The 450,533-nt window shown below is 49.1% G+C and overlaps 159 protein-coding genes across 159 annotated transcripts; 83 read left to right on the top strand and 76 right to left on the bottom strand.

Annotated features, from left to right (window-relative positions):
• Positions 1-1,266: 1,266 nt before the first annotated feature.
• On the bottom strand, positions 1,267-1,795 carry ACHE_70392S (uncharacterized protein; the record flags this gene model as incomplete). Its single annotated transcript, XM_043282720.1, has 2 exons — positions 1,267-1,678; positions 1,731-1,795. 2 exons carry the CDS (start codon positions 1,793-1,795, stop codon positions 1,267-1,269), a joined length of 477 nt encoding a protein of 158 aa, XP_043140071.1.
• A 559-nt stretch (positions 1,796-2,354) lies between these two features.
• On the top strand, positions 2,355-4,412 carry ACHE_70391A (telomere repeat binding factor family protein; the record flags this gene model as incomplete). Its single annotated transcript, XM_043282718.1, has 3 exons — positions 2,355-3,379; positions 3,455-3,484; positions 3,536-4,412. The coding sequence occupies 3 exons, from the start codon at positions 2,355-2,357 to the stop codon at positions 4,410-4,412; spliced, it is 1,932 nt and encodes a 643-aa protein (XP_043140070.1).
• A 949-nt stretch (positions 4,413-5,361) lies between these two features.
• SNX3 (sorting nexin-3) lies at positions 5,362-5,738 on the bottom strand (the record flags this gene model as incomplete). The annotated part of the gene is made up of 2 exons (XM_043282717.1): positions 5,362-5,390; positions 5,453-5,738. 2 exons carry the CDS (start codon positions 5,736-5,738, stop codon positions 5,362-5,364), a joined length of 315 nt encoding a protein of 104 aa, XP_043140069.1.
• A 1,088-nt stretch (positions 5,739-6,826) lies between these two features.
• On the top strand, positions 6,827-9,148 carry ACHE_70389A (WD40 repeat domain-containing protein; the record flags this gene model as incomplete). Its single annotated transcript, XM_043282716.1, has 6 exons — positions 6,827-7,037; positions 7,104-7,202; positions 7,255-7,580; positions 7,631-7,999; positions 8,056-8,827; positions 8,889-9,148. 6 exons carry the CDS (start codon positions 6,827-6,829, stop codon positions 9,146-9,148), a joined length of 2,037 nt encoding a protein of 678 aa, XP_043140068.1.
• Positions 9,149-9,758: 610 nt separating this feature from the next.
• Positions 9,759-10,016, bottom strand: SSS1 (translocon subunit SSS1; the record flags this gene model as incomplete). The annotated part of the gene is made up of 2 exons (XM_043282715.1): positions 9,759-9,868; positions 9,932-10,016. The coding sequence occupies 2 exons, from the start codon at positions 10,014-10,016 to the stop codon at positions 9,759-9,761; spliced, it is 195 nt and encodes a 64-aa protein (XP_043140067.1).
• Positions 10,017-11,058: 1,042 nt separating this feature from the next.
• On the top strand, positions 11,059-12,347 carry ACHE_70387A (RNA-binding protein; the record flags this gene model as incomplete). Its single annotated transcript, XM_043282714.1, has 3 exons — positions 11,059-11,504; positions 11,558-12,162; positions 12,226-12,347. 3 exons carry the CDS (start codon positions 11,059-11,061, stop codon positions 12,345-12,347), a joined length of 1,173 nt encoding a protein of 390 aa, XP_043140066.1.
• A 961-nt stretch (positions 12,348-13,308) lies between these two features.
• Positions 13,309-15,244, bottom strand: ACHE_70386S (uncharacterized protein; the record flags this gene model as incomplete). The annotated part of the gene is made up of 3 exons (XM_043282713.1): positions 13,309-13,641; positions 13,905-14,469; positions 14,526-15,244. The coding sequence occupies 3 exons, from the start codon at positions 15,242-15,244 to the stop codon at positions 13,309-13,311; spliced, it is 1,617 nt and encodes a 538-aa protein (XP_043140065.1).
• Positions 15,245-15,377: 133 nt separating this feature from the next.
• Positions 15,378-15,998, bottom strand: ACHE_70385S (uncharacterized protein; the record flags this gene model as incomplete). Its single annotated transcript, XM_043282712.1, has 2 exons — positions 15,378-15,701; positions 15,768-15,998. The coding sequence occupies 2 exons, from the start codon at positions 15,996-15,998 to the stop codon at positions 15,378-15,380; spliced, it is 555 nt and encodes a 184-aa protein (XP_043140064.1).
• A 251-nt stretch (positions 15,999-16,249) lies between these two features.
• On the bottom strand, positions 16,250-16,549 carry ACHE_70384S (uncharacterized protein; the record flags this gene model as incomplete). The annotated part of the gene is made up of 1 exon (XM_043282711.1): positions 16,250-16,549. The coding sequence occupies one exon, from the start codon at positions 16,547-16,549 to the stop codon at positions 16,250-16,252; it is 300 nt and encodes a 99-aa protein (XP_043140063.1).
• Positions 16,550-18,113: 1,564 nt separating this feature from the next.
• ACHE_70383S (putative C2H2 zinc finger domain protein) lies at positions 18,114-19,079 on the bottom strand (the record flags this gene model as incomplete). The annotated part of the gene is made up of 1 exon (XM_043282710.1): positions 18,114-19,079. One exon carries the CDS (start codon positions 19,077-19,079, stop codon positions 18,114-18,116), a length of 966 nt encoding a protein of 321 aa, XP_043140062.1.
• A 3,254-nt stretch (positions 19,080-22,333) lies between these two features.
• Positions 22,334-22,549, bottom strand: ACHE_70382S (uncharacterized protein; the record flags this gene model as incomplete). Its single annotated transcript, XM_043282709.1, has 1 exon — positions 22,334-22,549. One exon carries the CDS (start codon positions 22,547-22,549, stop codon positions 22,334-22,336), a length of 216 nt encoding a protein of 71 aa, XP_043140061.1.
• Positions 22,550-24,532: 1,983 nt separating this feature from the next.
• Positions 24,533-25,829, bottom strand: ACHE_70381S (putative mitochondrial carrier protein (Rim2); the record flags this gene model as incomplete). The annotated part of the gene is made up of 3 exons (XM_043282707.1): positions 24,533-24,572; positions 24,633-25,580; positions 25,642-25,829. The coding sequence occupies 3 exons, from the start codon at positions 25,827-25,829 to the stop codon at positions 24,533-24,535; spliced, it is 1,176 nt and encodes a 391-aa protein (XP_043140060.1).
• Positions 25,830-26,722: 893 nt separating this feature from the next.
• Positions 26,723-27,472, bottom strand: ACHE_70380S (60S ribosomal protein eL21; the record flags this gene model as incomplete). The annotated part of the gene is made up of 4 exons (XM_043282706.1): positions 26,723-27,047; positions 27,137-27,184; positions 27,264-27,331; positions 27,437-27,472. The coding sequence occupies 4 exons, from the start codon at positions 27,470-27,472 to the stop codon at positions 26,723-26,725; spliced, it is 477 nt and encodes a 158-aa protein (XP_043140059.1).
• Positions 27,473-27,738: 266 nt separating this feature from the next.
• Positions 27,739-28,611, top strand: RPS9 (40S ribosomal protein uS4; the record flags this gene model as incomplete). The annotated part of the gene is made up of 5 exons (XM_043282705.1): positions 27,739-27,752; positions 27,822-27,859; positions 27,945-27,963; positions 28,043-28,141; positions 28,200-28,611. 5 exons carry the CDS (start codon positions 27,739-27,741, stop codon positions 28,609-28,611), a joined length of 582 nt encoding a protein of 193 aa, XP_043140058.1.
• Positions 28,612-28,847: 236 nt separating this feature from the next.
• ACHE_70378S (uncharacterized protein) lies at positions 28,848-29,788 on the bottom strand (the record flags this gene model as incomplete). The annotated part of the gene is made up of 2 exons (XM_043282704.1): positions 28,848-29,492; positions 29,564-29,788. The coding sequence occupies 2 exons, from the start codon at positions 29,786-29,788 to the stop codon at positions 28,848-28,850; spliced, it is 870 nt and encodes a 289-aa protein (XP_043140057.1).
• A 261-nt stretch (positions 29,789-30,049) lies between these two features.
• ACHE_70377A (uncharacterized protein) lies at positions 30,050-31,414 on the top strand (the record flags this gene model as incomplete). Its single annotated transcript, XM_043282703.1, has 2 exons — positions 30,050-30,180; positions 30,250-31,414. 2 exons carry the CDS (start codon positions 30,050-30,052, stop codon positions 31,412-31,414), a joined length of 1,296 nt encoding a protein of 431 aa, XP_043140056.1.
• Positions 31,415-31,890: 476 nt separating this feature from the next.
• On the top strand, positions 31,891-32,659 carry ACHE_70376A (uncharacterized protein; the record flags this gene model as incomplete). Its single annotated transcript, XM_043282702.1, has 4 exons — positions 31,891-31,961; positions 32,023-32,155; positions 32,220-32,277; positions 32,340-32,659. The coding sequence occupies 4 exons, from the start codon at positions 31,891-31,893 to the stop codon at positions 32,657-32,659; spliced, it is 582 nt and encodes a 193-aa protein (XP_043140055.1).
• A 400-nt stretch (positions 32,660-33,059) lies between these two features.
• Positions 33,060-34,456, top strand: ACHE_70375A (uncharacterized protein; the record flags this gene model as incomplete). Its single annotated transcript, XM_043282701.1, has 6 exons — positions 33,060-33,102; positions 33,166-33,312; positions 33,374-33,704; positions 33,756-33,812; positions 33,861-34,022; positions 34,078-34,456. 6 exons carry the CDS (start codon positions 33,060-33,062, stop codon positions 34,454-34,456), a joined length of 1,119 nt encoding a protein of 372 aa, XP_043140054.1.
• Positions 34,457-36,129: 1,673 nt separating this feature from the next.
• aspE (septin) lies at positions 36,130-37,903 on the top strand (the record flags this gene model as incomplete). The annotated part of the gene is made up of 2 exons (XM_043282700.1): positions 36,130-36,656; positions 36,709-37,903. The coding sequence occupies 2 exons, from the start codon at positions 36,130-36,132 to the stop codon at positions 37,901-37,903; spliced, it is 1,722 nt and encodes a 573-aa protein (XP_043140053.1).
• Positions 37,904-38,365: 462 nt separating this feature from the next.
• On the top strand, positions 38,366-38,746 carry ACHE_70373A (uncharacterized protein; the record flags this gene model as incomplete). The annotated part of the gene is made up of 1 exon (XM_043282699.1): positions 38,366-38,746. The coding sequence occupies one exon, from the start codon at positions 38,366-38,368 to the stop codon at positions 38,744-38,746; it is 381 nt and encodes a 126-aa protein (XP_043140052.1).
• Positions 38,747-39,042: 296 nt separating this feature from the next.
• On the top strand, positions 39,043-41,846 carry anxc4 (annexin ANXC4; the record flags this gene model as incomplete). Its single annotated transcript, XM_043282698.1, has 2 exons — positions 39,043-41,469; positions 41,547-41,846. The coding sequence occupies 2 exons, from the start codon at positions 39,043-39,045 to the stop codon at positions 41,844-41,846; spliced, it is 2,727 nt and encodes a 908-aa protein (XP_043140051.1).
• A 1,696-nt stretch (positions 41,847-43,542) lies between these two features.
• On the top strand, positions 43,543-45,915 carry gta1 (glutaminase GtaA; the record flags this gene model as incomplete). Its single annotated transcript, XM_043282696.1, has 7 exons — positions 43,543-43,736; positions 43,788-44,080; positions 44,148-44,590; positions 44,642-45,225; positions 45,272-45,618; positions 45,665-45,800; positions 45,846-45,915. The coding sequence occupies 7 exons, from the start codon at positions 43,543-43,545 to the stop codon at positions 45,913-45,915; spliced, it is 2,067 nt and encodes a 688-aa protein (XP_043140050.1).
• A 176-nt stretch (positions 45,916-46,091) lies between these two features.
• Positions 46,092-47,869, bottom strand: cps1 (Gly-Xaa carboxypeptidase; the record flags this gene model as incomplete). Its single annotated transcript, XM_043282695.1, has 3 exons — positions 46,092-46,150; positions 46,201-47,492; positions 47,547-47,869. The coding sequence occupies 3 exons, from the start codon at positions 47,867-47,869 to the stop codon at positions 46,092-46,094; spliced, it is 1,674 nt and encodes a 557-aa protein (XP_043140049.1).
• Positions 47,870-48,380: 511 nt separating this feature from the next.
• On the top strand, positions 48,381-49,509 carry ACHE_70369A (WSC domain-containing protein; the record flags this gene model as incomplete). The annotated part of the gene is made up of 2 exons (XM_043282694.1): positions 48,381-48,657; positions 48,716-49,509. The coding sequence occupies 2 exons, from the start codon at positions 48,381-48,383 to the stop codon at positions 49,507-49,509; spliced, it is 1,071 nt and encodes a 356-aa protein (XP_043140048.1).
• A 446-nt stretch (positions 49,510-49,955) lies between these two features.
• On the bottom strand, positions 49,956-52,638 carry ACHE_70368S (uncharacterized protein; the record flags this gene model as incomplete). Its single annotated transcript, XM_043282693.1, has 3 exons — positions 49,956-50,055; positions 50,122-52,360; positions 52,563-52,638. The coding sequence occupies 3 exons, from the start codon at positions 52,636-52,638 to the stop codon at positions 49,956-49,958; spliced, it is 2,415 nt and encodes an 804-aa protein (XP_043140047.1).
• Positions 52,639-53,239: 601 nt separating this feature from the next.
• Positions 53,240-54,745, bottom strand: ACHE_70367S (TMEM165/GDT1 family protein; the record flags this gene model as incomplete). The annotated part of the gene is made up of 3 exons (XM_043282692.1): positions 53,240-53,310; positions 53,366-54,242; positions 54,296-54,745. The coding sequence occupies 3 exons, from the start codon at positions 54,743-54,745 to the stop codon at positions 53,240-53,242; spliced, it is 1,398 nt and encodes a 465-aa protein (XP_043140046.1).
• Positions 54,746-55,598: 853 nt separating this feature from the next.
• On the top strand, positions 55,599-57,659 carry ACHE_70366A (uncharacterized protein; the record flags this gene model as incomplete). The annotated part of the gene is made up of 1 exon (XM_043282691.1): positions 55,599-57,659. One exon carries the CDS (start codon positions 55,599-55,601, stop codon positions 57,657-57,659), a length of 2,061 nt encoding a protein of 686 aa, XP_043140045.1.
• Positions 57,660-59,175: 1,516 nt separating this feature from the next.
• Positions 59,176-61,459, top strand: ACHE_70365A (putative MFS transporter; the record flags this gene model as incomplete). The annotated part of the gene is made up of 3 exons (XM_043282690.1): positions 59,176-59,437; positions 59,495-61,213; positions 61,272-61,459. 3 exons carry the CDS (start codon positions 59,176-59,178, stop codon positions 61,457-61,459), a joined length of 2,169 nt encoding a protein of 722 aa, XP_043140044.1.
• Positions 61,460-62,489: 1,030 nt separating this feature from the next.
• Positions 62,490-66,455, top strand: ACHE_70364A (putative sensor histidine kinase/response regulator; the record flags this gene model as incomplete). Its single annotated transcript, XM_043282689.1, has 3 exons — positions 62,490-62,818; positions 62,874-66,151; positions 66,211-66,455. The coding sequence occupies 3 exons, from the start codon at positions 62,490-62,492 to the stop codon at positions 66,453-66,455; spliced, it is 3,852 nt and encodes a 1,283-aa protein (XP_043140043.1).
• An 832-nt stretch (positions 66,456-67,287) lies between these two features.
• Positions 67,288-68,933, top strand: ACHE_70363A (NAD-dependent succinate-semialdehyde dehydrogenase; the record flags this gene model as incomplete). The annotated part of the gene is made up of 4 exons (XM_043282688.1): positions 67,288-67,308; positions 67,359-67,446; positions 67,500-68,744; positions 68,803-68,933. 4 exons carry the CDS (start codon positions 67,288-67,290, stop codon positions 68,931-68,933), a joined length of 1,485 nt encoding a protein of 494 aa, XP_043140042.1.
• A 1,405-nt stretch (positions 68,934-70,338) lies between these two features.
• Positions 70,339-72,925, top strand: fluG (extracellular developmental signal biosynthesis protein FluG; the record flags this gene model as incomplete). Its single annotated transcript, XM_043282687.1, has 2 exons — positions 70,339-72,637; positions 72,696-72,925. 2 exons carry the CDS (start codon positions 70,339-70,341, stop codon positions 72,923-72,925), a joined length of 2,529 nt encoding a protein of 842 aa, XP_043140041.1.
• A 6,902-nt stretch (positions 72,926-79,827) lies between these two features.
• ACHE_70361A (putative tartrate dehydrogenase) lies at positions 79,828-81,049 on the top strand (the record flags this gene model as incomplete). The annotated part of the gene is made up of 3 exons (XM_043282685.1): positions 79,828-80,062; positions 80,124-80,614; positions 80,708-81,049. 3 exons carry the CDS (start codon positions 79,828-79,830, stop codon positions 81,047-81,049), a joined length of 1,068 nt encoding a protein of 355 aa, XP_043140040.1.
• A 468-nt stretch (positions 81,050-81,517) lies between these two features.
• ACHE_70360A (sugar porter family MFS transporter) lies at positions 81,518-83,056 on the top strand (the record flags this gene model as incomplete). Its single annotated transcript, XM_043282684.1, has 1 exon — positions 81,518-83,056. One exon carries the CDS (start codon positions 81,518-81,520, stop codon positions 83,054-83,056), a length of 1,539 nt encoding a protein of 512 aa, XP_043140039.1.
• A 964-nt stretch (positions 83,057-84,020) lies between these two features.
• Positions 84,021-85,440, bottom strand: ACHE_70359S (uncharacterized protein; the record flags this gene model as incomplete). Its single annotated transcript, XM_043282683.1, has 3 exons — positions 84,021-84,339; positions 84,410-85,312; positions 85,364-85,440. The coding sequence occupies 3 exons, from the start codon at positions 85,438-85,440 to the stop codon at positions 84,021-84,023; spliced, it is 1,299 nt and encodes a 432-aa protein (XP_043140038.1).
• A 1,662-nt stretch (positions 85,441-87,102) lies between these two features.
• Positions 87,103-88,658, bottom strand: pigc (phosphatidylinositol N-acetylglucosaminyltransferase; the record flags this gene model as incomplete). Its single annotated transcript, XM_043282682.1, has 2 exons — positions 87,103-88,199; positions 88,277-88,658. 2 exons carry the CDS (start codon positions 88,656-88,658, stop codon positions 87,103-87,105), a joined length of 1,479 nt encoding a protein of 492 aa, XP_043140037.1.
• A 1,280-nt stretch (positions 88,659-89,938) lies between these two features.
• Positions 89,939-90,307, top strand: ACHE_70357A (uncharacterized protein; the record flags this gene model as incomplete). The annotated part of the gene is made up of 1 exon (XM_043282681.1): positions 89,939-90,307. One exon carries the CDS (start codon positions 89,939-89,941, stop codon positions 90,305-90,307), a length of 369 nt encoding a protein of 122 aa, XP_043140036.1.
• Positions 90,308-92,580: 2,273 nt separating this feature from the next.
• ACHE_70356A (uncharacterized protein) lies at positions 92,581-93,964 on the top strand (the record flags this gene model as incomplete). Its single annotated transcript, XM_043282680.1, has 2 exons — positions 92,581-93,102; positions 93,161-93,964. 2 exons carry the CDS (start codon positions 92,581-92,583, stop codon positions 93,962-93,964), a joined length of 1,326 nt encoding a protein of 441 aa, XP_043140035.1.
• Positions 93,965-95,300: 1,336 nt separating this feature from the next.
• On the top strand, positions 95,301-96,251 carry ACHE_70355A (type 1 glutamine amidotransferase; the record flags this gene model as incomplete). Its single annotated transcript, XM_043282679.1, has 1 exon — positions 95,301-96,251. One exon carries the CDS (start codon positions 95,301-95,303, stop codon positions 96,249-96,251), a length of 951 nt encoding a protein of 316 aa, XP_043140034.1.
• Positions 96,252-97,298: 1,047 nt separating this feature from the next.
• On the bottom strand, positions 97,299-97,872 carry ACHE_70354S (uncharacterized protein; the record flags this gene model as incomplete). Its single annotated transcript, XM_043282678.1, has 2 exons — positions 97,299-97,654; positions 97,782-97,872. 2 exons carry the CDS (start codon positions 97,870-97,872, stop codon positions 97,299-97,301), a joined length of 447 nt encoding a protein of 148 aa, XP_043140033.1.
• A 413-nt stretch (positions 97,873-98,285) lies between these two features.
• Positions 98,286-99,485, top strand: ACHE_70353A (uncharacterized protein; the record flags this gene model as incomplete). The annotated part of the gene is made up of 1 exon (XM_043282677.1): positions 98,286-99,485. The coding sequence occupies one exon, from the start codon at positions 98,286-98,288 to the stop codon at positions 99,483-99,485; it is 1,200 nt and encodes a 399-aa protein (XP_043140032.1).
• A 462-nt stretch (positions 99,486-99,947) lies between these two features.
• ACHE_70352A (Zn(II)2Cys6 transcription factor domain-containing protein) lies at positions 99,948-101,177 on the top strand (the record flags this gene model as incomplete). The annotated part of the gene is made up of 7 exons (XM_043282676.1): positions 99,948-99,979; positions 100,033-100,152; positions 100,205-100,269; positions 100,326-100,475; positions 100,529-100,956; positions 101,030-101,076; positions 101,123-101,177. The coding sequence occupies 7 exons, from the start codon at positions 99,948-99,950 to the stop codon at positions 101,175-101,177; spliced, it is 897 nt and encodes a 298-aa protein (XP_043140031.1).
• Positions 101,178-102,802: 1,625 nt separating this feature from the next.
• PUT2_1 (1-pyrroline-5-carboxylate dehydrogenase) lies at positions 102,803-103,453 on the bottom strand (the record flags this gene model as incomplete). The annotated part of the gene is made up of 1 exon (XM_043282674.1): positions 102,803-103,453. The coding sequence occupies one exon, from the start codon at positions 103,451-103,453 to the stop codon at positions 102,803-102,805; it is 651 nt and encodes a 216-aa protein (XP_043140030.1).
• A 68-nt stretch (positions 103,454-103,521) lies between these two features.
• Positions 103,522-103,770, top strand: ACHE_70350A (uncharacterized protein; the record flags this gene model as incomplete). Its single annotated transcript, XM_043282673.1, has 1 exon — positions 103,522-103,770. The coding sequence occupies one exon, from the start codon at positions 103,522-103,524 to the stop codon at positions 103,768-103,770; it is 249 nt and encodes an 82-aa protein (XP_043140029.1).
• A 797-nt stretch (positions 103,771-104,567) lies between these two features.
• Positions 104,568-105,979, top strand: ACHE_70349A (uncharacterized protein; the record flags this gene model as incomplete). Its single annotated transcript, XM_043282672.1, has 6 exons — positions 104,568-104,676; positions 104,742-104,753; positions 104,813-104,910; positions 104,966-105,001; positions 105,057-105,380; positions 105,431-105,979. The coding sequence occupies 6 exons, from the start codon at positions 104,568-104,570 to the stop codon at positions 105,977-105,979; spliced, it is 1,128 nt and encodes a 375-aa protein (XP_043140028.1).
• Positions 105,980-106,856: 877 nt separating this feature from the next.
• Positions 106,857-108,380, bottom strand: ACHE_70348S (pantothenate kinase; the record flags this gene model as incomplete). Its single annotated transcript, XM_043282671.1, has 3 exons — positions 106,857-107,653; positions 107,712-107,994; positions 108,111-108,380. The coding sequence occupies 3 exons, from the start codon at positions 108,378-108,380 to the stop codon at positions 106,857-106,859; spliced, it is 1,350 nt and encodes a 449-aa protein (XP_043140027.1).
• A 1,466-nt stretch (positions 108,381-109,846) lies between these two features.
• On the top strand, positions 109,847-112,518 carry ACHE_70347A (DEAD/DEAH box helicase; the record flags this gene model as incomplete). The annotated part of the gene is made up of 10 exons (XM_043282670.1): positions 109,847-109,878; positions 110,151-110,579; positions 110,644-110,701; positions 110,759-110,894; positions 110,950-111,310; positions 111,376-111,455; positions 111,507-111,658; positions 111,713-111,906; positions 111,958-112,106; positions 112,166-112,518. The coding sequence occupies 10 exons, from the start codon at positions 109,847-109,849 to the stop codon at positions 112,516-112,518; spliced, it is 1,944 nt and encodes a 647-aa protein (XP_043140026.1).
• Positions 112,519-113,056: 538 nt separating this feature from the next.
• ACHE_70346A (polysaccharide deacetylase family protein) lies at positions 113,057-114,952 on the top strand (the record flags this gene model as incomplete). The annotated part of the gene is made up of 4 exons (XM_043282669.1): positions 113,057-114,156; positions 114,205-114,287; positions 114,333-114,651; positions 114,937-114,952. The coding sequence occupies 4 exons, from the start codon at positions 113,057-113,059 to the stop codon at positions 114,950-114,952; spliced, it is 1,518 nt and encodes a 505-aa protein (XP_043140025.1).
• Positions 114,953-115,057: 105 nt separating this feature from the next.
• ACHE_70345S (glycosyltransferase family 31 protein) lies at positions 115,058-116,507 on the bottom strand (the record flags this gene model as incomplete). The annotated part of the gene is made up of 2 exons (XM_043282668.1): positions 115,058-115,375; positions 115,437-116,507. The coding sequence occupies 2 exons, from the start codon at positions 116,505-116,507 to the stop codon at positions 115,058-115,060; spliced, it is 1,389 nt and encodes a 462-aa protein (XP_043140024.1).
• A 538-nt stretch (positions 116,508-117,045) lies between these two features.
• Positions 117,046-118,227, bottom strand: ACHE_70344S (phosphopantothenate--cysteine ligase CAB2; the record flags this gene model as incomplete). Its single annotated transcript, XM_043282667.1, has 1 exon — positions 117,046-118,227. One exon carries the CDS (start codon positions 118,225-118,227, stop codon positions 117,046-117,048), a length of 1,182 nt encoding a protein of 393 aa, XP_043140023.1.
• A 786-nt stretch (positions 118,228-119,013) lies between these two features.
• On the bottom strand, positions 119,014-120,510 carry ACHE_70343S (multidomain presynaptic cytomatrix related protein; the record flags this gene model as incomplete). The annotated part of the gene is made up of 7 exons (XM_043282666.1): positions 119,014-119,123; positions 119,175-119,825; positions 119,872-119,931; positions 119,987-120,171; positions 120,227-120,236; positions 120,292-120,367; positions 120,421-120,510. 7 exons carry the CDS (start codon positions 120,508-120,510, stop codon positions 119,014-119,016), a joined length of 1,182 nt encoding a protein of 393 aa, XP_043140022.1.
• Positions 120,511-121,673: 1,163 nt separating this feature from the next.
• ACHE_70342A (putative esterase/lipase) lies at positions 121,674-122,561 on the top strand (the record flags this gene model as incomplete). Its single annotated transcript, XM_043282665.1, has 1 exon — positions 121,674-122,561. The coding sequence occupies one exon, from the start codon at positions 121,674-121,676 to the stop codon at positions 122,559-122,561; it is 888 nt and encodes a 295-aa protein (XP_043140021.1).
• Positions 122,562-123,549: 988 nt separating this feature from the next.
• Positions 123,550-125,231, top strand: ACHE_70341A (uncharacterized protein; the record flags this gene model as incomplete). The annotated part of the gene is made up of 2 exons (XM_043282663.1): positions 123,550-124,548; positions 124,599-125,231. 2 exons carry the CDS (start codon positions 123,550-123,552, stop codon positions 125,229-125,231), a joined length of 1,632 nt encoding a protein of 543 aa, XP_043140020.1.
• Positions 125,232-125,595: 364 nt separating this feature from the next.
• ACHE_70340S (uncharacterized protein) lies at positions 125,596-126,645 on the bottom strand (the record flags this gene model as incomplete). The annotated part of the gene is made up of 2 exons (XM_043282662.1): positions 125,596-126,548; positions 126,600-126,645. The coding sequence occupies 2 exons, from the start codon at positions 126,643-126,645 to the stop codon at positions 125,596-125,598; spliced, it is 999 nt and encodes a 332-aa protein (XP_043140019.1).
• Positions 126,646-127,244: 599 nt separating this feature from the next.
• ACHE_70339A (SD08430p) lies at positions 127,245-129,041 on the top strand (the record flags this gene model as incomplete). The annotated part of the gene is made up of 2 exons (XM_043282661.1): positions 127,245-128,647; positions 128,699-129,041. The coding sequence occupies 2 exons, from the start codon at positions 127,245-127,247 to the stop codon at positions 129,039-129,041; spliced, it is 1,746 nt and encodes a 581-aa protein (XP_043140018.1).
• Positions 129,042-132,168: 3,127 nt separating this feature from the next.
• ACHE_70338S (uncharacterized protein) lies at positions 132,169-132,942 on the bottom strand (the record flags this gene model as incomplete). Its single annotated transcript, XM_043282660.1, has 1 exon — positions 132,169-132,942. The coding sequence occupies one exon, from the start codon at positions 132,940-132,942 to the stop codon at positions 132,169-132,171; it is 774 nt and encodes a 257-aa protein (XP_043140017.1).
• A 1,034-nt stretch (positions 132,943-133,976) lies between these two features.
• YAE1 (Yae1 family protein) lies at positions 133,977-134,726 on the top strand (the record flags this gene model as incomplete). The annotated part of the gene is made up of 1 exon (XM_043282659.1): positions 133,977-134,726. The coding sequence occupies one exon, from the start codon at positions 133,977-133,979 to the stop codon at positions 134,724-134,726; it is 750 nt and encodes a 249-aa protein (XP_043140016.1).
• A 1,078-nt stretch (positions 134,727-135,804) lies between these two features.
• On the bottom strand, positions 135,805-137,622 carry ACHE_70336S (uncharacterized protein; the record flags this gene model as incomplete). The annotated part of the gene is made up of 1 exon (XM_043282658.1): positions 135,805-137,622. One exon carries the CDS (start codon positions 137,620-137,622, stop codon positions 135,805-135,807), a length of 1,818 nt encoding a protein of 605 aa, XP_043140015.1.
• Positions 137,623-141,915: 4,293 nt separating this feature from the next.
• On the top strand, positions 141,916-143,007 carry ACHE_70335A (YoaK family protein; the record flags this gene model as incomplete). Its single annotated transcript, XM_043282657.1, has 2 exons — positions 141,916-142,267; positions 142,379-143,007. The coding sequence occupies 2 exons, from the start codon at positions 141,916-141,918 to the stop codon at positions 143,005-143,007; spliced, it is 981 nt and encodes a 326-aa protein (XP_043140014.1).
• Positions 143,008-149,250: 6,243 nt separating this feature from the next.
• ACHE_70334A (uncharacterized protein) lies at positions 149,251-150,873 on the top strand (the record flags this gene model as incomplete). The annotated part of the gene is made up of 1 exon (XM_043282656.1): positions 149,251-150,873. The coding sequence occupies one exon, from the start codon at positions 149,251-149,253 to the stop codon at positions 150,871-150,873; it is 1,623 nt and encodes a 540-aa protein (XP_043140013.1).
• Positions 150,874-151,386: 513 nt separating this feature from the next.
• Positions 151,387-152,427, top strand: SCO1 (SCO family protein; the record flags this gene model as incomplete). The annotated part of the gene is made up of 3 exons (XM_043282655.1): positions 151,387-151,839; positions 151,914-152,238; positions 152,300-152,427. 3 exons carry the CDS (start codon positions 151,387-151,389, stop codon positions 152,425-152,427), a joined length of 906 nt encoding a protein of 301 aa, XP_043140012.1.
• Positions 152,428-152,532: 105 nt separating this feature from the next.
• Positions 152,533-153,069, bottom strand: MOCS2 (molybdopterin synthase catalytic subunit; the record flags this gene model as incomplete). Its single annotated transcript, XM_043282654.1, has 1 exon — positions 152,533-153,069. One exon carries the CDS (start codon positions 153,067-153,069, stop codon positions 152,533-152,535), a length of 537 nt encoding a protein of 178 aa, XP_043140011.1.
• A 148-nt stretch (positions 153,070-153,217) lies between these two features.
• Positions 153,218-155,026, bottom strand: ACHE_70331S (glycoside hydrolase family 13 protein; the record flags this gene model as incomplete). The annotated part of the gene is made up of 2 exons (XM_043282652.1): positions 153,218-154,503; positions 154,555-155,026. The coding sequence occupies 2 exons, from the start codon at positions 155,024-155,026 to the stop codon at positions 153,218-153,220; spliced, it is 1,758 nt and encodes a 585-aa protein (XP_043140010.1).
• Positions 155,027-155,788: 762 nt separating this feature from the next.
• Positions 155,789-158,400, top strand: ACHE_70330A (putative G-patch domain protein; the record flags this gene model as incomplete). Its single annotated transcript, XM_043282651.1, has 7 exons — positions 155,789-155,918; positions 156,031-156,329; positions 156,452-156,527; positions 156,580-156,782; positions 156,830-156,890; positions 156,937-157,286; positions 157,342-158,400. The coding sequence occupies 7 exons, from the start codon at positions 155,789-155,791 to the stop codon at positions 158,398-158,400; spliced, it is 2,178 nt and encodes a 725-aa protein (XP_043140009.1).
• Positions 158,401-158,552: 152 nt separating this feature from the next.
• ACHE_70329S (uncharacterized protein) lies at positions 158,553-159,179 on the bottom strand (the record flags this gene model as incomplete). The annotated part of the gene is made up of 1 exon (XM_043282650.1): positions 158,553-159,179. The coding sequence occupies one exon, from the start codon at positions 159,177-159,179 to the stop codon at positions 158,553-158,555; it is 627 nt and encodes a 208-aa protein (XP_043140008.1).
• Positions 159,180-159,703: 524 nt separating this feature from the next.
• On the bottom strand, positions 159,704-161,065 carry ACHE_70328S (phosphotransferase family protein; the record flags this gene model as incomplete). Its single annotated transcript, XM_043282649.1, has 1 exon — positions 159,704-161,065. One exon carries the CDS (start codon positions 161,063-161,065, stop codon positions 159,704-159,706), a length of 1,362 nt encoding a protein of 453 aa, XP_043140007.1.
• Positions 161,066-161,457: 392 nt separating this feature from the next.
• Positions 161,458-163,291, top strand: ACHE_70327A (Zn(II)2Cys6 transcription factor; the record flags this gene model as incomplete). Its single annotated transcript, XM_043282648.1, has 4 exons — positions 161,458-161,517; positions 161,566-162,249; positions 162,296-162,436; positions 162,485-163,291. 4 exons carry the CDS (start codon positions 161,458-161,460, stop codon positions 163,289-163,291), a joined length of 1,692 nt encoding a protein of 563 aa, XP_043140006.1.
• Positions 163,292-163,495: 204 nt separating this feature from the next.
• Positions 163,496-165,907, bottom strand: ACHE_70326S (DUF3433 domain-containing protein; the record flags this gene model as incomplete). The annotated part of the gene is made up of 2 exons (XM_043282647.1): positions 163,496-165,798; positions 165,856-165,907. The coding sequence occupies 2 exons, from the start codon at positions 165,905-165,907 to the stop codon at positions 163,496-163,498; spliced, it is 2,355 nt and encodes a 784-aa protein (XP_043140005.1).
• Positions 165,908-170,251: 4,344 nt separating this feature from the next.
• ACHE_70325S (uncharacterized protein) lies at positions 170,252-170,702 on the bottom strand (the record flags this gene model as incomplete). Its single annotated transcript, XM_043282646.1, has 2 exons — positions 170,252-170,294; positions 170,395-170,702. 2 exons carry the CDS (start codon positions 170,700-170,702, stop codon positions 170,252-170,254), a joined length of 351 nt encoding a protein of 116 aa, XP_043140004.1.
• A 567-nt stretch (positions 170,703-171,269) lies between these two features.
• Positions 171,270-172,707, bottom strand: ACHE_70324S (ferritin-like domain-containing protein; the record flags this gene model as incomplete). The annotated part of the gene is made up of 2 exons (XM_043282645.1): positions 171,270-172,292; positions 172,357-172,707. 2 exons carry the CDS (start codon positions 172,705-172,707, stop codon positions 171,270-171,272), a joined length of 1,374 nt encoding a protein of 457 aa, XP_043140003.1.
• An 858-nt stretch (positions 172,708-173,565) lies between these two features.
• RIM9 (putative pH signal transduction protein PalI) lies at positions 173,566-175,520 on the bottom strand (the record flags this gene model as incomplete). Its single annotated transcript, XM_043282644.1, has 2 exons — positions 173,566-174,109; positions 174,163-175,520. The coding sequence occupies 2 exons, from the start codon at positions 175,518-175,520 to the stop codon at positions 173,566-173,568; spliced, it is 1,902 nt and encodes a 633-aa protein (XP_043140002.1).
• A 5,012-nt stretch (positions 175,521-180,532) lies between these two features.
• On the bottom strand, positions 180,533-180,925 carry ACHE_70322S (uncharacterized protein; the record flags this gene model as incomplete). Its single annotated transcript, XM_043282643.1, has 1 exon — positions 180,533-180,925. One exon carries the CDS (start codon positions 180,923-180,925, stop codon positions 180,533-180,535), a length of 393 nt encoding a protein of 130 aa, XP_043140001.1.
• A 257-nt stretch (positions 180,926-181,182) lies between these two features.
• On the bottom strand, positions 181,183-181,515 carry ACHE_70321S (uncharacterized protein; the record flags this gene model as incomplete). Its single annotated transcript, XM_043282641.1, has 1 exon — positions 181,183-181,515. The coding sequence occupies one exon, from the start codon at positions 181,513-181,515 to the stop codon at positions 181,183-181,185; it is 333 nt and encodes a 110-aa protein (XP_043140000.1).
• A 33-nt stretch (positions 181,516-181,548) lies between these two features.
• ACHE_70320S (uncharacterized protein) lies at positions 181,549-182,019 on the bottom strand (the record flags this gene model as incomplete). The annotated part of the gene is made up of 1 exon (XM_043282640.1): positions 181,549-182,019. The coding sequence occupies one exon, from the start codon at positions 182,017-182,019 to the stop codon at positions 181,549-181,551; it is 471 nt and encodes a 156-aa protein (XP_043139999.1).
• A 2,106-nt stretch (positions 182,020-184,125) lies between these two features.
• Positions 184,126-184,410, top strand: ACHE_70319A (uncharacterized protein; the record flags this gene model as incomplete). The annotated part of the gene is made up of 1 exon (XM_043282639.1): positions 184,126-184,410. One exon carries the CDS (start codon positions 184,126-184,128, stop codon positions 184,408-184,410), a length of 285 nt encoding a protein of 94 aa, XP_043139998.1.
• A 343-nt stretch (positions 184,411-184,753) lies between these two features.
• ACHE_70318A (uncharacterized protein) lies at positions 184,754-185,168 on the top strand (the record flags this gene model as incomplete). Its single annotated transcript, XM_043282638.1, has 2 exons — positions 184,754-184,762; positions 184,863-185,168. The coding sequence occupies 2 exons, from the start codon at positions 184,754-184,756 to the stop codon at positions 185,166-185,168; spliced, it is 315 nt and encodes a 104-aa protein (XP_043139997.1).
• A 1,612-nt stretch (positions 185,169-186,780) lies between these two features.
• On the top strand, positions 186,781-188,147 carry ACHE_70317A (uncharacterized protein; the record flags this gene model as incomplete). Its single annotated transcript, XM_043282637.1, has 4 exons — positions 186,781-187,268; positions 187,338-187,430; positions 187,490-187,635; positions 187,696-188,147. 4 exons carry the CDS (start codon positions 186,781-186,783, stop codon positions 188,145-188,147), a joined length of 1,179 nt encoding a protein of 392 aa, XP_043139996.1.
• A 2,870-nt stretch (positions 188,148-191,017) lies between these two features.
• ACHE_70316S (YoaK family protein) lies at positions 191,018-191,953 on the bottom strand (the record flags this gene model as incomplete). Its single annotated transcript, XM_043282636.1, has 1 exon — positions 191,018-191,953. The coding sequence occupies one exon, from the start codon at positions 191,951-191,953 to the stop codon at positions 191,018-191,020; it is 936 nt and encodes a 311-aa protein (XP_043139995.1).
• A 1,588-nt stretch (positions 191,954-193,541) lies between these two features.
• On the top strand, positions 193,542-194,806 carry ACHE_70315A (uncharacterized protein; the record flags this gene model as incomplete). Its single annotated transcript, XM_043282635.1, has 3 exons — positions 193,542-193,615; positions 193,672-194,166; positions 194,224-194,806. 3 exons carry the CDS (start codon positions 193,542-193,544, stop codon positions 194,804-194,806), a joined length of 1,152 nt encoding a protein of 383 aa, XP_043139994.1.
• A 364-nt stretch (positions 194,807-195,170) lies between these two features.
• On the bottom strand, positions 195,171-196,362 carry SED5 (t-SNARE syntaxin; the record flags this gene model as incomplete). The annotated part of the gene is made up of 4 exons (XM_043282634.1): positions 195,171-195,206; positions 195,258-195,830; positions 195,878-196,059; positions 196,116-196,362. 4 exons carry the CDS (start codon positions 196,360-196,362, stop codon positions 195,171-195,173), a joined length of 1,038 nt encoding a protein of 345 aa, XP_043139993.1.
• Positions 196,363-196,630: 268 nt separating this feature from the next.
• On the bottom strand, positions 196,631-196,795 carry ACHE_70313S (uncharacterized protein; the record flags this gene model as incomplete). Its single annotated transcript, XM_043282633.1, has 1 exon — positions 196,631-196,795. The coding sequence occupies one exon, from the start codon at positions 196,793-196,795 to the stop codon at positions 196,631-196,633; it is 165 nt and encodes a 54-aa protein (XP_043139992.1).
• A 376-nt stretch (positions 196,796-197,171) lies between these two features.
• Positions 197,172-199,597, top strand: ACHE_70312A (uncharacterized protein; the record flags this gene model as incomplete). The annotated part of the gene is made up of 2 exons (XM_043282632.1): positions 197,172-197,209; positions 197,284-199,597. The coding sequence occupies 2 exons, from the start codon at positions 197,172-197,174 to the stop codon at positions 199,595-199,597; spliced, it is 2,352 nt and encodes a 783-aa protein (XP_043139991.1).
• Positions 199,598-199,841: 244 nt separating this feature from the next.
• On the top strand, positions 199,842-202,032 carry ACHE_70311A (uncharacterized protein; the record flags this gene model as incomplete). Its single annotated transcript, XM_043282629.1, has 2 exons — positions 199,842-200,858; positions 200,950-202,032. 2 exons carry the CDS (start codon positions 199,842-199,844, stop codon positions 202,030-202,032), a joined length of 2,100 nt encoding a protein of 699 aa, XP_043139990.1.
• Positions 202,033-202,206: 174 nt separating this feature from the next.
• On the bottom strand, positions 202,207-204,199 carry ACHE_70310S (ABC1 kinase family protein; the record flags this gene model as incomplete). Its single annotated transcript, XM_043282628.1, has 2 exons — positions 202,207-203,410; positions 203,460-204,199. 2 exons carry the CDS (start codon positions 204,197-204,199, stop codon positions 202,207-202,209), a joined length of 1,944 nt encoding a protein of 647 aa, XP_043139989.1.
• A 204-nt stretch (positions 204,200-204,403) lies between these two features.
• Positions 204,404-204,988, bottom strand: ACHE_70309S (uncharacterized protein; the record flags this gene model as incomplete). The annotated part of the gene is made up of 1 exon (XM_043282627.1): positions 204,404-204,988. One exon carries the CDS (start codon positions 204,986-204,988, stop codon positions 204,404-204,406), a length of 585 nt encoding a protein of 194 aa, XP_043139988.1.
• A 3,955-nt stretch (positions 204,989-208,943) lies between these two features.
• On the top strand, positions 208,944-210,002 carry ACHE_70308A (sterol desaturase family protein; the record flags this gene model as incomplete). Its single annotated transcript, XM_043282626.1, has 1 exon — positions 208,944-210,002. The coding sequence occupies one exon, from the start codon at positions 208,944-208,946 to the stop codon at positions 210,000-210,002; it is 1,059 nt and encodes a 352-aa protein (XP_043139987.1).
• Positions 210,003-210,876: 874 nt separating this feature from the next.
• On the bottom strand, positions 210,877-212,342 carry ACHE_70307S (uncharacterized protein; the record flags this gene model as incomplete). The annotated part of the gene is made up of 2 exons (XM_043282625.1): positions 210,877-212,063; positions 212,204-212,342. The coding sequence occupies 2 exons, from the start codon at positions 212,340-212,342 to the stop codon at positions 210,877-210,879; spliced, it is 1,326 nt and encodes a 441-aa protein (XP_043139986.1).
• Positions 212,343-213,156: 814 nt separating this feature from the next.
• On the bottom strand, positions 213,157-214,819 carry ACHE_70306S (putative nucleolin protein Nsr1; the record flags this gene model as incomplete). Its single annotated transcript, XM_043282624.1, has 3 exons — positions 213,157-213,745; positions 213,808-214,115; positions 214,172-214,819. The coding sequence occupies 3 exons, from the start codon at positions 214,817-214,819 to the stop codon at positions 213,157-213,159; spliced, it is 1,545 nt and encodes a 514-aa protein (XP_043139985.1).
• Positions 214,820-215,578: 759 nt separating this feature from the next.
• On the top strand, positions 215,579-217,451 carry ALG6 (dolichyl-P-Glc:Man(9)GlcNAc(2)-PP-dolichol alpha-1,3-glucosyltransferase ALG6; the record flags this gene model as incomplete). The annotated part of the gene is made up of 3 exons (XM_043282623.1): positions 215,579-215,804; positions 215,859-216,021; positions 216,071-217,451. The coding sequence occupies 3 exons, from the start codon at positions 215,579-215,581 to the stop codon at positions 217,449-217,451; spliced, it is 1,770 nt and encodes a 589-aa protein (XP_043139984.1).
• A 327-nt stretch (positions 217,452-217,778) lies between these two features.
• ACHE_70304S (copper metallochaperone COX17) lies at positions 217,779-218,183 on the bottom strand (the record flags this gene model as incomplete). The annotated part of the gene is made up of 3 exons (XM_043282622.1): positions 217,779-217,919; positions 217,993-218,063; positions 218,159-218,183. The coding sequence occupies 3 exons, from the start codon at positions 218,181-218,183 to the stop codon at positions 217,779-217,781; spliced, it is 237 nt and encodes a 78-aa protein (XP_043139983.1).
• A 455-nt stretch (positions 218,184-218,638) lies between these two features.
• Positions 218,639-219,859, top strand: ACHE_70303A (GTPase-activating protein RNA1; the record flags this gene model as incomplete). Its single annotated transcript, XM_043282621.1, has 1 exon — positions 218,639-219,859. One exon carries the CDS (start codon positions 218,639-218,641, stop codon positions 219,857-219,859), a length of 1,221 nt encoding a protein of 406 aa, XP_043139982.1.
• Positions 219,860-220,507: 648 nt separating this feature from the next.
• Positions 220,508-221,143, bottom strand: ACHE_70302S (uncharacterized protein; the record flags this gene model as incomplete). The annotated part of the gene is made up of 2 exons (XM_043282620.1): positions 220,508-220,924; positions 221,027-221,143. The coding sequence occupies 2 exons, from the start codon at positions 221,141-221,143 to the stop codon at positions 220,508-220,510; spliced, it is 534 nt and encodes a 177-aa protein (XP_043139981.1).
• A 54-nt stretch (positions 221,144-221,197) lies between these two features.
• ACHE_70301S (uncharacterized protein) lies at positions 221,198-222,453 on the bottom strand (the record flags this gene model as incomplete). The annotated part of the gene is made up of 3 exons (XM_043282618.1): positions 221,198-221,348; positions 221,405-222,115; positions 222,377-222,453. The coding sequence occupies 3 exons, from the start codon at positions 222,451-222,453 to the stop codon at positions 221,198-221,200; spliced, it is 939 nt and encodes a 312-aa protein (XP_043139980.1).
• A 10,473-nt stretch (positions 222,454-232,926) lies between these two features.
• Positions 232,927-236,012, top strand: ACHE_70300A (uncharacterized protein; the record flags this gene model as incomplete). The annotated part of the gene is made up of 3 exons (XM_043282617.1): positions 232,927-233,323; positions 233,378-233,601; positions 233,658-236,012. The coding sequence occupies 3 exons, from the start codon at positions 232,927-232,929 to the stop codon at positions 236,010-236,012; spliced, it is 2,976 nt and encodes a 991-aa protein (XP_043139979.1).
• A 1,886-nt stretch (positions 236,013-237,898) lies between these two features.
• Positions 237,899-238,510, bottom strand: ACHE_70299S (uncharacterized protein; the record flags this gene model as incomplete). Its single annotated transcript, XM_043282616.1, has 1 exon — positions 237,899-238,510. The coding sequence occupies one exon, from the start codon at positions 238,508-238,510 to the stop codon at positions 237,899-237,901; it is 612 nt and encodes a 203-aa protein (XP_043139978.1).
• Positions 238,511-238,827: 317 nt separating this feature from the next.
• DST1 (transcription elongation factor DST1) lies at positions 238,828-239,754 on the bottom strand (the record flags this gene model as incomplete). The annotated part of the gene is made up of 1 exon (XM_043282615.1): positions 238,828-239,754. One exon carries the CDS (start codon positions 239,752-239,754, stop codon positions 238,828-238,830), a length of 927 nt encoding a protein of 308 aa, XP_043139977.1.
• Positions 239,755-240,803: 1,049 nt separating this feature from the next.
• Positions 240,804-241,994, bottom strand: ACHE_70297S (MBL fold metallo-hydrolase; the record flags this gene model as incomplete). Its single annotated transcript, XM_043282614.1, has 4 exons — positions 240,804-241,096; positions 241,151-241,516; positions 241,566-241,713; positions 241,770-241,994. 4 exons carry the CDS (start codon positions 241,992-241,994, stop codon positions 240,804-240,806), a joined length of 1,032 nt encoding a protein of 343 aa, XP_043139976.1.
• Positions 241,995-242,257: 263 nt separating this feature from the next.
• Positions 242,258-244,676, bottom strand: ACHE_70296S (dynamin family protein; the record flags this gene model as incomplete). The annotated part of the gene is made up of 6 exons (XM_043282613.1): positions 242,258-243,619; positions 243,673-243,808; positions 243,856-243,943; positions 243,999-244,146; positions 244,202-244,477; positions 244,542-244,676. The coding sequence occupies 6 exons, from the start codon at positions 244,674-244,676 to the stop codon at positions 242,258-242,260; spliced, it is 2,145 nt and encodes a 714-aa protein (XP_043139975.1).
• A 2,434-nt stretch (positions 244,677-247,110) lies between these two features.
• Positions 247,111-249,381, top strand: ACHE_70295A (uncharacterized protein; the record flags this gene model as incomplete). Its single annotated transcript, XM_043282612.1, has 1 exon — positions 247,111-249,381. One exon carries the CDS (start codon positions 247,111-247,113, stop codon positions 249,379-249,381), a length of 2,271 nt encoding a protein of 756 aa, XP_043139974.1.
• A 5,519-nt stretch (positions 249,382-254,900) lies between these two features.
• ACHE_70294S (uncharacterized protein) lies at positions 254,901-257,860 on the bottom strand (the record flags this gene model as incomplete). The annotated part of the gene is made up of 3 exons (XM_043282611.1): positions 254,901-256,059; positions 256,115-256,952; positions 257,110-257,860. The coding sequence occupies 3 exons, from the start codon at positions 257,858-257,860 to the stop codon at positions 254,901-254,903; spliced, it is 2,748 nt and encodes a 915-aa protein (XP_043139973.1).
• A 2,881-nt stretch (positions 257,861-260,741) lies between these two features.
• ACHE_70293A (uncharacterized protein) lies at positions 260,742-261,077 on the top strand (the record flags this gene model as incomplete). The annotated part of the gene is made up of 1 exon (XM_043282610.1): positions 260,742-261,077. One exon carries the CDS (start codon positions 260,742-260,744, stop codon positions 261,075-261,077), a length of 336 nt encoding a protein of 111 aa, XP_043139972.1.
• Positions 261,078-261,116: 39 nt separating this feature from the next.
• Positions 261,117-261,848, top strand: ACHE_70292A (uncharacterized protein; the record flags this gene model as incomplete). The annotated part of the gene is made up of 1 exon (XM_043282609.1): positions 261,117-261,848. One exon carries the CDS (start codon positions 261,117-261,119, stop codon positions 261,846-261,848), a length of 732 nt encoding a protein of 243 aa, XP_043139971.1.
• A 1,742-nt stretch (positions 261,849-263,590) lies between these two features.
• Positions 263,591-263,842, top strand: ACHE_70291A (uncharacterized protein; the record flags this gene model as incomplete). The annotated part of the gene is made up of 1 exon (XM_043282607.1): positions 263,591-263,842. One exon carries the CDS (start codon positions 263,591-263,593, stop codon positions 263,840-263,842), a length of 252 nt encoding a protein of 83 aa, XP_043139970.1.
• A 2,460-nt stretch (positions 263,843-266,302) lies between these two features.
• ACHE_70290S (uncharacterized protein) lies at positions 266,303-267,468 on the bottom strand (the record flags this gene model as incomplete). Its single annotated transcript, XM_043282606.1, has 3 exons — positions 266,303-266,314; positions 266,375-267,081; positions 267,132-267,468. The coding sequence occupies 3 exons, from the start codon at positions 267,466-267,468 to the stop codon at positions 266,303-266,305; spliced, it is 1,056 nt and encodes a 351-aa protein (XP_043139969.1).
• A 3,048-nt stretch (positions 267,469-270,516) lies between these two features.
• Positions 270,517-271,236, bottom strand: ACHE_70289S (uncharacterized protein; the record flags this gene model as incomplete). The annotated part of the gene is made up of 1 exon (XM_043282605.1): positions 270,517-271,236. One exon carries the CDS (start codon positions 271,234-271,236, stop codon positions 270,517-270,519), a length of 720 nt encoding a protein of 239 aa, XP_043139968.1.
• Positions 271,237-271,587: 351 nt separating this feature from the next.
• Positions 271,588-273,036, top strand: ACHE_70288A (Zn(II)2Cys6 transcription factor domain-containing protein; the record flags this gene model as incomplete). Its single annotated transcript, XM_043282604.1, has 3 exons — positions 271,588-271,767; positions 271,825-272,172; positions 272,233-273,036. The coding sequence occupies 3 exons, from the start codon at positions 271,588-271,590 to the stop codon at positions 273,034-273,036; spliced, it is 1,332 nt and encodes a 443-aa protein (XP_043139967.1).
• Positions 273,037-273,829: 793 nt separating this feature from the next.
• ACHE_70287A (uncharacterized protein) lies at positions 273,830-275,272 on the top strand (the record flags this gene model as incomplete). The annotated part of the gene is made up of 1 exon (XM_043282603.1): positions 273,830-275,272. The coding sequence occupies one exon, from the start codon at positions 273,830-273,832 to the stop codon at positions 275,270-275,272; it is 1,443 nt and encodes a 480-aa protein (XP_043139966.1).
• A 44-nt stretch (positions 275,273-275,316) lies between these two features.
• On the bottom strand, positions 275,317-276,369 carry ACHE_70286S (SDR family NAD(P)-dependent oxidoreductase; the record flags this gene model as incomplete). The annotated part of the gene is made up of 5 exons (XM_043282602.1): positions 275,317-275,506; positions 275,550-275,602; positions 275,651-275,673; positions 275,723-275,835; positions 275,909-276,369. 5 exons carry the CDS (start codon positions 276,367-276,369, stop codon positions 275,317-275,319), a joined length of 840 nt encoding a protein of 279 aa, XP_043139965.1.
• Positions 276,370-276,793: 424 nt separating this feature from the next.
• Positions 276,794-278,416, top strand: ACHE_70285A (flavin-containing monooxygenase; the record flags this gene model as incomplete). Its single annotated transcript, XM_043282601.1, has 1 exon — positions 276,794-278,416. The coding sequence occupies one exon, from the start codon at positions 276,794-276,796 to the stop codon at positions 278,414-278,416; it is 1,623 nt and encodes a 540-aa protein (XP_043139964.1).
• A 1,807-nt stretch (positions 278,417-280,223) lies between these two features.
• On the top strand, positions 280,224-281,180 carry ACHE_70284A (alpha/beta hydrolase; the record flags this gene model as incomplete). Its single annotated transcript, XM_043282600.1, has 1 exon — positions 280,224-281,180. One exon carries the CDS (start codon positions 280,224-280,226, stop codon positions 281,178-281,180), a length of 957 nt encoding a protein of 318 aa, XP_043139963.1.
• Positions 281,181-281,417: 237 nt separating this feature from the next.
• ACHE_70283A (uncharacterized protein) lies at positions 281,418-282,335 on the top strand (the record flags this gene model as incomplete). Its single annotated transcript, XM_043282599.1, has 1 exon — positions 281,418-282,335. The coding sequence occupies one exon, from the start codon at positions 281,418-281,420 to the stop codon at positions 282,333-282,335; it is 918 nt and encodes a 305-aa protein (XP_043139962.1).
• Positions 282,336-285,371: 3,036 nt separating this feature from the next.
• On the top strand, positions 285,372-285,897 carry ACHE_70282A (hemerythrin domain-containing protein; the record flags this gene model as incomplete). Its single annotated transcript, XM_043282598.1, has 2 exons — positions 285,372-285,383; positions 285,469-285,897. The coding sequence occupies 2 exons, from the start codon at positions 285,372-285,374 to the stop codon at positions 285,895-285,897; spliced, it is 441 nt and encodes a 146-aa protein (XP_043139961.1).
• Positions 285,898-286,130: 233 nt separating this feature from the next.
• On the bottom strand, positions 286,131-286,976 carry ACHE_70281S (uncharacterized protein; the record flags this gene model as incomplete). Its single annotated transcript, XM_043282596.1, has 4 exons — positions 286,131-286,154; positions 286,462-286,511; positions 286,564-286,577; positions 286,633-286,976. 4 exons carry the CDS (start codon positions 286,974-286,976, stop codon positions 286,131-286,133), a joined length of 432 nt encoding a protein of 143 aa, XP_043139960.1.
• Positions 286,977-287,770: 794 nt separating this feature from the next.
• On the bottom strand, positions 287,771-288,055 carry ACHE_70280S (uncharacterized protein; the record flags this gene model as incomplete). The annotated part of the gene is made up of 2 exons (XM_043282595.1): positions 287,771-287,994; positions 288,049-288,055. 2 exons carry the CDS (start codon positions 288,053-288,055, stop codon positions 287,771-287,773), a joined length of 231 nt encoding a protein of 76 aa, XP_043139959.1.
• Positions 288,056-288,371: 316 nt separating this feature from the next.
• Positions 288,372-288,838, bottom strand: ACHE_70279S (uncharacterized protein; the record flags this gene model as incomplete). Its single annotated transcript, XM_043282594.1, has 2 exons — positions 288,372-288,495; positions 288,555-288,838. The coding sequence occupies 2 exons, from the start codon at positions 288,836-288,838 to the stop codon at positions 288,372-288,374; spliced, it is 408 nt and encodes a 135-aa protein (XP_043139958.1).
• Positions 288,839-296,211: 7,373 nt separating this feature from the next.
• Positions 296,212-297,299, top strand: ACHE_70278A (NmrA/HSCARG family protein; the record flags this gene model as incomplete). The annotated part of the gene is made up of 3 exons (XM_043282593.1): positions 296,212-296,415; positions 296,481-296,810; positions 296,877-297,299. The coding sequence occupies 3 exons, from the start codon at positions 296,212-296,214 to the stop codon at positions 297,297-297,299; spliced, it is 957 nt and encodes a 318-aa protein (XP_043139957.1).
• Positions 297,300-298,856: 1,557 nt separating this feature from the next.
• Positions 298,857-301,616, bottom strand: ACHE_70277S (uncharacterized protein; the record flags this gene model as incomplete). Its single annotated transcript, XM_043282592.1, has 10 exons — positions 298,857-298,946; positions 299,013-299,316; positions 299,396-299,898; positions 299,961-300,167; positions 300,228-300,529; positions 300,580-300,774; positions 300,825-300,843; positions 300,912-301,379; positions 301,445-301,476; positions 301,532-301,616. The coding sequence occupies 10 exons, from the start codon at positions 301,614-301,616 to the stop codon at positions 298,857-298,859; spliced, it is 2,205 nt and encodes a 734-aa protein (XP_043139956.1).
• Positions 301,617-303,606: 1,990 nt separating this feature from the next.
• Positions 303,607-305,706, top strand: ACHE_70276A (uncharacterized protein; the record flags this gene model as incomplete). Its single annotated transcript, XM_043282591.1, has 5 exons — positions 303,607-303,895; positions 303,954-304,654; positions 304,706-305,019; positions 305,073-305,509; positions 305,594-305,706. The coding sequence occupies 5 exons, from the start codon at positions 303,607-303,609 to the stop codon at positions 305,704-305,706; spliced, it is 1,854 nt and encodes a 617-aa protein (XP_043139955.1).
• Positions 305,707-309,310: 3,604 nt separating this feature from the next.
• Positions 309,311-309,974, bottom strand: ACHE_70275S (fungal specific transcription factor domain-containing protein; the record flags this gene model as incomplete). The annotated part of the gene is made up of 2 exons (XM_043282590.1): positions 309,311-309,853; positions 309,906-309,974. The coding sequence occupies 2 exons, from the start codon at positions 309,972-309,974 to the stop codon at positions 309,311-309,313; spliced, it is 612 nt and encodes a 203-aa protein (XP_043139954.1).
• A 768-nt stretch (positions 309,975-310,742) lies between these two features.
• ACHE_70274A (uncharacterized protein) lies at positions 310,743-311,709 on the top strand (the record flags this gene model as incomplete). The annotated part of the gene is made up of 4 exons (XM_043282589.1): positions 310,743-310,755; positions 310,818-311,084; positions 311,138-311,229; positions 311,287-311,709. The coding sequence occupies 4 exons, from the start codon at positions 310,743-310,745 to the stop codon at positions 311,707-311,709; spliced, it is 795 nt and encodes a 264-aa protein (XP_043139953.1).
• Positions 311,710-312,985: 1,276 nt separating this feature from the next.
• Positions 312,986-313,949, top strand: ACHE_70273A (uncharacterized protein; the record flags this gene model as incomplete). Its single annotated transcript, XM_043282588.1, has 5 exons — positions 312,986-313,061; positions 313,131-313,351; positions 313,416-313,531; positions 313,590-313,771; positions 313,825-313,949. 5 exons carry the CDS (start codon positions 312,986-312,988, stop codon positions 313,947-313,949), a joined length of 720 nt encoding a protein of 239 aa, XP_043139952.1.
• A 1,140-nt stretch (positions 313,950-315,089) lies between these two features.
• ACHE_70272A (uncharacterized protein) lies at positions 315,090-316,391 on the top strand (the record flags this gene model as incomplete). The annotated part of the gene is made up of 1 exon (XM_043282587.1): positions 315,090-316,391. The coding sequence occupies one exon, from the start codon at positions 315,090-315,092 to the stop codon at positions 316,389-316,391; it is 1,302 nt and encodes a 433-aa protein (XP_043139951.1).
• A 2,162-nt stretch (positions 316,392-318,553) lies between these two features.
• ACHE_70271A (uncharacterized protein) lies at positions 318,554-319,396 on the top strand (the record flags this gene model as incomplete). Its single annotated transcript, XM_043282585.1, has 1 exon — positions 318,554-319,396. The coding sequence occupies one exon, from the start codon at positions 318,554-318,556 to the stop codon at positions 319,394-319,396; it is 843 nt and encodes a 280-aa protein (XP_043139950.1).
• A 2,029-nt stretch (positions 319,397-321,425) lies between these two features.
• On the bottom strand, positions 321,426-321,815 carry ACHE_70270S (uncharacterized protein; the record flags this gene model as incomplete). Its single annotated transcript, XM_043282584.1, has 1 exon — positions 321,426-321,815. The coding sequence occupies one exon, from the start codon at positions 321,813-321,815 to the stop codon at positions 321,426-321,428; it is 390 nt and encodes a 129-aa protein (XP_043139949.1).
• Positions 321,816-322,934: 1,119 nt separating this feature from the next.
• ACHE_70269S (uncharacterized protein) lies at positions 322,935-323,930 on the bottom strand (the record flags this gene model as incomplete). Its single annotated transcript, XM_043282583.1, has 1 exon — positions 322,935-323,930. The coding sequence occupies one exon, from the start codon at positions 323,928-323,930 to the stop codon at positions 322,935-322,937; it is 996 nt and encodes a 331-aa protein (XP_043139948.1).
• A 772-nt stretch (positions 323,931-324,702) lies between these two features.
• On the bottom strand, positions 324,703-326,587 carry ACHE_70268S (Pfs, NB-ARC and TPR domain protein; the record flags this gene model as incomplete). Its single annotated transcript, XM_043282582.1, has 2 exons — positions 324,703-325,508; positions 325,570-326,587. 2 exons carry the CDS (start codon positions 326,585-326,587, stop codon positions 324,703-324,705), a joined length of 1,824 nt encoding a protein of 607 aa, XP_043139947.1.
• A 1,112-nt stretch (positions 326,588-327,699) lies between these two features.
• Positions 327,700-327,971, bottom strand: ACHE_70267S (uncharacterized protein; the record flags this gene model as incomplete). The annotated part of the gene is made up of 2 exons (XM_043282581.1): positions 327,700-327,909; positions 327,957-327,971. The coding sequence occupies 2 exons, from the start codon at positions 327,969-327,971 to the stop codon at positions 327,700-327,702; spliced, it is 225 nt and encodes a 74-aa protein (XP_043139946.1).
• Positions 327,972-329,941: 1,970 nt separating this feature from the next.
• ACHE_70266A (uncharacterized protein) lies at positions 329,942-330,307 on the top strand (the record flags this gene model as incomplete). Its single annotated transcript, XM_043282580.1, has 1 exon — positions 329,942-330,307. One exon carries the CDS (start codon positions 329,942-329,944, stop codon positions 330,305-330,307), a length of 366 nt encoding a protein of 121 aa, XP_043139945.1.
• Positions 330,308-333,492: 3,185 nt separating this feature from the next.
• ACHE_70265S (DUF3632 domain-containing protein) lies at positions 333,493-334,368 on the bottom strand (the record flags this gene model as incomplete). The annotated part of the gene is made up of 2 exons (XM_043282579.1): positions 333,493-333,917; positions 333,972-334,368. The coding sequence occupies 2 exons, from the start codon at positions 334,366-334,368 to the stop codon at positions 333,493-333,495; spliced, it is 822 nt and encodes a 273-aa protein (XP_043139944.1).
• Positions 334,369-335,012: 644 nt separating this feature from the next.
• On the top strand, positions 335,013-335,622 carry ACHE_70264A (uncharacterized protein; the record flags this gene model as incomplete). Its single annotated transcript, XM_043282578.1, has 2 exons — positions 335,013-335,340; positions 335,396-335,622. 2 exons carry the CDS (start codon positions 335,013-335,015, stop codon positions 335,620-335,622), a joined length of 555 nt encoding a protein of 184 aa, XP_043139943.1.
• A 2,169-nt stretch (positions 335,623-337,791) lies between these two features.
• On the bottom strand, positions 337,792-338,356 carry ACHE_70263S (uncharacterized protein; the record flags this gene model as incomplete). Its single annotated transcript, XM_043282577.1, has 3 exons — positions 337,792-337,973; positions 338,024-338,119; positions 338,176-338,356. 3 exons carry the CDS (start codon positions 338,354-338,356, stop codon positions 337,792-337,794), a joined length of 459 nt encoding a protein of 152 aa, XP_043139942.1.
• Positions 338,357-342,844: 4,488 nt separating this feature from the next.
• ACHE_70262A (uncharacterized protein) lies at positions 342,845-344,425 on the top strand (the record flags this gene model as incomplete). The annotated part of the gene is made up of 1 exon (XM_043282576.1): positions 342,845-344,425. One exon carries the CDS (start codon positions 342,845-342,847, stop codon positions 344,423-344,425), a length of 1,581 nt encoding a protein of 526 aa, XP_043139941.1.
• Positions 344,426-345,453: 1,028 nt separating this feature from the next.
• Positions 345,454-346,370, bottom strand: ACHE_70261S (uncharacterized protein; the record flags this gene model as incomplete). Its single annotated transcript, XM_043282574.1, has 2 exons — positions 345,454-345,782; positions 345,839-346,370. The coding sequence occupies 2 exons, from the start codon at positions 346,368-346,370 to the stop codon at positions 345,454-345,456; spliced, it is 861 nt and encodes a 286-aa protein (XP_043139940.1).
• A 1,358-nt stretch (positions 346,371-347,728) lies between these two features.
• Positions 347,729-348,775, top strand: AIM6_3 (altered inheritance of mitochondria protein 6; the record flags this gene model as incomplete). Its single annotated transcript, XM_043282573.1, has 2 exons — positions 347,729-347,904; positions 348,088-348,775. 2 exons carry the CDS (start codon positions 347,729-347,731, stop codon positions 348,773-348,775), a joined length of 864 nt encoding a protein of 287 aa, XP_043139939.1.
• Positions 348,776-350,517: 1,742 nt separating this feature from the next.
• FET4 (low-affinity Fe(2+) transport protein) lies at positions 350,518-352,011 on the top strand (the record flags this gene model as incomplete). The annotated part of the gene is made up of 1 exon (XM_043282572.1): positions 350,518-352,011. One exon carries the CDS (start codon positions 350,518-350,520, stop codon positions 352,009-352,011), a length of 1,494 nt encoding a protein of 497 aa, XP_043139938.1.
• A 2,253-nt stretch (positions 352,012-354,264) lies between these two features.
• TOK1 (potassium channel) lies at positions 354,265-354,723 on the top strand (the record flags this gene model as incomplete). Its single annotated transcript, XM_043282571.1, has 2 exons — positions 354,265-354,273; positions 354,340-354,723. The coding sequence occupies 2 exons, from the start codon at positions 354,265-354,267 to the stop codon at positions 354,721-354,723; spliced, it is 393 nt and encodes a 130-aa protein (XP_043139937.1).
• Positions 354,724-366,270: 11,547 nt separating this feature from the next.
• Positions 366,271-367,398, bottom strand: ACHE_70257S (uncharacterized protein; the record flags this gene model as incomplete). The annotated part of the gene is made up of 1 exon (XM_043282570.1): positions 366,271-367,398. The coding sequence occupies one exon, from the start codon at positions 367,396-367,398 to the stop codon at positions 366,271-366,273; it is 1,128 nt and encodes a 375-aa protein (XP_043139936.1).
• A 2,129-nt stretch (positions 367,399-369,527) lies between these two features.
• On the bottom strand, positions 369,528-370,337 carry ACHE_70256S (uncharacterized protein; the record flags this gene model as incomplete). The annotated part of the gene is made up of 1 exon (XM_043282569.1): positions 369,528-370,337. One exon carries the CDS (start codon positions 370,335-370,337, stop codon positions 369,528-369,530), a length of 810 nt encoding a protein of 269 aa, XP_043139935.1.
• A 901-nt stretch (positions 370,338-371,238) lies between these two features.
• Positions 371,239-371,634, top strand: ACHE_70255A (uncharacterized protein; the record flags this gene model as incomplete). Its single annotated transcript, XM_043282568.1, has 1 exon — positions 371,239-371,634. A coding segment is annotated over one exon (396 nt), but the record flags the coding sequence as incomplete, so codon positions are not given.
• A 503-nt stretch (positions 371,635-372,137) lies between these two features.
• Positions 372,138-372,461, bottom strand: ACHE_70254S (uncharacterized protein; the record flags this gene model as incomplete). The annotated part of the gene is made up of 1 exon (XM_043282567.1): positions 372,138-372,461. One exon carries the CDS (start codon positions 372,459-372,461, stop codon positions 372,138-372,140), a length of 324 nt encoding a protein of 107 aa, XP_043139933.1.
• A 3,482-nt stretch (positions 372,462-375,943) lies between these two features.
• On the top strand, positions 375,944-377,384 carry ACHE_70253A (uncharacterized protein; the record flags this gene model as incomplete). Its single annotated transcript, XM_043282566.1, has 7 exons — positions 375,944-375,974; positions 376,034-376,218; positions 376,267-376,303; positions 376,351-376,421; positions 376,481-376,863; positions 376,922-376,989; positions 377,044-377,384. The coding sequence occupies 7 exons, from the start codon at positions 375,944-375,946 to the stop codon at positions 377,382-377,384; spliced, it is 1,116 nt and encodes a 371-aa protein (XP_043139932.1).
• Positions 377,385-380,249: 2,865 nt separating this feature from the next.
• ACHE_70252S (uncharacterized protein) lies at positions 380,250-380,480 on the bottom strand (the record flags this gene model as incomplete). The annotated part of the gene is made up of 1 exon (XM_043282565.1): positions 380,250-380,480. One exon carries the CDS (start codon positions 380,478-380,480, stop codon positions 380,250-380,252), a length of 231 nt encoding a protein of 76 aa, XP_043139931.1.
• Positions 380,481-381,516: 1,036 nt separating this feature from the next.
• Positions 381,517-382,257, top strand: ACHE_70251A (type 1 glutamine amidotransferase domain-containing protein; the record flags this gene model as incomplete). Its single annotated transcript, XM_043282563.1, has 1 exon — positions 381,517-382,257. The coding sequence occupies one exon, from the start codon at positions 381,517-381,519 to the stop codon at positions 382,255-382,257; it is 741 nt and encodes a 246-aa protein (XP_043139930.1).
• A 2,708-nt stretch (positions 382,258-384,965) lies between these two features.
• On the bottom strand, positions 384,966-385,770 carry ACHE_70250S (uncharacterized protein; the record flags this gene model as incomplete). The annotated part of the gene is made up of 2 exons (XM_043282562.1): positions 384,966-385,606; positions 385,671-385,770. 2 exons carry the CDS (start codon positions 385,768-385,770, stop codon positions 384,966-384,968), a joined length of 741 nt encoding a protein of 246 aa, XP_043139929.1.
• Positions 385,771-387,746: 1,976 nt separating this feature from the next.
• ACHE_70249A (uncharacterized protein) lies at positions 387,747-388,605 on the top strand (the record flags this gene model as incomplete). Its single annotated transcript, XM_043282561.1, has 3 exons — positions 387,747-388,184; positions 388,239-388,464; positions 388,523-388,605. 3 exons carry the CDS (start codon positions 387,747-387,749, stop codon positions 388,603-388,605), a joined length of 747 nt encoding a protein of 248 aa, XP_043139928.1.
• Positions 388,606-393,844: 5,239 nt separating this feature from the next.
• On the top strand, positions 393,845-395,056 carry ACHE_70248A (uncharacterized protein; the record flags this gene model as incomplete). Its single annotated transcript, XM_043282560.1, has 3 exons — positions 393,845-393,883; positions 394,238-394,532; positions 395,037-395,056. The coding sequence occupies 3 exons, from the start codon at positions 393,845-393,847 to the stop codon at positions 395,054-395,056; spliced, it is 354 nt and encodes a 117-aa protein (XP_043139927.1).
• Positions 395,057-395,589: 533 nt separating this feature from the next.
• ACHE_70247A (uncharacterized protein) lies at positions 395,590-397,211 on the top strand (the record flags this gene model as incomplete). The annotated part of the gene is made up of 6 exons (XM_043282559.1): positions 395,590-395,735; positions 395,799-395,812; positions 395,863-395,935; positions 395,989-396,464; positions 396,513-396,953; positions 397,006-397,211. 6 exons carry the CDS (start codon positions 395,590-395,592, stop codon positions 397,209-397,211), a joined length of 1,356 nt encoding a protein of 451 aa, XP_043139926.1.
• A 446-nt stretch (positions 397,212-397,657) lies between these two features.
• Positions 397,658-399,823, top strand: ACHE_70246A (Zn(II)2Cys6 transcription factor; the record flags this gene model as incomplete). Its single annotated transcript, XM_043282558.1, has 3 exons — positions 397,658-397,810; positions 397,867-397,973; positions 398,029-399,823. 3 exons carry the CDS (start codon positions 397,658-397,660, stop codon positions 399,821-399,823), a joined length of 2,055 nt encoding a protein of 684 aa, XP_043139925.1.
• A 1,980-nt stretch (positions 399,824-401,803) lies between these two features.
• Positions 401,804-403,283, top strand: ARG4 (argininosuccinate lyase ARG4; the record flags this gene model as incomplete). The annotated part of the gene is made up of 2 exons (XM_043282557.1): positions 401,804-401,855; positions 401,944-403,283. The coding sequence occupies 2 exons, from the start codon at positions 401,804-401,806 to the stop codon at positions 403,281-403,283; spliced, it is 1,392 nt and encodes a 463-aa protein (XP_043139924.1).
• Positions 403,284-403,519: 236 nt separating this feature from the next.
• Positions 403,520-404,872, bottom strand: ACHE_70244S (uncharacterized protein; the record flags this gene model as incomplete). Its single annotated transcript, XM_043282556.1, has 2 exons — positions 403,520-404,283; positions 404,356-404,872. 2 exons carry the CDS (start codon positions 404,870-404,872, stop codon positions 403,520-403,522), a joined length of 1,281 nt encoding a protein of 426 aa, XP_043139923.1.
• Positions 404,873-405,852: 980 nt separating this feature from the next.
• Positions 405,853-408,117, bottom strand: SDH1 (succinate dehydrogenase [ubiquinone] flavoprotein subunit; the record flags this gene model as incomplete). Its single annotated transcript, XM_043282555.1, has 6 exons — positions 405,853-406,072; positions 406,129-407,517; positions 407,587-407,750; positions 407,814-407,887; positions 407,952-408,003; positions 408,076-408,117. The coding sequence occupies 6 exons, from the start codon at positions 408,115-408,117 to the stop codon at positions 405,853-405,855; spliced, it is 1,941 nt and encodes a 646-aa protein (XP_043139922.1).
• A 503-nt stretch (positions 408,118-408,620) lies between these two features.
• Positions 408,621-410,108, bottom strand: rpt1 (proteasome regulatory particle base subunit RPT1; the record flags this gene model as incomplete). Its single annotated transcript, XM_043282554.1, has 4 exons — positions 408,621-409,500; positions 409,548-409,777; positions 409,832-409,946; positions 410,014-410,108. 4 exons carry the CDS (start codon positions 410,106-410,108, stop codon positions 408,621-408,623), a joined length of 1,320 nt encoding a protein of 439 aa, XP_043139921.1.
• A 381-nt stretch (positions 410,109-410,489) lies between these two features.
• Positions 410,490-412,437, top strand: CCT4 (chaperonin-containing T-complex subunit CCT4; the record flags this gene model as incomplete). The annotated part of the gene is made up of 7 exons (XM_043282552.1): positions 410,490-410,537; positions 410,596-410,647; positions 410,700-410,722; positions 410,780-410,809; positions 410,868-410,897; positions 410,954-411,526; positions 411,583-412,437. The coding sequence occupies 7 exons, from the start codon at positions 410,490-410,492 to the stop codon at positions 412,435-412,437; spliced, it is 1,611 nt and encodes a 536-aa protein (XP_043139920.1).
• A 600-nt stretch (positions 412,438-413,037) lies between these two features.
• On the top strand, positions 413,038-415,900 carry dapB (dipeptidyl aminopeptidase dapB; the record flags this gene model as incomplete). The annotated part of the gene is made up of 3 exons (XM_043282551.1): positions 413,038-415,390; positions 415,445-415,714; positions 415,782-415,900. 3 exons carry the CDS (start codon positions 413,038-413,040, stop codon positions 415,898-415,900), a joined length of 2,742 nt encoding a protein of 913 aa, XP_043139919.1.
• A 342-nt stretch (positions 415,901-416,242) lies between these two features.
• On the bottom strand, positions 416,243-423,415 carry gtb3 (glycosyltransferase family 4 protein; the record flags this gene model as incomplete). The annotated part of the gene is made up of 1 exon (XM_043282550.1): positions 416,243-423,415. The coding sequence occupies one exon, from the start codon at positions 423,413-423,415 to the stop codon at positions 416,243-416,245; it is 7,173 nt and encodes a 2,390-aa protein (XP_043139918.1).
• A 2,885-nt stretch (positions 423,416-426,300) lies between these two features.
• Positions 426,301-428,431, top strand: agd3 (putative extracellular serine-rich protein; the record flags this gene model as incomplete). Its single annotated transcript, XM_043282549.1, has 2 exons — positions 426,301-428,106; positions 428,165-428,431. The coding sequence occupies 2 exons, from the start codon at positions 426,301-426,303 to the stop codon at positions 428,429-428,431; spliced, it is 2,073 nt and encodes a 690-aa protein (XP_043139917.1).
• Positions 428,432-428,993: 562 nt separating this feature from the next.
• ACHE_70237A (endo alpha-1,4 polygalactosaminidase) lies at positions 428,994-429,905 on the top strand (the record flags this gene model as incomplete). Its single annotated transcript, XM_043282548.1, has 1 exon — positions 428,994-429,905. The coding sequence occupies one exon, from the start codon at positions 428,994-428,996 to the stop codon at positions 429,903-429,905; it is 912 nt and encodes a 303-aa protein (XP_043139916.1).
• A 1,667-nt stretch (positions 429,906-431,572) lies between these two features.
• Positions 431,573-432,617, bottom strand: ACHE_70236S (spherulation-specific family 4 protein; the record flags this gene model as incomplete). Its single annotated transcript, XM_043282547.1, has 3 exons — positions 431,573-431,893; positions 431,986-432,343; positions 432,406-432,617. The coding sequence occupies 3 exons, from the start codon at positions 432,615-432,617 to the stop codon at positions 431,573-431,575; spliced, it is 891 nt and encodes a 296-aa protein (XP_043139915.1).
• Positions 432,618-437,373: 4,756 nt separating this feature from the next.
• ACHE_70235A (NAD-dependent epimerase/dehydratase family protein) lies at positions 437,374-438,669 on the top strand (the record flags this gene model as incomplete). The annotated part of the gene is made up of 1 exon (XM_043282546.1): positions 437,374-438,669. The coding sequence occupies one exon, from the start codon at positions 437,374-437,376 to the stop codon at positions 438,667-438,669; it is 1,296 nt and encodes a 431-aa protein (XP_043139914.1).
• A 629-nt stretch (positions 438,670-439,298) lies between these two features.
• ACHE_70234A (uncharacterized protein) lies at positions 439,299-440,887 on the top strand (the record flags this gene model as incomplete). Its single annotated transcript, XM_043282545.1, has 7 exons — positions 439,299-439,394; positions 439,450-439,629; positions 439,689-439,930; positions 439,989-440,085; positions 440,144-440,342; positions 440,397-440,618; positions 440,676-440,887. 7 exons carry the CDS (start codon positions 439,299-439,301, stop codon positions 440,885-440,887), a joined length of 1,248 nt encoding a protein of 415 aa, XP_043139913.1.
• Between the last annotated feature and the right edge of the window lie 9,646 nt (positions 440,888-450,533).

Raw genomic sequence — 450,533 nt, 5'->3', positions numbered from 1 at the left:
AGGAGTCGAATGTGCTCATCAATGGAGCCCTGGTATGAGAGTGGCTTTTGTTTGGAGTTGCTTTGAGGATGCGCGAATAGCCTGTCCTGACCATACCAGAAATGTACTCAGACAGCGTCCTCCCTGGAAGTATCAGCACTACATCCTAGTTTAAGGGATGCCATTTCCTTGATTTGCAAAGAAATCACCTTGGTACAAAGCATATGCTGATGCGAGGACATGGAAGGACATAAAACAATGTAACTGAAACCAAGCATCATGCTCTTGAATGATATACTCTGACTGAACAGGGTTGGTGGGTCATCATTCCATGCCAGGATCTTTGGGATATGGTATGAGGTCTTGAGACGTACTGGGAAGTAGTTAGTATCAATTATTCCGGGCCAAATTGGACAAATCAAGAACTGACATACAATACTTCATAGTCGCAATTTCTGAATTAGTCTTTAGTCTTTTCGGGCCAGCAATCTTGGGTGGCAACTTCGCTGCTACACAATGCCCCGAATCCAATGTTATAGTGAAGACCCGGTTTAAGCCCCCTTCTTCCTTCTCGCAGGTGACGACCTTGGTCGCTTCTAGTTCTGTGTAATTTGATATTATAGAGCTCGTCGGAATTGAATTTGATTAAAGGGACTTCCGCTGCAGCTCATCGCGATGGAGCCATCGCCCACCGGTGTATGAATAAGGATAGGACGCTGTTGATATCAGGGAAGACTATGTATAAAGGTAATAGGTACACCATGAGAGATTGAGGACATTGCCGTTGGACTTTGCTTCAAGGTAGTGTTGGAAGAAGACAAGAGTCGTTTGCGGATGTCGCCTGATAAACCAGCGGAGAATGGTGTGATTGGAATCAAAAGACGGCGGCGCCAAATTCGATGTAGTGCAATAGGTATATTGGTTGTCTGAGGTTGAAATCTGAATTTCCTTATGAATCACAGTATGAAGCTTTTGATGGGAGCAGGGTTAGCGCCGAACACTGAAAAATGTGGACTGTGTATGCGGTCGTTGATATGTTAATTGGCGCGCTTAGCGCCTCGAGTATGTATGTCCGCATGTTTTTATTGCAGTAATAACAGTATGTGCAAGATAACTTAGGCAGGGAATATTCACGCGAACCCTTCTATCTCAGCCAAATCCAAAATTATCCATCTGTCCGGCAAATGCCAGAGAAGCAGAGTCTCAATGTTACTTGGCACCAATTGCCCATGCAAATGGACAAAGCCTCGAACCAAGAAGAAACCGTCAAAGCAAGCAGGAACTTCACTAAGTCCTTTTCTTATCTTCCAAAGGCGACTTAGCATCCCCGAAAACCCCCGCCAAGTACGCCAAACGATTTACAAACAAGAATCCCGTAATCGAGATATTCCCCCAAGTCAACAGATTCCACCCTGCGACATCGAAGGTCGCCTCAGCCCCCATGGCAAGGTACGTCACGTAGATGTGTCCAAAGTCCGCGACGGCAAGACAGAACAGGTAGTTGCGCAGAACCTTGGGCTCAGTGGTGGTGTAGCAAATTCCCACGCCGAGGAGAAAAAGGAGGCCGTAGAGATTGGCGAGTTGGTAGGCTAGCGCAATGCTGCTGGGATGGATGGCGTCGGAAATCAAGTCTGGGTTGGGGGCTTGGTCGAGAATGAACCAGTTTAGATCGATTATGGGGAGGGCCCAGCCAGCAATCCTTGATATGTTAGTTAAGTGACTTGCTTGCTTATTGAGTAAGGGGGACTCACAGAGAAATGGGTTCGATGACTCCGAAGAGCAGGTGAGGCCAGGTAGGAAAGATGGTCGAAACCATATCGTCAATGTCAGGTTGAGAAGGTTAACAAGGAGTTAAGGGAGCTGAGCAATGAACGTGGGAGAAAGAAAGAAAAAAGAGAAAGGGTGAAAGCAGTTATTTATCTTCCAGTTCAGCTGCAGTGAATCTCCTAAACAGTCAAACAGTATCAAACAGTAGTGAATGCTTGTTTGGGGAGAAAAAGGTACTTTCAAGAAAGAAGCATTGTATACTCTTGAATCTATTCAACTGCTTCATAAATATAGCATAAAAATGACATAAAATCAATAGAGTACCTAAGTATCGAATCCCACCTCAACCGATTTCCAAAACCGGCAAATGTGAAGCTAAAACCGGATTTATCCCGGAAACCGCGCAACTGGCCGTGTCGCTTCCCGTACAGCATCATGTCAGGCATAGTCGACGACGGCTTTCTACCATCAACTTCGCCACTTGGTGGCTCCAAAGCTATTTATATACGGACAATATGGACGGTGAGCGTTCTGATACTGCTCAGCGTACACTCTCTTTTAGCCATATGTGATTATCTCCCGATCCAGATGGTGAGACCCCGGTAATAATGGATTACAATGGCGTCAACAACTATCACAACCGGCCCCTCGATGAATCTCTAATCCGCGAACTTCCCCAACTCCAAAATCTCCGCATTGCTCCTTTGCGTCATCCGGTTTCCTCTCGTGCTCTGAGTGTTCCATCGCCGCTCGAGCCAAATGCCAGCGGAGTCTGTGAATCCAAAGCCAGCTCGGCTGCTGTCAGCAGCGGCAGCGCCGGCAGTTATACCAATCTACCCACCGTGACGGAGCTCTCGAACAACACACAAACAAAGAAGAACGATGATTCTATGTTGAATTTGGAACCACCTCCAAAACCAATCCTCCCCGCGTTTGTGAACCTGCGCGCTTTGGAGCGTTTCCCGTATTCCTCGTTCGACGAAGACTTTCACTTGATCCGCAAGCGCCGTCGTTTGGATGTCCACCCAGATGCTTTTGGAGAACACCTCCAGCTGCCCATTCCGCAGCAGCAAAAAGAACAGCGACCCCCACCGTTTGGGCCGTTTGCTATTCTTAACGGATTGAATGAACCACCGCCAAACGCTGCTCTCCTTCCTCCTATTGAGGCGGGTTCAATTACACACCTTCTGAGCAAGCCTACGAAAGAAGATGCTGTGGTAGAGCCTACCCTACTGACGACTAATAATGCCACAGATAGCCATACCAGTGAGAGAAGGGAAGGGAAAATCGAGGAGATCTTGGCGTCGCCTGTTGATAGCAAAGCAGGACATGTTGATCGGAACAACGTAGAGGAGTCTTTCACAGACAGAGTGAGGACTAGCAAAACTGGTAGTGAACAAACCAATGATACTAGCCCCAACAAGGGAGCCCCGCCTCCTGCGGAGAAGTCTCCGGAGCCTCCATCGCCCAAAACGCGTGGTCGCTCGCGCAAAAACCTGCGCAAATGGACGGAAGAGGAGACAACAGATCTTCTCCGTGGCGTTATCAAATGCGGAATCGGTAATTGGACAGCAATCCTGGCCCAGTCGGAGTTCAGGTTCAACAAACGGAGTGCTTCAAATCTGAAAGACAGGTACGATATGATGATTCTAGACAAATGCGTTCAACAAACGGCGTTTTGCTAAGACTTCATTTTTTTAATCTCAAGGTTTCGCGTTTGTTGTCCATGGGCATATCGGTATGTTTCATTCTAGGGCTTCTCATTGACATTCTCTTCTGACTCTGACAGGGCTGCCGATCCGAATGAAGCTACAAGGCAAGTGCGTGAAAAGCTCGCTGAAACTCTTCAGCGGACTGAAACTGAGGGTGATGGCGCAGCTGTAAAAATCCACTTGCCGCCTCCTCAACCGAGCAATTCCGGAAGTGATTCCAACTGGTCAGAAGTACGCCCAGTACTTCATACCAACGACTCTTCCTCATCAGGGTGTTCGTTAACAACAATAAAAACTGACACCAGCACATCGGAAGCCGGATATTCCTCATCCAGGACGATTTCAAACGAATCCGTATCCACGCTGGCTTCTCTTGGTGTCACAGAGCCTCATTACACTGTAAAGCCCAGGCGTCGCGCCCGCCGTCCATTTACATCTGCTGAGGATGAGGCGCTAGTGAAAGGATATGCCGTGCATGGATTTCAATGGACGCTTATCCAACAAGACAAACGGCTGAACCTAGGTCATCGTAGGGCGACAGACTTACGAGATCGATTCAGGACTAAATTTCCTCATGCCTACCGTGAAGGAGGCTCTATCAGCGGAAATTCTTTGCAATCTGAAGCCCAAAATCCGCCCCCCACAGATGAGACTAGTCAGGTGACTGGTACAAAGCGAAGCAGGAGGGCTGAGAGGCGTCCTGCATCTGCTCATCATGGCAAGGCTGATAATGCTCACCATACAGTTTCAGCCATGCCAGGGCCTTCAGGTTCTGCATTTCCTCATCACGTTCCTGCTCCGCAGGGGCTTTCAGAGAATTCGACGGTTGGTGTACCTCCAGCAGGTCCGTCATTTCCGTTCCACTTGGATAGCAATTCTACAGCTATTTCAAATGCTGAAGCTCCCTGGACGGATAGTACGCTGGCACCAATGGTTTGGGATGAGATTCCATAGCGTTTCTCTTCTACTTCTTTAATCTCATTTCTTCGTTTCATTTTCCCAAGCGCGGGTTACTGCTTGAGCTACATATGATTTGATTATTCTCTTGTAATCGTTTCTTCTCTTGGACTCTGTCACGTGTATCTCTGCGACGTTATTATGCCACGGCACAAGTTGATTCTGTTAATGCATTGCTTCTTATCTCAGTTCCTCGCAACTTCCAAGCAGCATATGATTCACGGAAATGAATGGTTTACATTAGATAGCAATGCTGGTTCTGATTAGCTTGTCAAATTGCCTAATATTGCTTCCGCTTCATCCAATGTAGTCCCGGAAGGATGGCAATATCAAACTAAACATCTTTGCTGTTTAGAAAACAAAAGTTGACCATGGGGCCCATACCTCATTCTTTCTGTGTCCCCCAGGACATCTGGATCCGACCCTGACTCTCCGTTCCATAACTCACTCGCAGTGGTATCACCGCCAACCTTATACGGTATGACGCACCGAGCACCCACTAGTCTGACGGAGCGCGAAAGATCCTTTTTAGCATTGGCCAATGATACTCTCGGGATCCCGGGAGTCAATTCCAAAGAGATCCTGTTGAAGTTGAAGATTTCAATGGTTTTCCTTGCACGCACACAAAAATAGAAGAAGTTGTACATTATGCCGCTGGAGTAACAAACACTAAAGACAAACCAATCTAACCTGAAGACATAAGACTAAGAAAACTAAGGATAACACATGCCTAAATGTAGGAGAGGAAAAAGAATGGCCGAGGTCCACCATGCGCCATGCCATGTATTTACCGTTCCCGAATGGGAAAACCACCATTGAAGAATAAATAAGGACGACGAGCTGGCTACCGTTGTCATTTTGGGAGGTAACCTATCAGGCCGGTCCGTACTAGGATAGGTAGCATCGCTGATTCGCTACCGATAGGGAAACGGAAGCGCTTTCTAATTCACCAAGCGTTTCGGTCCCAGTTTGGGTCTGTAGAATAGCAATCAGCAACTCATGACGACCCGTATCTCTTAGAAAAAAGAATGACATACCCTGGATAAAACTCGCAAGAACTTTACTCCCTGTCTGCAGCAAGGGGTGGCCCGCAACAATCTGCAAGAACCTCTGCAAACCCTCTCGCCGGTGCTCAATCACGTCGTCGCTAAAGCGGTTGGTGAACACTTTCCCCGGAAGTGGCGGTATTGTGACTCGTGTGCTCTCGCGCTCCAGGATATCTCTGAAGTACTCAAAGTCGGAGTATCGCCGGCGCACAACGGAGTGTTTCAGTTTGAAGGCGGGAATGTTCGTTCGACAGACGATCTCGTAGGAGGTGTACATGTTACGGGAGGTTCCATGGGTTTGGGGATTGCGGACCTAATCAAATGAGAAGACTTGTTAGCAAGACATGAGAGTAGAGATGGAAAGGATGATAATCCATAGCACTCCAGCGATATCGATGACAGGTATAGGAGAGCGTTGGACCAAGGAACTGAGAACGCCTTACTTCAATCTCGAGGAAATTCTCAGGAGGCCCATAGATCTCCTCGAAGCTTTGCTGCCGTGGCTCAGGGACCGCTTGCATTGTGGAATGCCTGTGGAATGTATGTACTCCGTATATCGCGTGAACGTTGAAAGAGGCGGGGACTGCGGGGAAGGTTTCAGCTACTCGACAGCGTGATGTACTCGAGAGCGGTATCGATAAGACTCGATAGTGACTACAGTAAAGCGATATATTGACCTGGCACGGGAAAGCCAGTTGAACGAATGTAGGTTACCAGGCGTGAATTTGGTCTGCCCTGAAATGGCGGGATAGAATGACGATAGCCACAGGCCCGGTTTATCATTGATCCGGATGGGATCTTATCGCAGGTGGTTGTTCCGAGGTATGTGCAGAGTTATTCCTGTTGATGAAGGATGCATGATGCTGTGTGAGGATTGGTATTAAAAGCTTGGCTAAGAGTATTCTATGATTTTCAAATAGTCCCGATTCTTGCATTTGTCCCTACCCTTTGTACCCCTGTATACGAACTGACTCAAGGACATGTACATGTACTCGGAGCAAGTAGTCCTTTTATGTCTGGAGTAGAGCATCGAATATCACACTTTTCCACTGTTGTTGATCTTCGAAAATTCTTGGTTTCTGGGACCTAACTTATCCTTGACTACTAACATACTAAACCATAGACGTAAAGTCGGGGATAAGGGAGTTAACAGGCGGAGAACCCTCGGATGACATAACCGGAAATCGTATCGATAAGGAGGGTGCCGCAATCAACAAGACGAAAGCGACAATTGACTCAAGACAATTGTCGTGCAGGGTGACGCATACAGGTACCCTTTTCATTTTGAGACTCTCTTGTTGAAGATAATCCAATTCACTAATATACTCCACCGTTAAACCAGCGCACGACCTCGACCCGCCGATCATGAGCTCTGGCTTTCCACCCGCCGGTGACCAGCGAGAGTCGTCCTCTCGGGAGTTTGGAACTGTATGGCATCCGGCAAGGGAGTGGCTTGAGCAAGGCGAAAATGATGATGAACAGGATTTGGACTACGAACCGTGGGGAGATATGGACGACGAAATGGACGAGGAGATAACGTCGGAGCATGCGGAGGCAGAATATCAAGCATACCTGGGTAGGTTGATATTGCTTTGGTACCTTATCTAGTACTCTAGCACGAATCTGACACTATTTGATTCAGATTTTACAGGCGACCCTGAACTAAGAAATATCGACATCGAATTCACTTTGGATGGTCGCGACTCCGAAGAAGAAGACGAAGAGTACCCAGTTGAACGAGGTACCCTTTTACCTAAAATATTGAATAGGTAATAGCATGCTGATGGACACAGTTTCTGCTGCTCGGATAGTCAACGTTATGAGTTACCACGGCCTACGACCTCTTATGCGTCATAGTCGTATAAGCGACGAGGACGATGATGACGGGTCTGGATACTTTGTCTATGGGAGACCGCGGCGACCAAGACAAGATCGATTCCCCAAAGTCCCAAGTGAGGCGGGGAGGGACCTCATGGGATCTGGTGATTTTGGAAGCAATTCACACTACGTTGATGAACTGAAGAAGCGGAAAAGGGCACTCACGACTAAGTTGATGTGGCGAGAGTTGGGGATTGATGTCAATGGGGCGCGAAGAAGGGCAACACAGTCAATATTTCAGGTTAGTATCCGCGTACTGGAGTACAGGAAACAAGGCTAAACGCATCATAGGATTTGATTCCTCGTTCCGTAGCAGATAAAATCATCCACTACGACTCTCGATGCTATTCAGGCCAATTCTCAGATGACGGGAACTTTTTTTACTCTTGTGCCCAAAACTTCAAGGTTCGGATGTATGACACATCCAATCCTCATGATTGGAAATACTACAAAACCGTGGAATATCCATTCGGCCAATGGACCATAACGGATGCCACTTTAAGTCCGGACAACAGGCTTTTAGCATACAGCTCGATCCGGAACCTCGTATGCCTTTCGTCTACAGATCCAGCAGATCAGTCTGATCCAACCATACTCGATTTATCCAATCTACCTGGGGCTAGAAGCGAACGAGAAATTTATGGAAGTTCGCACTTTGGTGTAAGTGCTGTTCTGATCGTGAAACTGAGCAGTGCATGACTGACACATGGATGCAGATCTGGTCGCTCCGATTTTCGGGTGATGGACGTGAAATAGTCGCTGGTACATCTCACAAAACGGTCGTCGTTTACGACATTGAGGCACGGAAGTGCGTCCTACGGTTACCCAACCATGAGGAAGACGTTAACGCTGTCTGCTTCGGGGACAAATCGTCACCTCACATTCTCTATTCGGGATCTGATGATACCACATTACGTGTATGGGATCGCCGCTCGATGGGCGACGGCCGTGAAGCAGGAGTCTTTATGGGTCATATCGAGGGCCTAACCTACGTTGACAGCAAAGGTGATGGCCGATATGTCCTGTCTAACTCCAAGGACCAAACGATGAAGCTCTGGGATCTGCGAAAGATGATGACCACCGCCAAGTTTGACACTATCGACGCCAAAAGCTACACTACCGGGTTCGATTATCGTTTCGAACCATATCCAGACGAGTACTACGAACCTCATCCTCATGATTGCTCTGTCGTGACATTCCGCGGTCACCGCGTACTAAAAACGCTTATACGATGTCATTTTTCGCCTCCTGGAAGCACAAACTCGAGATATGTATATACGGGAAGTGAAGATGGCAAGGTCTATGTGTACAATCTGGACGCAACACTCGTGGGGACGATAGACGTCGGCATGGCCACACTTAATTCACGGCCGCGCGACCCCGATCTTTTGATGAATGCTTATGACTTCGGACTTAGAAGCGGCGAGTTGCTCTGGCGGACATGCGTCCGTGACGCGAGTTGGCATCCAAGTGCCCCTGTTCTTGCAGGTAAGTCATATCATGTTGTTTGTGCCATAACCAATCTAGCAAGCTGGCTGACAAGTTCAAGCGACGTCATGGAACGGGTGGGGCTTATCGTCTGGAACTTGTACGCTGCACTCGTGGAATGACTGCCCTACTGAAGATGAAGGCAACCCTCCTGTTGGCTTGAGCTATGATGCTAGACTGGACGAGGAGCCCGATTTCAACCATTATAAGCAGACCATGCAAGCGTATCGACGTGGAGGGCCTCTTCCAAGAATGAGGCACCGGTTTATTAGCTCCGATGAAGACGAGGACGAGGACGAAAATGAAGATGAGTTCGAATGATGATTCACGAAGACGATTATGACTCGGATGTACATATTAGTTTTGATTAAGCAAGCACAGGTAGTCTCGCCCTGGAAAAATTTCATGAAATCACATTATTTGTACAAGAATACAAGTAACGAAATAAACCATGGTAGAGGGATATCTCATCACCGCGACTCTCCCTGCCCCAAGCCGCATTCCGGTGCCCAAAGAGTATAGTGTTTCGAAGGAAATATGACGTTCAATCCCAGTATCCGTTTAAACCCTGTGCCGATTGATTCCCTAGGATGAGCCCATTGATGACGAAATAATATGAATACGCCCGACACGTGGTATCATGATGACTCTGGTGACCCTCCTCAACTCCCGGTTTTGTTGTGCATTGGTATCAAGATTCAAAAGCGACTCGCTAGGCAATTATGCGCCGCCGACAAGGATGTTGTTCACAGGGATGTGTACTGTAGAGATAGTGGTTAGCCATGTCGTTCCTTCGCGATGGTCTCACGTGCTCCGGCGTGTCGAGATGTAGGGGTGTAGGGGTTATAGAGGAATCGGGAGGAGTCGATAGACGTTTCAGGATAACACGTACTCAACTTGATGAAATACCCAATGGCACCCTAGTTGTCTGTTAGCATGCCTTCTGGTCAAGGCGCAAAGCACTAGGGGCAATTTTCCATACCATGATAAGGAAACCCATTCCGACAGCCTGGCTGATCTTGATGAATTCACGCTGGTCGGCTGGACAGATATACCGGTTAGTAAAAGACGTTCGGTAGTAAGGCGAACTTATGGTTCACATACGCTTGGTGCATCTCTTGATAAACAGCGAACCGTCGCGGACAAAGTCCTTGGGGATATCGGCGAGCTCCTGGAAGTTGTCGGACATTATGACAGTATTTCACGAGATAGAGAGGGTGAGTATTATTAAAGAGAGGGGGAAGAGAAGTATTAAAAAGAATTGAGACAGTAGAAAAGTACAAGTATTCAAGGAATTGAATGTCAAAAGAAGGACGGAAGACGATGATCTGGACAGATACGGGGAAATCGCAGAGCTGGCCTGATGGAGGTCGGAGTTTCTATTCCGCCGGGCCTCCGGGAGGTCACCAGCTCCACCGGCGCCTTCGAGATCGAAGCTCGCTTTCTCTCTCCCATTCCAACTTTCTCCCATCTTTGTCCACGTCTTTTCATCACTAACCGCGCTTATTTCTTCTTCAGGCTGCCCGTCGTCTGTATTCTAGATCATTGTGGGCAGGTTTGAACTCCCTTTGAGCTGCTTTCTCGACTTGTGCGTCGCGTCACTTTGTCGCCTCCTCTTCGGGCCCTACACTGAGATCCGATTCAGGGGATACAAACTGGCGGATATCCTGTGAAGCGAATTCACTATTGGGGGAGACTTTTTTGTTGGCTCTAACCCGGGACCGTTGTCTAGCTCTCGGCCTATCAAGGCGGAAGAGCTCGCGCGGCGCCGCATCTTTTGTGGATTAACATTCTCTCTCTACCTCTCATTATCATTGATCAAGACTTGCCTTAACTATTTTGCTTGTATTTGGTGTCAAGAAGAAGAAAGGAGGGAAGTTTGCTGCGCCCAACGAGCTGTCAGATCAGATATACGGGCCGTCGGATTGTACGTATCATCGTGTCTTTTTTCTGTTTCTCTTTTTGTATTTCTTTTTTGTCCTTTTTTTGGTTGGGAAGAAATGCTTCGGAATCTTGCGCTATCTTCAGACGCTCGTTCTGTTCTGTTCTTTGTTTTGGCATGGACAATTTTCCTCCTTTGCTAATGACAACCTGTGTCTGCAGACATGTACTTCCATTGATTCATCGAAACAGAGAAGAATTCAGAGAAAACAAAACAAGAAGGATTGTTCATACTTCACTACAAAACAATTAAACATTTGCCTTGAGATTTCGATCTACACCTAAGCGCAATGGCTACTGAGGATGATAACTTCGACATTGACATCTATGGGGATGGTTCCGGCTATACTGCCAACGAGCAAGGAGATATCAAACACGATGAGGCCGATATTATTCTAGACGCACCAGATAACGCCCAGCAAGGCAATGCGCAGGCGACTCAACAGCAAGCTGGTAATGCCGGAAACGCTACTACGAATGGACAACAACAAATCCCAAGTTCGGAGACCGTGAATCAGGACCAAACACCAAAGGAAACACCAACTCCGCAACAAGGTGTTAAGCGACAAGAAGATCGCCCTTCCGATCCCGACGCGACGACTGCTCTGCTCATCTCGGATCTGTTTTGGTGGACAACAGATGACGATATTCGTGGCTGGGTCAACGAGGCCGGTGTCGAAGATGAGCTCAAAGATGTAACGTTCAGCGAACACAAGGTGAACGGTAAAAGCAAAGGGTTTGTCTACCAAAGCCTTTCCGAAAGTGCAAATCCAAGCTGACAGCCAACAGACAAGCATTCATCGAATTCACCACAATCCAAGCAGCGACAGCCGCCAAACACAAAATCGAAACCATCAACGCAACTGGGCAAACAGGACGTAAGCACTCCCTCACCTACACAAGCCCTCACATGAACCCCTTCCGCACCCTCCCCAAAGACGCCCCCATGCGTAAAGACAACCAAGCCCGCTCAGCAGCCGGCTTCAACTCCCCGAACCCGAACATGAACTTCGGCATGAACAACATGGGTGGAGGAGGAGGCTTCCGCGGCGGCCGCGGAGGCTTCAATAACCGCGGCGGCATGAACAACATGGGTTTCAACCGCAACTTCCAGAACCCCATGGGCGGTTTCCAAGCTGCTCCAATGGTCGGCGGCTTCCAGCCAAACCCGATGGGCGGGATGCAGAGCTACGGCTTCAATAACCGCGGGAACATGATGGGCGGTGGGATGCGCGGTGGTCCTGGCGGGATGCGCGGCCGTGGAGGTGGTATGGCGGGACCGAACATGATGGGTATGCCTGCTATGAACCCCATGGGTGGAATGGGAATGAACCCAATGGGCGGTGGCATGAATCCGATGATGGGTGGAATGGGTGGAAACATGGGCATGCAGGGTATGTTAAATTCTCCACAATTTGGGGGGCAAGGATGAATATCGCTAATGAGTATGCTGCCAGGACAAGGCGGTTTCCAAGGTCCCAATCCTGCTTTCAACCAGGGCTTCTCCTTCCCTAACCAGGGTGTAGGAGGAGATGGAGCATGGAACCCTCACGGCGCGAAGCGCAGTCGACAGGAGTGAATGCGAAACTTCTGGTCTCTATTCGAACGACACAGGAGAAGTCCAAATCTCATCTTGCTGTTTATTGCTCACTGCTTGCGGACACTTTTAGGACCGGGTTTCTATAGCACTCACTGTCTTTTTCTTTTTTTACTATTCCATATATTTCCGTGGTTTCGGATTGTTTAATTGTCGTTCTGTTACATTCCTAAGGGGTATACGGGGAACTTGGTCTTGTTTTTATTCGGATATTTATCTGCTTTTTTCTTTTTTCAGGATGTACTAGATGAATCAAGTCTTGTTCTCATGTTTCGCGGGTGTCTTCGTTTGGTGTTTCTATCATTCTCTTCTTTGTGTAAAACTATTACGATTATCTTTTGTGAGCTGCTTGTTAGTTTTAGTTGTTATCCTTAAAATGCCATCTGGAATGGTTAATTGCGATGTTTGTGAACTCCTATTTTGACCTATTTGTCTAGTGACACTTAGGCCACCACAATGCCCTAATCTCACACACAAACCCCAGGTAATCCAGAGGCACTCCAATACCCGTGTCATAATAACAAGAAGAATACAATACAAAACCAGAATGAGCATATAACGCAAAAATCTCGTGAAACTTCTTATCAAACTTGTCCTTCAACTGCTTGAACGCCTTCAGAACCTCCTTCGAGACCACTAGATTCTCTTCCTCCGGCTCGTCGGAATTGTTAGTTTCATCGTGTTCGCTTTTCTCACCACAACTGCCATCGCCCAGTTATCGGGCGACTCGTCATCATCTTCCTCGTCGTCATTGAACTTCCGGATAGGAGCGGGCTTGGGCTTTGCCTTGTCCGATGACTGCTTCGACGGCGACTATTTGGTATCATTGGGTTGTTTCTTGACTTGCTCATCATCAGACTTGACGTCACCTGCTTCGTCTTCTTCACTGTCATCGCCATCATGATCATCAGGCCCCATCAGCTCCTCAACATCCCCTCTTTCCTCAATACTCGGACTCCAGTGCGACAATAATCGTCGCCAGAATAAGGGAGAAATCATTCAACAGAAACCACGCATCAGACCCCAAGATGTTATTCGCAACCTCGAGCGGCTGCGGGTTTCCATGGCAGACGAAATCGTACAAGTACACGTTCAACAGTGGCATGTCGCCGTCTGGGTAGACGGTTAAGTGCGGGATGACGCTTTCTTCGAGGAAGACTTCGGAGCGGACGGTTTTGCAGAGATCCTTTATACTGGTGAAGTCATCGCTGTGGCCTGAGAGGTGGGTTTCCGGCTCCGCTGACTGAAAGGCCTGCGAGAGTGACTGTGGTTTCGGCTATTTGCAGGTGTTGATCTATGTATGTTGAGGCATAGGCGGTGTATGTCTTGAGGATTTCGTCGTTGTATCTGTGGATGATTTCTGCGGCTTCGGGTGGGATGTCAGGAAGTTTGACTGCGGACGGAGACTTGATGTCTTCCTTGTTCTTGAGAAGTTTCTCATATCTTTTTCCGAGCGATTTGCGGCTGAAGAGGTGCGGCATTACGATCATCAACGTTCTCAGCTTCTGTTCGGTGTTTCCTTCGATTGGCACAGCATACGGTCTCGAAATATCCTTCGCGAAGGAGAGCATGGAACACGAAAGCGCTGTTTTCGGTGTAGTATAAATGAGCAACGCTGCGGGCAAGATAGGTGGGCTCCCCATGTCTTCTCATTAGCTTCTGACGGCGCAAATATTCGATGAAAAACCGGAGATGATGAAACATCTTGTCCCTTGAATCCACACTACCCAGCCATAACCTTGGCTGTGCAAGCAAAGAATTGATAGCTTGAACTGCATACGGCGATAAATCCGAGTTATGTAGAAGGATGCAGAGACGCAGAACCAAACTGGTTGTGATAGGGAAATGGCCATTCAGATCTGGCAGTCGTGAGCTTATCACTTGGTACTCCTCCAAAAGAGATATGCCATGGAAGATAACATTTCCAAGAAGATCGAAGCCATGACGTCCTGTTCTTCCTGATGCTTGACGGTAGTTCAGGGCTGTCAGGAAAGGGTTGTCGCTGCAGAAGACGACGGTAGGACAGGGCATGTTGATACCCAGCGCAAGAGTTCCGGTAGCTATCACAACGCATAGAAATCCTCGACGGAATAGGCGTTCGACACTGCCATAGTAATTAGAGCGGGTAAAACATGATCTAACAAAATCCCAATGACTTACAAATGACAGTACCGCCTGTTCAATCCTGCGTGATGAACACCAATGCCCCTTGTCAAAGCTTCAAGAAGGACAGGGTTGATATTGAATCGTTTCAGCTTGTGGATATCTTTCTTGAGCTCCTCCCAGTCTTGCCCACGAATCCCAGCAAAGGAGAACTGCTCCAACGACCTCTCAGGATTGAAACCATCGAAAGCATACCGCTCATATTCAGCCGGGTCTGGATTCAAGTCGTCCTGAGATGATTTTCGTTTCCCTGCCTCACAAGCTTTCTTTGCCTTTGATGCCTGGTACTTTTGGTACTCTGCCATTTTTCTATTCCAGGCTGTGTCATCCTTGTAGAATCCCTCTGCAGTGCACAATTTATTGAGTACGGACTCTGTAATTTGCTCGCAGGCCATTCGCTCGTAGTTGAAGAGCAACGCTGGCAATGCATTTTGCTGATGCAGGTTAACAAGGGGTGGGAAGAGGGAATCGCACATGTCGTCTTTTCCCATCGTAGCTGTTTCCTTAGGAAGTCGATCGGAGGATGAGAATTTCGTGTCAAGCTCTGCCCGAACTTCGTTGAAGGACGATTGTGGATTTATCATCCAAGTAGCTAAGTGGTCTTTGAGACATCGCTCCCACTCTAACACATCACTCCTCCGGATGGACGAAGGCATGTGATTTTCTGGACGGAGCGTTTCGGGGACAGGGAATTCAGCAGACGAATGCTTGACCATGGTCTCCCAAAGAACGCAGCAATCTTGAGGCTCGAGGGAAAGATCCTCAGTCATCTGGCGTTGTTCATTACGAAGGCTAGTCACAGGGTGTATGTGATGCAGACCCTGCACAAGCTCGGATTCGAGTAATTCCTTATGTGTCGTTCGAGGAAGCCCCTGGAACTTGATCTTTCTTTGGTGGGGTGGAGAAGTACTTCCCGAGATCCGAGTATCGTTGGCCATATTGAACAAGTTTCAAGTCGATCCCTAGAGATTTCTGCGTCACAGAAATCCAGTCTGCGAGCTCTGTTGGGTTGCCGACTGTTGCCGAAAGAGCAATGATGCGGCATGGAGCGAGCAACAGTAACTGCTCCCATACAAGGTCATCGTCGGCTTGGCCAATCGAGTAGATCTCGTCGAAGACGATACACTTCACCCGAGGAGCCCCCGTTTTGGCATTGGCCGGTGACAATAACATCTGCAGAAGTTAGTCACTGTATGATAAAGTCCAAAGGAGTAGAAAAGAGCATATCGCTGCACTTACAATTTGGAGCATATGTGGAACAGTCACCAGTACTTGACACTTCATCAGATCGTTAAATCGTATATCACGAGTATGAATTACCCACACAGACTGCCCAGAATTGCTAGGATGCTTCTTTGTAAACCGTGCATGGATTTCCGCAGCAATCTGGTTGACCAACGCTTTGGTCGGCGCAACATAGATCAACACTCCAGTATCATCCTCCCTCCTGGAGAACTTTTGAGATGACATGGAAACTGATGAAAGTATTACTAGCACTTGTTGGAGCCACGACAAATAGACTGTTGTTTTGGTCCAGCTCATCAAGGACATACGCTGCCACTTATCCGGCTCAAATGGAACCCGTTCGTCTGGCTTTGCGCCAGTCTGACGATCCATCAAGGGTCCGCAATGTAGCATCTGGAATTGCTGAAAGTTGAGCGGCGCGCCTAGCTGCTCTGATTTGATTGATTCAGTCCTGGAAGGAAGTGACAGAGAACGATTTAAGAGAGTGTAGGCGAAGGGTGTGGAACGTCCAGTACTTGCACTTTATTGCACAGACTTTGAAACTCCTGGTAGCATTGTAGAGTCATTCGGACGACTTTCTCTGAGAAAATTCGAGCGTGGTTCCAGGTCTCTGTTGCCAATGTCACACGCTCTTCAGTCTCGCGTGAGCCTTGGTATTGGACAATAAGTAGCGTCAGGAGATATAGTCGTGCTTCGGGTTCCAGAGGATCCCCTTTCCGGTTGTCGAGCTTCTCGATGTAGGACTGACACTCTTCGATCTGAAGACGGGGTACCATGGCCTCTATTTCCTTGACTTGGTTTTTCCAGGAAGCAATCCATGATGTCTCTCTCTCGCCAATGTCTTCATCTCATTTTCTTCAGCAAATTTTTTTCCTTTGGAAGACTTGGTGGAAACCTTTCCCTTTGCTTGTGCCTTGCGCAGTTCTGGAGAAATAATATGTTGTGGCTCAAGGGCATTCCCCTTGGCATTGGTGAGACTCATTGCGTATTTTCCCATGTCGCGAGATCGAATTTGGTTCCAGATGTTGGGATTGCGCCACTTTTATAGGGCCGTTGCGGTGGATTAATGGGACATTTTGGGCCAAGCGGGTTTTCGTTATGCGAATATCTGTTGTCACGTATGGCGTTTTTGTAGGTCTCTATGTGCGAGTTGTCGACCGCCACGCGGACACTTGCCAGATGGGCTTCGAAGACTGTGTTAAGAGAGCAGCAAGGCCATAATGACTTTTGGATCGTTACAGATCCAGATTTTGCGATCTCTGTTTGGTCTCCAGACAGATTGCTGGCCTGATTGTGGACAAATTCAGAGACATTTGGTAGCACTTCATGATCGTGAGTTTACCGCGGGGAATTGGTGGACCTGGATGTCGAGGTAACCTCCTTTTGGAGATAAGTCTTTAGGTGCTAGTAGATGACCTATCACGCCAGCTTGTATTTCGAATGATAGACATCTTTGGATGCGGCGAGGGAAGCGAGGTCTCGATTTTCTGGGAAGATCATGGATGAGCGTGTGTTTGCTTCGCTTATTTGTAAGGAAGCAGGAGAGGAGAGCTGCGTCTTACCGTCGAAGAAGATAACGTGAAAGTTGCACTTTGTGGACACCAGCTTCGACAGGAACCTTTCCATCATGTGAACGGTATGGAGCAGCTGGAATCCATATAGATGCCTATTAGTCTATATTTGATAACAGCCCCTGCTTAGTCTGTCGACTTTACCATCAAAGTCCAACGCAGGATCGTCAAGACATTCCAGAACCAAAGAGTCGCCTTCCAAGCAGAAGAGCTCTTTTCCTGCGTAATTGCTGACTAGGTCGAGATTCCTGGAGTCGAGACTGCTATACCAGCCTTCCATGGTTTCACAGAGCTTGCTTTAGAGAAGGCTGGTGATTTTGAAAAAGTATAAGATTATATAAGGGAGAGATGATAGGGAAATGCAGGATGTAAGCAAAGTACGAGAGGAGGGGTAGAAAACAAGAACCTTTTTCTTTTTTTTTTCTTCTTCTCCCCAGGGCAAACAATACAAGTTTGCAGCCTGTAAGCAATGTTCTATAGTTATTGATACCCAAATACAAGCCGAGCAAGATAAATTCAAAAGGCTCCACCAAAGACCCAATTAATGCATCCACAGCCATGAACAGTCATTTGTATCCATAATATTTAACCCAACATAAACAGGCATTGAATGTCATGGCATGAAACCAAAAACATAAATATATAAAATCATAGCAGGTATATCCAAAAGAAAACAGCACATCGTTATTCGTTACAAGATGTTGAAACAACCCTGACGAAATTAACGTTAGCTCTACTTTTAGAGAAATAGGGACTTAGAAATCATACTTTATTCATGAATCACAATTGACTCCAAAAAGCGAGAAGCAGCAAGCCAGAATGGAGATGGCTTCTCGCTCGCGTCGCATTCCGCTAGGAAAGGCTCGATAAGCTGCTTCAAGAGCCACTGAGGCTCAAGGACGATAAGGTCAGTAGCAGGTTTGGGGAGCCAAGTAAGATTCGGTTTTGGGTCTAAAAGGGATACGTCGATTTCTTCGGTGACTTCGGTCACCCGTCGAGAGCGTGCTGCTGCAGCGGACTGAAGCACAAGCAATTGTCTGATAACATTTGCTTTCTCTCGCAGCTTAGGGCGCCGTTCGTTCTTGGCGAGATGTGTCGAGGTCGAGGCTTCAGTCGGTGAGCAAGCGTCTGCAGACTTGTGTACAAGTGCTTGTTCGGAACGAGACTGGTCTGGAGAAATGCCCTCCGGGAATTGGGTTTGCGCTCGGGACAGCCTCTTCATTTCGGAGATATGGGGGTCCCGATTGTTTGGTCGAGAACGGTGTTCGGTTGACGGTAGTTCTCCGGTATGGAGCAAGCCGGAACCTAAAAATTCCATGGGTCGTGGCTCTGATTCCTCAAAAGAGAAAAATGGACTTTCCGCATCAGAGCCTGCCGATGACGACTCATCGGAGTTTGTGCCATCCTCAAATGTCTGTCCGCTAGAGGTATAAGTCCCTGCAGCACCGTAATAATTGCAATCGGTGCCAGAAAAGCCAGTATCAGAAAAGAAATCGAACTGCGCTCCCGCCCCTGTGACATGATCCTGAAATGTTTTGCCAGGTGGATTTCCTTCTCCCCCCCCTGGGCGGCCACTGTTGTTGCCGTCATTGTTACCATGGTCACGACTGCCTCTCCTGCTCAAGGGATCACTCTCCGTGGAAGGTATGCGACAATGATTGGCTATGCACTCAAACCATTCTTTCCAGGAGCCTACTGTTTTTGAGCAACGCCAGCACGCCCTTGGAGTCGGCATTGGTACTTTTAAAGGCCCTGGCGTGCCGTAGGAAAGCGTTCCTGGGATGATGTGGCCTGGTCTCGCCTGATGCGACACTACCTTGTCTCTTCTGTACGAACTGTATGCACAACCACGGCAACGATATTGATACCTAGGCCAATGTTTGTGTTCCACATGGCGCCTGAAAGTTCCTATAGTGTTGTATTCCACCTGGTATCCGGTGGGACAAAGCAAGCAACGGTATCGGTCTTGTTGGCTGGATATAGTGGTAGAGGCTGGCCGCACGCGATCCGGGTTCTGGGGTATGGTGTACGATCCGAACGTATTGTCGATTATAGTCAAACCGCTTTGGAAAAGACCTCTTACGTCATACACCTGGTCGGCGGCGTATTGGAGCGGAAAGTCATTTAATCTTGCGAGGAAGAACTGGAGCTCGTAAATCAGGTGGCCTAATTGTGAAGACGGCGAATAGTTCGGGACTGAAGGCGAGGACGTAAGTGGTGAAATCCCCGCAAGAGGATCTACTGCACTAGAAACACAGTCGGATCCAAGGGTAAATGTATCGCTTCCCCGGCGACTTCCGTCGTAGGCGGGAACGGCAGGAATTTGGAGGGAGGAACGGCCTTTCGGGTTTGCCGCCATAGCGGGAAGGACGGTTGCTGAGAACAAGGAATGTAAGCGAAGCGGGGGGCAAGAGCAAGCGATGAATGCGAAGCAGAATAAGCAATACGGTGAAGAGACAAGGCTGTGGGAACAGTACAAAGAGAAAAAAGTAGCCAGAGCTGAATTAAGTCACTAGTACAGCTAACAAACAAAAAAGCGAGGGAGGGAGAAAGAGGAACGAATGAATTTATAGCAAGAGAGCATAAGAAAGAATAAGAGGAAAGAGTATGAGATGAGTGAGAATCTAAACAGCGCAGGGCCGATATTTATATGCTCCGCTCATCACAGCCTCCTCAGCTCAATACCGGAACACATACGTTGTATCATCCTAGCTGGTGGCAGTGAAGGGTAATCAGGAGGGAACAAAAAAAACACCTGTAATTACCAGCTGGTCAAAGGGCATCGGGCTCATTGTGAGGCACTGGCACCTTAACCCGGAGACCTTGGCTGAATCCTCTTAATGATTAGGGCGGAATAACGCCGTTTCCTCGCCGAAAAGGATCGTCCGCTAGATGAACTATACTCAAAGGGTCACTATGTAAGCTCAATTACTGGGGGAGCTGACAGCCAGACCCGCTGGAATGAGCTAATACAAGCATCTGGTTGACAAGAGAGAGACGCTACGGCGAGAGCTTAATTGCTCTTTGCTCGCTGCGCCGCAATGTTTTTCTCCATGAAGAATACAATGCTAATGTGGAGGAATCTCTGGAAGCGTGACTCATGCCCTGCACTTTTTTTACCCTCACCACGCATATCTTTTGGGCAAGTTCAGGCTCCGTCGCTAGCCGATCTCTCTAACAGCTTGTCCTCAGGTAGCGTAATTCTGGGCAATTGACGTCAATGGCGCACGTTATGGGTGCCGTCTGGGAAGCAAAACACCCCATATACCCATGGCCATTGTCCCGTGCCGTACTCTTAGTATAGAACGCTAGTATGGAGTAGTGAGGAGTAGTCATATCAATCACAACGGGTCTCTGCTGTGGATCAACGGTCTGGAGACCTGATCGACCAAACGTGGAACGGATTCTGGAAGTGGCCTATATTTTCCCGCGCATATATCTGCTCGGAGCAGTGAGAGAACAATTGCCTAAAATAGCAAATATTGTCAGTACGTCATCAAATTCTACCGAGGATATCAAGTTCACGTGCAAACCTGTGGAAAACGTTAATCTTGAGCGACATCCAGAAAAGTGAGGCAAAGAGGACGACGACGACACGGGCTGGTGGATTGGGGATTTTGGGCAAAAGCTCACAAAAGGATGCGGTGGTTGTATGGAGGGTATCTGGCGAAGAAAATGGATTTTAGAGTATCGGAGGACGCCGTTCCCCGTTCACGGTCCTTTTAGCGGGTAACGGCCCGTCTGAACCGGAGATTTGCTTGTATTGAGTATGGATTGGGGCTGACTGTGTATCTCAATGCACAGAGGTTTGTGGAAAGTTGGTACGCCATGAACGGCAATTGATAGAGGGCTTGCACAAGGAAAGAGCTACTTGTGACTCAACTGCACCACATTATTCATTTACTTGTACTTTACCGTATGACCGTATGACGCGTATTTATCATACTACCTCGTGACTCTGGTGGGATCCCTCAGACATCCTGGACGAATCACACTATCTAATTCACCCAACTATTCCTACCACCAATCAGAGCGAATGTAATAGATGCCTGATGGAACGGTTTAATACAGTACAACAGTACAGTATTTCCCCACATCACTCATCTTATCAGCGGCGGCCACTATTCCCAATCAGTCACTAACTACAGGGGTAGTGCCGAACCTAATTTCAGAGCTGTCTGGCTTCAATGAACGTATGGCTTGTTACTGTCTACTCCTTTTTCTTTCATACGTGAGATTGAGAGAGACAGAGGGCTCAACAAATGTCAGAAATCAATAAATCAATGATTCAGTGACCGCGCGTAAGGCACAATCTAGGTGCCAAGACGATCGATTATGCAGCTGAACGGTGTGGGTCGTTGCCTACATAATCGTATGCGAACCATGTACTTTAGCATCTCGGACAATAGAAGAAAAAGAAAGCATGCTTCCCCGCCGGTGTTTTCTTCCAGAGTCGGCATATTATTCAAGAAGATCTAACGATCTCCTCTGCATTTCGGACAAAGAATGGACGAGTTCGCTGGTTATTATGCTCGCTTCTGCTAAGTTTACATACAGACGCAGGTACCCCTGTACAGAGTGCAGAGAATGTTCGATTATACTGCTCAGCTCGAGGATTATCTGTCAGGTTGATATTGACTCTCAAGTCGATCAAGGAAAACCATAGGTGGAAGTTCATGTTCCAGAACCCCCAGGTCTCAAAATGCAGCAGCTGACATAGTCTATATTTGCATCGATAGCCATTACTTGTAGAAAGAGAAATCATTGATAAACCGAAACCGAAGAATCACAGTGCTCGCTCGTCCCAATTCCCAATATTATTACCCAAGACCGAAGTATCCCTGTCCAACGCCCAAACCCATCGTCGAAAACCGAAACCGAGTATATCATTATTGCGCCCATGTTGTATGCTGAAGATGTCAAATGGTAATAACTGTCAAGTACGCAAGAGGATGAAGGGTTGATGGAGCAATCGTCGCAAGATGTGTATCACGGTTTGCTGCCCATCTTGGCCGACGACCATGGCGTCTCTTTTGGACCCTCTTCTATAAAGCGATCCATCATGTGGGATCTGTTTTTCGACGACGGCGACTGCTGGGGCATTTCTGGAGCCCTGGGGTCGGCGGGGGATGTAATTTCGCGCTTGGAGTCACGCTTGGTGTTGCCGTTGACCCAACCACCGATGTGTTGGAAATCGGGATTCATCTTGGGTTGTATTGTAAAGCCTCTGGAGAAGTTCGTAGTGAAGCAAGAACACGCAGACGCACACGCACACAATCTATGACTTGTGCAGCGAGATATAGATGATTGGAGGAAGCACGATCGGCCAAGGAGCAATGGTGAGGAGGAGTATGTCTGGAGGACTGGATGAGACTGGAAGACGACCGAGTACCTTTATATATGATCCAACGGGGCAAAATGAGGATGTCATTAGAAAAGCGCATTCAAACTCTGCAGTGCCTGAAATCCTCAAGGCAAAGTGGTGAAGTAAGGTGACGGCTACTGCCAGTTTTGCCCGACTATGGTTTGAGTAGGATGCCCAGGGTTATGGTCATTTTGCCTTGGTGCCATGCTATACAGACTTTGGCAAACTTCCTGAGGCGCAATATGGTGGCTGTACTCTGGAGAATGAGTCCGTAGCAAGCAGTACTCCATAGTCCGTCATCTCGTCACGGATGTCCCACTCCACTGATCTTCGTTAGTTGCTAGAGCCAGGCACAGACTCTGGGAGCGTGACATCTGATGGAGTCAGGCACCAGAGATTACTAGAAAGTTCGATAAAAGGATCCCAGGATTAATCTCTCTCTGTCTTTCTATTTCTATTTTCCCTGTTCCAGCGGGCGTTCATCCGGTGATTTGTTTGCCCGTCCAGACCATTCCGGTAGCCTCGTCAACGAAATGGGCTCGCTCGCCTCACTTCAAACCTTGTTGATGGGCAATTACAGGGAAATTAAAGAGCAATGGCGATGTGCAGGGATTCTCTTTCTCTATCTTATTTTGTTATTTTTCTCCGTTTGGTAGTTGCAGTGTACGCTGATCCATTCGATATATAGTTTGTACCAATAGTCCTGCAATGCCTGCAACGAATGTATATACTTTATGAAACCAAGGAAAACCTACGATCATTTCGCACCGATTAACTTCCCGTAATCTACTCTTTATAATGCAATTGATGTACGAAAGATATTAAGATGAAGATCCAATATTCCTTCCGCTATCGTCCCCTCGCATCTATCTATTCACTACCTATGTATCTATCTTTATCATAAACATCAATAGTAGCAAACTTAGTGACATCCATACTATTAGAATACGTTGTGCAGTCAAAGTAGGCTCCATCAATCTTCTATACCATCCAGAATACTTGAGACGAACAGGGATATACGGACAGCCGGCATACTAGGATATGCGACTATGTCGCACAGAGAAGCATGGTGCACAGTATCAAACCAGAACAGATGGGTCTGTTTTTTTTTTTTTTTTGCTTTCTCTTTCTGGTAAATGCGAAATGTGAGAGTGAATATTCTGGACTCCTACGATAAACGTATTCTTTTCGGGAAAACCTCGATTGACTACTGACGATCAACAATAACAATGTCATTCCTTGAGAGCTGTATTTACAAGCCACAATGATATTGATATGCTCTCTAGGTACTTCTGCGCACCCCGCCAACAAGTACTAGTAGTTTACCCAGTGCCCAAGTATTGAGGGTTTGAGGCAGTGCAAGTGCACTGGTCTGAGAAGCGGTGTAGGGACTTGGGGACTGCACAGCCATGGTCATATTGGGCTTGATGTTTGTACTCTCGTGGACATGATAAGGTGGTTGATGTCATCGTCTAGACCTTCGATGTCAGACACATGAGGATTGAGGATTCAATGATGCCCAACGTATATACACGTCTGGAATGGTCTATTCGAGCAATTATCCATTGCGGTGTAATCGTAGCTGATTCTAGATTCCAGCGGTACATAAACGGTCATTCAGTTGTTTTATCGTAGAGGAAGGTTTTCAAAATAAGCAAGACCTATGGCTGACTATGCGACTTCCCAAGGTTCAATGCGCACAGCTTGTCCGGACGAAGAGGTAGGTAATATAATACAGATATGTCGCTAAATAAAACGGTGGAAATGGTTCATTTTCCTTTTTCTCTTTTCGGGCATTTAGAGGGTCGTGTCACGCAAAGTCGTTAAGACGTCGCCCCAAACGCGCGCAAAAGCAATTCATACCTGTGACCTGTCAGTAACCTTATCTTAACGGCACACACAAAAACAAACCGAGATACTCACATTCCAAACATAATGGCAGCAGATGGAACCACACGAAGCAAGTGTGGCGTCAGACCACCATACAATCCAACCATACCCTCCTCCTTCCATACCGTCTTGAAGCACTGCACGAGCCCGGTATACTTCATCTCAACCTTACCCTCCGCGGTCGAGACGGTAGGGGCCTGCCTCAACCTTGTCCGGACAACCTCATGCGGGTATGTGAGCGCCGCAGCGACCAACTTGGCCATACCAGCAGAGGCGATCCGGCCTCCCCATAACTCCACGGTATCCCAGTATCCGTACTCATGGTTCGGATTGACCAATTTCTCCTCCTCCCTGCGTCCGAGAAACATCTTCATTTGCTCGTACATAACCCATTGTAGCGTCGATTCTGTCACGCCCAGATAGGACGCTGAAAGACCCTTGTACAGACCCCGGATACCCTCGTGGCGGACCGTCTGCTTGATACAATCCCAGCTGTTCTTATATTGTCGTCCCTTTCCGGCTTCTGAATTCGACTTGTCGAGTTGTAACCGTGTTTTCACGAGCCAGATCGGATTTGTCGCTGTTCCGGTGGCAATCCCCGCCGCTGCGGCCGCTGTTAAATGTACCCCAACGGGCGTCTCCTTCGCATCCCGGTAGTCATAGTAATCGCTTATAATGCGCTTTCCGTTTCCATATACGGCGAAGTTGATAGCACGGGCTGGAACAACACCGATCAAATTCGGGCCTAAGCCCTTGAACAGAGCGCGCCACCCTTCGTGGACATGTATCGAGCGGAGGATCTGGAATGTCTCGCTGAAATGTAGAATCGCTAACCGAGGGAGTGCGGTGATCGATGAGGATGGCGGTACGGGGTGGGAAGCGCGAAGGGCTTGTAGTTGTGCTTGGTAGAAGTCGGATTGTAGACGGGTTTTCAGGACATCGAGCGGCGAGGTGAGCGTCGCGGAAGTCATACCACCGAGTCTGTGGAACGTAAGACTTAGTACTAGTCAACAATCAAGAAGGGAAAAGCTTAAGAACATACCCTCCTGCGACGAAATGTGCAAATGGCTTTGGTTTTGTCTCGGCCTCATCTGGCCGCACGCGCTGGGGCACCACATTGCCGGTTTCTCTTGATTGTACTAATTTATCATTCCCAATCTGCGGCGACTGATTCCCGGTTGCCAGATACGCCTGCGATGTGCCGGTGTTGGGGTTAGCTGGGAGAGACATTAACGAGGACTGGATGTTGATGTACCAGTCGAGGGCGGCTCCGATCGGCGCGGTCTAGGGCGAGGAAAGACAAAAGACAGGTGCGTATTCGAAGTAGGAAATGCGTAGTTACGCTTTGCAATCAAGTCCTCAATACACGTGTACAAGCAATAGAAAGAAAATAGAAACAGAGTAGTATCGAAGGAAGAAAAATTGAATCTCGGCGGCGATTATTTTGCGGAGTCCGGAACGGACCTGTCTGCCACTGTTGATTGGAAATCACTGGCAGAGCAGGGCATCAAAAGCTGCAGGATATAAGAGCCAAATAATGCATTCCTGATGTAATTGCACTGGCATTAGCATTTGATATGTATATTCCGTCTTCTAAATCGATGCTGTAAGAATCCCTGTACACCATGGACGGATTGTCTCAACGTCATGAGCCCTACGTGCGTAGTACAGTGAAGCCCCGGCATGTACGGAGAAATTGCACTCGTAGTGGTAGTGTCGAATCCCAAATAGTAGATAGCGTGCGGGTCTAGACTTCTACGACTACATGGCGGCATGGTTTGACCGGACGCCGTGTTTCACTTCCGGTCTTGATCCAGTATCCCATCATTATCATGACTTTCAAAGTGCTTTTTGGTTCCTCATCTGTATGTAGGAGCTGCACGATATCCGTAATCATCCAAGGAATTGGTCCAAATCGATGCGGCCAGGCAGTTGAAACAAGAAGAAATTGAGAATTTTTCTTTTTTTCTCATTCAAGGGAATCTATGCACAAGCCTTACATGTGCTGGAACAACGAAAAACCCTATAATATTTTTTATAATATTCCGCTTCGTTGAATGCAAATCCACCCATAGATGGAGAAAACCCAGAAACACCAAACCGCGTCGACCGAATCCATTCGTTTAAATGTGAGTGTCGTAAGCAACAGGGGCGATGGTCTCGGGGGTGGCACCCTCGACGGTGTGAGCCTCACGGGGCTGGGCGGGCTGGCGCTTCAAGTGGAGGTGGACACCCTGCTCCTTGGCCTGGCGCTTCTTCTCGGCGTTCTCCTTGACACGCTTGATGAAGTCCTCACGGGAGCGGGAGTGCTTGACGTGCTCAATGCGGACGTTGACGCGCTTCTCGATGTAGCGGTTGTCGACGATCTTGTAGAGGAGGACACCGACGGACGACTTGGTCACGTTGTAGACGACACCGGTCTTACCGTTGAAGACCTTGTGGGGCATACTGTTTGCATATTCGTCTCAGTTATTGCATTCCTTCAAAGCATCGCAGAATTCCAAAACTCGAATGCAGCGGAAGGAGATTGTACTGACCCCTGCTGGACGGCACCGTTGACGTGGATGTCGACAATGTCGCCGACCCTATACACTCATCGTTAGATTCTTTGCCCTTAAATACGTATTTCGATATCGCATTAAAGCCGGGATTTCTTCTTCGTACCGGTAGGTCTTCAGGTAGGTCGACAGGCGAATCTGGCCATGCTCCTTGAAGTTACGAGCGAAGGCATACTATTATTCCCAATCTGTCAGCATGCGCCATTCTCCCACGCCATGAACACGATCGCAAATTCGTCGTAGAAAAAAAATCGACATCGAAAAGCAAGAGCAACATACCCGGGTGCCGCGTCTCAAACCGTGCGAGTGACCCATTGTCGGCGGTTATGGTGATGCTGGAGTTAGTTGTCGACAACGAAAAAGTGCCTTCTTCCGCACCAAGCGGTGGTAGACTTCGGGATTGCTTAGTGCGCGGTCCTCCGCCATTGTAGCCCTAGCCCTTGCGCTAAGCCGCATCGGGATCCACTCTCGCTCGCTTAGTCCCACCCGGCGAAAACGACATCTTCAACTTCTCTGTCTTTGCGAATTCCGAGCAGCTTGGTAGTGTTCGACAACTTCACGACAACCCGCCTTTTGCAGCCATGGCCCCCGTCCCGTGAGTTTCCTGCCATCGTGGACTCGATTGCTCATGTCGCGTCGATTCTAACTGCTATGTGAAATACAGTCGCGTCTACTCCAAGACCTACAAGGTCCCTCGTCGTCGTAAGTACTCCTTGAAATTATACGGAAATCATCATGGAGAAGAAATTTCCAATTGTGAGAACATGTGAATACTGACTTGCTACAGCTTTCGAGTCGGCTCGTCTGTTAGTACTCTCCGGCCACTAATCAGAAGCGTGCTTCTGTTTATGTCGTGTGTTCAGTTGCCTAACTATCTTTCAATAGTGACTCGGAACTGAAGGTTGTCGGCGAGTACGGCCTGCGCAACAAGCGTGAGGTGTGGCGTGTCCAGCTCACCCTGTCCAAGATCCGTCGTGCTGCTCGGTATGCGATCCTGAGTATTCGATGGGGAAAATCGGTGGATTCTAACTAATTCACATAGTGAGCTCCTCACCCTCGACGAGAAGGACCCCAAGCGTCTGTTCGAAGGCAATGCCCTGATTCGCCGTCTGGTCCGTATCGGTGTGCTTGACGAGTCGCGCATGAAGCTCGATTACGTTCTTGCCCTCCGCATTGAAGACTTCTTGGAGCGCCGTCTCCAGACCTGTGTCTACAAGCTCGGTCTCGCCAAGTCCATCCACCATGCCCGTGTCCTGATCAAGCAGCGTCACATCCGTGTTGGCAAGCAGATCGTCAACGTTCCCTCCTACATGGTCCGCCTTGACTCCCAGAAGCACATCGACTTCGCCCTTACCTCGCCCTACGGTGGTGGCCGCCCTGGCCGTGTCCAGCGCAAGAAGGCCCGCGCTGCTGAGGGTGGTGGTGAAGACGGTGGTGAGGAGGACGAGGAGTAGATTATTAAAACTAGGAGTATGGACGGGTTTTAATTTAGATCTTCAAAAAACGGGGTTCCATTGTGACTGCAGCATAGCGTTTCATGTTGTACGATCATACGATAAACGAATAAAAAGTATCATTCGAGACCCTAATTCATGTCCATAACTTCATATACGTCTATATACACAACGCCCTAGCCAATCCCTAAAACGCCATCCCCATCGTAAATCATACAGAACAGCATAAAAGATCTCTACTCCCTGACACCCACGATCTTCTTCAATGTCTCTTCCGCCCCTCTATACCACCGTCCCATTTCCTCAAGACCGTCGCTTTCTCCCTGCTGCTTCTTCCGCTGAGCTTCTCTGGCCTGCGCAATTTCTTCTGTCTTCCGTCTCTCGAGCACACCCAATTCGCGCTCAATAGCCTCAGCCTCCCGTGTCTTCCTAGGCAAAGCATTCTGCACCGTAGCCAACTGACGATTAAGCGCCGCAAGTTCAGCCTCCCGCTCAGCTAAGAGTGACAACGTCGCAGGAAGAGGAAGTCTCTGCGACGACGATGCATCGTCCATATTGGCAACCTGTTTCGCGCGTAGCCCTGCGATAGTAGACTCGATATTCGCGATGGATTCGGGAAGTTCGGAGAGTTGGGTCCCTTGTAATTGGATGTGTTTGTAACGCGCTGCGAGATCTCTGCCCTTCTTCTCCATTTCTTCGATCATCACCCGGACATCTTCTTTGCGCGCTTTGAGCTCTGCCTTCACTTCTGCGAGTTGGGTTTCGAGTCTGAGGTTCTCATTGTTGTCGACGACGAGGGGCGGGTCGCCTACGATTGCGCGGAGGAATTTTTCTTTTGTGACTTGTTCGACGTAGGAAAAGCGTAGTTTGGAGAAGAGTTCCTGTGCAGAGATGTCTATCAGCGTCCATTACTTCAATCGTACAGGGCACGCCGACCAGTTCAATCCCGTACCTTGTAATGTGTCAAATCAGCCTCCAACGAAGACGGCGTGGGATTATCGAGAGCAGAAACATCGGAGCCACGCTTCGAGGGAGACCGTTCCTGACTCTCAGTCTCCGATTCTAACGAAATGGGTTCGCTGATGCGGAGGATGGAGAGGTGTGTTTTGATGTCGCCGTGTTCGTTTTCGAGACTTTGGAGGTGGCTTAGTGCTTCGGATGCGTTCGGCTCTGTCATATTGTTGTAATCATCCCAATGTATGTAGTATATCTGAGTATGGTTGTTGGTAACGCGTGGGATGCGGAGGTAAATAAATTGATCTCTATCGCCGCCTGCCGATCGATGAAATTGCTCCGCTTCGGCGGGCGGTGACTTCTGTCAATCTTGGGCATTGATATCTCTGATCTCTGTTCCTTGTCATACTACTTCCTCTAATCTTGAATATTGCTGGCGTCTGAACTCATTTGTTGTCGCGCTTCAGTGCGACCCCTCCTGATTATGCCTCCCAGACCAGGAGCGATTGGCGATCTCAGCGACGACGACTACGTCGCGCAAGTCCTTGCAACCGAAGCACGGGATAATTCCAAGAGGTACGCATTGGAGGGATTAGGGGCATACATGCCTAAGAAGTTCGTTGTTTTCTTCTTACATCTAGATTGGTGTTCAGAGTGCTAATGGCCGGATAACTTATGCGACAGACCGTCAGGTGCAGCCCCGAAACCAAATACACGATTTCTACGACACATCATCCGAGAAACGGATAATCATAATGCAGCGCTGAAGCGAAAAGAGGAGAGGGATGCCAGGGAGCGAATGCGCCAGTTACGGGAGCAGCAGGCTGCTTCTTCGACATCGCGCGATACTAGAAGACACCGTGACCAGGACCAGCGTGAATCTGGCGGTCGGAACGGTGAGCGAGAGAGGAGGGACGACCGTCAAAGAGGACATCGATCACATCGGAGGAGACATAGGAGTTGGTCTGCATCAGAAGATAGGGATGGAGCTCGCGCGCGAAGACACAGGCGGAGGCATGAGTCGGAGTATGAGCGGACCAAGTATCGACGGAGAGATCGTGACGATGAGCGCGATTACTCGAGACGGCGTCGATCGTATTCTCGCTCGAGAAGCCGGTCTCCGCGAGATGGACAGGAACGTGATTCCCGGGGTAGTAGGCGGCGCCATGGACGATCATACCAGTCTAGGTCGCCTTCGCGCTCTCGATCCCGATCTCCTGAACGCACTAAGAGGAGACACAAAGAGGACGGTGATAGACGAAATGAACATCGCAGCTCGCTTGAGCATCGGTCTACTCACAGGTCCAGCCAACATCCGAGAAGATCTTCGCCAACGACAACAGACCGGAACCAGGCATCAGATCACGACTCAGATCCATTGGAGGACCTAGTAGGACCGCTGCCACAAAGAGACGATGGTACAGCGCCTATGCGCTCTCGCGGGCGAGGCGCCTACAAGCCCAGTCATAGTACCATCGATGCCCATTTCGCAAAGGACTACGATCCAACACTTGACGTCCAACCGGACGACGATGACCCATCTTCCGGAAATAGATCTACGCGTCGTCCAGTAGCAGGACTCATGACCGAAGACGATGACTGGGAACTCGCCCTCGAGGCCCTCCGGGACCGAGCCCGCTGGAAACAAAAGGGAGAGGAGAGGTTACGGCAGGCTGGGTTCAGCGAGTCTACGGTGGACCGGTGGAAGAACAACGCTGCTTTTACGGGAGGGGATATGGAGGGCCATATTGAGGACGTGAAATGGTCGAAGAAGGGCGAGGGACGTGAATGGGATCGGGGAAAGGTTTTTGATGAGGATGGGCATGTTGATGTTAGGGCGTCTTGGTAGACTTCTTGTTGGTGGATCATGGAGTTCAGGTCCTTGGGATTTGCATAGCATAGAGCACTCATACACCAACATTATCATCTCAATCCTTCAGCGTCCCTCCTCCAACATTGAGTGATGACACTCGACAATGGCACCATCACCAATCACCGCCAAGCTATAGATTGCGCGCAGTTCCGCACGTTAGTCAGAGCGCGGAAATCCAGCGTTGAGATCACTAATTCAGATATTGATGTGATAATAAAAGCAGCAATTGAAGGGATTGATGGTTATCTGATTCGTGACTACCGGGGGGTAGATTATCAATAATTGCTAGCGTGGTTTGTTCTAGTTACTCCTCTGGGCATCGCCAGGCACAAATATATTTTGGCATCGAACCATTCCATCACGCGCGACTTGATAGGAATTTGAATTGTTCGTTGTCCCAGCAGATATTCACCTCTTTGAAAACACATTGCATAGATACCAGCCATCTTGCAATGACAGACCAATTCGCATACACATACCCCTCACCATTGGAGGGGTATGAGAATCTCGAACCACTCCCGGAGTAAGCGACATTGTATGAGCGCAAATAAAAGAACAAAACATGTGTTGACACTATGGTGCAGAGAGAGAAACGATGACGGAAAGTCTTTCAAGAATCCGCAACATGGGATCTTGAGTAAGGCGTATGAGGAATTCCCGGATCCTTTGTCTAAGGGACGACGGGGAGGGTTTGATATTCACATCTATCATTTTCAGGTTTGTCATAAGCGCTGGTTAATATTGACGTACCAGTTGATTGAAAGAGACTAAACAATTGAAGAACAACCCAGACCAAGTAACCTACGCAAGAGCTCTCTGGGAACGAATCCGCCGGGAATGTAAGCACTACACGTCCCCCAACATCCCAATCAAATCCGATCCACCTACTAACCATCCACAGTCCCCGAACTCCGTATCTACACCTTCTTCGACCGCCCCGTAGGCCCTCATCCCGTCGCCATGTTCGAAGTTAACCTTTTCACGCCCGCGCAATTCGGCGCTTTCATCCCATGGCTGGTGATCAATCGCGGTCCGCTGAGTGCTCTGCTACATCCGAATACGGCTGATTCGGAGGAGGAAAGGAATCATACGCAAAGAGCGACGTGGTTGGGGGAGAGGATTCCGTTGGATTTAAGAGTGTTTAAGTTGATGAAGGAGAGAGAGAAGAGGGAAGAAGAGGAGAGGGAGTGGGAAAAGAAAGCTGTTGAGGGGAGGTTATGAGTACGGTAAATATTGTGCAGGGACAGGGCTAGTAGATTGATTGATTGATAGATTGATTAGATGGGTGGCACCAAGTGTCAAATGCACGTGAATGTTGACTTGGTCATGCCCTAACCCCATACAACTAGACTGACATCACGGGACCTGCGCAAGAATCGCTCCTTCCCAATCACATTACGCCTGTACCACCACCACCGGGGAAAGAGAAACATGATTGCTGATCCCATTATCCGCATCCAATAAGCAACAAGCATGCGTCCCTAGCCCATGCAGACGAACTTTATGATCTTCCCTGCCAAAACCGCGATTCAGAGCGCTTGTTCCTTGCACGGGGTTGCAGTTGGATTGTGATTGATTTCATTCGACCAAGGACAGTCTGGTATTCGTGAATGGTCACAAGATGGATTTATTCGGTGCTACTGATGGGCTTCTGGGGGTGTTTGGTATGTATTTTCTTGTAGCATGGATTTTATATAAGGCTGACCCCGAGAATTAATTTTGGACAGGGTCGCAACAGAGCAATTTTTCAATGTATCTGACCACGATGCAGTTGGCTCTGAAATCTCTCATGTTTGTCTCTGGTGTTCTGTCAGGCAATACGCCTCCTACAGACCTATCTGTGACGCCAATCCCAAGCTATGTCCTCGAATACGGTCAGTACTTACTCAGTACCTACCCAGAACCTAAAGGCTTGTTCATTTCTGATAGATCTAGCACCTCTCATCTGGCTCCATAGTCAAGATCCCTATAGACCCTCCGATATTGCCCAGCAGCTCGTTCATACCACGCCCATGATTAACTGGACGGCCGTGCAAGACCTTCCCGCGCCGGTAACGCTTAGCAACCTGGACAGTCTCAACGAGCACGGAAACACCAGCGTCTTCTTGACGTCGAAGGAAGGCATCGATGCTGATCCGCAGCCGGCGTGGTTGTATGGCGATACTTTCGATCAGAACAATAACACTGGGGATGCTGTTTCGTCAGTGGTTATCACTCGTGATCATGGGAATGGCACACTTGATGCGTTCTACTTTTACTTTTATGCGTCAGTTACCCAGGTTTAAGAGGTGCGTTGGATTGCAACTCACCAGTCCAGGTACAATGAGGGAAACACGGTTCTGGGAATGGAGTTTGGTAACCACATAGGAGATTGGTTAGTCGAGACGAATCCTACCTGGAAATTTCCACGCTGATATTTCAGGGAACACAACATGATTCGCTTCCAAAACGCAACTCCAGAGGCAATCTGGTACAGCCAGCACGCCAGTGGACAAGCATTCACCTACGACGCCACAGAGAAACAAGGAAAGAGGCCCCTCGGCTACTCCGGAAATGGCACCCATGCCACTTATTCCACTCCCGGGTTAGTCCTCCTTCATTGAGGATCCCGACCTCAACTGACAGGATATTCTCCACAGCAACCACGACCACACAATCCCCGGACTCAACCTTCCCGCCGGCTTCCTAGTCGACAAAACCGACCGCGGCATCCTCTGGGACCCCACCAAGTCCGCATACGCATACAGCTATGAACCTGCCACAAAGACTTTCCAGGCATACGACCCAAGCTTCCCGGTGAACTGGCTGTATTATAACGGACAATGGGGGGATGATGCGCTGCCGGGGGGCCCAGAGTTGTTTGGGCAGAAGAAGTGGGCGGCAGGACCGAATGGACCGAAGTTTAAGCATTTGGAGAGGGAGGAGGTGTGTCCGTCGCATCCGTGCGTTGTTTTGCCGTTTCGGTCATGGCACGAAGGAGAGGGAGTGCCTGATGCGAAGGGGGCGTTTGATGATTGATGATTGATGTTGCGCATGGATAATGCCCCGCAATAGCTGTTCTCATGTGGGGTTCAGATTGCCTGCAGCTTGAAGACGATCCATATCGGCGGTGCGTGTCCTGGAGATTAGTATTCGTCGGAATAGAGTTTCAAATGATGTCCTTTTCAGCATTGAGCAGTGCCTGACTGACTGAATCATGAATAATCACCAGTTCTGGAGTATGGAGTATGGAGAACGGAGTAACGGCGCTCATCGAGTGAACCACCACGTGATACCAATACAGCCCAATAAGGAAAGAGTCAGGCCACACAAAGATACGGACACCGGAAACAAAGTACGTTGAGCTATCCGGATGTACTTTGGAATAAATACAGGGTTGCCACCACGGCACCGTGCTTTGTATGGAGAATGTCAGCTCCACGTGAGGTCAGATCGGCCACTTTTTAGAGTCGGACTATTGAATGTTGCGCGCTGGGGATGAATTCACTGATCGATCTGGGGGAGGAACGACGGTGTATGAGCGTTAAGAGTGGATATCGTATTGTGCAATACGGTGGGTGGTGGTCTTTCCTCTGGTAGAGCCATACTCCGAAAGGTCCAGTTCGAGCACGACTCCGGATGAGCTTCCCCTGAAAATGAGCTCCTCCGAGTCTAAATACGGTCACTAAGTCTAGCGCAACCAACCACACGCCGCGGTTCGGGGGGAAAGCAAAGGTCGAGCCCCTGAGCTGAGGACCGGAGGGAAAAAATTCGAAAGAGAAAAAAAAAAGGGAAAAAATTAACGGCAATGGATAGACAGATCGCTTTGTTGTTGTGCATCTCATCATTTCTTCAGACATGATAATAGCAGAGCAAGAGACAACAGAACTGTGGTGGTCATTGCTTTTCAATCCGTTCATATCAATCACTTCGGACAGTAGGAAGAATAAGGAAAAAGACGAGCCCATCCATCTATTCGCTCGGCCGATCTTCATCAACGCCGGAATTGCGCTTTTCTAAATCAATCTGCGCTGCTCTCGGCTGTTCTTTTCTCTTCTCTTCTCTCTTTCCATCTCCCCTCCTTTTTCATTTCTTGCATCGCATTCTCTTGTTTTATCCGTTCACTATTATTATTCTCCATGCGCCGCTTTAGCCGGATGCTGTGAGCAGGTTGTTTCGCATTCCACATCGAAAAAAAAATAACAATTAAGAAGAAAAAAAGAGCGGTTGTTCCGGATCGCGTCCTTTGCAAAAAGGAGAAGAGAGACAGAACTGGTGTCGACAAACGCTTGCTGGGCTTGTGGTTGTCGTTTTTCTTCTCTTCATCTCCTGAGATATTCTCAACCAGCGCGATTCAATCGTACGCAATTCTTTCGTTTAAATATTTTCCATTACCAAGACTCCCAATTTACAGTGGAGAAGACTAGTGTGTCACAACTACTGTAAGTGCTGTATGCAATGTCATTCACTGGGTGGCGTGGGGAGAGACTTGGTGGACATGGGATGCGCCAATTCACCATGTGCTTTTTGTACCTCGTTCTTCTTCTTTCTCTCTCTATCTTTTACTGACGATTGATTTTAAAGACTAGATAGATAGGTAGCACAAGCCTGTCTGCCTTGGGTTGGGTGAATTCAGTCCAGTTTCATTATTGACTAAATACCCCCCACTTCCGCGCGTTGGGAAAGAGCAACTGCGACAGAGACAGCTAGTCATGGCAACCGCGTCGCCCAGATCCTCGACCCCCGGGCGAGGCCAGGAGCTTCCTCCCATCACCGAAAACCACAGCAACAGCACCTCCAACTCCAAGGACCAGCGCAAATCGTCTTCTCTCGGTTTCCTTCGCCGCTCCAAGTCTACTGAACCGTTAGGTGAACGGAAACTCTCTGGAAGCAGAACCAAGAGATCCAAAACCCAAGCAATGGAGGAGGAACGCCGCCAGAGAGAGGCCATGCCCAAGCAACCTCCTCGTCTTCCTGACCTGTCCCCCACCCCCAGACTCGAGACCTTTGGAGGTGATGACCGTCCCGACAGCGTCGCCATGTTCTCTGCCAGGCCGTATGAGAATACTGCTGCTCCTGGAACTGCGCTGAGCTCGCCTGCTCCTTCTGTCTACCCTGACCCGTATGCACGCACTGAAAGCATGACCCACCGTGGACGCTTTAGCTATGCCAGCAGTGCTGTCAGTACCTCCAATAACCCTCGCAGACTGCGTCGTCGCAAGGATCCTACGCCATACAAGTGAGTAGTACGCTTTACCTGGTTGAGGCGAATTCACGCTGACCCTGTCCAGTATTCTCGTGATTGGTGCACGAAACTCGGGAAAGACCTCGTTCCTTAACTTCCTCCGCAAGTCTCTGACCATGCCACCGCACAAACATCCCTCTCGTTTGCCGGAAGAGTTCGAGGAAATCCAACGCCATTCTGGCTCGAACGACGGCTTCACTTCTCACTATCTGGAAACCGATTTCGATGGAGAGCGGGTAGGGCTGACCCTGTGGGACTCCCAAGGCCTGGAGAGGAACATTGTCGACATCCAGCTGCGTGGAGTAACCAACTTCTTGGAGGGCAAATTCGAAGAAACCCTGAACGAGGAAATGAAGGTGATTCGCTCGCCAGGCGTCCGAGACACCCATATCCACTGCACCTTCTTGATCCTTGATCCCGTGCGCTTGGATGAGAACATTGCTGCCGCTGAACGGGCGGCCAATGGAAAACCTAAGCGCTCTGACTCTCCTGTTGTTGGTATCTTGGACAAGTATCTCGACCTTCAGGTCCTGCAGACCGTACTGGGCAAGACCACCGTTGTGCCGGTCATCAGCAAAGCAGACACAATCACCACCGCTCATATGGCTTACCTGAGGAAGGCCGTCTGGAACAGCTTGAAGCAGGCCAACATCGATCCCCTTGAGGTTCTTACATTGGAAGACCAGGAATATACTTCTTCGGAGAGTGCAGACGAAGAGGAAACGACGCCTACAGAATCGCAGCACGAAGGTACGCAGCCCGAGGCGACCCCCGAGGCGACCCCCGAGGCGACCCCCGAGGCAGAAAACCCTGACCAGGACAAGGAAGCATCTGCGATGTCGAAGTCGGAGCCAGTGCCATCGGACGAAAAGGCTGAATCCCAGAACCCACCATCCGAACGAAGTCGCAAGTCCTCTGGGTCCGAAGCGGTTGCTAAGAGCCTCCCGTTCTCGATTCTCTCGCCTGACCCGTACTCGTTGGAGGCCGGCGACGAGCCTGTTGGCCGCAGGTTCGCCTGGGGATTCGCTGACCCGTACAACCCCGAGCACTGCGATTTCGTTAAGCTGAAGAATCACGTCTTCAACGACTGGCGATCGGAACTCCGGGAGGCTAGCCGTTTGATCTGGTACGAGAACTGGAGAACCAGCCGGCTGAACCGCAATGGTATCCATGCCGCCCCTCCTCAGAGGAAGGCGTATGGCGGACGAATGGGCCCATTTGACGGGCGTCGGACTCGGTAAAGACTTGCAGAATAGCAGTCAATGTTCTTCGTACGGACAAGCTTTTACCCCGGTAATGGCCTATTGTTCTGATTGAACTTTGGTTCTTCGGTTTCGACCTAAGATCCACGACATGGACAGTCTTCCTCGTTCGATTCTTACCATTTTTCGCGGTTCATGTTCTTCTCCTGAAAAAAGGATAATCCCTCCAAACTCGCTATCCACAAGACACATAGATACCCATCAGCCTTTCCTTGCGCGTCATGCTTGAGCGTCCATACTGTGGCAGCAGTTTTCCGATGCAGTTCGTTGCTTGGATTTGTTGTTTTCACCTATCAAAGCATTACTGACAGCTTTCTTTTTCTTTTTTTTTTTCCTAATTCCCCCAATACCTGTATTCCCCCTGCTTTTACGTTCTACATTCTTCACGCTCCTTATACCAATTTCCGTTCCATTTCTAGCTATGCTGGGTGGTCATTTTGTATGTTGTTCCGCAAGACCATCCTGTGGCGAATGACCTTGTACCTCCGAGTTTGGTGGAATGCTGCTTGGGCTGTATGGACTTGGTTTATTCCTCTTCTTCTCTTTTTTGTTCGAAATCTCTGTATTCTTGATTCCCATAGTGAAATAGCAGTTCCACAGGCTGGTATCTCGTGGTATCGCCCCTATGAACATATGCCCTCTGTGATTCTCCGTGATTCCCTTGTACAGGGTAGCACGAAACTATTCCGTGACTCACCTGATGGGATTCATGTGCATCTCTGCGCCATCAGGGCTAGTCTGCTGCGCCCGACCAGCTTTCCCCGACCAATAGCAGCCCTATTGAACGGTCCATCTGTATCTAGACGGCCCAAAACTGCATAATTCAGCTGGCAATTGACCGACTATGATTAATCTCTACTGTTTGTGAATGAGTTGCCGCTGCCAGAGACGGCAGCCCCGCAAGCACCAAGTTTAACGCTAGAAGCGATGATCCACGACCAGCCTCGCTGAGAGCAAACATAACTGAGTCTCATTTCTTTTTTTCCAAAATTTCTTTTTTTCTTTTCTCTCTTAAGTTAAACATATATTCATCTCTTTTACTCCGTACCTTGGTCTATTTACTGTGCCAATTCTTTGTTTGGATTCTCTTGCTCTCTAACCGTCCTCCCCACTAAACAATGTCACTGCAGGTCAACGGCCCATGGTCGCGCGGCCGGTCCAGCAGCCGAACCCGCGAACGTTCCAAGTCTCGCGGTGCCCGGAGCCGAAGTAGAGTATCCTCCGCCGTTCCACGGACCAGCAAATCTTCCCTTACTTCCTTGGACGACAACCCACCACGGTCCCGATCGCGCGGTCCCCGCAGCAGCAGAGCACCCAGCGCCGTGCGTGGCCATCGCAGCAAGTCACGGTCGCGGTACGATATCGATACTGAGGGGGGAGATGGAGGGAATGCGAGCGATTATTACCGTCGGGGCACAAGTCGACGGCCTCGTCGGGAATATTATCATTCGGGTGATGAGGGTGATGATGGGCAGGAAGCGAGCTATTACCTGAAGTCCACACCTAGTACTGGCTCCAAGTTTGATAAGAAGGCTGAGGAGTCAGATGACTCGTCTGTGGACGAGAGATTGGCGTATGGCGATATGCCGGGGGAGAGGAAAAAGTCGTCGAATCGACGATCCAAGTTCTGGTCTACGCTCCGCGACTCGGCGACCGAGCTAGCACAGCAGGCTGTTGCGGCGCAAGCTGCGCAGAATAAACCGGAATCGCCAAAGCCCAATCTCCCACCGCGTCCTGGATCACAGCCGCTGCCAGAGGCCCCGGGCCCTGGCTATGCTCGACCAGAGCCGTTCAAGTACGGGTATGCGAGCCCGCAGCAGCACAACTACCCCACGTATCCGCCGACGTCGTCTGCGATGCCGTCTAATTGGGCGCCTATTCCGGAGTGTGAGATGCCGGGTTTCGTGCCGCCATCGTCGCAGGGCGAAGAGCATTCTTCTATGCCTGGGGCTTTCCCGCCTCCTGAGACATCGCAGCCGGCTACGACAGGGCCGCCTATGCCGCAGTATGCGAATCCAGCGCCGTACACAAATGCCTATGTGCCTCATAGCGCGCATTATAGTGCGAGTCCGGTTTATTCATCTACGACGGGCGCGTATAATCCGGGTTCTTATGCGCCGGCTCCTCATACTTCGTCGGGGGAGGGACCCCCGCGGCCGGCGTATGCGAATCTTCCGCCGTTCCAATACGCGCAGATTGATCCCAATATAAGGTATGGTTCGAAGAATTCATCGAGGCCGTTTAGCTATCCTGCGGTGCCGCAACCCTCCAGGCCGCCCGCTGCTAGCTCGAGCCACCAGAAACCTGCACCTCCACCGGCTGCACCTGCACCACCAGCTTCACGACCCCCCGCAGCGCCTGCGCCGCCGGCACCGGCTGCGCCGACTCCTCCACCGAAGCGTCCTGCGAAGCCTCAGATTTCCGTGTCGACGGGACAAGCTCCTACGACAAGCAATGACCATCACTACGTGGAAATCACGCCGGGAGGCCGCACCCGCCCACCCAGCAACTCAGTGTCGTCTGCCAACCTCACCGTTGATAGACCCGACCCAAGCCAGCGACCGGCCAGTCCTCTGCAGGAACCATATCAGGGCACGTACCAGACTATTTCGCCTATGCCCTCGCCCATAGTCATTCCTGCTAGACCGGAAGATGATTTCTCGGACTCGGAGACGCTGGATCCGAAGCGAACACATAGACGGAAGAAGTCCAGAGATGACCGGGAGTCAAAGGATGAGGGGTCCAGCAGACGCGAGAGGAGCAGGGTCCGACATGAACGGCACAGTTCCACGCAGAGCCTGGAGCCTGACAACGTGCTTCTGATTTCACCGGGCGTATCGCAAAACAAACGCGTGTCGTTCTACAACCCAACACGTGATGCACTTGCGATGCAGGAAGCCCTCTCGCACACGCGCCATATCGACCACAAGACACTCATCCACATTCTGCCTCGTTTGAGTGATGAGGAGATTCTCGACATGCGCAAGGAATACAAACACCACGTCAAAGTCCACGGCAAGGGCGTCAACGTCGCCAAACACATCCACCTAAAACTCGGCAACACACCCTTCGGCAAAGTCTGCTACGCCACCGCCCTCGGACGCTGGGAATCAGAAGCCTTCTGGGCAAACTGCTACTACCAATCCGGCAGCTCGCGACGAGAACTCCTAATCGAATCGCTAATGGGCCGTCGGAACTCGGAAATCCGCGCCATCAAGGAATCTTTCCGCGACTCGCGCTACAACGACAGTCTCGAGAAGTGCATGAAGTCAGAGCTGAAAGCTGATAAATTCCGGACAGCCGTGCTACTCGCGCTGGATGAGGGACGGCAGAGCGAGCGCCAGCCGATGAATGAGGAACTGATCGACCGGGATGTGGAGGAGTTGCATCGCGCGCTGATCTCCCGCGACGGTGGCGAGACAGCTATGATCTTTATTATTGTGCGGAGGAGCGACTCGCATCTGCGCGAGGTGTTGCGTACTTATGAGAAGGTTTACCGGCATAATTTCGCCAAGGCGATGATTTCCAAGTCGCCGAATCTTGTCGTACGTCCCTCCCTTCCCCTTACATCTTTCCTTTACCTTTGACAACGTAATATGTACATGCATACTAACTGATTCAGGGTGAAACCCTAGCGCACATCCTCAACGGTGCCATCAACCGCCCCATGCGCGACGCAATGCTCCTGCACCAGGCACTCCACGAATCGCAGACTGGCAAAGAGCGCTCGGAATTGCTGATTTCACGGCTCGTGCGTTTACATTGGGAGCCTAAGCATCTGGAGCAGGTGAAGCATGAGTTTCGGAGGAGGTATCGGGAGAGACTTGAGGAGGCGATTGCGGAGGAGGTGCTGCCGATTAATGGGGGGAGTGAGTGGGGGGAGTTTTGTATTGAGTTGGCGAGGAGCTGTAATAAGGAGTGATTGCGTTTCTTTTTACCATGGACTTACGATAGATGATGGATTGATGATTGGTTCTTAGTTAAGGTGGTTTATTTGATATTAGCGAATGACTAGGATAAATTAGACTGCTCATACTTGGATTTCAAGCTCTTGGCTACTACTACTACTACTACTACTACTACTACTATTATAGACAGACATGGCCATCACTATTATGGCACCGACTAGATATTAGGGCATGTGTTTATTTTGGTGCTGACTGGGGTAGATTAATTTGCTCCATAATTGAACTAACGCAGATGGCGTGACTTGATCACATTGACTGCTCATGCTTCCTGCTGGAATACTACTTTGATTTAGACGAGCATTGGCATTACTTTTTTATTACCTGTTTGGGAAGACGAGATAGTCACACTGCCCTTACAGATACTCGATAAAGCCTATTTGATAAAGTTAACTCAATGTCAGATGTAAGGCATGATTTTCCATATGTTGGTACACCAGTAGATAATTGCCGACAAAGTTCCGAGTACTCGTATCGCTGTACTTGTACAGTAGTGGGCTATGCTGTGCATGCATCCTGACCTGGTCATCTAGTACCTGCAGCGATGTGATTTATCCATTACTGCCCAATTATGTTGCCTACATGCAGCCCCGATGTAAATCTGCCTATCCGATCTTTGTATGCTCGATCTCGAGTCCACCGAGTCCGAGTCAGCAATAATAGTAGCGCCAATGTCACACTGCAGCTACATCGCGTCAGATCGCGGTTTGGTTACTGGTTATTGAGTATTCTTAGCAAACATTCGGTTCTCTTTATGAGGTAATCTGTACTGAATAGTATTAGTATAGCTGGCGTATAGTCGGTGCTGCTTTCCTATTCGGGTAGAGGCTCTTGCCGGCTTACTTCCCGGTATCTTCGTTCTCTTTCATCTCTCCTCTTCTTTTTTTATTTTTTTCCCTTTCTCTCATCCTTTATTCTCATCAATCATACTCACTCGCTTATTTGCTTCAAGTCACTCTTTACACCGCCATTCGTTATCCCAGACAAGCAGAAACCAACAGAAACCTAACGTATGTGTGGCTCTCCTTTCTGATCTGTTCTGCAGTTATCCATGATACTGACTGACTCGTCCCAATCATTCCAGAACACCCCGTATCTTTTCTCCGGTCCAATTCCGGTCTGCAGCTGTCTGTATGTACATCCCGGCATTTCTTTGTTTATACACTGCTACCCTACTACCTTAGGCACGGGTATTCTCTGGCTGTTCTCACCCTCGCCATTATCTCTCCTATTTGCCTTCCCCTTGCCTCGGTCCATGTGGCTGAAGTGGTATCACGCCCTGCCTTTCTTTCCTCTTCTCCGTCTACCCCACAGCAATTGACATGTCAGACGACATTCGGAAGATTCCCATCTCACATCCATCATGCAGTCTAGACTTTCTGACGCTTACTTTTCTGGTCTTAGGTCGCAGCGGTCACGGTTGTCTTGTCTTGTTCTGTCTTGTCACCTGCGGAGCACCTGTGGTATGCGCTTATAAAAGGCCTATCTGCGCAGCATTCCGACAACAAGCCCTTCCCTCTCCCTTCCTTACATTTCTCCACGATTTGCTGAGCGGTGACGAATTTCATTCTCCTGGGTTCTTTCTTTTTGCGGTTCAAAAAAAATCCCTACCATGCTTCTGCGTGACTGCTGAAGCAACTACTATTCGTCAGTATGAATCTCTATCGTCTCGGTCTTTTGGTCGCTTCCCTCGTCTCTGCGGTGACAGCAGAGTCGACCTTTACTCCTGCTAGGCCTCCTTCGCTGCCGTTGGCTGTCAAGTCACCCTACCTGAGCACGTGGTTGCCGGCAGGACAGGATGGGGGTAATGGTGGCTACTTGGCTGGTGAATGGCCGAGGTTTTGGGAGTAAGAAACCCCGAATTGTTTTGTCGCAAACATGTACTGACCATCTGACAGAGGCCAAATCATTGGCTGGGCCGGTATTATCCGTGTAGACGGAAATTCCTACACATGGATGGGGCTGCCAGGAACCACTACGGTCAATCAGACGGCCTACGAGTATACTTCGACGAAGAGTATTTTCACCATGAACGTTGGCGGCGAAGTGCAGTTGAATCTTACTTTCCTCTCGCCCATCACCCCCAACGATCTCAAGCGGCAGTCTTTGGTGTTTTCCTATCTCAACGTGGAAGTTGCCTCGCTCGATGGTCAATCCCATGATGTTCAGGTGTACTCAGACATCTCAGCTGGTATGTCTCTTTGCGGGGTATTCCCCATTTAAAATGATGTTTCACCCATCTGACCGATTCTCCACAGAATGGGTTTCAGGAGACCGCAGTACTGCTGTGCAATGGGACTATGGTGTCACGGACGATGAAGTTGCCTATCACAAGATCCAACGCCAAACTCAGTTGCTTTTCTCCGAATCCAGGGATCAGTCGGAATGGGGTTCTTGGTATTGGGCCACGCATAACGGGACCGGCGTAACGTACCAGTCGGGAAATGCAGAGGACGTTCGCAGCGCGTTTCGAAAGAACGGAAAGCTGTCCAATTCAAAGGACAACAACTACCGTGCCATCTCCACAAACTGGCCAGTCTTTGGATTTTCCATTGACTTGGGATCTGTCAGCTCTCAGACGGCTGACCGGCTGTTCACTATTGGTTTGGACCAGCAAGATGCGATTCAATTCAGTGGTGCAACTGGGACTCGCGCGGTGCCTTCTCTCTGGACGAGCTATTTCAAGGACGGATTGGCTGCTGTAAGTCATTGAACGAACAGTAAAATGATGAACGTAAAGCTAACTTGCTAGCTCGACTTCTTTTATCATGACTATGAGGAAGCCAACAAGCTGTCTTCGGAATTCGATGATCGCGTTGCCCGTGATTCTATTGCTGCTGCCGGCCAGGATTATTTGACTATCACTTCCCTTAGTGGTCGTCAGGCTTTCGCGGCCACTCAACTGACCGGTACCATTGAGGAGCCCTACTTGTTTATGAAGGAGATCTCTTCCAACGGCAACATGAACACGGTCGATGTCATCTTCCCGGCACATCCCGTTTTCCTCTACACAAATCCAGAATTACTGCTGCTCCTTTTGAAGCCTCTGTATGAGATCCAGGAATCCGGAAACTATCCCAATGCCTACGCCATGCACGACATTGGCACGCATTACCCCAACGCCACTGGTCACCCTGAAGGTAACGATGAGCCCATGCCACTCGAGGAGTGTGGCAACATGGTCATCATGGCCCTGGCATATGCGCTCAAGTCGGGGAACACAACCTATCTGAGTGACCATTATACCAAGCTCACTCAGTGGACCAACTATCTCGTCCAGGATGCGATTTACCCAGCGAACCAGATTTCGACCGATGACTTTGCAGGTTCTTTGGCGTAAGTCATTTTCCGTGGTAGTCTCGAGGCACACTAACGCGTATAGCAACCAAACCAATTTGGCTCTGAAGGGCATTATCGGTATCGAAGCGATGGCGACCATTAGCTCCATCACCGACCATCCTGACGACAGTGAGAACCGCACTACGGTTGCTCAGGATTACATTGACAGATGGCAAACCTTGGGCATTGCCAACAACACCGAACCTGCGCACACCACTCTGTCGTATGGAGACAACTCATCTCACGGTCTTCTGTACAACCTTTACGCTGATCGGGAACTTGGATTGAACTTGGTTCCGCAGTCTGTGTATGACATGCAGAGTTCGTTTTACCCAACTGTCGAGGCGACATATGGAGTTCCGCTCGACACCAGGCACAGTTATACCAAGAGTAGGTGCTGCTTTATCCATCCAGAGCTCACTGGCTAACAAGTTAGGCGATTGGGAACTGTTTGCTGCGGCTGTAGCGTCGAACTCGACTCGCGACATGTTCATCAAGGACTTAGCTACCTGGATCAACAAGACTCCGACCAACCGACCTATGACTGATCTTTATGAGACCAGCACCGGAGAGTAAGCGCCCTGACATTTTTGTGTAAATTGATGCTGACGGAACAGTTACCCCGGAATCACCTTTATTGCCAGACCCGTCATGGGCGGCTCGTTTGCATTGTTAATTTTGAATTAGGCTATGGTTATGATATCCTTTGCGCGTGGAGACGTAGTACGATTCGTGTAACATTGTTCGGTGCTATCTTTACGGTCATTATTAGACCATATGGATCGTTATATATAGGATTGACGGCTGTTGCCATACATATGTCATGTTCATCACCGTGGAGTATCCGTATATCATGAAGTCAATCACAGTTCGTGGGCAAATTCATTCGTTTCTTCCCATTGGTCGAAAGCGCGAATCAGATCTGATTTGTTAGTTTTGTCGTAAACCTAGGTGTGGTGTTAGGAGACATACCGTAATACATCATCATACCCTCGAGGTGGGTATCGATGGACTGTTTCTCATCAACAGTGTGGATATTGTTGAGGAACCTCTCCCGACTAGGATTCCAGCGGTAAATATTCCGCGACAGATTCCAATAGAACCGCGTATCCGTGTTCCCAGTCATAACATCCCCACTCACAACAACCTTCTTCCCCTTAAGAGCAGGAACCGACTCAAACACTGCGCGCGCCACACCCGAGAACCGAGTCCAAATCTGATCCGCGGAGACATCCGTCGGACTAAGCGGCGCGGGGACGAGCGGGGACGAAAGCGGCCTAAGCGTGAGATGGTTGATCGTTCCTTCGCCCTCGCCAGACGAATACGGATGCGAGAACGAGAGATTGTATCCTTGCACAATGGGCGTGATCAAGTCAACCGCGCGAGAGATAACAGTGTCTGGTGTCTGATGCAGCGCGACACGGTAGTTGATCACAGCGGAGATTTTCTCCGGCAATGCGTTGGACTTCACGCCACCGCGGATGATATCTGTTGCCTGAGTTGTTTGCAGAGTGACGCGGAAATTGTCACCGCGCGACTGGCCCAGTTTCTCGGCTAGGCTGCGGTAATCGTTTGTCGACAATGCATGTCCCAGCCACGACTCGATGTGTTCGGGCGAATGCACGACTTGGCATTCCAATGTCTTGCGGGTAGGATGAATCTCGTTTAACTCAGGGACGAAAAGGTCCTTGCGTTCGAGAGTGTGGATGATATCCGCCATAATCCCGATTCCCGTGTGCGCAGGCGGAATGGAACTATGGCCGCCGGGCACGGCGAGTTCAAGGATGAGATCCAGAGCACCCTTCTCACCGACAGCGGGGAGCGCATAGACGACATCCTCGTCATCGGGGAGGACCTGCACACCGTTTCCGCCCTCATCCAGGATCAACGCGATGCTGTCTTTTCCATACCGCTTCTCGAGTTCGGGGGCTAGATGCCCGGCGCCTAGGAAACCGTGCGACTCCTCATCGAAGCCGAATGAAAAAATCACCGTGCGCGATGGTTTGAAGCCCTGATTGAGCAGGTCTTCGATGGCGGAGAGCAGGCCGATGAGCGTGTTCTTGCAGTCGCTGGCGCCGCGGCCCCAGATGTAGGTTCCGTCGTAGTGGCCGGAGAAGGGCGGGTAGGTCCAGTCGGTTGGGTCGTCGATAGGGACGACGTCTTGATGGGCGAGGAAGAGGATTGGTTGGAGGTGGGGGAGTTTGCCGGGGAGGGTGTAGAGCAGGGCGTGGGTGTTTATGTGGTCTAGTTGGGCGGTTTTGTGGCTGCGCTCAATATTAACATGGGATGCGATCCGGTCTGGGGGATTTCAGACATACACTAGAGGAAACAAGTCACGAAGAAGGTCCTGAAAGTCCACGAAGGGCGCAAACGCCTCATTGTCGCGATCCGTCACCGCATCGCCAACGCTCGTGTCGACCTGCACAGCGCGCGAGAGGCGCTCAACTTGTTGCGCGCGAATGCCCTCATCCTGAATGAAATGCAGCGAGGATAAGAAGCCGTCGCTATCCGGGGCTATTTTTGGAGCAAGAGGACATGATATCTCGGAGGTATCCTGGAGAGGCCGTTGAGCCGAGGCCGAAAAGGGAAATGAAGGCAGGGCCAGGGCGGTGGGGAGGAGGATGACTAAGAGGGACCGCATTTTGGGTGGTTTAATTAGCGGAGGGGAAGAGTGGGATTGTGGCTATTTATATGTTGGAGTGTACTCCGGAGTACAAGGTTCTTATCGGAGGGGTCGGTTATAGATCCTGCATGTCGGTAACTACGTGATTTGTGTAGTATGTTTGTCTACTACTACAATTCTACTGAGATTTTACTATGCAGTGAATAATATGCAAGAATCTGACTCGGAGTACATCCTGACGTAGTGTCATCAACCCTAAACCCGCCGAAAAGGGGCGCCGATCGTACGCAAAAGGTCAACCGTGACGAGGAAAAAGCCGAGGAGATCTCAATAGTTTGTTTCAGCCTGCTGTGTTTGTTCAGGGGTATATGTATATCAATTCTTTTCTTCTCTTTCCAGTCCTTCTGCTTGTCAATCCACTCTCGTTCGTACAGTGTACGCAGGACTTTCGTTCTTTTCCATTCCTTATTCCTTTATTCATTCGTTCTTTTGATTTTCAGTCACTCCTTTGAACTATAGACAAAACAAAATGAAGAACGTCGCCATTCTCGCTCTTACCACGGCTGCCTCCGCCGCCGCAGCCAACAACTGCTACCAGTCCCTCGGTGCCGAACCTCTCGTCCTCCCGGCCTCGACTTTCCTCTCCAACGCTTACTGCCAGGCCCTCTGTCTCTCGCGCAACTACGCTTTCTCCGGGACCAAGGATGGCAAGGAGTGCGCTTGTGTTAAGGAGTTGCCTAGCAAGGACTTGAAGGTGGATGAGAAGGAGTGCTCGGTGCCTTGCCCGGGCTACCCGGCTGACAAGTGTATGCCCTCTTGTATATAAATTTTGCGATTGCGATGTAGATACTGACAAATGCGCAGGCGGCGGCCACGACGCCTGGACCGTCACCGTCCCTCAAGCCCCTAGCTCTGGCGCCAGCTCCAGCTCTGCTGCCGCCCCTACTGCCTCTGTCGTCCGTCGCTCCGATCACCCGGCTTGGTTGGACTCGGGTTCCAGCGACTCCTCTTCGTCTGACTCTAGCTCGGACGACTCTTCCTCGTCTGACTCTGGGGACACCCCCGTCGCTGGTGTTGGCCCCGCTGTTTCCGCTACCCCCTCTTCCGACTCCTCTTCCTCCGAATCCACTAGCTCTGCCTCTTCTGAATCCACCGGCTCCGCCTCCGCCAGCGTGGAGGGCGGTATCGTCGTCGACTCGGAACCTACCTCTTCCGCTTCGTCCGACTCTGGCTCTGACGCTGCTGCTGCTACTTCTTCTTCCTCTGACTCGTCTGAAGAGAAGACCACTGCCGCCGCTGCTGCTACCACCACCGCCGCCGGTGCCGCGACCAGCACTGCTGCCGGCAGCTCTGCTTCTGCCACTGGCGGATCTGACTCCGACTCCAACACCACCCAGACCACCTCCATCCCCAACACCCTCCTGACTGCTCCCTCGAGCACGGGCTCCAGCAGCGGTGCTTCTGCGTCGCCGTCTTCTGGCTCTTCTTCGAACTCGGACTCTAGCTCTAGCTCTTCCAGCACCTCTGACTCGTCGAGCTCCAGCTCGTCGGCTTCGGCTTCGGCTACCCCCTCTGGCGAGAACGCTGCTGGCCGTGTTGGTTCTTCGTTCTCGATGGTCGGTGCTGTTATGGGTGTTATGGTTGCTTACTTGCTGTAAGCCCTTTCGCACTATTATCTTTTTGTCCTATTCTATTTGAATTAGGGGGATTTGTTTTGAGGTCGAGGATGTAGGTAGGTGCATGTGCACAGGGACAAGAAAGCGCCAAGCAGGTGCACAATGCAGGGCAGGCATTCCCTTCGTTTTGTATCATTCTTACCTTTATCTATTTTATATACCATTGATTTGACTTGACTTGATTTTATACGATTTGATTCTCTGGCATACATCGGCTCGTTAATGTGTACGTATGTACGATGTATATGTGTATTTTAGATTAGAATCCTGGGGATCGATGTCGATATCAATTATACCATTATCATTCGGCACGTTCATAATATATAGTGTAAACAAGCATAGGGTATCATCACGCGTCATAGCAAACAAACACATAATAAAAACCAATAGGCAAGTCAAAAGGCGAAAAGAAAACCAAAGTCAAAAAGCTAGTCTATCTCGATTCCCCTCTTACGTAAACTCTCCTTGTCCCGTTTACTCATAGTCACGTACTCGAACTGTTTCGGCAATTCGTCTTGTCGTCCCTCACTATAGACTTCCGTTAGAATATCCATATACCTGCAAGCATATCCCAGTCTAGGGGTGGGGACATACCGATAATAAATGATCTTCAAATTTCTCGCTCGATCCTTGTACTGCACCTGGTCGCGGTCTTCAATCCGTACCTCGCCCTCCTGCACCGGCTCGGCGTGGTTCTGTCGAACCAGATCCGACCAGCTGGTCCCGCATTCGCGGATTAGGCGCATCAATCGTTTATCTTCTTCGGATGACCAACGGACTCGTACTTTCGAGTCTGTGCTAGTGGTAGCTGTAGTAGTTGTGGTGGCGGCAGCAGCAGTGCTGGACGGCGGCGAGGTTCTCTCCCGCCGCCGTGCGTCGTCGACCCTTGGACGCTTTAGGTGACGAGATTGGTCTGGTTTCTGTGCGCGCTTGACTGAGGGGTCGATTGCTCGTTCGTAGCGGCTAAATTCGTCGTCGTCGTCGTCATCTTCCTCTGCTGTACGTTGGCGCTTTCGTGATGCTGGTGGCTGTGGTCGTTCTCTGCGTTCTGCGCTGTGGGGATCACTGAGACTAATCGGGGATACCCGTCGGGCGTGTTCCTGGCGGTCGACAAAGGCTGCAGGTGTTTTTCGTCGCGGGTTGGCTGTTAGGCGGGGAGTTGCTTTGGTCGCTGCGTTCCAGACTTCCTCGCTCGAGGGCAGTTCGTTTGGTGGTATGGATATGGTCTGGCGACGCATTGGCGGGCTGTGTGATTTTTCCGGTGCGGGTTCACCTCTGTGCGGTTGTAGATGGGAGCTGGAGTCGACGAAGAGGTCTTCTTCATTTTGCAAGAATGTCGGGGGGTTTTCTGGAGATGCTGGGATTTCGCGAGATTCTGGTGGTACAGTTGGTTCAGCTGTCACCGGCCCTGACAACGTTTGACGGCGATTAGAGGCTTCTGGCGACTTTTCCTGAGAAACAGGTCTCACGTAGTCCGTCTGTCGTCGCTGTCTCTGACTAATTCGTTCAATCATGGAAGCGTTAAGCCATTGGCTTTTGTATGACTTTCGTCGCTCAGACTTAGCTGGCCCGACAACTGGTCCCAGCTCTTGAGCTGGCTCGACCGGTTCTTGGGTCTGTTCTTGTACTGGCTCCTGGACCGGCTTCTGCTCCGGCTTCTGGACTGGCTCCTTTGGCGCTTTCACCGGTACCGTCTGTATAGTTGACACCTCTCGAACGGCCGTAGGGGAGCTACTCCACCTGCTAAACGACGAACTTTCCCGTTGGGGTTCAGAGAAGTACTCCTCACGAACAGTCTCAGCATCGGATTGCGACTTTAAGTCTCGGTTGATTTCGTTTTCCCTCTTTCTAATCCACTGTGCCACCCTTAAAACAAATTTCTGCCATCGATAGGCGCCTTGTAGCCCGCGGATACCGTCGTCATCTTCTTCTGCTAACGTGACACGAATCTCGTTGACGCGATCGTAGACAGCTTCTGTGAACCTCTCCGGAAGCCGTCCATTTTCGTTTTCAAACAGCTTGATATTAAACCCACGAGGAGGCTCCTGGCCATCCTGATACGAATCGTCTTCATCACCCATAACGTCATCGAAGAAGACACCACTCACAATCGCCTCAGGATCGAATCTGTCCTCATTCTGGTGTGTCTCCAACTTGACCAAAAGCGACTGCGTGCGGATCTCCAACGCCAGATCGAAAGTGTCTTTCTCAAGAGCACTCTGTCCATGACCACCCTGAAGCCCTTTCCCAAGTTCATTCATGAACGGCGACGGAAACCGTCCCTCCAAATCATGGATCGCCTTCCTCTGCGACTCAGTTTTTTTCCCACTCGACGCATCTGCCAAAAGTACTTCAAGCGCCAAACGCGCACAGTTCACCTTGTGCAAAATAGGATCCGGACTCCACTCCCTACTCGTCCCTGTACCTTTCTTCTCCAGCGCAGAAATAAGCAGCGGGTTAACCTGCTTCGTATCGATGTACGTCTGGTGCCCAAAATACTGCGTTTCCGCGTCCAGATTCGACATTAACCGTTTAAGCCGCTTCCTCTGCGGATTCTGCGGATCGCGCAGCTTCTTCGCCGTGTTGACGATACTAACCGGGTCCACAGACCCAGGAACCAGAATATGCAAAACATCATTGGCTTCTCGTTCCAAAGATGGTAGAGTCTCGATCATCATGTCTGGATCGAGGTCCGTTTCCGGCTCTGACGGGAGAATGGTGGTGCCGGACATGTTGACGGCATCTTCCGGGGAACCCTGTACTTGGACGGGATTTGAAATGCGCCTCTGGGGTGTTTGGGTTTTGGCGGGAGACTCTTCGATCGCATCGAGCTCTGCAACATGAGTTAGTCGGTTTTAAAATGGGTTAAGGCGTAAAAAGAGAAAGAACAATGCGTGGTGACGTCCGATGCGGTAAACACCACGCCGATACAAAACTCGAGTTGGAGTATAAACAAAACAAACAACCAGGACTAAAGACAACGAAATAACCAGAAGAGAAAGTAAACAAAATTTAAAAACAAGAACAAAATAAACTCACTCTCAATATCCCCCCTCCTCTTCCCCCATCCCTTCCCCGACTGACCACCACCACCACCACCGCTACCACCATCGCGACTCTGCTGATGCGACTCGACCTCCCGACTCTGACTCCTCGTCCATCGCCTGCGCGGAGGACTCTTCACGTCCAGAGTAGTACTATATAGCGCAGCCTTCTGCACCGGTCGCGGAACAGAAACAGTCTCGCCGCGAATCGCAGAGCGCGACCGGGACCGGGCCATGACTGAGTTGTTCTTTTCGTAGTTTATCGGCGGGGGCGTATAGAAGTAGAGGAATCCCGTATAGATCGATGGTCACTCGCAGAGAGAAGGCGCCGGTCGGAAGTGGAAGAGAAGCGATGAATGAAGAGGTTGGAAAAACAGAAGGGAAAATGCCAGCGACCGGCAGAAATTGGCCAGGCTGTGAGGCTCCGGCGCTGCGAATCGCTGGCCGCTGCCGTTTTTAGTGGTGCGCTTTGGGGAAGTCTAGGGGTTGGCTGACTCAGCGGGTTTACGGCTGCCCCAGGCAGAACACCCTAACCCTAGAGTATTTACCCTGGGATTTGGAAGAAGAGTAATTACAGAACGATTATATTAAAGCACGTATAGAAGTCCATGCTAGATGCTAGTTTTCATTACCCCAATCTACACCAACCTCCAAACCGATGAAAGAAATCATTCGTAGAACGCTTCGATCAAGTATATCACGCCAAAGACGAGGAAGGCCGTAGCACCGCCAAGAGTCACTGATCATGATTAGCAGGTATTCGCATAGACAAAATGAGGAGACAGAGAACATACCAACGCGCATGCTAACCTTTCCAGCGATAGCACTTCCTCCAATCACGGCAGCAGCCGTACAAATACCATGTCCCGTAGCCGCACCCACAGTCACCCACCAGTAGTCCTGTCCGGCAGCCATCGCGATCGTCGCAATTTGACTCCGGTCGCCCCACTCGCCAAGGAAGGTCATGGCGAAGGTTTGCACCCAGGCGGGACTCAGCAGTAGCGAGAAGAGGTTGTTCAATCCGACCAGCATATCGTCCCACCGGCGACCAGGGCTAGGAGAAGACTCGCGCGACGAGGACGACGAAAGAGACTCAGGAGGCGATGGCATACGGTTCTTGGACGAACGGCCGCGTCCTGCTTCCAAGGAGTGCGGTGTGACAGACGAACGGCGGCGGCCCAGGCGAATCTGCTCCTGTTCCTTTTCTTCGAGCTCCATCTCGACTTCCTTCATTTCTTCACCCACGCCCTCGTCAGGAGACATCTCGCGACCTTCCTTGAGCATCTTCAGTCCGAAAACGAAGAACAATAAAGCTGCCATGAACTTGGTGAAGGTCTTGGGAATCAGCGTAGGAATTCCGTGTCCGAGGATAGCGGATAGAACGGTCATGCCAATCAGGGCGGAAAAGGCAGCGGAGAAGACAAGCAGACGGGGGTGTCTCATGGCCATAAGGGCCGCGACCAAGAAGGTCTTGTCGCCAATCTCGGAAACGATGATCATGGTGAAAGAAAAGATGAGCGAGTGCAAAGGATCGGCAGCCGGTTGTTCATCCAACTCCAGCTTGCTCGTCGAGGATGTGCCTTTCGTGCCTGTATATGTATGCGTATCCTTCGAAGATGTTGCGGATTTCGGGGTCGCGATATCGTAGGTTTCCGGAGGAGTACTGGGTTTCTGTAATGTAACTGTCAACTTTGATCATCACCAAATAAGTAGGCTATTCATACCGCAGGCACGCCTTTGGTACCCTTCCCACTAACACCCTCCTCCGAGGCCTTCTTCTGCTCACTATACGGCAAAGGAGGTGCCTCCTTCGGCCCCTCCGGCACTTTCTTCTCACCTGATTGCTTCTCCGACGCCACTCCAGCGCCTTGGGCGTCCTTTTCTGTGCCCGTCACCCCACTGCCAACCTCCACCGAGGATACCGTCGCATCGAACTTCTCATGTCCCTCCGCGGTTCTGCCCTGGCCAGTCTGCTTATGCCCCGCGTGCTCATCCACAGGGGCGTCCAGCGCCCCCTTTGACCCGGCCTTAGAGGCCCCAATTGTCTCTCCGTTGGCATTTGTGACATCCCGTTGGGCGAGGGCGGGCTGCGTTGGGTTCGCAGGGTTCGGAGCGAGGTCTGCGGCGACGGTCGAGATGACGGGGAGGAGGAATAGAAGCTGAGATACCTTCATTGTGGCGTAGATTTAATCAAAGCGATATCGAAGATGTGAGTAAAACGAGAGAATACGGCCAATGCCCAACTAAGGTCGAGAGAAAAGGAGAGAAACGTGATAAAGGACGAGTCGAACGACCAGCGACGATCCTTGAATGGCCACGATACCAACAGCACGCAAACAATGGCAGCGGATTCGTGGAGGGAAGGATCGAGGCACAGCCAATGTCCTGCGATTCAATTCAATTGACCAGTCAAGTAAAAACGACAAAAGAGCGAAGGGAAGAAAAGAAAAAACCCGAAGTGGACAGGGACAGGAATAACAGCACATCATTTTGGCGAGAAGGGGCGTCTCCGCATCACGTGAGCACTCTAGATCACTTCTTTATTTAGATTCCTCAGATCCCTTTTTTTTTCTAGAATTCGGAAGGATTTTTTTTTTCAGTAATATGTCTTTTGCAGCACTTCAGATGTATTTTACATTGCTGTTAGGGTATCTGCACAGTCGTTGGCTCTCACGCGGAAGACAATCTCATTGCTATTTATATCCTGTCAGATCGCTGGAGTTATTCGACATGACAACGCCCATTATGGATGGGATTAAATGTCGAATATCGATTGGCGGAGTAGATATACCTAGTTGTACAAGGCCGACGCTGTCTAGTCAATAATGTTTGTTATGCACGATTCACTGCAATGACCCTGAAATGCTATTTTTGCAATATACTGCATCCTTGACCCTAAATGCGAACACAAAGAAAATTCTTCTCATATTCACTTCTAGTCGAAACTGACTGTTAGCTGGCTAAGAACCTCACCCTTCTTCAAACCTCACGAATCCTTCCACTAAGCCAAGGAGAAGACTAGACGAAATGGCATCCGTCCTTCTTCCCCTCATCCCCAGAGGAAGACGCTCAACTGGTACCAGCAAAACCAGTGTAGGTCTCAGCCCACCAAAATCCGCCAGCAGCACCGGAGACCAGTCCAGCAAGTCTAAGGACAGACCCAAAGGAAACGAAGACAACGACGTCGCAGTCTGGCTCAGCATCTTCTTCGGAAACACAGACGCTGAAGCGCCTGAGCTCGACCATGCCCGCTTCAACGGCCGTGTCCCCAAGGAAACTTGGGAGCCGAGAACTCAGCCATACACGAACCATATCGAGAAGCTGTTGTTCGATACTAAAGAAGCGAATCGTCTCTCTGCGCAGCAGTCAGTGCATCTGAAGAACCCCGAAGCGAAACTTCCTATTTTCTTCGCGGCGGGAAAACTGGCTGTCCGGTTTTCTGACGAGATTTTGTCGAGTCAGAAAGGAGCGTGTCGGATGTGTCGAAGAAGAGAGGTGAAATGCTTCGTGTTCCGGCCGCTGAGCGCGACAAAGAACGGGTATCTGGATCTGTCGGATTTCGAGAAGATGCATCGTATCCTGCGGACTATTGCTTCGCACACGACGCATTTCAGAAAAAGGGCTGAGGTGGATTGGGCAATTGGGAATTTTGCGAGCGATAGGCCGTACATGTGTTGTTTGGCTGTGCCGGTTTGCTCGCTTGAGGATCACTGCTTTCGAGAGGCTATGCTGAGTTCGCAGAACTATATCATGGGGGTTATGGAGGGATCGATCAAGCCCCGGCCACTGAAGGAGGATATCAAGCGTGCTAAGCGCAAGATGACCAATACATCTGTGGGACGGTCCTTCAGCAGCACCCCAGGAGCCATGAGCCCTACCGGTTGGATGAGCCCCGGCTGGATGAGTCCCACCAGCCCCGAATCATCATTTGGTGCGTACACCACACCACCATCCTCCTTCAGCCAGCTCAATGACCCAGCCCAAAAACAACCCAAACTCTGCACAATCGGCACCACAGTCTTCATCGGAAGACCCGACCTCCAAGTCCGCCTGCCCCCACAACCCGGCCAACTAACCTGCCTCGTCCTCTCCTCAACCTGGCCCCAAACCCTCCTCCCCACGCAATCCAAAAACGAAGCCGACGAAGCCTTCGACTACTGCCGCATCGCCGGCTACCACGAGCGCCACATCCTGGAAACAGCAGACTACCGCTGCGCAATCTGCTCCGACGCCGTGCCCGCACGAAGCCTAGTCCATCGGCCCATCGCGTATATTCGAACGGGCAGGAAGGAGCTACAGGATAAACAGCTGCGGTATGCGCTGATGAGGTTTGCGCCGTATGTCGAGGGAAGGTGGAATTGTCCGGACACGATTGATTTCTTTGGGGGGTATAGCGATGCGCAGGTTTTTGATCTTGTGGTGCCGGTTTGTCGGAGTAAGTCAATTTGTGAGGAGGTTGCGAGGACTGCGGCAAGGGAGTTTGTGAAGTTGTTCATACCGCGGGATATGAAGTTGGTGTTTCCTGGTTTGAGTCCTGATACGGATCTTGCCACGATAGAATTCGGTGATGATCTCGCCTATGAGGGTAACCCTGAACTCCTGGTCAAGAAGATTGGGCCTCACGCCCTCATCTCGGAAACAGGAGATCGTGGCGAAGACCCCATGGACTGCGCGTTAACCGTCACTAAACTCCGCCGCTGGTACGAACTATGCTTTAAAGAAGAAGTCGCCAAACGGGAATACCTCAAACAAATCGGATACAAGCGGACCGGCGACATTAGTGGCTCAGATAGTGACAGCGACGACGAAAGTGTAATTGATGATTCCGTGATCTGGGTTTACGAGCGTGAGAGCCGTAATGATGGTGCCGAGTCTCATAGCAGTAGCTCAAAGACCGCCAGGCCGGAGAATCAATTGAGTCGGGAGACGGCGATCCAGAGATTAGAGAATCAGATGCTCTTCGCTCCTGCGCTGAATCTTGACTTCTTGCTGTTATGCGAGGCTGTCGGCAACTCGTGGGGTTTGCGGGATGAGGATAGGGAGTCGGAGGGCAGCAGTTCTACCATACGGACTGAATGGATTGAATAATTAATCATTGCAATATTTCTCATTCTTGTCAGCTCAATAGATTCCCTCTACCAAAGCCACCGTGGGTATTGGAGTGTCAAATGACACTTTACATATCCGTCCGAGTCTAGTCTGTACAAGTATTCGAGTTTGCCTACGATTCGATGGTCGGTGATAGTTGCAGGAATATTGCATACTCTGTAGAGCTGAGCGGGATGCGGAAGGCTGAGCAGCCGAACAGATTCAGCTGAGAAGACTAACAGTTGATCTTCGCGAATGCCTGATTTATGGCATTTTGTCTCAAGAACCAAACTTCGTCCATAGAGAGATTTTCCAATATGTGGAATCGATCCAGGGGTCTCAGTTCCTGCATGTTCAGCCCTAAAAGAGACTCTATGGCGCCCCGTCGGTCGTCCGATTTGCATTGGAAGAAGTCTATGTATGTATGTCTCATCCCAACATCAATTGATCGGACGGACCTAAGGTTGTAGTGAAATGTTGCCTGAATCTCCCGGGGGATTCCAATTTCGTTGGGACTTAAGATTCTACAGTATTAGGACTCTCATATGCAGTAGAGGATTGACCAGCAGGACTGAGAACTCTTTCATGTACGTTGAGCAATGTCCATACGGCAGCTTTGGCGTATGCATTTCATTCGTCCGTTTCCTCCTCTTTCTGTTTTTTCTTTGATGCATCTCCGATTTTCCACAAAGGGTAGAGAGTAGTCATCTGCCCATGGCATTGGACCAAGTACGCCACCCCTAAAGCTAAGCACGAGCTCGAGTTTGGCGCGGATCTCTGCACGATGACGACAGGCGCTAACGGTCGATCACATGAGCTGTTCTTGCCGCTATCTATACGAGAGGACCCTGCGTAGAGGCGACATTTGACACTTTGCAATGAAAATAAAAATGCATGCATTGTATTGCATACAACATTTCATTTCACTCGAGATACCCCAAGGTACCTAGCAGAGGTGATAAGTAGTATGTACCTTGTAAGTGTCTTGCCTCCACCGCCCTCCGACCACGTGCATCTGGGCCGTTTTTGAGCATCACTTTTTTTTGCCTGTTTCAGTGTGACTTGGACTCGTCATTTTCCTTCGCAAGCACTGTCCCTTCTCTCTTTGAAGCATCGTTTCGAGTCTATCTTATCACGCGTCGCATATCAGCGAATAAGCTCTCACCGACAGACATCCTTCGCCGATTTTTGTTTTCCTTGGCTTGGATTTCTTGTCCCGTGTCTTTGATATATATATATATATTTGCACCCCCTCTTCCATCGCTTTTTGAAGATGTCGTTGTTTTGCAACGCTACTTGATCGCTTTTACTTCTACGTGCTCGCGCAGGTCGTGACCACTCGAGGGTACTTTCTGTTGGTTGGTGACAAGGTGTCAATTTCTGTTGGTTATCTCTTCCTTTGTCTTGGGCTGTGCCCGGGCATCCCACATGTACGTGATCGTGATCCGAGCGCATGATCTCGAATTCTCTGAAGCAAGTGGCGTGGCTAACTCATCGCTTCTTTGTGCAGAGATAGATGGATTCTGCTTGGAGGCGGGAAAACAACATTGAGGATAAAATGACGTCGGGGGCCATGCCTCACGGAGCTGTATCCGATGAGGGCGCCATGGAGAACAAACCAGAGACTTCTGAGGACCAAGCACGGCAAGTCACTCCTCGCTGGAAACGATGGCTTGGAGGCAACTCGAAGGATGAGGAGTCTCCGGAGGTGAAAGAGCCTTATCGCGCCAAGTCGACGTTGGGTATCTTGAGCGATAAGCAGACGGACGAAGTACCTGGTAAGTCAGCGCATTGAGGTAACACGGAAAGACAAGGTGGTAACTGATGCGGCTCAGGAACGGTTCTTCTGTTGTCCCACGACCGCAACGAACCACTAGGATTGCGACGTCAACCCGAGCGCACGGCTCCGTCATCATTCCCTCAACCGAATCCTCCGACCCGTTCTCCTTCTCGCGACCCCATTAAAAAAACTACCGATGGCGTCGTTTTGAGCCCTCAGCCTGATGATTCCGCGAACGATCCGCTCAACTGGCCGGTTTGGCGACGTGATGCGGCGTTACTGTCGCTGGGGTTTTACAGTTTGTTGGGAGGGGGAATGACCCCTGTCCTGGCAGCGGGATTCAATAATGTGGCCGCGACCTATGATGTGTCGACGCAGCAGGTGGCCTACACGACCGGTTTATACATGTTGGGACTGGGAGTGGGCTCGGTGATTATGTCTCCGACTGCTATTTTGTTCGGGAAGCGACCAGTATACTTACTGGGTGCCACCCTTTTCATCCTATCAGCTGTCTGGTGTGCGCTGTCGCCGGATTACGCTAGCTTGGTGGTTGCCCGTGTCTTCCAGGGCATTGCAGTGAGCCCGGTCGAATGCCTTCCATCAGCCAGCATCGCAGAGATTTACTTCTTGCATGAGCGTGCATATAGAATCGGCATTTACACCCTCCTGTTGCTAGGTGGCAAGAACTTGGTTCCCTTGGTGAGTGCTGCCATCATCAATAGTATGGGATGGCGTTGGGTGTTTTGGATCGTGGCTATCATTACTGGTGGCTGTTTGGTATGCCTTTTCTTCTTCGTGCCCGAGACGTTTTGGGATCGCACGCCTCGTCCCCATCGCCATCATAAACGACCAAACCTCCATCGGAGCGTCTCGAATATCATTTCCCACGGACGACGGGGTCGGCCGCCGTATGCTGAAAGCTTGGCCGACAAAGTGGAAGAAGAAATTCAGCCCCCGTCACCAGTTGCGAGGAGGCACTCGGATCGCCACGTTGAGTTTGACAGTCATGAGAAGGTAGAGGAAGGAGGGCACGGTGGCCAAGAAGGAGACCGAATCACGGCAATATCAACCACGGGGGCGGAGAACAGAGCGGCCGATCCTGAGAAGCCAGATCATCCGAATGACCCTGAAGCGGCCAAACACGCGGGCAACGACTCTCCCGCCCCAGTGACCGGAGCGGCACGATACACGAACCGGCTTCGAGAGCGGGGTCCAATCCCTTTCGCCCAATATCTTAGACCCTGGTCGGGTCGGATCGCCCATGACAAGTGGCTGCGTGTTGCAGTACGACCGTTCATCTTGTTCGCCTACCCGGCCATCCTGTGGTCGACAGCAGTGTACGCACTGTCTGTCGGATGGCTGATTGTCATGTCAGAGCTCGTCTCCCATATCTACCAGGGAGGCAGCTACAACTTCACTTCGCTGCAGGCGGGTCTGATCTACATCTCCCCGTTTGTAGGTGGGTTAATCGGCACCGCGGTGGCGGGTAAAGTGTCTGATATCATCGTCAAGTTCATGACCCGTCGTAACGGGGGTGTTTATGAGCCGGAGTTCCGACTCGTGATGGGTATTCCAATTGCCTTGTCGACGACGGCAGGATTGATGGCGTTTGGCTGGAGTGCGCAGGAGAAGGATGCATGGATCGTGCCTACGATATTCTTCGGACTGGTGTCTTTTGGGTGCTGTCTGGGTAGTACGACGGCCATTACATTTGCCGTAGACAGTTATCGACAATATGCAGGGGAAGCCCTGGTGACGCTGAACTGGAGCAAGAGTGCGCCTTTCCGTCCCTCCTTCATCTGACTTGAGACTATATGCTAACATGAATGCAGACGTCTTCCACGGCCTAATCTTCTCCCTGTTTGTTGTCGACTGGATGGAATCCGACGGGGCGCGAACGGTATTCCTGGCCCTTGGTGGAATCCAACTAGGCTGTCTGCTATTTACAATCCCAATGTACATGTACGGCAAGCGGGCGCGGATGTGGACAGTACGCAAACGGCTGATGGAGAAGTTCTAGTTTGATGGAGTTTGAATGGAATTGCTGGATCATTCATGATCTTTCGATGATACGCGTATGAGACTAGTTAATGGCTAATGAGATACGGGATATGCAGCATAAATCATAATTATGCAATACGAGTCAGCAGCACAGGGTTTATGAATCATCAGCTGGGGATGGAATATTACTGCCGGACTAGACACCGGAGGCAACAAAATAGCCAAAGGCAGATGTGTCGATGTGTCAGCTACTGATCGAATAATAGTGCGCAGTCCAAGTGTCATACATCGGCAGAACACGTGCAAGGCGGTGCGTGGCTTGCGCGGCACTACCATGATTGGCGGCTGAGGCTTCCGTACCGAGATTAGGGAAGACGCTATACCGAAAAAGGAGCGAGGATAGCGGGACGGAGTCCGGAGTAAAACCGGCATCAGATAAACACTGTTATTCTCCCGTTACCGGGATGTTTACAGGCAGAGTACGGAGTCTGGAGTATAGACAAGGTTAATAAGATGAATCATGTCACAGTAATGGAGATCATGATGTGTAGAATGTGTGGAAAACAATTGGCATTGAACATACAAACTTCGCGAAGACCTGTCAGTAGTCTCTTCATAATCAATGTTATTGGCTGGGCCCCCTTCCAGAGACAACCGGTTTGACCCAGACCGGGTTCATCGACACTTAAACGGTTCTGTTATAGTCTCCAGCCAGTCACCGGTGCACCACGTGACCTCCAGCCAAGGGAACGGAGTCTTGTCCAACAAAAAAAGACCGGCCTTTCTTCTCTTCTTTACTGGTCGCTTCTTTTCTCCTCGAGTGATTGATTGCTGCTCTTTAGTTTTATCTTGCGTTATATACCTTGCCATCGCTTGTTTATTCCCACCAAGTATTCTACCCTCCCCCGTACATTCCTACCCCTCAAAAACAATACCCCTTCAACAACCACGAGTGCACCACTTCATCTACAACCTTTTCTACGGCCCATGCCATGTCTATGACCTTTAGACCAGTCTTTTAACAACCAGACTGGTTATCCTCCCCCATTATGGATTCTTCACCACGCGCGCAGAACGATCACCACATCGGCCGTCGAGTCCGCGAACTCTACCGCTACTTCCAACCCGAACCATCCCCTCAACCGACCCTTGTCTCGTCGTATTTCGATTCATGGGCGTCCGGTGATACATTGTCCAGCGACAATGCAACTGTTCCTGCTGTTTCGACGGCTTCCCTGTCAACGCCGGATCCCACGGCGGGTCTCTGCGCGGGACCGTCGCCGGGTGAGGGATTGGTGCTAGGGAACCCTAACCAGACATTAAGTTCGTTTGCGCAATTGGCCGCTTTGCGCTTGGGTGTGCAGCGAGTTTTGATTAGGTATTGTCATTCTTTTATTTTCTCAGCTTGGGTGCGCTTATGCTAATGCGAGCAGTGTATCGGATCGCGACTCGCAACACATCCTCGCCAACTCAACGGCATTGCCCATCGACTCCGGACAAACGGATGGCTGGTCCGATTTATCGACATCTAACCACACCTGGAGCATCTGCAAGGTGAGTATGATCCCACCCGGTACGGTAAATCCCGGCTTATGTACTGAACAGCACGGCCCCGTCAAGGCGACTGTTGCGCTTCCGCCTTCGACGCGAAACCCTCCGCAGTATAGGTTTCTTGTCATTGACGATATGAGCAAAGATGATCGCTATGCATCGCTTCCGTTTGTACAAGGAGAGCCTGGTTTCCGGTTTTATGCGGGGACGCCGTTGACGACGGAGACGAATATCAATATTGGATGCTTTTTTGTGCTGGATACGCAGCCGCGGAGTGAGTTGACGGATGCGGAGAAGGAGACGTTGGGATCGCTGGGGATGATTATTATGGATTATTTGAAGATTAGTCGCCAAGCGCATGAAGGACGGCGCGCGACGAGATTGTCGCGTGGTCTGAGTTGTTTTGTTGAAGGTGGTCGCAGCCTGACAGAAGAAGTACATCCCTCGTACATGGGTAGTCCTGCTTTCCCGAACGACAACTCCAACAGTCGATTAGGTGGCTCCTTGGACAGCGGCGGTCCACCCTCCAGACGATCCCACAGCTCCGACACGCGCTCAATCAGCTCCGAATCCGAAAGCAAGGCCGACTCATTACCTTCTGAATGGGGGTCCAGCGGCCACAAAGGCGCCCCCTTCGATGAAACGCAAGATACTTCGTGGCCCTTCAAGCGCGCCGCGAACCTTCTCCGCGAATGTCTGGAACTAGGCGGAGACGGTGGTGTGATTTTCCTCGAGGCCGGCAACAACTGCACGTTAGATTCAGATTCTGGAAGCGACAGCGCAGGCGAGACGGGGAATCCAGCACCCACGCTGGCCATCTCAACTCTCGAGGACCCGTTCGGTCCGAGCACGGAGTCCAAGGTTACTTGTCCAGCCATGAACCTCGACCGCGGCTTCCTCCTCCGCCTATTCCGCCGCTACAGCAAAGGTCGCCTCTGGGGCTTTCACCGCGACGGCATGCTCTCCAGCTCCGACGACGACGACAACGACGAACCACGCGTCAGCCGCTCCCGCTCCCTGAGGTCCAAAACCGGCGACATGCCCCTCCCCCGAAGCGGCAAAGGGAAATGGAAAGCCATGGAAAACAAGCTCCTCAACCAATACTTCCCCAATGCCTGCCAAGTGCTGTTCGTACCGCTATGGAACGCGGGAAACTCGCAATGGTTCTCTGGCTGCTTCTGCTGGAATACCGTCGAGACGAGGGTGTTTAGTCCGAATGTGGAGTTGAGCAGTGTGCTTGGGTTCGGGTCGTCGATTATGGCGGATTACAGCCGCATTCAGTCGTTGATTTCGGATCGGCAGAAGGGGGATTTCATTGGGAGCATTTCGCATGAACTGCGCAGTCCGCTGCATGGGATTCTTGCGGCTGCGGAGTTTCTTCAGGGCACGCAGCTTGATGAGTTTCAGAGCTCTTTGCTGGAGACTGTTAACGCATGCGGTCGGACTCTACTCGATACTATGAACCAAGTCCTTGACTTTAGCAAAATTGTCTCGCTGGAGCGGACGTGGCGCAACATCAAAAGACACAAGGCGTCGCCGTTGGAAGTCCGGGGTATGGAGAAGGTGCATCTGGACTCCTATGTATCCACAGATCTAGCCGTGTTGGCTGAAGAAGTCGTCGAGGGCGTCTGTATGGGTCACGCATATGGACAGCGAGCTACCGCCTCGGCTGAGCAGCCAGTCATACTACCGCATACAACGGCGCGAGGCCGGTCACAGTCACAAGGTGATCCGAGTAAGCGGACGGACGTGGAGGTTATGATGGACATTGCACATAATAACTGGGTCTACCGCACACAGCCCGGTGCGTTACGGCGCATTCTCATGAATATCCTGGGCAATGCGATGAAGTACACCGACTTTGGCCGTGTCTCGATACGGTTGGAGGTTACTGAGGTGTCTGAATCTCGTCTGCGACGAGGTAGTTCAGGAGGTGCTGAGGACCTGGTAACCCTGACCGTGTCGGATACGGGACGTGGTATCTCTGAGGAGTTCATGCGCGCGCGATTATACACCCCGTTCGCGCAGGAGGATTCGCTGGCTGTTGGTACTGGACTAGGCATGTCAATCGTGCGGAGTCTCGTTCGTGCTCTTAACGGAAGCGTCAACACCTACAGCCGACCTGGTAAGGGCACGATGGTCAAGGTGACCTTACCACTCGAACGGCCACAACCCGAAATTAAGGACGCACCCGAGTCCCCGGCTCCGCAGCCCAGCGACAAAGTCACACTGACTCAAGCCCGTCTCCTCCGAGACGCCTTCGCCGGCCGCCGCGCGACAATCCTAGGCGTCGACACAGTAACCGCAGCGCAGCATCCACTGTGGTCTGTTATCGCGCACTACGTAACAGAATGGTACGGTCTCGAGCTGGTCTCGTGGCCGCCACCCACCTCCACGCCCGTGAACCTAGTCCTAGCAGATGAGCAAATGCTCGCCGTTGAGCAGGACACTGGTTTCATAACTAGTGTTCCAGCGCTGCTTGTCGTGTGCAATAAATCAGTCGACTACGGCACCGCGAAAACAAAATGGGCACACCTCGCGCACTCCGTCGAAACGATCCGCCAACCTTCCGGCCCACACAAACTCGCCCGCAGCATCCGCAAGTCTCTCGAAAGTGTCCCAGACACATCGAACACCTCGATGAGCATCGTCCTCCCGAACCGCACCACCTCGCAGGACACAGTCTTCTCGCAAGGCAGCACCGGCTCGCTAAAAGACAGACGCATTGATCTCACCGGCGTCAACCTCGACCTCACAACACCGCCGGAGCTAACAAATAGTTCCTCGGGAGGGAGTACGTCTTCCAAATCCCCCGAATCAGAGTCTGAGCCGCCGATGCCGTATACCACGACCACGGGTCCGCTTCCGCTGTCTTCGCCGTACGTCGAAAAGGATGAGCAGTACTTGCCTACTGCGCCACACTCACCGACTACGACTGTGACCGAACTGCCCCAGATCGAATTTGAGGGCGAGCCTGAGCCCGAGGTTCAGGACCATGCTAAAGCGAGGGTCCTCGTCGTGGACGATAACAGCATCAACCTGAAGTTAATGATGACATTCATGAAAAAGCGCGACTTGCTCGCCCTCGACGCAGCGGAGAACGGTAAAATCGCCGTCGACGCTGTTGAGCGGATGCAGGGCTACGATCTTATTTTCCTTGGTACGTCCTCCGCTCTATTTCCCCATATCAATCAAAAACAGATACTAATAAGTGAACAGACATGTCAATGCCCGTCATGGACGGCTTCGAAGCAGCGCGCACAATCCGCTCTCTCGAAAAAGAGAACCGCACCTGGCGTCGCGCAACCATCATCGCATTAACAGGACTCAGCAGTCCCCGCGATGAAGCTGATGCGTTGACCTCGGGTGTTGATTTATTTCTCACAAAACCCGTCAGCTTCAAGAGTGTAGCGGGGTTGGTGGATGAGTGGGAGGAGAAACGCAGGGGTACTGTGAAAACATGACTTAGTTCTATTTTTCTTCTAGTTTGGTTTGTTAAGCGGGATATCCATATAGATTTGGGGATTTTAGCGATTGGTTTTGGTTTTGGGTATGGCGTTTTTGGTCCTCCTGTATAACATTTTACGAATTACGAATGATTTTACTTGGGCTTGGGGATGGATGGATACTCTGTACACGAATGAGATGAGCTGGAATGTTCTATATCTATTGGATCGTTTACTATTTATATATGTAATTCTTATTGTTGTATCTTGCTGGGAGGTCTCCTCATCTGGGTCCTGATATTGTTTGAACCCTGATAGTCGTATAAATAAAGGGATAGTGAGCCTAAGCATAGCTCAGGAATAACGGCTAGAAAATGCGATGTCTATAAAAGGAAGGCACCCCCCTTCGGCCAAAAGTACCTCCGTTCCACCGCTCTCCTCCCAAGTCCCTTCATATGAATGTTCTATCTTCTCTCACAGAACCGTGATAGCTGGTACTTTGGAAACGGTTGAGATCAACTAGCCGAACTATATCCGACGCCTCTGGGAGATCCTCATCCGCTTGTATTTCCCGCTGTGGAAGTGCAGTCGTCTTTCCCCGCTCCCCGCCATCGTTACATCGTCCCGGATCAAGGTGGCCTCGTATTCATATTCTGCACAGAGTACAGGGCACAGGACTCTTCTCTGATATGCTCGTGCAATGTACTTTATCAGACAGTTGTACGGACAGAATGCCGAATCATTGGCTCGGCTATGTCGAGCGGGGTTTGTGATATGCGACTTGATATAAAGCCTGTTGCGGCATGGATGTATTTCCCCTCAATCAACCTCCGAGACACCGTACTGCATCATGGCCCAACTGCCCTTCCAGGTTGGTATTCCGATATTTCCCCGGTTTCCCTGTTCCAACTGACCGTCCAGCTCGATGATCCTTCGCTGTTGCACTTTGACTCGTTTGTCGGGAACGAGTGGGTTCAGTCAAAGCACGGGGAGCGCTTTGAGGTCGTGGGTATGTGCTCGGTAGATTGCCCCAGAGGATAGCCCTGCGATGCTAATAGATAGACCCCGGCACTAATATCCCCTGGGCCAGCTGTCCGACCAACACGTCCGACGACGTCGACGCGGCCGTGAAGACCGCCCATACAGCCTTTCAACAGTATCGCAACGTCACTCCCCGACAACGCGCCCAATGGCTCCTCCGCTGGGACACCCTCATCCGCGAAGCCAAACCCGATATTGCCCGCATCCTTACTCATGAAACCGGGAAACCGCTGGCGGAGGCCATGGGCGAGATTGATTATGCCACCAGCTTTACTTGGTGGTTTGCCGGAGAGGCGGAGCGTATCCATGGGACCATCAGCGCGTCGTCGATGCCGAATCGTCGAGTCTTAACGGTCAAGCAGCCGATCGGGGTTGCCGTCGCGTTGGTGCCCTGGAATTTCCCCATTGCTATGATCCTGCGCAAGGCGGGCGCCGCTTTCGCAGCGGGATGCACGATGATTGTGAAGCCGAGTCCGGAGACCCCGATCGCGACGTTGGCCGTTGCTCATCTGGCGCAAAAAGCAGGCTTTCCGCCGGGTGTGTTCAACGTGCTCACGACCGACTTGGCGAATACACCCTCGCTGAGTGAGAATCTCTGCAAACATCCGCTGGTGAAGAAGGTTTCGTTTACGGGGTCGACTCGTGTCGGGAAACTGATCGCTGGTCACTGTGCCACGGGCCTGAAGAAGGTCACCCTTGAGCTAGGCGGCAACTGCCCGTTCATTGTGTTTGACGATGCGAACCTCGATCTCGCACTCGACCAGCTCATGGCCCTGAAGTGGCGCCATGCCGGTCAAGCTTGTATCACGGCGAATCGTGTGTACGTTCAAGCGGGAATCTTCGATGCCTTTGCCCAGCGCCTCAAAGAGCGCACGAACGCTCTTGTCGTCGGCCATGGCGCCAAAGAAGGGACCACCATGGGGCCACTTACAACGCCACAAGGAGTGGACAAGGCGCGGAAGCAGGTCGAAGATGCACAGAAACGCGGAGCCACAGTTCTCTGCAGTGGGACCGTGCCGGAGAACAAAGAGGGTTACTTCTTCCCGCCGACAATCCTCACCGGTATGACGCCGGAGATGTTGATCTCGCAAGAGGAGAGCTTTGCGCCCATTGCGGCGCTTTACAAATTCGATACGGAGGAGGAAGCGGTCCGTTGCGCCAACGATACCAGCATGGGTCTGGCTAGTTATGCGTTTACTCGTGATGTTAACCGGGTTTGGAGGTTGATGGAGAATCTCGAAGCGGGTATGATTGGGCTGAATACTGGTATGTCTTGCCCCCCTTTGCCAGGTCAGTTGTCAAATGCTGATAGTACTACGTGCAGGAAATTCATCCGCGGCGGAATCGCCCTTTGGAGGTATCAAGGAATCTGGATACGGAAAGGAGAGCGGAATGGAGGTGGCTGTTAACGAATATCTGGTAACCAAGACGGGCACGTTGACGGTCGAGCAGTAGGGTTGATCCACTACGGTGCCCTACCATGGTAGGCAGAACGGATTCCACAAATCTATAACACTTTATACACAAATAATACCAAGGACATAAGCCAAGGTTGACAGCTGTATATCTTGTAAAATTCGGAGAACTCGATCCATTTTGTTACATCGTCGTCTGGCTCGTCTGGATATCCTATTTCATCGAAATCCAGCCCAGCCTTTTGTATTATAGGGCACACGTGCAGGGTACTGAGGACCCCGACTCCTTAAAGGGTATACAGAATGTAGCGATGACTTGTCATGTTGCTGGCAAGGTACTTTGGCAGACGGAGGACATACTGTATATAAACTGTGAAGTACACATACCTTCCCAGTATCACTATACATCCGAAGCACATGCATGACACTCGGCGGGCGATGCAGCTGACGAATCTGTCTGACAGTCCCGTCCGAGGGCCATTCTTGGAATCCTCCGGATACAGTAGCAATTCGTGCGATTGGAGGAGATTGATGCAATCCTTTAGAATATTCTATTTCCTATGCGAGCAGGATTGCGAGTGCGAGTGTATTCCGACTCTATTCATTATCCTAATCGGTTCATTGCATAGTGCTCGGTGATAATGGTGGTGATGGTCGTGGAAATTACCCAAAACGGAAATATAGACGAACATTCAGGGACAGATGACAAGCTTTCAAGCCTTTTTTTGGTCCTTTTCTGACTCTTACGGCAGCCGAGTAAGCCCAAAATATGCCGATGCTTGTGAATCCTTACCTGGCTCAGTATTAGAACGGCGTCGAGTCTTCCTGTTGCGTTGGTTTTCCGCGATCGACAATCTGAAACGATCGTTCTTCTTTTCTTTTCTCGTTTACTGTGTACTCCGGAGTATAGATGTTCTCTGTACTTGCGTATCCCCGGCGATTCTGTGCTTTGACACAGTACTACTGTGCATAGTAATAGGGTCCCTGAACAGTACTTCTGGACAGCAAAAGTAAACTACGGTCCGTACTCCGGCGACCCGCCACTCTATCTGTCTCTATCTCTGTATGTATCCATAGTCACAGCCATGATGTGCATCGTCGTAGTTCTGGCAGAACATCGGGTAACCACGCTGGGCTTCCTAATCCGGTAATCTCGCCTCCTCGTCTACAGCCCCGAACAGAGCAGTCTCCTCGTTTTCTTCGTGGCTTCTTTTACATTTCCTTTTACGGCGTGCATGTATACTTTTTTTTTACTCCTGATATCTTCCACGAAATCTTTCTTGTATAATTCAAATACTTCCCATTTCTCCATCTTTTATCGCTTCTCCATCTCCTCCATCCTCCACCCTCAATAATATACCATTCTTTCTCTTCTTGTTTATACTTCGTTTAATACATGTCTGCATAGTATATCCCCCCATACACATACCACACATACATACACCATGGACTCCCTCAAACACCTAATCCAATCCCACCCCCTCATCGACAACCACGCCCACAACATCCTCTCCCGCCCCTCCGCCACCAACTACACAAAATACCCCTTCGAGCAAATCACCTCCGAAGCCCACGGGCCAGCCCTGCAAAATGCCCCCTCCACCTTGCCGCTCCTCCGCGCCGCGAACCAGCTCGCCGAGCTCTATGGTTGCGCACCCGATTGGACCGCCGTCAAGGCTGCTCGTGACGAGCTTGTCCAGCGCGACTATGAGGGCTTGGTAAGGAGGTGTCTGGAGGGCACACATGCGGTGCTGCTGGATGATTTGCTGAGTGATGAGGATGTTGAGGGCTTTGAGTGGCATGATCGGTTTACGGTTTCGGAGACGAAGAGGATTGTGAGGATTGAGAGTGTTGCTGAGAAGGTGTTGGCTGGGTTGCCGAAGGACGACGGGTCGTCGCTTGAGAAGTTGCGGGGGGAGTTTGTGCGGTTGATTTCTGAGGCTATTGCGGATTCGAAGGTTGTTGGGTTCAAGACGGTTGTGTGCTATCGCACGGGTTTGAATGTGCAGCAGCCGGCTGAGGATGCTGTCGTGGGTGCCTTGAGCCGGACCCTGCAGCAGGACGGTTCGTATCGGGTTGAGGACAAGGCATTGAATGACTGGCTTGTTTTGCAGACTTTGGATCTGCTCAAGGAGGCCAAGGTTTCGTCTGGTGTTAACAAGCCTTTGCAGTTGCACACTGGTCTGGGTGATGCAGACATCAGCTTGATTTTGGCGAACCCGGCGTATCTGCAGCCTGTGATTGCGCAGTACCCTGAGGTGGACTTTGTTCTGCTGCACTCTTCTTACCCCTACACCCGCGAGGCCGGTTACTTGGCATGTGTCTACCCGAATGTGTACCTTGATCTGGGAGAGGTTTTCCCCATGGTCAGCCGGGATGCACAGGAGTCGATTGTCAGAGACAGTCTGGACATTGTTCCCTCTACCCGTCTTTTGTGGAGCACCGATGGCCACTACTTCCCCGAGACTTTCTGGCTGGGAAACAAGCAGTTCCGTCAGGCATTGGAGACCGTTCTCGTCGACTACGTGAACCGAGGCGATTACACCATCGAGCAAGCCAAGAACACCGCCGCAGAAATCCTCTTCCACAACTCGAACAAGATTTACAACCTCAACCAGCAGCCGCAATACACCTCCTCCCTCCCTGTCCGCTCTTCCCTTTCGTCGATCGACGCCCTTTATGCCTTCATGCGTGCAAACCCCGATGTGAAATACATCTGGATGCAATGGGTTGACTACACTGCCACGATCCGTGTGCGTATCTTCCCTATTCTCGAATTCGCCAAGATCGTCCGCAAGCAGCGCCGTATCGGTATCAGTTTGGCTGTCTTCTGGATGTTGCAGGATGACACTGTCACCCCCGAAGGATCGACTACCGGCCAGTTCTACATGGAGCCTGACCTGTCTAGTCTGCGCCGCAATGTGGGCATTGACTCTAAGAGCGCAACGGTCATGACCTACTGGCGCTCTGAAGAGGGCACAGAGCTCGAAGGCTGCCCCCGCACGACATTGCAGAATGTAACCAACAAGCTCAAGACAGAGCACGACATCGACGTGACATGCGGCTTCGAGATCGAAGTCGTCCTCATGAAACCCGTCACCAACGCAAACGGCGACGAAGACTTCGTCCCCTGCGTCCGCAACCACTCCTGGTCCAACATGACCTCCGACACCCGCCGCATGGTCCCTCTCCTCGAGGAGATCTCCGACTCTCTCGCGTCCATCGGTATCAACCTCGAGCAGTTCCACGCCGAGTCCTGCCCGGGACAGTTTGAATTCATCCTTCCTCCCAACTCCCCCGTCGCGGCCGTCGACACCCTCCTCAAGGCCCGCCAGGTTGTGGTCAACGTCGCCGAACAGCACGGTCTCCGCGCAACCCTCTACCCCCGTCCCATCCCCAAGGCCGCTGGTACTGCGTCGCACGCACACGTGTCTATCTCCCCGGCTACAAAGGAAGACTCTTTCCTTGCGGGTGTGCTTGAGCATTACCCTGCTCTCGTCTCCTTTACACTGTCGCAGGATGTCAGCTACGACCGCGTGAAGGCTGGTATCTGGGCTGGTAGCGAATGGGTTACCTTCGGAACTCAGAACCGCGAGACTCCGATCCGGAAAATCTCCCCTGGTCACTGGGAAATTAAGTCGTTGGATGGACTGGCAAACATGTACTTCGCCATGGCTGCGTTCATCGCTGCAGGCTACGTCGGTATCACCGAGCAGAAGGAACTCACAAACAAGGACTGTCAATGTAAGCTTCACTCCCTCCCCTTAAGCATCAAACAAATACTAACAAAGCACTCCTACAGACGACGCAGCAACCCTCAACGACACCGAACGCGCCGCCCTCGGCATCACAACAAAACTCCCTAAGACTCTCGCGCAGAGTCTGTCTGCCATCGAATCCGACCGTACACTGCAGGACTTGCTTGGACCTGAACTGGTGAAGAACTACTGTATCGTGAAGCGGGCGGAGAGCAAGAAATTGAGTGCGATGGATGAATATAGCCGGAGGATGTGGTTGATGGAGAAGTACTAGTTGCGCCTGGCGATTCCGATTGGGTCTTGAGTGTTTCTTATGCATTATGTTGTTTCTTTTCGTTTCCTTTATTTTGCATGGCACAGATACTTATACAGTTTTATACCACTAAGTAATGGATTGATGGATGGATATCGGTTAATGGCATTTATCTTCACTGTTTGATCCTCACCCCGTCCAAGTACATACTCCATACTCCGTAGAACTGGAACACTTCTAAAAACTACTGATTAGATATCATCCCTTGTCCTATAACTAGTCATCTAACTGAAACTAAACTAAGAATAGACATAAACTTCGACTACTCTCTCCTAAACCAAATAAACTAAGCTAAGCTTCCCCTGGAGCACAGACCGGTTCCTTGGTTGATGCAAGGGCCACTTGTCTGTACATTGACGGTATGGAAGTGTGCGGTAAAGGGACTGAGTCATGTTCGGGTGGTGTATTCTGGATGTTGGTGATGCTCGTGTTTGTTGTTGGGGTTTGGGAAGGGAGGGACTGGATACTTGTATTTGGCTGGATGGGCATGCTTGTAACGGGTTGGGATGAGTGGGGATTAGAGTATGCGGATGGTATGTGTGCCCTACGATGAATGACGAGTCAATCCTGGTTGTTGGTGTTCTTGAATCAGTAGATGTATCAGTTGAATTCGCCATGGCCATTCTTATAGAAGTAGCTCAGCATCTCAATTGCTATGCACAGATCGAAGGACTCGAGACACGGCCGTCTATTGGCAGCACTCTGTACCTGTACGAGTATGAAATCGGAGTCAGTCCTGTTCCCAGGTAGTTCTCTAGCATCTAATCGGCATCAATTACTTCCTAATTGCTCAGTTATCAACTTCAATCCGGTGAAAACAAGAGAAAATGAACGGAGTATGGTATACTGTCCAACATTTCATTGGTTCTAGACCTCCGAGGTTATCATGTTTTAGCTATTCACTATATCATGATTACCCTGAAGTTCACCTGCCAAACTGAATGATAGAACGTTTACATGAGGGAAATGGAGGCGAGAGGTCTAGTTATCCGGAGCCCCCTCTCTCCTTCATCTTACTGTCCAGTTTTTGTCAAACTGTATCATCCTTTGCGTTTAGTCTACTGCTATTTTTTAATCTTACTCTAGCGTACTCGCCATGAAAACTGGATCTGTCATTGGATGGATGAGCTTCTCCATGAAGATTCAATGACCCTGGTATGTATTTGAATTTAAGAACACTTTATGTACTTAGTCTATGCTAAACCTCATGCAGGCTCTTGAGTATTCTTTATACATTCTAAACCGGTCTGACGCAAGTCACAAGGATGGGCAGACAGTAAGAATTTCGCGACGGGGCGTGGAATTTTATGGGAAGCCAGATCTAGAAGGTATTTTGGAGAAAGAGCTACGGGCGGTATCCGGAAGACTGCTTGTAACTGGTGTGTAATCTGTGGCAGTTAAGGGACCACTAAGCTAATTGGAATAGTATCGGCTGATTCAAAGACCCGAGACGAACTAAGGAAGCTAGTGCTTACTTTGGGAGAGAGGGTTGACCTTCATGAACTTGATTTCCAGCCACATGAAAAATATGCTGGATTCTGGGCCCCTACGACACATACTGCCCACACAGGAGTGGCCTGACAGGTGGGTGCAAATCTTAGCTAGCTGAAGGCACATATGAATTACTGTACAAAAATATCCATGAGTGCCATTTACCCACTAGGCTTGGATTTCCTTGGCTACCTCTTGACAAATTGAGTGCTCGAAAAGCATGAACCCGCAAACCGGTCAAATGTCCAGCGCTCTAGTGTCATTTATGATAAATATAGATGAAGCTTCCAGAGGTGTTCAAGGTCTCCTTGGAATGCCTGCATCGCTTCCACACCCTCATGCTTGTCCTTTCCTAAACACCAGCAGTATACTAACCTGAAATCGGCTTCTATTAAATAGATAAGGGGTCCGAAAGTTTAGGGTCACGGGCAAATGCACTGTATGCCAGAGTGACGTTGGTAGTGACCTGAATGATATCAAGGCACGGCGAGTGGCTACCGTCTGACTGAATAGCCATAAGCTGGACCACTGGCGACAGGATAGTGGAGGGCAAGAGTGAAAATCGCCCATGTATATCCAAATGGGTTGGTCATCTTCGAAGCAACGTTATCAGTCTATGAACCTTGGGTGTCACACAAATGCCCCAGTGTACCCCAATGATAAGGTACACGAAATGAACATGACAGCTGATATCAATTTTTCCACCCAAGAAACATACCCTTGCGGGGATTGCTCAGCTCTCCGAGGACTTGAAAAGGTTCTAGCAAACAGACCATAGATTTTAATCTCTTAAGATTACAGAAAAGTAGATAAGCTTCTTAAATCCAACAAGGTATCTATGGTTTGGGGGACCATAACCCTGATCTGGGCCTGTTTTGAGAGGCAGTCCCTCATGACTGCAATTACTCATTTCAGCACAAATTTAGCAAAGCTGCTGCAATAAGGGTAGAATTACCTCCCACTCAAATAGTGAGAGTTCACAGTATTCCTTAGGCTACGCACATCCAGCACCGTATATGCTTAGAGATCGATGATCTCAATCTCCGGGACAATCTGGAAGGATAATTGGCCGAAAACGACGCACTGACTCGGCATTTAACACCAATTCAAGGAGCTTTTTTGGCTGAATTTCTGGTTGACCTCGCCTGAATATAAGGAAAAAAGATTTGATAGCTACGACCATCGTGGGTATCCCCTTAGGCTCGGGGCAACAGGGAAAACACAGTGGTCGCAGAAGAAATATACGAAGATAAAGCAATGCTAGCCCGTCGCATAAAACTCAATGATCAAGCCGGCATTAAGGATCCAACTTCTGTTAATAACCGGAAAAGAACCGCTTACATCCACGGCGGAAGCACAGATGTTCAATTTCTAAAAGAGCGCCAATTGCATCCCTCTTGCGACCTGTCGAAACCAGAATTCGATTAAAGACATGGATATCGTTCTCTGTCCAGGCCTTTGCATTAGAGGAGACGCACTCGGCATTCCTCATTTGTCCTTTTATGCCTGAGGAAGAGGCGTTTAGAAACCATTTATAAACGCTATGTTAGAGAATCAGTGCTAAGATCGGATCCGCAGCAAATGGGCTGTGCAAGACCTCGAACCGATGGTGGGGGTGACACCAGGGACGATGAGGGCGATCAGCAGTGTTCATCACCAAAGATGGAAGGCGTTGTGAATGCTGGCGATGGAGAAGCCGGCTGAGATTGCCGATTCTATTCTATTTCGATGCTCGACAGGCATCGTTTGTTCAAGGACATGCTCTTGCTCTTGTTGTGGATGGGGGGGGAGGGGGCGTGGTATGTCACCAATTAGTCTCCCTTTGATGGAATTTACCTCTAGGTCTATAGGTCTAGAACCGTATATACATTTATACTTTTCCTAGATAGTGCATTTTTCTTTTTCAGCCCTGGTCGCCAGGCATCATCTCCCTCTAGTTGAAATGAGTCTCCCGCACATGACTGACTCTTAGGACTTTCGATTCTTGCCACAACCCTCCGACAAGTGTAGGGCGGCTTTTTCAATCGCCAAGCGCTGTATTGCGCCATGAGGGTCCTCGGTCCAGTGAACTTGGGTTCCGACTTTTGCTCTCCCACCATTACTCCTTGCTGAACTCGGCTGTTTCTTATTTCAGTAAGTTTGTCGAGATGCGGGAAATAGGTTGTCACGGCGTAGGTCGGAAGATGCTTCCTTTGTATATGCGACATCTTCGAGCCCTAGGGCCTGGCACATACTGAAGAATTGCATAGTCTTCCCCTCCAAATCAATGTCTTCCTCTGGCTCATTAGCTAATTTCAGGGGAACTAAATCCTTCTGACCCTTGACTCATAATGGTAACGATTGCTATTCGGACGGAAGAGGTTGCGAACGACTTCGTATTTGGGCCAATTCCTCAGACTTGCCTGGAATTCAACACGTGGGGTGGCCTTGCAATATGCCGGATACCGATTGATGATACTACATTGACGAAGAAAGGCAGGGGACAAACAGTTGATCACATGATGGATGTGATTCTAGCATACATTGCATTGCCCTGTGGTGTGTGACTTTTGCCTTTCAGACCTCTGATATTTTCAAGACAAGCCGGTTGCAGGTTAGTATATTGCTGATGCTTAGGAGAGAAGAAACATACAGGTACAGAAGCGATGCAAGCACTCTAATAAGTCCTTGTACACCATATAGTGGCACTCACAGCACATCCACTTGGACTCTGTATAGGATTAGTCAAATTGCGAGTAAGCCCGGGTCAATACTTACAGCTGGGAGGGATTTCTTCATTTTCCACACTCCGGATGGATCGACCCGCTTTTCTTGCTTCATTACTTCTCGGTCTACGCTTATATGGAGCATGAGATATAGTGCCCATGGAGACGCGTGCATTGAAAATGGAATGGATATATCTTCGACCAACATTGCTGAAGACCGATCTCTAAAGTACTTGTACACGATATCATTAGCCTGAGCCATTATTATCGCAATGACTTTTCCCCCAAGTCATGTCACATGAAACTTGCCCCTCCCCCCCTCCGTTGGACAGATCGTTAACGTCCAACCCTGGCCCGAGACTGGTTCCGATTAGTTAGTAGTCTGAATACGCGACATCATTAGACACAGAAGCCGAATCTGATCTACCACGATTGAACAAACATGCATTTGATATCTTATCTCTTGCTCGTTGCAGACCGTTGTTCTGCAAATCAAATCGCAGTCGCTATCCTCAACAGTCTGAGTTGAGTTTTCTTATAACTAGTTAATGTTCGTCTCTTTTACTGTTGCATTTTATGGCGTGGTTTGCTTGGGAATTATACAGGTGTATACTGTTACTAAGCGATCGAGTCGCTCCTGTATATATCCGCCATTCTTTTTCCTTTGTTTTTTTGTGTCGTTTACGGTCCTGTCATAAGATTTAGATTTACAAGCAATGCGACTGGTCCAGATCATTTTTTGTTCTGATCGACTTGACTTGACAGACCTCACCTAGCCCACAGCGCTCTGCCCTCATCCTCTCACAGAAGCTCTTAGGCCCTACCTTAAGCGACTTTTTCGAGCCGCGAAAAGACCGTCGTGCGCACTCAGCGCCAATAATTGTGGCAGCACATCGTACCAAACTGATTGAATCTGTGGCGACGAAAGTTCGGACTAAGTTCGTTTATAATGGACAACAAGGAATGACTGTCATCTCTCGGAGCGACTGGACAGAGTTGAACAAGCAATATTTGAAAATAACTCGCTTGCAATCAAATCGATACTACCTTCGATAACCGCGAGTAAGATAGCGGCCAGGGCGCATGAGACGGTCTACAACAATGAAAGCATGTTAAACCGAAAAAAAAAAAAAAAAAAAAAGCCCTCGACGAATGGTGCGGTTTCAGGCTCCCACGAAACATCGCCGACAAGTTCAATGATTTATCCCGTGGTGGGAAGATCCTGACCGATACCACTTGCTGAAAACCCGGTACCTAATAGACGGATATGTAGCTCGTCTTGCTGCTTACAAGTCCGTGTATGAGGAGAATTACGGTATATTATTCGAAAAACTATGCGTCTGGGATACCGACTGTGGAGGGGAGATGATATATGTGTTTAATTGGAGGGCTTCGATCATGATGATGGAGCTGTTCAACAAGTGTAAGAAATACAGGAGGTCGCGGAAAGTTATTACTGGGTTGTGCGACGAGGTTATCGGGCTGTATAAGGCTGGCGTTACATTCGGTTCGCAGTTCGATGGGCTGTTTCGTCAAGTCGAGAAAACCTGGTTTGACGTTTTGTTTGAGATTTGATGGACGGAGTTGACCTGCCATTCTGTCTGGCTGCATATTGACTAGCTATTGGATATGGTCTCGATGTTGGTTGGTTCTCTTTACGCCTCCGTAGAATATCTGTATGAGTACACCCAGCTTGTCCGGCATTCCAGGATAGGTCAATACGGCGTGTCATCGTACTCTACCGATATCGCTCGAGTACGCATATCTATTGTATGTCTCCTGCCTTTACTGCTTTCCTCATTCACCCTCCACGTCAGGCAGTCAGTTGGACTATCATCCAGCTTACCGCTGCATGCGATGAAACGTGCCGTGTTTCTCCAGTTACTATGAGGGGTAATATTATCCGTTCGACCAATCGAAGCCATTGATAGCCTGTGCCGGGGGGGAGTGTAAATTGGAAGGAATGAAATCATTTTACATATAGAGTATCTGTGCGAGTCAAACCCCGAGTACGGATTACATACGTGCATATCCAGCTGATCCGGGATGACATACTACCACTTCTCCCCACATACTCCGTACAGTAAACCGGGCAGCCCGAATGCCCAGACATGCCCAGAACGCCCAGAGATCTCCATAAAGAACAAGCACGCAGCCAAGAAACCTGTACAAATGACAACCCCGGACAAAACCATGTGTCCCGGCAGCATCCGAAGTCTGAACCAATGCGGGGAATTTGGAACTCAGAGCCTCCGAATAAGAAACCATAATACGGACAAGCGTTCCTGTTTATCCCGATTGATGCCCCATCCGGGGAAATTGGATCTGGGGAACATTACGTATGGACGTGCATCGGGTCGAAGGACAGTTTCCGTACGGGATGAGGAGCGGCATGAGGCAAAATCTCCAGTTCCCAGACGTTTCGTTCCCCGGATTGTCTGATTGACTTCGGACATGCCCCGAGAGTGGTAGAGTTGGGAGCCTTGCGCCTTATGGCGATGCTATCAGGCTGAAAGTTCAGCCGTAATATTCACCAGGTTGGGCTGGGGGAGAACAATGGGAGTTAGCACAAATATAAAATCGAAATAATTCTGCAATTAACTGCCATTCTCTTTTCTTAACCTGTTTTCGATTCTAAACTTCATCGCGATATCCAGAATGCAGAAAATGTCTCCGTACAAAATCGCCGTGATCCCCGCCGACGGCATCGGGCCCGAAGTCGTCGATGCCGGCATCGAAGTTTTGCAGGCGCTGGCTGCCAAGCTGAACTTGTCTTTCGAATTCACAAACTACGACTGGAACTCGGAAACCTACAAGACCACCGGTGCTTATATTCCCGCGGGCGGGTTGGACGATTTGAAGCGCCATGATGCGATCTTGTTCGGCGCTGTGGGTGCACCGGGTATGTCTACGTTCTACGACTGTCGCGATCTTCGCAATTTGTTAATGCCAATGCTACGCAGATGTCCCCGACCACATCTCCCTCTGGGGCCTCCGACTAGCAATCTGCCAACCATTTCAGCAATACGCCAATGTCCGACCGACCCGTATCCTCCGCGGCACCCAATCCCCCCTCCGCAACTGCCCTCCGGGATCGCTCGACTGGGTCATTGTCCGAGAAAATAGCGAAGGTGAATATGCCGGACAAGGTGGTCGTTCGCACCGCGGATTCCCGTGGGAAGTCGCTACCGAGACAGCGATTTTTTCGCGCGCAGGCGTGGAGCGCATCATGCGGTTCGCATTCGATACGGCTGCCAAGAGACCCAAGAAACACCTTACTGTCGTAACGAAGAGTAATGCACAGCGCAATGGAATGGTCCTGTGGGACGAAGTTGCGGCTATTGTCGCAAAGGACTATCCGCAGGTCACGGTGGAAAAGATGTTAGTCGATGCGATGACCACAAAAATGGTGCTCAAGCCGGAGAGTATCGACACGCTTGTCGCGAGTAATCTGGTAAGTCACGCGAAAAAGCCAAGACCGCTAAGCTAAGCGAAGCCCTCTTGGTATTTATCTTAAGTGACAGGAAAAGCTAATGCGATAACGTAGCACGCCGATATCCTCTCCGACCTGGCGGCCGCTTTAGCCGGGTCAATTGGTATCGCACCCACTTCTAATCTAGACCCAACTCGGCAACATCCCAGCATGTTCGAGCCAATTCACGGCTCAGCCTTTGATATTACGGGCAAAGGAGTGGCTAACCCGGTGGGGACTTTCTGGACCGTAGCGGAAATGCTTGATTGGCTTGGTGAGGAAGCCGCGGCGCAGAAATTGATGGAATGTGTGGAAAAAGTGTGTGAGAAGGGAATTCTCACGGCCGATCTGGGAGGAAGCGCGAAGACAAAGGAAGTCACAGCAGCAGTTGTGGGGGAAATTGGAGGGTTATCGTAGTAGTAGTACAGAGAGTACAGTGTGTATAGAATCAGCCTCGTATAGAACGTGCATTTGGTACGAGTCACGCGGTCTTACCACGGATTTACCCCATCCGGCACCTTTTCCTTTCAAATTAGCATAAAATAAAGCCTTTTAGCCATGCTTGAATATACCTCCGGACCGAAGATAGAGAGAGTAGCTGACAGTCGTGACTCGGACTCGGTCACCCCCCGAGACCCAGTTTGTACCAAATGCTGGACAATGCAAAACGGGACAAATGGATAATCGCCTCACCGAATGATGTTATATGGATGATCGGTGTCTGGAAGGGGATGCGGGGTCCCCACGAATTTTTCTTTGTTGTCGGTTTGACTGTACTCTTTTTTTTTTTTTTTCTAATCCCTCAGTATAAGAATGTTGTCCCCTCCGTAGTTGTAATCCTCCAGTCACCTCAGCTTCCTCGCTTTTTTACCCCTCTCATACACAATGCTGCAAGGAAGAGCCCTCCAAATAGCCCAGGTGGCCCTGATCGTCGCCCCGGCCTTCATCCTCTTCGGTTATAACCAAGCTGGTGTTGGTCCCTTGGCCACCTTGCAGAGCTGGGTGCACACCTTCCCCGAAATCGACGCCACCAACACCGAAGGCGCGCTGAAATCCCACAACTCGACAAGCAAGGGAGCAGTAGTTGCATCATTCCAGATCGGTGCTCTCATCGGTGCTTTGTCATGCGCGCTGCTTAGTGAACGCATCGGGCGGCGTAAGACCATCTTCCTCGGCGGGATCTTGTACATCATCGGACAGGTGCTGCAGACTGCTGCTTATGGCGTTGAGCAATTCACTGTTGGACGTGTGATTCTTGGTATCGGTATTGGACAGTTCAGTGTTGCTGTTCCCGTGTGGCAGTCTGAATGCTCGTCGGCGAAGAATCGTGGTCAGCATGTCGTTACCGATGGTATCTTCATCTGTCTGGGTTATGCGCTGTGCAACTGGATCGACTTCGGTCTGAGCAAGGCATCTGGCACGATCCAATGGCGTGTGCCCTTGGCCATTTCGTTCGTCTGGGTGTTGATGATCATGTGTTCCGTCTTCTTCCTCCCTGAGTCACCTCGTTGGTTGGTGCGTGTCAACCGCTCCGAAGAAGCCACGGCCAGTCTGGCACAGTACAAGGGTCTTCCTGAAGACGATGAGACTATCCGACTTGAAATCGTGGGCATCGAAACCTCGCTCGAGATGGCGCAGCAATCCATCTCGTTCAAGGAGATGCTCGCCAACAAGGACGGAGAGCGTCTCCTCTGGCGCTTCTTTCTCTGCATGGCTCTTCAGTTCTTCCAACAGATGTGTGGTGGTAACCTCATCTCTGTGTATGCGTCGACCATCTTCGAGGAGAACCTCGGCCTGTCCTCCGATCTGTCCAAGATATTGGCCGCCTGCGCCCTTACCTGGAAGTTCCTCTGCAGTTTCATCGCGTATGTTACGATCGATCGACTCGGTCGCCGTGCTGTTTTCATGATCAGTGGTACCGGCATGTGCGTCTGCATGATCGTCCTCGCCATCACCAACTCCTTCGGCTCCGACAACAAAAAAGCATCCATCGTCTCCGCCCTCTTCATCTTCCTCTTCAACTCGTTCTATCCCATCGGCTTTTTGGGCGGCAACTTTCTGTACTGCACTGAGATTGCTCCGGTCAAATTGAGAGTAGCAATGTCTTCGATGTCGACTGCGAACCACTGGTTGTGGAATTTTGTCGTTGTCATGATCACCCCCGTCGCGCTGGACACCATCGGATACCAGTACTACATCATGTACGCGGTCATCTCAGCCTGTATCCCGATCATCGTGTACTTCTGGTACCCTGAGACCATGAACCGAAACCTCGAATCGATCAATCACGTCTTCCGGGACGCTTCCTCGACATGGAAGATTGTCTCCATGGCGCGGCACTTGCCCCAAGGCGAGGCGACAGAGGTCGCAATGATGGAAAACAGCAAGGAGAAGTTCGAAGTGGAACAGAAGGAAACGGTTTAATGAATTATGTATATAATAATGATGAGCTTCTTTTACGATTTTCGCTAGCATCTGACGACTTCCTGCTTTTTAACTTATATCCCCCGTGCCAAAGTCTGTAAATAACCCCTCCGATCAACAGCCAAGTCTTCTTGTCCCTTGGCGTGCATGCTTAATATTCAATAAAGTACTCAAAACCCGCGGGATGAATTCGTTCATGTAGAGCTTGGTTGTGCTGGACGAGTATATCCCGGGGCTTCAAGATGTAGGGATACTGATAACGACTTGCTCTGCAGAAATGCACAGAAAATCACCATTCACCTTTGTACGTAATGCCAACTACCACCTATGGAGCGCACCTCGTATGGATAAAATGCTTCAATCCAACATTCTCGGCGCTTCGGTCAACGCCCGATCCGGCAGGCGTCCGGACCATGTCTTATCGGCAACCCCCCTCATGTTATTAAAACAGCTAACCCGAATACCTAATGCCAAGGGACAAGTGAGACCGACCGAAGTTTTTCCAGTTTGCTCACGGCCGAATCAGCATAGGAGTATTGGGAATGTGCATATACCGGATGCGGGGTACGGAGTACGCATGGCTAGGTATTTCTATATGAAAATTCCATGGAATTTCCATGTTTTGCTTCAGATTCTGATGAATGAAGAGAGGGGGATATTCTGGAATTGCAATTGATGTCTTGGGACTCTGTTCATCAAGGGGTTTTGTTGTGGCTGCACACAAAGCTCGAGATCAACCATCCCGATTGCTTGATTCAACCGACACCGGCTGACCGATTGACCGGCTGACCGAGACATCACTCGGTACGGGTCATGCTCGGACAGAATGATTGATTCACCGGCTAATATCGCCCTCGATTCAAAAAAGGTTCTGTGAACAAAAAAACCTCAGAACCAGAATGACTGTATGATAAAGGCCATAGGTAAAGAAAACAAGCTGAAGACAATCGATCCAGCCAGCCAATCATGCACTCCGCTCCTTCACACCCTCCTGCATGGCCTTAACATGCGCAAAATCCAGCGTGTCCTCACCCAAACTCCACGCCATAACACCCCCGATCTTCTCCTCATCCACAATGTCCTTGAACTTGCGCTTGATCATCTCAGGAGTGTCCCACGTCCAGAAAAGGTCCTCCTCGCCGTCGAAATAGTACTGCCCGCCGGCCTTTTCGTCCAGCTGCCCGTCCTTGTCGGCGCGGCGCCATGAGTCGATGATAGAGAGGCCCTTGCAGGTGCCGTAGTCGGAGAGACAGCCTGCTTGGCAGTGGGCGTCGGTTGTGCCGCTGTTCTGTCAATACCGTGACTACTTGTATATCCAGGCTAATGTAGCCCGGAAGGTGGAGGTAGGCTTACCAAGTGCCGTATTGGCTGCAACATTGTCCCTCGGGACAGGTTGTCATGGTCCCGTATCCGCATGAGCCGTCCGTCGACTCCTTCAAGTCATCCTTGTTGGGCGTGGCCATCGTGCCTTTCTCAAAGGTCAACACACCCGACTTGCCTGTGTCCTTGCCATCGGGGGTTTCCAATTCCTGCATCTCACAACCAAGCGGGTGAGCCTTGCAATCCGCATCCTTAGCAGTCATGAACCATTTCGCGTAGTACGCAAATCCAAGGTTGAGCTTTCCAGCTGGCAACCCAATACCCTTGTACGCTTTGATAGTCTCACGCGAGTCCTCAACGCTGCTGTGGTGCTTCGTCACATTGTTCCGGCGGTTAGCCAGGTCGTAAGACATGACATTAACCATGTCCACAGACTCAGCGATTTTAGGCCCATTCTCATCCGTATAGGCAATCATATCACCCTTCTTCCCAGGCGTCGCAATAGAAAGAATCTTCCCCTCAGGCAACTCCTTCTTTATCGCCTCCAACAACTTCGGAAACGCATCAATCTCTCCCGTCTTCTCCTCATTCGGAATATCCTTGTAATTCTCCCCATTACCACCGGGATACTCCCAGTCGATGTCCACACCATCGAAGCCATTCTCCTCAACAACGGCAGCGACATTCTTCGCGTACTGCTGCCGACTTGTGTCGTCCTTTGCCCCGGCGGCGAAACCTTCCGTGTCGCCCCAGCCGCCGATTGCGAAGAGGACTTTGGTGTCTGGGCTGAAGCGGTCTCGCATTGTGGAGACGGGTTCGAAGGGCTCGTAGTGGGGGCTTGATTCGGAGGTGAAGAGGTCGCTTTTGGCGAAGCCCATTACGGCGTGGGTTATGCCTTCTGTGAGGTTTTTGCCGGGGAGGTCTTTTGTGTGGTATCTGCCATAGTCGTCAGTATTGTAAGATGAAGTGAAGGGGTTGGAGACGTACTGGTCGATGTACATAACGAATCTGGTGCTCAGCGCCGTCTGAGCGGCCAGCAGGCCCAGGAGGATGTGTTTCATCATGGCGTCGTTGATGTCGTCGTATACGGTAGGTTGGCGATTGTCGACTGCACAGAAGACGAGGCTGAAGACTCTGGGTATTTAATTGTATTGGCATTTCTATTCTCATTTTCTATCATCCGGTATGTCTGTTTCCATGCAGACTGCCATGCTACATTTTAGTGTTTCACTGGCATTCCGATGTTTAGTATGGGTTGGGGTACGTGTGACAGGATCCCCAGAGTTTGTAGTACTTGTGTACTCCATGTTCTCTAGAGAATACTTTTATACTCTTTTTCGAGATAAAGCGATTTTTGTAATAGCATATACTGAGTGGTATATTCAATATACCTTTTTTCTCTCGATAAACGAACCGTGTTGTACAACGCGCCGCGGTGTGCAGAGCATTCTTCATGCCTTTTGGCATTCCGGGGAGTCCAATTTGGAAAAGACAGGGTAAAAAAAAAGTAATGTGAGCTCTATAGATCTCATTCTACCTGATTTAATATTAGATAAAGTTTATCCCTTTCTGGGAAATACGGAATCCTGAAAATGTTCCACGTGTGTCCATGAATGTTGGTGGTTAGGGTTACTAGTTTGTCTCGAAGACTTTTCCATTTGTGTACTTGACGCCGTTATCTGTATGGAGTACATTTATCTCAATTTAGCGAAGTGTACGTAGACGTGTATGGTTCAATAATTGAATTTTGGACCCTGTGAATATAGACAAAGAATTGAAACCTGCATATGCAAGCATCCGCTGGATATCCATATCCGTTGACTATTTCAAGAAAACAAACGAGAAAAGAAATTCTAGTTTATCATTCAGCTCAACAGATATATCAATCAAAACAACGAATGGCAGTGAATTCGTTTCGTTTCTATCGTAGTCCGTCCTCGTAGAACCCCTCTTCCCTCAAAAAGCATAAAATGGACATGTCCAGTTCTGTTCAAGTTCCCTTTTTTTCTTAACTTGGTGCAGTTATATTACCCACCCAGTACTCCGTACTCTGTTGGGGTAAGTTTTCCATCTACTGATTATAGGTCAGGTTGAACTGGACATTTCTCTCACAGAGTTTTGCTGAAGCTCTACGTACCAACTACTTCCTCAATCTGATATGTCAGGGCTTTTGCTAACAATATGACAGATTCACAAGTTGATGTTGTCCTGATTGTATCTATCATGGTTGGAAAGAGAACACTGTTGTTGATTACTTGCCATCTAACTCAGCAAGCCGAAAGCTGTCGTAGTGTTGCAGAAGACCAGCTTCGTAGTTCTATCTGATATTGGGTCTACAGAGCCCATTCGGTCTAAATTCAGACTCAATACTTTGTCAGATATATGCCGAGTCCGTTGGAAACAGTGCATATTATATATCATAACGATAACACGTGACTACCAGATGCCGAGTGTTTTTCCCATTCCAAAAGACATGTATGAATGGCAACGCAAAGCGCGCCTGTCATATGCCCTCCATTCGGCCCTGGAGAATAAAATCGGCGATGAAACCATAACAGTTCTAAGCCGGGTGAACTTCTGTATGAAGCAACATCAAGCAAATTACTGGTTCACACTGTCAACAACAAGGTATTTAGAACAGAACCTATGTACAGTGATTAAAGTCTATTTCTAGCAAAACAAAGGGTATCTTTAGAACATCCGAGTCCCGACTCCCAATCAAGCAATCAATCCCAATGCCGTCGAATAATAGGCCTCGCCGGATCCCACGGTCCAATCACCACATTTTTATACTTCTGAAGACTAATCAGCCACCAACTGCATCCTCCCATAGCAAGTGCCGTCAAAATACTTCCCAGGATCGAGCCTACGACAGCAGCTGCCCAACCGCCTCGCAGAGTGCACCCGACAGCACCGCCGGCGGCGATCACCAGCGTTAGTGTTAGGAAGATGTGTCCGGTCCATGAGATATGGCGTAGTTGGCGGCGGAAGATGGGGAAGAGTCCGAAAACTTCGATGGAGAAGAGCATGAGGCTGAAGACGTGGGTTGTGGAGGGGAGACGAGAGGCGAGCACGGTGGATGCCATCACCGCTGCATTTGTGGATAGAGAAGCTGGGAATTTGGTGGCGCCTGCGCCCTCCCCGCTTCCGTAATCGAAGGAGAAGATATTCATGATTAGGAGCCAGCAACTCATGGCCCAGATTGAGTCGCTGGCGGTGGATTTGGTGAGAGATTTGAGGATGGGACTGAGCCCGAGTAATGCGAAGTAGATGAGGAATGCGGATTTGACTGTTGACAGTCGCTGACGGTTTCGTGATGATAAGCGTAGAGGTCTGCTGGGTTCAGGTGGTATGGGATATTGGTGAATGGCGTTTGCTGTAGGCGAGATCGATTCTGACACGCGTGAATCTCCGTATCGATTAGGACCGGGCAAGCTAGAGCCCATGCTAAGTCCAAGACCTTGAACCTGGCTATCCTTCTGTCCAGTCCCAGAGGGGTGGTCTACCACCGAACTGGAACTCGAGCCTGTATCTCCCTCCACAACACGTTCTGGACCACTAGCGCTCTCATCTGCCTTCGCCCATGCATCCCAGAGTATCCATCCCACGGCCGTTCCAACACTACCCCAACAGACCACCGAGACGGGACTCACTCGACCCTGGACGATACCGACAAAACAGCAGATGAAGATAACCACGGAACAAACATGTTGCACGATGACAGTCGAGTCAGCCACCAATGGCCAAAAATCATATGGACGAACGCGTGGGTTTCGTTGGAGATGATCGAGGAAGGTTTCGGTATCGGTGTAATTATCCGGGTCTGTGGTTCAGTTTACTGTCAGTCGGTCATCTCATAGAAGACACGTAGAACAGAACCGGCAAACACCCCGAACATACATGACTGCTTGACCCAGAGTAACTTTTTCCAAGCACCCTTCCTCCGTCTCCTCCGTCGACTTGCCCCCCTCACAGTCCGTACATCTTTCTCAGCATCCGGCTTCGGCACCGCGGACAATGGCCGCAAAGTCGCAACAGCGGCGGAGTTGCCATTGCCTTTGAGCGTTCGGAGAGAATCGTCGTGGGTTGCCTTGGCCGCTGCGGCCGCGCGCGCCTTTAACAGTGACGGCGCATAGTAGGCGTCTTCAGGGGCTAGTCGGTTGGGATCTGGGAGGGCACGTTGCTCGCCAGGAGAGTGAGACCTGGACCCGCCCACTTGATTGGGATGGGATTCGTCGGGGACTGATGGAGGGATGGGAGGCGAGCCGAGCAGTGAAGGCATCGAGCAGACGCAGGATTCATGCTCGGGGCATGGCTGTTTTTTTATTTCTTTTTAGTTCGTCAGAGCAATGAAATCTGGAGATATTCAGAGTCAGAGTCGCATTCATCTCGTTTTGGCCGAAAACGCGCACGCTTCCACGTGGTGCTTAGTCAGCGGTCATTATGACGCTGCCGATCAGGAGAATATAAATACATAGCGGCAGCACTGCAGCAGTGTTAGGATCCCGACAGGTCTATCCAGCCCTTATCCAGGTGTTTTATTGGGGAATTGGCCAATCCACTGTAGCAGAAACGTTTAGGAGTCGCAGATGGGGATTGTGGCTGGTGACTGAGGGTACCATGGCTTTCGCCCATGCGTCACCGCAATGCGCTAGGACCAGCGTTTGATGCCTTCAGTAGAACCTTTTATGTACCAAGAGCTTAGCTTAGAAGTCACAAAGGCACGAGTTTTCTCTTCAATTTCATTTGGCTCTCGGAGGCAAATCGTGCCATTGCTGATTTCGGCAACGCTGCCGAATTCTCGGCCCACCGAGCCAGTCGAGACAGACTCGTCGAGCAGGGATTGAATCAAGAGTATTTGCCGATCCTAGGGCATCAGACCTTTCGCAATGAAGCCAGTAAGCTTGTACTGGGGCCGGAGGGGTACAGAAGCTGCAATCCAAGGTTCGAAATCCCCACCCATTTTGAGCGCCTATTTTGCTTCTATTTGACATACGAGGTTGGCTGATCCGGACTCGTGACTCCGACGGTTAGCCGACGTCTAAAGTCTGTTCGAGACTGGCGCTCTGCATCTTACCGGGTTACTGATACGACAGGTTCGGTCACCGCTACCCAACATCCTATCACCAACTTGGTCCAACCACCAAGTCCTCTTCACTCGGTTTGCCTGTGAAACCTTTCGCTACTACGACGAGGATAAGAGGGACATAGATATCGATTCTTACTTCTCGATGCTAAAGAGCGCGAAGCCCGACTCGATCATCATCGTTCACGCATGTGCTCACAACCCTACGGGCTGCGGTCCGACCAAGGAGCAATGGAACGTGTGATGAAAAGCGACAACTCTTCCCTTTATTCGATGCGGCGTATCTAGGATTCGACTCTGGCAACATTGACAACGATAACTATGCGATTCGTCATTTTGTGGATGATCTAGGGACGAAGGCTGGGGTGTGCCTTTCCTTTGCCAAGGACATAGGTCTCTACGGTATTTTTTTCATCACACTAGCATGCATGCTACAGGAACCTGATACTACTGCAAGCGAACAGATTGACTGTCTCATGTTTGCAGCCGGAGCCCAGCAAGCGGCAGCAAACACTCAATCACTTCTCGAAATGCTCCAACACTCCCAGGTATCCAACCTGCCAGCCTATGGCGCCAAGGTTGCAGCCGCAATTCTTGGTAGTGAAGATTTCACGCAGGTGTGGTACACTGATCTGATCACGGAGCTATCGGGTTCGGTCTATGAGACAGGCACTGTATTCAGCATTGATCCAAAGTGGCATGTTGATAGCCCGAGAGGACCCTTAACACTGAGTCTGACAAGGACAACCAGGTGCTCCGGGGACATGGAATTATCTTACTCAACAGCGGGGGATGTTTGGCTTCTTAGGACTACCGTCGGTAATTGTGGACAAACTTCGAGGTAAGCCAATACAGAAAGCGAGGCAACTAGCGAGTCTAACAAATCGCTTCTATCGAGCGGGAAAATATCACACTTATATGGCGAGTAACTCTCGGATATCAATCGCTGGCCTCAATGAGAAAAATGTGGAATACGTGGCCCATCCTATTGCAAAATGTCTCAAAGAGGAAAGCCGCGGCAGGCTGGCAGTTGAAAGGTCTGGTAGCAACGGTCAATCAAACTGGAGGGTGAGCTTTAGGTTAAATTGCTTCTATGCAGATTCCCCAGACTATTAATTAGAATATGAACTTCGGTTTGAGGGAAATTTGTCTTTGGTAGATGTGCACCGTCTGGTCCCTTATATACGGGACTAGCAATCGTCCACTCTTGTCAATATCTACAGTTGAGGGTTCTCTGCAGTCAAACGATATTTATTTTTGGCTGCGGCGCACAGATGCAATAAATTTGGTATTCTGACTAAAGGACAAACACCCCTTTGACCATATCAACAAAAGTTGAGGGAACGCGCAAGAGATTGCCTTCTGATGTAAAACTACCCTTCACTGCGTGAAACTACTACCAAAACTTCGCTTACATCCCCTTCCCACTCGCCAATGGCCGTCTAGATGGGGGCTGCAGTGATGCCATGCTTAGACTGCGACATATCCTCATCCGCGGATACCACTTTGCTATCCACATCCAAATCCGCACGGATTTGGATATGACTCAGGTATCCAAATCCAAATCCAAATCCGCGTGGATAGGATGCGGATATCCGCATGGTATCCGCATTTGCACAATTCTCGCTAAATTAACTACATTCAGGCTGTCATGTGATGCATAACTCGCTGATTCAGATTCGTAAATATCAGTTATTTACGCCTGTTCTGATTGTAATAGGATCAGTTGGCACTTTTCCATTGTCCTCCTTATGAAATTTTTGAAAATGCTTAGGTATATTAGACCCTCTGCATTTGAAGTAATTCTAGTATCTCAAATTACAGGCGAAGTGGTGGTAGCTACTAATGATTTAGATATTAAAAGCTGACCTTGGGTGTTACAGGTGAAAATATATATTTACTGCTGGAGTGTGCAGGTGTATCCTCTACCAAGAGAACTACTCTCATGAAGATTGATTTAGGGGAACATTTGCCTGAATAAGATATCAAGCAGTAGCAGGAGCTGATTTTTATATATTTCCAATGCCTAGTCCATATAGTTCAATATGTAATTGTTGGAAAATCAAGAAAATGGGAACTTGATGATTTTATCGTGAACTTTGCGGATCTACATGGATAATTAATGGATATCATGCGGATAATCCAAGGATATCCATATCATATCCGCACTAGTGTTCATTTAAACCTATCATAATATAGAGCGGTACTCCATAATAATAGATCTATCTACTCTACATGTAACTCCCTGCAATAGTCAATGTCCCCTGAAGCCATGTTTAAATCTTTCTGTGAGTCCCTCACATTTTGCTCAGTGATAGTTTCCTATTTACACATTTTTCAATATGTCACAAAACCAACAATCTCAGTTTTCTGATTCTTTCTATGATTCTGACTTTCTTCAATCAGACATTATACAACCATTCTCTGATAGTCAGCAAACCATCCTTTCTGCACCTGATTCAGACTTCACTTTTCCACCACCACGACCTCGTGCTCCTGATACTCTTGCTCGGGTTGGTCCTAAATTCCGCCAGAATTGGATTCTTTACAGCAATATGGCAAAAACCGACTTTGTTGAATGGTGGTTAAAAACAGACTTTGGATCAAAGAGGGAGGTGAGGAATACAATACATTGGGATGGTAGAAAATCATCCAAATGCTGGGAGCAATTTGAACAAGTTGCACATGAAAAGACTGGCGAGCCAAAGGTCATGTGTAAACGCTGCCATAATATCCTTGTTCACCCACATCATCGCCGTGCAGGATCATCTCCAATGCAAGCACACCTCAAAGGATCTGGCTGTCGCAGTCTAATACCAAGAAAGCGAGGTGTTGATCAGCTTCTACAGGACTCAGTAAGGCTAAGTGCTGATATAATTCTTTTTCTTACTTTAAGAACACTAATAATGTTAATAATTTCTAGTCACATTTATCCGCCAAGAGAGTGTTTACCCCAGATCTATGGATGGAAAAGCTGCTTAATTTCATCACTATTGCACGGCTTCCCTTCCGTATTGTTGAGCATCCTGAATTTAAGGACCTTGTTGAACTTGCACAGCTTGCCCCATCAAGACCAGATATCCCTTCCACCACAACTATTCGACGCCATCTACACACAATGGTTAAAGAACGACAACAAAAGCTGCTCCAGAGGCTTCCACCAGGAGGGAAGCTTTCAATTGCACTTGACTGCTGGACATCTCCCTTTTGCCAAGCATTTATGGCAATCACTGGCTATTTTATTGATCAGGAATGGAACTACTGTGAGATCCTTCTTGGCTTTGAGCCGCTTTATGGAACCCATACTGGCAGTAATCTAAGCTCAGTCCTCTTCAATATTCTCCAGGAGCATAATGTCACTGACCGTGTGCTATCAATCACAACTGATAATGCATCGAACAATAACACCATGATGTCAAGCATTCAAGCATCTGTTCAGGCACAAAATCTTAATAGTGATACCATTATTATCCGGGTTCCATGCATTGCACATGTTATTCAGCTGAGCTTGAATCAGCTCCTTGGGAAAATGAAAGCAAACCCAGTCAACGATACAACAGAGACAGAATGGTTAGATGCATGTACACACTCCCTTCATACAAGATATCAGACAAAGGAGATTGCAGACACATTAAACAAGGTATAATATGCTCTTATCCTCTACCCTAATATCTAATAACTACTAACAGTATTGAAAGGTTCGGAGCCTTGCTATCTTTATCAATGCAAGTCCACAGCGCCGGGAAGCATTCCTAGATCTTCAGACCAAACAGCCAAAGCTTGTTCCTTACCAAGATGTTCGTACACGCTGGAATTCTACATTTTTGATGCTTCGCCGTGCCAAACAACTGCAGCCTATTTTCGATGAATACTGTATGATGCATCAATATCTCCATTTCAAGCTCAATAAGGAGGAATGGCGCCAAATTGAGTATCTTCTTTGGGTTACCCAGCCTTTCTTTCAATTCACCACTGCCCTTTCAAAGACAAAGGATGTTACTGTTCATCTGATCTTTGGCATTTACAATAAGCTGTTTGACCACCTTGAGGCATCTATACAGCAGCTTCAGCGCAAGAAAGTCCCCTGGAAGAAGACAATGCTTGATGCACTAGAAGCAGCGCGGTCTAAGCTCTCTGATTACTATGGTAATACAGATAATGAGCTCCATGGTGATATCTTCGCAATTAGCACAATTATGGCTCCATCAAACAAGCTTCAGTTCTTTTCCACTAAGGATTGGGAGGATGATACAATTGACTATTGTGCACGATACCGCAATAGCCTTGACAACTATCTTGAGCGGTATAAAAAGCAGCTTTCTGATAAGCACATACTGCCAATGCATCAACCATCTACAAGCCCTACTTCTGAGCTTGAGATGCTACTTAACTCTACAACCCCCAGATCTCAGCATTCACAAACAAGAAAGAATAATGATGAGCTTACACAATATCTAGAGAGAGGTCAGTGCTTATTTTATGTCTTGGATGATTATGACTAACACTAATAGCAGGTCTTGTTTATACTCCTCCAAGACTCTTCTGGAAAGAGCATGAGCTTGAATTTCCAGCACTATCAAGCCTTGCTCGGGATATCCTTTCTATCCCAGCTAGTGGTGCTGGTGTTGAGCGCCTCTTTAACTCTGCTCATGATATCTGTCATTATCGTCGAGGAAACCTCAAATCTGATACAATCAAGGATCTGATGATGTATATGTGCACATCAAAGTTTGAGATTAAACAAGAGGAGCTAGATTTGATAAAAGAGTATCTCTCAGCTGGTGAAATTACAGGCATTGAGGAGGAAAAAGCCCTCTCTCAGCCCCAGGAAGATTTGGAACCAATAAGCGACAATGAGGAAGATGATATACTATATAACTCACAGCCTGCAGCACCTAGTGAGCGTGCCCTAGGGAAACAACGCAGAAGCATTTCTTCTGAGCCAAGGGATGAGATAGACCATGAGCTTGATGATGATGATGGTGATCATCCTCTACCTAATATACCAGAAGAAAAGAGTAGTATGCAGGCACGTTCAAGAAGAGTTCGGAAACAGCCAAAGATGCCAGCTGGCTTTGAAATTGATAGATACTAGTTCCTATTAGAAGAATTACAATAAATTGAGTTATGACAAAAGTTCTCTTCGATCCAATATCAACAAATGTGAATTATTCAACCAGTAGACTTTCTTACAACTACAATACCATTTAATACTGCCAAGGATCGCATAAATTATGTAGACACAGATTCGTCAAATTTGCACTGTTTACATATCCACATGGATATCCAAATCCACATGCGGATAGCAAATGCTATCCAAATCCATATCCGCACGGATATGAGGATGTCAAATGCTATCCAAATCCGCAAATTTGCGGATTTGGATATGTATAATTTGGATATTTTGCGGATCGTGTCGCAGTCTAGCCATGCTGATGTGTGAAGCTGTGAAATATCCAATAAACAGCGTTAGCTCAATACATGCGCTCTATATATTCTCTCTACGCGGGTGACTTAAATATTTACCTCATCGCACTCTTCGGGGGTTTTTCCCGGGATTCGGATGGCGCCCGAGTGAGAAAATTCAAGGGAAAGGCCGAGGACCAGGCCAATGGCAGCTTATAACGCAAATTACAAATAGGATCAAGCAAACTGAACTCGCAGCATATGTTCTCTACCTGTCCTGGTGGTTTTAAACCACTTCTTCTTCCCCCGGTCTCTTCGTACCCGCCAGACCAAAGCAGAAGGAAAAAGGAAAACACAATCTCACCAGCAAAAAGTTTGGTATCGTTGTGATCGTCAACTTTCTCTTCAAACGTGAAGTCGGAATCAGGAGAAATGGTTCAAGTGCATATCGCTGTGCTTGACACCGATGTGCCTTGCTACCGCGTGTATGCCAAGCGAGGTTTATACAGCTCTCAGTTTCGTCGGCTCCTTCAGGGGGCTGCAAAACGGTTAAATCAGAGCTCGCAGCCCTTGAAACATGGGAAACTAGATGTTCATGTAACAGCTTTTGACGTGATTGGGGGGTCATTGCCCTCATTGGGGTGCCTTCGAGCCGATTCATTGTCTGGTAGGGACCCCTACATCGACGCCCAACCCAAACCGATCGATGCAATCTTGGTCACCGGTGCCGCTGCAGCGTCATATGACGACTTATTTTGGATCCCACCACTACAGTCCTTTCTTCAAACGGTGTACACCAAGTTCCCTCTCGTTAAGATCTTCGGCTCATGCTTTGGACACCAGCTCATCGCCAAGGCTTTACTCGGGAGTGATGAGCAGTCTATGGGAGAGGAATCCTCTGTGAAAGTGTGCGTGCAGCCAATGCAGCATGGCCACGAAATAGGAGTTCAGCCAATCTCATTAAACCCGGAATTTGCTTGGAAATTTCCACCCCTTCATCGCTTTTTGCCAAGTTCCCCCTTCCAAATCCAGCTCATTCATGGTGATGCGGTGGTGTCCTACTTGCAAGCCGCTACGGACAGACGAGAGCCGGATGTTTCCCTCCCGGAACGCTGGATCAATGTTGGAAGCAGTGAGCTCTGCTCCATACAGGGCCTGTACTATCCTGGCCGCGTTCTCACTCTGCAAGGCCACTTTGAATTCGATGCATTTGCCACAGCTGAGCTGTGTCATCAATTTGCTCATGCTTTTAAGTGGCCCCTGTCATTGTTGGCGTCCCATCTGGACCAAATCCACCGGTCCTCAAGACCTGACGAGGAGGACGATGATGATTCTCGAGTGGCCGCTGAGGTGGTTCTCTTGTTCCTTGCGGGCGAGGATTAGGTGTTAAGCGGGCAATTAATTCATCTTTGATGGGCCAAAAGTCAGATCGAACTTTTACTAGCTAGTCCACGTGTAGTAGCCCAGAATGAAATCACTCCATTTCTATTAGTGTATTTGTTTAGGCTTCACACCCTGCAAAACTTTGAAATCAGTTGATACAATTCCAAGAGGCTATATGCAGCAAGTTCTTAGGGATTCCCAATTTACAAGAATTTGGTTCGCTCGGGGACAGCATATCCCAACATACAATTACTGATCTGACTATCCTCCTAATTCGCAAATCGCTTCGAATCCTGAATACGACATGGGTCGTAGATTGGATCCACAGACAACCAGCTCGATATTTCGAAGACGACCCGGCCATCTTTCAAAATAGTGGCCGGATTTTCTTTCACATGGTCCAGAATGCTAATGTTCTCCAGCGGGTTGTTTTTTCAATATTAAAAGATCCACAATATTGCCTTTTCTGACACAGCCCAATTGACCCTCCATCCCCAAATACCTCACAGCGTTTATGGTGGCCGACTGGAGAATCTCCTGGATGCTCAGAGCAGCAGATGGATCGAGAACTCCCGGTTCTGGAGCGTGTGCAACCCTTCCAGAAGGTCTGACCCAAAACAAAACGTTACTCACGCCTTCTTCAGGACAGTCAGAGCCGTAAGTCCACTGGCCAAGACCTGCTGGTTTTTTGTCTGACCGAATTCATCCAGAAACTGGTCGAACGGCAGCTCCGTCATGCCCTGGTAGGTGACAAGCGAAGGTGTGAAGAACACGTTCCTTTCTTTGCAATAGGCGGCTGTTGCATCATCGATGAAATTCCCACGCTCAATGCCCTAGACGCCATTTTTGACTGCGTGGAGGATGGCTTCAATCGTATATGCGTGTGCGGTGACATACGTATTATACTGCTTGGCGGTGGTGGTAACGGCGCGGATTTCCTCGGCTGTGAATTGGAGGATATCCAGAGCGCCGGATAGAGTAGCCACTGCTCCTCTGCACATGATCTTTACGAAGTTGGCCCCCTGTAGCAGTTCATTTCGGGCTGCTTCAAGACATTTCGGGATTCCCGTTGCAGATGCGGGCTAGGGCGGGTGAGTGCCGGCCACAACACATGGGCTCATCTCCTTGGTCACTGGCCCGAAAGTCCCCATGTTTTCCGGTCTGGGACAATGCCTTGCCAGCCACAAACAGTCTGGGCCCAACAATCAAGCTTTCTGAAATGGCGTCACGTAGTGCTGCGTCAGCGCCGCCGGTATCGCGAACCGTTGTGAAGCCTCGCAGCAGCATCTCCCGCGCCACATAGGCGGTGCGATGAGCAACAGTGTTGGGATTTATTGCGTACAGGTCTTTCAAAGAGAAACTGCTGGGTGTCGTCGTCAGATGCACATGGCAGTCGATTAATCCTGGACAGACATATTGGCCTCTCAGATCCACGGCCTGCGACTCGGGCGATAGATCGGGTTCAATGTAGAGGCCACCTCAACGACCCGCCCATTCTTGATCCTTACGATCGAGTTAGTGAACATTTACCGGCTTCGACATCAGTCAAGTTGGCATTATAGAAGGCGATGCCCGGTGCTGGTGTTCGGGGCAGCCAGGGCTTGGTCCATGGATTGGTCATAACGTCTTTGGTTTGGGACGGCAGGGGGATAGTCCACCTGCCCGACTGTGAGCCTGACGCTGACCTGTACTATCTGACAGCGAAATAAGATGTACACCCTAGACAGAGGGGAAAGCCGCGGAGAACCGCCCGCCTTTGATAACGTCCTTCGACGACGCTGGTGGGACGATCTAACCCGCACAGAGGTGCTGATAATCATTTCCCCGCCCTTTAGGTGACAAGGCCGTACCCTCTCCATTACCAGTGACATCTCAACTCTCCCGGCTGTCAGCAGAAGCAGAAGTGTGTCTGGCTTGCGGTTCCAATACGCCTTTTCGGCGACAGCATCCGAGGCTTTCGGACCAAGCCGAATGGATACAGCCCCATTCAGAGATATCTATAAAGATAATTGCCATTAGGGTATACTCACTGATATGGTAGTGAAGTTTGTGACTACAAGGTCGTTGGGCCTTCCGCGAGGCCCGAAGCTCGCCATCCGCTTCCTGCAATACCGAGCCAAATCAACGCAGGCTGTTCCATCGAAAGACCATTTCCGCAGGATTGCGCCGCCGCCGCCGCCGCCTCACTTCTTGTTGCCAAATAAGATGCTGTTGCGGGCATTACTAGTGGCCACCGTTTCATCCCACTCATGGTTGCTGAAGCCCGCTCTGAGAGTGCTGTCTCTTCTTGCTCACCCGCGAGTCTCCTTGCTCGACGTGAACAAAAACCCTCTACTGCGGCAAATTCTCAAAATGACGTTCTACAATCACTTTTGCGCGGGCGAAAGTGGTGCGGGGGTTCAGTCTACGATCCGAAAAATCAAGGATATGGGCTTCAGAGGGGGTGATTTTGACCTACGCGAAAGAATTGTCATTGGCGCGTCGGCCAGTAAAACAAAAGACTTCCCTACATCTCAAAATTCCCATTCCGAATCTGCCCAACATCCCGATATCGCCGCATGGCGCGAGAGTGTCCTAGAAACCGTGGCGTTGGACCTCATGCGGGAGTATAATCAAAAGGGAGTGGCCGTGGTATACAACACGTACCAGGCCTATCTCAAGTCAACCCCCGTGAATCTTCTGTCTCACCTCGAACTAGCGGAAAAGGAAGGGTTCACGATTGGGATCAAGCTCGTCCGGGGTGCCTATATCGCATCAGAGCCACGTGCGCTTATCAACGACACCAAGCCTGAGACGGATCACTTATACAACACAATGGCGGAGGGGATCATCCGCCGTCAATATGGCTCTTTCGGGAGCGGAGACCGACCGTTCCCATCGGCCGGGCTATTCCTAGCCACGCATAACAAGAAAAGTGTGCTGAAAGCGGACCAAATGAGCCAGGAGCAGCTTTCGCTGAAACGACCGATGACCAAGACCCAGTATGGACAGCTTCTCGGAATGGCTGACGGTTTCAGCTGCCGGTTGTTGCAGTTGGGTCAGGAGATGAGCAAGACTCCCCGTCAGACATCCCCCGAGGTGTTCAAATGCCTCAGCTGGGGCACCTTGAAAGATTGTCTGTCCTACCTACTGCGCCGCGCCGTCGAGAATCGGGATGGGGTCGGTCGAACGAAGGAGGAATACCTACTGCTCAAACAGGAAACGATGCGCCGGTTGAAGAGAGGTTTTATGTAATACATTGAACGTTAGGCGTAACTAGAAGTCATTTCATCTGTCATTGATCTTTGCATAGCGCACTGTAGCTTCTCCTCTTCTCTCTCTTTCTTTCTCTCTTGCCATTGCAATCACCTAGTGGCTCCGGTAATAACAGGTAACAAGCTCAAGCCTCCATGCTTCTCCGCACACGCAATGGAGAATCCTCTCTTCCTGCTGGTAACTTAATGCGATGATCATGCAGCTCATAGTAGATTGGTATGGTTTGAAGTAATCTGCTGCATTATTGATCTATGGTCACCTAGCGCTTTCAGGGTTGTCAAACCTCACGTGAGAAAATAGAAATAACATAAAGCGGCCAGATGGTTCGACGGGCCGGAAGATTAAAACTTCCCCTCAGAACCCTCGCCCGAGGCGGACACCCCTCATATCCGTGTAGATGGCCAGTCGAAACCAGAAGTCCAAGGTTTGTCATAGCACGCCATGGTGGCTTCTAACCCCCGATCATCAAATGCGTAAGTGTGCTCTTCGGTGGTGCATGGAGCATCTGTGGTGACATTTAGTCCAGATGCGAGACATGTCGTCGACGCAAGGTGAAGTGTTCCGGCGAACAACCTTGCGATGCATGTGTCAAACATGGCTGGGAATGTGCTTTCGGTCGGACCGGCCGTCGAAGATACTCGGAAGCGTGGGTCTTTTGGTTCAGGCGAGCAGATCCGCCCATGCTGACCAACGTCTAGTCATGTGCAGCGCCTCTTGGAGAGAATCCAGTCTTATGAGGAGCGCTATGGAACAGATTGCAACGGTAAGTGAAGCCTTTGTCATCTATTGCCGGTTTGACCTGTGCCAATCTACTCCTAGGATGCTCGGCGTCTCCCCCGGTTGCCCCAGTGGATAACCCGCATCGCCCTCCCCCGCAACCTGGCCCGGTCACGCTAGGATACAATGCGGCCAGCGACCAACCGCAAGAGAGTATCCCCTATGAAGATAGTGTGACTGGGATTAGTCCAGGTAAGTCTGTCGTCCTTTCATTGCCCTAACGGACAGCTGATCCACTCATATAGCAACGGACCTAACCTCGGGACCCGCGTTCGAATCTCAAGTCCGATTCTTACTTGATCTGTCGAAACCATGTCCATCACCAGCTTCTGTGATCTATTCTAGCCAACGTATTCCATGTGGGTCTAGAGCGCAGTGGGCATCGGTCAGAACGCTACTCAACCATACCGATGAACCGCCCATCCCATCGCTGGAAGCATCGCAGCAATTGCTCGATCAATTTCTTTTTTATCTTGGTGTCAGTAAACACTTCTTCGACTCACGTTCCTTTTCCGATTCCATGGTTCTGCTCTTCCAGACCCCTGAGTCTCGGGAACAGCAGAAGCGGACTTCTTGGTTCACCGAGTATCTATTGGTCATGGCGATGGCGAAGCTTATGGACGTGGAGCCATCGAGTTGCCAGCCCCCCGGATCAGACCTATTTGCAGAAGCGGTACGACGTTTGCCCCCTTTACATCAATTGGGAGATGAGGGAGTTATTGGGGTCGAGATTCTCACCCTGATAGCGACCTATCTCCAATGGTGCGATCGCAAGCATGATGCTTATCTTCATGTATGTTCTATTTTTCCTCTGAATTGACCTTCCCGCCCTCTGATAGTAAACTCCTGGCAAATTGGGCTGGCATTGCGCCTCGCCATCGCGCTGGAATGTAACTTACCTGAAAATGAGCAAGGCTGTCTCCCGTCCCAAGCTGCTCACAGGGTACGACTGTGGTGGACCGTCTTTATGCTAGATCAGTGGGCCCTCTATTTTGAATTGCGGGTTTGTAGTCATTTACTGATGGATGCAGACGCCTGTCGTCAGGTCTCGGGTTGGCCGCCGGGGCTGATGAAAGGCAGCTCCGCGCGAGCTACCCTCGGCATGCCGTCGGGTTCCCATCTCCAGTTGCAATCACGATAAATGTGCGCATTGCACGTGTCACTGACGAGATAATGTCCTGTAAGCCACTTTACTTCATTTAATTAGCAGGGTAGCGTGCTAATTCGTATCCTGCAGCTTTGTACGGCAATGCCTCCGTCAGTCAACCGGAGCTCGTTCGAAAGATACAGACCACTCTCCAAGAGCTCCATGATATTGGACGCTCGTTTCCCCAGTCGCTAGTACTGGATTTTAGTCGACCTCTGCAGTCAGTAACACGGACTGGTTCATCATTATATCTGATGCTATTTCAGATGAGTTTCCCTTCACTGAGAACCGAATGCCTCCCGAGCCTATAGTAGCTGATAGAACAGCGTCGGCAGGCTATCATTCTATGTACGCGCCCCATACTATTGCGGAGCGTTCGCTTAGAAGTCGAGAGACAGCAAAATGCACAGTCTCCAGAGGCTGTCCCTGAGATCTTAATACGACTCTGTGATACGTGCAAAGAGGCGGCAACGCGGAGCTTGAGTATTTTGTGTGTGCTTCAAAAACAGCAAATAATCCGTGAGTTGGCAGTACCTCAGCCTTTCTTGTCCTCATAACTACACTTTTTGTCCCTTCTATCACGCTCATTTACCTTTCATATTCTGTATCGTCCCTCCGTATGCTGATCTTTATCGTTTAAAAGCTAGATACGGGGTTTTTTGACCTGGACGCAACATTCTCCGCTGCCTTTGTCCTCGTGATGGTCGGCTTCATGGACAGATCACAGGGACGCCCACCCCCAGTTTTGAACCTAGCATTCGCAGTGCTCCGATTCCTCTCTCGGGCGGGCAACTCGGCCGCGGAGCAACGCTTGCAGGACATTGTGCAGTCATGCTCCCACGTATGGGCCGACCATTGCTTTAACGCTAGGGCTATCGCATCGGGAGGCCAACTGTATTCGCCATTCAATGTAAATGCAGGACACTCGGCACTTAATCCCACACCATGCTCAACCACCCGGCCCAATTCATCGGGCTACTCACCTTTTCCGACACCCCACTCAGATACCGGGCGATATCGTGAAGATGAGTCCCGACTCCTTGAGCCGTGGGAACAGGTTGGGGGCTTAGACACAATATTTGACATGCAGGGTGATTGGGGGGGTAGACCTAACGGGGGAAGCAGAGGGGATATACTCGAGCTTTCACAATCCCACATTGCCATTAACAGGTGTCGACTATATGGATTGGCTAGAGATTGAGAAGGTATTCAATGGTTCAGAAGGAATTTGATAAAGCACCGTGGACAAGGTAGAAATAGTTGATGGGCTATCAGGATGAAATGTCAAAACTCCCAATAAGTGGCCGAGACTACTATCACAAGAAAACGGGATAACTAACAATGCATCTCTAAGTCCCTCCTCGTCAAATCACTAAACCTCGTTCGAAGGATACATGACCTCATCTGCCAGCTGGAAGCCCTCCTTGATGCTGCGGATGCTGGCGAAACGCGCGACCAAATTTGTGCTGGTAGCCTTGTCATTGGTTCCGCTGGCCCTGGAGCCTCCGAATGGCTGGTGACTGACCAACGCGCCACTGCTCTTGCAGTTGATATAGAAGTTGCCGGCTGAGTGACGCAGATGCTGCTCAGCAGCCTCGATGGCCGACTGGTCCTTGGCGAATACTGCACCGGTGAGACCGAAGTTGGTGCTCGAGTCTACCAGGGATAAAGTCTCTTCATAATTGCTGTCAGGGAACACGTAGACAGACAAAATTGGCCCAAAGAACTCGTTCTTCATGAGACTGTGAGACGGATCCTGGACCTGGAAGATGGTAGGCTTCACAAACCAGCCAACCTCGCGGCTGGTATTGGCGCCCGCCAAAAGAGTGACGGAGGGATCTTTTTTCGCGTCCTTAATGACCCTAACCAGTTTCTCCCACGATCGCTCATGGATCACCGGGCCAATAAAGTTGTCAAACTTCTCCGGCTTTCCCATCTTGAGCTCCCCCGTCTCCTGGGCCAGCTGGTCCTTGAACTCTGGCCACACGGACTCAGAGACATCAGCCGGGAGGCAGCGGAGCATTTTTGGCCTTGGTATTCAAAAGCACTGCGAACAGTATTGATGACCGCGTTGCGGATGTCCGCGGTGCAATGGACGACGCCAAAGTTCTTGCCGCCGGTCTCGCCTACAATGCGGGGGTAGCTGTCGTAGCGGCCTGCGCGCACACCATCAGAGACTTGGCCATACAAATCACGGAACACCTCAGTGGATCCGGTGTAATGCAGGGCAGCAAATTTGGGATGCTCCAAGGCGGCGTCGGTGACGGTTTCTGGGTTACCCGGAAGGAACTGAATGACGTTCGGAGGCAGACCTGCTTCCTCCAGGATCTTCTTCTGTAAGTATCCGGACAGGATGGCGTAGTCGGACGGCTTCCAGATGACTACATTGCCCATGATAGCCGGGGCAGCAATCAGGTTGGCGCCGATGGCGGTAAAATTGAATGGGCTCATCGCGTAGACAAATCCTTCCAGCGGACGATATTCAAAAAGACTGAAACATGGTCAGCATTCACGAAGGAACTGCATCATCCATGGAAGAGTGAGTTATGAGTAAAAAGCTCATACCTCTTTTGAACCAATAGACAGGGGAATTTCCTTGGGAATCTGGCTCTAGAGCCTGTCTAGGGCATTTTGAAGCCTGACCCGCTCGATCGAGCCCTTACTGTAAGACGGCTACACGACAGTTGTTAGTCGATTGGCCACCCAAAATAAACAACGAGAATCAAAAATACATTCGGCTCATTGCGAATTGGGGGCACTTGGAAACTGACCAAACCCCCCAGGTTTCTCCGCGCACCCGTGGTCAGTGTAGACGATACGCGAGGAAGACGGTTGACTCTGCGGCCAAAAATCATGGTGGCATGCAATAGCGATAAAGCAGAAAGACAAATGGGCCGATCGAGTTGGCAGGTTAATACGTTTCATTAAACATATAGGAATTTAAATGAAAGTTCCTTCCTGGCTCCTCGGACGCTCCAGCCGAGGGGCCCATTTGTGACCCGAGTCAAACGCCAGGCCTCTCGGCTTCATCCGAACACGCCGGGCCAGCTAAATAGACCAGAAAGACCTCGGCTAGACACGAAGACTAGCAGACTTCCCAAGAATACTGTTCTCACCGTAACACATCTCAGTACATAATGTCTTCAGAGGTCGACGTCAAGGTTCCCAATCTGCCCGTGGACTGGATGGAGACTGCGAAGGGCTTGACTGCTGGAGCAGCAGGAGGAATTACACAGGTCCTTATTGGTAAAAGGACAATTTATCCAAAGCGCTGGCATTTGTTGACAAGCCATAGCTGACATCTCGAAAAGGACAACCCTTTGGTTTGTGACAGATTACGTCCTTCCGGCACACACTATTTGCTGATTTTGACCTGTTGCAGATATCGTCAAGGTCCGATTGCAAACACAAACAGGAGGCACCGCTCTTTCGGCTGCACGTGGCATTTGGGCACGAGAAGGGGTGCTTGCCTTTTACAAGGTACAGGGGAGCCACTTCCCCATCCATTGGGTTCGGCTGACACGGGAGTAATCAGGGAACATTGGTACCATTGCTAGGTGTTGGTGCCTGCGTAAGTCCAAAAGAACATGGCTCGTCGTGCGCATCTCATACTCACCAGATGACAGGTCAGTATTCAATTCGGCACGTTCCAAGGATTTCGACAGCTCATCGAGCACTATAACTACCGCAAGTCTGGGTCCCATGGCGGCGACTTGCCGCTGGGACAGTTCTACCTCGCCGGTGTCGCAGCAGGAGTAACAAACAGTGTGGTATCCGGTCCAGTCGAGCATATTCGTATCCGACTTCAGACGCAACCTCACGGGAAAGATCGACTATACACAGGACCCTGGGACTGCGTTCGGAAAGTCGTCCGCATGGCCGGCGTCTCTGGTCTCTATCGCGGCCAGGCCGTGACACTATTGCGAGGAATTTCATGGATACGGAGTGTGGTTTAATGACCCCTCCACGGGTGGTTCCGACGCAAGTAGTCATAGTGCAGTGGGCATTACCGCTAGCACTGGTGAGAAGGTCAAAGACGAAACCCTGCGAACCGTTGCGTCAATTCGAGGGGTCCGAATACTCGCCGGGCTGGAAGTTCAATCATTGGGAATTGAAGGGTGTCCTGGTTCGATTGGAAATGGTCCCCAAGGTGTTGAAAGGGGGCTTCGTCAGTACCGCTCGTCGAGATACGGGAGAAAAGGGACGCATGCCGATCTATAATGCTGCCACTGAGATCCCTGTTCTTTTGGAGACCATCCAGTCAGACATGTACACCAGTGCGCTGGAGGGATTCCGCAACACTGTCAAAATTGTCAAGCACTGGGCCTTGTTCACCCCTGCTATCGACAAAAAGCACTTGTGTCTCATTCCCTTCTGTCTTCAAGAGGAATGCGAGGATCGCATCAAGAAGCTGAGCGAGCGAGCGGCGGATGGTCAACCCCAGGAGCAGGAGGATACTAGGGCACCCAGTATGGGGGCGAAGAGCCTATGCATTCCCTTCAAACAGCCGACAGAGCTGAAGGGGTCGAGCACCAATCACGACGCGTAGTTCGACACAGTACAAAGGACAGGTCCAAATCGCGACACCGTCAAGAATCAAATTAAAAAGGAAGAGAAAGAGCAAATAACAGAAACGTCGCAAAGGGAGGTCTGGACAGGAGAGTTGACTGGTCTATCCTCTCGTCTGCGAGAAGCCGCTTCATGATGTTCGTCGCCATCACCTGATCACAACAAACAACGACAGTGTACTTGTACAGGGATTGAAACAGAGTATTAAACTTATATATTGAAGTTATTAGTATACAAGAGAGTCTGTTGTATCATAAGTTAGTCTAAGCCACGTACTTGATCTCAACAGTTAAGATATTATTAACGGCAACGGTAGCTGATTCCTTCAAGTCCTCGAGCAACAGCCTGGACTCGCCTTCCTTGCCCTCGAACAGATATGGACGTTCATGTCTAGCAGGGGATGCAGCAGGACAAGACCTTCACTTCTGCATCCGGGTCAAATAGCCGGAAGAACTCTTTCGCTTGGCGCAGAGGTACTTCCCGAAACGAGTATGCATAGATTTGGGGGAATTAACTAGTGTATGATCTGACATGAATATTCAATAGGTGTTATACAATGTAACGAAAATAATGCTAAATACAACGTAGTAGAAAAAATAGTGCAGCATCCAGTCTGTAAAAGCACCCGAACAGACGTATAAGAACTCATCCAAAAGAACATAATGCTTGGACTTTTTCCTGGGTGCATGACCGGTATTAAAGACAAAATATCGAGTTCAGACAATTGCATCTGATATGCACCGAAATGTCGAGTAAAACAATGGGTATCGAAGAGTTCAAACCAACATATAAACAAATGCTTTTGGCAAAGCAGAAAATATACAAATGGGCAAGGGGCCAGAGAGCTAGCTCTGGCACTAGGATAGGAGAGCCTCTTTGAAAGTGAGAGGCGCTGTCGCGTCGTCAAGGCTGTTCCGACGGCCCCAGTTGGCCGGTTGTCTCCGGAGAAATGCGCCAACCGCACCGAGGTAGCCTTCATGGCGCAAGAAGTAGGCTTGCTTCTCGCCTTTGGACCAGAAGCGGATGGCGTACGACAGTGTGTTCATGGTTTGTCGGTGGCCGCGGATGAAGGATCCGCCAAAGTAGATGTGCTTGACCTCGTGTTTCTCCGATTGGAGATATGCGATCTGGCCGATGTTGTTGCTGATTGCGTATAACAGGCTCCGGCTCATGTCCTCGGGCCTGAACTTCACGTCATCCTCGGGATGTTCGGGATCCCTTGGGCTGAGGCCTTCACCATCCTCTGCATTCCGCTCAGCGGCGTTCTTCATGCGGAAGACCTTGCCAAAGGTACTGGCGATAGCGGTGCTCTTGAGTCCAATCTTGCTATAGTCCATGCCATAGATGTCACCGACCAGCATGTCCACACCGCTGTTGTCTCCGCTGTCCGCCATCGCCAGCATGTCATCGAAGGTCCGGGCGCCAGTCAGCAGGGACAAGATGCCCCAGAATGTACCACCACCCAGGTGTGTTCCACCCACACGTTGGAATTCTTTCGGGCCGGACACCTTGATCATGGATACACCGGATCCAATGTTGACCAGAAGGTAGGGGTATACGTCCGGTCGGGCCTCGGCAAATTTCATCGGTTCGGGATCGGTATCACTGTAGGTGAAGACTTCGTTTGGTATCTCGGTGATGAAGAAATCGAGGCCTATCCAAAAGATTCGTAAGTTTCACGTTCAAATCTATATAATCCCAATGAAGCGTACCTGTAATCAAGCACTGCATCTCCTCTTCCCGCTTCACATTTACGTTCAAAGCCTCCTTCAGCTTGTCGTAGTACAAGTATGCACCACCCCCAGTAGCCACAACACACAATTCGTCTTGCGAAGAGCCATTGAGCTTCTCATGTTCCTCGTTCAATTGTCTAATAAAGTCAATGCAAAGGTCGATGCGATGGGTTTCGAAGTTGATAAAGTTCAATCGGCCGCCATTGTCCGCGGAGTCCAGCTCTCGCGTGAAATAGACCAATTTCGCCAGCGAACCGCCAATCTGTTAGAATAAAACCATCGTCACAGTCAGCCCGATTGTCCAGAAGCCGTTGCGCATGCGATCCCTCTTTCCCCGGCAATTGCGGGGATAACTGTCAGTATGCGGGGATCACTCACGTCCACAGCGACATGGCTCACGACGCCGGTATGATGGGGAAGCCGGATATCTTGGCTCTCGTAATGCACGCCCTCGGCTTCTATGGGGCTTCGAGAGCGGGATCGTGGTTCTTCGTCGACGATGAAAGCGCCCTCGACATTGATCTTGACAGCTCCGGGGTTGGCGATCGCATTCAGGCGACCGGAGCGGAAGTCTGCGGAGGATTTGTAGGCGTGCTTGGAGCCGGGCGTGGAGTCGAAGACGGTCGAGATGCGATCGGGGGGGGACATAGTGATGATGGCTTGAGTGCCCGGGAGGAAAGGAATAGGAGCAGCAGCGGTATATAATAGTAGACAAAGGTCACGGAGCCATTGAAGACCGAGTCCATCCTCGGGGAAATGGGATAACGACCGTGATAACCCCTACTGCGTATATCTCCTTCTGCCCGCTTTTGTTGAGAAGCAAGTGGAACCGCCCGAGAAGTTCAATTCTTTGAGGTCGTATTCAATGCTTCACAATAGAGTAGCAGCAACCAGGGTATGTAGTAGTATATGTATTTCGTTGCTGTTGGTAATCTCGCTGTTCTCAGATCCTGAATGACGTCTTTGCATCCTCAGGCATCAAGGCACGTGCTGGGCTACAACGAGAAATAAGCCTTGGGTAGAATACTTCAAAGGATGTTATATATCTTTGCTTGGTAATGTTTATTTGTCTATCAATGAAGGCAGTGTGACATGTGTTCTGTAGAATCCGGAATTCAGCTACTTGTATAACCCTGCTACTCCTGCATTGCTATCCCTGATTTAGTTTCTACTTGGACCACGTTGTAGTAACTGGGATATGAACGATTTATTTCGCTTGATTCCTGGTATGCTCTTCACTACGCTCCAACGCTCCAATGCTATATCGAGTGTATATTAAAGCCGGTTGATGGAGTATAACACTTCCGGTTTCGGTTATAAATATCGAACCCCCACGCTCGACAATGCACTCAAAAGGACGCATATGCAGTACTTTTAAATTAACCTGGTCTAAGACATACAGACACTGACACTTTGATCAATATATTTGTAGAATGGCACAGTTTATGCTCCTCTACCACTACTCCGTACTGCACGCCGAACTATACCACGGTGCATAAAAGATCCTGAGCACTGCATCCGGTTCAAACGCTAAATAGCGTGTAGAATTAAAAAAAAAAAATATCCAATTGGACCATTTATGTATACAAGCCACTCGTTCTCCGTAGTATCTACATCAATCGAGCAAGGTACGGAATGGTGAGAATAGACTATGAGCATACGAAAAGCAAATCCTGCATAAACCTGCATCTCTATATTTTGATCTACAGCAAAGGAATCGAAGAACAAGCAGAGCTTGAAAGCTTTCTTTCTCTTTTCTGAGCTGTTCTGGAAGACGACCTGAGAACAGCATGGAAAGACATTCACTGACTGACGCGCCAGTCCTCAGTGCAGTACAAAGTATCAAAACAAGGAAACAAAACAAACTTACAGGTTACAATCTTTGTGCCGTTCATTGTCCAGAGTCTTATCCGTCTCTGTTTGTAGTATGCGGCAGCGGCTGCAAACAAAAGACTGTAGTCTGCAGTAGATCTCTCTTTTTTTTTTTTTTTTTGGCATTCCTACAGCGCAAACGCTCGTCGTAGAAGAACTACACTAAAACTATGTTTTATTGTACCCTAAGCTCTCTTTGTAGAGTGAATGGTCTCTGTTGCAGCGACTGTGTTGCTGTCCTGATGCGCAGTGACTGCAGCCCTAAGCTTCTTCTGTCTGCTCACATGCTCACTTTTTTTCCCCTCTCCTTCACCCATCTCCAATCTCTCTCCCCTCCATCTTCTTTTTTTTTTTTTTTTCATTCTCTCTTGTTCCTGTCATCTACTGGCAAGGTATTCTTCGTTTCACAACGACTCTCGTCTCCACGATATATCTCTACAGGTAAGTGGCCTGCTCTCATCAACACACACAAAGTCCTACCTTTTATTCCCCTCTCCCCCAAACTCTCGATTAGAACAGACACGTCTAACTTGTGCGTCTTTCCAGTTCTAGTTCAAATCGTGTCTCCTTCGACCCTGACGTTTCCAAAATGGATAGCTTCGACGTGTCGGACATGAACAACGCGGTCCAGGAGGTCGAGACCAACGGACAAACGAACGGTCACAGCAAGGTAAACGCTGAGGCTGCCTCCCTAGCTCGATCCAAAGGTTGGGCTGCCCCAGAGACGTACGACTATAGCAAGTACGTGGCTCCCGTCGGCCCTGCTGCTGGCCCTGACGGTCCTGCTGCCCCCGCTGCTGATTCCGAGTTTGCGGGTGAGCCGCCAGCCGCAGAGGGCCTTCCTGAGTGGGCGGGAAATGCTGCCAAATACGAGTGGAGGGATGAGTATGGTGACGTCGGGCCTGAGATTCCTGAGCTTGAGGAGATGCTCTTCCGTAACGAGTTCATCAACCGTACCGGTTTGAAAATCAGCAAGTGAGTCCTTCGCGCCACACCAATGTGTTTATGGATCTTGAGCTAACTCTGTCCTCGCGTAAAGCTTGCAAAACATCGAGGTTGTTGCCGAAAGTAGGGAGCGTCCCAACCCTGTGAGAAACGTAAGTTAGCCTCGCCAAAAACTGAACGTCGTTTTTTATTTTGCTGACAATACACAGTTTGACGACGCTGGACTCCACCCGATTATGCGTGAGAACATCAGGCTGTGTCGGTACGACGTTCCAACTCCAATTCAAGCCTACTCCATCCCCGCCGTGCTCACCGGGCATGACCTGATCGCCATCGCTCAGACGGGTAAGTACAACACAGCTTGATGACCTATGAGAGCTGGAGGTTGACATAAACACAGGCTCGGGAAAGACTGCGGCTTTCCTTATCCCCGTGCTCTCTCAGTTGATGGGTAAGGCAAAGAAGCTTGCTGCACCTCGCCCGAATCTGGCTGCCGGATTCAACCCTTCGACGGACGCTGTTCGTGCGGAACCGTTGGTGCTCATCGTTGCTCCTACTCGCGAGTTGTCCACACAGATCTTCGACGAAGCCCGTCGTCTGTGTTATCGCTCTATGCTGCGTCCCTGTGTCGCTTACGGTGGGGCCCCCGTTCGTGACCAGCGAGAGGAGCTTCAGAAGGGTTGTGATATCCTCATCGCTACTCCCGGAAGGTTGCTGGACTTCATGGGGCAGCCGCACGTCCTCTCACTTAGCCGCGTCAAGTAAGACCCCGCGAACGATTGCTTTGCTATTTTCGCAATCATACTATCATACTAACTCCTGACAGATACACCATCATCGACGAAGCAGACGAGCTTCTTCAGTCTGACTGGGAGGATGACTTCAACCGTATCATGTCTGGTGGAGGTAGGAACTGCTCAAGACACTTCAATTGATCTCAATGACTGACTCGAATAGACACCAACGAGGATGCGGACCATCGTTACATGATGTTTTCTGCAACCTTCAACAAGGCTTGCCGTCAGCTAGCGCGCAAGTTCCTCACTGAAGACCATGTTCGCGTCCGTATCGGACGTCCTGGCAGTGCTCACATTAACGTGGACCAGAACGTAAGTTTGCCGACTAGAAGCCTCCATCATAACGAGTACTAAGAGAATGCTTAGATCATCTACGCCGAAGACAGCTTGAAGAAGAAATGTCTCTACGATCTTCTTCTGTCTATGCCTCCCTCGCGTACGTTGATCTTCGTCAACACCAAGACCCAGGCGGACTTCTTAGATGACTATCTGTTCAATATGGGACTTCCGAGTACCTCCATACACTCCGATCGTACTCAGCGTGAGCGTGAAGATGCCCTGTAAGTGAAGTCACCCTTGTCGAGAAGAGATCTTCCTGACGAATCGAAAAGGCGTGCCTTCCGCACAGCCAGGTGCCCTATTCTCGTTGCTACTGGCGTTTCTGCTCGCGGTCTGGATATCAAGAACGTGATGCATGTGATCAACTTTGATCTTCCTCGTGCCATGAACGGGGGAGTCACCGAGTACGTTCACCGCATTGGTAAGACACCTAACCTAGCCCTAAATCAATGATAAAGCCAGATGACTGATAAGGAACAGGACGTACCGCTCGTATCGGAAACGAGGGTCTTGCAACGTCATTCTACAACGAGGATAAAGATGCGGAGCTTGCCCCGGACCTCGTCAAGATCCTTATGGAGAGCAAGCAGCGCGTTCCCGACTTCTTAGAGGCGTACAAGCCCATGGAGGAAGCCGTGACCTTCAACGACGATACAGACGACGAGGATGAGAACGGTGATGACAACGCAAACGGTGGCGCTTGGGGAGGTATCCAAATGGGCGACAGCAACGAGGTTCCTAGCTCGAACTGGGGCGCCGCTACTGACAGCGCCTGGGGAGAACCTCCGGAAGCTACTGGTGAACCCAACGTCGGTGGCGCCAGCTGGGACTAATGGTCTGGCACCTTCTCATAAAGGGGACGTTTCTCTGTTGAAATGTCTGTGGTACTAGCACCCGACAGGATGTTACTTTTCTTCTCTTTCAAAACGATTTTAGAACGCGGTCCGAGAGAAGAACACCAGTAGGCTGTCCCCTGATTAAGCCTCGGGGGCTTTGGCGACATCTGGGAATCCAGCAGTCGGTTGTGGACGAATTGTCTTGTTTTGCTGGCCTCTGTTTTCCGGGGGGAAGGGGGGGGGGAAAGACGAGTTGTCTGGACTATGCGCAGGGTACCCGAGTTCTGAGGCCCTAGGCTATATGGGGTGGACGGCTAGCTCGGGTCTTCTTGGGACTGTTACATATCCAGGGAACTAAAGATATTAATACTCTGTGTGTTTACCTTCGTGCTTTCCGCTTTGGTAGGAAATCTGTAGTTCCGGGGTGTAGCTTCCCGTAGTAAGGACGCGCCTTCCTAATTCGTACTTCAGGGAAAGGTCCTCCTCCCCAGTATCAACTTCATTCTCCTTCTACCTCACCTTCACCAGAGCGAAGATGGACACTGCTGAGTCCAGTGAGCCATCACGACTACAACGACTGAAACAGTCCGTCGACGCCGTCCTCCTATCCCTCGCAATCAAACTCGTTCGACTTGAACAGAAAACCCCTGCCGCGAGACGAATCACCCGCTTCCTCGACTCCCTTGCCCTACCCAATATGATGCTCGTATTCCTCCTCTTGGCTAGCCTCTTTACCATTGTGAGCGCAGCCGGAGGCGATCCAGTTGTCATCAATTCCAACGTCACGAACGTCGATAAACGAGCGCCCCCCCAGCTGATCGCAAGCCCAGATGCCACAACTCCCTCCGTCCAGTATGGCATGAACCTCATGGAGGCCCAGCTGAGGTACAGAGACCCCTTTGTTATCGATACATTCGAATACAGCGACCGCAACGATCTTGGCTTTTGGCACGGTTCTGGCGAGAATCTCGACGTGCACTACGGCGTCGATACAAGACGTGGTGGACACTACGCGCGTCTGTACCCGAAAGACCCGGATCAGAACTTCCACTCGCAGGTATCCGCTGTGCATTGTACGAACTTTATGCCGTTCCGCGAGCGGTATCTGCACGTCGTGTTCTCGGGATCCAACAAATTTAGTATCTCGCTGAACCAGAATAACCCTGAGTGTCGGCCGGGCAGGAATCCGTATCCAGCTACGTGGGATACAGTCGAGGCGAGACGGTACTTGAGCGGGAAGAATGATATTTATGTGCCCATGTCGCACTTCGCAATTGATTTGTCGAAGATCGTGTCGGTTTCTTTCAATGGGTTTTATTCCGGGGAGAGTGTCACGCTGCATCGCATTGAGATTGTGCGTGTCTTGCCAACTGGGGCGTCGGTACCGCTCAAGCTGCCTAATGGACAGATGATTCTCAAATGCTCGAGGCCTAATTCGTTTGCGTTTGGGATTGATGATGGGCAACCGCGATTTGCGCAGGAGGTTATGAATATCCTTGAGGAGGAGAAGGTGCTCGTGACGTTCTTCGTTGTCGGGAAAGGCTTGAGGGATAAAGAAACCAATTTCACCCAGGTGTACAGGGAGATGTTGCGGCGAGGACATCAGGTTGCGCTTCATTCCAATACACATCAAAAGTACGTTGTTCTCTTGAGTCAGGGTTTCGCTTTCTAACACATTCCCAGGATGGAAGCATTAGACGACGAGGATATCGAAGACGAGATCTTGGAGAATATTGATGCGTTCAAGGACCACCTAGGAATTCAGTGTATGAACTCGTTTCTCTCTATATAGCCAGTGTTAACATTTGCAGCTCGATACTTCCGACCCCCATACGGAACTATTGGGGCCAGAACGCGCCAGATACTCGCAACTCGACTTCTCGACCCGTACATTGTGAACTGGAGCGTTGACGTCGAGGATTGGCTCTGGGCCGACACCGATACCCCGGAACGACAGATTGAAGCCTTTACGCGCGACATCACGAAAGGCGGAAATCTGGCCGTGATGCACTACCTCAGTCCGAGCACGGTGGCATATTTCAGACAATTCATCCATACGGTCAAGAGTGCTGGTATGAACATCATGCGGATTGACCAGTGTCTTGAAGATCCGAACGCACCTCCGCTGAAGTGAGCTATCTGTTGGATGTGACGCTTCTGCTTATTCTTTATTTGTTCAGGTATTGGCGTTATTAGTGCTTGGCTGGATATTCATATGGCGTGTTGGAGGCTATTGGGGTATAATTATTGAACTGTCTTTTCCAAACCGATATGCAATTGTCAGTAACGAAGTCTGCTTTTCTTTTCTTTTCTTTGTTTTTTTTTTAGAGGAAAAAAACCAATCAATTCAATGCATGTATCATCTGCTCCCTATGCAATACAGTCAATAAACATCCTCAACTAACGCCATCCCAGCCCAAATAATTTCTAGATGGAAATATAATAGACAAAAAGAAATATAGTATAACAGCGGAGAAAACAATTTTGCAAAAAAAAAAAAGAAAAGAAAACTTGATCAAAGAAAGTATATAGTAAATCAACCAAAATCCGGCCTCCGACACTTAGGTGCCGAAGCCAACATCGCATCGACCCTCTTCATAATCCACCCCGAACTAGCATCCGCACTCGAATGTCCCATTTTCGGCGTCTTATTCGTGTAGCATCGTCCAGCGCGGAAAGTGAACTGTGCGCATTGCGGGGCCGTCGCGCAGAGCGCCTGACAGTCTTCGTAGGTGTCGATGGCGACGGAGTGTTCTTCGGTGGAGAGGTTGTCCCAGTAGGAGCGGTCGGAGGAGAGTTCGGGGTAGATACGTTCTTTGAAGACGTCACCGTGGAGGAGGAGGGTTTTGCGGGACTGTTTTCTGGTCAGATCATGTATGGTGACATGGGGGTATGGAGGGGGGATGAAGGGGTACCTCTTTGTAGCGCTTCTGCTCGAATTCCCAAAGACTCTGGATATCCAGCGCAGACAAGTGATGGAACGCCACGGCAGGGTAACACCACGGCCGACGGTAGAAGTCCGGCGAGAACTCGTCTAGCTCCGCGACAGCCGTGTTCTGCAACATAGGCCACGAGAAGTGCAGCGGAACACCGACGTCCAGCAGGATCTTGCCCAGCACACAGTCGCCCGCCCAGTGGCCGGCCGTGTAGGCATGGATCTCATTCGACTTGACCGAGTACTCGTCGACAACGCGCTTCATGGCGGGATTCGAGACGATGAACCCAGAACCCCCGTGCGCGAAGATGACATCCGCAATCTGCGTCTCGGTGCCAATATACAACGGATCCTCGGGATTGAAATGCTCCAGCCACGCCAGCAAACTGCCCCAGACGAAATACGTATCCGCCTCCATAAACACATACCACTTCGCATCGCTCTTGTGCTTGTACGTCCCCATCGCCATCGGCAGGAACTTCCACTTATCCAGCTTCCACCCGGGGTTATCCGGCTTTCCCAGCGCGGAGTTCGCGACATCCGAGAAGTCCTCCTGCGCGAGACCAGCGCGGCCCATCGCGCGGATGCGGTTGTAGATGTTGAAGTCCGGGATGGACTGCTTGAGGTTTTCGTCGGGCATGTTGCGGAGGGCATCGTGGACGCGGACACCGGCAATTTCCTCGTCGTGGTCGGAGAAGATCACGTAGTTAGGGATGCAGCGGAGGGTTGTTTGGAAGTGCACGGGGACTTTGTCGAGGGCTTCTGTGACGCCTGTTTTGAGGACGACAAGGACATCTTCCATGCCGGGAAGGGGTGGACAGATTGGACGGTCCTGTTCCTTCTCGCCATTATTTGCGTTGGGCTTTTGGTTGGTGTTGGAATTGGCGTTTGCATTCGGACTGGCGTTGGCGTTCTGGGAGGTCTTGGTCCTGGCGGCTACGGCGGGGGCGTCGAGGTCGGAGCGGAGAGAGAAGAAGTGGTAGAGGAGGAAGAGGGCGACCAGGGATGCTACCCAGGTGATTCGGCGGCGGTAGAGGCGGGGAGTGATCATTTTGGCGTGTGTCCCTGTGCGTCTCAATTGATGGAGGCGTGGTTGGTGTAGTGTGATGTGGTGGCTAGTCGTTATTCATGTGTCCACGCAGAGAGTGGTCCCCCTCCGGTGCTTCCTGGACTGTAGTTAGAATAGAGATACAGAGGAGGGAAAAGGAAAGTAATATGGAGAGGAAAAGAGAAAGAGAAAGAGAAAGAGAAAGAGACATACAGAGACAACGACAGTGGCAGAGCAAAGACAGAACAAAAGGAGAACGTGGGAATTCGCCTTCATACAGATCACCGCCGAAAAGAGGAAGCACGATGAAGATGAAGACGATCGCACCCATTATGACGCGTTGCTCGTTTCGCATTCGGCGGCACAGTCAATTCCATAGTAAAGTAAAAATGAACCCCTGGAGATCTATAGCTCTCTCATTAGAGTACTACTCCTACAGAGCACACTCCAGAGTACAATATTCAGTACTCAAATAGTGGTGTCTCCCCTGAATGTGTGGAGGTGTGGAGGTCAATTCTCCGATAACACTACAGTATGTACACTACTTGACCATCCGTGAATGCAGCTTGACCAGCTCCGGAATAATCAATCGTTCAATCTCAATCCCTCCCTCACCTTCTGTATCGCCCGGTGCAGCGCCCTCCTCATTACCGCTTCCGGACTGCCCTTCCTTAGCACCGCTCAATGCCTGATTCCTCTTCTTGGCCTCCGCCAACCCAACCTGTGCCTCCGACCCCGAGATACTCTTACTTCGTCGCGACTTGGGAACCCTGATCCAGCGCTCGTACGGTGGGTCCGGCGTCACAAATACCACCTCCCACTTGCGCGTGCTAAGCAGGTTCCCGATAACCAGATGGTGCGAATATCGTTGCAGAGCCGTCTGCGCTTTGTGAACTAGCAGGTCTGGGTCGGTTTCCAGTTTGAAGGAGACGATCATACTACCCTCCGGTGCCCAGCCGTCCACGAGGCGGTGCAGGAATTTCGGGACAGGGTCCAGGTCAATCACTAGCTTCTTACTATGCCCTTCCTGTTGCTGCTCATTATTCCCAGCGGATTTCTGCCTTTGCTCTGCGGACGATACCTCGGACGATTGAATCTTGTGCTCCGCCATCCGGTCGCGGGGAATAAAAAAGTCACTAACCGCCGCCGCCAGATAAAACAGCGCCTTGGACCCCAGCGGATGCATCAACTTCGCCAGCGACCGCAGCTCAAACAGATACTCCGCGATCGTCGTGAACGGCAGCAACAACAGCCGATTATTCTTTTTCGCATAGCGGTACTTCCGGAGCACATCCCGCATCTGGTCCTGGTACTCACTGCGCACCACGATCGGCCCGTGATCCGGGCTCGTCGAATTGCTGCAGTCCCCTGACGGAACTCCCTCGTCCATGAAATCCAAGAAACAATTCGTCGAGTGGCTGTAGTGCCGCGAATACGGCAGTAAACTGAACTGCCGGTGCAGGAAAATCACCGCATACCCTTCCTGCAGGAAATACTCCGCCGACGTAGCTCCTCTAGTTCCCGCGGAGAAATTGTCGATAAAGCGGACTGTTTGGTTCTCTAGAGGAACTGTTGTTCCTCCAGATGTCACTAGGACTACTCGTCGGTTCTCCTCGGCATGGTAGTTGATGAATGCGCGAGCTAGGGACTCGTGTTTCGGGAGGGCTTTGGGAGGTGGGTAGTTGTTGAAGTAGGTTGATTCGGCTTCTTCTGGGGTTGTCATTGCGATAGTGAGGAGGACAAGGAATTGGGATTGGTGTTGGTGTAGATGCGACTAATGATTCGGTTCCATTCGACCTGGGTCAATTGCGGTGTCTTTATAACACTGTGCGATCATAAACCCGGCGACCACTCCGTAGACGGCAATTCCTATTGACCGGTTTCATTAGCAGTAGTTCAGCAATAGTACTCGGTACTCGGTGCTTTATTGGCCTCAACAAATCGCCTCCGGTTGGGGACCATTCAACGATACGTACTCCGTAAACCGGATCCAATCCAATTGACAATCGGTCTTCAATGTACGCAGTAAGAATGAGAATAAGGATGTATGATAAGAAGCTTTAGGAGGACGACTAAGGATAAGGATAGTAATTAATGCACACTGGCCGGCCTCAGCTCCGCTTATGCCGAGGGGCTCGGTCGGTTTCTTTGTCTCACCGCTTTCGGAGTGAACTGGCTGACGTCACTGTCGCGGGGTACCACGTGATTCTCCGCATAAACAACACATTCAAGTAACATACAAATAGAGTAACAGGTTACGGCTTCTGCGGCCCAAGATAGTTAGGCAAGCTCCTGCGAGGGAGGCTTTGCCAGTGTGTATGATAGAATTAGCTTAGCTACCAGATAGGCGGTTTCGCTCCGCCCGTCGTACGGGACCCCGCGGCACGTGATCGGACTGCCGACGTAAAATAGCAATTAAACTAAACTACTAAATAGAGTAACAGGGGTACAGTTACTCAGTATAATTGACAGTCTAGGATCTTATTAAGCTTACATATCATAATTCGTCTTACAGGTAGCGACTCCGCAAAGCTTGGCTAATGGTGCTCATCCGACTCGCCATTCCGCCCTGCATGCTGAGTAGTTCCTCCTCAAGCGCTGACTGTGTAACATCCGTGGCTAAGAGATGTTAATAGGACTGTATGGAAGGTGTAACTAGGTCCATCTTACCATCAAGATCACTGAAGCTACTCCCCATACTAGGCGTGCCATCGCTGGCTTCTTTCGACCGCCGGGGGCTGGCCAGCTGACTTGCTTGTCGACTGTTGTCACCCGGCTGGTGACTCACGGGGACCCCGGAGCTCGCAGAGCTCATTGAAGATTCTGCTGCCATGAATTTTCGAGGAGTCTGTGGGTGTTCAGCTGAACGCCGTCGGTAGACATCTGGGCTTCCGGTATTGAGACGCAAGGTTGCATTAAGGTCCTGTCCACTGTGCTCCCGCGGTCTGTGTTCAACATCTCGCGAGTAAGGGAGGAAAGCTGGCGAGTCATCATCGTCATCTTCTTCATCGTCTCGTAGACCCGGTCGATGCATAGAGAACTTTCCGAAGCGCTTGAACCTGGGATTCCGCCGGCTGTCCAGCTCCTCTTCTTCATCTGACTCCGACTCGGATGAGCTTGTTGAAAGGTCCTCTTCTTCCAAAGTAGGGGATCTGCGAGTCGGCGCAGGTGGTGCTTGTTCGCGTATATTTGCAGAAAGTCGACGGCCGGAACCTTCTGGTTTGGGGTCTTTCATCTCTGCCGTAGGTGTGGCATTGCGGGATTGGTCTCGTTGTTTGATTTGGTTAATAGTAGCATTGGAACTGGTGCGCCGGGGAATGACTGCTTTTATTAGAATGCGTCCTAGAGATAGTAGTTATTCACTTACTCCGTTGCGGCTGTGCGTCTTTCTGTTGTGTTGTGAGACGACTAGGAGGGGGACGAGATCCTTTTGGCAATTAGCTGTGACAACCGTGATACAATTGATGTACAACGATTCATACCTTGGCCCTTATATTGACCACCCAACGCAGCACTCCCCGATGTCGAGCCAAGCATTGGCGACGGAGAACTTGACTGGGCCGTGCCCACCTTGCGCATTTGTGCGCGCACCTGGGTCAACTGCCGGTCATAAAGCCATGCAGCCTGCTGCAACAGAAACTGCAGAGTCACGCCGAAACTATGTGCACTAGGGTAGATCAGCTGTTAGTGCGCTGAAGTATCCATACTCATGGTATCCGTACAGTGTCTTCCCTGTAAACGAGTCAGCATAAGCTCTCGGCAGTTGGAGAAGCGTCAAAGCCAATACAGTCTATATCATCTCCTTTGGATGGCCGAGACAAGACATCCCAAAGAGCCTGGTCCTTTGTTGCGTCCCATTCGATCTAAGCCTGTCAGCATGCACTCCTCTCTAACCAGTCGGGTTAGATAAACTTGCAGGTGGAGGATCCACAAAGTTCCCTCTGGGGAACGGCAGGCGGAGGAAGACGGTGAGTTTGGAATCCCCTGGTTCAGCTGGAAGAGCCATTGCTTAGTCCCTTTCCCAACGCAGCGCAATAATAGGTAATTAAGAGCGGCCCGTGTTGCTGATAATCATTGGTAGGCAGCGATGTTGAACAGAGTTGAGTGGATGGCAAAATGGGCCGTAGTCCCCTGAAGGATCAGATCTTAATTGCTTAGTCTGTTTCAGGATATTTGAATAATCTGTGTTATGTACTCCGGAGTAGGAGATGGCGATGCTGATTGACTGGCGGTGATGTTGTTGGATGATGTGCTTAAGGCGACGATGAAGCCGTCATGTGCGTTGCATTAAGGGGTCTTCACGTGTTTACTGTCCGTGCTGCTATTGCCACGACATGCACGTGATCGCGTACCTCTCGCATCTTCCCCTTTACACACATACTCCGAGTACGTCTACTCCGTACACCGCGGTCACTCTGTCAACTCTACAGAGTACAAGTATGCTCTTTTCTCTGTACCAACAAAATGTTAGAACATGAAAAATACCGAGCCGCCTAACAAAGCCACATCAGGAAAGAGGGTCAGCGGAGATCAGTGATGTTCTTCCGAAATAAAAGCCCACATCCACATGGCCAAGGGCTCAAGGTTGACTGACAATGGCACAGTCTCGAGGATCTTCCAGGGGCAAACCCTTTTTCCAACTCTTCTGAAACAACCGGCCGGAGATCTAAGCCGCTTACTGCGGTTGTTTCGATTCTCCACGTGAGAGCCACGAGTTGACCTTAATTTTGTTCGCCTCTGGGATTGGAAGATTTCTTGTCACGAGGATTTGGTGGGCCGTTATTACCCACTTCTCCCTACGATTATTGAACATTATCGGCCTTCTCCCGGGAATTGTGCCTTTTCAAGCACCGAAAATACCTCGACAATACGAGTGCGAGTGCGCGTCCAGCTCGATTGATCGTGTCTACTGAATGCTATCGTGGGCCGTATCGACACGGTGTTTCGCTCTGTTGACGAGAGAAATCTCTGTATCGCAACTCTCCTCTGCATTGCTCCATACAGACACGGCTTGCAATCACAATACGAGTCCACCTCAGCCCCTCCGTGCTTAGGCCGCTCAAGCCTCTCCGATGTCATAGGCAATTTGCTTCGTTTCATCTTCCACCTCTACAAAGTTGACAGTCCCGCTGGGTGCTTGGCTCCTGGTGGCGATCAACGCATCAAATAATGTCGTGGTTTTCCTATCTCTATTACAAGCTCGTTGCCGTGCTCATCCGAGCACTTGTGCGGTTTCGCTCTCGCAAGCGTACCGTGGTCCCTCCCGATGAGGTGTACCGTATTCCGTCTCGAGAAACTGGAAGGACAATCAAGACCCATATCTATCGATCATCATCTGCACCCAAATTGTCACCCGTCTTGATCAATTTCCACGGCAGTGGTTTCGTTATCCCGATGCACGGGAGCGACGGTCCTTTTTGTTATCAAGTCAGCCAAGAGACCAAATACACGGTGCTGGACGTGCAGTACCGTTTAGCGCCTGAACATCCATTCCCCGCAGCGCTGAATGACGTCGAGGATGTGGTCAACTGGGTACTCAATCAGCCCACCGAGTTCGACCTATCTCGCGTAGACATTTCGGGCTTTAGTGCTGGAGCGAATTTAGCGCTGGCAGCCTCATCGACCATTTACCCTCGAGAAACCTTTCACTCTGTGCTTGCCTTTTATCCACCGCTCGATCTTTTCACCGATCCAGCCGCCAAGGTTTCGCCAGACCCCACGGGAAAGCCTATCCCTCCAGCGGCGGCCCGCATGTTCGACAAATGCTACATCCCTTCTGGCATGGATGCCAGAGATCCCCGCATCTCCCCGTATTACAGCGAGCCGGACCGCTTCCCAGACCGCGTGCTGATGGTGACGGCAGCTGGTGATAGTCTTGCGGGTGAAGCCGAAAGGTTGGCCACCCGCATCGGTGAATTGCCTGGTCGCGAGGTTGTCTGTCAACGGATGCAAGGCTGCAACCACGCTTGGGACAAGAGTGCCCGCAAAGGTACCATTCAAGGTGATGCTACGGAAAAGGCATATGCGATGGCCATTGCGATGCTATCCCGCGACTAGTTAATGTGCTCAGATCAATACTTGGCTATGTACTCCGCATTCGGTGGTTGTATAGATTAAACAGCGATGTGAAACGTCTTTATAGATACAAAACTTGGCACTCTTTGACTTTTGATGAATCACATCCACTTTTCTTTGAAAGCCGCGGTGCCTGCAGCCGGACAATTCATTCAAAGCTGAAACTCAACGGGCCCTAGCTAGCCCTACTTCGGTGCCACATGCCAGGGGAATAAGAACAATGAAAGAGTAATACAAAAAAGGCTTCTTCTTTGGATCTCCGAGATGTACCTGTAACTGACGTACGCTGTATGTAATTGCGTCGACATGGGATATAAGGCCGGTTATTCGTGGAAGGGCCGTGAGTCGGTCAACCGGCAAAAAAAAAAAAAAAAGGAAATGCTCTCGTGGGTCAGGGAGAATTTTCTTTTTTTTTCAAATGAAAAAAATAAAAATGCATTATTTCCAAGCGGGCCCGATTTGAATTGCTTACTGGATTTGAGCACTGACTGGAGAGTGTCCATAAGACTCCATAGTCAGTCCATGACCTGACCCAGTCCTTATTATTACTTGCAGCTCTCCTTTTCTTGCTCACTTGTACCCCATACCTCCATATCTTCTTCAATCTTGCTCTCTCGCCTCGCCCTCTTCTTTCCTCTTCTCATCGAATCTCCCGCCGACCTTCTCCATTGGTATCATTCTGTACCGTGGTCCAGTGTCTCTATAACCACGGCGCGCCCCTGACCTGACCCAGCTTTAGCCCCTCCTCCTTTTTCTTTTTTATTCCATTATTTTTCTAGCATTCTTTTATTCTTCCGTTTCAGTCTAGTCTGAGCCTCTCTTTTGATTCTTTGATTAATTGTTTTGTTTTCCCTCTCCATCTGCCGGGCTTTGTTGGTCGCGGGCTTCCGATGTGTTTCATACCTCTATCTATAACCACAATCATTGCTACTATCTCTACTATACTCGACTAGTCTGCGACCACACAACCATGAGCGTTTACAATCCCGTTGACGAGGACCAATACCGCAAAGAAGTCCTGTTACACCCGTCGGAAGAATCGGAACTATCCAGCAATCAAAAATTACTCGATGAGGCGCACCAGCTGGGCCTCAAGGTTCCTGAGCTCGAGGTGACTGCATCACTAACGGCGTCGATTGCCTCGGGCTTGGTCGATTTATCCTCTTCCTCTCCAGTCCTGTCGTCTGGCTCGTCGACCGGTCGCAATTCGGTTTGCGAAAGGCCAGGGACGGCACACCAGCAGCAGCAAGGCCAACAACAAGGTCAACAGCAGCAGGATCGGCCCCAGAAGCAGCATGCGCACCATGAAATCCCCCTCGATCAGATCACCTCCTCCCTCTCCGAACTCACCGTCTCCTCCCGGCCAGTCAAATCCGGTAGCGTCCGCTCGATCGCATCACTCTCCACACGCCCTACATCGTACTGCTCGAGCGATGGAAAGCTAGCCCCCGCTGGCAGCGACGGAGCCACCGCAAGAGCATCTCCTGTGGCTGTGCATAACAACCGACATTCCATGATAAGCCTGACGCCGGGGGAGAAGAAGCAGAAACGCAGGGAGAGCCTGAAGTCCGCGATTGACAAATTCCCGTTTCGCAGGAAGCGGACGTCCTCGGCCGTGTTGCTTCCGCCCGAGGCTCAGATTACAGTTACCAAGGGAGAGCAAGGGGAGGAGAAGGTGTATGTGGAGTCGAAGCCCAGTGAAGCCCAGTCGTCGCAACCTACCAGCGCTCCGAATAATGGGGAGGATTCGGTTATGAAACTTGAGATTCCGGTTTTTGATCATGAGTCGCTGCAGAGGAGTTTGGTTAATGCGGAGCTGGTGAAAATGCGCGAGGCGCATCGCTTGGAAAGGAATCGGCATGTCACGTTCCAGGCTGCCTTTATGAGTCGGTTGCGAAGTCGGCAGCAGGCTTCTGTGGCCGATCGGTTGGCGGAGAATAAGCGCACGGAGGAGGAGAAGCGCGAAAAGGTTGGTATTGATTTCCATTCCTTGAGAAATCATGTTTGTTAACAGTTTAGAACACTGCCAATGCCATCAAGATGGAAGAGCGACAACTCGCCGTTGAAATGGAACAGCAGCGTGAATTCGACCGGGCCAAGCAAAATGCGCGCACGCGCATCAAGCACATGGAAGGCTACTTCAATAACCGAAGCCCACCGTCCTCCCCCGGTTCCGGCTCCGAAAAGCCCGCTTTCCAACGGAAATACACAAGCCAACAAAAGGCCCAGCTGGCGCAGGAATACCACGACCATGAAACAATGGACCAATTGCACGAATCCAAGATCAAGGTTCTCCGCGAGCGCCAGGAACGCCGCCTACAAGAAGCCATCGAACGCTTCGAGAACGAGCTAGACGCCATGATCGACAAGCACGCGGAGGCTTTCTCGGAACTGCAGAAACAGCACCAGCAAGAGGAATTGAATGTCCTGCAGGGTTTCGACGCTAGAAAGACAAAGCTGATGCATCGCTGGAATCTGGAGGAAGCCATTCTGCGCCGGAAGCTAGAACAACAGCATGGCCAGCCGTATGGTCCTCTTCCGCCACTGACGTTCAATGATTCGCACTACGAGACGCGAGACTCGGCATGCTGCGTTGCTGGCAGCGGTGATGATGAACAGATGCACCAGAAAGGAGATGGAACGATGATCTAATACTTTCTCCTCTTTTTTTTTTTTTTTGTCTTGATGATTTTATGTCCAGTGATACCCTTTTTCCTTTCTCTCTTCCATTTCCCAGCATATGTTTTGCATATTCTTCTTGGGTTTTCCTTTTGGGTCGCATACTTGTCTCATCGTTTGCATTTGATTTCCGCAGCTGTTCGGGTTCGCGTCTAGCATGGTGTTTTGCTACATACTTCTTTTTTTAGCCACTGGTGGTTTTATTCTTTTCTAATCGCAGCAATACGTTGCTCTTTTTTCATATCTTTCTTGGTTTACACACGCATCAGCGGTCTTTGAATTATGTGCATAGCGTTTAATCCCTAGAGTAGTTCATACATCATCTCTTACTACCCAGTCAGGGCTTCGATGTAGTATACTGCCCCAACCGGTCCAGCACGCTTTCTACCCGCCCATCACCGCCTGTCATAGCTGCTTCCAGTATTTTATCCCTACCCTGGTCCCCTATCACAACCGCGCGCTCCACCATCCCGGTATTCGACAATTTGAATCTCCCCACGCGACCATCTTCCCATTCTAATCTGACGTATCGTGCTTCCAGTGCGGTTGGTGATAGCGATGCAAGACCCATTGGGTTTATTGGTAACCACCCTTCTCCATCTTTGACGTCAGAGAAAATATCCTGCTCGGAGTCAGAATCCTGATTCCGCACCCCAAGCTTCTCCCGTAATAACCCGACAGCGTCGCGTCTCTTCTGCCACGAGACTAGTTCGCGTCGGAGTGTTCGGACGAAGGCGTGGAGGTCTGGTTTTCTATTGGGTCGCTTCTTCTTCTTCCAAGGTTTCAATTCCTCCTCCTCTTCTTCTCTCTGTTCCTGCTCTTCTGTCTGCGAGGGTGTAGGCAGGTATGTCCGCTCTAGTTTCTCCATCGAGATAAACGCGGGGATCGTATGTCGATGTACGCGCAGCCGCCGTTGGCCATCTGGTCCTGGAACTCGCTTTAGGAGTACATAGTACGGTTTCGCGAAGCGGCCGTTCCGCGCGCAAATGTCGATGCGCACACCTAGTAGACTCTTCTCCTTCTCCTTATCTTTATTTTGATCTTTACCGCCTCCCGACGAGCCATGAGGCGAAGGGTCTGTAAACGGAAACGCGGTCGTCGAGAACGCGATGCGGTGGTGGTTCGATTCGGTGTGGGTGTTGGCGGATTGGACCAGGGGGGATGCTTCTGCGAGCTGCAATTGCGATTTTGCGGATGACAAGGTGTCAGGGTCGGAGAAGTGTTTTTGGAGAGCGTCGGAGGCGAGGAGGCTGGAGGAGAGGAAGCGTTTGCGGGATTGGAGGGCGCGGACTGCGCACGTTAGTATCTTCCCAAAGGGACGATTAGTGGGTTGCTGCTTACTTTCTGCGCGGATAGAGGAGATATCCGCGTCGAGGTCGGATTCCATTGTTGAGAGTTTGTTTGGGTGGCAGCGGTGGTGATGGTGTTGTCGCGTATCTAGGAGTCCGGAGTGATGAAGACGGAGTGCTCGGACCACGTGACGTGATGCATGTGCTGGAGTATTCTCTTTACTGACGTTGGTATACAGAAGTGAGTTTATTCTATTGAATTCTGAGGCCAATTCTTACTACAACGGCTATATGTGATTGTTTGTTGGTAGAATTGCATTACCGCCGCAGAGGCCAACTATCCTCAACCTCAGGCCTTCCACTTCCGAGCCTTGCTTCGCCTCCTCCAACTTTCCTTCCGGATGGACGCCGTTCAGTCTTTCTGACTTCTTTCCTTTCTTCTTTCTTTTTCTTTCTCTTTCTCTTCTTTCCTTTATTGGTTTTGGCTCTTCCTTCCTTTCAACCAGTCTTTGTTCTGGTCTAGACTCGCCTCTCCTTATCTACCGAATACCCGATTGACACCGTCCGAGACTAGCATGCAATAGTACATTCGACTTCGAACTAGATACAGTCTTTCTCTTTCCTTTCTCAAATCATCGAATACAGTCCGATCAACAGGCGGGCATAACAATTACACAAACGTACAGCAACGCTACCGATGAAGCCCAAGGGCCAGACCCTCAACAAGCGCCGCTCCAAACCGAGCCTCACCCTCGCAACCGGCCACGAAAACGGTCATGCCAATCGCGAGAAAATGAACAGCAACATCGAAATGCGCAAGCGGGACACACCGCCGGAGTCCTCCTCCGCGCGTGCAAACCGCCTCATGTCCCGCGAGTCCTTCACCCTAGACGAAGAGCCCTCGATGCCCACGACGCCGCAGACTCCGGGCCTGGCGACGACGAGCTTCCAGAACCTCCCGCATACGGATAAACGGAACTTTCTGCTGCTATGTGTGTTGTATTTTCTCCAGGGGATTCCGATGGGTCTTGCGACGGGGTCGGTGCCGTTTCTGCTGAAGCCGCATTTGTCGTATGGGCAGATTGGGGTTTTCTCGTTGGCGTCGTATCCATATTCGCTGAAGTTGCTTTGGAGTCCGATTGTGGATGCTGTTTGGAGTCCAACGTTTGGAAGGCGCAAGAGTTGGATTACCCCTGTTCAGGTTATTGCTGGGTTGGCGATGATCTATTTGGGGGGTCGCATTGAGGAGATGATGACGGCGGCGGGGGCGAATGGTGGTGCCGGGGTGTGGAATTTCACGTATTGGTGGTTTATGTTGGTGTTTTTCTGTGCGACGCAGGATATTGCCGTTGATGGATGGGCTATTACGCTCATGTCGCCGCCGAATATCTCATACGCTTCTACGGCGCAGACAGTGGGATTGACGGCTGGGCATTTCCTTTCTTACACGGTGTTCCTGGCGTTCAATTCGGCGGATTTTGCGAACCGTTGGTTCCGTTCGACTCCGTCGGAGGGGGGTTTGCTGTCGCTTGGGACGTACCTGAACTTCTGGGGATGGACGTATCTGATTGTGACGCTATGTCTCGCCTTTATGAAGAAGGAGGACAAGACCCGGGAGCGGGATAGCATCATGCACGTTTACCGGAGCATGTGGAACGTGTTGAAGCTCAAGAACGTTCAGACTATCATCCTCGTACATCTGATCGCGAAGATTGGATTCCAAGCCAACGACGGTGTCACGAGTCTCAAACTTCTGGACAAGGGTTTCGGACAAGACAACATGGCATTGGTGGTCTTGATTGATTTCCCGTTTGAAATCTTCCTCGGCTACTATGCCGGCAAGTGGTCCACGGAATACACGCCCATGCGACTGTGGTGCTGGGCATTTGTTGGACGTCTAGCAGCTGCTGTGCTGGCCCAGGTTACAGTGACGATCTTCCCGGCATCTCCGGAGGTTCCATTCTGGTACCTGCTAGCGGTTATCGGAGAGCATGTGGTATCTACATTCATGAACACAGTCATGTTTGTTGCCGTGTCAGCGTTCCACGCTCGTATCGCAGATCCGGTCATTGGAGGAACCTACATGACCTTGTTGGCTACGTAAGTCCATTCTCCCCTCAACTTAAGAAAGTGTATAACTAACAGCACCAGCGTCTGCAACCTCGGCGGTACATTCCCCCGCTACTTCATCCTCCGCCTCGTCGACCTCTTCACCGAAGCCACCTGCATTCCCCCGACCACCCCGCCCGCCGCAGAAACCCTCAAAGACGCCCTCGTAACCTCTCCCTTCTCCTGCGCTTTGGAACCAGAGAAGAACCGCTGCGTCAACGGTGGCGGCACCTGCCACGTCGTCCACGATGGATACTACACGACGAACATCCTGTGTGTGTTGGTTGGTGTGGTTACGTTCGTGCTGTTTATCAAGCCGGCTGTTCTTAAGTTGCAGGGGCTGCCGCTTAGAGCTTGGAGGGTTGCGTCGGGGAATCGGTCTTAAGTCTTAAATACGCACTTGTTTTGAGCGTTTTGGGGTGTTCTCATAGGCCTGAGCGGTTGGTGAGAGGCTGTGGGTTTGCCTGTTGGATGTATGATAGATTCAAATGGAACATCACTTGCATCTTTGTGGTGTATTTGGTGGTATTTCTTATGATATTATATAATTGGTTACTTTCACTCAACTGTCATTGCAGTAGGACTGGACGTAGTTAGTACATTAATATGAGCATGTTTCGCATATGCCATGCACAGTAAATCCCCAGAGATGAGGTCACGACAAGATAAGCAATTTTCCGCATCAATTTCGTTTTTCGTCTCCTCACTCCATACTCCGTACTATTAATCACCAATTCGTCTTTCCAATATTCTCTCTTCTTTCTGGCTTTACTTTCTATATAATTAGAGCCCTGGTAGCAATTGAAACCGATATTTTCAATATCCGCGTCGCAAACTGCGATTTCAGCAGCGCGGTCAATCATAATCGAAAAATTCAAAATTCACCCTGCAACGAAGGAAGGCATTAGGGCGAGGGAATCCTTGTCTACACCGGGTCTAGAGATGTCTGCTAAGTCTCTTGTCTGCTAAGCCCCTTCAGAGCCTAAAGGGAGGACGCTGTATGAGCGGATGAGACGAGTTTCAAATGGTTTCTGAATGATGTGGAGACTTACAGCGTGGCTGGGTGGTGAAGCATCCGAATTGGTGTTCTCCTACTCCATCTTGATTGAGGCGTGTTGCGTGTTTATATACAATGGTATAATTGGATATTCAGTATAATAATTTGCATTATATGATCTCTAGTATTTGAAGTAGCAATTATTAAGACAGTGCACCCTTTCCATATTCAACGTAGTCATTGATAGAGACATCTTTTAGCATTGTACTCTACTCTCTGAATTTTGATATCAGTATATTCGTCCTGTCGCTTAAGTTTCCACCGACACGCAATAATTATTAAAAAGAAGGCCGAGTGGGAAGGCAGAACAAACTTCGTTCCTGTTGCTGCACTAAGTATGGGGCGAGTTGTGTAACGATGAGAAGACATGACGACTAATAATCCTAGGACATCTCAAACTCGGTTCGAGCAATAGGGCAGCCACAACGTCGAAATTCGTGTGAGACATATCCATATGCTGACTGTACGGAGTTGTTTTTGTAGCATCTCTTCGGTGTTTTGGTTAGCATTTCGGATATTGCAATATCATGGGAAACTCACCTGTCTCCATGGGGTCGCTATGTTGGATGACAGCGAGTCTGGGTTATTGAAGGTTTGTTCCCTATTGGATATTTTGTAGTTCTAGACCATCTGTGCTTCTTTGATCCCATTACACTTGATTCATATATCGCTGAGGACATTTTGTTTGATTAAACTTGTTCATACCCATCTTTCCATGTGTCATTCTTCGGCTCACAGTCTCGGTCATATGAGGAATATTGTTCCCTCGCTAGCCTCTGCATGCCGGGGAATTTCGTTGATAGTATGACTGCTCGTTCACAACGGAGTTTGATTGACCCAGAAAATATCGTTGATTTCTTGTAGTGGTTATAACTTTAGGTTCGTCAATCGTGAATGTTGTGTTTGAAAACCGCGTTAAGAATATTCATCTTCTAATCCATACATAAGTCCTGTACTGTCGGACATTGTATGAATCACGAGATCAGAAGGGACATCGTGGGGACACTTACAGACAAAGCGGCTGGGCTGAATGATAAACTTCCCAAGGTTGGAACTAAAAGACTCGATAATATAGGGCATCCTATTGGTAACCGTCAAATATTATAAGTTTCACTAATTGGACTCATCAGCTTGTCACAGTAATTCAGTTCATCCCAAAAGTGAAGATGGATGGGGATATGGGGAGCGTTGTGGTGTTTTGCGTAGACAATGCCCCAGCATCTTCGCTTCTATATAGACATACACCTCGCAGTTAAGAGGGAGCCGCTCCACTTCACGATAGTGGTGCAATAAACCCTATAGCTGTGTACTAGAATTGAATGAGTCAATTGTCTTGAATTGATGGCAGTTGGACCTACCAATGATTGTTTGCCACGAAAACGTGAAATTAAAATTTGTCGACTGATTTGAAACCTTTACTCACTCGCAGAGCAGTCGATTGGTGTAAACTGTCGCATTGCGATCCTTATTTAAGCCATTGCCTGCTTTCCATCAGCTCGTTTGAACATTCGAACCGGCCTAGATATCAAAAAAAAAAAAAAAAAGTCAATTAACATAAAAAAATTATTGAAAAGCAAGATTGATAGGGCCTAAAGAGATGTGAGTGGAGATGTGAATTGTGAATCGTAATATCAAGTGTTTGTTGCGTGAATGGGATATACTATCTGAACAACCTTGGTTAGATTCCGCCAATAACCCATAAATTCTGTAGAGAAGACATACATTCTGTTGCATTTTGCGGTTGGACATCGTCCAGTGGTTTTGGCACGGTACAAAATTCGTTCTTTTCAGGAGTAAGAAGGCCTGTCACCACAAGCGCAATATGATAAAACGAATGGACTACTTACCTGGTTTTTGCAAGAGTTGAATCCGGAATATGTTCCAAGTAATTCCACAAAATAACGTCGGTTTCTTGAAACATGTGTTAAAAGCTCGTTATTAACATGCGGGCCTGTATCTTACCAATCGTTAGATAGTATTCTTAGTGTAACATGGACGTCTGAAAACAAGCTTGTCGATGGGTCTCCTTACCAGGTCTCGATAACGAACTGGCCCTGGGTGGAACCTGATAGTCATCGTACACATGCAGCACGGATTCGCATAGGCTCGCTTCTTCTTCGGTGTTTGAGTATATAATCGAAGTTTGTAGCGAGAGGGATGACAAAAAAACTAAAAAACAGTGTTGTTCTGTATTTTGTATATAACGACGTCCATGAGGACCATTTCGAGTGAGGGACGACAAAACGATGAGATTTCGATGGATTAGCAGAGCTATAACTGCTGGTATATAACATGGCGACGTAAAGACATAATTCATCTTGTCGGAGCAAGGAGCAAGAGCAACCAGAAGTATAAAGACGATCACTCAGTGAATGAAAAGTAATATCAACAAAGATTCACCAACAGCAAATCCCTGCTGCATCGGCATCAGCATCAAACGCAAACAGACAACAGATCAATCTTGCAACTCCCGAACAGCACTGTCCAATATCAGTCGCGCAAAACCGCGATGCAGTTTCCCAACCCACGCCGGGATAACCTTCTGCTTCTCCAACTCTCCCTCATCGGGAACAATCTCATAATCATGCGCCGACGCAAACCGCACCTCCACTACCTGTCTCCCCTCCTCCTTGAACGGCTTCGAAACACTAACCTCATGTCTTCCACCAGACATCAACCGCCACGGATATCCATACACAGAAATCTTCTCAAAGAACTCCCGCGCATTATCCGGAACCTTCCAAGAAACCAACAGCCCCGATGGCCCTGACATAGAAAGCCACGATCCCGACGACGGCGATCGCTCAACCGCAAGCGCTCCGTTCATTAATTTCCGCTGCTCGCCCCGCTCATCCTTCTGCGAGAATCCACCTGGTGTGTTGCCTGTATCACCGGGAGTAGGACGGCCGGCTGTGAAGAGGCCGATGAGACGGGCTTCGGTGCGAAGAACACGGCTCTGGAATAGTGTGCGGGCCCATGCTTCTTGGAGGTTTCTGGATTCTTCGGCGGCGGGGTGGGACTCGAGGGCTTTTACGGGGACCCGGGCTGAGTAGACGTCGACGTAGGCGCAGCGTTGGGTTTTGGGATTGGAGGGGGTGCGGAGGGCTGCGCTGGTGTTGGTGTCAGGGGGAAGTGCGGGATATTTGGCTTCGAGGATGTTGAGACCTTGGTGGACGCCGTATCCGATGGCGAAGGGGGAGGAGAGGAGGATGAAGCGTCGAGAGGCCATTTTGGATGTTGGTGTTTTGTACCAAGAAGAAAGGAAGATGCTGCGAGGATGTTGTTATAAGGCTGAGCGGGGCATCGTATGGTTAGGGAGTCATACTTCCGATATACTGTTTTGGGTTCCAACCACCGTTTTTCAAGTACCGTTCCTGGAATATTCCGTGCTCTCAGTAACCTGTGAGTGCCCTGGTAATCCCCGTCTAAATAATGATTCTTAACTTTAGAGCCGCCGATGTCGGTTATACGGAGTATATCACGCTATTTTCGGATTGTCGTCATTGATGTCAGACAAGCAGCGTTTAGGCATCCAGAGACCTCTCCACGAACGTATCAGGCATACCCTCACAATGCATTAGCATAGAGCTCTTTGGCGATCGTCAGGTACTTCATAGGCAGGTCGGCTTCTAAACCGTCCTGTTCCAGCAGCCGAAGCCAATAAGCTGCCGCTATGAGGGAAATGTTGGGCATCTGCCAATTGGCATCGGGTGCACAGATATGCTATGCACCGTTGGCAGCTGCGTTCATCCCAGATTGAAGAAGTGCATATGGCTAACACATCGTTGCATTGGCAGCCTGTGGCCTAATGGGCAAAGTTGGGGTCTTTCCACTCATCGCTACCGAAATCAACGAAAACAGGCCGGGAATAGGCTCAATGGCGTAATAACCAACTAATTGCTCAGCGGGGACGCAGAGGTCGAAGCTTCTATTGCTTCTCTTCAGGGCCTTTCTTCTAAGATTGAGATGTCTGTAATCAACATATCACTTGTGTATCTGGCTCATATAATATAATAAACACAAATGTCGGCTGCGTTGGTGTATAAAGATGACGCGAGAGGAATCTGACGAAATCAATATTACCCTTTTAGGACATTTATCTCGGCGCTCCACACCTCGCTCCGATCTTCCATAATTTTTCTGAACAACACATCTACGATTTTCCAACCATACCAACAAACCTTTATATACCCTCCAAACCACACCAAATCCATGGAATCAACCAGCTCAACCCCCTCCGCCCCCCTCTCCCCCACCACCACAATGACCTCAACCCATTCCGACACCATCACAGCCCAGCCACCACCACCACCACCCCCCGCCGCCGACACCCTCGACGACATCTTCGGTTCCTCGCCACCACCATCCTCATCGTTCGAGCACGACCACGTTCCAGCTCCAGAAGCCGCAGTACCAGCCGCCGCCGCAGAACCCTCCGATCTCCCCTCGCTCCGTCGCCAGCATGTGACAACGGGATACCGCGATGGTATTTCGTTGTCGAAGGGTGAGCATGTTCAGGATGGGTTTGATGCGGGGTTTCCTGTGGGCGCGCAGTTGGGTATGCGCGCGGGGACGGTACTTGGTATATTAGAGGGTGTGTTGCGCGGGTATGAGAGTAAAGTCGGTGGTGGGGCTGTGAAGAAACTCCCGTCTACTTCTCGTGGGGGCAAGTCTACGGACCGCGCGCAGGGGCAGGGACAGGGGAAAGAATCGGAGATCGAGATCCTACGCCGTGAACAAAGAGAAAAGCTATCGAAAATTTATCAGCGCGCACTGAAGGAGTTGGAAGTGCAGGCTGTTTTCAATGGGTTGGAGAATATGGGTGAAAAGGAGCAGGAGAAGCCCGAGACACAGCTGGGGAGGAAGGGCGACGGGGTTGTCTCGTCGTGGGAGGGGAGGGTTAAAGTGGCGGAGTGGGAGGTGAATATGGACGCTTTGGAGGAGAAAGAGAAGGAGAAGGAGAAGAAGGCGGAGGCGACGGCGACACCCGATGATGAGGGCGAGCAAAGTTGATTTCCTTGCTCTGGGCTTTTGTAATAATTCTCCGTTTTATGGAAGATTGGGACATCCGTCCTCCCCTGCGGTTGTCGCCTTCCCCGGATCCAGGGCCGAAACCGGGACCACAGGCAGATCCTCAGGCCCAGTCTAGGTCCAATCAACGTCCAGAGCCCCGGCGTCTATCCAAGGATATGCATACAATACAATGCATTACATCACATCATACCCTGCCAGCCATGTTCCGGAAGGGTTGTACATCCACGTACCCCTAGCACTGGGACCACTGCAAGGAAGGAAGATTACATGCAGCGGAAGAACCCCGTACCCGACTTCATCACGGTTAGACATGCAGATGGGCTATTGGTCGATCACTGCATGGCATGGCGTACGGCTGCGATTAGGTGCATGCATGTCGCAGATAGCGGTTCCGTGTCAGGTTCAGTTAGGTTGGAAATTGGACTGACTATTGAGATTGATGTTACGCCGTACAGAGTACGAAGGAAGTACTTTGTGCGATGAAGGTGCGACAGAATTAATACTTAAGTTTAGAACTCTACTGAGCTTGACTTCACTACTCTGTGGAGACGAGTTGAAATGTAGAATATATCCATTCCTATCTCAAATATTGCGATTCTCTCCCAGACTAGACATTAACTAACCCCGGTACATCCGTACCATGTACACTTGCTTTTGGATCAGAAAAGACAAAACGAGACAAAGGAAATAAAAGATAGGCAGAATATACACGTCGAGTATAATCCACATCATAAACGAGAGACATATGCATCGTATAGCATCAAGCCAAATGCAAAGGAAATAACAGGATAGACAGGCATAGCGAGTGACAAAGGCCTCATTAGGTCATTAGCGAGTGGATCTCGTCAAGCAAATCAAAACACAGCAGAGCAGAAAGAGCACGTATGAACATATGTCATCAGGCCAGCAATGCAAGTATAAAACAATCAACCGATAAAAGAGAACGAACGACTCGATATTGAACAGTTGCTTCAACGCCTCCATCCCAATGCGGTCCCAATGCAGATATTAAAACAACAAACAAAAGAAATGATAGCGATGGAAAGATATAATAAGCCTAAAACGACTTCCTTGTCGGCTTCGGCGACATATCCCCGTGACAACTTAAGATCCTCAAACTCTCCCAAAACCGCCTATACAACGGCCTTCTCCCCAACGCTAAACTACTATGCAACGTATGCTCCGTCCTCTCCTCCCGACACAAAGTGCGCAGTTTCTCCTTATCCGCGAAGCCCGTTGTGGCAGGAGACGTAGGCGACCTCGACCGCTGACGACGACGGGATTGGGCTTGGAAAGCCGCGGCTGCTGCGGAGTCCATGTCATGCTCTGATGTCTTTGTGGTTGCGGTTGTGGGGGTTGCGGGAAGGCTTTCTTTTTCCTTGTCTTTGCGGGAGTCTGGGCGGACGAGGGATGCTGTTGATGGGGCGACGAGGCGGAGAGTTTGGGCGTTTGGGCGGAAGATGTCCTTGCTGGAGCGGGTTTGGAGGGCTGGCTTTCTGGCCATTGCGGATGACCCTGGTGGGAGAGGGGGTGGTTGTTGGACGGGGTGGTCTGGCATCGATGGGAACTTCTCCAGTGGTGCGCCGTCGGTCGGGGGAGAGGGAACTGGTGGAGGTTGCGATGGTGCGCCGTTGAGCCGGGGGGCTGATCTAGCGACGCGCAGATGCACGCGACTGCGTACTTTGCGGAGGGTGTCGATTGGTTTCTTGGACAGGGACTTGGGACCTATGGATTCCGAGTCTGAGTCCGATTCCCAAACTGATTGTTCGCAGTACGCTTCGGACCTTGCTGTCCATGGTCTTTCTTTCTCGCGGCTCGGGGAAGTATTGGTAACTTCCCGTGCTAGGCGTGACGATGTAGAATTGCGTCCGGGGCTGGGAACGGGGCTGGGGCAGTCGTTGGCCGGGATGAAGAATGCTTGGTCGAAGTGTGTGGCGTGTGGTTCCATAGTAACCGGGTTGATGAGGCTGGGTGGGGAGATCATGGAGGGTTCGATTTGGGTCCGTTGGGTGTCGTTTTGGGTAGTTTTGGTCTTTTGCCCGTTGCGGGCAATGTTGGGGAGAGTGGGAAGGGGTTTCCCAAGGCGGTTGTATCGCACTTGGGGGTCTTCGTTTTGCATGGTGAAGGTTTCGGTGGGGTCGTTTGCAGGGCGTGCGGTACCTTTGCTGTTGCGGGTTGGGTTTTGATGTGGTTTGGGGGTGGATGGTAAAGAAGGTAGGGCTGTTGTTGGCGGTGGTCGAATTGGCGGAGGCGTACACGGCGTCAGATATAGATGGCTGCCAGACTCAGATGTGATACGCTGTGGTTCAAAGGAGATATGCTGGTCTCTCACCAGAGAGTAGTTGGATGAGAAGGAGCTGCTTGGAGTCAGGTCAGGAGTCGGCTCGCTGGTGCCGGAGCTGAAGGAGCCTTGTTTGCAGTGAACGTGCTGTCTTTCCAAGCCGCGTTGTGCTGCAATCTGCTGAAGGCCTACCCGATGTTCCAGCTCGACCACTGACAAAGTGTTTCGGTTTCCTTTGATGTTATCGTAGAAGTTCGACCGGGGCCCCGCGGGTTCCCGACGGACGGGATTAGGGTAATGGTATTCTTTGCGTTTGTCTACTGAAGACAAAGTGAAATACCGATGATCTGTTGTTTCACAGCAGTGGACACCTCGTTGGCCTGGTTGGCACGAGTCCCTCAGAGTCTGCTCCAGGTAGAAAGGGTCTGTGTTAGACTCTTCTAGTACCTGGGTACCTCTCCGGGGAAGGTAGCAGGATGACCCTCGTTGCTTCACAGGCGATGAGTATGGTGTGCAGGTGGTCAATTGGGATTTGTTGTCGCTTCGTAAAGCGCCGAAATCGCTGGGTAAAGTGCGTGCTTGGATGGCCGCCATGGGCTAAGATTCGATTCAGTTCACGATAATGATGGTACTTTGACTGATTCAAGGGTGTACATCAAAAGGAGAGGCAATTGAGAGTAATTGAGATTGATCAAGTTATCTGAATGAGGGACAAGAGTAATACGATTGGAATGAATGACTATGACAGAACGAGGGGAATGGACAGATCAGAGAAAGAAAAAGCAAACCAGGGTGAAGAGCGATGTTTATACAATTCCTTGCCCAAAAATAATCTTTCTGGGAAAGAGGGCTCGACCCGGACTGCTGGCACCCTTGTGGTGGCTAGTACATAGCTGGAGGCGCATGCCGATGCAGTTCCGTTGATGTAAACAAAAAACAGTTGCATCGTGCACAGACAGCAATGGTCCATCGGCCTTACATGATCTCCCTCCTTGGGCAGGGAAAGGGATGATGGAGTTGCAAGGTTAGCGGGCGATTCTCCCGGAGCAAGGGAGGCTAGAGAGGAAGCACCACGCCGTCGGAGATTCGATCCGTACGCCAGCAATTATTGTGGAGAGAAGACCGGTAGGCTTACGATTTGTAGTGCAGTGAACAAAAATCCCATTGTGGACGTACAATGCCATTCGTATTTTGGCATATAACATGACAAGTCCGAACTATACTTCGGGCCAGCACACGATTCGAACATCAGTTGCACCTAATGCATGTGCTAAGGCTGTCGGAAGACTAATTGGGATCCCAACAACCTGGTTTAGGTCTCTTCGATGCACAGAGCCCTTGTTGATGCAGATGTGAGATATCAACATGTGTTCGGGCGCTAGGACATCGCGGAGAAGATCCCGGATTACCGGCGGACGTTGGGAGTGGTTTTATGGAAAGCCGATCTGTTGATCTCGAGAAGGCATGTTTTGCATACGTGGGTATCTATGCCTCTATGCCAAAGTACGCTTTTTGGCAGTCTCAGAGTTGCATCGATAATTCCTGGTTCATGAGAAGCGTCTCGGATGCTTGTTTATGGAGTGGAAGAACGTCGTTGCTGTGCAGAGACGACCCGCATTCCAGCGATCATTCCGTACGCAATATGCAAAGCAGAGCATCTATACAAAATAAATGCTTTGTTTGAATAGAGGACTTCAGCACAGAGTAATTGTAAGTTTGTCTTTGTTCCTTGCTGGTGCTGGAACACTATCGTGGTAAGTCATTAGAACGGAGTCATTGCATTTCCATGTGACGTAGATTATCTTCGGGCGATATATCCAGACTTGTAGGGGGCATGTATCTCAGCATACCCGGTCAGCACGGTCACTATCCAATCCGTATTGCGATGAATCCACGGTCGTCCGTAATGCGATGTCTGAAGAAACCAGAAGAAGCAAAGCGAATAAGGCACATTGAAAATTGGATAGCTCATATCCTCGGAGATGCGCGGGGAAGAGCTGTTCACATCCGACGACCGGGGAAGCAGCTCTAGCTGTCCGGCTCTTATATGCAGAGGACCGTTCCAGTCCCGCAGCTGCATGTCATGGCTCTTCAGCTTGATTTTCTTTTTTTTTTTCCCTCTGCTGTTTCTGCCGTGCATCCCATCGTGCAGCGAATGTTTAGCAGCTTTCCGGTCGGAGCACTGGCCATCGGTCTTCAGACGGTACAGAGTATGTTGTATACTTGTATTCTGTACGATATTCTGTAGCTTGTAATCAAATTTGCCAGATGCAGCCGCTGCTACTCGCTATTCCGGCATGGCTGGCTGGCGGCAACGTGAACCACCGTTCATGAGTTCGGTCATCCCTAGATCCTAAACTCGCTCAAACGACTTAGCTTGTCTCCGGGAAAACGCCACCTCGATGTCATCTTGGGTATATCGGGGAGCTTCCTTACTAGCGGAAGGTTGGTGGCATATAACTAAGACAGCAGCAAGGCATTGTCGATGGCGATGAAACCGGAGCAATGGAAGCAGTGTTTGACTCCGCTCATTTTGCTCATTCCGATCTGGCTCGATCTGTCCTTGCTTGGTCACTTGCAGTCGATCGATTTGTGGTGGTTTTTATGACATGAAAAGGCGGGAAGGAGAGGAAGAGGAAGTGAAGAGGTGATCATATGAGTTGCTTGGATAGGAAGAATAGGACCATGGAACTGTTGCAATGGACAATAGACTGCCATTGATCATGGATTGCTATGGATTAGATACACAAAAAGATAAAAAGATAACTAGAGTACAGTAAGTGTGGTAATGTACTTTAGTTCTCATACTCTTACATGTACGGATATATATCCTGCACTTTGATATACCAAGTGACGTCCACACAACTATGTACGTACCAAAGAATATCCACGAGCTTCCTCTCCTCATGGCAACCGTCAATTGAACGAGATTCTCTGATTCCCACCCTCTATTCTCTGCCGTACACCGCTTCCGTCATATAGTTGCTGCCTATGATCCTCCTAACGGAACAGATAACTATAACTGGAATGCCAAGGGCTTAGAACTGCACCTGCTGGCTCAAGGTAAACATTCAATGCTGGGCGATGCAAAAAAAAAAAAAAAAAACCGATTTCACCCGATGTCGACATCTGCTATAGATTAACTGCAGCCATTCGTACGTCTAGACCCTAGACCCCTCAGCATCCGGGCAGTTCCCAGTTGTTCCGGTGAGGTATGAAATGTTTACTCGCTGGTCCTTCTGTCAAGTCCTCGGTGGTCCTCAACGTCGACTTGGCGCGATACTCGGCGGTTACTGCATATTGTCCATGACGTCCATTAATATATCTTCCGGAGCTAAATGGGGACTTGCAGGGTCAGAAGAGATATCCCACGAAGTTCGGGTCGGCGCGAGCCTGGATTTCTGGAAACTCGCTGCTTGGCCAACCAATCGACTCCGTGGCTGAGCCGACACGGAAGACCCTCATGAGCGACAATTGGACAGCCCCATCATCACCGGCCGGGGGGGGATTGCAACATGCGCCCGATAAATATGCGTGAAAAAAGACGCCGACGCCGGGGTTCCTTGCTTGTATGTACAAGTAAGTAGGTAGAATCAGCGAGATAACCGCGACCAATGTTGATGCCTGCGGTTTCAGGGGAGCGGTCAAACCAGCTTATCAAGTGTTCTCCTTTCTTATAAGCCCGAAGGACTCGCATTTCTTGCATGCTGCCAGCCAAGAAGACATAGTCCGTCTAGAAACATTGCCAAGACAGCCAATTCCCTGCTGATGGAGTCGATGGGGCGGCTTGGCGACGGACGATGGAGACTATGCTTTCGCTGAGATCGACGGTGGCTGTGTTTTGACGAAAGTTGACGAAACTCGCGACAAAAGTTGAGCTCTGTTCAGCCCGGAAACACATGGTCAATTGCGAGATTTTTACTTGCGATCATCCGTCCTGGTTCGCTCTCCCAAACCGTCTTCGCGCATCTCGGAATTTTTTTGACAGTTTATCAGCGATGGCTCTAAAGATAAACTAGAGGGGTTGTCGGTAATGATTGTCAGCACTAGTACGGGCTCGGAAGGATCCAACTGCCAAGATGATCTTCTACCCGACTTCTTGGCCGTTTTTTAATCAAATAAGGGGCATCCCGATGCCCAATCCCGAGTGTAATCGGGACCGGTCCCTGCCGAACGGCAAACCCGATAATTACCCTTCTACCGGGGACGGAGAATAACGGAGAATAACGGAGGTTACTGACGCGCGTGGAATCCAGAAAAACCATCCCCTGGTCTTTGCGCTAAAGCGATTGTCCATTAATGTATCCCAGCTGAACTATGCAAATGTCCGGCCCCTGCGACACGCCATGGCCATCTACTTTCAAAGTGTCGTCTGGATGTTACACAGGGGCATAACAAACGACTGACGCTTGGACATGGACGCGTATTGCAATGATAGATTGCAATAAACGAATATACACATCCTATCTACTTGTATATTATTCCGACTCTAGGCATGCATCTTGCCACTACCAATAGTTGAAGATCCCACCCGCCGGTCTTGGCTTGCCTAGAAACGCTTATCTATCGCCTTCACACGCTGCAATTGGGATTTGTCATTCGCTGTTGAGCTCATGACCAATTCCCTGTTTCGATCACTTTGCATGGCCAGACAGGTCCATTCCTGCTCGATAGCAAGCGGTCCTGTTTCAGACCGAGCACGGGCGTCGAAGAAGCAATAGCATTGGCATCGCTCGGCCAAGAAAGCACTGACGACAATGCATAATCGATTTTTCTTTTACTTACCCCTATAGTTTGTGTGGTGGCGTTGCCTAACCCTATATATGGTAAGACTATCCCCTTTGGTTGTTTCTCACAACCAAGCTTTACAGGAACCAAAGAATCAAGATGTTCGAGGCTCCACGGAATTTGACTTTTGTTGACGATTCCCTAAACAAAGATGCTCTGAATGAGCCCTCGGGAAGCCGAGGGATCTATTCCAGATCCGATGATGTGGAAAAGCAGGCTCGCTCTCCTTATTCCAACCCATTGGCTGGGAGCACCAATGTATCTATCGCAGAAACCCTCAATGAAGAAGAAACCCCCGCTCCGTCAAAAAGATCTAAGCTGGGGAAATATTTCCTTTCCGACATTGATCGAAACTGGACAGAAGCTATTCTTATCTCCTGCGGCTTTGTGAGCGGTCTCGTCGATGGCCTTTCATTTACCTTCTGGAGCAGTTTCTCTAGTATGCAAACAGGTATGCATCCAACCCCCCATCCTACCTCACCTTCCTTCCCTCCCTTCCTTCCCTCCCTTACTTCCATCCCTTTTCTGCTTAGCTTAAGTATACACCACTAACGCACAGCAGGAAACATAATCAACCTCGCCCTCGGCGTCTCCGGCAACCTGTACCACCAAGAGAAACTCTGGGTCAAAGCCCTAATCGCCGTCGGCGCCTTCCTCCTCGGCACCTTCTGCTTCATCGTCGGCTCCTGGATGCTCGGCCCCCTGCGCCGCATAACAATGATCTCCTCCTTTGCCCTCCAAACAATCCTCATCATGGTCGCCGCCATCCTCGTCCACACGGAAGCCATCGGCGGCACACCATCCGGAGATCCAATGCGCTGGCTACAAGACGTCGCCATCGCCCTACTCGCCTTCCAAGCTGCTGGGCAGATTCTGGCGTCCAAATTTTTGGGCTTTCCTGAGATTATTACCGTTGCGCTGTCGGCGGTTATGTGTGATATCTTTCTTGACAAGAAGTTGTTTCACGGGTGGAGGGAGAACCCGAAGAGGAACCGGAAGATTGGGTTCGTGCTTGCTTTGTTTTTGGGGGCGATGGCTGGGGGTGGGATGGCGAGGCATCATGGGTTGGCTGCGGGTTTGTGGCTTGCTATGTCGTTGAAGGGGGCTATTACGGTGGCATGGTGTATATGGCCGGAGTGTCCGCCGCCGACGGAGGAGGGGGAAGGGAAGGGGAAGGAAGTGATGAAATGAGGAAAGTAAAAGCGTGGTTGTGAAAAGTTATTCTAATTGTGTTTTGCTTCCATTTTGTTTCGCATAGCCTGCTTGATGTCTGCCTTTTTTTTGCGATGTTTTTATTATACCCCAATAGTTAGATACCTCTTCTATTTCAGCATGATTAGTACCCAGTATAATGTTTCGGTCAATCCATATTATGTACTTGTATTTTCCTTTCTATCTTTCATATCTTTCATACTACCCTGCTCGCAGAACAGCCCCGTAAGGCTCTGCCAACACACCGCGCATAGAAACTCGGGAACCTACATAAAGAATCCAGCTGGCAGAGATAATCTCATGCAAGCACATACACCGACTTAACGTGAGATACGAATTGCCACGTTGGCGCCGTTACCAACGGTACAATGCTGCTTGGCATACATCAACTGCAGTTCGTTCGATTGTAGCGGTGTGTTCGTTCAATCGAGCCCTGCGCAAACGCAAACGCAAGCAAACGAGCCATAGACGCTGGCACCAACGAGCGCCCACATTGCTAGTACGATTCGAATTCCTTCGTCATTGTGCGTATCAGATGGACTCGTGGCGCTATTCGCAATTTCCAAGAAAAGCGACATGCCATGTTTCCGGGATCGTCCATACCATAGAAACTGAACGGGAAACCGGATGGTCTTTCTAGAAGGCTCCATGGGCCATTTTATGGACAATCAAAGGTGCCAATGCGCGAGACGCAAACGCGATCCTGACTTAGTGGTTTGCATCAATCATTTGCGAAACCTGTGGAGTCCCCATGGGCGTCCTCCCAAAGACCCAAACTGTCGGTGGAGCTCTGGGGCATCTCTTATTGTATAAATGCCCATAGTTAGCATTAGAGGGGTTAAGGATACCATTTTAGTGGCAGTCGTGACGTCGCTTTTTGGAGGATTCGTCTGTTACTCCGTGTTTTGGGATAGTATTTCGTCAATTCACATATATCCGTTGCCAAGGTCTCTCCAGTCTTTGCAGCGGAGCTTGTTAGACCCGCCTTTATTTCTTTCCAGGCTTCCTTGATAAGAGCTGAGTAGGGTATCTGAAACAGACATCCGTGCAAGCGAAGCAATAAAAAGGACAAGCCACGATATCGATAAGGCTGTGTAAAAGACAAACCTGGCGTCGTCATTTGATGGGAAATATCGTGCGCCAAAAAGTATTGGACAAAATGCGAATTGACGAGGTTAATGACCCGATAGTCTGTGTTTCATGAACTTTTCAGACTATGGGGCTTTGCGCGTGAGCCTCTGTGGAATCTTTGGAATCGCCTTGGCTGTCTTGCCGGATTACTGCGTAGAGGAGTAATTTTATCAGACCAGTCCCTTGCGTTTTTACCATCCTAGCCAGGGTTAGCTTAGAATGCTACGATAGCAGCAGCTGAAGCTGAAGGAATGGTCAGACAATTCAAAATAGCATGTGGTACTGCATAGTGTATCAGTAATTCATAGAAGCTCACTTGGCTAACTCTTTTTGGCCTTTGTGGCTGCGAGATTCGATCTCCCTTTTGATGTCTAGCCTTTTGCTCGTTGAACGATAAAATCGAGATGGGTGTATCAATGCCTTTCGCTTGGTTAGATGAGTGCTCAACTGAGACACAATTTGCCCAGAACTGTCACCATCATCGTCTTCTTTAGCAATTGAAGACTTTTGCGTCGCTTTCGAGCAATTCAGCGAGTCTTCTGGTGGTTATGAACGCTCTTTTCCGCTGGAAAGCGTCTCCCTTGGCTTTTCAGTATCTAAGCCCAACGCTTCTAGTCAGGATTACCCGTGTTGGCAGGCACTGTTTTCACATACCACTCATGCTGTCGCAACTGTATTGCCCGAAATGACAAGAGAAATTCGTGCTGAATCTCCTCCTTGTTAAGCAGGCGCTGCAACCTTTGTTGCTTAGTTCCTTTTCCATGCCTGAAGGGAACAGTGGCTTCCTGTATGTCACTTTTCAGCTGCCTGATGAGCTAGCTTTTCACTCGAAAAGATGTTAGTCAGGTGTAGTCCTGGTGTGCATCCGGACATCCCTTAGCTTTCGAGGGAAAAGCGCGGTGCCGCCGTCGGTCTTCGTTATGGGCACGTCTTCCAGCATGTCCTGTGTCGAGCTACAGCCCTTTACCGAACCATGGACTACGGCGCATAAAGAATGGAAACAGTAGAATAGGTTTACCACTTGCTGGTAGGGATAGCTGTCTTGGCTCCGTTTTGAATAATTCGTCAACTGATCCAATATGGTCAGCTTTTCATGATTCCGTCGCACAAAGAGACCTTGACTGACACGATTATTCGTTTTCTTTCTTTTTAGGACTGATGTAGCGCTTCACCACCGGCGTAGGTGTAAAGGCTCTCGATAAATTCTGGGTTCGATCGGTGCATTTTATTATATGCGCAAAATTTGGGGCGATTTCATGATATGGGCCATGTGAGAAATGGAAGAGCCTGTTTTGTATTTGTACTGGGTAGGCCTTGATGGGACTTGGGGGTATCAAAAACTGCCCAGTCGCTCAGGCTTGTCTGATTCAAGTTTACTGACCAGAGACGACTCAGAGCAGTTGTTCATCAATTATGTAAGACTGTACCGGGGTCGAGTGGTAAATTGATCGAAATGTGGCCCAAGGACGAGTATCGCTGGTTGGTGCATTCTGCATATTTGTCCCGTTCAACTTTCCTATGTGCTGCACAGCGCTATCTTCCTGTCCTATCCGCAACCGTCGCTCCTCGTAGACATATTATCCCGACCCAAGGTTTTTATTAAGGGCACGTATCGTGATCCATGTCAGGCCACATAGGTCTGGTTTGTATTTGAATTGATGAGCCAATATAGCGCTCTGTCAGGGCCTTTGTGCTGTTAGGTAGGTTTCGATGATCCAATGCAGGGTACAAGGATTGAATATGCTATCTCGAGCCAGAGCTTGCTGCCGCTGAAGGGCCGCGGGTATGTCCTGAATTTGCTATTGATTGAAGTGCCATGACGCCATTTTGGAGTAAAGGTGAAAGAATTGGGATACTACCCCAAATTACCAGCTGTTGATAGATAAGTTTGTCTGTATCAATGGTGAATATCATTGCATTGAATCCAGACATAGATTCCCCATACAAGAGCATGGCTAATTCCTTGTGGTATGTTCCAGTTTCAAACAACGGTCGGACTTCACCTCGGTGCCAATTTGGGGTCATGAATGGATTCAAACTCTCCAGGCTGCCAGTTATTACCAAGCTCTCCTCCAGTCTTATCTGCAATTTTTTGGTTGTCAATGCCGCCCCAAGTTTCGACAACCTTTCACAACAGGAGAATTACATATGCTACGACCGAAGAATTTGAGAATATGTACTTCAAGTACATACCTCTCGAAGATGTAGAAGAACTTGAGCAATATTGCCCTGGAGGTTATCATCCTATATCCATTAATGATACCCTCCACAACCGCTATCGCATAATCAATAACTTGAGTTATGGTGGCTATTCAACAGTATGGCTGACAAAGGATAAGAAGACCAGCAGCTATGTTGCTGTGAAGGTTTCTACTGCTGAGAACAACAACTTGCAGGAGTATAGTATACTCCGCCAACTCGGCTTCCCAAATCTGAAGGGTGGGCATCCCGACCAAGAGACGATCCCCCGATATTAAATGAGTTTGTTACAAAAGGACCCAATAGTGAACATCAATGCATCATCACCATCCCTGCAAATATGAGTCTTCCAGCTGCCTGTTGCATGAGCAGTTGCCGCCCAACCAATCCAATCTGTGGCTTTCTTACATTCTCAAGGGATTGTTCATGCCGGTATGTCTTGCATGTTCCTGATGAAACATGATCGGTTCTAACAGATGTGCATGGAATTAGATATCCACATCGGAAATATCCTCCTCAAACCTTCCAAAAGATTCAATGACCTTTCACCTGTCCAGTTCTATGCAGCCATGAGTGTATTACATGATTTGACAACCAGACCCTTCCACCAGGTGTCCCTTCCCATGGCATTAAACCAGCGTGGCTAGGAAAATACAGCGAGTCCATCATGCTACCCGAAGCTCGAATTTTTATGAGTAACTTTGGTGAATCATTTATGCCATCCACCACGGCACGCCGTTACTCAAACACACCAGTTTTGTCAGCTCCGCCAGAAGTTCATTTTGCACCTCAGATACCCTTCTCAATTCCCGCCGACATCTGGAGCCTTACTTGCACTGTTTGGAGCATCTTTGGTGCACAAGCCGCCCTTTGAAGGGTTTGTCCCGACAGATGACTGGATGACGAAGGAGCATGTTATTGTGCTTGGTAAACTGCCTCCTAAGTGGTGGAAAAAAGGGATGCGCGTCTGCAATGGTTCAACGAAGATGGGACGGGGAACTACGATCGGCAGGGGACACCATGGGCAGGGCGGTTCGAGAGTCTTGTACAAAAGGCTAGGAGCAGAAATGGCGTAAAACTGGTCAGACAAGAGAAAAGATCCGCCTTGCTGGCCATGCTGAGGGCTATGCTAGCATTCAGGCCCAAGAAGAGGTTGACTGCCGAAAAAGCTTTGAACTCCCGATGGATGAAGGAGTGGGCTGTTCCAGAATTCTAGAGGATAAAGAAAATGGAGTCCGAGGCTTAGATTTGAATGCGCAATATGTACAGAGTACAGTTGGCGTACTCGATTGATATAAAAGCGACGCCAATTTGTCGCATATTGAGTCAAATATGCATGATGGCAGTATTCCGATATCTGTATATGCCTAGAAAGGTAAAGAGCTCGGATATTGCTACCGGCTGCGAATGAATGAGTTTGTCACTGTCAAGGGTGAATATAATACAATGCACCACGCAAGTATGAGTTTATTGGTGTCAGTCTTATACACTCACATTATCAAGGGCCATGTGGTGTTCCTTGCGTGGTGTTAATGTATAGGGTATACGCAATAGTATACAGAGCTCGGGAATGGTGGATTAATCTGGAGTTAGATCTGTAGTTCGTCCACGGTTCTCCAATAAACTACTGGGTTAGACCCGTGGTACCGTGAACCTAGCAATGAACACAAAAACCCCTGGAGAAAACAATTCAATTCAACGAAAAGAATGATTGCCCTGACAAAACGAGTAATGCTGAGTTGTCGCATCCACCGCCGCGGTCACGTTTTTCCCTGGCGCCTCACCTCTTGTTCTCCCTTGCGCTTCACCACAACATTGAATGGTTATGGTTGCAATTGATATAATAATATAATAACAGACACCGTCGCTTTGCTCCGACCAAAGTGAAGCTGGCTGGCGGAACCTGGCTCCATTGAACCGAGTTCAGCATGAGGTGACTAGTGACCAGTGCACTCCCAGCCATCGCAATATTTTTTTCCCAAGCTACAAACGCCTGCCTTTTGATTCGACCAGCCACGCCAATTCCCTTTCATTTCTGTTTTCTTTTCTTTCTTTTGTGTTTCTACGCTCTGTGAGTTGTCTACGAGGCTCAGAAATACCCACATTCCGGTCGATTGCCTCGTTTTTTCCCGCGTTCCTCTCCGGCTAGATCGCGTCTATCAGTTTCACCAGGAAAAGAGCCTGGCATCAGGAGCTCCGAGAGAGGCTGGGGATCTTTGTGGCGGTCTAGTATTCATTGCTAAACCCAATTCCACGTTGTCGTCCTTCTATTCTCCCGTTTCTACCTCACCTTTAGCGGTGTCTTCCACCGACCTGCCCGGCGCGTTTGACGAGGCCTACGACGTTTACGACCCTGCCACGACCTTTACGACTGATTCACGACAACGCCAGCAGCAGGCTGCTTTGCGTCCTGCTTCTACTGTTTTTGCTTCTCAAGACCCGCTTTCTCGTCGCTCGTCGAGTGTCTCAGAGAGCTCCCGCACGTTACGGAGGTCTCCCCGGTCGTCGGACATCTACCAGCAGCAGCTCCAGCAGCAGCTACAACAGCAGCGTCTGTCCAACCGGCGAGCGCTGTCCGTCGATGCGTCCGGTCATCACCAGTACATAGAGCAATCGATCCCCGTCTCTGTTTATCCCGCGCCTCTTGCTCCGACAAGCAGAAACGCAAACGCGCCTGCGCCTGCTCCTCCGCGTCCAGCACTCTCAGAAGCGCAGTCCGAAGACGACCACTCCGTTGTTGGCGACTCCTACGAGCGATTAAACAATTCCGACTGGCCTCGTCGATCTACGAACGTTTCGCCCACTACCGCGTCTGCCATCCTTTGGACCCTCGAGGAAGCCTTTCGCAGACCGTTTCCTTTTACGACCGATTGGGACGAAGTGAACGCACCCATGTCGGATTTGGTTGGTGTAGCCCCTGCTGCCACCACGCTAGGTGGTGCAGGTGCTGCAAGTCATGGTCGGGTACAGAATGGTGCGCCCCGTCCCGTCCCGGTCAACACGAACCCGCCCAGCGGTGTGCGAACACCTACGGATATCATGAGACAGCGTCGGGAACGAGAAGGTCGTCGCAAAGCAGAACAAGAAGCGAGAGACCGAGAACAACAGCAGCAGCAGGAGCCGCAGCCGCAACCCCCTGTTCAGCAGCAGCCGTATGCTGCTGGCGTTGATCGAATGTCGCAACGTCGACCTACCACTTCGGCCGGGGCTGGTCACCGTAGGGCTGGGAGTCAGCCAGGACCGCCTCCGTCATCTGCTCAGCCAATTCCTGGCCAGCCGAAGCCGCAGCAGCCTGGTGCCACCAAGCCAGCGGATGCTTCTCAGGAGCCACGCCGTGTGGCCTTTCCGCACGCGTTTGAACGCTGGGAAACACTGTCCTCCCACTGGGAAGGACTGACCGGTTACTGGATCCGCAAGTTGGAGCAAAACAACGAAGCCTTGGAACGCGATCCTTTGAGCCAACAGATGGCCCGCCAAGTCACAGACCTGTCAGCTGCCGGCGCCAATCTTTTCCACGCGGTGGTAGAACTGCAACGCTTACGGGCCTCCTCCGAGCGCAAATTCCAACGCTGGTTCTTCGACACTCGCGCCGAGCAAGAACGCGCCAAAGAACTCCAAGCCGAGCTAGAACGCCAAATCCAAACCGAGCGCCAGGCCCGCGCAGAAGCCGTCGCGTCCTACCAAAAAGCCGAGTCCGACAAAAGACGAGTCGATGACCTGGTCAAAGAAATGCGTCGCGAGCTCCAAATCTCCAAAGACGAAGCCCGCCGTGCCTGGGAAGAACTTGGCCGTCGCGAACAGGAAGAACGCGATCGAACCGCTTCCCTGCGCAACGGCGAACCAACCCTCGTCGGCGGTGTCCAAGTCGTCCCCATGATTTCCAGCCGTCAACACCCGATTAACTACTCGTCGACGGAAGAGAACGAGGACCGCTACGCACGCGACGCAGCTATGAAAATGTCCGACGCAGGCGACGCCCAGTACTACGACGACCAACCGGTTTCACCCACAGGAAGCGACCCTTTCTCGGAAACCGTGCGCAAAACCGATCCCGCGTCAACAATCCCAGCCTCCCAGCCCCAACCTTCCTACCCGGGCCACTTCTACCGTCCTGAAAACGCAACAGTCCCAGGCCACACCCGCGCAACCTCCGACCCGGAGTACGGCCAGAGCGTCGAGGGCAGCGAGCCCGGCGACGATGAATACACACACTACCAGCGGGACTCCCAGGGCCGCCCCCTCGTCTACCCAGGCACCATGTCCGAAGAAAGCGACGACTACGATCCAGAAGACAACGGCCCCTATGCCACGGAGGGTAGCTACGTCCCCAGCACGTCTGCCTCTCCTTCCGTGCCTACGACTTCCGCACCGGTGTACAATTACCCCCCGACGTCTGGAGGCTGGGGCTGGGACTCTGTCACGCCGCGCCATCGCCATCCCACGCGTCTTAGCGATGTGATGGAAGAAGACGAGCCGAGAACGACGCCTAGTCGGGCTAGTCGGACTAGTCACTGATCACTTTCTGATCGGTTTTCGCTTACATTTCGGGTTGTGATTTAGTTGGCTTTTGCTGGATAGATCTAATATCTGCTTTTCCTCTTTATCTTGTTTATGTTGGACAGGCGTACATATGCGAATTTCGTCGGGCATGCTCGTGCTCATGATACCGGCATTTCTTTTTTGTTTTTACCTGTTTCCTTGATTGCTTCTATTTCCGGCTGTTGATATGGTATACCTGGTTCTGGCTGTTATTAATTGTTTGTTACATGGTATGGGTCCTTGTCCTTGCATATAGACCTAATGAACTGTATCTCTGCATCGGTTCTTTTGTAAACCAATTGACTATCCAATTCCTTGTCGAGCCGCAGTATGTATGGGCTGCTATGCCACGTGACTACACGCTAAACCACTTTTGGACTGTAGATCCGTAGCAGATCGCGGGCACAATTTCACCTCCAATCCCGATCACCAACGTTCCGCCAACTGCCTTTCGAGCACCAGCGCAGACACAGATTACCCGAACAAACAATGACATCCAGCCTCAAACATCTCCCTCGGCTACTCCCCCGGGTCACCCGCACCGCCACCCCAACAATCGCATCCTCCTCCCGCACTGTCCCGCTCTCCTCTATCCTCCACTCGACACCACGCATCCCGCAAGTCCAGAACAAAAATGCCCTTAACCGCAACACAAGCCGCACCTTCACCTCGAGCACACTACGAGCGCGCGCAAAAACAATGGGCCAACTCCGCGCCCGCAACTCCACCGGCCCGTTCTCGTGGAAAGCGGCGCTGCTTTTCATCGTAACTGGGGCCGGGATGATTGTGTACTTCCAGGTTGAGAAGGAGAGGTTGGCGAGGAAGCGCGTTGCGGAGATGAGTAAGGGTGTTGGGAGGCCGAAGGTTGGGGGGCCGTTTGTGCTGAGGGATCTGGAGGGGAGGGAGTTTACGGCGGAGGATTTGAAGGGGAAGTATTCATTTGTACGTTCCACGCTTTACTTGGTTTTCGCCATATATCTGATTGGGTATATGCTAATTACATGGTGATGGGTTAGGTTTACTTCGGATTCACGCATTGCCCCGATATCTGCCCAGACGAACTTGACAAAATGGCCGAGATCATCGACAAGGTCAACGAGGCGACTGGCGATCCGAGCCTCTTCCTGCCTGTGTTTATCACGTGCGATCCTGTTCGCGACACGCCTGAAGTCCTGCGCGAATATCTGAAGGAGTTCCATCCGAAGATCGTCGGGTTGACGGGGACGTATGAGCAGGTGAAGCATGTGTGCAAGATGTACCGGGTGTACTTTAGTACGCCGCGGGATGTGAAGCCCGGAGAGGATTATTTGGTGGATCATAGCATTTATTTCTATCTTATGGGTATGTTCCCCCTATCCCTTTTCCTATGAGTCTTTCCGTGATATGGTGTTAACGGTGGCAGATCCCGAGAACGATTTCGTCGAATGTATCGGCCGGCAAGATACCCCCGAGTCGGCCTCGAAGGTGATTCTGGAGCACATCAACGATTGGAAGCGTGAGGGCCGGGCGTTGACCGGCAGACAACAATAGCCGTAGCTGTACCATACTGTACTCTAGTTCGCACTGTACAATATCTCTACTCTATTAGCAATATCCAAGAATTACCTCTTCTTCCAACGTACCCTCAAAATCCAATTATTTCAAATTCCCATCCCGATCTCTCTCCTCATTCGCCCTCCACTCACTCCCCCCATCCCCAAAAACCTCCCTCTTCCAGACCTCCACCCTCTCCTTACACCTCTCCAGCACCTCCTCCCCACCCCGAAACGCCGCCCCCCGGTGCCCCGCACTAACACCAACCACAATCGAACACTCACCAACCGGCACCTCACCCAGCCGATGCGCAATACTAACCCCCAGTAGCCCGTGCTCTGCAACCGCGTTCTCGGCAATCTGCATGAGCGTTTTGAACGCGAGGATCGGGTAGGTCGTGTAGCTGAGGGTTGTGACGGGGCGGTGGTCGAAGCTGTCGCGGGTTGTGCCGAGGAAGAGGAGGTTTGCGCCGGCGGAGGGGGACGATATGTCGGTTATGTGGGTGGTTGGGTTTAGGGGGGCGTAGGTTAGGGTGAGGTGGATGTTGAGGGAGGGGTGGGTGCGGGCTTGAGGGTAGTTTGATGGGTTGAGATGTGGGGGGAGGTCTCGTTGTTGCTCTTGTTGTTGTTCTGAGGACATCGTCGTGGACTTGTTTTGTATAAAGGATGTGTGTATGGAAGAGAGAATAGATGAGAGAGATGGTTGTCAATTGGCATCATTGGAGGGGTGCTGATATGCTTATCAGGTGGGGCTAATATGACGCTCTCTACATACAGAGTACAGACAGTTACAGAAGAGCAACAACAGCCTCATACGGCCTCAATGACCACTTCCCTCCCTCAAGTCGCTGAGCAGTCTCCTGCACTCCCTCCCAATTATCCAGAATAACCTCTTCCACGCCCTCGATCCCATTCGCCTTTGCACTCCACTCCCTCGCTGTCTCCGTCCAGTTACACACAACAATCGCCTTCTGGTTCTCGTACTGTCTAGTGAACGCAAATACCTCCTGGCTATCACGGTCAACGAGGGTATAGTTTCCGTACACGAAGATGTCGAGGTACTTCTTGCGTAGTCCCAGCACACGTCCCCAGAAGCTGTAGGTTGAGTTTGGGTCGTTGATCTGCGCTTCCGCGTTTATGCTGGTGTAGTTCGGGTTGACGGACATCCATGGCTTGGTGTTGGGGCCAGTGAAGCCGGCGTTAGGCGCGGAGGTCCATTGCACGGGCGTGCGGGCGTTGTCGCGAGATTTCTTCTGGTATTCCTGACGGGCGATCGTTTGCGCGTTTATGTCGGAGGGGCGGTCCCGGACGAGTGGGTTCCAGTGGTTAAGGCAATCGATGTCCTTGTACTCCTCCATGCCCCAGGACGGAGGGATGTTTCGCATGCCGATCTCTTGGCCCTGGTACACGAACGGGGTGCCGCCGTGGAGTGCCAGCACTGTGGCCAGCATCTTGGATGAAATCACATGGTGCTCTTCCTTGGCGTTCGTATAGCGGTCGATTGAGCGGGGTTGGTCATGGTTCTCCCAGTATAGGGCGTTCCAGCCGCCATTGTCGTACATGAAGGTTTGCCAGCGCTCGAAGAATTCCTTGAGGTCTGTGAGTTTCCAGTTTCCGGGCTCGAACTTGTCGTACGTGCCGTGGTCGATATCGACATGCTCGAAGTTGAAGATCATGTTGATTTCGTTGCGGTCGTATCGCACGGCCTTCAGCACTTCATTGGTGTCCTTGACGAACGGCATCTCGCCCACGCTGAATGCGTCGTACTCCTTGAGAATATCACCCAGTCCCTGTAGGTATTCGTGTAGACGCGGTCCGTTGGCGTAGTACCTGTCTGCCCATTGCCAAGGAGTCCGTGGATCTTTGACGGGGACGTCTGGGAAGCGTTGATCCTTGCTGACGAAGTTGATGACGTCCATTCGGAATCCATCAGCTCCCTTGTCGAGCCAGAAACGCATGATGTCGTGGACAGCATCGCGGACAGGTGGGTGCTCCCAGTTGAGGTCTGGTTGCTCGGTGGCGTATAGGTGGAGGTAGTATTCGCCGGTCAACTCATCGTATTGCCAAGCGCTGCCTGCAGTTGGTAAGCATTAAATGCCAACTCAATTGGAATAGACTGACATACCTTGGAAATGCGACATCCAGTTGTTAGGCGGGTGTCGGTTGCCCTGCTCATCAAACCTAGGAGGCTTCCAGACATACCAATTCCGATACTCATTATCCTTTGAGCTCCTAGACTTCTTGAACCACTCAATTTGATCACTAGTATGGTTCACCACAAGGTCCATGAGAAGCTTCATTCCCCTCTCATGGCACTCCTGAATCAATTTCTCAACATCGGCGACCGTGCCATACTCATCGGCAATGTTGTAGTAGTCGGCAATATCATATCCCATGTCCACCTGGGGAGATTTGTACGAGGGACATAGCCAGACGATGTCCACGCCAAGATTCTTGATGTAGTCGAGTTTGGAGATGATACCGGGGATATCTCCAATGCCGTCTTCGTTGGAGTCTTTGTAGGACGCGGGCCAGATCTGGTAAACGGAGCATTCTTTCCACCAGGCGCGATGGATTTGATTGCTGGATTTGGCCATGTTGCTAATTTAGCAAGTTATTCAAGCAAGAGAAAAACCAGGTTGGATTATTGCGTAGAGCTGTATATAAAAGGGACAGCTGTCCCTCATCCACCGCGGGGCAGCTCTGCGGAGAAATTATCGGTGGATATAACTATGCAAAGCTCCGGCATGTTGACTGCGCTGTGAATGGTGAAGAGCAGGTCCACGGGCCAGATTGACCATATGATCATGCGACGTGGAAAAACGACGACAGGAACGAACTTTCGTCGTTGGATTCACTTGCCCGGCTGTGATATGTCGTGGAATTAGGGTAGGTTTCTGTGTACGAGTACCCTTGTAGTTATCCAACTGGTTGCAATAGAGTTATCTAGGATAGTTAGCCAATCATGGAGACACCAAGATGCAGATCAAGGAAGCAGTAGTCATACGCATCGCTCCAATAGCCAAACAGAGGCTCTTCATATGTTTCTGTTGCTGTACTATTTATCACTTCGTACGGAGTAGACAGCGATACTTTGTACATCAATGTATGCCAGTATTTATTTGTACCATTGTAGCAAGTCGTATCGACGAGTTCATCGTAAATGTATGCCAGTGTCTCACGCCAGCCAGACTGTCTCACCAAAAGAGGACTGAAGCTGGTGATAATAGATAGGCTTGCGTGAATGATAGGCGGTGTGGATTCTGCCACTCTGCCGTATGCGGTAACTCCCAACTTTCACGGCCGTCGCTTTTTCAACTCTCTCAACTCTGTTCTTTCGCTGCTCTATACAGACTATCATGTCTCACACGTACGCCAACGATAATATGTACCCACCGGGTCCTGTCCAGCGACCCTTCCCTTCCCGCGATAACCGAGACGGCCGCATGTACGACGACCGTTCTCGATCCCGATCACGCTCGCCTGGCGGTATACGCTCCTCCTCCCCGCACGGTACTACTGGATAGCTGCTTCAATAACCAAGGCACCACGTTTATTGGCTTCAACAGAGCTGTTACTGATCTTTGTCATTGAATCCAAGAAGACCGCCAGCGCCCCGCAGCAGACAGACAACACGAATACTCCAGGGATCGCGACTCAAGAAACCGTCGAGACCGAGACCGAGATGACTACCGTCGCCGGCCATCATCGCGTTCGCCTCCTCCCCGGGGCGGGAGATCGACATACAGAGACCGCGATTCGCCTCGGTACTACAGTCGCAGCAGGAGCTACAGCCGCAGTCGCAGTCGCAGCCCTCGACGGAGTCGCGGACCGTATTATGGCCAGGAAAGCAGAGAAGTCATGATGGACGGGTTACCGGTGGAGATGGCAGAAGAAGACGTTGGACAACTCCTCCCCTCACTGCATCACGAGATTCAGAGCTGCGCTATACTCCTCCCGTTGTTGATGGCAAGAAGCTGAGATGTGCATGTCACCGGGCGTCCGGTCGACGCGTTGAACAGATTTCGAGTGAACTCAATGAATTTTACCATGTCGAGGGTTTGGAAGAGGTTCGGGTGATTCGTGACCGACAGACGAGTAAGTGCGAAACTTTTTGGAAAGTCGATTTTTTTTTTCTGATGTCTCCCAGAGGTTTCACGACGACTGGGATTCCTTAGGTTCTGCGATCTTGATCATTCGCGCGCATTCTTGGAGCCCAACTTCCCTTCTATCTATTTTAATGGACCGAATCACAGTGGCGACGACCGCGGAACGAGAGTTCGCATCGCATATAGCAGAGAAAGGGAAGATCGGGCTCGCGCCAGGGCGGAGGGTGATTGGACATGTAGAATGGTGCGCCAGGTTCGCTGCCAAAGAAGTTTAGAAGCTAACTCACTCAGTGCGCAATCGTGAACTACTCTACTCGTCAGAAATGCTTCCGTTGTCAAGCTCCTAGGCCCGGTATGTCGCACTGTCTTCCATCTACGACTTGACTAACAACGAGTAGAAGCTGGTCCGGCCGGCCCACCCGGTATAGCTGCTCCAAAGGTCGAGAATCACGGTGATAACGATGTTGCTCCGGATAACCAGCCCTCCCAGTTCCTAATCTTCAGAGGACTGGAGTCTTCTGTTACAGAAGAGCTTCTGGCCAAAGGAGTTGCGAAGTTGTATAAGCCAGCATCTGGCGGCTCGGATAACACGTCCAAGACTGAGAAAAAGGGAGCCAAGGTGGCTTCTACGACTGGAGATTCTAACTTGGGAGCTCGGGAGGGTTCTATCCGCCGTGTTTTGCTGGTGAGAGACCGCAAAACCAACGAAAGCTGGCGGTATGGATTTGCGGAATTTGCTACAGTTCAGGTATTTGTTCCTTTTTCATGGCGTGGCGTTTTAGACTAACATACTTTTCGTTCAGGATGCACAAGCTGCCGTGACCCGGCTTAATTCATTTGAGAAATTTACCATCTCGTCCAGACCGGTCCTGGTCAGCTACATCCACGCCGGCGTGTTTGTGCCAGTAATGAATCCTACGGCAGCCACAGAGCGATTTACTTTTAGCCCTCTGTTGAACCCATCATTAAAGCTCATGTATTGGGATGAAGAGGGTTACGTCACGGAACTCACGGTGTCGCCTGCAGAAGCAGATCACGCTCAGGGACAACCCAAGAGCGATGCAACGACTGCTCAGGACCAAGCAAAAAGCAGCAAAGATCCCGAGAAGAGCAAAAAGAGAAAGGCAGACGCCAATGCCAATGCTGGTTCCAAGAAGGTTGTAGCGTCACATTTGCAGTTCTGGAGTAATCGACACGCAGAATTGCACGGCATTAAAAGGAAGAACCCCGACGAAATAGCCCCTGGAGAATCCGGCTCGGACGGTGGTTCTCCTTCCGATGTAGCTCCGCCCTCGCAATCCTATGCAGACTTGAACCGCAACTGCTGCTATCTATGCATGCGCCAGTTCAAAACCCCAGCAGAAGTCAACTGCCACGAACGCCTCAGTCAGCTCCACCGCACAAACCTCCAAAACGAAGACCTAGTATCCAAAGCAACCAACAAACTCGTCAAACACGGCATCGTCCCACCCACACCAGAATACCGAGACCGCGCAAAAGAACGCCGCAAGGCATTCGGCAGCACCAAGCCACCCACCACAACCACAAAGGCGAGACCCACCGCTCGTGCTCCACCCGGAGAGAAAGAAGAAGAACCCCCGGCCCAACAACCGTCCAAGGGCGCCTCACTGCTCAGTAAAATGGGCTGGTCGGCTGGTTCTGGTCTTGGTGCTCAGGGGACGGGCATGACGGCGCCGATTGCGACGGAGATTTATGCGCAAGGGGTCGGGTTGGGTGCGCAGGGTAGTAAGATTGGTGATGCTGCTGAGGAGGCGGGGAGGAATACGAGAAATCGGTATGATGAGTTTTTGGAGAAGACAAGGCAAACGGCGAGGGAGAGGTATGAGCGGTTGGATAAGTAGGTTTACGTGGTTTTGGTTGATATTTTGGGGTAGCGCAATGGATAGCAGTCATTCATCACGTATCATCATTCGTTACTATTGTACATTGTATTATTTGCATATGAGTGGCATTGTTACTCGTACACTATTCTCATTCATCTCTCCATCGCAATTCACTTCTCACTCTTCTCATTCCGCGCCCTCTCCCTCTCCTCCAAAATCTCCCTCTTCTTCTCTTCATACCCCTTCAAGCCCAACGTCTCAACAACCCACTTCTCAATCGCCTTCTCCGCCTCCTCATCCTCCTCCTTCCCACTCTTCGCCCCACCAATCCCCTCAGGGCCCTCACCAACACCCTTAATGTACCTCCTGGTGATCCGTCTTGCATCCTCCAAATCATTAACACCCAGTTTCCACATAACACCACCCGTCCCCACCATCGCAAAACTAACCACATTGATCGTCGCCAGGTTAAAGGCCTCGAAGGCGTCTAGCGCGCCATTGACGGGTGGGTGGTGGTAGGTCGAGGAGGTGTAGTAGGGTGGGATGGCGGCGAGGTGGCGCGTGCGGAGGGCGCGGCGGGTTAAGTAGAGGGAAAGTGTTACGAAGGTTGTGCCGGCGAGGAGGAGTTTGAGGGGGCGTTGGGGGAAGGTGCTTTGCTGGTTTTGAGGAGGGGTGGTGGAGGGTTCGTTTGGGTTGGCGGAGTGAGAGAGTTGGGTTTCGCTTTTGGTTTCGGTTGAGCTGGAGGGAGTAGATGTGGATGGTGATGAGGGCTTGGAGCCCCAGAGGGAGGAGAGCATTGTGTTGTGTTGTGGTTTGCTTTTGGTCTCTGGTTTATGGATGTGATTGAGGTTTGGTTTGCGGTTTGCGGTTTGGTTGCTCCCCCGTTGGACAGATAGTCGTGGAACCAAGCAGTCAATGATTCAAGGATAGCTTCAACTAAGAACGTAGGACAAATTATATCCCGCGATTTTGATCCAGAAACGCAATTGACAGAAGAAAAGAGAAGGCGAGAGAAAAGGTGGATGACTGAAGGAAGTTCGTTTCGGAGGTAGAGCCTATCCCCGAAAGATCACGTGAGTGTCCTTATGCATTAGGCAGACAGTTCAATACTTACAAGGCTAGGAAAGCAGACCATTATCTACGACTCAAGGGGAGGCTTTTGTAGGTTAATAAATTCCCGAAATATTATATTAAGTATCGCTTGGTATCAATCTGGGTATATAGAGTAGAGACATGCTAAAATACAAAGTAGAGTAGTAATACACGCATACTCTCGTGCTCGAGAGCAGCAAAATGGAAGATTATGCAAGTAGACGGATACCTACAGCTGAGCAATGTCATCAATGCTCATATATGATTCCAACGTCCCCTCACTTGACTGCTGCAGTTTGCGCTGCACAAAGTCATCGAGGTTCATCCGTTCTTCATCGCTCAAAAGACGCATTCGGTCTTCGAGAGTGGTAAACGACCCAAAATATCTTTGATCGAGGAAGGCCCAGTATATCTCGTCAAACATGGCGCCGTGTCTTGCCGCGAGGCAAAACCAGAATAGCCCGTTTTCCATGGAGTCCTCCATGGCGTCTGAGAGGCATTGCTCTTCTGTCAGCGAACCATCACCGATCTTCCTCGATTCGCATTCGCGAAGTGCCTCTAAGAATATGGAGAGTCGAGGCATGTAGCGCTCTAGGAAGTGATCGAGATTCATTTCCCAGTCTTCTGGGCGCTCGAGTAGCAGCCACCAGGGCGCAGCGTGGGTGAATTCCGCAGGGGCAGCGTACGACCATTCCCAGTCAAAAGCACCGATAATCTCAAGCTTTGATTGGTCGACCAGAATATTGTCGGGTCTGAAGTCGTCACAGAATAGATGGAAAGGGCCATGGCGGTGTTCCTTGGACGCCTTCCTTGATATCTTGCGGAAAAGGCAGCGAGCAATGTACTTCTTTCGACAGTCGTCTTCATTAATGACAGCATCATTGCGCTGGTACTCGAGATGGTATAGATGCTGTTTGGCGAGTTCTTCAAAGTAATCGGTGGCATTGTTAAAGCGTTGCTTCGCGAATGCGCTAGGCGGGATATTGGAGAACTGCGCTATCCGGTTCATATTGAACGTCAACGGCCTCTTGTGTACAGACCAGTCGCCCGATTCATCCAGTTTCAGAGCTCCAATGAACGAAAATTCCGGCTTTGACAATTCCAAGACAATGTCAGCCATGTCCCGATATGCCTTCTTCAACGCACACTCGGAAATATGAAGATTCAACGTCTCGATCTTTTTCATCGGATCTCTGAGGTACCTCGATAACAAATTACCCTCTAAAAGGGTCATGACGACGTAGGGCCCAACTGCACAGCTCCCGGAGCCCAGTACCGTGGGAACGGGTATCGATGTGTTCTCAGCCAAGTATCTCATAACGGCAACCTCATCCTGAACCTTCTCGTGGCGAAACACGGCTCGGCCCAGAGCCGTGAACCGGACCAGAAGGCGACTGCCATCCTCGTAAGCGACTTGGTAGCAAAAGTTGAAGGCTCCATGGGAGAACCGTGTTGTTGACACTGGTATACCAGGCCGGTGTCGAAGGGCTAGCTTGGTGACCAGCGTCTCCGAGGAGTTCTTAACAAGGTGTTGGATCCATTTTTTGAATATTCGTTGGGATTCTTGCTCGGCGAGATGATCAAAGTCCATAACGGCATAACGGTTTTTTTGATCGTCAGATTGATAAGGAAAAGGGATGAAAAACAGTGGTCCCCTGCCTCAGGCACAAAAGTAGTTTGCTCAGTCAGCAGGCACGTGGTTGGTGGCGACGCTATGCTATTCTTTGAAATATCCGGGGTAATCCCGACTTCATCTTTTCTCGTGACAATAAGAACTAGTTACTCCATACAACATCCCTGAGCGTTCGTGGCTGTGTTCCTATATACCTTGACATGAATGGCTTGACATGCATCGTGACGGCGTGCCATGCAAATTGGCAACGGTGACGACGATCCTGATCAGGCAGCACGATATCTGATCCCGACCTTATGATTATCGGATGACCATCTTCTCTAAACTAGAAATCCGAGTCATTATTCAGAATGGCTTATGGTGGAAAGCCTAGTACCGGGTGCCAGAATTGCCGTCAGAGACGGATCAAAGTAAGCTGCCACGCTATCAGTGGATTAGAACGGGGCTAACTGCTGCAGTGCGATGAGGCGCGTCCGCATTGTAGGGCCTGTGTCCGGACTGGTCGGACTTGCCCCGGGTACCAACATCCACTCGATGTCGCGCTAAGAGGGCAGACAGCTTTCCAGCGCAAGAAAAAGGGTGCCCCAGGTAAGCAGTCTTCTGCCTCAAAGGCAGTCGTGCCGGCAACGACACCTTCGTCATCGGATGATTCGATATCTACTATTGTTGATATTCCCCATACTCCAGAGACACTAGTTTCTTCGGTTTCACCAGTTTCAACCTCTAGCGACTCTATCCCCCATACACTAGAGATTTCCCGACTGGTACCACCGGTTCCACCGGTCCCAACTTTCAATGTCTCTATTCCTCGCAGTATCTACCTACCTATGGAGGATACGGTCATTCCATTGTTTTTCAATTCGTATCTTTATCTCCCAAAGGATCCTCAGATCAGCAATGGCTTCTTAGACCTCCTGCCTCAGTTTTATTCCGAGACGCAAGTAGGATCGTCTGTGCATCTGAGCTTACTCGCAGTCTCTGCCTTTTCCGTGGCTGCCTGGACCGGTGAACGGAATTCGCTTCAGTTGGCCGAACACTCGTTCCTCAGAGCTCTTCGGAAGACGCGTGAAGTACTACAGACAGATATTGATGGGAATTTGAACGAGATTCTGTTGACTGTTCTCTTACTTTCATTATATGAGGTTGGTTCTAGTCCTGATTGTTGATTTGCTTGTCTAACAAGATCAGGATTTCGTGTCTAAACGAGATCGACAACTCCCTCCTCGGGATCATCTACGCGGAGCTATTGCATTGATCAATAGCAGGAGACCTGAACAATTGGACTCACCTTCATGCAGATTATTGGCGGATGGTGTTGAGCACGAAGTCGTAAGCATAGCATCTATATTGTTCAAGTCCATGCTAATGAAGCCATAGATCCGAACGTCAATGGGCCTGGCTCATCCAATGGTCCCAACCCCGAAGGTTTGGCCACTCACAGCACCAATAGCCCAGACAGCACCAGAACAATTACAAATGGCCTCATCTGGACTGGTAAATCTCCGATTAGCATGGGAGTCACTCGCATCAAGGCCTCCGTCACAGATTACTGAATCTGAAATACTGCACCTTATGTCACAAGCCCAAGAACTGGATTCCAAACTTGTTAACTGGGTTCACACGGTACCACCGAATTGGCTTCCTAGTCCTGCAACTATGATACCACAATCCGTCCGTGCGGCAGGCGTCTTTAACGACCGATGCGACTGTTACTCGGATTTATGGGTAGCAGCAACATGGAATTCCTACCGCGACTCGCGTATCGTGGTGCAGAAGATTATCCTCAGTTGTCTACGCATGCTTACCGACACTGACACCAACATTAACGCCTCCTCGCCTTCAAACCAGGCCACACTAGCTGTGAAATCCACCGCCGAAGCCACCATCCAATCCCTCGCCATGGACATCTGCGCCTGCGTCCCCTTCCTCCTCGGCAGCCAGATGGAGTCTGTCCAATTGAACCCATATAAAGTCGAGTACCCTGAGGCAGAAGGGAGGCCGCTTACGCAAGGGCATCAGCAAACGGCGCCGTTGCTGGGTGGGTGGTTCCTGATAACGTTCTTGGGCAATCTGTGTACGTCGGGGCTTTGCTTAAGTGAGGAACATCTAGGATGGATAAGGGGACAGATGCAGAGGATATTGCAGATTTATAATTTTGGGTTTGTCCCACCGTCACAAGTGTAGTGCCTATACCATGGAGTATGGAGTACAGAGAAGCGTTTACATATTGTCAAGATCATTGTGATTATTCTTTCATGATGTATCTCATTATTATCATCAATCATATCAACATAAGCAGGTATCACAGGTATCATATCAAATCATGTACAATCTCATCAAAACTCATCTCACAAAACATCAGAAAGCCCCACTTCAGTACTAACAAAATCACCTCAAAATAACCATATCCTCCCTCCCACCCCTCCTAACCCTCTCAACCCCCAAATGCTCTCTCCCATCTCTCCCCACAAAAACCCCAAACCCATACCTCGTCTCTCCCACCTCAAACCCCTCACCCCCAGACACAACCATCCGCACCAAATCCGTCCGACACCTCACCTCCCTAAGCCCCTTATCCGCCAACAACGGACTCTGATACAGAAAACTAACCTGCTCTCCCAACGTCGCAATACCATGCGGAAGATACCGGATCCGGTGCGGCCAAATAGCCAGCAGCGAGAGTGTGTACAGCGCACAGAAGGCGAGTAGCGCGTAGAACGCGGGCATCAGCGACGTCATCCGGATTGTGCGCGAGGAAGGATAGTAGAGGGCCGTGAAGATGCCGCCAGCGAGGATGGGGATTGCGAGGGAGGCTGTGCTGGTGAAAGTGATGAGGGCGAGTTTGGGATGTTTGTTGAGGAGGGCTTTAATGGTGACGAGGAGCGGGAGGTCGGAGGGGTAGGAGAGGAGGAGGGACTGTTTTGCGGGGACGCCGGTGGGAGACGAGGAGAGGGAGGCGTACGGCTGGATAGCGCGGAAGTAGACGTCGACGTGCTGGTACGCGAGGAAGAAGAGCATGCCGATTAGCGCTGGGACGAAGCTGTAGACGAAGTTCGATGCGGAGAAACCGTCTGTTGACGGAAGCGTTGGCAGACGGGGTGGAAAGCCGCTGGCGATAGCGTCGTGGAGGAAGCTGACTATGACGAAGGCGATGAATAGGCCTCCGACGAGGAAGCTCCATGCTATTATTGAGATGGTGCGGAGGAACCATGGTGTCCAGCGGTGGCGGGTGGTGGGCTCGTACATGTTGAGGTTATTTTGTTGGCGTTCGACGTCTGTGATCTTCGCTTGTTTGTCTGTGTGGAGAGAGGGTGTGCGGACTGGGGCGTCTTCTTCGCCGATGCCGTAGAATAGGATTTCCTTTTTGCCTGAGAGTTTCCAGTATCCTAGTCGGAGGGTGCGGGGTTCGAGTGATTTTCCCACGTCCGGAGATGTTTCAAGGCCGTCGAAGTCTTGGAGGATGTTCGAGCGTTGGATGATGGGTATCAGATCGGCGATGCTGGTAGGGTCCCAGATCAGTCCGGACCAAGCGCGCACGAAGCGGACTAGGAGCACCGTGAGCCCTATTGTCAGCAGTCCATAGAGCGAGACGATGGTCCACCCGATGGACTGGACAGACGTCCAGCGGAATCTTCCCTGTCCATTGGCGCCATCGACGTAGCTGTACCATTTCACTTGAAAGAGACAGCTAAGCAGCGGAATCGCAAACATGTTCGCCAGCCAGATAGTAAATAGTGAGAAACCCACCAACGGCTCTCCATACAGGAAATGCGACAGGTCCGGCAAAAGAAAGTTCCTTGGTAACATCGGGAGTTTCTGCAGCACACGCTCGAGTTTTCGCTCAGAAGCCATAATGGCAAACGGCATGACACGATACACAGCTGCCTGCACCACAAAAATCCAGAGAATCAAGATGGCCGCTAGGATCTGTGGGAGAAACTGGAAGACGAAGTACCGCGAGCCGCTTTGGCCATCGTAGTCCCACAGTCCTTGGTGCTTCTTGGACCACACATTGCAAAACGATACCCCAACTATCATGAGCAGACAGCAGATGATTAGTAGGGCTAGGGCCCAAGGTCGAAGAATTATCGGGACGTAGTCAAGCGGCAAATATAAGAGGCTGTTCTCGGGGGGGTCCATGGCGACAAATGTCTTCCGTCCGATGGTTGTCATAGAACTCGTAGAGCTTTGCACAGATCTCGCCGGTGATGTTTCTCGTTCCTGCTGCTGCTGCTGGTGGGACGGCGCTGGCAATGTCCCCAGACGAGTAAAACAACCCCGTTCCTCATCCCAAACAAAGCCATCCGGATGATCCTCCCTTCCTCCTACGTCCCGGACCTCCTCATCATCCTCCTCCTCTCGCGTAAGATGATTAATCGCATACCGAATATGCGGCAAATCACCCTCCATCCACACAGACCCATTCCCCCCATTATCATGTCCAGTCCTCGCCCTCACCCTCCGCGGCGTATCCTCCCCAAGCAATGGCCCATGCTCCCCAATTGCACCCATCCTGGGGACACCCACGCCCGGCGACGAGGCCCGCGATGTAGGCCCGGACACGGGGGTTGCATACCGCATAACGCCGTCCCTGCTGCTGGCGGAGTTGGAGGCTGTCGAGGGGAAAGAGTAGTAGTCGTCTGAGGCGGCTTCGGAGCGTTGCTCGAAGTATTGGTATTGGGGTCTGCTTGCTTTCGTTTTAGTTAGTATAGGTTACATATACTGGCCGTGTTATGGGAGGGCCTTACAGCTAACGGTCCTCAGACTGACGTTTCCCGGCTGCGGCGCCGAAGAATCCATGGCGGGCTGGACCGAGGAATGCACGATTAGATATTGAGGAATTAAAGTAAAAGTGAATGGCTGACAGCTCCAGCACCGACACCGACACCACCAGCAGTATGCGAGGGCGTGGGCATGGGCAATTCCCAGCAAAAGACTGGCCGGCCACAAGCTAGGCAAGGGAAACTCAGAAAAACTATAAAATTTGAATCATGAAAAATAAAAATTAGTGTCACAGTGACAGGAAAATCAGTGTTATATCGGGGGGCTGGGCTGGCTACACCGTAAGATTTGTATATCCACGACCAGCCACCCAGCCACCATATAAATGGAAACAAAGACAAAGCAACAAACGGTTTATTTTGTGGCCCAACAAGAGAGCATTATTATGGTGTAAAAAAGGCAGGCGACATGGCTGGAATTGATTGGAAGTTGGAATAGCTCCGATCGTGCATGTACAGTGCGGTGCAGTACTGGTGCCAGCGCAGTGCCGGAGGGCGGAAGTGAAGCTGCCCAAGATACGTGCTTTTATTTGGCGACTTAATTAGGTGTGTTAAGGAGAAAGGCAAGAGGAAGATATCCAGCGAATGGCATTGTTTCCGAACTGTCGTCCTGTGTACGGTAGAGTCCCGAGATGCTGGCCTAAATGGTAAACATGCAGGACTAAAAAAAGAAAGAACAAAGTTGCAGGCGCTAAGAATAGATCATTAAACCAATATTGATTAGTCTATCGCATCTACTTCGCGGCCGATATGTCTGTGTCGATGTATATACACCAATGCTCATTCTGTCCTCTCCACCCATGACCGGCTACACATTATACAAATAAGCAGCAATAACTCCACCCCAACCACCAGCATTAGTATCCTCCTTCGCAATAACCCTCCCCTCCTCAAGCACCATGTTCTCCGTACTCTTCGTATTCGTCCCATACAGATACACCTGTCTCGAATCGCTGACCTGGATCGCATTCTGCTGACACTTGCCATCGCACCCGCCGTTGTTGTTGAAGAAGACCCAGTTACACCCGCCGTACAGGAACAGGTTTTTGGAACTGGTGATCACTTCAAAAAAGCCCATTCGGCAGAGTGCGTCGCCAGCAGCACAGTGCTTGAATTGCGGGTCGAGGCTTGTAAGGCTGTTTTCCCAGGGTTGGGGTGCGAGCGCGTTTCCCGGGCCTTGCCAGTACGCCGACTCGCTTTGCTGCATCGCTGAGAAGACGTTTTCCGCGCGGTTGAAGTTGTACTGGTATAGTGCGTGGTGCTCGAAACCCGTTCCCACGAGCCAAGTACCCTTCGTTGCTTCGACGAGCAAGCCACGGCCCGTCGCGATGGTCTGCGGGTTCTGGCCATCAAGATCATGGTCCGCCGCCCAGCCCCAGACGTTCTCAAGGTATGCGGACGAGCTGCTGGTAAGATGCAAGAGACCCCAGGCCGCTTTGCAGATGTCAGGCGTGGAGGTACATTTGCTTTGCACTTGCGAGCCGACGGCGCCGCCGATGCGGAAGTGCGTGTTCCACATGCCCACGTCGCCGGGGGATTTGCCGGCCATGTTGATCTCGACCATCTTGCAGCCGGGGAGGACGTCGGCGACTGTGAACAGCATGTCGCTGATTTGAGCGAGGCCGGTGTCGCCGGGGTATCCGATGCGGATCATGGCTCGGGGAGAGTGCTCGTCCATGAACTTGTGTCCGGTGCCGCTGATCGCACTACCAAACGCATCACCGATAATCCTTGTGCCATCAGGGATGATGACAGTGTCCGTGACGATGTACGTTCCCGCAGGGAAATAGATGAGCTTACAGCCCGCGTGCATCGTCAGGATCTTGTTGATGTTATCCGTGTCATCGGTCGATCCGTCACCATACACCGGTGCCCCCTCGACAGACTTGATGTTGATGACCTGCTCCGCCGTGTACTGCTCGTAGGTCGGAGGCTTCATGGTGAAGTAGTTGGAGGAGCCAGATAAGAGGGCAGCAGTGCGAATGGTCGAGCCGGTGCGGCCTTTGGCGTGATACTTGGTAGGATCGCCGGGGTAGTACAGGTTGCCATGGACCCAGGTCTGCCAGACACTGCCAGTCAGAACGACATCGTCACCCAGTTTGACGGTCGAGCCCGAGCATTGCACATTGTCCAGGATGATCGAGTTCGCTGCGTTCCCCGAGTCTCCGGAAACAATGAAGTTCTCGAGGCCGTTGGCCGTGCTGTCAATGACGGTCAGGGATCCAGAAGTACCGCTTGCGTCGATACCAAGCGCGCCGTTCTCGAATTTACAGCCCAGGAAGACGATATCAGTTCCTCCAGTAACAACACCGGTCTTCGTGCCTTGGAACTGCAGGCCCTTGAACACCCATTGCTGACCAGCCAGGCTCATACCGATGTTACCACCTTGGAAGATGAGGTCGTTCTATTTTCTGTCAGCATCGTCCATCCAAGCCCAAGATTCAAAAGGACTCACCAAGATGATATTACTATTATAATCAAACTCCGTCGTCATCCCAACATGCCCCTCGGCACCCTGCGGCATCCGAAACACCACATTTGTCAACTGCGTCGCCTGGCTAACAGTCCAGTCAAGTAGTACCATTCGCCTATTCGGATCCACACTTGTCGAGTCAATAACCACATTCTTAATCCCGATGTAGAAGTTAATCGTGCCCCCGAAGTTCGGATCCTTGGAGTAGACGATGTGATCCGTGCCGAAGTCGTTGTTCGCTTTGAGCACAGGCGGGTTCTTGGGGTCTCCAACTATTACTGTGCCGATGTATAGCTGTAGACCGGTTTCTAGGAGATACGTCCCGCCGGGGAGATACACGATGGCTGGTTGGCCGGTGCTGCCCATGGAGTGGGAGTTGCGGTTGGGTCCGTTCTTCGGACCCGCTGTACACCGTTAGCATTTTTATGTAATTCATGACTATATCAAACCATAGTTAGATAAGTTTTCATACCATCAATAGCAGCCTGAATCGCCGCTCTCGCATCCACACTCCCCGTATTATCCGCTCCATAGTCGGTGACCACATTCCGGAACACCGTGTACTGGTCCTTGAACTCGCCCTGCAGGAACGACGACTTCCCGTTATGCTCGATCTCCTCGTACCAGTACTTGTTCGACCCCTGGCCATTCGACGAGCACTGCGCCTCGCCATCGGCGACCATCAATGTCCGGTGATTTTCCGAGTCTTGCGGGCTGGGCTTTGTCTCCCAGGGACGTTTGCCGTGGTCTTGCACGGTGTATGGGATGCCGCTGTTCCCGTCAGTATACTGTCATAAAATGAGAAAGGAAAGAAGGGGAACATACACAGGATGCGGAACATAGTCCAGCGGTGGAAAGTACTTGATACTCGTCTTGCCGTGTCCTTCGTGCGGATCTTGAGGATTGTGTATCGTCCAGTCATGGGGCCGGTCTGCCTCCGATGCAAGCACACGGCTGCTACACGAAAGCAGGCCTAGCACCAATGTGTAGAGACGGAGGGAAGTGCGGGAAAAGGCCATCTTCAACTTATGACCCCAATTAATCCAGTAATCAACAAGATCAAAGTCCTCTCATTTATCTCACTCATCGATTTCATTCATGTATATATATAAATGGGGACGGGGGGTGGTATAGATCAAAACCCAACTGGACCACGTAGACAAACCGTCAGACAGAAGTCCAGCAGAAGTCAGATCCAGAGACCAAAAGAGATAAGGATGAAGAAGAGAGAGTGAAGTTGGAAAAAGGGAGGGAAAGGGGCCGACGGTGGGCCAGCTCCACGAGCCATTCATTCTTCGTGGCATTCCTAACAGAGACACGATGGAGGCAGCCTGTCAACCGAGAGCGACGAATTCCAGCGAATGGCGGTGGCGCGGGTGATTGTCTATGGATGGCCTGCATGCTGACGGGGAGATTGTCTTGGTTGTGTATATAGAACATGGTGATCACCGATAGTAGCCGGAAGTTGTATCGCTACACAGCGGCGCAAGCCAATAAACAGGAAACATAATGAGTATATTTGTAAATTAAGTACAGTAATACCGCAATGGAATTCCATCCTAATCCAGTTCAGTCATACCCCCCCACCGCCATCCACATACCAAAGCCCTAGCAAGGAGGTTCAAACACACTGACTAACACGAGTACGTCAAAAAGGTACGTAGCAAGGGATCACAATTCCGCATTTATTTTAAGCTCTTTCCTTCTTATCCCTCGTGAGATATGCTCGTCTTGATTCATCTTAAAAGCCAAGGGCCAGCCATCGCTGCTTCCGGCGTTCTGGCCCTGCAGACCCTAACAATTAACACATCTCCTGAGACAATTCTGACAATGTCAATCACGCAGCGCAGTATGATGATCGCGAATATTACCGTGCCGATACCATGAAGTTCACGAAATAACCCGAACTAACCGTTCGTCTCGCACGAGGACCCTGATCCGTCAGTCAGCGTAATTCCAAATCTCACTACCTACACCACATGCAAATGCAAATGCAAATAAGGGCACGTGTAATAATCCAGATTAAAACTGACCTCCGCATATTCCCCGCACCACCAATCCCGAACCGTACATATCGTTCTTTCACCTCCACCTCGGCCTTGGTCGTGGTCTTTGTCTTTGCTTTCGGTGGTGTCCGGGGCCGTGGATATTCGCCCGCGAGTCGTACAGTGGGGTTGCCTTGGACACTGGTATCTTGAATATTGTATTGGTTGTCGAGGTCTTCGATGTGTGCACAGGTGACTGCATGGTCAGAATCGGAGTCGAGGTCTGATTCGGGGTCCGAGAGGAGGGCGTATTCCCTTTCGTCGGGGCTTTTTGGATGAGCCTTTCGAGTGATCATAGCTTTGAGCCTGGATGTGAGAGTGAGTCGCGAATAGAAAGGTAGACATGATCTCCACATCCTAGCCATAGTCATAGCTGCAGACGTAGATGTAGATATAAATATAGACTATTCCCCAAGTAAACGGCCGCACGGATCCCGCAAAAAGCGAAAGAAAGACATCACCAGCCAAACACGGCTCCGGAAATATATAAACCAAGCTAGGGTTGTCTGGTGTGTTGCGCATTGTACGACCGGTTGAACTTGTAGTGACGACTTGTGGTTATCTGTATGTGACTGGTTATGTTTACTGCAGTTGCACATGTTGGGACTTGGTACTATGGTGCATGGGAAGGGGAGACAGGGCAGGACGTAGCGCTGTTCATGTGTTCTGTGAATAGGGAGTGTGAACACGGTAGTTCAGTTAAGATGTTGGTTTGCGCCACGCTGTATGATCGATTGACAATAGGCTGCGGAAAGTATATCATAACATAGAAGTGTTCAATTTGGAATATAAAATTTGCGCACAACACTGTGCACCAGTATCCAGTACTCATACTAATCCACAATCAGAGATGCTCCAATGCCTCAACCAGCTTGATACAACGCCGGCCCCGCCACGACATGCTCATTAATACTACTAAAATTAAACGGCGTCACATAGACATCCTCGTCAACAACAGCCAGGAACATAGTCCCGTTAATCGCCGGATCGCCCTGGTAAGTCGACAAGTCCGGCTGCACCGTCTTTCCGGCTGTTTTGTTCAAAACCTCAAGTGGCGAGTATGTCACGTTGAGCTGCGTAGCCCAGGCGACGTATTTCGGCTCAGAGGCTTGAGATGAGGTCACGTAAGAGTTGTTCGGACCGACCGGTTTGCCCGGTTCCTCCCAGGAGAGGTAGACTTCGCGACCGGGGTAGGAAAGCGGGTTCGTGCGGTTATGCGTGATCGCCGGACTGCAGTTCTCGCCCTGCGTGTCGGAGTCGAGGCAGGACTCGGGGCCGGTGACTTGTTGGAGGGTGTTCATCCCCGGCTCCAGGGATTCATGGAATGCCTTGCCACCGTCGATTCTGCTGGGATTTGGCTGGTTGTCGATCGTCAGGGCTGGGAAGTTCTGCCACGCCAGACGGGTTTGTCCCTCGGGGCAGGAGGAGATGTATGGCGCGAGAAGCGTCCACGCCCACGACTGCGGAATGCCGACTTCGAACCAGACGGGCATCGGGAAGAGGCCTTCAAATTGTCGGAAGACCATCTGCTGCCGAGCCTCGGTGGTGATGCTCTGCGTGAGCAGCGTTGCGGCCTCCCGGGAATCCAAATGTCCCAGAAATCCATAGACACCAGACTCGCCAAACCGAGTGAGTTTCTGGGAGAAGTCGAGGAACTCCCAGACTGTTTTGTAGGGGTAGTTATAGGTGCATTGTTTCGGCGCGGAGTCGGGGCCGAGGATGTTAGTTAGCATTGTTGCGTGACCGACTTCCTGATCCGCCATGAATTCAATCAGGAAACGGTCTTCGGCGGTTAGGCCGGCTTTTTTGAAATCTTCGACGGAGAAGCGCGCCAGGCCGTCGTGGAAGAGGTCGAGTTCGATGTATTCTTGGTATGTTGCCAGGGCCTTCATATCATTATCAGTATATGGTCTTGCGTAACGCACTCAAGATAAAGAGGCAGGGGCATACAAGAGACTCAAAATCAAAATCACTCTTCGCGTTATACACCGGCTCCTCCCCACTCGTTCCCACGCCTCCCGCAGGAACATACGGCGCGGGCTCAGCGTCATGCAACTTCCCATCACTCGGGTAACCAGTAGCCCCCGGCGTGATTGAAGATCCTACGACAGACGAAGCGCTCAAGGCACCAGTTGTCGTGGGCGTGCCGCTGTAGGGTGTGTGCGGGAGGGACGTTGGGTGGGAGACGACCGGAGGTCCAGACAAGGATACACTGGAGAGGGAGGCGGAGGAGGGTTTGGGGAGGGCGAGGGCATGATGGGACAGGCCCAGGAGGGGAAGAAGGTGGTGCTTTTGGAGCATTTCGGGTTGTTGCCAGTTGGGCTGTTGGTAGCTGGGTGTACCTGGCAAGACGACAGGTTATATATGCGTCAGGGAAGGGCATAGTACGACCCGGAAACGACCCGACAGCCCACCCATCCTCTTTCGCATGGCCAGAGATCATCCCACTTGACCAGAGACAAACCTGTTACTGAGGGTATCCGAGTACAGTATTCGCAGCGTGCATCCAAACACAGTGACTGGATGATCTCTGTTTCAAATATGACGTCACTGTCTGGGTTAATAAGTCGAACAGTCGATTCACGTCAGACCAGAGCATTGGATATTACTCTGTACGGTATAGCATTATTCAAGTTGATGATTGACGGTGGGATGACTGGAGTTTCTCTTATCCGATGCCGGATGACAGACAGTCGGCCGATATATACCCAGCTGAGCATGTTTCGGAGTGGATGTTATTGATAATAAGCATATCAGACTCAGATCCCGCGGGAGTAAAAGTTTTTTTTTTTTTTCCAGGTACGAGTTCTGGATGCCATGGCTGACGCCGCGGAGACCTCAGGGTGGCTTACCCTAGTGTAGATCGTGTTCTATGGTCTTCTTATCAATCAGCCGAGTCGCCCGGATGAAATCACCATTGCATACCTAGCGTAGTCTACACAATTCTGGGAATCAAGTCAGAAAAAGACACAAATCTGTGCAAATATCCAATTCTGTACTGTAGTAACCTGTACACACCATGGTCCCTGACCCGGTTTCCATGGTTCCTGACCAACAAAGAAAATAAATAGACAGGTGAAAGAACCGTCTCCAACTCCAAACTCCCGGCCAAATCCGCCTCTGAATGTTAATAGAGGACATATCATAAAGAACGTGAAATCAAGGAACTGGGTATCTTGTAACCTCCCGAAGCGTGGACAAAGTGGGCATTCGACCTCCCGGGCCGGTACCTCCTCGCCGTCGACCAGCGCTCAGATCAAAATCCGGGTTGCCTTCCAACAGCATGTTGGTGCGCTGCTGAGCTGGCTGCATAGGAGGTTGCCACCGCGGGTTCACAGGTCGCTGTGAAATAGAAGTAAAGTGACTCATTTCGCTAGCAGTAGGTGAGCCAGGTGCCTCAGGGATATCTTCAACCGGTTTAGGCTCACCAGCAGGCCCTGGCATCAGTGCAGACGGCAGCGCTGCGACCGGTGGTGCAGACACTGCCGGTTGACTTTCTGCAAACTCTGGGTCCATATCTTCATAGTAATCTGCCGAGTTATTACGCGCATGTTGTGCGCCATTGGGCGGTCCGTATGCGTGGACAGGTGACTGGGCTGGGCGGAGTGGCTCGGGAATGGCATGTTCGTAAACCGGGGAAGGTGAGGGACCGAGACGGTTATCGGGTTGGGTCCAGCCTGCGCGTGGTGGAACGTAGGTTGATCTGTGACCTATTAGCACACGATATAAATAGGAAGGGCGGGCAACATCGCTTACGGTGTCCTGCTATAGAAACTAGAAGGACTCGTAGGCTCTGGATACCCATCAACGGACAACGCATGAACTTGATCAGGCCCTGGGGAGCGTCTCGGTTGCGGTGTCATCTCAATGGCTTGACCAACTGGACCTCCGTCCGCCGACAGAGCCATACCAATGGGACCCGGAGACGGTTGGCGATAAACAGGCGAGGTTCCACGATACTCCGCTGGGGGAGGAGTAGGATGAGTCCGTGGCACGGCTCCGTAAGCCTCGTAGCCGTAGTCAACGGGTGGCGGACCGCGATAACCACCTCGCCCTCTCATAGCTGGACCACCGCGCATAGGGCCCATGGGACCGCCTCTTCCTCGGGGTGGGCCGTAACCTCCGCGACCATAAGCGCCTCTTGGAGGATAGCCACCTCGTCCACGCGAACCAAATCCAGGCGGCGGGCCACCGTTCATTCGAGGATCAGTAGGTCGTCCTCGGCCAGCGGCAGCAGCGTATGGGCCAGAGGGAGGCAGAGGGTTACCGACTTCATCACGGGCGGCGCTGTAGGGCATTCCGCGCGGGGGCTGGTCGGGGAGCGGGTAGTCGTTGGCAGGTGCAGGGGTTCGTGAATTGAGCGGAGTCTGGTCATCGTCGCTCTCGCGGGTGTTGGTGCGGAAAGTCGCAAACGTCGGGCCATCAGCCGTAGGCGCACCGGTCACATACGCTTCCTTTGTATCGCCATTCATTTCCGGTTTGGTATCGAGTGCCGCAGCGGCCGCGTTCTGGCGGTTGTAGTAGTTTTCGCCGCTCATTTCGGCATTTTCTGCGATGCGCCTCTTCCTTGCCTTCCGACTGACCAGAGTACGACGCATAGCACAGGTGACCACACCACAAGCGACAAGAAGGACGGTTGCGACCAGCACAATCCACCCGCCCCAATGCAGATGCGGGACGAAGAGCAAGATGTCGACGAGGAAAGCGAGAAGACTGACCAGGAGCGTAGGGAGCAGAAGGATCAGTAAAGCCAATAGGTACCGGGGCGAATGCGACGGGCCATGGAAATGAGCGGCAGCTGCTAGACAGAGGCAGATGAGGGTGAGGAAGGCGGCGACGGGGTGAACGATCAGAATGGACGAGAGCGACCTTCGAGTACCGGACGGAAGATTGAAGTCATTGCTCGCGGTATTGGATATATCACTGCTGGTGTATCCAATATGAATATCCGTACATACGCCATCCTTGCAGTAGCCAAAGACTCCGTAGTCGACATTGTCAAAGGACGCCAAGGGAATCTGTTTAACAATGGGAGTCGAAATGACCGACAGCACCAGAAGGGCAAAGGCGATGAGCAGGAGAATAGTAAGTGGCGTCGCAGGTTTGAACAGCATGGCGACGCTTTAGAGAATTATAGAGAAGAGAAAGAATGACAGTTGAGTCGAGAAATAATCAACGAGAGATGAAAGTCGGATTCAAAGTGATGGCATTGACATGCCGGGGCGATACTGGGGAATAGCCGCCGTTGGGAACTCGACCGAAGCCAGCGGTTGGAGTATAAGGAATGATATAAGGAATGAATCAGTAGTTAATAGAGGTGAGAGAGTGTGTGTGAGAGAGAGAGAAAAGAGAGGGAGAAGATAGTAAGATGAGAGGGAAGTGAGGTGAGCCGAACAGTGCGACCGGAAGTGATGCCTCAGGTTGCCACTTTGCTTCCACGGTTCTTCTGTCGTTTCTTTTCACTGAACCAAAATATTGTGCTTGTCACTGAGTAGACTGAGTGGACTCTGAGTGGACTATAGTCATGCTCATTATCCTACTATGCTGCCTACTCAAAAAGTGGCTCAGCAACAGACATGAACTCGTTTGCCCCGGTCTTTGATTCGTGGGTCACACACCGGGGATACTGCGGGTGATGGAGACTAATATCGTTTCGCCCGGGACATTCTACTCTATCGTCTGTTAATCTTGCAGCCGGCAGTTGTGAGACATTCGAAAGGGCAACTGCCTTGCTGAATCGACACAATCAGAGAGAGACTGTCTCACAGTATCTGTATTCACACACTGAGAGACGCTAGACATCAGCAGTTTCACCTTTCATTGCCCGTGCCCCTGACGCTCACTACTCCACCAGTGTGGAGTGTGAAAACCTTTTCGGAGAATGCTTGCGCATGGATCTAACAGATAGATATAGACGTCTGGCATTCCTGCGCATGGTTGACAGTGACTCTATTATAGAGCAGTACTCTGATTCTAAGGATATACAATTATTCTGTACTCTGTACTTTGTCCGTACTCAGGACACTCCTACGTGATACACGGTCAATTACGGGTGCTCCTACAGAACGGCTGGTGAATTGCCGTGGAGCCGATCTGCATACAAGCGAGCCATTTCCCGCTGCTAAAAAAGGCTACGATGGCACGTGTCCTCCGTGCTCCATAGCTGATACCATAGATAGGTACTCCGTAGATTGCCTAAGTCTATTAGACTACATATCCATTGCTCGCATCGCAGCTGGCATCTGCGCATTCCCCATGATATCACACCACGTTCCTGTCAACCTGCCTCCCAGTATACTTGTCATTGTCACTTGCTAGTGGCAAATCGTTGCCGCACGAACTGCTGCTAGTCATTTGCATTCGAGTCAAGGGCAACCAGGTCAGACACGGCAAACCGGTCATGCCGACTCGTGCAATAAACCGTTCGATTCGGTTAGCATGCACAGCGGATGCTGTTTTATGATGCGGCGGCTATAATCAGTACAAACAAATCAGTGTCTAAATCCCATCCATCGATCCAAAAAGACGCGCTCGGTTGCCAGAGTATGCGGGGACCCTTGAGTATAGTCGTCTATTGGAATCCGATGGGATACACGCGCTACTAACGTTTAGAACTAGTATTAGAATTGGTGATGGCGCAACATTCATCGCCGTGGGTGATTGTAGTCATTGCTTGCTGTAAAATATACTGAAGCTCTAAGATCTGGCGTAAGCATGACCTGGTATTCCCTGATTAGCCATATCACTTCCAGAGACATTTCTCACGAAGTCCGCCGTGGTAATAAAAGTTGGCTTTCATGGATAAAAAGCTCTCGTCATTCACGTGTCGTACGAGATTAGGAGAGCTCAGGTCCGACTTCCGTGCCGGATTCCCTGGTCGCTGCCTAATAGAGGCAGCTTATAATCCTCACTGTTTAACAACCCCCGCGGTGAGATGGACACTTGAAACCTTCATTATGTGGTCGGTGATTCCATTTAAAGAGCTGGCCATAGCCTGAGTATGGCGCAAAGCCGTTCAAGAAACATGAGGGCTGTGTCTTTTTGGTATACGAGAGCCAGTATGCCCTGGCATTGCCATTCGCCAGTGCCACAACGACCAAGACACTGTGGAAGGGGTGCTACTGGCCATTCACCCTAGCCCGAGTCAACTGGGTCAGACACAGCAAACCGTGATGGCCGACTCGACTCGTGGGACGAACCATTCTCCGATTCGGTTGGCCTGCTCATCGGAGTTTTAATTTTATTCTGCTTGGGATCTGTTGTTCTTCGCCCAAAAGACGCGGAAGAATTGTCAGGAAGTTCTGTTATAATTGGGAGGTTCATCGTTCAGCAGAGAGATGAGATGTATATGCACTGTCTCAAAACTTCGATAGGCATGCGCAATGTCGTTTGCAAGCTGATTGTATTCCGCAGTTATTGTATCCAGCAATGGAGGCAGCTGAGCGCCGGCTAGTCATGTTAGTTTTTGCAAATGAACACTCTGCGGTAACAAGGGTAGGCTTCCCAGAAAGCTGACCCCAGCAAGCATGCTGCGGTGCAGACAGGGACCTCTCATCATTTACATGTCGTGTGCTAAATTGTAAACCCAGGTTGAATTTGTGTGGTGAACGCTCTCATCGGTGCCTTTATCTAATGTGCCACTTCTCAGTAATAATAGCGACATACTGCATAAAGCCACCACTTCTGATAGCGTTGTATCATGAACCTTATCCGTTGGCTCATCATCATCCTGCAGGTGAGTTCATATAGAGAGCAAGTCATTGTCTCTTGGGTTTGGCTCACAGTCATCCAAAAAGAGTGTGTATTAGGGTTAAACCCGATGGATAAGGAAACAAATTGGCGTCTCAAGTTATGACTCCCAGTTTACTTCGCAGACTTCCTGAAGACGGATCCCAAGTGACTAGTAATATGTTCTCCAGGCCGGAGTACGATTTGGAACAGGCCAAAGGGATATGTGCAGGGGAGCTGACGGCGATATCCCACAAAACATCTTGCTAGCTCTGAAAATCTTTTGAAAAGGCTTGCTGCCTTGCAGAATCCCTAGCGGTCTTGTACCACGGGTACTGACAGCCTGGTTGTTCTCGGTCTCGATTGGCCCACGAACTGGAGCCTGGTCTCACCAACAGAACCCACCATTGTACCAGGGACTCGGCTCCTATCCCCGGGTAAGGTTTCTAGTAAAATATAGGGGGTTTGCTCTTTATAATTTTGTCAAAGTAGCTGAGGTCATAGCACATCACTAAGAACCTGGCCACATAAATCCACACGGGGGCCCCTTTATAGTTGGCGTAAATGTGTTTGAGCCAAGATGTTGTTGGGCATTTGAGTGCCGATTACAAAAGACACAGCGTAAGCCACTATGCAGTCCAGTCAATTGAGACCGCCTTCCTACCGTTGCTAGGATGTTTGCAGTCCGTCGAAGTCTCCATTCTGAACGATATTTTGCATTTCACTCGTGTGCTCTGGTAAATCGCAGTTAGAGTCTTTCCTCAGTAATGGTTGTTAGTCTGCCTGGTTAACTTGACAACAGACAACGTGGTGAATGAGTTCAGCATTTAGATAGTAGTACTTCTTCACGGTGCCTCTGCTCATACATCCTCCAGCATGATTGTAGGTAGATTAGCAGCACGGCTTATTGTGTCTAGCTGTTCTACCCATAGAGGCAGGATCGATGTGGCCTTTGAAGCTTAGCATAAGAGCCTACCATATAGCTGCGCAGGTAAATGTGCAAATTCTAAGCAACGGCCATTTTGCAGCTCCCAGACTTCACCGTCCTGTATCTAAAACATATTCACTCTATTTTCCTTGATATTTGGAGCGACCGAGGTAATTTCGAAACTTTTCTCCATCCTGTCCGCATTCTTCGATCCATTTTCAGATGGCATCGCGAATATAGGGAGGTTTGCTGGAACGTCGCAGGCTCATTCATAAGCCACGAGAGATCCTGATGCAAGATATCTGACTGGAGCTGGGAAGAGGGTTAATCTTTACTTCAATTTAGAGGATTCTTGATAAGCCATTATGGACAGGTAAACGAGCAAGGTTGAGGAGGCAACTGCTATTCTGCAGCAGTGAAACTTCGGCGGCAAAACCCGGGCTGTATAGCCTTGTATCCATCTGCAAAACACATTCAACCTATTTCCCTTCGTTTTGAAACATTTTATGTGTTCTTGGAGCTTTTCTCCAACCTGATCGCATTCTATGACCCTTTTCAAGGTGGTATGGCGAAATCCACCCAACTTTTCTGGGTATCAAAAAAAAAAAAAAAAAGACATCATATATTGCTTTGAGGAGGCGTATCTTGGAGGTTGGAGAGTGAGGCGTATCACCAGGACTGTGGCGGTTGGAGAGGAGAGAAAGTTGGAGAGAGAGGGAATAGAAGAAGAGTAATTCTCTTTATCTGTTCAAGAATATCTATTGGTAAATCCAGCTGTAATAGGAGCTCTCTGAAATTCTAACCGCATCGTTCTATATCCACGAGAGCAATTTCTCCAACTCTGGACGTTTCAGACACACACGATAATCCGAGCCGAATGTAGGCCCCTAGTGTACTAGCCCGAGCTATGCTGAGAATAGGGTTCTAAGACTAGATATAGAAATAAAATATACCAGCGTGCGAATATGCAACACATTTGGACCGACATCACAATGTTCCCATCGGGCCTATACAGCAATCATCTTTACAGACAATCAGGCGGCAATTCAAGCGTGTTCAGCTCCAGGAAGGTCTTCTGGCCAATATATCCTGAGCGAGATTACATGCACTGCATCTCAACTACAGGAACGCGGCTGGGATATAAGAATCTTCACATCGAATTGAAAAGAAAATTCTTGATTATCATGTGAGTCCTATTTAAGCGGCAAAGTGATACGCCACTTCACGATAGCATGGGAAGAAAAACACCTGTAGCTTCCTTGATACAAATATCTATAGCTGTTCACTAGCACATATGAGAGGCTTGATGTACCACAAAAAGATGGCTGATACGACAAGTATGCTGTAAGAATGACATCTTTTGAGCCAGGACAAAGTATTTGATGGGTGTTTTACCAGTATAAGAATAAATTCACTTTGTTCGCCAACCACGTTGCGCGAAAGAACTTTTCAGCGATCAAAGTAAGTATATCAACTTCTTCTATCCCACGTATTGATGAACCCTTCATCCTTATCAAGAAACTCCCAGGTGGAACTCCTCATACAGGCGACTGCCTCAATTCCATTGTCCTTGGCCTTGGGCTCCACAAAATATATCATACCGTCAAATAAAGACTCCATGAAAACCGGACTGGCAAAAATGGGAGCCACATCAAGATCTGTGCCTGAGTAGAGAGGAAAGCGATGCCATCCAGTCGCGATGAATGAGGCTGGTGTGCATGGGAAGTTAAGTTGAACATGTGACTTTTTGGACTGGGCTGCAATCCACCTTCCAAGCTTGTACGTTTCTTCCGCAGAGACGTGGCGAATCCGACCGTTGATGATGTCTGCAATCTTCCAAAGTGGTACTTGCGCCAATTCCATAGAGTCCAATTCTACCACTGGTGTTATAACAGTATTCCCGAAAGACCGCGGAGGCAAGCCGAGATGGGGGACGAAATTGACACTGGTGCCAAAAGCGGAACTTGAGAAGACATGCTGTTGCTCCTCGTCGGAGCCAGACTTGAGTTGGGCAAGTCGAGCGAGATGTGTGCGCTGCCAGAAGTGCGCTGACAATGCAGTGAACGCAGATGTACGAGCGCTGCTGCTCTTCAGATCAACCGCCTGACGTTCAAGGGTGGCTAGTGCTGAAGTGAGAATCGCAGACTTCGTCCCACGAGTGGGTCTTGGCTTAAGCTCTGCTGCTGGAAGTGGGCTTCGGTTTTAGCCGGTGTTTCAGCCGCAGCCTTAGGATCCTTCAAGGAGTAAGCTGCTGGGCGCTCACTCAATGCCTTTCTCTGTTCGTCAGCATTCATGTGCAACATTTCAGTAACCATGAATGGTGGTAGGTATGGCGGCGATGTCAATTCAATTCGCCCTCCATTTGCAGGGTCAGCTGCGCGATAGATCTCTGCCAAGTCCTGATACAAGCCCAGGAAGCCACCAGCCCCACTGACGACATGCGAGAGTCTCATCCCAATGGCCACGGCGGAACAAGAGAATTCAGTTCATTGGATTGTAAAGACAGGGTCCCTCTGTGCTCCTTCGAGAGAGATGTCCCATGGCGCAAGCAGCCCGTTTCCAATTCCTGGGAAATTGAACACGCTTGATTCCCGGTCTGACGACGACGATCTGCCGGCAAAGGATCGAAGGGGAGCATCGCACGTGGCTTCAAGCAGATGTATACCAGAACCTAGTCTGGTCATGGAGCGAACATCAGTCTCGGTGTCAATATGCAGCCGGCCCGTCAACTGGGGGTAATAGTCTAGGAGCCTACTGATGGCCTTGTGTAATCTCTCAAGCGGAATCAGGCTGACGGAGGACGAGGATTCATAGATCCAGACAGCATTGACGGGTGTGGCGAAATGGCCGAGTTGATCAAAAGGCCCCAGCACGAACGGATCTTGGAGAGTAATTCGGTGTTGACTGTGGACCACATGGGTTGCAGTGATTGTAATTTTGGCCGTCGAGCCGGTCATTTTGTGCAGCTCAGTGGCGAAGGAAAGTTCCGACAAGAAAACCAAATCGTTTAGTATGCAAGAGGTGAGTATTTTGCTGAATACTTTTCCCAAGTAGGGACGATCTTGATATTTTTGCGATGTCGAATACGGCTAACATGTTATCTGTATTGAAGGCGGGCTAAGTATGACACCCCTGTAGCTGATCTGGGAGTAAGATTCTGTTAGTCAGGTTTTTCAGTTTCATGATCGAATCCGAGATGTTTTAATTATGTGATTGACTCATTGGTTCTATCCTAAATATTAGAATCCAGAGTCGGGACAATAAGGTGATGTGTTCATTACCCCAAATTCTTGATGACCACTTCTGTCGCCGAGGAAGGACTGACAGCTGAGCCAGGAGAACCCAGCTATAGGCCTGCCACTTTCAAAAGAGATCTAATTCTGTCAACACAACCTGCATGAAATCTTCGATGTCCTGGAGGAACTGAGTAGGCTGCTCCAGGGCATTGTTGTAGTGAGAAAGAATCATGAGGATGCTCTAACTAGGTCCAGAAAAGGTAGATATGTGTTCGAAGAAGCTATGACTGGGTTAAAAGCTTGACTACGGTTCCCAAACTAGTTCCAGAGCAGGATTTAGCTTAGCCTGATTGGTAAAAGGACCCAGTGGATAGATACAGTTACGTATGAGGATACCAATCATTTTCCATATTATACCCAAGCCAACGTGCCTCACTTTTGATCAAGACCTCTGGAGGCTTTACAACGGCATAACAGAAACCACTGAAGTGACCAGACCCACTCGTGTACAATTCGCATTTACCAGACCGTGGCCGTTTTTGGCAACTCCCCCGTTCGGATTTAGCGCCGGTATGTCGCGCACCCGATACGGTTCAGTGTACCCGATTAGGCTTAACCTAATACGCTATACTATGAGGGGAACTGCCGCCTGTCTCCGCCTTCACATCGCCGACTATATAAGACCGCTGGTGCGTCGCTTGACGACCACTTCTTCTCATTTCCTTTACTTCCCTCACCAACACCGCCTCCGGCTCCCCATCATGTGCACCGGATTAGACGGTTCCGGTTCCCACCATTTCCACCCATCGGAGATGACCGCACAACAACAAGGACCGCTCCGCCTCCATCTCACTATCAACATGCACCTATGAAACCGCCAGGCATCCATAAACGGCCTCCATCTTACGAACCACTGATATTACTGGATGACATGATATGATCCCGTGGCTATCGCGTTATGACCTGGAAGAACGCGACTCAAAGGAGTCCTGCTGGCCGGGCCATGATTGTGTCCAGCTAGGCGGCAGTGCTTCCTCCGAATCATCCAGCGTCGACAAGTTTTACCTCTGCAAAGCAGCCGGATCTGAACGCCAATGGCAAAAATGCCGCATTTTGGTCGCTCTTCCTGACAACGGGCCTGGGAATTCCTGTTGCATCACCCGGCCAAGGACTAGAATTGATCGGTCGTTTGGCGCGCTTTCCGATTGCCTCAAGTGGGAAACTGATACGCCTAATTGGTTACATTCAAGGTTCATCATGCTGAGATATTCTGTTGCAATCCTGCAATGTTCAGAGCTGTTCCTACTGCTAGTAGCCCGACCTGGATTGACTCTCAAGAGGCAATTATGTGTGCAGTAGATCCTGCATTGTTTAATTGTGTATCTCCACTGTTGGATTTTCCGCTTATTGATAGGGCTGTACCAAGGCGAACTTGTGATTATGGATGTAAATGACTGGGTCACTGTTTCTATTTTGCACCGATCAGCATGCGGGTGGACGGATTTTGTGGTCTGGGCTGTGTGCCATTGTGCCTGGTCTATTGCATGATGTTTGTGCTTTGGGCTATAAAATCCTATCTTCCATCTGAGATTACCAACCCTTCCCATACCATCATCGCTTCCCTTTTCATTTTCTACCTCTCTTTTTCGATTCTCTTAAAGTTCGTTTTAAACAATGAATATCAGTCTCGAGAAGATCAACTTCTGCTATCAACCTTCTCCACCTAAACCGCGCTCACATGCCTTTCCTACCTCTTGTTGGAAGCCGTACCAAGCCGCTTCAGCTCCAGCACGCCTTTCACCCGACTAATCTCATTTCATCTAAATCATGTACCCCCACGATGGCGAACATTTCCGCCCGGAATGGTACGTCAGGAACCTCCAAGCAGTCTCAAGACCTGAGGGTCTCCTCCAGTGGAGTACAACAGCAGTTCGCAATGAATTTGATATCGAGATTGATAAGACTTGTCCGGTAGAAAACAGCTCGATAGTGACTGAGAAGGGACCAGAGACGAACAACACCTCTGGCCACCAGAATGAGGACATCAAGGATGTATTTTCGAGTCAGAAAGCGCCCTCAACAGTTGGTATGCTCGATGGAAACACTTGCTGATGCGACTGCTCCTGCGTGAAGTCGTCCATTTTGATAGCCGATCCATATACACAAGTCCATGATCATCACTGTAATTTGTCTGAAGCTGTGTCGACTCTGCCACTGAATCTACGTGTCCAAAATTAGTAAGCTATGAGGCGTGACCACTGTAGGTCGATGGAGACCGCCAGTTATTCAAACTCGGAACTAGTTAGAACAGAGCAAGAGTATCCAGGTAGGCATAGTTCACCAGCAGCTTGTTACATTTTTCTAATACACGATAGGCCCTCCAGTGGCCACTAGTCTGGGCTTGCCTAAAGATCACGCTGAGGCTTTAGGAACTAGCCGCCAGAGCAGTGAAAGAATGACACCAGTATGTAGCAACTCTATACGTGCGGATCTCTCAGTCACCTTCAGTGGGCGTCGTAGATAGCACACTGAACGTTGATGAATCTCGAGCTGAAAATATTCAGTTTGAGGAAACGGCCGTCGAGGGATCTAAAGTCGAGGCCGCCCCAAACTATGGAGATGAGAATGCAATCGACAAGGTGAACATCAATGAAAGTCTCCGATACAGGAGCCTTGGGGTCGAAAATCAAAGTGCCGATACGAGTGAGAGAGATGAGAGGCCTGATGACAATAATGGGGAAGGTGCCGCTTCCGGTTTCAAGCAAACCCATCCTAATGTACCTTCGAAAATACCTGCAGGTCACTTTCTCTCTGTGTCGTCATCCACAGGCAAGACCTGGAAGGGCAAAACAATTCCCACCCGTCTCTGAGATCAGCAGGGAGAGCTTGTTTGGCCTCTTGAGATCCCTGAAAACTTACGCACAGAGGAATTCTATCTTGGAGACTTTGGTCTGGCAATGAAAGTTGATGCCCCTGTAACGCAAAAAGGCTATCCACCTATGGAATATTGCTCCCCGGATCGCCTTCATGGCAAACACCCAAGTTTTGCCTGTGACATGTGGAGTTACATGGTTATCTTTGGGGTGCTTTATCTCAACGGCTATTCACCTTTCTCTACTGTGGTCAAGGGTGGAGTGATAAGCGATATTATCGGATCTCTGGGTCCACTGCCTGAGCAGTGGAGAAGGGCCTTTACAGTCACCCCGGAGCCCTTGATTCTTGGTATGATCAGGGCAATCAGGGCAAAATGCCCGAACTAAATCGTGGCCTTGCGTCAACAATTGCATACTTTCGTCCAGACTCAGATCCAATTGAGCGAGAGCCTTGTGCGCTCCATTATGTTGAAGGTATTTACTTATTGTCCAGAGAAACGTCTGACTGCAACACAGCTTCTGCAGGATCCTTCATTTAGAGCTCCCATGGAAAGATATGGTTGTTGATGTTTATTCTCTGACTTCTGTGTTGCATTGTGGTTTCTTTTCATTTGCTCGTTTCTTTTCCCCTGGAGGGATTGCTGCTTTTGTGTCATGAATGTGGATGCAAGTTTTTATGTGATTTTTAGCTCCTTTCAGGCGCATCTAATTGCTATAGGAACTATTTGGCTTTCTGGCAGCCTTCATACACCCTTAGCGACCTTCATACACTCTTAGCGAAGCCTCTGGTGCCATGATGAGTTGAAAATGGCAGCGACTCAGAAATTCGCATTTCTATCGGTTGAAATGATTCAAAGGATTTACAGACCCAGCGATAAACAGAATTTCAAATGCACGTACAGATTAAACATAAGGCATTGGCATACGTGAGTCCCAATCAGTTGTAGTTATACGATTTAGCCGCTAGTTGTTGGAAAGGACCCAGAAGCAAAGTCAAACTAAAAAATATTGACCCTACCAACAACCAACGCAACTGACTGGATGATGTGTTTCTGAAACCAGACAAGACTTCGCCATGATATATATACCTACAAAAAGTAAACATCCCAACTAGGAGCTGAGCTGCCACAATTGTACAGAGTTGGGGCAGTGTTTGCTGTGACGTCAGTCAATCTATGCAATGGCTCCATTCAACCTGAGCGGGGTAAGAATATGAGCGTTCTGATTCGATGTCAAACTTTCAGCCTTGCATATCTTGAACAGCCTAGCTGAGAGAAAGCTGTCTTTTATCGATGCTCAGCCCATGGTTCAAAGGCCGAGTGGCTATGTTTTTCTGCAACTGGGCTTACATTGTCTGGGATGTTTTCAATGTATTTCTATATTAGTTAGCCAGTTGCTGTGCAGCACGTAGTGTTGGAGAGGTCAATTCACAGCCTTGGGCACTTAAAGTGTCAGCCTCACCTTCAGTGCTTATTCTTAAATAGACAAGCACTACCCAGATTTATGAGTGACCACGCCCTCACTCAAAAACATACAGAACCCACATCCTGCTTGAACAAATCTAGACTTCATTGTGGTATATCTTTCTACATCATATCTCCTTCGCAAAATGTCAGTTTCGTTTGGGTTCTCCGTTAGTGATTGCATAGGTATGGAGCCGAACCACTTCACATCACATTTTTCTAATCACTTTGTCAACATAGGGGGCCTGAAGTTCATAAAAGAGGTCGGAGAAGCCCTGGGGAACAGCTGTAAGGCAAAGGATGAATATAGTTCATTCATTTCAACCATTCAATGGGCGGAAGTCATGCTGCATCAGATTCAAGAGCTGCAATTGGAAAATATTAGCCAAGAATTAATCCAGAAATATAAGGCAATTGCTGTGAATATACAGCAGGCAGTGGATAATTTCAAGCAGGGAATTATGAAAAAGTTTGATGGCAGCCTTGCTGCTAATCCCGTGCAATTTGAAAAGAAACTGAAAACTGCCTTTTCCAAGATGGAATGGACATCCATCAAGAGTCTTGTGGAGGAATTCAAATCCAGTCTGATCCTTCAGTTTGTTCTTCAATTGACGCTTAGTCAACACATGACTATGTATGTCGGGATTTTATTATGTCTTATCATATAAGTTTCGAAGGCATGCTGAGTGTTGCTGTTTCACAGGAAAATTTTAGACAAGGATCGGTGTTCCCAAGCCCACAACATATGTTGCCAATTTTCCTATCAGCGAAACCAAGGTGCATTGCAGTCAGATTGGTATGTTTCACCAATATACTATCCAGGTTAGCGGTAAAAGTCTAACCTGGCTCTTGCAGTACATCTATATCTTCGCGTCCAGCCATTGAATGCGATAGCACATCACATTTTATCTCAACGGTCGAGGAAATCCCGAAGACATCAGATGTCTCTGAAGAAATCATGGCTGAGGAAAATACATTGTGCCTATCAAATAGATCTGATGGTAAGCTCAACCTGTCCACCATTTATTTTGAACAACAGGTTGAACTAGGTTTCAAACCAGGTAAAAATAATTCAACTACAGCAAACTTTACTTGCACATCACCATGTTTCAGTCATTATTTTGGGGCCGATTCAAGCTTGCCTGTTTTGCGACATCCTTCCACTAGCTCCGCTGATTTACAGGTTCAAGGAGATGCTCGCTTCACAGGCTTACCAATCAAAAGTCCAACTGATGGGTCTATCAGAATATACTCTAAGCCATCCTACCCTGATCATGGAGTGAAGCCGATTTTCGTTATACCAGGCCGAAAGGATAAAAGCCTGCCTCTAAAAGATCCCTGCGATGGCTCAATTAAATCGCTTGAAATGACAGCCAAATCCACGAAGCATTCAACATATAACAAGCCATACAGACGAAACTCTATTTTTGCTAGCCCGCAAGGAAAGAAGACTGTTATCAGAGACCCATCAAATATGGCAATTATTGACTTCGACTCGAGAAAACTATCATAAAGAAACAAAAGGGGGGGGGTGGAGGGAGACAAGGAAAAGAGTATTGGATTATCTCAAGGGCTGTCTGGTCCGGAAGCAGAGCTACATATATCTTCGCCCTCCCCCCCCTCGTCTGAATTGCATCCATCAACAACATATCAACAACATTTATACAGTCGCACCCCATGTGCAGCTACCGAAGGAAGTGACAAAGTTCTTGGAAGGGAATCATGATGAGGTTTGGGGCGAGGGGATTTTTCGGGTTCTTGGGGTACATGGATTGGGTGATTCGCATGGTGAGAATGGCTTTCCAAAGGGTGAGCCCACGGCTTGAAGTTGTTCATGTGAAAGGTAGGGGGCATACTTTGGGAAATGGGGATGTTTAGGGGTATATTATAACAGACGGGTGATTGGGAAAGTGTCACGGGCTCGGAATAGTAGATAATAACGAACTGATATTCCTATCTAAACTATTGTAGCCATCGACGAGAATATTGAATCTGAAGAGGAAAAGAAAAGAGGAAAACCTATTCACACGAAGAAGTCTTATACGGTTTTGTGTGGTCTCACTAAGCAGCTATTTGTCTTGATTGCTCTCGTGGCATCGTTTGCCTTGTCAATAGAGGCGCTGAGCTGAGCCGTCACAGAAAGAGGAAAGAGGAGGGGTGTGGAAGCTGAAGGGGAGAGTGCGGGTTGTGGGAGAACTGAGTTGAGATGTTGCAACCTCTGCGGCGTTGATTGTCCTCTTTATACTTGCTCTCAGTCCGTCAAGTTCACCATTCCACCTTTCCCATCAGCAGAAACAATGAGGCGAATTTCTCTTGTCCTGAAAATCTCATCTGCTGATGTGTCTATTTTCATCTACTGGTGACGCCTGGAGGCCGAGATCCGGTGCCCTGCGCCAATCGCATCTGGATGTTGCAGTTCCAAGCCTCGCATGTCATACACGCTGAAATGAAAAGGATGGGGTAATTTCGCTATTGGCTGGTAAACATGGCGAGGATACGTAAATGAATTGATCCTGGTGGGGTCGAAAGACGGCTGTGGAGGGGATATGCGCAACCCGGTTCACAGCCAGATCTGGTAACCAGATAACCAGAAAGTTGCCTTTCCCATGTAGAATCTTGGGAGCCTGGCTGAAGAAGCAATCATGAGATCTTGAGATAAGAGACAACAAGCAAGGCAGCTGAGCATCCAGAAGTCCTCAAGAGAAAGCCCAAATAGGATAGCATGGCTGGAAGCAACTCAAAAAGTCGCTGATCAGCTGGCAGACGCGTGAAGGGGCCCATAACTGCAATAGTAAGCAGCAGCACAGATCAAGGTGAAGTGGATAGCTCAATTTCCAATGAAGGGACAGTAACAAAGTCTCAATGTCTCAATTGTCCAGATGACCCGTCGGCCACCCCGAAGGGAGTGGACGGCGTCATACTGGAAAAGGACAAATCGTCGGGTAACGCGGCATCTTGGTAAGAGGGCAGTGCACCGGGCAAGGCAGACAGGAGAAGGGAAAAGGGAAGAGAAAGTGCGTGGTCCTTTGAAGGGGAGATGTCGGGCTTTTATAGATGCAATGGATGCGTTGAGGCGGCATGTGAGCGGCCCAAAAGCAGTGTGATGCGGCGCTATCCCTGATACAGTAGGCGCCATACCGCAAAGGGCAATGGTATTCCATCAACGGCAGGCGGTAGGGCTCGGCAGAAGCACGGTTCAATGGGAGCCGTTTCTGGCGCCCCGCTAACCGTCACAACAGATACTGAATTCTAAAGAGCACAAATTATTAAAAGATGACAATTTCATAAAAGAAAATGTACCAAAATTCTTTAATACAGGATAGCGATCTTGGGGCGGAATTCAGATGATCCACTAAACTATTCCATTCCAGTAGAATCTTCTTGTGCAACAAGAAGATTTCCCCAAAATGGAAAATTACCCAATTTCATCAAGCCTGTATATCTATTTGAGGACTACACGATAGGTGTGAATTGTGCCATCAATACAGGACGGAAGGGTGCTGCACATATTGTGGTGGAACCAATCGCCGAAGTCCAGCATCTGGCAACCTTGAATGTGAATTTTGTACGATGATGTAGACCGAATATTCTGTCCAAAGGAAATACCCTCCCTGGCCTTTCCACTCTTGTCGTATGTCGAGCAATGATGGATTGCCTCGCTAGCATAAGTCTGCTTTGATCTCTATGACTCTAGTGGCTTTCTTTCAGGTCTCATGTGAGACTAATGCAAAAGATAACTATCGACATTGTTGACACATTTGCTAAGACTCATGTCTGCTTATTGGTCAGTGTTCTGCCTAGGACTAATTGGCTTTAGGAGTGGAGCGCCATACTCACAATTGGAGGAAAAATGCGCATCAGTATTTACATGGAATAATTACTGTGAAGTTCTTCGCGTTCAATAAAATCATCGCTGCCGTCTTTTCAAAGTCTGACGTGGCACACTATTGCAGGAGGTATTGACAGCATTAACACCTGTTAGTTGGCCAAGGTTCTGCCTCAAGGCTTATACAGTTTGCAAAACCGTTAAAGTCTTCAAGCTTTTTGGTTTGGAACCCGTGGCCGTGGGAATACGCTCCCCTGATGCCAAGACGGGACTTGGTTAGCAGGACTCCTAAAACGGCCACCGAAGTAGCCCTTTTTGGCCGCCTGCTAACCATCACATCGTTAAATGGAGAAACAACTTAATTCAGCTCTAGTGAATGATAAAGACAGCATATACTACAAGCATTTGCATGCTTAAAACAAAATCAAAGCAATAACAACAGAAAGGAAATATAACAGAATCGTAAAGAACAAAAGAAAACACCATCTACCCATCCAGTATACTCCACGCTAATAAGACTTGAAGCACCCAAAAGGAACTCATACCCAAGCAATAAATCACTGACCCTCCAAGTCCTTCTTCTCAGACTCGCGATCGTCCCTCCACACAAAGAAGCAAAGCATAACCACAACCTTCAACGCCATAGCAAGCCACAAGCAAGCCACCATCTCCGTCTCCCTAGACAAGAAACCCGAAGTCATAGCTCCCACAAAAGACGCGATAAAGCCCGCAATCCTGCGGTTTCGCTTGGGGTTGTGCAACTCAAACAAGTGCGGGTCGGCAAGCATGTCAGCAAGCACAGTGGTCACAGAGAGCGTGGGGACTTCATTGTAGCCCAGAATACGAGAGGCGCTGATCTGCCCCGCTTGCGAGAAGGCGAGAAGAGCGATAGCGAGGACCTGGGTCCATTGGATTGGCGCGGTGTATTCTTCGGGTCTGGGGAGGACGACTTCCAATTCGACGAGAAGGGCGGCGACGAGCAGGGCCAGGGTTTGAAGGCCGAACATTAGGAGCATGGTAGTTCGGCGGAGGGGGTTGAGGGCGCGGGCGACGTAAGTGAAGAAGAGGTTGCTGATCATGTAGACGCTGAAGGCGATAAGGGCTTTGGCCCAGAGGTAGTCTGGGTAGGAGGGTTGGTTGGAGGCGCCTAATGCCATGAAGACGGTGTTTCCTGTCTGCATGCCAGTAAAAGTGCTCCAGGCGTTGTAGGACAGTGCATCTACCAGACCGGCGATGTAGCTGCAGATGATCAAGAGCAAGTAGGTCCGGTGAGGGTTGATCTCGGCCAGGAAGTATCGGGCTACGGGCCCGCGTTTGGGTTCAATGGTGACGGTCTCCTGGCTGGACAGTGAGCCAGTTCTGCTGTCTAGGTCTGTCCGTAGAGCTGGGTGGTCTTCGGGTCGTGGTTGATAGGTGTGGTTGCGGACGCCGTCCTCGTAAGCCAGACGGTGGACGTAGGGGGTGGTTCCGGGGTAGGAATAGTGGCCCTGCATCTTGAATGATAACTGAAGGTCACGTTCTGAGAAATGTGTGAATGTATAGGGATTTAGATTAAACTGCCTTTTGTTTGAAGTAATCTGATTTGAATCGATGTCTGATTTGGACCTCCAAGCAAACCTGTCGCGACATATATACCCTGAGACCACTCCCTGATCAACTACTTTCAATGGCAGTGACTCGATCAAGCTGATGAAACTGCCATACTCGTTGCATCGTCGTTGCCCTGTTGGCGTTGTCGTCGTCAATATTGACATAAGGTCATCCCATCTAAGATAATGCAGCCACAAAACAGCCACTTGATTAAGGTATCAGATCTCGTAGATTAAGCCTTTACCCCTGTTGGTTTGATCTATTTTCCGTTTTCTCGTCTCAGACTGCGCTGTGGCTGGTTGGCTGTCTTCGTCAGACTAGCGTTTAGAGTACGAAGTAGACATTATAGCTCTACGGTATGCACTCAGCATGATGATCGGAACCAAAACACACGTTTACCAGAATAGGGAAAGAGATCTAAGTGACAGCGGCTGTCATACACGAATGATGAAGCTATGACTCGCAGCACAGCCTGCACGTAGTCAGCGGATAATAATGCAAGCCATGCATCCGTATAGGGAGAATAGAACTGCATCTTACTGTATACAACGTCGAGTGGCTTGACTAGCAAGGGCTATGCATTAGCCCTATTCTTGACATACATTATGCATGGGTTCCCTGTATAAATAAGCGAATTCCCTGGGGAAATACGATAAGAAAAAAAGCAAAAAGAAACGACCACTTACTTCATCTTCGATTGTTGGTCAACGGTCAACCAACCTTGCCCATTCTCACCTATGTTGAGTCAGAGTGCACCCTCTCACTGGTGCTTAGCAATTATAAGATGGCCTACCAGAAAGAGACAGGCAATGTTGCATCTAAACGATGCTACTCAAGATACCCCAGCAAGTCAACCCATGCAGGATCTCGGTCAGTTATTGGTCACGTCGTATCCAGCCCAAGCCTTATTCCCCGTTGGCGTCAACCTCTCCAAATATAGCAAGACGTCAGATACCCTCATCAGAACAACCATGGTTGACATGCTTATGTTGTATCAATAGTTAGGTAAGTATCGGCCAAGTACCCCGTAAATCTTTATTTTCTTCCTGATCTGGGGTTGCGATTTGGCCGACGTCCAATCGAGCACATCATGTGACTTTGCCGGATGTTCATCACAACTTCATTTTTTTTCTTCTATTCTTTTATCGTATAAAATTGAGGATCTCTTCCTTGTTCCAGGTACACCTGGATATTTTTCGTGGTGCCGCTCACGAATACGAGCTCATGTGACTGCAATATGAAACAAGTCGATCTGTGTCAGACGTCAGATGTCAAATGCCCTCCCCTATTATCATCTTTAAAACTGGCGGTCTTATACGGTAACTCATGATTGAAGCAACCAGATTGTTCCTGTACTTTTGATTACTTGCCTTTATGCTTTTATGCAGGCTATGCCGGCCTTATCGCTTGCAGGGGTCAGCCACATTCTATAATTAGCACCGGGCTGCAGAAGACCTCTTACTCAAACAGGACATATCATCGAATAGAAGCATGATTTTGGATCGATTTAGTACTGCGGTGCAGCGAATCCGGAGGAGCTCGGTGTTGCGACGGAGGTCAACTAGGTATGGCATTATAGTTATACTACTGTTGGAGATAGATCTGACGGTTCGATACCCAGAAAATATTCTACCAGTCAGAAAGAGTCATTCTGGGAAGCCGTCCCAAGCAATATATTAATCCGGATTCTGGCGCAATGCGAATTGAGCGACATCTACGCCCTGAATCTGGTCTGTCGCGTGCTGCGCCGGCGCATCTATCAACATGAACCCGCCATTGCGCAGGAATATCTTTTCCGTCGATTACACCAGCATTATCCGGCATTTTTATCACCTGGTGAGAACCTAACATTCATATACAACCTATTTCCCCCACCGCCACCACATTATCCTGCCGCCGATGGCAGCTCAGAAGACAATCTCCCCGAGTATTCATTCTGCTACTTGACCGACTTAACTCGATGCTGGAAAACCTGCATCAGGCTATCATTCTACCTCGCCGAATCGGTAGTCCAACACCACCTCGGAACTGACGCCACACTCCGTGATGTATCGGAACAAGAAGCCATCTACAGCAAGGCCGTATGCCAGCTTCAAGACAAGCTACTGCAACCAATGTATGTGCAAATGCTTCTAACCATCCAATTCCCTATTGAATATCTAACAGGAACCAGAGCATATCTAATATTTTTCCTCGAATTTGACGCAACAACAACATCGTCTAATGAATCGCAACAATCGATCCTCCAGCAACCGCCGTTCACAGATACCCAGGTCCTCATCTCCACCCACCACTGCATGACCCTCCTCTGCAACTATCTCCGCCGCCTAATGGCGCCTGATATTCAATACCCCTCTACAGAACCCTGGCTCCGACTCCTCCTTACCACATCAACGCTGGAGCGAACACTCAATTTCTTCGCAGCCGCAGCAACATCAACAACATGCGAATACAACGAGAAAAAAGAAAAGCTCAACAGGTTATCTGACGCTACGTGGACACCCCGGATGGAATTCATCTGGCAAATGCGGAGCGACTGGGAACAAATATTATCGGCAACAAAAGAATCTATTTACGACCCCGAAACTAAGAACGAAGCCATTAGGGTTCTGAGCACAGCTGGCGTGGAGGATGTTTGGTTCGAGGCTGCGAGGAGGGAATTGGATCGCAGGGGTTTGATCCCACATGCTTGTGAGGAAGGGGTCCCGGTTCTCCACGAAGCGACTACCAGGCCAAGGTGCGAGTTCTGCGAATAGCTTATTTCCCTTTACCCGTCTGGTAGGGGTGATGTGTTTCCCCAGTTGGGCTATGGTTATGCATGTACTCGCACTCGCGACATCGCGCGCCTACTATGGGGAGGAATCAAGATACTCGTAGAGGCTGTTATATTCTATCTCCAGGATATGTACTCGAAGAAAGGAAACGTAGCAAATGGAGGAAGTCAACGAACATGAAACATAAGAAAGGACATCAGAAACCTTAAAAACATGCCAATTAAAATGCTAGATGTGGAATACGAAGCCAGCATATCCATTCGAGAAGTGAAAAGGGGCAAAGAAAAGGATACGCGAGACAGCAAGGGTGTATAACAATACATTATTATGTATGAAGTGGGCATTGTTATCCAGATATCAACACCCAGAGGAGGAAGAAAATCTGCATCAGTCAGCAACGAGTGTTATCACATTAACGGGTAGGGCTGCTTACCATCAATACACCAAACATCTGAGCAATCAGCCAGCGTTTACTAGACACCGAGTTCCAGTATTTCATTAATTCACGTTGCGCTCCTTGCACATTATCCACGACATCTTCAGTATTTGCGTCGATACGTTGAATCATTTCCGATTGTTCGCTGACCATCTGGGCTAGTTGGCCGAAGATACCGCCCAATTCGTTGATGGTTCGTTCAATCGCATCGATTGCTTCTCCTCGTGCTTGAATGTATGTGTTACTCGATTGCGCTTCCTCCATGACAAGGAGTTGCTGGTCGGACTGCATCGATGGGCGCCCGAGAGGTGATGGGTTGGAGGGCTCTAAAGTTAACAAGTCTGATTGGTTGCTCTGGAATCCCGGTGTGGGTGTGCGTCTTCCCGATGGATTATATAGAGGCGAATCGGAGCGCTGTGGGTCTAAGGCGGATTGCGATTTCGATGATACGGAGGAGACGAAGTTTTCCGTTCTGGATCGCGACGCTTGGATGTTCTTTGTCCGAACTTCGAGAACTTCCTTGAAGTTGGCTCCGACATCTGCGAGTTTCCCTTGGAGCATAACAACAACCTAGTCATGTTAGCAGGGTCTCATTCCTTCCTTGTCGGGTTACATACATTGTCGTTGTGCTCTCCCTCCTGGTCTGTTTTTGATCTGCCCGACTTGGGGTGTTGCGACAAAGTAAGCGCCTGCAATCCGGCAATGTGTTGATTCAGCGCTGCGAGGTCTTGCTTGATAACGTAGGTCAATTCGGAGATCTCAACGGGCCTATCATCGAAGAGCGTCTTCCGTTTGGCCACTGTTTCTAGTTAGAGGCGACTCTAGAGGACTTTCAAAGCAAGCTGCTCAACTCACGTTCAGCTAGTCTCTGCAACTTGGCCGTGGTTCCAGTAATACCCCGCCCAATCTCCGCGGCCCTTCTCGCAAACTCCGACCTCCTATTTCCATTGTTGGCGCCAAATCCATTCGCATGTTTTCGTTGTGCGTCCGACAGCAGTGCTTGGCGTTGGGATCCAACCTTGTTAGAGGCAAGACGTTTCTGTGCTTGCCCGAGGATGGCGTGGAATTCGCCCGTGCGGTCCTGAATTGACGGGCCGGCCATAATGCGCGGGTTCGTAATGAGATTAAGGTAAAATGTGGAAGGATCGTTAAACAAAGAGAAGCGCGCAACCGAGTAATGCGACGAAAGTGTAATTAATCGAGGTCAATTCGGTTGTCTCTGACGACTGATCGATAAGGAGAGAAGGCAACTGGAGACGTGTTCGTTTGTGAGGAATATAGAATCCGGAGAAGAAGGAACGAAACGAGTGAAGAGAAAGGTATCGTAGTAGAGAAGCACAGTCAAGAAAACATGGTATAGCCAGCTGCGTCTAGTCAACAGCGTTCACTAGGAAGAGAGTTGGAGGCAACGAAACGACGTTGTCGCGGGATTCGTAGGCTTCCTCAGCCCAGTCATGTGATTCATGCGCCACCGATGATGTCTTCAGCCACAATTTCCGGAGGCGCAGTTCAGGGGTCCGAATTCGATGTTTCATGATTGCCTGAAACAGACGTTGTCCTCCTCGCCGTTCTTTTGATATTCCCCGAGTCTCCCTTTTGTCCTTCGTTTACATATCACCACTACTCTGTATTTCACCAGCTTTATATCTGAATCGTCAATCGTTGCTGTTCTGCGCTGTTCAGTCGCCATTCGTTACTTCCCCGCGTCATCGCCCCTCAAAGTCATATCAGGCTGCCATATAACGACTCGCGCTTACATGCATACATACCACACGACATAACGACGTGTTTATATTCAAAACAGACTTCTGTGTACGAAGCGCCGCTCCGGGCGTCTATCACTTTCTACTTCTGAGCATCAACTCCATGTCATAAGCCTCGTTCACTGAGTGATCGACGGCTACTATCGTGATGGCTCCGACCACCTACGAGCCAGAGTTCCAGAAGCTGTGAGCGAGATATCTTGACTGTTGGCTTCGTGAATATTAGCGGACGAGTGCTGATTGTAGTTTTCTATCGATAGTGCCTCGCCCGCCTCCAACTCTCCAATTTCCGGAAGCGGAACGCCCGTTTCGTTTAGGGCCAACGTTAATCGGACCAAAACAAAACGATGGGTGGAAGCTAAGCAAGTTTCTTACGATGGAGATGACTGGGGAGACGATGATGAAGACGATTATGAAGAAGAGCCCCCTCCCGTGCCGCCGACGCACGTGTCGCAAAGGACTGGAAACATAGCCGGTTTGCCCAGGCCAGCTTTTCCTGCGATGGATCGCTCGAGGTCGATGGATCACGTTCTCATGGTGGATCCGGATGGAACGAGTGGAAGCCGTAGCCGTTCCGTGGAGGGCAGGCAGTTTGCTGGTCAGCCTCCAGACAGCAAACCAGCGCCTTTTGTTCGTCCGGCCGATATCTATAAACGACTGCGGGAGGATAGAGCAAGAGATGGTATGCCTGTTGCGACCCGTTCAAATACGGCGCCGATGGAATCTTTTCCGACGGTTGCTGCGCAGGGACAAGAAACAAAGGAAGCTTCAAATGTTGCTTCGAAGAAATCCCAAAATGTCCCGATCATTGGGCTCCCAGATGTCAAGCGGTTGTCTGGGCTTAATACGGACTTTTTGAGCGGGTCTGGAGACAAGAATAGTAATACACGGGATGCCCAGAGTGGAGAACCCCAACAACACCAGTTACAGCATAATCCGTCCCTTGGCTTCCGATCGGCTGTGAACCAAGCATTTGACGTTCCTGAAACGCCTAGCTCCGCCGACGACAGTGTGGCGCGGTCGAACAGTGCGAGTACATCGGCGATCAGTCCCATAATACCCAGCCGCGGTCTAAATGATGAAAAGACTCCTACGATTGTTGAAGAACCGGGTGAAATGACCCCGAAAGATACGACCGACCGAAACATTGTATTCAAACCTGGTCATCGTCGCGATTTGAGTGTTCCCAGTCCAGGTAATAGTCCTTCAAGGAAACCCAAGATCATGGACAACGACCGAATCCCACAGTCGGCGATGGCGCAGCTTTCTTATACGACGCCATCAGAATCGCTCGAAGACCAAACCTTACCATATTTGCGGCAGCCTAAAAGAACGTCTGTACAGCTACCCGCCACGTCTGGAAAAGATCTGCCGCCTCCGTTGCGCGTCAGCAGCAATCAGTCGAATGTACCTGCTGCCTCGGATAACCCCGACCCTCCTACCGTCATTGTTCCCTCTATAAGTGCCGACAACTCGCCACAAGACACAGAAAGTGATCGGTTGAGGAAAGAAATTATCCGTTCGCTAAGCCGTGAGAACACGCCGTCAGACGAACCGGAGCTAGGGTCTCGACCACAGACTCGTGGTGGGGACAGTCTCGTTCCGAGCGAGTACGAAAAATATTGGAACAACGAAGCGAATCGTAGTCCGCAAGAGAAGGCAGACCCTATGCCCGACTACAACTCTCCCAGTACAAACTCGCCAGGTGTTGCTCTCAACGACACTCCCGTTGGCCCGGCGCCTGCTCCATGGCAGGGCGAGTCCCAGCCAAAGTTGAAGAAGAAGTTCTCTTGGGAGTCTTCTGAAGAGGAGGAGGCTGAACCTGTAGCGGATACCCATGACCAGCCAATGCAGAATCCGCCAATTCCTGGACAGCTTCCACCAGAGCCCGATTCGCCCCCGATGATAACGCAGGAGCCTAACCGTCAGTCTATGACCGAAAAGCCCAAGTTGAGCATCATACCTCCATCTGCGGGGGATGAAAGCAGTATCATCTCCGGTCGATATCTCCCTGAAGTTGTTCCTCAGCCTACGGAGCCGGATGCCGCGCCGGAGAATGAGGCACCTCAGCCTCCTGTACCAGTGCCTGCAGCACCAAATGCCATGCCTCCTGTTCCTTCAACTGTTTTGGGATTCCGCGATATTCTCGGTATCAAGTCGTCTGACGAACGAGTGCGACAATTCGAACGGACTCGGGCTCAGTTCGCAGCAATCGACACTGGCTTAAACCACTGGATTCAAGTGACCATTCACGCCCACCCTGAACATTCAGATATTGTCGGACAGAACCTAAAACTGTCGGCTGGCGCACAAAAACAGCTGGGCAGAAAATTCCCCAAGCTACCATCACTGGGCAAACACCCCCATACCGAAGATGCCCCTGCAGGCGCTGGACATGCCCGACGGCCATCTGCTCCTCTTGGTGCTATGATGAACAAGCAGCAAGTGGAACAACGTGGGAAAGATCTGTTGCATACTGCTGGCGTTTTGGGTGGTCAAGCGGGTAAAGCCGCCAAGGGCTTCTTTAACCGGGGACGGAGCAAATTCAAGGGCAATGAAAAGGTAGATGCTTAATTTCTTTGGATTAATATGGATGAACCGGCCGTTGTCTCGGTTTATCGATTCTAATCATGTCTTTTTTCTTTTGTTCTACATTTTGGGCTGTGTATTTCATTTGATACCATGGACATAACGGGATGTCATTGTGAATATGACACGATTGATGCTTATGTTTCTTGTCTTTTGGTTTGCATTGCGCTCTTCTTTCTGGGTCATGTCATCTAATCAGTAATGCAATTGTATGCAGGGTTCTCAATCGATGCGTGCCACATTCTCCAGGATATCTGGCAGGATATCCGACATAAGTTTAGGCAGGTCTGGTGATAATGATAAACCCAACCGCCGACACACCCTGAACCTGGGAAACTTCACTTTCTCCCGGTCCAGGACTAGGGCGCATGAACGACAGGTGTCGGCGCCTATGCCTGGAAGTAAACTTGCGCTTACAGATCCGGTCCCGTCGATACGCCACACGGATATTGATGAAGGGTCCATTCAACGACCACGATCTCTGCCCCCGCAGATTATCTGGCCGAGTGATGGGAGTGGAACGTTGAATTTGTCGTTCCCGGATTATGCCTCGCAGATGAATACAGGGACTGGAACGCAGTACTCAACCAGCCGTCCACCAAGCAATTTCACTAACACTCGCATGCCCACCATCAGATGCGTCGACTGCGAATCCCAGTCCGGATCTCAATCCCAATCACACGGACCCCGCACTACAACACCGACACCATCCATTCGTGCCCTCGAGGATCCGAATCCAGATCGTCGAGAAACCAACGAATACCTCCAATCACCACACGAACCGCTAAAAAAACAATCAATCTCATCCATAGCAACCGAACCAGCCACTCGCCCCGCCCCCGCATCCACATCTGCATCTAAAATCTCACAGTCCTCTGAGATTGGCCAGCCGGGTTTTGGCCCCCAAGGCCAACACCAACAACAACACGAGGTTGCGGCTCCGGCTCCGGCTGCGGCTGCGGCTGCACCGACTGCAGTCCAACGTAATACGGAGTCAACTAGATCATCCACCGGCACGTTTCGGTTTTATGGACAGCTCAACCAAAACCAAAACCTGAATCAGACCCTGAATCAGGATCGCAAACAAGATCCGGGTGCAGGGGAGAATGACAGGACTGAAACCGACATGGCCGATCACAGGAATAAAGATAAGAGCTCGATGCGCAGAATGTATCAGCGCATAGTACAGAGTACTTCTGCAACTTTGACGGGCGAGAAGCAGAAGAAGGCATTGCGCAGGATTAGTGTAGGTGTCATCTTCGATCCCTCTCTCACTCTGATAGTGTGTTATGTTGTTGTGTGCTGGGTAATTGACTGATGCATATAGAGATTGGTAGGACATTTTCCAGCCGAGAAGGGATAAATTGCAACAGGCTCGTGAGAAGGAGAAGTTGCCGGCGCCTTCTCAACCTCACCATCACAACGATAACGATAGCGATAGCGATAGCGACGATACCAACAATACCTCTGACGATAACGATAACGACGACACAGACACTACGAAAGAAACCAACACCACCCAACTCCAACTTCAACCCGAAATCCAAGCCACCACCAACAAAACCCCCCAAGACACGCACCCGTACCATCCAAACGACTACTGGGACCGCATCCGCCAACACCATCAACAACACCAACTATCTCCTTCAATCTCCCACCAATCCCTCCCCCGCCATGTACCCAACATACACATACACATAACCAGAAAGCCATCACTACTGTCTTCTTCCTCGTTGACCGAGGCGGATTCGAGAGGCCGACTGGCGGATCAGTATCACGCGCAGGATCTACGGCTGAGGTCAAGGAGTCCGAGACTTGCGCCAGCTTCTAATGCCCCGTCTATTGCTAGCAGGAGCAGTAACGGAGGCAGAGATGAACATGAACATGACGAAAGCCAGCATCCGCATGAACCCGCAAACGAGAACCAAGATGTAAATGGAAGCGAGAATGACATCGACCCGCGCAGTACGACTAGCCCTGCTTCCCAACGCAGTACCTTCCACTCTATAAACCCCCGCACAAGCCACATGGGTGATCAGGAATTACCCTGGAAACTGCGCATCCCAGGCGACATCGACGAGGAACACGAACATGAGCATGAGCACGAACACACTCGTTCCCAGGGCCCCGCCCCTCCTACAACCACCGCCCTCACCACCGTCACTACTACCCCAGCCCCTCAAATTGCTACCACTCCAGCAATAACACCAAACAAAGATGAAACCAATGACAACGAAGCCGCGCACCAACAAAAAGCAATCCGCACCATAAACGAAGGCCAGTCACCCATCGAACTCCCGGCCCCGGGACAAAGCGGTGGGAAAGACGAGGAGAGTTCGGATGAGGAGGTTGTTATGTCGAGCACGGCGTATCCGGGGCAGGAGTGGAGGCCGGCTGGGTTTTCGGGGTGGGAGTATTGATTTCTTTTTACTATGCGATATATACGGTCATGAATTTTGTGGCCATGGCTATAGCTATGCTGGCTTAGTATATAGCTTTTATATGAATGATTACGATGATGATGGTGATTATGATATGAGATTATGATTGTACGTGCCATGTGTAGTAATAATACAACCCTCGATGAAAAGTAATCAACCCTCGAAAATATTCTGCCTCAACTCAACACCCATCTCCTTCGCCATCCCCTGCATCTGCGCCTCGATATCATCCTCCATGCCGCCTCCAAGTCTCAAAAACTGCCGTATCTTAGCAAACCAGAACCACACATCACTCCCGATCAAAACAACCCTAAACACCAAATGTCTCCCCCAGTTACTTATCTTCTCGCCAAAGGGTAAATCCGGAGATTCAGCGAGTGCGCGCGAAGCCCACAAACCAGTGATTTTAACGCGGTTAACAGGTGACCCCAGGAATTGGTTGTTCGCTTGTACGATGCGCAGATTGCGGCCTATGAAGATGAGTTGCTGCGGCCATTTAGTCTCGTCGCCCAGGATCTGGCGGACTGCTTTGCGGGCGGATTGTTGCATTTCGTAGTGTCTGGCCGCAAGTTCTGATTTACTTAGGCCCGTGAGATGCTGTTCTGTGGAGCGGTTTCCGCCGCGGTAGGGTGACATGAGCGTGACGGAAGCGAAAAGGTCTGCGTTCTGCACGCCCCAGCCCTTGACGATATCGCCGAGGGTTGCGTTGTCGAAGGTAAGTAAGGCTTTCCAGAACCGCGCGTATTGGTGTCGGAAGGCCGGGTCCATGTGGATGTAGAGGCCGTGGTCGATGAGGACGAGTTCAGGCTTACCGGAGGGTGTGCGGCGGATGAAGATGTTTCCTGGGTGAGGGTCGCAGTGGACCCAGCCCCAAAGGAACATTTGCGCGGAGAAGAGGTCGACCATTGTGGTCATTACTTGTTTTAGGGAGAGGCCGAGACCGCCATCGTTGTTTTGGCCGCGCCAGTGGTCGCGCGACGGTTTGATTTTGTCGGTTGCTTTTGATGTTGGATTGGCAGGGTTGTCTTTCGGCGGATCCATTGGGGTTCCTTGACAGCCTGGTGTTCCCTCGCGCCAGCCGCCGCGCCAGGGCCGGGTGATGGAGTCTTTGTCCCATAGCCGCACGCCTTCTATCCATTCTGCGGTCATGACGCGCTTTGAACTGAGATCACGGTGGACTTTGGGGATGTAGACACGGCCGCGGAGTCGGGGTTCGCTTGCGACCAGCTGTGCCATGCGTTCTGAGTTGCTAGCTTCGTTGTCAAAGTCGGTCTCTAGAGATAGGCGTTCGCTGATGTACGGCACGAGGCTGTAGAAGGGGATATCAAATGCGCGAGTGTAGACCCATGTCACGACTCTGTAAAAGTAAGCATCTCTGCCTACGCATACTGGAGGGACAAACGTACTTGAACGCCCAGAGATCCCACTCCAACTGACGAGCAATCTCCCGCTTCTGAATCTTGATAGCCACTTCCCTACCATCCGCCAATCTTGCCCAATGCACCTGAGCAACACTAGCACTGGCCCGTGCTCGACGCTCGAACACACCCTTATCCGGTTCTCCATCAAACGAAACCCCAAACACCTCCTCGGCCGACTTCCCAAAATCCTCCTTTATCACCGCCTCAACATCCTTCCACTCGTTCTGCGGGGCGTCGTCAAACATGCGCGAGAACATCTTCTGAAACTCTGCCGGCAGAATGGCTGATTGCATGGCTATCGCCTGTCCGATTTTCAGATAAAGACCCCCATTCCGCTGCAGTAAATCTGACAATCGTTCCGCGCTACGGGCATGGACGGCTGTGACGGAGCTGGCTAGCGGCGGATTCGGACGGAAATTGATCTTGTAGTCTAAAGCGACGAGTAGACCTAGTGCGAAGGTGCGGGTTGTGCGGGTGATGGACGAGGCGTAGAACTGGTTATCGATGATGTAGACCGTGCCGGTGGCTAGGGATAGATAAGCAAGGCGACGCAACCATTTTCGGGATCGTGTTGTATTTGTAGGAACTGGTTTGTCTAGTGAACTGGGCCACGGGGGTACGAAGCGCTGGAATTGGCGTGGATGGGGGTGGAAGTGTCGTCGTGGAAGCCGCAGTGAGGGGAGCACATAACGATTAGCCGGACGCAGCGGACGGAGGAGAGGCATGAGGACGGTGTAGCAGTTATTTGCAGTTTCTGAGCATAATGCACTGGTTAATAGAGTAGATTATGGAGCTGAGAAACTGTTAGATGGACGGTCATGGAATTGAAAGAAGGAATGAGTGAAGATGCAGCTCTGGCGTCATCATCCGGTATCGCAGCATGCATTATACAGAACAATATACAGGGTACACAGTACACAATGCCCAAACTAGAACCCATATGGCTCAAAATGATATTCCGCCTCTTTTTCTTCCAAATTCTGACAAGCAGCCGCATAATCGCGCATGTTTTGCGGAATGACCGTCTCCCACAGATGCCCGTCCTTGAGATACACCAACTGCTCGCGACAAACAGCCTCGTCTGCCATGGGCAGCAATTTCGGCAGATGCACAATCATCGCCCGTACGAAATTGCGCTTGAAGCAATTCCCAAAGCCCGCAAGTGTCTCCGGATCGGAGCAGATATGATTCCCCCCGAGAGCCGGGCCGCAGCGCACCTTGATGATGTTGGCCACGTCGTCGCCCAGCTGGATCATGGTTTCTTCCTGGCGAGGCACGTGTAGTCGCTTCAGGGCGTTGTGGACGGCTGGCACGAAGGTGTTGTTACGGGTCCAGAGGTCCCAATGAGGCACGGTGGGCTGGCATCCTCGGTCGCAGATCTCGCGCTGGAACTTATCGTACAGATCGCCCGGTCGGCCGGCGAGTGCGGTGATGACTTTGAAGCACGAGAGGCCAAATTTGGCGGATACAATTGGGAGGAGGAAGAGTATCGATAGAATGAGGAAAAACCGCATTTTGGCATGAATTGGTGGCTGTTGGATTGTGTGGAGGAGGAAAAGGAGAGAAAGTTGGGATAACCTCATTTCGTCCGCAAAGGGAAATCCAGATTCACCACGGTTACCTGCAGCCAAAATCCAAGACATGAAAAAGAAACTACAGTGAATGAAAGAAACTGGTATATATACTACTTCTCCCATTTTTCTCTTTCCTTCCTTTCTTTTTCTCTTTTTCCTGTTCTCAGCCATATACTACACTGTATATATTGTCAACTGATATCTTGCATGCTTTTTGCAGCAAGCCATCATTTTTGAGTACACCTGATAGTACTTTTTCTATCAGCATTTCTCTTTCTCCATGATCATCAGTACACACCTATCATTGCCTGGGTCGATGGTAGTCAATACGATGGACTCTCCGACTCTGACAACCACTATATACATCCTATAGCCAGCTTCCCCAGCGGCTTTGCTTCTATATATACATTGCGCGATTATGGCTACCAGGATTACTTGCCATGATATCGTCGTTGTGAGTCCAATCTCCCGAATTCTTGTTCAGAACTATACTGACCAGTGTGAAAGTCTAGTAGATACACCTCTCATTGTGCAATCTGTTGACAATACGGCGCTGAAAACATCTTTTCACACACATAAACCCACAAACGCGAGACACTATGTATCAATCAAACAAGGCCAGAGAGTGCTTAGATTATGAGGTACGGATTTTTTTACCATATAAACCAAACGCCTTGCCGAGGGCCTCCAGTCCCATACGAAAATTGTATGGACAAATCATGGTGGGATAGATTTATACACTCGAATTTCCATCATCAGGATGGGATCGAAATGAGGAAAACAGCGTCAACTGTGAAACATGCCCTGCCGGATTTAGAACTGCATCAGACAATGCACAGCATATATGAGTAAGTCAGGTCTCAAGGTGCCCTCAATAACGTGCCATATTCTAACAACGCCCCAAGCATTGCCGCAGCGCCCCCAATACAGCAGGAAGGGCGACCGACATGGTATACGGGATCGCAACGGATGGAGAGACGTTCGAATTCACAAGGCTCTCCACAACCCGGTCGAGCGCCAGCCTGGTAGGTTGTCTTAATCTTAGCTTTCGCATTGCGTACTGAAATTAATCGTAGTTACCGCTAAGGTTTTCTCTCGTCTTGCCCCCCATTAGCATGGGTTTCAAGACTGAATGAGCGACAGGCCTAATGCCCAATGTACTGAGGCTTTTAGCATGTTTGACATGGCCCATAATTGCTGTTGCGAAGAGTTTGAGCAGTGGGAATCGCGCCCAAAGGTTTTTATAACTTGCAGACAAAATGTGAGTATCGCTTTTACCAGACGGACTTCTCGAACCGAATTTCGTGCTTTGGTCCGTCTAGCGTTTGGTCAACACTAAAGTTTTATGGCCAATGGTTATCGCCCCCGAACATAAGATATCCTTGAGGCCCCAGGGAAGCGTTCATCCATACTTCCTAACAGCCAGTGTGGACGCCTGTGGGCTTTCTCTTAGACTTAGATGAGGCGTCGTAACTTAGAAATTTTTGCCCATTGCAATGCTTGACACCGGCTGCAACTTCAATGCACCGTCCTTCTTTATCCCTCTCGTGCAGTTTCATCTCAGAGGATTGTTACACTCTCTACTCTACTCGCGAAACTGGAGGAGGATCGTGTGTGAAAATTGCAGCCAAAAATGACGAAGACACGTACGAACATTGAACAGCAAATTTCTAGCGACCACGCTAGCTCCGTACCCTCACAACAGTCCGTCATCCCGTTCATCTAGTGTTGCTAACTTGGAGACTAGCTGGTGGATACCTGTACAAAATGATTGCACTTTCTCCGAGAACCTCTACCACACTCAGAACGCGCGTTAGAGAACAGGCGCGCCTACGGAAAGAGCTCTACGGCCGAGACATTGAAACATGTGTCTTCGGATATTTATAACCATTATTCCACTTATGTACGGCGAGAATGGCGCTGCTTATACTGGCACTTCCCTAGCCCTCACTCGCGTCTGAATTTTCGAGAACACGAAACTCGACGTCGCCATGAGGTTGATCATAGTGTTGCATTATGAATGTGGCGCCTTCAGCCTTTTTTTTGAGCCGACAGAAATGCGTTCTCTATACTACGGTAATGGTCTTGTGCTGATGGCCCGTCCAAGGGCGCACGCCTGGTGTAAACTGGCAGGCAGCTGCAAGAGAAAGCATGGCATATCAGACGGCGTGAGCTTCGAGGACCAAGAAGTACCGTACAAGTCGACGAAAGGTTCCGATTGGTCCTATAGCGATGATTGTCTCGGCTCGAAAAGAAGCACCTTGCACCAGACTGAAGCTCTTCCAGGGTTTCAGCACGGTAAAGCAATAATCAGGAAATGAGCATAAATGCATCTGGTGGAACGGGTTGTCTTGTCAACGTCTGCGGCTTTGTCTGGCAATTACAGGGTATCAGCCCTGCAGTGGCAAGGGACGCCGCACCCTGTTAAAAGCTGGCAGCTCTATGCCCGTGATAGAAACAATGCGGAACATCTGATAACAATACATGAGGTGGACGAAGCCCGTTTATATAACCAGCAGAGGAGTTAGTAATGGTCATAAAGTGAGTGCGGTCATGAAGATGCTTTATTTGAAACACGCGCTGACAATCACAAGGTTAGGAATAGAAGCGAAGGAAAGAACGAGACAGTGATAAGCATGAGATCAACCTTCATAATTTCCGTATGGTTACCAGAGTTGCGGAGTGAGATGCAGCGTTTGCTACCGCTGTCTACCAGTATGTATTCCTCATCAACCGCAGGGTCTTCGCTAACCCATTTACCAGCGTTCAGGGAGCACGTGGGACAACGACAACTCTTCCATCCAACAAGTGTACTTTGCCTGGTTTTATGTGCGCTTATACCTCACTAGCGCTACATAAGCGCATAGAATGCTCACCCTCACTGTGTCAGATCTGTGGTCTGGACCCAAAGCATGACACTCAAAGCGAATTTTCCCTGGAAGACTATATCTGACAACTCTTGCTAGTACTCCAGCGAGGCTATAGGAAAACTGCTTTCCGCTCCCAAGACCCTAGTGATTTCCTGCGCTACATTTGTTGTGGAATGCAGAGGGATCAGTACTCGATAAGAGGAGTGCCAGTGTTGACATGGAGGCAAACTCAAGAATCCGCCATGCCATATTAGATGCATTGCATAATGTCGATTCCGTGGGCCCATTGGCTGAATGGCTTGACTATGATCAGTTAGCATGGTTGGCATTAACGACCCGTTTTGTCGAGAGCACTCAACAATCAAATTTCTGTGCTGCTTTCTTTATAGCTATTTTGGCACTCTAGTTGAATCATATGTCCAAACAATAAACAATATACATCAACATCCATATCCTACAGTCATCATACGTAGCGTATATCCAACGTGTTTTTGAGTTCCTGATAGGTTCACGGACTTGATTCGCAAGACATACCCAATGCAGTAATTTTTCGCAAACCTTCCAATCACAACCGATCAAGTGGAGACTAAGCAATTGACAGGAAATCATTGCGAGACTAGCGCACGGGATCGACTGCAGTCCTGTGCAGCGGATATCTATGAAGCGAATCAACATGACCACATGAGTTTGATACTGAGTCCATCAGAACTACATGTGATGCAGTGTACTGGTTTTTAATGGCAACCTGGAGCTACGTCGTCTGCAGGGCTTTCGGCTTAAGGATCTCTGATTAGTGGAAAGCACGGAATAGCAGGATAGTCGGATATCGATCTGTGGCGCTATTCGTCTGTAAAGTCCATGTAAAGAACCGCATCTCGGTTGTAATAGATAGTCCCCACAATAAAGTCTTCACATGTTGGGCAGCCCACGATCATTCTTAAACGGCCAGGCACCCCGTGGGGTGTGATAAACCAAGTACTCCATTCTCTCAATCCTATCGTTTTCGAAATTTCTTCCTTCTCACCATGGCTCCACCCGTGCGCAACCCGAAGGACTCGATGAAGTCCACCTGGCGTTTATGGGACCGCAGTCAATGGCATGCAGGCCACTGGCTTATAGAGGTCCTAAATGTCCACCACTGGGACCTCGATAAAGAGATCCCCGTGCACCAGAAGACAGACAAGGTCCCCTACGCCCCGGAGCCTCAGTTCCACGTGTGGGTGCTCTTCTACGCCAGCATCCCACTGGTTCTCCACCAGCTCTACATCAACTACGTCGGACACGGCCCCTCACGACTACTCACCTTCTTCTTCTATATGCTGTCGCTGGAATTCATCGCCGTCCACCAAACACACATCCTCCGGCGCGTCGGCCACCAAATCGGGTTCTTCGACGGCGACAAGCACCCCCGCGATGGTGTCCCCGATGTGGGCGTTGGCAAGACCGCGCAGACCCTCCTCTCCGTGATTGTTCTGCGTCCGATGATGCTCGCATTCCTCAGCTACAGCCCCCGCGACGACCAAGGCCCCTTACTATCAATCCCCTGGGTATGGCTTTTTTTCGAAACCGGCGTTTACGCAGTCGTGCTGGATTTCTGGTACTACCTGTTCCACCGCTCGATGCACGAGAGCGACTCGCTGTGGCGCTTCCATCGAACGCACCATCTCACCAAGCACCCGAACCCTCTCCTGACTGCGTACGCAGACACGGTGCAGGAGTTCTTCGACCTTGTCGGCGTGCCGATGATGACATACGGCACCATGAAAGTCATGGGGTTTCCGATGGGGTTTTACGAGTGGTGGATCTGCCAGCAGTATATTGTGTTCACGGAGATTCTGGGCCACAGTGGTCTGCGCATGGAGGCGACTGCTGTGAACCCGTGGACCTGGCTGTTGAGACTGTGTGATATGGACCTGGTGATTGAGGATCATGATCTTCACCATCGGAAGGGTTGGAAGGCGAGTCATAACTATGGGAAGCAGACTCGTGTTTGGGATCAGCTGTTCAGGACTTGGGTTCCTCGGGTGGAGGGACACCGGGATAACATCGACTATGTGAACACTGCGAAAATCCCTTTGTTCTAGGATTTTCGCTCCCTTTTTTTTTTAATTTGTTAGTTCTGTAAATAAGCTGATTGATGATGTGATGAAATGCTCAGCTTGGTGGCCAGAGATCTCATATTTCCGAGAGAGCGGGCTTTCTGGCCACAGGGATGAGAAGATCACGACTTTAGATATGATTGATATATAGGGAGCTAGAACAATTCCCGAGCACGATTCAACGACTTGATAAGATTATATGACAACGCTCAGAAGATACCAAAATAATAGGTGATACTGTCCTTTTGCCCACAAAAGCAGAGATGGTCGCTAGGGAGCTTGGCCAACGATCCCAACAAGGTTGACCAACCTACAAGCCACAGAGAAATTGGCAGCTTAGCAGCGAGGTACGAAACGGGACTTCGTCCAAGGGCAAGGAAATGATTGTGCTCGAGTAACTCTAAAACTTCATATTGGGTGCTCGGCCTGGATTCGGGTCAACTGATTCATAGACTGAGCGCTCTACCCTATGTTGTATTACAGATTCTACCTGAATCCCGCTTGCAAAACTTCTAAGCTAGTTGCACTTGAATAATAGAACTATCAATTACGATCAGGGCTATCAGGGTATAAATGACAACAACCAGCCGAAACTCCAACCGAAGCAACCCTCCATATAAAACCGTGTAAGACCGTGTAACCAATTTTGCAGGTCGTCCATCCCAGATTAAACAAAACGTATAATACCCAATCCGATCCCGCTGCATAACACGAAAGCAATTGAACGCTGGCAAACTAATAAAAACCGAATCCATCCGTCCCCATCCCAGTAGACAAGGCATAATCCATGACGACGTTGAATGAAAGTAGTGCTCATCACCGTGCCATATCACGTCGATTTCATAACCAGTAGGCTACCTCAAGCAAGAATACCCGATCCGGCGGCAGATGAACCCCATCGAAATCGCTTCAGACCTCCTTTCACTGCATGCTGGCCACAGGTCGCAGAGGTGGTGCCGCTCCCATCCCCAGCCATACCCGGACCCAACTCCATTCGTCCTACTTCGCGACCGAGCATATATCCGGCCGAGAAACTGATGGCGGAGAAGAGAACGACAACACCCGCGCTCACAACCCATGTCATGACAGTAGGACTGTTTACAGATAAAGACTCGTTGAGTAGAGATCGACGGCTCTTCCGGGGTGCTGCCTGGTTTCTAGCGCCCCTGGGTGAGCTCGATCGACGCTTCTTGGGAGCAGGAATGGCCTCGGAGGGATACGAGGGCCCCGAACTTGGATGCTTCCTTGGGACTGGGCCAGCAGCGTTTCTCTCTACAGCAGCTGTAGGGACTTCCTCATCGCCGCTGTCCATTGCTGATTCTGGCACCAACCGGAAGGAAGACGGCTGCTGTCTAGGATCAGTTGACAACTGTTGGGGTTCAGACTTGGGTAGGCCCCTTGCTGCTGCCGCACAAGAGAGCAAGGTGGAGAGACTGGCGCGAAGAGCAGCATCGTGGTCAGCCTGATGAGATGGTGATAGCATGTTGAACGGGCTGTGCTGCTGGTTCTGCCGCGCTGAGCGGTTAGACCGCATGCTTGCTTGAGAGCTCATGCGGATCGCCGTGCGACGACTAGAATTGGACGCCTCGCTAGGCTCAGGACGGTGGGTATCCATAGCCCTAGTCCATGAAGGATTCCGAGACGCAGGGGGGTGGGAGAAAACGTTTGGCTGAGGTACAAAGCGGGACGTGCTAATCCGTGTTCCCAAGGCCGTAGAGTTGTCATCGTCATCACTCGAGGCAGCATCCAATGTCGACGGGGATGGTCCATTCTGTTGGAGCGACAGGGGCTTTCGGTTCATTTCCTCGTTGGAACTACTGAGGACACGGTCTGACTCGCTCTCACTCTCCTCGTATTCATCCTGACTGCTGCTTGCGTCTCTCGATGAGTAACCATTCTGCATGGAGACGGCAACGTGCCGCTGGCTGCGAGATCGATGCGAATTGGATCCTTGCTGTTGAACTCGCAGGCCGGTGGTGATAATGTCGTCATTAGCGGAAGAAAGGGATGAGGAGGACGGTTGGGATGCGACCTCGATCCAGGAATCTATGTAATGGCGAAGTGAGTACATGGTAATACTAAGAGCGGTTTAAACGTAGACCACAGTATGTACATGATGAGAGTCATGAAGTCGAAACGGAGAAAGCCAAAGCAAGGAGTGGGCAAAGAGGAATAAATAGGCATACCGTCTGTTCTCGAGGGCACAGCACCGGATGGGGAACGTGACTGAAGGGGATTCTCACGCAGCGGCTGATGGTCCTCTCGCGTCATCCTCCTGGGCTCATTGCGCACCTGACCCAGCAGGTCATATTGGTTTGGCTGCATAGTGCTTGTTCGGGGAACTTAGGATGGTAGTCGACTGAATAGACGGTAGATGGTTCGAGAGATGGGTTCAGGAGAGGAGAGGCTGGTCAGACCCGGTAACAGAACAGCAGAGGGAGTCGCAAAGAAAGAAGAGAGACGTTGGAAACGAGTGGGGGTGCGTGGAGAGGCTGAACCACGGACGAGGATCTTATCAACGTCCACACCTAAGGCACGCACCCGGTTATTAGGGGGAGATCGAGGAGGTATCACAGGGTAGAGATATGAGAAAGGGTTGATTAAAAGGAGGTATAAAAGTTAAGTTGAAAGTGAAAAAAAGTTGAAGAAGTTGAGGACGGAAATAAACGTTTGAGAAGAGGATTAGTTGAGTTGATGGACGACGGATCAGCCGACCCGGAACAGGTGACTTGCAGTATGCACGCGGGAGGAGTCTGGGCTGAGTAAGCTTAACAATAGTCAATGGTGCTTTTACAGTATGAATATAAGCTAGGAGTACTTTGTACTTGAAGTGTCAAGAACACTTCAAGAGGATAGCAAGAACAGAAAGATAAAGAAAGGGGCAAACAAAGACGGCGCTTATGACATCTCCGGAATGGGAGCCATCACACGCCAAGACTTCCGCTGCGGGGGATCCGCATTTAGAAGTACCATGCATTTATACAACTAATAACAAGAGTATCCATGAAATGCAAATGATATTATTGTCCAGTCATATCAACATACGGAGTAATACATACTAAAAACTTTTGAAAAAACCCGGTCCCAGAGAGCAGAAACAAGCAAAGCATACGTGGTATCAAGCAAACCGTGCACGAGCTTAGAAGGTCATCTTCTTGCCTGTGAACTCAGTAATACCGCCACGGTTCCTGCTACCAGCGTCAAATCCTCCACGACCGCCGCCACGGCCTCCACGGCCACCCCCACGGCCACCCCCACGGCCGCCGCGAGCACCGCCGCCGCCGTTGTTTGGACGGGGCGAGCTGTAGTCCAGACGGATGGGACGGCCGTCCAGGTCGGCACCGTTGAGGTCGGTGAAGGCCTGGCGAGCCTCGTCAACCGATGAGAACTGCACGTAACCGAAACCCTTGGGACGGCCTGACTCAGGGTCAGTAGGGAGACGGATGCCCATAACGTTACCGCAGGGTCCGAACAGCTCGTGGACAGAGTCCTCGTTGGCGCTGAAGGGCAGGTTGCCAACGAACAAGGTCTCACTTTCGGGGCTGGTCTGGTCACCGAAAGAGCGAGCGCGGGCCTGGGCGCGCTCGCCACCATTGCCCTGGTCCTTGTTGGCGGGACGACCAGTAGCGTAGTCGAGGTTGATCTTACGACCATCGAGCTCGGTGTCCTTCTTGGCCGCGTAGGCCTTGGCGGAGTCGACGGCGTTGGTGTACTCGACATATCCGAATCTAAAAGGTATTGATCAGTACATGCGCCCGTCGAAAATCTTCTCGCGACAATGGACACTTACCCACGAGAGCGACCAGTCTCACGCTCGGTCACGATACGCACACCGGCCAGCTCACCAAACTCTTGGAATTCGGAAGCCAACCACTCCTCGTCGACGTTCCACGACAGGTTGCCAACGAAGAGGTTGGGCGAGGCACCCTCAGCTGGCTCCTCAGTCTTCGACTTCTTCTGGGTAGGGGCGGACTCCTCGTCAGCCTTGCGCTTCTTGGAGTCCTTGGGCTTCTCCTCCTCGTCAGAGTCAGAGTCAGAGCTGTCAGAGCCGGACTCGTCGTCCGAGTCGTCCGAGTCATCAGAGTCGTCAGAAGACTCCTGAGATGAAGTTAGTTACTGGCACCTTTCAAGTCGTTGCGGAATATAGCACATACCTTCTTCTCGGCCTTAGCCTTGGTGGGAGCCTTGTCCTCAGACTCGGAGTCGGAGTCGGAGTCAGAGTCAGAGTCAGAGTCGCTGTCGCTGGACTCCTTGGTCTCCTTCTTAGGAGCCTCCTTCTCCTCAGATTCGGAGTCGGAGTCGGACTCAGAGTCGGACTCAGAAGAGTCGGACTCAGAGGAAGACTCGGCAGGCTTGGTTTCAGCCTTCTTGTTGTCCTTCTTCTCCTCCTTCTTGGCAGGCTTCTCATCCTCGCTCTCGCTGGAGCTGTCGCTGTCGCTGGAGGCGTCGCCCATTTCCTCATCGCTGTCAGAGTCAGAGTCAGACTCGGAAGAGGACTCGGCCTTCTTCTCGGCCTTGCCGCCCTTCTTCACATCCTTAGCGGGCTTCTTCTCTTCCTCGCTCTCGCTGGAGCTGGAGCTGGAAGAGTCAGACTCCTCACTGTCAGACTCGGACTCGGAGCTGCTGGGAGTAGGCGCCTTCTTCTTGCTCTTGGGCTTCTTCTCCTTTGAAGCAAGGTCCTTGGCAATCTGCTTGCTCTTGGACTTAGGAGACTGGGACGACTTGGTCACACCAGCATCCTTGACCTTGGACAAAGTCTTGTCGACGGGCTTCTCAGCCTTGATAGCCTTGGTCTTGGACATTTTGATCTGTAACAGAAACAGTATTGTGTTAGTAAGACAAGCGTTTTTTCACAATTGAGAGAAAGAGGCATCACCAACCGAATGTAATGGATAAAAATCGGTCTTAAGTGCGGCAAAGCTCACAAACCCTCAATCACCCGATTTGAAATGGAATTCAGCGCAAATACCCACAAGTAACCCACAACGGACAGTGTTCAAGCCCACAGAGACAGACAGATTCCCACAGATCCCACAGAAGTAGATTGCGATGTATCAGCCCTCAGCCCTCGATGTGAAAAGCCCACAGAATGTTCGTTGAAGTACTATGCAAAGTACGGCCCACACTACTGTGTCAGTTGGAAGATTTAGAGAATCTAAATCCGTATAACAAGAAAAGGAGTCTTTAACAGGACAACGCGATCCTAGTTAAAGAGAAAGAAACAGTAGAAAAAGGGTGAAAAATGGGAAGATGCTGGGAGGAAGAAAAACAGGAAGAAAAATTCGGGAGCTTTTGATAAGAAAAAAAAAAAGTTCGATGGCTGGCAAAAATCTGTGCTCACCGCCTGCCCAGATCAAGCTAGCTCCGGAATTAGCGTGCGGGTCATTTGGAGCTCGGTGATTGGTCCACATTTTACCGGCATCACTTTGACCCAAACGGGAACTGCCCGCAATAATACCAGTTCTCGACTCTCCCCTTTGCGACTCCGTTGGTTATACTGAGAACAAAGCATACCTTTGGTCCTCCTGATTGATGGGCGATTATTGATCTACTCGCCCATCATGTCCCCTTCGTATCGCCCGCGCAAGAAGAGAAGGGTCCCTCCGTCTTCCGGCACGAACAACAACCTCATCCTGGACGTTGGAGATGGCAAATCGCTGCCTGCGTTTCCCCTGGTCTCCTTCCTCTGGGCTGCTAGGGCAGGTGTTTCAACATGGTTGATTCTCCCTCTCATTCTAATGGCCGTTGGCCTGTTTCGCTGGGCGGTTAGTCTATGGGGTTACTCTGGTATGAGGTGCTTTCTCTCTGAGCTTGAGGGATCGATGGCTAATGAGCATTCAGGCTTTCAGATACCCCCGATGCACGGTGACTTTGAGGCGCAGCGACATTGGATGGAGCTTACGATTCACCTCCCAATGTCAAAGTGGTATACGTACGACCTGCAATACTGGGGACTGGATTACCCGCCATTGACGGCATACCATAGCTGGCTACTTGGAAAGATGTGCGCTGGGCTCTGAAACCTTGGTTTTTCCTGTTGCTAACTGCAATAGTGGTTCTCTTTTCGACCCCGCATGGTTTGCCCTGGACGTATCCCGCGGATTCGAGGATCCCCGCTTTAAGGTGTTTATGCGTGCGACTGTGGTTGTTTCCGAATATCTAGTCTACATCCCCGCGGTTATCAACTTCCTGCGTCGTTATACTCGAATGCAAGGTGTTCCCGTGTGGTCTGCCTCAATCGCCCTCGTTGCTGTCCTCCTGCAACCCGCGACTATTCTCATCGACCATGGCCATTTCCAATACAACACTGTGATGCTGGGGCTTGCGGTCGCAAGTTTAGATGCCATCCTCGCTGGACGCATGTTGTGGGCTTGCATTTTCTTCATCGGTGCTCTTGGCTTCAAGCAAATGGCGCTCTACTATGCCCCCGTCATGTTCGCGTTCCTCTTGGGTGTTTGCACCTTCCCGCGCATCCGGATTCTTCGTCTCTTGTGTATTGCTCTTACTACTATCGCTGCTTTCGCGGTGCTGTTCGCTCCGCTCATCGCCGAGGCTAGTGGGGTCGAAGCACGGGAGTACTTCAAGGATATTCCTCAGCCTCCTTTGCTACAAGCCCTTCCCTTCGAAGTGAACAAGGATTCCGTGCTCTATGCGCCTCTCTTCCAGCTTTTGCAAATTGTGCACCGCATGTTCCCATTTTCTCGAGGCTTGTTCGAAGACAAGGTAGCAAATGCCTGGTGTGCTATCCATACTTTCTACAAGCTACATCGTTTCGACGCGAGTCTTCTCCAAAGAGCATCACTTGGTGCGACACTGGGCTCAATCCTGATCCCATGCGCTATTATTTTCCGTCACCCACGAGCCTCATTGCTGCTTCCAGCCCTGGCCAGTGTGTCCTGGGGATTCTTCCTATTCTCATTCCAAGTCCATGAGAAGAGCGTACTGTTGCCGCTGCTTCCAATGACACTCCTCCTTTCCGGCGATGGTGGACTAAGCAAGGAGACTCGTGCCTGGGTTGGATGGGTCAATACGCTAGGTTCATGGACCATGTTCCCACTTCTGCAGCGCGAGAAACTCCGGATCCCGTACTTCATGATGACCTTCCTGTGGACCTACCTGCTGGGTCTGCCCCCGACATCTCTCGAGACCTATCGCAGCCGACCCTCCTCTGGAAACTCAAATCCCAGCTTCGAGCCCAATGTGTTGACCAAGATCCTCCACTTTTGCTTCTACCTTGCCATGGTCGCATGGCACGTTCTGGAGGCGTTTGTGCCGCCTCCACCCAGCAAGCCGGACCTGTGGGTGGTTCTTAACGTCCTGATCGGAGCGGGTGGATTTGGCATCGCCTACCTATGGTGTATGTGGAAGTTGATCACGCAGTGCTGGAAGATTGATCGTAAGGCAGAGGAAGATAGCCAGAAAAAGAAGCAGTGATTGCTATTTTGTGTGGAGGGTTGAAAATGTACTTGTTCTTGATACCCATTTCTTTATATAGAGGATGTTTTAAAAGCAATATCACCTGTCAGTCCCAAGAGGGGAGATGTTCTATTTCATATATCCGTACATCCGTTTTATAAACCCAAGGCGTTGATACTGTACAGTTGAGCCGAAAACCATATGCAACCAATCCTCCCAGACAATAAACGCTAGAATACAATAATATCGTAACAAATGAGCCAGTATCCTTGCAGCCAGCAGACCACCTCTGGGAAAAGCGGAGGTTCCTGCTGACTTCCCACTCTCCATTCACATCAGAATCATCTAGATCTTAAACCCGAATCCCGCCATGCAAGACTTATACTGATCAATCGTCGATTTGCACTCCTGTGCGGGATCCTCGCCCTTCGAGAAGAGCATACAGTCATCGCGGGCGGCTTTCTCGGGTTTACATACGCAGCAGGGCTGTAGGTATTGTTATGTTAGCCATATTGTTCGGGGTTCGGAAGTATTGAAAGAGGTCTTCGGGCCGGTTTACTTTGGGCTTCTCGGTCTGAGTCTGGGAGGTTTGGACGGGGGCGGGAATGGGTTCTTGGGCAGCGTTGCCTGCTGAGAGAGATTGGTGTTAATTCCACTTGCAAGAATGCATATCATGGTGATATGGTGATTTAGATCTGCATAAAATGTTGGTAGTGAGCACTTACTGCTGGAGCCGAAAAGCCACGACATGATGATGGGTACGGATTCTGTGAGGTTCTCTTTCAAAGGCAATAAATTTCAAGCAATATTCTATGAGGGTTCAATTGAAGAGAGGATTGAATGTCGTGCTACTACCATGTCGATTAATAATGCTGCGATGCGCCGGAGAAAAACGGCACAAATGGTCCGCTGTGCCCGTCGAAGCGGCGATTGGCAGAATCTCAATACCGCCTGCTGTTTGCAGGTACGCCCCTCCGGACAGAAAGAAAGAGCGACAAGAATTTCCCACATCGTCCACGCATTGTTGATTGAGCATACTTTCGTTCATCGAACGCTGCTGGGGCTTTGCTTCGGACTGCTTTCGCGATCTTGAATCCTTGATCTGATTTTGAAGAGATTCTGTTAGATTCTCTATATTCAGTCTTCTTCAGCCTCTTCGCAACTTTTTGTTTTTTGCCTCCCCTGAAAAATATACATACCCCGCCATGGCCCCTCCAAAGGTTTTCTCGCTTGAAGGCAAGGGCCTCAAGCTCGACACGGCAGAGGACATGGAAGCCCATATCCAGCCTCTCCTCGAGGGCGCCGACTTCACCGAAGTGCGTCTGGGCGGAAACACGCTCGGTGTGGCCGCAAGCGAGCGTCTCGCATCCGCCCTCTCCGCTCAGAAGAACCTCGAAGTGGCCGAGCTGGCCGATATTTTCACCTCGCGTCTGCTCTCGGAGATTCCGCAGGCCCTGACGGCCCTTCTCAACGCGCTTCTGGAGATCGAAACCTTGCACACCGTTAATCTCTCCGATAATGCCTTCGGTCTTAACACGCAGGCGCCGCTCGTCGACTTCCTCTCCCGCCACGTCCCTCTCCGCCATCTCATCCTGAACAACAACGGTCTGGGCCCCTTTGCCGGAACATACATTGCGGACGCGCTCACCAAGCTGGCGGAGCGCAAAGAAGAGGTTCGCAAGGAGGGCAAGGAGGCCCCGCTTTTGGAGAGCATTGTTTGCGGCCGCAACCGGTTGGAGAACGGTAGTATGGAGGCGTGGGCGCGTGCATACGAGGTGCACGCGAAGGGTATGCGCTCCGTCAAAATGACCCAGAACGGTATCCGTCAGGAGGGTATTTCGCATTTGTTGAAGGAGGGTTTGCGTCACGCCAGCGCGCTTGAGGTTCTGGACTTGCAGGACAACACTTTTACGATAATGGGATCTACGGCTCTTGCTGGTGTTCTTGGGGGCTGGTCTTCGCTGCGCGAGCTTGGTGTTGGTGATTGCTTGCTCTCTGCGCGGGGCGGTATTAAGGTCGCCCAGGCTCTTGCGGAGGGTAAGAACGAGAAGCTCCAGACGCTGCGTCTGCAGTACAACGAGATCAACGCGGAGGGTGTCAAGCAGCTCCTCCATGCCACTCGGACAGGATTGCAAGCGCTGCGCCGTATTGAGTTGAACGGCAACGTCTTCCTCGAGGAAGACGAGAACGTGAACGACCTGCGCGAGATCCTCGAGGCACGCAAGGACGAGCACGGCCACGACGACGACCCCGAGGACATGTGGGGCGTTGACGAGCTGGACGAGTTGGAAGAGGAGGAGGACGAGTCGGAAGAAGACGAATTGGACGAAGAAGAGGAGGAAGACGAGGCCAAACAAGCAGAGACCGAGAAGAAGAGCAAGGATGTCGACGAGCTTGCCGAGACTCTTGGGAAGACTGGCCTGTAGGCTCCTTCCTTTCGTTTCGCCAGATTTATCCCGTCTTTGTTCCTTCGTCTCCATATCAAATACCTTCCGGCTGGAGGATAGCTATCGCGTGCCGATTCTGGCTGTGTATGTCTACCGTCGCGTCCAAAGTCTAGGCCCTATGTGGTGTCTCTATGAGGACACCGAGCGGGTTAGCCGGACATCGTACGCCATCCCCACAGCAATCCTCCTGTCCAGCCCGACTCCGCATATCGGGTCATACCCTTTTTGATGCACGTCATGTCTTTCTTAATTATACCATATCTTTTTTCTTTTGTCTACGCATGTGATGTACTTGTCAACGCGAAAATGTCCTTTTGTATTCCACCTGCACATATGATAGCTTATGTATTGGAATGATTCTTTCTTGGTACTTGGTGATACAGTATAACAATAGATTGTTTTCATGTCGGGACGTGTGTGTCTACAAAAATGTTAATATAAAGAACAGTTTCCAACACGCTTTTTTGCCCTGTTATGCTTCAATGACGTCTGTTATTAAGGCTATCTAGGGCTATCATTCTACTCAAACAAAACAGCAATAGAAAACATCTTTTTCTCAATTTACATCACAGTGCCAGCAATCCAATCCTATCCTCCCCTCTTCCACCTCAACCACCCTCCCCTGCCTTATAGCATGATACGGCGTCTCCTCAAACGTCTCATCCTCCCCCACAGCCGTTTGATACGCAACGCTCGCATACTGCTCCGCCTTCTGGCAAATCTTCGGCTCGAGCACACTATACGCACAAGCAAGCACAGTCCAGCACTCGGCCGACTATGGAACATCCCCCAGCGTTTCACAACCAACTGCGTACTGGGGACGTGAGGCAATTCACCACCCTCGATTACGAAGCCCAGTGATTCAAAGGTCTTTAGTGCGGCGGCGACAGCTTTCTCGGGTTGCTGTTTGCGCATGTAGCCGTGGGCTAGGTCGAGGTAGATGTCGAAGAGGGCGACGCGGGGGACGAAGGTGGGTGGTCTGGCGTATGTCTGCTCGAGGCTGGCGGCGATGGCCTCGCGTTTTTGCCTCTGATGGCGGAGGAACTAGCGTAGCGGGAGGTAGCCTGTTTGCGGAGATGATCACTGTTATTGTGGATGCGTTTGCAAGTGCTGTGGGCATCCTTGCAGAGGGGGGCAGTCGCAGACGAAGTTCCAGCTGCGGAAGCGGGTTCTTTCCTCGTCGAACTCGGGGATGGGGTCCTTGTAGGCCAGCGTGATTTCGGTGTTGGCGGGCATGTCTTGTGTTACGCGGAGGATTAGCATGTCGCCAGTGATGGAGCTTTGGGAGTTGGCGTAGCAGGAGTGGTTGGCATGAGGTCATCGGCCAGACGCGAGGGAGTGAAAGCTGGATTTGCCTTGGTTGATTGCTATGCCTTCGCGTTTGTAGAGGGTCTCCTCGATGTGATTCTGCGCCGCTGAATTTTGGCTGCCAAAGGCATTTGCATCTATGATGCGCTCGAACTGGAACCTGCTTCTGGTCAGCTCTTGAACAGAGTCATGGATGATGGCATGGGGGCCTCTTACGTGTCGACCACTGGCGTCGACCACTGGCTTTCCATTTCCGCCACATCGGCAGATCTGTATCCATCTGCGTGCAAGTCAGTGATGACAGAGGTCAATGACGTGTTGGCGTACATTTTCTGAGCAATCACCCTGATGAGCTCTGTATTTGCGCCAAACCACAGCTGGTTGGTACCCATTTCGTATACCAAGGTCACGTCCCGTCGGTGCTCTGGATCCGCATAAACAAATCCAAACGCCTTCTCACAGAGCAGGAGACCTTCGGCCTTGACCTCTTTCGTAGTGAACAGACCACGTCCGTAAGACGCCGCCTCCTTGACAACTACAGGGCCAATGTAGGTTGCATCATCCAAGAGCGGCGGACGAAGCTTGTTTGCCGCTTCGTGGAATTTATTGAATTCGTAGCTGCCGGTTTCCTGCTCTGCGAGACGCTTAGTCGCTCGGGCGAGTTCATCCTGAGCCGCTGCGTTGCTGGGGTTTTCTTTGAGGAGACCTTTGAGGATCTCGCAGCATTCCTGAAACCGCTCGAGGCTGTACAGCTCCTGGAGCTTGCGGGTAAGAGCCTTCTCCGTGGTCCCTGTGGCTACTATCGCGGAATTGGAATCGGCAAGGGCAGCAGCGAACTGCTTGGTTTTGATAAAGGCGACCGATCGGTTGAGGCTGAGGGCGCGGGTTTCGTTAGCAGTTGGAGAGCAGTTGAGGCCTCTGGTGTAGCTGCCAAGTTGTTAGATATGAGCCCATGACGAGCCAACTTCCTGCAAAAAACATTCAACGGCGTTATCGTACATGCGGCTGTTGAAGTAGTCGTTCCCTTGGTTTTCCAACAATCAGTGGAGAGGTGGAGGTCACTGCCATCCGACCGCCAGGCAGCTGAGATCCGCTCGTCATATTCTGAAAGACGGATAAGGTCGGAGACTTGGTGGACATGAATCCATTGTCACCCTCGGCGTTGGGGCGAAAGTACGGTTCCTTCACACAATCAGCACCGATCCCTTTTTGACAATGTCCTCCACGTCACGCTGGCTGTCCTGGTAGTACAGCTCCAGCCACATGACATCCCCGTTCTCATCTTCGACAATGGAGCACCGTTATCCCTGTACGACGGGGTAACCGACCGCAGCAGGAGGTACCTGCCCCTGTGGTGAGTTTCCCGATAAGGTCATTGAGCATGGTCTTCAACTCGGAAAGTGAACGGATGCACGGGTGGTAGCCCCGGGGGAAAAAAAAAATCGAGGCTGGTCAGGGCTCAATTTGCTCGTCTCTTCACGTTGCGCCATGAATTCTTTGATCACTTTCTCGCGAGATGCTTTTCTTGGACGCTGCCCTTTTCGAGCCTCTGACCGAACCATCCCCTGGGTTTCCCAGTCCACCATCTGAGCGAATAATGCTTTGTTCATGTTCATCTTTCTGTTTCTTCTGATGTAGGTTAGCTTGTAAGTATCAATAAAGCGTCAAGGACTTACTGGTAAAGACCTTGCGAAACTGAAGATGGTGATGGGAAAGTGCGACGGGAAGGCGCTACGGGAGGGTGCGATGAGAAAGCAGAGTACAGACAGTCAGAAGCTAGGAACTGGGCAGGCTAATGACCAAATTCCTCTTCGCGTCGCTCAGTGAATTGCGTTGTTCGTGGTTGGTTTGCAGCGTACGCCTACAGACGCATTTACCGTTGCTGCTCTAATATGGCGTTTCTTATGCATTACGGGAACATCGTTTGTGTCCAAAACTAATAAGTATACTCTTCAAATTGATTTTCTTCAGTCACAGCAAATCTAAAATTAGAAGGCTCTTTGACGACTTCGACCTGTAAATTAATCGGTGGCTGCGCCGTACTCGGATCAATACTCTCATTCCGGATTACTTTGTCGTTGAATGGGGATAGCCATCGCTTGTCGTCTATAATCCGTGAATGGCATCATCTATTCTACTTTATCACCCAATTATTCCCGAGTCTCTTCAGCATTGTCTCCTTCTCATTTCCGAAACGGTCCTGACCGTGTACGAGTTTGGCATATTCCAACACTTTTGTTATTTGGTTCATGATGTCTCTTTTATTTGAGGCCAGCTTGAGCTGTTAGATATTAAGAGATCTAACTTAAACTGATGATGAATGGCAAGTGAGAGGATTTGCTATGTTAGAATATCACTGATAATAAGACTTCCCCCAAAGTCTCTGCACGTAGTCTTCATTGGATGAACACCGATGGCAATACGCGCAAGGTGGAGTGTTAATATCCTCCAGCAATGAATGAGCAGAAATGCGGGATTCTAGTGCGATGAGATTACGCCAATGCTGAAGCCGCGAGTCAGTTTAGTCCCTAAACTTCGAAAGAATCATGGGTTTCCGTCCAGATGTTTGTAGGGCTAGCCCAAACACCAGGGTATTCCAACTTCTTCTCTCCTTTTCGGTTGCCGCCAATGTATAACTAGATGCCTGCGGTAATCCTTGCAGAGTGTATGGAAGATTCCTTTCGTGGCTCCATCTTTTTTTGTACGGTCATTCAAAATGTTCCGGTGAAAGACATCGAATCACCTTAAGCGTGTCAACGGTATGTCCTTTACTGGTCGTTTGAAATGCAATAACATATCTATTCCCCAGTCAGGGCTCTCTGTTTCGCATTAAGCACGTGTTGATTTGTCTGATCTCCTCTAGGGCTCCATCTTGCATACACATTCCCGGTAAGTCAGATGACCTGCTTCTCTCAGTGCTACTGTCATCTGAGCCACAAGTTTGTTCGATCGTTCTTTTGCTGCCGCCTCATAAAGTATGGGCTCGATATGTCAGATGTTAGAAAGCGAGGTTGGACTAGATGAATGATCATTATGCCATAAGACTCCCCAGCAATTGGCCAGGGCTATCAGATGTTGCGAAAAGTGTAGGTAAGCCACACGATCAATTGTTTCTTCATTATGTGTATTATGGGCCGACATAAACCCAGATCTGAAAGATGTTTCAAATCTAGGACAAATTAACGACGGGTCAAAATAGATGATATAACTGTCTCGACTTCTATTACCGATATGAAGCCCTTGGCCAGGCCGTACGCACTTTCAACGAGGACACACTTCGTGTCTGATGAGTTGAATGAATTTTGATGGATTGAAGGTGAGACGAGGACTTGCTTTGATCTGAAAACAATAACGCTATTTTGTAGAAACTGGAGGTAGGGTATGTCGGTTTCCTGGGTCCAGATAGAATGGCAGTGATGACTAGCGTGGGAAAACTGATGAACGAAAGGATTTATGATGTTAGTCCTCGATCAGTAACTAGGCTTCTTTCCCATCCTTCTTGAGCATTCGTGTCCACTTCTTGTCTTCGCTGTCTAGCCATCTTCGTTTCTTCGCTACTCCCTCAACGAATTATGCTAGGCCACTCTCGCTTCACTCTACAATCTCGAGAACCTTTCATGGTCTGCACGAAGCCTGACGGCGGCGGTATATTCTAAGCTTTATCGAATAGCTTCACCATATATATTTTCGAGCTGAATATCAAGCCCGTTGGCACATCTCATCGACAGACTATCAACAACCCTTCTCATACAACGCCGCTATTGCAGTTCCCAATCGACAAGTAAACCCTTACAGCATCTATCCATGTTGCGTACTCAATATCAAATTCCCTTGCCAGCAGTCAGCCCGCCACATTTCTAAGGAGTCCTATGCACTCTTAACCACGTAGCGCCTCAAGTCGATATCGTCACCCTTACTTACGTTGCCTGCCATGCTTAGCCGGTTGCCTCTTTTGACGTCCATGGATACCATACACGAGGGGGAGGGAATCATTTAATATATATCATAGTGATCTGGACAGCAAACGCCACATGTTCCTAACATCTGATATCACTTCATCATATGTTGACATGTCATGCCGGAAGCGATGTCAGATATATATTCACTTGGCACTTGTTCATCAAGTACAGTACGTGTTTGTAGATATGTATCGCTAGATTTGATATCCTATCCCTTCAACTACGAGTTAAGATATATATCCACAACGCGCTCAATCTCTACAGCAGACACATCTACAGGCCATCCGAGATGCAGATATATCTCCGCACGGCAGCAACAGCCTCATCAACGCTGTTACACAACAGCCACCCTGATTCCGTTTCAACCAACGACAATGAATCCTGCCGTGCAACACAATTACATACTCTCCACCAGAGCACTTCGTAACACAACTTCAAGACGTAAAACATCCCCCCAAGCGAGCACCTCCCACAAGCAACCATCCCCAAGACAAATGCATACCGAAATAGCCCGTAGACCGACGGCCCAGCCCCTACAACTACAAGTTGCTCCGTACTCCGTACACACAACACAGTCAGAGAAATCACTATTATTGTAGCTGCACTGCACTGCGTGGCTGTCAATCATCGCATCGCATGTAACCCATCCCATCCCCCGTCCGTCCCAACGCCAAGATCCCTTTTTTCTTGTCCGGTGTACAGAGGATACTCGCATCAGACTCCAGACTACGGATACAGACTATCTCAACCTCCTCGTCGTTCTTGGCTGTCCTCCATAGACTACACAGCCTCTCGGTTCATACGTACTATGTACTCCCGTAAGGAGTACACTGGAAACTACCTGTAGATTTCTGAACTCTCTCCTCATTCATGAATCGTAAAAAGCAAAACCCCAGACTACATGTTAATCCGCCAAGACTATAGTCTTGTTTATCTGCTGGTCGATCCGGAGAACCTTACCCCCATACTTGTTTGTCCATGGTCGCGACCCGATGGGGTATGTACTGGCACGACACTGGTCATCTCGGTTGGACATGACACGAATCGAACAAGGAACAGTGACGAGACGAGACAAGAGAAGACAGGGATACCCGCCAAGACCAATAATTCTCCTGGACAAGTGGCGTTAAAAAGGAATGATGAATGAGATGCAGATTCCTCTTGGCGGGTATGAATGAATAGGAATATCCTCCCGAGGGGAATAAAGTATGAAGATATGGGATGGATGTGGGATCATTCTCGGCTGGAACAAAGAATGAAAAACGAACGAGGCAGTGCGATGCAGGCATGTACAAGATAGATGTACAAGATGTCCAGCAGTGCGTTCCTTGGCTCTTACAACATCTTCTTACTCTTGACTACTTCTTTCTGACTCCGACAGTTGCTTGTACAATAAACACAACCATAACCCCTGATTGATGATGATCTTCTGATACCGCATGGGATGCACTGAGTTCTCCCTGGCCAATCATTGGCCCATTTCTACTATTGCGCCCACGGGGCTGCCAAGACGCACTGTGCATCTCCATATCGTATCTCCTTGGCGTTGAGCACGGTCAGAGCAGGCAAAGTAAGCGTCCAGGGTAGGGAGACCAGACCACAGAGTACGGGGGATACGGGGAATGGTATTAAGACAGTGCTATATTAAACCGGACTCGAATCGTCAAACTTTATCGCGATTAGACCCTTATCAAGATTCAGGCAAAAGGCAAGCCAAGTGCGCTCTGAATTTGACTCTCTTACAGTAGCGTATGAATATCACGGGCGTACTGGACGAATACAGTCAGTACCGAGTGTGCCTAAGCTCTGTACAGTACACTGCACGGAGACTGCAGGATTGAGGGACTGCAGCGACACTCTTTGTGATGTCATTGCCGATATAGCGATCAGCAATAACGATGTTGATACGAGTCGCGTCGCGCTGATGAACAGTTGATCATGTATTTTGCATGGGATTATGATGTTAATTGTCTCTGCAATATCCGTGGAAGAACCTGCAACTGTAATAGAACTGGATCATGTCAACGTTTTGAAACAGACGAGCTTGAAACAGCAGCTGTAAGTATCACCAACAATGCCTCTACACTAAGAGTTGTAGGAGTAACTCCGAGTAAGGAGGATAGACATGGGAAGCTACTCTGTACAGAACAAAGTCACATGACCCGCCACCACCAATAATGGCATTCAGCATTGTCAGGTGGACAGCCACGCCAATTCCTCTGAGCAATTCAATTCTGTCTTGCCATGAGGAACAGCCTTATCTTCAGACCTGTCAGTGTTTCGCGTCCGCATCAAAAAGAAAATTCTCACATCGGAACCAAAAAGCCGCACTGTTTGGTTCCCGACCCTTGTGTGTGCCGGTGCCGAGTTCCCGACCGGGCAACGCCGGCGCTCCATTCACCTCACCTCCAAATACCACTCAAATATGGCAATCCAGAACAGGAAACATAAGTTATTTAACTAAAAAGCAGCCGATGCCTTTTACCCGTTGGCTATTACATTTTAGAGTACGTCAACTTTACGCCTTACTAGGCCAGAGGCGCTGGATTTGAGTGCCGGACAATGTCTGTGCAGAAGACTATCCGCGCAGTCCAGAACTGGCGCTGATGGAGATACCTACCTACTCTGATAGAGGAGTGTTGCTAAAGACTACTGAAAGTACACTCGTACGCCGAGGCCGACTCGGCCTCCGTGGCCGGTCCGAGCTCGATACGAATCTGTGCTTTGCCACTATACTTATACAGAGTAGCTATACCGTAGCATTGATGTAGCAGCATACTACTACTCCGTGCATACGACTCTACAGTGCTATAGCTACCCAAGCATACAGAGTATTCTGTACGCTCATTCCCCAACTGAAGCTGTGTGAATGTGGCATCCGCGGAAATCCCGATTCCCTCGTCCAAAGTACCCCATCCATGGCAAAAAGCTCACCTACAAAAATCCCTCACGATCGGCCGGTGGAGCCAATCAATCGGCTAGTCGGACGATTGGAGCCGCCTTCCTCTTTGGTTGGACCTGTGAAATTACGCCATGGGCAAATTAGGCCCGCGCTACTGTAGGAACACGCCTAGTTTGTCTTAGTAGTTGTTACTAGTGAGGTACAAGTACAGGTACAAGTGTTTTGTCTTGGTAACCACAAGTAACCAAGTGGTATTGATGACAATGATTTGGTGGTGTAGTGATTGGTCGGGCAAGCGAGGCGGATCTAGCCGCAATGGGAATTTTGTTCCTCAGAGTCTTGTCCCTGTCTGAGGCGGTTAACCGATTTGCCGTCGACTGTTACTGTGCCATGGTTACTGTAGAGCGTCAGTAGACAGAGTAAGACACCCGATATCCGATGTAAGTCCAGTAACCGTCCAACCGAGTCCTCCGTACAGTAACGCGAATCAGGGACCATGGTCCACCCCAGAGTAAAATATCCACGGGCACCCTTCGACCGTTCTTCCAGAAAACGTCCAGAACATGACAACTCACTACTACTTGCTGCAAGTGGCACGCATGTACCTGTACATCTCGCCTCGCCTCACCTCATTTCCCGATCACTCGATATGAGGCATTTTGAAAATCCCATCTTCCGGAGTGTGGGAGCCGTGGGAGTCGGCACGGGATATACGGGATGGATAATGTGCCGTAGGGCGTATGCCGTAGAATGGGTTTTGTGTACTGTATTCTAGTACGTACGAGGAATTGCATATTCTCGCATCGCAGCGGTGAACTGCAAGGTGGATGGATGGATGGTCCCCGGACTGGCCACGTTATGTCAGATTCTCCAGACCGGTGCACATAGTCGGAGTATGGAGTACTCCAGTTCTGGTCGTGATGCATTGACCGGGCGCCGTACTGGAGGCGAATGCGAAGGCGAATTATTTATTCTCTCACTGCCGGAAATCGCTCTCGTTCGTTGGATTTCTGGATCGACGCAGACGTCAAGGTGCAGATGACTACAGGAGGATACAGATTGGACAGAGACTGCGTGTCTTCCTGCCTGCATTGTCTTGGGACGATATCGATATAAGGATGTTGGAGTGAGCGGGATCTCAATTTCCACGCATCCCACTATTTCCACCCCGTACAATACACACCACAACTCGTATCCCAAACACGAAATACAACGATACAAACGAAACATACATAACAAAACGCCCCACTAAAGGTACTACTCTAATTATCCTCGATGGAGCAAAAAAGGCGAAAAAAAGAAACTGAGAACGACCAGGAACGAAATCTTCCTCCTTCCTTCATTCCTGCACCGCGCATATCGAAATTCGAGTATTTATAATAACGCTCAATGAAGCAGATAAGTAGTTACTGCAACCAGAACACAAACATATATACAAAAACAAAGAGGCTGGAATCGTAGCTTGAAATGAATGAAGGGAGAAAGATTATGGGGTAAAAAAAAGACGATCCCAGACTCTTGGCTGACGTCGATGGCTGATTTTCTTTTTTTGGGAGCGACTGTGCTGAGAATCCCCCGGAATCCCACAGGTTAGTACGGAGTAGTGTGGACGGAGTAGCTGGTGTACTGTAGTATCTCACACCGTAGTTGTTGAAGTCGAGTAGCGTGGGAGTTTTGGGGTGCGACTCTGTAGCTGTAGTTACCAGTAGTTTATGGAGCACTCTAGCCGTCCAGAGAGTGTGTGCCGCGAAAGGCGCTGCATCCAGAAAGAGACACCGGGATGTGACGGTCGTTAGCTGTACTCCGCACTATGCTTGATCTGGAGAAGAGAATCTGGGGTGACAAAAGTACGAGATTGTATACCAGCATCACATATTATTGAATTTGAATATTTCGTATAGCTGAGCTCATTGTATGAGTCTTCAAGGCATTATGAGTTAGATTGGTCATGGCGACCTGTGACATTAGCATTGCTTCAATTGTTATCGAAATCTCGCACGCCTAAATGCCTCATGAGGCATATATGTACAGAGAAAATCCGTATATACTGCTTTTTTAATTCACTCATTTCAAAACGCTCAACCGGGGAATTGCGATAGACCGTGAAACGAAAGCCCCATGTGGCGTCCCCGGTTCCGTAGAATGTGCTTCCGTGTCTGTATGTACAACCACGGCATGCGTTTTATTGTTATCTATCAATCTGTCATAGATGCCAAATCAGACTTCCGATTGTCATCCAGTAATTTGAAAATTTGAATCAGGTTTGAGCCGCTGTCATGGTCGTCACGATATACTTTCGATCGGCTGTACGCAAACTTTGTAGAACTGCTGATGCAATAGCATTGATGATTTCAGTCTGATGTACTAATTTTCAAAGATATAGAACGTTATTCTCATTCGTTGTTGTTGCCCGACATGTAGACAGCGTGTACGGAGATATATTTTCGAAGCTGTATGGAATGCCATCTTCCTGCAGGTAGAATCGCGGCATTCGGGCTGTGTCGTCGAAAAATATATCGAGATCATGTCAGTCATCGAGATAATATCATTGCCTGGAAGATATACCCGACAGCCGATAGGGTTCTGAGGACACTGAAGCTTTTCCAGGCAGATGGATAGATGCCTGGACAGCCATTATTGGTCACTATCTTTGGATACTCATTGATGTACGTTTATGCAGTTTACTCTTAGGATAACGTCTTTTGTCTACGACGACTACTATTGTATCCTGTACGGAGTAGGGGAGGAAACTCTGCGTCCAGGCAGCCCGATAATCCCCAGCACAGCCATCCGATTGACACTGAGCGTCATGAGAGTCAGAAGACACATTACTCTTTACGGAGCACAAAGAACAGTCTGCTTGACTCGCAGGTTGGGTATGATAGATTAAAAAAAGAACATAATGCGGGGAGACGTCTCTCTGCAGCAGAGTTGCGTACTACGAATATTATTCGATGTGAAAAGGCTGTCATATCCGACACCGACAGATATCATTCGACGTTGTGGGTGTCATATTCGGATATCCAGACGGAGTTCGTTCCTACGATTAAGTTACTACCAGCCCCCTAATTTCTTCACCGATAGCAACCGCTTCGTATACTCGTACAAGTAAATATCGCATATCGCACACCAAAAAAGACGAGAGTAAAATCAGCGCGCTAAACCGCGTCCAGGCACGTTCTCGACTGTCGCCGTAGCGGTAATATGTATCGTACGTACTCCATAGTATGGAGTTTTTCGGCGTGGGGAAAGGCAATACATAGTCTCCATGTTAAATGGCGCTCAGGTCATGTGCGCATCGCCCAAATATGGGCGTCCTCCGTCTCCGTACTGTAGTGCCAGTACTCTGTACGGGAGGCACCTGTACAGATCAACGGTGAGGCGACGTGGGGAGAGATAGAAGGACGATAAGGATAAACATAATAGGAACCGATGCTATTAATCATACGTCATTTAGCACTAGTTTGCAGTAATCGTAGTAATTACTCCTACACTACTGAGTCTGAACCCGAGTGAAAGCTGAGTAAATACTCGGCTTTTTTTTCTTACGCATATTTTCCCATGTACAAGAATACCATTTATGTAGTATGCTTGGCAAACAATAAACGTGATTCGCCCTTGCAGTTCCGCGGACTCTGCACCCGTGGTTCTGATCGCTTGAGGTATGGAGATGGAATCCTCATGGAAGAACGCAGACTCACTGCTACTAATGCGGTTCTTGCTGTATGTATCACCGCCTGTATCAGATATGACGGGTTAATAGATTATCGACCGCTGCAAGGGAATGTACATACAGAGACTCTCGGACTATTCGTGATGTACATGTTATGTCTTATAGTTCATTTACACCTTTCATTTTACGAAGTTATTGAACACGGATTGGTACAGAAGAGTAAAAAGTACAGAGAGACCTGAAGAAGCAAGTAAAGGATGTCTGGTCTGTAATACTACTATTCGCTTGGCCACTGTCGCAGAAAATCGCGCATACTTCGCAAAAGGTGTGTGTGAATAAGAGGCGCCGTGGGGACGAGTGGTAACAAGGCCGAATTGCCGTGTAAGATTACGGGTACATACCAGCGGGTGGTAAAATTTGGCCCATGACGAACGACCCCAGAGTCTGGCCTTATGGACTGGAGTCGACTATGGGGACAAGTGAGAGAAGGCGAGCATCGGCACGATTCTCCCGATGAGGGTAAACGTAGAGAGGTGTATCAAAAGGGAAATGACTCTGGTAACCAAAACCCAGAGGCGTATGGTTACAAGACAATGGGAAACAGAGTTTTCATGGTATATTACGGCTAGACCAAATGCGGGATCCGAGACCCCACTATACTAGGATGGAAGAGGAAAAGGAGAAGAAAAAACAAATAAAAAATAATAATTAAAAAATAAACAGGATCCACTGGAACCATTCCCGACAGAGTTTAGTGCCAAGGCCAAGTCTATGTAAGTGAATGCAGTAGAGCGTGACTAGGGAGCAATCCCTGCCCTGTCAGTGGCTGCTGGATCCGGCCATTCTCCATATTAATTAAATAAAAAAATAAAATAAAAATATTTTTTCGAAAAAAAAAGGAAAGTCGCCCGTTGGAGCTTAGGGCCACCCGCGAGCAGGACGTGTTTGTGTCGGCCTGTGGTCCCGTGCCCTGTTCCGTCTCTCTCTTACTTCTTCCCACTCTCTCCCTCCCTCATTCCTCGAACATATTAAAGGGTTCTCTCTTCCCACCCATCGTCTTTCGTTTTCCTCTCTTCCTTCCTTTCTTTTCTTTTTTGTCTTATAGGATTGTCCGTCTCTCAGCCATTTCCCGTCCACTTTTTTTTGCAGCGTCCGCTCTCATCGTTGGGTTCGATAAGGCTTTGTGAGCCGAAGCAGCAGCAAAATGGCGGAGCGGAGAATCTCCTATGCTCCCGACGTGGAGAATGGTGACCATTCTCGCAGTGCCGCTGGTGATGAAGGCAACCTCGACGAGTACAGTGCCCTGAACCGTTACATTTCGACTGCCCGTGATGGCCGTCGCGGCTCGACCTCCAGCGCCGGCAACCGCTCTCAGGAGGAGAAGAAGAAGCCCTGGTGGAAGTTCGGTGGAAAGAAGGATGACGCCGGTGGTGAGGGTTTTGTCATTCCTGATGAGTGGCACGACACCGACATGCACTCTGGTCTCGGTGCTAGCGAGATCGAGGCTCGCCGCAAGAAGGCTGGCTGGAACGAGTTGACCACCGAAAAGACCAACTTCTTCATCCAGTTCATTGGTTACTTCCGTGGTCCTATTCTCTATGGTAAGCTTCTTTCATTGAAAAATAATGATGGAAGAAGTCACTAATTCAGCCCAGTTATGGAACTTGCTGTCCTCCTTGCTGCCGGTCTGCGTGACTGGATCGATTTCGGTGTCATTATCGCTATTCTGCTTCTTAACGCTGTCGTTGGTTGGTATCAGGAAAAGCAGGCCGCTGATGTTGTCGCTTCCCTGAAGGGTGACATTGCTATGCGCGCTTGGGTTGTCCGTGATGGACAGGAGCAGGAGGTTCTTGCCCGTGAATTGGTTCCTGGTGACATTGTGAGTTCTTTGCCAATCCCGCCCTGGATGAGGGAGAAAAAAAGCTAATTGATTAGGTCATTATCGAGGAAGGTACCGTCATCCCCGGTGATGTCCGTCTTATCTGCGACTACAGCAAGCCTGAGATGTACGAGACCTACAAGGAGCACCTCGCCACCGTCAACGAGGACACCCTCAAGGAGAAGGAGGATGACGACGAGGGTGCCATGGAGGCTCAGCTCGGTGTTTCTCTTGTTGCCGTGGACCAGTCCGCCATCACTGGTGAATCTCTCGCTGTCGACAAGTACATGACTGACACTTGCTACTACACCACTGGTTGCAAGCGTGGCAAGGCCTACGGTGTTGTCCTCGCTACTGCTCGTCACTCTTTCGTCGGTAAGACCGCTGCTCTGGTGCAGGGTGCCCAGGACCAGGGTCACTTCAAGGCCGTCATGGACCACATTGGTACTACTCTCCTGGTTCTTGTCATGTTCTGGATTCTCGCTGCCTGGATTGGTGGTTTCTACCGTCACCTGAAGATCGCTACTCCCGAGTTCTCCGACAACAACCTGCTCCACTACACTCTGATTCTCCTGATCATTGGTGTTCCCGTTGGTCTTCCCGTTGTCACCACCACCACTCTCGCCGTCGGCGCTGCCTACCTCGCTGAGCGTAAGGCTATCGTCCAGAAGCTCACTGCCATTGAGTCTCTTGCTGGTGTCGACGTTCTCTGCTCTGACAAGACCGGTACCTTGACTGCCAACCAGCTCTCCATCCGTGAGCCTTACGTCAACGAGGGTGTCGATGTCAACTGGATGATGGCTGTTGCTGCTATTGCCTCGAACCACAACCTCAAGAACCTTGACCCTATCGACAAGGTTACCATCATGACTCTCCGTCGCTACCCCAAGGCCCGTGAGATCCTCTCGCGTAACTGGGTTACCGAGAAGTACACTCCTTTCGACCCTGTCTCCAAGCGTATTACCACCATCTGTACCTGCGACGGTGTCCGCTACGTCTGCGCCAAGGGTGCCCCCAAGGCCATTCTCAACATGTCCGAGTGCTCCGAAGAGGAGGCTGCTCTCTTCCGTGAGAAGTCTACCGAATTCGCTCGCCGTGGTTTCCGTTCTCTTGGTGTTGCTGTCCAGAAGGAGGGTGAGCCCTGGCAATTGCTGGGCATGTACCCCATGTTCGACCCCCCTCGTGAGGACACTGCCCACACTATCGCCGAAGCCCAGCACCTTGGTCTCGCTGTCAAGATGTTGACTGGTGACGCTATTGCCATTGCCAAGGAAACCTGCAAGATGCTTGCTCTCTCTACCAAGGTCTACGACTCTGAGCGTCTCATCCACGGTGGTCTTGCCGGCTCTGCCCAGCACGACCTTGTTGAGAAGGCCGATGGTTTCGCTGAAGTTTTCCCCGAGCACAAGTACCAGGTCGTCGAGATGCTCCAGCAGCGTGGTCACTTGACCGCCATGACTGGTGACGGTGTCAACGACGCTCCCTCTCTCAAGAAGGCCGACTGTGGTATCGCCGTCGAAGGTTCCACCGAGGCTGCCCAGGCTGCTGCTGACATTGTTTTCCTCGCCCCTGGTCTCTCCACCATTGTCGACGCTATCAAGCTTGCCCGTCAGATCTTCCAGCGTATGAAGGCCTACATTCAGTACCGTATTGCTCTGTGTCTGCACTTGGAAGTCTACCTCGTTACCTCGATGATCATCATCAACGAGACCATCCGTGCCGACCTGATTGTCTTCATCGCCCTGTTCGCTGACTTGGCCACAATCGCCATTGCCTACGATAACGCTCACTTCGAAGCTCGTCCTGTCGAGTGGCAGTTGCCCAAGATCTGGCTGATCTCCGTCATCCTTGGTCTCTTGCTTGCTATCGGTACTTGGATCCTGCGTGCTACCCTCTTCCTGCCCAACGGTGGTGTCATCCAGAACTTCGGTTCGCCCCAGGAAATTCTCTTCCTTGAGGTGTCTCTCACTGAGAACTGGTTGATCTTCGTTACCCGTGGTGCTAAGACCATGCCCTCGTGGCAGCTGGTCGGTGCTATCTTCGGTGTCGATGTCATCGCCACCCTCTTCTGTGTTTTCGGATGGTTGAGCGGCGGTCCCGAGGAGGCCCACTCTAGCCCTGACAGCTCTGCTGTCTTCTCCAAGAACGCCGACGTCGACATTGTCACCGTTGTTGTCATCTGGGGTTACTCTATTGGTGTTATGATCATCATCGCCGTTGTCTACTACATCCTTACCGAGATCCCCGCCCTCGACAACCTTGGCCGCAAGACCCGCTCCAAGGCTGACACCCAGATTGAGAACCTCCTCGCCCACCTCCACAAGCTCGCCATTGAGCACGAGGTCGACGAGACTGGCAAGGGCCGGTACACCCTTGGTGCTCGCGCTGACGCCGAGGCGGACGATGAGTAAACGCTGTGCTTTTACAACACTCATTTCCTTTTTAATCACTAATTCCCGACACATATCTGGATATCGCTTGAGCATACATGCGTGCGCTGGCTCCTTTCCCCAGCTTCCTTATTATTTACCCGTATTATAGACTTATTTTTTTACCCTGTTTGCTCTACGTTCATAGAGTTACCCTTCGCTTCTTACATGTATGTATGTGATTAATAGTGGTAAATTTAGCTAAATCAAGGGATTCCAAGTTAATTTTTTTCGCTGTTCCTGTAGCGCTTCTCGTAGTTAGCCCAGTAGTTCTCGTATTCACAAAACCCCCTCCCCCTGAATCTTCCGGAATTTGGATCGCCCTCCTCAATCTCCCACGGTCCACTCGGCGCCCCGTCCGTCCCAAACAAACATTCCACGGACAAGAGCCTTCTGGCGCCCACGCGTCCCATTCCGTCGACGAAGTCCTCGTCATTCCATGGGACCGCCACGCCATGCTCCTGCCATGCCCTACGATACGCTATGCCATGCGTTCTCTGTCCCGGACATGAGCCGACGAGCTCCATAGTAATCCATCCGTAATTCGTAACTAGCTACTACTCCAGACAGAGCTAGTAGTTCAGGTACAGGTAGTAAAAGGGAACCTCGGCGATTGCCGGATTGGGATTGCAAGACGAGCGAGCTTGCGAGTTGTGAGACCGGGCCGGCCGTTTTGTATGTTCCCCATTTTGCCCCAATTTTCCTGTCGACATTACTTTACTCTGTACGGTGTACTTTACTACTGTTACGGTGGTGAGTACGGGTATAAATGAGTGCGCGGGAAAAGCGGCTGCGCTAGGCTGGATGCCGTGTTATCAATTTGTGATTTTTGATTGACGAGACGGAGAGGAGACGAGACCGACAGGACAGGCCCAAGGTCATAGCGAGGAGAGCTTTTCCGCCAATCGCCTGTTGATTGTTGGTGATATGAGGGTTTTGTGTGTTATTGAGGCTTTTTGATAAGAGTGTGATTTATGTGTGTTATTGGGTAATTGATTGAGTGATGGGGGTCAATGCTTTGGTTCTCGTCAATGGACCTTGGTGCAACATGCTCTAGTGTGATAGAGCTGCTATGTTCTGTGGCCTGAGGCATTAACGGTATGTCGCGCAGCATCTCAACGTCATTCTCTGCTCTCTTCGTCTTTTCTGCTTGTCGCATGCATACACATTCTATCTACGGGTTCTCAATTCAATTGATATGACCACGATGATGATGATTGATGTTCTGACTTTACTGCATCTCGAACGTTGCTGACCTACAAACGCCATGGATATCGTTGAAGCTACGAAGACTGGCTGTTATTTGAAAGAAGTGCTATCGACTAGCCACAGAATGGACTACAGAGCACAGAAGCATCGATTTTGAGTGGATTCATGTTCAGCATATGCTACCTCCACTACACTGCATCTCTGGCATGCCACAGGCCATTACCAGGAAAGCAAAACCTGCATCGCATTCCAATGTCCAGATCCGATACAGAGATGCGTTCTGCTCTGCAATGTGCAGTATGCAGTCTGCCATGAGGAGTCTCTGACGAGAACAGGAGGGGCTGCACTGCACTGCTGTACCTACAATAACGGTTGAAATGTTTATACGTGAGGCGAGGCTCTGACACGCAGCCGTGGAATGAGTCCTGGCTTCAGCCCAGTCTCTGCCTGGAATTTACTCCCCGGAGCTCAATTACGCGCATCTATTTCTCGACGGAAGGAAGGGATAGATGCCAGTGCCAGAGCAAGCACAAGTCAAGTTATGGTATCTATTCTATCAATCTGTTTGCATACTGAACCGGACTAGATACAGACCATCCTCGCCACAGATACTCCCTACAGAGACAGACACAAACACAGACACACACAGGGAGATCCAACTACTGCCCACAGCTCCCATACGCCCCCATCCCACTCCCAACAACCTCCCCACAGCCACTCCTCTTCCGATCCTGACTCCTCCTCGTCCTCCCCGCGCCCCCAGTCCCCCCCTCCTTCTCCTCACTTAACACTTCCCCCAGCCTCCCATTCAACGCAAGATATGCCGCCCCCGTATCCGCCCAAACCTCATACTCCTGCACCTTCAACTCCCCCCTCCCCGAAACCTCCTCATTCACCTCCTCCGCAATACCCAGCCGGTACACAAACCCCTCATCCCATTTCTGGCCCGTGCGTTTCGCATAGAACTTCGCGGTCCCTCGGATAACCACCGCCATGATAGATGTGTCGACGAGCCACTCGGCCTCGGGCTCGAAGGACATGTCTTCGAAGCCGAGTTCGGAAGTCATTACTTCGAAGTATCGGGCGACGCCGTCGCTGCCGGTGAAGGTGCGGCCGAGGAAGGGGGCGAGGTGGGGGAGGCCGTGTTCGTGGGCTTGCGGGTAGGGGTCGTGGGTGAAGTGGGTGAGGAGGGTTGGGATGGGGGAGGAGGAGGATAAGGCGGCGCAGAAATTGCGGGCGGGCGTTAGGAGGTTGGCGCGAGTGTATTTCATGTTGGATTCTTTGCTGATAGCAGTTTGTTTGATGTAAGTTGGTTGGAGGATTAATTGGTAGGTTGTACTATGTAAGTTGGTTTAGGATTCGGGTATGCAGCTTGACATCACTGTGACGCCGTACCTCTGTTCTACCAGGAACAACGGAGCACATTATAGAGTAGATAGTAGTAAGATTCAGCCCTACTAGAAATAACCTTTTCCTTCCTAACTCCAGTTACCGACCTCGCATCTAGATATTTCATATTAAAACACACCGCAAAACGGAAGTACCCCATGAACGAAACACCCAATGAAGAAGAATCCCCAAGACGCGACTACTGCTTCCACGACTTCCCGCAATTCATACATGTACAAAACAGCGTCATCGGTTCATCTGCACTCCGCGTCTGTGCCTCGGTATAAGTAACCTTGCGCTGCCCACACTTTCCACACTGCAAAGAGGTACTGATACTGCGCTCCGCCTGCGCCACCATTGCCTTGTCCATGTTCTCCTTTTGAATCCTCGCGTCCTTCTCGCGCTGCTCTGCAGACCGCAGCTCTTCGTGCGACATGGTGACGAACTGGTCGGGCGTAACGTCGCCGTTGAGCACGCGGATTCGCAGAGTCGGGTTGGATTTGTTCTTGAGGTTCTGGTAAAGACTGCGGATCTTCGTACGGTATTGTTCTTTAGTCTCGGGGCCGAGGGAGTTGTAGGCGGATGCTTCGACGGCGGAGGCCTTTTGGAGGACAAGGCGCGGCGGCTCGGTGGAGTTGAGGCAAAGGCCGTCGTACATAAGTCCAATGCAGCTGTCGCGAATTCTGTTGGAGGTTTGGTTGACGTCGACACCGTCGGCCTTCCAGGTGCGCTTGTCTGGGGGCACGGACAACTTCGAGGCCTTATCTGTGGGAGTCGCACTGGCGGGTGATGCGCTGCCGTTGGAGCCTGCAGCGGCTGCAGCGGCACCGGGGCGTGGCGAGCTGCTCGAGCGTTCCTTGGCTGGTGATCCGGCGGCCTTTTGCTTGTTCACTTCAGTTCGCCATTTGGAGACGATCTCGCTCGCTAACCGGGCCACGTCGGGTGCCTTGTGTTGCTTGAATTTGTTGACCACAATTCCAACCCGGGTCGATCGTAGGAGATCCTCCGTTGCTTTCACGCCTTGCTGTAGTTCCTTGAGTATCGACGTGATGGTTGACGCGGAGTCATTCTGCGTCGCGGCCTTGGCCAACGCCTTGGTCTTGAGTTCGATCTCTTTGGCGTCCATTGCGCAAATCGTAGGTTAACGGTGTATGAGCGGATGAGGTTATCGAGATCGAGTAAGAAAGTCTGTCAAGAGACTGGTTAGCATCACCATACTTGGAGTGTTTTGCAGAGCAGCGGACATCAAGGCATCGGGCACCAGCACTCCTCCCCATTTATGAATCCCCCAAGGCCGTCGCAAGAATATCACCAGCAAGTAGCCGGCTCATCTTCCAAATTTCAGCCAGCGCAATCCTGCCAACCAGCCATTACCGCGACGACTCTGACCGCACGTGTCCATGCAAACAGCAAACTTCCTCCCTTCAAAACCCAGTAATTCCAGTATTTCAGCCAACGCCCAATGCCAGATGCCCGCGCTCGATGAGAAACCAAAGCAAAACGACGAAGTGACGTAGGTGAGGGGAGGGTGATTGCGCACTCATCCAACCTTCTCAATCCTTACACGACCGACTTTGCGACCACAGAAGGGACGATGAAAGGTAAAGCACGGGGCGAAGTTGACGGTAATAAAGGGATCCCTCGATTCTAAGTGACGGGGAGTGTGTTAGGGACAGATGCGATAGAGAGAGAGGGAGGGATAGTTGTAAAGTAAAATAGCGGAGGAAGACTTGACGAGGAAAGAGCATCTCCGCCAAGCCCGGATTTCCTATTTGGGAAAACCGCATATGAAATTTGTATAGACATTCTTATGTTTCGCACTTTTCTCTCTTTCTTCATTTCTTTCATCCATTTCTCAAAAACAACGCTTAGACACAATAAGTTCATCAGGTACAAGAAAAACAGAAAAATTTCTAGCAGCCTGGTGCATATAGAGACCCTGACATTGTGTCCTCATTCTGCCAGTAAATGCGCTATTGAGCTGTGTGGTTACTTTCGGACTATATGAATGGCGTTAGAGAGCTAGCTCTTAGTTTGGACACCGATAAGATACTGTATCATCAATATCTTCTTCCCGGGACAAACTGGACAGTGGGTAGCCCGGTTTACAGCCGACGGGGCGGTATCCGGGATCGTGGCGTGTCTCAGGTTCAACTTGATTATCCAGTACCTTGCTCAGAATGTTATCTTAATACCAACGGAGCAAGGTACAAGCGTCCCGGGTATTTGCTTCTCGATAGCAAACTTGGCCCGCCAGCCCGAACAATGGCCTGGCAGAAGAACAGCCGGATCGAGTCTCTTCAGATCTTTGACTGTACTTTCCATTTGTTCTTGCTCACTTGTAGCAAGATGAAAGCCTCCAATGACGGCATGAAGCGGGACGGCACCATTCAAGAGATCGACTGCATGCTTCGTTGTGTTGACTACTCCCGCATGGCTGCAACCAGTAAAGACGACGATTCCTTTGTCTGTTTGGGCGTTAGAACGTATTAAGCGCTGGAAAAGTGTAGAGACATACAGACCTTTGAGATTACACATGAGAAATCGCTCATCAGCAATAGCTTCATCAGAGAACCAGTCGTTCTCTTCCCGGTCAAACCGCATTGCATGCTTGAGCCCATGCTCGTATGTTGTTCGTCGAGGGATCTCCCCTGATATCAGAAAGAAGTTATCAAGCACTGTATGCGTTTCGTCATTTTTATGAATGACTGCTCCGGCCGATTCAATCTCCTCGAAAGTGGGATCAGCTTGAAGTGATATGATCTTGTGCCCAATTGCCAGTCCACGGTAGTCAGGACGATCCGGATGCAGGTCCAACACAAGCTTATTAGATATATTCTTGTGTTGCTTTGCATCGTTGATCATGCGGATAGCCCGGAGAAGACCACCTATGTTTCATCAGTCTTTGCAACAGAGAGAAATCCTCTTGAGACGAACCTGAATGATCTCGATGCCAATGCGATAACTGCACTACCCCCACGGAAGAGAGATCAGGCCGTAGACGCTTAACATTCCTCTCCCACGCATCTTCTTCAGGACCAGCGTCAAATAGAATAGAATGTTTGACATCCCCTTTAGTAGCTGTCTATGAACCTCGTCAGATCTTGCCAGTCCCACATGACTGAATAGCAGATACTATACCACGAGAATCGACAAACCATGAGCAGAACAGCAGATATCCTCCATCCGTAACTCTTTACATGCGTCTCCTCTATCCTTTATATGGTGAGGAGAGTTTGTGGCAAGATGGCCTAAGTGGCCCGATACTTGGACCGTGTCCGGGGCGATCGTTGATAGCGGGTCGAGGTCATTATCGATGATGACCAGCGCTTCAAGGGAGTCAGCCTCTACCAGGTCGTCTGACATTCTATAATGCGTTTCCTATCAATTTACTGAAAATAGAAAGAAGCGGCTCTCAAAAAGGTGGAAGGAGAGAACGAGATATTGCGGGCATATGACGTGTGTTAGTGCCTTAAATGCCAGGTATGAACGGGACTGTCAATTCCTTCCGATCTCTACAAACTTCACAGCTACCGCACCTAAAAGAAGGCATTACAATCTAAAAACCCAGTTGTTGCCATTCTACCAAATGTATTAAGTACTAATTCCAGTCGCAGGCCTTAAGCCTACTAAATGCCCGCGCGTCTGGCAATCTCCAGCGCTCTCTGCAGCCTTTCGCCTCTCGAGGTAATCTCAGACCTAGCAACAGAAGTGGAGTAGTTCTCACCTGCAATATCAGAGAGCTCCTCATTTGAAAAACCACTGATATACTCGGGGGAAAAGATCTTCAGAGGGCCCGTTTCGCCAACGACATATCTTTCTCCGGCCTGGATAATGACATTGTCCACGAACCGCTGGCGAGCTACCTTATAGTACGCCACGAGAATATCATGAATGTCATTAACCGCTTGCTGCTCGTTATACCAGTGCTCGTTTGTCATGAATTGATCAAAGTTATTGCTGTCGGCGTCCTTAATGCCCATTGAGGCGACACGAGCCTGGACGCGTTCGTTTCGAATTGTGGACAGCATATCGGAATAAGAAGGATTAGCCGTCTGCAAAGTTCCGCTCAGCTCATCAGCGAGGATGTTGCGGAGCTCAGCGAACATGTCTTCTTCCGCAGTTTGTCGTTTGGCCTTGAGCCGCGTTTGCAGCTTCTGACGAACCGAGCTGTCCGTTACGAAATCTTTGAGCGCGCTTCCGTCGTAAGCGCTCACAGCATTGACGATCTTAGACAGGTAGTCTATTGCTATATCCCCCCAGCTTGCGCATTGCTCACGGAACAGGTTCTCAAGCAAATGCGGGTTGACGGTGCCAGGAAGCTCCACTCCTCGAGATTCATTGTAAGAGGAGCGAATCCATTCTTCAATATCATTCGCATTATCGCTGTTACCATGGCTCTGTAAATCAACCTCTTTATAACTCTCTTCATCTGCCTTGTTAGCATCTTTGGCGTATTCTGGATCGGTCCGCCCGTCCACAAGCTTGAAGGCCCATCGGTGTCCTTCCTTGGCCATCCGGGAAGAAAATTCGTCCATCAAAAACCGAAGTCGAGTTCTCAGCTTCCGCGGACTTCCACTCTCGATCCTGGGCGAGTAAATGCCACTGAGGATATTGGACACGTCCCGTTGGTAGTCCACAGCGCTTCTAATCAAGTATCGACGTTGGTCCGCACTGGTCTGCCGAGAAGGGCCAAGGCTCTCCAGATCTTTCTTGGTCTCGTTCGTGAGATTCCTGACTTCGTTCACCAAGCCGGGGAATTCGTTGCGGATGTGGTCAAACAGAACCTGGCCCAAGAAGCTCTTGAGCGGACCGATGCCGACACGATCTTTGCGCAAGTTGGCCCACGGTGCGGTGTTAAAGAACTGTTTTTCGTTGATATGGCGTTGGGCCATGGTGACTCCTTCTTTGATTTCTTTCGTGGAGCGGTTTCTCACGGCGAACCAACCATGGCTGAGCCGGACCATTTCGTTGCGGAAGATCTCGAGAACCTAAGTTCTATTAACTACAGCCCAGTCCACTTATTGGCTTATGATAGACCTACACCATGCTCATCACCTGCCTGGAGTGCGTCACATTTGGTGATGATACCAACGGTACGAAGACCATCCGGATCAGCAGCGCGAGCCATATGGAAGACTTCTTGGTTGGCCAAGTTGTTTCGCGCATCCATGACAGCCCTAGATATGGTCAATACAATTCCTTCAAGATAGGGTGATGTACTCACATAATAATGGTTCGTTTATCAATGATGTATCTTTGAATCAAGCCGCGGATGACGTTCCTGTCCTCAATGGTTTGGAACTTCGTGGGATCTGTCCAAGTACTCGTTAGAAACGCGAAATTGCTCCTCAACAGCATCTGACATACTATGAAAGAGACCAGGAACATCCACAACACTCAAGTGACTGTGTTCCGGATCCGACAGCTCGATCTTCAGAATATCATCTGAGAAACGCTTGTCGAGCTCAACGAATCCTGCCGTCTGCGTCGAGGGAAGACCCATGCACTCCGCGGCCTGTGACTGGAAGTCAGAAGATGCCTCAAATGAGAAAGCTCAGCAGTCAAAGTACCTCATCCAGAATGGCACTAAACTGCGCAGCCCCGAAATCCTTCGCTTCCATTGTTCTTTCAAACTCCAGCAGCTTCTTCTTGGTCGCTTCGTCGGCATTGGCAGCAGGACCCGGGATAATCGAGACAGAAACGGCTGCTTCCGATGCAGGCGCACGGCGGAGGACAATCTGCGTTGCGAATCTGGTGCATAGTTCCGATGCGACAGGGAAGGAGAGTCCGGTCAAACCTTCCAGGAGAGATGACTTTCCGCTCGATTGGTCTCCGACAACGACGAGCTACAACGATCACGAATCAGAATACCTGATATTGCCGGGTAGAAGGTTGCCCAGGGCTACTTACCTGTGGGAGAGAAATATCCTCATTGATACCCAACTCCCGGAGCTGGTCGATGATAGCTAGGACCCTGACGCGATCATCGTTGTCTAGCTCGTTTGCCCCGGAGAGGTCCAGGGAAGGTTTGGTAACGTCGTGCATACTGGCGGTTTTCATGGCCTGCTAAGATGACGTTGATTTATTCCATGGAGAGAGACCAAGACATGTTGTGCTGAAGAGGAGATTACGCTGCTTAAGTATTTGCATCTCTATCAATGAGGACTAATGTGATAATGAATGCCTGACAAAAAAAAAAAAAAGGGTGCTTTTGGGGATAGCGATCAGCGCATTTTGCTGAAGCTAGGAAAAATGCTGGATCATGAAGAGTACTCTTTTTTCTTTTTCTTATCATAATTAAAGCTGTCAGGCAGAAATACAATGGCTCTTTGATTTCATTTTGGCTATCGTACAGATCACCATGAAGGCCCTGTCCGTTTGACATCGCGGCCAAAGATCCTTTCTGGCTTCATTTAGCTTTCCATAGTCTAGCTCCGTCTAGGATCCTTTTGATTACCCGGCATATTGACAATCACCAGTGCTTTATGGCTATAGATAATGAACTCTAGACAGAGCGCCTTCATATAGTACGCGTACACAAATTATTCGTTGTAACCCATCCGTAGCATATAGTAAGCGTGTGACAGGGGTATTTGGCTATGCACATGTACCATTCCACATCATTAGAGACACTCCGTATAGATGCTTATAGAAAGCATCCAGAGAAGACGAACACGATGACACGAAAGCTTGTAGCTGAAGAAGATATTGATACCACATGGCTGGCTTTCCACCGCATTTCATACAGTGCTATTCAAAGGACCATCCTCCCGCTAGAACCATTGCCTCCCGTATCACTCGTATGAGACGATTCATGTCTAGCGGGAATTGAACAAGTACGGTTAACTTGCATACCTGATGTTGAAGTCTTGGTCTCTATAGAAATGGGTGAAGAGCTAGGACTAGTAGGCATTGGTTTCCGCTGCTTGCTTCGGTTTGGCATGTATCTAAAGGAATTGCGGGAGGCGAACAAAAGTCTTTGTATCTTTCGTGAAGGGCTTTTGCTTATCTAAAGATAGATGGTAACTACTGGGAGAATTTATCATTTTCTTTATCATACACGTCAGCACATTGATGGCCCCAAAAAAAGCAATTGAAGCACTTACTAGTCAAAAGTTTCCTTTTCAAGGAGCCAAGGGGACTGTGTATATTGTATTCCCCAGCCCTGTGATGTAACTATAGCATGGTCTTTTGCATGCTTGCTGTATCAATGACAAGCAAAGAATAACAATCAAAGATAGCACCGTTTTCAACCTGGTAGTTCTGGGCGTAATTCTTTTCCTGCGATGATTGATTCCTGTATGTTGATCCGTACTAGGCCCGCCAATAGCTTTTCGGGTGGAGCAGTCAGGCTATGCAGAATCAGTCGACCTCGAATTCAGGCCGAGCACCCAACCAATATGAGGTGTTGGTAACTCTCACTATGTTCACCTCAAGGGAGAGCTTCTTCCTGTAGTGACGGCACTCTGTAGGGTCATGCGGAGGAGTGTAACACTTGCTCGCGCTACAAGGACAGTATATCCACTCATCTGTAGATTGTCATTGTATCACAGTATCCATGAGCTCCGTACACTTTCCATTCATATATGGAGTTCTTCGGGTGTGTAGCCCTTGTCGTCTATCTATCTTTTAGGGAAGTCCGCGAAGTGACTGTCACAGTCACTACTCCGTTGATCATTCCGTTTTCTGATGGTATGCAATGTCACTACAAAGTGACTTAGAATTAATACAAACAAACGCAAACTAGTCTTGGATTGTATAGGGAGACTTACCGAGTGATATCAACGGGGAAGGCATCTGTCGACGCCTGATCAGTCCTTCGATTTGGGATGTTCGTCTGACTTCTTGACAACAGCTTTGTCTGTGGCCAGCGATGTGTCGCCGTAACAAATGGTATAATCTGTGTTTCATTGATTATGACTTTCTCTTCCTTGAGAATAATCTGCTGGAGTTTGTTTTCAAAATACGAAACTTATCTTCTTCGTTTCGAAGGTTACCAATCCTTGGATCTAACAGCCTACCACGAGGCATGGATGGCAATGCTATGGTTATGCGTTGGACCACGGCCCTGCCACTCATAGCAATTCCATTCAGTCCACGCTCTCTCCTCGTTGAGGCAATCCTCCAGGGTTGCGTCTATTGTAACTTGAGTGGATCGTCCATTGGAAGGTGGATATGCCCCGAGGAAGTCGATTGACTCGTCGACTTGACTTTCTAGATCGTCATAGTACTCTCTATCAGCTATGCAACGGGATTGAGTGACATGCTTGGCAATTCACGTAACGTAATCGGACACCGAGCGGCGCGCCGCATTTAGCGTATGCAAAATTTTCTTCATTTCTTGGCGCGATTTCGCGCCAAACATACACATGTATACTCTCTAGTTCATTTACCCCGTTAGACACACAATTTAAAGAGCTCAAGTTGCCTAATTTGTCCAATCTGAAGCTATTCAAACACCTGATATTCTCTATCAGCCATGCCACCCAAGCGAGCCTCCCGAACACCGCAGCCAGCCCCCCAACGCGTATATGACCTTCGGAAAACGCACATTCCTCGCATATCCCCCCCTCCGGAGGAAGGCTATCAAGGGAGGAAAAATACCAATGGGGTATATGTTCCTCGTGCTGCTGCCACTAAAGCTGCAGCCATGCGTCGACGAGCAGCTGCCGCTCGAGCTGCACGTGCAAATGAAGAAGCCGATGCGTCTCCTGGGCCGCCGCAAACACGTTTAAGAACTCCGAATAGACGCTCTACAACCCCCCAGGCACGCCGTTCAGCTACTCCTGGAAAAAGAGTGCAGTTTGCACTGCAAAATGCCCAGCCGAAGCCATCATCTGCAGCCAAATCCAACGCGTCACCTCAAAAGGAAGCCTTGCACCGTAGGGCTGCCTCTACGAGTACTGAGCCTGAAACCACTGAAGCAGATGAGGCATCAGAGGCCTCATATGATGAAGAGGAAGTATATGAAGAAGGGGTGAATGAGGATCATGATGAGAATGGTCCAGAAGACGAAGAAAGTGGACAAATGGATGATGAGGGGAGTGCTGATGAGGATGACAATCTACCCTCCATAGATGACCGGGATGTTGATACTGAAGAGGAGGCCTCTGCCCGGGCGCTCTATGATGCGAAAGAGAAGTATAGAGAGCTTATTGGACGACGTGTTCTAGATGAAGCCCGGCGCCGCTATCCAGAAGGCGTACAACGGCAGCCTCGAGAAGTTGAGACTTCAGATTTGGAAGCAGCATTAGAGGATGCCATGAGAGCTGCAGACTATCCTGTAGGCATCATCCTGAATATTCGCGTCAACAAGAAGCCATATGTGAAGAAGAGCTTGCCTGATAGTCAGCGCCGTTCCTTCAATATGGAGAATGTTGAAAAGGCCTTTCTAAGTGCCATTGCTCCAACGGTTGGAGAGGAAGAGTATCAAATCATGGCTCGGAGAGTTACCGTCAAACACTCTTCTGGGCGTGGTGGCACCACCCACCATGATTTTGATGATTTTGACACTGCTAACGGCAGCCATATACTATCAATTATAGATAAACACCATAGTCGCCATCGGACAGGCATGATTGAAGCCCATTTCGATATAAATGTCCAGTGTGATGCCATCTTACCAACACCGAAGCGTTCACGGCAGCCAGAGCCCCCTTCTTCAGACATACCGAGCTCCCCCCCTTCCTTCCCTCCAAAAAAGCGCCAAAATCGATCAAGTCGCCTGCAAGAGCAGCATAGTACTCGGCTTGATACCATTCGTGTTGCTGGCAACTTTCAACGCCAGTTGATGGACCGTTGGCGTTGTCACGATCCAAATTGCACAAACAAGGATAACTACTGCTTTTCTGATCCAACCGAGCGTACAAAGCACTTTAATATCACTGCTGTACAGCATGAAGCATGGGCAAATGCTATATCAAATGGTGAAGCTACTATTCAAAATCCTCCGGTCAAAATGCTTCGCTATTGGGAGGAGCATCAGGGTGCTTTAAATAGACAGTCCCGCCAACCAGCCCGCCAAACTTTTATCCAACAAACGAAGTCATCACTTGAGCGATTAGCTGAAATGCAGCAGCAAATGCATGAGCGGATGTTGGAGGCTCGTATGTATGATCAAATGGATGCCCTGGAGGAAAAACAGGAGCGCAGGGAGGAGAGAAATGAGCGAAGGCGTATGGAGCAAGAACGACGTGAGCATGAGCTGGCACATGCACGCTTGATGTACATGCCTCCCCACTATGCAGCCATGCCATACAGCCATGGCCAGTCTCCCCGGCCAATGATGCCTATTTCAGGCCAATATCCTGCAGCGCAATATCCTCGCGCTCCAATTACTCCTCAGGCGGCCTCTCGGGCACCCCAAAAACGCCGTTCTAGCCCAATTGATGAGACAACAGATGAGTATGAGCTGCTTGAGTCTTTTTTCTATTGGAAGAATGTCAACACGCCAAATCCACGCCAAAAAGAGAAGTGGAATCAAGTGAAGGAAATTGTATTTCAAAATGATTGGACGATACAGGATTTAAAGGACATGGAGGATGACGCCAGCCCCATGTATCAGCGTGCTATAAAGGCAGGCATCTCAGATGGCTTCACTCGCCTTATTCAGCGGGAGCTGCAGGCATTCAAACGTGATGTTCGGCGTCAGAAAGAAGCTCATGAGGAAGAGCTTCAAGCTATTGCCACTTTGGGTCAGCTAGGCCATCAAACAGACATTGAAGGATCGGAATTTATGCGATATACCTGACTATTCGCTCGGCTTCATAGTCAGCTAGAAATCGACGAAATTCATCAAGCTTTTCAGTTTCAATATACACGCCTGCAGCAGCATGTTGGAACTGGCTCCTAGCATATCGACCGCAACGACTATCTCTAATAGCCATCTCCAAGAATTCACCATAGCTTTGACATGTACGGCGATAAAAGGGCCAGTTTCGCTTCATCCATGCCTTTAAGACCGAGAATGTCAACTCAATCGGGTTATAATCAGGCGAATATGGAGGCAGATAACGGATTATATGGCCAGATGATTCTATCAACTGTGTAACCTCCTCTTGTACATGAATGGCGACGTTATTCATCACTATCACCATAGGCCGCCCATGACCATGCTGGTTGACAGCAGGAATCAGATGATTCTGGAGCCAATGAATGAAGTTTTCAGCGCGATAATAACCTTCTTTTATCCCAGTACATGGAAGCCAATCATCTAATGACATGGCAGCGCATATACTCCAGGTTTTGCCTCGTTGGATGTCAGTTTCATAGCGAGCTTCATGCCCGATAGGGGCATAGGCATGATGACGCCAACCAGTCTTCTCATTGAAGATAGACTCATCTATAAAGATGAGATCTTGAGCGCCAAACTGTCAATATCATAAATATAAGCCCGCCGGAGCTCATCACTGCGGTTTAATGATATTCGCTGGAGTTCTTTTCGAGTCCATCCACGCCGTCTGAATACGCGGGAGAGGGTTGACTGATTAATATGCACCCCTCGCTCATTATATAGCCACCAAACGAGCTCATCCTGCTGGTGCCAACCCTGACTCAAGAGATATTCAAAGAGAGCCTCCTCATCCGCATTTGACAGCTTCCTTGCCCGGCCTAACTTCCGCAGCTGGGGGGGCCGTATACTGCCATATCGGAGTAGGTTGGATTGCATTTTGTACACTGTACGGACAGAAACCTGACACTCCTCGCTTATATCCTGGAACTTCCATCCAAGCAGCATAAGACGTAGTATTCGAGCACGTGTTTCAGCAGGTAGACCATGAGAGGAAAGGGCCGCATTGCTGGGGGGTTCGTCTGGAAAATGATATTTTCTGAGAAGTGAGCAAACTAACCACCGAGAAATCTATATGTATGAGTTACCTCGGCATATTAAAGGCTTTATTAATTCTAAAAAGAGTATAATATGGCAAATAGAGTGCAATCAATAAGTTGGAGTAGACATGTGTGTGTTTGATGTGAAAAAGTGCCAAGAAATGAAGAAAATTTTGCATACGCTAAATCTCCTTTTCCAGTTTCCACCTATTTTCCTCCCACATGAATATTCAACCACGAAAATCAGCAAATGTCACCAAAATCTAAAAATCTATCTATTCCTCAAGAAGACCGAATATCCTTAGCCATCCAAGCCTATGAAGATGGGCAATTTCACACAAAAGCGGCGGCGGCAGCAGCATTTGATATACCACCACGGACATTGCAGTATCGGCTATCTGGTCGGAAAGCACGCTCAGATAGAATGCCCAATTCACAAAAACTTACCAGATTAGAAGAGGTGTCCCTCAAGCAATGGATACTGGACATGGATAAACGTGGCCTACCACCAACACATGCTACTGTGTGCAGAATGGCCAATCTACTTCTGTCAGACCTGTGACGGCTCACATATGATAGCTCATGGCGGTTCAACACTACGGCAATGGATGATACATCACAAACACCATCCAGTTATGTCGCCAACAATCCTCTTGAAACCTCTTCATTACCTAGATAGATTTCCTCTTCTTCTTTCTTCTCCAGATTCGATATTCTCGTCGATGGCTACAATAGTTTAGATAGGAATTCAGTTCGTTATTATCTACTATTCTGAGCCCGTGACAAGCATTGAATATGCAACCCTAATTCTGTTTGGACCCTGAGTAGGGCATACGAGCCCAGCGCGGCTTAATCGACCCCCAAGCATAGCCATGCCAAGACTCTTCAGGGCCCAGGCAGTGCTCGTACCTGGGTTTAGTTATATTTATACCGGGATCGACGAGCCGCCCCCACACGATCACATCATCATCGTCCACAGCAGAACCCCAGGTTGTACATAACCCCAGCAAGACCACCACCGTCAGTCTACACCATGTTTGACACCGCAAGCCTTTGCAAAATGACGACTTTACTATCCCTTCTGTGTGCTGAAAACTGGTGGTGGGACTCGGACGAGGAGAGCTATATCAGGTTTCACGAGGATGGCACCGGCGAAGTGAGTCTTAGAGTGTTGTAGCCTTTCACCGGTCTGAGCTGATTGTATCCCAAGCTGGTCGCTCATTGCGAGCTCTGTATGTTCATTGCAGCCCATTTCAACTGGAAACCGTACGGGCTGGATTTTTTGAGCAATGAAATCGACACTGCAGCTCCCTGGCTGCCTAGCTCGCGCCCATGTAATGTTGGTCAAATCGACATTGAAATGACACTCACGACCCGCCGCGTTCAACTTGGCAATATAGACATGGAACGACGCGAGATCAACGAGGACCGGCTTACTGATGAAGCATTTCTCCCTAATAGACTTACTCTCCGACTGGAGAAAGGCAAATTCATGACTGCCAAAGATGATCCAGTCGTCAGTGAGCTTCCATGCTATAAAACCTTCCAGTATCGTCTTTCCTGCGTTCCTTCGCCATTTCCATCACGACACATGTGGAAAGAGCCCTCTGGTGCGCCAGATCAGATACGGTTCTGGGAATGGAATCAATTCCAGTCCCATGAACGATCGGTTCAATGGCAAACCACTCAGGGAGGAAAGATTTTCAATAGATGCAAAAGGGCAATAGGCTTGGATTGATAGGTGACCACAGAGAGCTGGTTTTGACGTTTTAAATGAGCCAAGCAAATGAATCCAATAGACTCATGCCCCTTCATCTTGGGACATCCACCCTAGTACCACTACCTGAAAATTGCTAGAATCCCTGCGCAATCTGTCACCGACCAGCAAGCAAAGCAACTTACTTTGCCATAAGCAGGGTGAGCTGCGTGAATCAGGTGATAAATCACCTTACTACTACCTTCGACGACACCACCTTCTCTCTTTCTCTTTTGGTTGAGAACAAATACCGCTTCAATAAGTCGAGCTGCCCGGTAGATACCATCACTAAACAGCACCAGTGAATGGTAGCTGGTCATGTCGGAAACAGAAAAGGGTATTCAATAATCATAACACTCCAAGGATTCTCACTCTTGAACTTTTGGTGGAAGGTGTCTAGTAATTTACAAGGACTTGGTCATGTGGTATCACAATAACAAACACGTAGACTTTCATGAACAGGGGGATATGTCGACATTAACCATTAATATACTAGCATGTCTTGACATTGTCTTTGAAATAAAAGCAAAGAGTGTCAGCATGTCAAGCTGGCTTTGCAAGCCACTGTACATGCCACAGTCTAACAACTGGAACGGCAATTAGGCCACGGCAGGCCTTGACGAGGCTCTAAGCTCATTTTCAGCAAGTGGGACACTCTACTTGTACATACACGGATAAATATGGTTATTGTAGCCTGCATATCGCTTCGGCGAGGGGTCGGGGTAAATGAAATCATCCGTCCACCCATCCATCTATCCACTGTACATGCCCGTGAGTGTCTGAGGTATGGGGAGGGGGCGTGCTAAAGACAGAATTGACCACAGACGCTCGATTATAACCATTCGTATCTATTCTGCGACGTCCGGCGGCCGGTTTGCGTTTGATCCTACCAATCGCACACTATCCATATACATTGCCGGACCGGACATTTCGACCTTTAGGAGCACATGTATCGCAGTACATAAATTCTAGGCTCCAGGATACTGATCTTGAGTTAATACTGGAAGCTGATCTTTGCTTCGCCCCATGGATCGACTACGGCCCCACTGGGGCGCCTGAAGCTGCCACAGCATGTCATTCTCAAGACACAAGGCGATTCGCCTGTACCTAGTGTGTTCCGTCTATTTTATTGCTTGCTGCTTTCTGTTCTCCTTGAAACACTGGGTTATGCGTCATGGGCTTGACGTCACCCAGCGGCAAATGCAGCGTTCTTATCTGTGTTGCTGTAGGCTGCTAGTTCCTAGTTCAGCTCATATGCGGATTTTCATTCCATTTGGGCGCATGGACGACTGTTCTCCAGCCAATCATGAAGAGGTAGAAGCAGTATTTCTGAACCATTCCTGCCTACTTAAGGTGGATCAGACGCACGTTTCTCCAGCACAATATTATGACTCTATATCATTGACTCAAGACTGCATAGTTCTCTGATGGTCGGCATGGCCCAGAATGCCAATTGCGTTGTTCAAAATATGGATCTTGGGAAGTTGGAAGGTGTGGAGGCAGAGTTCAAGTCATTCTCCAATTGAAATGAAGTCCAATGTCTCCAAGGCACTAGGACCAAGATTAGCTATTCTTTGTATATGCCTATGATCCATATGTAACTAATTATCACACGCAGCTAATTTCCACAGGCAGTTACCTTATGTTAGAGACCATTAACTGTCCACAATCATTCTACAGCTGCAGCTCTTTTGTATGTACAGGTGCAAATGTAGCCCCATGTGGCTGAAGTTGTCACGGTCCAGTTTGCCATGAGGCTCAAATTGCCATAGGACCAGGTAGCAACGCCACAATTATTCTCTTAATTTAAGCTGTCTTGAGCAATTCAGGTGAGTTACTTTCAGTCGACTTCTGGATCCTGATTTCGCCGTCCGATGCCACACCATTATCAACTTTGTAGTCTCTTTGACCGACGCAGCAAAGGCTCGACGCTGGAGGATTGAACTGGGTGGTGCATGTTCCACAATCCGATCCTTTAGCAGGAAATTAGCGTTCCGCAGACAAAGAAAGCAGAGCTTAGGTCGCTCTTCTGGAGACTTGATCCGTACTTTGCTGGGCTCGTATGCCCTACTCAGGGTCCAAACAGAATTAGGGTTGCATATTCAATGCTTGTCACGGGCTCAGATTAGTAGATACTAACGAAATGATATTCCTATCTAAACTAGTATAGCCATCGGCGAGCATATCGAATCTGAAGAAGAGAGACCCTGATCTATCAACCAGAAACAATTCCCAGGCACGCAATCGTAACCCGGTATAAGCCAGTCGCCCAGCAAGAGTGTCTGCTCTCTACAGACAAACTACAAGATTTATCGGCTGTTTAACATGTTACATTTACACATGCCTCTGGTACTGTTGTACACTGTTCCCTGTGTAAGCCGAGTGAACAGTGAACCGACCCGGTGCTAAGGACGACACTTATGACTTGTCAAAATCGTACATGGACACCATGTAATCATTGATCTGACGCAATGTCTTCTTTTTATAGGAATAGAGACGCACGATGGCAAGAAACTAGTGTAATTGTCTCGTACCCTAGGACATTACACTCCAAACTGAGCGAACTTAATATAAAGTAATCACTCCATCGCAGATAAGGTACATATGTAAAGTTGCTTTAACTAGGGCGGGAAGGACCTAAAAAAAAAAAAAATACAGTTTTGATGCTGCACCGGATATATCCATCAGAACATTTGGTCTGTTGAATCCCGGTTCCCCACCGACTGTAAGACCAGGGTGTTGCAATATTCATTCTTAGATTCAGTACTGGTGTTCTTCTCAAGTAGCAGCTTCATCACTGCCTCATGCCCATACTCAGCTGCAATTATGAGCGGATTCCAACCGTATTTGTCCTTGGATTCGACGTTGGCATTCTTCTCAAGCAGTAGCTTCACCACTGCCTCATGCCCATTTCGAATTGCAATTATGAGCGGAGTCCGGCCATCTTCATTCTTAGATTCGACATTGGCATTCTTCTCAAGCAGGAGCTTCACCACTGCCTCATGCCCATTTCGAGTTGCAAGTGAGAGCGGAGTCCGGCCGTATTTATCCTCGGATTCAATATCATGATTCTTGCCAAGCAGAATTGACGCGGGTTTCCAAAGTCCGAAATATGCTGCAAGGTGCAGACCTGTCATCTTAGTTTCAGTTACAAAGAATATTTGGGATAACATAGCCTGGCTACAGGCAAATACTTTGGCAGTGTCCTCGAGAAGGTCCAACATCAACTTTTCTCCTTGAATGGGAGATTTGCCCGCGTGGTGTCCCCAATTTTGTGATGCATAATCATAAAGAACATGTAACTGTAATCTTTCTCTCAAAGCATCCTCTGTTGGGCAGTATCCTGCCTTGAAAACTTCAAATGACAAGTAGGTGATGCATGCCTTTGTCATGTCAATGTGGGCGTTGGGAAACCAACATTCCCAAGTCCGCTCGAAGTATTCTTGTGTGGTGTAGTGGACCAAACGGATAATGTCACTTTCCTTATCAACAATCACCAGGCCAGCGCATACAGAGACCATGAGTCCGACATCCACAATATTATCACTATCAAACTCAGATGTATTCTCCTCAACACCAATAGCATGTTGAAGCTCAGCAGATGTCAGACGTCTCTTAGCACAGGAGATCCATGATAAAACCTGCTTAGCAAGCTCTTCATGTTGTTGTATCTGACCTTGGATTCGCTGCATAGCTTTCTCATAAGCATCATCTAATGCTTTGGACCTTTTATCGTCATTTTTTTCCTCAACCGTGGTCTCCAACTCTTGGAGCGCCCGCTTTACCTTCTTAGTTGTGGTCTGACAGGCTAAGGAATCAACATAGAGCCGCGCGAGCAGAAACCTGGCTAGTATTAGCTTACTCAATTAACCCACTTCCCTCCAAGGATGGTACATACATTCCGTCAACTGCCTTGGCAATCTTGTTTTTAATCTGTTCCTGGAGAGAATCATTCTGTGAAATCAAAGAAGGACAATTCTGTAGTTTGGCATGTAGATACCTCTGCACATCTGTATCATCAGCGCGAATCTCAAGTCTGATGACTTTCTGAAATTTTGCTTCAATTTCTTGAATAAATCGTGATGTTGCAAAAAGGTTTGCCTTAATATCTGCTTGGAAGTTGAAGATCTCTTGCATGAACATATCACGGCCATCATGAGTGGCTCGGCATTCATCCAGTGCATCAATGACAATAAAAGTCCTTGAATAGAAAGCTGCAACTTGGTGAAGTGTATTTCTGATTTCACTGAGCGAAGGACAAGTTTGCTTAGGTTTATGTCGGTCATAAAGGTCCTTCACAGCGTTAGGTATAGTAGGCTGTCCCATGATTAATTGCTTTAAGAGGTTTGTAAGAAGATCAACTGGCCTCTGTTCCTGCTGCTGCTGGAAGGTGCAATATAGATATGCAATACCAATAGAAGGCTCATTTCGAAATTTATCATGGAGATGGTTGACAACAATAGATGTGATGATGGTTTTACCCGCTCCTGGCATACCGGGACAGAAAAGAGTCTGATTGGTCTGCTTGAGCCAGAGCTGAAATTCACTTGATTCTAACACCCACTCGCCAGTGCCTTCTTGTCGTTGGGCAATGAAATCATTTTGCTGAGCGGCATAATTCATTGGCGTAAGCCAATCAATAATGGCTTGAGATTTTTGGTCCCGTTGGTAGTCTCGTTGATGGGAGCGAATTTCATTGATGGCATTGGACACTCCTTCAAGCTGATTTTCTAACTCTAATGAAATCTCAGTTCATTAGCACTGAAGACTGAATACATTCTTTGCAGAATACATTCTTTGTGTTGACTGGCAACTATCCAGCCAATCACATTTCAAGTCATTGATGATATAGAAAGACTAATCAAAAATTTAAAGGATTAATGGAAACCTCACGTTTGATTGTAGGCATTTGCTCCACCTCCTGCGCTGGTACCAGCAAGAGAAGCTCCTTGGCAAATGCTGCTGCAACAGCCGCTGCGTGTTCCTGCCAGTTCTTGTTCTTATGCGCGTCTGCATAATCACAAATACCTCGGATAACAAGGCATGGGAAGTCATTCATCAGACCTGCTGCCTCCATCTCAAAGCAGAGAACTTTGCCGCCAAGTGTCTTGTTGATCTCATCCCGAAACGGCGCATCTTTGACCACCAGGTTGCCAGATGCAATAAGGCCATAATGCACGCGCATGTCCCGCGGTTTTCTGCGGACAATTTTGGTCTGGTCACAGTGAATGCAATAATTCGCCTCTTTCTCCTCTTCATCTTCTTCATCTTCTTCTTCATTGTCATATTTCTCTTGGCTCTCCTTGGTGTTCTCAATATGTTTGCAATCTGCTTTAAAGAGCACATCTTTTAACGACTTAGATCTGGTGTATTTCGGCGCGAGTCTGGGCCAATTGGTCTCCAGATCCTTAAGATACTGCGGTATCTTAGAACCTTTCATTGTATGCTCCTTCTCAATTTTCGTCAGCGCAGAGAGTAGCTCCGTAGGAGGACGGTTCAATGCTCCTGTGCGTTTGAAAGTGCTCTCTTGTTGAACTTTCCCGAAATCCCACTGCACTACTCCGCCAAACTCGTCGGTGGGGGTGCTGACTACCACATCACCTAACCTGACAGACTTTGGTACTCCGCCACCGATACCGACCATCAGGCCAAATTTAATTGATGGGAAAGTAGAGGTCATCCAAGCTGCAACTGTTGCTGCATTATTGTTGCCGATTTCACCTTTTGGCAAACATGCCACTACAACATTATGCACACCCACACGCCCGAGAGTATAAGAATTATGGTCATTAGGTTGCCTGGGGAGGTCTTGGTGTGTTTCATCGAGCATTGCCGCTGCAGCAATCAACTCCTTAGGCAGCGCGCAAACCCATCCCACAGTGTAGTCAATATGAGTTCGAGACTCGGTAGCCATCTCTAGTCGACTGCGAGAAAGGATTATGTGTGTTGTATCAAAGCTTGTTCAGGGGATGGAGCGGAGAGGATGGAGCGGAGTAACAAACCGAGCAACTTTGGTGATGTTTAGTTAGCTAGGTTTTTGATAAAGTCAAAAATGGTCTCTACCTGCTCAAACGGCATGAAAAACTTAACAAGGTTCATTCAAGGTCAAGATGGGTTCTTTGGCGAAGAGGAGAATTTGCTAAATACTGGAATCAGGCGAAGACATAACAGCATTCAGCTACATTGTTGGGCTGAGCCACTTAAGTGCGGGGTAGCACTACACAAGACTGCACTCCTCTCGTCTACACAGCCTTCTCAAGGCACCCAACAACCACAAGGCTGTATTCAGCTGCAAGGTGTGGAGTCTCTATAGCCTGCATCGTGGAGCACGATCCGTACTCTCCAATCAGAATTGATATGTGAAACTGTCGGAATATAGAGGTTCCTTACCGAACAATACCAACTGATGCCTGATTGATGCCTCACTGATATCATATGGCGCAAGCAGCTTATTCATTCCTTTGCCCTTATTGCTGTTAAAACCGCACATTCGCTTAGGATACTCTGTTAGGTAGCCTACGGTCTTATATAGGATCCTAGATAGCTTCATTTGCACAAATCAGAGACCTCGACCATATATGCTTGATACGTACTTTCAACCCTAACTAAGCCGCACCTCCGACAGTTTTGCTTGTTTGCAACGCAATTTCTAGAGAGCTCCAGACCATAGATGTGGTGGGTGTTGACCTTCCCTCTTTGCATTCTACATATCATTCGACTGTGTTCAGCCTTCCAATAACAAACAGCAGCATAAGCCGGCCGCTTTCTTGATTGACTGGTCTAGAAAGATAGTCCAGCAAAAAAGCAAAAGAGCAGAACCCTGATCTATGAGATGAATATTTACACGATATTGCTGAGTTTAAGTCATACCACTTGGTCTATGTTGATGAATCCGGATGCGATAAGCGGATAAGATTTAGACACACGGGCTGGTCTCCTCACGGTATCACACCAATGCAAGTATCCCGATTTCACCGCGACCAGCGTTATCAAATCCTTCCTGCATATTCTCAAGACGGCATTATCCTCTCCCGTATCTTCAAAGGTTCAAAGGTACAACAGATGCTGCCGCTTTTGAAGATTTCATTGAACAGTTTCTTCAGCACTGTGGGAGATACCCAGCAGAAAATCTGTTCTTGTGATGGATAATGCTTCCTTTCATCACCCTGAGCGGATAGAGCAGTTTTGCTCTAGTAAAGGGATCAAATTGGTGTACTTACCGCAATACTCGCCGGACTTGAACCCAATTGAAGAGTTCTTTGTAAAAGTCGAAGTTGATTGTTGCGAGTGATAGTCTGTTCTCGTGCGTGCCAGGGAGGAGGGACTTGATTATTCTGCCTTGGGCTGACTTTCTCGTGGTTGTATTTCTTTTGTATCTCGACGAAGGGGAAGGAAATTCATAAATTTGTATCTTAATGCTTATTGTACAGCCTTTGTGACTCAGATGAGGAGGCTGCATTCATTCAGTTCATTGGCTCAGAACTCTCAGCCTCGTCCGTTCAATCAGCCCCTTTCCCCGTCTCAGCGAAGTCACCTCTCAACTACTATGGCTCAGTACATAAGTTGTTGTTATTTAGGCTGGGAGAAGCAATGCAGGGAATTGTTCTAACCAAAATCAGTACAGCCGTAGGGTGTGGGAGCAGGGTTTCCCGTCCGTTCAGCCATATCTGAGCCGCATATTAAAGCACATGAGTTCGCACTGCGCCTCACCACATCTATCTATAAACCGATTTCTCGTATCTGGCTGGCTCTGCGAAATCATACACTCACGGGTCCATGCCAAAACCTAGATAAATGCCCGACCCCGCGTCGGATATATCCTATTGCGCGAACCTCCATGCAAGTTTCTTATCTCGGCAGACGTCCTTTTTACCTCTCTTTCTTTCTTTTTTTCTATTTCTTTTATCAATTCTTTCTGGTATATAGCTAGCCAATAGCCTCCAGCCTCACCCTGGTACATACATCATTCTAATACAACTTTATAAGAACCATGCGACTAGACAACTGCATGTATCAGGACATAATGCATCGGATGCATGCAAGACCCGAACAATTGTCAACTGAGGATGTATAAACCAATATGATTGACAAAAGAATTTGGATGTACAATAATCGGCGACAAATGACCAGTGTGTTGGAAATACAGTATGTAAAACGCTTTAGATCCCTCACCCGCATGGGCTCACAGCCTCGTCTCAGTTGTAGACTCAGTAGTATAATTACTTTTTCTTGCTTACGAAGTTTGTTTTTCTCCCGTTGTTCTCTTGCCTCCCCGTCAGCCTTGCCGCAGTCACTAAATAAATACTCATATTTATTCCGTCGGGCATGTGTCTTGGCCAACACTTGAATCTCGCTTGCCTGTACGCTCGAGGCATCACTAGTTCCGAACGCGCGCATTCTGGCTCTCCCCGAATTTGCAGAGTTGGCGCAATTACGCCCAAAATATATTTGGAGCTGGAATCGTTGTTTTCGCGTGTTTTATTCGGTTCCTTCCAACGGCAATCCAGACTCGATACACAGACTAAATGCTCCCCTCGCACGGAAACTTCGCGGTTGGCTGGATTGCCGCAATACACAAAGAGTATGTGGCAGCACGACAAGTCTTGGATGAAGTATACGAAGATCTTGAATTCCCACGCCCGGCCGAAGACCTCAACTCCTATACACTGGGACGCATGGAACGACACTATGTGGTGATAGCTTGTCTTCCATCCGGCTCCTACGGCGCCCAGGCTGCCGCAGAAGCCGTTGAGAGAATGAAAAGCAGCTTCCCGATGATACGCTTTGTCCTCATGGTGGGAGTCGCTGGTGGGGCGCCGACCCAAGCAGATGTTCGCCTCGGAGACGTCGTTGGAACTTGAGTAGTTCCTTACGGATTTGGAAAACGGACCCCCGGTGGCATGGTTTTCACAGGGGACATCGGCCTGTCCGCAGGGGCCCTGTTGACCGGCACGCAGAAGCTGGCAGCGATGCTTGTCGAAGGAAATCTGGACTTGGACTTCATCGTTCGACAGACATTCAACAAAAGCCCGAAGATCACAACCGAATACCAACGACCACATGAAAGACCCGACCGCCTGTACAAGTCCGAATACAATCACGACGACTCCTGTGACTGCCAGCTGGACTGTGCGCAGAATCTCAGCAGACTTGTGAACCGACCGGAGCGAAACGACTATTGTGTCGAAGTGCACTGCGGCAATATTGGCTCGGCAGACATAGTTGTCAAGGACGCGTTGTCTCGAGACAATTATGCCCGCGAATTCAGGCTTCTATGCTTCGAGATGGAATCGGCTGGCCTGATGAGCAAGTTGCCCTGTCTCCCGATCCGAGAGATTTGCGATTACTCCGATTCGCACAAGAATAAACACTGGCAAGGATATGCTGCGGCCACCGCCGCCGTCTACGCAAAGAGCCTGCTTAAGGTCATCCCTCCCGAGAATGTGCTCCAAACAAGAATTACCATGGACAAAACAGAACTTGAAAGACACATTCGTTCGATTATCCGTGATGTACAGCGAGTGGCAACATCTCGTTCAGTCGATGAAGATTCCCAAATCCGGTTTAAGCAGTTTAGGACCATCCAACCGATCACTGTCGCCGAAACGGGCATCTCCAAGCCGGGCACCTAGCTTTGAAACAAGGAGTAATGTTTCGTCTTTATCTTCAAGAAGTTTCGAATCTGGCCCTCACTTGTCATGGGACTCTGGCCATCCTTCGAATAGCCATGTCAACCAGCTACGTGGGCCACCAAAAACCCCTGGAAATGAGGAAGAGAAAACACCGGATGAAGCTGAGACACCAAGAATGGGGGTTTCAGAAATGCGAAAGCGATTCGAGATTGGCAGTCCTAATGCTCTCCGTGCTCACTGCTAGAGCCACCAACTAAGGTGAGATCATGAAGGTGAGGGAGGAAAGGATGTCGAATTTGAAGGATGTCTGGTCTTTTTTGCTCCGCGGTTTGTTTAATTGTTATTCCGTTTGAGTTTATATGCGTAGTACATTTAACAATAGTGTTTGGTTCGAAATCCTCCTGTTCATTTTCTTATTCTATTATTGGAATCGGAGCGCTATGCATTGTGAATGGGCATCCAGAGATACAGACAGCTGTGCATTTAGGTCAGTTAGGTTTTAGGAGGATAGGAGCGAAAGGAGTAGAAAGGATTCATCATCATCACATCTATAGTGTAGACCATTGTCAGATCTAGAATGGTATCTCTCCTTTCTGGGCGTGGACAACATTGGAATAGTACCTACGCATCAAGTATTTCCCTTACACCTTGTGATAATGCACTCCGATTCTCGAAGAGTAATAATCAAAAACGCAAGAAACAAAACTCCCTTTTCCCCCGAAAGAGTAAACCTATTACGTACGACCATAGGGTGTGGGAAAACCCTGATTATTTAATCAAGTTTATTGTCCATATCGAGCCCTAAAGCTATGACAGACCATATCCCATGAACTCGAGGCTCGTAGCTGTTTTTGGCCTCTTGTCCATATGAGTTCCCGAGGTGGCACCCCCTTCTGGTGGCACCCCCTTCTATACGCTTTCTGGTCCTTTTCCTCGCCCCAAACCGCCTGTATGTACAGGGCTTTTGAGCACAGTGCTCCCCTTGTGTTTCGGAGCAAAATGGGTGTGGCCTAGGCTGACTCTCAGCTTAGGCTAACCCCCCCCCTGCTACCCTTCTCCTGTTCTAATTGCCTCTTCCAATGCTTCCAGTCCCCATTCGTCATCTATCTGGGCCCTTCCCGCCGTTCGCTGTATGTTTGCTTGGGGTAGAGCTACACTGGTGCTGGCTAGGTCTGTAGCAACGCCCTCGTAGCTTTGGGCTCTCCTAAAAGTCGTCCTTGCGGGTGCTCCTCTGCAGCAGTGGGTCTCATAACCCCGTTTGTCTCCAAATCCTTGTCCTCTCAGTTATACCTGAGATAATTATCCTTGCCTTTTTTCGTATCACCACTTCAGGGGCAATGACCAAGTAGTTGCTCATTGAAACCTAAGCATGGACGGCTCAGCCGCGCTTTATGTTATGATATTATTGGCTCTGACACTCTGACAGCCTTGTCTCAAGCAGTGATCGAGGAATAGAAGAAAAAGCAATTATAAGGCAGCAAATCCTGACATTACTCATTATAATATCGTATTATGTCCTAGGAGTACTGAATGCCCCTTCGAACGACAATAATTCTTTACTCTCTGGTGACTGGAACTGATTCAGGAAGACGAATATCTAAACCGCTTTATACATTCCATGCCGAAAGAACAAAATCGAATCAAAGGAGGGGAGAAAAAAAAATGATTCCCTTCCAGATTGATCCCGAGATTATCAGTTTGCTTGAATCCATATGTATGAAGAGCTGCTTTCCTTTGCGGAAATGTACGAAGAGGCTGGGGACGACGAAACGTTGAACTCGAAGGAACACTTCGAACGCGCCCTGGTCAGAGCCGAAGGCTGGGTGGCTATGACGCCGGACGACCATCCAGCCTGCAACCGGCGTATTGAGACTTTCAATCCAATGCCAGCCAGGAGAAACAATGCAGATCATCAATCACCCAGATCGCCGCTGACGTTTGATCCAATTCCTACCACAGAGCGCGAACCGAGTCGGAGTGAACTGCTCGAGTAGCTCGATCGCACTATTGAACGCCAAAAGGCCGAGGCTGAGGCTATGCCGCGAGGACATTCAGGGCGCATGCAATCCTTACTTCTCTCCTGACCAGCCTTCTTCAGCGGTACTGGGAAACCAAACCAATTTCCGGCCTAGATCAGATAATCGAAATTGGACTGGAAGTTCCTGATCACTCGGACGCGGCTGATTGGCAAGCTTTATGGTTAGAAAAACTTGGCGAATGGTACAAAGATCGATTTCGGCACCATAGAAGAATCGAAGATCTTGACCATGCAATCAATACTTATGACAAACTGGTGAAGTCCGGAACAACCAATTCATCGAACCAAATATCTCGATTGGCCATGCTTGGCATGGCTCTACACGAACGTTTTATGAGCACTAGATTCAAAAGCGACTTGGACAATGCAATTGAATCTGCCACTAAAACACATGCAGCAATTTTTCAGATGGCTCTGGTATATACAAGATCCTGATGCTTCTTGGAGATTTGCTTGCTACGCGCTCCGATGAGTCCGGGTCAATTGATGATGTCAACCACGCTGAGATCATGAGTCCGGCATATAATGCCATGTTGCCTGATAATCCTGATCGAGTCATTTTCCTGAGAACCTACGCAATGTGCCTCGACAGACGATTCGAACGGACTGGGAAACTCAATTTTCTGAATCTTGCTATTCAATTGACAGAGCAATCGTCTAGTCAGTCTGAACTGATGATTCCCGAAACCTGATGGGTCTCTACCTTGGCAAGCGCTTTAGGCGTACTGGAGTCTTCAAGGATCTTGAAGAAGCGATATGGAACCTTCAAATGACCTTGGATCATATGCCCAGCGACCATCCCAATCGACCTGGTCTTTTGAACAACCTTGGGAATTGGCTAGCTACTTTGTTTGAGCAGACGGGTAAAATAGATGCACTGTATCGTGCTTTAAACATAAAAATAAGTATCTTGGGATCTTCTTTAAGAAGGAAACCGAGGAAAAGGAAAAGGAGGAGGGGAGGCTGAACAAAAGGAAAATGATGAAGAGGAAGAGAGGGGAAACCGGAGGTAAGCCTAGAGGTCCACAGGTCTGGTGGATTGGCGTCCTAATGGCATTTGCAGATGGCTGTATAGAATTGTGATTTTCCCAGCCAATCCACGTATGCAGTGAATCCTGTCTTTTTGGTGAGGATGTCGGCTACTGTCTGTTGGTCCCATGGATGTGCCGCTGCTTTGCGACTCCCTCAGCAGAAATAGAAGTGAGAAGGCTCCTTTCTGCAGCCATATGAGCTGGTCAACAGGGTATCTCACGTTTAAATCGCTCATGGTATTCTGCAAAGTCCCTGTGGCCGCTACTGGCAGCTAGAAGGCAGCCCAAAGCTGCTCGTGGTAGGAGGAATTCTAAGGGTCATTTTTCTAGGCCTATCCCAAGGTCTTTGTATTGTTTGGGAGCGTTTTCTGACCAGTACTGTGTAAAGGCGCGCCAGTGCACCTTCTGGGCTGCGCATTTAACTGCTGCGACTGAGGCAGGTGGTGGAGGGAGGACTAGGGGAGCATGGAAGCCCATTTTGGCCTCTTTCTCAGCTGCTTCATTGCCTTCGATGCCTGTATGGCCAGGGCCCATTTCACCTGCACCCTGCCTGGCTGTATGCCAGAGTTCCATGGGCGGTATAGCTGACTCCCGGTGGAGTGAAGCTGCTTAGCGAGGCCACACACAACCATATAAGACTTCTTTGTGTAAATAGACTCTTCTCTTCTTTTCTTTTCTTCTTAGATTCGATATTTTCGTCGATGGCTGCAATAGTCTAGTAGGAATATCAATTTGTTAGTATCTACTAGTCTAAGCCTGTGACAATTATTAGAGAATATTACTCTAAAGCGTTTATGTCTACCGCTAAAGTTTTTTACGCGGTTTTTGCTTAAAGGCTCATTTCTCGGTGTATCAAGTAGTATCAAGCGCCTTTTGGATCAAAATCTGCTTTGTGTTGAATGAGCCGACTGATAAGTGTCCCCTGCTGTGTATGTCGCTACCTAATGTCATCCGTTCTATCCTACTTCCCTATTCGTGCATTATATCACAAACCAGTCCACTCATCAACGACCAAGATTCGAAGGCTGTAGGTAGTCACTTTCTTAAGCCTAGGCTTAGGCCATCCTCTCTCTACAGCTTAGGCCGTCGTATGCCTAAGCCATAAGGGCAGATGGCGGCTTACGCTACTAGGAAGATGATGGCCTAGGCAGTAGACACCGTAGCCCGAACTAATCGACTCCTGAATTCCCCTCTGAGTTACGATCCGAGAGAACACCGTTTTAAGAACTATGATTGACTTCATGTCGGACCATTGACGCTATCAACAATTTCAAAGCAAGCAGGATACCCGGGATCAAAATTAGCTGCCGAGGGACACCACGGCCTGAGAACAAAAGAATCAAAAATATACAAGCGATACCATGCTGGTTTTTGATAGGCGATGATTAGTTAAAGGTCTGTCGCGGTCAGCGAGCCATAGTCTGTTCTATTCATAGAAACTGACAACCTGGACTAACGTTTCTATTTGCTCCCTCATATTCCGCCTCAAACCAAGCCGAATCATAATCAAGGGCGCTTTCTCTGTCATTAAAAATTCTTCTAATTGATTCCTTAACCAGAAGGCCTGTGAGAGTTTTGTTCTCTTTGTCGTGGTTGATAATTTTGGCTCTGAGCTGCTCCTCCTTCTGGTCTAATTCATCTCGTTGGAGCTGCACGGCTCTAAGCTCATGAGCATGATCAGCTTCAAGGGCGTTCTTGTTCAGCTCCATTGCCTGGATCTTGTTTTGTATGTCGAAGTGAAGGTCTTCCAATTGTGATGTGCGTAAAGGATCTTGCAAAGCTTCTGCCAGCCTCTTAGCTGCCAGGACCAGCAAACTGACACTGGTTGCTGTGATTGGCTGCCGGTGAACTGCTGTGTGTCGAATTTGACAAATTTTAGATAGGAGTGTGTCTAACTGTGAGCCTCTCAATTGCAAGGACTCATGGGGAAGTTGTGGTGACCACTTTGCTAAGAACTTCGTCCACTCTGTGAGCTCCATAGCCGCGGCACAATCCCATTCGTGGTTTTCGACTTCAGAAGGTAACCATTTCTTTGTAAAATCAAAACAGCATTCTTCTAGGACTTGTTGAATACTCGATAAGAGAGAATGCTGGGCACTATATGGAAAGTATGATGGATAGAGAGAAGGCATAGGTAATCTCGGCTCTAATGCAGATCCAGGTGCTGTCTAAATGTGAGTAATGAAGGCTCATCTCAGAAGCTCATTTGCTTACATGAATCGCTGTCTCCCTCAGCCTGAACCTGCGCTTCATCATGGGCTTGTAACTGAACAGACAGCGACCCTGGAGGAACCTGCGTCCTCTCACTGTCTTTCGCGTGAGCAAGTGTAATTTCTTCAAGTATATGTGCTGCTGAATGGTCTGCATCAGCTTCAAAGACATTGCTTTTGACGTTATTGGCAGGAGAAGGAGTAAATATATCGGGAAATTCCATCTTAGCCTTAGTGTCTGATTGGAACACTTGCTTCTTCAAGAGGGCTTGAACAATATTTGTGACCCTGTTGATCTCAAAATTGGGAATTGACGTATTGAGTGCAGCTTGGTGCTTCATGATGCGTTTTTTTATGGTCTTTGACTTTCGAAGCAAGGCATTGGGACCTATGAAGATTGCCTTGCATGCGAGGAAGATCTGACGCTTTTCAGCTGCAGAACATGTCATGATCGAAAGGTAAACAGAAGTAAGATATTTTCAGAGAGTAAAGTAAGATGAAGGAAATTTAGTTCAGCGGATGATAACTGGGAGATTAAAATAGGACGTTGTAATTGTCACCGCTTCCTGGCGATGTTGGGCGCGTTTGATCTCTTTGTCTCTTTGTTTTGTTCTAACCCTCCCATTCTCATTCCTTCAAGCCAAGCAAGGGGAGAGGATGGATGGAGGTAATTTGCAAGGTCTCAAAGAAATATCGAGAAGTAAAATCTTTGTAAGGCTTTTTCTACTTGCACGCCCAAGTCGGTAGTTTGCTGATTACTCCTGATAGCCCGGCTACTTGAGGTTACTTGGATATTACAGGAAAAAATTCAAATCCTCCTCAGGGAAGATGCAATTTATTGAAAAGACGATTGCCCGTATTAGTAGTGCCTTTGTCTGTGAACTTATTCTCAGAAAGACGAAGTGCAACAACCGTGAGTTTTGCATCATGGGCAAAACATCCGGATGGGACTGTGGCTGCAAACAGATTGCGACTGAACGACACCGACCACTATCACAATGTAAATAGTAGCATGGAGGTTGCGGATGTGTTCCACAAATTGCAGGATTGATTTGCCACTTTTATCACTGAATCCACCAGAATTATACTGCGTCGGTCCTTCAAGAGTCCACTAGTGATGTCATCATGGTCATAAGCGTGGATGAACATGGCACGTGGAAAGGCGTTGTTAACACCAAAAGCCATAGGTTCTCTACCTCGCATCAGTGCCGCAATCAATGTCGGTAACTCGTGCAAAAGCCGATGTCCGCCCACATTGTAGCCTTAGACATGTGTTATCAAGAACTCCTCGAAGCCAATCACGTCGGTCAAAAACTCATTTGCCAGATACCATCCAGCACGGTGATGCGCCTCCCTTAGCTTGGGACCTGCAACCGCGGTATCACGCATTGGTGTGATAAGCAAGTTGGTCACACCCCGTCAGTAGCATGAACAAGATGAAGATGCGCAAGAACAGAGTTGACGAACTCATGGCCTGTAAGTTCGATCTGAGGAAGCTTTTGTAGTATCCAGTCCGTGGTGATACAGCACTGGGGAGCAGGACTTGGCGCAACCAAATGTGGTTGTTATCAATTGCACTTATCAACTTTGCATCCATTGACTTACTCCTGGAATGCGCCTCTCCAACAACAACGACAGCTCGATCCGCTTTGCATAACATTTCCAAGTCCAACGGGCTATCTCCAAATACCCAAACATATAGTTGGTGGATGTCCTGTAAATGAGCAACTAGGGCCCCTTTAACAGTAGGAGTGACCACGAAGCCGTCTGGCAGGCGTCTCCTCCCACAACTTTCACCTTTTGGGATAGCCCTTCTTCCTCCAGTATCTTTTTCCAAATGCGACGTGGTCCACAGGTGACAACCACTGCCCCTACATGTTCTTTTCCAGCAACCAGCCGCAATAACGACACAAACTCGGGATACATAGTCACTGCCAATGCCACATCGAGACAGAGGTTATCAAACTGTCGATCGCCCACCATTTCTTCGTACAGTAAGGTAGCTTGCCGAAACGCGGTGTACGAGTAGCCAATGGGCCACTAAATAGCGTTTTGAGTGGGCATTCCTCGTTATGCTGCTGAAAATCATGGAGGAGTGCCGACACCCTCTCCGTCCGATCCGAGGATATGAGCTTGAGCAAAACACCATGAATCCGGCAAAGGTCACGCAACTGAGCCATTTCAGTTTGCTGCCATCTATGCAGGTGGTTGACTGAAAAAGACGGGCGAATTCTCTTTGCGTCGAGCTGACGACGTTGCGCAATAACCTTGGCTGGAAAGTCCAGATACAGTATGTGTGAAAAGGACAGCCAATAATTAGTCGCTTTAGCATGCCATTAGATTGGAAGAATTTCAGAGGATTGAGATTGCGCGGCGCGGCACGATGTTGGGTGATGGCTCACCCTCTCTATAGTGCACTCACCCAGACTCACCCCTGGTCGCGCGACTGAAAAGCGACATCACCTCTAACTGGGAGCCATCTTAGTTAATATAATTAATTTATTAGTACATACGACCATAGGGTGTGGAAAACAGGGCTTCCCGTCCGCTCAGCCGTACTTAAGCCACACGCCGGCCGGTTAGTAGTTGGGTGGGTGACCACCAGCGAATCCCGGCTGTTGTATGTTTTTGTTTTTGCTGGGATCTCGAGCATAGCGAGCTCGTTCATTTTGCTGAGTGATTTATTAGGAGGAAAGTATCGACCGGTATATACATATTGACATTCAACAACTCTGCTACGTTGGTAAATTAAAATAGATAACTAGTACAATAATACTTATCTGGCAACCAACCCTGATTGGTTATAATGATGAATATAATGCTCCGTAGGGCGATAGGATTATAATCAATAATAGAACTTTAGGGGAGATATACAGACTGATTTATATACATCTAAAGTCGCTTTAAGTGGACCATGGCTGACGGCAGTGCAAGCTGGGTCGTGTTCGTATTTCCCAATCGGGTGAATTCTGGTGATAGGTCAATTAGACCAAAAGGTCAACGATGTACACAGGCTAGGCCTCATGGTTCGCGCAGCATGTAGACTCGGCTGAAGTAGCGCCTAATCCGTCAGCTCATATTCGGCAGTGGCAAGTCCATGGCCTTGTGTCGCCACGAGACGCTCACATTAGACTACAGACATCCTGACGCAATGCAATTTATCAACAAGTTTACACAAGAGCACGATTTTGCACTGACAGCAAAAAGCTCTAAACGCTATAGATGGCGATGGTCATTATTATTCTAAAGCACCTATCTCTAGTTACAGGGAGGAAAGAGCTTCGCGCTGACGCAGCACCGAAGACTAACTAACATTGAGGATTGAAGAAGGCGAGCTCCCTACATATGGTATTGCAAGCTGTACAGCCAAAAAGAAGCCACGCCTAATTCTATCCACCAGCCCCGCCGCCAGCAGCGGCGATCCTTCTATGACGACGACTCCCTTTCTCGTATAGCGCGAGGACAGTAATGAGAGAGATGAGATTAAACCCTCTTCCATAGTCTGCATAGACCTGAAAGTCTCCAGCCTTTTTGGTACTCAAGTAGTCATTAGTGAATACCGCCAGCACCTGGCCTGTTGATTCGTCCACGAGCTTGAAATTGCGATAACTGATAGAGGATAATGGGACATCCTCCACACCAACGGAATGCGTCCTCTTCCAGACGAATGTGTGTCGCCCACTTGGGAGGTTCATCTGCCAGCGGTAGTTATTGCGACGGAACCCTTGGCAAATGACGTCCTCCCAGTCAACCTGGTTTGGGCTCTGCGGGTCTCCAAGTCCGACGCAGAAGTCCCTTGAGAAGTGCATGAATTTGCACGTCGCTATAACAGGTGCCTTGTTGTCGATTCCCATATGAACGGTCAGGTCTGGTTTATTGACTGTAAATGAGGAGCTGTCCACGTAGTATAGTTGTTGTCCAGTTGGCGTGGTGATATTATAGTCCCGATGCCAGTGGTTGTGGTAGATATGATATGACCGAGAGCGATTTTGCGATAGATCTTCATGCTCATTGTCAGCAGAATATGCTGGTTGGTTCTCTGTATGAGCTGTGGCAGCGGCAGCCACTTCCGTAGGGGGCTCCATTGTGTAGCATGTGCCCGTAGACATGAGAGAGTTGAGAAAAAATGGAAGAAGATGGTGGATGACCAAAACGGAGAGCAATGCACATCTTTACATACTCTCCTTAGCATGCATCCGGGTCCCCTGGCTTAGCGAAAGCTCGAATTGATCTACCCAATCAACACCCACGCGAATACGACGCAGCCCAATGCAGTTAGTGTGCCAAGACCGACGGGCGACGATCGAAAATACCACTTGAGAAACGGATCTTGTCAACCCGGACTGAATGAATGAGGCCCAAATTAGCCACAAGAAGTTGCCCCAAAGCTCAAGACATCATCTGAAGCCAACTAATCACATTCAAAAATAATCTGGGACATCATTCTGATATTACAAACCATGCCTATGTCTTCCGAGGATAGTCCATCCGAAAGGATGCTCACCAACGTACGATGTCTGCAGACCATGTTCCAGATATCGATGCCGCAGCAGAAGCAGTCGTCCCCGGTATACCATGCGCGGCGATCTCACAAGAAATCTCGAAAAGGCTGCTTGACCTGCAAGGAGAGAAGAGTTAAGGTATAACAGCTGGCAAATTTCCATCTTGTCCTAGAGAAAAACTAAACCTTCGCTCAGTGCGACGAACAGAAGCCATACTGCCAACAATGTCAGCGTCGGAGTATTTCATGTCGCTTTCTCTCAAAAACAAGTCCCTCTCGTGAGATCTGTGTAGACAAAAAGCCGGGCTCCAGTGATATGAATATTACATTATTCCCTCCCCCATCTGAGAGTGTCACGAAAAGGATTGAAGAGACGTTGATCCTTGACCCCAAATGGAATCATTTTGTTTTAAGAAACCAAGACTACGCACGTTCTATCAGTACAGTGGCATTCCAGCATTTCATTAACTGTTCAACTGAGACGGTCGCTCATCCCGCCATCCGGGATGTCATGAAGACAGATATGATACGCGTGTCGTTTTCTGTGAGTAGACCAGGGGGCTCTTATCATTGCCTAGTCAGTTTTCTAACGGTAAATTTCAAGAATAGCCACTTGATGTACACTGTTCTTGGAGTTGGCATGATGCATCTTAATCGTATGTCTCCTTTAAAAGAACGAACCTTTGCCGAGTCGCTTTTCTGGCAGCACGCTATCCAAAAATACCAAGAAGCACTATTCATGCCGGTCCGCAAGGATAGTGTCGATGGCCTACTATCTACTTGCATGTTGATGGGCTCCATGACAGTCTGCCCAGAGCGTTTCGTACCTACGGATTCTTGGGTTCTCACAAAGAGGCCAAAAGACCTTAACTGGCTTTGTCTACAGAGCGGGCTTCGGCTCATCTTATCTCTTACCGCTCCATATTTACCTGGCAGCATCTGGGCTGCCGCATTCAATGAAGTCAGCAAGGAAGAATGCCAGCTCCACGACCAGAGAACTCAACAGGGACGCGTTGGTCTTGATCCGGATTTGGCGGATGTCTGCGAGATTGATAATTCCACGACGGAAAGGAACAGTCTTTATTATGCCCCTCTTCGTACTCTAACGACGCTTATGGGACTGGAGAAGAACAGCCGTAACTCGGCTCTGTGTGCTTCATTCATGGGCCGATTGGAGTGTAGCTTTCTGACTCTTCTGAAAGCCAGGGATCCACCTGCTCTCATCATCCTGGCGCATTGGATGGGACTTATGTGTCTTTTATCGCAATGGCAGCCGTGGGTGGAGGGGAGGATCAGGGCGGAATGTGTTGCGATTTGCATGTTCCTTGAGCAAAGTGCCGATTCCAGGATGCGACGCCTACTTCGCTTTCCAGCAGGTTCATGTGGGTATGGACTTGATAAGATCTAATTGCTTAAACATTTTATCATTCAATTTAGGGCCCGATTCCTTCCAGAGGTTCAAATATACAAGCATCATGCTGATATAGTTATCCATTCAGTCTAATCTATCCGATTTTTGACTTCGCAATACTATCCACGTGGTCAAAAGTTATTCATTCAGACGCCAAAGGCAAGCATGGGATGGTTTAAAAAGGAACGATATGTTGCAACTCAATAATAATAATGCCAATATTTTAGAACAAAGCAAATACAAATGAAATATGGACTCATTTTTTTAATATCTCTTTCTGCATTAATTCTTACTAAGAATGTATAATTGTCAGTTATGAATATCACTATTCCGCCTCGGTCCGAGTACTACTGTCTACAATTCCAGGCCACATACAACCGAGCCTGCATTGAGTATCCTGCATTGTAGCAATATGATGTCTACATACACATTTAAACCGCCAACTCAACACCAAAATGCGCAAATTCCAAAACCAAAACAAAAAAAGAAAAGAACCAAAACTTTCACCGGCTGCTGGACTTGCCGCACCCGCCGCGTCAAATGCGATGAACACAAACCGCATTGTCTGCGGTGTCAGCGTGGCGGGCGCGAATGCCGGGGATATAGTGTGAAGTTAACTTGGAATCATGATTATGCTTCTGGGAATGCTTTTGGGATAGGGAGGGGAAATGACAGCGCGCGTGGTAATTGTCCACTTACACTAGGGGGTGTCCCGCGACGGGAGATTATCTCAACTAGGACTGAGATTGGGATAGAGAGGGGGCGGGTAGGTGAAGTGCTGTCGGCAGAGATGTTGGAGAGTATTTTTGAGGGGTTGGATCAATGGTCTTTATCTTCTGGAGGATGGGGAGGGGAGGAGAGGAGAGGACCCTTTTCGGTTTTTGGGGTTGGATTGCAGAGGCCTGGTGAGAGTAGTCAAGGGACTGGCAGCGAAACTGGGATAGGTGGCGATGGTATGCAGGTTGACGGATTAAAGACCGGAGAAGAGGACGTTATAGCAAACGAGATCAGTCAACCGTCTGTGGCTACCACTCAATCGCCAGCAGTATCGACAACAACCACCACGCCATATCTGCTTTACCGAGATGAATCACCAAGTGACACGGGATACACCATCGAACAACCAATTACTTCAACAGCTCTCCCAGAAACCGAACTCATCCACCATTGGGTCATCTTCCTCAGCCAGAACATGCTTCTTATCGACACACCAGACAACCCCTGCCGCACCGTTTTCATGCCACTGGCCCTCCAAGGCCTTGACACCTCGTCACCTGCCCATCTTGCCGTCTTCCACGCTATATGCGCTGCATCGGCGTTTAGTCTCTCATACCTTCGCAACGATGCGAGATATCATTCCTCAGCGGTGCGACATGATCAGCACGCCTTACGTTTACTCCGACGACACCTCTTGCACGGCGGACGGCTAGACGAGCCAACCCTCGCCGCGGCACTGACGTGCATCACGGGCGAGGCCATGTCCGGCCGGAAAGGCAGATGGAGGGCTCACGTCGTCGGCGTGCTGGGTTTACTGGAGCGAGAAATCTCCCGGAGTTGGATCCGCAGCTCAACAGCCACACCGCTAATACAGAGCTGTCTTAGTTTGTCGACCCTGTGCAGGCTCAGAGTTCCCCGGGAGTTGGTCGCGTTGTTCCGGGGGGTAGATCCGCAAGAACGTGATTGTTATCTTGAGCGGGCGCATGGGGTCACTAGAAACCTTGTGGAGTTTCTGGCAGATGTCAATGATATTAAGGAGGTCAGGAGTCGTGTTTCTCCGGCGGAGTTGGATCAGTTGGAGTTGCGACTTTATCTGAATTTTCCGCGGGTATCGGCCGATACACACAAGTCGGAGGTTGTCCAGCATGCGCTTAATTCCTTTTACTATGCTACGGTCATTTATTTCCGTCGGACATTAAAGGGAGCATGCGTGGCTGATGTTCGGGACCTGGTTGAAAAGGCTGTCCAGGATCTTGAGGCTGTAGAGGCACAGGGGAGCGCGTGTGGGAGTGCGTATAACTGGGCTAGTTTCGTGGTTGCGGCAGAGTGTGATCAACCGGACCTGCAGGCTCGAATGTTGAACTGCTTTGATCGGAAGCGCAGGCATGGGATTAAAAATATCGATCGGCTTCGGGAATTTGTCAGGATTGTATGGGAACGGCGGGTGTCTACGGGGGTAGATATCCATTGGCAAGACCTTGCTGATGAATTTGAATTTGATATCATGTTTGTCTAAGCAGTATTTACCATTTAATTTCTGATAACACTAGATGTGGTGTGCTAAATTGTATACCCCCCATCCATCACCAACGCAGCACCGCACATATAACTACTCATAGGGGATGCCAGAAATGAGATTGAATCTGCAACCTCCTCCACCGAGGATGGTCTCCTCATCGGCGTCCGGTCAAATTCCGCCTGCAGAGCCCCAAGTCGGATGGCGTCGGCGATAATCGGTGTGTCGACATAGCTGCCTCTTAGCTTTGGGTCACTTTTATAGGACGATAACTTACCCAGGGCAAATAGCGTTGATTCGAATTCCGTGCGGTGCATACGTTTTTGCGTCCTATAATGATTAGTACTGGCCTTGTGGGGTGGAAGTAATGACCCGTACCAGTTTGGTTATGGCGATTACCGCTGTTGATGTTAGCAATGCTTGATTTCTTGGTTATGGCAAAGAACATACCATGCTTTGATGCAGTATACGGGGAAATCCCAAATTCGCCTCGTGGAGCATGGACACCAAACATCGACGAGAGATTAACAATGACGCCACGACCTCGACGGGGGCCAAGGTTCCTTTTATTGTCAAGTCCGTTAGTCAGTCGAACCAGACCATAAGGACAAGAACATGGCAAACGCTGATACTCACTCCTGCCCCAACATCTGCCGTATCAGCTCCCTCTGACATATCCAAACCCCCGTCTGGTTCACATCAATCACCCTCTGCCATTCGCTCAAAGACATTTCATGCGTTGGACAAGGGTTGCCACTAATGCCGGCGCTGTTGATGGCAACATCGATCCGGCCATACATCTCTACCGTCTTTTTGACGGCTGTCGCGATGGATGTTTCGCTAGCGACGTCGGTTTGTTGTATCAGTATGTTGGCGGTGGAATGCTGAGAGAGCAGGTCATTTCGAGCGCTTTCGAGTGCGGAGATGTTGATGTCGAGGAGGGATAGGTTGTTGATGCCGTTTTGGATGAGGGTATTGGCTGTGCCGCGGCCGATTCCTGGATTTGTTATTCCTTTGATCTTGAATGATTGAAAGCTCGAGGGGATACCTGATCCAGCGCCGGTGATTAGGGCAGTGCCTTCTAATTTGCTTGCCATGTTTCGTGTCGTGAATGTGTAGAGATGTAGAATCTGGGCTATTTCTGGCTGTGCTTTATTATAGGTAACGATTATCTTCTGTTTTGCACATTTCGACATAACTATTCTTATGGATTTTGAGTTATGCGGTGGAGGTGATTTTCCAATATTTTCCATAACGGGTAACTAACCCTCGTCGTCAACTTCTTGTTTCGTCAGCCAATCAAATGCCATTGTCGTCTACTTGTACAAAGCAAAACATCCTCTCACAAGGTTATTGTACACGATGCTATGGATTTGGATACTTATGTCTAAACAATATGGAATATAAAATGCGCCCGTCCTCCAGACACCATGTCGTACTCGCTCAATCATCAGTCCTCTTCCCTTAAAAATAAAACTTTTCACAATCCATCAGTCTTGAATTTCTACCCACCAATCTACCATGGACGGCAAAAAATATCTGCAAACAGACGCCCTCGTCATCGGCGGTGGCTTCAGCGGCTGCTGCGCCCTCCACAAACTCCGCCAACAAGGCCTAACAACCAAACTCCTCGAAGCCGGCGGCGACTTCGGCGGCGTTTGGTACTGGAACCGCTATCCAGGTGCGCGAGTCGATACCGAAATGCCCATGTACCAGTTCAATTTTCCAGAAGTGTATAAGGACTGGAACTGGTCGGAGCGTTTCCCCGCGCATGACGAGCTGCGGCGGTATTTTCAACACGTCGATCGGGTTTTGGATTTGAGGAGGGACGCTATTTTCAATACTGTTGTTTCGGAGGTAACATATGACGAGGGGGAGCGGATGTGGTGTGTGAAGGCAGAGGATGGGATGCAGGCGGCGTGCAGGTATTTGATTGTTGCGACGGGTTCGTCGTATAAGGCATTTTATCCCTCTTTTCCGGGACTGGAGGCGTATAACGGCCATCTTGTACACTCTGCGCGGTATCCGCAGAGCCTGGAAGTGACTGGGAAAAAGGTCGGCATTGTTGGCAACGGAGCATCTGGCCTACAAATTGTGCAGGAACTGGCCAAGCAAGACTGCGAGATGACTGTGTTTATCCGCACACCCGGTTTCTCGATCCCCATGCGCCAGCGCAAGTTTTCCCCGGCTGAGTCCGAGAGCCAGAAGGGCTTCTACGACGCCATCTTCAGCAAGTGTTATAATTCCACGACGGGGTTTGCGAACAACACGCGCAATCAGTCGGGTCACGACGCCACTCCGGAGGAGAGAGAAGCTCTCTTCGACGAGCTGTGGCAGCGCGGCGGGTTTAACTGGTTGATCTCGAACTATTCCGACTATCTCGTTGATGAACGGGTAAATTCCATGCTCTATGATTACTGGGCGCGACAGGTGCGGGCGCGCATGACGGATCCTGTCAAGATGGACTTTGTGGCGCCGTTGAAGCAGGAGCAGTTGATTGCCACTAAGCGGCCGAGCTTGGAACAGGACTATTACGAGATGATCGACAAGCCGAACGTGCATCTGCATAGTCTGAAGGAAGCGCCTATTGTTCGATTGGACGCCAACGGTATCGTAACCCGCAACGTTGCGGGCGATGATGAGCACCACCATGACCTGGACGTGATTATTTTCGCAACTGGTTATGACGCAGTCACGGGAAGCCAGCTTGACCTCTCAATCCAGGGCAGGGACCAGATTTCCTTGGGCCAGAAATGGAAAGACGGCACCCTTACGCACCTCGGAATGATGGTCCCAGGTATGCCAAATCTCTTTCTCCTTTACGGACCGCAAGCACCCACATCCCTGGCAAACGGGCCACCATTTATCGAGATGCAGGTTGACTGGATCTCCAAAATGACCTCCAAAATGAAAGAACGGGGTGTCGAGTCTATTGAACCGACTCAAGCTGCCGCGGAACAGTGGCGCGAGCATGTCCTTGTGGCTAGTACTTATACGCTATTGCCAAAGGCAGATTCGTGGTACATGGGTGCAAATATTCCAGGAAAGCGGAGGGAGCCGTTGATTTATATGGGTGGTCTTGATCGATGGTGGCAGATGTGTATGAAGACGTTGGAGACTTGGGAGGGATTGAAGACAGGTTGAAATTACTAATATCTTCTGGGTTTCTGAATAATAAGGATAATCTTCATCTAGCATAGCAATAGAAATGTTTAAAATGTACAATAAACGTTGCTTCCCCCAAGAGCAAAGGCAATATAAGATTCAACATACTTGACTGGCCTCCTCTCAACTGCTCAACTAACACTATACGCCATAAAACATACACCGCTAATCTCACATCACAGCCAGTGCATTCGGGGGACTCCCGATTAAACCAGACACATTCAAAGGAGCAGAAGTCAGGAAGAAAGTATAACGCCCGGTCTTCTTGCAATACTCCGCCAAAGCCTTAAGATCCCACAGCTCCCCTATGGGAAGACCAAACAAGCTCAAGCACCATTGATGGAGGACTAAAAATTGTCAGCTAAAAAAAAAAAAAAAGTATCTACAAGAATAAGGGCAAAAAGAAGGAGGGCTAGCTCACCAAGCTCAAACGGCTCCTGCTCCTCCCCATCGACCACCGGCGGCATAGCCTCAAACGCTAACGTATCGCTCGCAACAGCAGCAAAATGGCGATTCCACAGCCACTCGGCCATTTCAGTCGAGCCGTCTACTCCGCACGCACGGTGGTGTCGCATGGATTGCTGTTGTTCTTCGGCGTTCATCTCACCCAATGCCTCCGTGTAACCCCAGCGGATAATGAGTATGTCGCCCGGTTTGAATGTGACGCCTTGTTTTTTGGCGACGGCTTCGATGTCTTTGACGGTAATGCGGAAGCCGGAGAAGGGGGAGTAGGAGATGTTGTTGGCTTCGGCGTGGGATTTGAAGTCGATTAGGACGCCTCTTCCTGTGAGGCAGCCGCGAGTGTGCCAGTCTGTGTGTTTGTGCATTAGACGGATACTAAATTTTGCTTCTCTGGTTATTTAATTAAGAACATACGGTCAAGAGTAGGGAGCGTTGGATTCGTTTCATCAGAAAGCGCAGCAGTAGTCGGCTGGGACCCATTGTATGCTAGACCGGTAGGTAAATGTTGAAAATGGCCTCCAAGGTGATTAGAAGGAATTCGTATATATAAGAAAAGGAAGACATACATAGACTATCCCACTGGCTGCTACATTGCGTGTTGAATGCGACCTTTACCAAGGTTACTAGCTGCCAATATATATAGGTAACCATACTTACTTCATCATCGAATCCAAAATGTTTCTCAGAGGCATCCAAACTTATTATCTCATGGGAAAGCTTTTTTCTAAAGAATCCCGGCGACTTGAGCGAGCCAATGGGCCAACTGCATGCAACTGTTAGGCCATATTCATCTACCTGGGGGGTAAAATGAATGAGCTCACTTGAGTGAAATCGACACACCTTCCTTGATCTCAGCAGCGGCGGACTGAACAACATCTGGGGTCAATAGGTTCAATGTTCCCAATTTATCTTTCTGTGCCGTCATGGTCAAAGACTCCCCAGGCGCAGCCATGGGGCATGCCTTCCACCGGAGGCAGGTCATTGAAATCCGGCAATCGAGACGCGAGAGACATGACAATGATGGGTCGTAACCGGAGAGACGATGTATACGGAAGAGCAATCTGTGTTTGCCTTTGAGATGGTGGACAATCCCGTTTCGGCTATTTCGGCCTCGCCGAGCCCTTCCTATTCGGTGCATACAATATCCCCACATATTACATTATTGCCCCAATTTCGCGCGCTTTTCCGTCGGAAGCATTCTGTATAGCATAAAACATAATGCTGATGAATACGGGCAATAACAATTTTTCCAACCACGCTGAAATAAATCTGATTTTGGTTATGGTTTTCATGCCATCTTGTCACTTTTCCATCTGTCTAAACTATGCCTCTACAATATGATCCCGAGTTCGCAGAGCTTGCAGCACCAGTGCTGCAACTAGTATCCCAAGCAGAGCGACCTGCCATCCATGACATCGATACCAGAAGAGCCAATCTGGATGCCTTTAGCAGCCAGGCAACAGCAACAGCACAAATCCCCAACGATGTCGAGCAGATTGTGCACTATGCTCGAACGGCCGATAATCACGATGTTCCTATGCTTCATTTCCGGAGAAAGAACACACTACCTTCAGGACCAGGGCCAGCTATTGTCCACATGCATGGCGGAGGGTTCATTGCCCTAAGCGCAGCAATCGGCACCCCATCACTCTCCAGATTCGTATCGGAAACAGGCGTGCAAATCCTGTCAATCGATTACCGCCTCGCACCGGAAAACATCTTCCCAAAACCTCTTGATGACTGCTGGACCGCGTTGACATGGATACACGGCCACGCGCACGAACTCTCGATCGACAACTCTCGCATAGCTGTCATGGGCGAGAGCGCTGGTGGTAGTCTCGCAGCTGGTTTGACTCTACTAGCCAGAGACAGGGGCCTCTCGCCACCTTTGGCAAAGCAAATCCTGGTGTATCCCATGCTCGATGATCGGACGAGAACCAACCCGTTTGGGGACCTGGCGTTCTGGTCTGCAGAGGATAATGTCACCGGGTGGACGGCGTATCTTGGGGCGAGTGCAGCAGCAAAGTCAGTGTCGCCCTATGCTGCTCCTGCGAGAGTTAACTCCGTACAGGGACTGCCGCCGCTGTATTTGGATTGTGGGCAGATTGACGTTTTTGCCCTGGAAGATGTTAGATACGTTCTGCGGTTCATGGAGGCCAATATCCCGGCTGAATTGCATGTCTACGAGGGACTGCCGCATGGGTTTGAAGGGTTTGCTCCTACGTCTGGGGCTGTGAAACAGGCTTTTGCAAATAGGGCTAGGGCCATTATTTCATTTTGATCTTTTATACTTCTGTAATAGTTAGGCATGTAAATGGTTGGATTCACATTATTTACGCTGCATGTACTCATAGCGACATGGAGATCAGGCCCAAGCCGAGGCCGAAATGCGGTCCAAGTGGGACTCGTGTGCTACGCATGTAATGTGACGAGAAGCATCATTTAAATAGTATATATAGCTTTGCTTTCCCCCTCTTGCAAAACTGTCAACTTACTTTCTACTATTGATCTCGTCAAAATGACTTCTACCCCTCGCCCCGACCCTAGCACCCTCCGAAACACAGTCGACAAAAAGGTCACCATCGTCACCGGCGCAGCCAGGGGAATCGGCTTTGCAACCGCCTCCCTTCTCGCCAACCACGGCGCCCGAGTAATCCTCACCGACATATCAGACGATGCGTTGAAAATCGCATGCTCGACTATCGGCCTCGGATCTACATACAAGGCCTGCGACGTCAGCGACTGGGAAGCTCAAGAGGAGCTTTTCGACTGGACGGTTCGGAACTTCGGATCTGTGGATATTGTCGTCTGCAATGCTGCGGTGAACCCGGAGATTGCACTCTTGCAGACGCAGGATGCGGATAGGCAGAGGGAGATGGCTGGGATGGTTGAGTATAATTACTTAGCGGATGAGAGGAGAGAAGAGGCCGAAACCAGTGCTGGTTCGACAAGGCTCAAGAGGCCATCTACGCGGGCATTCGATATCAATATCAATTCCGTTGTCTTCGGACTAAAACTTGCAATCCACCACATGAAAAGAAACGGAGGAGGAAGGGTTATCGTGGTTGGATCAGCTGGTTCCTATTTGCCTGTTCCCACACAGTCTCTGTACACTGCGAGTAAACATGCGGTTCTGGGACTGGTTCGGAGTGCAGCAATGACCGCCGAAGTCATTCAATCCGGCATTTCGATCTCGATAGTTGCACCCTGGTTAACTTTGACTTCTATGGTTGACGGTCTCGAGGCTACTCGCAGTTCGCATACGTTGAAGAGTTCCCCCGAGGATGTGGCTTGGGCTATTGCGCATGCTGCTTCTGCGCCCGCGGGAGATGTCAATGGGAAGGGGTTCTGGATTCAGGGAAAGGCGATTAGTGAGGTTGAGGGTGCTTATGGAAGACTGGCTGGTGAACTTATTTCGCCGTTGAATCGGTTTTAGAGAGTATGCATGGATGCTACTATCAGTATAAGAGCACACACTACACAGTAATACATTACGAAGTGGTTGTTATAAAGTAATAATACCGTCTCAGATGGCAACATCCGAATCCAAGCGGGCCAGTCTCGTTGTCGACTTCCTCTTTTAGAACCGAGAAAACTTGTTTATCGGTGGTGCCAGCTCTTCAAGATCGTCCGTGGAGTATTTGCCGTCTCCGTAAAGAACCGTGGAGTCCGAGCTTGCCACGGACACCGTGGAGACCGCGGAAGCCGATCGAATTCTTTTAATTCTATAGCCGATGGCCCGGATCCGATAGATTTGCCAGCAGTCTGGCGTACTATTGCCTCCCAATCCCCAGCAGATTCACGATACTAGAGTGATGGACTCTGTACCTGCCCTAAGGACAGCTAAGTATTGCTTTAATTGAAAAGCTTGTACATATAACCATAGGGTGTGGGCAACCGGGCCACATGTTAAGCTGCGCCGGCTTACATAGCTCATAGGACGATGCATTTTACAATTACGACTAGTTCTCTGGGAATTAACATCCTCGATTCGAATACTCGCCCCAAGCCCACTGTCATACCAAGGGCAGACTGATTTCATGCATATATCGGTACGAGTATGTGGATGTGGATCTTTGCCCAAGAATCCGAATCCGCAGTGGTTCATGCGGTGCAGTGATTCTTCGCCTGACACTCAAGCTGTACAATAACATTTTATCAAATCAGATGATGAAATACCTCTATTAAGATATATGATGGATGAATCCCACATCCCGAACGAAGATAACACTCCAACACTAGAGTGACTGGTTCGTTACCTTGACCAGCGGTGCGAGGCTGGCTTATGTCCCAACAATAAACAGCCTACATCAACAAAAACTACAAAAAGCTTGGTTGGAGTCGAGGAATCGCAGGGCTATACGGAGTATAGGCATAAGATTTGGTCAAGACCTCCGTTGTCTAGCATCATATACTATCTACTTTCCTGATCTGCAGGACCATAGGTATCAATCAGGCCAAGATCATGCATGGATCTAATGGATAGGATCCGGCACTAGCGCCCGGACATGCTGTTCTCTGCCAACTCGAGGGCATCGTTGATATCATCGCTTTCGGGACTATCGACAGTGTCCTGACTTGTTCTCAGGATGACCCTCAGAACAGGGACAGCTTGGATAGTAGTCTCACTGATGCTATCAATGAGTACTCGAAATGAATGGTTTTGACTTGAGTAACGAGCCCGATATTGGTCGGGCAGAGGAATATTTTGAATTCTAGTGAAAATGCAGATGATCAAATACTATTTAATGCCTACAATAATACTACACTTTAAAATTCTCCCCAGATAGCCTTCTGTAAGCTCTGTATATGCAAGAGTTGCAAATTTTTGTTATAATACCGAGTATTTCGAAGTCATCAGTTGAATAATCCTATTATAGTTGGATAAGCCCTGCTCTGGGTCCATAAACGAAGTCAAAAAATACTAGACGCAGTAAACTGGGAATGTATTGATCGTGTATAGATTCTCTGTCATGTCTAGATTTGAGTTCTCATATTACTTCTGCACAGGTCACCCGCTGGCTGTCTTTTCAATTGCACGCCGACTTCGTAGGCTTCCCTACTTCTTACCCTACCACGTAACTATTCCTCAGATTAATAGAAACAGAATTCTCCAGGAGCTCGCCACGATTCTAGTCTATAGGATTTCTTGTGCCTACCCACCCGCCGACATTCGACCGACTTGCACTCTGAAATGTCGGGCTAGATTGTCGTGCGAGAGTAGTGTACATGTCATGACACCTGCCTCGAGAAGATCGAAGCAATATTCATAGAATGTTTATTGTATACTTTCTATTAAAAAAAAAATACATAACATGGGGTGTGGAAAACAGGGCTTCCCGTCCGCTCAGCCGTACTCAAGCCACATGTTAAGCCTGGTCAACCATAATTTTTGCCCCTTCTCATTGCTGCTCTGACTGGGTGAGCCCTAGTTGGGTGCAGGTGACTGAGGTGATTCTTTGAAATCAAGGGTGAGTGTTATGGGTCACGATTAGATTTCCTCAACCTAATGATGCCTATCGTATACGAAGGAATCGTTGAAGAAAAAAGAAAGAGAACAGAACAGAACAGGTTATATATATGATGGTGTATCCCTTGCTGGTAGGCATTCTTTGCTGGTCTTGGGTTTTGGTTATGCCATTGCTTCCCTGGGATCGTACGAGGAAGTTCTGGTTATTTGCTGGTGTCCCTTCATTCTGTGCTGGCCTTAGACAAACCACCATCCTGTGGGTTCGTACGAGAACCCCATAACAGCATATGAAAAGATCTACAACTTTGATGAGACAGGCTTTACTATGGGTCTAGTAGCCGCTGCTAAGGTAGTTATTAGGGCTGAAATGACTGGCCAGCCCTTCCTTGTACAGCCAGGAAATAGGGATGGGTTACATGTATCAAGTGTACCAACTCTACAGGATGGGCTCTACCACCATGCATCATCTTCTTTGGATTAGTTACCTGACACGACATTTGCCACCACATAATCGTAGCGGTAGTCTCTTTGATCAATCAACCATCCATGTCCACTAAAATACAATAAAGTCTCTAATAGATCGTCGACCTCAGCCCCGGGGCCCGGAAGTTCTTCACGTTTAGTCAGCGGGCTTTTTTTTGACCCGAGCCCCGAAATGAATTTGGAAAGGTCGCATAGTAGTCATGATGATTGATAAGAATCCTCGGTTGATTCAAAAAACGCTTTTCATGGCGGATCTGATTCCTCTCCAGAGCGTGTACTTTATCCACTATTTAAAGATAGCGCAATGTAAGGAATTGGCTTTTAATAGTCCCTGAAACCTCATTTTTATCATCACATACACTATATACTTGCCCAACGCCTCTTTTACTTATAGGTTCATAACCCGGATGTGACATGATGCGGGATCAACAAAATGGAGTTGAGAGAGCAGGCACTGGAAGCAAGCCCTCCAAGTTAACTTCATTCGAATTCAAAGCTTACAATAGATTGGCCGACCATATGGACTTGATCGTAAGTTTTAGCATCAATTACCTTTACTTCTCCGTCAACTCTCTTCACATAACCGAAAATAATGGTGCTGACTGGTCCTCCCTAGCATAATAATTTCCGTGGGATTTGGAACGAGCTTTATAGCACCTGTCCCAAAAACAAGCGCCCAAACGGCCAATCGATCCGCGCGTTCCTCAGCCTCGCCGAGTTCTTCTGCCATCAACTCACACTGCATCACACGATCGAAGAGCGGCACTTTTTCCCTGAACTAGCCGTGAGAATACCGGAGTTTCGCAAGGAGCTGAGCTTAGTCGGCCAGCATCGCGAGATCCATCGCGGACTGGAGGAATTGGAAGCATACGTGAACATGTGTCGCACTGGGGAGACAGAGCTACAGCTGACACATATGAAGACCTTGATGGATAACTTTGGAGGAGTTTTGTGGGCACATTTGGATGACGAGGTCAAGGCTTTGGGTGCGGAGAATATGAGGAAATTTTGGACTTTGCATGAAATGGCCTGTTTGTATCATTGAGAAAGCTGTCATGATATATGTTTTTTGCATCCAATGGGTGGGAGTTATGGCTAAAAACTGACAAACCTCAAAAAATATTCTCAAATAGAAGCATACTTCAAGTCGATCTTCAGTACTTCTATCTATCTGTAGGTACAATTATTGTTGAACAAATAGTTTGCATTTGAGCAGCATTGTTTAATAGAAACACTCATGCATATCTTCTATATTTCAAGCATGGTATCTCGTCAAGGTTAGAAATCAAGCTGTTCGTCAATCTTCAAACCCATGAGACATGTATGATCCATTAAAAGTTAATTATAAGAGCGAATGAAGAAGAAAAGAGCGATGAAAAAAAAAAAAAAAAGAAACGCTATAGCTGGGACAACGAAGCACATCTTTATTTTGCAAGAAGCATGAGATGTTCAATGGTCCGTCGCACCGCCCCACTGCCCACCTGGTCCATATTGAGCCGGAATACTGGGCCAAGTATCTATACCGTCCAAGAGCGCGAGTCTGGGGCAATTTATCAGCACATATAATCTAAAAAAAAAAAAAAAAACGATCCAAGTATGCATCACTTACCCCATTCCTCCCGTCAGATGCGGATCGAGATGACAGTGGAGCAAGAAGGCCTGTTTAGTCAGTTAAGAAACCTGATACAAGATAGAAGATTCATTCCCATACCCCTGGATTTCGTACTATGAGCGCAACTCTTGTTAGCACTGAGCCTTCCGCCAAATTGGGATGACGCACCATGATAGCGAATTGCCAACCAGCTTTGGCCTTGAAAAGCAGGGAGTGTTGTAAAAGTATCTGGAAATGTCAAGAATCAGTCTCCTAAGCAAGAGGTTGGGGATATTAGAGCTGAACAAACCTCTCATTGGAGGATTGACCAGGTTGAAGCTTTCTGGAATAGCCTTAGCAGCCTCTGCGACGGAGGTCCAATTGAAGCTACCGGTGCCGGAACCCTGAAATACAAAGTCAGCGAATTTTCCAAGATTGAACTGGAGCTTATGGGATCCGTTTGAGACTGACAAGAACATAGACTCGATTAGAATGCTTATGGAGTGGGTGACTGGGTTGGAGTGTAGAGACATTTCCCGACAATGAGAAAATGATGTCCACCCAGGTATCGTTCCTGGTACTAATGACCAAGGGGCTATTAGCTGCCGATTGAGGATCCCATAAAAAGGGCTTTTCTGTTTCCAAAACAAGACTGTATGAGTTATTTCCATTTAGGGACCATTCCCAAGCGTGGCGAATACGGCCAGTGGTAAGGATATAGGTTTCATCTGGATTCTCCTTGGGTTGACTTGGTGTAAGCATTTCAATCTTGGTTTTATCAAATGAGACAAGATCCGTGCTTGTGCTTGTACTAATCCCACCGTAGTTGATAAACGGAGCTGATGTAACAGAGGGATCTCCGTTCGAATACGAAAGACTAGCGAACCCTGCAATCTTTTGATTGAATCCTGAATTAGCCACGGTAATTGAATAATTACCTGGGTCCTTGTTCAGTTGGACCAAACAGGAATAGCGGCCGCCATTATTGATTGTCAATGCCTAGGTAGAAGGCTCATTGTCAGTAAGATGTCATGAGAATTGACTTCAAAATCAGTCAACGCATAACATACATCAACTTTAGTAGGCTTTATGTATAGTCCATCAACCTCATAGACCCAGAGGGAATGATTGTTGATAGAAACTATTCAAGTGAGTTTAGTGATCACGGAGTTAGGTAGGTAAGATAACAAACATACCTATCGGGGCCGAAACTGATGCCGACCCGAGGAAATTGAGACTCGCCCATCCATTCAGCGGATCAACCTTTACAATTTCTTCCGTCGCATTTGTTGCAATACATTCATCGAACAAGGATGGTGGAACCGAACTAAAGTTGTGCGAAAACGTTGTTTGGGCAAAGGTGTTTTGAAGTGGAGCGCATCTTCAATTTCCAGTCAGTAACCATGACCAGAGTTTTCCCGGGACCGAAATACCCTTTTACCGTATAGTTCATACCCTGAAGCACTGATTTCAACGACGTGGGGACCATGTCCGTCAAATATCCAGGATCGCGACAATTGACCCTTCCCTTTCCGTTGATCAAGATAGAATCTGCACATCTTGACTTCGTCAGTTTTACCTTGCTAACACCTCTTCATCACTTACAGGACATCAATGTCTGCAGAAATTGCAACCTCACGTAGCGCTTCTGATGTCATATGAAACCAATCGGAGAGCATCACCAAGTGAGGGGACTGAATAGCGTTGTGTATTTGAGTCTGTTCCAACGTATCATTCGTGATCATGCTAGCAAGATTCTCGGCATTTCTCCGAGGCCTGGGTAGTTCATCTTTAGTTGTTTCTGAGAATCAAGGGTCTCAGTTGCCTAGGTTGTCCGTACCTAACATAAATCGGCCCGTACATGCCATCCATAATTTGTCCCGCAGAGTGTGAGTGATACCTTCCTGCCGTTAGAGCCCGATCTTAGATCAGACTTTAAAAGCCTCACCAGTATGTTCCATATTGCTGTACGGTGAAGGAATACACAAATCTTCCGCCAGGAGGAATAAGCCTCTGAGAGACCCCAGGTACTCCATCTGACCATGGCGTTCCCTGTTGCCTATTCTTGTGTTAGCGATTAGGCAAATACAGTCGCCGAAGGACAGTCTCACTCGATGCCGTGGTAGTGAATTGTGGTGTTAAACGGCATGAAGTTATTCACAATTACTTCGACGTTATCTCCCTCATCCATGATGAGCGGAGGCCCAGGGAACTGGCCATTGACCAAAGTTTGATAACGCTCCACTCCATCCGGCGCCCATAATTCCCAGGTGACATTGAGCTCGAACCGATTTGTCTGTGGAAGCTGGCCAGCACTCAAAGAAGCTCCCAGGTCGAGATCAATGGCAAGACCAGCTCCTAGTCCCACAAGAGACAGCAACAGGGCTGGTTTCATGACTGCTTGATTGTTGCCGAGAAAATTTTTCAGTGAACATTCAAATCAGGACGGGGAGAATGGATTTTATATGCGACAGCATTTGCTACTAAAATTGTAAGTGTCAACTAAGTCCAGAGGTATGTACACAGTTCATTTTTGCATGTCAATTATTATTATTATTATTATTGTTCATACACGCATCTGTCAGCCCTATAGGCCGAGTGGCGGCAGGTCCTGCGGGGCAGCCGGGTAAGCCGCCGTAATGGTAGTCGCTATGTACATCATCGCCTCTCTACATGCATCCTGATATGTTATTCCGCATGTTGTATATCCCGTGCTGCTGGTTTTCGTACTGCTGTTCCCATGGCCACGAAAGTCCAAGGGCTTGTTGGATACTATCTCGTTTCCTTCCCTACTTCTGCAAGCGTTTAACCTTGACTGTGCTATTCTGCCAGTTGTTTCCTCTCCGTTGCTGTGATTCGGTATGTGGTTGGTAGCGTCTGAAACTGGCCTAGAAGGCCTGTCTCAAGCATGAACCGCACTGCCTTCGGTACCAGGTCTGGCCGCATTAGGTAGGCCCGGTAATCCAACTCCCGCCTTGACCCCTGTGTAAGATGGCGCATTCGGGGTCCTGCCTGGTTTGTGCAGTGGAGGAGAACGTGGCGTATATCTTGAAGGCCATGTCCACAAGAGCATTCAGTCGATTCCATAGCGTTAAAGGTACCAAGATAACTGGCCAGTGCAATCTTCCCGGTTTGCATTTGAATGAGGATTGATGTGGCAGCTCTTCGTAGGCCCTGGTATAGTTGCATTGGTGCTTTTGAAGGCTCTTTCCATAGACGACGGAGGGAGTTCCCATGGGTGGAAGCGGCCCATTCAGTCTTCCATGCATTTGCTGCTTCTATGCGGAGGGTTCTTCGAATGCTAGCTTTGAGAGTGAGCTCCTCTGCACCGTTGGGGGCTGGAGAATTAGCAGCTTCTTTTGCAAGAGCATCAGCACACTCATTGCCATGGATGCCTTCATGACCTGGGAGCCAATACAGCTGTATATTCCAGCCGCGTTCCTGTAGCTGAGATGTGGTCTGTGTGATTTTACTCAGGATATATTGGCCAGAGGACCTTCCTGGAGCTGAACACGCTTGAATTGCCGCCTGGTTGTCTGTAAAGATGGTTGCTGTATAGGCCTGATGGGAACATTGTGACGTCGGTCCGAATGTGTTCCATATTTGGGTGAGGGCCATCTCTACACCTTGCAATTCTGCTGCGTATACAGTGTGGGTAGCCGGGGAGCCAATGCGAACTGCCTGGTGCCCCAGAGGTGAAACTACCGCTGCTCCAACTCCCTGCTCTGTCAAACTGCCATCTGTGTATGCGACAATGTCGGCGCCACTGCATAAGGCATTCTGATGAGCTGCTAGGGCTGCTTCCCGAGTTTCCGCCACATATGATTCCAGACCTGACCACCATGGTGGGGCCACATGTGGGTGTATAACCTCCAGTCTGTTCTGAGAGATTGCAATCCGTCGACCCCATCGTTCTAGTGGCGATGTCAGGGGGTCATGGTCTGGGCTAGTGATCCATCTCATGCGTCGCTCCTGTGCATTCCTTGGTGCTGGTCGTTGGCCGGCGCGGCGTATCTCAATGAGAGTGGCCATAATGGGCGAGGTGGCTGTTCGGAGATATGATTCTTTGGCTGCGCATTCCAATGCGATCATTGGAGGTGGGATGTTGAGACATATTTCTAGAGCAGCTCGAGAGGTTGTTCTGAATGCGCCGGCAATCCTATAGAGGGCCTTGTGCTGGATAGATTCCAAGGCTTTCCTAGCAGCATTTTCTGCCGCCTTGAAGCCCCATCCAGCCTGTATGAACCATGTGGAACTGGCAAAAGTGATCTGCGGCCATAAGACTGCTGTGTACATTTGGCGGAGATGGGATAGGGTGATACCCCAAGTTGATCCTGCTATGGAGCAAAGGGCTGCTATCATTTCAGTTGCTTTAACTTGGGCGTGTTCAATTTGTTTCATGCCAGTGAGATGCTGGTCTAGCTGGACACCAAGGTAGCGGAGGGTAGGCACTGGCTTAACCTCTACCCCTTGCACTTTGACTGAAGCATTGGTTGAGCTCAAGGGTCTAGGAACGCCTCGGACCTTCCGCCACAGATGTATCAGACCATATTTTGCTGGGGCAAACTTGGAGGCATGCTGGGTTTCCCACTGTTCTGCTATTTTGTGTATTTGCTCAAGGCGTCGACAGTTAGTCGTAGCAGCCCGGCTCCAGACAAGTATGCATATGTCGTCAATGTAGCCAGTGATCAGAGCTCTTCCAGGGTAAGACTCATGTATTTGGTCGATCAGATCAGCATTGTAGAACAGGTAGAGAATTGGAGAGAGAGGTGAGCCTTGAGGTATGCCTGTGTCCGTGGTAAACTGGCCCGTCGCACCTTCTATTAGTAAAATATCTGTGATGCGGTGGCGGAGGAAGCTTGCTATCCAGTTAACAGCACTGATTGGAACCCTTCGTTTTCGGAGGTTATGAATCAGGCATTTATGTGCAGCGTTGTCAAATGCACCACTAACATCCAGGGTAAGCAGTGTGGCTACCAATGCGCCAGAACGCCAGGATGCATGGACCTGTTCCAGCAGGAGATGAATAGCATGTTCACATGATCGTCCTTTACGGCCACCAATGTGGGTGTGTGGTAGGAGACTGTACGCTTCGACCATATAGCTTATGCGAGTTGCAATAACTGCTTCTAATGCTTTCCCAACTGTGTTGAGCAGTGCGATGGGCCTGTACGCCTTTGGGTCTGTATAGTCAGGTTTCCCAGGCTTCCGCAATACCACTGTAGTTGACTTTCGGAAGTGCTCTGGGCAGTAGCCCAACTTCAGGCAAGCATTGAACAGGTTAGTGAGATGGCCTAGGAAGACTGGAATGGCTAGAGCGCGATGTAGGGTCAGATTCGGTATACCATCAGGACCAGGAGCCTTGTTTGGCGCAGCCCGTTGGATTGCCTGACAGACCTCCTTCTCTGTGATGGCAGGCATCAGTAGTGGTTCGGGGTATTCATAACCAGGGATGTCGGAGAGATCCGCTTCAGGAGGCGGGGGAAATAGAGTCTCCCGCAGTGCCTGTGCTTTCCTTTCTGGAGTTTCATATGTTTGATTCCCTGCGTGAAGAGTTGGCGTATAGGTTGGTTGAACGCCTCCGCGACGGCGTGCCCAACGGGCCAGTTTCCAAAATCCTTCTATTGATTCAGTTGCGTCCTCCACATGGGCACGGTGATTGTTCCGGCTCAGTTTAGCAGTTTCTCGGCCTAGTGTGTGCTTGGCCTGACGGAATGCCTTGATATCTTCCTCCTGGCCAGAGGCAGCCCAGCGTCGTGTGCGGTTGACATTGTTGCGTAGTCTCTTTAATTCCGGGGGGTATCCTGGGCGGGAGTAGGGAGTGATCCTGGCTGTAGGGACAGTGGTCTCCGCAGTTTGCTGGATGGTTTTAATCAAGTGGTCAACTGTGGCATCTATCTCCTTGGTGGTGGTTAGGGGGCATATAGGCTGGAGGTCTGCGGCCAGTGTCTTTAGGAAGGTGTCCCAGTCAGCTTCTTGGCACTGCATCTTTAGCTTCTCTGGAGACTTCTGCACAGGTATGTCTAATTCTGTGAGAATCGGTATGTGGTCTGCTGCATGCATCCAGTCCCGTCGGTCTTGACAGCGCACCAGGAGATCTGTTACCTCAGCAGTGGCCCATGTCAGGTCAATTGTAGTTTGGTGACTCCCTCTGCCTGTATGTTTCTCATATGTAATAGTGCCTGGCGGTGTAAGCAGTTCTAAGCCATGGACTTCAGCTATCCTGATGAGATCATCTGCTTCCTCATGGCGGTGGTTGTAGTCAGGTCGGGCCCACATTGGGTGATGGAGGTTAAAATCGCCCACTACCATATGTTTTTGGTTGGGATATTCAGCCAGTGCATTGTGCAGAGCTCTCATGACACTGGGCTGGCCTGTCACAGGGCTGGGATTGTATGCGTTATGAATATGTATGGGGCCTATTCTTGTGTGAAGTGTCAAGGTGCTCAAGTCCTTTGTACGGTGCTTTATCGCCCACTTCGTTGGATCCAGTGCCTTACTGACAAAGAAGCAGATCCGTGGCATATTGGCCACATCAGTGTCCTTGCCAGTAGGCTTGATCAGGAGGTGGAAACGGTTTCCAAGCATTTGGGAATATGTGGTCACTTGGTCTGTGTGTCTGTTGATGTAGGGCTCCTGGATAGCCAGGATCTCTAGGTCGCGCACCTCTTTCTCACCAAAGAGGTGTATCATCACTCTCTCACGTGATTTCCAGCAGTTGGCCTGCAGGATTCGAATTCGTTTAAGGTCCATTATTGTTTACAGTTCTTCCTCCATTGGGTCTTCATTGGAGTGAAACTGGCTTCGTTCATCACCAGACTCTTGACCATGGTGCTGATTGTAGCTTTTGTGTCGGTTTCGAGTCTGTCTGAGTACTCTTGGAACAGCACCAGTACCTGGGGCACTGAGGGCTCTTGCTCTAGATTGCTGGCGAGGGCCCTCCCTGAGCTGTAAAGTTTGCGTCTGGGCATTTGTCTCCATTTCTGGTTGGGTATCCGCCATAACACTGTTTAGCTCAGGCTCGTCCTCTGTGCGAGGTCTTTTATTGCTCTTCCTGGGTCGGCCTGGGCCGCGGCGTTGGGTGTGGTGCTCTGTGGCTTCTGCAGGGGTGGGATTTTGGCCTTGTCTCTCCCCCGAAGGGGCTTCAGAGCCAAGGGAGATTGGAGCACTCTCATACCATCCACGTCCATTTGCTCGGTTTTGGCGTGCAATCTCCACCCGCTCCACACGAGCTGGGCAGCTGCGGTCAAAGGCAAAGTGGTCCTCTGAGACCTTCTCACTTCGCTTAGTGTTCTGTTTCTGACAGACTGCACACTGAGCCTTAGTGCGGTCTCTTACTGTAGGGCAATTCTGAGAGGAATGGTTTTGTGCACAGTATGCACATGAGGTAGGTCGCTTGCAGTTTCGGGCTATGTGGCCATATGCTTGGCAGTTGAAGCACTGCTGAATCCGATGAGTCTGGTCGTAGTATTCACATGGGTGGTCACGGCCATCAAGTGCCAGACCAAGCAGTATGGCAATGTTGGCAGCTCGATCATTATCAAACTCAACAATCAGCTTGGATGTTTCTGGCTTGTGTTCTGCAGTGTGACGGGGGCCAAGAAGCCATCCAGTATATGTGATCATTGTGGGGGCAGAGGCCAGACGCCCTAGGTTATCAGCCTTAATGCGAGCTGGTGCGGCTGCTAGGTCAAGATGGCAGCTGACGCCATTCATGACAACACGATAAGTCCTTCTTTTGATGGTTGCATCGTCTCCAAAGGCACGGCACCAGTCTTTTGCTGCTCTGGCCAGTTGTTCCACATCCTCAAGGCTCTCTGCACGTAGGACAATGTCCCCGCTGGGGAGGATGCGGCCTGTAGAGACTGACCGGTGGGCAATGATAGTGTTATTTGATTCCCTAATAGCACGGTTTGCTCGCTCCACAAGTCTGGCCTCCTTCTGGTGGCGTAGTGGGTCCACAATTTGGTGATTAGTGCCCCGGATATGGATCTCCAGGTCTGCTTTCAGTGGGAATGGTGTTGCTGGACTGCTTGGCGAGGTGCTTAGTGTTCCATTTGTATTGACAGATCCATTGGTATTGCCCTGCATCCAGCCCGAGACCAACGAGGGCTTTGTTGATGTCAGGTGACTCGCTAGAGCCGCATCCCGATAAGATTTTGCATGGCCAGAGGGGCTAGACATAGGGGGGCTGCTGGTTGCTTTGGGGGGTTGCACTGAGTGCTGTAGAGTTTTTATCTCCTCTGTCTGCTTGTTTAACATATTTTGGATCTGTTGGAGCGCCTCTTTCCGGCCATCATGGTCGTCACTTCCATGGTTGCTGGCGCGGTCGCGCACCTTAGCTGCCAGGTCTTCAACTGAACTCATAAATCGGATGAATAGGTCCCTGGGAGGTAGTCCCTGGGTCCGGTCAGCGATTTGCCTCAGCTCTGCGGTTTCTGTAAGGATGGCAGCTGCATGGGCGCTTTCGTCGTGGTCTTTATGATTGTACGAGTGGTTAGGCCACGGAGATGCGGCTCCGACCACCCCTTTCTTCTTTGCACCCCCCATTGTCAGCGACAGCTGGGGAGAACAACGTCGAAAGTAGTATCAATCGATTCCGCGTGAAGTTAAATATAAGATTCGAGTTTTCCGCAATGCGGGAACTCGCTCAGAAGGTAGGGGGGGGTTCGCCACTGAGGAGTTGTTTTTTTTTTCTTTTTGCATGTCAATAGTGCATAAATTGGACCCAGTCCTCGTTTAAAATGTGAGTAAGGGGGTGGGGGCAGCAGATCATGTATTTCATTAATATTATGTAGCCTATGGGGACTCAATTATTGTAACCAAAAATGTCTCAATCTCAACGCTAAATCAGTCTTGGGGGATGCGCCTCTCTAGAAGAATGGAAATTGACCGCCGAGTTTGGCGGCCATTATCAGTTTTTCCCTCTAGGCTATGACTGCAAATCTAGGAGAGCCTCCAAAAATTCATAAATACGGTGATTGGTTTCAAAATCAGACAGAGTCTCATCTACGACGCCTGAAAATCTGCCAATATTATGCACCTGTTCTTGTACAATCACTATAATGCTCGGAAGGTTTGACTATCCGCAGTCCGACAGGGCGGAACTATGTGCTTCCGTGACAGCGTGGTTCGTTGCCTACTATTCAAAGAGCATAAGATGATTAGCAAGCAAAATATGAAGTAGGATCGCCAGTAGGAGCGCCGAATTTAGAATCTACGTAGATCTGCAAATCGGAACCCTAAGTTCCGGGCGCATTCGTAGTTGGGTGTGGAGAGCCGGAAGTAAATGATTAATAATGATTGAGATTGACAGCAAGGCAAGAAATCGCTCAAAGCGATTCCTGTGACGAGGCGGTGAAAATAGGAGAAAGATTTGGCGACACAAGCCTTGATCGCAAAATTCATTATTAGTAAATCGAGTAGCTTGGGATCTGATCTGTGGAGCTGAAACCATGAGGTGGAACCCGGCGTTTCGGGGTTGTCTGTAGCCCCGAGTCCCGAACCCATTGGGTTAGTGCATAGCGACATCCAATCATCGTCCAGACCGAGTTATGGTACTGCATACTTCTACCTAAGCTGGTATGATATCCCAGTGGATCTGCCGGGGAGTATGAGCTGGGATGAGTATGAGTTGGCTTCAACGTATTGCATCATGAAGCATATAAAGGGATTGTGTCCAGCTTATTGACTGACATTCATTCTGGTCCCATTGACTTTGACAACTCTACATTCGATAACGTTCATCATCTTCCATTTCTATTCAACATGTCTAAGATTCTCACTGTTGTCGGTGCTACTGGAGCGCAGGGTGGCTCTGTGGTTACCTCTGCTTTGAAGTCCGGTGCCTACAAGGTCCGCGGTGTTACTCGCAACGTTGAGAGTGCCAGGGCCAAGGCATTGGCCGCACAGGGCGTTGAAATGGTAGCTGCAGATACCAATGATCTTGCAAGCCTTGTCAAGGCATTCAAAGTAAGCTTTTCTGGTAGCCCAACAGGGACGAAAAGCCTGATACAGACTTATACTAATCGGAGTAGGGTTCTTATGCCATCTTTGTTGTCACCGATTTCTTTGCCTCCTTCGGTACCAACGGCGTTGAAGAAACGGTTGCCATTGAGTCTAACCAGGGAATCAACTGCGCAAAGGCCGCCTCCAAGACTCCCACCCTTGAGCACTACATCTGGAGTACTCTCCCGGACAACCAAAAGATCTCCGGCGGCAAATACTCCGTGCCTCACTTTGAGAGCAAGACTAGGGTCGATGAGTACATTCGCCAGGATAAGGCGTTGCTGAGCAAAACTACTTTCCTCTTCATTACCTACTATGCGACAAATATCCTGATGCCTATGTTTACGCCTAGCCAATTTGTGAGTCAGATGTTTCTTTCCCACCGTTGCAGATAGATAATATGGCTAATCTCCTGTTTGATGCAGAAAACCACTGGCAAACACGTTCAGCTGCTGCCTGTCGCCGAAGATACCCCCATTACTACTCTCGGCGCGACAACGATCAACACCGGAATCTACGTTCTCGCCATCCTCCAGCAGCCTCAGCTCACCCTGCCTGCCAGGACCGTTCTTGCCGAGACCGAGACACGGACCGCCAAGGATATTGTGAAGCTTTGGTCTGAGGTCTCTGGAACCCCTGCTGAATATGCATCGATCTCCCTTGACCACTACGATAACTTGTGGCCGAAATGGGGTCGTGAGGTTGGTCTCATGCTGCAATTCTGGGACTACGCTCGTGAGAAGAGCTGGATCGCGGAGGACGTGGTTATCAAGAAAGAGGACTTGAACATCACTGGCTTAGTGGGTATGAAGGAAGTCTTTGCCGGAATCGACTGGACTACTCTGTGAGCCTTTGTGGTCTTGCTAGTTTTTGTTGTCGTTGTTGTTGTTACAAACACTGCGTGTATGCCTGATGGATCAGGCTTCCTTCCAGGCCTTGGTGTAACAGAGCCAGTTTACCATGTCTCTAGGAATCCAACCGTCTGTCCTTTCTCTCTCACATCAGTTGCCATTTGTAGTGCAGCGAGATGGAGACAATTGAAGGAAACGGAGGAAGAAACCTTGAAATAAACAATCTATCAAGCAATTAAGAAATGAACTTTAATTTGAACTTTATTGATAATCGCTTTCTTGCTAGAGCGACTAAACCAATACTCGTCTCCTCAAGTCTGCTTGTAGGATATGGTAGTGTGCTATAATAGAGGTTGTTTCTTTGACTCGGGCTGTGGGCCCTCGTTCACCTCGACTGATACGCATCATATAAGAAAAAAAAAAGAAAAAAGAAAAGAAAGAAAGAAAGAAAGAAAGCCACACTGCAATATTGCGTACTCCCATTTAGGTATCTCCAGTGTTGTGTGACAACGAAATTGACTGGAGGCAAGATGGGTAGGTCTCATTTCTGCCAATATATCCGCGGGTCTTCCTCCTTGCTTGCCACGGAATTTGCAGTTTTTTTTTTTTTTTCTCTTTTCCTTTCTTTCTTTCTTCTTTCTTTCCGCTTTAGTGAACGGAATGGATCAGATAACATTTGCCGAATCTCAAATATGCAGGAACGTCGGAGGATGAAATCAGAAGTAAATATCTACATACAACTTGAGAGACCTTGACACTCCCTTAGCGATAAGGTTCCAATTGGCGTATTCAACCACCGTGTGCAGAACCAACTACACCCTCCTTTTTTAACCATACCTTTTGACAACCAAACGCCAATTTATTAAATCAAGCCATCTCTGGGGGCAACTATTAAAGATATACCATACAGTGTTAAACCCTGAGTACGTCTGGGCGTCTAGCCTGCATAAAGCCCCATCAGGAGGAACAGCATCTCAATCTGGACTGTCCCAACGATTCTGGTTTGGATCCGACTTTGGGCGAGAACCACACCGTGTGCTCAACGGAGGATGACGGCAGATGAAAGAGCCGTCACTCAGTCCTCGTGAGCCTAGAGAAGTTTGGAAAACAAACAATGATTTATTTTGGGTATGCCTGGTTGGTGTGGGATACTGACGGGCCGTTCCCTGGTGTGAATCAAAACACCGACAAACCTTGCTACCCGCGGCTACCACAGAATTTGCAATGTGTCAAACTCATGCATGATCACTTGTGTAAAGAAGACATACATAAAATCCGGTACAATTTGCCAACAACGGCGTTGGTAGCACTGCCCGGACCTGCTTAGCCTGATCCCTCCAAGTCATTCTCTAAGATGGTAGCCGACAGGGAATTGAAAACTGAGGAATGCCATAGATTTGATGTATAGACTAGCGGAAATAAAATAGATTGCCATTTCTTGTTCCTTCTGTTGTGTATATTTCCCTTGATGGTCAATGACACATCCAACTCGACCACCAGGCACACACAACAACTTCGAAGAGTCAATAAGTGTACTGACAGCATTTTCGATGTTCAATAATTTCTTGGGAATTCGTCGTTCAAACATGGAAACATTGTACTCCAATTATCTGAGTACAACTCAAGCATATCTTCCTTCAGTGACTGCACATATGTTGATCAGCTCCTGGTCGTTCACTGGAATATTTCGGATAGGTATCTGATTCATACAGTATTGTCCTCAGAATTCTGCAGAAACGGTGGCGTAACTGGAAACGCTTGGAGGTCTGGTCTTAGCAACGAGCTAGGAGATGTCGCCACTTTATTCACACATTCGACGGTTGCGCGGGCCAATCTTGCAATTTCCCTGACGAAAGGCAAGGCAATGTCTGGAGATACCAACTCCAAGCGGCTAAAGTGGCCAGTGGCGATGTCCAGTAGTGCCAAGTCAGACGATGCTGTTGGAAGCGCAGGATACTTCAAAGTGTAGATAAAAATATTGATGGCACTGACGAGGGGAAAATAGAATGCCAACCTAGATCTCCAAGTGTGAGCCTATATACTTTTGACATGCTCAACAGCAGGCTGAACATGAAGTGTGCTGGGTGGCTTACCATATAGGTGTCGATGCATCGACATGAATCGCGTTGGTGTCCAGTATTATACTCCTAGCCGCATTAACAACAACATGTGAACTTATTGAAATATGACTGTGCAACGCCGCTGTCTGACCGGAACCAAAGAGGGAGCTGTTCCAAGGGTGTGTGAGAATACAATGAATCGCCATGACGCTGCCATAGTAAGCGTAGCGGAGATACATGACATGATACATATTGATGTTTCGTGGGCGTTTTTCATGTCTCGTAGTGGGTGCGTCCGGCTGTAAGAAGGATGGCAAGGAATCCCGCCATTCTTGAAGTTCCGTGTTGAGTTCTTGGATTACTTCCAGGATTTTCGCGTGTGTTTGGCGGAAAGACTTTCCACTTGCCAACTGCTTTGCGATCCGAGATGAAATTCGAGCATGCTGCACTATGTAAATGAAAGAGTCCGTGTATGTGGTGTTATCAGCAAGCTGAGTACTGGGCAATGAGCAACTGATGTCGTCATCGTCAATGATCTATGTCAGTTAGTCCAGTTCCTTACGATCAGACAGCAGCAGCCAAGCGACAAGGTACTGACCGAGGGCCGCCCGGACCGGTAGCTGATATGCTTCTCGAGAATATAGAGGGTCCAAAAAAGACGGATTCGATGCTGTTGTTCGGCTTGTGGTAGATTCCAAGACTGCGCCGGCTGTCGGTGAAGACCTTTGGCCTGGGCTAGTCGCATCGCACAGGAGGAAAGCATGTACCCAAGAGAAGGGCTCCCCAGGCCTTCAGCGAAGAAGCTCTGTCAAGAAAAGACATCTCAGATCAACAATCCACTAAAGTTGGCACGGGACATCCAAACCATTGATGTCAACGCTTGCACGGCTGTAAGACCAGTGTCACAATATAGAAGCTCAGTATGGACGGAGAAGGCCTTTTCGAAGTATCGCCAAGCCTGTCCGTGAATTTCCCCAAACATATTTGAGTAGGGCATATTGGATGAGCTGAGTCTGTACCCAGAGGCATACACTGTGTTTCGCAGCGCATACCAAGCTGGGTCATCGTCAGTCACATCCCTCTGAGCGAAGTGATGGCGAAGGCGTGTTTCGAAGTGCTGTTGGGACACCAACCCAAGACTAGCATCGAAAGAATGTTCGAAGTAGGCTAGGAATTAAATTAGTTTTGAGACAGGAGTCAGAGAAACCATGTCAAACCTTTACACCATTTCCATGCGGTATCCTCATCAGGCTCAGCAATGGTTTCGCGGCGCAGATTGCGTCGCATCTTTAGCCGTGAGTCAATATTAAGCACAAGGGTTTTAGCTGTCTCAAAGAAACCCGGCTCCCCCGAACTTTCCGAAACCCACGCGATTCCTGGGATGGAGCAGATTGATAAGAACGATGTTGGCCCTATAGGAAGGTTAGGTTATAAAAGACGCATGGTGCTGCAAGTTTGATACCATGATATTCCCATCCAACCTTTTCAATAAATTAATCTCCACGAAGATTTGATGATGAAAAATATGCTTTGATGGTGATCTACATACCTCGGTACCCAAAAGGTCCGCACACTCAACATGCGGCGATGAATCTTGGACACCTTCAGGCAACGTGTGATGCGTGAGATGTTGTGGCCGTGTCAAGGTGGGGGCAGGCAGAGGTGGAAGCGTGTGCGATGTCTCTTGTGTCATTTGAGAATGAAATGATGGGTGATCTTTTAATGGGTCAACTTCCGCAGTGCTAATCCCGTCCATAATTTCACCGGAATCATTTAACATGGCAGAGGAAAAAGGGCTCTGGCTCTCAGGATTTTGCATCTCAGCAGATTGTGCGGAAGTTGAAAATTCAGGCCGCTGTTCTCTGTTGGCTGAACTGGTTGCAGCATTTTCGCTGTTTGAAAGCTGAAGCAGAAATTCCATCCGCGCAAGTCGTTCTTCTAAGGCCTTTCTTGGCTTGTCACGCTTAGATCCGACCCTTCGTTTCACGAGAGGGTAGGTACATTCTTCTCCACGATCCTACCAGAAGGCTCAAACTGAGTCTTTTGTCTCAAAAATTCCAGTCCGGCAGGAGAATGACTTACCATGCAGTTTTCACATGGATTTGTCCGACTGCCTGGGGAAAGCGTCAAGTCTTGTTTTTGTCTATCTGTGCGACTAGGAAGACTCACACTTGATTTTTTCAATGCGACAGTAGCTGCAAGCGAGGGCTTGTCTTCTGTCCGGACCCGACTCTGCTTCTGGTGAGCCGTCCATGGCTGATTTTCCCAATGTCGATTAGGCGTAGAGAAAGACTTGTGGTCTACCCAGGAGATCCCAGAGTGGATGTGATATGTCAGCAATGTGAAAGATTAGCAAGGCAACCTTAATGTATTGAAGCAGATCAACTTTGACAGATGAAACTAGTTACGATATTGATGAAAAGTGATGATTGAAGAGTAGTAAGTCTAGGATGATGAGAAGTAGCTAGCAGTTGCCTGGCTTTCACCTGTTAGGAAGGAACTCGGTCGGATAGGTCGGATAACTAGTGGATATCGGCAAAATTCCTCGATCATGAAAATGAAAATCAAAACCATTAAGTCCGTCAAATCTGGTTTTGGAGTTAATGTTGTGACGGTCAGCGGGGTGCCAGAAACGGCACCCATTGAACCGCGCTTCTGCCGACCCCTACCGCCTGTCGTCGATAGGAATACCATTGCCCTTTACGGTATGGCGCCTACTGTGTCAGGGATAGCGCCGCCTTGCACCGCTTTTGGGCCGCTCACCAACGCACCCGTTGCATGTATAAAAGCCTGATATCTCTCCCTCAAAGGATCACGCACTTTCTCTTCCCTTTTCACTTCTCTGGTCTACCTCGCCAGGTGCACTGCCCTCTTACCAAAATGCTGCGTTACCCGACGATTGCCCTTTTCCGGTATGGCGCGAGTCCAGGCGCGATACAGGTACACTGGAGTACGACCCTCAACAAGAAAGCAGATTAACGCTTTGCGGGAATAGTTATACTATATTGGCATTATGAACTGCTTACAAATTAGGTGGTTGAGTTATAACATTAATCATATCCTCTTATCCACTGATGATTCAATTGGCGCTGAATTTTTCGGTATTCGCGCAGCTGATCTAGCTGCCACGCATTTATAAACCAGCTAATATGTAACTATATCAGGTCCCCAAGTTCAATGAATTATGGCATGCTACTGGCGTTTGCAACTGGCTGTATAAAAACTGTTACTGGTTCGGAATAGTAGATAGTAACGAGCTGATATTCTTATCTAGATTAATGTAGCCATTTGACGAGAACATCAAATTTGGAGAGAAGGAAGAAAAGGAAATCTATCTAGACGGCGAACGGTCTTTATCTACATCTGTGCAATGAGGCTTGGGCCCTTTTTTGCCGAGGTTGCTTGTATGGCATTGTTTGACCTGTTGGCACTGTTTGTACGGCGTTTAGCCGTCACACAGTTCTCATCAAGATTGATCGGAATTGATGTTGATGTGAATAGATACTCGGCGGTAGCGCGGGTAATAGTTGGGCCAAGCTGGGCGAGACGCCGAGAGGCCACCAGGTGGATGTCGGACTTATATACATATACGATATATAGTTATGTGTGTGTGTAAAAACTCAATTATACGTGCATTATTCATTGTCTATTCCATATTCTCTGCTCTCCCATACGGTGGCCTCAGTAGGCTGTGGTGGTCGACTTCCGAAGTAACTCCTTTGAGCTGATTACCCACTTCAGCCTCGAAGTGAGCAGATGGCCCACGCTCAAGGAAATGTAGGGAGTCAGTTGACTGTCAGAACCATATAAGGGCGCCAGGGGGAATAGGGATAAGTTAGTTATCCAAAGAGAAACGCACGTATATTAATTATTGTACACGACCGCCTGAGGGGTGCTTGGCTCTTCTAACAAATATCATGAAATATGTGCTGGCCTTTGGCACCTCGCTGGCCTCAGTCCGTTTATTATTCCGCATCAGCCTCAACTCTAATCCAGGTCGAGGCCACCTACCTACTCAATCTCTCCAGTAGCGAGTCCGCATGCCTTGGCTGAATGCTGACTAATCGCCTTTGTCTGTCTGCTGAAGTCATTCTCTATCCTACAGTTTACTCTCATTCATCTCAACAAGCTGTCCTCCAACATGGTTACCATCTATTGCACAAATCACGTAGAAAGATGATTTCCGCATATCCCGTGTCTGTCGCTCTTTCCTCTACGCTCATTCTGCCATTGAGCGGTCGAACATGTCCTTCCTATACTATGCTTTTCGCAAGCTGCTCAACGCAGGAGCACCTGACGACATACCACCTCAGCCAGCATATATTATGACAGGTCGGTGCAAGGGCGAGTCCATGGTAGATGGGCAAACTGTTCCTTGCTTCTGTCCTAAGGGACAGTACCAAGTTGTCGATCGCCACCCAAATCTGTCAGAGCTACGATGCATCTGTGGACACTACTTTTCTAAGCATGATAGTAGTCCGGAATCGACTACCTCTGCACCATCTGCTTTGGCGCCTACGCTACCCAGACACGGTAAGTAACATTCTTCTACTAGCCCCTAGGTGCCAAACTAACTAGGTTCATTGTTCAGCTCGCTCTGCACCGCGCAAGAGACTGCCTGAAACTTTTACAGAACGCAATCTGACAGTGACCGCTCTGTGGGATCTTATAAAGCGAAGGCAGGTTGTACACATCCGTGGCACCCCAGCCACAGGCAAGTCGACCCTGGCCCATCTGCTCGCGAGACACGTGTCGATTCTTGAACCAGAGTTGGAAGTATATCACCTGTGTTGGCCAGAATCTTTTGACTACCTACTCAAGTCAACACCGTACAGTTATCTTCTAAACGATTTAGCGCATCGCTCTCAGGACTGTGATGATTGGATGGACATTGAGGGACTGCTAATAATTGACGAGGCTCAGGCCTCTTATCGGTACTCGAGCCTGTGGAATGACCTGATCAAATTTTTGGAGCCTGGGTTCGGTCTGAGGGTCGCATTATTCTCGTCTTACGGCTCGGCTTCTGCTCTCGTCCAAGAGGCATCAACGTTAACTCCTCTGAAACTCAATTCAAACCAGCGTGTCTCCCTCAAGCGTTTTGTAGAGCACCCAGATTTGTGCCTCCTGCTATCACATGATGAATTCCACGATCTCGTGTACCGCCGCTGCCTGTCATATGGCGATTCCCAGCCGTTTCGTCCGTCCGCTGAGTTGATTGAGCACCTCTTTGGAATGACTCAGGGACATGCAGCAGCATCGGCTTGTGTCCTAGAAATTTTATCAGAGTCAAAAGTTAGTACTTAACCGCCAACCTTTGTTGTTCTTTCACTCATCCGATACTAGGAACTTAGGTCTTTTCGGAAACGTGCCCTACCGATTCCCCTAGTGGACGCACTCAAATTCATACAGACCGACAAGTTTCTTAAGGCAGCCTTGAATTCTGCGAAGTTTGCCCGCGGTCTGGTATCAGAAGAGGTACTCCACAAAATGCCAGATCTGGTTAAATTTTTACAAACTGCTGTTTCACAAAACTTTGTTTCAGGAGACCCAGCGCCTGGTACGCCCCTGGAGCTGTGCTACCGGAATGGATGGTTGCAGGCAGAACTGTCTAGGGATGATTCTACAGTTTATGTCTTCGCCTCGCCGCTACACAGAAGGTAAGACTCCCGTTTTTGACCAAACCACAATGACGCTAATTTCTTGTTGGAAGATGCACTGAATTTCTCCTTCCTCAGCCGAGTGAGCCGTTTCCGCGCTCACTATATCCCACACTCAAGGTGTTTTCATTCTCCGTTCTTCGTATGTTCAGCGCTGTTGCGCTGAATATCGAAGCACCCTTGAGTGACAGCGCTGTTTCACGACCACTAGAAGCCGGTTATCAAGACGAATACTACAGGGCAAGTTTTGAACTGCTTGGCAACCTTTACCTCAAATCAGAATGGGCCGGGACTCAGCAGACTGGCTGGGTGGACTTCGTGATCCCATCTGAAAAATGGATCGTAGATTGTATTCGGGATGGGGACAAGCTCGAGGAGCACATCGAGCGCTTTCAAATGACTGGGAAGTACAGGCATCGGATAAGCAATCAGGAGGTGCAGGAGTTCATTCTCCTAGATTTTAGACGATCCATCCCAAGAAAACAGAGAGGTATGCATTTCTTTTCCCTCCTCTCTTTACATCCACCACCATCATTCCTCACGGCTCACCTCGTTCACTTTTTCTCGAATGTAGGGATTGATTGGCTTTTCCATGTCGTCTTCGCTGACGATTTCTCCTCTTATACGGTATATGACTCCGACTGCAAGGTTGTGCTGGGCGAGAGCCAGGTCGCTTTGTTGCGGTGACTCAAAATACCGGTTTCATCAAAGCTGCTATATGTTCTCACTATGTTTATCTTGATTTCCGATGTTCGTCTTCTCCAGATAAGATTACCTGCAGGTTGCTCTCGCGTTCGCAATTGTAGTTTTATCGATCTCGATCAGTTCCTGTCATTGACACCCGTCAGTACCATCACGATGCACTTCTCGGATGCTATTCTTCTCTCGAAGCTTGCTTCTCCCAATTTCATTGCGTTTCGGGCTTTTTCATTTGCTGAATGACCGAAAGGGATTCACATTAAAAATCCCACGACTATGGAGTTGCCTCAGTATGAAAAAGGATATCCTTGCTATAGTATCAATGTGAAAGCTTTTCGTTGGCATGAAATGGCAAATGATATGTATTCAGAGAAATCAGTTCATTCATTGTGAATAACTAGCAACCATTTCACTCATGCATGTAGAAGCAAGTTAAGATACAGACATCAGCGCCGCCTTTGCCAAAGACACTCATCCGAGTCTATTTCACAGTACTCATTTTCTTGGCATTTAGGGGTTTGGGAAATAATGAAGAGTGCTAGATTGTTGATCAGTTCGACTCCGACCATACTTCGTAGTATACTTGCTTATAAGGTCAACATCCATTCATTGCCTCTTGATCATGTGAGGGGGTCACGTAAGACCATTCATGGGAGAAAAAGACAGGAAAAGAAAGGTCACCGTCCTGATGCTGAATTATTTATCAAGTGGTATGGTTTCATTGTAGCTGTGATGGCCTCGTTCATAGAAATCGATTGGTAGACTATCTCGCGAATTCTAACACTGGGAGAGAAAGGAAGAGAAAAAAAAAAAAAAAGCAAAGCCTGTCGACAATGGACTATCTAGTGTGTGTATGGGGTTCATGCCCTATTCCAAACAGGCCAAAATAATCAAACATGTTATACAACTAGCGAGCGCTCATGTCCGTGACAGTGGCTATGTATATATGCAAATTAGCCAGTGTTTGAAGTTAAAAAAGGATAGCTCTCATGGAAGTCTTGGGACGTGGTAGATCCTGTTACATCTCAGTATTCTGCCCTGGTTATGAGTTGTGTAACCCCTCAGAGAATTGTATGTAAGACACTGTGTTATACGGAAGTGAGCTGACACTGGGGAAGCAGAGAGTCGGTGGTTTGGTTTGATTCCCAGACTTCCTAGTTGAGCCCATGACATCCGAGCAAACGGGGAAGATTGGCTAGGCCCAACTCTTTAGTCCATTTGACCTCTGTATATAGATGTAAACAGCATAGTACAGGAGAATGTGTTAAGGACCAAGCCCGCAGTACTAATAACTAGCACAAGAGATTTCGCTGAAGAACGAAAGGATGAGTGTCCGATCGGACAGCTCTATATACATATGTACGTCATGCGGGGTAGATATTATTATTGTTATTATTATTTATTCATACACGCATCTGTCAGCCCTATTGGCCGATTGGCGGCAGTTCACTGTGGGACGATTGGACGAATCGTCAAATATTTACATGCTGGCCCAACGGCAGCCGGTGAGATGGACGATATAAAGATACATAATGTATAATCGCCAAACCGGTTGATGATTTCAGCCTCGCAGGGTGATCCAGCAAGCCTGTACAGTTGGGGAAAAAGAGCTGTAGATCTAGCGGCCTCAGAGAGGCGACTAGTCATATTATCACGAACTCTAATGTCGCGTGGAGATTCGATACGACATTGGTAAGGCATCGAACTGCCTAAGGAGCCTTTTGCTCAGCATAAAGCGCGCGGTTTTGGCGACTAGATCCAGCCTTGTTAGAAATAACCGCCAATCACGATCTTGCGTGCCAGGGAGCAGGTGCTCAGCCCGGACTTCAGTTTGTCGGGAACAATGGAGTAGTATGTGGCAGACGTCTTGTCGACCTCGGCTACATGAGCAGTTGGTGGTCTCCATGGCGTTGAAAGTGCCAAGGTAACTAGCGAGGGCGATCTTCCCTGTCTGCATCTGAACCAGCGCTGAGCTGGCGGCCCGGCGGAGCCTAGAGAGTTGCACGGGTGGGTTCACTGAAGAGCAGCGGAGCAAGGCCCCATGGCCGTTAAACTGCAAGACACTGCAAAATGTGACTTCATTAAGCATGGCTCACCATATGACTGGCATGATCGACTGTTGGTTGCTTAGGTCGCTTATGGAGGGAATCAACTCCATTGAGTTCCAAGATAGGTCGCCAGTTGGATACATCAGCCATTGCAATGCTGAAGGGAAAGAGATCCCTGATTATCATTTGTGCCAAGCTTCCCACCCTAGCTTATCAATTGACAGGGAAATCTTTGTTGCCAAAGGCAATGTTTACTTTTGCTATGGACATTGGGGAATCACATTGAATGAGATTGAGCAGCTTTGACCAGTATATCAGCTTAGTGAAGTGGAAAACATGTCCCAGGGTTCGGTATAAGACTGATAGCCCAAATTATCCGACCATAACCACAGCTGGCTTGCGTCAGCAAGACCGGAATCAATTAGCGAGGAGATATTTCCATCCCAAGAAAATCCCGCCGAGGATTCTAAAATAGGCAGTTGCTGCTCCAATCCTAACGGGTCCTGCCCCATGCTATTCTCGGTAGTGGTAAGATCGGACATCTCAGTGTTAGGATTCTGGGACTGCGTATGGTGCGCAAAAACTGCAAAATATATCAGAACGTGATAGACGGCACACTGCGGAACTGCCTTGGGACAACTTGCCTTCTTGGAGAGGGTTGAGGAACCCCTTTGTTGCCGAATCATGGGGTGCAATATTACCGTGGTCGCTCCAAGCTTGATAGGAGACGGTTGGATCTCTCTGGGGTGCCGCTGAGGTGGTATTCTCATCAGTTGTGGGTCTCTCTATGCTGCTAATCGACAGAGAAGAGTGACGGCCTAGGATAATTCGTTGCTCAGATTGCATGATGACAGCTACCAAGTCCTCTAAGATCTTTACACTTTGAACAGAGAGGAGATGTTGGTTTGAGACGCTATCTCGGTGCAAACGAAGGATGCGCATGATGCCTGCTTTTGCTTCTTGGCTGGTTGCAGACAAAGGCTCCGATAATGCTATCGCGCAGAGGACCACGCCAGATGTGAAGAGACAAATGCCAATGTGCATCACTGCATGTGTTTTACGGCACGCCTGTAGAAGCTGACGATATGTATGCAGCTGAGATGTCCGTAATGCGGATTTGAGGAGTTGGTGTCGGGAGAAAGAAAGGTTTTGTGTCTGAACCCCTACACCGAGCGGATCCACAGCATTTCTACTATTCCTGAAGGCGATAGTCAGATGAAGAATAATCTGCAGGTTATCATATGTCAACTGGAGGGCAAGCGCTTGCATCTTCAGTAATCGCGGTTGTTCTGATGTGTCGTTATCCTCGCATGTCTCTAGCCGTAGAGTGTCGGGTAATTGCCCTTCCCAAGAGACCAGTTGGCTGTGAATGCCCTTCACAGCCTCCAGCCGATTGGTTTGAAGCCGTCTTCCCAAAAAAGAACCCATAATTCGGTACAACTTGAATTTCCATCGATGATATTCCAAAAGAGGCCCTTGTCGAGGACTCAGTTCATGGTTTGCTCCGATGTCGCGAACTAGGCCAACAATGCAATCAGAATCATCTATAGTGCACGGCCGCCCAAAGGCAATGGCTGCGTATCTGGAAAATAGTCAATGAGTTGGTCGGCCAGGAGTGATGCAGGGTGTGTAGAAACAACGCACTTGTCAGCAACTTCCAAAGCCCACCATGACCGTCGTCTCGTCTCCCGTGCGACATCAGAGACACCCTGCCACATTGATTCACGGTGCAATCCAATGACCTGGGCAATTTTGATCCCACTTCCCAGGACTCCTAGCCCAACGGTAGGTCGACCATTGAACAGATGAAAACTTCCCATCAGCACACATATTTGCACAGCTTCCACATTAGGAGAGCCGATAATCGGTAAGAATTTATATTCGATTTCGGCAAGGAGTCTCTTAGAAAGATCCTGTAAATTTTGCTGACGCTCTCCCAGAGATCCGGTAAAGGACGAATAGTGGGCACCTAGGCCAAGGACCAGCAACAGGAGCCATAGAAAATTGTTGTTGCCGTCTGATGCTGAAACATCCACAGATGCTATCAAATTCCTGTACTGTCTCCGAAACTCTCCTTCGTGAAAGACCTAGCCAGAAGAGAGTCAGATACATGGCAAGCCACGCCAGGGGGGAAGATACCATCATGAACCAATCCACGCAGTCGAAAAACTGTGTGATGAGTTGATCAAGCACGTCATTCGGAGGCATTGAAATTCCAACAGCTTCACGCCACGGAGTAGGACCGGGTGCAAATAAATCTGCCCGCTTTTTCCCTCCGGGCAAGGCTGAGGTATCATAACCTAGCTCATGATCTTGACTTCTTCGTGAGAATATCTACTTGGCCACGATACAAATATGGTCAATCAAGAGAGATTGATAAGAAGTTATCATGCAGCTTATCTCCTAAAACTTACCTGCGCACTCAAATCTACAACATTCAACCCTGGAGACATCACGATGTCTTCATGATTGGGACGAAGGAAATCTTCATGTGTTTCACCAGAGTCCTCCGTTTCTACCGTCTCCGTAGTCCTTGATTGTCGAGAATTCGACTCCCCACGAGGTATGCACGGAGCACCAGCCCGTACACATAGCTGGCATGGTCGTTGTTGATCACACTGCAATAAGCGAGACAGGATGTTTGTTTAGCTTTCACGTCTGGGCTCGTTCATGATAATGACCATGATAATGACAGTAGATAGCATACCCCCAGCTTGCGTTGCCGGCATCTCTGACAAGCCAATGAGACTTTCTGGCGCTTCCGTGGCCGGTCCATCGTTGAATATGGTCCGTACTGAGAGAAAGCGTCTCCGATGGACTTTCGCGGAGGTGTGGCAGATGCGACGGACTTAGGTAATCTGCCCAATGACGTCACGCGTCGATGTAGTTATACAACAGTTTAGTATATTATCATGCTACTGCGGCGCCCTGATGGCAGTTACAAGGAATTGATTTTCCAGCAACATGATTCACACAATGAATGCCGTCGGTAAGTTCTTTAGCTTTGAGATCATTCGACAACTTTTACTGACAACCCCTGCGACTGACTAGTCGTCCAAGGCGGCAAAGGCCCAGCTGATTCGATGTCTATACAGCAAATACCCAAGCCTGTACCCTGTACTGGACAGGCTCTGGTCAAGATTAAGGCGTTCGGTCTAAACCGTATGGATTTGCTACAGAGGGAGGGCTTATACCCTCTGCCGCCACAGGCACCTGAGACACTGGGAGTCGAGTTCTCTGGCACCATCGAGGCATTGGGCCCAGATACGAAATGCGATTTCCAAATTGGCGATCCGACATTTGGACTTGCCTATGGAGGTTCTGTCATAATTTTAATCCGCCACTTTGGACTCTATGTTGACGTAACCCAGGGGCTTATGCTGAATACATTGCTGTCTCGACCGACATGCTAATCCATAAGCCTGCGGCGCTCTCGTGGGAAGAAGCTGCAGGTGTTCCTGAAGTGAGAAATCTCCAACTATGCTCGAAATGTAAATATCGCTGTTGCTGACTTGAAAAGACCTGGATCACAGCCTCACAGGCGCTCCTTCTCATCGGAAACTTTGTGCCTGGCCAGTCGGTGCTATGGCATGCTGGTGCCTCGTCTGTGTCTATTTCTGGAATCCAGCTTGCTAAAGCGAAAGGAGCCAAAGCTATCTATGCAACGGTCGGCTCGCAGGAAAAAGTAGATTTCCTTGTTAAGGAACTTGGCGTTACAGCTGCATTCATATACAAAACCCAGGACTGGGCCTCCGAGCTCAAGCAGGCAACAAACGGCGAGGGTGCTAACATTATTGTTGACTTCGTTGGTGCCAGCCATTTCCAGGGCAACCTCAATGCTGCCGCATATGACGGTCGTGTTGTACTGTTGGCTTTGATGGGTGGGGCAAAGCTGCCAGACAATGTGGACATATCTGCACTGCTATCAAAAGGGTCCGCCTAGAAGGCAGTACTCTTCGAAGCCGGGGACTCGAGTATCAGCAGAAACTGAGAGACATCCTGGTAGAGCATGCTCTTCCAAAATTTGAGGATGGGACTTTCAAGATATTTGTTGAGAAGGTCTTCCCATTTGGCAAGATTGTAGATGCCCATAAGCTGTTGGAGAGAAACACGACTAAGGGCAAATTAATTTGTGTCATTGAGTGAGCTTTTTGCAGTGTAATGTTTTCAAGTATTTTGCCATTGATACTCTGAAATGAAATACCGACTGTTAGAGATGTAGGGTTGAGACAGCGTGATGAGCGCACTGCGGACTAATATGTGGCATTCCATAAGAGAGAACTAATCGCTGGTATGCGGAAGTTCGCCCACCAGCATCGTGAAGGGTCTTCATGATGGTCACATGGCTGGTACTAACTCAAAACACATACTAAAATCAATATTTTACACCTTGATATCTCAACAGTCGTGGCTTATTATAAGGTTTTACGATATCCGAGTGCTAATTAGATTATATTAAGCATGTCTATTATGTCGAGAGATATTTTAGGGTACATAAATTCAAGATGTATATCCACATCGCTCAACCATAGCATATTTTTGATAATGCAAGTAAATAACTATTGACTCTCAGTCTCAGTTAAGTTATCATGTTCCTTGTGCGAAGGAACACCATCATACTGAAAATCAAGTCAAACTAAGTTTTCGTTGTTGATATACTGAATCGCATTCACTATGGTGTTTTGAGGTGGCCCTCGGTTGGGTGGCCCACTCGCTTGTGAGCTACGTTATTTGCATGAATGAATAATCAATGCATAATGATGCACAAGTCCGCATTGTGCAGCAATTCCGCATTGCGGAGGCCGCACGGTTCTAACACCGACTAAATTTCGCTATTTACTCTTTTATTCGGTCGACATGACACAATGCATGAGGTCACGTATACAAGAGCCTTAGCTAGTGTAGAGTAGCATCATCTAGGGGAGCAGAATGATAATAATTTGCGAAGAAGGAATGATTTACAATGGCTCACATATAAGCGGAGCGGCTAATTTTTCAAAGTCCGTCGGACTTGATTCCAACCTCCGACGGAGTCGTGGGAGCTACGGACGCAACGCCATAATCGACGTATGATGCTATCCACTGAAACTTTAAATGCATCGGTCGACTATAAAGAGTCCCTAGACGAGCGAGTTGTTCGGTTTCCAATTGCAAACGACAACATTCTCGCTTGAACAATCAATCATCATTTTTCTTTGATCAAATCAGCAAACACTACTATGGCTCCCTCTCAAAAGGCCCTTATCGCAATCACTTCGGCGCATGCTCCACTCTATCCCGACGGCAAGGAGACAGGTATTTTCCATATTCCGGCATATACCCTGCTAAATATGTGGTAGCCGGAAACTGACAACATTGATTAAGGTCTCTTCATTACGGAAGCTTTGCATCCGTTTGAGGTATTCCGAAAAGCAGGCTTCGAGGTCGACCTTGTCTCCGAGACAGGTAGCTACCAACCGGACTGGCTGTCGCAGCAGAAAGACTGGCTGTCCGACCAGGATCGAGCTGTCCATGAGGATCACAACAGTGAATTTCGTTCCAAACTGGATAAATTGCTAAAACCCAATGATGTCAATCCAGCCAACGTAGGTTGAATCAAGTTGTCTTCCTTAGATAGCAATGATCACTGACTGTTTTGGAATCTGTTAGTACGGGTTGTTCTTTGCCTCTGCTGGCCACGCATCTTTGATCGATTACCCTAGTGCCAAAGGACTGCAGGCTATTGCAGCTAGGATATACACCATTGGTGGCATCGTGTCGGCCGTGTATGAGAGCACCTAGTATTCTTTCTGATCATCCTAGCTAACTGAGCAATGATTTCAGATGCCACGGAGGTGCAATCTTCCCGGGAGTTATTGATCCTAGCACCGGAAAATCAGTTATTGCTGATCGCAAGGTCACCGGCTTCACCACCCGAGGTGAAGAAGAGGAGGGTGTTCTTGATACAATCAAGAGCTGGAACCGACCCACTATCGAGGCGTCCGCTGCTGATTCAGGAGCGACATGTAAGTTCATTGTCTCCGTTATTATTGGATTCCTCTGATTATGCTATTTGCAGATGTTTCGCCAGCTGGACCTTGGGATGCATTTACCATTACTGATGGTCGCATTGTCACGGGAGCAAACCCTGCGAGCGCGCATGTTACTGCTGAGGCTGCGGTTAAGGCGTTTAACAACCTTTGAGTAATCTTTCTCGTAAATGTATTGTAAGAATCTCTTTAATCTGAGATATGTCATGCACAAGTCGCACATTGAATTTCCTAAATTGACCACGTATGTATGTATGTATGTATTCAAGTTTTAAGGTCCATGTGGAGCCCCTTAGGCTATGAAAGACTGCAGGTAACTAGCTACATTTTTGTACATTCAGTTCCTTTTCACGTCTTGACCGTTTCTATCCTTTTCTAGACCTCGGCACCGCCCGCATTGGGCCGACCGGAGCATCTCAGCTCGGTAGGTGAGATATTCGCAGATTCTCTGTAATCCCTATCGGCATCCGCACGCGTATGATTCATGGCGGAACGTAGAATTCGTTGCAGGTGAGGATACTGGTGTTCCTAGAGCCCGTCAGCTAGAACATAATTTGACTTGGGGTTCACAGTTCTTTTTACCAAAAGCTCATTAGGGAGTGGCCATTGTCTTCCCTCCTCCACAGAATTATAAGTGTCGCGCGTGGATGGTCAATAATGAGACGTTTGCTCCACATGTAGTAGTTCTTTTGGTAAAAGACACGCGTTGTTGCCTGCCAGGATCAGGACCCCCCATTCTGTTTCTTATGCTACTGCGAGAAATTTTTTTTGACTGGCTGGCACGCTTGTGTGTGACTGCATGAAAGCTAATGGTCTTGGGATGCTTTATACCTGCACTAGTAGCGCTGGAGAGATGAGCGGGGAAGGAAATAGAGGATCGCTAGATTCTACTGAAAATACCCACAGCCAGTTAATTTTTGTGCAACTTTTGACTGTGACGGCTCACATATGATAGCTCACATGGTGGTTCAACACTACGGCAATGGATGATACATCACAAACACCATCCAGTCATGTCGCCAACAATCCTCTTAAAACCTCTTCATGACCTGGATAGATTTCCTCTTCTTCTTTCTTCTCCAGATTCGATATTCTCGTCGATGGCTACAATAGTTTAGATAGGAATTCAGTTCGTTATTATTTACTATTCCGAGCCCGTGACATAATATCGAATCTGCCTTTTTCTTTTCACACATCTACTTCATTGGTTCGATCCAGAGATCGTAGAGCCATAGTAGTGTGCCCCTCCGACCGACCGATAGATACCGATACCGATACAACGAACCCAGCAGGCATGCCTCGCCCAAGAAACACCGTTGCCTCTACCAGAGCCAACCGAAACGAAACGAACAATGATGATACCAACCGAAATGAAGCGAATACCAATACTGAACGAGAGAACCGACAGAACCCCATCCTTATTGATGGAGATGAGAATGAAGAACAACGCATGATGACCTTGGAGGAGTTCTTGCAATATGCCTCTGAGGAGCCAGAATGGTTGTATGAGAAGCTCCAAGCAACTCATCAACGATATGATGACAGTCTTGATGACCATAAGGTCCGGCTTGCTGAAGAAGAGCTCCGAGGACAAACCAAGGATGGAGAAATTGCGCTTCTGCGCCGTGAAACAGAAGAGATGAAGGGACAACTCCAAGATATCAAGAAGCAACTTACTGATGTGACTGCTGAACGTGACGCATTTGGGAGCCAAATTGCCCGACTGGTGATGGACAGTGCCAGTGGCCGTCGAGCCTCTCCAATGCCCATCAACAGCAAATCCACCAAGATCCCAGATCCCCCAATGCTTACTGATGGAAAGGAGCCCCGATTTGAAGACTGGCTGCTCCTGATGTCTCAGAAGCTTACTGCTAATGCAGACCACTTTGACACTTCCCAACTTCGTATAGCATACGTGGCTAGTCGATGTGATGGTAAAGCTCGGAAACACATCACTCCACGCATGCGAGATGATGCAATAAACCCATACACCGACTCAAAGGATATGCTCAATCACCTGAAAACCATCTATGATGATCCGAACCGTGTTACCACTGCAAAGCACCAATTTCGACAGTTATACATGAAGAACAGCGACAAGTTTCATGACTTTTTCTCTGAGTTCCTTTACCTCGCAGCTGAAGCGGGCGTCGCTGAAGACGACTGGAAGGATGAGCTTTACACCAAATTGACGACCAAGCTCCAGGAGTTGTGCATCTCCAGTAGCATTGGTGATGGAACATTCCAGGAATTCTCTAGCGCTGTCTCCCAGACTGCAAGCCGACTTGAAGTTATCAACCACCAGGCTCAGAAGAATCGAACGTTCACTCCCAACAAGGATATGAGCAAGGGAACTAGTCGAACTGGGACCACCTTCAAGAAAGAACCGACCCCATCTCAGAGCACCAATTCTACCACCCCACGTATGGGTAATGCTGAGCGTGATCAATTGATGAAGGAAGGCCGTTGCTTCCATTGCCAAGAACATGGGCATCTTGCTCGCGACTGTTCCACCAAAACCCCAACCCCTGAACTGAAGGAACTTGAGCAGAAAGCACCTGAGAATGAACAGAATGATGATGCGGGAAAAGTCTAGCCCAGGAGAGAGTCTCCAACCTGGGGCTAGATGGTGTTGACCTAGGTGAATTGGATCTTAGCCAACTTATTGGAGGGAAAGGATTCAATGTGAATAGTCAGGTAGCTCACAATGAAATCAGTATCCCCCTGACTACCCTAGCCGACACTGGAGCAAATGGTTACCTCTTCATGGACACCCAACGAGCGACAGAACTAGTGAAATTCTTTGGAATCCCCACCCGACAACTCAATACACCGATTGGCACAAAAGGGTATGATGGACGAGCTGGCTCAACCATCACTGATGCTATTGTTTGCCACCTGCTTGTGGGCAAACGACGATTCCTGAACCAGCCCTTCCTGATTGCCGACTTGGGCCAACATGACATGATCATTGGACGGAAATGGTTCGACAGCCATGATGTCTAGTTGAATGTGAAACATAGAAAACTGGTTTGGCCAGAACAACGGAGCTGCTTGGATGACATCCAGAGCAAGCAGTATTTGGAGGCTCCAAAACAGATCCTGCAGCGTCCTAAGCCTGACCCTACCCACCAGGCTGATATGGAGCGACGTGATCGACGAATTGAGAAAGAAGAACAGAAGGAACAGTACCGAGTTCCTCGGAAGGAGGAAGCAGACCGGCGATCAGACATGGCCAAGATGTCACGCGCCCTACAGGGTCAGGAGATTAGCACCATCACTACCAATTCAAAGCCCCAAGGGAGGACAACAGACCGATCAGCAATCCAAATTGATATCGCAGCAATTGGAGCAGCACCATTCCAAAGACACCTGAAGAGAAAGGACACTGAGGTCTTCATTGCCAGCCTGTCTGAAATTGACCGCATCATTGAAGAAAAACGCGAGAAGGAACGCCAGAAGGAAGATCACAATGAGCAGGAATTGGTACAGCAACTACTGCCCAGACAGTACCAGGAATATGCAGATGTTTTCTCCAAGGCCGCCTCTGATGAGCTGCCCCCTCAACGGACGAATGACTACCGGATTGAACTGGAGGAAGGGAAGACTGCAGAGTCAGAAGTGGGATATAGCCCCCTGTATAAGCAGACTGCAGAGGAACTGGAGGCTGCACGAGACTACATTGTGGACAACCTCCACAAGGGATTTATTGGACCCAGTGCAGCCCCTTTTGCCTCACCTATCTTGATGGCACAGAAGCCAGGGGGTGGACTACGGTTTTGTGTTGACTATCGAAAGTTGAATGCCATTACCCGAAAAGATCGATACCCCATCCCATTGGTTGATGAGTTGATGGAGAGAACCAGTGGTGCAAAAATCTTTACAAAACTGGATATACGACAAGGATTTCACCGAATTCGACTTGACCCTAAATCTGAAGATTTGACCACCTTTCGTACACGTTATGGGACCTACAAATACCATGTGGTTCCTTTTGGACTCACCAATGGACCAGCTGCCTTCCAGCGATTCATCAATGACACCTTGATGGACTATTTGGATGATTTTGTTACTGCATTTGTGGATGATCTGCTCATCTATTCAAAGAATGCTATTGAACATGAGCTTCATGTGAAGAAGGTGCTTGAACAGCTACGCGCAGCAGGACTCCAAGCTAGTATCAAGAAGTGCGAGTTCCATGTTACTCGGACAAAGTATCTCGGATTTATTTTAACAACGGATGGCATTGAAGTAGACCCAGAGAAGACTGCTGTGATCTGCAACTGGGCAGTGCCAACCACTGTTCGAGGTGTGCAATCATTCCTTGGGTTCTGTAACTTCTATCGAAGATTCATCAAGAACTACAGCCGCATTGCTAAGCCACTGAACCACCTGACGAGGAAGGATGTGCCATTCACCTGGACTAATGTATGCCAGGAAGCTTTTGAGGAATTGAAAAAATATCTGACTGACGCCCCGATACTGCGACACTACCACCCTGAATTAGAGACGAAGCTGGAGACTGATGCATCAGATGGAGTGGTGGCTGGAGTACTCTCCCAGAAGCATGGAGACCTCTGGCACCCAGTTGCTTATTATTCAAAGAACATGTCTGATGCTGAGCGCAACTATGAGATCCATGACAAGGAAATGTTAGCTATCATCCGCGCACTGCAAGAATGGCGTGCTGAACTTGAAGGACTGCAACTCTGAGAACGCTTCAACATCTATACAGATCATCGAGCACTAGAATACTTTATGACAACAAAGAAGTTGACTGCACGGCAAGCCAGATGGGCTGAGTTCCTCTCCCGATTCTATTTCCTGATTCGATACCGACCTGGACGAGAGAATACCCTTGCAGATGCCCTTAGTCGACCAGTGACAGATATCCAGAAGAAGGATGAGTACCGTCACCAGATCTTGCTGAAGCCAGAGACTGTTGAAGCACCAATTCAGGTGAATGACCTGGAGCCAGCATTACAGGTAGTGGATCAGATACTCAAGGCCAACCGCAACTCTGCTACAGCAGAAGGATATCACAAGAAAGCTCAAGAGGGAAAGGATGACTGGACTCTCCAAGATGGCCTGCTACTGAAAGGAAACCGATTGTTTGTTCCTGATGATGACCCTGAACTCCGCACCCGACTGCTTGATGAAGTGCATGCACAAGTATCAACTGCACACCCAGGGAGAACAAAAACCCAACAGCTCATCAGAGCACAATACTACTGGCCAACCTGGAGACAAGATGCTGAAAGATATGTACGGAATTGCTCAAAATGTCAGAGAGCTGAGAACCCTCGAGATCATGTTCCAGGGCTTCTTCAACCTTTACCCATTGCTGAGCGCCCCTGGCAACATATATCTATGGACTTCCGTTCCTTTCCAGTTGACAAGAATGGATATGACGCTGCACTAGTGATAGTGGATCGATTTAGCAAGAGACCCATCAGCATTCCCTGCAAGAAGACTGCCACCTCTGAAGATGTTGCACGCATGTTCATCAAACATGTTTACCGGCATAGGGGGCCTCCATCAACTATCGTATCAGACCGTGGACCCCAATTTGTGTCAGCATTCTGGGATGAACTCTGCTGAATCCTTGGAGTTCAGCTGAAGCTATCAACAGCCTACCATGCTCAGACAGATGGACAGACAGAAATTGTGAATCAGCATATTGTCAACAGACTGAGACCCTTCATCAACCGCTACCAAGATAACTGGTCTGATTTGCTGCCAATGATCGACTTTGCTGCAGCAACATTACCATCTGAAACGACTGAAGCATCACCATTCCTTGTTGATTGTGGATATGAGCCTCGGACCTCATTTGATTGGATATCGATTGAAGGATCCCCTCCCAGAGATGAGAAGATTAGTCGACAATGAGCTCAAGGCACTGCCAAGAAAATGAAGAATATATGGACTGCAGTGGCGGAACAGATTAAGCATGCACAGGACCAACAGAGAAAACAAGCAGACCGACGACGTCGCCCTGTTGACTTTGACATAGGCGATAAGGTGTGGCTCTCCCTTCGCCATTACCAGACTGACCGACCAAACAAGAAGCTTGATAGCCAGATGGCTGGACCCTTCCCAATACTCGAACGGGTGGGTAACTCCTATCGATTAGAGCTCCCTGACCCAATGAAGATACACCCTGTGTTTTCACCAGACAAGCTCCGACGGGCAGCCAATGATCCCTTGCCCGGGCAGATGACCGAGCCTCCAGAACCGATTGTGGTGGCTGATGAACAGGAATGGGAAGTGGAAGAGGTGCTTGCCTCACGCCTATGTCGGCGTCGGTTGCAGTACCAGGTGAAATGGATAGGATTTGATGAGGACCGAACTTGGTATCCAGCCACCAACTTCAAAGGATCTCCACATCGAATACGTGACTACCATCAGAAGTACCCTGATCGCCCAGGACCACCATGTCGACTGCAGGAATGGCTCAAGGCCTGGGAGGAAGGAGTTGATGAGATTGAGGACCATCCTGATGATAACATGCCCACACAGAGTCTGGGGACAGACTCTGCCTAAGAAGGGGGGTTATGTGACGGCTCACATATGATAGCTCACATGGTGGTTCAACACTACGGCAATGGATGATACATCACAAACACCATCCAGTCATGTCGCCAACAATCCTCTTAAAACCTCTTCATGACCTGGATAGATTTCCTCTTCTTCTTTCTTCTCCAGATTCGATATTCTCGTCGATGGCTACAATAGTTTAGATAGGAATTCAGTTCGTTATTATCTACTATTCCGAGCCCGTGACATTGACCATGACTCGAAGTTTTGCGGCGCAGTTCCTCCCAACAGACTTCAATGGGGGGCCAGCAGTTCGGTTCAACTGTGATCCTGTTTGTGGATACCCCATTTCCCGTTTAGCGCTAATTCAATGCGTCTGTTTGGTTTCTTACCTAAATCAGTGAGTCCAATCAGTTATGGCAACCAACCAACACCAGCTTGCGTCCATGAGAAGGGTTACAAGCGGCAAACATAAAATTGATTCCGAAGTCAGCTGAGGTGACCATCAGTTTGTTCACTCAAAAGTACGAGTCGAGAACCTGCGACACTAAACAGTGTCGCAAGCTCAAAGGATTTTTCATTATCCTGGTGCTAAATAAAGAGGAAAGTGTTATTATTAGAAGACGCCACTGCAAGTGTACATCCTTCTGCTGTTCTTTCTCGAAAATGAGGTGGAATTCCCACAATAACAAAGCGCCGTGTCAATTGAGAATCCATAACCTATGCCGAAGATTACATCCCCATACTTTTCTAAGCCGCCGCAAGAAAGCGGTACGGCCGCTTGAGGTTGAGATTTCTATACTTGTAGGCGGCAATGGTGGCACTTTGACAGATATACCAATGTTTGTCACTGACTGGGGAATGGGCCCGAAATAACAGTAAGTGGAGAATTTCTCAGTTGAAACTGTTTCTTGACCAATGAAGCAGAGAAATTTAACTTCATCTATTTCTTATCAAAACTGGTTCTGGTCGAATTTGGTATTGTTGACATGTCTATTCCACTATATTCTGTCCGCATAGAACTTTCATTGTCTTTCCCTCCTCAGCGTCGCTTGATTGGAGATGCATAAAATATATCAATCAAACCATCTTAAATCATTCCTCCGTTTTCACCACCACCCGATGAACGTCTCCAAAGACTAATATATCTTTGCTCAGAATCGCGGAGCCTCATAGTCACTTGAACAAGGGCATCTTCCAACAAGTGAAACACTCCGAAAACTTCTTCCCAGAAGTGTAGCAGGGCTTGCTTTGACTCCTTCTGCCACTGCAATTCAGCCCGCAGGTAGCTGGCCTCATATGCGAGTTCCTCAAGCTGTTGGCGAAGATCTGGAAATGCTCGTTTTGATTGCTGCAACCGGGAGGGAAGTCTTTCAAGGCTGGATGGCGTGCCACCACAGCGTAAAATTTCATGATCTGTGGGAGAGATTTCTTTTAAAATGGGCTCAAAGGAGCGGCGAAGAAACAATGGCGACTGCATTTTTCTCAGGACAACAACAAGGTCTGTTCTATGGCAATGCCAGAGCTAAGTTTTGAGGGATACCTTTGGGAAAGGTGCAATAAGTCTTTTAAGTCAGTGCAAACAATAGCAATGGTTGCGAACCTAAAGATTGTCGCAGACGAAGGATCATGAATGTAATGCCAGCCCAGAATGGCCATTGAGACTAAGGTCCAAGTTGCAAGCCACGTAGCTACGAAGCCTTGCAAGCAATTAAGCAAATGGTTATTCAAACAGGGAACATTGCCTGACTACAGTGCCTTGCACAACCGCCCTGCCCACCCAGAACACTTCAAGTTTATTTCCCAAGCCCTCAGTCAATTATACTAGTGCTTATACAGACAGTATGTAAATAAGGCCTCTTGGCAAGCTAAGAAACGTTTTGTAATTTCTAAAGAATTTCAGCTTGGGCTTACTATTCACGTAAGCTTTAATACATAGGTTTCTCGAAGCTTCGCCACAAGTCTACAGAACAGCATCTAAGGCACGTAATATGGGACTATCAATATAACTCCTGTCTTATCTTTTCTGATGGTCCCTCACTCGGCCATACCTCGACGCCCTTGTCATATAGGCAATATCTCTCCCAGCATGCATAGCCAAAGAATGCCGTACTAGCTTGTGACTAATACTGCCAGACTATACAGGATTCATGTCAATTGGATAGTAGGAATAGGATCAAGTACTGCGGTGCTAACTACAGCGAAAAGTCTGGCCAAGCCTTGAACCATAAGTCATTGTTGAATTTAGATAGAGTAAGAGGTTACAATTGCAAATCATCGTCCTTGAAAAAACTTCATGAATGCTCGCCGTTTGCTGCCTCTGACAGGCTTTGAATCTGATTCGATTTGATGAGCAGGATGAGTTTGCATTGGCAGGGGAAGAAGGGTGTCCGCTGAAGTTTGTTGTTTTTCTTTTTTGATAGGTGGCTCACTGCTGTTTCCCAGTCACCAAGGGCATCGAACGAGGATATAGTATCTGGATGGTCTGAGCCTAATAGTTTGTTGCGGAGATTTGCACATTTCTTGATAGGAGTTAAGGCATCTGGGATCTTTCCTAGTTGTTTCAAAGTATAGGCAAGATTGTGCATGCTGGCCAGAGTCAAGGGTGCTCTGGCCCCAGCACCTGTTTCTCAGTCTCTATCACTTGCATGAACAGCTCTTCTGCCTCCTTCCATCGTCCTTGATCCCGGTATGTTGATGCGAGGTTGTGCATGCTGGCCAGAGTGAAGGGATGCTCTGGCCCCAGCACCTGTTTCCAGGTTTCCATCAGCTGCACCTCTAGCTCTTCCGCCTCCTTCCACCGTCCTTGACTCTGGTATGTTGATGCAAGGTTGTGCATGCTGGCCAGAGTTGAGGGATGCTCTGGCCCCAGCACCTGTTCATAGATCCTCATCACCTGCACCTCCAGCTCTTCTGCCTCCTTCCATCGTCCTTGATTACAGTATGTCAATGCGAGGTTGGCCATGCTGGTCAGTGTATCAGGATGCTCTGGCCCCGGCACCTGTTTCTCAGTCTCTATCACTTGCACAAACAGCTCTTCTGCCTCCTTCCATTGTCCTTGATACCGGTATGTTGATGCGAGGTTGTGCATGCTGGCCAGAGTGGAGGGATGCTCTGGCCCGAGCATCTGTTTCCGGGTTTCCATCACCTGCACTATTAGCTCTACTGCCTCCTTCCATCGTCCTTGATCCTGGTATGTTGATGCGAGGTTGTGCATGCTGGCCAGAGTTGAGGGATGCTCTGGCCCCAGCACCTGTTTCCAGGTTTCCATCACCTGTACCTTTAGCTCTTCTGCCTCCTTCCATCGTCCTTGATCCTGGTATGTTGATGCGAGGTTGTGCATGCTGGCCAGAGTGTCAGGATGCTCTGGCCCCGGCACCTGTTTCTTAATTTCTACCACTTGCACAAACAGCTCTTCTGCCTCCTTCCATCGTCCTTGATCCCAGTATATTGATGCGAGGTTGTGCATACTGGTCAGAGTGGAGGGATGCTCTGGCCAGAGCACCTGTTTCTGGGTTTCCATCACCTGCACAAACAGCTCTTCTGCCTCCTTCCATCGTCCTTGATTCCGGTATGTTGATGCGAGGTTTTGCATGCTGGTCAGAGTGGAGGGATGCCCTGGCCTGAGCACCTGTTTTCGGGTCTTCATCACCCGCACAAACAGGTTTTCTGCTTCTTTGTACCTCCCATCGCTATCCAAGCAGGTCCCCACATTCTCTATGTAGTCAATATACTGCTCTTGATGCTCTTGAAACTCATTTGCCCCCAATAAAAACAGTGCATGGGGCAGATATTCCCTCCAAAGCTGTCGGTTGGTATGATCATTATGGGGGAAGGTCTCACTCAATCGGTCTGCTGTTTTTCTTATATAGAGTGTAAATTGATCCGCCTTTTTCATCCAGTTCCGAGTTGCCAGATGCACTAGGCGATGTAGAGTTATGGACCCGTTTCCAGATTGAATAGTAATGAAAGAGTAAGCACTTAGAAGCCCAAGAGCATCAACCATTTTCTTTTTTGATGTTGGCTGTGGAAGGAAGGATTCCGGAATATTGCGTGGATCAACACAAGCCATGCGTGATAGATAGTCAGAAGCAAGTTTATCAAGCTTCTGAATCTGATGAAAGGAGATTAGCCATGTCATCGCTACTGGGTTCTGTGTCACGGGCTCGGAATAGTAGATAATAACGAACTGAATTCCTATCTAAACTATTGTAGCCATCGACGAGAATATCGAATCTGGAGAAGAAAGAAGAAGAGGAAATCTATCCAGGTCATGAAGAGGTTTTAAGAGGATTGTTGGCGACATGACTGGATGGTGTTTGTGATGTATCATCCATTGCCGTAGTGTTGAACCACCATGTGAGCTATCATATGTGAGCCGTCACATTCTGGGTATCCTTGTAGCGTCCATCATCACCAAAATCCTCGCTTAGTAGCTCCACAACATCTGTCTCCTGTTCTTGAAGAAGCAGCAAGTAATCAGACACTCCTATTCCATTTTCGTTCATGTATGCTGCAGCTTGGGTAACAGCTAATGGAAGGAAGGTAAGCTGTTCAAGAAGGGTAATCATAGCATGGTGATTGTTAAGCAGGCTTTCTTGAATCAGTGATTTTTCCAGAAACTCCATGCCAGTCTTTTCATCGAGTTCGCGAACATGTATCACATCAGAGGATGCCAGTTTCACGGCTAACTTTCGATTGCGAGTGGTGAAGATAGTATGACCTTGGGAGTTATAAGGAAGGAAGTCCCTTAATGCTGAGCCTGTACTGCTGTCTTTCACCCACATGTCCAAATCATCTGCATTGTCAAAGATCAGAAGCCACTTCCCATCCATTTGGCTAAAGTAAGCCTTGATATGCTCTTTCATCTCTGCTGGCTTCACATCTTGGATCCCTATCACTTGTGCAATGGCCATACAGGCCTGTTCAACCGCCTCATATCTAGTACACGGGATCCAAAAAATTGAGCATTCAGGTTCCCTGTCTCGCATACGGTAGGCTAGCTCTAGAGCTACCTGGGTCTTCCCAACTCCTCCTAGCCCAGTAATGGCGAGCTTTTTTGGTCCATCAGGCATGGAAATCAAATCCTCTAATTTATGGATTTCATCCTGGCGGCCCACAAAACGTGGATTTCTTCCAAAGGGAATCATTAAGTGACGGTTTTTGCTCACATCTATAAAGCATAGTAAGATATCTGATATAAACTGACTTCTGTTGATAGGTAGTCCACTGACCTTCATGGTTTACCGGCCTCCAGTACTCCAAGAAAGCCTTTGCCGCTGAGGCTCCAGTTGCTGCTGCATATGCTTGCCATGCTTTGCTCTTGTGGCTGTCCGCATAGTCGCACACGCCTTTAATAACAACACATGGAGCATTATCCCACACTCCTGCCCCCTCCATCTCAAACCCAATGACCTCCTCCTTTCTGCTTATGGCATCACGGTCTTGTCCCGATTTCATCACTTTATCAGCAGAGCCAACCGTTCCAATATGTACAGAGATATTAGCTGCTTTGATTGGCTCTCGACGACGGATCACTTGATCATTATCACATCCAAGATCTTTGCAATTTGTCTCTAAGGCATCATGGCAAATACTATCCAGTACATTACTCTCTGAACAGCAGCATTTGACAGAAGAAGTCTCCCCATGATGCTTATGAAGATAGGAAGCCTTGAAAAGAACATCATCAACATCAGGATGTTGCCACCTTGTCCCTGCTTGCTGAAGCGTGTGAAGATATTGGAGTACCTGGTCCTGAAATTCAATGTGGGAATTATAAGCCTGAAGGCTCTTAAGGAGAGTCCGAATTTCTCGATCTGGCCTGCCAAGTGTGTCCTTGACACCAGTCTTTCGCTGGAAACCACCAGGGTATTGTCGGCCAAAGTCGTATTCCATCACGGTGTCACTGATGATAATATCACCAAGAAATATTTCATCATACTTTGGTGGTGGTGGAGCACCACCGCAGATGCCAACAACTAAAGCAAGCTGGATGCCAGTGTAGCTGACTTGTAGGCTTGAGGCAACACTTGCAGCGCTTTCTTTTCCCATGCCTGGCAAGTAGCACAAGACTGCATGGTGCTTGCCAATTCTTCCATTGATATACACATTTGCATCGCCTGGTTGCTTGCCATAGTGTTTGCCTAACCGATCGTACGTTTCATCGAAGAGGGCTTCGATGGCATCAGCCTCAAGGGGAAGGGCGCAGATAATTGCGATCGCAAAATCGTTTCGGCTTTTCGGGCGCATTTCAGCTAACAGTACGGGTTATCGAAAGTTTCAAAATGCAGGTTTACACAGGTTTTGCTGTGTCAATGACTAGATAGATGACGAAGCTATCAACGTCTGAAACTGGAGGGTAAACGGAGCTAAAGTCGCGGGAGACATGAGGCTGTTTGTCCACAGCCTTGTGATTGCACCCACCAACCACATGGCTGCAATAGCCGCCCATGGAGGGGTAATGCATGAGGCCAGCATCATGCTGTTTACTGAAGCAGCCAATGATGGATGTAGATAACTATATGTCTTTCTAAGAGGCTGACTGGTACGAATGGGGGATTTTGAGCTTGTCTGCAAATTGACAGTCTCATCTCGCTAGCGTTGTACCTTTCTAATTGGTAGCGTGTGGGAAGAAGCCAAAACATGACTCTGCTGTTGTACTTGTTTGCACCGAACCCTGACACGTGTTTGACTCATCAGACGAAGCTTCTAGAATCTGTATGGTCTTTGGGTGTCCTGTAAGTCTAGGAGTAATGTTTATCGAAATTAACGACAGGGCGAGCCAGTGCCTGTCAAGAAGCGTTAATTACATACTAAATGTATATGTACTAACTTAGTAGAAGTAGGTTAGGGTGTGGGAAACAATCTGGAAGAGTTTTGAGTGGGTAGGGCGGTTGTGCAACGCAATGTATTCCATTCATGATTTATGATCCAATTGCTTGTTTTCTAAATGAGAGCTCCTTATATCTTCCTGATTTCAACGCTAGGCCTGGAATCTGTGTTTATCTCACGCAAGGTCTCTTTATCGTCTCCAATCAAAATTCCCTGACATGGAGAATCCGGGACTTCATTACTCTGGTAACCACTGATACCACAGGCTGAACAACAACCAGGAGAATCGCCCCCGCATGTTTCATCCAAGGCCATTTGCAGACCCGTGATTGTTCTTTCCCGCATCTGTAGCGTATTTTGCAGGGTAGAAATTAGTTCACCTTGCCACTGGTTTTCAAGGAGAATATCATCAGTATTGAATGCCCTTGACTGATTCCCATCATCTGGAGCCAATGAACGCAGCAACGTCTCATTGACTGATTTTTGGCTTGCAACACTAGACTCCAACTCTTGTATCTTGAGGCTTGCAATCACGAGATCTCGGTGCAGTATTCGTTGGTTTTCCGGATAATGGACTCCAACCAGGTGCAGCGATCTGAAATCTGTCGGTTTGTAGCCTGCTCCTCACGAATTCTGGACTCCAATAGCCCTTGATATTGTCGTGATCTGTTTTCCTGCTCGGAGGTAGTCTTCATCAATCGAGAGATGGCTTGATAGTCGTCATTTCTCGGAGGTGGAATCTTTACTAGTAAGAATCTGGACATACATCAAGAGAAGTCAACCTTACCTGGAAGGTAGCCATAATGCAATATTGTCAGATTCAGTTCAGGATAGCTTTCTCTGTTCCTTTTCATTCCGACTTATTTGAAGAAAAGTGCTTGATATCTATACATGTAAAATTTGGAAGAATAGGTTGCACAGCCAAAATTGCCGTACTCAATTGCTAGAGCAAAAAGTTGGGTATTCTCATGTCAGTGAAGAGAAGAAACCAGTGTTCCATTGAGCCGCAATTGCCGTGCCTGAATGGTTGTGCAGCCGTTTTGGTAAGGCCGTGTGGAGGAACTCCACTTGAAACATCTTATCTGTGGTAAAGAGCATGCGCTTATAATGTAGAAGTTTTATGTCATAGAGAATGCAATTTAAATGCATTTATGATCGAAGGTCAACTAACAGGAAACTTCAGACTAGCCGACCAAAGTGTCTACTTGGAATGATGCGTAAAGGCTGCAAGGACCAGACTATCAATTTGACTACTGTTTAGTTGAACTGGGCGTTACCATCTCGCTGCAGGTCAATGAACCTTTGATAGTGGAACAGCGGAAAAGCCAGGAACAGGGGTGATGTACGAGAACACTAGGTCCGAGAAACGCCGCATGGAGACGGATGATCATCCGTGACATCCGAAACTGTCAACGTGTACTTGAGCCAAGGGAGAGTGGTTATTGGCTGGCTGACCAGCTAGACCCACAACAGCGCGTATGCCGGACTTATAAATTAATTCCGCAATAAATGAACAGACCAATTGGGAAAGGCTAAAGTTATCCGAAGCGCATAGTGGAGCCTTTCATCCAAGCGTCATAAGCCAACTTCCTTGGCATACAAAGTACCTCTTTCCTAAGTGGGGAAATCGATTCGACCAGAAATGTAAAAATACGAACCACACCATGACTTAACGAGACAGACAGATTATCGTCAACAGCAACAATTAAGATCCATCGGGCACCGTCACGGATTGTTCTGGGTCCATTATTCATAAGGCGCACATAGACCGTGTTTCAGATACTTAAGAATTGGCCATGCTAGCACCTCACAACAATCCCATGGTGAGCTACAACATTCGAAACCAAAAGGTATTGCAGGAGCAAAAATTGCCACGCTCTACTTGACTAGTTCCAGCCAGTATTACAACGCTGGAAAAGCTCCTCAGTAAGGTGACCCGAGCAGACATACGGCAGCAGAGCCTGTGATGTATAGGCGTATAAAACAGGTGTAACGTCCAGGAAAATTTCTGGGGTACTGTTCTCGGACCTGGGATTCAGTTGGCATAGATAAGCGTCGACAATTTTCAATGCTACCGTTGTAGAAGATCACCAAGCATACTCACAATATGTTGCCAGGCGAGAAAATCGCTTGGCTTGATGTAGGTGTTAGTGAGGGTCCTATATTTACACTATTGGACCATGGCCGCCTGGAGCGCGTTATTGCTGAGTTGGATGAACCTGGGAGCCAATGCCCAGCGTTGTGTGTGCTCCTAGGGACCAAATGGAAAGATACCAGCCTTCAGCAATTGTACCCTCATAACAACATCAAGAGGCATGGCTCAGAGGCAGCTGTCAGGCTCCGCCCTGATGTAGGATCGTGGGGAATGTCTCGACTGATCCTTTTAGCCAGCGGAGATCTGAGCTGCAAACCTTACCCACGCTCCAGCATGAGAAACCATATCAAGGAGGAACTCTCAATCATGTGGGACATACCGTCAGCTAAAACTGTTCTACACGCTGTCTGGGCCCGCCTGGTATTCCTATTTGCAGACGTCATCTGCATCTTTGCTGACGACTTTCCTGATTTCTCCCGTGTTGCTGATTTCCTGGTTGATTGCCTCAGACTGGGGTCAGCATCATTGCTGCCGGTGGCAGTGCGACCTCGTGTCATTATTGTGTTCGTCATGTCCGACGTGGGGTACTGGATGATGTACAGCAAATGAAACTACTCTACCAAAGGCTCAGCAATGGCACATCCAGGTTGCTCAGCGAGTCATTCTCAGCCGTGAACATGATACATCTGGAAGATAGCCCATTGTCTGAGACAGTCCACCATGAACGACTGCGCGCATTGATTGCTGGACAGTTGGATGACATGCAGTTAGTCTGCCAGGACCACAAGGTCCTGATAAATGCCAATTACCTTGTGGCACTCTTTCAATCCGCATTGCGTCACCTCGCAGATGAGATATGTGAGCCGTTCCACTATGTAAAGGCAACCAGGGCATATAATGCTGTTCCCTCATCCCTGGCCGCTCACTTGGCACACTATGAGGAAATTGGGATGCAATCTGGTTTCTGTCATGAAGACCTGGCGCCCTCTATCGCATCGGCCCTTGTCATGGACCATTACATCCCAGTAATGCTGAGTGGGTAGATTCTTCCTTACATTATTAGACAGACTTGCCTGACATATTAACTTAGTGTTGGAGCCTCACGCTGTATTCCACTCGCTGTACCGGGCGGCGGTTGTTGAGGCTATTGGTGAGTGCAGTGACTGGTGGGCGGAAGGCAGTCCTGAGAAGGGGGCAGATCTGGTTGAATGCCACATGGTGGAGCAATGTGATTTCCTCCTCCAAACAGGATGTTCATCGTCGTTATTCCGCCGCCAGTATTTGGAAAGCCAGAGCGGGCGGCTCTGCAGGTTACGATCAAATCGGGTCTGCCTCATTTGCCTGGTCCGGGCCGCTCAGCACCGTTGGGAGTGTGGACATACTCTCTGTGACCATTGTGCGCAGGTGTTCGGACCCCAGCATCAGGTTCTGAATATAAGTTCACTCTCCTTTTCTGCCTCTGTTGTCTCTACCAGAGGCCACTAGTGATTGATGTTCTACCTCCCACCATGAACCCTCCATACTTGCAATCGACGGTGGGGGAGTTCGGGGCATGATTCCTCTGGAATTTCTTACCTTAATTCAGGAATCTCTCAGGGCATGTGAACTTCAAGACTCGATTGATCTCAGTATTGGGACAAGCTTAGGTCTGTATCTATTGACCCAGTAGTGTAGTGTCTCAGCCTCTCTCCATGATATCAAGTGGATGAAATTTCATTTGCCCTGCTCTAATCTTGGCCTTGTGTTGGGGTGTCATACGGTAGAAAGCTGCTGACTTGAAGTAGGAGGCCTCAGTGTCATAGGGCTGTTCCACATGCAGTGGGATGTTAGGAAGTGCACTGGTGTTCTCGACCAAATAACACACCATATATTCCATGAAAGACGCAGCTCATCTCTATCCCAAGCCTCCCAGACAATTTTTGGCAGTACATCTTTTTTTTTTTTTTTTTGGAAATGTGCATAAATGGATTTAATGGCTCCTCCATGGCGGCTGTTATGATGGGTGCGTGTTCAATATGGCCCTGAAGGACACATTTGGGAGCAATAACCGAATATTTGACACATTAAAGGGAGAGAATGATTCCACCATGTATTCAAAAACGAAGATGGGAGTGGTAGCAACAAGCATTGCCAAGGAGACATGGTCTTTTGTCTTTGGGAACTTCAATCCTGCAGAGATGCCCAGAAAAGATTGTGGTCAGTTACAGCCCATCCAGTGCTTGCATCCCTGTTGGCGGGTACTTATTCAAAGATAAGGATACGAGATCATCCGGCCTGTGAATACAGACCTGGAACCATTTGTGTGGGAAGCATAAGTTCGTTCAAAAGTTTTGCTTGCAGTGATACTAATGGAATACGCGCAGTGCAAGAGCCACAGCAGCTGCACCTTCGTGAGACTTGCTTCTCCAGGGATCGTATACGCGCATGTATGCTGATTGATTCAAGATTCTTCTCTCCAGCTGATATTCACGGAATTGGCTCCTTCCAAGATGGGGGACTACAGGACAACCTAGCCGCGGACATTGCGCAACGTGTATGCTGTCAGATCTGGCCTTCCTGCAAAAACCCTGCATGCCTACTGTCCATGGGAACTGGGGTGACGCCTAGGGCGTGTGACCGATCACCGCACTTCCGACATATTTACCAAGACGGCTTCGTCCGTCGAGGATTCGATGCCTGGATGTCTTCAATGGACACGGAAATGAGATGGCTGGAAATGGTGGACCAGCTAGAGGACACATTCAAGCCAGACTACTTTTGCTTTAACATCCCACTACAAAACACGCCAGGCACCCTTATACTGTAAACACAATGGAAGAGTACCGGAATTAGGTGGTTGTCTATCCAGGAGGCGCCTGGAAGGCATGGGAGGCAGCAACCGCGCTACTTATGTCCCGGGCTCTTTTTTGAGCTGGATAGCCTGCCTGACTGTGCTACCACCCCTTTTTGTGCCACGGGACCATCCATTGTAAAGGTCCCACACAGCAGGTGATGGACGCGCTACACCGATTACGTCCCCAGGAGCTGGACTATACCACGGACTCTGAAACAATAGGTAAACTGGATAGCCCCAATGAGCTTTGCCCAACCTATGGAGATATTGCCAGCCGGTATCTTTTTTCACAGTCCACTTTGACAAAGTAATGAACATTTACGTCAGATCAAAGTCGAAACAGCGCTGGTGTATCAGCGGTTTCCCAGACAGTATTGTGTCAATATCTGCGAAGCAGCAATTTCAGGCACCATTCGGGCGCTTTTCCCATGCTCGCCCGGGTACAGCTCCTCGTGAAAGCTGCGATGAGTGAAAGTCTGTTAAGGGTAAACGTCGGAAGCGTTCATCTACACAATCTCAGGAAGGCGGATCAAGAGGGTCCGCTGTGGAGAGCAAGGTGTAGGAGAAAATTATTAGAACACACTTCATTATGTATTGGAGTTTCGCGTAAAATACAGTATCATACGCCATGCAATCGTTCTAGCATTACAAATGGTCTAGCCTTACGAAAGACTTATTTACAGCTTAGCCGAATTGTGGACTGGTGTTTCCCGTACCCCAAACGACACTATCCGCATCAGCTTACTCTAGAAATAACCTCTGCTTAGCCGTATTGTCTTTATAACGTATTAGATTTCAGCGTCAAGAGTCATTGTAGAATGCTGTAAATTCCCATACAAATGTTCTGGGCGGGCATCTGGTGATCTGATGCACCATGATTCCTTGAATGCGGTACACGCCCTTATATGTTGATAGTATGTGGATTTGATCAAACCCTGACCGCAGTTATTCTGCAGCCCCAAACTTGAAAATTCCCTCACATACTTTGTGGACATACTCTTATTCTTTCTTCCATCCTTCCCACCTTTCAAACTGGCCTGTGTTCAAGTCAAAAAGATCTAGCATACGCCCAACGCTGTGATCTACCAAGTCGTCGATCGACGAAGGTTTAATGTAGAAGGCAGGCACTGGTGGAAAGATAATGGCACCAGCCTGTGTAACTGGAGTCATATTTTGCAAATGTATTGTGCTGAGAGGGGTTTCCCTGAGAGCGAGGACCAGCCTGCGACGCTCTTTGAGCATCACATCTGCAGCCCGGGAAATTAGATCGTCGCAAGCCCCAGAATTAATCACAGCAAGTGTCTTTACGCTGCATGGTACGAAAATGCAACCACCCTGAGTAGTGGTTAATGGCTTAATGCAGTAAATATCGCCGGATGCTTCACAATAGAACATTTAATTTGAGCTATCCACACAATTGATACACTCCATCGCCTCTTTAATCAACATCCGCGTCCCACCTTCCTTATAAACACCGCTCGCAGCGATCAACTCCTGTTTCCAAAACTCCCATTTGTTCATATCAAATTTCCTGTCAGCGGTATTCTCATTGGTATGATCCCTCTCCATCCTGCAATTATACCACAGCTTCTCAGCCGCATGTATATACCATATGCATACTGTCCGCACAGCCGTTTCATAAACATCCTCAGACTCAAAGGCTCCATTCAATTCAAAGTATGCAAGGAGAGAAAAATCCAATGGGTCGAAACTGTGAGACTCATCAACAAAGGGCTTGGATGTAGCAGTAGCCCTTGCAAAGAAGGTGCTCCTATTCTCCCACTTTTCTATTTCCTCAGGCGTATGTTGGGTGTAATGCCCTAATGATATCTGCATCAGCCACTAAGCATCAATATGAGAAAAATTATACTTACAGAAATCTTGCAAGTCAGAAGAATAGTAACCAACACATGGAAGATCCGTCCACAACTTCTCATGATCATAGATCAGCTGCTCTCCTGTCCTTGGATCCATGACTGCAACCGTCTGAAGCTTCCTCATGAAGTTAAGGAGATTAAGCTGGTTCTCAGGCTTGGTATTTGTTGCGATATCGAGAGCAAGGTGGCTAATGTTCCAGGCGAAATCTCCGCCAATTGTATTTTTGGGCCATTTACCAGATAAGGCTTCCGCTTTTGTAAGTTCCACAACTTGTTGAACCGCTTCCTCGGGTGAGGCATTAGGGTCCTTGACGAGGTTTTGGAGGAGTTGAAATTCGGGAGTTAGTATTAAATCCGGGTCGTATTCGGCGTATTCATCGTATTCGTCAACCATAATGATGGTTTGGTTTAGGTCTAGAGGGATGGAAAGATGGTAAGAGAAATTGACGGAATTAATAAAAATCAAATACTATACAGATAATCACTCCAAGCTTGAATGTCGAAGGATTTAATATGTAGAATCGGGAGTCGTGTGGCTTGTATATATGTACCGTTGGCGCCGATCGGCCCGCTGAGACCGCCTGGCCTTGGGGCAGTGTTTCAAGGTTAACTGCACAGCCCAGTCTTAATAGCCTCGTGAGAGGGTTCATGGTGCCAAATAAATAAGCTTTCACTATAACACAGATTGCTGGTAAGGCTGGCTGCCAAAAGTATCCCTAATGGGGCGATCGGAGCCTGCGACGAAAATATGCCAAATTAAGAAATTACAGCTTCTTCAGGGTCTATCAGGATAAGCTAGCAACGAGATGTACGCTATAGGCGGACAGACAAGGCTCTCTCAAACGCCCCAACGGAAACTCCTGGGAATGCATGATTCTATACAAACAAGGCTGCATCAAATCAAGATATCAAAGGCTGGCCGGTAGGCCCAGACATATTTTCAATTCATCCCCATCTGAAAATCCATTCTCCTCACACAAGCATCCTCAAACCCCCAATTTACAATACGTTTATCGCTTTACAATCACCATCTTCAAAATGTCGTTCAACTTCAAGTCCGTCTTCCTCCTCGCTCTCGCCGCCAATGCATACGCCTTGCCAATCTCTACGGCCGGTGACACTGCCCTTGAAACCCGCAGCCTCGAAGCCAGGACCCAGTATAAGGACGTTGATTGCAATGGCAAGGTCTTCAAAGCAGATATTCTAAGATCCTCCATCTCCAAGGCGAGAGAGGTCCAGGGACTTAAAGATCAGAAGAAGCCGGGATATAGTTATCCCAAGCCATACGGAAATGACGACGGGAACATGTTCCCTGGAGCTAGTGGCCTATATGAATACCCCCTGAACAGCCCAGTCTACTCTGGAAGTAAGTCTCCCCCCTTCGTCATAAAAAACACCCCGTACTGATTGCACGGCTACAGAGGGTATACCCGGCTCGTATCGCGTTATCATGACCTCAAACTATGGCTATAAGGGCGCCCTTCTTCACAAGGGTGGTAATACCTTCCAAAAATGCATTAATGTCGAGGACAAGAAGAAGCAGGAAGAGGAAGACGCGAGAAAGAAGAAAGAAGAGAGTGACAAACAGTCAAAGGAGGCAAAGGAGGCAAATGAGAGGAAGAAGCATGGAAAGGGTGGCAAGCAATAGGACCTTCGCATTGGATTATCATGGATTATATGTACTATAGCGATGGTGTTTCTGAGACTTCTGAATAACCTCTGTTGGTGTACAATTACTTGATACCCGACGGATGCATCAAAAAGTAAAACTAGATAATATATATCTCCAATTAACACTTTGGATTCTGAATGACTGTCTGAAGTAGGCGTAAGATGCGAGATAGGGGAACAGAATCCCACTCCCAAGAATTGTCTTTGTATAGCAAGGGTATAGTCAATGCATGAAGATCCCGCTAGATAATGAAGGGGGTGAGTATGCAATGGGCGAAAGCGTCGCTTCTGTGGAGAATGGCAAGAGTACAGCTTTGGCTTTCAGTTACAAGACGGCAAGCCACAACTCGATTTGTTGGAGTACCGTCATGGAGGGTCCGTTATTAAGACGTTCAGTGATTTAACCGCATGGGCCGGTTCAAATCTTGCTACACTCATTCTGGACATAGTACTTTGAAATACATAATACAAATGACCTGAGTGTGACGGCTTACACCATGAAGCCGCCGCAGTGTCTGGTATCAACAAACACCGTTATCCAAGCAATGTGATAGTTCATATGTGATGGCTCACGGTTGATGGCTCAAAGCTGCAGTAACAGTTGATAAAAAACTCGGGCAAGCAGTCAACTAACCCATATAAGAAGCCTTTCACTAACTACATAGATTTCCCCTTCTTCTATCTTCTCCAGATTGGATATTCTCGTCGATGGCTACAATAGTCTAGATAGGAACTCAATTCGTTATTATCCACTATTCCGAGCCCGTGACACATATCAACAGAACGATTTAAACGTCGCTAGCCGACAGAAGAAGAGCCATATGTAGGAATAATTGGCACTTCCTTTGAAGATAGGTGACTTTCCAGTGCATTCTGATTCATCCGTGCTAGAATATTACCTCCAAACCAACAATAATAAAACATTACATCAATGGGATATATGAATAGAAACGTCTGTAGTAAAAGCACTAGAGCTGAATAACCCTTTGAGGATTCGGGAAAGCACTAGTACAAATTTGACGTCAATAGTGATCCTTACAAGAGCCACAGTTAAGCATCGAACAATCTATCCTAGGTAGACCTTGACAATGGAACTCCATGGAAGTCAGGGTCACTCCCAACTCCCATGCCAAGACTCCCATGGGAGTCCCATGAGAGTTCCAAGCTCATTGCCTGTGACACTGCGCCGTACAACCAGTCATTCAATCTGGCACTTTCACGGGCTCGGAATAGTAGATAATAACGAACTGAATTCCTATCTAGACTATTGTAGCCATCGACGAGAATATCCAATCTGGAGAAGATAGAAGAAGAGGAAATCTATCTAGGTAATGAAGAGGTTTTAAGAGGATTGTTGGCGACATGACTGGATGGTGTTTGTGATGTATCATCCATTGCCGTAGTGTTGAGCCGCCATGTGAGCTATCATATGTGAGCCGTCACAGGCACCATGGGAAATGCAAGCCCGTGTCACGGAGCATGAGCACTCGACTGCTGTATAGAATGTTTGATTGCCTTGGCCTGTTTGGCGAAGAACATTCACTGAGCCTCGCACACACATTAGATAGCTCGTCGTTGACGAGACCTGCCTGTTTCCTTTTCCTTTCCATGTTAGAATTTCGCGAGATAGTCTACCAATATATGTCATATTGAACGAGACCGTCACAGGTGCAAACCAAACCAACACATTTCATATATTTCCAGGCGTAACATGAGGAACAACAAACAGCAGATTCCATTTTATCCAAATAACCGCAACATGGAATGGACGAGTCGAAATGCTGCACTTTGAAATCACCAAACTGAGGTACTGAAGAGTAATACCACCGTTCAACCGCTAGAGGAGCCTGGCAAAAGGACAAGGTGTCTCGAGGTCTCAGTGCCTTGAGCATCATATCAATATTTCAGGAGAAATACTCACACGCCACCTTTCCCAGTGAGCAAGTGGCCCCTTCCAACAGGAGGACAAAACATATGTAAGTGCATGGACCACACATTATACAGGGAGAAAAGGGGTTTGTTGTCATGACTGTAAAGGAGTTGTATTGTGTGTTGATTGATGATGGTTCTCCTGAGCCGAGAGACCCCTTTTATATACATACATGAAACAGATCTAGTTCTAACACGGCAGTAGCAAGCTTGGTCATTATTTTCCTACCCCAAGTCCCCAGACAAGAACCGTGACCCCTGTTGCAAGAACTGAAGCGAGAAGGAAGGCGGGAAACATGAATGTGCCTAACATGGCCATGCTTGTCAACGTCGCAAAGATCCCTCCAGCTGGAGTAAATCCACCGTACATTAAGGACTGAAATGCAGCTGCCAGTGACCCTGTCCAATTTTTAGACTTTTAGCACTAACTTGTTCAAAGAAAAACGGACCTGCAATAACTCCACCAGGTCCAAATCCAAGGCACATTATAATTGTCATGACAATGGTGAATGTTATCCACCAAGCCATGATAGCAGCAATGACATCTGAGATTAATTAGTCTATGCATTAATCCACATCTAAATTGTCAGTGGGCAAATACCTGGGCGTGAGAGCCACTGTGAAAGATTTGTCCACCATTCATCCCAGAGCCAGGTTTGAGTCAAGTTTTCCACGCCATATATGACCAAAGAGCGGTCGGCTATGAATTGACGAATTCCCGCACCAACAGTCTCCGCCCGAGTAAAATTCAAGCTAGCGATCAAAAGATTTGAAGGAGGCATATGGAAGGAGTCAACTTTGGATGAATACCGATTATCCTAGTGTGTAAGTTTTCCTGCTGACCCACGGAAGCTGTAGGTCATGACAGAGTCAAACTTGATGAAGAACTTGTCTGTGCAGCTGGTTCAGCTGGTGGTTCTTTGATTGTATAACAAGCTAACTAACTAATCTTTATTTACAAGTAATTTAGCTATTCCTGGCATTGGGTATCCAATTGGGTACCAAGATTTGAAATCGGCATCAGAAACTTGGATTTCTGCCTAACTTAGATTTGATCATTGTGCCATAGAATTCTACCCAAGCCCGCACGGCCATTGCAATTGCAGGCATGGCGTTTAGTATCATTTGATGATTTGCTGAACCACTGCGCCGGGAACATGGCGGCCCAGCCGGAACTACCGGAAAGTGGAAACATTGGGCGCTAGGACATCCTAATCCGTTTTTGGATAATTATAGCAGGACGTCCAACTTCAGATAAGAACAGGGGCGGCTGACCCAGGCCCTACAATACAACAAGTCGACATGAAAGGATTTAGGTGGGAGCCCAACTATGCTGTGAGATTCATCTTAAGGAACGCCAGGGACTTGGGAAAAAAAAAACCATTGATTAAATCGGCTTCTCTTTAGACAAGTAGTCAAGCTCGAGATATCTAAAATTTGCGCTTAGCTTGGTAGTGCCTGACCCATCTGTCGAACACTTTCCTGCGCTGAATGAAAACTCAAATCAAGCCATTTTGTATTCAGATGATCAGCTTTAACAGCGGCATTGAGTTCAACAAATGCTTCCCTCGCTTGCTTACATAGCAGCTTCAGGTCTCTGGCTTCTTCCAACAGGTCATTGGTGTAGTCCTCGTAAGACTTTGAAGGTGGCGATAATCCAAGGTTATTTGGATGAGAAATCTTGTTACTGATGTGCCATGTACGAATTTTTACCCGGTTTTCCTGCAGAAAGAAAGACAGGCGGCTCGATTGGGATATCAGTGTCGCCTTGAATATCGCAGCGGGGAATTGGATCCGGATCTGAGAAGTGAGGCGCTGAATCATGGGGAGATGTTGTGCCATGCTCAGGAGTCTCCGGACATGTATTCTGTTCTGGTACAGATATTTCCAGTGGTTGAGATTCAGAGCTTGATGGTGTGCACGGCTGAGTGTTTGCACTAATATGCACGCAAACTTCGGCTGGTGGCCGCGCAGGGAGATTATGCTTGGGAAGTGGCAAAGTGCTTGGAAGGGAATCATGATAAGGCTTGGGGCGAGGGGATTTTGGGGTTCTTGGGGTGCATGGATTGGGTGATTTGTATGGTGAGAATGACTTTCTGTAAGAGCGAGCCCACGGCTTAAAGTTGTTCATGTGAAAGGTAGGGGGCATATTTTGGAAATGGGGGATGTTTAGGGGTATATTATGACAGACAGGTGATTGGTAAAAGGGAAGAGGAGGGCAGCGGAAGCTGAAGGGGAGAGTGCAGGTTGTGGGAAAATTGAGTTGAGATGTTGCAACCTCTGCGGCCTCAATTGTCCTCTTTATACTTGCTCTCGGTCCGTCAAGTTCACCATTCCATCTTTCTCATCAGCAAAAGCGATCAGGCAAATTCCTCTCATTCTCAAACTCTCGTTTGAGGCTGCTGACGTGTCTAGCTTCATCTACTAGTGACGCAGGAGGCCGAGATCCGGTGCCCTGCGCCAATCGCATCTGGGTGTTCCATCTCCAAGCCTCGCATGCCAAACACACTGAAATAAAAAGGATGCGGTAATTTCGCTATTGGCTGGTAAACATGGCGAGAATACATAAATGAATTGATCCTGGTGGAGTCGAAAGACGGCTGTGGAGGGGGAGAGGCGCCATCCAGTTCACAGCCAGACCTGGTAGCCAGATAACCAGAAAGTTGCTTTTCCCATGTAGAATTTTAGGAGCCTGGATGAAGAAACAATCATGATATCTTGAGATAAGAGACCACAAGCAAGGCAGCTGAGCATCCAGGTGTCCTCAAGGGAAAGCCCAAATAGGATGGCATGGCGGAAACAACAGCCAAAAACTCAAAAGTCGCTGATCAGCCGGCGGACCACGCATGAAGGAGTTCATAAACGCAATCATAAGCAGCAGCACAGCATCAGTGGGTGATGTGGATAGGTCAATTTCCAATGAAGCGACAGTAACAAGGTCTCAATGTCTCAATGGTTCAGGTGACCGTCGGCCACTCCGGCGCCATACTGGAAAAGGGCAATTGTCGGGTAACGCAGCATCTTGGTAAGAGGGCAGTGCACCGGGAAAGGCAGACAGGAGAGGGAAAAAGAGAAGAGAAAGTGCGTGGTCCTTTGAGGGGGAGATGTCGGGCTTTTATAGATGCAATGGATGTGTTGAGGCGGCATGTGAGCAGCCTAAAAGCAGCGCGAGGCGGCTCTATCCCCGATACAGTATGCGCCATACCACAAAGGGCAATTTTGTTCCCATTGACGGCAGGCGGTAGGGCTCGGCAGAAGGATGGTTCAATGGGAGCCGTTTCTGGCGCCCCGCTAACCGTCATAACAGATACTATATTATAAATCTCAATCTTAGGCCTTCTAGTTGCTTGGTGGTTGAGATACTATCATTCTAAAGAATGCCATTTTATATGGAATACAGCGGTGGCCCGCTCGGTGGTGGATTACGTTATGTACATGAATGAATAATCAATGCATAATGATGCACAAGTCTGCATCGTGCAGCAATTCCGCATTGCGGAGGCCGCACGGTTCTAGAAGCTTGTCTATCTGAAATGCACGCACACGCTGGCTTTATGATTGCCTACTCGGTCCAAGTGAATAACTTGGAGGAATCGGGGAAGGGGGGGGGGGGGGAGGGATTGTCCAGACTGCACGGGGCCATATGGAGCAGAATTGGGATGGTATTGAACATCTACAGAGCAGAATCGTAATGGATAAGATATGCACTTGATCTCCTATAGCTATAATGATCTTCCGACATCGCTAATCGGGCCGATTATTTATCCATCTAATCCTAATCACCTTACTCCCAGAAAAGCAATAGTTCTGGGACGGGCTACCTTTCGCCAAAGAGATTGGTTTGATAAGTAGTCGGTCCGATTAGCATTCACCATACGATAGATGGCTAAGCACTCATTCTAATATTACGGCGTCAGACAGTCAAGATTACCCCTCAGCAATTGAAAATCCGCCTCTATATAGCCTCAGATAGTGATAATTATAACAGTCGACTGTCTGATTCCTCTGAGCTACTTGCTTCATACTCAACATCAGAATAATGTGACAGACAGGTGCTTATATGTAAGTCGAAATGGGATTCTCAGGGAAGTGGGGAATCAATAATTCGCGACTAGACGAGGTCTTGCATGGAGAGATCTATTTTAAGCAGAAAGGTAATGAATTCTCGACTATCGTGCATACATGCACATGGAAACACAGCCTTCATGGATTAAGCACCACTCACAAAGCTGTATTTTGCGGCGTGGCTTGGTAGCCCGAAGGATCCGATGCCACCCGGTTCCTGAATCAGGATGCCACTGAGAATGGGCAAGCGTAGGCTTTGGGCATATGGGATATATTTGTATTGAGAATTGAGAACTGGCTGACAGAGTACAGAATAGAAAGCAGAAGATAATGGTGGACAACATTGGAGCAGTCTGTATTGCTGGCAGCGGTAGAATGGACAGCAGAATACAGTTTCTGCCATCACCGCCATCACCGCCATCACCATGCTGAATTTCATCGCGACATCTATCCAGTCCATACAGTCCATATAATCCATGACAGGGCTCAACGATGCAGAGTCAGAGAATTAAAAGTCTTCATGTGCGTCGAGAATATACCTGAGGACCTGAAACATGAGGAAAATTGCCTGATCCGGGCCAAAATGGGCGCAGACGGTTTCAACTGTCATTCCTGCAGCATAGCCTCAGTAGGGTGCCACCTCCAAAATGGCGCTCTAGGCATGGTTCAAGAGGCTATTCAGATGCCACGCTAAATTGTCCTTCAAGGCGTATTTTTGCAGTGCGGCTATTTCAATTGTGAATGCATCCCGGAGGATCAGAATGGCCCCAGGTCTGCTCCCACTGCCTTGCGATCATCCAATAATGTGACCCTACTGATTAATCATTCATCAGAGCATTAAATTAAAATAAGCTCGCCCCATATCTGAGATCTTGGCTGATCCTGGTGTTCTTTTTCCATGCAGTTTCAGAGCATGCGCAGGTACTGTTGTGATCCTTGGACCCCAAAGGTCAACCTTTGCTATACATCATCGCGATGGAGGTGTCCGCTGGTCAGCCTGGGGGCCATCTTCGCATACAACTTCATGACCAATGTATAGGAGGACTGGTCTATAAAAGAGTGCTTGAATCTGTCCCAGAATTGAGTTCTCCATCAACAACAATCACAATCATCTTCACTACAAAGCTTCCAATCTCAAAGCCTTCCGCTTCCTACAACTCTTTGCTTTAGAGCATCTTCTCACTTTCAACCAATCTTTATTCAAAATGTATGTCAACACTTCCAAGCTTGCTACTGTGGCTCTTGCCACCATCCTCTCTGCCAACTCCGTCCTCAGTGCACCAATTGCTGGTCGCTCTTCCAACTTGTTGACCCGTGACCCCCGTGGCTCCCACGGCTCGACCTCCCACAAGGTCTCTGACGTTACTGGCGCCATCTCTGACGGTACTGGTGCGATCGCCGATGCCATGACCCTCCAGGAGTATCTGAACCAGAAGCGCAGCCCTCGCGGCCACCACTCTGGCTCTGGCAGTTCCACTGGTGAACGAGTCTCGACTTGGACCGGTGCTTTGGGCGACATCACTGGCATGGGCGCTGATGCTGCCACTATTGCTGAGGCTGCCAACAACCAAAAGCGTTCCCCTCGCGGCCACCACCACTCTAGCTCGAGCTCTTCCACCGGTGAACAGGTCTCAACTTGGACCGGTGCTTTGGGCGACATCACCGGTATGGGAGCTGATGCCGCTACTATCGCTGAGGCCGCCAACAACCAAAAGCGTTCGCCCAAGGGCCATGGCTCTAGTCACGGTGGATCTAGCTCTTCTGATAAGGCCCTGAATGGCCTTGACGCCGCTGGTAACCTCGTCGGCATCGGTGCTGACGCTGCGACTATCGCCGAAGCCGCCAACAACCAGAAGCGTTCGCCCAAGGGTCATGGCTCTAGCCACGGTGGATCTAGCTCTTCTGATAAGGCCCTGAATGGCCTTGACGCCGCCGGTAACATCGTTGGTATCGGTGCTGACGCTGCGACCATCGCCGAGGCCGCCAACAACCAGAAGCGTTCACCCAAGGGCCATGGTTCTAGCCATGGCGGTTCTTCTTCCTCTTCCAGCGACAAGGCTCTGAATGGCCTTGATGCCGCCGGTAACGTCGTTGGCATCGGTGCTGACGCTACGACCATCGCCGAGGCCGCCAACAACCAGAAGCGTTCGCCCAAGGGTCATGGCTCTAGCCACGGTGGATCTAGCTCTTCTGATAAGGCCCTGAATGGCCTTGATGCCGCCGGTAACTTCGTCGGCATCGGTGCTGACGCTGCGACTATCGCTGAAGCCGCCAACCAGAAGCGTGCCCCCAAGGGTCACAGTGGATCTAGCTCTAGCGGCAAGGCCCTCGATGGACTCGATGCCACCTCCAACATTGTCGGCATTGGTGCCGATCTCACCACTATTGCTGACGCCGCCAACCAGAAGCGCGCCCCCAAGGGCCATGGCCGTCCCAGCTCTTCCAGCTCTTCCAGTGACAAGGCCCTGAACGGTCTCGATGCCGCCACTATCGCCGATGCTGCCAACCAGAAGCGCTCCCCCAAGGGCCACGGTTCTAGCTCTAGCCACGGTGGATCTAGCTCTTCTGATAAGGCCCTGAATGGCCTTGACGCCGCTGGTAACCTCGTCGGCATCGGTGCTGACGCTGCGACTATCGCCGAAGCTGCCAACAACCAGAAGCGCGCCCCCAAGGGTCACAGTGGATCTAGCTCTAGCGACAAGGCCTTGAACGGTCTCGACGCTACCTCCAACATTGTTGGCATTGGTGCCGATTTCACCACCATCGCAGACGCCGCCAGCCAGTAGTGGCTTGAAGGTTCTGGTGCCTTCACGATTGATACCCTCACACATTAGACAAACAGACAGAGCGGGCAGTTACGGAGTTAAAATGGTTATGTTTTTTGCTTTCTTGGTTTTGTTCTGTTCTCCTTTTTCTGGGCATGTTATGCAAGCGAATGATGTTTATGAGTCTATGGAGGCAAGGCGTTGGGATGATCTGGTTATTTATTCTGCTTTTTTACCTGTCTGCTTTGGTTTGTCTTTCTCCTGACCTATCCTCATTGCTCCTGTTGTCTAGATCACTTCCGAGCAGTTTAATATACCCTATTGAAAACCAACTTGCTCTTCTCGTCTTTGTAGAGTTTTGTAGCGAGCAGAGGGCCCACAATTCATTTAAAGTAGTCTATTATCCTCATTCAATATTACCCTCGTTCAAATATTCTATCTTTTCTTTTTTTTTTTTTCACTTTATCTTCCTTATCATAATTTTTCTAAAGCTTTCTTCTCCCTTTGGGGTTGAGTCCATTATGCGAGTTCAGGAAACTTAAGAAAATGATTAAATATGGCCAATGGTAATAAGGAACTTGGCGAATTTTATACCAGTTTGAACATCTGCCAAAATACGAGGAGTCTCTCAGGGTGGAATTAGTGCTGGTCCGTGGAGTAGAAAATCGGGACTGTGTATTTTTCAATCTTCATGTCGAAGTTGAACTAGGCTAGGTGTTGTAGGCCTCCGAGTCTTGGGAGTATCGATGACTTCCCCTAGGGACTCAGAAGAAATGATTTATGTACGCGAAATATAACAGAACAGATTAACTCCCGGGTTGCGGACATATATGAAGCATATATGTAACCCCGGCGTTGATGCCCAATGCGCTGAGTGGTCATTATACAGGGCTATAATGATAAAATCACAAGATTATGCTTCTATCACTAGTAATATTTCAACGGAAAACTCGAGCAATACCTAGTAGAACATATATGGTGCATCACGTTGCCCACTTGGATTTATATCTGTATGTTTATCTTGGTATTCCGGATGATGGACTTCCGTCTCAAGCGTCGGCTCCCTCGACCGGAACAGACCCTTTGACATATTGGCATTGTTTTCTATACATCTTCCAGAGAACAATGCTACCATGGATCTGAGCGGCAGAAAAAGCCACATGAAGGATGGGAGTGACGACCTTGAAGGCGATCTGCCACCGCGACCAAAGGCTCCCGAAGAGGTACATGGTGACGATCGTTTCGCACGTGGTTCCCGTCGCCGTTGTGATGCAGGACAGGAGAAAGACTCGTTTGAGGAAGACATGTCTGTTCGGGAAAACGCGGTAGAGAATGATTGCGACGTGAGGGAAGAACTCGGAAATGATATCAAAAGCGCCTGATGATGCACCCGTCAGTCACGAGGCGAGCAGCGAAGGGGAGAAATAGACGCACCCCACACCGTGCACAGAATGAACTCGATATCTGCGTCGGGCTCGCGAACCAGTCTCAGGCTGATGGCGATGGCTGCCTGGCCGATCAAAATCGTCCCGATGTGGTGCAGCACGGCAATTGGTGACAGCTTTATTCGATAGATGAGCTCGAACGCGTACATGGCGATCAGCATCTGGGCGGCCACCAACAGGATGTCACCGACTGTGAAGATGCTTCCACGTGTATACGGGGACTTCAACGTAGCCTTTCCGGATATCGCGCTAATAAATGGGTAGGCCGCTATGATCAAGATCACGATTTTGGTAGTCCCAGCTATATGGTGATTGATGAAACCACGTTTGTTTAGTTCACTCAATTCCGTGTAGATACGTCCATAAATCCGAGGAATCAGAAGATCCTCCAAGATGTAGTAACGAATCAAGAAAAGAATAATCAACACAATTGACATGATCAGGGCAGAGAACGGTGCCAGTGAAGATATAGGCTCCAAGGGCATGTTGCGGAGAGCAGTGTCATTGTCTACCCGCGCCATAACTGCCGTTGTGCATGTCGCGACCAGAAAGAAGGAATTGGGCGGAGCGAAGGAGTGAATGGCAAAATCAAATGAGTGTGAGAGTGTAGGGACTCAAGTAGATGACCATGCTAGAGCGATAACTAGATCATGTTAAATTCGCAAAGGATCGGAGTAACAGCAAGGGAATGGCTCTAATGGTGTAGATGGCTCTCAACACGTCGCGACTATATTGGGTATATGTCGGCGATGGGGTAGAAAACAAGGGACGAGAGTCAAAGACATAACACAATTTCTTTTTCTTATATGACCCAAATCGTGGGGTGTTGACTTTGTCCAAGCGACTGTCTACAGACATATTCGCGGCGTTGCGCGACCGTCTGTTTCTAATTTAGAACAAACCCTGTGGTGATAAGCGTGGACGAACAAGACCGAGGCTTTGGTGCGCACTGTCGGGCAACCATAGATCTGTTAGTCTCGACTCCACCCATATACAAGAAAACGGAGATGTCGCATGCTTGGAGCGCACGAAATGGAAGCGCAGACAAAGCACCAAGCCAAGCTTGGAGGATTTGCAGGGGCCCAGAGCTTAGGCCCAACCCAGCCAGGCAGCCGCATTTTCTTTCGGTACATGTTGCCCACTACAGTGCTCAGATCATCCCGAAACAAGATTTAGATACAGAGTGACAGCCAACGGAGAACGGTTCATTCGAAATCAGGCAGCATTATTTTAAGCTTTCAACTTGGCAATATTCTCCAGCATATCTATGGTTTGCAGCTCCTGGCTTGCTCCACACTATTTTGCTCTCATACTAGAGGACACATACAATGAACAAAGCGGAAGCAAGCAGGCCGAGTAAAGACTACGAGCGACGGCTCCAAAACCGTTATGGGCGAATTTCCACTTTCGAGAGAGTCACAGTATGGGCCTCCTCCGTAGTGAGAGCCACTAATTTTGTCGACAGAACGTCGTCAGCTCCTGACGTCCAGCGACCTAGATCTCTGCGGGGCGACCCGTGGAACGCATTATTTGCGCACTTTTTGTGATTGGCTCTCAATCGCTTGTCACAAGGCTTGTCCTAAACAAGCCTTACCTGTCAGCTTGGCAGTCCATGCTATTATTGTAGACGGGATGATCATTGAGGCTGTTCATCTTGAATATTCGCAGGGCCCAAAGAACCCTTCCTATGGCTACCTAGAGCCTGGCGGGGTTGATTTGTCCGTATTTGTAGCAGTAGACACCCTCTTGCGCTCAGTGACTCCACAATCGTCCTCTCTTTCTCTTCAGCAACAACACATGGATATTCGTGATTAAATTCCTGTCTGTCCCTCTATAGTAATAGCCTCAGTCTCGGCAGGAGAGATACATTTCTTCAGTCATGATTTCACTTGGTGAGGAAAGTGACGCGCCTTCTGCGGACAAGAACTACAATTTCCCCCTCCAAGTGATACACGAGGAGAGCTCTGTCGGTGATTTCTCAGATTCAGGTCTGCCTTCAAGCAGCTTGAATGCGTGCGGAGTGAGCAAGGGGATGGATTTCCCACGGCAAGTATGGTCAGACCGCCTGATGACTGCCTGGACATACTGTTACGCACCCTATAGTACACGTCCATGTTCTACAATAGGCTTCATCTGCAAAGCCTTCTTATGCTTATTCTGGGGTTGGGTGATTTTCTTGTGAGTACAACTTGCGGTCTCATGGTCATAACCAGCGCTAATTGTTGGTTTTATCCCAAGGGGACTACTCAACCTCGTCCCACCCGTCTGGGATGGCATGATATATCTCATTTCCAACGACCCCAATGCTAATCTTGGTCCCGCTGCCTTCTCCCACTGGAACGAGAACGGCTTCGATCCCGTCAGATGCCACTCTTCTAGCGACTACTGGCGAAGGGCGCCTTTGCACTGTGCCATCGATGCTGGGTGTTTGAGTATCAAGGCAGATATCTGGCCGTCCAACGAAGACGTGCTCGTTGGCCACACTCCTTACTCTCTTCACCAGGACGCGTCGCTGCACAGTCTGTACCTGACGCCTTTGTTCGAACTACTCCAAAAGCGTAACAAGCGTCCAAGTCGGCCAGTGCCCCCACAAGGGAATAACTCATCACTGGCTGGGGCCTTTGCCAAAGAACCATCCCAGACTCTCGTATTGTTGCTCAACTTCAAGGCAAACGGTGATAAACTCTGGCCTCTTGTGGTAGACCAACTAGGGCCTTTGCGCAAAGCGGGGTACCTGACAAATTTCAACGGGACAGGTATCAACGAGCGCCCTGTCACGATCATCGCCATGGGGAATGTGCCCTTTCACGCCATCATCGCCAACCAGACATATCGTGATATTTTCTATAAGCGCAGCGCCACCGGAAAGGCTGCCTCAAAAGCAGCTGCTGTTAGAGGCAGAGCCTTCTGCTCCTCCTCACCATGACGTGGAGTCAAGCGCGAACCCCGAATATGAGCTAGGCAAAATTTAAGACAATCAAATACAGCCCATGATGTCGATTCCAAAGGAATACAATATTACAAACAGTTATTACGCCTCGGTAGATTTTTTTTTTTTTTCACTGCGATTAGTACCCTCTCATGCGACGGCTTTGCCCAACACCAGCTGGCCATTGAACGCAGCTACATTAAGATTGCACACAGACGCAGCCTGCGAGTTCGCTACTGGAGAGTACCTAGCTGGCCTCGGGGCTTGCGGAAGTATATATGGTGTGTTCTAGAACGAGAGGGAGTCGACTTAATCAATGTTGGCAACATGGGAGACGCAGCGGGATAACACTGCAAGAAACACTGTGGTTGATTTTGTTAAAAAGAGTACATAACTTTTATTTTGCGTCCTTTTAAATTATCGCTCTTTATAGAAGCAAAACTACGACGTTGAGAAACACTTTGGTATAAAGTACAAGTCGAACAGACTAGAAACTCTAAGATTTTGAGATGCATTAAGTAGACATGCAAAGAAATGCATTTCAGAGCTCTGAAGCGTAACGACATGAGTGACAGATCCAGATGAGCCTTCGCTACTATCGAGGTATTTGGGCTTTCCGGGCACCACGATAAAGCTAATCAGCTGTAGGCAGAAGCACCAACAAAGTCACGCTACTATAATTAGAGACGCAACATTCTCTGTTACAAGTTTCCGCCTTTCTGTTGCAGATGATTGGCCTCAGATTCTGACCATACAGCAAGGATAATCCTGGAAAAGGCCTAAATGTGGGATTTCACGGCTGGGATTGGTACGATCCAGAGACCGACTGCCTCAACCGCACGGCCCGCGAGGTATGATGGTAAATAGCGTTTGATAAACGGTGAGAAATTTTCGGTAAGTCCATTCTAGGCACCTACGTTATCAAAATGATGTTTGGTTGAAACCGCACCCACATTCATGGCACCTACCAGGGCTCAGAGACTAATATGACCATCGTGGCGAGAAGGGCATATTGCACAGGATAAGTTGATATGCGGGACGCATAAGAAAGAAGTGGGAAGGGGGGAAGAAACATGCAGGTTGCTGGAGATTCTTCTGCCAAGTGAGTGCATTAGTGGCCTAGTAGCCTTCAATGAGGCATGCATAGGACTCGCATGTTTATCGCTGATGCCTAATTGCGAAACTAATCATTAGATAGGGCCCTAGGTGCAAGACAAACTTCACGGGCAAGCCAAGCTTTTCTGTCACTGTCGGTGAAAAGCTTAATCTAGATAAAATAGCTAACATTCTCCTAGCCGAACTAGAAAAAGTTGGGTACGTGCATATTCTCTCAGCCTTCTCATGCATTAATCCTCAACACTATTGCTGGTCTTATTATTTAAGAATATCTGTTATCTGATACTGTATTTCCAATCCTATGCCGATGAATAGCCTACTATCATCTGCCTGGTTATTTGTTATTTCTTTGCTACTAGCCACACCGGATGGCCTTATCCACAGAGGTTATAGACGACCTTTTTCTGGCGGAAGGCAAAAGACTATTAGGATATCAACGCCTTGATCCAAGTCAACGCAATATTAAAGGGATGGAAAAGCATATTTGGTTTGTCCATATTTGTGCCGTTAAAGAGCTGACCATTAGATCTGCTAACCATCCTACCAGTTGAATTCAGTGTCCTTAGATAGACCTTGTATATTGCTTCGCATTCAGGGCTGTCTCGCACCATCAATGAATCAAAATGAACCGTCTTATGAGTATTCTCAGCAAGCCAGGAGCTGGGGCTCAGATCCAAGGCGTAGCCCCAACCCAATGGACTAGGAGAGAGGACGTTCAAGCGGACATGCCTAATTTCACTGGATACGCCCCCAAGAGCAAAGCTAGACTGCTTGATCGCTGGCTTGATACCGTTGTTCGAGTGTCTGGCTCAGAACCCGTTTTCTTTCTTATCCTCGCGAGCCTTCTGGTTTGGGCTCTGCTCGGCATTAAATACGCAGGCACAGACAGCTGGCAAGTTTTGATCTCCGACGTCCAAGCTATTATCAGCTATGTGTTTGACTCGTTTCTTGTCAGACAGCAGCTGAATGCCTACGGGGAAGAGATGGCAGTGGTCGCTGAGTTGCAGTCACGTATTCTCAGCCACAGCAGAATGCTGGCCAAACTCCATCAAGAAACAGACAAAGAAGACGAGGAGAAGCGCAGCCGAGTGATGGATTTGGCCAACCAATACAGGAATGCGATCGATTCTAATGCAGAACTCCCCTTGGAGACCTGGCTCGGACGAAGTATTACGTGGTTATCCCATGTTTTCGGCCACCTGGGCACTGTTAGCCTATACTGGGTTGGCGTCTTCGCCTGGATTGGAACCGGCCATCTCTACAAATATAGTAATCTATGGCAGTTGTACATGAATTCTGCTTCGTCAGCATTGATGGTGTTCATTTTCGCGTTCCTCGCCAATATCTGCGAACGACATGCCGCCCACACACGTCGCTGCCTGAACGCTATCTTCAAAATCGACTCCACACTCGAGTTCCACCTCAGGTTGCTAACAGGCGATACTCTCGACAACGATGTCGTCATAATTCCAGCTCCAGGAGTAAGCAAGATCCAGCGCACGATCTTCTACTACGCGGACCTCGTGGGCACCCTAGTCGGCACTGCGATTCTCCTGGCTGTCATCATCTTCTGGGTCGCGATCGGGCCTCTCCTGCATTTCGACTCAAACTGGTGGCTTATAATCGGGACCTATGCGGGCCTTATCGGTATGAACGACGGATTCGTGCTTCGAAACATGCAGGCTTGTCGCCGCAGCTATGTCGACTCTGAATTCACCAAAATCGACTCTCAAGACGCCAAACTCTTCGAAATGGTCGCTTTACCAATCCCAGTGAAAGAATCTACACGGAAAGAGTCCCTCACGCGTCGTGCCTCAGATCTGATGAACCGATTCTGCGCACATGAGCTGACTGTCGTCGCCGGTTTCCTGACAATCCTGGGTCTTATTGCCGGTGCAAGCGCGATGAAATGGACGATGACGGGACAGCTGCTTTGCAATGTTCCGCCAAGCTTAATCGAGTTATTCTTCATGCTCATTCTGATCACGGGTCACAACTCAGCTGATGATCAGAGGCGTATAGATCTGCAGAATATCTATAAGAGACGGCTGGAGCTTCTGGCCTTTGTCAACGGTTTGAAGGCATTTCAGGTTGAGCTGAATGTTGTAAAGGGTTAGATTTTGTTTTTTGGTCTTTAGAAGTGGTTGATTAGCGTGATGAGCACAGTGATTCTCGAAATCGGCTTGACCAACATACATATACTTCAAGGAAATCTCTTGTGAGATAGTCATTAGCGCTGCGTGCCCTGACCCCTAACACATCCTAATGACTTTCCAGCGGGAAAATCTGTGGTAGAGCCAAAAGCGGATTTATTGTTGCCAATTAAAATGAGAATTAGTGCACATGGAAGACTAATAAAGCTGGTGAACCATGTGTTGTGACTAAGAATATCCATGGAAGAATATCCATGGAATCTCATGGAACTCAGCAGTAGTGCAGTACATCTCCTGCAAACCAGATAAACCGTGGGGATCCTTATTACAGACCTTGTCGTATAAGCCTCACGTGATGGTATGGAGTCGAGGCAGAATCATTGGATAATAGTGATGGTGGATATATTTAGCAATAGTTAGTGTATCATCTGTTATGGGCTAAGCCCGTAGTGCTAATGACTAGCTATCACACAAAAGATTTCGTTGAAAAACAGGAGAACAGATGTCCGATCGGACAGCTTTATATACAAATGTACGCCGTGCGGGGTAGGTAGCCTGGTAACCCCTCCGATCATCTCTCCAAATAACATATCGTTTATTCTACAGGCGCAGCCTGTGACACATGTAGAAGGAACCATCCATGAAGCAGACCATAGCTCTCAGGCAAATCCAAGAAAGCCAGATAGCCTTACAAATTGGCTATCTGGTTTACTTTTGGGGTCTGCCATGGTGGCACGCGGCGAGATCGGCCTTTTGATCATTGAAATAGGGTATAACGAAACATCCTACGTGAGCCATGAGGGTTCTATAACAGGCGTATGGGCAATTCTCTTGAATACTATCATTGGCCCTGTCGCTGTTGGCCTCCTGGTTAAGTTCTACGGAAAGCGGATAGGAGAAGGTGAATGGGGGTTGCAGAAGCCAGTGACCCCTGCGCCAGGGCACGGGACTGGAGTTATTGGACAAGAACATGGTCATGGGGATGTATGAGGGGCATCTTCCGACCATCTCAATTGTTTGGGGCGTCTTATAGATGGCTCTGATACTTCACACCAATCAAATTCGTGTGGATTCTATGTATATTGGGCCTAAAAAAGGTATTGTTGTATAAAAACAGCACTGCCTCATGCACTATGAAGACAATTGATTTCTGTTTAAACTGAATGGCAACCACCATCGAGATGTGGTTCTCAAAGAGATGTCCAGCACCCTGAGGTTTTGACACCACAGGAGTCCCTGGAACATAGAAACGATGAGAGGGAGTGTGTGAAATTATGTGTGGGAATGAAAGTGGATGAATCAAGGCAAATAACCAGAATTAATCTTCAATCTTTGGCTCTTCCGTCTCTACAGTGTAATAAGAGACTTAATTTCCTACTCCTAACCTCATTATGGAAACTCGCCCCGTGAATCACTGAATCCGAATCTCTGCTAGCTTCCAGTCCACCAGAGTTTGAAATTTCGTTTCGTACTTAGCTAAGGTCCTGTACTAAAACTTCATTTCCGATCACCACACGTTTCTCTCACCAGATGGTTGTCCTTGTGTCTCTTGACCCTAATACATACCTTGCTTCAGGATATCTCGGTCCCACTCTATTCTCCAGTTCCATGAGATGTGGGAGTGAATTGTATGTAATATGTCCTTTGAACCTTCGAGAGACAATGGTTGATCTAAAAACCACTCAGGTCCTTCAGACAAGCGTAAAGCCCAACTACTATGGTGTCAGATACAGATGGAGATTTGGTTGCTACACCGGATCCCCGGAATCCAGCTCGTAAGAAAGGCAAGTCCCTATTGAAGGTGTTATGCAAAAAGTTCCTCCCGCGTCCGCAGGTGGACAACGACCCCCAGGACTGGTGGTTTGCCTCAACGGCCATCCCCTTGATGGCTGCGACTGCAGCCTCCTTTGCCAATGTTATGTCCATAGTAGCGCTTGCCATGCCGTGGCGAAGTACGATCCATTTCGATCAGAAAACAAAAGATGGAGCCCCACTCCAAGTGCTATATGACAACCCTCAGTGGTAAGAGCGGTATTCAGGAGCTTAGGGTTAACTGCTGATATCTCTGCTAAAAGTCGTTTCTGTAGGAGTATTGCGCTCAATTCCACGTCTCTCATCTGTGGTGTGGCCGGGAATATCTTTTGACTGTGCAATTTTACGGAGGCGGTGCGATAAATTGTCGCACTGCCCTTATCTATCATTCTGTGGTACCTCGCAATGGCCATTGTAAGTGCCTGGCATAATTATAGCAAAGGAGGTTGATACTTGGATTGACGTTACCCATAATTCCAGCTGGTCGGCATCACATCTGCCATGCATATGTATGCCGCTCCGACCTTCCCAAATCAGATCTACACGCAGGCCTACTGGTTTGCAGTCATTGCGGCAGTCCTCTATTTTGCCCTGGCTGGGATACTCATGATAAATTTGCTGGGTTACCTACTGGGGCACTATCCGCAGACTTTCGTCCTCACAGATAGCCAACGGACCCTGATCCTGCAGACCACCATGTTGGGCATCTGGCTAGCCGCCGGAGCGGCCATCTTCCAGAAGCTCATCAGCCTCACCTTTGCTGATGCACTGTACTTTTCTAATGTCAAGATCCTCACCCTTGGCTTCGGCGATATCACCGCCGTCGACCCAGTGGCTCGAGGATTATCTTCCCGTACGCTGTGATGGGCATCATAATGCTGGGTCCGGTGGTCGGAAGTACCAGCCGGTCCTTCTATGAAGTCGTATACAAAAACGTCGTTCAGAAACGTATGGAGAGCAGAAGGCAAGCCACGATTGAGTGCTCACCTGTCATGGGATATATCCATCAGCGGGCTAACAGCGACATCGCGGATGCCACACCAAACACTTCGCAGATTGCCCACCAATCACGGCACAGCTGCAGACGACCTTCCGTCTTCTTTCAGCATTCGATCGGGCGATCCGCGGAGGCAGTGGCGAAAAATGACAAAGACCGATTTGACACGATGCGCACCACCCAACGCGAGACTGCTCGGTTCCATCGTTGGTATAGACTTGGGCTGAGTGTGATTGCTTTTGGGATCGTCTAGACGTGTGGCGCCGCAGTCTTCTGGGCGTTGGAGGGTGACTTGACGTATTTCGCTGCCCTGTACTTCACTTTTGTCTGTCTGCTGTCAGTCGGATACGGTGACATTACCCCCACGACGAATGCTGCAAAGTCCTTTTGCGTGCTCTGGTCGCTGATGGCCGTCCCAGCCATGACAATCCTCATCTCCGAAATGAGCGACACCATCATCGCCGCATTCCAGCGTATGACTAACCTTGCTGTGGAATGGACAGTCCTCCCGCGGTGGCTTGGGCAAACCCGCGATTTGTTAGTGAGAGTACCTCCCATCCTGAATTTTCTCCAGTTGCCGGATGAAGCGGGTAGCTCAGGTTCGGGGATTCGGGAGCCGATAATCCGACTGCACGAGGCTATATGGCGTACGGAAGATGGAGAGTTTAATATGCGCCGGAAGGAATAATATTGAAGTCTATGGTAACCACACGTAGAACAAGTGCTTGAGTGCTTAACTATCTAAATACGTGTATGTGTGTGTGTGTGTGTACTATTTAACGTCGGGGGGCGAGTCCTACCGCCGAGGCGGTGAGGCTCTGGTCCCGGAGCGGGACATACGACGGGCAGATCGGAACTGCCTGTTCTCTAGCTAAACTACCATCTATCATCTAAATACAGGTAGCCCCCCGCGCGGGGGGCTGCTTGGGTTTTCGCAACTGTTAGACAGCGAATTGGGCGTCTTGGGGTTTCCTTAAGGAAATCAAGGGAAGGAAACCAGAAAAAAAGGGGGGGATGAACAAAGGAAAATGGAGGAGAAAGAGAATAGGAGGGAGGAGGGGGAGGGAGCCAGAGGTAAGCCTAGAGGTTCCCAGGTTTGATGCACTCAGCATCCTAATGGCGTTTACAGATGGCTGTATAGAATTGTGATTTACCCAGCCAATCCGCATATGCAGTAAATCCGGCCTTTTTGGTGAGGATGTCCGCTACTGGTTGTTGGCCCCATGGATGTGCTGCTGCTTTGCGACCGTCACGGCAGAAATAGAAGTGGGAGGGCTCCTTTCTGCGGCCACATGAGCATGTCAACAGGGCATTGTCATGTTTGAAGCGCTCATGGTACTCAGCAAAATCACCATGACCGCTCCTGGCTGTCACGAGCTCGGAATAGTAGATAATAACGAACTGAATTCCTATCTAGACTATTGTAGCCATCGACGAGAATATCGAATCTGGGGAAGAAAAAGGAAGAGGAATTCTATCTACGGGAAAAGGGGCTTTTATATGAGTGCTGTGTGGCCTCGCTAAGTGCTTTTCTTTGTTTGCTCAGGTGGCATTGTTTGTTGATGTCTTTCACTGAGACGCTGAGCCATCACATAACTCCCCTCCTTAGATGGAGTTCGTCCTCGAACTCCGAATCGGCTTGTTGTCATCTGGATGATCATCGACCTCCTCAATTCCTTCCTCCCAAGCCTTCAACCACTCCTCCAATCGACAGGGTGGTCCTGGTTTGGTTGGGTACTCTTCATGGTAGTCACGTATCCGGTGCGGGGACCCCTTGAAATTCACGGCTGGGTACCATGTCCGGTCCTCATCATATCCAGTCCATTTCACCTGATACTGTAGCTCCCGTCGGTATACCCGGGAAGCTAGAATCTCTTCCACCTCCCATTCCTGCTCATCCCCAACCACTATTGGTTCTGGAGGTTCTACAACCTGTCCTGGCAAAGGATCATCAGCTGCTCGCCTCAGTTTGTCAGGTGAAAAGACAGGGTGTATTTTCATTGAATCAGGAAGTTCCAAGTGGTAAGAATTGCCAACGCGTTCCAGAATTGGGAAGGGACCAGCCATCTGACTATCAAGTTTCTTGTTCGGGCGATCTGTATGGTAATGGCGGAGGGAGAGCCACACTCTATCCCCAACATCAAAATCAATGGGGCGTCGTTGCCGGTTTGCCTGCTTCTTCTGTTGGTCTTGTGCATATTTGGTCTGTTCTGCAACTGCAGTCCATATGCCCTCCATCATTTTGACAATTTCTTGGGCTTGTCGTCTACTAATTCCTTCATCTTGAGGGAGAGTTTCTTCAGTTGATGTCCAATCAAAAGAGGTCCGGGGCTCATATCCACAATCAACAAGGAATGGTGATGCTTTTGTTGTTTCAGATGGTAGTGTTGCTGCAGCAAAGTCGATCATTGGCAGCAGATCTGACCAGTTGTCTTGGTGATGGTTGATAAAGGGTCTCAGGCGGTTGACAATATGCTGATTCACAATCTCTGTCTGTCCATCAGTTTGAGCATGGTATGCTGTAGAGAGCTTCAGCTTCACTCCAAGGATCTTGCAGAATTCATTCCAAAATGCTGACACAAATTGAGGTCCCCGGTCAGATACAATAGTCAACGGAGGTCCTCTATGGCGATAAATATGCTCAATGAACATTCGTGCAACATCTTTGGAAGTGGCAGTCTTCTTGCAAGGAATGCTGATAGGCCTCTTGCTAAATCGATCCACAATCACTAGTGCGGCATCAAATCCTTTCTTGTCAGCTGGGAAGGAGCGAAAATCCATAGATATATGCTGCCAGGGCCGCTCTGCAATGGGTAAGGGTTGGAGCAGTCCAGGGGCACGATCACGTGGGTTCTCAGCTCTCCGGCACTTTGAGCAATTCCGTACATATCTCTCCACATCTTGTCTCCAGGTTGGCCAGTAGTACCGTGTTCTGATGAGCTGTTGGGTTTTTGTTCTCCCTGGATGTGCAGTTGATACCTGTGCATGCACTTCATCAAGTAGTCGAGTGCGGAGCTCAGGGTCATCATCAGGAACAAACAATCGGTTTCCTTTCAATAGTAGCCCATCTTGCAGATTCCAATCATCCCTTCCTGCCCGAGCTTTCTCACGATGTTCCTCTGCTGTGGCAGAGTTCCGGTTTGCACTGAGCACTCGGTCCACAACTCGTAGAGTGGGCTCCAACATGTTGATAGTGTGGACTTTAGTACATCCATTGACCTGGTTAGTTTCCATTGGCTGTTCAACAGATTCTGGTTTCAATAAGATCTGTTGACGATAATCATCCTTTTTCTGCACCTCTGTGCTGGGTCGGCTCAGGGCATCAGCCAGTGTATTCTCTCGACCAGGACGGTAACGGATCAGGAAATAAAATCGGGAAAGGAACTCAGCCCACCGGGCTTGTCGTGCATTCAGCTTCTTTGTTGTCATGAAGTACTCTAGCGCCCGATGGTCTGTATAGATATTGAAGCGTTCTTGGAGTTGTAGTCCTTCGAGCTCAGCACGCCATTCTTGTAGAGCACGGATGATAGCTAACATCTCCTTGTCATGGATCTCATAATTGCGTTCGGCGTTAGTCATGCTCTTCGAGTAGTAAGCCACTGGATGCCAAAGATCCCCATGCTTCTGGGAGAGAACTCCAGCTACCACTCCATCTGATGCGTCAGTTTCCAGTTTCGTCTCCAGTTCAGGATGATAGTGTCGCAAGATAGGGGCATTGGTCAACCGTCTCTTCAGTTCCTCAAAAGCTTGTTTACACCCATCTGTCCACTGAAATGGGACATCCTTCTTTGTCAGTTCATTCAGTGACTTCGCAATGCGGCTGTAATCCTGGATGAATCTCCTGTAGAAGTTGCAGAATCCAAGGAATGACTGCACACCTCGAACAGTAGTTGGCACTGCCCAGTTACAGATCACAGCAGTCTTCTCCGGGTCTACTTCAATACCATCTGTTGTCAAAATGAATCCAAGATACTTTGTCCGAGTAACATGGAACTCGCACTTCTTGATGCTAGCTTGAAGTCCTGCAATGCGTAGCCGCTCAAGCACCTTCTTGACATGGATCTCATGCTCTGCAGCATTTGTTGAATAGATAAGCAAATCATCCACAAAGGCAGTCACAAATTCATCCAGGTAATCCATAAGGGTCTCATTGATGAAACGTTGGAAGGCAGCAGGTCCATTAGTGAGTCCAAATGGCACCACGTGGTACTTGTAGGTCCCATATCGTGTTCGGAAGGTTGTCAGGTCTTCTGATTCTGGACTCAGTCGAATTCGGTGAAACCCTTGTCGGATATCTAGTTTTGTGAAAATCTTTGCGCCACTGATCCTTTCCATCAGCTCATCAACCAGAGGGATGGGGTATCGGTCCTTTCGAGTGATGGCATTCAGCTTCCGGTAATCAACACAGAATCGTAGTCCACCCCCAGGCTTTCGAGCCATTAAAATGGGTGAAGCAAAGGGTGCGACGCTGGGTCCATTGAATCCTTTGTTCAAGTTATCAATGATGTAGTCTCGTGCAGCTTCCAGTTCTTCTGCAGTCTGTTTATACAGGGGGCTGTATCCCACTGCAGACTCAGCAGTCTTCCCTTCCTCCAATTCAATCCGGTAGTCATTCATTCGTTGGGGAGGCAGCTCATCAGACGCTGCCTTGGAGAAAACATCTGCATATTCTTGGTACTGTTTAGGCAGTAGGTGCTGTACCAATTCCTGCTCATTGTGATCTTCCTTCTGGCGGCCATTCTCGCGTTTTTCTTCAATGATGCGGTCAATTTCAGACAGACTGGCAATGAAGACCTCAGTGTCCTTTCTCTTCAGGTGTCTTTGGAATGGTGCTGCTCCAATCGCTGCAATATCAATTTGGATTGCTGATTGGCTTGTCATCTTCCTTTGGAGCTTTGGACTAGTAGTGATGGTGCTAATCTCCTGACCCTGCAGGGCACGTGACATTTTGGCCATGTTTGATCGCCGGTCTGACTCTTCCCTTCAAGGAATCCAGTAGCGTTCCCTTCGATCTTCCTTCTCAATTCGTCGATCACGTCGTTCCATGTCGGCCTGGTGGATGGGGTTGGGCTTAGGACGCTGTAGGATATGTTTTGGAACCTCTAAATACTGCCCGCTCTGTATATCATCCAAGTGGCTCCGTTGCTCTGGCCAGACCAATTCCCTATGCTTTACATTCAACCAGACATCATGGCTATCAAACCACTTCCGTCCAATAATCATGTCATGTTGGCCCAAGTTGGCAATTAGGAAGGGCTGGTTCAAGAATCGTCGTCCACCCACAAGCAGGTGGCAAACAATAGCGTCTGTGATAGTTGGGCCAGCTCGTCCGTCATACCCTTTTGTACCAATCGGTGTGTTGAGCTTTCGGGTGGAGATTCCAAAGAATTTCGCTAATTCTGTTGCCCGTTGGGTGTCCACAAATAGGTAGCCATTTGCTCCGGTGTCAGCTAGGGTAGTGAGAGGGATACTAATTCCATTGTAAGCTACCTGACTATTCACATTGAATCCCTGTCCCCCAATCAGTTGACTGAGATCTAACTCGCCTAGGTTGACACCATCTAGGCCCAGGTTGGAGACTTTCTCCTGGGCTAGACTTTTCCCACATTGTCATTCATTTCATTCACAGGTGCTTTTTGCTCAAGTTCCTTCAGTTCAGAGGTTGAGGTCTTGGTAGGACAGTCACGAGCGAGATGTCCATGTTCCTGACAATGGAAGCATCGGCCTTCCTTCATCAATCGGTCACGTTCAGCATTGCTCGTATGTGGGGTGGTGCTCCAGGATGGGGTCAGTTCTTTCTTGAAAGTGGTCCCAGTTCCACTAATTCCCTTGCTCATATCCTTGTTGGGGGTGAACGTTCGATTCTTCTGAGTCCGGTAGTTGATAACTTCAAGTCGGCTTGCAGTCTGGGAGACAGCGCTGGAGAATTCCTGAAATGTTCCATCACCAATGCTGCTGGAGATGCACAGCTCTTGGAGCTTGGTCGTCAATTTGGTGTAGAGCTCATCCTTCCAATCATCCTCAGCGACGCCCGCTTCAGCTGCAAGGTAAAGGAATTCAGAGAAAAAGTCATGAAACTTGTCACTGTTCTTCATGTATAACTGTCGGAATTGGTGCTTTGCAGTGGTGACACGGTTTGGATCATCATAGATTGTTTTCAGGTGATTGAGCATATCCTTTGAGTCAGTATATGGGTTTATTGCATCATCTCGCATGCGTGGAGTGATGTGTTTCTGAGCTTTACCATCACATCGACTAGCCACATATGCTATACGAAGTTGAGAAGTGTCAAAGTGGTCTGCATTGGCAGTAAGCTTCTGAGACATCAGGAGCAGCCAGTCTTCGAATCGGGGCTCCTTTCCATCGGTAAGCATTGGGGGATCTGGGATCTTGGTGGATTTGCTGTTGATGGGCATTGGAGAGGCTTGACGGCCACTGGCACTGTCCATCACCAGTCGGGCAATTTGGCTCCCAAATGCATCACGTTCAGCGTTCACATCAGTAAGTTGCTTCTTGATATCTTGGAGTTGTCCCTTCATCTCTTCCGTTTCACGGCGCAGAAGCGCAATTTCTCCATCCTTGGTTTGTCCTCGGAGTTCTTCTTCAGCAAGACGGACCTTATGGTCATCAAGACTGTCATCATATCGTTGATGGGTCACTTGGAGCTTCTCATACAACCATTCCGGTTCATCAGAAGCATATTGCAAAAACTCCTCCAAAGTCACCATACGTCGTTCTTCATGCTCATCTCCATCAATAAAGATGGGGTTGTGTCGGTTCTCCTGTTCAGTATTGGTATTCGCTTCATTTCGGTTGGTATCATCATCGTTCGTTTCGTTTCGGTTGGTTCTGGTAGAGGCAACGGTGTTTCTTGGGCGAGGCATGTCTGCTGGGTTCGTTGTATCGGTATTGGTATCTATCGGTCGGTCGGAGGGGCACACTACTATGGCTCTACGATCGCTGGATCGAGCCAATGAAGTAGATGTGTGGAAAGAAGAAGAAAAAAGCGAGATTCGATATTATGTCACGAGCTCGGAATAGTAGATAATAACGAACTGAATTCCTATCTAGACTATTGTAGCCATCGACGAGAATATCGAATCTGGGGAAGAAAAAGGAAGAGGAATTCTATCTACGGGAAAAGGGGCTTTTATATGAGTGCTGTGTGGCCTCGCTAAGTGCTTTTCTTTGTTTGCTCAGGTGGCATTGTTTGTTGATGTCTTTCACTGAGACGCTGAGCCATCACACTGGCAGCAAGGAGGTGACCCAGAGCTGCTCGGGGGAGCTGGAGCTCTGGTGGCCGTTTCTCTATGGCTATGCCAAGGGCCTTATAGCGTTCAGGGGCCTTCTCTGCCCAGAATTGTGCAAAGCATTGCCAGTGCACTGTCCGGGCTGCCCGCTTGGCGGCTTGTAATGGGCCGAAGCCTTGCTATCTAATATATAGATATGTACAAAAGAACTCGTTGGGGAAAGGAAAGAAAGAAAGAAAGAAAGACACGCTGGCGGTGGATTTATATACTCGTGATCAGGTGATCTACGATCACCTGACTTCGGCACGCTCTTGTGAATAGCTTCAATCGAGAACCATTTATGGTTCGAGGTGCCTTTCGGGCCTAGCCCGTTACACGGCTGCTATTGAGGCAGGTGGTAGGGGGAGACCTGGGCGAGCCTGGCAGCCCTTCTTGGCCTCCTTATCTGCTTCTTCATTTCCTTTGATGCCTGAGTGTCCAGGTACCCATTTCACCTGCACCCTGTCTGGCTGTGTGTTTGGTGCTCTCAGGTAGAATGGCCATGTCCGGGCGGCTTCTTGAAACTGTTTAAAGACCGATTGGCTCGATCCTGTGGGTTGGCCCCGGGATTGGAGTTGTTGTACTGCTTCCAGGTTGTCCAAACAGATGTATAGGTTTGTGGAGTGCTGTGCATTGGGGTCCTTAAGAGCCATCAGCAGTCCAAGCAGGGCCCCTCTGGCCTCTGCATCAAAGACCTCATGGTTGGGGAGTTTCCTGTGTCCGCTGAAGATCTTGGTTTTGCAGGCACCCCAGTAGCCCACCCAGCCGGCTCCTGCAGCGTTACTGTCTTCTCCTTTTGATCCATCTGTATAGACGACCATCGATCGTGGTGGAATAGAAGTAAGCCACCTATGGAAATTCTCCTTGGCCTGTGCCCTATTGATTGCAGTTGGCTGCTCTTTGGGGATTGTGTTTCCATCCCAGGGGCTTGTCAGCAGCGGGTCTATCTGTTCAATGATGTGAAAATTTGATGGGTCTAAGGCCCGGAGCAGGCGGGTGTTGATGTGGAAGCTTCTCTGGTGTGTGGCCCGGCGGTGTAGAGGATGTCGGGTGTCTAATTCATGTACTCTGATTGCCAGTCTGCGGCGTCTTTGATTGAGGAGCAGCTCCATTGGTGGGATGGCTGCTTCTCGATGCAGTACAGCTGTCTGTGTGGTCTTATAGACCGGGAGGAGTTTTAACAGTGCACTGCGGAGCACCCAGTCCAGGCAGGCTAGTTAGATGGATGCCCTATTGGAGATGGGCTTTTGTCTGCCTGAGCTGTCTTGTGCTGGTCTATTCATTCCTGGCCACCATGCCTCTGCTCCATAGCATAGGACTGAGACCACACAAGCTATTGTTGCTTGTCGCAATAGTGGTGCCTTGACCCCTCGTACAGTGTTGGCCAGGGCTTGGATGCCTCCTGCTGCCTGTTTGGCCTTGCCTGCTAGTGTGCGGGCATGTGCTTTGAAGTTCAGTTTTCGGTCAAACCAGACTCCTAGCCAGCGTGTGGCCCCGTGGAGTGGGGGAGGTGTGATCTCCACTGTGTCTTCTGGGGTGCAGATTGAGCAGGTGGGGTTATTACCCTTCCGATCTTTGGCATAGTGTTGGAGTTCTGTTTTGGCTAAATCAAAAGTGAGTCCCTCTCTGTGGCCCCATGATATCAGATCCATCACAATGTTTTGCAGTTTGGCTGTATTTTCTTCAAGGGATTTGCTAACAGCCAGTTGGCAGATGTCGTCTGCATATCCAAATCGACCTCTGCGGGCTATTGCTGGCCCTATTTTGAAAATGGGTTCAATGTACAGCATGAAGAGGATTGGTGACACTGGAGAGCCCTGTGGCAGGCCTGCTGGGACTGCAAAAGTTGGGCTCTGGTGTCCATCCAGCTGTAAAGCTGCTGTTCGGTCTTGGGTGAAGCTCGCTACCCAGTGGAGTACTGTAGGGGGCCATCCTTGATCGTGGAGCCGTTGGATTAGTCTGCCTCTTAGGACTGCGTCAAATGCGCCTTTGATATCCAAAGTCAACATAGAGGCAAGAAGGCCGCGGGCCCATGCTTCCTCAATGTCGTGCACCAATGCTGCTGCCAGGTCGGTAGCTGAACGGCAGGGGAGGGCCCCAAATTGTTGGGGGTGGAGGACCTTGTGTTTGATGGCTATCCAAGCTAATCTCCGGGCAATAAGGCGTTCTAGTCCTTTCCCCAAGGTAGAGAGGAGAGCAATTAGTCTGTATGAGCGTGGGCTACTGTAGTCCTTCTTCCCTGGCTTGGGGAGGGCTACCAACAGGGCTTGTCGGAAGGGAGTTGGGTGCCAACCAGTTGCAGCACAGTGTCTGTATAGTGCTGAGATGTGTGGGCCGAGGGCCGGCCAGGCTTTCTTTAGGACAGCATTTGATATTTCATCCTGTCCAGGTGTGCTGCTTTTGGCTTGGAAAATAGCTTGATGAACTTCCTCTGTTGTGATGTCTGGGAAGGGGAGAGTTGCCCCTGGATTGCTGCAGTTGACAGGGACATCTTCTGTACAGGCAGCCTTCTGGAGGAGAGTTTTTACCAGGAGCTCTGCTTTGGCATTGGCAGTGGTGTGAGTTCTGTTACCATCTTTGAGTGGCGGGGTGGGGAAGGTCCCTTCTGTCCTGTTCCATTTGATTGCTTTGAAAATGTCCTTGCTGTCAGAGAAGTTATCCAGTTGTGTACGCCAATAGTGCCGTTTTGCTTGGCGAACTGTGCAGCGGAAATTTCGTTGTGCTGTTCCTACTTCAGTTGGGGGGCTATCTGGATCTCGTGAGACTCTTCGGAGGGCTGAGACTGCCTCCTGGCAGTCCTCATTCCACCATATATGGCCTGATGGATGAGCGTGGGCTCTCTTTGTGGACACTTCCAGGGCATTCTTGATTGTTTGTATGATTGCAGAAGTGTGCTGGTCCAGAGCTTCAGGTGTGAGGTCCAGCTGTGTTGGTGGAGGTTCACCCAATGCTGCTGCTTCTTTGTGTATGGCTGAAAGAAATATATCTTCTTGCATGGTAGCCATTCGGAGGGGTGGCACTGGCTTTTTGTTGTTGACAGGGTGCCAGTGAATTGATGTGCTTATTGCTATGTGATCTGTCAGGGCTGGGAATCCTGGTGCTGGTTCTGTATGTGTGCCTTGGCAAATGAGAGAACTATTGGCCCAAACTAGGTCAATGGTGCTGTTCCCTCGTGTGGGGGTGTTCGGTTGGAGGGTTAGGTGCAATCCTTGTTGGTCTGCCCACTGTAGAAATGGCTCTGCGCCAGGTGAGGTGAAGTTGGTATTGGTTCGCCATTGAGAGTGGTGCAGGTTGAAGTCTCCAGCCACAAGACAGGGCCCAACTGGTAGAGACTGGCTTGTGAGGTGCTTCAGTCCCTCTCCAGAGTCCACAGTCCGTGGGGGAGCGTTGTATAGGTTTAGCAGAGTCAGCTGATGGTCTCCTGAGCCTACCTGGACCGCTGTCAGGTCCCGGCTGGGTTGGGGGCCATGTGGCACTAGCTCTGCTTTGAGTTGTGGGTGTTTGTGGATATATGTGAGGGTGCGTGGCCTGTTTGACCAGTCTTCTATTGGTGTGAAGAGTTGGAAAGCAGGATGATGTTTGGAAAGGCGTCGTTCTCGGAAGTTGGAGATCCATGGCTCTTGGATGAGAACCACATGATATTCTTGTTCAAAGGCAAGTTGAAGAGCAGCTTCATGCGGAGATGGGCTCCAGGCCACATTGACTTGGAGGATCCGCAGTTGTGAGAGAGATTTGTCATATCTCATTGAGGCGATGTGGGACTGGGAACTGCTTCTACAGCAGTGTTCTTGGAGGAGCCATCAGTGTCTGTTTGTTTATCCTGGTTGCTGTCCTCCATGCTTTTGGATGGTGGAGTTCGTTGTTGACTGGATTCAATTCGTCGAATAGCTGCTACCTGTGTCTTGGGAACCTGGACCAAAATGCCCTGCTTGATACTGGGCCGTACAGGGCATTGTGCATGGTCAGCAGGAGCAGGTCTAAGGCAATTGACACATTGTTGGGTGCTTTCTTTGTGATCCTCTTCAGTGTGGTCTTTAGCTCCACATAGCCGGCATTTGGGTCGTTGGGTGCAGGACCGGGGGCTATGGTAGTCCCAGCAACGGGCACATTGTTGGACTTTGGGGGTTATGATCTTGCGTCTAATGCAGAGGTTCTTGCCGAAGAAATGGACCCAAGGTGGAATCTTGGAGGCGGAAGTCTCTGGCACTGCCAGGACCATTGTTGCTGCATTGTCTGTATTGAGAGGTGTTCTTGGCTCCTCTTGGACCAGTGTAGTTTTAGGGGCGTGATGCCTGTCTGCAGCTTAAATTCTTCCTTTGCTGCTTGCTCTGTTACAGTGACAATTGAGGTATCATAGCCAATGTATTGTTTGATGGCACCGGGAATGACAAAGATTGCCCATCTCTGTTCTAGCTCAGCATTAGAGCCTTGGATTACCTGTTGTATATCATCCTTATTGTCAAGTAGGATCTCTGCACTTTGGGCATCTTTAGGCCCAATGGCGAGCCCTGTGGGAACATGTTGTATTTCCTTGATGGCGTCAGTGACTGCTGGATCTAGGCTACTGCGAAGCTTTTGTAGAGCCGCATGCGGGCTGGCATGTCGGGCAGGGTGGTCTGTTGGGAGTCGAAGGAAAAGGTGAAGAGGTCTTGCTGGCTTAGGGGCTGAGACAACAAGTTTTTTCCCAGTAGTGTTGTTCGGTTTGGGCGTGGGGATAGCGTTTGCATACGTTTTGGGGGGGCTAGCTGGGGCTGGGTTGGCTGTGTGGCCTTGGTTATTTGCATTGGCACCGGGTTGGGTGAAGTAGTTGTGCGCAAAGGTTTGGAGGGCCTTGCCAAAAGAGGAGGCCCTGGGGAGGTTTTTCTGTTTCATAGAGGAGAGCTTCTTGTCCAGTATGTTGAGGAACTCCAGTATCTCCTCGTCTTCCTCTTCTTCTTTTTTGGCTCGGGCTTGTAGGGCGATGCTGGCGTTTTTTCGGAGCTCGAATTCGAGTTGTTTGTTTGGGCTTTGTGGCTCCAGCATAGCTGGTGGCGTCTGGGTTGCCATTTCATGGTCCATGAACAGAGGTGTTGGGGGTGGAGGCGAGGCATTTGGCTCGCCTGTGTCTCCCTCCATCTGGTTATCTGGCTTTTCGCGTTTTCGGTGTTTGCGGGCTTTCACTAGCGCGGCTAAGCCTTGTTCCCGGGGGCTATCCCCGTGGCGGGGACCGCCTGAGGCGTGGCCTCTGGCCGAGTGCCTGGTGACAGGCGGCATTATTGTGATCTAAATACGTGTAAACATCGACCTATATCAAGATCCCCTGGCCTCGGTAATCGGGCCGACTATTTGTCCGAAAGATCCTCTCACTAACTGAAGCGGGGTCTCTCGGATCGTAGCTCAGAGGGGAAATCGGGAGTCGATTTATTCCGGACTAACGAGGTCTATATGGAGAGGACCAGCGGAAGGTAGAGCTATATTGTCTATCGAACGTATATGCGCGTATGTAGCTGATTGAGTGCTTAATCTACTATATGTGTGCACACATTGACTATAAGAATCTCCTGACCTCGCAACTCGGGCCAACTATTTATCCGATCGATCCTCATCAAGTCATTTGGTAACAAGTGATCCATGTCTTTCACCACGGCCATGTGTGCGTACGACCACGCACCCCGACCCCGACTCCTTGTTTCAGGGCCCCCCACACTCTGCGGGCGTTCCCATCCTTCTCAGTCTTTTGATGAAGGCTCACCTTTTGCTTCACCATCACGGCTGCAGTCGCCGTTCTGTGACGGCTCTGAAAATGGCCTCATGGCACTGTCTTAGAGCCCAAGCCGCCATGGCGCCCACTCTTTATTGTGGCCTCTTCTTTCTAAGTTTGTGCCTCAATTTTCCAGTCATCCTGCCATCTTCCTATCTCCCATTTATTTTTCATTCTGGGTTCCTGTATTTACGAGCCTCTTTTTCCATATACCAGTTTCCACATTACTGCATGAACAAGAAGGAGATCGCTCACTGTGACGGCTCACATATGACTATAACCTGACGTTTACTAGGCATATCAGCTCTAGTTACTACTTTTGCAGTAGCAATTAGGCCCATTGCATAGCCAGTCTCATCAAAGTTGTAAATATCTTCATATGCAATCCCGTGTTGCATTATAGTGATTTGCACTAGATGAAACCACTCCTTAATGATCTTTGGATCCTCACATCTTGCACTTTGGTAGTTATAGCGTCGGGAATAACTAGTCTTAATTTCATCATGGCATTTAATGAAGCTGGATACCCAGTTCTTGCCAACAGATTGAGTATTGGTGGAACCATGCTGTGAAAAGAGAATATTGGCCATATCTTGAACGTGAGATGGTCGGGGGGCTGCTTTACGTCGGTCGATAGAGAGTATCCAATGTAGAAGCGATTCCTCTCCATTTTCAGTCAATCTATGCCCATTGGCGCGCTTTTCAGACCATGATGTTATACCACGGAGGCGTGTTCGGAGGGTGGATTCAGGGACATCAAAATGGCGTGCTGCTTGCCGTACAGTAGGAATTGGGGATTCTTTAAAGCAGATATTGCTAATAGCATACTTTCCTCTTGTTCAACTAATTTCTTTGATTTGGGGGGCATTTTTGGTGGAATGATAGAGGTCGAATTGTTTAATTGATTTGAAACGCGTAGAAAAAACGCGTGGTGCGCAGCTCGGTCGAAAATTACATTATGTGAAGTAAAGGATTTGTCTGTTTTCAAACCTGAGGTTTCATTTCCAACATAGAAATGTCTTCCAATACACTGCAGATGGCTCTACCCCAAAAGACACCTTACTTAAAGACTTACAAGAACCACCCCGTCACCTAACTAGCCATTGACACCTACGAACCCGTATCTACGAGCGCTACCTCCACTTTGGGGTCGGTACGAACATGAATTATCTTCTATACTGCCAAAATCTGGCCATGCTGTGTTCACGCACGGTGATATTGCGCCCCGAAACATTATATTGGTGAGAAATACAATATACCTAGGATTATCGACTGGGAGTATGCAGCTGGTATCCAGATTATTGAGAATACGCGCAGATTATAAGACCTGCGTTTTGGGGAGACTGGTCGACGTGGATGGAGAGGTCAGAGAACTGCTTCGAGAAAGGGTAGTTTAAGTAGCATCAATGCTGCCCGAATAGTTGTATTTTAAATAGCTTTATAGAGATGTTTGAGGGCTACATGTTGAGTTATGCCCCTTATTGTTATTGATGATATGCTCTATATTGAATGAAATGTCTAATATATATACACTGCAGGATCGAATCTTTCTTTTAGCGTATTTCCCTCCATGAAGTTGAACAGCTCTAATATTAGGCTTTGACTTTTGCGCTTTGTCATAAATATCCTTAACTTTGCTGATTTATTCTTCGCATTCTTCCTCATCCTTCTCGTAATCCTTGGGGTTGTTGTCCAACGCGCAAGTGTTAGATTCATCACTTCTCTTGACAACAGGGACAGCGAGTTTGCTGGCATCATGATAAGGTTTAAGATCACCCTTCACTCCACGTTCCCAGTCGACGTGGTACGATCCGTCACTAATGGCAAAAGTGGTGACTTTTGTAGCCCGACTTTTGTGTTGCAAAGTTGGGAATTCATATTGGATCCAAGTGTTGTCTTCGGGACTTTCACCTGTCCTAACATTCTGATAGGCACCGTGCCCCCCGTATTTGCCGTTGTAATGGAGCACCCCAAAGAAGACCTCACCCTTGGATAGCGATGCAAGCGCCTCTGCATATCGGGCATTATAGACTTTCTGTCGTTCTGGTCTATCAAGCTTGAATGTGTTTTTTCGTTTCGCCAACATCTCTGTGTAACTAGCATCCAAGGCGTCGTTCCACATCACGCCCTTGGGGTTCTTCGTATCCCGGACAGGTTTCCGGACTTCGATCGTTTCAGCACCAAAGGAGTAGAATATAGTTGGGCCTGTGCCGACGTTGCCGCAGGTTTCCATGTCTTTTTTGAGACATTCAACGGTAGGGAAGTCAATTTTTTTGCTTTCGCAAGCCCACTTTTTAGGCCTATTCTTGCATTGGGTCCATGGCTGAGGAACGGGAGGGACGTCATTAGGGTCTCGCGGAGCAGAAAGACAACCGCCCATGGCTAGCGCTGGCGCAACATGGGCGCCGAGGATAAAGAAAAGAGAAATAAGAGTGGACACGGAATGGTTCATTTTGTTTGCTTGAGAGAATAAAGAAGACAAAGAAGAAGGAGAAAAGCTTTGTTAATAGTTGTTGATAGTCCATCTTATTGTGGTCATTTTGTTCTCTTATATGTTATCCCAGGCAGTTCGCAACTTTTTCCAAGGCGTTCTTGCTCTTGGCTTTGGGCATTGAGAGCCATTCTGGGGTCCAGGGTGGCTTCAGAGAATCCTTCGCGACTCTGAATTATGTTGAGAAGGAAGTGGATTCCAGTATGCGCCAAACGCCGCGGTGGAGAGGGCAGCCTTTGCAAATCAGATCGGGGGCCAAGGCTGATTTCCAGGGACCAAGGCTGACCGCCCTCAACACTAGCAAATAGGCCTATTTATCCATCCTTCGACAAGCTTTTTCATTATTATCGAATCATTCTATTTTTATTGCTACTATCACTATCACTATTGTGATTGTTATTATCATTATTCTTTTTCCCTCCACCCTCATACAGAAAAACACCAAAATCATCTCCACGTCGGAATCATGGACACATCTGCATTTGAGTTTCTATATGGAAATGAAGCGAAACTCCCAGCCTACAAGAAAGAAATGCTACAAGCTTGCAGAACTGGCGATCTTTCTCGGCTGCAACGAATATACCAAGCCCACAACATCCAGCCAGGAGCCCAACTAGACTGGATGGAAAATGATGATAAACCACCCACTGCATTCAAGCTGTTTATAACTGCCATTATCCATGAGCATGTCCCCATAGTGCAATATCTCCTCTTCATGCACCCAGAAAGTGAACTTGACTATGAAATGGTTGTACTGGCAATTGTTGACCATCCCAACCTGGAGATCATGGAGCTTGTTCACAAGCATCAACCAAACATCATCAATTTGCAATACAGACATACACATACATTCTTGACTGATGCCTGTCAGGGGGGTGGGACATATGATTCTCCTCCTAGCAACAAGACTCTTCCACTGATCCACTATCTGCTGGATAATGGGGCTGACCCTCAAAAGGGTTCCTGGAGAGATTGTGGCGCACTCTGCACAGCACTAGAGTTCTCACGGCCATTGGAGATCTTGGACAAGATGATTGACAAAGGGGCGACAGTGGATGATTTTGTCTTCTCTGAGGCAGTCAGGAGTCGGCGGATTGATGCTGTGGAGTTGTTTTTTGAGAAGGCAACACTCCATTGCTCTACAAAAAAGATGCTTCATGAGGCACGAAAGACAAAAGACAGGGAGATTAAGTCTCTAGTGAAGGCTGGAGTTGCAAAAAGGACGGACCAGCCCAAATGGTGGCAGATTTGGAAATAAACATGCTTTAGCTTCGTGGTCTAGGGATATACATGCGATTAATGATGATAAACTTCCGTGTGCCCACTTGAACCCTTTCCAACCCAGACAGCACTACATGTTCTATGCTCCTGTTCAGTCGCAGTCTAACCGTGCTCCGAAACAGTAACTTGAGTCTCAAAATGACAGAAATATTTCCTTCAAATGATGCTCATCCACTCTTGTATTTCCCGCGAGGGCACCCGGATTTTCATGTTTTGAGCATCAGTTCTATCAGATATACCTATATGTATTATACTAACGAGCCGGCGTTTCTTTTACCGCCGTGTTTATATTTCCATTGAGTCAACACTGATGGCCAATAGCCGAGGTACTATGCTCTTAGAATTTACTGAGGGTGGTTTTAACAATCTCGAGTCCCAGCTGCGTCCCCGCCAGCGTCTCCCGCAGCCAGGAGAGCGTCGTTGATCTGTCCAACATCTCATGAAACGGCACGTGATCCTGCGGACCAGGATTGAGCAACATCACAGCTGGGAAATCGACCCAACCGGACAGTAATGCCTTCCAATTGAGGAACCCTCTTCCGAAACTCTCCATTTCCCCTGGAAATGCCGCCCTTGGACGTAGAGAGCGTCAGTCTCGTCGAGCGTGAATCGCCGCGATTGCTGGAGTCTGGCAAGATGCTGCGGAATCACATCCCGCGTCAGGTCCTCAATCGATTGCACCGGATCGCTTGCGACCGTCTCCGTCTCACGAGTATCCGTCAAGGAAAGACCGGTAAGTGAGCCTTGGAGAGGATCACCAGATCCATCCTCCAAAGAAGAAGCAGAATGCACAGAATGAGGCATCGTGAAAAGAAATATGCGGAAAGTTAGAGAAGGGGAAGCCTTCATGATCCCCTAACATCCCGTGCCGGCGTACTTATATACCGCTGTGCCATCCAATATCTATCTGAACGCAGCCGGTCTTACACCCTTCATATCAATCGATTATCTTTCAGAAGACGTCATCTCAAGGATAGGTTGAGGATACCAATCCCGTGAATGGAAATAGGCAAGGGGGGTTTCACAATCAACGGCTGATGACTACCAACACACAAGGAACCACGTCCAGACAACGAATAGACTATCCTCTCAATTTCTCCAGTGAACTCTGTGGTCGTAGGTTTGAGGCCAGGAATCGAGCCATCCGTCAACCACTTGGCAGCCGCAACCAGCCATCCGCACCCATCAAAAATACATCACCCGCGAACGGCTTGTTGACAAATAGATGGGATCCAACTGGGATATTCCCGGGAGCTTTCCAGTTTCGAACTGTCATTTCTCGTTCCCGAGCCGATAAATCGTCGCTATCGGTGGACCGAATAATAGATCCGAGAAATCCCTGTACGGAATAGTGAGCCCGAGTAGTGAGGCCAGGAGATTCTGACATATTAAGTTATATATAACGTATTCAACGGGCGAGCGGCGAATACGGCCGAAGTGCGAATTCTGTATTCCCATACAAAATGGCCATTTTTTAACCTGCAATATCTCAACGCCATTACAAGTTATGTTTACTAGAAATTTAAGATAGCATATTTTATGGCCATACGCAGTATATATCTCAATTTTAAGTATCCAGAGCTATTATTTATTTGGAATTTGAAATTATCTTTGACTGTTCCAAGGGAGGCGCCATTCGATGCTGCTCAGGCACAAAGATAGTGGTCCAGGCGATGAAGCATTCAAACTCCATGGTGTCGTCAGCCTTAATCTACACTCATCCCATTAGCCAGAGCGTTAGATGGATTTTTATAATGTATACGGAAACCAGTACAGCGTCTTGGTTGGAAGAGAGGCCAGGGCATCTCATAGACCAAGCTAGAATATTTAATAGTTTTCATGAAATTGTGAGACCGTTGCAAAAACATAATCTATCTAGTGCAGCCCCGTAGAGCGTCAATCTGCCATATTCTTGATGGTCGTGCTCCAGTATACTTGGATTGAGTCCTGACTTCGACCTGGAAATCGGTTCGAAAATAACCTTGCCACCGCCGACCAAGGCCGTCTCTCGTCCCTTTTTAGCTTCAGCAGAAGGTCCACCTCTTCACAGGACGATGGCATACCCTTCCTGGAGCTCCCATGGGGCTCACTGTAATCAGGTGGGTGAGTTAAGCAGCTTGCTGACCGCACATCTCTGTTCCCAGATTTCATTGGATCAGATCTAGGAATGTGACATGGTAGCGCGCCTTCCAACAACCAAGGAAGAAATTGCAAATGTTCGTCAAGCGGTAGAGACAGAAAGTGTGAACAAAGCACTGAAAATGAATCTTCCCCTGCAATAGATGTAGAGAGACCTTGAACTCATTTGGATGATTGTTCATGCAATTGGTGCGGCTATCGCTTGTGAGATTTAGACTTTTTGTCACCGTGCGAGGTATCAAGAGGGCTCTCAGAGGTAGAAATGTCGGCTTCAGTACTGAGATAGGAGCGAGGCAACTGCTGATGACCCTTGGTGTGAGGGGGACTAATTGATCTAGGATTACTGTCCTGCCTCTGTGCAATGGAGTCTTGCTGGTTCAATGCATCGCAGAAAACGGATGGAGGGTCTGGATATGGACATATCATCTCTGAAACTGTAGGACCATCACTCTGCTAAACCCGAACGGGGGAGTTGCCGAAAACGGCCACGGTCTGGTAAATGCCAATTGTACAGTCAGTGTGATATTATCTATGCAATGTCCCTATATCTTGTGATAGAAAGACATCGATAAGTTGAACAGAATTCCAGAGCCAGGGATATATTTCATGGCGTAGAAGGGCACGCGTGCAAATAGCGTCAATGAGTCCGGGACGGAAACGACGGTAATCTTCAATAGTTCAAAATTGTCGCCGAATTGTCGCCGATGTAAAATCTAGCACGTCACAGTGCAGGGAGACTTCAAATAAATCGATGACCTCACCATTAATGGCCATATATACATCCTCTAGTATTAGCTCCCTAAGTATCATGTCTGTGTACATATATTGGGAAATGATATTCGTCGGCGAGCTTCTTATCGCTCTATCTCGGCAGAGTAGAGTTTAGTTCGGTGTCTAATGCCGTTTAGAGACACGATTTCCATGGTTGCGGTCGATGTTGACCTGGCGATATTCCTTCTCACGTTCAAAGTGACTTGTCTTAGTGATAGGACCATTATAGATAAGAAGACTTGATTGAGAGAGAAAGGATAGAAGGAAAGGAAGAAATAAAAGAACCGTGCGATTCCATTTCATATACAGACCGTTTATCACACGACTCCATGAGGCGATCATGCAGGGGTTTGAGACACAAACTCGCACCCGATATTCCGGGTGCCCTGAGTAGACTACCTTCAGCACTACCATGGTTTGCTGGGTTGGTCTCGATTTGATCGGTGCAAGGGGAATGATTACAGCCCGTGCGCATCAACCCCCTACACCTCGTGCACCCCGACACGACAACATGAACTCCGATCCTCCGAAAACGGTAGAAGTGCCTCATAATAATGCAAGATATGCAGGAACAAAAGAACGTGCTCTCCCGTCCTCAAAACTTGACATTTATAGTGCCCTCCCAAAAGAGTACTACTTCCGTGTGGAACCGGGAATTCTCACCAATGACATCCAAATATATGACAGCGGATGCCGTTCCCTGACAGGCCTGTCAAAGTTTATGGTTATTAGATCAACGCATGCTTGACTCTTCTGGGAAAGCGCACGCTGTCTTGTTTCGGGCATGAACTGTACAATGATGATCGCTATTAGCGGTTTTGTCGGACGAGCTTGTTCGCCTTCTGGTTAACTTCGATAGTGCTTAAATTGCCACAATATTCAACACTCGGGAACCACATAAACACTAATCTGAGTGGATTTCATGGGAAAACTGCGGCACAGGTGCCATGCCTATTGATCAGCGTTGGAGTGATTGCCATCCAACCACAAGGTACAGAAGTTGCCCCTAAAATAGAGACTAATAAAAGTCGCGCTCGTCATGGATCGCGACATTGGCATTGTCCGTTTTCTTTTTCCTTTCGACATCTTGAGATCATCAGGTTTTGCACTGGTGGCTGCTCAGAATGCGCCTGTTCCGGCAGTATGCGGTTCTTTTCTCTCTGGCATGCCTGGCGATGCCGGTGATTGCATCTGCATCGGAAACCATTCCTCAATGCGCTGTATGCTCCGGGCCTCTCTTTCTGTATCGCGCAGCATCTAACAGCAAATAGCTCAATTGCGAACAACAATTCACTAATACAACGTCTTGCTCAACGACCGATACAACATGTCTCTGCACCGATACCCAATACCAGGCCGATTTATCCAGCTGCGCTATGGCCAATTGTTCCATGAAAGAAGCATTAAGTGCATATTTCATGTCACAGATTAATCAAGTCATCACAAGCTAATATGTATATCTTCAGCGGCCAAATACATCGTCTCCCGACAATGCGATCTCCCCATCCCCCGAAGATACCCCGAGGCAGACCCTGGGACGATTATTCCGTTCGTTATTGCGACGATTCTGTTTGCGATCCGGATGACTGCGAAGTTCTTGCGACTTGGTGGTGGTTGGGGACCAGATGATTATACCATTATTACTGCATATGTGAGGATGTCGGTATTCCGTACTTTAATCTTATGCTAACCAGTTCAGGTATTGGCTATTATTGCGTTCGCGCTGAACATCTCAAGTAAGTAAACGACCTGGTAAATCGAAAACGGAGCACTAACGAGTCAGTGGTGCATTATGGCTTCGGGATGAACATCTGGGACATACCGCCACAGGATAATATCACCATAGCATACAAGGTCCATCTCCCCCCAGTTTTCAACATAACCACATCTCTAATCCAATTCAACCCGAGCAGTACTTCTTCGCCTTCGTCCTCGTCTATAAAGCCCTGATCTCCCTCGCCAAAATCTCCGTTTGCCTCTTCCTCCTCCGCATCTTCCAATCCCCCGTCTTCCGCTACACAACCTACACCATGATAGCCATCAACACCGCGGTCGCGATCACTTGGATCTTAACCGACAGCTTCCACTGTATACCTGTGCACCTTGCGTGGACGGGATGGGCGATGGAGGAACAAGGAACGTGTATTAATTTTATCGCGTCGACGTTTGCGAACGGGTTTGTCAATATCGTGGTGGACACGGTTATGGTGATTATGCCGGTGTATGAGGTGTCGAGGTTGAATTTGTCGGTGCAGAAGAAGATTGGGGTTGCGGTTATGCTGGGGATGGGATTGGTGTATGTCTTCCCTTCATTTGTTCCTTGTTTTGGGATTCACGCTTATACTTATCTGCAGATTGACGACCATTGGAATCGTCCGCGTCGTCATTTTCTCCCGAAACACCTCCAACACAAACCCAACCTGTGCGTATCATCCAAATACCCCCCCCTCTCCACTCCCATTAACAAAAGTCGCAGTCGAAATGGAGCCCCTAAACCACTGGTCCGTGATCGAATGCCAAATCGCCATCATCTGCGCCTGCCTCCCTACCAGCCGCGCCCTCTTCGTCCGCGTCCTCCCCGGCGCAAACACAACCCATGACTCCTCAACCGCCCGCCCCTACCCAACCGCAACAGGGGCTTCGAGCAGAACGGCTGCAGTGTCTGCTTTTGCGGGGTCGGGTGAGAGGGAGAAGGGTCGGATTGCGAAGACGGTATCATATTCGGTTGATATTGGGTCGAAGACGAAGCGCTTGACGAGGGAGTCGGATGGGTTTATCCAGTTGAAGGATATTGAGGCTGGGGGGGAACGGGGTTGATGATTGGTGTGGGTCTGAGGTGGATTTGGGCTTGTTGCCTGTTTACTTACGAATCACAATCATGACCACGACTAAGGACTGGTTTATTTGCTACGGAATGGCAAACAATTCCCGAATGGGATGGGAGCAAACAAGCACATTGGTGCTGTGTCACTGGGGATCCCAAACAACGACCAGCCGCGCAGCAGCGGTGACAAGGCATCCACGAGACAGGAACAGGCCGCGACAGGCTCCTATTGATGAAAATTATGGGATGAGTCTGGTGTACGATGGAAGTCTATCTCCCTGGTTACTTACGTCCCAAGGATATGGGATAGCTAGTTAATTGAACACTCCATGCTGCTGATGGGGTAGAACCGCCGATTATCGAGCTCTTTGAACATGAGACTTTTCCCATTCTATTTGATATTATTTACAAATACTATTGGGCAGTACACTGTATTAGCAGAAACAAAACATCCATCGAAGCAAATCTACTGAAAGAAGCTTCAAATTCCCCGCCAAAAAAACCCAGAACATCGCGCATCCTCGGCCCCGAATACTTCACAGTAGCGTTAACCCACAACTGACTGGTCACAGAAGAAGGCCTCGTCTCCCACTCCCAAGGTATAGCTCGATTCTTGGACAGTACTGGGAAGTGAACTAACCGATCTACGTATTCAGCAGCATCGCCGAACACCTCTTTGATGTGAATATTTTCCAGAGCAGGAAACTCAGCAAGAGACCGGAACAGTGCCTTCAAGTCATCGCCGGTACTGCTCGATTTGATGTCCAGTGAAATTAGGACCAGGAGGCGGAGGGTGCTTCTGCATCTGTGTAAAAGAGTAGAGAGGTCCTTGATTGTAATCCGCACTCTTTTCAAATGCAGCTCCTCCAAGTGTGACCATGAGACATCCGTCAAAGCCAATTGACCGCTCAGCCACGCCGTCTGGTCCTTTCTATGTGAATTGATATAAAGGATCCGCAGATTAGGTGCACAGGCAATCACATCAAACATCCATTCCATAACCTCTGGAAAGGCAACGGCATGATTTAGCCTCAGTTCTCGAAGATGTGCCCACCCAGCACAAATCGAGCATTGTTGACGTGCACTGCAGCAAGCTCGGTTGGGTCCAGGCAGGCGTCGCGGAAGTCAACGGTAAGCGATTTGACGGGATGGCCGGTTAAGCTAATCACTGCCAAAATAAGTGAGATGGCCTCTGTGTGGAACAGGGTGCTTGAAAGAACAGGGCAATTGTACTCTGACACGGCGTCAACCTCAAACGACGTGCAATTGGGAAAGCGGAGGAGAATGACAACTAGCCATATAAGGGCTACTTGTCTTTCTGGGAGACATTTCCCGGCTAGTCCCTCTCCGAGAGTTCGATTATGCTCATCGGACCCTTTCACTGTTAAGTGGTGCACATAACGCCATTGGGGGGTATCTGAGATCTCCTCCAATTTCGTCAAACTTGAGACAGAGAGGTCTGTTTGGCGCGAATAAAGCACTTCCTCCATAATAAATGAAAGTTTACATTTGCGATGGTTGGGTGTGTCAGCCGTTACTTGCACAGGTCTGATGTTTCCAAGAAAGAAGCCACCATTACGACCACTTCGGGGGGGGGGTAGGTTGAAGACATTGTGAATTTGTGAGAAATGTTGATTATGGACAATAACATGAAGGCTTCAGGCTCCAGGAAGCTACTTTTGAGGGCCACGCCCTATTTAAGGCCAATATAGGTTACACAGTATAATTTGTTTGCTTCCTTGTCTGCAGTTGAACATGTTGAATTAGACCAATCAACCGGGAAGTTGCATGGTTCGTGGATTGGCGGATTGACCTCTAACAATGTAATTTTTCTATTGTCACGGGCTAGGTGCTGCTCATTTTCTGCAGTATGCTTGATGATGGCGCTTCCGCTGGGTGTTTGGATACGTAGCGTGATAGTCGATTGGTTCGGGGCTTTGTGCGCGTTCGGCATGTCATTATTATTTAATCAAGTTTATTGTCCATACCGAGCCCTAGAGCTATGACAGACCATGATTCATGGACTCAAGGCCAGCAGTTATTCTACAGTCTCTTGTCCCCATAGGTTCCTGAGGCGCTAGCCCCCTTCTACAATCTTTCTGATCCTTTTCCTCGCCCCAGACCGCCTGTATGCGCAGTGCTTTCGAGCATGGTTCTAATTGCCGCCTCCAGTGCTTCCAGTCCCCATTCATCATGTCTTCGAGCCCTTTCCGCCGTTCGCTGTAGGTGTGCTCGGGGTAGAGCTATGCTGGTACTGGCTAGGAATCGTAGCAGCGCTCTGGTAGCTCTAGGTTCTCCTAAAAGTCGTCCTTGTGGATATTATTCTGCAGTAGTGGGTCTCATAACTCCGTCTGTCTCCAGGTCCATGTAGAGCCTGTTTCGTTGGTGTTGCCATTCCCGACATTCGAAGAGAAGATGGTGTGTTGTTTTCCTTGACATACCACATCCCTCACAGGTTGCATCCTCCCCGGATCCGATGTAGGTGTGCTCCTATGGCTGCATGTCCTGACTTCAGTTGAAAATAGCGGCTTGCTAGGTGCTTGGGGGCCATTGCCGCTGCAGGGTCAAGCCGCCAGTTCTTCTGTGGCCTGTATATTCGTTGACCTTGTTGGGATCGCTGTCCAAGCTCCTTAGTGAGCCATCTTTGCCTCTGTGTTGTAATGGCCTCTGTTCGGGCTCTACAGGCGAAGGCCAGAGAGATCTCTCTTGGGCCTTTTCCTGGAGGCTTATTGGCTGCCTGCCTGCCGCCTGGTCGGCTCTCTCATTCCCTTCTACTCCTGCGTGTCCCGGAACCCATTGGATAGTGGGTTGGTGACCTCTGGCATGTAGTCTCTTGGCTATAGCATGTGCTTGGATCACTAATGCTTGACCTGGCCCTGGCTGGGTGTGTCGCAGCCTTGCAATGGCCGCTTGGGAGTCCAGCAAGATAGTGACTGGTTTTGGTCTCCCACTTTCTCTGCTAACTGGAGTGCTCGAACCGCTCCAAGATGCTCTGCATCAAAGACGTCATGTCCCTTGCCCAATGGGAACCCCCGGGTCTTCCCAGGCTCCTGGTTCTTGCCATGCAAGTCCTGCTCCGCATCTGCCATTCTCCAATCTTGACCTGTCTGACCAGATTGCTAGCCCAGGAGAGAAAGATTGCGCCGCTGCTAGGGCCTCTGGACCTCGTAGTACCTCTATTCTGCCTGGGAACTGGCTACTGGTCGTCTGTATTGTGCTTTCAAAGCCCTCAGATGGGTCCGCTGGTAGGGATATTGGCTAACTGTCGAGCTAGGTGTTGTCCTAGGGACCATGGGCCCCGGCTGCTGCTCTCAGCCCATTGCCGGTTCCCTGGGGTCTGCTCCCCGGGCTGGGCATGCTGGTCCCCCTCCCGAAAGCTCACTGGGAGGATCTTCTTGGCAGGGTGGTTCTCTGGTAAGCTGAGCAGTCGGGTAGTATATCTCAACTGTCGGGCCTCCAGTAGGACCTCTGCCGGTGCCAGGCTTGCCTCACGAACCAGCGGCCCTATGGGGGTGGACTTCAGCATGCCGGTGATAGCACCGGCCTGTCGATTGATCATCAGCTGTATGCCAGCCAGCCAATCCATTTGGCCCTGCCGCCAGAGTTCTGCTCTATACAGGGCTACCGATTGCACTGCTGCAACTTGAACCTGGCGAGCCAGCCCTGGGGCAGGAACTACATGTGGTTTGATTTAAGCCGTACCGTCACCTAGTCCAGACATTGAACACTGCACCCCATATCTGAGGGCAGTTATAAAAAGAATAGGCCTACTCTTACCTGTTTCTGTTACCACGCGTAAGTCATATTTCGGTTCTTTGGCCCATTGATGGGAAATGCGAGCTCGGTGCGAATCCATATCTGTCCTGAAGGACAAGAGTAAATCTTCTAGTAATTACAAGTCAGGGCGGCAAGCAATGGCTGTGACACGTCAAGAAACGTTAAGGGCATGTCCGCCACCTGACATTCAATCCTGCTTGAAGCACATATGTCATGGCGATGTCACAACGTCACCATACCATTTACCCCCCAAACCTGTAAAATCAACACCATCGAACGTAGCAGTCAGTCAACAAGACCTCAATTCCAGCAATAACACCCAACAAAACTAACCAAGCAACCAACAAAATGCCCAAGAAAATCCTCATAATCCTCAGCGACGCCAAATCCTTCCCCCTCAAAACCCCCACCGGCACCACCCCCCAACAAACCGGCTTCTTCCTAATGGAACTCGCCAAACCCCTCTCCAAACTCCTCGAATCCTCTCACGAAATCACCTTCTCCAGCCCCAAGGGCCTAACACCCGAACCAGACCCGAACAGCGAATCCCTCCTCGCGTTCGCGGGAAACTTCTACGAGCGCACGCGCGAAAACGAACTTATTCAAAGAATGAGGAGGGAGAACGGGTTTAATAGCCCGAGGCCGTTTGGGAGTATCAGTGATGCGGAGCTGGAGACGTTCGATGGGGTTTTTATTCCCGGGGGACATGCGCCGTTGACGGATTTGGGGGGTGACAAGGAGTTGGGGAGAGTATTGTGGCATTTCCATGAGAGAGGGAAGCCGACGGCTGTTATTTGCCATGGGCCATATGCGTTTTTGAGTACGAGGGAGATTGGGGATCGGGGGTTTGCGTATAAGGGGTATAGGATTACTTGCTGGAGTGATGCGGAGGAGAAGGTTATGGAGACTGTTATGGGAGGGGAGATTCCGAAGGTTGAAAGTGCGCTTAGGGAAGCTGGGGCTGACATGGTGGAGGGGTTGAGTACGAAGGTTGGCGGGATTACGGTTGATAGGGAGGTGGTTAGTGGCGCGAATCCGACGGCGGCGGGGGCTTTGGGGGAGAAGTTCTTGGAGATGTTAGGTTCTTAGGTGAGAATACAAGCGGAGCGAGTGATCTCTGTACATTATTTTGTTCTAATCATGCTTGTTGGTAGGTATAATGGCATCTTGGGCCTCTGTTTACAGTAGGGCTCGATATATATTTCTCCGCCATCTGGCTCCTAAACTACACAACACTTTGTTCAAGAAACAAAACATAATTAATCATCAAAACAAATTCCTCGCATTCTGCATTATGCACAAATACAATGTCGCGCATAAATTCGACATATAACATCCTCTACGATCTACAAACCAGCGGTGGAGGCTCCCAAGCCCGCAAATATGAGCAATCACAACACAACGAACTCCAACCCCAACGAAGACAAATCCACTCACGAATTTTCCAGAATGCATCTAAAGGATTCGTGAAAGACATTCGATGTGACGCTGTGTACCTGGTATGCATGCATCATGCATGTCGCGTATGCAGCTAGATGTTCAGTATATCGCTATTTGTGAGGGACAACTCGATACACCTGGTAGACTATCTGAATCCTTCGGATAATATTTCTGGGGTAGCGAGGTTAGCGAGCTTAGCCACTGTGCCGTGGGTCTCAGCTAGCCACGGACGACGGTATACCCGTAGACACTCTCAGCCAGCCAGCCACTTTGGTGTGCCTTACCGAAGGACACCAATGTCATGTGAATATCCCGAATAACGCCGTACTACTCCGTATCCGTACATATGTGGTGCGCATCGTACCTGATTATCGTCGCACCAGTGCTATGGTACGGTCGGCGATTTCGTGTCAATCATCAATCTATCAATCTTCAATCGAACCCCCTGGCCATGGTCGAGCGATGAAATCCTATATGGCAGTAATTGCCCTCCGTAGACCCGATACAATGGACGGGCACTGATTTAATTGATCATCGGTCTTGATGATAATGATGTTTAGGCTGTGTTCGTCTGTTGTGTATATGGATCTGGACTGAAATTAAAGAGAATTATCAGTAAGCGGTGTTCTCCGGCTGGAGAACACTACTCGGTAGAATACCGCAATGCATACTAGGTATGGAACGGCATGGAAGGTGAGATCGAGCGATGGCACCTGTCAAATCAAATACTCCGTCGAATGAGAAGCCAGATCGGCCATGTGGGAATAAATTGCGGATCTGGCAGAAGCCGGTCATTGGCGCCTGCAATTTCGTATATGGCGAATACGTGTGGACCGGAAGGGTTGGTGTACTCCGTACTTGTAGATTAAAATCGCAATTCTCCGAATCTGAATCCTCCATGTCGTGGCTGACTGACTGGCACCTGCCATCTTCAGCTTGAAAAAACAAATCATCGCTCAGGGGGTGGAGCCAACTTGCGCAGCAGAACCAGAGCGTCGGTACAGCGAATAACAACCTCCGTAGAAAAAAAAAAAAAAAAAGGAAAACCACAGACCATGCGGGTTTTAATATACAACAATGACAGCCTGTCAATTGTTAATATCTGCCACCGTATTCTGTACGGCGTACTCCATACGGTGTGGTATGCGTGGGCGCATTAAATCTGCCCGTCATAATCATCTGCACTAACACCAAAAGAGTGGAGATGATAGCGACCACTCAAAACTCATCGATATAATAGCGATTGTCACGCCCAAGCTTGAAAATTTGACATTCGGTGCCTGCCCTGCCACAGTGTGGAAAATAACTCCGTACGCAAGCCATGATGTGGCTGGTGCTGCCCCTGGGATCGAATGTCTAGGCACTCACTGGTAGAGTGATGCTCAAGGCCAGTCCCTTTTGGGATAAGTGTGGGATGGCATTTCGGATCCGGATAATTGATCCAAGGCCGTGGATTGACGGACATCTTGAACTCCTATACCCTTAAGAACGGCGCCGTCGATCGACCGAACAACTCCGGTAGGCTTCAGCATACTGTAGTCGGGTAGCTGGTGCGGAGTACTGTATATTTAAACACAGGGCTGACTGCCGAAATAGACTCTATCCATGACGTTAATTGTACACCCCCGTACTCTGTGCAACGAGGGGCACTTTGATCCACGAGTCACAGCTCGAGGAGCCCCGATCAGACTCCAACTCCTCCCCCAAGATCGATAGTGAAGCAAATCAAGCATAATCACTCCTTTGTGCTTGTGCGGTTGCAACCCGGCAATTTGTCATGCAACTCGATAGAACCATAGTTAGCGGAAAGCTAACTAACCGGAAGAGGGTAAATGAATGTGGACGCCTTTTTTGACTATTGTCGATCCCTTTCGGAGACTCCGAAACTGTGGCGGTGCGCACGCTGCGAACTATCGATCTCCTTATTTAGCTCATGCACCTGATTGTCGGTTGCTTTTTCCATTTGGTATGCTCATCTATGCTTGACCATGTGTGGTGATGACGGTATAAACTGCGGCGTGAGGCTGAGGCTGTCAACTGCTTGTCATCAATTGTCAAAGTCCAGAGACCCCGTTGACCCGAACCGGCTGTAACCGGCGATAGTGGAGGATATCACGTGGCGTGGTTGTATTACAGATGAACCAAGATATAGTCTGTAGTCCAAAACAAAGGAAACTCGATATATTGCTCTGCTGTGAATAGATACACCAAAAATTGATCCAGGAAAAAGAAAATGTGATACGTAAAATGCTTCGCTGCAGAAATCCCAGAACTTGAACAAAAGAAAGATTCGAAACGAGTGGCATATTATCGTCAAAATCGTGGCCCATCACATCGTCATGAGACGCTCCTTCCCCTTACCATGGACTTCGCGGCCCAACCATCCAGTCCTCCATGGCTAGCCAGTCGCTCCATCGCGCGTCAGCTAAGCGCAGCTCCTCCTCCGTAGAGTTACGAAGAGGCCGTAGGGTTGGGGTTTGCTCATCGGGGAGAATATCATAGGCTTCCTTGGTCGAGGCCCATCCACTGCTTTTGGCCGTGAACAAGTAATTCATGCGCTCTTGTTTCCAAATGGTTTCTATGCCGGCTTCCCAATCATTGCCAAAGAACGCGTGCAGAACGGCTGGCGTGTCGTTCCCAGTAACAATAAGTCGTCGAATGTATGGCGTCAAAGAAACAGTCGCAGCAGACGCAGGGGAACCCTCTGTTTGTGTGAACTGAAAAACGGGAGCAGACGGCCGCTGGCAAGGTAGACGAATGTTGATAAAAGAAGTCATCGATTGCACAGGAAGCGTATGCTGCGCGTGATCCAAAAAGTACCGTAAGCAGACCAAATAGTGCGGGTACCATTCGGTAGGATCGACACGGGCCGGTTCTGCAGCAGGTGCCTCTTCCATTCGGACCGGCTGCTCCTGCATCGGACTCATTAAGCCGTACGGGAACTCAGTAGAGGAGCCATTGGGAATATGCTCAGGTCTACCGGAAGTTTGTTCAGCCTCTGAATTGGGGCACGGAATATCAGAAACGAGTCACGGGTTTGTAGAGCGATAAGAGGAACTTACTCATGGGAGTTGGAGTTTGAGCGAAGTGTCCGAGAGGAGAGCCCAAGCATGGAGAGCTTTGCAAGAAAGGTTCTCCGGAATCCTGAGCGTTTAGTGCCATGGTTGACTTGAGGCATATACAAAGAATATCCAAAGGACAATGGAAGAGGTTAATAAAGAAGTAGACTTGGAGACTTGACAGCGTTGATTGAAATCCAAAGTGAGACGCGTAAGGATCGAGTCAATGATAGGGAAAGGGGGAAACAACCAATCCTTATACTTATAGTCTAGCACGTTCATCCTGGAAAAGAAAAGAGCCATGGTCCGGCGAAAATTGCTTTCCCAAAAGGAAACAAAGTCGGTGTCAAGGGAGACACACAGTAAGCGAGAGAAGCAGATCATGGGGGAAACGGATCATCGATTACATGGTCCAAGCACTGACTTCCCGGTCAACCTGTTGTTGGGAAGTGCGCGAGGAAAGGATTTGTGTGCGAAGAGCGAGGGTGGAGCTGCAGGAGACTGAAGCTATTCCCAATAACTCGCTGCTCGATATGGGTCAAGCCACATATAGATCCAGCCACAGGAGCCACAGTAGCCACATATATCAAGCCACAATTGCAAATCAGTCCCGTGATGTGGCGCAGTGCTTTCCAAAAGGGTAACTCTTGCGTGGCGGTGCTTCCGACCATGCCACAGCCATTCCCCTTACGGAATCCCGAGGGATGCCGAGCCCTGGCGTTAGTCCTAGTTTGGAAATAGTGCGCCCCAACACATCTTCAGCCTCAGGCAACCGGGTTTTCCCCCTGGCGCGATCGACTGAACTGGAACCTCTTCTTCATTAAACGAATTGATTAATGATGGTTGATTAATCGATGATGCCACAATCGAACGCAGAGTCCCAGGAACCTGGACACGATTCTGACGCTAACTTGCAAGATTTGGAAGATTCGTCAACTAGTGCCGTTTTAGGCTTTACCTCTTTCGAGTCTGGTCTGGCTCGGGCTAAAATGATTCATAGATTCCATGGTTATAGGAGACTAACTAAAACTGTCCTGACACTCTGCACTGATCCTCGATAGTGTCAAAATCAATGCCAAATTGCAAAGATGGCTTCGGGCATGCCTACGACCGAACATAGCCTGGACTCCGTGCAGGGAAAGTACGGAAAATACGGAGGATTTCAAGGTACACGGGACACCATATGACGGACTAGAACGGAGAATAGAGGAAATCATCTTGAATCAGCCGCTGTCGCAGCGGGAGGCCCGTCGACTTAGTATTACTATCTGAGTTTCTTTTTTCTCCCCTAAAACGTTTCCATGGCGAAGCGAAACCGGTTGGAGACAGTCGTGCGAGTGCGATTATGCATCATTCCACGGTGCATACGACCTGTCTGAACCGGCTACATACAACGTGGTACGTGGTCATGCAGGATAAGAAGTTGAAGCCGCGCGAAGCGTTCAATTCTTTTTTTCCCTTGATCGCGATGATAAGACAAGCCACAAGTAGTATCGCGATAACGCAAGGAGGGTATTCGACGGTGAGATCGCCACTCCGGAGTAGGCGGAGAACCGAGTTACATACAGATTTACGAGCTGGAGAAGCGAACAATGCGGTCAATTGGTTCCCGGCCAGGGCCAGGGACAGGGACAGGGATCAAGGGAAAGAGAAGCTACTGGAAGGAATCATAGTACTCATAATAACGAAAAAGAAAAAGAAAAAGGAGATCAATAGCGAATGTGAGAAGTCACAATGGAAATGAACGACATCATTTGAGCTCATCACGACGGTGACCAACGACGTAACAAACATAATACATCCAGACAGATCGGGATCGTCTGGTTACATTTCCAGCGGCTGAATAGGAACTGACTTGATTGGGGCCTGGGAGGGGGGTAAGAGTGGGAGGGAGGTACTCGGTGTCTCGCAGCGAATGGAATGACACATCCAATCGGCCTAAGCAAAGCTAACTAAACCAGTTCGTCAAGTTAATTAAATGCGGCCAATCGACAATCCCTACTCAGTTGGACCGATCGACTACCCACGCCAACTAGTGGACATCGACTAGGGCAGATCAAGGACGCTCTCAACCAAATCATGCCAAATCAAATTCCAGTCGTCAGCGTCATGGGTCCCAACCACGATCAATCAGAACACACGAGAGCCCGAAAAAGAAATGAAAATAGATCATTAGCTCCAAATGCAAATGCATGTCGATTCTCCATCTATGACACCCTCTTTTTTATTTTTTTTTATTTTTTATCTTTTAATTTTTTCTTAGTGCGCCCCACTCATTATCACCGACAGTGGTGGCCTCTCCACCGGATGGCTATGCTTCAGCAGTCCACCACAGATATAAACCCACGGCTCGTCCACAAGGCATTGTCTAAATCAGAACACAGCCAAGTCTTGAATATCAGGAAAGATCTATCCGGTCTCAAAATCTCTCTCTACAAACCACACTCTCTTCCATCACACATCACACACTCCTTACACACTTCTACAATGTCCTACAAGACCAACTACGAGCCATACGTGAGTCGCCCTATTTCCATTCTCTGTATTTCGATATATACTGACTCCGAACAGAACAGTATGGACTTCGACATGGAAAGAGAACGCTCCTCAGAGGAAGTTCTCTACCCATTAATAGACCTCTACCCTCACGTCGTCGCTCTCCAACTCCAAGCCGACGGGCAATACTTCAACAGATCCGACTCAGATTCGGGATATCACAGCGTCAACTACTGGACCGATTCATCCCCAACACGGTCTACTTTCGAGGAGGAATCAAGGATGAGTCGAAAAAGCAATGGTGAGTTATCCAGCATCCTTGGCGATTATACAGAACCGTATCTAACATTCTCGAATAGAATCTACGAAAGACCGCTTCGTCTCAAAAATCCGAAAAATCCTCTGTCAAAACGACCTGCGGCGACGAACCAACTCGAATTAATCCGCTCATTCATCTCTCGTTCCTCGCTCAATTTGTATAACACTGCTTCGATATCCGACTCTCTATCTTTTTTCAGCAAGCGACCAAAAATAGCGAATACCCGGCATGTTTCTTTTGTTTACCACCGGCACTCTCCGGCATACAATCTTTGATCGATTTCCTTTCGTCTTTTCTCGATTTTCTCTGAACGATTAGCGCGGCGTTGGACACGGATGGATACCAAGAATGGTACATTTTGGGATATTTTGTTTTGCAAGGGAATTTCTTTTTCGATCTAATGAACTCTCTGGCCTGTACATACTACTTTGTCACGATCAATCCATATCATACTGAAACTACATCAACTCAAGTCCTCTTTTTCCCCGCTGTGAAAGTAAACCCATACAGACACAAACACTGCACGAAGCCGGAAATGCACAACCACTGACTGACTCGTGATCCCATAAACTCTACCATAAACTCTACTTACAACCACCACGGTCTCCTTGTCGCCATAAACTTCGACCAAGGTACACAACAATCATGCAGGAACACCAGATGATCTGACCTGTCCGGTACACCCCGCGCTCTGTATCACATTGCCTGCAGCGTAGTACAGGTTCGCAACAATAGTGCAGTTGCTTGACGATCGTCATCTAAGGTGCAGCGTTCGGGTGAGTTTATTTTGCATTCTTCTTCATTGCCTTTTTTGGGAAAGGGGGTTGATTAGTCGGTGTAGGTAGGACAGGATAATGCGGAGTGCCGCGGGGGAGTTACACGAGAAAAGGAATGGTGTAGGTTAATTCTTTTTCATTATAACATAGCATTATTTTCTATTCTACCCTCTATTAGCGCTTGTAACTTGAAGATTAGGAGTATTGTCGAGCGCCACATTCGCAGTCGCATCGCATCGCAGCGCCGCATTGCACATCTCCACATCACTCTCAAAAAGTTTGCTTACACCCGCATCGCATCGCATCTCGTCTGCAAGCCCCTGATCCCAGCTGCCACGCCACAGCGTGCGACAACTTGAAATGACATGTCCTGCCATGAGGCCGAATAATTCATGAAACACACGCGCGATGCGCTCGCTATACCCCTCATGCCTTTTCTGTACCCCGTATGTATGGTCTTACTGGGCATAGACAGCAGCGTGCGGGGTACAGCTTTTACACTTACATAAAATTGGAGAGTAGAGAAGTTAGCGATATCGGTGGTAGTTCTACGGCTCAATGTAGACATACTACAGAGTTATTACGGAATATTGATAAAATACGATATTCCAATCTGCTAGGTTCGGCCCGTCCGCTTCCTCCTTTTTTTCCTTTATTCCTGCTCATCTATGAAGTGATTCCTTCAACATTCTCCCTTTTTCTCTCGTAACCCTCTTATCGCACGGACACGAAGTCGAGCATTGCACGGACAGCACACTGCAAAATGTAACATGCAAGCATAAAACACCCTTGGGACAAAGAACGGGGTGGCTGGCGCAGGTCCTCAACGAGCACGTAACTGTAGAGAGCAAAAGGAATCGGATATATCATATCTGCGCCTCGCCAAGCACCTCCAACAAGACAGGGATGACGGTGGCTTCGAGTTTCCCAACTGGGAAGGAGTTCGCTATATTCTCCTTGAAATCAGTCGGCCGAGTGAAGGAATCAGGATTTGGTTCTTCATGAGGGGGTTGGGCTGGTTGGTGACAGGGCAGAGCAGGGCGGGACGGTGCAGGATGCAGGGTTTTTAGGGTTTTGTGATATCACAGATCAGCTATGCCGGGTTGGCATTGAATTTGCGAGATAAGCGCAGAAAACAGGATATCTAATCAGGGAAAGTATATCGATTATGATGTAACGGTTTTGCGGGCTAATGTTTCGATGTCGTGATGAGGCTACTCGGCTACTCGGCATCGGCAATCTCAAGTGCAAACGACGGCCTGATAGATTATGTATGTCGCAAGGGATGGGTAGTCTTCGTTTGTTTGCATATGCAGGAACAGAGTCAGTCAGGAGCAGGATCGGAAATTGGAATCAGGTTATTAAGCCTTCAGGGAGGTGATGAAGTCATAATATGCATCGGGATCTCATTTGACATGAAGTGTTGTGATAACATCTTGTTATGTTACGTGCATGGTTGTTATTGACAAGATGAAGCGACCGTGCACTGTTCCTCCTTTGGCCCTCTCATCTGCAGATGCAGATGCAAGAAATATCAGGGCAACCTGCAGACAAGGTGCAGAAGATTGGGACTGTGCTCTAACAGCACCTGTAAGGGTTGTGGTGCTATTTACTTTGTATTTTGTTTTGTAGCTAGACTGATATCAGACAGACTGTAATTGCTGCCAGCGTTCGATGACATCCGGGCCAAGTTTTCAAGAGTGCGACATACAGAATACCCGAATCGAAGAAACTTACCTATCGCACTAATGGTTGTCCTCGTAAGCTGACAACGAGGTCTCCGAGGATTTCAATCTCATCGTTGCCGGAGTGGGCACCCTCTGCAGATTGTTGCTCCGGTGCTTGTATACTTTGCTGTAACGCCATTTGCACCTCAATTGCAATACTCTCATCACTAGCCAACAGACGCATTAAGGCAACCCGGTAAGTGTTCTATTGCCGAGGTGACGTTGTCTGAATCCAGCTTCCGTCCCAGCCCTTTAGGCCGATTTGCGCATTTCTGTGGAGTCAAGTGTCATCCGTGTCGTCCGGTCTCTGCAGCAGTCTGGGCTACCGTGGCCAAAATAAACATGCTACAGAATCCTGGTCCTGTTACTACGGAGTATGGAGTGTAAATTGAACATCTATAACAGCAAGTGTTCACCCCATACCCCGTAAATTTGATGTCACTTCAATACTTTGGTCCAACTTTTCACTGCATTGTACGACAACAGGAAACTTACGGTCATGGGTACTCAAAGAAAGTGTATCCCCAGAGGCCATCAGTTGGGATGTCTGAAAATTAAAGACGGCAAGCTTCTTGGTGCTCGCATCAAAGTTGGCGGGCAGCTCAGGAATAATGTAAGAATCTCCGATCAATGCGTTCCTTCGCCTTCTCCAACCACCGAAAACGAACATTCGCACGCTTGCCAGAATGTCAGAACAAACGACGCCCGCTTGATTGCGGGTCGATCATGCCCACTAGATAGAGGTGCATGGCCTGGGCATGCTCGCCATCAGCACCGGCTAAGAAACAGTCGCCTTCCCGGCTGCGACGTTCGATCGGGATTTTGGAGTCCCTTGTCAGATTTGGTCTTGAATGCTGACATCTGCGCTTCCGCGGGGATCTTGCAAGACTTGGAGGGGGCTGAAGATGGAGATCCTAGGTCAGCCAGAGACGATTTTACGACCAGAGACGAAGCTGGGATGCGGCGGGCCGCCGGGTTGATACAAGACGAACTTGGGCTTAGATATAATCTAGTCTGAGCTCCGCCCGGGCGGTTGCTGCTAGTGGGTGTTTGGACGTGGCGGGATGGGTGAAAGTTGCGGTGTCACCGCACACCGGGGATGAAACCGGAGGCACAACCACTTCTCGTGAATGCGCTCCTGATGTGGCCGTAGAGTTCGTGATAGACGTTGATTCGGAACTGCCCTTCGCCAGGGACTCTTGTCCCTCTGGCACCAGCGCTGGACGATCTGCGCGTTCTCCATCTTTTCGAGAGTTGCAAGGAGCGAACAGTCAGTCAGCCTGCTGAGGGCTCTTAAGCGTTCTATATCGGCCAGCCAGAGGCAGGCTCACCCAGTTCTGAAACTATCTTCTACGTTCTTACCTGTCCAGTCATTTTCGTAGCGATACGCCGTATCAGCGCAATCCGCTCTGGATCGTTGAATGTCGCCTGACTCTCGACATGACGGTATGAAACTTTCCACTCAGTCGAATGATTCGATGTGCGCTTCCGTGTTGGGAAGCAACAAAAGAAAATCTTCTTCTCCAGTGTGCCGAGCAACACCTCCTACACTTCTCCGTTTTGCCTGAAGTTTTGATTAATGATATGACACATTAGGGTATTGCACTTCCACTCACCTCAATGAAAACCAGGGGGATGCTTCCCGTAGTAAGCTATGCCTGGGGATTTAAATTACCGTCATTATTGACACTTGAGGTACAGGGCCTCACATTTTCAAATCCCAGATACAATAATAGAAACATCCATCGTTACTTTAAAAAGCTCATAAATTCTCTTTCTTTTCTTGGCTCTCACGAAAGGACATTGCATAGACAATTCCCTGATAGCTGTTTACTTGGTAGCGTAGCTCTCGTTTGGCATAAATGCCGACTTCTGTCAAAGAAGCGTCAGTTGAGTAGCCGGGCAAATTCCACAGCATCTTAGCGAAATAAATGGCCCAGCTGCCGAGTGGCCCAAACTTCCCGAATGTACTTGCAACTGGTGGATTTGATTTTGAGTCATAAAATACTAAGAAGCCGGAATCGTCAGGGGAAGTTTAAGGCTCCGCTTCCCAACCATAAACTAGGTCTTTTGGGGCAATTCTGGCTTGTCTGATATCGTCTGCAGGAAAGCCACTGAACTGGATTGCCAACGAGGTATCATGCACGGCACTAGATGAAAAGCCTTTCCAGGAATCGGCATTCCTGGTCGTTATCATCACACCCTTCAAAATGTCCATTGGCTCCGCCGCATCGCTCATTGCCGTGATGCGATGCTCTTCTCTGACATGAATGCCTAGTGCTTTTCAAAACGGTTAACTCAGTTTGCCTGTTGATCAATTTCCAAAGCCGCACCTAATTTTATTAAGAGCTGCGCCGCTTAGACGGTTCGCAGAAGATTTCTCTGGATGGATATGATGGGTCAGGTACAATTATTCGCGCGCTCTCTGGGCAGTGGGCAGTCGTTTATTTCATCATCCATGGCGGGAAGGTCAGATAATCGGGTCCACGCTAGATGTAGGCCACCTTGGTGATGCAGTGCAGCCATTGGTACCTGTCATCATGCACTGTCTGTCTTGCTAGTAATAAAGCTCAGCCACAGACAAGTCTTTGGTTTAACCTCCCGGACTGACTCGTCAGCCGTTAGGGGGCCTTCCAATGGATTTCGTAGGGGCGAAAGGGCCCGCTCTTTGCTGGGACGATTGGGAGTCCCGATCCGCCATGGATCGGACCTGTCGATCAGAGATTCGGTTGAGCTACCACCAAAAAATTCATCTCAAATTTATTCACTGGAATTTGAGGGTATAGACCGGTCTAAGTCAGATTTGGGTATGAGGACTGTATGTTATGGGCAGGCCACGCATATATCTGGACTGCAGTTATGAGTATGACCTGGCGCGAAACCTATGGAGGGGACGCAGTGAGTAATCGATAAATGAGCGTGCATCTGCACATCCGGCCCGCATAAGTCCTATGAATATAGCTGATTCTCATAGTTAGATTATGGAAATAACCTAGCTGCGTAAGGCGTGTCGACGGCAAACCATCCAGATGATGGACAGATACTAAGAACGCCCCCAGGTCTTTTGAATGCTCAATGTTGATTCACCTTCCCACCTCGCGACCCATCGCATTCACGGCTTTCTCTCCCTTCTCTAAATGCGTCTCATCTTCTAGCTCTGATCCTTCTGTCATAGTTTTAGGGCTCGATATGGACAATAAACTTGATTAAATAATAATAACAATAGCTCTGATCATTACCTAATTCTATCAGCGTAAGAAACAGCGCAAGCTCCGCGTATTCTGGACCAGAGAACGATTGGCTACGTGGTTACAAGCCAACTACGAGGACCGACACCAGGGCGCCGAAAAGCTCCAGAATCTTCTCTCTTTGGATCGCAGCACCCATATCCTATATGGGACGGGTTGGTTTGGTCTCGAGCCGCTTAATGCAGCACCGGATGGGGCCTGGATGAATGTTCAGTCTGATGGCTACGGCCGGGAGAGCGGGATGCTCCTGTTGAGCTTACCACTCCTCCGCAGCTCTCTCAGATCCTCGACTCTCGAAAGTACGGCGTTGTGATCCACAGATGGTGCTTATTTTCTTCCTCCGATCAATATAAGTATCACGCTTAAGACGTTATTCCAGAACTCCTTGTGGAGCATCTGCGACCTGCGATCTGTGCAAGGGGATGCGTTGATCTCCAGATCGAGGTATGCATGCACTGTCGATCTCCTTCCATGCAACATACATTCCTTGTTTATTTCTGTCCTTATTGTGTTTTTTTTTTTTTTCCAGAGAGAAAACTAAAAAATCTCAGTCCGTCTTCTGCCCCGGTATCCCCAAACACCGCACCGTGCCTGTTGGTTGCTTATAATTATGCGTTAACGCAAGCATTCTATGTTGAGGTGGGCATGGCGTGTATTGGGGCGCTTTGGGCTGTGTGGTTGCTATGGCAGAGTACGAGGACAAAAAAAAAAGGGAACGGATGTGTCCTGATGCTGTTCTTGCTTTCTGTCGTGTTTTGGAAGTTCCATAGAAGAGTCAATGGCTAATAAGATTCTTCGGTCAGGTGAGCGCCTGACAGTCTGAATATGATACTCACACTAACCGTCCCATCCCTGTCAATCTGCAGAGATCATCAGGTACAGAAGCTTGTTGTCTTCCAGAACACATCGCATACTCCGGAGTACAAGTAGGGCTGCATCGGTCTACCAATGAGGAAACCCGGATTATGCATCACGTGACCCGTACATCCCGGTGTCGGCAGGTTAGCGTGCATCGTCGGAGTCTGGCAGAGAACTCCGGATGAACTTCAAACAATCAGGAAAGCGATGATTGGGCATAAAGGGTAGTGTACCCCGTCTTGACACAACGGCGGGCCTAAGTTCACCCCAGGTCCGATGTCGGACCTGAAAAATCTGAAAGCCATTCCTCTTTCGGCGCTCGGAGCCGCGGTCTGATTACCCTTTTTGGGAATGGACACGAGAAGGCGGTTGCATTTGATTCGGACGGTGTAGTTTATTAGTTCATCAGTCACTGCGGCTCTAACTTCTCCTCATAGTCACTCTCCTCTCCTCTCCTTTACCTCTTGATCCTCTCTCACTGTCATCTCAACCATCACAATGGCTCAAGATATCAAGGTTGAGAATGGCCCCGAGCCTCAATACTATGACCAGGAGGATGTGAAGAGCTCGCCTCCCTCGGCTCAGATGGATCCTTTTGGAGCTGAGGATTCGGCTGATGTCAAGTACAAGACGTTGACCTGGTGGTAAGCAGCTATTCTGAAGTCGCGATTCTGGGCGCATTGGATACTAACGATGATTCTCTATAGGCAAACCGGAATTAGTACGACCGATGCCTCTCCCCCGGTCTATACAGTTCTAACCGAGTCACAGTCATGATTGCCGAGACGGTCTCTCTCGGAGTCCTTTCCCTTCCAGCAGCAGTCGCTTCGATCGGAATGGCACCGTGCGTCACTGAACCCAATACTCGCTCAATTGTTCGTGTCTAATAATCTATAGAGCGGTCGTCCTCATCGTCGGCCTTGGTTTTATCTCGACATACTCCGGCTATCTGATCGGTCAATTTCGGCAAAAATATCCTTTCATCCACAGTATGGCCGACGCAGGCGAAATCCTGATGGGCCAGGTTGGTCGCAACGTTCTCGAATTGGGACAGCTGCTGTTCTTCCTTTTCGCCACGGGCAGCCATCTTCTCACGTTTACGGTTATGATGAATACCCTGACGGAACACGGCACGTGCTCGATTGTTTTTGGCGTCGTCGGATTGATTCTTTCGTTTTTGCTTTCTCTACCCCGGACGATGAAGAATGTGTCGTGGCTGGCCATGGCTTCGTTCATCAGTATTTTCGTGGCGGTTATGGTCACCATGATCGGTGTTGGTGTTGAGCGCCCGGGTAAGGGTATCTACTCTGTTACCCAGAAGACCGACTTTGTCAGTGGCTTTACTGCCGTGACCAACATTGTTTTCGCTTACTGTACGTGTTTCCTCTTGCATTATTCTCGACAATATGCTAATGACTCAGGTGGTCATCCTGGTTACTTTGGTTTCATTGCCGAAATGAAGAACCCCGAAGACTTCCCCAAGTCGCTCTGCTTGCAGCAAGGATTCGAAATCCTCCTCTACACTATCTCCGCTGCCGTGATCTACCGCTACGCTGGTGACGGTGTCGCCTCGCCCGCGCTGGGCTCGACTGGACCTATCCTCCGCAAAGTCGCCTACGGTCTCGCTATTCCTACAATCGTCATCGCAGGTGTCGTTTTGGGCCACGTGGCTATCAAGACTATCTATGTTCGCATTTTCCGTGGCACCAATGTCATGCACCAGCGCAGTTTTCTCGGTACGGGCGCTTGGATTGGGTTGACTCTAGCATTCTGGACGATCTCGTGGGTTATTGCCGAAGCGATTCCCGTTTTCAGTGACCTGTTGAGTTTGATTAGCGCCTTGTTCGTCAGCTGGTTTTCATGTAAGCCCGCTTTCCCTTATTCCATCATAAAACCTACTCTAACAGGTCGCAGATGGCCTCCCTGGCGTCTTCTGGCTCTACATGTACTGGGGCGACTACTTTTCCTCCCCCAAGAAAATCCTTCTCTGCCTCACCAACGTCGGCCTCGTCGCCATCGGAACCACAATCTGCGCCTGTGGTCTCTGGGTGTCCGGTCTTGCTATTCACGAGGATAGCAAGGGGGCAAATGGCAGTTTCTCGTGCGCTAATAATGCATAAACGGTGTTCGGGCTTCTTTTCTTTTTTTTATGCGACCATGCATGATAGAGGGTGTTATGAAATTCTTCCCGGCATGTATTGACTTTTTTTTTACTGGGGGTTTTATTTGCTAGGCTACGAGATGCTCCGATTGTAAATAATGCATCAATGTTAATATCGAGACTACATATTACTACGAAGTACTATTTATCGGGAACCGATTTCCGAAGCTCCCAAAGTAGATTCCCAACCACTCCGTAGAAATAGACAAATCCAGCAATAAGATCACGTACTCATTGCCATTACTTAACCGCAATCTCCCCATCCTGTACAAACAAAACGGTATCATAATCCGGGGTTTCCCCGCGTGGTACTCTAATTTGCGGGGAACCCAATACCCGAACTCCGTCCCATCAATAACCAACCACCCTTTAGGCAAAACTAAAGCACCAAAAACCCCCATCACGATGAATAAACGCAAGCGATCGCCGGAGGAAACACCAGCCGGGCCGAAGACGCATAACTCAAACACTAGTCCCGTCGCGGCTGGTGAACTTAACGAGAGTCTGCCGTCTATTAGCCGTAAGATTACGGCTTGTGCGGCATGTAGGAAGCAGAAGGTGTGCCACCATCCCATATATCCAATGGTATGCTCTAATTGAATGGGTTAAAATAGATTAGGTGTGATATGCCAGACGGCGTACCGCCGTGCACGCGGTGTCGTCGTCGCGAGCTGTCGTGTGTGTTGAATAAGAGCCTTCAGTCGTTGGTTGAAGAGGCTAAGTGAGTCATTTGATATCACCCTGGTATTTATGGGTATAGATGCTGATGTACGCAGGAATACAGATCTCCTACATGTGGACGTTCGTGAGATTCATCTTACGTTAGGTGCTGTCTGTGAGCATCTGGGTCTAGATAGACCAAAGCCTTTACACAGCAGCCACAACCACAACAGCAATGATGTCTCAGCCCCAGATGGAGACGTCAGCGGCAGTCAAGCGCCACCAAGCACCATCGACAACAACGACCAAGACCAGACCCTCCCAGGCTGCGAGGTCTCACCACCCGGCACACCATCTGCTGTACAAGCACCTATAGATACCTATCTCGACATCGCGAAACTAGGCAGTAATAGCCACAGTCGAAGTCCTGGCTCTGGCTCTGCGGAAACACCTTCAAATCAGTTATCCAGACCACGACGCCATGCGTCACCAGACCTCGTCAGCAAGCGTATAATCAGCATGGCCGACGCGGAAACCCTCATCGACAGATACTTTACTCGGGTTGACTCGTATCTCTACGGGATAGGCAGTCGTCTACATAATCTGCAACGACTACGGACTGGTCATCCAGTTCTTTTCGCCGCGATATGCACAGTCTCTGCACTGCACGATCCAGGCGATCAGTCGCTGTACGAATCATGTAACCGGGAATTCCGCCGCTTAGTCTCGCAGAGTCTATTCGAGAAACACGACCTAGAGTACATTCGCGCATTATGTATAAGCAGTTTCTGGCTCGCAGACGCGTCCCGGATCCTGCTCAGCGACGCAATCCGCAGATCCGCAGACGTCCATCTCCATCGCAGCTTCGGCCGCCTCTGGAGCTGTGCCGGCGATGCACGATCAAACCCCGCCGTCGCGGAGATGCGAGACCGCGTCCGTCTATGGTACCTCCTCTTCATCTGCGACCAACACCTCTCCATCCTGCACAACCGAGACCCATTGCTCCGCAGCGACACCGAAATCGCAATAAGCTGGGAAGCGTACCTGCGGCGCTCCGACGTCACAGACTCCGACGTGCGCATTGTCTCACAAGTCGCCCTGCTCCTGATAATGAGCCAAGTCCGCGACGTTCTGGGCTGCGACTCAGACACAGAGACCCGCATCCCGCAAACCCTGGCAAACCAAATCGTGCATTACTCCCGGCAACTGGATAAATGGTTCAAGCGCTTCTCGTCCATGTTCAAACCTGACCCCTTTTTAGGTGATTTTCCACGCAGGGGCCTCCAGTTACATTACCAATTCGGAAAACTCTACCTCGGACATCAGGTGTTTAAAGGTCTACGGGGAGAAGCCATTCCGGGCCCGTTTATGGCGGCTGCATCGATGGCGCACGACGCGGCGATATCGATATTCGAAATGATCCTTAATGAAGAAACACTACAAGCGAACCTCGTCGGCATACCGCACTATTTCCACATCATGCTTGCGTTCGCGGGACATTTTCTGCTTGAAGTTACCAAAGGCTACGCGGGGCAGTTGGGCATTGTACCTGACGACAATTTTATGCTGATTCGTAAAGTGTTAACGCTGTTCCGGGAAACCAGGTGTGTGACTATGCATCCGATTTGTAGGATGACACCGGGGTTGGAGCGGAAGTTAGGGGATTGTGCGGCGAGTCTTGTTTCTTCGTCTACGCAAGTGTCGCCTGTTGCAGTTTCGGGAATGACAAAGGGGATTGCTGAGAATGTGACGGAGGGGTTCGTTTGGCCTGGGGATGGGTTTTTTGGGACTGTGGCTGGGACTGAGACTGAGACTGGGACTGAGACTGGGACTGCGGATGAGATGTTTCTGCCGGAGTGGGATTTTGGGGAGTTTTCATTTCCGGGGATGTTGTCGAATATTATGCCGTAGCATAGTCTGTATACTTCACTGTAGATGGGAGTTTTGTCTGGTTGATATTCACTGTTGATAGCCCTAGATCTGATGGACTTAAACTTCTTCTGTCATTAGCATCGCTTCTTCCATTTTGCACACTTGCTCCTGTTGTCGCATTACAGGATATCAGCCCCGCAACTGAGCACTGTCTTCGAAATTAGTAACCAGGGGATATTATTGTTCTAATCGTTATACCCCCTTCAATACCCGACCTTATCTTGAGACCTCAGCCAAAACAATAACGCACGAGGAATTGTCGAATCCTAAAGTGATATGGCTGGCTCTGAGTTTTATATTGCCAACCATAAGCGCCATATGCCTGCCAATCGAAATGGAAGTTCTGTCCTCCGAGATATAACAAGATTGGCCATCATTCTTCATTCCGTATCCCTTGTTACGGCGACAGTCCAGGTGTCACATTTTAGGGTGTCATACGCATGCTCGGAAAGGGGGTTATGCACATGCATTGTACTTTTCCTGCGAGGGTCTGCGGGTCTTTGACAGCCTTCAATGCCGCTCTTAGGGCTTTGGCAGTACGAGGTTTCCTGCCAAGTAATTGCATGGAGTATTCTGTACGAACCCACATCAATCAGGTCATAGAACAGTAAAATAAGAAGAACTAGGACAGCACTAAATTTTGAGAAGGCTGAAATTACAATGAATCCAGCACTGATGCCGCCTCACGTCCCCCCGACCACCAATCCCGATCCCATTTTTTGTTGACTCTGAGACTATAAAATCCTTGCATGGCTTCATGTGTCACTAGGTCCAGCTTCTACTGACAGAGTGGGCCATAAGAGATTCCATACAACAATGCCTCTCCATCATGGCTCTCGGAAACGGGCTGTTGGGTTTGAGGTTTTCTTTGGGCGTGTTACTCTTTGAATGATTTACGAAATGCGCTTTGCGAGACATGGCCGCGGGCTTAGAGATCTACTACCCTAATCCTCACTTTTAATGCATGATACTTGCAATTACCACTGGATGAAACTGCAATCAACGTTGCCCAGCAAGAATTGGGGGTGGTAAGGCGTCTGGGTCCCCTAAATCGCCACCTGCCCCCTCAACTTACGTGTGAGTATTCCAGATGTCCTGTTGCTTGCTTTGCGAATTCATGAAGGCACCGCAATTTTGGAGTTATATGCCACACGACAAAGGGTAGCCATGGCAAAGTTTACATTCCAAGAAAATTCCTGCATGAAATGAGCTCTGTTATCAGGGCATGGATGCCTCTTGACTACACTTCCCAGTTCTCCCTAAGGGATTCCTGGACAGTGGGGTTCATTGACCTATCCTGGGACCTTTGCGGCAAGCCTCATCTCCCATGGGACAGATATCGTCCTAGATTCAAAGCCACAAAGCCTATGAGCCCGGCACGCGCTTCGGCGTGGGAATATTTTCTTCCACAAAAGTCAGGGTGCTGCTATGATCGAGCCACGCAAACAGGGAGCACCTGTTGGAATGCGAGAATACTCGAACGTGCTTCAGGTGCTGCCCTGGTGCCATCGCTGAGCAAGTGGAAAGTGGAAAGCAGTTTGAAGGATTCGGAGGAAAGCACGCCGTGGGCCAAGTTTCACGCCTCCCTATTCACGATCTGCTCGTTTTGTAATTCAATCCAGTTGTCTTCCAGCGGAGTGTAATGGTTGCAGGCGTTCTGCATAGTAAGGTATTCTCTGGAAACGGTCATTGTCAGATCGCTCTACGGACATAATATCGATGGACATAACTACAGATAAGACAGCATATTCTATAGTTCTTCTCGACAGTGTCATACCAATTGCAACGTGATATACAGAGTAGTATTTCGGGGAATTGATAATTGGTGATCATCTACGTGCTTCCCAATGCGGTTAGCGTCCCGATGTCGCACACCCACTTGACCTGACTTGACTCACTTCTCAACTTCTCTTCTCCCTCCCAATTCAATTGCACCAATTCACTTTGCAGACATACAAAATGAGCGCCCCTAAGGTTGCTGAGAACATGCTCTGGGGAGGTCGATTTACTCGTGAGTACTTTATCCCCGTCTGCTAATATTGTCACCGTGACTCCCGACTCCGGTTACCCCTCCCCCGCCATTGCTAACTGATAATTAGAGGGCCTCGACCCCCTCATGGTTCAATACAACGAATCCCTCCCCTACGACCGCATCTTCTGGAAGCAGGACATCGCCGGCTCCATCGCCTTCGCCCGCGCCAACACCAAAACCGGCATCTTGAGCGCCCATGAATTCGCCGAGATCGAGCGCGGTTTCAAACAAATCGCCGAGGAATGGAGCACCAACACTTTCATCGTCAAGGAGAACGACGAGGACATCCACACCGCCAACGAGCGCCGTCTCTCCGAGATCATCGGCAAAGAGATCGGTGGAAAGCTGCACACGGGTCGGTCGCGCAATGAGCAGGTCGCGACTGACATGCGGTTATGGCTGCGGGATGAGCTGCGGAAAGTCGAGGGTTGGTTGTGTGATTTGATCAAGGTTTCTACTGCCCGTGCAGAGGCGGAGATTGAGTATATTATGCCTGGGTATACGCATTTGCAGAAGGCGCAGCCTGTGCGGTGGAGTCATTGGTTGCTCTCGCATGCGACGGCGTTTGCGAGTGAGTTGCAGCGGTTGCGCGAGGTTATCCGTCGGGTGAACAAGTGTCCGTTGGGAACTGGTGCGCTCGCTGGTAACCCGTTCCATATTGACAGAGAAGGCATGGCCAAGGAGCTGGGCTTTGAAGGTCTGCTTTACAACTCGATGAACGCTGTTGCGGACCGTGACTTTGCCATGGAGACCATGCAGTGGGGTAGCTCGTTCATGCTCAAGATCTCTCGCTGGGCCGAGGATCTCATCATCTACAGCAGCTTGGAGTTCGGCTTCGTCCGTCTGTCCGACGCTTACTCCACGGGATCTTCCCTGATGCCCCAGAAGAAGAACGCAGACAGCCTGGAACTCCTCCGCGGAAAAGCCGGTCGTGCTTTCGGCCAAATGGCCGGCCTGATGGTCACCATTAAGGGCCTCCCAACAACCTATAACAAAGACCTCCAGGAATCCGTCGAGCCCCTCCTCGACCACATCAAGACGCTCGGCGACAGCATCCAAATCGCCACCGGCGTCCTCTCCACGCTGACCACCATCCCCGAAAAGATGACCGCCGCGCTAGCCCCCGAGATGCTCGCCACCGAGATCGCAGACTACCTCGTCCGCAAGGGCGTTCCCTTCCGCGAGGGCCACCACATCTCCGGCCGTGTTGTCGCGCTGGGCGAGAAGCACGGCGTTTCTATGGATATGCTGTCGCTGGAGCAGTTGAAGACTGTTGATGCGCGATTCGATGATGATGTTCAGGCCTGTTTGGACTATGAGCGCGCGGTTGAGTTGAAGGATGCTGTTGGGGGGACGAGCAAAAGGGCTGTTTTGGAGCAGACTTCTGTTCTTAAGGAGTTGCTGTAACCTACTTTTAGGATTGAGATGATGCATTTGGATGACTAAAAGTTGATGATCATGATTAGTATACGTGTTTTTTCTTGACAACAAACATTGGACAATGACCGCATAAAAAGAAGATGTATAGTGTCTAGTATCCTCGCAAAGCTCCAGGCCCAAAACCAATAAACACACAGTTATGAATCAGAAATCAAGACCCCAAATCCCCATCCCTCTCCCTCTCCCTCTACTTCTCATCCACCCTACCCCCCATCGGCCCTAACCCCCTCCCCCTCAATCGCATCACACGCATAAGCCGGCAAAATCTCCTCCTCAACCAACTGAATCCCCAGCCCATCAAAATGCTGCGCGAAACTAGTCGCGTAGTCTTCGCACCCTGGTAAACGCTCGAAATTCGCTGATAACAGGACGCCGTCGGGGGTTATTATTTTTGTGCGGCTGCGGGAGGTTCTTGTTGTCTGTGGAGGAGAGTTGGAATTTGAGTTGGGCAGGGAGGTTGGGGAGGGAGAGCTAGCGGTAAAATGGGGATGGCGTCGTTCGGGCGGGATGTTGATTAGTTCGCTTTGCGAGTATGTCGCTAGCTCAGCGCGTTGGCGGTAGAAGCCTGTGTCGCCTAGTTCTGGTGTTGTCTCTGGTTTTGTCGCTGTACCTGTTTCTATTGTTCGTTCTGTTTGTGTTTCTCTATTCGTCCCTCGTAGGGCTGGGTGGATGCCTAGGTCTGGTTCTATACCTAGCGCCATATCATGTTTCGAGCTTAGAGTCGAGTGGAGGGATGAGTTCGATGGGATCGATGGAATCGGGGAAAGGGGATGGCGGTGTCTTTGTTCGGAGGAGGAAAATGTGAAAGATGGTGCTGGGGAGGGTAGGGTTGGTGTGCGGAGTAGGCGGGTTGCTGAGTTTGGGGTGTTGGCGTTGAAGGTGGGGCTTGAGGTTGAGGTTGTGGTTGTTGTTGGGAGGGTGATGGATATTGGTGTCGGTTGGGCTGGGCTGGAGCTTGCAGGGCCTGCTATAGAGATACGAGTTAGCTACCTCCACCTTGAACACAGACATTGTCTCTTCTCACCTTGTGAACTCTCACCAGACCCGACTCCAGCAGCAGCTATAACAGCACCGTTCTCACGATCGTGACCATGCTGCGGCCCATGCCACGCCAGCAGCGTAAACCTCCTCTTCTTCTTCTTTCGTCGGCAAAATAATACGAAAATGACTGCTAATATGATCACCAAAGCGAGAATGCCGCCGACGCCTCCTATTAGGGCTTTGTTACTCCCGCTGCTGGAATTGGATGTATTGAGGTTGGAATCGGGGCTGGAGGATGTAGATTCGGTTTGCTCGGACGAGGAGAGTGTAGATGTTGTCGAAGAAGAAAAAGAGGTTATGCTTATGGTGGAATGCGCGCTAGTACTGGTACTGCTGTTCCCTGTAGTTGTCGTGACATGCGGACGAGACGGAGTCCCCAATAACGCAGGCGACGGCAACGGCCCCGAAATACCACCCGGTATAGACCACACAGTCCCAGCTTGCGGCTGTGTCGTCCTCGTCCCAGCTGCGTTCTCTGTATCTGTAGTCGTAGTTGTAGCCATCCCCGTATTCATACTGGTATGTGATGCCGCCGTCTCTGCCGTCGAAGTACCCGAACTCGAACTTTCACTTGATGAATTCGAAATCCCATCATGGCCCGTAGCCTTCCCATCCGGACAAACGCCTAAATTACACGGATCAACCGAGCAGCAGCCCTTGAAGCTTTTTACCGAGCAGGTATAGAATTGTTTTGTGCCTGGACAACCGTCCATCTTGCCGGTTGTGGGATTTGGTGGGTAGACCATTTGTTATGGATACATGAATCAGGAAATAGTATCGGTTGAATGAGGGTATGTATGGGATGAAAGAGTAGAAAACTGTATGGAGGGAGAAAAGAAAGGTAGTGAAGATGCAGAGTATCGTCCTGAGTATTGCGGCTGGTCTGCCATTTTCTTAGTTTGTTCTGATCCTTGAAACGAATTGGAAACTAAATATGGCAGGGTTACAGCGTGGCGGCAGTGATGTTTTCTTTGTACTCGTTGCTAGTTTCCGGGTCATTGGCTGCTTTTTTGTCTACCGGATAAAGAAGCAGCTCTTGATTGCCGAATTGGGTATTTGTTCGGGCTTTGATGATTTTCGAGAAGACCAGCGGACGGTAGCTATGCTGAGTGTTTATTTTATCTATATTTGTGGTGATGGCATGGTCTACAGGACGTATTGTCTCCAATGAAACTCCAATTGTATAATGACAAAAACTGCTATAAGACATAACATGGCGGAAGGAAATATGGATATACAAGTATAAAGTAACACAAATAAACAAGGTCAGAATTTTGCATGGCGTCCTCTTTTTTGCCTTTTGCCTTCACCTTCATGCTTCATGAAGTCCATAACTTGCCCCTGACGGACATTACATCCCTGTCAGGAACAATGGAATGGGCACAACGGAAAAACTCGTTCTTCGTAGCCAAAAATAAAAGCTTGCCACGTGGAACACGCTCCATCCATGCATTGCATCATTAACTATAACACTCTCGCTCCCTTGGCAACGCGCTTAGTAGGTACGCTTGAACGGCGGCACAGGCTTGCACTCGGCGCTGTCCAGGGTGTCGGCCTCCACTGCACGGTAGCCAAGCTCGACCTTGCCGTGGGGGGTCTTCTGCCATGTGAGGGTGTGCTTCATCCAGTTCTCATCGTCACGCTCAGGGTAGTCCTCACGGGCGTGGGCACCACGGGACTCCTTACGGTTGGCGGCGGCAACAGCGGTTTGAGATCTATAATCGTCAGTATGACTTTTTCTTCCTTTTTCTTTTTTATCAGGAGTACGTACGCGCAAGTCAGCAGGTTACGGAGCTCAAGAGTCTCAACCAAGTCCGAGTTCCAGATCATGCTGCGGTCCTTGGTACCAACCTGGTCGAACTGCGAGTCGACCTTGGTGACCTTCTCAACACCCTCGTCCAAACTCTCCTGGGTACGGAAAACGCTGACGTCCGACTGCATCGACTTCTGCATGGCATTACGGATGTCAAAGGTCGTCTGAGGACCGTCGGCGTTGCGGACAAAGTCAAGGTCCTGGATCGACTGAGCACCAGCATCGGAGCTCAGTTCCTTGTGGGGCTGGCCGGGGCTGGAGATGTCACGGACACGGTGGGAGACAGCACGACCGAAAACGATCAGGTCAAGAAGCGAGTTGGCTCCCAGACGGTTGGCACCGTGGACAGACACACAGGCGGCTTCACCGCAGGCGTACAGACCAGGGACAACCTTGTCCTTGCCGCTCTCGTCAACAGTCAGGACTTCACCAGTATACTTGGTGGGGATACCACCCATGTTGTAGTGAACGGTGGGCAGGACAGGGATGGGCTGCTTGGTGACATCGACACCGGCGAAAATCGAGGCGGTCTCGGAGATACCGGGCAGACGCTCGTGCAGGAGCTCAGCGGGCAAGTGGCTCAGCTGGAGATAGATGTGGTCCTTCTCGGGACCGACACCACGGCCCTCACGAATTTCCAGAGTCATCGAACGGGAGACAACGTCACGCGAAGCCAAGTCCTTAGCGGTAGGGGCGTAACGCTCCATGAAACGCTCACCCTCCGAGTTCAGCAGGTAACCACCCTCACCACGAGATCCCTCAGTGATCAGACATCCGGCACCGTAGATACCAGTCGGGTGGAACTGGACGAATTCCAGATCCTGGTTGGGGAGACCAGCACGGGCGACCATGGCCATACCGTCACCAGTGCAAGTGTGAGCGGAGGTACACGAGAAGTAGGCACGTCCGTAACCACCGGTGGCCAGGACGGTGTGGTGGGCCTTAAAACGGTGGAGGGTACCGTCCTCCTGGTTGTAGGCGATGATACCGCGGCACTCACCGTCCTCCATCAGCAAGTCGAGGGCGAAATATTCAATGAAGTAGTTGGTATTGTGAGCCAGAGACTGTCCGTAGAGGGTGTGCAGAAGGGCGTGACCGGTACGATCGGCAGCAGCGCAGCAACGGTAGGCCTGACCGCCCTTACCGAACTCCTTGGACTGACCACCGAACGCACGCTGGTAAATACGTCCATCCTCGGTACGCGAGAAGGGGCAACCGTAGCTTTCGAGCTCACGAACGGAAGCGGGGGCTTCCTTGGTCATGTAGTGGATAGCGTCCTGGTCACCGAGCCAGTCGGAACCCTTGACGGTATCGTACATGTGCCATCTCCAGTCATCCTGGTGCATGCTGTATGCCGAGAAAAACCTACGTTAGCGCGATCTTCAAACGCCGAGGTTTTGATGCGCAGACACCTACTTTCCAAGAGCAGCGTTGATACCACCCTGAGCAGCGACAGTGTGACTTCTGGTAGGGAAAAGCTTGGAAACACAGGCAGTGTTGAAACCAGCTTCCGCCAAACCGAAAGCCGCACGTAGACCGGCACCACCAGCACCAACGACGACGGCATCGTACTCGTGGTCCTGCAAATTGTTAGAACCCTGATATCGCCCCGCAGACTAACCAGAAGACCAGTATCCGCTTACAATCACGGGGTATTTGTCGGAGATGTAGCCATTGGCCTCCTTAGCGCGCAGCGGGTTATTGGCGAATATCCGAGCTGGTGAAATTCGATTAGTTCCTGCGGGAAAGCGAAGATCCGTTGCAAGGCTCAATGTTCATACCTGCGGGCCGGGACGACGAGAAAAGGCGTCTCTGGTTGATAGCACGGGAGAACTATAGGCAATCAGTCAGTTGATGTCCTTAACCATCATAATGCGATCAAGAGCAAGAGGGGTGGTAACCGACCTTGGATGCGGGAGCTAGGCTCCGCAAGCCCAGGGAGCTCATGATGGCGGACGGATCAAAAGAAAGAGAAACGCTTTCCTGTGAGCCCGGAGGAGAGGAGAGAATTGAGGACAAAAAGAGACACACAAGACCGTAAGGCAGGAGAGTGAGAGCAATGCTCGTGGTTCTGAGATGCACTTTGGATCATCCGTTTCTGGCGGGCGCTGCGAAAGCCGGCTGACATAAGCATTTCCTCACTTGCCGACGGGGAGGACCGGGGCCGAGGCAGCCAATCATGGGAGCCGCAGTGGTAATCATCCTCGGGCAGCCGGGAATTGCTGATTGGCTGGGCGGGCTCTGGGCACGTGGTCGGTGTTCGTTTAGCCGGCAACAGCCCGGAATATACCGTCGACTATCTACTATGGACTCCGGAGTACGGAGTACTACTAAGAGATGCAGTCTGGGGTTACGGGGTATATGCCACGTGATCTATGCTCTTAGTGAAGCCCTGACTATTATGATTCCACTAAATACTAAATATCATCATACATCCGTCCATGCAAAGTCTAGTTATACTGCATGTACGTCGCCGTCGAGTTGAACTTCAGATTGCCCTTGATGACCTTGTCCACCGCTGCCAAGAAGTCCTTCTCCGTAGCGACCTTTCTCCGTGCGCGGATGGCAAACATACCCGCCTCTGTTGCAACACTCCGCAGCTCAGCACCAGTTGAGTTCGGGCACAGACGCGAGATGAGCTCCCACCGGATGTCGCGCTCCACCGACATGCTCTTGGCGTGAATCCGAAGAATGTTGGCCCGACCCTCGACATCGGGAAGGGAGAACTCAATCTTACGATCGATACGACCGGGACGCATCAGGGCAGGGTCCAAAGTCGACGGCCGGTTGGTTGCGAACATGACCTTGATGTTACCACGTGCATCGAACCCGTCGAGCTGAGTGATCAACTCAAGCATAGTACGCTGAACTTCGTTGTCGCCACCAGCTCCGTCATCGAAACGAGCACCACCAACCGCATCAATTTCATCAAAGAAGATGATACATGCTTTCTTGGTCCGTGCCATCTCGAAGAGTTCCCGGACCATCCGTGCACCTTCGCCAACGTACTTCTGGACCAGTTCACTACCAATGACACGAATGAATGTAGCGTCGGTTCGGTTTGCGACTGCACGAGCACATAGCGTCTTTCCGGTACCAGGAGGTCCGTAAAGCAGGGCACCCTTGGGAGGATCGATACCGAGGTTGACGAAACGTTCGGGCGACAGCAATGGCATCTCGACGACTTCCCGCAGCTTCTCAATCTGGTCTTTCGATCCTCCAACATCTCCGTATGTAACGTCGGGCTTCTCTTCGACAGTCATCATGGTCACACTGGGGTCGATCTTCGGGGGGAGCGGCAGCATGATCTGGTACTTATTGCGGTCCACACTGCTTTTGTTAGCAGTACACCATATCACAGGGGACAATGAACATACCCAACTCTCATGCCCTCCTCAATATCCGTAGGACTCACTCGCTCCCCTAAGTTGACGACGAACTTGGCAATCTGCTTCACGTTGATGACATATTTGCTCTTATCCGAATCCTTCTCATCCTGGATAATCTTTGTACAGCGAGAAACTTGCAAGGGCTGCTCCTCAGCCATGCGTTGCCGGTCTGCGGCAACGTCCCAAAGGTGTGGTGGTGCGAGTCCGGTGTCGGATTCCTAGCCACGTACGTCAGACCCCTCCCACGAGCTCACATCGACAGACGATAATACCTTGATGCCAATCTTCTCATTCACGCTAGCCTGTTTCTCATTGATCTGCTTTTCCAGTCTCTTTAATGCGGTCGCGTACGGTGCGGCACCGTAGGTCTTGAGTACTTGAATGTCGCTGTGATCAATCAGCACCGCGTTCTCACGATTACCACCATCGTGGTACCACGCAACCAAGCACATACTCATCTGTAAGAGGTGTAATCTTCTTCTCTGGCTCCTCCTCATCCGCAAAGTTCTTCTTGTACTTCTCCCAGCTCTCTCCCGTGGCGCTAGGCATGATGGCAGAGTCGGCTGCGAGACAGCAAGGTGGTCTAGGGTGTCGAAGTCAAAGAGAAAAAAAAGAAAGAAAAAAGAACCCTGGTTCCTCTGGCAGAAGTGAATCGGCTAAGCTAAAGAAAGAGGAAAGAAGCGACGATAGCAGTAGTAGAAACAAGGTCGGTGATGTGATGACGGTTGAGCTCTGCCGCGTTGGGCGGCGAGAGCTTCCAGAGTAGCGCGCCAAGCATCATCACCGCCTTTGGAGAGCACCTCCCAAGAGAGAAATTATTCCTCCTGCAGCGCCCGCCGCCAGGTCCATTTCCACGCCATAACATCCACCTTTTTGTATCTCTTTTCTTTCTTTTAGAGATTCTGTCTGTATTACAGACATTCTTTCATAATGTCGACCGCAGTCTCCCAGGGACCCCCTGGAAACAACTCCTTCAAGGTGCGTTTGTTCTGCGGGGAGAATTACTACGTGTGGGCCGAATCTGATAATCTGGCAGGACAAGGAGAAGCCCATGGCGGTCCGGACGTCCAACATTTTGGCAGCAAGAGGTATGGGCAATTGCGTGAGATCCTTGGGTTCACAGTTACTGATGTAAAGCAGCTGTTTCCGATGCTATCAGAACGGTACGCTTCGCAAGAGTCAACGGTTCGTGGTGGATGAGGGGCTGACACGGAAAACAGTCGTTGGGTCCCAGGGGAATGGATAAGATGGTATGATTGAAAAAGAACATTTGATATTCGTTGGAGGGAGAATGCTAATGGTGTACAGATCCAAACACCCAAAGGAAACACTATCATCGTACGAACCCCAATCTGTCCTTATCCACACTCGACCCCGACGCTGACCGCCCACAGACCAACGATGGAAACACTATGTTGAAGGATATGAGCGTTATGCACCCGGCAGCTAGGATGCTGGTTGACCTGAGTGCTGCTCAGGATGTGGAAGCTGGTGATGGAACAACCTCTGTTGTCGTTATTGCAGGCAGTCTCCTGGCCGCCGCTGAGCGTCTGTTGTCCAAGGGTATTCACCCTACCGTCATCTCCGAGTCGTTCCAAAGAGCCGCCGCTGCTGCCGTCGAAATCCTGCACAACATGTCCCAGCCGATTAACCTGGTGGACCGCTCTACCCTTCTCCAAGCCGCATCTACCTCGCTCTCCTCGAAGATCGTCTCGCAACACTCGGGTCTTCTTGGACCCATGGCCGTGGATTCGGTGCTTAAGGTCGTGGATCCTAAGACGGCAGACAACGTCGACCTGCGGAATATCCGGATTGTTAAGAAAGTTGGCGGTACTATTGAAGACAGTGAGATGGTTGACGGTCTGGTGTTGAATCAGCCCGTTATTAAAAGCAGCGGTGGTCCCACAAGAATTGAAAAGGCCCGGATAGGATTGATCCAGTTCCAGCTCAGCCCCCCCAAGCCTGACGTATGCTATGCTTTCCCACGTGGTCCGCCTAATGGGTACTAACAGAATCTTTGCAGATGGAAAACCAGATTGTCGTGAACGACTACCGCCAGATGGATAAGATCCTTAAGGAAGAACGCCAATACCTCCTCAACATGGTTAAGAAGATCCAGAAGACGAAGTGCAACGTCCTTTTGATTCAGAAGTCCATCCTCCGTGACGCCGTCAACGACCTGTCTCTCCACTTCCTCTCCCGTCTTAAGATCTGTGCCATCAAGGACATCGAACGCGATGAAGTCGAGTTCTTGTGCAAGAGTCTTGGCTGCAAGCCCATTGCCAACATTGACTCCTTCACGGAGGACAAGCTTGGTACCGCCGACCTTGTTGAGGAAGTCCAGGCCTCCGGCGCTCGCTATTGCAAGATCACCGGTATCAAGGCCCCTGCCAACCCCGTCAACCAGACCGTCTCGATTGTCGCTCGGGGTGCCAACAACCTGATTTTGGATGAGGCTGAGCGGTCGCTGCACGATGCCCTCTGTGTCATCCGTTGCTTGGTGAAGAAGCGTGCGCTCATCGCCGGTGGTGGTGCTCCCGAAATTGAAGTTGCCCACGCGCTGGCCATGCGCTCCCGCGAGTTGACTGGTACAGAGTCCATCTGCTTCAAGGCATTTGCGGATGCCATGGAGGTTATCCCGACCACCCTTGCTGAGAACGCTGGTCTCAACTCTATCCGGGTGGTCACGGACCTGCGGCATCGCCATGCCCAGGGCCAGCACAACGCTGGTGTCAGCATCCGCAGTGGAGGTGTGAAGGACGACATTACGGAAGAGAACATCCTGCAGCCTCTGTTGGTCAGCACCAGTGCGATTGAGCTTGCTGCTGAGACTGTGAAGATGATTATGAGAATTGATGACATTGCTTTGTCGCGGTAATTTGGATGAAGGCGCCGGGGAAGAATGAAAAGATGTCTTTGGTCTACGAGTAATTCATCTGAAAACTATTCTTAGTACTATATTGGAAATAGATATCATGTTGAGAATGTACATGCAGTCTCTACACCTTATATCCGTACTCCGCACTCCGATATATATCTTTCACTAATACCACGTAGTCTGCACCTATTAGCATCTCCTCAAGAGTGTATTAGTGTATTAGTGGTAAGCAATGAACATACATTCCCGAGGAATTATCAATAAGAACAACTGAAAAAGGACCTTCATAGAGGTGTGAATAACCGCGATCCTTTTTTGCATCACCAATCGCCAAGACTGCTTCCTTATCGGTTTATCGGTCCGCCTTAGCCTCAGCTCCAGCCTCCTCGCATCTTTCCTGTCCTCAACTTCGATTGGGAAGAAGTCTATTTATTGCTATTCGAAATGGCTTACTGAACCTACCTCTTCTGAAACGTGAAACGATCATCCATCGCCCACAACTCAGGGTCCCTCACCGTCTCGCCCTGCGCTGGTCATATACAGCTGGCTGGCCCAACTCAATCGCGTGACTATCAACCACTCAACGCGCCAATTACAACCATGGGCAAACCCAGTGCCGAAGGGGACCACAGCTTCCTCTCATCCTCCCACCGCCGCTCAACATCCATCACCTCCGATACCTCCGACTCAGACCTATCCATCGACACGCCAACAAGCCACAAGATCCACCCAACACCCCAAGACCCAACCCCAATGATCGAAGGAGAACCCTACCGCGACCTCGAAGATGGCGAGTCCCAAGCTGATGACCCCTTCCTGGGCACACGGAAGAAGAGCACTTCGAGCAGCCGTACTCGTCGTGTTGTTTGGATTCTCGGGCTTCTGTGCGTGGGCGGCTGGGTTCTAGCGTTCGTGTTGTTTATGGTGCAGCGGGGACCGAATTATCAGGCTGCTATGGAGGCGCTTGAGACGCCGGACTCGAAGTCTGCGACGGGTTTTACGGATTCTGGGAAGCCGATTACGTTGGATCAAGTGCTTGGTGGGCAGTGGTTGGGGCGGTCGCATGGGATTTCGTGGATTGCGGGGGCGAATGGGGAGGATGGCTTGTTGCTTGAGCAGGGGGAGAGCGATGGGAAGGGTGGGTATCTTCGGGTCGAGGATATTGAGAATCGGAAGGGTGATGTCGAGAGTAAGGCGAGTAAAGTGTTGATGGAGAAGGGGTATGTGGTTGTTGATGGGAGTGTCGTCGTGCCGTATCGGACCTGGCCGAGTGCGGATCTGAACAAGGTCTTGCTGTTATCGAATTTTGAAAAGAATTGGAGGCATTCGTATACCGGCAAGTACTGGATTCTGGACGTGGAGAGCCAGACGGCGCAGCCTTTGGATCCGGGTAATCCTGAGTCGCGGGTACAGCTTGCCATTTGGTCGCCTACATCAGATGCTGTTGTTTTCGTCAGGGATAATAACATGTACATGCGGAAGCTGTCGTCCGAGACGGTCATTTCGATTACGAAGGATGGTGGTAAAGATCTGTTCTATGGTGTTCCCGACTGGGTGTACGAAGAAGAGGTCTTTTCGGGCAACAGTGTGACATGGTGGTCGAACGACGGAAAGTTCGTCGCGTACCTTCGCACCGACGAGTCGAAGGTACCAGAGTACCCGGTTCAATACTTCCTGTCCAGACCATCTGGAAAGAAACCTCTACCCGGCCTTGAGAGATATCCCGACGTTAGCGACATCAAGTATCCCAAGGCTGGTGCTCCGAACCCAGTGGTCGACTTACAGTTCTACGATGTTGAAAAGGACGAAACATTTTCCGTTGAAATACCCGAGGACTTCCCTGGTGATGATCGCATTATCATGGAGGTGCTGTGGGCGTCTGGAGGAAATGTTCTGATTCGTACAACCAACCGCGAGAGCGATATTCTCAAAGTATTCCTGATCAACACGGAGACTAGAACCGGCAAGCTTGTGAGGCTTGATAATGTTGCGGAGCTAGACGGCGGATGGGTTGAGCCTTCGCAGTCGACCAGATTCATTCCAGCTGATCCAAACAATGGACGGCCAACAGACGGGTATATCGAAACTGTGGTCCATGAAGGATATGATCACCTGGCCTATTTCGCTCCTCTGGACAACTCCGAACCGTTGATGCTCACGAGTGGTGAATGGGAAGTCGTGGATGCACCATCCGCCGTCGATTTGAAGAAGGGCCTGGTGTATTTCGTCGCGGCGAAGGAAGCACCAACACAGCGTCATGTATACAGCGTCAAGCTTGACGGAACAGACCTTCAACCTATCACAGACATCTCGAGACCGGGCTACTTCGACATCTCCTTCTCGGACGGCACAGGCTACGCCCTGGTCAGCTACAAGGGTCCCTCCGTCCCATGGCAAGCCATAATGAACACGAAAGGCGAAAAAGCCACATATCAGGAAACAATCGAAGAAAACAAAGAACTTGCCCGCCTGGTTCAGCAATACGCCCTCCCTACTGAAGTCTACTCAAATGTCACTATTGACGGCTTCACCCTCCAAACCGTTGAGCGCCGTCCTCCACACTTTAACCCAGCCAAGCAATACCCCATCCTGTTCCATCTGTACGGCGGACCCGGCTCGCAAACCGTGGACCGGAAATTCAATGTCGATTTCCAATCCTACGTTGCTTCAAACCTGGGCTACATTGTCGTCACCGTTGACGGACGCGGAACCGGATTCATTGGTCGCAAGGCTCGCTGTATCGTGCGCGGAAATCTGGGATACTACGAAGCGCACGATCAGATCGAGACGGCGAAGATCTGGGCTGCCAAGCCGTATGTTGATGCGAGCCGTCTTGCGATCTGGGGCTGGAGCTACGGTGGGTTCATGACTCTGAAGACTATCGAGCAGGATGCCGGCCAGACGTTCCAGTATGGAATGGCTGTTGCGCCGGTTACGGATTGGAGGTTTTATGGTAGGATTTTCCGCCCGATACACCTGAAGATAACATTGATTGACCAATAATTAGACTCCATCTACACAGAACGCTACATGCACACCCCCGACCACAACCCCAACGGCTACGACAACTCCTCGATAAACGACATGTCCGCACTCCAAGAAAACGTCCGCTTCACAGTCATGCACGGCGTCTCAGATGACAACGTTCATCTACAAAATACCTTGGTCCTACTCGACAAGCTAGACGTCGCTGGTGTCGAGAACTACGATGTCCACTTTTTCCCGGACTCGGATCATAGTATCTACTTCCATAATGCGCATAAGATGGTTTATGATCGTGAGTTGCCCTATTTCCCTTATTCTTTATAGTTTTGTGTATTTGGGACAGGGCTGATAATGAATAGGACTGTCGAATTGGCTCGTGAACGCTTTCAACGGCGAGTGGCATACAGTTGCGCATCCTGTTCCTGAAGAGTCGATTTGGGAGCGGGCGAAGCGGTCTGTTTCGGTTTTTGCGTATTGACGGTCGCTTTGGTTTTTTCATATAGAATATCGATGAATCAGCGTTGAGTTTGGATTGCACTTGGTTGTGTTTATTGAAGATTAGTTTTGAACATAGGGCGTTTTTATGGCTTTGGTTTCAGACTTGAATGGACAGATTTGCAATTGGTATAAGAGAAAGATACTGACATGAAGTAATCACCGGAAGTAGACATTAGATGTTTGGACATGTATGTTTGTGATGGATATCAAAACATATCAAAAGACAACAATCATAACCAAGGGAAAAACACAATCTAGTCATCACCAGAACCATCATCAACGTAGCTGCCCTCCAACAACCACCAAGAAGAAGAGAGAAACACTACCTAATATTCCCAGAAGACATAGGCGAAAATGGCCCAAAACTTTCCCCGACACCTCCCGAATCCCACTCCCCAGATACCTCACTCTCCCCCCGACTCCTCATAACCTTCATCGCCTTCCCAATCCAAAGCATCTGCTCGTGCTCTCTTAAACACCGCTCACCACTAAATGACTTCTGCACAATAGCCCTCGTCATCATACCCAATTTTCTCCGTTGGGGAGTCTTTTCGTACATTCGCCGTGTAATCGCTTCGACGTCCTCGCGTGAAGGTGAAGAAGTGAGAACGGGTGCTGATGTGTCGTCGGGATCATCGGCATACTGGCTCCATTCACCAAGCATCGCGAGCATGGAAATTTGCGCTCGTGCGAGCGCGAGGGCGTCATTGGGTGCTACCACGGCGCTGTAGCGAGAGGAATCATCGGGGTCACTAAGGACGCGCAGCGAGGCGCCGACATCTGTGCATACAACAGGTGCACCTGTTAACGCGGCCTCGCCCAGTGCTAGTGGGAGACCTTCTGATAGGGAGGAGTTGAGGAAGAGCCATGTTCTTTCTAGTACGTCCAATGGGTCTGCGGTGCCGCGGAGAGTGACTTTCCCGCGGAGGCCCTTTGACGCGATGATCTCTTGACATTCGGTCGTGTACATCGGGGATCTGTCGATTGCGCCGTAGATGTCGAGGTTGTAGTCGGTGAAGTGCCAGTGGTTGATGATGATATCTGCGGCTAGCAGGGCGGTTTTGATATCCTTTGCGTACCAGACGTGCGAGAGCATGGTGACTGTTGGATGCTGGGCCTTGATTTCCTTGACGGGCGCGAACTTCTGCATGTTGATAATGCCGTTGATGACGGGGTCTACCTTTCTGCGGAAGATATTGCGGTGTTGGATTGTGCCCTGAGCGGTACCGATTTCAACTTCCCAGTCTGGATTGAAGAAGTCCGTGCAGGGAGTTATGATGTCCGCGTGGTGCAGGGTGAGGACGGAGGTTATACGCATGAGGCCTAGGAGGGCGTTCCGGACGAAGGGGGGCAATTTGGAGAGGGCAGAGGAGAGGCTGATGTTGACTTCGCGCCAGCTGATGGCGTGGTCCCAGATTTGGAGGGTGCAACTGCGCTTCATTTTGCAGATGACGCCGTATGATGCGCTTACGCTGTGGTGGGAGGCTTGGAAGACATCGGGGACCTTTTCAGGGACGGGGATTGAGAAGATGAAGAGGTATCTGTACCAGAGTCCTAGCGCGACGTCGAGGGACGCTAGTGTCGGTAGCTCGGTTTGGAACCACGAGGAGGATGGGACGGTGTTGGGCATTGTTTGGGAAAGCCATAGCTCGTTCCAGCTTTTCTTGACGATGTCGCTGTTCCACACTTGTGTCCAATGCCTAGAGCCCTGGAAATATGTATTTAGATTCACTAATGCCCGAGTAGATTGCCGAATATCAGCCCTCGTAAGATTGATTGTACGAGAGCTTTTCACTAGCGTTGCAAGAATCGGGACGAAATTCTGCTTGATGTCGAGCTCATTGGCAGATGTCACATCGTCAACCTCGGAATCCAACTTGTTTCTGAGAAGACCATGTGTTGGCGTGAGAAAGTCCAGTCCCCATAAAGGAATAATCTTCAACGACTGGATATTATGCTCGGTCTGATGCTTGGGAATGCCAAAGTCATTCGCCGACTCGCAGATCATATGCCACTTGACCGTTCGTAAATGATTGACCATATCACGGCGGCACGCAGAAACACCACCACCTTCATTAGGCCAAGTCCCAGTATCAGCAGCCATCACATGAAGTGTGTTTTCCGTATCCGATCCAAAGTCCTTGGTCCTGGTATTGATCACGGCGTCGCCTCCAGGACCAAAGTTGAATAAGTCGCTGATTTTCACTGCGAGTGAGGTCCAGCTGGATACATTGTCGTTGAGATCTGCGCTGGCCATGATGGTATCAGCGTGCTGCTTCAGATATGTCTCAGCTGAGGCAAGCTCGCCATGATCGCGACGGCGCCAGTATGGAGCGAGAGTTCTATCGCGACGTAGCAATCGATCGTCCATCCAGCGGACAGTCACGCCGTCAAAATCAACATGATCTTTCCATGCCTTCCACATCAGAGAACGAGCGCGCGATGTCGAGACAGGAAAACGCCTCGTGGTGAGGCCCAGGAACCGTTGGACAATATTGGTAGTCAGACTATCACAATAGAGGAGTGGGTTGTCGCGTACAAAGCTGGTGTGTGTTGGCTTGGTGAGTATCCCCAAATGGTCATATTCAATGAAAGCTGGCGTCTTGACGTTCTCTCCATTGAGCGTCGTGAAAATAGCCGGATTGAATTTATGATCGTATAGCCAGCGACTCTCGTAGACATCGGAGCCTTGGACAATGGTTGCCCGTGTGACTTTGGCATGAGGAATCCATCGATCGACCTTTTCTGAACGGCGAAGTGGCGGTGCACACCAGGAAATTGAGCAATTGGAATGAGGGAAAGAATATTCGGCACGAAGTAGTTCGTCTCCGAAATGCGGATTCTTGCGGTAACGGTATTGAAAGCGCACAAGACTGCCATTCCTCATGTAGGATCCAGAGCTAATGAGGCCGTTGCGGTTGTATTGGACACGTTGTGACGCATGTTCTCCTTGCACGCAGCGTCGGGACAATGGAATTCTCGCTGTAAAGTTCTTCTTTAATCTTGAGGTTCTTGTTGGTGTGTAATAGTCGTAGTGGTATTCATTGACCAATTGACCATAGCTCAGCTCCTGTCTGATATGGAGAAGGAGGTCGCTGGAGTATGTACAAACGTATCTCAGGAGCGTTGAGTCGTCCGGTTCTGTCTTATGCTCTCCCGCATAGTAGTAGACTTTGAAGCGTTCATCTTCCCCGGCATGCCAGAAAGCAGTGAATGTTCCGTCAAGGCCTTGGACGGAGGCACTGGTTTTTTTGATTCCGATTGTTAATCCCTTCGTCTCATCCCAAAGGCGCTTGACATTGTCACGACCATGGAACAAAAAGAAGACCATGAAGGTGTCTTGCACAATCTTGGAGTAGCACCAAATCAAGTTCAATATAAGCTTGGCAGGAACGCGGTAAATTGCTGTGTGGTGCTTCATGACATGGTCCAATTCACGCTGGAACTCCGCATCGGCGACAAGGGCGACAACAACAAATTTACTGAGGGAGCCGAGAGCGTGATAGAAAAAGCTGAATGGGGTTTTCAGCAGACGAGCAATTCTAGCACATGTGAGTGGAGGACGCGGAATGTATGCGGCGAGCTCTGGTTCCCTGATCAAGGTTCCGCCAGTTCCATGGTGTGGATAACTTAGTATCCTGGCGACAGTGGCTACACCAAGGTTGCAGCGAGCGACATGCACATCAAGAGTTTTGGCGTCGGAAACGCACAGTGTCTCCTGAAGCCAGTCTGCCTGGTCAATTGACAAACGACCTGGCCGGCCCAGACAACGGTCTAACAACATGATTCGGATCTGTTTGGGTAACTGCTCCCACTGAGTATCACAGTCAAGCCCCAGACACAGTTGCCGCAGTAACTCCTTCCTAGCCCAGCGCATGATAGTTGCTGTATTGGATTCCTCATGAAGTTGCTGCCTCGTTGTTTCTGTCATTCCATCCGTAACGAGCGATCCGGTGAGAACTGCATGCTCATGTGACATTCCCATGAATGCTTCTGAAACTGCATGTAGCAGGGTCTCAGCAATTATTTGACAGTTTGCATGGACATCAACATGCTTCTTCAGTGCTCGCCCAACGCTAATAACAAGCTCCAGCTGGTTTGCGGTATGGCAACTGAGAGCTCGGATACCAGGTCCAAGTGATCCTGAAGGGACTAGTTCAATACTGATCATGCCTTCCTCCCATCCATCGATGGCCACTCTCACGAGTTCGTCGGCGTTTGGGAATGCTTCCTCTATCTTTGGCTTTTCTATGCGGGAGGTCATGATATCCTTCACCTCAAATCCAGGATGGGCTTTGGGCGCTAGCTTCAGGCGAGAGTAGGGCGAGATCTGCAATGACTTTTGCCAAAGGGCATGTAGCTCCTCTTGCGACCATTCAGGATCATCCCAAGGTGTAGTGTACGCATGAAAGGTCACGCCGGGTTTTTCGAGTGAGTCTATTTTCCTGGGCATCCCTAACTTTGCCGTGAATAGCGAAAGAAGCGCAACGGTCCAAGTCGCGGCTGCAAGTCCGGTTACCTGAGGATATTGGAATGAAGGCAGACATTGCTTCAATGCAATACCGATGGGCAAGCCCACGATAACACCGACTAGAAGCGGCTTTAGAGCATGAGGACCAGAAAATATCTTGGTGTACTGATACCAGAGCAGGCCGGTATACGCGAGCACATACATCAGAAACATAATCGTTGCCTCCAGAGAATCCTGAAAAGTCCAGACAAGGGCTGTCGAAATAGCGAGACTCCAGGTATGCCACATGAGAAATTTGAATAGCGTTCTCCAGTACACCGCTCTCTTGAACCTGATATAGCGCTTTTGAGAAATGCGTGCGTCTTGAGCGGTCCTGACTTCCAGGGGCGTCTGCTTTGCAAGAAGATCCTCCAGGTCCTGGGCTTTGATGTCGATCAGAACAGCGCCAACCAGATAATAAGCCAGACCAAATCCGATCGCCATGCGTGATGTATTCCTCAGCGAAGCCGAGAGTCCGACAAGGTGACCTCCAGTAAGAAGCTCCACCCATTTATCAAGTAGCGCTATCACGAAGTATAGGACTCCACATCCAATCTCCTTACCTGATTGACGCCAATGGATGAAGGCATTATGCAGACGGAGACCTTTCTGGGAGCTGCGCAGTGTATCCAGTGCAACGTTGGTCTGAATATTCCAGGATGAACTGAAAGGAACAGGCCGCGGAACATCGGCATATCTGCAATACCAGTCGAGCAGGAAATTGGTCGATTCCCAATCTCTCGCAAGTTCGAAGACGAGGCCACTGGTTTTGGCTTCAGACGATGATCTCCGTTTTCTTTCGGCAAAGACATCCTCAAGCAACTTTTCTCTTGCTAGCTTAAGAACAGCCGGATCACTTAGATTATCAAGTGATTTCTCGTCGTTGTTTTTGTAGGTCGAAATATACCACTTTCGGATCTCAGTGTCGTCGGTTCTGCGAATCCTCTGGTACCAGGTAACCCATTTTGAAGCGACTGTCCGAAGGCCGAGTAGCAGGCAGCCAAGAAAGGCATAGAGAACAGTCAGATAAATAGCGACATCATGGCCCGTAAATGTAGTGACAATCGGACTGATGAAAAGTATTGGAACACAGTAGAAGATAATCTTGCGCCCAGATAAAAATGACGACTTGGGATAACTGAAGCTGGCAAGGGAAGCAAAAACCGAGAAATAAGTTGTCAGTGCAACTAGGTAGAGGTAAAAAATTATCCCAGCAGCGGCGCCTCTCCCAGCAGATATGGCAATAAATGCGATGAGGCCAGTTGCAATTGTGAAGGAAACACCAGCAATAAGTCGGGTCAGTATGAACATATTCGCCGCAGCAAAGGCCATAGAGACGAGATAGTACGGACCGCCGCACGCAATCCATGCTCCAATTGCACCTGATAGCAAAAGTGATATCATCACTGCAAGTGTTGCACTCTGTTGCTGATCGTACGTCATGAACGTGGAGAGATACAATCCTCGACCGATGATGGTGAGTAGCAGGATGTCAATCAAGGCGGGAACGGCAAATGCACTGAGAAACGTAAAGCGCTGATACGGGGACATTGGTCTGACCCAGTCAACGTGATCCACATCTGTCTGGGCCCCAGCGTACGCAGTAGCTACCTGCGGAGCGCCATTGACCCAGTCGGGAAGCTCACGTTTAGAATATTGGCACCTAAAACGGTCTGATAACAACTTTCCGAAAGCACTGGGAGTGATATCGAAGTAGGCTTTGCAACGCGACCCAAGGGCAAATGCCTCAGCAAAGGCGGCGGCCTGATCGTTTTGAATTCCGAAAAGAGGGTTCCGATCTGTTACCTCCGTATAGATTTCATCAAATGCACATTTCCTTGCAGCACAAAACAATGAAAGCGCTGTAATGTCAACGTACGCATCAATGTGATGCTCTTTGATCATATCACACAAGGAGCTGGTGATATGAGCGAGGTCCTGTTCCCGCCGTTCAGCCAATATTCGAGCGAAGGTGACATCGACTTCATTAAATAAAGCAAGGCATGTCGAAGTTGAGGGATACTGGCAATGCTGCTCTTTGTACCAGTTTACCCGCGTGCGTACCAAAATTTCAGGAGAAATAGAGCCATCAAGAAAGCCAATTGCGTTGAGCTCCTTCAGCTGGGCAAAAGATGGGGCGTCGACAAGTTGTCTCCGAGTGTATGAACAGACGGCTTCAGATATTCTGTCTGTTGAATACGTTACCGTGAGGTGTTGGAGTAGAAGAAGTCGTTCCTCTGGGCTAAGAGCGTCAATATCCTGCACAATTCGCCGTGGAAGGCCTGTATTGCCAACGAGGTTGTCCAACCAGTTTCCGAGCGCAGTTTCGGCTTCAAAGCAAATTTGGCGAGAGTAGCCTTTCGCAGATAGAAATGTATGTAGCACAGTGCCTTCAAAATCCGGAGCATCTTTCGAGATGAAAATTTCGATTCCTGTCGAATCAATTTGGTAGACAGCCCAAAAACGAGAATAAGTGTCCTTGCGGAACCCAGAGTCCATCCCGAGATTTATGCGCAGCGAACCATCGACTGCAAGCTCAGATAGCTCTTGAATAGATTTCATAAGTCCACTGTTGACAGCCCAATGATCACAGAATTGCCGAAAAAGCATACCGACGCCCTGAACTTTGGAACTGGAAACTAAATCCAGGAGGCCCAGGGACTTGAGATGTAGCTGGGATTGCAAAATTTCAGCGGAGACAGCAGGCGCCACATCGATTCCCAATGGAACACAGCCGCATGAATCATAGCTCTGTTCTGTGAACGACACAGATAATGGGCTGTCGTGAGAACTCATAACCATTGACCAATTTGACGGATCACGAACGGTTATTGACTGATCATCCATAGCCTCTACCTGCGAGCCAACGGATTTAAGTACAGCGTCGAGACTTGGAAAGTATGCCCGCAGAGTATCCCATGCAGGTATGTCGACCAAGTCCCGTTTGACGTCGGAGTTCAGACGCCAATGAGTGTGCGTCGCCATGGTATCTGCATGCTTTAACCATCCAAAAGCGGAAAGTGGTTCGATCGTTTTGGTGCTAAGTGTTGCATCATACAGAGAAGAATGGCGGCATGTCCAGCATAATGCGCTGTAAAAGCTGCACCACTGCAATGAACGCCGCATAACTGCGTTGGATACTACAACATTATCGTCGACTGTTTCCCAGATCATCACGACGAAGTCCCTAACGCAAGCCTCTGAGACGAAAGCCTTAATAGTAGGCTGCATATTCATCATCTCAAAATAGTCACTCTTCTCTCCATTTGGCAAGATGCTCGCGTTTCTGATGACAAGGCCAGAGACTGCGTCCGTTCGAAGTTGACTGCTGTCTTTCATGAAATTTGGTGGCCATGTTTCCAGATAGATTGCCAATCCGAAGCCTTCGATGATCTCAAGCAACCTTGCCCAAACAGCTCGTGGGAATTTGCGATCCCAATTTGAAAACAGGATTCCGTTAAAGGATCTGCCATAGAAGGCACTGAACAGGATATCTTCGATTTTTTCAATCCCGGCGAGCGTTGAATGTCTTCGAAAGATAATTAGATCCAGATCCACCCTGCCCAGTACTGGCTTTGTTCCGAAGTTGGAAACAGCATCAATAACACCTGGCTGAAACGGATTGACAATTATGAGGTCCCACTGATTTAGAACTCTGTATTGCGACTCCGTTACGGGTGCGCGAAAACTTCCAAGGTAAGCACCAAAGGACGATGGCTTATGCTTGATCGCCTGTATGTGCCCTAAAGCAAAGTGTCGTTCTGAGAGTCTACCCAGCTTGCGGAAGATATCTTCCGATATAGTCTCTGAACACGTCCTCGACTGTAAGTCATTGAGTTAGAAAGGGGAAGCTTCGAAGACGTTTGCAGGCTCGTCCTACCTGGTAGTAGCTAAAGCACCTTCTCACTGCAGACTGAATCGCGTACACACATCCAACAATAATGGAACCAAGCAGAACCCCGATCAAAACCTGGAAGCTATCATTAGCGTTGGTTCATATCGGAAAGGTAAGGGATCATTCACAAACTGCCACCAGTGGAGTCTCATCCCATGCCACCCCACGGGCACGACGTCAAGTATCTGGGTCATGGTGGAGCATTACCAGAAATATAGTATAAACCTTCTTAGAAAGGAAGAAAATAGGTATAAAAAAGCAAGGAAGAAAAGCATGTCAAAGTGCCGAAAAGAGCCACCGCTTGACTAATAACTTCTGACCCTTCTTTGGGGAATGGGCTCTCCCGCCACAGACTGAGTCAGACACCTACCACGGTCAGACCAGCTCTAAGGATGTATGGTTAAGGCCAGGTTTACCTTACAATGGACATGCTAAGTACTTGACACTTGGTAGTCGAAAGGAATTGTTGTTTGTCACCGTTGCAGAATTTGCAATAAGGCTCATCGTGCGAACAAATTTAAGCAGAGGCCACAGCTTGTCCATGCTGATTGCCCGAGCTCGAAACCTCCATCGGAGTACTCGATAGGAAAGGCCATGCATCCCTGTAAGTTGTACCGAGTCGAGGACATAAACAAACATCATCCTTCATTCCTCAGGAACGCCTTCTAATGGACAAACCCCCGAGCTCTGAAACACAGCCATAGCCGCATCTGAATAGTTGTACGACGGGACCTCTGCATATTTTCCTGCTGACCATGTCCCTCGTCCTCCCCGCTAAGGGCAGAACACGGTGCTGTCCGTGTTGCATCATTGCGCACATTGGAAATCCTCAGTTGTTCTATTGCCATGTGAGATGAAAAACCCTTTTTTTGACTGAAGAAAGAAGCACGCGACATAGGATAAGGCAACTCAGTGGACGCAAAGACCGAGGGAGCAGTTGACGTTGGGACGATATGGAGTTATTCCCGATCGGGAATAGCGCCTTTAAACATCTTGCAGAAATCACTTTTGCAAATACGCCAACCAATACCATAAAATACACAAATTGTAATATAGACGGACTTCTCATTCCAGGTCGCGTTAAGCTCTCCATCTCCCCAGCTGCCATATAGGTATGCCCACATGGAAAGCTGGATCTTCTGTTGATATGGCATTCCTTACCCTGTTCTTGAATCATGGATGGATTAAATTGACATCCACGGATGCTATCAATTTGGAACACCCGTTCACCCAAAACAGGGCGACCTATAGAGACTACTTAAATCCTTGCCTGATGAAGCAAATCATGTTTGAACCCGAGAGTCTCAATCACTAGCCACGAGATCTCAAGTGATACCGGTCAGTCATTTCCTGGAGGCGTTGCTTGTTCACACATGGCGTCTCTCACTACGATATCTTTTTTTGGCTTTCAATGTACTCCGCAATAGCCATGTGCCACAGGCAACACGACATGCTCCGATACAATCATGCCACTTGTAAAATGAATGGGACCTATCTCGCCCTCTAACCACGGCAAGCTTAGAAATGAAAAAGCCGGAACCAAATGACCTCCTGTGAGCGACTTCTCATTGAGCATGCTATGTATGGAGCCGGAAGGATGTTGTCATCTGTTCCGTCCCGTTTACTAACCAGGTAGCTCAATTGGTAAAGCTTACGTCTCGCGGACAGTGGGATTCGGACCACATTCAAATGCTTTCGCCCTGAATTGCTAGATATCGGAGCGATCATGGTACGGGATCCACTATTTGACTAGAAAGCTCTCATCGATGTTGTCACGAGACCATTCGACGTGTGCGTTGTTCGAGTTTTACGAGTGCTACTATACAAAACACTCGAGTTACTTGACTGTTCCACTCTTTCTGTTCCTCTAAACTTTTTTACCCATCGTCATCACCCGCTTTTCTACAGTCCAATCGAGCCAATTCCTCAATCAGGCACGGCATAGGGAGATTTGGCATTGGACAGTGTGCCCACCATGTCTCTCATCCCATCATCTTTCTTTTCGAGCATGTCTCCGGCAGCACCGCCGGTTGACAGTAAGCCTGTTTCATCCAACATATTGGTCATTGCGAAAGATAATGCCACCGCAAGCGACGCAACTTCGGGCCTCAATGCCTATGGTGTCCCATTCACCGCGCTGCTTGTCCCTCAAAACGGCGTCCAGTTGCCAGCACTGAACAGCAGCGAGGGTGGTAACTTCGGGGGTATCTTTATCACCTCCGAAGTGAGTTATGATTATGGGCAAGAACGTGGCTTCCAGAGTGCTTTGACTCCAGACCAATGGAACCAGCTCTACGCCTACCAGATTGAATATGGTGTGAGAATGGTCCATCAGGATGTCTATCCTGGGGACAGATTCGGTACCACTCCTGCTGGTGAAGGCTGCTGCGCAAATGACGTGGAGCAACTGGTGTCGATTTCCGATACTAGCGAGTTCCCAACAGCGGGCCTGAAGATAGGCGAGGGCGTCACGACCAAAGGCCTTTATCATTACCCAGCTACCATTGTCAATACAACGAACACCAAAGAAATTGCACAATTTGCGGAGAACGGTGTGATTACTACTAAGACCACTGCTGCGGTCATCAACAACTTCGGCGGCCGACAGCAGATGGCTTTTTTCATTTCGAGCAACACCACATGGAGTCAGACTTCGACCTATCTTCAACATGCTTGGATTAACTGGATCACGCGCGGTACACATGCTGGACAGCGACGTGTTATCTTCAATACGCAGATTGATGACATGTTCCTTGAGTCGGACATTTACAACTCTCCAGGAACCGTCTATCGCATCACTCCCGCGGATATGAACGGCATTGTTGAATGGCTTCCGTCGATCAGGGCGAAAATGAACCCCGGTAGTGACTATTTCATGGAGATTGGCCACAATGGCAACGGCAATATTGAGGCTTCCAGTACGACTGAGGAAGGAGAGTCTATTTGTAATGGCGGTGGAATCGAGTATGAGTCTCCCCCTGACACGGAGATGGAGTTTAAGAAGCCCCAAGGTACAGGAACCGACCTCTGGCCAGTACGGACAACAGCATACACGTGGTCTTCGGCCTGCACCAATCGGGATGAACTTTTGCTTTGGTGGACAAACGAGGCCAACCGGGACCAATTTGCGCATGTCTCGCACACTTTTACCCACTTGGAGCAGAACAATGCTACCTACTCTGATGCAAGCAAAGAAATCTTTTACAACCAGGCTTGGTTGAAGCAAGTTGGTATCTCCTCGGCCAAGAAATATACGTCCCAGGGTATTATCCCGCCTGCCATTACTGGTCTGCACAACGGCGATGCTCTCAAAGCGTGGTGGGACAACGGAGTCCGGAACTGCGTTGGCGACAACACACGCTCTGTGCTTGTGAACCAGGAGAATAGCATGTGGCCATACTTTACTACTGTTGAGCATGATGGATTTGCTGGTATGCAGGTAAACCCTCGTTGGGCCACACGTATCTACTACAACTGCAACTCGCCCAAGTGTACCGTGGATGAGTGGATTGAGACGTCTCACGGCACTGGAAACTATGGGAATGGCGGATTTAATGACTTGCTCACCGCGGAGAAATCCGATACCATGGTTCGTCTGCTCAGTCTATCCCACTCACCGTACATGTTCCACCAGGCCAACCTCCACAACGCCAATGTTGAACCTATCACAATCAATGGCAATACTGGGAACTATTCTATCTTCCAAGCGTGGGTTGAGACTCAGGTCCAAGAGTTCACCCGTCTTGTGAACTGGCCCATGGTCAGCACGACACATCAAGAGGTATGTATACATAATCAAGACCAATTCCATCATAACAGCTCTTGCTGACTACTTTTAGATGTCCGATGCATACCTATCCCGCTACACCCGCGATCAATGCAAGTACAACATGAGCTATCTCACGTCGAACCGCGAGATCACCGGTGTGACGGTTTCCGCCGAAAATGCCAACTGCGCAGCACCCATTCCAGTGACGTTCTCTGTTCCCCCGACCGATACACAGGGATTCAAGACTGAACAGATCGGGAGCGATCCTCTTACGGTGTGGGTGAAGCTTTCTGGCTCACCGGTTACCTTTACGCTTTCGAAGCCTATCCCGTTCTAGTTCCTCTTGGATCGGGAATTATACTATGGAATGGTCGGTAATAAGTGTAGGATGAAAAAGGGGCGGTAAAGTTCGGGCTTTATTAAATTAATAATTAGTCAAGAATTCATATGGGATAATCAAGTAATTGAGTCCTTTTGATTAGTGTGTGTTGAAGATGCAAATTCCCTTACTCTTTATCTATCCAAATAACGTGTGGTAGCAGCAAGCATGATAAGACCTAACATAACTCTACCAAGTGGTATTAGCGATTCGCTCAATGACACGAGTGAGCTGGCAATGTGTCACCAGTACGCCCAAACAAGTTTAGCGTTACGCAAAGTGCAATTGATGTATCTTGTATCCATATCTCATGGTATACCACAGCACTACCGGCTCGTATTGAGCACAGTACATATCAGTTACTACTAAGAAGTAGTGTGACAGGAATACGAGCTCGATCTTGTGACTACACTTGTCTGACAGTCAAGATTCACAATTAATCATGTCTAAAATACCGTTATCTGTCACTTCATGCACGATCTTCAGCTCTAAATCGCCTGCTATGGCGACCCCCTTCACCATGACCCCTATGGGCCAATCCACGGGAGGGTGGAAGACGTGGTCTACGAAGAAGAAGCTCATCGTTCTCGTCTCGGCCGTACTCGTGCTTATTCTAGTCTTGGGTCTTGCTCTGGCTTTGGGTTTAAAGCACGATAAGGAGCGGGAGCCAAGAGAGACGCCGCCGACACCTGCAAAATGGCAACCAGCAGCCGGGTCGACATTTCAAATTGTCCTTCTCTACCAGCTCGACGATACATCGACTAACACGGATATATACGACATCGACCTCTTCTACAACACAAAAGAAACCATCTCGCAACTCCACCGCGAAGGTCGAAAAGTCCTCTGCTATTTTTCCGCCGGAAGCTACGAAGACTGGCGCGACGACAGAGCCCAATTCCACAAATCCGACCTCGGCTCAAACCTAGCCGGCTGGCCAGGCGAGCGCTGGCTCGACATCAACTCCGAAAATGTGCGCAGAATCATGCTCTCCCGCCTAGATACAGCCCGTGACAAGGGCTGCGATGGCGTCGACCCGGATAATGTCGACGGCTACGATAACCACAACGGACTAGGTCTGACGCGCGCAGATGCTGCGGACTACGTCAATTGGCTGGCTAATGAGACGCATGCGCGAGATATGTCGATGGGTTTAAAGAATGCGGGGGATATCATTCCGTATGTTATTAGGAATATGCAGTGGAGTGTGAATGAGCAGTGTGGGGAGTATAAGGAGTGTGAGACTTATTCTAGTTTTATTGAGGCGGGGAAGCCGGTTTTTCATATTGAGTATCCGAAGGGGAATGAGGTGAATGATTCGCTTGCGGTTACTAATGCACAGAAGCAGAGTGTTTGTGGATCGGATGGGGCGATGGGGTTTTCGACGGTGATGAAGAATATGAATTTGGATGATTGGATCCAGACGTGTTGATATCGGCTTTACGATAATGAATGCGATTTGAAGTGTTTCTAGTTAGGTTATGGCAATATATTGATCAATATTGTTAGTCTAATAAACTCCTTGAATACTAAAAATGACTCCTGTCACTATATTGAATTATTCATGTTCGGATGAGCGTTCCAATGTCTCATGTGCACACATGCTGGTGGTCGTGTATACTCAATCATAAGCAACCCAGTTTTTGTAAATGACACATATCAATGTACATAGTAGTTGCTGATGACTTATAGTCCATACCTGGTCAACATGGTAAAAGCCCAAACTCAATTTCGAGCTCATGTTGAGCTGAAGACTTCTGTCTGTGTAACCAGCCCCCGCCCCGTTTGCTGCCCAGGCCCGTTCCAAACAAAGACCTATCTGCATTCTAACGCCACTACAGGGTGTCAGCTGATGCTGGCCATGTGGTGTGGCGAAAACTGCACTAAGCTGGAAATTTCCGAACCATTGCGGTCTATGTCCGACGATAAATCAGGATCGCCCTGGCGATCCGGACATGCTTCCGAGCGGATGTAACGGGTGCTTCTGGGTAGGAAATCTCGGGGTTTGATTTTGTGTCTCAGAATAATCTCCATGAAGCCATGGGAATAACCATCCGCTATTACTCTCGCGGAGATGCTCGGGTTGCTTTCTCCGCGTCAGGATCTGGGTACAATTGTGTCTGGATCACACTCCACAAACAGATTTGTCGTTCGTAAATACTACAGCGCTCCCGACTCCCGAGTACTGCATACTTCTCATTCAAGTTCCGTCGAAATCCTTCTGTGTTGCCTATCTTGGCTATCTTTGTGGCAAAGGCTGTTGTACACATATCGATGTATAGTTCTCCAGGATATCAAGCTATGGATAATGCGGCAAGCACATCGGGGAACGACACTACACTGATCTTACTGATAGCGTAATCACTTGACACGAAGCAGTTGTGGCACTCATAGTTGGCAATCGAGATGTGTAATTGTAGAATCGAGTGATTGTGATCCATGATAGCTAAAGAATCCAATAACATATCCGTAACCGATAAAACATGCATATTACTCTGCACAAAACCCTTACTTGAGGCGTTACCAAGCACCCCTCTAAATAGTTTTCAGGGCGACAAAAGCTATGCAGTGCCACACACCACCAACAATTATCACGGTAGCCTTGAATCATGCGCGATATCAATAGTACATCAACAGGAACGTTTCATCAGGCGCAATCGGAATCACGCACCGAATACTTGTACACAGTCCATATTTGAATACGGACTGACAACTGAATCAAGAGGGTGTTACCGCATGCGAGGGCAAAGGCAAATGCTGACTCGAGTCGAATCGGATAATTTACTAGGCTGCGTCTTATGCGTTTTGGGAAGGAAGATGGTTTGGTAACGGTCTTAGATGGACTGCAGATGCGTCTAGGACCAGCATATGCTGGCTTGTATTTATATAGTTAGGGTTTGGGCTAGTCCGGATAGGTTTAGTGTATGTATTGGTGGTGAAAGTGGAATTGAAAATTACGATATCGTATGAAAAGAAAAAAAAAAAAAACCAGTTTCCTTCTTAGTGTGCGAGTACTCGACTATGATCAAAGAATAAACGCAAAGGCATGTATATCATAATAATGGAGACAAAATAGACAGAGGATATCACATCCACCGCTCAAGCTGCCATCAAATCCACAAAATCACCCCAACTGTGCCCGAAACCCGCATAGTAATCTACCCTCAAATGCGTAATATAGACCTCCTCAGCAACCTTCCGGGCCTTCTTTACCAGACTGCGCAATTTGGAGCCTTGCACGCTATCTGGTACGGAATGAATTACCGCACATAACTGGCCACGATTGTCGTCCGAGAGGGTTTTAAATACTTTCGCTTTGCGGCGCTCTTGGAAGGTATCATATGTTGCTTCGAAGACTACGGTGGAATCGGCTGTCGATATGTAGCGGTAGTCTGGAACGACGCCGGGGTTGTGGAATACCTGGTTATTTTGGTTATCACACGGGTCAATGGCATGAGGCAGCGCAACAGGATAAAATATATAAGTCAGGATGGGGAAGCTAGAGCACGTACATATTTATCGGGACCCAACCCCGAACTCCTCTTTACTAAGTCCGTGAGTTCCTGCAAATAACCCAAAGCACGGTCATCGTATTCCTGCGGCGTCTCATCAAAGAATATACCTTGGACCGTGAGGTCAGGATTGGAACCGTTAACTGGCCACCCAGCATACGTCTCAACATCTCTGCGCACAAGTGCAATATCACGATTGGTATAAGTAATGGGAACGTATCCCAGAAGCCGCACATTATCATAGGAAGCAATTCGGGGAATCTCGCGCGTGTAATTTGCATCCGGCAGGGCATTGGGACCCGGTCCATTGCCGGGATTAATCACAACGGTAAAGTTAATGCTCGGATGTGTGGCGACTCTGCAGTGCTCAGTTCCTATCCTCAATACACCGCGAGAAATACTATCAATGTGGTGACTTACACATTCTCCAACGGAGTCCACGCGCCGGGAGCAGGATACACATAGAGAGGGACAAACACTTTTGACTTCGGGCCCATGCTTTTGTCTCGGAGTGGGATGACCACTGCTGGAGGGATGACGATGGCTAGAATCAGAACGAGGACAATGAATGCTACGAGGAGGCGGGAACGCTTGCTCTGGAGGAACCGGTTTGCCAGTATTTGGGAGTTCATTTCCGTATGAGAGCGAGCGATATGGCTCAGAAGTAGCCGAGATAAGAATGCGGGATATAAATTCCTGGATTCTTTTCCAAGCTACTGGTGAGTTGTATGTTGTACAGTTGCATGAAAACTTTTGCCTATTTCATCCTTGATTGTTACATCAGCTTTGATCCCAGTCTATACAACTCACCATCGAGGGTCGTGGATAAGGATACCAGAAGAAGTAATTGATAGATTCGCCCTCCGGATATGAAGGGACTTATGCCCAAGTGAGCATATATAAATAAGATAGAGATCAAATTCTGAAAAGTGCTTGAAGGGAAGTGAAAGAACCACTTGCCTCTATATCGAAGTTCATTCACAAGAATGCAAAATGTGCTTTCAGCTACGGGCTTTTATTCTGTTTGCCAACCAAAGCACCTTATAAGAGGCAATTGATATCCCGATTAAGCCTCCTCTTACATATGTTACAAAGTAATGGTGAGCTGATTATTGCTTATTTTAGCTGCCTAGCGCTGACCATAGCAGTCGGAGACTTACCCCTGATACTACGATATCACCGAACACGAGCGAAACAATCAAAACGATCAAAATATAGAATGATCTACTACCTTGTCGTATGCGCAGCTACGGACCACAAGGATGGCTGCGCATTTTCTGACTTGGTGGGATACTGTATGGTTCTTCGAGAAAGGGGAGTTGAAGGGGACTTTCTATCGTGCTTCCCACTAGAGAAACACTTCATGTGGATTCAAAACGATCACAACAGCCAACCGACATTATTAAGTTCGATTAGACAGGCTCTAGCGGCGAAGAGGTCATATATACCTATTACAGACAAACCTATCTAGATGGTTGTCGTTGGTTTACCTAGGTTGCTGCCCATGAACTGTGAGCTTGGATGGAAAATTGGATAGCGATGATGAAGGAACAAGCTCAGCAAGGAGACATTATGAGCATCATTCTCGAAGGTAGCAGGATAAATGTCGGAGATTACAGTATTGGGAAGAAACAGATTCACCCATCTGTCCTCCGCGACCTTCTGTCCGATTTTAAGACAGGAGTGCAAGTGAACGTCATTTCCGGGGCTTGCCCAGGCCTGTTCGAAGGCGTTATTTGATTGTCAGAACCGAGGGATCGCTACACCAACGGTGTATGTCCTGCTACATGCGGCATCAGCAACCGAATTCGCAATGGCCAGCAGTTATATTCATTCATCCAGCCGTTGGCAAACATAACCCTTTCTGGCGTGTCTCAGACAGATCTCTCAGACAATCCACAATCACGAAGCATTTATGAAGGAGCAGCTCATGCAGAACTCGACACCCGGTGGAACCTGCAGAGCTGCATTTCTATGCGAGCGAGCCTCTCGATGGTATGTCGGCCGTGGAGATGATCTTTTGGGACAAAGTAAGTATGTGCACGTCGCCGCCGGATTGAATGGCCGACCAGCGAGGCCCTAATTTGTGATATCATCTGCCAGAATAACCAGTCAGTGACAGACGCTGCAAAGGTCGTCATTGACAGTGAGCTATCGAGAAGTAACTCACGCGTTGACTATATGGCCGGACATTGCAATTTTTGGTCAGCTCCACGTTAGGTCGCTGGACTGGCGAGGAATGCTCCGAAACTTGTATTGGCGTGCCCGACGTCAGTCAGCCGTATGGGTCATCCTTGGGCTCCTTGTCGCTCGTGGCTTGCTTCATCCACGCCGTCTTACTGTGCCAATGGATCCGAACAGGATGTCCGGAGTTACTGGGATTGTTTCTTTGTCTGTGCTTCTCTTTCCCTCTTCAGGATGATGACTTCTTCATCGTTGGCATGATACCCACTGCAGTCCGCGTGTTGGTATGAAGATATCCACTGGTAAGCTCTTTTCTCATATTTTCTTTTTGACATGACAATATTGACACTGGCAGGCTGGCAACCATGATGGTGCGAAGCGGCGTCGAGCTGGAAAAAGCCCTTCTAGATAATCCTAGAGAGTGGATCCCTCGGTGACTGCAACATGCAGTATCTGAACTGGTTTAAGGAGGGACAGTCTAACGCAACAGTTGTTCAGAACCCACGAGATGGGGAGAACTTTATAATGCCTGATGGAACAGTCACTCCAAAGAATGGAACGGAAACTTTCGGTTTTTGGCTGCCACATGGCTTGAATGCCACGGACAATGCGACATTTGCAGTTCAGTTCAACAGTGTAAGGAACGGTTCAACAAGATCGAGGAAGCTTTTCGAGAGGTTGAGGGGATCCTTAGGAAGAATTTGTGGCTTGAATCTAAACGGGCCGAGTTGGTCGAACAGCATCGAGTTTCTGCCTGGTGATGACAATGGCTCTCCCAAAAACACGGAGTAAATTTTTTCTCACTGTATGAATGTCTGTAGTCTGTCAACGCACAAAAAAGTGCACTGTGGGTTTGATAACAGTGCAATCAAACATACAGTAGCACAAATCACAATCGGCACAGCACAACCCAGGATAAGAGGGACGGGATGTAATCGTTTTCATGCTGCATGATTAATCTCATTTCAGTTTCAGTGTAATAATATGTTGTTCTCGATATAAGTTCGAGTCATACAGAGCTTATTGCTCTATCTCTAGCAATACGCACATTATGATTTCATGACCACTGGAGAACCATTAGAAAACGAGAAAAAAACGGATTAAAGACAGAACAGGTCCTAGCAAGCTAGTCATCAACGCATAACATGCTCTGTCTCCAAGGTATTGGCAATGTTGAACCGAAAGGCCGAGGGAAAGAGACAATTCATCCTGGGTGTATCTGATAGCGAAGTTCAAAGAGGGCCGCCAAGTGTGTAACATCCCACTGCTCAGCAGTCGACAAATGAATAGTTCAAAAATGGCTGCTGACATTCTATAATCTAGGGGTTCCTCAGCCCCATAAGGAAGCATAGTGATTGCTTTAGGGCCTGGGGGGTGGGAAGGGTTACGTTGCAGAGTATCCCCACCAGATAGCCCGAGCTAAAGTCCGGTCGTGAATTTACTGTCAGTTACTATCCCACTTTGATAGATATGGGGTTAAATAGCTTGATTGAGCAGCTTGTTGACCTTGCTTGCCTTCTTCAGTTGGCGAACCATCCGCCCTTCGCACCAACCTTCCTTTATAGGGCTTTGGTCAGATTGGGGCTGTTCTTCACGAGCTTCCTAGGAACCGAGGTTCTGTAAAATGCTCCCTGACTTGGTAATATCAGAGCCATCATTCGGAGTCCCAAAAATAGAATCCCGCACGTAGAAACAAAGTCGCTCACCTGCGGGCAAAGACAGATGCAGCGAAGTCTTGGAAAGGCAATTACAATGGAGGTATATGACTGCCTCCTAAATGATTTACATCATCATGGCTTCATCACAGTATAATTAGGCAAATCAATGGGTACATATATACACACATACGAGCTCCCGAGTTTCGTTGATCTCTAATGCAGTAAACCCCCGTTGTGCTATGATGCAGGTTATCCATCCCAAATTCTGTATTGATAGTTTCATGCTACGGATTACAAAACTTCCTGATTGGCGGCATTGGGATGTAAATCCACTCTGTGGTATATCTACGGGCTTCCTTGCAGTTGACACTCAGTCCTGGTAGAACCCATAATACGATCTCTCGCCCCTTGACCCCTCACCACTCCACACAGCCGCCCTGAGCTAATTGTTATGTTAATCCAGGCTAACGAGCAATGTATCTAATGGAAATCCTTTCGCCATCGCACCATTCAAGTTATATTAAATGAGGTGTTTTAATAATATCAATGCTAGTCTTACTGTTGGTACATTTTAGTGAGCACTCCGAAGACTACTCGTCTAATTGGAATGAAGGGGAGATATAAAGGAGATAACTACTGAGGGAAGCGCAGGCAATGTCCGTGTAACAATGAGTAGACTGCGGGGAACGTTGGCGATATATTTCAGTACCGACAACACTGAATCTAAAATTTGTTTATCATTATCAATCCATACATGCACAAGTTACAACACTCATTTTCACAATGTCCAACAAGCATAGTTGTTGCTAGTGATGATATGTTGAATAGGCTTATAACATGACTCGCCCAGGTCAATATGACAGGCCTGCCATTCTCATCGGCATGCATGTTCCTGGTCTGTAGAAGGGTTGGAGCTGTCGGAAATGCCGTACCTCGCAAGGGGAGATAACCGGCATTTGCCTCTTGCTATGCCTCGGAAGAATAATGGAAGAGTTGGGAAGGATTCAAGACCTAATAGTCCCTCCTTAGCTGTGACTAGCCGCATCGGAGGATTTTCTTAATGCATGTCTGTGCAATGACAGCTCAGCAACTCAGCCAAACAGTGATCATTATCCCTCCTTCGCCATCTGGACCATACATTACAGCTAGAAATAACTAGAATGTGCCACCACAGGAGATTGTGACCGGGAGTACTTGAGAGTTTAGCGTGGTACATCCCTGTCTGCTCATCTCACACAGTGTTCGAAGTGTAATCCAGGCTTCTCGCTGAGACACTGTGGTCGTTCGATAAGAACGAAGTCATCAGACGGTAGGTACTCGGATGCTTGATCCGGCGGCTGGCCCTGAGCCAGTTCGGGATTTGCACGACAGCAGCCTCTTTCTTTCTTTCTTTCTTTCTTTTTTTTTGAGGCTGATCTTCCGGCTTTGACTGCTATATAGGCGTACCGGTGTCATCCTGCATCCGTTATATTAGAGCAGAGTCCGTCTGCATAACCATCCGTCCTGATTGATCGACATTTTGCAAGATTGCTGTTTCGATTTATCCATGATGGAGACTCCGGACCGATATGACTCGAACAGTCCTTTCGAGCCTTGCTCCCCGCTTTCCCTAGATTCACCAGCAACGGACGGATTCGATTTATTTGATAACGATGGCTACTTCGAAGAGCTGCAGAGTGATTCTCTTGTTGGCCGGTACATACTGGTCACCGGTGGACTGGGCTTCATTGGCAGTCACACGACCTTGGAACTTCTGAAAGCCAACTATAACGTGCTAATAATCGACAACCTCAGCAATTCCTTCTTGAGTGTCTTGGAGCGGATCAACTTTCTGGCATCCAAATATCATGAGCAAAGAGGGACCAAAATGCCATCATTGCGGCTGCATTCCCATAATTTTCGAGACCAACTAGCACTGCGGCAGTTTCTTAAAGAGTACCGGGTTCCCTCCGAAACAGGTCGTCCCATGTCCAGAATCGCAGGTGTCATTCATTTTGCTGCATATAAAGCAATCGAAGAGAGTATCCGGGAGCCGTTGAAATACTATGCCAACAACGTAAGCGGACTGATAGACTTTGCAGCAACTCTGGGCGAATTTGGTATCAAGACGTTCATATTCTCCTCTTCGGCTACAGTATATGGAACCCTGGCAACTTCTGGTCTTCCTTTGAGAGAAGAGCTCTGCGTCCATAGAGAACAGATCGTTAGAGACGACGATGGAGTTGAAAAAATCGTACAACCCGGATGCACGGGAATCACCAATCCATATGGCCGCACGAAATGGATGTGCGAGACCATTCTAGCGGACCTGGCCGCTTCAGACCCCGAATGGACGATCGTGAATTTGCGATACTTCAATCCAATCGGATGCGACTCCTCCGGTCTTCTGGGCGAAGATCCCAAGCAAGTCCCAACCAACCTTCTACCGGTTGTCATCAAAGTCATCACAGGGCAATATCAGGAGCTGCAGATCTTCGGAACAGACTGGGAAACGGAAGACGGTACCGCCGTTCGCGACTTCATTCACGTTACAGACCTTGCTCGAGGACATATTGCTGCTCTCAACGCCGCCAATGACGGTAAACTGAGAGACAATTTCCGGGCATTCAATCTCGGCGCAGGACGTGGCCATTCTGTTATGGAAGTGGTGAACGCCATGGAGGAGGTCTCATCCAAGCATATTCCGGTAAGAACTACCGGACGTCGTCCTGGTGACATTGGCTCGTGTGTTGCTGTGGCCACCAGGTCTCACGAAGAGCTTCATTGGAGGACAGAGAAGACGTTGAAGGATGCATGTCTGGATATCTGTCATTTCTTGGATGTTAGTGGTTTGTCTTCATAGGTTAGCGTGGTCGCCAGCCTTGTGGAGGTCCATTGTAATTGAGCGGCATTCTGATTATTTTGTCATTTTGTATTTGCATGGCGTGAGCATGTATGATATGTGCATCCTTAATGCCCTTTATTCGATAGTACCGCATATATATATCCACGTTTATCTGTACCAAGATAGGAAACCCCCCAGAAGATGTCAAGCATAGAAAGTTACATGATCAAAAAGTATTAACATGTTCCTCCCAAATTGACCCCAAACGGCAAGGGCAGTTCTCATTCTGCATTCTCAAATAGTCTCTATCTTCGTTCCTGCCGGGACACAAGCCCGTGAGAACAATTGTGTCGGAATCCATAGCTCGGAGGTGGACTATCTAAATTGCCGATTGTTTTGTATTAGTCAGCTTGCCCCTCATAAAATTGCCAGATAGGAGCGAGAGGGTAGGTGGCATCGACTCGTAAAGCGGGTCCCGCCACGCGCAAGTCACCTGACCATGTGGAATTTGTTTATACCGCTAGTAAGTAAAATATTTAAATACCTGTAAATCCTTTGAATTTCACTCCTTAATTTCTTCTTCTTCCTCCCGAATTCTCGATTTCTAGTTCTTTAAGTACTTAGCAACTACTCAGCCACTACTTGCAATGGAGAACACATTCATTTCTGAAGATCCTGGTTTTATCTTACAAGATGATCTATTTAGATCAATTGAAACCGACTTGAGTCAACCCCAGCAGGAGGTATATTATCTGTACTAGTTCCTAACTACTTTGACATTAATTGCTAACTAGATAGAAGGAAGAAAATATTCTTATTCAGCTAAGTGATGCCTCAACGAAGCCATTGAAGGTCCTTAAATTAGAATATACAAGTGATCTTCCGGAATATCCATCTACTGATCCTAATGGATATGGGTATGTTATAAATGTGCCGCCGAATCAGCAGAGGGAAACTGTAGAGGACATGGTTAACAGTGTAAATATTTCACAAGTACCTTACAAGCACTTGGTAAGCAGATACTAAGCACTTTATAGATTCAGTACTGTGTTCGACAAAATTATCGCAACCGGCCTTCCAGCCATTCTTCATTCCTAGGAACATCATATACTAGCTCCTCTTATAGATGTTCTGGTATAAAGATCTGTGAATATGCCGGTATACAACTGAAAAATATGCATCACACTCATGTTACAGATGATTTATGGACAATTTTGCAAGATATTCGACAGCGCATTCATGAGATGGAAAGAGATACAACCAAAGATGCTGCATATAGGTAAGAAGTACTTATCAAGCATTCCGTTATCAAGTATTAACTACTTATGATTCAATAGATTTTATCGATCAGCAAAAAATCTCTTTAAAAATCAACTATCTTGTTATCACTTTCAGAATTCTTGCCAGCCTAAGTTAACCCAAAGCTCCATTCCGGTAATTAATTATCCTAAGTGCTTATGGACTGCTTATTATAGTTGCTAATCAATTATAGAATCCTCTAGGTGGTTTCGATTTCTATGTTAGATGCATCAATGCACCATCAGACCCTGCAGGTCATTATACCTATAGAGTTCCAAAGAATGGCTCAGTGCACCTTCAGTTTCTTGAGGGATTGTTGAATAATGAAATTATTATGGATATGGAAGAGTGCGGTGCTGTTGAATCAATCAAGTCAAAGTCACTGTATTGTGGTAAGTGCTTATAAAATACTTAAAAACTGCTTGCTAAGTACTTATTGTCTCCAGCATATGATCATCCTCAGGGACCTGGAAAATTAGTACATGCTAAATGTAATGTGACTTTCCATTGGTTAATTCCCACTGATTTAAGTCAAAATCCATATTTTGTCTTTATGTCTCATGGTGTTCATACACATGTTCCTCCACCTCCACGAAAGGCACCTGCAAAAATTATGAATGGAATTCTGCAATTGATAAATCAGGCTCGGAGCCCAAGCTTGACACTGGGTAAGTGCTTCCTAAGTGCCTGATAAGTACTTAATGAGTGTTGATAAATGGCTTTAGGTACATTTCTTAAAAGTCCAGCATTACAATCATTCTGTGCTGAGCATAATTGCCATACAATTCAGCAAATTCATGAGAGTTTCTCAAATATGGACCCAATTCAAGCTGTCATTCGAAAACAAAGACTTCTCCATTATCCAGCTGGTCAGAATGTCAATGGTGTAATGTTCGAATTAGGAAAGAACAAAGATCTTCAGGTAAGTACTTCATAACTGCTTGTTCAGTACTCTATAACTACATAATAACTTATCAATTTTTAACATTTAGGAGTACATACATGAAGTTTATCAACAAAATGATCAGATCATGATAATATGCATTCTGAAAGAGCAAGCTGAATTACTTCATACATTATCTTCTATAGAGATTGATATGTCATTCAAACGAGTACAATCAAAAGAGATGAAGGAGGTGGTATTTGCCACATATTTAGCAGATCAGAAAAAGAGTAAGTAAGAGTACTTTTCAACCACTTACTAACCACTTACTAACTGCTGGCTAATTAGTTATGACTCTTTGTCGTGTCTTTACAACTGAAGACACTACAGAGGGCTATTATATCTTATTCAAGAAGATCTATCATATTGTGTATAAGTTGACAGGCAAGAGGATTACCTTTCGTGCCCTACATGGTACTGGTCTTCATGCTCTGGTAATGGATATGGACAATAAGCAAATTGAAGGTATCTAATAGGCACTCCCTGGCCATTTCACAATCAGTTATCAAGCAGCGGCTAACTAATTGGCAATAGGATTGGCTCAGTTTCTAATGGAGATTGATCCAGACCACCATTCACGTATATGGCTTCTAAAGAATGTTCTTCTTCTATGTCGAGTTCATTTCCTACGAGGGATTCGTGAAACTCTTCAAACTCATTCTCTTAATCCATACATCGGGACACGCATGGCTGCGCTTTTAGAATGTGAGTCTGAAGAGGACTATCATAAATGGTGTGATCTGTTAATCAGTAAGTACTTTCTTACTAACTAATTCAAATGCAAATTTTGAATAGTTAATAACTAACTATTTATAGAACATGAACATCCTGCAATTCAGAACTGGGCTCGTCATAAAAAGAGTGCGGTAATTGCAGCAGGTCTCAATAAGTATTGTTCTCTTATACCACATCATATCTTTGATATGGTGCGAAAGAGTACTAATGCTGTTGAACAAACTCATAATAAATCCAATCGTCGTGGAAAGCAATTGACATTGCTTCAAGCAATTCTTGAGTATGTACCTAATAACCACTTGTAAAGCACTTACTAACCACTCATTAAATACATCTAGATCATTGAAGCTAGATATACAGGACGTGCAGCAGAATCGAAGCTATAATTCATATGGTCTTCGACACCGCTATGCAACTCAAACTTTGGAGGCTAGCTTTCTAAGACATATGGCACGATCTGGTATGTATTTATTGTTATAGCTTGAAACCCCAATTGCAAGTGCTTGAGAAGCACATATAAACTGATTAACTCTTATAGAATCAGCTCGACAAACAGAATCTAACTCACCTGAGTTGAATATACAAGATCAAGATCAAGATCATATTTTCTTTCCCTCATCTAGTAGCGGAAGACCATTGCAACGAACTCCAAGTCGAAGGGGGAGCATGAGCCGGCGAGGGAGCTCTCGAGCTAGATCAAGGTAAGATCTATCTTAAATAGTCCTTAACTATTTGACAGCTACTTATAAAGTACTTACTAACTGCTTTATCTTTCTAGCTCATCCCAAGTTAGTCTCCAACGAGTTGCTACAGCTAATTCACATGAGCAATATCAAAATACAGAGCTACAGAACCTGGAGGAGGAATTGAAGATAAACAATCTAAAGGCCGAATTACTTGCAAAGCAGATTGAAATCAAGAAAAGAGAACGTGAGCTACGTGAGTTAGAGTTAGAAAATGGAGGACAGCATTAATCATTAATACATATATTTATGTACTTAATAACTGTTTTTTAAGTAGTTGTAACTGAGCTTCCAGATAATCACTATATACGGGAACCGGAGAGATATATATACTATAAGTACGCTTTCCCTACACATACACATACACATACGTAAGCCGTCAAACTGCTGAATAGCATTAATAATTGTTTTGCAAATATTTATTAACTAATTTAAATTATAATCAATGCTTAAGCAGTAATCTCAAGTCTGTTTTAAAGCACTCATATTAGCCAGCATCGTAGTTGGCAATAGGTATGGTAAAAGCTCTGAAATTTAAATAACGGTAAGAATATTACACAATGAAGTTACGTGTGGCGCTTGCGTGCACGAGCCATATTCCACACGCCTGACTGGCCTTGGCACGCTAGTGCGTGGCGTTAGCTTTTAGCGTGTCGAACCCAACTACTTTCTGGATAGGAGCTATATAGCAAGACAGACCTCTTTTGCGATTCCATTGGTTGAGCCATATGTCCACTACACCCTGGGTTCCAACAGTTATGAGCCCGGTTCGCCGCCGAAATCGTCAGTTTTGAAGCTATACACATAGGCTTGTGGTAGCGAGTGTTATAGGACGATTACCCCTGAGCAAGTTGAGCAACGAGCAACTGAACCCCTACAAAACAGAGTGGATTCATAAAACCATGGAGTCAAACAGTGTGGTCTCCGCCATGAAGGGCGATAAACTGAAGGACTCTCCTCAATGGAGAAACTGGTTTGCAAGAGTGAAGCTATTTGCTCGCCAGAAGAAGGTGTGGGACCTAGTAAACCCACAGATTGAGGAAGATTACCTCGAGCAGCCAATGCGCAAGCCGAAGAGGCCTCAATACCCAGAAGGTGGATCTGAGAGTGTTAAGCGTGAATGGAGAGATCGGCTTGACATCTATAAGCTTGATCTAGCGGAGTGGGAGCAGCAGGCAAAGGGCTTGGATGCTGTGAACGAATGGATCATCACTAACCTTGATCCAATTCACCATGCCTCCCTGCTTGACTATGAGACTCCGTATGAACGTTTGGTTTATCTCACAACTCGATTTGCCCGATCGAATGCATATGAGGAAGATATCCGTGCTCAGTGGAAGTGGTTCTCATCATCTCCGCCTAGAAAGGGCGTTGACATTAATCACTGGCTAGCCGACTGGAATACTCTGAGGGAACAAGCAGTTAGTTTAGATTTGCCTGAAGTGAAGAGTGCGAACAAGGATTTCCTTCGTGCAGTGAAAGACGTCTTGCCTACCTGGTGGCAGGCGAAGTATGAGTCAATCATAATGAACCATGAGGATTGGGAGACTCGAGATCTGATTGAAAACTTCCGAGGGTTCTACCAAGAGATGGTGCCACAGAAACCAACCAGTACTATCTCAAAAGCATCATTTTCGACATTCCAGGACTTTGAAGAGCCAGAAACAGACCAGCTGCAGAAACCACCACAGAAGCAAGGAAACAAGCCACCGATCCCTAAGCGCTGGTGCCCCTGTGGTAACCGAGGACATAAACCCTGGCTTTGCTATATAATTAATGAAGCCATACGCCCACAGGGCTGGACGGTGCAGAAGGCAAAGAAGCAAAAGGTGGATAAGGCCCTTAAGGATGATCCTCAATGGAAAGACTGGATTGAGACAAAAGTCAAGGAAAATAATGAGAGGCAGCAAAAGGAAGAGAAGCCCAATGAGTCAGCCAATAGTGCTCTGCCCTCACAGATATCCTTCTTCACGTCGACAGATATAGCAGCACTTAATAGTGCTCCAGAGAGCTTCCAGGATCTTAGATCTCGATGGATCCTTGATAATGCCTCATCGATGCACGTCTGCAATGACCGAAGCAGATTTGTCACCTATACATCAACGAGTTCGAGCCTGAAGACTGGTGACTCAACCACAAGAGTAGAAGGACTTGGTACAGTGAAGCTTCAAGGTGTGGACCCGACAACTGGTAAAGAGAAAGCTATCACACTTAGCAATGCCCTCTATTCACCTGGATTCCATACCAACCTTGTGTCATATGGAGCATTGAAGAAGAAAGGCGGCCGTTGGGATGAGGATGGGGATTGCATTCGTGACCCTAATGGTACACCAGTGGTTAGCCTTAAGCCAATCGATTCATTGAACTTGTGGGCATTTGATATACCCTATACAGCAGCAGGTCATGCACATGCAGTCCGAAAATCTGAACAGCCACTAGTGGCAGAAGCACCTGCAGAGATATGGCATCGAAGACTTGGACATGTTGCTCCACAGGTCATACAGAAAGCAGCTGATATGGTTGATGGTGTTAAAATCAAAGGTGAACTACCAGATTCGACCGCGCCAGAATCGACAGAGACAAGTATTTGTGAGGTCTGCAAGCTATCTCATGCACCAAGACAGATCTCAAGGCGTCCTATTGGACAAACATTTGGATGGTGTGGCCGAATCCATTTTGATTTGGTTCAGTTCTCACCTGGATATAATGGGCATCAGTGGATGACACACTTTTATGTTGAAGGCATCTGATTTCACTGGTTATACACTCATACATTCAAGTCTGAGTGTAGAGAAGCTGTCAGAAAATTCATTGCTTTGGTCAAGAACTGGTGGAACTTACCAATCAGAGCATTCCACTATGACAATGAGCAGTCCGCTGGAGATAATGTGGAAGCCTTTCTAAATAACTGTGGTATAATTGTTTCCCACAGTATTGTAGGGCACCCTGAACAAAATGGACTGGCTGAACGGTCAGGGGGTGTCATACTTGAAATGGCCCGACACCTGCGGATTGAGGGTGGCCAGCTACCAAAACAACTATGGCCTGAGTTTGTTAGCGCTGCAGCATGGATCCTAAACCGAATCCCCACTTATCTGAAGGATGAGAAACGATGGATAGTGCCCTGGGAAGAGGCACGCCATGAGTTTGCAGGAGATAGAATGAAGAAAACAAGCCTTGCAAACCTTCATGTGTATGGTGCTCTATCCTACTGTCGAATCAGAAGCATTCCACGCAAAGAGAAGACCCATCCAAGAGCAGAAATCGGTTTCCTAGTTGGATATATTGCTTCAAACATATGGAAGATATGGTTCCCAGCCAGAGGGAAAGTTGAGGTCGTACGAGATGCTTTCTTTGATGAATCGAGGAAGTGGAAGCCAGATATGCAGTACTGGCAAGATGTTGACCTCCCCACGCAAGAACCAGTTATTTTAACTGAGTATTGTCACGAGCTCGGAATAGTAGATAATAACGAACTGAGTTCCTATCTAGACTATTGTAGCCATCAACGAGAATATCGAATCTGAAGAGGAAAAGAAAAGAAAGAAGAGTCTATTTACACAAAGAAGTCTTATATATGGTTGTGTGTGGCCTCGCTAAGCAGCTGTTTGTCTCGATTGCTTTCATGGCATTGTTTGCCATGTTGACAATGAATGTTCATGAAGGCACTGAGCTGAGCCGTCACATAACCCCCTTCTTAGGCGGAGTCTGTCCTCAGACTCTATGTGGGCATGTTATCATCAGGGTGGTCCTCAATCTCATCAACTCCTTCCTCCCAGGCCTTGAGCCATTCCTGTAGTCGACGAGGTGGTCCTGGCCGATCTGGGTACCGTTGGTGGTAGTCACGTACGCGATGTGGAGAACCTTTGAAATTGGTTGCTGGGTACCATGTCCGATCCTCGTCAAATCCTATCCATTTCACCTGATACTGCAACTGACGTCGAGATATGCGTGAAGCAAGCACTTCCTCCACCTCCCACTCCTGCTCATCAGCCACCACAATCGGTTCTGGAGGCTCAGTCACCTGTCCAGGCAAGGGATCATTCGCCGCCCGTCGTAGCTTGTCTGGCGAAAAAACAGGGTGTATCTTCATCGAGTCAGGGAGCTCTAACCGGTAGGAGTTACCCACCTGTTCAAGTATTGGGAATGGTCCAGCCATCTGGCTATCAAGCTTCTTGTTCGGTCGGTCTGTTTGATATTGACGAAGGGAGAGCCACACCTTATCACCCACATCAAAATCGACAGGGCGACGTCGACGGTCTGCTTTCTTCTTCTGTCGATCCTGGGCTTGCTTAATCTGATTGCCCACTGCTGTCCATGTCTCCTCCATTCTTTTGGCAGCTTCCTGCGCCCGTCGTCGGCTAACCTTCTCATCCCGGGGGAGGTCTTCTCCAACTGGGGTCCAGTCAAATGAAGTTCGAGGCTCATATCCACAGTCAATGAGGAATGGAGAGGCATCTGTTGATTCTGAAGGCAGTGTAGCCGCAGCAAAGTCAATCAAGGGTAATAACTCAGACCAATTGTCTTGATGGCGGTTGATGAAGGGTCTGAGACGGTTAACAATATGCTGATTCACAATCTCAGTCTGCCCATCAGTTTGGGCATGATATGCTGTGGAAAGCTTCAGCTTCACTCCAAGAATCCGACAGAACTCATTCCAGAACGCCGATACAAATTGGGGTCCACGGTCAGATACAATAGTCAATGGAGGTCCTCTATGGCGATAAATATGCTCAATGAACATTTGTGCAACATCTTCAGAAGTGGCAGTCTTCTTGCAAGGAATGCTTATAGGTCTCTTGCTAAATCGATCCACAATCACTAGTGCGGCATCAAGTCCTCTCTTGTCAGCTGGGAAGGAGCGAAAATCCATAGATATGTGCTGCCAGGGCCGCTCTGCAATGGGTAAGGGTTGGAGCAGTCCAGGGGCACGATCACGTGGGTTCTCAGCTCTCCGGCATTTTGAGCAATTCCGTACATATCTCTCCACATCTTGTCTCCAAGTTGGCCAGTAGTACCGTGTTCTGATGAGCTGTTGGGTTTTTGTTCTCCCTGGATGTGCAGTTGATACCTGTGCATGCACTTCATCAAGTAGCCGGGTGCGGAGCTCAGGGTCATCATCAGGAACAAACAATCGATTTCCCTTCAATAGCAGTCCATCTTGCAGATTCCAATCATTCCTTCCTGTCCGAGCTTCCTCACGATGTTCCTCTGCTGTGGTAGAGTTCCGGTTTGCACTGAGTACTCGGTCTACAACTTGTAGGGTGGGCTCCAGCACGTTGATAGTGTGGACTTCAGCACATTCATTGATCTGGTTAGTTTCCATTGGCTGTTCAACAGATTCTGGTTTCAATAAAATCTGTTGGCGATAATCATCCTTTCTCTGCACTTCTGTACTGGGTCGGCTTAGGGCATCAGCCAAAGTATTCTCTCGGCCAGGGCGGTAACGGATTAGGAAGTAAAACCGGGAAAGGAACTCAGCCCACCGGGCTTGTCGGGCGTTCAACTTCTTAGTAGTCATGAAGTATTCCAGAGCGCGATGGTCAGTATATATGTTGAAACGCTCTCGGAGTTGCAGTCCTTCTAGCTCAGTTCGCCACTCCTGCAGTGCACGGATGATGGCTAGCATCTCCTTGTCATGGATCTCATAGTTGCGCTCAGCATCAGACATGTTCTTGGAGTAGTAAGCCACCGGGTGCCAGAGATCTCCATGTTTCTGGGAGAGCACTCCAGCTACTACTCCATCTGATGCATCAGTTTCCAACTTCGTCTCTAGTTCAGGATGATAGTGTCGCAGTATTGGGGCATCTGTTAAGCGTCTCTTCAACTCCTCAAATGCCTCCTGATGCTGTCCAGCCCAGGTGAAAGGCACATCCTTTCTTGTTAGGTGATTTAGTGGCTTTGCAACACGGCTATAGTCCTTGATGAATCTTCGGTAAAAGTTGCAGAACCCAAGGAATGATTGCACACCTCGAATAGTGGTTGGCACAGTCCAATTGCGGATTACTGCAGTCTTCTCTGGGTCTGCTTCAATGCCATCTGTTGTCAGGATGAACCCCAGATACTTTGTCCGAGTAACATGGAACTCGCATTTCTTAATGCTGGCTTGGAGTCCTGCAGCACGTAGTCGTTCAAGAACTTTCTTGACATGGAGTTCATGTTCCACAACATCCTTTGAATAGATGAGTAGGTCATCCACAAATGCAGTGACAAAATCATCCAAATAGTCCATGAGAGTATCATTGATAAAACGCTGGAACGCTGCCGGTCCATTGGTGAGCCCAAAGGGAACCACATGGTATTTGTACGTTCCATATCGTGTTCTGAAGGTGGTCAGGTCCTCTGACTTTGGGTCAAGTCGAATTCGGTGAAATCCTTGTCGTATATCCAGTTTTGTGAAAATCTTTGCACCACTGATCCTCTCCATCAGTTCATCCACCAGTGGAATGGGATATCGATCTTTTCGGGTAATAGCATTCAATTTCCTGTAGTCAACACAGAATCGCAGTCCGCCTCCTGGCTTCCGTGCCATCAAGATGGGAGATGAAAAGGGTGCAGCGCTGGGTCCAATGAATCCCTTATGGAGGTTATCCACAATGTAGTCCCGTGCGGCTTCCAATTCCTCTGCGGTTTGCTTGTACAAAGGGCTATAACCCACTTCTCTTTCTGCAGTCTTCCCATCTTCAAGTTCAATTTGGTAATCGTTTGCCCGTCGAGGGGGCAGTTCATCAGAAGCTGCTTTGGAGAAAACATCGGCATATTCCTGATATTGCTTGGGTAGTAGTTGTTGTACTAGTTCTTCCTCATAGTGATCTTCTTTCTGGCGGTCCTTCTCGCGTTTCTCTTCAATGATGCGGTCAATTTCAGACAGGCTAGCAATGAAGACCTCAGTGTCCTTCTTCTTCAGGTGTCGTTGGAATGGTGCTGCTCCAATTGCTGCAATGTCAATTCGGGCTGCTTGATGAGGTGCTGTCTCCCTTTGTGATCTCTGGTTGGCCATGACTAGTCTAGAGAGGTCCCCTGATTCCACTGATTGGTCAGTCAGGAGTGACTGGCTCCTGAGAGCACGTGACATCTTAGCCATGTCCATTCGCCGGTCTGACTCCTCTTTCCGGGGAACTCGATATCGCTCTCTTTGTTCCTTCTTCTCAATTTGTCGATCACGTCGCTCCATATCAGCTTGGTGGATGGGATCAGGCTTGGAATGTTGAAGAATCTGCTTTGGAGCCACCAAGTACTGTTTGCACTGGATTTCATCCAAGAGGCTTCGCTGCTCTGGCCATACCAGCTTCCGGTGTTTGACGTTCAACCACACATCCTGACTGTCAAACCACTTTCGTCCAACAATCACATCATGCTGTCCCAAATTAGCAATCAGAAAAGGTTGGTTCAAGAACCGCCGCCCATCAATAAGCAAGTGACAAATAATGGCATGGGTAATTGCTGAGCCAGTTCTTCCATCATAACCCTTTGTTCCTATGGGTGTATCAAGTCGTCGTGTTGGGACCCCAAAGAACTTTGCTAATCCAACTGCTCGTTGGGTGTCCATAAAGAGATAACCATTTGCTCCAGTGTCAGCCAGGGTCGTCAGAGGGATACTGATTCCATTATAAGCTATCTGACTATTCACATTGAATCCCTGTCCCCCAATCAGTTGACTGAGATCTAACTCGCCCAGGTTGACACCATCTAGGCCCAGGTCAGAGACTTGCTCCTGGGCTAGACTTTTCCCGCATCATCATTCATCACATTCACAGGTGCTTTCTGCTCGAGTTCCTTTAGTTCAGAGGTTGAGGCCTTGGTAGGACAGTCACGAGCAAGATGTCCATGTTCCTGACAATGGAAGCATCGGCCTTCCTTCATCAATCGGTCGTGTTCAGCATTACCCATGCGCTGAGTGGTAGGGCTGGTGCCTTGAGATGGGGTTGGTTCTTTCTTGACAGCAGTTCCTGATTGGCTCGTTCCTTTATTGGTGGTGTCCCGATTACTAGGAGCAAAAGAACGGTTTCTCTGAGTTCGGTGATTGATAACTTCAAGGCGACTTGCAGTCTGAGAGACAGCACTGGAGAACTCCTGGAAGCTGCTATTCTGGATACTAGCAGTGATGCATAGCTTTTGGAGCTCTGTGGTCAGCTTGTGATAGAGTTCATCCTTCCAATCAT

This window comes from Aspergillus chevalieri, chromosome 7 (assembly GCF_016861735.1).
Source record: "Aspergillus chevalieri M1 DNA, chromosome 7, nearly complete sequence".
NCBI lineage: Eukaryota > Fungi > Ascomycota > Eurotiomycetes > Eurotiales > Aspergillaceae > Aspergillus > Aspergillus chevalieri.
This window is presented reverse-complemented; position numbering and strand designations above follow the sequence as displayed.